The 537,935-nt window shown below is 36.6% G+C and overlaps 3 protein-coding genes, 2 non-coding genes and 1 pseudogene across 6 annotated transcripts; 3 read left to right on the top strand and 3 right to left on the bottom strand.

The window, feature by feature from the left end:
* Nucleotides 1-25,445: 25,445 nt before the first annotated feature.
* Nucleotides 25,446-45,895, bottom strand: LOC140157407 (phosphatidylinositol N-acetylglucosaminyltransferase subunit Q-like). Its single transcript, XM_072180592.1, has 8 exons — nt 45,135-45,895; nt 44,001-44,183; nt 35,083-35,203; nt 32,802-32,928; nt 31,804-31,957; nt 29,046-29,238; nt 26,243-26,419; nt 25,446-25,638 (listed from the first exon to the last, which is right to left on the bottom strand). The coding sequence occupies exons 1-8, from the start codon at nt 45,854-45,856 to the stop codon at nt 25,480-25,482; spliced, it is 1,836 nt and encodes a 611-aa protein (XP_072036693.1). The 5' UTR covers nt 45,857-45,895; the 3' UTR covers nt 25,446-25,479.
* A 4,679-nt stretch (nt 45,896-50,574) lies between these two features.
* On the top strand, nt 50,575-300,892 carry LOC140157406 (tubulin-specific chaperone D-like). 2 transcript variants are annotated; one of them, XM_072180591.1, is made up of 34 exons: nt 50,575-50,760; nt 60,684-60,832; nt 65,411-65,512; nt 66,753-66,899; nt 69,243-69,298; nt 70,171-70,253; nt 71,347-71,396; nt 72,964-73,009; nt 80,613-80,888; nt 82,186-82,246; nt 83,863-83,937; nt 85,095-85,189; nt 86,300-86,359; nt 88,650-88,804; nt 90,362-90,477; nt 93,961-94,041; nt 96,573-96,646; nt 97,175-97,353; nt 98,764-98,881; nt 100,034-100,180; nt 100,927-101,045; nt 104,203-104,294; nt 105,213-105,353; nt 118,693-118,776; nt 119,180-119,335; nt 120,069-120,207; nt 121,792-121,913; nt 125,402-125,479; nt 126,707-126,796; nt 127,064-127,151; nt 181,823-181,935; nt 227,025-227,103; nt 270,691-270,774; nt 295,673-300,892. In XM_072180591.1, exons 1-33 carry the CDS (start codon nt 50,589-50,591, stop codon nt 270,733-270,735), a joined length of 3,588 nt encoding a protein of 1,195 aa, XP_072036692.1. In that variant the 5' UTR covers nt 50,575-50,588; the 3' UTR covers nt 270,736-270,774; nt 295,673-300,892. The 2 variants fall into 2 exon arrangements, with proteins under 2 accessions (XP_072036692.1, XP_072036691.1); XM_072180590.1 differs by lacking the exons at nt 50,575-50,760; nt 60,684-60,832 and adding an exon at nt 64,268-64,372.
* LOC140156508 (uncharacterized) lies at nt 164,335-172,451 on the bottom strand. Its single transcript, XM_072179451.1, has 7 exons — nt 172,180-172,451; nt 170,922-171,445; nt 169,950-170,273; nt 168,590-168,758; nt 167,573-168,090; nt 166,524-166,796; nt 164,335-165,349 (listed from the first exon to the last, which is right to left on the bottom strand). Exons 1-7 carry the CDS (start codon nt 172,427-172,429, stop codon nt 164,339-164,341), a joined length of 3,069 nt encoding a protein of 1,022 aa, XP_072035552.1. The 5' UTR covers nt 172,430-172,451; the 3' UTR covers nt 164,335-164,338.
* On the top strand, nt 252,265-253,802 carry LOC140157405 (microfibril-associated glycoprotein 4 pseudogene; annotated as a pseudogene).
* Nucleotides 300,893-427,503: 126,611 nt separating the features above from the next.
* Trnat-cgu (transfer RNA threonine (anticodon CGU)) lies at nt 427,504-427,577 on the bottom strand. Its single transcript has one exon. It is a non-coding gene; the product is annotated as a tRNA-Thr (tRNA).
* Nucleotides 427,578-429,579: 2,002 nt separating this feature from the next.
* On the top strand, nt 429,580-429,653 carry Trnat-cgu (transfer RNA threonine (anticodon CGU)). Its single transcript has one exon. It is a non-coding gene; the product is annotated as a tRNA-Thr (tRNA).
* The last annotated feature ends 108,282 nt before the right edge of the window (nt 429,654-537,935 follow it).

Genomic DNA, 537,935 nt, shown 5'->3' with positions numbered 1-537,935 from the left:
AATCACACCTTCTGTAGATAAGATAACATAAAATGTGAAATCGGCCAACTTTTTGAAGGTGTTTTATTGTAAATATATCTCTCCAAATTCAAATTTAACCATGCACGTGTACGTGTGTATGCAGTGGGCGGGCAGTGGTGGTGTCATGTTTAATGTTAATTCAATGCATTGAAATCGAATTGAATTGAAATGAATTTGGGGCGATTTTCATTTCAATGCATTGGAATTGAATTGGAATCGAAATGAGTGGGCTTGGGCATGAATTGAATTGGATTGGAATTGAAATCATCGTGAGCAATGAAGAATTGAATTGGATTGGAATTGAACTCATGTTGAGTGATGAAGAATGAAGTGGAATTGAAATGAAATTCGGGTTTGATTTCAATTCAGCATTTCAATTCTCAAGCATATACCGTAGAAACCCGTCTATAAGGAATAGAAGCGACTGTGATGATAGCATATTTCACGCTAGCGCCCTCCACAATATTATATCATTATGGAATTTGAGCAAATCATTTACCGACACAAGCAGGTATACAATGTATTATTTTATCTTTATTTCGCATCTCACGAGCATAGCTCACTTGGCAAGGCATAAGACTTTGGTTCTTTAGATCGGAAGATGGTGAGTTCGAGCCTCATCACGGTCACACAAACTTTTATAAACAAAATATTGTTCAAACTTTTCATTTATATTTTCTTGCATTTTCTAAAGACTCCTTTCGTGATCATTTTTTTTTCATATTTAGTTTAATTTATTCTATTGTTTTTCTTTTATTGTTTCTTTTTTTCTTGTTTAATTTTATTTTTTCTTTATTTTTCTTTGATTCATATAATATTGGCAGGATAAGGAGAGGAGGGAACTAAAGACCCATTCAGTGATTTGCTCATCCGGACGATCGTAAAAATCATCAAAATTCACCTTTGTCATTGTCATAGATGTGGTAACATAGCCTGCTAGTGGTTCAGCAGAAAACCGTGTGACACATAATATACATTTGGCTACATTTTATTATACGATAAATACGAATTTATTAAACATGGTAACAAATATTCTCTAGCAGATCGGTTATACGATGGAACTGGTAGGCATAGGCCTATTATAAATTCGGGATATTAAATATCTTCCTGACGAGACAGATCTGCGCATGTGGTCAAAGACGATTCCTTACTAGCCACAGACCGTCCGCTGGAATTAGTTGAATCGCTATGGCTGTTGGTCGGACCTCTCATCTCTCCACATCGATTGTGACCTATCCCCGACATTGCCCTTATGAACTCACATCCTCCTGTTTTATTCAATACGCTGGCGAAGTTACGTAATAATCGGATTAACTACCATAGCAATAGGTGAAAACAATTTTGAATATACCGCGTTATAGGGCCTACACTGATACGTTCAGGCGGTACCTCTTCATTGAACCATATCATGCTGCACCTGTAAGATCTTTGAAAAGACCAGTATTGCATTCAATCTATGATTGCAGACATACACAGTACAGGTGATGAGTGTAACCTGCTTGTAGCGCAGCGCGATATGTTCAAAATTGTTTTCACCTATTGCTATGGTAATTAATCCGATTAATTACGCAACTTCACCAGCGTATAATGGCCGAATAAATTCTGACCATCACTTGGCTTGTTGGATTCGTCTATACTACAATTCGCTGTCGAAGTGACGTAATAATCGCAATAACTACCATCAAGCAGATTGCACTAATCACCCGCGTATGTCACCAAACATAGATTGAATACCACTCTTTTCATAAATACTAATCTTACATGGCGAGTGATTAGCATTTCTTTGACAACTATGGTTTAATGCATAGGTGCCACGTGAACGATGAAGTGCAGGGCTATATATTCGAAATTGTATTCATCAATTGCTATGGTAGTTAATCCGATTAATTACGTCACATCGACAGCGAATAACCTATAGTATGGGTTCAAGTGGAACAAAAATAGTGTATGTCCATTGCTAGCTATGGTAATTAATCATGTTAGTGTTTACATCACTACTTCGGTGAAGACAAGAGAAGTGTGCCTTCTCTACCAACGCCTGTGATATAACAGGTGCAAGCGAAACAAAATTGAATGACCAGAATAGTTTCCTTTGTCAGATGAATTGATTGAAGTTTTGAAGACACTCTATTCTTGATGGGACAATAGATTCAAATATGGAATAATTATTATTCCTCATCTATTTTTTTATTGAAAAAACTGCAATTGTGGCAACAGAACAATATTTATTTTGATTTCATTTCAAGTAGAAACAAAATCGTGCTTAAGCCAAAAACGCACCCTACCTCAAGAATTGGGATGGCACAAAGGTGCAACATAGGTTTTTATTGCAAAGACGAGGACAGACAAGTAGTTACAACACATCTGTCTAACCGTGGGTTTCGCTATTATTTAGAATAAATGCTTTTACTAGTTTCTATAAAACCACAAAATTACTAAAAAAACTATAAAAAACCTAAAAAACTATAAAAAAAATATAAAAAAAACGCACCTAAAATTAAAAGTAGAAAGGTAGATTTGAAGAAAGATAAAAAAGAACATGTCAAAAGTTAAAATTAAACGAGAATGAAAAAACGGAACCGGTGCCCGGACCATGCTCTCTTCAGCATGTCTTCAGTTCCAAAGTCTGACGCTCTATCAATTGAGCTATACGATCCTGATATACGAAACAGTCGTTATTATGTCAATACAATTGATTGGTGTTACAACATACTTAGATGGAATGCATAGCCACCCAGTGCCAGTATATATTTGCTCAAACTCCAAATACAACAAGCAACCAATTTTATTGAGGGCGTTTCTTGGGTATATCCTTGTAGACGGGGTTTTACGGTATGTCTGTAATTCCAGATCATTCCACCTGTAAAAAAGTGACTTTCCCCGTTCTGAATTCTGATACACTTCCAGGTCTAATCACACATTAAAATTTTTTGGCACTAATCACAAAGCCCCTATTTTTCCCAAACTCCTAATTTTTATGCTCAAAATTATACATTTCAACAAATTGTGAGAAAAACATTAAACCATTTTTTCACACTCAAAAGTACAAGGATTTTGGGTGGAAATCTTAGGAGGAGCAGGAGACAAGTAGGGGCTATCTAATAGTATCAAAACCGGGATCAAAACCTTGATTTTGGACATTTTTGAGGTCAGTGTGGAGACAGGGTCCAATTATCGATCATACCGCACACCTTAAAAAGGCATTTCGTGATCCACAGCCTCATCCCCCCCGCTTTTTTTCAAAAAGATTTTATACCACTGGGAACCTCTGGCTATTTACATAATGTTTATAACTCGCAAAGGCAAAATCGGAATAAACTCAAATTTTGGGAATAAGCTTTTTTCGTGGATATCCACGGAAAAAAGTCATTAAAAGAGAATACTAGGATCACGAAATCCTCCTTTAAGTTTAGAAAATAATGTGCATGGTGGACAAGAAATTTTAAAAGACAAGGTTTTCAGTCACCTAAGAACTAAGAAGTTCCAAAGATTCATAAAATAGGACCCAGAGGTCAAGGATCACTCGCATTGTTTGAATGTGAAAAGTGAGTTAACATAACAATAAAGTATCTTCTGCTTACATGGTTGAAATGCTTTTGTGACAAATAGTGCACTTTATTTTGACTTTGTGTTGCGACAAGTTTTATAAAATTGGTAGTAAGGTTTAAAACATGCCCTGCAAAAACAGTGTCAAGATATTAAACACCATTCTAGACACCATCTTGTTCTCGATTTGTAAGCATGTCTAAATGCTAAACATGTTTAGTAATTGATGCCTTGTGTTAATGTTTAGATATTAAACACTTGATATTTTTGAGTTTAATATTTGTGCTTAGATTTTACATGTGTGTACAAATCGAGGACAAAAAAAGTGTTACAATCTCAGTTTTTGCAGTGTGCCTTTGGTCAATTAACACAAACTGCAACTGTATTGGAATTGGAATTGAATTGGAATTGAAATGAATGCTCAGAATTGAATTGAAATTGATTAGCTGTTAATTTCACTGCATTGAATTGGAATTGAATTGAAATGATTTTGAAATTGAAAAATTGAATTGGAATCGAATTGAATTAATTCTATAGCAAGGTGGATTGAATTGGAATTGAATAGCAAGGCTCCAGGTATAGAAAGAATTGAATTTGAATAGAATTGAAATCAATTTTCTGGAGTGAAATAACAATAGTCATGTTCACCCCCACAGCTATGCTAACCGCAAGACTTGCTGGGAAGTGCTTAAATCATCCTCTGGTATACCAGCCGTGGGACGTGCAATATACAGCCTCCCCGTTTTGGGCCCGTGCTCCATAGCCAAAATTATCAAAAAAGTATCATTATCACCTTCAAAACATGCGGAATCTTCAATTACATGCTTATGAAGCTTGCATATTTTCAAAAGAATGACACGTAGCCATGATTACCATTATCAACTCTATTGTACACCTTTCTGTATTTCTAAATAAGGCAAACAAATTCGTGTACATTCTAATCTTGTTATAACTGTATGACTACAATCATCTCACTTATATTTGCATCCAATTTTGTAAGTATATTTTGTTATTACTATCAATAAACCATCAAGAATTAAACAATAATTGTGTATATGGTATATCTCTGTCTTTGAGTCACATTTGTATACCATATCCAACTTGAACCTCGGGGGGAGGCACTCAATTTTGGAAGTGACGGGTATGTGCCTACCGGAGTCGCGAAGTAGATCGGGTACAAAGCGTTATTTTTAAAACTACGGGGGTCATTGGGTACAAACAAAATAAAAAAGGGGTCATCGAGTATAAGATTTAAAGAAAGGGTCATCGGGTAGAAAATTGTGACAAAATGTAGCAAAATTTTGAAACTTTCGGCAGAATTGTGAAAAAATGAAGCAAAAGTGGACAGTTTCTGCCGCATTGTTTAGTTGCATTTAGATGATGCTATTATAGAAAAAGGGGTTATGGGTAGCCGCAACCAAAGAAAGGGGTTCATTGGGTAGCCGCAACTATAAAAAAAAAAGGGGGTCATCGGGTATGGATTGTAAAGTCCATTTTATCACGTTAAAATTGGGAAAATTCTCCCGCGAATTGATGGCTGAACTACATTCTAAAAAACAATAGAATCCAAATTATATGACTTTGGTCTTGTTGCGATGCATTGCACTTACGTATAGGATAATGGCCAAGGATTAGAACGTGAGTGGCTAAGAATGGCCGTGGGCCGGAGGCCCTAGGCCATTCTTAGCCACTCACGTTCTAATCCGCAACCATTAACTCGACTTAATACTACACTTATGACGTCGCGCTATTGTTTTACCGCTCCATTATTTTCCACGAATGGAGTGTTATTGAAATTTGATGCTCTTTACAAATTGATCAATTGCTCACACTGAATACACTATCAAATACACTAATAGAATGATCGTACTAGGTGCGGGTGAAAAATACACGGACTCAGCTTTATGTAAAATTTCTATAGAATTACCCATCATATCACGATCCAGGTGTTTAGTTTAAATCATCCGTAACCACGTTCTTGAATTATAAAGATCTAAAATGTTTGTTACCCAAATTGAATAAACGTAGATTCGTAAAATCATTAAAGTGATTAGAAGTACAATCAATAGTTCTTTAAGCCCACTTCTAATGTGTTAACTATTGACATGATTGAAGTAGTTGCGTTTAGGTCTGTATTTTGCATAATAAAGAAAATTGGCGAACTGGTCATAGGTTAATATGAAATAGTTAAATGCAGATCATTGCAGTTTTGTACCTCAAGAAAGGTAGACCTGCCGCTATCATGAGCAATGATATTCTTCTCTATGAATCGAGTGTTCGATTTTGGACAACCTTGCAATTATGGACACTATTTATTTATCTTGGATACTAGTAATTATAATTTGTGATGGAATCATTCCGAGGATATATATCGTTGATTCGCAGCAAGGACCTAAATCAGGTATGATTCTACTTTAAGCCGAAGTAAGGTACGAACATTTTAAATGTGTAAACTTAGTTTTATTTGGTTGGCCTTATTGCAACCCATTTTACCTAGGCCTATTATGTCCCTGAACTTCGGCGGCAAAAAAAAACAACAAACAAACTTCGCCGCTTCCTACGCGAAATAAAAACTCAACTTCCAGTCCCCCTCCCGAAATCAACTGGAGCGTCCCTAACATTATAATATTTAATTATCGGATAGGCCTACTGATCGATGTAAGTAAATATTCAAACATGCCAAAATACTATCAGATGAAACATCAGATGTACTAAAGTGAAATAAAAATTATACCGAAAATAGACCTACTGTGGCTTTTATCATTATTAAACATGCCCAAAGCAAACGATTTAAAAATAAACAGATACATAGGCCTAAATACATGATACATAATGTGTATTATGTAGCAATGTTGCCCAAAATGTAACAAATTAAACGTTGGTCCCAAGCCACTGAAAACGTATAAAAAAAGCGTAGAAAGAAAGGTCCAAATAATTTAAAGTTACGGGCTTACTAAGTTAAGGTTTTACCGTCGTTACTAAACCTATCGACCAAATTTTTTTAAATTGACATATTTTGTACGTTAATATGTGTAGATAATAATTCAGGAAAAAAAACAGGGGGTGCCGGACCTCACTTTTGAGCTACAGCCGTTTTAAAAGAGGTGTACATTTCCAAAAATCTCTGTACACTTCAATGGCAAAATCAGCAATTTGCCCAAAATATACCACCTTTTGCGTTGTATAAAAAATTGTCGAGACAAAATTTTTTTAATTTTATATATGTTATGAAAAAGAAAAAGCTCTGTAAAATCGCGCAAAAAAAATTGGGGGTACCGGACCTCGTTTTCGCGGAAATTGACCAAAATTGGTCAAAAATGCATTTTTCTGCGACACCATGCGTAGTCAATTGCGTACATGGATATTTTGGTGCGTACCAAGGCGCTGGCATACAAGCGCGATCTAATGCCGGATCAGCGTTCGTGTACGCATATGGCCACAAAAAAGGAATTATCTGTTTACGCGTGAAAGTTTTCACTGCAAAAAAAGTTACCTAAGAAGTGTCCATAATAGAAACAATTATAATGATGTCGACTATAAAAGACTTAATGAAGCCTTACAATTCTTAGCCTAATTCTAATTTGGTGTATTTTGGTCATAAACGGGTGTAAGAACGACTCCCATTCTGCAAAGATATTGGGCCAAAGAGTTAGCAAGTTACATCAGGGAAGTGCAGTTAGTGCACTTCCCTGGTTACATAAAGTGACGAATTTTTCAGCTTTCACTATGTTCACCTGACTCGAATGACCTAAAAGAGGATTTATTAAACATGTTAAAGCATGGTTAAAACGAAGCGTTTGACACCATTGGCGAAAGTGTTTGACTATAGGCCTACGATTATTATAAGCAGTTCTACTTAGCATGCTTAGTGCCGTTTATCGAGAGGAAAACTTTTTTGGTCACAAAAACTATACGTAATTATCTCGAGGTGGATTCATATCAGTTCAATTAATGCAAAGTTAAACATTGGGTTTCCTAGCTGTAGAAAAACGTTTGGCCAATTATGATATCATATATTTTTTGTAAATGTATGAAACATTTTTTAAACTAAATAGTTTTGATGGTGTTGTCTGTATCGCATGCATTATGAATTCAGTGCACGTAGTAGCCTAGGTCTTTACCCAATAACACAAAATGCTTTAAACATTTAAAAATGTTGGATTATAAACTTTAAAAAGAATTAACCAATTTAACCAACACTCGTTTCGGCTTAATGTTTAAAAAAAAACATGTTTCTGTGTTTGTTTTGTAGGCCTATAACTTCATATCATCTATTGGACCCTACTGTCGTAGGCCTACTTTGGGGGAGGGGGTCCAGGTCCGTTATCAGTGGAAGCACGCTGGCAATGAGATTTGGTTTGTATATGTTGTTTTTAATATTTCCGTATTATTAGAAGCGGCCACGTTTTTGCGCTCAGTAAACATTGTTTTCTTTATTTTGTGGCCCTAGTTATCGCATGTGCGCAAAAATAGCATTGACACGCACAACACGCATCGTTCTCTGCGATGTCTGCAACGCAACGCCGAGCACGACGCGGAGTACGCACGCGTTGAAAACAGGCGCAATAGTCAAGTCGAATCGGGTGACGACGGTAAAACCTTAAGCCTAAATAAGCATTTTCCACCAAAGTGAGGGTAAAAACACATCTTGCATAATAAGTATATACAACTTTTAACCTGCCCGTTTTGATCTTGCCTTACTTTTCACAGATTGCATTGTAAATTTATGTTTAAGGGCTCGGATAGCGACGTTTTCACGTGTAGGCCTATATAATATATTTGAGGGACCTGAGAGCAAATCAGACACATCGAATTGGATTTTGAACACGAGGAATGTCCTTCTGATATCAAATAATTCTGATTTTTATTAAATTCGCGATATATACATTACACATTTTATGGCAAATTATTAAACATTGTAAATTGTAAAAAAGTAAATTGTATAAATCTAACGATATGCACCTAAAGATTATATATATTAGACTTTATTTCAACACGGAAAGCCCAATTCAACAAAAGTTGTTCTTCCTTGGGGCCGTGCATAAACAAACATACATGTACAAAATAACAAACAATTACAAAAGCTTATTATCTAGGCTTAAACATATTACAATCACAAAATTATTAATTGTCAAAAGCCATTATGATACTCTTATGGTTACTTACCATGCTTACAGGCATGTCATTATGTTTTTTTTAGATTATTTTAAAAGTATATAATGTTGGAGAATTTTGGATATTATTTTCTAGTTCATTCAGCTTACAGCACCTCTATAAGACAGACTGCGCTTTTGTACTCTGTTCTTGGCAGGGGTATAGTTACATTACTTTGGCTTTGACGGAAATTATAACTGTTGTTTACATGACTGAAAATATGACCCAAATAAGGAGGTGCAAGATGATTTAAGATTTTGTAGGTTAAAATTAAACAATTTGAGCTTTGTCTGTCAATTAAAGGTTTCCAGTTAAGTTCAGCACGAACATCTCTGCTAGGTGTGTCCCATTTTGCACCACAGATATGAAGTTGGGATGAACAGCTGTCCATCATATGAAAATTTTGACCTTCATTATTACAGATTTTTTCCTCAAAACACTAAAAATGTAGGTCTTTTTGGAAAAAATGTTTATGTTCAATATGAAAGGTCAAAATTTTCAATTCGGCTTTTCATCCCAGCTAGGCCTACATAGGCCTACAGTTTCATTACATATCATTTATTAGATTTATAAAGTTTACTTCGAGGACTGTTAAATTAAAAAATATGACATTTTAATAATTTGCCATAAAATTTGTATTATATCACGAATTTCACAAAATCAAAATTATTATTTTTTTTTTTTTTCAGAAGGACAATCCTCGTATTCAGCATGTAATTCGATATGTCTGATGTGCTCTCATGTCCCATAACAATAATGTGCAAATGTTGCTATCCGCTTCCTTAATTTATTGTATTAATGAAAATCATAGTTTTGTTGTTTTTCGTATCATTGTTTTGCATGAATGAAGTGATGATAACAATACTGCACTTTACGCAAATACATGCTTTTCGAAAGTGCAATTGTTATTAACACTACATTCGTAAATGCCAGTACTTTTCCCTGAAAAGTATTTGCTTTTCAGAAAAAAGAGAAAGGCATTTACGAATGGCGTGTTATTGTAATCATCGCTCCATTCGTGGAAAATAATGGAGCGGTAAAACAATAGCGCGACGTCATAGGTGTGTATTAATATTACATATTTTCTTATACCAACAAACAGCAAAATACATAAAAATTAATGAGACTGATTGAGACTCTTTTATGGTTTTTACAACTCAAGTAAAAATTTGATACGATTGATTCTAAATATACTACAAAAATAAGGTCTCTCGTCCCAACGCGCAGTCGGGCTTTCTTGTTAGAACGAGGCATTCCCTCATACATTATGTTTAGTCGTGCATTGTGTTTACGCAAGTGTGTCTATGTCCTGTTAAGAAGCATGCTGTTTTCAAAGCCCCATATCGAATTCAGAACTACGTCTACGCCGACTGCGCCAACATAAAACCAAGACCTATAAGCCCTCTATCGAATTGAGAACTACGTCTGCGCCGACTGCGCCAACATAAAACCAAGACCTACACGCAAGTGTGTCTATGTCCTGTTAAGAAGCATGCTGTTTTCAAAGCCCCATATCGAATTCAGAACTACGTCTACGCCGACTGCGCCAACATAAAACCAAGACCTATAAGCCCTCTATCGAATTCAGAACTACGTCTGCGCCGACTGCGCCAACATAAAACCAAGAATTGCGTGCATATCCTATTTGGACATGGACGCACTTGGTTAATGGCCCATGGTGTGGAACCTTGGACGTACTCAAATAATGAGTTTTCAACTGAGTCTACGCCGACCAACACCGTCGGGCTGTTTTCAACCAACACGCCCTCTCTGTCTGAAATTATTTGTCCAAATACCAGAATCCAAAAAGCCATGTCGTGACTGTAGGGGGATTATTTGTCCAACTACTAGATAGATGGCGCTTCGTTGAAGACACTGCGTCTACGCCGACCAACACCGTCGGGCTGTTTTCAACCAACACACCCTCTCTGTCTGAAATTATTTGTCCAAATACCAAAATCCCAAAAGCCATGTCGTGACTATAGGGGGATTATTTGTCAAAATACAAGAAAATATCAAATTGAGGGGGCTATTCCCTTTGAAGCAGCTCAGGGCTGTGCCCATGGTGTGGTGGGTATTGTGTAGTTATGCCAACTATCTTTAGTAGATAGCAAGGGACCAGCATAAGCTATCTTCAGTAGATAGCAAGGTGCCTGTATAAACTATCTTTAGTAGATAGCAAGGGACCAGCATAAGCTATCTTTAGTAGATAGCAAGGTGCCTGTATAAACTATCTTCAGTAGATAGCAAGGGACCAGCATAAACTATCTTTAGTAGATAGCAAGGTGCCTGTATAAACTATCTTTAGTAGATAGCAAGGGACCAGCATAAGCTATCTTCAGTAGATAGCAAGGTGCCTGTATAAACTCTCTTTAGTGGATAGCAAGGTGCCTGTATAAGCTATCTTCAGTAGATAGCAAGGTGCCTGTATAAACTATCTTTAGTAGATAGCAAGGGACCAGCATAAGCTATCTTCAGTAGATAGCAAGGTGCCTGTATAAACTATCTTTAGTAGATAGCAAGGGACCAGCATAAGCTATCTTCAGTAGATAGCCAGCTGCCTGTATAAGCTATCTTAAGTAGATAGCAAGGGACCAGCATAAACTATCTTTAGTAGATAGCAAGGTGCCTGTATAAGCTATCTTCAGTAGATAGCAAGGGACCAACATAAGCTATCTTCAGTAGATAGCAAGGTGCATGTATAAGCTATCTTCAGTAGATAGCAAGGGACCAACATAAGCTATCTTCAGTAGATAGCAAAATGCCTGTATAAGCTATCTTTAGTAGATAGCAAGGGACCAACATAAACTATCTTTAGTAGATAGCAAGGTGCCTGTATATGTATAAGCTATCTTCAGTAGATACCAAGGGACCAACATAAGCTATCTTCAGTAGATAGCAAGGTGCCTGTATAAGTTATCTTCAGTAGATAGCAAGGGACCAACATAAGCTATCTTCAGTAGATAGCAAGGTGCCTGTATAAGCTATCTTCAGTAGATAGCAAGGGACCAACATAAGCTATCTTCAGTAGATAGCAAGTTGCCTGTATAAGCTATCTTTAGTAGATAGCAAGCTAGGGACCAGCATAAGCTATCTTCAGTAGATAGCAAGGTGCCTGTATAAACTATCTTTAGTAGATAGCAAGGGACCAGCATAAGCTATCTTCAGTAAATAACAAGATGCCTGTATAAACTATCTTTAGTAGAAAACAAAGTGCCAGCATGAGCTATCTTCAGTAGATAGTAAGGTGTCAGCATGAGGTATCTTCAGTAGATAGTAAGGTGTCAGCATGAGCTATCTTCAGTAGATAGTAAGGTGTCAGCATGAGGTATCTTCAGTAGATAGTAAGGTGTCAGCATGAGCTATCTTCAGTAGATAGTAAGGTGTCAGCATGAGCTATCTTCAGTAGATAGTAAGTAGTCAGCATGAGGTATCTTCAGTAGATAGTAAGGTGTCAGCATGAGCTATCTTCAGTAGATAGTAAGGTGTCAGCATGAGCTATCTTCAGTAGATAGTAAGGTGTCAGCATGAGCTATCTTCAGTAGATAGTAAGGTGTCAGCATGAGGTATCTTCATTAAATAACAAGAGATGTCAGCTGTACTTTGAAAGATAGTAAGGTATAGGCTATCTTTAGGAGATTTTACGGTGTCAGCTGTAAGCGATAACCCAGCAAACACAAAAATAAAGGTCATGAAAACATTTATAACAAAAACAAACACACTACAACAACATTTTGAAAATATTGCTAAAATATTATTATTTTTAGGAGATATCAATGTGCCACTTATATATATATATATTATATCTCAGGGTACCTGCATTAATTTTAGCTATCTTCAAAAGATAGGGGCTGTTAAGCTATCTTCAGTGGCTGTGCGTTTTTGTGCGTAGGCCTAAAAAAAGAAGGATCAAGTTACAATTTGACTCACGCAACGCCACTGCAACCACCCCAGTACACGGCATCGGCATCACCAACCACCGACACCAATTATCAGGGCCAATTATTATAAGTGACATACGCCACCTTTCATCTTGTTTAAGCCAGGGATGACCAATTTCTTTTTTCACATCGACACGCATTTTCCCTATATCAAAAATGGTCCGTAAACGGGATAGCAACAGGTCGATCGTGGATTTTTCACCCGTTTGGGCTCCTTTGGTGATTCGACCTATATCAAAGCAAACTGGTGATGAATGGTTGAGCGTCTTTTTAGGACATTTTCAGCGGCGTCTTGCCATTAGAAGTGATTGGCAACACCGAAATCACGGCAAGGCCGCCGACAGACACCGTCTGATACAGGTCTGCATCAATGATAGGCACGAGAAAAATGAGAACTTGTGCGAAATCTGAATTAAAAATAATAATAAAAAGAACAAAGAGGAAGGATTGAAAAGGGGAGACAAGATGTGATCAGCTGAACATTTAATTGTAGGAGTGCTGTCCCAAATTGAATGGTGTCAGATGGAGTTGCTCTTTATATAGGCCTATATTAATTTTTAAAGACTATTCTATACATGGCTTTCATGAGGCTGAATTTTCAAAAACGGTCAACGCTCAGAACACTACCCTGGGGGCTGTTCCGAGACGTTCCAAACGGAGTTGTTTGCTTTTTAAACTTGAACTCCGGTGATTTGGGAGTATTCAAAGAACCGAAAATGGTAAACGCTCAGAACCTAATGACCCTCATGGGGTTGGCGGCGTTGGGTAGCGTAGCCAGTGGGGTGGAGAAGGGGCAGTGGCGCCCGGGAGTGACGCCCGGTAGCATGTCATACTATTTTCGGTCTCAAATTTCAAACGAGGTGAATTTGAGTATTATGCGTGCAAAGCTCGGGAAAAAAGGTTGAAATTGTACCCATTTTGGCCAAAATGCAATTGTCTTTTGGAGCAAAAAGAATTTCAAAGTTGGTCAATCGGAAGTATTTCTCTCATCCTAAGGATTCGATAATTAATGTTTTTCCTTTAAAATTTTGCCCTCCCATATTTCTTGGGCCGCGTCTATACTATCTGTGATATAAATTCAGATCCAGGCCTATCAGACGGTGTCTGTTGGTGTCCCTTTCGTGATTTCGGTGTTGCTAATTACTTCCAATGGCAAGACGCTGCTGAAAATGTCCAAAAAAAGCCGCCCAACCTTTCCCTAACAGTTTGCTTTGATACGGTTGAATCGTCAAAGGAGCCCAAACGTGTGGAAAATCCACGATCGACCTGTTGCTATCCCGTTTACGATCCATTTTTGGTATCATACGTGTGGATGTGAAATAAGAAATTGGGCATCCCTGGCTTTAACAAGATGATAGCCGGCGTATGTCATGTATCATCAGCGATGGTGTGTCGTGTGAGGAGTGGGCGTGTGTTGTGAGTGGCTGGGTAGGATGGGTGGGGTGGGTAGCACGCGAGTATGAAGGGGGTTGATTCTTGTTTTTAATCAACAAAGCACGGAATTACGCTACAAAGTAGGCCTACACATAAAAATGCTACAGGTATACCTATCAGTCTTACTGTAAAATGTTTTGGGCAAACGTTTTTGCAAAATATTTTGTTCAATTATCTTAGAGTGTTTTGCATTACCGTGATGATATAGTCCGACATTTAAACGTTTTGTGTAAGACATTCTGTGTTTGCTGGGACGTTGCTATCTACTAAAGACAGCTTTACAACTGGCACCATGATGTCTACTGAAGATAGCTTATGCTGACACCTTGCTATATACTGAAGATAGCTTGCACCATGCTATCTTTTGAAGATAGCTTATACAGGCACCCTGCCATCTACTGTAGACTCATAGAAATGACTTGTTCGCCTTGTTGGCGCAATTCAAAAGGAGTACTGAAGTTTGGACAACTAAAAATAGTGTAAAAGTTGCCAAAACAAAATTAATTTTAGTTATCCGAACTTAAAAAATGCTGAAAAAGCTCAAAAAGTTCCGTCAACTAATCAACTTTGTTGGCATTACTTAAAAAGTTGATGTAAGTCGTTGCGTCAACTTTTTAAGTAATGCCAACTTCTGAATTCAAGTTCAGGGAACTTAGAAAAATAAACAAGGTTCAAAGAACCAATTAGTTGAGTTATTGTAACTCAACATGTAAGTTGATGTAACTCGTTCATATTAAGTTACTGGTACTTATTGTTTTGAGTTATTCCAATTTGGTACTTTGTTACTTAATTCACGTAATTGGATCATTTTCTGCACAATTAGCAGTATTCAAATATTTATTTTTGTAAGCAGTGCAAAATTTTGTATACTATAGCACACCTCTAGAAAAATATGCTAACCTAGTTTCATTTTCTGAGTTGTAACAACTCAATAAAGTAAGTGCAAATGAGTGCGACCAACATAAAGATATCTAGTCAGCGTTACTCAAAATTGTACGCGTTGGCATTACTCAGAAAGTTGACGCAACGACTTACATCAACTTACTGAGTAATGCCAACGAACAATTTTTATGAGTGTAGATAGCTTATACAGCTGGCATTCAATCTAATTGAATTACCTTTGGACAAAGTGATTTTTGACCCTCTGACGTAAAAGTACTGCCATTTTGTTAATTTAGCTTCTTTTCCTCTAATTATTTCACCACATATTCTTAGAAAAAATACCGTATTCACTCGATAGTTAGCACATGTGCTTACTATCGAGGGCTTTTGAAAACGTGCAAAAACGAAAAAAAATGAACAGCGCCATCCACAAAAGTGACAAAAGTGTAAAGGGTTTTGAGCAAATCATCGATACACATAGCTATATACGAACAATTAAACCTACAAATTTGTGTGTTAACTACATTAGCTCAGATGGTAAAGCGACAGAATTTGAATCATCTTAAGAAGAGCGAACTGAGCAGGAGTTCGAGGCTCGTTATAAACTTTTCCGTTGATTAATTTTTATTTTGGGGTTTGAGCTTTTCTTGATGAGTTTAATCTTTTTTTGCTTTGTTTTTCATTTTGTTTCTTTATTGTTTCTTATTTGCTTTATTTTGTTTTGTTTTTTCTTTTCTTTTCTTTTTCTTCTTTCTTTTTTGTTCTATTCATACTGGGCTGTTTATTCAACAATGTAGTTGGGTATGCCCTCAATGTTAAAATGAGGCGGTCATGGTCCTCTTTGCCATTACACGCTACAGAAATTCCATATTCCATAAGAAGGACACAATAACTGCGACTTAAACGTGATATGGACATGCTTTTTAACCGCAAAGAAATCTTTTGCATTTTATAATTTTAACCTTATCCATTATACTTTTATGATTTTGTGCAATACGAAAATAAAAAACAAAAGAGCGTGTTTATAGTGAGCCAGAATATGCGGTATTTAGCTGGACTGCCACGCAGTCTATATTTGTTTATGTTTTACTAACCATTGCAAATCTAGACTGCGCGGTAGTTTAGCTAAATAACGGAAAGATTGTCTCACTATAAACACGCTCATTGTGTAACATGTAAAATCCCGCTCCGATTCAATTGTGCCTGTTACATTGTGTGCTTTATTGAATCAGGGACCTTGTATAGAGGCCCTGCATGAAATTATCGATTGGCTCCAGACAAAGGATTGGAACCGGTGTCCTTCACCGTAGTTATAGCGGAGTGCAGTCCATTCAATAAAATGTTGTCATCAACCTATTTGATCGTAGTGCAGGGTTATGTGTGTGAGACGAACTGTCACGGTAGATTGCAATCATGCTTTTATTGAATGCATTTGAGTAGTCCGCCATATTTACGGGATGATACGTCACATGCAAGGCCTCTATATGGAGGGACTGTAAACGGCTTCCACCCATTGTACCATGCGAGTTGCTGGTTTACAAATTATCCTCAGTTGAGCAAGCATAAATAATACGTTGATCAATAGACCCTGGTACGAATCCAAGCACAGTTACAACACAGCGCGTGGCTTGTCTTGTACATTGCAAAATGAGCCTACATGTTTGCCTATAATGACAGACTCTAAAATGCCAACATAAATCTTCAAAGAACATCATCTTAAGAATTATTTTAGTATCGAAATCAGTAGGAATACCAAGCGTACGGTGTACACATTCCAGAAAAAATATAATTTTGTTCGTTCTAGCATTCTGTATCTCCACAAAATTATCACATTTTGCCTTCAAAATCCTATGTAAATGATAGACATTTTACACAATTTTACATAACTTAAAAAAGATATTGGAATATTTTGATGTTTTTTTAATATTTAGTAGGGCAACATGAGTAAATAATAAAATTCAAACATAGCGCACTCGGCGCAACTCGCATACAATCGAAGGTCGAAAAGATAATCTGATAACAATAGCTTGACAATAATCTGTTTCCAGTCCCTGATTAAATGGCCAAAAATACGCCAACAATGACATAACAGCAAGCCAAAGACGAATTCTGATCACCAAGTGGGTTGGAGAAGTATGGAAGGACATTACAATGAAGGGAACTACTGTACATATTTCGATGAGCATAACAAACACCAATTGACGCGATTCCAAATACGGCGCGCCACCTACGATCACGCTAGACTAAATCCTCCAGTCTCGAATATACGCACGGCCGTTGCACTGTGCTGTATACGAGGACTGAACACCAAACGTGTTCTGAGCGTGGAGGACTTTTGAGCTCATTAATAAAACGCGTGCGACTTCGCGCGCTTCGCGTCGCATGGCGCATTGCCATTTAAGGAAATTTCCGCGGGTAAATTATCTTCCGACTCGCCCGTGAATAAAACAACTGTTTTTAAAGGAATTTTAATGAATTTTAAACTTGTTCTTTTTGTATGATAATTGCTTTCTTTCCTGCGATTTATATTCCCTATCAGTATTATATAATAGTATATATACTGTTTAGTTTTAAACAAGCCTATTGCTTCAGTTATTGTTATATTTTCCTTTCACCATTCTGATTCTGTTTAATACTCTGACTTCTTCAATTTTCACTCGGCCATTATGTCGGTCCGGTTTTAATTGGGCATATTTTTGCTTTGTTTTCTTTAAACTTAGGCCCACGTTCAATTTTGTGGTTCATCATCGTGTGTAACAAATTTCATGCTAAATAAACAGCCCAAACTTACCTTGCCGAAGCCGTCGAACATGAAAACAAATAAAGTGCTTGTGTGTCGCCCGAAGGCTCCATTGATTTTTGTGTTTTTGTTGTTGTTGTGAACTTGTTGTTTTTTAATTAGGGGGAAGGTGGGGCATAACGGAACACTTAACTTTGAGGATGCTCTGTGACGTCACCATAAGTAATATGACTGTAAAAATTATATTTTCAGTTGAAGTTTGTATTTACCTTTAATATACCATTAACCAATATAACTTGAATCTTACAATTTTTTATAAAAATGAAGAAATATTTTAAAAAAAAAAATCCGTTTTGCCCCACTATCGGGGCAAAACGGAACCCCCCTATGGGGCAAAACGGCACCCTGGGTGCAAACTTATATTAGTTGTTCCATCGGTAGGCCCTAGTCCTAGTTATATGTAGGCCTATATTCAGTTACAATATTAAGTGGGCCTACCATCTCTGTGGAGTGAGTGGTTCACTTCTTATAGGCCTAGTAGGCCTATAATATGTATAACCAATATTTGATTAGAAAGAAATATTCAGTAGGCCTACCATCTCTGTGGAGTAATCATTAATTCTATCTGTAGGTCTAGTTATATGTCTATGTTTCAGCGAAGTGTTTGCCATGTTCGAGTAGGCCCCTAGATAACGCCTACATTTCCTTGAGTGAAGACAAGTTATGTCCAATTGGGGCAAAACGGAACCCATCTGTGGGACAAAACGCCCGGGGCAAAACGGAGCCCTGTTCCGCTATGCCCCGCACCTAGAGTTCCGTTTTGCCCCATACCCGATTTTTTAGAAATTGGTTGCATGCATAATACATCGTAGCATATAGGCCATGCACTTAATACAGCTCATGGCCAGGACCTTCGTGTTTACATTATACACAATTATTTGGGAATCCGATATTAATGGAGTAAAATTTCAGCGCATTAAACATCTACATATCTTACACCAGACGGGTAGTAATTTTTTGACTTGATCTTGCTCGAATGTCAGTGGATTGTTTCAGATAAAATTTTTGTTGTAAATCCTCGTAGCCATACTTGTGTTCCTCAATATAATTTGCATAGACGGCAGTATTGCCAAGGCCTATTTTTCCAGGTGGTTCCGTTTTGCCCCGGGGGTCCGTTATGCCCCACCTTCCCCTACTTCAAAATGGATGGTAGGCTTGTTTCTTATATTTGCAGTTACAGTGAACAATACTTATAACACAGTCCACGCTTATGCCGCGCCGTAGAGAATGTACAACTGAGTTTTACGGTGCACCCACAGTAAAATAGAAAGTCAAATGAAATGTTTTAAATTCCGGTCGCATAATTTTTGTTGCGTGATGATGCGACTTGATCTAATATTTTATTGTATTTCATTCATACATATACAAATTTAATACCGGTACCTGTCAAGACCATGTCAAAATCAGAAAAATGCTTAGCCTTCTTTAACAGTAGATTTTAGAGTTTAAAAAAAATCATTTGAGTTTGTTTTGATTAAAATGAAAAGAAATTAGAAATATTTGTATTCCCAGGTACATGTACATCATTTGTACATGGTCGTAATTCGGGTTATTTAGGGGGCTGTCATTTTCTTTGAAAGGGGGTGGGTCATGAATATACTGAAGGGTGTCATAGCATTTTTTGACCAAAAATAGGGGTGGGGGGGTTTATAATTTTTTACACCAAAATTAGGGGGGTAATCAGGTTATAGAATTATTAAGGGCTGGTGACCCAAAATTTTCGCGCGTGCACGGGCAATCTTTTAACTTACGATCAAAATGTATGCACAATCTATAGTTATATGATTCAAAATTTTGGTAGGCGCTCAGCGCACCTTTTACACTTACAGTCAAAATTTGAACACGCTCCACACACTTTCTTCGCATTTAAGTTTTTATGCGCTTTGTGCCTTGTGGGGGATGTCATTTTCTTCGACAGGGGTGGGGTCATGAATATGTCGGTGACCGGAGTCAATTATCGCGAGCTAAATTTTGTACAACCCCCTATCGCGGGTCAAAAATTTTTATGACCCCCTTCCGCCTATACAGACTGAAGACAAATTATTCATGGCGGAAGTAAAGGCGCGGGCGTACCCAAATTTTAGAGCGGAGTCTTGCGAAACGCGTTAAAAAATTTGATCGTAAGTGTAAAGAAGGAACGAGGAGCAAGAAAAAATCTTGCATTGTATAACAAAAGATTGCGCACACATTTTGGTTTTGAAGTTAAGGAATGCGCGCGCAGCGCGCAAAAATGTTGAGTCACCAGCCCTTAATTATTCTATAACCCCCCAATTTTGGTTGTTAAAAAATTTTTGGTCTCAAAATTCTATGACCCCCCCAGTATATTCATGACCCCCTTCTGAAGAAAATGACAGCCCCCTTAGTTCCAGTGATGAATAATAAATTGTAGTCAGTCTGTGTAGGCGGAAGGGGCGGGCAGAAATATTTTCGACCTGAGATAGGGGGATGTAAAAATTCAGCCCGCAATAGGGGGTCATGAAAAAAATTTACTCCGGTCACCGACATAATTCATGAGTCATGACCCGCCCCCCTTCCGTAGAAAATGACAGCCCCCTAAGGGGGTCATGAATATACTGGAAGGGGGTCATACAATCAGGCCTTATATTAAGTATTCCTGGACCAGGAGCTAAAATGAGCTCCTGGTCCCAAAGATGGCTCCTGGTCCTATAGTTTGTGTGTAAAATAATGGATACACCAGGAGCCAAAACTGGGCAACCATGGGGTAAAAAAAGCCTGGGTGCCTGGTTAATATAAGCCTTGCATACAATTTTAGACCAAATATAGGGGTTATAATTTGTTAACACCCAAAATAGGGCTTTATAGAATTATTGAAGGTTGGTGACTAAAAATGTTAGCAAGCGCTCCGCATGCATTCTTTTAGGGGTCATAAAAAATTTGCCCATAATAGGGGGTCATAAATTTTTTACATATTCATGACCCCTCTGCGAAGAAAATGACATCCCCCTTACATTACGTTTAGCTATCACTGCTAAACAGCAGGGCGTGTCTGGCATTTTGATAGGTTAAATTTAAATACAGGCATGTCATTATGTTTTTTTTAGATTATTTTTAAAAGTATATAATGTTGGAGAATTTTGGATATTATTTTCTAGTTCATTCCAGCTTACAGCACCTCTATAAGACAGACTGCGCTTTTTGTACTCTGTTCTTGGCAGGGGTATAGTTACATTACTTTGGCTTTGACGGAAATTATAACTGTTGTTTACATGACTGAAAATATGACCCAAATAAGGAGGTGCAAGATGATTTAAGATTTTGTAGGTTAAAATTAAACAATTTGAGCTTTGTCTGTCAATTAAAGGTTTCCAGTTAAGTTCAGCACGAACATCTCTGCTAGGTGTGTCCCATTTTGCACCACAGATATGAAGTTGGGATGAACAGCTGTCCATCATATGAAAATTTTGACCTTCATTATTACAGATTTTTTTCCTCAAAACACTAAAAATGTAGGTCTTTTTGGAAAAAATGTTTATGTTCAATATGAAAGGTCAAAATTTTCAATTCGGCTTTTCATCCCAGCTAGGCCTACATAGGCCTACAGTTTCATTACATATCATTTATTAGATTTATAAAGTTTACTTCGAGGACTGTTTAATTAAAAAATATGACATTTTAATAATTTGCCATAAAATTTGTATTATATCACGAATTTCACAAAATCAAAATTATTATTTTTTTTTATATCAGAAGGACAATCCTCGTATTCAGCATGTAATTCGATATGTCTGATGTGCTCTCATGTCCCATAACAATAATGTGCAAATGTTGCTATCCGCTTCCTTAATTTATTGTATTAATGAAAATCATAGTTTTGTTGTTTTTCGTATCATTGTTTTGCATGAATGAAGTGATGATAACAATACTGCACTTTACGCAAATACATGCTTTTCGAAAGTGCAATTGTTATTAACACTACATTAGTAAATGCCAGTACTTTTTCCCTGAAAAGTATTTGCTTTTCAGAAAAAAGAAAGGCATTTACGAATGGCGTGTTATTGTAATCATCGCTCCATTCGTGGAAAATAATGGAATGATAAAACAATAGCCTTGACGTCATAGGTGTGTATTAATATTACATATTTTCTTATACCAACAAACAGCAAAATACATAAAAATTAATGAGACTGATTGAGACTCTTTTTATGGTTTTTACAACTCAAGTAAAAATTTGATACGATTGATTCTAAATATACTACAAAAATAAGGTCTCTCGTCCCAACGCATGAGTCGGGCTTTCTTGTTAGAACGAGGCATTCCCTCATACATTATGTTTAGTCGTGCATTGTGTTTACATAAGTGTGTCTATGTCCTGTTAAGAAGCATGCTGTTTTCAAAGCCCCATATCGAATTCAGAACTACGTCTCGCCGACTGCGCCAACATAAAACCAAGACCTATAAGCCCTCTATCGAATTGAGAACTACGTCTGCGCCGACATCGCAAACAGACAACCAAGATCTACACGCAAGTGTGTCTATGTCCTGTTAAGAAGCATGCTGTTTTCAAAGCCCCATATCGAATTCAGAACTACGTCTCACGCCGACTCGCGCCAACATAAAACCAAGACCTATAAGCCCTCTATCGAATTCAGAACTACGTCTGCGCCGACTGCGCCAACATAAAACCAAGAATTGCGTGCATATCCTATTTGGACATGGACGCACTTGGTTAATGGCCCATGGTGTGGAACCTTGGACGTACTCAAATAATGAGTTTTCAACTGAGTCTCGCCGACCAACACCGTCGGGCTGTTTTCAACCAACACGCCCTCTCTGTCTGAAATTATTTGTCCAAATACCAGAATCCAAAAAGCCATGTCGTGACTGTAGGGGGATTATTTGTCCAACTACTAGATAGATGGCGCTTCGTTGAAGACACTGCGTCTACGCCGACCAACACCGTCGGGCTGTTTTCAACCAACACACCCTCTCTGTCTGAAATTATTTGTCCAAATACCAAAATCCCAAAAAGCCATGTCGTGACTATAGGGGGATTATTTGTCAAAATACAAGAAAATATCAAATTGAGGGGGCTATTCCCTTTGAAGCAGCTCAGGGCTGTGCCCATGGTGTGGTGGGTATTGTGTAGTTATGCCAAAACTACATATACTAGGCTGTCCTCACATCTTATTATCTACACCCACATCAGAGCCACAAAAATGAATTTGCAGTCAATATATCCACCCCAGAGTGGAACATGCTTCCTGACACCACCAGATGCGCAACAACTCTGTCACATTTTAAGTCACGCTGGACAATGTGGACATGAACTATTTCACCAAATTTGCCTACATCAAATTTTAATTGCCTGTAACCAGTGGCCATGCTAGCCTAACCTGTATGAGATAATAGCCCAGCTGTTGGCATTTGGGCAGTAGCAAGCAGATGCAGATACAACCAAAGTACATTACTCCCTACTTTCCTATTATTATTTGTTCCAATTCCAGTGATACCTCATGCATAGAGATGTTATCCACATTACTCATATGTGACTTCTAACAAAAGGTGCTGGTTCCCGTATTCCTCATTCAAACCAATTCAATGCAAGACCTTGGAGTTACCTGTATGAATTTGGGGGGCTATTTTGAAACAGTCATGGTTGCACATGCACATGAAAGTCCTACACAAGTATAGCAATCGCTGATAGGAATGCAGCTTATAGAACATGGATAACCTCTAGTGTTCTGGGCCAGGGTTCATTGGAGTGGCATAATAACTAGCATTACAGCTATGTTATATTGATTTTTCAAAGTAAAATGCTACAATAAATCCAAATATTCAGGGAAATAGGGAATAGATAATAGTAAAATGTCACTGAAGCACGTTGGAAAATATAACAACTCCCGCATTTTCTATGCCTCAGTTACACATGACCATGACCATATTTAATATGACGATTATTAATATCATAATGTTTGTTTAAAAGACATTGGGACCCTCTTAACTCAATGAAGCAAATGTATAGTTATCTATAATATCACATAACAAATCTGTTTGTTGCTCTTCTTGAGAAATTTACAGCTTTCTATCCTTGGCACATGTATCTGCCAGTGCATATAAAAACATGCGTACATTTTGGGGGGGAAATATAGGAATTATAGGGCATTTTACAACTTTATAGGAAAATATAGGAAAAGTTCAAAAATATAGGAAATATAGGGCCAGTTGAAGCCCTGGTATCAGTTAACAATAATGGGTATATTTTCACGGGAAAATTTTCTGGACACATGACCAATGCGTATCAATGTGAGTATGACCTCGGGACTGATCTCTGACCCCCGGCGGCGCTATTCAAGTCTTAGTAATTTTGAATTTGAATAGTATTCTTGGCTGCAATTTTGATAGAAATTTGTGTATTGCAAATTTATTTAATATCATGTGATCTTAATTTCTTCACAATATCATCAAAACGTAATTTCAAAAATATCTACCTACGGAAAAAAATATTTATCTATGTAAACTCTTACCATAATATTATTAACTTGCAACAAGTTACTTATTTTGCATCAAAGGAGGAATTCTTCCTATTCAAATACATTGGCCCATGGGTGTCACATGTCCAGAAAATTTTCCCATGAAAATTTATCTATTCATTCTGACTGAGTATCATATTGGCAAATGACCGATATAAAATAGTATCAACCACCGATACCAATACCACTGGTATCTGAGTATCGCCCAATGCTACAATTCACACTCCATGTGTGGAAGATTAAGGTAATGTCTTCCATAGAGGGTGTATGGATTTCAACTGAAATAATCCAATTGTGAAGTCGGATATATTGATTTTCAGATATAGCCAAACAAAAGACTTTCTTTTGTTGCATTACTGTTTTGACAACACTTCAACTGTTCATATGTTTGTAACTAAATGTTGGCAATATCAATGGGGTTTTCTGCAAAATGTAGCTTTGCAAATGCTTTATACCAGGCCTTCTCAACTGGCGGCGCGCGCGCCACTTGTGGCGCTTGGAGTTAGTCGAAGTGGCGCATGAAGTGACGCACGGTAACTTTACTAGTTTTTTCCTCATAAATTGTTTACAAAAAAGGGGTGAAAATACCACATCTGAGCCTTTAGATAGCCTTAAAATCTCAGAGCTTCCGGGGGCGCTGCCCCCTGGACCCCCGCGGCTGGGGCTTTTACACTGGAACCCTACAGGGGCCATAAGGCGCGGGCCTCCTGGCCTCGCGCACACGCTCCCTCACAAAATGCTCCCTAAACATGTTGGCACTTCATTATCACTAAAATTTCCCAGTTGGCACTTCAAATAAACTAGTTGAGAAGGCCTGCTTTATACAATCATGTAAAGAACTGAAAATTGAATATGCCAGACTTCAGACTCATTTTGTTTGATCATCACACCACAATTTACATCTCTAACACCCAAATAAAGTTCATAGATTCCCCCATAGGGCAATTCCAGTTGAAATCCACACTACCCCCGTGGAAGATTTCGGAAATAATCTTCCACAGGGGGACCATGTTTATCAAATGTAATTGGTCAGGGTTAATCATTGTGAAACCCATACTCCCCCTGTATTATGGCTTTACCAATCTTCCAAAACTGGTGGAGTATTTCAAATGGAAGTTACCCAACTGTCTATTCTCCCTCTGTGGAACACTATAGCTAAATCTTCCACATGGGGAGTGTGGATTTTAAATGGAATAGCCCGTTTTGTAAACTATTCTCCCCATGGATAGATAAGATTGCCACGTAGCAAGCGCCTCCCTAGATCTATGATGGTCTTCTTGGGTGTAGTCAGTTTGTCTTGGCTCCTGTAATCTGCGTAAAATGATTCTCTACCAACCTGGACCACTCTTGAAAGTGACATCATTTGGACCTGGCAAAACAAATGCATGAGGTTAGCATTATTGCATTGTGTTATCTGTTAAATTAGACCCAGTCTAAAAGTATCCAAACACCTAAAAACAAAAGCCATTTCTTAAAGACACAAAAACTAAATTACAAAATAAAGTGGTTGAGAGATGGAGAATTTTGTTCTGTGTAATATTATTTGATACCCCATTCAGCACAATACAACTGTATTTCACCAACTTATAACAATTTGAATAAAAAGAGAGCTTTCAAATGTGACAAAATTTACATTGACTTTTCACTCGAAAAAGAATATTTTAATTTCCCTCACTTTCAGCAGAAATCGCCTTGAAGGAGGAAATATCCAAATTTGTCACTTTGAAACTCTACCTTTTATACCACTGTGGGCCAAAATAGGGTAAAATTGCAAACTTTTGCATGCAGAGCAAAATTCACCTCCATTTGAGGCTAGTCTGAAATTGAACATTTTCACTCGCAAATGTCCATAAGACATTGGAACAAAATATGCTCATCCCCTCATATTTAAATGCTTTCGCCGCCACTGTCTGTACTAGTCAGGCATAGTAGAAATAACATGAGCATAGTGAACACTTAGAAGGGTGTTTTACCTTCATAATCAGATAAGGTGATTTGTCATCCAACTGTGTTTTCACATGGAATTCTACACCATCTGTCAATGTGTCTGATTTCATAACCCACAGAATGAGAGAATACACAGGGAGTGTGTTCAGTAGATGTACCAGCTTGGTAAGCAGACTTTGTATAACAAGCAACACAAATCTTAACTAGAGATGGTAAAAGGAGATAAACAAAGTACATGAGTTGACAATTTGGACTATAAAAAACTGCATTTGTCTACTCATCATTAAGTTATTTCATCTCGATATGATTAATTCAAATTAAATAATTTGTCAAGTGGCCATAGGGACCGCCACGTGTTCCTGTAAACCGGTTTAAACCAAAATTCATACATACTCACGATATAACGACGTTTCTGATTGGATTTGCGCCCTTTTTTGCTGGTCATAATACCGTTTATGACCAGTACGCAGGGCATAAACAAGCTGCGTCACGCAGCGTTGGAACAGAATTAACACGATCCACGATTTGCTAGTGTTGCGTACATCGCGATGTCACCGCGCCCATCTCACGCTGGCGCTAAAAGATGACGCAGTATCACGCGCGTTGACTCGGCCGTTGACCTCATAAGCCGAGCTGCTTCCTGCAAGTAGGGCTACTCATTTTCTTCCAATTTTAAAGGAAAACGGCATGGAAATGTTATTTAGAACTTGGAAACCCTTTTTATTTTCATCTGTATTGAATTGCTAGGAATGTTGGGTATGTATGAACGGGGTTCATTCATAGGATTTCGGGCATGATCGCTGTTTATGCCCGAGGCGTGACAGCGATCATGCCCTCAATCCTATGAATGAGCCCCTAATTGACATCACTTTGGACCAATAATCCCACAGTAAAGTTATTGTGGCAGTTAATTAATTGTTGAGCAACAAAAATGTCTGTTGGTAATTAGCACATGTTGTGTTAGACTACTATGTGACACAATCTGGTCCATGAAGGCTAAAGGTGGCAAATTTGAAATTGAAAGGCAAAAATATGGAGTAAAACAATGCACAAGAAAATAGACATCACAAAACTTCATAACTTTAGAACCAAGTATGCTAGACCTTTGGTGTTTTCAGTATATGATAGCCTAATGTTTGTATAATGTAATAAATATAGTAACTCAATTTTCAAAAATGCCTCCCTTGGCCTCCATGGATCAGATCATGTCACACATATACAATCTGTCACATTTAGTGGACCATTATAACAACATAGCTATACTGCTCCAGAAAAGTATCCTTACACTTGGAAAAATACTCACAATTTCAAAACCAAACCATATTGAGGTAATTTTTTTTTAATAGATGCACTATTTAATCCGGCACATTATGACACCTCATTGAATCCAATGTGACTTCAAGAAGCAAAGTTACAATCATTTGATTAGACGAAGGTCCAATTTTAAAAGTGCAAACTGGCCTATTCAAAACTCCATGGACTAGACATCTGGTTTGAGAGTGGTAAATAGCTAATTTGTGCGTTCTAATTTAAAACAAAAGGAACAAAAGAAAACTGAAACAAAAGAGCTGACAAATAAAATGGAAGTTATGAAAAGTACAGAGAAGTAAAAACTGAAACAAATAGTGCTTTAAATAAAGCTTCATTGAAGAAACTGTGTAGTCTCTTTGTTGTATAGGCCAGTTTATCACTTTTAAAACTGGCTGGACCTTCATCTATTCAATTGCTTGTAACTTTACTTCTAGAGGTCACATTGGATTCAATGTGGTGTCATAGTATGCAGGATTAGATAGTGCATCCATTACAAAAACGAATTTACCCCAATATGGTTCAGTTTTGATGAATTGTGATTATTTTTCCAAGTGTAAGGATACTTTTTTGGCGCAGTTTATTTCAACTCCTTGAAACTGTAGTACCGAATACAGCAATGTGTCCTTTTACTTAGCATCTGGTTATGGCATAAATGGGCCATAAAAAGGGATATCACATTGTTTGTTTAAATGGGGGTGATAGTCACACAAATGTCTGTATGTAGCAGTGCATGATTATGTGTTTGACAAATTATGCAATCTGTCATCTCTAGCAGACCAAAATGACACCGTAGCTATTTCAACATTTGAATTTTTGCCTAAGGCTTCAAGATGATATGGAATCTATTAAATACAATGGCTCTGTAATAGAGAAACTACTGATTACAGATTTATTGATAAATAAAAAAATTTAAAAATTGGATTTGTAATTGCTCAGGGGACATGAGACAAACCTTTTCAATTTTATTTGGCCTGAAAACATGAAAAATTCAGAATCTCCCAATTTTTAACAAATTAGCCTTATACATATACATTTTTAGTAATTTTGATGATATTTGTCCGAAACGTTCCTATCTGTTAGCATGTAGCATATCTACTCATTTGTGGTCTTGATATGGGGTACCCATGGGTCACATGGCCATTAAATTAAGTGCCTTTTATTAAAAGGGCATTTTGTGATCCACAGCCTCATCCCCCCACCCCACTTTTTTCAAAAAAGTTGAAATTTTTATACCACTGGAAACCTCTGGCTACATAATGTTTATGTACCAAAAATTTCTTACAGATTAATTTGTTTTGCAAAAATATCGTCAAATTTGAATTTCGTTCTAGTATACATTATATAAGCCACTGGCCTATGGAGCATAATCATGCATAACTCGCAAAGCGCAAAATCAGAATCAACTGAAATTTTGGGAATAAGCTTTTTCGTGGATATCTACTGAAAAATGTCATAAAAAGAGGATGCTAGGATCACGAAATCCTCCTTTAAATTGCCTAAGACAGCTGAAACACTTACCATAGTAAACACAGTATAAAACAATGCAGTAGTAGGCAGCAGGAATAATAGCATTGTAAACAGCAATGTGCCTATGAATAGCTGGTCTATATCGTAGGAACAGGAATCCACACGACGTCGTAACACATTCCATTTCTTGCCTCGGAATAAGCGTGATAATGACAACAGACTAGACATCTGCAGGTTGTAGATTCTGGGATGAAAAGTATATCAATATTCATGTTTGTTAATGTTGACCAATGGCAGATCCAGGAAAAGAATATCAATATTCATGTATGTTAATGTTGATTTGTTGGCCAATGACAGATTCAGGATTTTGTAGGGGAGGGGGGTGCTCTTGAAAAATGTTCTGGCTTGCTTCACTAGCCCAAAGTTTATGGTAAATGTGACTCTATTGGCCATTCCGGTGGTAGCCTATGAGGATACCTCCATGGAGTCGGAAATTTGCCTTAATAAATCCTTACTTTTTTGTTTACTTGTGTACTTCCAGGAAAGCAAACTTGGCTGAATAGTGAATAGACATGAGAGTATGTCTGGAATGCAAGTATAGTGACCATATGCTACAGGAAGTAAGACACACACAGTGGCCAACAGCCAGTGGGGGGTGGGGTGGCAGTGCCCCCCAGAAATCATGGACCATTTGTCCGTTACAGGTCATCGGTACACAACAGTCCCTCGTTAATGGGGTTAACATTCACAAATTTGTGCGCTTCCGTTCCAAATTAAGGGGGTACTACACCCCTGTCCAATTTTGTGCCTATTTTTGCATTTTTCTCAAAAATCATAGCGCATTGGTGACAAGTAAGATATGTATATTATAGGGGCAAGCACTACAACTACTGCACTAGAAATTTTATTTCAGTACAGACAACAGTTGTGGAGTTACAGTCAAAAGTGAGGGAAAACCAATATTTGATCAATAAATCAATAACTACTTGCCTTGAGTTGCTGAATTTTCAGTGCAGTAGTTGTAGTCCTTGCCCCTATGTACATATCTTACTTGTCACCAATGCGCTATAACAAAAATAGGCACAAAATTGGCCAGGGGTGTAGTACCCCCTTAACCCAAACTGTGGCACATTTAAGGACTACAATGCACAAAAGAATTAAGGTACCAGGTATGTTCACCCTGTATATCCTAAACAAAGAAAGTAATGGGTTCCCTAGGTTTCAGATCACCAATTTCAACAAATGAGGTCTTAAACATGCATTCGCTGCTTGTTGACATATTTGTCTTTGTTTAGGATATACCGTATTTCGTCGAATAAACGCCCCCGGGGGCGTTACATTTTCCCAAGGGGGGGCGTTTATTAGAGGTCATTTTAGCACGAAAATTCCCGTTAAAATCATTAGGTAAGCTTAAAAGTCACGCTAAAATGACGAACTATGACCTTTTGACACTGACTTTTGGTTCACTTCCGGGTTCGGATGCAGATTTTCGCCATTTATTGCTGCTACTGGCGACCATGTGAGCAACTTGGTAAGCTTACTACACAAGATAGCATGGAAATATCGGAATTTTTGAAACATCTTGGTTGAAAAAAGTGGTGGGGGGCGTTTATTTGAGGGGGGGCGACTATTTGACGAAATATGGTATAGGGGTTAACATAACTGGTACCTTAATTATTTTGCGCACTGTATATTGCTATATAGATGTTAAATGTGCAATGCTTGTGGTATATGTGATCTGAATATGTGATTTTGGTACCCCCTTTCTTTAGATTCTTCAGTGCCCTGAGAAAAAAATTTCAGTCTGCAAAAGTATTTCCATCATAAGTTTGTGACCCCCCCCCCCATCATTCCGAAAACCTGGCTATGCCACGGCAGAGCAAGACATCATGTGATAAAGCCATATACCAAATCAGCACGCTCCAAAATGGACAGATTTACAGTCAAATAACCTTCTTCCACTAAGCATGGGCGATATTAAAATGATATCGAGATATAACTTTCAATATCGCAATGCAATATTTTTCAAGATAACAACAAATGTGCCTTCGATCAGAGTATGATGTATAGCATATTCAACATGGCACCTGAAATGATCTCCCAGTAATGCATTGCACGACCCCAAAAGTGACCCGAAAGTGACAAATTCAACTTGCATTCATATGGTGTGATCGCAAGTTTTGAAGCAAAATTTACATATTTGACTGTATGATCCAAGTAAATTTGTTAGAATCTGAAATAATATTTGTGTTAACTATTAAATTTCATTGTGATAGTCTCAAAATTGAGCGATTTTCGAAGGTCAAAGTTTGCATGTTCAAGTTATTTTGAAGCTTAAGGAAGCTTAAACAAAATTGCGATACAGGCAATATTGTGATCTGTTTTTGGCCACGTTATGTGATATGGAAAACACTGGCGATACCCATGCTTACTTCCAAGGAAATTTTGTCATTTGCAGGGACAATTTACTTCACCAAATTAGGAAGTACATAAGGAAATATGTGACACGATCTGGTCCATTGGGGCCAAAGGCGGCAAATTTGAAATTGAGATAAAGGCAAAAATATGGAGGCAAAAACCAATAAAATACATAAAAAAACAGACGTCACAAAACTTCATAACTGTAGAACAAAGTATGCTAGACCTTTGGTGGTTTCTGTATATGATAGCCTAATGTTTGCATAAGGTAATAATTATAGTAACTCTAGTTTCAAAAATGCTCCCATGGACCAGATTGTGTCACATATGATAAATACTGCTACATTTCTATTTGGCCATAAAAAATTAAAGTTTTGTTACCGGTACTTACTTTGCTGCATAGACATAGAAGCAGTATATATGGAATGTGAGTATAGCCAACATATCTGAAGCTACGGCAAACAAGACTGAGAGACCCAGACATCCTGATAAAGCCATACACCAAATCAGCATGCTCAGAAATGGACGGATCACGGTCAAATAACCTGTATGTCAAATAAAACAAAAGTGTTTTAAAGGATTTTTTTATATGAAGGTCAGCTGCCCCTGACTTGGATGTGCAGCTTTAGGGTTAAGCACTTTGGCTCCAAGGGCTTCTTCTTCTTCCTTATTAGTGCCTTCCTCATGTATGAGTATTATAGCACTGCATACAGACAAGCTGTACTTACTTTTACTCTGGAACCTACAGTAGATGAGTGTACAGTTGAAGTACAGTAGCTTACAGTCAACAGTACCAGGATGATCCCCTAATCTTTTCGAATAGCCTGTGATGTTCTTTAATGTGCAGTGTGCAATGCACACTGCATTAATGTCAGAAATGCATGCACATGGGACCGACAGCTTAAAGTGCCCTCCGAAGCACTAAGCAAGTAGAGTGAAAGTGCCTTGCTCAAGGACACAAAGAGCCAGCCGAGCTCAAGTGGACCTGTTCAGATTTCGAACCCTCGACCCTAGGATTCACAGTCCAACGCCTTAACCGCTCGGCCACGCTCCTCTCTAGCTTCATTGCTGTCGGCACCTTAGTTCTCTCTACCAACTCTCAGATTCCTCTTGTGGCTTCCAGCCAACCAGATTGTGTAGGTTGTTTTTGAGATATTTAAAACACCCTTTTTTATTTCACTGTTTGATAGCAATGGGCGATTCCAGTTGAAATCCATACACCCCGTATGGAAGACATGACCTTTAATCTTCCACACAGGGAGTGTGAATTTCAAATGAGGTTACCTGGATGGGTGACTCCATTTGAAATATGTGTGGGAGATTAACATCATGTCTTCCACAGTGGGTGTATGGATTTCAACTAGAATAGCCTAATAAATGTTAACTTACCTAACCATAAGTAGACATGATACAAAAAGAAATGGCCCAAGAAATGAGCAAAGGCGCTATTCAACTTGAGACCAGCTGGATTTCCCATCAGCCATTTCAGCAATGTTTGCAACTGTTCCCCAGTTGTCTGTAAGAAAAAAAACCCCAGTAAATCATTATCAGTTGGCTGCGGAGCAGACAACTGCAAACTTTCTCCAACTATTGCGATCTTGGGCAAGCGAAACAATTTTGTTTGGCTGCAGCATCTCTTCAGTATCTCCCAGGAGGTGCTGGACATACTGTAAGTACAGTGTGCACGGCCGTCCCAGTTTCCTCTTCCCATGTGGTGGAATATAAATTACCATCACAATTCAGGTCTGATTCGGTAACACCTGTTATTGACACTCTTGTATTTCCTAACTTAATGCTAGTCATAGGCTTCAATATAAAAGTCCAAGTTTTGAGATATTTTCACAAAATATTAATAGCTATCTCAAGAACGTCTGAACCAATCTAAGCTTGTTTGTACTCATTTTAATGCATTTTTCATGATGATTCCAAATATGATCATGAAAATGTTCAATTCTGGAATTTTTGAATTAAAAAAAAAATTTAAACAAAAATGTATCGTCTGCAACTCTGCATTCAATACCAGGGTGGAGTAAATGTTTGTATAATATTAATAAGTAGGGAGAAAATTAAACGCTGTGTAAAATGTGTCTCCACTTAAATTACGAGATCAGAAAAAGCAAAGCTTGTGAAGAATTAACATATTTAGTGAATATTCTAAGTCATCCAGTCGTTAAAATCACAAGGTTTTGAATTAAATCAAATACTGGAACTTACATTTTTTGCAACTTGCTACCTTGCGTCTGAAACCATCAGACTTCATCAGGCAACTGACCCGCTGGGCTGGTCATGTGACACTTTGAGACGGCTAAGAAACACCTCAAAGGTTTTGGGATTTCCTCGTCATTTAAGCCAAATAACACCCTACGTGGCAAGCTCGTTCAAGTAAAGGACAAACAATCAAAAGAAAAACGCTCAAACTTAGTGTATGGATTAGTGTGCGGTGACGCTGATTGTTCTGCTGCCTATGTTGGCGAAACAAAACAAGCCTTGAAAGCTAGACTCAATCAACATAGGAGGCCCAGTACAAACGAGGCCCAGAACTCTGCCGTGTATCTTCACCTTAAAGACACTGGTCATAATATTGACACCGAGGACGCAGTGATTCTCGATAAGGAGGAACAGTGGCATAGGAGAGGCATCAAGGAAGCCATCTGGGAGAGAGTAGAGCAGCCGTCACTTAACAAGAAAGGGGGACTGAGACACAACTTATCTCACGCATGGGACCGGGCCATCAAGACAATCCCTAGCCATCTCAAAGTGTCACATGACCAGCCCAGCGGGTCAGTTGCCTGATGAAGTCTGATGGTTTCAGACGCAAACATAGCAAGTTGCAAAAAATGTAAGTTCCAGTATTGGATTTAATTCAAAACCTTGTATTTAACATATTTCTTGACACCACACATGTCAATGTACCCAAGGGCCATTGTGTCCAAGTCCCATTGAAATCCATCTAAGCATGTGGGAGAAATCATCAAACACACCCCCACACCCCTAAATGTGTTAGCCTCCAAACATGGAAATAGTTTAAGACTATGCAAACACGGACGTATGAATCCACATTCAATCGACATATTGAGGATGTTTTTTGCTACTTTTTGTGTGTATGTGGAGATGCAATTTTACCTAGCAACTGCAGACAGCCCCCTTTATACATATATAATGCATGATAGAGAATGTATCTCTCAAATGCATACCTGCAATTGTGGTCGTTTGCAGACTTCCGAAACCAAGGACGGCCCCTTTACAGAGTGGTCCATAGTTTAAAAGTTCAAATTCCAAGGTTTGGGTTTAGGGTTAGAGTTTAGGGTTTGAATTAGGATTATATACTATACACTCATTCAATGGTGGTTGTTGGAATGCTTATGGTGCAATATAAGGACTGACAAGAAAAATATGTTAAGGTGGCTCTTCATCTGCATGCAAACTACCATAAACGTTCGCCTAACGGCACCCCTGGGCTCCATTGCCTTGGGGCCAATTTTCATGTACAAAAAGAGAGCCTCCTCCTCTAATATTTCAACAAGAATTAAGGGTGCGTGCCCTTATTTACTGGTGGGAGGGTACTTTTAGTTTGTGTCTAAAATTCCAGTTATGTCAAGGGAGCCCATATCGCCATTAGGTGAACGTTTACGGCAGTGCGCAAAATCAAAATCTAAGTCCTACAACTTACATTAGCCCATGTCATGATCCAGTCAGCCATAGTGACAGGAAGGTGGTTATGTTGTAGCCATACCATTAGTAAGACACCTAAAATAACATCTACAGCTATGCACAATAAAATGTTGCCTCTCCTGCAAGGAATGAAATATCAACAGAATTAGAAAAAGAGAACTGGGACTCCCTATACCACCACATACAATCACGCCAACCTATGAGGAGAAAATTGGGGGTATTTGTGTCCTTGCCAAAGGTGCCCAGAGTCGAACAAAAACAATTCTGCATCTCATCTGAAGTGTTGTCTTGGTACTCGCTAAGGCTGTGACCTATCGGGTAATGACGTATTCGGGTACCCGAGGTAAATTTCAGGCGGGTAACCGGTACCAAATTGCAACAACAAAAAAAGTTTTGAGCGGTTTGTAGTGTCTCTGGACCTAGACCTAAATGCTAGGATCATGGTTGACCTAAAAAATATTTAAAAAAAAATTGAATTTTGCACATTGTTTTGTAATTTTAATATGAAAATTGATACATAGTTTTCATGTCATACTCTATAAATGATATCAAAATGCATTGAATTTGAATGCATTTTGATATCATTAATAGAGTATGACATGAAAAATATGTATCAATTTTCATATTAAAATTACAAAACAATGTGCAAAATTCAATTTTTTTTTTTTTTAGGTCAACCATGATCCTAGCATTTAGGTCTAGGTCCAGAGACCCTGCAAAACCGAAAAAAATTTGAAAAAAATTCGGGTAATCCGTAAATGGAATTTGTATCCGGGTAGGGAAAGAGCGGGCGGGTACCCGAATAGCCGGGCTTGAGTCACTGCCTTAGTACTCGCGTGCAGGTCGCATCAAGTGCGTCTCACAAATGTGCCCATCATCCATCCATGTCGCGCTTGCATGACAACGAATGCCACAAGCATATTCCGAGGAAAACCAAATACCCCCAATTTTTGCTCCATGCCTGTATCAAAATGGCGGCCAAGTCCCAATTCTCCATCTCTAATTCTAATATTACAAAACACTCATTGTCAAATTTACTTGTAACCAAACAACGTAAATGGAGCACTTAAGAGTAATGGTAGCTACCACCAAACCTAGACCTTATCTCTCAATCCTATAAACCCTAACTAGCCCTACTACAGGCCCCTACACTGTGGCAATCCCAAAACGTCCAGACAACTGCTTAAAGGGGCATTTCGTGATCCACAGCCTCATCCCCCACTTTTCTCAAAAAAAGTTGAGATTTTTATATCACTGGAAACCTCTGGCTACATAATGTTTATGTCCAAAATATTTCTTGCAGATTAATTCGTTTTGCAAAGATATCGTGAAATTTGAATTTCGTTCTGGTGCACCAGAACGAAATTACAACGTATTGTCTATGGAGCAGTGTAAAACACATAATCATGCATAACTCGCAAACGCAAAATCGGAATCAACTGAAATTTTGGGAATAGGCTTTTTTCGTGGATATGTACTAAAAAATGTCATAAAAAGAGGATGCTAGGATCACGAAACACTCCTTTAATCCAGTAACAGCCCCCCCCCAAAAAAAACTAAAACAATACCGTAAATATTCGCCTAATGGCGCTATGGGCTCCCTTGACATAAGTTGAATTTTAGGCACAACCTAAAAGTGCCCTCCCGTAAAATTTCCATCAGTAAATAAGGGCACAGAACCTTAATTCTTGTTGGGATTTCAGAGGAGGGAGCTCTCTATTTGCACATGAAATTTACCCCAAGGCAAAGGAGCCCAGGTGCGCCATTAGGCGAACGTTTACAGTATATAATGATTAACCGCAGTATAATTCTTAGTCTCCATATAAGGCTCTTCCTCCATTTTGAAAAAGCTAGTATTGCCAAATGCTTGATCATTTTAGGATCAAACAAGAGCACCAATGGTGCTGTAGCTCAATTGTTTCTGGATATAGGCATGTCATTGGAATTAATATAGAATTATGTTATTGGTATCATGGTATTATAGGTGCATAATATCACAACTTATTGTCGGTTACCATATTCAGCATTACTATTATGGACTGCGCAAATTGAAATTGGAAGTATGAGGTAGAGTTATTTGAAAAACAGCTTTCTTGAAGAGAATTGGACAGAGCTCCACCATCTGACAGCCATAAGGAACTGTCGGGAGGGAAAGCTCTACCATCTTAAAGCCCCATTTAAGGAATTGTAAGTGAGAAATGGAGGATTTATCAAAGAAGGTTGAAGGAAAATGTCAACATTAAAGCCAGGCTCATGACCTTGAAAACTGACCAACGTACATATGAACTGCATCATGAGATGAACCTTTTTAAAATACCGCTTTTCTGAAAAAAGTGGACAGAGCGCTGCTGTCTGACAGCCCCATTTTTAAGAACTGTCAGTAGAAACTAAGTCCATATGGAGGAATTTTTAAAGAAAAACATGAAAAGGTTGGAAGTAAAGGCATCAACTTTGAAGGTTCATAACATGATAACTGAGCCACCTGCATACATATGATCTGCATCATGAGATAGAGCTATCTAAAATAAAGCTTTCCTCAAAGAAAATGCTGAGCTCTGCCTTTAGACAGCTTCATTTAAGGATCTTTCCAAGTGGAAGATTTTTGAAAGAAGGTTGGAGTAAATCTCAAGGCTCATAACTTCAACAGCTATGTATGTACAGCCATGTATGACCATATAGCCATGCACAGTTATGTATAGCAATGCATAGCAATGTATAGACAAGTATAGCTATGATAGCCACATATCACTATGTATAGCCATGTATTATTATATATAGTGCCATGTATTGCTATGTATAGCCATGCATAGCTATGTATAGCCATGCATAGCTATGTATAGCCATGAATAGCTATGTATAGCCATGAATAGCTATGTATGGCTATGTATAGGGGGCACACAACTAAATTAATGCACCATGTGTAACCCTAATGAGTTCCGGTAAAATACAGAAACTTTTTGAGGTATTTTGGGCTGGTCTTTAGGCTAATTAATCAGAAAGAGTAGCGAATTATATAGCTTAAATAAAAGTGTAAAGCCTATGCATAAATTTGATAATTATGGAGAAAAAAGGTCCGCGAATTAGAAAATGACAGAAACCGGTTTGCAGTCTTGAGAGCATGTCAAAAACAGTGAGGGCGCTGTTCGCGGCCTCGGAGCGGGAAAACGAGGTGGAAGGACCCCCATACATTGAAACATATGTTAAACTTTCATCGATTTGCAATCGACTGGTTATCATAAAATATTTTAAACGAGCCCAAAAGGCCTCAAAATGAGCAAAGAAAACCGGTGTTTTTACACATATTTCAATGGGGCGATTATTTAGTGGTGTGCGCCCTATAGCTATGTATAGCCACATGTATGTAACCATGTATAGCTATGTATTGCCATGTATAGCTGTGTATACAGGGCTACCAACTTTGAAAAACACATTTCAGTATCTCAAACCTTAAAATCAGTATTTTCCATACAAAATCAGCATTTTGAAAATATACGGTTCACAAGATATAGGCATTTTAGGGTTGCTCAAAACAATTAAATACAAAGAAAGTTGAAAGCGCTCACAGGCTATATCTCAAAATTAATATTCCTGAGAAACAACTTATTTGGTTTGATCACAGCACTATGGTGCTAGGATTAAATGTTTTTAAATTGCAAAATAAAAAAATCGCAAGAGCTCCGCCGTTGTGGGAAGCCAACCACCCCCACCTGAAGGATCACATGTTTTTTCTCACATGGTTTTGTTCATCTTTTCCAAAACTGAAATTAACAGTTGAGTGCCAATGTCAATTAGAAGATATTGGCTATGTATGTATAGCAGTTGAAATGCATGAAAAGGTTAAAGTAAAAGCGTCAACTTTGAAGGCTCATAACTTGAAAACTGAGCCACCTTCGTACACATGAACTGCATCATTTCACTTTAATTTAAATAGGCCTATTTTTTCATTTTTAATCACCTCTGAGTGTGCATGAAAAGTCCAAGTTCCCAACAATTTTAAGGCTATACGGTGGCTATAAAATACCAATTGCAAGTGATTACTTAGCCAATTACATCCTGGTAGAGGGGCCTAGCTATAACGTATTATAATACTGCCACATTTAAGGTTATACGATGGAAAGCGTGGAGATGCTAACTTTCCTATTTTGTCTACTACCGAATCGGAATTCCTATTTTTTAAAGATTTTCTCACCAAAAGTTTTTAAAAGTAGGCCTAAATAATTTTCAAAGTCTCAATACAAATGTTTTCAGCTGCTGTTTTTTGTCTTTTCCTATAGAAAGAGACATGTAGAGCATTTAAGCATAAATAAATTTACATGTAATAGGAGTACCCTTTATATTTTTCACCTTGGTATAGATTTATATCTTTCTATAGGAAAAGACTGAAGCAGCTGAACATATAATTTGTATTGAAAAGTTAAATTATCTAAAACTTTGAACGTCCCACAATATAGCCTTAAATGGGCTGGGCAAAGCATTTGTTTACATAAGGGCTGTTATCTTTTCAGCTAATCATGATTTGAGGTCAGACCTCATTACCAATGATATAAACTAAGTGTTGCCAATGCCAATGGTTCTGAATATAATTGGGAGGATTTGAGACATTGCTTGCTCATGGCTGGTGCACAGCTAAGTAAGGGCCTATAGACAGCACAATGTATGGCAAAGCAACACTGAAAAGCAAACATTGAAGCCGCACTGAAGCAATAAAATTCAACATCTCTTCTACAAAGTGGCCAGATCAAGGAGTTTGAACAGTGTTTGTAATATGATCAGCACGACAAACAGTCTGCAAAGGAGACTATTCTCTGAAATTTTGTAAAAATTTTCGTAACAAAATGCTCCAAAAATCACACTTTCCGTCCGAATTTTCCTAGCTAATTAAGTAACAATCATGAACGATCATGCAAAGATCGCTCCCTCAAATTACCAGCTCCATTGCTCAAACGATGTATTAAGAGAAAGAAAAAAACATAGAGAAATTGGGACCATGGCTATAGCTACAATTGCTGGCAATTGAGCTAAAAATTGTGCATTTTTGGAATGAATTCACATAGAAATAGTTCTTGATTTAAGGGATCTAAAATGATGGCGTTTATTGCGTTTCGACAGTATTTTTTGTGGGACATGAGAGCACCTCAGACCTATCGAATTGCATTCTGAATCTGAAGCATGTCTTTATGATATCAAATAATTTTCATTTTTGAAAATCACAATATAATACAAATTTTATGACAAATTATAAAAATTTGATATTTTTCAAATTTTTGATATATAACAGTCCTCGAAGTAAATTATATAAATCTAATGATATATTCTTAAAGTGTATGTAGCAGGGAGGAAAAGCCGACGGTCAATTGAAAATTTTGACCTTTCATATTGAAGATATGGATTTTTTCCCAAAAAGACCTAATTTTTTTTTTGGTGTTTTGGGGAAAAAAATCCATATCTTCAATACTGTAAAGGTCAAAATTTTCAATTGATCGTCGGCTTTTTCATTCCACCTACATACACTTTAAGAACAAATCATCAGATTTAGAAAGTTTACTTCAAGTACTGTTAAATATCAAAAATATCAATTTTAATGATTTGCCATAAAATGTGTATTAAATTGCGAATTTCAAAAAATCAAAATTATTTGATATCAGAAAGACATTCTTCATATTCATAATACAATTCGATATGTCTGATGTGCTCTAATGTCCCACAATAAATACTGTCCAAACGTTCATACCCCAGCCCTTAATCAAATATGCATTTAATAAATAAATTGAATGAATAATAAAAATAAAATGTTCTTGATCTGTCCAAATTTAAGGTTTATTTTAAAAAAGTGATTGAAAAAAAAAACCGACACAAGATTTCAAATTTTTCGGTCGGTTGTGAGGGCAACCAAACATTAATTTTTTTTGGCCTAAATGATAATTTATCACAGTGTTACTTACCAAAATCAAACCGGATGCAATAGGCTATTCCAGTTGAAATCCTTACACCCCCTATAGAAGACATGACCTTAATCTCCCACACAGGGGATGTAGATTTTAAACGGAGTCACCCATTCAGGTAACCCCGTATGAAATATTCACCCCCTGTGTGGGCGATTAAGGTCATGTCTTCTATAGGGGGTGTATGGGTTTCAAATAGAACAGCCAAATAACCACAATACATCTGCATAATTTGGAGTACGTCGTACTAGGCAAACATGACATATTATCAAATTGGACCACCCTTTTTCATGAAGAGTGGTCTTAACCTTGGAATTATGGAACCTTTTGGGCCTTATAACTGCTAAATTGTTGGTCTAAAGAATATAAAAGTATACATTTTTAGAATGGCAAAGACTTGATGAGTTCATCTGTGAATCAAATTTGGGCCAAAATGCTCATTTTTGGAGAAATCCCCCAAAAGTTTTTTTTGCCCAAATTTTTTCGGTCAATATTATAACAAAAAACTTCTACAAAAAACAACAACACAGAGCATGATTCCGATGTGCGCCGCCATATTGAAAATCATATCGTAAACAAAAGGCAAAATGAAGAAAAGAAGACGAAAGAAAGACACATAGCTAAGTTGGATAGGCTAAAAAAGAAAGAGCAAGCCAAGTTTGTAGACAAAAAGAACACAGAGCTCGACTTGAGTGGAACCAATCTGAAGAAATGGCGTGAAAGGTGGGTGAAAAACTTGTCAGAAAAAAGACCTTACTGATCCCCAAGAAAGCTTACTCAGCGTGGGTTAGGTTTTGCTGTATCTGTCAACAAAATTCCTCATGATGAATTTATTGTCGCTTGTGAGTCGGCATGTGCCAAGCTACCACCGGGAGAGGCACAAAACCTCCGTATGGAAGTGGCGGGATCACTTAAAACAGCTAAAATTCCTCCATCTAACATCACTAAAGAGGAGAGAAAGGCAATAAAGGAGCTCCAAAAATCGAAAGATTTGCTCATCATGGGGGCAGACAAGGGCAAATGCACGGTAGTGCAAACAATCCAGAACTATGAAAGCAAAGTTGAAACCATGCTAAGTGACACAAAAACTTATGAAAAACTCAAGAAAGACCCAACACCTACTTACAAGCGGAAGTTGGTTGGTATGTTACAAAAGCTCAAGGCAGAGAAAAAGATTGAGGAGGGCCAATATAGGCTACTGTACCCCACTGCAGAAAACACACCGAGACTGTATTGCACCACCAAAATACATAAACAAGGTGACCCGATCCGGCCAATTGTGGATTACATAGGTAGTATTGGGTACCAAACATCAAAGGCACTTGCAGAGATTCTCTCGCCGTTAGTAGGGACAACCGAACATCACGTCACCAACTCAAAACAACTCGCTGAAGAGCTTACAGGTGTACTCATCGATGATGGAGACATTTTTAACTCTCACGATGTGGTCTCACTATTCACAAACACACCAATAGACAAGACTTTAGAGATCATAAGAGACCGACTTACTAAAGACACAACGTTACCCGAACGCACACGACTGAATGCTACCGACATCATGGAGCTTTTAGAATTTATTCTCACGACGACATACTTCTCCTTCAGAGGTAACATCTACCGCCAGAAGTTTGGAGCAGCTATGGGTAGTCCCGTTAGTGCGATTGTGGCAAACCTATACATGGAATGGCTAGAACAGCAAGCGATTGCCATGGCTCCACTCGATTGTGCACCAAAATACTGGCGCCGTTACGTGGATGACGTGCTTGAGGTCATCAAAAAGGACACCACAGAGAAACTAACTGAACATCTAAACAAGGTGGACGAAACGGGGAATATTAAATTCACGTATGAGGAGGAGAAGGATTGTAGCATACCGTTCCTTGACACATTAGTGGTCCGTAAACAAGATGGCAGCATAAAGCTTCTTATATACAGAAAGAAAACCCACACGGATCAATATTTGAACTTTGACTCACAACATCCCCTGCATCAGAAACTCGGGGTCATTCGTACACTGTTTGACAGAATGGATAGCATAGTGACAGAGGAGGAAGATAAAAGGAAGAAGAAAAGAAGATCAGAACCGCACTTCAAAACTGTGGCTATCCAAGGTGGGCAATGGACCGTGTTAAGCAGCAAATGTCAACAAGCAAGATCAAGAGTAACAGTTCAAAGAAGAGCACCGATGATAACCCGTCAAAGGGTATGGTAGTTTTACCGTACGATGCAGGCCTCGCAGAGAAGCTCAAGCGCATCTTTTGGAAGCACAAAATCGCAACAGCCATGAAACCTCATAACACTATTAAGAGCTTATTAGTGCACCCTAAAGATAAGAGAGAAACCAACCAGATGTGCGAGGTGGTCTATAACATCGACTGCAAGGGTTGTGAAAAATCATACATAGGTGAAACAGGGAGAGCGTTTGGCACACGGTTGAAAGAGCACCAGAAAGATGCAGATCATCGAGAAAGCGGAAAACAAGAAGTACACCCGCGCAAGACGGAAAGAATCTACCACAGAATTCAACAAATCAGCAATTACGGACCATGTCGCTGCCGACAACCATGTTATAGATTGGGAGGGAGCTACAATACTTGACAAGGAAGCAAATCAGTTCAAAAGAAAAGTCAGGGAGGCCATATGGATCAGGAGAAAGGGGGCCGCCACCATGAACCGGGACATAGGCTCATACACTCTAGATCACGATATGACTCACTGCTTGCACCATCACACTCTGGGAATGAGGCTACAGCCGCTTCCATGGGAGAAGCAGTGAACCAAGTCACTTTTGAGAAAGCCATCATCCGAGATGGCGAAAGCTAAAGAACGTGAGTTATTTACTGGATTTGTCTACCTAAATTTACTTTGAAAAAACTTCTAATTTTTTTGGTCAAGTTGATAAAAAAAACAGCTCCTAGATATTTTTATAGTTTTTATAAATTAACAAAAAAATTATTAAAAAAAAAACCCTTACCTTTCATTAGTGCAGTGTTTCTTTTCATGTGTCATTTGAGTCTCTTCCATTTCAGACGTTGCTTTGGATGCCATGTTCCAATCATCCCTCAACAGACTCTTTAGAGATTTGCATCTCTCAATGAGCTGACAACCAGTAGCAGGGAATCGAACCAACCACCACATCGCTCTATTCTGAAACAGTCTAAATACAAAGTCAACACACTTGATATTTATGGTCAACACTAGAGTCCTTTTATGCCTCATAAAGAGTCATTTAAGCAGTATGCTGATGCCATGTGTGTTACAATTGTGGTGCACTGAAAAATATAACTGTTTTTTTTTTCTTCAAAATATTCTTCATTTGGTACAATACAATACAATACAATACAAAGAGCATTTGCACGGTTGGGCTCTTCCAGTTGAAATCCATACACCCCCTATGGAGAGTGGGTTGGCGCGTCGGTTGTTCCCTCGCCTTGCACCACTGAGGTCCCGGGTTCAAGCCCCAGCCATGCCCAAGGACTGCATATGCACTTAGTTATCTCTGGGATCTCCGGTTTCTTCCTGCTGTCAAAAAATTGGTGATTAGTTGTTTGGTTATCAAAAACTTCCTTCATCCAATGGAATTTGGGGAGCTGCACAGATAATTGGTGGATGTTACAATCTAAGTACGGATAGGTTTGCGCTGGGTTTGGCTGCAACTGTCCTGGTTGATGTGATCTGATTCTAATGATTCACCATGGCAGCAAAATTACAGCACTTTGAATCCTCCGAGATCTTGAAAAAGGTGTCATATAAATCCAAAATTTATTTCTTTATATATTTATGGAAGACACTGAGACAACACCTTAATCTTCCACACAGGGAGTGTGAATTTCAAAAAGGGTTAACTGAAAATGAAATGGGTGACTGCATTTGAAAACTGCACCCCTGTGTGGGAGATTAATTAGGGTGTGTCTTCCATAGGGGGTGTATAGATTTCTACTAGAATAGCCCATTTTGGCACACCATATTATTTAATTTATGTAACATTTCTACAGTACTTTCAGCTAATAAGTGTCACATCAAGACACAAGTGTATCTCTGCATGGAGCAACCATTTAAATTTAACAAACAAACAAACAAACATTTAATATCAGTAAGACTGTCTTACCTGTGATCAAAAAGTAAATGTAAAACAGCAAACAGCACGCTCAGCTGAAAACAACAAAGTTGCCATAGCACACTTCTGAAAGCCTTCGTCCAATGCCATCCACCATCCGACAAAATATCACCCGACATACTTCTCTTTAATTTCGACTTCAGCCGTCTCAATTCTGGCACTGATCTTTGAACTAAATGAAAAACTTCTTCTATATCTGTTCTTTCTTGTGTAGTGGCACTTATTTCAGTATTATGAGTTGGCAGCTTGTTGGTAGATGATAAATGCATGCCCCATTGGTTCAGTTTAGACCCAAGTACTTGTTTTTCATCATAGAGGATGAAAAGTGTTTGTACGGATGATTTTGTGGCGTTTTCTTTCATACTTAGCTTGCAGATGGGTATGCCATCATATTGTTGCTGATGTAAGATCAATTCATTATTCCTGCAACTAACGGAGCACTGCTCTCTAATCGTTCGCTTTGCATCAGAGTCATGCGAATCCAAATCAGGCGCCTCATTCACCCAAACACCAACTATTTCTAACTTGGTCTCATCTGAATCCTTCAAGCGAGACAGGTGGTGTGAGATTTCTCTGCTGGTAGCATGTGCTATGCCTATAATACATACCAATTGTCTCCTTGGACACACCCATCCAAGGCATATGCCACTTGGTGATCTAAGTGAGTTTTGAGGAAAGAAGACTTTCCAAATGTTGTGCTGTTGTTCGTTCATGGCTTATCTGAAAGAAAGCAAAATATTTTTTTTTTAAAGTTGGACAGGAGGACAGTTAGATTTCTCCATAGCCCACTTGCCACTGTGCATACTCTACTCATGCTATACATAATACACATACTAGTCCCGGGGGGTCACTCACTACTTGACTTGCTACGCACCCGTGTCCAAGAAAAACGTCTAAACGGGTATGTTTTTCACCACACAGCGGCATCGACGTCTTTTTGAAAAAGGGGTACTTTTTCAGAAGGCATCACCATTTAGGGGTCCTTTTTCAGCCAAATCCTTAGACATTTAGGGTTAGTAATATTATTGTTTGAGTGAGTTTGCACTAATTTGATAAAAATCACCACTTTTTAATTGATTCTTGTTACTTTTGTGCATGTTTTCTTCAGTATCTATATGTCTGCAACATCAAAAAGACACCTTGGGTATCAAATTAGCTCATTTCTCTGTTTACGCCACTTAGGGTATCAATATAGATATTTCCAAGTTGACGCCATTTAGGGTATGGTTTTTGCATGTGCTACGCCATTTAGGGTAGGATTTTGCATGTGTTTCGCCATTAAGGGGTGCAATTTGGTTATGTGAAAATTCACCATTAAGGGTGCATTTCAGAGGTATGCGGACGCGGGTGGGAGGCACTTTTGTGTGAGAGTGACCCCCCTCCCCGGGATACCAGTATATAAAACTTTGATTGTGTGCACAATTGCACGATTTTCCTGATCCTTTCAGTCACTGTACACAATCTGTTTGCTTGATACCCAAGTATATTTTTTCTCGGGGACAGCGGTCACTAACATGAGCAATTCACCCCAAAATAAACATGCATGAAGGGAGCCCTCTTTCACGGAATATAAAACGGTTGTTTAAAGCAAGGCAGGACACAAATCACAATGTCTAGATTTGTAGTACCGTACATGATATTGAGACTATTTATTACATTATAATAAGTAAAGCTGGAAACATTGATTTATCAGGATTAATAACATATTTTTATATTTCTCAAAAATATACTATATGGCATAGTCTAGGCATGGGGGGGACAAATTTGACAAAAAGCGGAAATTTACGTACCGGTAATTTGTTTTTTTTTTGCCTCAAAACTGGGGGAGGCAAGAAAATATTTTGTGGCAAATGCGCCCCTTGCCCCTCCCCAAATATTTTGGGGGTATGCCCTTGCCCCACACCACCCCCACCCCCGTAGTCATCGTCCTGATTCAACGACTTTCAAATTGATCTAATTCATGCCCAGCTCATGATTATACCGACTAGTTAGCTCCAATTTTGCAATATCACGGTAGTAGGCGCTTGTCAAAGGTGTATCATGTTCGCACTAGCACTAGCTCGAGATACTCTAGAGAAAATACAGGTTTACATTGACTATCTTACCTTTATTTTTGGCACCATTTCTATATTACGCCCTAAAAAGGTTTAGGAAAATGTTAAGAACACATTAAATATGTAAAATTTCCTGCTCGCTGCGCTCGCATTATATGATAAGACAATTTATGCACAAATCAATTGTAGTCCTGGCCCCCCGGGGGCCGGGGATAGCGGGGACTTACCCGGGGACTTGGCCATGGATGTAACAGCTCAATGTGTCCCCGCAGTGCGGGGATGTAGCGGGGGCATGTACGGGGATGTAATGCCTCTCAAACAGGCCGGGATCTACCCCGGGAGTGTACCCAGAACGTAATAGAAGAGTACTCACAACTGTGCCGGGTCGTATGCGGGGGAAACACTAGCCTGTTCTAGCAATTTACCCGGGGAATACACATTTCTCGATAATTTTGTTTTGAGCTTGTGAAATACAGGCGATCACCATTTGGTTAATTTCCTATCGAGCACCGATGCACGTGGTTTTGATTTTCAGACTGTGGCAGACAACACAGCGCGGGTTGCCATAGTAGGCCTATGATTTTTCTGTATTTCGTACGGAAATGGAGTACGGATAATGGATTTTTGTACGTTTTTCAAAAAGTTTGATATGCATTAAAAATATTAAAGGCTATTCAGAGATTTTTACTGCTCACATTTGGCGAAATACAGACCTGCACTGTGCCCCCAGTCCCGCATTCCATGCAAAGTTTAAAAAAAATCATTAATGAAAAATATTAATGTGCATACACGATCCGAAAACAATGTCGGAAACCGATCTTATAGACCTAATCTTTTGCACAAATAGAGCTATAGGCCCTAATGCATGTTATAATGAAAAATATTAATGTGCATGCACGATCCGAAAGTCAGGAAAAAATATGTCGGAAACTGACCATCTTGTAGGCCTATTAAATAATTATATTTGTATTTTATGTGTATTTTTTTATTAATCATCTTAGTCTTACTGCTACATATTAATTCTATGTCTTCTGAAGGTATTTAGTCCGAACTTTTTAGCTCTATTGATGGGGAAACCCACATTTATCTGTCATTTAAGCGCTGGCTCTATCATTTCTATACAGACAAGTAGTGTTAAAAATATTTTCATCATCAGCGATAGACGCAATATGCAGTGCAAAGAACTATGGCCATCGGCAAGTTGATGTTCTTGCTCGAAGCATTCACAAGATTCAGAGCCTGTCCCGGCTCCTTAGGGCTGGGGAGTATGCGGGGACTTTGGACACGGTTCCCGGGGCTAGGGGGGGGACTTGGCCGAGGATGTACCCTAGGATGTACACGAAATAGTGCCCGCCCTCATGGGACTAAGCAGGACTGTAACATGTTTGTAACAGTTTCCAAAATTACATCCCGGGTAGGTCCACGCTATCCCGGCCCCTGGGGGCAGGGACTACAATTGATTTGTGCATTAAGGTTTCAAATTTGGGTTCCTCATGGCCAAAATCTTGCATGGAGGGTGGGCAAAGAATTTTTGGCATGTCAAAAGGGGGGAAAAGGTTTTTGGCAAGTCAAAAGGGACAAAGATTATTTGGCACGGCCAAAGGAGAACAGCGATTTTGGCAGACCATTTTGAAAATTCACCACCCGGGGGTACAGATAATTATTGCACAGCCCCTAAACATAATTAGCATGGACACAAATGAAATTACGGTGCAATACAATGCAGGTTGAATGCGCAGCAGATCTATAGAAATAAGACTGCCCGCTTTTAGGTATAGGCATGTGTCGATCTCCACTTCAATTTTAAAGTTAAATTAAATTTTAAATTTAATAAGCACCTTGTATATAAGCGCACCATTTTGTTTTTCGTTGGATTATTTGGATATGCTTCGCACCCTATGTTATTTTTGTACGTCCACTGGCTGTCGACATACGTCTGATGCACATTTTCATCCTAGTAATAATTAAAGACAGAGATAAAAAGAATTTATCGCGTCTGACGTCATCTGTCAATCAAATTCGAGCACGGTTTGTTTACAAGTGTCGTGATGATGACTTACTGAACGCGACGGTACAACCGGGACAACCGGGCGCCTTATTGTCAATTTTGCACCTAACATGCAAACCATCTCAAAAGTTAGGTCTTGATAGTAGGAAACATTCTTTGGTGAAGGCACCATGTCAACAATGCCTAGAAAAGCTGCTTTTTGCCTTTTAAAAGTACGTAATTTTTTCGCCATTTGCTGCTATTCCTTTTCTCCAATCAGCACCAGATAGATCGGTCTTCCTTTTACGCGCTATTAACCTGTGTGTAAACCAATCCAAGATCGTAATTGACAGTGACATCAGACGCGATAAATTCTTTTTATCCCTGTCTTGAGATCAGCTCTTAAGGATTATCGAACCAAGATATAGGTATGCCAGGCAAACCTTAGTTAACACATTTGCTAGTCAGCGAAATTCGCCTAGACCAGGGACCAAACACAATAGGCCTACATATTTACATAGAAATTTCAATTTTTTTCAAGAACAGGTCGGTCAAGGAAACCTACAAACTACATAAATATGTTTTCTATACTTCACTTGACCCAAATATATGATTTTTTATGGTGATGAGACACTCACACATGGAATTTTAGACGGATTTTGATAGCAGTTCCATTAAAAAAAGCTGCTATCATCATGAGACTAAGATCTAGAAACACCCCCTTAATGCTGTTTTTTTTGGAATTTTGCTAGCAGAATCTTTTTGATAAAAGTCGATCTTTGAAAAGATGTTACTTTGCCACAGAAAGTGCTATGACAAAAAGGTTTTCAGTTTTGGCTTTCTTTACTCAAGGGCTTTAATTTGATATATAAAATGATGCAGTTTGATGGCAAATTTAAATTCAACTTCACCTGGCATTCCTACAAAAGTACATAACAAGATAAGCTTACAAAATACATCATACATTTACTATAAATTATTTATGTACTAAAGCTAGCCTGCCCAGCCTCAGCCAGGTGTTTGAAGTGAACTTTAAATAAACACTCCCCAGGGAAACACACATCACTTTCTGAAATTACATTTACGTGCGTGCACTGCTGCAATCTGGCCACGTCAAAATCTCCAGCAAAAATAATCCAATGTTTACTGTTCATGGGCGCTGCCATGTTTGACTCGTTCCACAGTTGTATTCAAGTAATTTTATTTTTTGACACTTTTTAATTATAACACAACAGTATGAACGACTATTTAATATGATTTAATATTTTTCATAATTATTTTATATTATTGAATATATATTTTGGCATTTTTTATTGTGAAAAACAATACTTTAATTAAAACTAAATGTTTGACCTCAATAGTAAATATTGACTTTTCAAAATGGCCGCGTCCAAGGGAACAGAGATGGACACTGACACGGTGACTGAAGTCATCGAAAATAAGACGAATGTTGTTAAGAAAGGCCATATTTTAGAAGAATTTATTGAAGCAGAAGAAATTCGCGAGATAACTGATAGCTTGGCGAATATCTACACAGATCAAATAGCTGTAGAACTTGCTGTTGAACGTTTTACAGGTAAGGTTAAAAAATTTAAAAACCAATCATTGAAATCATCATTCAATTCAATCATCATGTGCATGATTTCATGTGATCGATGAGTCAACTGTATCTTTTGAGCAAGATTTGTCTATTTTGGACAGTCTAAAATTTCGCTGAAGTGTAATTTTAGCAACATTTTTGATGCAAATTGCAATCGCCTGTCGCATGGTCCTGATCTAGTGTAGTCCTGCCAGCAAGACTTCAGTCTTTATCATAAACATAAATAATGACATCTACTGATCTAGACTAGGTACGACGAGTTTACAGTTACTGGAACTAGATCTAGTGTGGATTTTACGTTTTCAATATTACATTCGCATGGACGGTCATTTTTTTGCAGAGTAGATTTCTTGCAATATTTGGCTTATTTACCATCCAATTTATATCCTACAATGTACATATCTTTTATTCTTTAGCATATCCAGCGTGGTCAAAAAAAGTTTTTTGAGGTTTCTGATCGTCACGATGAAACACTTTTTAAGGAAACAATTTTCTCCGTTTTCCCAGCCATTTTGTTTACTCGTTGTTAACGACGTAACTGATTATCTTGGTGTACGGCTCTGGTTTTTTTAACATGTATCAAAAGGCTAAATGACACTTTGGGAGACCCCAGCAGAAACACATGACCTATTTCCGGATAACTTTTTATATTTTTATGTAGTGTAGACCTAGGCTAATCTCCCATAGCTTAACAAAATTTGTCCCAGTTTTCTTTCTTTACTTGTGACAAGACCAAATGTCCAATTGTTAACGGAAATTTGTCAACCTAACAAAAGTGACTAATTTGTTTTGTTTACAAAATAAAACCAGATCAGCTCTGAGTATTCTGTTCAATATTTTATGAACACATGTTAGTACAAGATCCAAGAAATCCAAGATTTACCTAAATAATTTCTAACATGAAAAAATTTTGAGCACTTGAAAATTATGTTTGGACGTTACATTTTCCGTTAACAATCTTGCTCTATTTTTAACATGGTGTAAGTGGTTGTTTTATCATGTAAAACATACACAAATACTTTAAATGTTTGCCTCAGGGCAATATAAATAATTGCAAGTGCAAATTTTGTATCGGTTGAATGTTTTCAAATTATGGTGAAGCATTACTTAAATGGGTCTCATTTTCCGTTAACAGTTTTGTAACATCCGAAAGAATACATATTGTCTTATAATTATGTGAAGAACAATACTAGCTTTGAATTTTCATTATTAAGTTGAAGTAGACATGACAACAAGTATCTAAATGAAAAATGATTTCACTTCCTCTTGACTTTATGTAAAATGTTGGCCACACAACATTTCCGTTAACAATGGTAACATCCGAATCAAATGTAACATCCGAGACAGAAAGAGTGACATTTTGTTGAAGAAATTTAATTAGAGGGGAAATAAAAAGGTCAAATGGATTGGAAATCATGGGAAGGCCGTAGTAGAATATTTTTTACCATACCCAGGTTTGTTCTTTGAGTGTACAAACCGTTAACATGTCAAGTTTGTTTCGGATGTTACAAGGCAAAATGTTAACGGAAAGTGAGGCCAATAACAGGGCATTGTAAGAAGATTTTAGAATATACACTTAAATGAATGTGAATTTCTAGTAAGTATGGTGTACATCCTCATTTTCCTAATATTGCTGACTCCATTTCACCTTTGTAAACCTTGCTAGTGGAAAAAATTACAAGTTGTTGGCTCTACAATATCTATTGTCTCTATGCACAACACATAAGATAAAAAGCAACATAATTAATTTGGTTCACTCCTTTCAAATTAATTTCATTACTGACATTATACACATGTCCTAAGAAATTTATTTTAAATTTGAAAAGCAACTTACACTGAATATTTCTCCATTACACTAGCAAAATACTTTGATTTAAAATGTGTTTCGGATGTTACCCATTTTTTGTTTTAACAAGTCCAAAATGAAGTTGTAATTTCAATAAACTTTATAATATTTTAGCATTAGATGATATGTAAAACTTATTGAAAATAATTAAGTAGCAATTTTGTCATAATCATTTATTTCAAAATTGAAAAAAGCTGCATTTTCATAAAAAAGCGATCATTTTAACATAAAATATATAAGTATGTGCATGTGTTAGGCCTATATTGGAATCACTATGCACATATACCAGAAACGAAGCAGGAGAAATACTTACTATGCTTCATACAGCTTCATTATGTCCAATAAAACAATAAATTATCAATGGAAACAAATTAACCACTAAGAAAAATACTCTAACAACAGAACAAGTTTCATGGGAATTATTTGTTAACACAGACTTATGAGCTGTTTTAATACGATCAGTTTTTGCATATTTTATATGTGTGCAAATGATAAATGATTGTGCCTTGCATTAAAAAATTTCTGAGTGTCCATCATGGCAACATACCTGTTGTATATGCAATGATCTCATGTTTGTTAATTCAACTTCCAACCATCAAACTTTGTAAAAATGTTAACATCATGTAACATCCGAATCACTGCCTTTAATTATACACGATTTGTACATATTTTGAATCATTTGAATAATTTCAACAGGTTTTCTGATTCAAAGTGATTGATATTTATGCTAAAATAATGAAATGTCACAAATGTTTCCCTCAATAAGTTCAATTAGATTGCAATTGCATGTTAACGTAATGTAACATCCGAAACACTCTTAAGTTGGGAAGACGTAAAAGAAAGCCTGATTATGATTGTAAGAAATGTGTAGCCCTTTGTATTATCAACTTAATGCTTCAGGGAGCTAATTAATTTGGTTTATTATGATGTCCAGTGCACATTTACAATAAGGATGTGGGTAACAATGTATGAATAAATGCCATATCAGTACATGAATATACATCTAAATTAATAAAATTCTTCAGTAAGATGAAAATATCATTTAATGATGATTAGATTTTCAAGTGATAGGTTTAATCATCTGACAGTGATTATCATTTACATTTTTGAACTAATAATGTGCTTAGAAATAGGGCCAGATACCTGCAAATAATGAATGTTAACAAAATAATGTAACATCCGAAACCCACGAGTATCTAGAGTTACATTTTTACTATAAAGGCATTATCAAACTTGTTTTGATATGTCAGTACTTGGTTATCATTACCTTGTTCACATATGGATTAGCAATATATGTGGATGAAATTAATTACATTTAGAGCATATTTTTGACCACCAAACCTGCTATTTTGCCCATTTTTCAGTTTCATATGCCTGAAAAGTTACCTAAAAGTGATCGCAGAATGGCCATATTTGGTCAATAGTAACTTGGACTCATTATTTTCCTATGACAACTAATTTGGTAACTAATGAGCATTAGAGTAAGCAATATCTGGCTTTGGCAACAAGTTGCTTTTTTATGAACAAATCTCATTTGGCCAAAGGGTCTACAAAGTTTACAGACCAAATGAATAGAATTAAGCTCCAAGTTTTGTATTTTCATAAAATTCAAGTCATCTGCTTTGAGAAATGACAGATTTTAAGTGTCTTCTGTCAATTTCATTTTTACCCTCTAAGTTCACACTTTTGATACATGTTAAAAAAACCAGAGCCCTACACATATCTTGGTGTAGATATCTCAAACAACATGAAATGGAAAAATCACATTAGTCAAGTAGCTGCAAAAGCTAACAGATCACTGGGTTTTATAAAAAGAAATCTACGGGGATGCACTGAAGATATCAAGAACATGGCTTATAAATCATTGGTGCGACCTTCCATGGAGTACTGCGCTGCAGTCTGGGACCCTTACATCGCGGACCAAATATACCAACTTGAAGCTGTTCAGCGCAGGGCTGCCCGCTTTGTTAAAAACATCTATGACAGGCGGAGCAGTGTCACCGACATGATGACGGATCTGGAGTGGCCACTTCTATCTACCAGACGGAAAATATCGCGTCTCAGCCAGTTCCAGAAAGCCTACGAAGGTCACCTAGCCATCCCGGTCCAAACCCTACTGCACCCGGTAACACGCTCCACCAGGAATAATCACAGCAAAGCCTTCATACCACCACAACCATCAAAGGACACCTACAAATTCTCTTTTCTACCAAGGGCTGTCACCGAATGGAACTCACTGCCAGAATCATCAATAGCAATAACTGACCCCATAGCTTTCAAAGCACATCTACAAGAAATTTACAAATAGTGAAAGAAAAAAAGCACACACACCGAAATCCGGTTTATTTTCCCCACCTGGGGGGTTTAACCGTACTGAACTTGAACTTGAACTTGATTAGTCTCGACCCCAGAGTGCAACATGGCTGTATCGCGAACATGACTTGACGACAGAAACCGGCTGTAAAAGAGGTGGGTCATCTTGTGAGATTTCGTGACTTGCATTGTTTCATCTCGGAACACGCTCGTCAGATGTAGGGGTTCGATGGCTCGGAAATTATCTTTTAAGTGTCAGAAATTCCAAGTTTAATTTACTTGGATACATTGAATAGGATGATTTGGAGATCAGATATATATTGAAACGGAGAGCCAAAATGCGATTTCAGATTTTTGGCCTGTTTTTAAGCTTACCTCCCGTGTGTTGTCAATGGCCGAATTCAGCTTTTGTCAAATTCACATTTAGAGAAGAGTCACGATGCTCACGTGTTCGTGGTAGTTTGTGATTGTTATTATGCATTTAAAAATGATTGCATGGCTCTGCACAAGGTATATTTTTGTAAATATTTGAATTTGTTTACCTGTCGATCGTCAGTTTTTGCCGTGTGTTGAAAATACGGCAGAGAAATTTGTCATGTCGTACGTGCAAATTTGGTTTCAAAATTTCACTATTCTGCTAGAAGTTGTACAGAGATCTTATAATAGTGTGTAAATAATTTTGTCAGGAACAAAATAAGGTATTACATACCGTCTACGAGTAAATATTGAGGACAAAATTCAGGTTTTTCATGTGTTGTTGCAAAGAATTTTAGATTTGTCATTTTGAAATTCCCCGCCAGCAATCGTCTGAACGAAAACAAGTTTTTCCTAAAATTGTAAATTTCCTTAAAACGACTTTTGTTGATCAAACTTTGGATTATTTAAGATGTAATTGTTTAAGGATGTAGAATTTTAAGATAATTTTGAGTATTTTCACGTTTTACATGGTCAAAAGGGGTCATCAGTTTGATTCCTGATTTAAAAACACTAGCAGTTCTAGTTATTAAATTTCGTCATGTTCAAAATCTTTTTGAAAGTGAGCGCCTGACGTGGAGTGACTGCGCGATATCAAAAGTAACGGAGCTTACGCTTTGAACGCAGCCGCCAAAAGGTTCCATGAACGCGTTCAGGAGAGTATATAAAGGCCGTGCACGCGAATTAATCAGATTGCTTGGTGGACAATTAGTCCACCCACGAACCCTGAAAGGGAAACCACAGGGTAAGCACTGCCAACCAAAGCAAAGACGCCCTACTCTGGAGCTCAGATTGAGCTAGGGGCAGCTTGGCTACCACAATAGTGGCGACACCAGGGTGTTATGCACTCCGGTGATTTGGCCTAGCGCCTATGCCTAATTTGTGCAAGTGACTTGTCCAATGGAAAATTATGCACTGTATTTATGTGCATTCATTGTTGCATGGCAAGCTCGTATTTGGTGTACAGGCATGGATACTCTGTAGTAGGCCTACTAGGCCTTGGCCTAGCCTATGACTATGTCATGTGATGAGAGATTCTGTTGATTAAATTGTATTTTTATGCTTCTTGATTATTCAAGCAGAGAGTAAGGCCTATATACTTTTCGGCAGCATTTATTGGTAATTTATTTGGATTTAAAAGAGATAAATAAGGAAATATCGTCATGATCAACAACAGAGATTGTGTATTTACCAGTGTTTACTTGTATTTATGAATTGTGAGGTGATAAGACAAATATGAAAGCAAAATAACAATACAAGATATAACAAAAGAAGCAAATATAAAACAGAATTGTCAAGTCTCATTTTTACCTGTTACTTCTCCTTTCATGCATCACTGATTCAACATGTCTTGGGGAGAATTCTAGTCTTTGATACTACGCTACCACTTGTATGTTTAGAAGGCTAGTCTTCTCCATCAGTCGTTTACAAAAGTATTAGGGGCAAGCTCGGTCCTGTTACAATATGTGAGTACCAATTTCATATAAATTGACTGAATTGCAAAAAAAAATTGTTGAAACGTTTGAGCTGCGCAAAACATTAAGTGTGTAAATCCCATTGACACACAAAATGACATAAGCCAGTCTCTGTGTACAAACGGCGTACACAAGACTGGCACGCGAGTCCAGTCGTGATCGGCTGTGTTTACTTCTGAACTTCCATTGCTTTACACGGTGTCATGCTTCAGAGAATCCGACTAGATTTTGAATGCAAAGGTCTCTAGCCTAGAATGTGAAGCTATCGGTGAGCAAATTATTGGCTAGGCTGCTCGCGCAAGTGCACAGAACTGATGAATTGTGTTCGTAGGATCGGTGACATTTTTGTAAAATTTGGTAAAAAACAGCTTGTGCATTATTACTAGAGTTCTCTTAGCAAATCAAGGTACTCATAATTAGTAGTGATGTTTCGCAACCTTACTGGCTGGTTGCTTCTTCTTGACTGAGCTGTATCCAGTACTACATGTACATGTAGCACTTGCTGTCTTAGCTATAGCAGTGGTGTAACTCCTATGGGCTCTGAGGGGCCGCGCCCCCGGGCACCTGGGCTAAGGGGGCACCCATCAGACCTGGATACCCTTTCGACAAGATAATACTTTGTTATAGGAAGGAAGTGGAAACCTTTACCCACCATGCCTTGAACACAAAATTTTTGCACGCTTCACGCGCATTTTTTTATTATATGCACATTTCAGCACGCCCGCACCACTGGTATTGTGTATTCTTTCCTCTGGGCGCCACAACCCCTAGCTACGTCACTACAGCTAGTGACGAAACTTCAAAAGTATAGACATTGGAGAAGATGAAAACATTTTTTTATTAACATGAAGTTCATTGAAACATGAAATAAATTTCATGTTTCAATACCAAAATTGATTAGCTCTGCATCATGCACACATAGTCCGACGAGTAGGACCTGTTTTTTCTTAGTTAGCAACTATATACTCAAGACTGTGATTGCTCAAAATAGATTAACTGCGAAAGTCCACTAACCGCCCCACCCGAAAAATTCGGATGGCACGCTACGGTCACTGGACATTCGAGATTCGTCTTTCTTGCGCCCTGTGAAATAGTGAGCATAGTCTCAGCTGAGCATAGTCTGGTACGGTAACTAAGAAAATAGGTCCTACAATGTACACCAGTAGCGTAGCGAGGGCAGAGAGAGGAGGGCACGTGCCCTGGGTTAGGGGGCGCCGAATTAACCAATTCATGATCAGCGTCGATTCTGCATCCCCTCCAGCGATGAAAGTCGCTTTGTGCGCATTTCAGCACAAAATCATTTGAAGGATCAATTTAAGACCGATATATTCAACTTCATTATAACCAAATTTAAGGCATGATTGCCCATATTTGTGCAAATTTGCGCACTTGTTTTGAGAATTGGGGGTAGGCGCCATTATGTATCCTTAGCCATGGGCGCCACACCAGTGCTGGGGGGACATATGTGTCCCTGCGGTTTAATGTTGTCATTTTGGGGGTATACCCCCTAGCCTATTCCCTGATCTCTTGTGTTCGCTAAAAAGATTGTGCCCCGAGCCAGCCCTCTAATTGGATAGTAAAATTAGCCGACACTCAACTTGGGCTAGCTATAACCGTAGGCTAGACAGGATTTTTGTTTGTTTTCGTATTTTTCAGTATTTTATCGTACTTTTGGAAAAAATAAAACTAAATCAATGCAGGGGCCCAAAACCCAGGCGGGCGGTTGATACGAAACAAATAATTAATTTTGTGTGGCCTTACTATGAAAAAAAAAACCAGATTTTTTTTAAAAACTGCAATAAAAATTAAAAAAGTCGGTCAAGGGGTTCTACACCCCTTTTATTTGTCAATTTGTTTTCGAATATATATGCTGAAATAAATTATAATATAAAAAAAAAAAATACAAAAAAATTTAAAGTCAGTTCAGGAAGGTTATACTGAAATAAATTACAAAAAAATAACAAAATATTAAAAAAAAATGGAAAAAAAATTTAACACTTACTACGACAATGTAGTTCACATTTGGCAACTTGAATTTGAAAATTAAAAAATGTGTCATTTATCGGGATGGTACATGTATTTCTGTTATTGACACTACCCTATCTCAAATTTGTACAAAAGTGACAATAACTTCTGTCGTGGATTTTTGCAGTAAAATTTCATATAAACATCCCAACTGTTTATCATCTGTATTCGAGGCAATAATTTAGATATTTTTTTTTTATCTCTAAACGTAATGATGATAAGTATAAAATATGCATTTCCAGAAAGGAAATGACACAAGGAATCCAAAGTCCACATGTAGCATAACAAATTCCTGCAAAATGTGCAGTTTCTGAGAAAACTACAAAATTTGATTTAACTTTGCTGCCTCGAGGTACATATTACCTTGAGGCAGTATGAGCAATATCGAGGCAGCATGACCTCGAATCAATATGATGATTGTTTGTCAGAAATATTAACCCAGCATCAGGGTTCCCGTTACGGTTTTAAAAATGTGCGTCCGTAGTGACGCAAGTTTGCTGACAAGGTTGCAAAACTTGCGTCCAGACAGATTTTTAAAGGTCCATCTGAAATTCACGATACACATTACCCGGTCTACACCTCATCAAATGTTGATTGTTAAAATAAAATAAAAGTGCATTTTCGCTGTGATATTCCATCTCCATTCGCTATGATAATTTTCTCATTTCTGTGTCAGTTTTGGTCAGAAACATGGTCAGAAACAGCTGCAAAAACATGCGCAAAGTCTGTCAATCTTCAGCAAATTTTTGTACTTTTACTTCCGCATTTCTTTTTTAAAATTAATGTGTTGTTGATGCTATAATAAAGCTAAAACACGCGCTGCCACAAATAATACAAAAAAAAGGTTATCATTTAGATTTTGTCTTTAAAATTGCTTTTATTCATCATAACGATAATACGAATAGGAAACGTAGATTATTTATGAGAAAATAAACTTAAAACATTAAAAACAGAATATTGTCAGGTTGTGATAAATAATTTTAATTTTAAAAGTAAACATTAACCGCACGTTAGCGGCACGTCGTCAGTCCAGCATGCTTGTTTGTAAACAAATTAATCGGGACTTCCCCATCAAACAGCGATCGTTACCGGCGGAAAGCATGCAAAAAGTGCACGATTTCCTGATGTTGCATTTACAAATATTGCAGAATTTACTTGAATTCTTAGCAGGTGGGTCAAAAATTTGGGGCTTTTATTATCTTAAAAATATAAAAGAATAAAAATTTCTTATTTTTATCATCAATTAATGATTAAAGTTTTGTCTGCGTCCACATGCATGTGACATGGACGCAAAATATTTGATTAGCCATGTGAACTTGCGTCCAAATTTGTAAAATACGCTGGCGTCTGGACGCTTAATGACGCACACTAACGGGAAGCCTGCCCAGCATCAACTTTATGGTATAATCTTCTATAGCTAGAGACTGGGAAATAAATTAATTATCCCCACCTCCGGTAAAATTTCCAAATGGCGTGCCAAAAATTGCTTGCTCAGTAAGCTTCCCCCCTGTTGCACATGCCAAATGTTTGCATATATTTGACTGTTTTTGTACTGTTTTCCTAAGCCTTTATAGAGCGTTTGATATAAATGGTGCCCCATGAAGGTGTGTCAAAAATTACTTGAACTGATTTACTCCTCTCCTTCCAACGTGCCTTTTTGAAACAAATTTCCTAAAATTGTTGGTCCCCTGCAATTTTACTCTCCTCCAGGACTCATAAAAGTACAGCCTCTTATTATTTATGACTTGAAATCTTCTCTCTTGCAGTGATTGTGGATGAATATCAAGAACAGCCTCATCTGATGGACCCTCATCTTGAATCCATGCTGACTAGACTACTAAACATTGCAAGGAATACAGCCAATGACCCACAACTATGTCATCTGGCGTTCAAGTGCCTCTATCTCATTACAAAGGTAGGTAGACCCTCATCTTGAATCCATGCTTACTAGACTACTAAACATTGCAAGGAATACAGCCAATGACCCACAACTATGTCATCTGGCATTCAAGTGCCTCTATCTCATTACAAAGGTAGGTAGACCCTCATCTTGAATCTATGCTGACTAGACTACTAAACATTGCAAGGAATACAGCCAATGATTCACAACTATGTCATCTGGCATTCAAGTGCCTCTGTCTCATTACAAAGGTAGGTAGACCCTCATCTTGAATCCATGCTTACTAGACTACTAAACATTGCCAGGAATACAGCCAATGATCCACAACTATGTCATCTGGCATTCAAGTGCCTCTATCTCATTACAAAGGTAAGTAGACCCTCATCTTGAATCCATGCTGACTAGACTACTAAACATTGCAAGGAATACAGCCAATGATCCACAACTATGTCATCTGGCATTCAAGTGCCTCTATCTCATTACAAAGGTAGGTAGACCCTCATCTTGAATCCATGCTTACTAGACTACTAAACATTGCAAGGAATACAGCCAATGACCCACAACTATGTCATCTGGCATTCAAGTGCCTCTATCTCATTACAAAGGTAGGTAGACCCTCATCTTGAATCCATGCTGACTAGACTACTAAACATTGCAAGGAATACAGCCAATGATCCACAACTATGTCATCTGGCATTCAAGTGCCTCTGTCTCATTACAAAGGTAGGTAGACCCTCACCTTGAATCTATGCTGACTAGACTACTAAACATTGCAAGGAATACAGCCAATGATCCACAACTATGTCATCTGGCATTCAAGTGCCTCTATCTCATTACAAAGGTAGGTAAACCCTCATCTTGAATCTATGCTGACTAGACGACTAAACATTGCAAGGAATACAGCCAATGATCCACAACTATGTCATCTGGCATTCAAGTGCCTCTATCTCATTACAAAGGTAGGTAGACCCTCATCTTGAAGCCATGCTGACTAGACTACTAAACATTGCAAGGAATACAGCCAATGATCCACAACTATGTCATCTGGCATTCAAGTGCCTCTATCTCATTACAAAGGTAGGTAGACCCTCATCTTGAATCTATGCTGACTAGACGACTAAACATTGCAAGGAATACAGCCAATGACCCACAACTATGTCATCTGGCATTCAAGTGCCTCTATCTCATTACAAAGGTAGGTAGACCCTCATCTTGAATCCATGCTGACTAGACTACTAAACATTGCAAGGAATACAGCCAATGATCCACAACTATGTCATCTGGCATTCAAGTGCCTCTATCTCATTACAAAGGTAGGTAGACCCTCATCTTGAATCCATGCTGACTAGACTACTAAACATTGCAAGGAATGCAGCCAATGATCCACAACTATGTCATCTGGCATTCAAGTGCCTCTATCTCATTACAAAGGTAGGTAGACCCTCATCTTGAATCCATGCTGACTAGACTACTAAACATTGCAAGGAATACAGCCAATGACCCACAACTATGTCATCTGGCATTCAAGTGCCTCTATCTCATTACAAAGGTAGGTAGACCCTCATCTTGAAGCCATGCTGACTAGACTACTAAACATTGCAAGGAATACAGCCAATGATCCACAACTATGTCATGTGGCATTCAAGTGCCTCTATCTCATTACAAAGGTAGGTAGACCCTCACCTTGAATCTATGCTGACTAGACTACTAAACATTGCAAGGAATACAGCCAATGATCCACAACTATGTCATCTGGCATTCAAGTGCCCCTATCTCATTACAAAGGTAGGTAGACCCTCATCTTGAATACATGCTGACTAGACTACTAAACATTGCAAGGAATACAGCCAATGATCCACAACTATGTCATCTGGCATTCAAGTGCCTCTATCTCATTACAAAGGTAGGTAGACCCTCATCTTGAAGCCATGCTGACTAGACTACTAAACATTGCAAGGAATACAGCCAATGATCCACAACTATGTCATCTGGCATTCAAGTGCCTCTATCTCATTACAAAGGTAGGTAGACCCTCATCTTGAATCCATGCTGACTAGACTACTAAACATTGCAAGGAATACAGCCAATGATCCACAACTATGTCATCTGGCATTCAAGTGCCTCTATCTCATTACAAAGGTAGGTAGACCCTCATCTTGAAGCCATGCTGACTAGACTACTAAACATTGCAAGGAATACAGCCAATGATCCACAACTATGTCATCTGGCATTCAAGTGCCTCTATCTCATTACAAAGGTAGGTAGACCCTCATCTTGAATCCATGCTGACTAGACTACTAAACATTGCAAGGAATACAGCCAATGATCCACAACTATGTCATCTGGCATTCAAGTGCCTCTATCTCATTACAAAGGTAGGTAGACCCTCATCTTGAATCTATGCTGACTAGACTACTAATAATTGCAAGGAATACAGCCAATGATCCACAACTATGTCATCTGGCATTCAAGTGCCTCTATCTCATTACAAAGGTAGGTAGACCCTCATCTTGAATCCATGCTGACTAGACTACTAAACATTGCAAGGAATACAGCCAATGATTCACAACTATGTCATCTGGCGTTCAAGTGCCTCTATCTCATTACAAAGGTAGGTAGACCCTCATCTTGAATCTATGCTGACTAGACTACTAAACATTGCAAGGAATACAGCCAATGATCCACAACTATGTCATCTGGCATTCAAGTGCCTCTATCTCATTACAAAGGTAGGTAGACCCTCATATTGAATCTATGCTGACTAGACTACTAAACATTGCAAGGAATACAGCCAATGATCCACAACTATGTCATCTGGCATTCAAGTGCCTCTATCTCATTACAAAGGTAGGTAGACCCTCATCTTGAAGCCATGCTGACTAGACTACTAAACATTGCAAGGAATACAGCCAATGACCCACAACTATGTCATCTGGCATTCAAGTGTCTCTATCTCATTACAAAGGTAGGTAGACCCTCATCTTGAAGCCATGCTGAGTAGACTACTAAACATTGCAAGGAATACAGCCAATGATCCACAACTATGTCATCTGGCATTCAAGTGCCTCTATCTCATTACAAAGGTAGGTAGACCCTCATCTTGAAGCCATGCTGACTAGACTACTAAACATTGCAAGGAATACAGCCAATGACCCACAACTATGTCATCTGGCATTCAAGTGCCTCTATCTCATTACAAAGGTAGGTAGACCCTCGTCTTGAATACATGCTGACTAGACTACTAAACATTGCAAGGAATACAGCCAATGACCCACAACTATGTCATCTGGCATTCAAGTGCCTCTATCTCATTACAAAGGTAGGTAGACCCTCATCTTGAATCCATGCTGACTAGACTACTAAACATTGCAAGGAATACAGCCAATGATCCACAACTATGTCATCTGGCATTCAAGTGCCTCTATCTCATTACAAAGGTAGGTAGACCCTCATCTTGAAGCCATGCTGACTAGACTACTAAACATTGCAAGGAATACAGCCAATGATCCACAACTATGTCATCTGGCATTCAAGTGCCACTATCTCATTACAAAGGTAGGTAGACCCTCGTCTTGAATCCATGCTGACTAGACTACCAAACATTGCAAGGAATACAGCCAATGGTCCACACTCCACAACTACATGTATATGGGGTCATAACATTTTTGAACAAAAAAAGAAAACCAGCCCCCCCCCCACCATAGTGTTAATGAACACTCCCTTATTTTGAAGCACATGCTTGCTCTGTATTGATTTACCTCTCTTCCACAACAAGAGTGAGTATTTCAAAAGTATGTTACCCATCTATTCCATTTGAAACTCATACACCCGCTGTGGAAGACTTTAATAGCTGAATTATCAAGGGGAGTGTGGATTTCAAATCTTGCATTTCACCACTTCAGATGATCCACAAAGTACTGTGAGTGAGCATTGGGCCAAGGTTGTCACCAGCCCAGGCTGAGTGCCTGTCTAATATACTTACAAGAGAACACACGTCTGGGACATGTTAGTGTGCCACCTATTGACCTAACAGCAATAACTATAACAACAACAATGACCACCATGAACGATTGAGTGAAAATTGCAGATATGAGTTTCATAAGCATGCGGACGTGAAAAAATATAGATTTTGGCCTAGATTCTTGATATTTACTAAATTTAATACATAATCATACAATATTTATATAGTATTTCTAATATAAGTTACCCAATTGCTTACTTTAGACCCAGTTTAACCACCATTTATCAGTGGGAGCTGGTAGCCTAATGGATAGAGTGTCCGTCTAGAGATCAGAAGGTTGTGGGTTCATAGTCCATGCCGCACATTCCCTTGCTTTTTTTTTTTCAAGTTGGGTTGTGTGCCAGTCGGGATTTGTGTTTATTTGTTGTCTTGTTAAATTGTAGCACTTTGGGTTGGTAAACTGTTCTTTCTTTCTTACCCAATTGTCAATTCTATTTGAAACCTATACACCCACTGTAGAAGACTTAAAACTAAATCTTCCACAAGGGGAGTGTTGGATTTCAAATGGAACAGCCCATTGTTGCCAATCCATGACCATCATCATTCTTGCATTATTTTCATTTTTTCTCCAGACAAGAGGCCCAAAGATAGTAGTGCGTCTTCTTCCTCATGAGGTGTCTGACTTGGAATCAACTCTGTCTCTTTTAGCACAACAAAATGCAAAAGACTATGAAGTAAGTATGAAGCTCTATGTAAAATGAGGGCATGTTAGATTCAAGCTATCATGTAACACCAGCCCCTCTACCTGGCTTCAAATCTCAGCCGCCTGTGAAACACCAGTGCACTGGCAGAACAGGTCATTTAAGGTGGTGCTACACCCCATGATAAATATTTTGAGTAATTTTGCATTTTTCTCAAAAAATAACCACACACTGGTAACAAAAGTTATGTATAATAGGCAAGGAATCCAATTACTTCACTGAAATTTCAGTGATTCAAGACAATTGGTTCATTATACATGTTAAGAAATGAGGTACATTCTAGCGGTACTTCTTTTCTTATCATAAATAACGTACCGCTTGTCTTGAGTCACTGAAATTCCAGTGTAGTAACTGGATTCCTTGCCCCTATAATATACATAACTTTTGTTACCAGTGAGTTATTATTTTTTGAGAAAAATGCAAAAATAGTCACAAATTTATCAAGGGGTGTAGTACCACCTTAAACGTGTTTTATTGCGCCGAACAATAGAAACCAGACCCAATCACAGATTCTGCCAGGAATGCCGGCAATTGGGTTTTAAACACAGAATTAGAGAAGGAGAACCGGGACTCCCTATACCGCCACATACAATCGCGCCGTCAGCTATGGGGAGACAATTGGGGGTATTCGGGTCCTTGCCGACAGTGCGCGGAGACGAACGAAAACAATTATGCGTCTCATCTGAAGCGTCTTGATACTCGCGTACAGGTCGTATAAAGTGCGTCTCTCAAATGCGCCCATCATGCATGGCGCGCTTGCATGAAAACGAATGCCTTGAGCGCATTCTGAAGGGAAACCGAATACCCCCAATTTTTGCTCCATGCCTGTATCAAGATGGTGGCTGAGTCCTGGTTCTCTGGTTTTAATTCTGTGGTTTTAAACCATCCCTAAACCATTTACTGGTTTTAACCAGTAAATAACCCAATATCCTGATAATTCAAATTATCAGGATATTGGGTTATTCCAGTTGAAATCCACACACCCCATATGGAAGACATGACCTTGATCTTTTTTCACAGAGAGAGAGTGAATTTCAAATGGAGTTACCAAAATGGGTGATTCCATTTGAAATTTACAATCCCTATGCGGGAGATTAAACTCATGTCTTCCATAAGGGGTGCATGGTTTCAATTGGAAAAGCCCATTTCTTTTCACAGTCCCTGACATCTAAACTTGGATATAAACTATATTTTGTTTGCTATTTTTTGACAGCACTGGGAAACTCGCTACATGTTGTTGTTGTGGCTGTCAATCATCTGTATGATACCGTTTGATATGTCAAGATTGGACAGCAATGTACGCAGCGAGGTAGGAGAAGTGAGGGAACCAATCATGTTGAGGATAATCAATGCGAGCAAGGTGAGAATTGTACGCTTAATATGAGGATATTCCTATAACCTTGTGGTCAGCAACTCAGGAAGGTTTGGGAAATATACATGTTAGTTTTTCATTTTTTTACATGTGCAACTGGAATGCCTAGCATCTCTTATACCTGAACATAAATAAGTGATACAGGCACAGCAGTTTTATGCCTATGAGGCAACAAAAACAATGCAGAAACCTGCCCTACAGGTGGACGGACCTTTCAAGGTTGTGCCTTTTTGTTTATTTTTTTTGCAAATGCCCTTAAATTCACCAAAATCTGTAAATATTTTGAAATATTTTGAAATAAGAAAAAATGTTCCTGACATTTTTGAAATTTGTCCCAAAATCTAAAAATCTGAGTTGGTCAGGCCCGTAGAACAGAGTTTTATTTTGGTTGCCATACAGGCACTTTATTCTGTCCTATGAGCTGTTGGCAGTGCCCTTTCAATAAATGTTTGCGCTATGTTTCAATTGTGTTCCAGGCGGCTACCGCAAAAATAAATATGCACAAATATCCATTTTATGTACAAAGGTCAACCTAAAGAAGCATAGAATCGCAAATTTAAAAAACAACAATAAAGAAATGCAGAGCGCAAAGAATTAATCTTGTGAAAATATTTTACAGTGATTGCACATTTTTCATTTTAGGGTTTTGAATTTATTTTTTTCTCTTTAAATATATATATGTGACCATCCACCACAAATGATTTGAAAAGTAAATCCGGTTAAACATACACAGACATGAAAATTTTCAGGGTTTTGCCTGAATTCAGGCAGTTTTGTTGTCCAAATTTACGCCTTTTTTTTTCAGCCAGTTTTGGGCCTTTTAAGGTCGAATTCACATGCCTTTTCAGGCAGTTTTTAAAAAGCCATTCTCATGCCTGCATATAGGAAGCTTTATTTAAATGACCAAATGATGCAGCTTAAAATGCCAATATTAATATACTTAGTTTTATGAGTTGAGAGAATGAACAAATTTTAATTTGTACCCAGAGTGCATCTGGCCAGATTCAAAATGGCGACATTCGTAGTACTAGCACAAAGCTCTAACTGAGCCACAAAGGCATGCAGAGAATTATTTATACTTTGAAATCACTTTTGAAATTTTGCAGGTATGAGAAAATGGTGTGAATTCTGTAAAAAACACTTAATTTCACTAGGGATTTGATTTCGCTAGAAGCCTAAATTTGCTCAATTTAATTTCCACAAATTTGACAGGTTTACATTGAATTGTAAATATGAATTGCTGAATTAGCAAAATTTAATACCCATGAAAATGGTGGTCATTGGCAATTAGCGAAATTAAGTACTAGAGAAATTAAATAGCTTTACAGTGTATTGTGTGTCAAAAATCTCAATTTCGCTAGATAATATGCTCCAGGATTTTTTCCTGTAGCATATGAAGAGCTTAGTTTCAAAACCCCTTACATCCACAATCATTGATATAAGGGGTTTGCAACAAAAGGGATGCCTGGGTAGGATGAGCATCCCGCGCAAAACTGCTTTTGTTGCAAACCCTCTTATATCAGTGATTTTTTAGATGATTTTTTGATGTTTTCTCAAAATTGCTCAAGTGGATGTACATGTGATTTTTTAGATGATTTTTTGATGTTTTCTCAAAATTGCTCAAGTGGATGTACATGTAAGGGGTTTTGAAACTAAGCTCTTCATATACTGCATGAATATATAGGATGAATTGTTGTTTATGGTTTATGGAATGATGTGGGGTCGTAGTGGTCGGCGACAACCTGTAAAGTGTGCTGAGGCATTGTGCTTGTGCATAGCGCACTATAAATCACTGTATTTTTTAGTATCAAATCAAATGTGCCCACATCCAGGTCTCTTTCGTAGCAGAGGGTCTAAATTAGAGTCCGAAGTGTTCCGTTTTATTAAAAATGGAAGAAAATCACGGAATCGGAGGTACAACACGGAAAATGACATTTTTGTATAATGTGACAAAAATTGTTAAAAGATAAGAGAAATAAAATGTTAAAAACAATCATGAGTTGTGTATGTCAATTTTTAGGATAAAAATACTGTTTAATAATACTGAAATAAAGGTATATTACCAAGGCTTGAACCCCCTATATCCCTCCAAACATCGTAATAGTCGGCCTATTATCGTGAGAATATTCCAATCAGAGCATATTGATCGCGATATTGAACACTTTATTGTGACATTAATATCATTGTTTATACATTTTAAGCTTTATTCATGACACAGATTTACAAATTTTACAACACGGAAAATGGATTTTAGAAAACGGTAAACTTCGGACTCTAGTCTAAATGCACTGTGCCATTATAAACATTTTGATTGTTTCCTTTAACTTCCAGACATATCTTGATGTACCAGACAAATCGAGAGACGCTGCTTCTATGTTGATATCCAAGTAAGTTGCTATGGCCAGAAGGCCCCCCAATAAAAATTGCATATCTCAAAGCTGTTGTGTGTATTGATGTGGCCCCTGGCAAAGTAAGCTTGAGCTGCTTGAAATTATCTCATACACATAATGATATATTTTTTGACTAATTTAAAGTGTTAAGGGATCTAGAATGAGCGTTTATGGCGTTTTGACAGTATTTTTTGTGGGACATGAGAGCACCTCAGACGTATCGAATTGCGTTCTGAATCTGAAGCATGTCTTTCTGATATCAAATAATTTTCATTTTTGAAATTCACGATATAATACAAATTTTATGACAAATTATTAAAATTTGATATTTTTCAAATTTTTGATATATAACAGTCCTCAAAATAAATTTTATAAATCTAATGATATATTCTTAAAGTGTATGTAGCTGGGAGGAAAAGCCGACGATCAATTGAAAATTTTGACCTTTTATATTGAAGATATGGATTTTTTCCCAAAAGACCTTTTTTTTTTTTTGTGGTGTTTTGGGAAAAAAAATCCATATCTTCAATACGAAAGGTCAAAATTTTCAATTGATCGTCGGCTTTTCATCCCACCTACGTACACTTTAAGTATAAATCATCAGATTTATAAAGTTTACTTCAAGTACTGTTAAATATCAAAAATATCAATTTTAATGATTTGCCATAAAATGTGTATTACATTGCTAATTTAAAAAATCAAAATTATTTGATATCAGAAGGACATTCTTCGTATTCAGAATGCAATTCGATATGTCTGATGTGCTTTAATGTCCCACAATAAATACTGTCCAAACGTTCATACCCCAGCCCTTAATCTGGAGGGAAGGAATATATTTTGTGATCACAATGTTTGATTATTTTGTACAGGTTTCTTACACGGCATGATGTGAAACAACAGAGATTACCAGAATTCTTGGACTGGGCATTGAAGGCTTTAGGGGAGATAAACAGTAAGTGAAACTATGGGTATCTAAGAACCATTTTGATTGGTTAAAATATTACAAAATAGGGCTATATCATGTTTTGAGCCAATAAGAGATATGGTAAGAAAAGTTAGTAGGTGGGGATGAATGGGTACATGGATGAATGGTTGAGTAATTTTGTATAGTGGTGGCCGATTCAGATCTGCAAGTGAGAAATCGGACTTATCTGAGTTGAATCGGTTTTGAATTAGGAAGTGGGAAATTTGATCAGTTTACCGATCTCTGGAACCCACGGTTAAACCAGCAAACCACACTAAAATACAGCAGAAAATTCAGAAATACGTACATTCTGTCTTAAGAAAGCACTCGTCATCCATAAACTTCATGACTGTGGCACTACCAATTTTTTAATTTTTCAGGAATTTTCCAGATAGCCATGTTACTAAAAATAGATGGGTGACTTCTTTTTCGAGATGGGATTGTCCACATAGGCAAAACGGCAACAGTGTTACTAAAAATAGATTCCCACCCCCGGGTCCCACCCCTGTATTTTCCCAAGAAATTAGATCTGAATCTGGAATGGCATCGGCCAATCTGTCAATTTTGTGATCGGAATTGGCAGTACCTCTTACACACAGGGAGTGTGAATTTCAAATGGGGTTACCTGAAAAGGTGACTCCATTGAAAATCTAAACCCCCTGTGTGTGACATAAGGTTGTGCCTTCCATAGGGGTGTATGGATTTCAACTGTAATACCCCAATGTGAGTGAATTAGTCTTAGTTAAGGGACAAAGATGCTAGGCCAGTATAGACAGCATGCAGTCCTGCTTTCTGGTGGTATGCATTATAATACATTCCATATTACATTGGAGTGTTGGGGAAAAGGTTAAAAACATTGGACCTCGACCATTGTCCGAAATAGGTAACGGAATTAAGTATTATTGATCTGTTCCTAACTGCATAGTGTGTAATCAGTGAGCCCATCAATTGATAATGATACCTGTACAAAAATATTGGTTACCCCAAACGAATGTGGAATGTGTTATAGGAGAGGGTGATGGTACTGGGTCTATGATGTTCAGCGATCATAATATTTACTGGATTTTTTTCTGTTTTGTAGGAGAAAGTTTGGCTGGAATGACGGCATTGTCTGGTGTCTTAGCCACTTTGGTAAGTTTTGAAGGGAAAAAAATGACGATGATAATAATGCAACTTCGAATACACTAAGATTGTATACCGTAAAACCTCGTCTACATGCATATAGAGTGCTTCTGATGAAAGCTAAATTAATCCAGATGCCATTATGGAATTTGAGCAAATAAATTACAGATCCAAGCGTATACAAGCAAGTATTATTGTAAGGCCAATCTATTGTATTGGCATATTTACGCATATATTGTATCAATTTAGCATTCATCAAAAGCAATATGTAAGTAAAGCCACCTGTGCTCTGTATTAAGGTATTTTTGTAATTCATCTGTTCTGGGAGATTATGTCTTACACTTCCCACAATGCACTGCTTCCATTTAAATTTTCTCTACTGATTTGCTATCTAGTACAACATGGGTCGATAGGGACAAAATGTCCCTATAATTTGGTTCACTTTAAGTTCGGTAGTGACGTATGTGCGTATCGAAACACGCATGTAGTGTTAATCGGGCGAAGTGTACATGCACGCATACAAGGTCGGTTTGCCAGCACAATTGTGGTGCAGCCGCAAAAATGATGCAGCTTGCCTTTAAAGGAACATACAAAAGGTAGCAACCAAATATGTGACCTACCACAAAATGAGCGTAAAATCGCAAGTTGGTAGTTTCGAGACGTCCTGGCTGACTGAGGTTTTCTTTGTTTGCTGTACACCTGTACACACCATCAGGGATGTAGGGATTTGATCATCAGTAAGTGTAGGTAGTTAGCAAGTTTGAAAATTTCTGACTTTGGTCTGAGTAGATCAGATCGCGGTCTTCCCGTCAGTCCGAATATTTCCTAAAAATTTGAACTAACGGTGATTTGGACTGACAGGGTGTACCCAATCAGATCATGTCACATACCGTAAACCCCCGTCTACAAGCATATAGAGTGCCTCTGATGAAAGCTACATTAATCCAGGCGCCATTACGGAATTTGAACAAATAAATTACGGATCTCAGCATATACAAACAAGTATTATTTTAAGACCAATCTATTATATTGGTATATTAACGCTTGCATCGAATTAATTTAACTTTCATCAAAAACACTATATATGCTTGTAGACAGGGTTTTACGGTATATTGTGTTCTGAGCATGCCATCACTAATTGGAAACCCCTTCTGTCACTAACCCTTATACATGTACCGTATTCATTCCAATAAGCGCCCAGCGCATTTTGGGTGGACCTAATTTTTTCGTCAGGGTCGTTTATTAGAGACAAATTTACCTATGTTATAATAAGGTCCCGAAAAGTTCTAGTAGCTTTTCTGATGCAGTAAATAGGACTTCAAATCCTGAAAGCTACAAATGTATTTCACTGTATCAACGTCTATCAGTCACTTCAACATTATTGGTACACTTTAGCAAATTGAAAATACCCTGGTGGGCGCTTATTGGGGTATGGGTGCTTATTGGGATGAATACAGTACCTATTGGCTGTCTGGTGTTAACCTGAACTAAGTGAGTTCGTAAATAGACTTTTTTTTAATTGGAGATGTGATTATTTCATAATACCCTTATAATGTTTATCATCATTTTATTTCAGGCTTTGTTGTTCAAGCAAGGAAAGAGAGAAGACATAGTGCAATATGGTAGGTTGTGGTGTGTTTGTTTTCACCAACAAACATGGACCCATCTATTATCTGTTATTTCACTCATTGTGCGGACCCACAGCAACCGTGGATGTCCATGGTTGTAAGAGAGCAACAAGAGGCACTAGATGCAGTAATAATGCATATAGTTCATAGGGTACTACACTAATATGGGGATAGGTCCTTATCATAGGTGTTATACCAGGTCCATGGTTTGGAGGTTAAATATGACATCTTACCACAAAAGTCCACACTTTTAGTAGTGAATTGTCAGTGCGTACAGGTCCATGGTTACACTCTTAAATACATAGGAGGCTCATAGGGTCCATGTTTGTCAGTGAAAATATGTAGGGGTCTGTGTGGGTGGGGGTATGTGCGTGTTTGCCATCAATCGTGGACATTTGTATGAAAACACAGATGCAGACGGTCCTCAGTTTAAAACTTATGCATACATGTACTAGAAACGCCTTAAAATTGCATTTGACGAAAAGTCTCCTATTGGTTAGTGCTAGGTGCATTCATGGTTGCCCAGGTACCATTACATGTAATTTGCATTTACGAAAATTACAAGCACAAAAAATGGCGGACAATGACCTGAGCACACAGTCGGCACTTGGATAATTGTGCGCATGGTCCTCATTTGATGGCTAACACATGTATGGGTGTGTATGTGTCTCATTGCTTTTGTAAACTGCAAATGAGGACACGCATGGGAAATCTCTGGGCTATTCCAGTTTACATCCCTACACCCCCTATGGAAGACCTGACATTAATCTTCCACACAGGGAGTGTAGATTTCAAATGGGGTTACCTGAATGGGTGACTCCATTTGAAATTTACACTCCTGCATGGAAGATTAAGGTCAAATGTCTTTCATGGGGGGTGTATGGATTTCAACAGGAATAGCCCTATGGCTATAGTAAAAGTGGACATGTTTTTCTTTGTTTTTCTTTCATTTATTTTTACGCTCTTCGCACTCATCTACAGTTTTTCGTCAGAGAAGAACGGCACTTGTTTATATTTTAAGAGCGTGCAGAGCGTAAACACCGAAGTGGAGTTCTGATTCGCTGAATCAATCGTCTGTCAATCATAGCAACAGACCGATAATTTGATTGGCCGATTGTGCGTAAAGTCGTTGGTCAAGTGAACACAAAGCTCCGCGTATGTCGCTCATTAACACGGTGCTAGCGTCAATCTGAGCAAGTGACTGCCATGCTTCTCTGAAACCCAGTGTAAGCTTGCACAAAATTAAAAACATGCAAAATTGTGTATACTATAAAAGTGGTAATTTTCGCCGATTTTGAACTACTTGGCCTGTTTTCAAATGCCTATTTTTAAGTTTTTCTACATACACCTATAAATAACATTATTCAAATGTATTTATTTTTGCGGTAGCAGCATGTGTTGAGTGCAAAAAGTGTGAATATTAATGGTCCGCAAAAATTTCCACTTTTACGTATATATCTGAGTACAAAACTTGGAAAATATTAAAATTAAAAACAAGTAAACATACATGTTTGAAATTTGTTGCCTTTACAGTGCTCAGTGGCTTGCTTGCTTCCAATGGGCGCTTATAAATCCCTCCTTTATTATTATTATTTATTTGTTGTAGCATAAACAATTTATTGCGTGGAAATTACCGTTTCTAGATTACTGTAAATGTGATGCTTAATCGATTTTTAACTACTTCACTTTTTTTTATTTGGCGTTTTGCATAAAAGAACATATTCAAGTGTTTTATATTTGCGGTACCTGCATTTAGCACAAAAACTAACACATCCGCATTTTTTTAGGTTTACAGTACCTGTTATGGACAAAATATGCATACAACTACAAGAAAACCTTGGGTTGGTTAAATTTCTGTTAGAACAGCTAACTTTTTTAAGCTACCAACCAGCCTGATGAACTGGGGCACAGAAAAGTTGGTTTCCACACATAACAATTAAAGGGCCCACCCCACAAAGCCAGTTCACCACTGAGGAACTGACTTACACCCATTTTCCTTTGATGACAGATATATAGAACATACATGGAAAAATTTCAACTAATTCATAAGGAATTTGAACCAAAAGTGCGATTGCTAGGCTGATCAGACAATGATGTTGATATAAGCTTAAAAATTACCTCTTCAGAGTCTGAATAGAGCAGCGACGTAGCTTGCGACGCCATCACGGCGTCTTCATTCAGCAGGTGGTCAGGTGACCGGAGGAGAGTAATCACTACGCTTAATGAAGACACCGTGATGGGGTCACAAGCTACATCGCTGCTCTATTCAGACTCTGAAAAGGTAACTTTTAAGCTTATGTCAATATGACAGAGTCCAATATCAGTCTACATGCTGCTAATGATGTTGATGTTCTACAAGTTAGTGTCTTTGCTGTATTTGGTTGTACCAGCCACATTTGTTCTCACACCCAACTCCATTTCTTTCTTAGCTTTAGACCTAGCTCTGTAATCTGATATTATAATCGCTATGGTGTAAATATATGGATTGACTGCTGCATTAATAGGTAGAATAAACACCACAATATAGACATAAACCACAGGCGATATAGTCACGGTGGCAGACTGGACCAAGATCCCGATCACCACAATTGGCACCCAGCACATGAAGTCCGTCAGAACAATAGTGCTCATTCTAATCGCCAAACTTATCTCTCTGTCAGCCTGAGATGTGCCTGTTCTTCCTGTTGCTTGCTTGTAGAGGACAAAGATATAAATATAGCTGATGGCTATGATAAGGAAACATAAGAGATTGATGCCTAAAAAGAGAACTATAGAGAAGTAGAGGCCTGGTTCATTTCCAGTTTCATGGTAGATATAGTATTCTTCTATGATGTTGTCTTTTCCAGCAGAGAAATTAATGCTATCGTCAAAATCCAATTCTGCAGTGACAACAGTTTTGTTGAGAAATGCAGGAGTCCTGACAAATGGCAAGCCAATGCATACCTCGGAGATATCGTAGAAGTCGGGATTCACACCACTGAAACTGGTTGGAATGATGCTGAGAAATATGGCTAGACACCAAAGACAGATGAGTGTCCTCCTGGCTGATTTCTTGGTGAGCCTTTGATTTCCTGTGGGATACTTGATGGCTAAGAATCTATCAATGCTGATGAGAGTGATGAAGAAAACTGAAGCTTCACTGGACAACACGGAGAGTGTCCCTGCCAATTTGCAGATGGGTCCATTTCTCCAGTTATCAGATTCAGATGGAAAATACTGCTGATAGTAAGCATCTGCAGATGCGATGATCAACATGTACAATCCCATTAACAAGTCGGATGCAGCAAGGTTCTCAATTAAAAGGACTTGGATGATATTTTCCCGTCCATGCTTGAAGCATCGCCACAGCAACACAGACAAGTTTCCCACAAAAGCAAAAATGCCTAAAATCCACATGAAAGCTCTGACAGAAGTGAAAGGCAGAAGACGCAAACAAGTTAGATATGGCTCTCTGGGGTTTTGTGCTTTGCATTGGGCTGTACCTATAAAACAACATGTAGCTGGTTCATCAACTAATACATATGTATCATTTCTAACAAGTGGCTTAAATGTACTCTTATCTACTCTTGTTAATGGATTTCCCCTTAATTTGATAGCCTTTATAACTGGCATTTCTAGAAAAATATTTTCATCAATCCTTTCAATATTGTTGTCATTTATTTGGAACAGTTTCAGTTTGGGAAATATACTTGTGCCATTGTTATATAGAGTATCATTACTTGAATGCACACAAATTGATTTCTTTAAACCATATTGAAGAAATTCAATGCGATTTCCGGATATGTTCAAAACCAACAAGTTTTGAAGACTGGTAAAGGGTTGGAGATCCAACTGTTCAAGCTCATTGTAGTCCAAAGACAACTGCAGCAAATTTGGTGTGTGCCGAAATACATCAGGTGACAGTGAAGTGATTTCATTTCTTGAAAGCTGAAGTTCAATCACTTTCTCTGCGCCTTTGAACATATCAGGATCAATGGTCTTCAGTCTGTTGCCACTAAGATGTAATTTCTTCAATGAATCAGTTCCTCTAAATGTGTTCTGTAAAATTGTAGTGAGCTTGTTGTCATCTATGAACAGCCAATTGAGTCGTTTCAAATCCCGGAACATTCCCGACTGAAGACTAGTGATGTTATTTTTGTCCAGAATGAGAACGTGTAACAAACCAAGAAGCTTAAAGGTGTCAGGAGACAGGTTCCTTATATTATTCCGACTTAATTCCAACATAATAAGTGACTGGCGCTGATTGCTGAATAGAGTTGGCTGAAGACTAGTAAGTTGGTTGCCATGAAGGTCAACAACTATCAAATAAGTTAGGTGATTGAAAAGATCAGATTGCAATTCTGTGAGCTGGTTGTCTGCTAATTCTAGGATGTGTAACTCATACCAGCTAAATGTTCCAGATTCAATATGTGTCAGGAGGTTGTTGTTCAACATTAGTCGATTTATATATCTCAAATCTTGAAATGATCTCATATCTATGCTTTCAAGTTGCCGGTTTGACGCATCCAAAACTTTGATGGGTTGTTGAAGAAGAAGTAGAGGTACAAAGTATGGATACAGCAGCAATGTCCAAGTCACTTTTTCTCTACATTGATGTTCAATTTGTTGGTTGTGAAGGCTACATACACAGTGAGTTGGACATAGTGGTAAATCACCCTTAACATCAATAGCTCCAATATACTTAATAAAATCATCATGAAAGTATTCAGTTTTAAATGTTGCATTTCGTTGTTGGTATATTACTTCCCACACATTGTCTGAACTAAGCAGCCCATTGCAGTCTGTGGTAATATTACATGCACTAGTATTGATGTCAGAGCATCGGCTCTCTGGGGCTTTGGGAGCCTCAGAGCCTAGAAACTCTTTTCTAATCACAATATTAGCATCCATCTTGAAATGGATTTCTAGCTCTTTTGTCCGAAACAGTGTCCTACACGGGGTAGTGGTTCCTGTGAAACTGATAGTTTTGCCTCCAGTATGCGAGATGTCGAAATTATGATATTGTTTCCAGTTTGTAAGTGACTTAATATCCAAGTAGATTCCATGTTGGTTCGTAGTGTTCAATTTAAGTGCACATGCACCACAGAATGAGGAAGTATCCAGCGATAATGTCTCGCCGATTTCAGAAATTTGAGCGTTTGCTCTGCATGAATCGGTGTCCGTAGAACAAATCAGGTCTGCACTGATATCCGCACTTTGACCAAGTTGCAGGCTAGTAATTCCTAAAAGGAATTGTAGGCTGAAGTAGACAAATATTCTCTCCATGATAATGGGCATTCATTCATTCAAATAGAAAGAAACAGTTGAATTCAAAATTAATCGTTAGTTTTGAAAGTTGCCGTGGTTGTGATTGCAAGGTGACAAGTTCAAATTTGGTAATGCGCTATTCCAGTTGAAATCCATACCCCCTATGGAATACATGACTCTTCCACACAGAGAGTGTGAATTTCAAATTGAGTTACTTGAATGAGTATCTCCATTTGAAATTCACACTCCTTGTGTGGGAGATGAATGCCTGTCTTATATGGGGTGTATGGATTTCAACAGCCCAATGTACAAGGAAGTTCAGCTGTAAAATGTTTTGCTAATTATTTCCTCATGGTTATTGAAAGTGGTCAGAGAAGATACCTTACTCTTCCCAGGATCCTTTGCAACATGATACATCACTTAAACACTCCTATGTCTTTGTATGAGGTTCCCCTCTTTGTTTTCAAGTTGAGAATAGACTGGCTAAATATGAGTCGATAGTCATGACCATAATTTGCAAGCTCTAGATGTGCTCTGTTCATTGAGGTTTTAATCTTTTGTCACTATCGACCCTTGTTACTCTGGATATGCAGATTATTGAAATAGAAGAAATGCATTGTGGGAAGTGTAAGACATCTTCGCTGGAAAGTGGTGGTAACGATTCAGAAAACAAGTTTACTCTTCCCAGAATCCTTTGCAACATGATACATCAAACAATTTAGGATGTGGAAAAGTTTTGCAAGCATTCAAGGATGTTACAAAGTCGTGTTAATACTTAAGTCGAAACTGCAATTTAAATTGGTTTTTGGGAAAGCGGAAAGAAAACTCTTGTTTTGTTGTTTTTTGTCTGTTGTTGCCTTGCCTGAACAAGGTCAGTAAGAGACTATGTAATTGTAATCACCATATCTATCTGTGTCTTGTATGCGTCTGTGTTGGCCGACAAACGAGGACACACACAAGCTTTTTCACCCTAAACTGTGGACCTACTTCCAACCGAGGACTGTCCTCGGTCTCAAACTGCTGCAAAAGACCTCAAATGCATGCTAGATGCTTTAAACGCTATTTGCCTGAAACCGAGGACCACACGTGTAAAAACAACTGTCCGCAGGGTGATGGCTAAAATTCTGTTTCGTATTATACACACACAAAATCCGCCATTTTAGTCCACGGTTAGGCGATGAAAACACCATACACACGTCCTCGGTTAGATAGTAAAACACAATGTCCACGTTTGGAGGCAAACACAAACAGGGGTGTCTGTGTATGAGGAAGGGTTGCATGTGTGTGCGGAAGGGGTGTGTTAGCATGGGGAGTAATTGTGAACTATGTCATAACACAGAACTTCTCATTGTACACCTCTCCACGTACACCTGTACAATACACCAGGCCTTTACCTGCAATCCCGGACTTTTGTATGAATTTAATCTCCATGTGGATACATAAACACAGTGGACGTTCATGGTTACAAGTCCAATTCCACAGGGCACTACACACCTTTATAATGAATTGAGCCTATAGGTCTCCATTCAAAGTATGATGTCAGGTGCACAGTGTGGCGATGAAGCATAGATTGTCCTCGTTTTGATAGCAATACACAAATCGACAGCATAGACAGGTGGGGTGTATGTGGGTGTGTGAGTGAGTGACTGCCTTAGGTATTTGTAGGTTCCCTCAATATGCCTATGCATTGCTTGATTTGTATGTGATTTTGTGCATTTATCTTGCTTACACACACAATTAATGTTATTGGTAGAAGTTAAGGCCCTGTGATCAGGAATGTATCTGAAAGTTATAAACTTGGGGTTGTGGGTTTACCCAGGAATAACAAGGGATTTGTGACACAAGTTATACAATGATGCAATTGGTGGGGTGTATTCCAAACAAAGGTTGAGAACCGCTTATCTACACTGAACCAGAAGAGACCAAGAGTGCTATATTAACCCCATGAGAACTACAGTACCTGCTGATTGGCCAAAAAGAAGTTTCCATTATCAATTGGCCCAATCAGCAACATTGTTAGAATAATTTCACCACACAAAATAATGGGGTGAATTATTTGCAAAGCTCCATTCTGATTGGTGATTAAAGTGAAAATATCATGTAATTGACCAATCAGAGGCAATGTTAGATCAGCAAGTATTGCTCAGGGGAATTTGGTATAAAAACCAAAAGCGGGATAGAAGCCAGTAGAACTCAAAATGTTGCTTTAAATGTATTTCTGTATAATCCCAACAGTGATGTACAAGTCACATTGTACATCTAGTCGAGACCTCCAAATGGAAGATCAGGATCAAAATAAAAACCTATATCGCTCATCAAATTAAACTGGCTTATTTTTTTCTTCCACCAGCTCCAGTAGTACTAGAGAGAATCATCGCCTGCAAGCTGCATGAAATTGAAAACACCCAGGTGCATAAACTAGGCATCAAACTCTTACAACGATTAGGACTAACATTCCTGAAAACCAGAGTAGCATCTTGGCGGTATCAGAGAGGCAGTCGGTCCCTGGCTGAGAACCTGGAGGTTGCTGGGAGTGATGGTAAGGACGGGAAGCAGGAGTCAACCGATGTACAGATGGAAGAGGAGGAAGAGTATGATATACCGGAAGAGATTGAAGAAATTATAGGTAAATTAAGTAGTTTTGTTAAATTGGATAGTTATACATAGACTAACCCTAACCTCACCATATACTACGAAATATTACTGCAATTAGTGTACCTCCTTTCACCCCTTCACCCCTGCCACATCAAAATACAGTAAAACATCCACCTTATTTGTAGATTTATGTTATAAAAGGTCATAAAACTATAAATTGCAGTAATTTCAAGAGGATCTATTAAATGTTGAATTTGGAAGAAGCAGGCGTTTCATTAGATAACAAAGCTGATGGGTACCAATCATATACGAGCAGATATTATTATCCTGTTGATAGGAAATGATTGGTTGTTGCATTCTCGTATCAAGTGATATTGCTTGAAAGTTGAGATTTCCTCAGGGATTTGTATCGATCGATCGGCTTGACGCTCTGAATATGGAAGTAAACATTGAGCATGTGTGAGAATCGCTTTTCTACAAAAGCGATGGAGTACAAACTCAGCTTTAGCGTTAGGGTGGAGGGGGAAAACATATGGCACCTCTGACCAAACCACCCTAGTGGCTTTAGATCTCACACCACCAAATAAATCCCCATAGAGATATGTACTAAATTTGCCTCAAGAAAACATCAATTTTTCTTCGCAGAAGCGACTCAGTTCTTAGTGACAGCTATGATGGTTGAAATAGCCCTAGCCTGAACCCTGTGACTGGGAAAAAGTATAGGTTGTTATATTTTTTACAACTGGCCCTCGAAGTCTGTAATGTCTGGGAATTACCTAATTTACATGCAAAATTATGCCAGTGTTTCTGTATAGAAAAGGCTGATTAAAATCATTAAAAAATACTTGATCTCTCCCATCTGTAGTACACTTGCAGGATTTGATATTACTAATCATGACCAATCCAAATTTAGCCAAAATAATGCAAATTTCTGCTCATTTTAATGCTTACTTTAGGCGTCTATCAGTTTTTCTGAGAAATGCATTGAGGGCGCACAACCATATAATACTATTTGGTGTTGTGAAGTTTCAGGGTTGACACATGTAATAAGCCCATGCATTTGGTCAAAAAGTGACCACCACAAAGTTTGGTCAACAAGGATTATGGGCTATTTAGTTGGATAATCCCAGAGGTATATATTCAAAGGGAGAGTCAGGGCGACACGGTGCCCCACCCCATGCCATCAATAACTGATAACCAGCAAACCCTGCCCTGGCTCACAGCCCCCCCCCCCCACACACACACACATGCCGCACACCCTCTTTCCACCTTGCCACACCCATGACACATGGATCCAATGATAATAAGTTTTTCTCCATTTTTAACAGACCAATTGTTGGCTGGTTTGAAAGACAAGGATACGATTGTGAGATGGTCTGCTGCAAAAGGGTAAGTCAATAATGTGGTGTGATCAAGCAAAATTAGTCTGAAGTTGAGCATATTCAATTTTCAGTTTTTATGTGATTGTATAAAGATTTTGCTTGATTGGGTGGGGGTGGGTGAGTGTGTTTATGTATTTCCCTTAGTATAGGCCTACTAATTTAGTCCCAATTTGTAGTGACATCACTCTGTATGTTTAACATACCGATTTTACAAATTACTCTTATCATACAATGTATTCTTCATGCACATTAGTACCCCCATTTGGGCCCCTCCCACATACCTGAAGAGGTGGGGGTCAAAAATTTGATGAATCATTGTTTTTATATTGCGCATTATATGTATCAATTTCAGTCATGTAGGCCATGTTATAAAAAAAAAAAAAAAAACTTTGAAGAATGTCTCTCATGTACAAAGGTATAGGAAACTCAAAACTTTAAAGCATGTTTTCTGGAAGAAGGAAGCACTTTTTATTAAAAGTGTAAAACAAGCCAGGAGCTTTGAAATTGAAATGCACATTAGCACTCCCTCCCCATATGGGCCCCCTCCCACATACCCAAAAAAGGGGGGGCAAAATTTAATGAATCATCGTTTTTATATTGCCCATATATATATCAATTTCAGTCATGTAGGCCATGTTATCGGGCAAAAAGTCTAAAACTGATTTTTATGTCAAAAATGGTATCTTTTGGGGTGCTTATTGTTAAATCTGCTAAAATCGCCTGGGCTTAGGTACCTAATTTGCATATTTTACTGTATAATTTTGAGAAAACAAGCCAAGATAACAGCCTTGAAGAATATTACATGTATAATAGATATTCTTCAAGGCTGTTATCTAAACTGTTTTCTCAAAATGCATTCAAATTCAATGCATTTTGAAATCATTAAAAGAGTATGACATGAATACAAATGATCAATTTTCATATTAAAAATCCAAAACATCTTGAATTTTTTTTTTTTTTTTTTTTTTTAGGTCAACCATGAATGATCCTAGCATTTAGGTCTAGGTCCAGAGACACTACAAAACCAAAAAAAAAAACTTGGAAAAAAAAAAAAATTTTAATTTAATTTTTTTATATTTTAATTTGGTACCGGGCAGGGAATTTCCTGCCGGGTAATAGGATTCTCGGGCGGGACTCGAATTCCCAGGACTCACTCATTTGCCCCTGGACCCCTGCCGCTATGTGCTCAGTCGCACAAGTGCTCCCTCACACAAGGGCTCCACTTTTGGGGTTTCTGGGGTTGGCAGGTATGTTATTGAGCAGTGAAGTGATCATACCGTAAAAAGTTGTTGATATGTGCATATGTGCTTATTATTGAGTTGTTCAGACAAGAACAAATTTTTTCAGTAGTTTGTTAAACAAACATTTTTTTTTCTTTTAATTGAATTAAAATTAAAAGAATAAAATGAAAAAGTTTAACAAACTACCCTAAAAATTTGTTCTTGAACAACTTGTTACTAGGCACATATGCTTATTAACAAATTTGTAAGGTGTGCTGTTCCCCAAGCATATCAAAAGACCAGTCCATTGCCTTTGTTTATGAATATTGTTGTCATCTCATCTATCAGAGGGTATTGGAATTGATCTCATTGCTTCAATTTGTTTTCTCTGTCTTCTTTTCAGTATTGGTAGAGTAACAGGGAGGTTACCTCAGGAGCTTGCAGATCAAGTGGTTGAATCTGTTCTAGAGTTATTCAGGTAAGTCACTGTCAAACAGGAATGGGCTATTCCAGTTGAAATCCACACTACCCATGTGGAAGAATTTGGAAATATCTTCCACAGGGGGAGTATGTTTTTCAAATGTAATGAGTCAGAATTGATCATTTTGAAACCCATACTCCCCCTGCATTATGGCTTTACCTATGTCTTCCACAACTGGAGTGAGTATTTCAAATGTAAGTTACTCAACTGTCTATTCTATTTGAAACTCATACTCCCACTGTGGAAGACTTTAGCTAAATCATCCACAGGGGTAATGTGGATTTTAAATGGAATAGCCCAATTGCCCTTTTCGCAGGTGAATACATGGTATGTCCATGGTGGATGTCATACTAGCAAACGCAATGTACGATTAATAAATGCCTAGTGATCAAGTACTAGTTTGCACAGTCGCTACCAGAGTTCAGTCATGGAAAGCGAGGTAGCGATAAAGTAGCCGTTCAAGTAACTTATCAATCAGATATTGGCAATCGCCTTTCCAATAAGCAACAGCAATTTCATCACAAATACTGCTACGCACTATGCTTTTGCCTAGTATGATATGGGCATAACTGACGAGTCATTTGAACTTGAGGAATTTTAATTCTCCGGTTTGATATGGAAGCATTTCCATATTATTGTCACAAACCGCTCACAGAAGTATCCTGCACCTTCTCAAGCCACTTCAGGTTCTGCCGGGACTCAAAGCCACAACCTTGGGATTAAAAGGTGAGCGCGCTAGTGTATAGACCAAACAAGGACTTCCTGTCAGTTCTATAATATTAACACACTTCTACCTCTGTGACAATGCTCCCTCTCCTCGTAAGACGCATCCTCACGCCTTACTTCCTGGACTCACTGCCAGCCATTATATGAACGCCTAACCCATTCCAATGGATGGATGGATTCGCCTGGTGTTTAGAAACACTAAGGACCACCCCTGCCACCATTTCTGTCACAAACCACTTACGGAAGTATCCTGCGCCTTATCGAGTCACTTCCGGTCCTGCCGGGACTCAAACCCACAACCCTAGTATTATGAAGGTCACATGTTGGAATCTGGCCACATTCACTGGTTTTTTTTTTGTTTTTTTGTTTTTTTTTCAATGTTTATGTGCACTGGGTAAAGATTAAAATTTGTTCATTCTACACTACAGTTTGCAAGAATCGGATGGTGCCTGGCACGGGGGGTGCCTAGCCCTTGCTGAGCTGGGAAGGAGAGGCTTATTACTACCTGAAAGATTGCCTGAGGGTAAGTGTGGTGTTGTACACCTATGCTTTGTATTATACCTCAAGTTAAGTAGTGACGTAGGTGCATATTTCATTGATCTTAATATCGAATTGCGCGCTAACCTGATCAGGCAGCGCATATACACATACCTTATTTCCTCGAACAGATGCCTCTGGGGTGTTGCATTTTGCAAAAGGGGGCATTTATTAGAGGTCATTTTTAGAATGATAATTCCAGATAAAATCATTAGGTCAGCTTAAAACTCACACTGAAATGACGAACTATGAACTTAGGAATGATAACTTCCGGGTTTACGACCAGATTTTCGCGAATTACTGACGCCATATGACCATGTGTGCACTTTGGTAAGCTTACTACACAAGGTAGCATGGAAATATCAGCATTTTTTGAACATCTTGGTTGAAAAAAGAGGTGGGACGTTTAATTGAAGAGGAGCGACTATTTGAGGAAATACGGTATACCCACACACCTGTACAGTTTCTGTGTCATTTACATGACAATTTGGATTATTGCTTACATGGACTGCACAGAGAATACTAAATTGCGGGTAAGACAACAAATTTGACATAGTTTTGCAGAATCGTGTTATCTTGACAATTTTTTGGCCTTGGTTATGGCTGAGGCGTTATAAAGAAGAGGCATATTGCCTAATTATATTGACCCCATCAGGTATTCCCCAAGAGGGCTAGCTGTCAATAGAAATTGAATGTTTAGTAAACTGGAAAGAAAAAGAGCAAGGTACACCAACTTGACGTGGGGAAACAAGTAAAATACAGACTAGACAAAACGCAGGGGGGGGGCAAAAACAGCAAATGTAGGAATTAGAAGTAGGTAAAGTTTGATAGCCAAATATTACCAGTTCCAAGGCTCACAAAAGTGCTAAACCTGCAAAAACAACAAGGATCAATGGGAATACAAAAGTACACTAGAACAAGTGATGAAAATAAGCATGCCTTCCCTCAATGAAAGAAAGTTCACTACGAAGTAAACATATTTAGTAAACATTGCCCTAGACACCATAGAAAACTAAATGCCTCATGATTCGCTGTACAATTTATTATCAATTGACATTGGCTACTCAGATTTAACTCTTCTATTTGTTAATCACAGTGGTACCAGTTGTGTTGAAGGCTCTGACTTATGATGAGAAGAGAGGATCTTACAGTGTGGGTAAGTTACAATGGTTGATAATCTTAAAGAGTTAACAGCACATCTGGATTTATTCATAAAATGTTACACAAGCTCAAGTTTTTATGGCAAAACATAATCCATGATGATAAAGGTGTCCAACTTGCCACGGTCCTGACCAGTGTAAAAGAACATTGTGATATGTAAGGACAAGGTCACCTACCCAAATCCTAGTATAAACATTTTTAATTGATGGTGTTTAGTTACTGCACAAAACTGGCCAGTCGGCCTGGCCAACAATGTTAGACATCAACCTCGTTGACCAGGCAAACTTGTTGGGAAAGTTGTAACACAATATATACCTACCATGCTGCAATTATTCTAAATCCTCTAGTTACCTACTGATGACTCTGGTACTGATAAAAATGACTTCTATCAGAGCCATCTGTAAGGAAGATATCCCACATCAGTGAGCTACTTGCTACTATAAGAAGCAATTTTATCTAGGACCTCACAGTTGAGGACATAACCCTCTCAGATTTTTCTTAAACTTTGCAGGGTGGTAGACCTTTGCAGGGATGTAAGTTTTCAGAATTTATCTTAGAATTCCAGATTTTTTATGTCCAAATTGCCGCACTTGTTTACTTTCAGTCCGTTTGGGGGCTGTTTAGCCCAAATTATGTGTTTTTCCAGATTGTCATTTTTTATGTCCAGATTGCCGCACTTGTCTACTTTTAGTCTGTTTGGGGGCTGTTTAGCCCAAATTGTGTGTTTTTTCCAGATTGTCATTTTTTTTCTTCAGGCCAAAACATCCATGCCTCTGCCACAAAAAATCTCAGAATGTTTCTTGCCATCATGTTTATCCAAAATTTATTTTTATTTTTTTATTCATCAGAATTTGCCGGCGATACCGGTAATAAAACATAGCAACAACCCTCTGTTAATTTTTTTTTCATTTTTTTTCAATAAAAGTTTTTCATTGTCCTGGTATACTGACAACATCCCTGCTCATTTGATTCATCTCGGCTTCAAATACTACTTCCACTGAAAGAAATGATAATTTTTTTTTTTACATTTCCGGGATTGGATGATGATAATTCGTCATAAAAGAGCACAAAAAATTTTTTTTTGAGGGGGTGATACCCTGCAGCCTATTCCCGGACAAGCCCCATGCACTTCCGGAAATTTGGCGAGGTGCTCGCCTTTGGCTCGCATGTTTTTCAGGGAGTGGATCGTTACCCCGCTTACACCTCTGTTATTATCAATTGACATTGGGGGCTGTTTAGCCCAAATTATGTGTTTTTTCCAGATTGTCATTTTTATGTCCAAATTGCCGCACTTGTCTACTTTCAGTCCGTTTGGGGCTGTGTAGCCCAAATTGTGTGTGTTTTTCCAGATTGTCATTTTTTTCTTCAGGCCTAAACATCCATGCCTCTGCCACAAAAAATCTCAGAATGTTTCTTGCCATCATGTTTATCCAAAATTTATTTTTATTTTTTTATTCATCAGAATTTGCCGGCGATACCGGTAATAAAACATAGCAACAACCCTCTCATGTTTTTAAGGGTTGCAGATATATTTATAGCACTCTAAATCTACCATTTCCAACACTGAAAATTGTATCTTAGGCAATGTACATCAAGTGCATACTTTTTTTCTTGCTTAATGACTCTATCACATATCTTGGGTCAATTTTGACCAAATTGTCATGAACACAGACTACTACAGACCATGTATCAACAGTCAATGTCCCCGTGCATTGTATGCTGTGAATTCTCGCATATTCAAGAGCACTGATTGTTCCATCATGCCATGTCTAACAATCATGCCAACATTGCGTGCCTTCATGTATATCATATGCCATAGAGCATTGCATGCCTTTGTGATTATGCGTAATCGTGATAGACCGTAAAAATATGTGGCAAGTACGTAGCAGTTACATCTGTCGCATTTAATCAGGGGTGTGAAATTTCAGCTTTGCGATTTCAGCTTTTTTTATTGCTAATATTTACGTGTTTTCTTTTATTTTCAGCCCATATTTGATGTTTTTACCCTGCTTTTACACTGTTTTTTCAGCTTTTTTTAGTAATTCTCAGCTTTTTTGGTCTGAGGCCTCTCACACCCCTGTTTAATGGAACAGTCGGCCCTCATTATCATGTGATGCTGAGACTTTGACTGCTTGTACGCGGTCTGTTATCTTTTTCGTCTATGGTCATGAACCTGTGTTGCCAGTTTGTTTTTATTGTCACTAAGTGGTTTCTATAAGTACAAATACTTATATTTAATGTACCATTTCTCAAAAAGTGTGAATTTTGATTTTATTTTCTTGTAGGTGCTCATGTACGTGATGCTGCATGTTATGTGTGCTGGGCTTTTGCCAGGGCATATGACCCAGAGGTGATGAGGGTGCACGTCAAAAAGATAGCGAATGCGTTGGTCATTGCTATGGTGTTTGACAGAGAGATCAACTGTAGAAAAGCAGCCTCAGTAAGTGAAGAAGAGCTCAGATGTAAAACGAGGTGCCGTATTGTCTGTAATAAACGCTCCCCTCTCTAATAAACGCCCCCTTCATTGAAAAATTGACAAAAATGCAAACATTTCCATGCCATATAGTGTGAGTAAGCTTAAAACTTGCATCAGTCAGTCTTGTCAGTGACGATAGCTAAATTGCATTACCTAATCATGTTAGATTTCATCAGATTCTTGCTTGATGATGCACTTACGTGTGTAATTTTGGTTTTTTTACCACGAAAATGTTATTTTTCATGCGATTCCGTGGGCATCACCATCAGTAGTAATATTAGCTAGTCGTTAATCCCTCCTTTCTACAGGAGCACCATCGGAAAATTGAACCCAATTTTAAAGTTTTTTTCACTGAAAATTCACTTCTAATAAACGCCCCACTTTTGGAAAAATGCAACACCCCCGCGCCCCCGGGGCGTTTATTACAGACAATACGGTATATGCAAATGTCAGCCATGTTCAGACTTGTGCCCTGAGATGAGAGTATCCTGTCATTGTACATGATGGGCAGTGGCATCACCAAAGGGGCAATTTTTTTTTTTAATCCCGTATAATAATGCTTTTTGACCTTCAAAATATTATTTTTCTTCTTAAGATTTCTTATTTTGAATGTACAGCAAGTGAGAGAAGGGCAAAGCCCAAGGTTGTGGGTATGGGGAAATTTCTCCATACAGCCTGCTAATGATGATGTGATTTACACAAAGGACATTAATTAATTGTTCATTGATTATTTTGTCAATTTATTTTATAAATATATTGATTGATTGATCAGTTGATGTTTGATTATCGAATGATCCATTAACCCTCACACTGACAAGGTTTTTTGGTGCTGGGGAAGGAAAGAAGGAACTTTTAAAGGAAGAAAATGATCAAAGAAGTTCCTACCCCTTGGGTGCCAGCAGTGACCGGTAGCCATGGGTGTTTCGCTGGCCTAGCCAGCAACCGTGCATATATATGACTTGGGGTTTTTTGGTGCTGGGGAAGGAAAGAAGGAATTTCTTAAAGGAAGAAAATGAACAAAGAAGTTCCTACCCCTCGGGTGCCAGCACGCCAGTAGCCACAGGTGTTTCTCTGGCCTAGCCAGCAACTGGGGAAGGAAAGAAGGAACTTTTAAAGGAAAAAAATGATCAAAGAAGTTCCTACCCCTTGGGTGCCAGCAGCGACCGGTAGCCACGGGTGTTTCGCTGGCCTAGCCAGCAACCGTGCATATATATGACTTGGGGTTTTTGGTGCTGGGGAAGGAAAGAAGGAATTTTAAAGGAAGAAAATGAACAAAGAAGTTCCTACCCCTCGGGTGCCAGCACGCCAGTAGCCACAGGTGTTTCTCTGGCCTAGCCAGCAACCGTGCATATATATGACTTGGGCTGATTGCATCATCGCATCACATGGCATACACAGTGGCTATGTTTCGTAAGATTTTTGTGCATGAGGGTTAATGATTGAATGATTGCTTGATTGAATAATTGTTTGATCTGTATCATTGTAGTGATTATTTGGTTGATTTGATTTATTATCTTGCAGGCAGCCTTCCAAGAGAACGTTGGCAGACAGGGTACCTTCCCACATGGTATTGACATCGCCACCACAGCTGATTATTTCGCTGTAGGCAACAGAAGTCATACATACCTTACCATCAGGTCAGTCCAAGATTCATTAAATAAAAATTAAATGTTGACATTTATACAGCACCTTTCACGTGTATCAAAGCGCTTTACATTTATTCCGCTGTCGTAACAATATGTCAGCTGCCACACAATGCTAAAGGCATGCTCATACCTTTGGGCGGCACTCAATGGATAATATTCCTAACAGCTCCCCATTTCACCACTGGGTAGAAAGAGGCAAGTGAGATAAAGCGCCTTGAACAAGTGCACAACATGATGGCACTGCCGGGGCTCAAACTCGCAACCCTCTGATTATGAGGTAGAGCCCATACCGCTGTGCCACCGTGCCCCCAATAAAGTTGAGTCATCATTGAGTGATCACAGCAAAAACGTTAAAAAATAAATAAAAATAGTGTATAAATAGCTTAAAGTGAAGGATAAGTCATCAAAATTGTCATTAGATATTTTTGAAATGATAGATTGGAAAAAAACAAGGAAAACAGCAGTATTGACAAAGTTGAAGCTCCATTTAAAAGCATGTTTATAGCTATTTTCACTACTTCAGTAGAAATATTACAGTTTTATGTGAAATGTACTACTTTATCTTTAATACATGACAAAATAGGACATTTGACATGACACTGTAATATCCACCACTTGCAGGCTATGTTATCATATCTATGCTATATATTATGAAGGTGTAAAAACTGAATTCAGGTGTAAGTGGAGGTCATTTGCATAGATGTTAAATAACAGTGGGCCCAGTACGGACCCTTGAGGAACTCCTGAAAGGACATTTGTCCAACCTGACCAGTTTGAAATGATGCTATCCATTGCAACAGATTGCCACAGATGCCATAGAGTCACTGATCTCAGCAAGCCTGGTTACAAATTTACTGTTTAAATTTGATGGCAATTGGTCAACATTTTAGTCACCCATCAAGAGTGTGCCGTCATATCGCTCTGATTTGTATAATATGAAATTCTAGTTCAAGGAATTTATGCTTGGGTGAAGTTGGTCCAGCACATTCAGTTCTAAACACTGTTGTTTTGTTGCAGACAACCATAGAAGTCGCTTAGTTGTGAATCAGTAGTAGGCACTTGTACATGTACATCTTCCTATAATTATAAAAATAAAGAAAGATCCCACCTGTAGTCTAGATGCAAAATGTGCTTTTGTTCACATATGGAAACACTGCATGAAGGTAGTTGGGTACTTCTGCATTGGTTCTGCACAGAGCAGAATTCTGCACCATTTCCCACTACTGGAACTGCTGGTCTCAGTTTGGTTTGATTTTGTCTCACGCTTAATGATACAATAATATTCAACACTTGTTCTGGTGACTTTTTCTGTCGTATCTGTGGGCTTTTCATTGTCCTGATACTGTAGATGTCATCTTCCCATTTGTTTCATCTTAGTTCCAAATACTACTTCCCGATAAATTTTTTTTTTAAATATCAGAAACTAATGACTTTTCATTGTCCTGGCCTACTGACGACATCCCTGCTCATTTTATTCGTCTCAGCTCCAAATACTGCTTCCACTGACAGTGCTGATAGTTTTTCATTGTCCTGGTATACTGACAACATCCCTGCTCATTTGATTCATCTCGGCTTCAAATACTACTTCCACTGAAAGAAATGATAATTTTTCATTGTCCTGGCCTACTGAAGAAATCCCTGCTCATTTTATTCGTCTCAGCTCCAAATACTGCTTCCACTGAAAGTGATGATAATTTTTCATTGTCCTGGTATACTGACGACATCCCTGCTCATTTGATTCATCTCAGCTCGAAATACTGCTTCCACTGAAAGTGATGATGATGTCACACTTTGGCTTAGTTTCAGATATCTGGCTTCCAACAAGATAATCAGACCTCCATCGAGTCATTAGCCATGAGCTTCTCTTAAGCTCCAAAGTTTTGTGATTCCCTTTTGCAACCTGTCCAGAAAAAAATGTTGGTAGGCATATGCCAGTCAGTTGTACTGATGTACTACATCTATTGTACTACATGTACGTGATTACATGACAATCGGCTGAAAGATATTCTGAATGAACAAATCACTGAAAAGGTCTTAATAAAGACTACCCACTTTCACTGCATTATCTAGCAACATAAATTTGATTCTTGGTAACAAATAAGAAATTTTAATTTCTTATTTGTTCTTAAGGGAACTGGAATGAGCATTTTGAGCGTTTCGACAGTATTTTTTGTGGGACATGAGAGCACATCAGACATATCGAATTGCATTCTGAATACTAAGAATGTCTTTCTGATAGCAAATAATTTTCAATTTTATGAAATTCATGATATAATACAAATTTTATGACAAATTATTAAAATGTGATATTTTTCACATTTTGGAGATATAATAGTCCTCGAAGTAAATTTTGATCTAATGATATGTACTTAAAGTGTATGTAGCTGGGAGGAAAAGCCGATGATCAATTAAAAATTTTGACCTTTCATATTGACGATATGGATTTTTTTCCCAAAAAGACCTAATTTTTTTGTGTGTTTTGGGGAAAAAATCCATATCTTCAATAATGAAGGTCAAAATTTTCAATTGATCGTCGGCTTTTCATCCCACCTACATACACTTTAGGTAGAAATCATCAGATTTATAAAGTTTACTTGAGTACTGTTGAATATCAAAAATATCAATTTTTTAATGATTTGCCATAAAATGTGTATTACATTGCGAATTTCAAAAAAATCAAATATTTGATATCAGAAGGCCATTCTTCAGTATTCAGAATGCAATTTGATATGTCTGATGTGCTCTAATGTCCCACAATAAATACTGTCCAAACGTTCATACCCCTTCCTTAAAGCACTACTTAAAATGGATAATTTGGTCCAATATGGCACATTTGATTTGTCTGTATAAATCCATCTTGTATGTGCTTTACAGTGTGTGTGCATGCAGGGCACTCACGGGGCAGTGTCGTCTGCATGCACAAGAGAATTTCCCATTGATCCGCATCTCAGAAGTGTGCATTGATCTGGATCAGCCTTCCGTGTGGAGTTGCCAAAAATGTGCAGGCACTTCAAATGGCACACAACTCGACAACAATTTACCCAAAATATAACTTGTAAGAAATCAAGGGCATTTTAAGAAAACTTTGTTCTAAATTAATATCACTTTCTGTGAATTTGATTCAAAAATCATTTTCAAGAAGTTGATGATTTGTTGTTTTTGTCTCGAAATTCATTGAAAATGGGCTAAGAAATGTTCTGGTCAAGCTCCAAAGTTGCCCAAACTTCGCAAAATTTGTTACAGGTTACTATTTTTTGAGGAAAGGCAATAGGGCGTAAGAGCCTTGCCTAAGTGTACAACACATTGATGCAGCAGGGATTCAAACACATGACCTTGAGCTACCTCATGATTATGAGTCGGAAGTGTTTTACCACTGCACCACCGTGCCTCTTGTTGTAAGCACATGCAACAGTGTACGTATCATATAATTTGTTGCATACTTTGTTGATTAATTTATTGTTGCTTTTTCCACAGTGTCTACATTTCTCAGTTTGAAGATTACACCCTATCACTCATAGATCATTTATATCAAGTGAAGATAAGCCACTGGGACAGGTGAGTTACACAGCAAGATTCCTCTATGGTCACTCATAGATCATTTATATCAAGTGAAGATAAGCCACAGGGACAGGTGAGTTACACAGCACGATTCCTCTATGGTCACTCATAGATCATTTATATCAAGTGAAGATAAGCCACTGGGACAGGTGAGTTACACAGCAAGATTCCTCTATGGTCGCTCATAGATCATTTATATCAAGTGAAGATAAGCCACTGGGACAGGTAAGTTACACAGCAAGATTCCTCTATGGTCACTCATAGATCATTTATATCAAGTGAAGATTAGCCACTGGGACAGGTAAGTTACACAGCACGATTCCTCTATGGTCACTCATAGATCATTTATATCAAGTGAAGATTAGCCACTGGGACAGGTAAGTTACACAGCAAGATTCCTCTATGGTCACTCATAGATCATTTATATCAAGTGAAGATAAGCCACAGGGACAGGTGAGTTACACAGCAAGATTCCTCTATGGTCACTCATAGATCATTTATATCAAGTGAAGATTAGCCACTGGGACAGGTAAGTTACACAGCAAGATTCCTCTATGGTCACTCATAGATCATTTATATCAAGTGAAGATAAGCCACAGGGACAGGTGAGTTACACAGCAAGATTCCTCTATGGTCACTCATAGATCATTTATATCAAGTGAAGATTAGCCACTGGGACAGGTAAGTTACACAGCAAGATTCCTCTATGGTCACTCATAGATCATTTATATCAAGTGAAGATAAGCCACAGGGACAGGTGAGTTACACAGCAAGATTCCTCTATGGTCACTCATAGATCATTTATATCAAGTGAAGATTAGCCACTGGGACAGGTGAGTTACACAGCAAGATTCCTCTATGGTCACTCATAGATCATTTATATCAAGTGAAGATAAGCCACTGGGACAGGTAAGTTACACAGCAAGATTCCTCTATGGTCACTCATAGATCATTTATATCAAGTGAAGATTAGCCACTGGGACAGGTAAGTTACACAGCAAGATTCCTCTATGGTCACTCATAGATCATTTATATCAAGTGAAGATAAGCCACAGGGACAGGTGAGTTACACAGCAAGATTCCTCTATGGTCACTCATAGATCATTTATATCAAGTGAAGATTAGCCACTGGGACAGGTGAGTTACACAGCAAGATTCCTCTATGGTCACTCATAGATCATTTATATCAAGTGAAGATAAGCCACAGGGACAGGTGAGTTAAACAGCAAGATTCTTCTGGTCACTCATAGATCATTTATATCAAGTGAAGATTAGCCACTGGGACAGGTAAGTTACACAGCAAGATTCCTCTATGGTCACTCATAGATCATTTATATCAAGTGAAGATAAGCCACAGGGACAGGTGAGTTACACAGCAAGATTCCTCTATGGTCACTCATAGATCATTTATATCAAGTGAAGATTAGCCACTGGGACAGGTAAGTTACACAGCAAGATTCCTCTATGGTCACTCATAGATCATTTATATCAAGTGAAGATAAGCCACAGGGACAGGTGAGTTACACAGCAAGATTCCTCTATGGTCACTCATAGATCATTTATATCAAGTGAAGATAAGCCACAGGGACAGGTGAGTTACACAGCAAGATTCCTCTATGGTCACTCATAGATCATTTATTTCAAGTGAAGATAAGCCACTGGGACAGGTGAGTTACACAGCAAGATTCCTCTATGGTCACTCATAGATCATTTATATCAAGTGAAGATTAGCCACTGGGACAGGTAAGTTACACAGCAAGATTCCTCTATGGTCACTCATAGATCATTTATATCAAGTGAAGATAAGCCACAGGGACAGGTGAGTTAAACAGCAAGATTCTTCTGGTCACTCATAGGTCATTTATTTCAAGTGAAGATTAGCCACTGGGACAGGTGAGTTACACAGCATGATTCCTCTATGGTCACTCATAGATCATTTATTTCAAGTGAAGATAGCCACTGGGACAGGTGAGTTACACAGCAAGATTCCTCTACGGTCACTCATAGATTATTTTTATTTCAAGTGAAGATAAGCCACTGGGAAAGGTGAGTTACACAGCACGATTCCTCTATGGTCACTCTTAGGTCATTTATTTCAAGTGAAGATAAGCCACTGGGACAGGTGAGTTACACAGCAAGATTCCTCTATGGTCACTCATAGATCATTTATTTCAAATGAAGATGAGTCAATGGGACAGGTGAGTTACACAGCAAGATTCCTCTGCAGTTTTGGGTCCTTGTCGTTCACAGACGAATGAACATGCATTTGGATATTTTCTCACAGATTTTCTGCTGGCTCTCCTGTTTCCTCCTGCATTTTAATTCTTCCCGGTGTATATTTAAAAACAAGGCAAACAGTTCATATTTGGCAAATCGCAAAAAAATTAATTGTGCGCAATTTTCCACTTTACAGTATTTTGATATTTTGAGAAAATATCTCAAAACTTGCAGCAACTTTTTATGTTAGAACCTATGACACAAAGCATAAAGAACTAATATAAAGATGTATTTGTTGTTATCTGTTTCAGTGCAATAAGAGAGGTGACATCACAGGCTCTACACAACTTGACGTGTAAAGCCCCAGAATACATGACCAAAACCGGTGAGTTGATATCTTATGTGACCAAAAAAAAGGAAACCAACCCCACCCTAAACAGGGATGGGGCCGTGAACTTTCAAGACTTTATGATTCTCTACTGGAAATACATAGGACTCCACCAACATTCAGATTGGGTAGTGGATCAGCCAGTCCAGGTGGTGGTCGCCGTGCATTCTCTAAACTCGGTAAATTTTCATCGTCAACCGTGTAATTGAATGGGATTATTTTGAAATGTTAAAACGCTTGAAATATCACAAACAAATAGGCCTATGTTAATAAATAATATAAATACAAGCTAAAACCGTTGGGGTTCGATAATGAACCCCACCAAACTAACCGAGTATATTGGAAAATGCCATACAGCCAGGTGGTTTCACAAGTTGCCGGCTCTATCATGCCACTTGCCGCCTGAGCCAGTCAACATTCAGCTACCACCTGACACAGAAGGATTTCTCCAAAATATATGAAACAAAAACTTGTTTTAAGCTTTACGTATTAGCTTATAAAAGTTTTTGCTTTTTTTCCTTCTAGTTCTCCCATCACTAGTTCCTCTGACGACTGGCATTGATCTGAACACAAGGCATGGTGCTCTGTTAGCCGTGGCAGAAATCACACATGCATTGTCAATACTAGCAGCACAGAATGGACAGTCAATAGGAGATATCCTTGATGCGAAGACGTTGGATGGTATGAAAGACATTACTAGAAAGGCAAGTATAGTATAAAAGTGTGGAAGGCAAAATAAGCTATCCAGCTTGGAGTGATTAGTGTTTATAAGTAAGTCTCTGGAATCATTACATAATAGACAATCAGTAGGATATATCCTTGATAATACATACATACATATAAACAAGGCATCATAGGGCGAGGTGGCCTAGTGGTCTAAGGACCATTAGGGAGAGTTGAGCGAGGGGTCCGTGGTTCGAAACCCCATCCTGCCCGATCCTTGTTGCTCACTCTAAATAGTTCCAATAGGTCGGAAATATCATAATCATAAGCTCTTTCAGTCTAGTAGAATATAATTGTGATATTTCTCCTCGTTCCCATCCACCGTGTAGAATGTGCAGGTGTACACGGTGGGTGCCCGGCGTCTCGTGGTTCGAATGGTCATGTAAAATGGCGGTTCCGTGTGTCAGACGAGTCAAACCTGAGCACGTAAAAAGTTGCAGGCCTTATCGAAAAGAGTAGGGGGATCATCCCCGGGTTTGTTACCTGCACCCTCCCTAGGTCCCAGGGCAGTAGTAGTTGTGAATACAGTGATTGTAGTAGATTAGTTGTGTTTAAGTAATGTTGTGAAATGGTGATATAGATAGATGTTAAAAAGTACACTGCTTACTCAGTGGTGCGCCTGAAAATAGGCGGGATTTCCCAAATACAATACAATACAATACATAGTTGAAACAGTCAATAGAGAGTACAAGTTTTGGTTTTGTAAAATTTGGAATTAAATCAAAACACTGGACTTAATATTTTTTAGCAATGCTACGTTGCGTGTGATACCATCACACTTCATCAGGCAACTGACCCTCTGGGCTGGTCATGTGGCAGACGCCTATGGATCGGCTTGATGGCTCAGTCCCATGCATAAGATAGGTTGTATCGTAGGCCTCCCCTTTTATTGAGTGATGGTGATTCTACTCTCTCCCAAATAGCCTATTTGATACCTCGGCGGTGCCACTGTTCCTCCTTGTCTAAAATGGTTGCATCCTCGATGTTTATGAAATGACCACTTTCTTTGAGATGTAAATAAACAGTGGAGTTTTGGGCTTCGTTGGTGCTCGGCCGCCTATGTTGGTTTACTCTGGATTTTAGGGCATGTTTGGGTTCACCCACATAGGATTCTGTCACATGACCAGCCCAGCAGGTCAGTTGCCTGATGAAGTGTGATGGTATCACACACAACGTAGCGTTGCTAAAAAATAGTAAGTCCAGTATTTTGATTTAATTCCAAATTTCATGTTACTACAACTGGATGACTGAGAACATTCATCAATAAATTTTGGTTTTGTTCAAAAGAAATCTTTTATAGTGTCTACCAACAATTATTTCTGACATATAAACGATGCAATAGATATACTGTTTTATGAAAGATAATTTTATATTGAATTTCATTTCTCCAGATGGATATAGGCAAGATGTTTAAAGGCATCAGTGGTAACATCTTGAGACCTGCCGCTTGTAAACTGATAGAGAAGCTTTCTCTGTCCAAAGTACCTTTCCATGGTGATGATATTATAGGTAAGTCTGTTACCTAAACTTTGCCCTAAACCTAACCTATAATTTAAGCCCTAATCCTAAACATAACCCTGACTGTAATCCTAACTCTGACCCTAACCTAACCCTATCCTTAATACTGACCTTAACGCCATAATGTACGATTTTATAATATGAAATTAGTTGAGTTTTTTTTTCAAACCTGATTTTTTGTCATATTTGCCCAATTCAACTTACACCTAAATGGAATTGGCCAAATTTGCTGTGTTCATAGGTCAACAGAGCAATTTTGACATGAAGTCATAATTATGACTTTATGTCAACCATAGGAGATTAAGGTCATGACTTCCATACGGAGTGTGTGGATTTCAACTGGACTGGCCCATTTCAATCTACATTGGTTTGAATTATTCACTACAGAGCATATAGTAATTCAGTTTATAGTCCATTTGGCTTCCTCTCGAGAGTGACATCAGTACTTTGTCAGAGTTTATGTACCACCTTTGATTACATGTGTAAACATGGCAGTTGTTTGAGTCAACACACACTGGAGCACAGACTCATGTCACTGTCCCCAGGAGCTAAATGATGACGTAACAGGATTAACTACTATGGCAATAGGTAAAAACAATTTTAGAATATATCGTGCTGCACTGGTGCGTAAACGTGGTACCTCTGCATTGAACTGTAGGTGTCAAAGAACAGGAATAAAGATTATCATCATCATAAATGCTTCTCGTCAACAGTTTGATATAGCGCCATCAATAAAGTTACTCCAGGTAGGTCTCTCTCTCAAGAAAGTTCAGTCGCTTTCTTTATGGTTAAGTCTTCTTTGATTTCTTTCAGCTCTTTTTGAATAAAGACCTGGTTCATAATTCTATAGAAAATTCATATCATGCTAATCACTCACACCTGTAAGATTAGTATCTTTGAAAAGAGTGGTATTGTATTCAGTTTACGATTGCAGATATATACAAGTGATGAGTGCAACCGGCTTCAAGTGCAGAGCAATATATTCAAAATTTGCATTCACCTATTGCTATGGTAGTTATCCTGTTTCATTATCACTTCTAAGGGGAATAGATGACAACATTTATTACAAAGAACAGACATCCAAAGCTATGCAATAGCTGCCACAAGTTATATTAACATTTTGCTTTGTATTATTCTCCACAGAGCATTGGCAATTCATTCTAGATGAGAACATTATTGGGTTACAAAGAACTGAAGTGGACATCCAAAGCTATGCTATAGCTGCCCTAAGTGCTCTCTGTAATGAATACTATAGACGGTCTGATGGTACAGCTATCCCTGAAATTCAAGGTAATAATAATGAACTAGGGATGATAATAATAGCTGCCTTATGGCTTTCTGTAATGAATACTAAAGACAGTCTGATGTTACAGCTATCCCTCCCCCTTTTCTACGGCACAGTCATCAAGATCCTTAATACCAGTTTGACAAATTCATAGAGCCCATGTGTTGAAAGCTTGTGTGAGTGATCAATTTGAGCTGTATGAAAAGGTTTAAATTGCTATCTACTGTTGTTATACTTAAGGCCAAAAAATAAAAATTATGTTTGGTTGCCCTCAGCGACTGACCGAAAAAATTAAATCTTTTTCCAATCACTTTTTTAGAAGAAACCTTAGATTTGGACTATATCAAGGACATTTTATGTTTGTTATTCACTTATTTTATTTATTAAATGCATATTTGATTAAAAACAAGCAGTGTTTCCATTTAAATTCTCTCCAAAAATGCACAATTTTTTACCGTAAAATGATCAAGCATTTGTCACTACTAGCCTTTTCAAAATGGAAGGAAAATGAAGGAAGAGCCCATGAAAAAAAAAGGATCGACCTACTGACCCTCCAAATTTTTGTCTTGGAAGGGCAACCAAACAATATATGTATGTGCCTTTTTGCGTGTTTTTAGTACACCGACTGCTTAGTAACAACATTGCATGGTATAGTTGAGTTTAGTTCATACGCTTGTGGGATGCACTCAGATGTACATAAATCTTTGTTATAAACTGTTTATCTTCACACATTTTTTTGCTTATTTTCCAGCCAAGTTAATCGACACATACATCAAGGAGTTACGAAGCGTCAATATCATGGCCAAGATGGGGGCAGGTCTGGCATTAGGAACACTACCCAAGTTCATGCTTATGGGCAAGCTGAGCAAGGTGAGTCAATGAGTATTAACCCCATGAGAACTACCTGCCTATTGGTCAAAAAGAAGTTTTCATTATTAATTGGCCCAATCAGGAACATTATTAGAATACTTTCACCACACAAAAAAATGGGGTGAATTATTTGCAAAGCTCCATTCTGATTGGTGATTAAAGTGAAAATATCATGTAATTGACCAATCAGGGGCAATGTTAGATCAACAGGTAGTGCTTCTGCATCTGATTTTTTTTTTTTTCACTTTGGAGCACATGCACATTGTTGCTAACTTCAGCAGATAATGCTTATTTGGAAGTCACCAGTGAAGTATCAAATCCATGTATGGCTAAGCACAATTCTCTGTATTTAGGGAAGAGAGATATTAAGGGCGCTCTAATAAGCGTTTCGACCGAATTTTTTTGTGGGACATGGGAGCACATCAGACATATCGAATTGCATTTTGAATTGAATATGAATATGAAGAATGTCTTTCTGATATCAAAAAATTTGCGATATAATACAAATTTGATGACAAATTATTAAAATTCAATATTTTTAAAATTTTTGATATATAACAGTCATCAAAGTAATTATATGTACTTAAAGTGTATGTAGCTGGGAGGAAAAGCCGACGATCAATTGAAAATTTGATCTTTCATATTGAAGATATTGAAGAAAAGACCTAATTTTTTTGGTGTTTGGGAAGAAAAAATCCATATATCAAAAATATCAATTTTTCTTTGTTTGCCATATAATGTGTATTATATTGTGAATTTCAAAAAATCAAAATTATTGGATATCAGGACATTCTTCATATTCAAAATGCAATTCGATATGTCTGATGCGCTCTCATATCCCACAAAAGATACAGTCCAAACGCTCATACCTCATCCCTTATGTGTTTTAACTCTTGTCATGCATTAATATCATCTTGTATAACTAGAACCAGAGGGAGAATCCATGTTTTTTGACCAACCAAAACACAACTGTGCAGCACAGTTGGGGGAAGCCCAAGTATTTTCAAGGTGCAGTCACCTTGTGCTGCATCGGGTGCTACAGATGCACCGCCTTTGAACACGTCTGTATCACATTGCATTTCATTTCATTTTATTTTGGATTCAAACCAAGGATAAAAAACACAGAAAAGAATAAATAAAAGCACACTTATTTCCTCTGTGGTCCTTAATGAGCGTAAGATGTAATGGTACAAGAATAAAGAAATATTTAGATTGCACTTTACATATTACACACATCAAGGTGGTGCAACACCCCCTGACAAATCCCGTGACCAGTTCTGCATTCCTCCCAAAAAACAAACTACACACTGGCAACAAAAGCCATGCACATTTCAGGGACAAGGAATCCAATTACCTCACTGAAACCTCAGTGACTCAAGACAAACGGCCCATTATATATGTAAAGAAATGAGGTACATTCCTTCCTACCACAAACAATGCACCGCCCGTCCCGGGCCACCGAAATTCCAGTGCAGCAACTGGACTCCCCGCCCCCACAACACACGTAACTCCTGCCACCAGCGTGCCACTATCCCCTGAGAAAAATGCAAAAAAAGTCACAAATTCGTCAAGGGGTGTAGTACCACCCTAAATTTAAACTGTTCAGCAAGCATAAAACATAACAATAGGCTATTACAAATACTGTGATCATTACCAACAAATTTTGAAACAAAAATAAAATAATATTAAAAACACACACTATATTAATGTTGAAAAAATATACATCAGGTCCAGCCTTATTAGTTGAAAAGATAAATTTTTGAGATTTCCTTAAAAAAGTGTTGCTTGACCTCTTTCCTGAAAATGTCTTGGCATAGCTGGGAGTGCACAGAATTTGGGAGCGAGTTCCACACATTTATTGCATTATAAACAAAGTTGTTTTTTTCCCCATGGGTGCCCATACGAGGCTTGAATAAAGCATATGTTCCTGACCTGGTTGAATGTTCGTGAACATTTCTAGACCTAGTAATACCTGCAGGAAAATAAGTAGGATTTTTGCCAGTCAGGACCCTAAACATGTGATTTGTCATAATCTAGAAAACCCTGTACTGGGTCGGGAGCCAGTTAACCTCCTGGAATTCACTAGCACCGATGTGAGACCTAGGGGACAGATTAAGCACATTTCTGATGATTTTATTTTGGGCAATTTGGAGTTTTTGTTTTGTTTGTTTGGTTAAAGCAAGATACCAGGAACTACAAGCATAGTCATAATGACACTGGATGAGAGCCAAAACAAGAAGTTTTTTAGTGTATACATTCAAAAACCTCCCTTTTCTTTGAATAAATTTGAGTCTGGAGTTTGCCTTTTTTAGAACTTTATCTGCTGTAATTTGCCCACTTAGAGACTGATGAATATTGACACCTAAACACTTTACTTCAATATCTGAGATATACTACTTTACTTTACTTCAGATATTGAGACCTAAATTCTTTACTTCAGATATTGAGACCTAAATACTTTACTTCAGATTTGGGAGTAATTAGTGTGTCACCACATTTGAATCACATGCAGATTCCGCTGTCTCAAGGAAGTCAAAGAAACCATTGGCTGGTGGCACAAATTTCACATGAACAACTCAACGGTCATGATGCCCATGATGTATAATCTCACATGATTTTGACTAGAAATATTTGCATTGTATATACAGTGGTATTTTGCTTATGCATGGATCCTACCTTACATGTATGCAGTAATGAGTCTTATTTGTTAGAGATCATTGACAAATAGGCCTTATATTTCATCAGGAAATATTTGAAATATTTTGGCTCATATAGCAGTTTTTGGGATTTTAGTGAAACGGTTTATAGCAGTTTTTGGCATTTTTAAAGAAATTTCTAAACGATGCCTCTCCCAAAAATGTTTAGTCCCATAAGGAATGGTATAAAATAAGATTAGAATCGGTGGGTATAGGTTTCAAATGAAGTCCCTCATTGATTATGAAATCCTTCCATTGATTATGAAATCCTTCATTCAGGTAACCCCATTTGAAATTCACACTCCCTGTGTGGAAGATAAAGGTCATTTCTTCCATAGGGGGTGTATGGTTTTCAACTAGAATATCCCAATGGTAAAAAATAATACATTGATTTCAAGATGGTATCCTACTCAGAAGATTATAATAAAAAGATATTGACCCTAATTTGTTTTATTTTGTAGATATTCAAAGGATTGATCACTGCAACAGAAGTTATCAAAACGGAGGCACGATTTGCTGAAGGCAGAAGAGATGCACTCAAGAGTCTCAGCAGGTATGATGATATAATACATTGTAGGCCAACAACAGTGCACATTTATATTGCAGACATGCCAAGTAGTACAATTTTCCTGTATTTCGTACAGTATCTTGCAAATACTGATTTATGTCCTTCAGAATACGGATCAGACCGTCTTTTCAATTTCAGATACTAACTTTAAAATACGCAGACGCAAATGCAGGTTATTGAAAGAGTATAATGAACGCGTCTCGTGATGTAGCTAAAACTACGCTTTACTATGACCGTGATACGTGACATGTTATGCATTCGAACAATTTACACGGGCGTTGGCCGCCGTATTTGGACATCGCCTGATTGTGCGCTAGTGTGATTGGTTGCTAGCGGTATTTCCCTAATAGGCTATTCAATTTTTTACAGGGAAAACAAAAGATACAGTTGAAATTATATTTTGTTTTCGAATTAAAAAGAAGAAAATTTGACGTAAATTGAATTTACAAAGTGAAAAGTGATGGTCCAATATTTTTATCGTAGTGGATACCGGCGCACTACTCAAAATATTGGACCTGCCTGTCGTCTATCACACGGTAGAGAATAGTCAAAATAAAAATTCCTATCGTTTATTCTCCAAGTAATTTTCAGACTGTAATCTGGCGAGTATGCTTACACTTATTATTGAGTCGCAGTGGACAAATCGCTAGTCTAGACTACATACATACATAAAGGTATTTATAAAGCGCCTTTAAAATTTATCAAAGCGCTGAACAAGGAGAGAAAGGATGGAAAAAAAGAAACACAGCGGAACAAGAAGAAGCTAACTGAAAAGGTGAGTTTTCAGTTTCTTCCTGAAAACTGGAATTGATGGAGACTCCCTGATGGCTTGTGAATTTCTGATTTTTATCTCCGGCCACTCATACCCTGTAACTTATAAATGTTTCATTTGTCTTATTGCAGTGTAAGCAACACAGTAGGCGTGGAGACAAACGGTAGCCCAGAAAATGTGATATGTAAAGACAATATCAACATGCTGTACACGGCATTACTAGCAGCACTCAAAGACTACTCCTTAGATCAGAGGGGTGACGTTGGCGCTTGGTAAGTATCCTTCAACATCACAATGGGCTATATTCCAATTGAAATACTTACACCCCTATGGAAGACATGACCTTAATCTTCCACACAGGGAGTGTGAATTTCAAATGGGGTTACCTGAATGGGTGACTACATTAAAATCTATACCCTCTGTGTAGGAGATTAAGGTCATGTTTTCGACAGGGGATGTATGGATTCAACTGGAATACCCCAAGGCAAGAATTTACATGTCGTCGGTCGCAACACATAGTGGCGTAGAATGATTTTCAAAATTTTAGAGTTTAGAACTAGCTATTATCCTATAATATTTATTCCTTGTTAACTATTAAAGATATATTATTTTGTAAATTAAATCAAATACTGGAACTAAAATTTGCAACTCACTTTGCTACGTTGCGTCCGAAAGCATCGGACTTCGTCAGGCATCTTCAATCAGATGCCTGGCGAAGTCCGATGCTTTCGGACATAACGTAGCAAAAGTGAGTTGCAAATTTTAGTTCCAGTATTTGATTTAATTTACAAAAAATAATGTTTTGAACTACTGGATGAATAATCTACACCAAGATATTAAAGATATAGTTTAATAGTTTGAAACTTAAACTTCAATTACAAATGAAATCGGGCCAGTGAGAGATAACAGTGTAGGAGTATCGACTCCGTTACTAGAAGAATATCCTTCAAAATCGTTTTGATCAGAAACGTATTTTGTCCTTCACATCTTTACGCCACTATGTGTTGCGACCCGACGATGTAATACTATTATAGTAGCTGCTAAAAGACTTGAATTAAATCTAATACTGGAACTTACTTTTTGCGACGTTGCATCTGGAACCACCAGACTTCATCAGGCAACTGCCCGGTTGGACTGGTCATGTGATAGACGGTTTTTTCGGTTTTGGAGTATCCCTGGACCTAGACCTAGATGCTAGGATCATTCATGGTTCAGTCAGCAACCTGGACAACCGATTCTTTTGTTCTGCTTAGTCGCGCTAAAAGTCGATCGATACATGTTAAAATCAGCACAATTCAGAGATACACCTTTTTGCTATGAAATTAATTTTCTCGGTCAAATATAAAGCAATATTTTTTCTTCTTCAGTAATGTCAGTTAAAAACTTGGTGTTTGAATATACATTTTTTAAAAATCCTGTGTTAAAATTAAGCATCAAATTGTGTCTTTTAGTGTGATATTTTTGATTTTTATAGGCCTTGAGTTCGCCCGCGAGCTTTTTACAGAATTCATTTTTAGCGTCTCAAACTAATATAGTTTGCTAAAGAAAGATATTTCCCACCTCTGTAAGGCACATCGTGTGGGTCTATATATTATAGTTTTGTCAGAATTTCCGTTTTTATTTTACCCTTTTTCCCTTCATGCTCCGAAAATGTCAAACTCAGTACTTTTATCTCGTGAGCAACCAGCAGAAATAGTCAATATTTCCATTGTTGTCATCCAGGTCAATTTTCCATTGAAAAGCAAAGATTGCCCGACCAGCGATTTGGTAGCCCAAATCCCCAATTGGGTGTTCTGGTAAATGAGGTGAATTTTAAAATTTGCTCCCGTGATAGCCTGCAATTTCAATTTATATGGATTCCATGATTATGAAAACCATTTTGTTTGTTTACCTAGGTTAGTCCGTGATTAAGAGACGCTTGCGCTTGAGGTCCATGGGAAAATCCACGGTCCAAACCTAGAAAAATTAGCCTGTTATTATAGGGATTTTAATCTTCTGTCCCTCCTATCTCCAGGTGAATTTTGTATGACCCCCCCCCCATCGCGGGTTGCCATTTTCATTACACCCTTCAGAACTTGTGTTCGGGTTTGTTTTTAATTTGACATGTAGGCCTATAACCATATTTGTCATAATTAAGTGCTATACCTAAATGTATAGCTATGCTATATATTATTATGTATGTAATATCATGTACATGTAGGCCTATGGGGTGGGGTGGGTGCAGAGGTGTGTGAGGTGGGTAGTGGGGGTGTATGTAGGGAAACTTTGGGGGTGGTACTCAATACACTTTAACCATGACTTTCAATGCAAGGCTTATTGTTGCCACAAATGTTTTTTTTTCCTTAAGGTTATTTAATAGGTTTTTATAAACTTCCATGTTTAACCTGGTATTGTTTTGGCTGCTTCATTAGGGCCTATGACTTTCGGTGGGTTTCCAAAAGCAGTTTCAAACAAACACAAACAAAAGGCACCATACCCAGTCACCTTCATGACAATTGAAACACTACGTCAAGTATTAACATCCAAGTTATTCTGTTTTTAGGCAAGCAATTTTAAATAATTGCTTGAACAGGTTTTTGTTTAAAAACACACCTTTTTAATTTAACTTAATTCTTCATCGAACCTTTTTAAACGTCGTTTTTGTGACTTTTTATCATGGACAATAACGGGGAATGTCGTTCTTTTACCTTCCTTTATTTTTTTTTCGCTGTATACAGATGGTTCACTGTGTTTTAAAAGATATGTTTTTGCTGAGATAATGACATTTTTGATGTTGTTGCTATTTTGTTTGTGTATTCTTTTTACCATAAACATGTTTGTTGACCTACTTCATAAGAACTGTTTGTTTTGCTCAAGATGTTCTTTAGCCATTTTGATGTGGAGTAAGACAATATGTGTTTTTGAGTGCAATTAATGTCATGTGCAATTTCATACTGCCTTTTTGTTCTTTTGTTCTTTGCTCGGTTTGTGATCGGTTTTTTCCCAAGATTACTCCTAACAAAATGCACAGTATGAGCTTGAACTGTCGGTTTTTTTTACCTTGTTATCTTACCATTGTACATTTTTGCTAAACATGCTAAATAGTGTTATTTTTTATCGTAGCTAAATGATTTATAGTAATTTTATAGAGTTGTATTTGTGTTTATCTTGTAAAGCGCCTTATGGTTGCGTGCAATATAAGGCGCTTAATAAATTGTATGTATTATTATTATTGTATTATTAAGTTAACAATGATAATGAATGGTTCTTATAAGGCACAATCTCTTCTGATGAGGAACTCAAAGCGCGTAAAGCACAAAATTTACAAAGATTGGTTTTAAGCTGGCGTTTAAATAACGAAAGTCTGGGGATGTTACGAAGGTTATTTGGAAGTGTGTTCCAAACAGTTTGCTTGATCATAAAACATACAGCGTAATATTTATGTTTTGTAAATGAAAGTTTTATTTAAAATATTGCCCAATTGCATGTAAGATTGTTGGGCAAAGTTGTTGTCACCTTACCCAATATACTCAGTCAGGATGCTAAGAGTAAATGTAAACTGGACCAGATTAAGTTTTATAACAAATCAAGAATGTATTTATTTATTTAAAAAAAAAATAGTCTTTATGACTTTCAAAAAGATAATCTTACAATTAATTTTAAAAGATACATATATACTTTGAATTTATCAGAGATCTCTTTAATTTTTTTATAACGTCCAAAATACTGTCTTATTTGATGAAAAAATAATTGTGCACAGTTTCCGGTTACCGGTTTTTCTATGAATACATAAAAGTTCATATGAGCGAAATCCGTGATATAAAAGTTCACACCATACGATCTTCCTTGAAGCTGAAGCTTGTTAAGATTGAGGTAGATTCCAGGTTCCCATGATGTTGAAAAGACTTGATGCCAATGATTTTCCCAAACCCAACGAAAACGGGGCTACAGATTTAAAATAGACCAAAAAGATTCTAAGTTTCGAATTTCTGCAGGCCTTACTTTTAATCAAAATTCTAGTTCAAAAGTCATCATGCTCGGTTTGCTTAACTCAAAGTCTTATCTGAAATCATTTTACTGAAAGTAATAATTGAGCATGAATTTAATATCTTTTTCCATGCAACAAAATATCATTTATATTTACAATTGACTTGATCCGATGCTCGAATTTTGTTTTGCTGACGACCATTTGTATCCTTATTTCTACACATAATTTACTCAATTTATTTACCACATAAATAATAACATAATCTATAGTCTTTAAATCCAGACACATTAATTTGTCAATTTCATTATATCCAAATAGGTTTCCAAACATTCAAACAATGATTGACATTTGGTTATTTAAATTATAAATTAATGATTTCCAAAACATGTCACTCTGTGAATATCTTTTCAATAACTGCATGATAAATCTTATAAAATGCAACATTTTATTTTGGATAGTTTTGTCATTAAAGTCTTTGCCTCAAATATCATAATAAATCTTTGTCCGAAAACAACTAAGTTCAAATTGTTATAAAACATGAAAAATAATGGGCCTAAATTTCTTTCATGGTTTAATTTGGTAAAGTTTCGGTCTGATAAATATCAGGATAAATTTGCATTGTAGAATGTTACGCACATTCTGCAAAGCTAGTTTGTAAATCCAAAACATGATATTTATATAAAAATAGACCAGCATAATATGAAAAGTGAACTTACATAAAACTTGAAATTATATGACTTGCATCCGGAGATGACTCTGTAACATCACACCAACAATATGTCTGTCATGGCTGCCGTTCCTCACATCTTCGCCGAAGTTCAAGTATACTTGGTTATTTACTCTCGTCAGTAACATAATTGAAGATGAGCAGCATAAGCACAAATGAAATTTTCCTGCAGAGCCTGGATCTCAGCATCCAAGTTGCAATTAAGTGGAAAATTAAAATATTGGTGTCACAACCCTATGGGTAAATTGTGAATTCTCTACATATTGATGTTGTCACCCTGGTGTCCAGATAGCAAGTGAGGTTGGCTTTCTACAAAAAGCATGCATCCAATATTCATTAAAATAACAGGTGCATTTTTCATTCAAGGTTCATGAATAGAACAAAACTCAGACCCGGAATTTTCCATGGAGAGATTTAGCTATCCATGTATAATTTCTTTGCTTGAATGCTCACACACAAATTATAACAAAGGAATCCAAGATTTATTTCCAGTCTATCTCAACTTCCCATATTAAAGTACTGTAGACTTGTATTGAGATCTTATTCACCATGACAATTAACTCCCCCCTTAAAAGAAAATGCATTCATGCATTTTACTCAAAACAATGGAGGATAAGTTGAAATAAAGTCGTATTATTATAGGCCTATCAATATTATTACTATTACTATTTACAAAATTCTTGGCAGACCTTCACATAACCTGACTTAACATGAATCGATTCATTCAGATTCGATTCATTTCGCTTTTATTCCACCGTTTCCATGGTTCTAATACATATAACACTAATTTTCGCAAGGCCTAATTCACAAAATTCTGATCATGATACCTAAAGTTATCTTTGAAGTTTCTTACACTCGACTCATGTAATCTGCTCCGATATTCTGGCTGCCTTTTATGACTTCCAAAGCGATATCGGTGCGGTTGTAGAGCTAGTGCCCATCTCATTATTCTGCCGTTAGCTACTTTGGACTTCCTGATGCATGCTAGAGGTTGATGATCTGTCTCGATAATGAACTCTCTTCCAAATAAGAATGCTTGGAACTTCCGAACTGCCCATATGATGGCGAGGCATTCTTTCTCCATTACTGAATATCGCTGTTGACATTTCGTCATCTTCTTACTAGCATAGGCAATAGGAAATTGCTCTCCTTGCAATTCCTGTAGAAGTACTGCTCCCAGTCCATTCTCTGAAGCATCGCTTCTCAAGATAAATGTCTTGTTAAGGTCTGGTAAATGCAGAATTGGTGCACTTGTCACTCTATTCTTCAAAGTCTGAAAAGCCTGTTCCTGACTTTCCTCCCAAGTTATCTTATTAGGCTCTCCTTTCCTGGTCCTATCTGTAAGTGGACATGCTACAGATGCAAAGTTAGGGATGAATTTTCTGTAGTATCCAACTAATCCAAGGAAAGATCTTAATTGGGTTTTTGTCTCTGGTCTTTTTGCATCTCTGACTGCTTCCACTTTGTTTGGTCTAGGTTTGACGACTCCCTTTCCCACAACATGACCAAGAAATTCTACTTCACTACATCCTATGTGACATTTCGATGGTCTTGCAGTCAGTCCTGCCTTTCTCAATCTTTTCATCACTTCTTTCACGAGTTCCATATGTTCTTCCCATGTTGCAGTATGGATTAATATATCATCTATATAGTTGTGAACGTTCTTCAGTCCATGAAGAAGTTTTCTCATGATCTGGCTAAGCGTTTGTGCGAATTCACTAATCCAAATGGCATAAAGTTGAACTCAAAATGTCCTCCTTGGACACCTGGAACTATGAAAGCTGTATACTTCTTTGACTTCTCTTCCATTGGCACCTGCCAATATCCTTTGCTTAAGTCTATTTTGGAGAAGAAGTTGTCTTTTGAAATCTGGGCAAAAATCTCCTCCTGGTCCGATATAGGTTTCGGCGTTAAACACGGTTTTTGCATTCAACAATCTCGTGTCACAACAAATCCGAGTTGATCCGTCTGGTTTGGCTACAACAGTCAATGGGCATGCATATGGACTGCTGCTTTGTCGAATTATCCCCATTTCCAACATGGTATCCAATTCATTACGAACTTCATCTCGTACTGCATGTGGTATTGGGTATGGTTTGCATCTAACCGGCTCCTCGTCAGTGAGTTCAATGACGTGTTCTCCTAGGTTAGTTTTTCCTGGAATGTCAGTAAGAACATCTTTGTAATTCCCTAAGATGCGTTTGACCTCTGTCACGTGTTCAGAATCCAAGTCTGTGCTGATTTTCACATCTTTGATTGTCTCTTTTGCTGCTAAAGGAGGAATAAATAATAGTTCTTCACTGCTGACATTCTCATTGAGCTCGTCATCTATTTCTTCTTGAATCACTGCCACTGCCGCAATCTCGAATACAATACCATCTTCTTCTTCGATTTCTTCCATTACTGCTGCTATTTCTTCTCGTCTATGATACTTCTTAAGTAGGTTGATGTGGAAAGTTTGCTTTCGGCTACCCAAGTCGATCTGGTAATTCATTCTGTTGAATTTCTTCACGATCTTAAATGGTCCCTTCCAGTGCATCAAGAGTTTGTTTGCATCTGTTGGTAGAAGTAATAAAACTTCGTCACCTTCATTGTATGCACATGGTCTAGCCTTCTTGTTGTACTGAGTCCTGTACTTATCTTTGGACTTCTTAATCTCTTCTCTGGCGAGTTGACATGTCATTTCTAGGCGTTTCTGGAGGTCTATGATGTATTGGTGGTAAGTATTCTTGGTCTCGCCCTCTTCACTTTCTCCTGTCCAAAGTTCACTCAGAATTGTCATTGGCCCTCTTACGCTTCTACCATACAATAACTCAAGCGGTGCAAATCCTGCACTCGATTGTGGTGTATCTCTGTAAGCAAACAAGAGTGGGCAAATGTATCGATCCCAATCTCTTGGTCGTTCTTCGCACATCTTCTTAAGTCCAGCTTTTAGTATTCCATTCTGTCTCTCTACGGCTCCGTTACACATGGCATGATAAGGTGTGGTTACCAAAGGTTTGATTGACAATAATCTGTTCAACTCCTTCATGACATTTGGCGTAAACTGCGTCCCTTGGTCTGTCAGTATTTGCTTGGGTACACCAAGACGTGTAAACATGACTAGAGGTTCGTCTGCTACCACCTCCGCTTCTATAGACTTGAGTGGAACTGCTTCTGGATAACGAGTTGCATAGTCAATCAGTACAAGTATGTAACGATGACCTCGATCCGTTATAGGTTTGATCGGTCCTACTATATCTACGGCAACGCGTTCGAATGGTGTGTCAATAATTGGCATTTCACCCAATGGTACCTTCGTAATTCTTCCTTTAGGAATTGTCCTCTGACAAATGTCGCACGACTGACAATACCGTCTTATATCCGCTCCCATGCCTGGCCAGTAGAAATTGGTACTAATTCTGTCACTAGTTTTCTTTGCTCCTTGATGACCTCCCAATATTGCTTCATGTGCTATCTTCATCACCTGTTTTCGATATTCCTGGGGTACTACCACTTGTCTGAACTGGTTCCCATAATCGATGTTTGGAGCTTTAAATTCTCTGTATAAGATTCCTTTCTCCTTCACAAACACACAAGTACCGCCGCCTCGACACTGTTTCACTGTGTTGGACTCTGCAACTTCATGCATTTTCCTCAAAGTTGGATCTTCCATTTGTTTTTGTTGTAGCAATGCTGGAGTTACAACTTCATCCGGTGCTAGAGGAACTATAAGTGGTTTGAATGGTCTGTTTCGCAATTTAGCTTGACCTCGAGTCTCCACAGCACTACCAATGTCTTTCTTCTCTGGAAGGCCGACTATTGGACGTGTTTTCTCCACTTTTGTCACTGATGATTCTCCCTCATCTTGTCCGACTCTGACCTGTTTGTCGACTGTGACTTCTTTACTCAACTTTGTGATGGTTGGGCTATCGATCCAATTTGGATCTGGATCATGCACTCTCCGCATTCCTGGCATTTGACCGAGAATAAGGTCATACACTGGCGTAGCACATATTTTTGCAGTTACTTTTCCAACGAAAAATGGAGTGTTTATGTGAACTACAGCCGTCTGGAACCTGCGAACTGTACCATCAATTAGAATACAAGTGATGTATTCACCGGTCTTTTGTTCTGGTTTCACAAGACTTTCTTTGATGCCGACACCTTCACACCCTGAATCCCTTAGTGCCGGCATTCTCTGGTTTCCTACATATCCGTTGACTACAACCATTTCTGATTTATGAGACTGTCGTGAACATGCAGCTGTACATGTAATTACCGTCAATTCATGACCACAATCTAATTTGTACACACCTTTGTTCGGAATCACCTCTTTTTGATCCGTACATACCATCATGAATGCAGCTTTATCGTTGCAAGCTTTTGCACTACTTTGTGTCTCTATTGTCGGTGTACACGTATGTCCATCACTTTTGTCACATGTATACTTATCGATGAAACTATTCATTTTACTTTCATCATTTGACTCAAACATGGCATTTAATCTAGGCCTAGTTGTACAATCACGAGCTTGGTGACCATGTTTATTACATATAAAGCATGTACCTTTGAACCTTGTACTTGTACTAGCCTTATTAGTTGATCGCTGTTGGGTTGTATTTCTGTTTGTACTTTGATACTTTGACTCATTTGGCTTCATACTAGTGTTAGTTTTACCACTTTTGGAGAAGTTTTTGTTACCATGGTTACTCTTCCCTTTATCTCCATTTGATGCAGAACCCCAACTACCATGAGCTTCAATATATTGGTCAGCAAGTTCAGTCATGGCTTGAATATTTTTAGGTTTCCTTTCCCTGCTAAATATAGCCATATCTTTGGGTACACTATTTATAAATTGATCACAAATTATCAAATCTATAAGACCCTCTCTATCTGTTTTCCTGGCTGCCAATTCTACCCATCTGTTGAAGTAGTTTAGAACACGTGTTGCATACTGTGGTCCTGACTCTCCAGTTTCAGGTTTTGAATATTTGAATTTCTTACGAAAGCCTTGCTCATGCAATTCATATCTGTTAAGGATACATAATTTTAGAACGTCATAATTACTTGCTTCAATGTCACTAAGTGCGTAATATACTTCCAACCCTTTCCCAGACAAAAGTGCGCTTAGATATACCGCCCATTTATCAGGTGACCAACCTTGTTGTACAGCATACCTCTCAAATCTAAGCAAATAGGCATCTATGTTATCTTTACTTTCATCAAAAGTAGGAAGTTTGGGCACTCTGGTATTTGATTTAGGAAAATCTGCACCCCTAATATTGGCATGTTGCATCGCTTCAGCGGTGTCGCGCTTCTGTTTTTCCAAATCAATTTGCATTGCAAGTATTCTTTGTTCGCGTTCTAATGCTTTCACATGTTCTTGCTCTTTAACTTCCGCTGCACGTTCTGCTTCCTCAATTTTAACTTTGCTTTGCGCTTCCAAATATTCCTGCTCCTGGGAAATTTTATCGCTAGCACGCTTCATCGCATTTCTTCCAAATCTTTCTCATGTGCACGCTCATCGGCTCTATCTTGACGCTCTTTTTGGCGCTGTTCGTTTAATATCGCTCTTTCTTTATCAATGAAATCTAATAAGTCTTTACCTTTAAGACCCGCCTTTTCGCCTAAAGCCGTTAATTTTTCTATCTCCAAATGACCTGACATGATGACAATGAATCAATATCCTATGCATATAATTGAAACACTAATAAATTCAAAATTTATGTTTTCGCTCACACCATGAACAATGTATGAACATGCTTAACAATTACATAAGAAATTGTGCAAAATGTATCAAATAAGCCAACATATTCATAATGGACACAAGCAGTTATGACACCAAGATTTTTTTTTTCACAATATAATCGCGCCTGCAAGTTTTACTTTACATACCCCATCCAAGTATTGTGCTTGAACTTTCGGAATGACACAGGAACTGCAGACTTGGGTAACTTCTGATCAGTCACATTGTTGTAACGATATTACCTGTGAAAAAATCAAGGGTTACACTTTAAATATTTTGCAATGGTTTGACAACTACTCTGGAATTAATTTACATCTATTCTAATCGCATCAAAAAATTTGAAATCCCAATTGGAAAGAAATTTGGTAATACTGAGTACAATACCCGGATTCTCCACCAAAAATTGTCACCTTACCCAATATACTCAGTCAGGATGCTAAGAGTAAATGTAAACTGGACCAGATTAAGTTTTATAACAAATCAAGAATGTATTTATTTATTTTAAAAAAAAATAGTCTTTATGACTTTCAAAAAGATAATCTTACAATTAATTTTAAAAGATACATATATACTTTGAATTTATCAGAGATCTCTTTAATTTTTTTATAACGTCCAAAATACTGTCTTATTTGATGAAAAAATAATTGTGCACAGTTTCCGGTTACCGGTTTTCTATGAATACGCAAAAGTTCATATGACGAAATCCGTGATATAAAAGTTCACACCATACGATCTTCCTTGAAGCTGAAGCTTGTTAAGATTGAGGTAGATTCCAGGTTCCCATGATGTTGAAAAGACTTCGATGCCAATGATTTTCCCAAACCCAACGAAAACAAGGGCTACAGATTTAAAATAGACCAAAAAGATTCTAAGTTTCCGAATTTCTGCAGGCCTTACTTTTAATCAAAATTCTAGTTCAAAAGTCATCATGCTCGGTTTGCTTAACTCAAAGTCTTATCTGAAATCATTTTACGAAAGTAATAATTGAGCATGAATTTAATATCTTTTTCCATGCAACAAAATATCATTTATATTTACAATTGACTTGATCCGATGCTCGAATTTTGTTTTGCTGACGACCATTTGTATCCTTATTTCTACACATAATTTACTCAATTTATTTACCACATAAATAATAACATAATCTATAGTCTTTAAATCCAGACACATTAATTTGTCAATTTCATTATATCCAAATAGGTTTCCAAACATTCAAACAATGATTGACATTTGGTTATTTAAATTATAAATTAATGATTTCCAAAACATGTCACTCTGTGAATATCTTTTCAATAACTGCATGATAAATCTTATAAAATGCAACATTTTATTTTGGATAGTTTTGTCATTAAAGTCTTTGCCTCAAATATCATAATAAATCTTTGTCCGAAAACAACTAAGTTCAAATTGTTATAAAACATGAAAAATAATGGGCCTAAATTTCTTTCATGGTTTAATTTGGTAAAGTTTCGGTCTGATAAATATCAGGATAAATTTGCATTGTAGAATGTTACGCACATTCTGCAAAGCTAGTTTGTAAATCCAAAACATGATATTTATATAAAAATACACCAGCATAATATGAAAAGTGAACTTACATAAAACTTGAAATTATATGACTTGCATCCGGAGATGACTCTGTAACATCACACCAACAATATGTCTGTCATGGCTGCCGTTCCTCACATCATCGCCGAAGTTCAAGTATACTTGGTTATTTACTCTCGTCAGTAACAGCATTGAAGGTGAACGCGCAAGCACAAATGAAATTTTCCCTGCAGAGCCTGGATCTCAGCATCCAAGTTGCAATTAAGTGGAAAATTAAAATATTGGTGTCACAACCCTATGGGTAAATTGTGAATTCTCTACATATTGATGTTGTCACCCTGGTGTCCAGATAGCAAGTGAGGTTGGCTTTCTCAAAAAGCATGCATCCAATATTCATTAAAATAACAGGTGCATTTTTCATTCAAGGTTCATGAATAGAACAAAACTCAGACCCGGAATTTTCCATGGAGAGATTTAGCTATCCATGTATCATTTCTTTGCTTGAATGCTCACACACAAATTATAACAAAGGAATCCAAGATTTATTTCCAGTCTATCTCAACTTCCCATATTAAAGTACTGTAGACTTGTATTGAGATCTTATTCACCATGACAGTTGTTTTGAGGAGAAGCAAATTTCAACACATTGGTCCGATGATCACGGTGATGATGAAATCAAATAATTAATCACTCACGTGATGAAAGATCCTCATCGTGCTATAAACATGATCAGTAGGAGCGCTATAGGCCTGGGAATTTCTTTACTATATTGAAGTTCTGGCAACACTGTAGCCATGCCGGTATTCCTATTAAACCCAGGGATATCGATCCACAATGCTAGTATTAGCCTTAGATTTCACGCGTTGATTTTGAAAAATGTTCAGCCGGCAGTAAAAATGGTGAAATCAAAGCGGAAATTCTGACAAAACTATGATATATCGCTCACGGTGATGTGCGTTAGAAAGTTGGGAAAAATCCTTCATTAGCGAACTATATTACTTTGAAAAGCTAAAAGGTTGATCAAAAAAAGGCTCGCGGGCAGAGTTTAAGCCTATCAAAATCGAAAATCTTACACGAAATGACTGAATTTCACGCCTAAGTTTAACACTAGGATATGAAAAAAAATACAGTATCAAGCAATACAATTTGTCCTGACATTTACTGAAAAAATGAAAATGATTGCTTTTCATTTGGTCGAGAAAATTAATTTTACATTGAAAAGGTGTAACTCAAAATTTAGCTCATTTCAACACCAAATTCGATCGTTTGTATTGCCTCATTAAATGACTGAGTGAGCCTTGCATAACAAAAGAATCGGTTGTCCAGGTTGCTAACTGGGTTGACCTAAAAAAAAATTTTTAAATTTGAATTGAATTTGAATGCATTTTTTTTTTTTTTTAGGTCAACCATGAATGATCCTAGCAATCTAGGTCTAGGTCCAGGGACACTCCAAAACCGAAAAATGGGGGGTGGGACTATACTCGAATGTGGGACTATACTCGGACGAATATGGTAATCATGAATAAATTTGTAGCTATAATCCCCATTTTGTCATTATGTTAGAATCAGAGATGCCAGGTGATTTATCCCAGTGGTTTAGCTGTTGTTCTAATCAATTGACAATCTATTTATGTTTTGCAGGGTTCGAGAAGCTGCTATGGAAAGCTTACGAGATCTGACAATACTAGTGGTGCAACATGATCCCAGCTTACTAACACCTGATATGTAAGTAGATCGCTACAAATTGAAGAAATAATCAAGTAGATTTCATTTTATTTTGTTTGGTAACCAGCCCATACCTGTAGACTACAGATACTTGTGGATAAATATATATGGTGTGATCAAGCAAAATTAGTCTGAAGTCGGGCATATTCAATTTTCATCTTTCTACTTTGATGTATACAGCATTTGCAAAACTACATTTTGCAGAAAACCCCATTGAAATTGGACAAATTGTTCCAAAGATATGAGCAGTCCAAAACAATCAAGAAAAGGGAAGAAATTATTTCCTTTGTTTGACTATAACTCAAAATCAATATTTCCGACTTCCGACTGATTTTGCTTGATCATATCGCATATGCCTACATTTCTTTTAAATAAATATCCATTGTGCTGTTTGATATTCCAGATGCAAGAGGATTCTGCAGGATCTTCTGCAGCAAGCCACAGAGAAGATAGATCGTACCAGAGCTTGTGCCGGCGATGCCTTCCTCAAGTTACTTCATAATGACATACCTATTCCACACATACCAGAAAGGGAAAAGCTTCTACAGATATTCCCAAAGTAAGAACGAGGAAAGAGGAAAATATGTGATTAACTGAATCAGAACATCTTCAAATTCATCAATTCAGATTTTGACACAAGGTTAACCCCATGCAAAAAATCCATGCAGGGTACTTTTATATCTGTTAAAGTGTTTCTAATATGTTCTAATGTGTTATATAGTCTAGCCGCCCTCTAATTTGCATATTTGCATAATTTATTAGCATTTATGCAAAATAGGTCATTAATTATGCAATTATGCAAATTAAAAGGTAGCTAAACAATCATGCACATGGAGTGGAAATTATACCTCATTTTTAGATCTACTTCATAGAACCCATACCATTACTTTTTTGTGCCAATATTTGAGTACTAGGTCTTGCTCCCTTCCGACCGCTGTAAGCAAAATATTTTGTATGAAAATATATTCTGATCTACTTCTTTATGGCTGCCAGTTTAATATTTTTCAGTCCCTATTACTGTGGGTTATGTATATGCATGTAAGGCCAAAAAAAAAAAAGATTGTTTGCTTGTCTTCCACCGAGCGACGGAAATTTTGTTTGTTTTACTGTACAAATGAATACCGACCCTAATTTTGGAAATTCCAGAAATGTCATGCTATTTCCAAATATGGTAAAGAAAATGTACAATTATGACATTTTTTAATTTTTAAAGAAAAATTGGAAGTTGTCGTCTGCAGCTGACACCCATGTGGAGAGTGTTTAACTGACCTTATACATCCCTTTTATTGCAGGTCAGATCTCTTGATGCTGAACTGGAGTGCCCCATCAGATGCCTTCCCAAAGATGACGCAACTATTATCTCTACCAATCTACAGATATCATGTATTGCTTGGGCTCACTGTTAGCGTAGGGGGCTTGACAGAGTCTCTGGTAAGTAGTGCTTACTTTCTTATCATTTCAGGTGATTTTCCTGTATCACAACAGCTCTCCATATCCTAATGTTTAGTGTCCTGCTTCATCATACATCCAACAGACAGTTTTACCAGGATTTCTTGCTTGTGTGTCCCATTAATTGACCAGATTGGTGATAGGTTCACTTATGCTCCTGAAGCAATTGTCGAAGCGTATTCTTGTTGCTATTGCAGTCTTGGAAGGTCTCCGTACAGCTCTTTGTTACTGACTGGTGTACAGCATTCGGGTGTAACAGCTATCCAGCTCTTTGGTCACAGCCCAGGCTTCACATTATTAACACAGACTCCACTGTTGCACTGAAGACATGCAGTTTGAATTTCTTTGTAGCGCAGACTTCCTGATCTTGCTTAGGTTGTTACATGCACTCCAAGCAGTTGCCTTTCATGTTTTTACATTATGCTCTCCATTAGTTACCTTTTATGTCTCCAAAATCCACATGTAGAGCTGTTAAAAATCATGATTTTGTACATTAAAAGATTTCAAAGGAATTAGCAAAAAAAGATTGTGCCAAAAAATGTAAGGAAAAAACAATAATAATATAAAATAAAATGTGTTGTTTTTCCGCCCATTTTCTTCTGTTGACACACCTTTTTTGTCCTTTCATAGCCTTAGATGACTCAATGAGTTCAAAGAGTCATTAAAAACAAGAAAAGTGGCTCAATATCTGACTTGCTTAACTTTGTACTACTAATATTCAGTGAAGAAGGTTTGATAGAATGTGTTGTCACTAGGGTCAACTCTGGTTCACAGTCATCAACTCTGGTTCACTTATGATCAACTCTGGTTCACAGTCATCAACTATGGTTCACTTATGATCAACTCTGGTTCACAGTCATCAACTATGGTTCACTTATGATCAACTCTGGTTCACAGTCATCAACTACGGTTCACTTATGGATCAACTCTGGTTCACAGTCATCAACTATGGTTCACTTATGATCAACTCTGGTTCACAGTCATCAACTGTGGTTCACTTATGATCAACTCTGGTTCACAGTCATCAACTATGGTTCACTTATGATCAACTCTGGTTCACAGTCATCAACTATGCTTCACTTATGATCAACTCTGGTTCACAGTCATCAACTATGGTTCACTTATGATCAACTCTGGTTCACAGTCATCAACTGTGATTCACTTATGATCAACTCTGGTTCACAGTCATCAACTATGGTTCACTTATGATCAACTCTGGTTCACAGTCATCAACTATGGCTCACTCATGATCAACTCTGGTTCACAGTCATCAACTATGGTTCACTTATGATCAACTCTGGTTCACTGTTACCTACAGGGAGAGCGGGTTGGCGCAGCAGTTGTTCTCTCTCCTTGCACCTCTGAGCCCGCCTCTGAGTCCCGGGTTCAAGCCCCGGCTGAGCTAAAGAACTGTATGGGGGAACTTTAAAAATAAATTACGTTTTTACTGCTTCAGACACATTATTTGGGTGTAAAGGATTTGAGATATACTATACTCTTTATTTCTTAAATTAAGTTTGTGACTGTGTTCACTAATTTCCATCTTTTTGGTTTCATTTATCATAGGTTAAACATTCCAGCCAATCTTTGCTAGCTTATCTAAAAGAGCACTGCAGTGAAGAACAGCAGCTTGATATATTCACGGATGCCTTGTTGAAAGTATTCACTGACTACCAAAAAGAAGACAGGTGGGTTTCTATTTGGACTATTCAATTGGAAATCCACACTCCCTGTGTGGAAGAGTTTTAAAATAACGTACACAGGGGGAGTATGAATTTCAAATGGAAGTAGCATGTTAACTAATTCTATTTGAAACTCACCCTCCCTCTGTGGAAGATTCAGGATGAATCTGTCTCAGAGGGTGTATGAAATTCAAATGGAGCTTCGTAATTAATGTGTTACTAGGCGGTTACCTGTATTTCGCGGTTCTCGGCTGTCATAGTTATTGGCTTTTGCAGATCTCAAACCTGGGCTTCCTTGGCCAAAGTTACACCCACCGACCAAGTTTGAGCTGCAATGAAATCTTTGTTTTTTGACCTATGACCTCTCAATCGTAGGTAGCTTCAATGAAATCTTTGTTTTTGACCTATGACCTCTCAACCGTAGGTCTGACAAAAAGGTCACAATGGTAGCTTTGTTTGTTAGTCCAATTTCCACATACCCACCAAGTTCGAGGGGCAATTTGAAATTTTGACCTTTCTTGACCTATGACGCCTTAACCGTAGGTCTGACGAAAAGGTCACTGTGGAAACTTTTGTTTGTTAGTCCAAAGTCCACCCACTTGAGATCCATAGGGACAATTGAAAATGTTGACATTTCTTGACCTATGACCTCTTAACCGTAGGTCTGACGAAAAGATCACCGTGGAAACTTTTGTTTGTTAGTCCAAGGTCCACCCACCCACCAAGTTTGTGCGCAATGGGAGGAATTTTAAATTGTTACCTTTCTTGACCTATGACCTCTTAACCGTGGGTATGATGAAAAGGTCACCGTGGAAACTTTTTTTGTTAGTCAAAGGTCCACCCACCCACCAAGTTTGAGCTCCATAGGGGCAATTTGAAATTGTTACCTTTCTTGACCTATGACCTCTTAACCGTAGGTATGATCAAAAAAGGTCACCGTGGAAACTTTTGTTTGTTAGTCCAAGGTCCACCCACCCACCAAGTTTGAGCTCCATAGGGGCAATTTGAAATTAGACTTCAATTGAACTTGACCCCGTCCTTGACCTTTGACCTTAAAAAATATAAACTCGTTCTTCCTCATACCAAGCTGCACCCACCCACCAAGTTTGAGCCCTGTATGACCTACGGTGGCCTCACATTAGCAGTCACAGACAGACAAACAGACAGAGAGACAGAGAGACAGAGAATAGCGTATTATTATATAGATTCCATTTGAAATTCATACTCCCCCTATGGAAGATATTTCCAAAATCTTCTACAGGGGTAGTGCAGTTTTCAATTTGAATAGTCCAGTTTTTATTATTATAAGCTTATTGTATTATTTGATGGGATATGATCCAACCAGGACAGAGGATGAAAAGCAACGTGGCCCAGCGGTTAAGGTCTTTGACTCTGGTACAAGAGGTCCCTGGTTCAATACGCGGATTTAGGGTTTCTCTACCGGAAGTGAATTTGTGCCGAAATTCCTTCCCACAATGCAACATGCGTATTGCATAACAAAGGAGATGGATTAACATCCAAACTGTATCTATTGTTATGCAAAACGGTTATTGCATTGTGGGAGGGAATTTCGGCACAAATTGACTTCCGGTAGAGAAACCCTAAATCTGTGTGTTCCTGTAGAGGCAAATATCAAACATTGTCCACTCTCTCCGTTACTGAATTTGAATTATGAGACAGGTGCAGTGAATGAAAAAGACCTCACTGTCAGTTCCGATTAGGGTAACACCTGGCTGTCTGTACACCCTACCCTGGGCATCATGGGAGAACAGTATCTGACGTTTAATGATTCACCCAAGAAATCAAAATGAATGAAAAAAAGTGACCACTTGTGATATACAGTCACAGCAGTGATAAAATAAACCATCACAAAATGTATGAAAATTGGCATTGTAAAAACTTGAAAGGTATGTAAGGAGATCTGCAGAAGCACATTTGGTTACTTTTTAAGGTGGTGATGATGATAATTTTTCAAAATTAATTATAAGTTAATATATGCGTATCACTTGTTTGGAATGAAACTGTACAAAATAATGCACGCGTACTGAGAAGCTGGTGCTTCTATAATACACAAAGCCTCACAGGAGGAAATCCATCAACATCTCAGTACAAGTGCATTATTTTGAAGAATTTCTCAAGCAACAAATGATACGCATTTATTAACCTACTAGGCGGTTACCCATATTTGGCGGTTCTCGGCCGGGCGCGATTACCTGGCTGATGGTGAATCTACCCACCAAGTTTCATGCCCATATGACAGTTTTTACTAATTTGACCTCAGATGACCTCTGGTTACCCCAAAATGACCTTCCAAAAATTTGGATCTAAATGTTGACTGTACCCACCAAGTTTCATGCCCATACGACAGTTTTTACTAATTTGACCTTAGATGACCCGTGGGTGACCTCAGATGACCCCAAGAAGACCTTCCAAAATTTTGGCTCTAAATGTTGTCTGTACCCACCAAGTTTCATGCCCATGATGACAGTTTTTAGTAATTTGATCTCAGATGACCCCTGGGTGACCTTGGATGACCCCAAAATGACCTTCTAAAATGTTGGCTCTAAATGTTGCCTGTAGGCCTATACCTATACCAACTTTCATGCCCATACAACAGTTTTTAGTAATTTGACCTCAGATGACCCCTGGGGGGGGCCCGGGGTCAGATGACTTAACGAACATAAACTTCTTCTTACCAGGACAGAACTACACCCACCCATAGAGTTTGGGCCCGTATAAGACCTACGACGGCCCCCGACGGCCTCACACGACAGCTTTTAGTAATTTGACCTCAGATGACCCCTGGGAGGGGACCCCGGGGTCAGATGACTTAACGAACATAAACTTCTTCTTGCCAGGACAGAACTACACCCACCCACCAAGTGTGGGTCCCCTACGACCTACAACGGCCTCACATTAGCAGTCACAGACAGACAGACAGACAAACAGACAGAGAGACAGAGAGACAGAGAATAGCGTATTATTATATAGATTTCATGCACAAGAAGAATCCTGTGGTTTTTGCTATTTTTATAACAATATTGTCACTAAAAATGTTGAAAATGCAAGCAAATATATATGCATCAACCCGCAACAAAAATTTAGGCATCCAAAAGCACTGGGCCAAATACGCGGATTGTGCACCCATGCATCATACGCAACTCTCCTGGCATTTTTTCTAACATATGCTCTTCTTCTTGGCGTGTCCAAGCGCAGGGTCAAATGCGCCCGAGCCAATAGCTGACGCAGTGACAAGCAGAATCGTTGAATTCAGCTAGGTCCTCATATGTGCACTGGTGTTCCATAGTCTGTGGAACCGTTCCACACTCACAGGTAGCGTTTTGTCCTTCTGGTAGGTAGCCCCATTTCCCCTGATCTTAGTCTGTTGAGACACTACCACTCAGGCCCATATGCTCTAATTGATTCTCACTATGTTGGAGTATAAGAATACATTTTGGTCTGGTATTTGACTCATTTTGTCCTTGCCTTTTCAGAGTTTCTATACCTATGATGAAGATGGTTGATTTACTTCTGTCAAGTGGAAGCCTGGAAATCTATGTGGAACATGAAAAGTGAGTTTGGTTGATTATTTTTCAATATCCCCCTCCCTTTTTTTTTGTAAATGCTGCCAATTGTGGAGGTGTGTGTGTATTCCAACTGGGGAGATTCACACACCCACAGAATTGGGGAGAATTTTTTACACAAATCTGACAGCAACTGCCATACTGTGGATGTTGATCAAATCAGAAAATGGCAGGTGGTATACCCCCCTATATGGCTTTAAAAAAACATTTTTGAGGTTATCTGCAACTGTGGAGCTCCATGATTGTTAGCAGACTCCAAAGTTGGTATGTGGCAAAACACACACACACACCTCCACAGTTTGAATGCGTTACAAACGCATGTACACATGCACTATTATATGCTTCAATAATTTATATATATTCTTGGTCATTGATTGGTTAAAAGTGGATCACATGACCAAAACAGTTCTACCATCAGGACTCCTGTCTGTAAATAGTACCTGTAAGCAGTAAAAAAAGTATTTTCAGTGCCCAGATGAGTCGTAAATAGAAGCTCCAAGTCATAGATAGTACTTTTGACAATGACGTACGTGTGTGCTCTTCCTATGCAGTTCACACACATGTAACTACTATATTTTGCACATGCATGATGAGAACTGTTTTGGTCTGCTGTAGTGAGTTAAGTCCGATTGAGCCTGCTTGATTTTTTGAAGGGCAAAATAGGGTGTGCTATTCACGGTCTGGGAACTGGTGAGTACACAATTTCAATGATTTTCTTTTAATAAATCAATGAACAAAGAATATATTAATGAAGTATAAAAAAAACCATATTGCCTTTATTCAAATTTTTAGTTCAAATTATGGTCACTCGGTGAGATAAATAGTATTATTGATCACCTCGGGCTCATAGTTTTTAACAGAACCTCTCATGGCAGTGTATATTTGTAGAGTAGTATCATACTGCTACTGGGAGCACGGTGGCTTAGCGGAACAGGCTGTGGGCCTTTAAGTAAGGTACTTAATCTCAATTTCTCCTCTCTACCCAGGTGTATAAATGGGTTCCGGCATTCTTCAATGCTGGGAAGGTAACAGACTGTTGTGAAGGAGGTGTGGCGATCCCCCACAGCAACATTTCACATTGGAGTCTGGCCTAATTGCTAACAAAAGAGAGATCGGCACTCTGTTCTGTAAAAATAATGCAGGTTTCACTCCTTTACCTTACTGTGATTTCCGTCTATTGCTAATTACTATTGTTTAATTTGTTTTCAATTACAGACATCCATTTCCTGTATCACTTCATAGCCATGTTAGGAAGGAAATCTTGCGATGCGGAGACCCTCAGAAGATTCTCACTAGTATTGATGTGTAAGTTGATGTCTCCTTTTAATGCTCTACGTGCTGGCCATAGGCCTCAACATAAAAAATCCAACTTTTAAGACATTTTCTCAAAATATCACGAGCTATCTCAAGAACCACTGAACCAATACTAGGCTTGTTTGTACTCATTTTAATGCATTTGTCATGCTGATTCCAAATATGGTAATGCAAATGTACAATTCCGTTTTATTTTTTCTTAGCTAGGTTTAAAAGACCAATTAAATTAATAGGTTACATTTACTTTGTCTTAACCAGGTTTTGTGGACTAATCCAGTTTGGAGGAGACACACGTAAGAAAAGCCTGACACAGTTGCTGATATTCCTATGTCACAAGTATCCCAAGGTAAGGCTGATGAAACCAGACCCTCAGGCCCCCAAAAAATGTGTTTGCTTGCCCTCCACCGACTCAACTCAAAATTGGTCAAAATCAATTTTTAGTTTATAATTTTAATGTTTTTTTTATTAATTTTCTGTGTCTAAATTTCATTTCAAAGCTAAATTTGGCCAACAACATTTTTCTTAAGAAGAAGATAATTTTTTTAACTCATAACATTTATAACTATCCGTTCATGCATCAGTGTCTGCAATAAACTTGGCGTCTTATGTATGTAAGGACATGCGGTCGTTCTTATTGAATCAATTTCTATGGTGTATCTTGCGTATAAGGTCTTAAGTGTTGATGTATCTTTCCACATGACCAAATGTTCATTGCCTACAGGCCTATACAGTAGTGAGTCATTAAAAAAATAATAATTTTTTTTTGTTTTCTTGGCCTCATTGAGGTATATATAATTGCAGGGAAGAACCGTGGTTCATATTTTTTGCATGCTTTTAAACGGATTTAAACTTAGGGTTTATAGGATTTAGCTTTAGGTTATGGTTAGGGGTTAGGGTTAGGGTTTTAACCAGAAACAGGCCCTGGAAACAAGGCAGAATCTTCTGAGTGTAAGAGACTACTTTCAGCCTCTTACACACTATTGCAGTTTCGCTGCTATACTTTTGCATTGGAAATGGTCATATTATATAGTTCCCTATATCACAGAGAAGATGAAGGATGCTGAAGGGACCCAGTGGCAGGTAAAGTGACCTCTGTGATTTGCCTTTTTAGTAGAAACAATTTCTTACATGTCACCAGCTAAGGAAAAAAAAAAAATAATAGAGAGTCCAAATGTGTGCAAAAATTCCCTGTATGAAAAGTTTTCTTTGTACAGTTTTGCAAATGTTAAATGCTTTACCCCTGTCACTGACTTTCATAATTTGTGATGTAATCTGTGAAAACCCTTCACATGTGCATTATCCTATTTTGTTTTATAATGATAATAAAGGCTAAAACTATTTCTTTATTTTTGTTCAATCCTACATTGCTCATAACTTTTGATATTGAAGTCACAGGTACAAAATGAAAACAAAAATGTCCATGCTTTTGTTTGCAAAATTTAAAATGTCACAATGTGAAGGGTTTTCACAGATCACGTCACATTTTCATCGAAGTGAAATTCCAAGCTATCCACAATTCCCAGGGGCGTGTGAAATATAACCACAAATCGGTTGTTTTCTTCGGAAATTCAGCAAGTTGGAATATCAAATTTCAGGATGCTGATGAGAAAATATGATCGATTATATGATACCACAATCTCATAAACAATCAGATAAATCTGGGGAATGAGGCTGTTGATCGAGTCACAGGCCTGTACGTGCCACAGGTGGTGGTGGATGCGATATCACCATATTTGACATCGCCATTGGATTAAAACATAGTCATGATGAAATCTTCACAAACAAATGTGTTATGTGGTGTCAAAGCAAAATTATGTTATTATAAAATTGTTGAGGTGCAACAAAGTACCCCACGTTTAGTACGAGGGGGTATCCAAAAGTTTTTGACATCACCCACAAGTGAAAGAGCTATACCGATGAAATTTTGTCAGTGTAATCACTGGTCCTTATGTATATTATGGTCCAAAAATGGTCTCATAAGTATGTTTACTTTTTTTACAGGTGGCGCTAGATGGGCAGTAGGCGCATAATCTGCAAGATGGTAAAATTGAGGCACGCAGCATGATTAAGTTCTTGCATTTGAAGGGTTAGGCCTACACAGCTCAGAAAATCTATGATGAAATGAAAGCAATCTACGGTGATGATTGCCCATCATACGGCACTATTGCTTTTTGAAAAAAGAATTTCCAAACTGGCCACATGTCCCTCACAGATGAGCCAAGAAGTGGGCGTCCATCACTTACGGATGATGCGGCGGGATTGCGGCCACAGCAAAAAAACTCAAGAAAGTGGAGGATCTTATCATGAAAAGGTTATGCGCCTACTTCCCATCTAGCACCACCTGTGAAGAAAGTAAACATACTTTTGAGACCATTTTTGGACCATAATATACATAAGGACCAGTGATTACACTGTCAAAATTTCATCGGTATAGCTCTTTCACTTCTGGTTGATGTCAAAAACTTTTGGATACCCCCTCGTATGTTGTTTTTCAATTTGTAACTGATAACCATCTATTTTGAATGGGCTATTAGCCTTGCAGTTTCATCAGCCTTGTACGTCACGTGTCCTATACCGCTTGAGTGCCATAAGAATATGTGTAATAGCGCCATCATTATACTGATGCATATTATACCCATGCATTTACTGAACGCATTTGCTGTTGGCAGTGTTGTTCTTTTTACTGTATTTTTATGACAATTTCATTGTTGTTAGGTTAATGTCTGGTCAGTTGTATCTCAGGCATCGGGGGGGGGGGGGACTAGTAGAGGAGTTGACGTGTCATCATGTTCCCAAAAACAACCAAAAAATTTAGGACTTTTCTGGGAAAAAATGTATATCTTCAATACGAAAGGTCAAAATGTTCATATGAAGTGTTACTTTTCACCCCAGCTACATACACTTATACATATCATTAGATTTATAAAGTTTACTTCGAAGACTGTTAAATGCCCAAAATATGATTTTTTAATAATTTATCATAAAATTTCAACAACAAAAATCAAAATTAATTTTATATCAGAAGGATATTCAGAATGCAATTTGTTGTGTATGATGTGCTCTCAGGACCCACAAAAATACTGTGTAAACTTCGCTATCGAAGCCCTCAAACAAAAGTAAAAAATATTGAATAAAAGCCTATAAAATGAGTTGGGTTAGATACCTAAATTCATTTGTGGTCTGTAATTCAACAGGATCTCGGTGTGGTTGTAACTATATATCAACATCTACACTTCTTGTAAATAAGGCATCAATTAATACTGAGTAAGCTTAATCATTACACAGCATTATTATTCATAGACTTGGGTATAGGATGCATTTCAATAGAGACATTGCCATGATATAGACAAACCCAAAGAACTCAAGTAGTGTATTGAAGTCATCAAGTACTGTATACATGCATTAATGTGACTGCATAAGTATGTTGCAGTACTGGATTATCCTTCAAGTATGTAACTTATGCAAATTGGGTTGTGTTAAGACACGACTTGGATGTTGACTTAAAGAGAAATGAGAATAAAGGCGATGCGATCATGCAAAATGAGTCGATTGTCGGGCATGTGCCGCCATTTTCAGAGCTTTGTTTTGAAGAATATCCATCACTAATGGTGTTACAGTTTATGGTCATTTTAGTGTTGCTCAGAACCAGAAAAAATAAAGAAAGTTGATCACTATTACATATGGTCCACAACTTATAAGTTCCCCCCTAATACTTTTTAAAATAAGTCGAAAAATATTTTACGGAATGTTAAAATGTAAAATGGTATGTATAGCCCTATTTGTTTTACACACATGGACCAATTTATAGCGTCACACATCATTGCGTCACAATGGTTAATTGTGTAAGAAAAGAGGCCATTTTAAAAGTTGCACCTGAGTCCATATAGTAGTCAGGTTTTCTTTAATAAACACATGAGTGGACCTGGCCTACTGTATTGTTTGAGAGTTGACTCCTATGGAATCAGATACAACTTTTAACACTGTTTAAAATGGTCTCTTTTTTTTCTTTTACATATTGAACTAATGAAATATTTTGGTCAAAAAAATGGTGGAGCGGTTATTAGATGGGGGACTAATAACAGAGTAAATATGGTATTTTGGTGTGTGAGGTTGGGTTATTTTATGTGAATACTTTTCATTCTGACGATATATAAAATAAATTAAGTCAAAATTACTAAAAAATTCCAATTAAAGGTATGTGATCCTTATAGGGGACCTTCTATTTTCTCTATATTTGTACATGAAATTTACCCGAAGGCAAAGGAACCCATATATGCGCCAAACTATGAATGTCCCTTTAAATCCTTGTAACAAAGAAGACAAGAAGATGTTCTGGTTATTTAATTATGCTGAAATGGGAAAAATTGGTCAATTAAGCAAAATATCCAGTATAAATGTGTCTATATTTCCCTCAATTTGTGTAGAAAAATAAAGAAAACCCTTATAGACTTCTGTCAGCCATTGGGCAATTCCAGTGGAAATCCATACACCCCCTATAGAGACATGACTTTAATTTTCCACACAGGGAGTGTGAAATTTCAAATTGTGTTACCAGAGGGGGTGAGTCCATTGGAATTCTACACCCCCTGTGTGGGAGATAAAAGCCATAATGTATGATCTTATAATATGAAAAAAAAATTTCAAACCTGATTTTTTTGTGTGCATATTTGCCTGTTGACACATGTCCCAACTTGCACCCAAATGGAATCAGCCAAATTTGTTGTCTTAGTAGGTCAACAGAGCAAAGTTCGACATAAAGTCATAAATTCATGAAATTATGACTTTATGTCCTCCCATAGAACTGCATGTTAAACAGCCAAAATAACCAGTAGGGTTTCTTTCACTTCACCTTGTTATTTCAGCTTAAAATGGACAGGAACCTAGACTATGCCATAGTCGAATTTTATTAAAAATATGTTATTATTAGTCATGATGAACCCATTTCGTTGAACTCAAAATTATACTGATGTTTATTAAAATTAAAGTATTCAATAGTAAAATGGTCATAAAGAGTTAAAAATATCAGACGAATTAGTGACAATAAAAGTAATTGAATGCAACATTTATATCTTGCATAATTATAACGGCTCACTTTAATACTGAACAATTCTGATTTTGGAATCTACCAGTTTATTGATAGCGAACCCCGAAATTTCGATTATGAACTTTGAATTGTAAGCAGAACTTTACCCCCTGGACTTTGCTCTCTAAAAACACACTGTCAAGCATACTTGTTTATCAGTCCATTAACCACAAGTACTAAGCATGGACGCGCATCTAGTTTGATGAGAGATTAACTTTCGGCGTCAACACAAAAGCGCCGCAAATACCACAGACAGTTGTTTACGGTGTAGTTAATGGTATGGCGCGGGCCCAGACGATTTAAACCATAGCGAGGTATGGGCGACCAATCACAAGGCAGATCCATTTAAAGATGCATTACATCATGGACAATTTTAGTTAGGCCAGAAATTGGCCTAACTCTCCATAGAGTCCCGTGTTAAAAATCTTAACCGCAAGGCAATGTCAGTAGTCCACTTGGGAAGCTAACAAACAGAGGGAGTAGGGTGACTGATCAGATGTGAAAATCTATCAATTGTGCACACATTAATTAAATCAGAGTTTTAAGCTTAAATACAATATCCAGAGTATGCACAATGGGCAAGTGGACTACGGGGTAGTCTAACAGGAACCCTTCCCGGCAGTTATTACTAACATTATTTCAACGTTTTGAATGAAGAATAACAAAATTAAAATTTGACTTGAATTAAGGCTTTTTAAATCCCACTGTTTATTTTGGCATGACCTTAAAAGGTCATGTCTTCCATATGGGGTGTATAAATTTCAACTAGAATAAACCATTGTTTTTGTAACTCTCTCTCTCTCTCTAAGGTAAATAAGGTTGCTGTGTGCGGTAACTTGATCAAAGATTTAGATAGTGAATATAATTTGGTCTTTGTTGTGTCTCTGTGGACTGCCGATTATACTTACTTATATTTATTGTATAGCCCTGTATATGATTGACCGCATAGTCACTGAGTGTAAGTAAGCCTAGTTGTCAGACGGTGGTAAATAATGAATACCCAGTGTTTGCAAGGATGATTGCTTACATTAACCAAAATATTTATGACTTGAACTAGTTTGATGAAACACATTTCTCAGCACGGTCAAGGGTGAAATTGGTCAATTATGCAGAATATTCAGTATAAAATGTGTCAGGTTATTTCCCTCAATTTGTGTAGAAAAATAAAGAAAATCCTTAATATTAAAATAAACTTCTGTCAGCCATTTGGGCAATTCCAGTTGAAATCCATCCCCCTATGGAAGACACAACCTTAATTTCCCACACAGGGAGTGTGAAAAATTGTGTTACCTGCATGGGTGAGACCATTTGAAATCTACACCCCCTGTGTGGGAGATTAACGTCATGTCTTCCATAATGGATTTCAACTGGAATAGCCCGCTGTTTTCGTAACTCTCGCCGAGGTAAATAAGGTTGCTGTGTGCGGTAACTTGATCAAAGATTTAGATAGTGAATATAATTTGGTCTTTGTTGTGTCTCTGTGGACTGCCGATTATACTTACTTATATTTATTGTATAGCCCTGTATATGATTGACCGCATAACCACTGAGTGTAAGTAAGCCTAGTTGTCAGACGGTGGTAAATAATGAATACCCAGTGTTTGCAAGGATGATTGCTTACACAAACCAAAATATTTATGACTTGAACTAGTTTGATGAAACACTTTTCTCGGCATGGTCAAGGATGAAATGGGCTATTCCATTTGAAATCCAAACTACCCCTGTGGAAGATTTTGGAAATATCTTCCACAGGGTAGTATGAAATTCAAATGGAATTAGCTCATTATGCAGCTCCATTTGAATTTCATACACCCGCTGAGATAGATATAACCCAAATCTTCCACAGAGGGAAGATGAGTTTCAAATGGAGCTGCCTAAACATGTTCATTCCATTTGAAATTCATACTCCCCCTGTGGAAGATATTTCCAAATCTTCCACAGGGGTAGTGTGGATTTTAAATGGAATAGCCCATTGGGCTGTACCATTTGATATCTGCCATACCCCTGTGGAAGGTTTAAGAGGAGTCATCTACAGAGGGAGTATGTTTTTCAAATGGAATTAGCTAGGGTTAATTATTTCGAAACTCATACTCCCCTGTAAATGGCTTTACTTATCTTCCACAACTGGAGTGAGTATTTAAAATGCATAGGGTTGTTGTTGAGTAGTACTTTCATTGTTGACGATCGTCAAATCTCAAGATCCAATGTCGACAAGTTGTCGACAAAGCAATACGTTGATAAAATAAAAAATATTTTTCATCTAACTATTATTAGATACAGAAGTAGCTCTATTATATTGAATAGATTTGCACGTGAATTAATACAAAATGACTGGTGCAGATTCCAAAAACAATGCTTCTTCATTGCATTTATCAAATGATGTTGAATTTTTGTATGAGAGAGAATTCCATCTTTAATTGCACTATATAAAATGTGGAAGCAGCAGTATGGACATAAACCTACACATTCTAGCTTTGTCTTGCACCGTACCGATGAACCTCTGAAACCCTTCCAAATTGTCCTTGCAAATAAGAAGTACCGTATTTCGTCAAATAGTCACCCCCCCCCCCCAATAAACGCCCCCACCACTTTTTTCAACCATGATGTTTCAAAAATTCTGATATTTCCATGCTATCTTGTGTAGTAAGCTTACCAAGTTGCTCACATGATCGGTAATAGCAGCAATAAATGGCGAAAAATCTGCATCAGAAACCGAAGTGAACCAAAAGTCAGTGTCAAAAGTTCATAGTTCGTCATTTTAGCGTGACTTTTAAGCTTACCTAATGATTTTAACGGGAATTGTTGTGCTAAAAATGACCTCTAATAAACGCCCCCTTGGGAAAATGTAACGCCCCGGGGGCGTTTATTTGACGAAATACGGTATTATAGCTTTCAATGAATCATTGAAAATGATAGGAGCCTGGCATAAACAGAGAATGTTCAAATTAATTTCAAAATTTAACGACATGTAATGAAAACAATAAGATACAAGGCAATCATACCCTTCTTTTTATCCAAATCTCATTATCATTACCATTTTAGTTTCTCATAGACAAGATGAGAATATTTTATCAATTAAGTAAATTTGTTTTTGCAATCATTAGTATCAGCAGAGCCAATACAAAATGTGATCAAGCCGAAATGAGGCATATTTGCATACAACTATTAATGAGATTTTACTAAAAGAGTGGTACAATATTGTTCTTGTATTTATTGTTTTTAGTGAAAATTTAAAAAATAATTTTTGAGAACCATATTTGATAGGTATAATTTAATCATAATCGTGAATATAATATAACCATGATAACTGGTATATTTGCTTGACAATATATAGCGAATCACAGCTTGCAAGATAGAATTTTAACAATTCAGGAATCCAAAGATATCCTTAAAATATTTTTGATAGTTTATAGTTACCTGTTAGTACTATATGTGTTGCTTTTATCAAGAAACAAACATCACCAAAGGCAGTTCTGATGAAAAGTGCACAAAATGTATACTTTTAACAAGGAACATTATTTTATTTTTTCGGTCCTACCATTTAGGTCTAGGTCAGGGACACTCCAAAACCGAGAAAATGAATCACTTAAATTTTTTTTTTAAATTTGAAAATCCCCCCCCCCCCAATTTGGAAAATTTTCACCTAAAAAGCGGGTGGGACTATACTCGGACGAACACGGTACTACTGCATATACACAAGATCAGAATATTGGGATTGTAATGGAAAGATAATCTACGCCACTTGCGAATGAAGATAAAAAACTGATGCAGTCATTTCACGGTAAATAATGGCGATGTACGCCCATGTTAAGCTTATTTTTAACATTTTAATGACTAGTTTTTTGTCAGCATTTGATCCATGCTTGTTGACAATCGGGAAAATTATCTTTGTCAACAACAGCCCTACAAATGCATTGCTCAATTGTCTGTTCTGTTTGAAACCCATACTCCCTCTGTGGAAGACCTTCTACAGGGGAAGTGTGGATTTCAAATGGAATTACACAATTTGGTGAAATGCGGAAAAGATAAATTGTCATACTATTTAAGTCCCATATTTGACCGAATATTTTCATTCCCTTAGTCCCCCACCTGCCCCCATGGACTCTTTCGTATATAAACTGGGTAAAATATGCTTAAGGATACGATCCACGATTTAGCGACAAGTGACTCATTTGAATACGATCATGAATTTCGAAGAAAAAAAAGTTCCCACAGACTTCGAGGGGACTCGAACCAACGATTCCACGCGTCGTTGATTATCAGTCCCAGTCTTTACCGCTCTGCCACGGAGGCAGATGAACAGAAGAGTGTAATAATAAAAGATAAATCTCATAATGCTATCTTTAGCCTTTTGTTTACATTAAAATGACGCATTTTGTAAATATAGATTGGTCGTTTTATGTATAAATAGCACGAACATTTGGAAAAGGGCTCAAACAAATAATAAAGACACTGATACGATGATGAAATTGCATAAGTCGGGGAATATCTCGTCATAATGTTTTGTTTTGATTTTAGAAATTTGACCTTAAAATTTACGACGTTAAGACACTATCATTCGAAATCAACAAAAGATATCTCAGCAGTATATGGCAAAATTCTTTCTCTAGAGTGTTTTAGACATGTATGTGAAATAGCTTCAACAATGATTCGCTGCATAATGGTAAAAACAGCCTTGACCTGAAAAAGGCGAGAGGTGCCATATTACGGATTCAGGCTAAATTCAAAATTTGTATAAAACGTTTGGTTTTTGATCGATTACAAAAATTCATTTTTGTCATTAAAAGAAATTGTATCTGGCGTGAATTACACTACAATATTTATTCCTAGGGCTCTTTGATTTCTTTAAATATTTTTTTATAATGATAGAGTGAATCCCCTGGCCCTCTATAATTACGCACAAAAGACCGACCCCCCTTAATGATACTCCACACACACACACACCCCCAACCCCAATATGAGCTTTCACCTGATACCAAAATCTGCATTTTGATGGGGTACATTGGGGGATGAGGGATGAGGCTGTCAATCAGGTTACCCATCTTCAAAGCTTGTGAATAGGACGTATGACCCCTATAGTATACAAAAGGGTCTGTGACCTAAAATTAAGCCATATTTAAGAGGTGCTAGTAATTTTTTGTGCCTTTCCAATTTTGAACCAATTCACTTTTTAAATTTCCAATTTTGAATTTTCTTGTATAACTACACTGAATATTTGGATGTTTGTTTTTGTTTTTGTATTGGCGGTAGCTGTGCAGTGTGCACAGTGTAGTCTGGAGAAGGAAACCTCAAAAGTTACTGTTAGGTAAATGCACCGTCCAAGCACATGTATATAGCCTTAACACAAAATATTAATAGTTAATGCTATCACTATAGATACACAAGCAGAGCAAAGTCAAGATTAGCCAACTGAAAAGTTTAATTAAACACAAAAGAAACGCAGCCCATGAATATTGGATGCGTCCCACAGAGGTTAGTTTACCGTACAGCTGGACATTTTTACACCTCATTTATTTTCAAACTTTACTTAATTTGAAGCAGCTACTGCGAAAAAAAAAAAACATGAATATGTTCTTTTTATTGCATAGGTATAATGTAGGAAAAGTCAAAATTGTGAATTTAAGAACAAGCAAATTTCAAAATCGACAAACTGCGAAAAATTACATGATCGAAAATTACCGCTTTTGCTGTACTTCAACATCAACACATGGCTAGATATGTTGTTTGTATGGCCTAAATGAAATCGGCAAATCACATAATCAGTGAGTCATTCAGAGGACTCATGCATCATGTTAACCCCTGCAGTGCTTGTGCATGATGTCACACTCATGTTCAGCAACTGTTCCAGATGAATTAGAAATACGATAACTAGAAGAGGTGTCTGCTTCCACGCACATAAATACTAGCACTAAGGAGGGTAAAGTTAATTCCCATATAAAAACAAATGAACCCAAATAGGCGGATCAGTGAGAGTGCAAAGTTAATTATAAAAAGGTGCGATGTGTTTGGCTTGGTTTGTATTTATTTCCTTTGGTACGCAACGTGATAGGATCTAGTCGGGTGAATTATTAATGATGTGATATCTAGCCTGTTTGCCTCTGTGGCTATTATGTATTTTTCTTTTTTGATTGTGTGTATTTGTTCTGTGAAATGACTTGCAAATACTATATGTATGGAATATTAACTCAAGAGTTGAAGGGAATGATGGTTTGTTTGATTATTTGGGCAGTTTCCAGAATTATCATTTTGAAAATGACAAATAATTATTTGTCATTTTCAAAATGATAATTCTGGAAACTGCTTCATGTCTGTAAGAGTATAGGTCCAAGGTTCACATAATTGTCTCCAAATAAGTGGGTACAGCCACATGACATTTTAAGGTTACAAAGTTCTGAGTGCAGATCTTCAGTGCTATCTTCAGTAGATAACATTTATGCAATGATTGAGTGCTGTCTTCAGTAGATAACATTTTAGCAATGATTGAGTGTTTTATTCAGTAGATAGCATTTATGCAATGATTGAGTGCTATCTTCAGCAGATAACATTTATGCAATGATTGAGTGCTATCTTCAGTAGATAACATTTTAGCAATGATTGAGTGTTTTCTTCAGTAGATAGCATTTATGCAATGATTGAGTGCTATCTTCAGCAGATAACATTTATGCAATGATTGAGTGCTGTCTTCAGTAGATAACATTTTAGCAATGATTGAGTGTTTTCTTCAGTAGATAGCATTTATGCAATGATTTAGTGCTATCTTCAGCAGATAACATTTATGCAATGATTGGGTGCTGTCTTCAGTAGATAGCATTTATATAATTGAGTGCTATCTTCAGTAGATAACATGCAATGATTGATTGCTATCTTCAGTAGATAGCATTTATACAATGATTGAGTGCTATCTTCAGTAGATAACATGCAATGATTGAGTGCTATCTTCAGTAGATAACATGCAATGGTTGAGTACTATCTTCAGTAGATAGCATTTATGCAAAGATTGTGTGGTATCTTCGGTAGAATATGCAATGATTGAATGCTGTCTTCAGTAGATAATATTTATGCAATGATTTTAGTGCTATCTTCAGTAGATAAAATTTATGCAATGATTTAGTGCTATCTTCAGTAGATAGCATTTATGCAATGATTGAGTGCTATCTTCAGTAGATAGCACTTATGCAATGATTGAGTGCTATCTTAAGTAGATAGCATTTTAGCAATGATTGAGTGTTTTCAGTAGATAGCATTTATGCAATGATTGAGTGCTATCTTCAGTAGATAACATTTATGCAATGATTGAGTGCTATCTTCAGTAGATAGCATTTATGCAATGATTTAGTGCTATCTTCAGCAGATAGCATTTATGCAATGATTGAGTGCTATCTTCGGTAGATAACATTTATGCAATGAGTGAGTGCTATCTTCAGTAGATAACATTTATGAAATGAGTGAGTGCTATCTTCAGTAGATAACATTTATGCAGTGATTGAGTGCTATCTTCAGTAGATAACATTTATGCAATGATTGAGTGCTATCTTCAGTAGATAACATTTATGCAATGATTGAGTGCTGTCTTCAGTAGATAGCATTTATGCAATGATTGTGTGCTGTCTTCAGTAGATAACATTTATGCAATGAGTGAGTGCTATCTTCAGTAGATAACATTTATGCAGTGATTGAGTGCTATCTTCAGTAGATAACATTTATGCAATGATTGAGTGCTATCTTCAGTAGATAGCATTTATGCAATGATTGTGTGCTGTCTTCAGTAGATCTAGCATTTATGCAATGATTAAGTACTGTCTTCAGTAGATAACATTTATGCAATGAATGAAAGCTATCTTCAGTAGATAACATTTATGCAGTGATTGAGTGCTGTCTTCAGTAAATAACATGTATGCAATGATTGAGTAGTCTTCAGTAGATAACATTTATGCCATGAATGAAAGCTATCTTCAGTAGATAACATTTATGCGGTGATTGAGTGCTGTCTTCAGTAAATAACATTTATGCAATGATTGAGTGCTATCTTCAGTAGATAGCATTTATGCAATGATTGAGTGTTGTCTTCAGTAGATAACATGCAATGATTGAGTGCTGTCTTCAGTAGATAACATTATGCAATGATTGAGTGCTATCTTCAGTAGATAACATTTATGCAATGATTGAGTGCTGTCTTCAGTAGATAGCATTTATGCAATGACTGTGTGCTGTCTTCAGTAGATAACATTTATGCAATGAGTGAGTGCTATCTTCAGTAGATAACATTTATGCAGTGATTGAGTGCTATCTTCAGTAGGTAACATTTATGCAATGATTGAGTGCTATCTTCAGTAGATAGCATTTATGCAATGATTGTGTGCTGTCTTCAGTAGATCTAGCATTTATGCAATGATTAAGTACTGTCTTCAGTAGATAACATTTATGCAATGAATGAAAGCTATCTTCAGTAGATAACATTTATGCAGTGATTGAGTGCTGTCTTCAGTAAATAACATTTATGCAATGATTGAGTAGTCTTCAGTAGATAACATTTATGCCATGAATGAAAGCTATCTTCAGTAGATAACATTTATGCAGTGATTGAGTGTTGTCTTCAGTAAATAACATTTATGCAATGATTGAGTGCTATCTTCAGTAGATAGCATTTATGCAATGATTGAGTGCTGTCTTCAGTAGATAACATGCAATGATTGAGTGCTGTCTTCAGTAGATAACATTTATGCAATGATTGAGTGCTATCTTTAGTAGATAACATTTATGCAATGATTGAGTGCTATCTTCAGTAGATAGCATTTATGCAATGATTGTGTGCTGTCTTCAGTAGATCTAGCATTTATGCAATGATTAAGTACTGTCTTCAGTAGATAACATTTATGCAATGAATGAAAGCTATCTTCAGTAGATAACATTTATGCAGTGATTGAGTGCTGTCTTCAGTAAATAACATGTATGCAATGATTGAGTAGTCTTCAGTAGATAACATTTATGCCATGAATGAAAGCTATCTTCAGTAGATAACATTTATGCGGTGATTGAGTGCTGTCTTCAGTAAATAACATTTATGCAATGATTGAGTGCTATCTTCAGTAGATAGCATTTATGCAATGATTGAGTGTTGTCTTCAGTAGATAACATGCAATGATTGAGTGCTGTCTTCAGTAGATAACATTATGCAATGATTGAGTGCTATCTTCAGTAGATAACATTTATGCAATGATTGAGTGCTGTCTTCAGTAGATAGCATTTATGCAATGATTGAGTGCTGTCTTCAGTAGATAACATGCAATGATTGAGTGCTGTCTTCAGTAGATAACATTTATGCAATGATTGAGTGCTATCTTTAGTAGATAGCATTTATGCAATGATTGAGTGCTATCTTCAGCAGATAACATTTATGCAATGATTGAGTACTGTCTTCAGTAGATAGCATTTATGCAATGATTGGGTGCTATCTTTAGTAGATAGCATTTATGCAATTATTGAGTGCTATCTTCAGTAGATAGCATTTATGCAATGATTGAGTGCTATCTTCAGTAGATAACATGTATGCAATGATTGACTGCTGTCTTCAGTAGATAATATTTATGCAATGATTGAGTGCTGTCTTCAGTAGATAACATACAATGATTGAGTGCTATCTTCAGTAGAATATGCAATGAATGAAAGCTATCTTCAGTAGATAATATTTATGCAATGATTGTGTGCTATCAGTAGATAGCATTTATGCAATGATTGGAAGCTGTCTTCAGTAGATAGCATTTATACAATGATTGAGTGCTATCTTCAGTAGATAGCATGTATGCAATGATTGAGTGTTGGCTTCAGAAGATAACATGCAATGATTGAGTGCTATCTTCAGTAGATAACATTTATGCAATGATTGAGTGCTATCTTCAGTAGATAACATTTATGCAATGATTGAGTGCTGTCTTCAGTAGATAGCATTTATGCAATGATTGTGTGCTGTCTTCAGTAGATAACATTTATGCAATGAGTGAGTGCTATCTTCAGTAGATAACATTTATGCAGTGATTGAGTGCTATCTTCAGTAGATAACATTTATGCAATGATTGAGTGCTATCTTCAGTAGATAGCATTTATGCAATGATTGTGTGCTGTCTTCAGTAGATCTAGCATTTATGCAATGATTAAGTACTGTCTTCAGTAGATAACATTTATGCAATGAATGAAAGCTATCTTCAGTAGATAACATTTATGCAGTGATTGAGTGCTGTCTTCAGTAAATAACATGTATGCAATGATTGAGTAGTCTTCAGTAGATAACATTTATGCCATGAATGAAAGCTATCTTCAGTAGATAACATTTATGCGGTGATTGAGTGCTGTCTTCAGTAAATAACATTTATGCAATGATTGAGTGCTATCTTCAGTAGATAGCATTTATGCAATGATTGAGTGTTGTCTTCAGTAGATAACATGCAATGATTGAGTGCTGTCTTCAGTAGATAACATTATGCAATGATTGAGTGCTATCTTCAGTAGATAACATTTATGCAATGATTGAGTGCTGTCTTCAGTAGATAGCATTTATGCAATGACTGTGTGCTGTCTTCAGTAGATAACATTTATGCAATGAGTGAGTGCTATCTTCAGTAGATAACATTTATGCAATGATTGAGTGCTGTCTTCAGTAGATAGCATTTATGCAATGACTGTGTGCTGTCTTCAGTAGATAACATTTATGCAATGAGTGAGTGCTATCTTCAGTAGATAACATTTATGCAGTGATTGAGTGCTATCTTCAGTAGGTAACATTTATGCAATGATTGAGTGCTATCTTCAGTAGATAGCATTTATGCAATGATTGTGTGCTGTCTTCAGTAGATCTAGCATTTATGCAATGATTAAGTACTGTCTTCAGTAGATAACATTTATGCAATGAATGAAAGCTATCTTCAGTAGATAACATTTATGCAGTGATTGAGTGCTGTCTTCAGTAAATAACATTTATGCAATGATTGAGTAGTCTTCAGTAGATAACATTTATGCCATGAATGAAAGCTATCTTCAGTAGATAACATTTATGCAGTGATTGAGTGTTGTCTTCAGTAAATAACATTTATGCAATGATTGAGTGCTATCTTCAGTAGATAGCATTTATGCAATGATTGAGTGCTGTCTTCAGTAGATAACATGCAATGATTGAGTGCTGTCTTCAGTAGATAACATTTATGCAATGATTGAGTGCTATCTTTAGTAGATAGCATTTATGCAATGATTGAGTGCTATCTTCAGCAGATAACATTTATGCAATGATTGAGTACTGTCTTCAGTAGATAGCATTTATGCAATGATTGGGTGCTATCTTTAGTAGATAGCATTTATGCAATTATTGAGTGCTATCTTCAGTAGATAGCATTTATGCAATGATTGAGTGCTATCTTCAGTAGATAACATGTATGCAATGATTGACTGCTGTCTTCAGTAGATAATATTTATGCAATGATTGAGTGCTGTCTTCAGTAGATAACATACAATGATTGAGTGCTATCTTCAGTAGAATATGCAATGAATGAAAGCTATCTTCAGTAGATAATATTTATGCAATGATTGTGTGCTATCAGTAGATAGCATTTATGCAATGATTGGAAGCTGTCTTCAGTAGATAGCATTTATACAATGATTGAGTGCTATCTTCAGTAGATAGCATGTATGCAATGATTGAGTGTTGGCTTCAGAAGATAACATGCAATGATTGAGTGCTATCTTCAGTAGATAACATTTATGCAATGATTGAGTGCTATCTTCAGTAGATAACATTTAAGCAATGATTGGGTGCTGTCTTCAGTAGATAACATACAATGATTGAGTGCTATCTTCAGTAGAATATGCAATGAATGAAAGCTATCTTCAGTAGATAACATTTATGCAATGATTGTGTGCTATCTTCAGTAGATAGCATTTATGCAATGATTGGAAGCTGTCTTCAGTAGATAGCATTTATGCAATGATTGAGTGCTATCTTCAGTAGATAGCATTTATGCAATGATTGCGTGCTATCTTCAGTATATAGCACTCAATCATTGCATAAATGCTATCTTCAGTAGATAGTATTTATGCAATGATTGGATGCTGTCTTCAGTAGATAACATTTATGCAGTGATTGAGTGCTGTCTTCAGTAGATAACATTTATGCAATGATTGAGTGCTATCTTCAGTAGATAGCATTTATGCAATGATTGAGTGTTGTCTTCAGAAGATAACATGCAATGATTGAGTGCTATCTTCAGTAGATAACATTTATGCAATGATTGAGGGCTATCTTCAGTAGATAACATTTATGCAATGATTGAGTGCTATCTTCAGTAGATAGCACTCAATCATTGCATAAATGCTGTCTTCAGTAGATAACATTTATGCAATGATTGGGTGCTGTCTTCAGTAGATAACATTTATGCAGTGATTGACTGCTGTCTTCAGTAGATAGCATTTATGCAATGATTGGGTGCTATCTTCAGTAGATAGCATTTATGCAATGATTGAGTGCTATCTTCAGTAGATAGCATTTATGCAATGATTGAGTGCTGTCTTTAGTAGATAGCATTTATGCAATGATTGAGTGCTATCTTCAGCAGATAGCATTTATGCAATGATTGAGTGCTATCTTCAGTAGAAAGCATTTATGCAATGATTGAGTGCTATCTTCAGCAGATAACATTTATGCAATGATTGAGTACTGTCTTCAGTAGATAGCATTTATGCAATGATTGTGTGCTATCTTCAGTAGATAGCACTTATGCAGTGATTGGAAGCTGTCTTCAGTAGATAATATTTATGCAATGATTGAGTGCTGTCTTCAGTAGATAGCATAAATGCAGTGATTGACTGCTGTCTTCAGTAGATAGCATTTATGCAATGATTGAGTGCTATCTTCAGTAGATAGCATTTATGCAATGATTGAGTGCTATCTTCAGTAGATAACATTTATGCAATGATTGAGTGCTATCTTCAGTAAATAACATTTAAGCAATGATTGGGTGCTGTCTTCAGTAGATAACATACAATGATTGAGTGTTATCTTCAGTAGAATATGCAATGAATGAAAGCTATCTTCAGTAGATAACATTTATGCAATGATTGTGTGCTATCTTCAGTAGATAGCATTTATGCAATGATTGGAAGCTGTCTTCAGTAGATAGCATTTATGCAATGATTGAGTGCTATCTTCAGTAGATAGCATGTATGCAATGATTGAGTGTTGTCTTCAGAAGATAACATGCAATGATTGAGTGCTATCTTCAGTAGATAACATTTATGCAATGATTGAGTGCTATCTTCAGTAGATAACATTTAAGCAATGATTGGGTGCTGTCTTCAGTAGATAACATACAATGATTGAGTGCTATCTTCAGTAGAATATGCAATGAATGAAAGCTATCTTCAGTAGATAACATTTATGCAATGATTGTGTGCTATCTTCAGTAGATAGCATTTATGCAATGATTGGAAGCTGTCTTCAGTAGATAGCATTTATGCAATGATTGAGTGCTATCTTCAGTAGATAGCATTTATGCACTGATTGCGTGCTATCTTCAGTATATAGCACTCAATCATTGCATAAATGCTATCTTCAGTAGATAGTATTTATGCAATGATTGGATGCTGTCTTCAGTAGATAACATTTATGCAGTGATTGAGTGCTGTCTTCAGTAGATAACATTTATGCACGATGATTGAGTGCTATCTTCAGTAGATAGCATTTATGCAATGATTGAGTGTTGGCTTCAGAAGATATCATGCAATGATTGAGTGCTATCTTCAGTAGATAACATTTATGCAATGATTGAGGGCTATCTTCAGTAGATAACATTTATGCAATGATTGAGTGCTATCTTCAGTAGATAGACTCAATCATTGCATAAATGCTGTCTTCAGTAGATAACATTTATGCAATGATTGGGTGCTGTCTTCAGTAGATAACATTTATGCAGTGATTGACTGCTGTCTTCAGTAGATAGCATTTATGCAATGATTGGGTGCTATCTTCAGTAGATAGCATTTATGCAATGATTGAGTGCTATCTTCAGTAGATAGCATTTATGCAATGATGGAGTGCTGTCTTTAGTAGATAGCATTTATGCAATGATTGAGTGCTATCTTCAGCAGATAGCATTTATGCAATGATTGAGTGCTATCTTCAGTAGAAAGCATTTATGCAATGATTGAGTGCTATCTTCAGCAGATAACATTTATGCAATGATTGAGTACTGTCTTCAGTAGATAGCATTTATGCAATGATTGTGTGCTATCTTCAGTAGATAGCACTTATGCAGTGATTGGAAGCTGTCTTCAGTAGATAATATTTATGCAATGATTGAGTGCTGTCTTCAGTAGATAGCATTTATGCAGTGATTGACTGCTGTCTTCAGTAGATAGCATTTATGCAATGATTGAGTGCTATCTTCAGTAGATAGCATTTATGCAATGATTGAGTGCTATCTTCAGTAGATAGCATTTATGCAGTGATTGAGTGCTATCTTCAGTAAATACCGGTAGCATTTATGCAATGATTGGAAGCTGTCTTCAGTAGATAACATTTATGCAATGATTGAGTGCTGTCTTCAGTAGATAGCATTTGGACGTTGTTTTTTTGTTTTTGTATTGGCGTTAGTTGTGCACAGTGTTGTGTGCAAAAAGTGACAACTGTGGGTACACCACTGTGAGTACGCCATACTGTGGGTATGCCGCTGTGGGTATTCCACTATGGGTACATTTATTTGCTATTTGAAAGAAAGCAAAGGGGAAGAGGTTACAAGGGCTATGGTGAATAACTGGTTAATCATTGCATGCTAATAGTCCAGTTGAAATCCATCGCCCCCTATGGAAGACATTATCTTTATCTTACACATAGGATAAACTGAATGGGTGACTCCATTTGAAATCAAAACCCTCCTCCTTTGTTGGAGATTAAGATCATGTCTTCCATAGGCGGGGAAGTGTATATCAACTGTAATATCCCAATCCAAGCACAGGTTATAGTTTGCCATAAATCAACACTGTGATGAAAGTAAACCACTATGTAGAAGAGCTGTGCCACACACCATTGGGTTTTATTTCATTTATGCAATGATTGGAAGCTGTCTTCAGTAGATAGCATTTATGCAATGATTGAGTGCTATCTTCAGTAGATAGCATTTATGCACTGATTGCGTGCTATCTTCAGTATATAGCACTCAATCATTGCATAAATGCTATCTTCAGTAGATAGTATTTATGCAATGATTGGATGCTGTCTTCAGTAGATAACATTTATGCAGTGATTGAGTGCTGTCTTCAGTAGATAACATTTATGCAATGATTGAGTGCTATCTTCAGTAGATAGCATTTATGCAATGATTGAGTGTTGGCTTCAGAAGATAACATGCAATGATTGAGTGCTATCTTCAGTAGATAACATTTATGCAATGATTGAGGGCTATCTTCAGTAGATAACATTTATGCAATGATTGAGTGCTATCTTCAGTAGATAGCACTCAATCATTGCATAAATGCTGTCTTCAGTAGATAACATTTATGCAATGATTGGGTGCTGTCTTCAGTAGATAACATTTATGCAGTGATTGACTGCTGTCTTCAGTAGATAGCATTTATGCAATGATTGGGTGCTATCTTCAGTAGATAGCATTTATGCAATGATTGAGTGCTATCTTCAGTAGATAGCATTTATGCAATGATGGAGTGCTGTCTTTAGTAGATAGCATTTATGCAATGATTGAGTGCTATCTTCAGCAGATAGCATTTATGCAATGATTGAGTGCTATCTTCAGTAGAAAGCATTTATGCAATGATTGAGTGCTATCTTCAGCAGATAACATTTATGCAATGATTGAGTACTGTCTTCAGTAGATAGCATTTATGCAATGATTGTGTGCTATCTTCAGTAGATAGCACTTATGCAGTGATTGGAAGCTGTCTTCAGTAGATAATATTTATGCAATGATTGAGTGCTGTCTTCAGTAGATAGCATTTATGCAGTGATTGACTGCTGTCTTCAGTAGATAGCATTTATGCAATGATTGAGTGCTATCTTCAGTAGATAGCATTTATGCAATGATTGAGTGCTATCTTCAGTAGATAGCATTTATGCAGTGATTGAGTGCTATCTTCAGTAAATACCGGTAGCATTTATGCAATGATTGGAAGCTGTCTTCAGTAGATAACATTTATGCAATGATTGAGTGCTGTCTTCAGTAGATAGCATTTGGACGTTGTTTTTTTGTTTTTGTATTGGCGTTAGTTGTGCACAGTGTTGTGTGCAAAAGTGACAACTGTGGGTACACCACTGTGAGTACGCCACTGTGGGTATGCCGCTGTGGGTATTCCACTATGGGTACATTTATTTGCTATTTGAAAGAAAGCAAAGGGGAAGAGGTTACAAGGGCTATGGTGAATAACTGGTTAATCATTGCATGCTAATAGTCCAGTTGAAATCCATCGCCCCCTATGGAAGACATTATCTTTATCTTACACATAGGATAAACTGAATGGGTGACTCCATTTGAAATCAAAACCCTCCTCCTTTGTTGGAGATTAAGATCATGTCTTCCATAGGCGGGGAAGTGTATATCAACTGTAATATCCCAATCCAAGCACAGGTTATAGTTTGCCATAAATCAACACTGTGATGAAAGTAAACCACTATGTAGAAGAGCTGTGCCACACACCATTGGGTTTTATTTCATTTATGCAATGATTGGAAGCTGTCTTCAGTAGATAGCATTTATGCAATGATTGAGTGCTATCTTCAGTAGATAGCATTTATGCACTGATTGCGTGCTATCTTCAGTATATAGCACTCAATCATTGCATAAATGCTATCTTCAGTAGATAGTATTTATGCAATGATTGGATGCTGTCTTCAGTAGATAACATTTATGCAGTGATTGAGTGCTGTCTTCAGTAGATAACATTTATGCAATGATTGAGTGCTATCTTCAGTAGATAGCATTTATGCAATGATTGAGTGTTGGCTTCAGAAGATAACATGCAATGATTGAGTGCTATCTTCAGTAGATAACATTTATGCAATGATTGAGGGCTATCTTCAGTAGATAACATTTATGCAATGATTGAGTGCTATCTTCAGTAGATAGCACTCAATCATTGCATAAATGCTGTCTTCAGTAGATAACATTTATGCAATGATTGGGTGCTGTCTTCAGTAGATAACATTTATGCAGTGATTGACTGCTGTCTTCAGTAGATAGCATTTATGCAATGATTGGGTGCTATCTTCAGTAGATAGCATTTATGCAATGATTGAGTGCTATCTTCAGTAGATAGCATTTATGCAATGATGGAGTGCTGTCTTTAGTAGATAGCATTTATGCAATGATTGAGTGCTATCTTCAGCAGATAGCATTTATGCAATGATTGAGTGCTATCTTCAGTAGAAAGCATTTATGCAATGATTGAGTGCTATCTTCAGCAGATAACATTTATGCAATGATTGAGTACTGTCTTCAGTAGATAGCATTTATGCAATGATTGTGTGCTATCTTCAGTAGATAGCACTTATGCAGTGATTGGAAGCTGTCTTCAGTAGATAATATTTATGCAATGATTGAGTGCTGTCTTCAGTAGATAGCATTTATGCAGTGATTGACTGCTGTCTTCAGTAGATAGCATTTATGCAATGATTGAGTGCTATCTTCAGTAGATAGCATTTATGCAATGATTGAGTGCTATCTTCAGTAGATAGCATTTATGCAGTGATTGAGTGCTATCTTCAGTAAATACCGGTAGCATTTATGCAATGATTGGAAGCTGTCTTCAGTAGATAACATTTATGCAATGATTGAGTGCTGTCTTCAGTAGATAGCATTTGGACGTTGTTTTTTTGTTTTTGTATTGGCGTTAGTTGTGCACAGTGTTGTGTGCAAAAAGTGACAACTGTGGGTACACCACTGTGAGTACGCCACTGTGGGTATGCCGCTGTGGGTATTCCACTATGGGTACATTTATTTGCTATTTGAAAGAAAGCAAAGGGGAAGAGGTTACAAGGGCTATGGTGAATAACTGGTTAATCATTGCATGCTAATAGTCCAGTTGAAATCCATCGCCCCCTATGGAAGACATTATCTTTATCTTACACATAGGATAAACTGAATGGGTGACTCCATTTGAAATCAAAACCCTCCTCCTTTGTTGGAGATTAAGATCATGTCTTCCATAGGCGGGGAAGTGTATATCAACTGTAATATCCCAATCCAAGCACAGGTTATAGTTTGCCATAAATCAACACTGTGATGAAAGTAAACCACTATGTAGAAGAGCTGTGCCACACACCATTGGGTTTTATTTCATTTATGCAATGATTGGAAGCTGTCTTCAGTAGATAGCATTTATGCAATGATTGAGTGCTATCTTCAGTAGATAGCATTTATGCACTGATTGCGTGCTATCTTCAGTATATAGCACTCAATCATTGCATAAATGCTATAGTCAGTAGATAGTATTTATGCAATGATTGGATGCTGTCTTCAGTAGATAACATTTATGCAGTGATTGAGTGCTGTCTTCAGTAGATAACATTTATGCAATGATTGAGTGCTATCTTCAGTAGATAGCATTTATGCAATGATTGAGTGTTGGCTTCAGAAGATAACATGCAATGATTGAGTGCTATCTTCAGTAGATAACATTTATGCAATGATTGAGGGCTATCTTCAGTAGATAACATTTATGCAATGATTGAGTGCTATCTTCAGTAGATAGCACTCAATCATTGCATAAATGCTGTCTTCAGTAGATAACATTTATGCAATGATTGGGTGCTGTCTTCAGTAGATAACATTTATGCAGTGATTGACTGCTGTCTTCAGTAGATAGCATTTATGCAATGATTGGGTGCTATCTTCAGTAGATAGCATTTATGCAATGATTGAGTGCTATCTTCAGTAGATAGCATTTATGCAATGATGGAGTGCTGTCTTTAGTAGATAGCATTTATGCAATGATTGAGTGCTATCTTCAGCAGATAGCATTTATGCAATGATTGAGTGCTATCTTCAGTAGAAAGCATTTATGCAATGATTGAGTGCTATCTTCAGCAGATAACATTTATGCAATGATTGAGTACTGTCTTCAGTAGATAGCATTTATGCAATGATTGTGTGCTATCTTCAGTAGATAGCACTTATGCAGTGATTGGAAGCTGTCTTCAGTAGATAATATTTATGCAATGATTGAGTGCTGTCTTCAGTAGATAGCATTTATGCAGTGATTGACTGCTGTCTTCAGTAGATAGCATTTATGCAATGATTGAGTGCTATCTTCAGTAGATAGCATTTATGCAATGATTGAGTGCTATCTTCAGTAGATAGCATTTATGCAGTGATTGAGTGCTATCTTCAGTAAATACCGGTAGCATTTATGCAATGATTGGAAGCTGTCTTCAGTAGATAACATTTATGCAATGATTGAGTGCTGTCTTCAGTAGATAGCATTTGGACGTTGTTTTTTTGTTTTTTTTTTTTTTTTTGTTGTTCACAGTGTTGTGTGCTATTTGTGACAACTGTTGGTACACCACTGTGAGTACGCCACTGTGGGTATGCCGCTGTGGGTATTCCACTATGGGTACATTTATTTGCTATTTGAAAGAAAGCAAAGGGGAAGAGGTTACAAGGGCTATGGTGAATAACTGGTTAATCATTGCATGCTAATAGTCCAGTTGAAATCCATCGCCCCCTATGGAAGACATTATCTTTATCTTACACATAGGATAAACTGAATGGGTGACTCCATTTGAAATCAAAACCCTCCTCCTTTGTTGGAGATTAAGATCATGTCTTCCATAGGCGGGGAAGTGTATATCAACTGTAATATCCCAATCCAAGCACAGGTTATAGTTTGCCATAAATCAACACTGTGATGAAAGTAAACCACTATGTAGAAGAGCTGTGCCACACACCATTGGGTTTTATTTCATTTATGCAATGATTGGAAGCTGTCTTCAGTAGATAGCATTTATGCAATGATTGAGTGCTATCTTCAGTAGATAGCATTTATGCACTGATTGCGTGCTATCTTCAGTATATAGCACTCAATCATTGCATAAATGCTATCTTCTGTAGATAGTATTTATGCAATGATTGGATGCTGTCTTCAGTAGATAACATTTATGCAGTGATTGAGTGCTGTCTTCAGTAGATAACATTTATGCAATGATTGAGTGCTATCTTCAGTAGATAGCATTTATGCAATGATTGAGTGTTGGCTTCAGAAGATAACATGCAATGATTGAGTGCTATCTTCAGTAGATAACATTTATGCAATGATTGAGGGCTATCTTCAGTAGATAACATTTATGCAATGATTGAGTGCTATCTTCAGTAGATAGCACTCAATCATTGCATAAATGCTGTCTTCAGTAGATAACATTTATGCAATGATTGGGTGCTGTCTTCAGTAGATAACATTTATGCAGTGATTGACTGCTGTCTTCAGTAGATAGCATTTATGCAATGATTGGGTGCTATCTTCAGTAGATAGCATTTATGCAATGATTGAGTGCTATCTTCAGTAGATAGCATTTATGCAATGATGGAGTGCTGTCTTTAGTAGATAGCATTTATGCAATGATTGAGTGCTATCTTCAGCAGATAGCATTTATGCAATGATTGAGTGCTATCTTCAGTAGAAAGCATTTATGCAATGATTGAGTGCTATCTTCAGCAGATAACATTTATGCAATGATTGAGTACTGTCTTCAGTAGATAGCATTTATGCAATGATTGTGTGCTATCTTCAGTAGATAGCACTTATGCAGTGATTGGAAGCTGTCTTCAGTAGATAATATTTATGCAATGATTGAGTGCTGTCTTCAGTAGATAGCATTTATGCAGTGATTGACTGCTGTCTTCAGTAGATAGCATTTATGCAATGATTGAGTGCTATCTTCAGTAGATAGCATTTATGCAATGATTGAGTGCTATCTTCAGTAGATAGCATTTATGCAGTGATTGAGTGCTATCTTCAGTAAATACCGGTAGCATTTATGCAATGATTGGAAGCTGTCTTCAGTAGATAACATTTATGCAATGATTGAGTGCTGTCTTCAGTAGATAGCATTTGGACGTTGTTTTTTTGTTTTTGTATTGGCGTTAGTTGTGCACAGTGTTGTGTGCAAAAAGTGACAACTGTGGGTACACCACTGTGAGTACGCCACTGTGGGTATGCCGCTGTGGGTATTCCACTATGGGTACATTTATTTGCTATTTGAAAGAAAGCAAAGGGGGAAGAGGTTACAAGGGCTATGGTGAATAACTGGTTAATCATTGCATGCTAATAGTCCAGTTGAAATCCATACGCCCCCTATGGAAGACATTATCTTTATCTTACACATAGGATAAACTGAATGGGTGACTCCATTTGAAATCAAAACCCTCCTCCTTTGTTGGAGATTAAGATCATGTCTTCCATAGGCGGGGAAGTGTATATCAACTGTAATATCCCAATCCAAGCACAGGTTATAGTTTGCCATAAATCAACACTGTGATGAAAGTAAACCACTATGTAGAAGAGCTGTGCCACACACCATTGGGTTTTATTTCATATGAAATATAATAGCACTAGTCTATTACAGAAAATAAGGTAATTATATGATGAGATTGTGTGACTGTGTAATGTCAAATACTCAGTAGGGTGTGTATTTATCAAATCAAATGGTGCAGGTATATTTAATATTTGACACAATGCCAATCTCAGAATATCACCTCATGCACTCAATCTCACAATCTGATTTCTTTTGTCAAAACTAGTTTTGACCAGATAAAACTGGATCGGAAGAGATCAAAAATTTCCATGTTCTAAAATTGGAAATTACCTTGTTCAGAAATGGGAACAAGAATTGCCTTTGAAAAGGCCTCATCCCAGCCAACATTCTGCACTGTTACAGTGATTCTTTTTGGAGCCAAACAAGATTGACAGACAGGTGTCTCTTTTATAATCAGAAACAGAGATGCCAGTTTCCAAAATTAATCCGGAATTCTTATTATTTGGTCGATCCTTCATGTAATTATTTCGTGTAAGCTAATCCAAACCCTAACCCTAAACCTAATCCTAATCATAACCCTAATGCTAACTCTAATCCTAACCCTAACTCTAATCCTAACCCTAAACTAACCCTAATCCTAACCTTAACCCTAACCCTAATTTCGTGTAAAATTACATGGAGTAACCAACATTTTTCTAAAAAAATATGTTTTTTGTTTGTTGCTTGGTTTTGTTTGTACATTTTTTACCAGAACCAAATGTTAAAGTCATTTTAAAGCCTCAAGTACACAGTAATATTTAGAAAATATGATTTTGAATTCCTAAAATGTTGGGGTCGTGGTTACTTGAATGAGTGACTCCTTTTGAAATCAACATTCATTGGGAAATGTCTATATACATGTAATTGTAAGGCCATATCTTCCATAGGGGTTTATGGAGCCAATGTTATAGAGGTGGCATATGTAGTATTGACTTGAGTGTATTGTCAGGTAGGATACCTAGAAACCAATCAAATTTAGCGGTTGAATGCTAAACCACACCCCCTGTAACCCAGGATCCAATCAAATTCAGCACTTGAATGCTAAACCACACTCTGTACAAGAATAAAAAATATAAATTTTAGCATGTCTTTATGTGAAGTGTGTATAGCACCCTCTAGCGATCACCTCACTCTGTTCCAGATTTTGTCGTACTTGTGAAATGTGTCTACGACACGGCAGAATGGCCTTCAAATGTGATCAATACTGCACTGTTCAATCTAATTCACCCATTTTTAGATGCAGATGTTGTCAATTTTGTAATAGTTTTACCTCGTTAGTCTGCGAGTTAATTAATTCCACAACTATTGGGAGCTTTAACTTGCCAACCATGTGAAAGCTATTCACATGTGCATGGTGTGAGTTGTGTGAATCGGGAAAAATGTGTCAAATTGTAATGATTGAAACGTCCCATGTGGTTTAGTGCCACAATACACTGACATATATAGGTAATATGTGATGAAATCGATGGCAAAATGAAGTGGATTTGGAGATAATGACTAGTATATAGATGTAATCTAAAACCAATTTTTTAGCTCAGTCTTTTGGTGTTTATAGGGCAGGGCAATATTGCTGACAAATCTCAGCAAAAACCTTTGGCATTTTTGATTTTTTAATAAAAATTGCAGCTCTGTAATAGGGCAAGAAATGCAAATGTATGTGGTATTACAATGTATTTTATACATGTTATAATATAAAAAATTGGCTTGATAGGCGACTCAGTTTTAAAATTATCATACGCTTTACTTATTGCACAAGTTGCTCTGTGCAATCATATTGCTCATATTCATACAATAATGCAGGTGGTCTTGGGCACAAAGAGGCTAAAATAGGCTCAGTTGGCAAATCTGCCCCCCTTGCGTTCGCCGCTGATATTGCATGTATGCACAAACACACATACACATCTGTAATCTGCTCCAAAAGTGGACCATGTACAGAACTATGCAAACATGGATGTATACATTCACTTCCAACATCTAACTGGGGGGCGTTTTGTATATCAACCGTGGACGTGGTATATTAACTGTGGACTGCTTTTTACTGTGTGATTGAGGACACATTAAATATGCTTGTCAAGACATAGGCCTATCAGTGTAATTTGCAATCATTTGCAAGTAGCCCTGAGCTGTGGATGGTTTGTGGTCTCTGTGGCATCCACAATTGGATAACAGGGATGAGTTATACATTGTAGTGTAGGGGAGGCCACCCACATGCACCCCACACAAAAAGTACCTTCTCCCATTCCAAGTAGGTCCTTGTTTATGTCGAGGAAAATCTGATGAATGTCCTCATTTGGCAACAAGCACTAAGCCCTATCTCACACCAGTACAAATGCACCCCACACAAGATAATTACAATATATCAGTACATATGCCAGCAATCATGTATGCATGATTGATGGTCTGATGGCAACGGTTAAATTTGCATGATTTAAAGGAACATCTCTTGACACTCGTGTGAGGAGACGTGGTTAAGTTCCTATCTAATGAGGCATCAACAGAAATGCATCAGTGTAGATTTCTCTTCAGCAAGTGTGAAAATCAACAGTAGGCTATTCCGTGGACATTATACAACCCCCTGTGGAAAGCACAGCTTTGGGTTAGTTTTAAGTTACACATTTTGTGCAAACTGAAATGTGTGCTTGGGATATTTGGACTTACCATTACAAGTGAACAGATATAGATTACAGGAGGGTTGAAACTACACGTAGAACATTATTTGAAAAACGTCCATCAAAATTTACATGACTGGGGATGGAAACAAGGAGTAAAACTGACCATGTGTCCCAACACAATTAAGTGATCAGTTTTATATAAAATCCACATTTTGAAATTATTTCTATCACACCTACCAGTTGCTAAATGTAGGTAAAATTAAAATACTTGAGTAAGGCCAAATAATAATAATTTGCTTCACATCCACCTCCCTCCTCACTTTCTGTGATTGTCCTTTTTTTTTTATTTTTCATATTAAATTTTTAAGTAAAATGTTAATGCTGATAAACAATTTTATTAGTCAGTATGAATTACTTAATGTTTTTATGGAACTCTTTTAAGGGTCTAACTCCTCATAATCTTTAATAAAAAGGGTGTCATTATTTTCCTAGCAGATGCTGAAAACTGCTACCAATGTGCAGTGTGTATAGCACTCTCTAGCGATCACCTCACTCTGTTCCAGATTTTTGTCGTACTTGTGAAATGTGTCTATGACACGGCAGAATGGCCTTCAAGCGTGATCAATACTGCACTGTTCAATCTAATTCACCCATTTTCAGATACAGATGTTGTCAATTTTGTAATAGTTTTACCTCGTTAGTCTGCGAGTTAATTAATTCCACAACTATTGGGAGCTTTAACTTGCCAACCATGTGAAAGCTATTCACATGTGCATGGTGTGAGTTGTGTGAATCAGGAAAAATGTGTCAAATTGTAATGATTGAAACGTCCCATGTGGTTTAGGGCCACAATACACTGACATATATATAGGTAATATGTGATGAAATCGATGGCAAAATGAAGTGGATTTGGAGATAACGACTAGTATATAGATGTAATCTAAAACCAATTTTTTAGCGCAGTCTTTTGGTGTTTATAGGGCAGGGCAATATTGCTGACAAATCTCAGCAAAAACCTTTGGCATTTTTGATCTTTTAATAAAAATTGCAGCTCTGTAATAGGGCAAGAAATGCAAATGTATGCGGTATTACAATGTATTTTATACATGTTATAATAATAAAAAATTGGCTTGATAGGCGACTCAGTTTTAAAATTATCATACGCTTTACTTATTGCACAAGTTGCTCTGTGCAATCATATTGCTCACATTCATACAATAATGCAGGTGGTCTTGGGGACAAAGAGGCTAAAATAGGCTCAGTTGGCAAATCTGTCCCCCTTGCGTTCGCCGCTGATATTGCATGTATGCACAAACACACATACACATCTGTAATCTGCTCCAAAAGTGGACCATGTACAGAACTATGCAAACATGGATGTATACATTCACTTCCAACATCTAACTGGGGGGCGTTTTGTATATCAACCGTGGACGTGGTATATCAACTGTGGACTGCTTTTTTACTGTGTGATTGAGGACACTTTAAATATGCTTGTCAATACATAGGCCTATCAGTGTAATTTGCAATCATTTGCAAGTAGCCCTGAACTATGGATGGTTTGCAGCCTCTGTGGCATCGACGATTGGATAACAGGGATGAGTTATACATTGTAGCGCATCCATAGTTGGGGAGGCCACCCACATGCACCCCCACACAAAAAGTATGCTCTCCCATTGCAAGTAGGTCCTTGTTTATGTCGAGGAAAATCTGATGTGTGTCCTCATTTGGCAACAAGCACTAACCCCTATCTCATACCAGTACAAATGCACCCCACACAAGATAATTACAATATATCAGTACATATGCCACCAATCATGTATGCATGATTGATGGTCTGATGGCAACGGTTAAATTTTCATGATTTAAAGGAGCATCTCTTGACACTCGTGTGAGGAGACGTCGTTAAGTTCCTATCTAATGAGGCATAACAGAAATGCATCAGTGTAGATTTCTCTTCAGCAAGTGTGAAAATCAACAGTAGGCTATTCCGTGGACATTACACAACCCCCTGTGGAAAGCACAGCTTTTGGATAGTTTAGGACTTACCATTACAAGTGAAAGGAGGTGACGAACTAAGTGAAATTCCACAAAAAGTTGTTGTGTTAGTTTACAAAATTACACAATGGGCTATTACAATATCTTCCACAGGGAATATGAATTTCAAATGGAATGAACACATTAGGCAGCTCCGTTTGAAATCACCCTCCCTCTGTGGAAGATTCAGATGGAATCTTTTTTAGAGAGTGAATGAAATTCAAATGGAGCTGCCTAATGTGCTCACTCCATTTGAAATTCATATTCCCCCTGTAGAAGGCATTACCAAAATCTTCCACAGGGGTAGTGTGGATGTTAAATGGAATAGCCCATTGTTTTTATGATTATTAAAGTGTGTTGCAAAGTAAGTCGAGTACATGTAGATGAAAATGACAACTTCCAAGAAAATCATAGACTGGTTTTAGTTAATTTTATTGATTTCTTCTCCTTATAAACATAAGTCATAGGCATTTTGTAATGAAAATATCATTCAGTATTTCTAGATTTCTGAAATAACAAAGTGAAATGTATTAAAATTACTCCCAAAAGCAAAAATGTGACATGATCAAGAGGAATGAGTCACATTGCGGCAATTTTCAATTTGAAGTATTTTACATCATTTTCTGGCAGTTTACATATGCTACATCTGGTTTCCGAATTATAAGCAATTTATCAATGGCTGAAAACAATATAAAAATATCTCAAAAGCAATATTAGCGACATCCAACTCATTCCCCATGATCGTGTCACAAATGTGCCAACCTACACAAATCGCACTTTTTAGCCTTATTGGGCTATTCCAGAAATTAACAGCACCCCACCCCCCCCCCCCAAATGATGTCATTTTTACTTGGAAAAACTTGGTAATTCCCAGACCAAAATTTCATCGGGAAAAATGGAAATGGTTCGGGGAAATTCCATTGAAAAATTGAGATTTCACAGAAAAAAAGATAAAATTTCACAAAGTTTTTTGGGACATGCCATTAGTCCATCAGCCTGGGTGGTATCAAATGAGGGGAACAATGCTTACAGTGATTTTTGGAAAGGTATCTGCCCCTAGAGTTGGAAAATATGTTACCCAATCCATGCAGTTCTGCACTGAATTTTGAAGTTTCTTTGTTCTTGCTGGGGTAAATCAATATGACTGATTAAAAAAATTAATTACCTTGCGTGACAATTTTTATTTCCTTAGCAGTATTCAAATTAGGTTACTGAAGAGAAATGCTATACTATACATGTCAATTGACCATTCGTGCTAGATGTATTGGTAATTTGCGAAAGCCTAGGCAAATTTAACACAAAATAAATCAGAAAAAGAACCCTCTTCGCGAAACAATAATGAAATATATACAAATGGCGGATGATGAACATTAAGTATGAGGCAAAAAAAAAACCCTTTTCCAGGCATGTTGACACGGGATCTTTGACAAGGAAAGTTTCATATTGCTCAAACAATGTTTAAACTAACTTTTAATCGTTTTTGTGACCTGTAAGTACAAAACTATAAGACTGTATGGTAATGATCAGTTGCACACGATCTATGAGGTTAAGGTAGTACTACACCCCCTGATAAATTTTGTGACTAATTTTGCATTTTTCTCAAAAAATAACTGCACACTGGTAAAAGAATCCAATTACTTCATTTAAATTTCAGTGATTCAAGACTAGTGGTTCAATATATATGTTAAGAAATGAGGTATACATTCTAGCGGTACCTCTTTTCTTATCATAAATAACGTACCGCTTGTCTTGAGTCACTGAAATTCCAGTGCAGTAACTGGATTCCTTGCCCCTATAATATACTTCTGTTACCAGTGTGTTATTATTTTTTGAGAAAAATGCAAAAATAGTCACAAATTTATCAAGGGGTGTAGTACCACCTTAATGTTCTATGTGTACGTCAAACCTTGGAAAAATGCACATAAGATGAATAACATTTTAAGTACTTTAACAAAACATATGTCATGATTTCTGCCAACTTTGGAGTAATTTCTATATTATATATAGCTTGCGCTAATTAATGAGACTCGTTAGTCTTTGAATAGATATTGATTATTATTGATTATTGTTTTATGGTTTTTTTTATTTATGTCACAACATGTGGTGACATCTGGAACCAGACACAATCGAATCTCTCAAATCAAATCAACCTCTAAACGCATGTTTTCATACTATGCTCAAATCTAGATTTGTGCACTTCACACACACATTCCTTGTCACCCCAAAGCTAATTTCATAAATTAATAGATCAGATTACCATAAAAACAATAAAGGAATATCCCGTTATCTCAATCTCGTAACGTTTTCAAAAAGTATAAAATTGAAAGAGCAGTTATTCTTTGAATATAGTTTTGTTACGTTTTGCTCTGAGATTACTGGTTTCCTTTTGCTTTTGTTGGTTTATGCGCTCTTTGTTTTTGATATGGTAATTATATATAACCTTATATAAGATGTTATAAAAAAAAATTGAACAAAATTAACTTGCCCCTTTAACCTTTCTTTATAAGTGGTCAGTTGTGTATAAAATCTACATTTTAAATACTGCTTTAATCATGTTGATAGTATTATATGAATGTTTTTTATTTATGTGTCATAGAAATTCAATCTTGACTTCTTGCTCCTGTACAATATGATGTTCCTTAAATGTGTATTAGTTTAGTGCAATTTGTAAAATCGCCTTAATTCTGAATTTGATGTAGACTTTTGTCAATGTGGTTTAATTTTCCTATATTGCTGGTGCTCTTCTTTTAATTAATATTGTTGTACATTATAAGGCCAAAAAAAAAAAAAGGTTTGTCTCAAAGCTGACGAGAAATTTAAAACAAATGCGAAATGCGATTTTTTTTTTTTTTTTTTTGTATTTTGAGAAAAAAATCAGATTTTTGTCGAATTTTTCTGGAAAAACTAAAAAAAAAAATTTTTTGAAATAAAAAAAATTCGCATTTGTTTTTGGTCAAATCGTGGGATTTTACAAGCTGCAGCGTCAGCTTTGAGACGAACCTTTTTTTTTTTTTTGGCCTAATATAGCTTATAACCTATTTTATATTTTAAAAACCGTGTCATTGTGTTATGGATGCATGCTTGTGGATTTAGGATGAAGGTGCGCTATGGGAGTAAGATGTGGGTGCAAGGGGTGTGTGGTTATGTGGGTGGGTGGTATTTATGGGTGTGCTGGAGTTGGGGTGTACTTGGGGTGTGGGGGTGCGTTTGTAGTGCGAGTGTGAACTTGGTGAATGTGTTAGTGGTATTCAGATATATGTGTTGCAATATAAGGTCTACAACTTTTATTTTATTCTGGTGATTATATTTATCTTCTTGCCTGTTTTCTTAGATTTTGATGTCATACTGAAATGAGTTTTACTGGGTTTTAAAATTTTTTTAAATATTATATGTTCTTATGCTTTCATAATTTTGTAATATACTGACTATTGTTTTAATGATTTATGCGTACTAATTTATAATTCTGTTACTTTAATGTGTATATGCCACGGACATGTGGAAGAACAATGACTTTTATATTGAACATGTTTTACCGTGAATAAATAAAGATATTATTATTATTATTATTATTATTACATTTTGAAATTATTTCTATCATACCTACCAGTTGCTAAATGTGGGCCAAATTAAAATACTTGTGTCAGGCCAAATAAAAATAATAATTTGCTTCGCATCCACCTCCCTCCTCCTTTCTAGGATCAGTCCATATATTTTTTATTTTCAATTTTCATATTAAATGTTAAGCAGTTAGCATGAATATCACTTGCAAGTGTTTTGTGGAGCTCTTTGAGGGGTTTACCCCTCATAATCTTTAATAAAAAAAAGGCCTCCTCAATCCTGGCAGATGCTGAAAACTGCTAGTAATGTCAAAACTGTAATGAAAACATGAAAATTGTTGTATTTTGTCAATTTAGCAACAACAACAAAAAATGCCTCCGCAAAAGGTGAGGATGTGAAACAAATTTTTAATTTTATGTGGCCTTATTATTCTAACAATTTTAATGTTGATTAATTACAACCACTGTCATTTGATATTTGTGTTTATTTTTTACTAAATTACATTTTAAACATTGTAATCTATGACAAATTCATTAAAGGGCATTTCGTGATCCACAGCCTCATCCCCCACTTTTCTCAAAAAAGTTGAGATTTTTATATCACTGGAAACCTCTGGCTACATAATGTTTATGTACAAAATATTTCTTGCAGATTAATTCGTTTAGCAAAGATATCGTGAAATTTGAATTTCGTTCTGGTGCACCAGAACGAAATTACAACGCATTGTCTATGGAGCAGTGTAATACACATAATCATGCATAACTCATGACGCATAAAATCGGAAGCAACTGAAATTTTGGGTATAGGTTTTTTTCGTGGATATCTAATGAAAAATGACATAAATAGAGGATACTAGGATCACAAAATACTCCTTTAAAAAGGACAATATTATGTACATAAGAAAATTTGCATACAAAGCTTTTTTAAACAAGTTATCTCGGTCGGTTCAAACTGCAAATTCTATTCATGCTGATGATTAGTCAAACTATGCCAAACTTAAGGATCATATTAATTCCACACTTGTAGGTATTATACATGTAATATCTATTTACAAATATTTAGTTATAGTCATATATTACAGGTGTACAACTTTTCACCTGTGCTATATTTGTAGGCATTTCTGGTGTGATCACGGATGATAGCACTTGATACATACATACATACAAAAGTACATTTAATATAGCGCTGTTACATCAAGATCAAAGCGCAGTATGAACCAGTGAAAAACGGCAATAAGAGAAAATGGCAAATATATAATAAATACAATACAAGCAAAAACATTATTCATCATTTGGATACAAGTGTGTTTTCAGACATTTTTTGAACTTGGAGAGTGTGTCACAGTTTCTGATTTCAGCTGGTAAGTTGTTCCAGATGTGCGGAGCGATATATGTAAAAGTCGGTTATGAGCAGATATGAGTGTTTTAGTAGGAGTGCGTTCGGATAGCGGGTGATGTCAGAAGCTGAACGAAGACTAGCTCGAAGCGGCTGGTACAGTGTCAGGCAAGATGCTAAAGTAGGATAAGTAGGATGCATATACACAACAACATCGATTTTGTTTGTTTTACTACAATGTTATGCTTCCAACCAAACTTTTTTTCATACACCATATACAGGGTGTCCTAGAAAAAAATTACTGGGTAAATGAATTTGGATATAAGTCAAGAAATAGGGATCAGAATCCAAAAATAAGAAAACCAGCGTGCAGCCATTTTATGCATCTTATATGCTAATTTTACTTGAATCAGTTGGCTGATTGTGAAGAAATGAGCAATTTCATAATGCATGCATCGATTAACTTCATTCCAAGTTTGAAAGAAAGATTCAAGTACAACACAATGCACACTAGTGATTAAATGTCAATGGATTTTAAATTTTGTTTGGTGAAATCCTTTTTGTTCTTTTTAAACAGGTCTTGCAAACAATTAATTAAATAAACAATAATAGAGAAGGTCAAGGTGGGTGTAAACAGAAGGGCAGTCAGTGACTGGTGTATTTTGGTATTATTTATGGTATTGACTGACTTTTTTTTACATTGCATAAATGACTTTACAATGCTGTTTCCAGCCGAATTAGTAAACTTATTTATAGTCAATTACATCATAGATCACATCATTGGCATTCTTTGTAAACTGGTCCCAAAAAGTAACTTACCAGGTAAGAAATTCGTCTGTCAAGTTCAAACGACAAATCGTATTATACTGAATAGCATATGAGTGGAAGCGGTGTACATTTACGTGAGTTTGACACCTCATTTGTCGTAAACAGATCAAAACTTTTGAAGTTATGCTCATTTGAACAAGCCTACTATCAAATTTGAAAGTTGCAGGTCCGCCCCAATGAATTCACACAATTGTCATTGAACTTTGATCATTCTTCATCCTCACAAGAAGCAATAGGAAAGTTAGTCATGCAAAGAAGAAGAGGAGAGCACTGATTACACCTGTATACTGCCAACCATCTCAAGTGGTATGAGTGCAACTTTCATTCCAGTGGATAGGTTCGGTTAAATAAGTTAAACTTCAAAAATACTCATCCGTTTGCAACAAATGAGGTGTAAAAATTGCAGCGTCAATTAACACTGCTTCCACTCATATCCCATTTAGTGTAACACAATTTGTCGTTTGAATTTGACAGACAAATTTCTTACCTGGTAAGTTTCTTTTTTGGAGCAGTTTATATCATTATTAAAATACAAGGATACTCATCGCGATGTCATCGTCCAAACTTATTACAATATCACGCAAACTTAGAACTGGCTCAGAATCAGACTCAGATGAGCTGGACTCGACTTCAGCTTCTACTGGTGGATCAAGTGACACGATGGCCACACTTGCTGTTCCAAACTTGTCACATGTGTTGGTTATGTGTCTCAAATGCAATTCTGAACATCCTACTTGTCTTTCTAAGTCAAAAACACAACCATGAACAATAGCATACAATTGGCTATCAATACAAAATATAATTGGATGAAAAGAACTACTACTATCGCGTTTGTCTAAACACTGATCCTCTTCAGTGGTTGCAGAGTTGAACCCTACACTTACTTGGTCAACCTTACTTACGTAAGCCCTGTTTTGATTCTTACCATAAGCTACTCGATAAAGCTGCTCTTTCTGAACTGTAAGAACAGGTCTAGCCAAATCTATGGATCCTAATGTAATATTTTCACTCATCAATACTTGCCATGACCCACCAGATCCTCGCCATGATGGAGTGAACCGTTGCAAGACATGCTCATTCGTCATTGAGCCTTTCTTTGAACCATACACCAGGATTACCCCATCATATGCTACAGCAGAATGGTACTTGCATGCAATTGGCATTGGTGGTAACTTCTCCCAACTGTTATGCATCACACTATAGCGTTCACATTCAACTAACATACCATATCGCCATCCCCCACCAATGGCATATGCATAACCATCCATAAATACCAGTGGAAAGTTACGTCTGCGCTGATGCATAGATGCGAGAGGTTTCCACTGCTTACTTTGCATGTCGTACCATCGGAAAGCTTCTGTGCACCGATTCCAGCTTCCGTTGACTTGAATTCTTCCTCCTGCTATGCAGAGATGACCATTGATAACAACACTGGCATGTTGTGTTAGTGGTTCAGGTAATTCCATGTTTGCTTTCCTCCAAGATCCATGATAGTATTCATTGGAGTGGTTACGTCCACCTAAAGCAACCATGGCCTTCAAAATATGAAAGAAGTGAAATAAAATATTTAATGAAATAAATGAAATATTTATTTTGGTTACTTTGTTTGCGACTTGTGTGATAGAGCATAATTCTCCATAGCCAGAAATCTAAATTCACTGTACCACACCGTAATAATTACTTAGTATTATGTTCATTGAAGTCAAATTTAATAGGAACAGATCACATCAGTTATTGGCACAGTGGTACTGGCAGTACAGGTTGGGACTCATGATTGGAGGGTTGCGGTTCAAACCCTACAGTGCTGTTGTGTTGTGCACTTCATTGTCTCTCAAATGAATAACATTACACTATATATTACGGAGCGAGGTTAGGCTGAGGTTTCAAATTTAGGGTTAGGGTAACAATTAGGATTAGGGATAAGGTTAGGGTTAGATTCGACATATAGTGAACTTTATTTCATATTAACGTAGTGAGCCTTATTTGACAAAGCAAACCTTCGACATAGTGAACCTTTGATTTAATTGTAACCTTAATTTGATCCATCAGAGGAATATTCAGAGGGTTAGCTAACTGTAGGAGTACATGTATACCTGCTCGTAACATGTGATGTAATTCTTGTCTTAACCCTAACAGGACGGTATACTACAAAATACTACCTGGTATATGCGCTGTTCGTGCATGCATCCCACGTGGTGTGATGACGCGAAGCCCAAGACCCGTGGCAAAGTGTCGCTGACCCAGTGCCTGGCATGCGAGGGGTCTCGGGTTCGAATCCCACCCAGAGCAAACAACTTCTTTCCTTCTTTTCTCTCTTTATTCCTTCCTTCTTTCCCTTCCGTCCGCCGCTAAAAAGCCCTTAGGCGGTTAGGGTTAGGTTACCACTATCGAAACTCAATATAGGCTTCCTTAACCCTAACAGGACGGTATACTACAAAATACTACCTGGTATATGCGCTGTTAGTGCATGCATCCCACGTGGTGTGATGACTTAATCGCCTAAGTGATATATAGGCGGTTTAGCTGGCCATTAAAACCCAAGACCCGTGGCAAAGTGTCGCTGACCCAGTGCCTGGCATGCGAGGGGTCTCGGGTTCGAATCCCACCCAGAGCAAACAACTTCTTTCCTTCTTTTCTCTCTTCATTCCTTCCTTCTTTCCCTTCCGTCGCCAAAAAGCCCTTAGGCGGTTAGGGTTAAGTTATTCTTACTGTGATAGTTGTCCTTGTAGCAAACCAATGTGGATGGCTAATATAAAGAGGAATATCCTGCAGTCTTTGTGGTGTCTTTGTAGTAGCCTTCAGCTTCATTACCTCCATCAACATCTTCCTACATCCCACAATATCTGAAGTCATTTCCTGAAGTTTCTTCAGAAGATCATCTGACAAGACACCAAGCCTAACCTTTTTCAATAGATCATGTGCATGCTGCTTCCTCTCTTCCCAGCTGTGTGTTAACCAATTCAGCAAAAATTGCACAAATTTCTGTAAAGTAGTAATGATGATAGATCAACAGATTAGGGTTAGGATTAGGGTTTTGAATAGTCCTCTATCCAAGATCCAAAGTTGGGACCATCCCTGGTTATTTTTAAAAAATTAGGGAAAAGAAAATTACCAAAAGATTACCACAGAGGACAAAGTTGTAATTTATATTTAATTGTGCATTCATGAAAATGGTAAAGATCCATTGGTTTTCTATGTATTTCTACCACTTTCGTGTGTGCCAATGTAAATGCTAATTATAACTTTGTCCTTGTGGTATATTTTTTAGTTTAAAGAAGCTCAATCATGGATGATTCTTGGCTTTGGGTCTAGATCGAGGGTCTTTCTGAATCTGAAAAAAAAAAGGACTGTCGATTGGGCAGAAGAGAATGGTGTTAACCCTTGACCAAAAGAATAGACATGATTATGCAAGACATCATCAAGGAGGAAGTGAACTTGGAGGTGGATATCATTATTGTGCAAAAAGTGTATGTTTTAACAGGCAAGCGATGTATGTGCATACTTGCTTCAGGGTGTCAAAAACATCAAAAATCACACAAAAGTATAACATATTTGACAAGACCTCAATATGAAACATCCAACAATTACAAAATAATGATAGTTTTCCACTGTTTAAAGATAGACAATGTGACCAAAATATGGTGTTTAGGGTATTATGAAAGCCCCAGAAAAATAATTGTTTAGGGTCCATTTTGAAAGTTCATGCCACCTCGGAATACAAGTGGCCCCCAGGAAAATTTTAAAATACTAGTACTTACTGATTCGTCTGGCTTTTTCATCTCATCCAGATGTTCAGTCAGGTATTCTATAGATGCTTGTCCTGGATGACATTCCACAAGTGACACAAAGCTTGCTTTGGTGTAATCTTTGCAAATCTCTTGAATGGAAGAGAGGCCTGGCTCTTCTCTCTTGCAGATTTGCTGAGCCATGTCTAGCGACATCTCTCCACTATGTGTGAGCTCGGAAACGAACAGCTTCAGTGTGTCGATTACTGAGTGAAGTTGTAGTTTGCTGGCCATATCAAGGGTAGACATAAGTGTGTCTGTTGAGACCCCTTCTATTTTACCAGTGTAGAGTGCATTGAGCAATCTTTCAAATGTTTCGCTTTCACCATCTATTTCAATCTTGTGTGTTTGTGGGTCGGTCAGTAATTCTTTGAAGTAATTGCAGCATATCATCAGCACACTCTTGTGCGCTTTGAAAATTCTTCCGTCAACTCTGACATCAACATCACAGTAGGTTTCCTCACTTCTTTGCTGACTCAACTCTTTGTAAACTATGAAATAAGAAAACCATTAATCTAATTGACTTCTAATGTAATTACTATTTATCATTTCATAGTGTTCCAGTATGTCAGCTATATGACAAGTTTATTTTAAAATCTGTCACAAGTAAGTTACATTTTTCTCATTTTACTCTTTACAAGATGGTAATTATTGCCTTTGTAGCTTGCACTTTCGTGTTAGGCCAAAAAAAAAGGTTTGTCTCTGGACCCTGCACGCATAGCCTTGCGATCTGTCGCTTTGGACAAATCGGCAGGGTGATCAAATTTTTGGCAAGATGCTGCTTGTTGGGCTTATAGAAAGCACCAAATTTGAAAGCACCAGTTTTGGTGTTGAAAAAATACGTAAAGGCCTAAAAACTTAAAAATCCTACTTTTGATAGTCACCGCTAGCGTTTCTGGTGCTTTTACGCAGTGACATAAATATCACCATCGAACGGCAAAGCCAGGGCGGTATGACAACATGAAACCAGCACAACAATATCATACTAACCTGACACCAAATGCTTCCTGTAAACTTTACCAGCTCGGTTGGCCATTGTACTACAGACCATATAATCATGATCTAGCTTCCCCAACATTTCATCGGTATATTCAGTTTTTCGTGTGGATTGTACAGGTTGAATATCATCAGTTGACTGAAGATCTTGGTTGGTGGAAGTCTGTGTAAAATTTGTCAGATGACAAAGGAATTTATGTCAACTTATTTATTATACATAAACAATCATACTCCACCCAAATATTGACTATGATACATATTCAGTTAGTTTAGGCCAGTTATTAATCTGCAATCTCCAACAGAAGGTGCACTAGCACCCAGACGTGGATCGTATACATGACTGAGAAAATAGGCCCCATCATCTCTGTTCGTGGTGTTAGGAGCTCTCTTTCTTATTCACATGGATTGTTTGATGCGGCGAGCCCATAGATCACATTCCATGTTGAGAACTTTTAAGCCGTCCCAATTGATCACATGATTATGTTGAACTGCGTTGTCTGCGATTGTCAATTTTAATTTTTCGCTTTCAGATTGTTTCCTGGTTTGTGTAGTCATAGACTAGATATTCTATGGTGTAGTAAAGATTCCTTTACTTTTTGCTACTTTGTCCGATTTCATCTTATGTTCACCCAATCTAGTTTCAAAATGATGACCTGTTTCACCCATATAAGTAGTGTCACAATTGGTGCAAGGTATCTCGTAGGCACAATCGGTCGTACAGAGGGGATCTTTTTGGTCCTTGGGGTGAACTAACAATTTCCTCGGGGTAAATGAGGGCTTTCGCGGTGGCAATGTCATGCTTTCTAAAAATGCAAGTTGCCGTTTCTGACAATTTCTCAACATAAGGAATGATGACAAGTCCTTTATTTCTCTCTGTGGAATCCTTGTTCTTACTCGGTTTCTTCACTGTTTATTGTCCATTTTGTATTTTACCTGACTTCCATTCCGGGTAGCCATACTGTCCGAGGGCACGTTTGATTTTGTCCTCTTCACATATACGATCCATGTGACTTCAGTCACATGTACAATCCACTTCTGGGCACTAGTGCGCCCTCTGTTGGTGACCAATCAACCAGAAGGAAGGATCGAGTACCATCACTCCGATGATGGCGTTCGACCAAGATGGCTAAAACTGTCAGGTCAGTAAAATATATTTGGTTTTGGCAAAAAGAACATGCTGTTAATTGAATCACACAAACCTAATGAATTTCTTCAAGAAGACAATGGAATAATTGTTGTAGTTTAGTCCAAAGCAGGATATAAGAAAGTGCATGTATCACATTCTTACTTATTCTCTAATTAAATTCCTGGAGTTATTTCTTAATATTTATAAACAAAATATCAAATAAAATACCTCTACTAAATTCACCCATCTTGTTTGTATACGGCCTTCCTGAATCATGCGAATATCTTCATCATCATAATAATCATAATAAGAGACAGAAGGTGAGCAATATTTCAGGATTTCAGAAAGTGTCTCTCCAAGTTGTTCGTCTGAGTGTTCCGTTTTGATGACATTGACTTGGACTACTTCTTGAAGCTGTGTATTCTGTCCCAGCTGAATCATTGTTCTCCTGGACAAATCTGCTATCTTTATCTTGTGTAGCAGGTGGTATGCGTGCTGCTTGCGGTCCTCCCAGTTTTGTTCCAGCCACTTCATCATGACTATGAAACGATGCTGTAAAATATAAATTTAAATGCCAACAGTTAAAGGAGGATGGTGTGGTTTTGCATGCTCTTTTTGTCAACAGTCGAATGACCTTGATCCCCTCTCCCCATCTATGAGTGAAAATTATGCGGTTTCTTTAACCCTGGCCTAATTCTGTAAAATCTTACAAAGCAAAACGGCTGCATGCATGCATACCATGTGATGCCAGCGAAAGACCTGTGGCTACCGGTCAGTGATTTCCTGCTGGCACCCAGGGGTCGAAGGTTCAAATCCCGGGGGTGTGAGGTAACTTTGTTCATCTTCTTTCCTTTTTCATTCCTTCTTTCCTTTCTGATGGCCCCAAACCACTTTTAGCATTAGGGTTAATTCTTGGCCGTGAGACATTTTCGAGTGAAAAAATCATGTAATCGTGAGTGCACGCTGGTTTTAATCTTAATTTAATGTCTCACATTGACTGATGTACTGCTTGGACACAGCAGATCGGCCACCTTTGTGAAGTAATGTCCTCTATGGACAAAAAAGGCCTCTATGAGGGTAACTGAGCATGTCATTTCCAAATTTGAATTTAGTCAAAGTTGCAGTTCCCCATGTTCAGTGATGTATTACACTGTACTTTTTATATTTATAAAATATGTTAACTGCCTTTCTAGTACTTACGTCATCATTTATCATGTCTGACACAGTTTCCATGCACATCTTCAAACACTCTAGTGTTTCAGGGATAATGCCACATGTTTTCCTTAAATGGACTGCTATGTAGTATTTGGATTGCAGGATGAGAAAACTCAAGTTTTCTTCCGGATGTTGGCAGATTTCCAGAGCTCTTTCCAGAGACATCAAATTCCTAGCATACCAGTGTAAAATGGCCTCGCAACACAATTCAACTGCTTGATCCATTTGCAAGTAGCCAGCCATACCTAAAATGTCCACAGCTGTATCTGATGTCAAGTAACTCATCTTCCCAGAATAAATGAACTCGAGGAGGGTCTCAAATACCTCGCTTTGTCCAGGTACATGTAGCTCAATTTCATTCATGTTGGCTTCCTTGAATCCAGCAGAAAACATTGTTTTGAAGTAGTCACTGCTTGCGACAAGGATGCTCTTGTGAGCTTTGAATAACTTGTCATCAACTTTGATTGTGATGTCTGAATGGGCCTCGTTTTGAAGGATGTAGTCCAATCCTTAATAAGAATAAAATGGGTAAGGAAATAAGCATAGTTATTGGCAGTATATCATATGTATGTGTGGCAGTTAGACCCCCATTTCATGGCCTGTGAACTATATAATACGACCATTTTGCAGCGAAGAACCGTGGTTCATGCCAATGTAAAGGTATAGGAGCGAAATTGCAATAGTATGTAAGAGACTGAATCCGTCTTTTACACTTGGAAGATTCTAGCTTGTTTCTAGTTGTTTTTGACCCTGTTTGTTATTAAACCCTAAATCCTAAACTCTAATCCAAACCATAACCCTAAATCTCTATTCAAAAGTGTGTAAAAAGTGAACTGTGATTCTTCCCTGCATTTTGACGACTAAATATACCTCGGCCTGTAAGCCACTCACAAGACCCCATCTTACAGCTTGACTCATATCTGTCCTCACAAAACATGCATGATCACTTATCATTCATTATAAATACCCAAACTTGTGATGCATACTCCAAAAATGAAGCAGTATGCAAAATATTGATAAAACAGCATTCGTCAAAGACTAGTAATTGTTATAATAACCCTATCCAATCTTTTTAATGTCATATCTTTTAAATGGAATGTCTTAAATTTTGGGTACTTTCAACGCAGGTTTACAGGATCACTCGCTGCTGTTCCTTATCAATTTCAAACATGCAATGAGACTATAAACATTGATGTACAGGGTAAATAAAATAAGTTGCTAAATCTTTAAACAGTCATTTTACCTGGAGGCATTTTCACTAAATCAGTGTGAAAAATACCAAAGTTCTTCATCACTGGTTCTGCTTTAAAATCACAGCTGCAAGTTATACGGTCCACTGATCGGTATTCACCCATGTAGTCTAGGCTTCTTGGTCTGCGATCTTCATCACTAGACTGAGACCATATGTAGTAGACGCCTGCATTTGTTACGGCTTTACGTCGGGTACTGGTGGTCGAAGAGCACGATGGGGTGTCTGGATTAAAAAGGTCCATCTTGAACACTAGTTTCTCAAGATGCTAGATTTGAAAGAAGGGAGTTGTAAAGAAAAGGAGAAAATCATATGTTCTGCATCGTCTTCTGGTTAGCTTTGAATAACCTACAACACTGAGTAGGGTTTCATCACATCAAAATGTTGTCATGAATCATTTGTGTCATGTGGTAACTAGAGGGCCCTCTATCGTGGAAGGGCCACTGACATATATATAGAGGTGGTACGAGTATGTGCAGCAGTCAAGGGTTCTCAGTTCAGGCTCTGCAATAGTTCAAGCTCCAGTTTCTTAACCTGACCTTGACTAAAAACTTCAGAATTTCTTAGCTCCACACTTAATACATTTGGACCAATTTTAGTTCACTATACCCCAAAAAAGATCTTAAAATTTCAGTTCAGTAGCCCATATTTTGCTCTAATCAGTTTCAAAGTTTGGTCCCCTGCACCACAGGGAGAGCTCTACCTGGTGTTGACTATATTCTCCCTCATATAGCATCAATTAGTCCAAGCCAAGTATAAAAAAATCCATTTTCACACAGTCGTACACCTCAATAGCAGACATTGACAGGACCCATACCACCTGAAATGTGAAATAATGCAGGCTTGGTAGGGATTTTAAATTCCTTCACCCGTGTTTCACATCTAAAGCCCAATCCTGACTCCACTTTGCAGCGCGATGCGATGCTTTTCAAACATCGCCGCATCGCGTGATGAAATTAAAATGTACATTTTAATTTCATCGCGCGATATTGTGATGTTTTAAAAGCATGTGGGGTCTGCATCTCCTTTTGATTTTCCAGCAGCCAATCAGAAGCGTGCACGGCTGCAATATAGCAGCGCGATACGAAAAAGTAGAACATTGTTCAACTCCATCGCGGACCAAAATTTTCACTGCGCGATGAGAATTTTCACTGCTGAGCTCGTAAAAACCTGGCTCAGATTACAGTTTTTATAGCATCGCAGCATCCCATCGCACTGCGATGTGGAGTCGGGCTTATGGCTGAATGAATTCTGTCCAGCGCTTGGCTGGTTGGATTCGTCTATACATGAGAAACATACTTACTTTCTGTTCTCCTGCTCCTGAAGTATTGGTAGAGTAGTACCACTAGTTGTAGTATAATTGGTGTATTAACAAGTGCATACCATTGACATGCAAGACAATGTCAACATCCACCAATCACCACCACCTTTCTCACCCTAAATGAAATACTATGAACTCAGAAATATAGGCGTATTCATATTTTGAGGGTTTAATTATCGCATTGCATGATATCTTAGTTGTTGCAGTGTACTATAATGCATGATCGTGCAATTTCCTAGTTTAATGTGCTGGTAAATTTGCAATTATTGATTGATATCTAGATGAAGCTAGTTTACACAATTGATAAATGACGTACATGTAGTTGTATTTAGTTTTTTACTGTATTTTAATTTTGCAAATTGTATGAGGTTTCAAATTAAAATAACACAATTTGTGTTATTATTATTATTATTTTTATTATTATTACCGTACTGACACGAGTATAAGCCCACCTTCGAGTATAGTCCCACCCTAATATTTGGGGAAATTTCAGAATTTGTTATTTCCCCGAGTAAAGTCCCACTGCCAATTTTTAACAGAATGGTTCCGAATTTGACAACCCAAATCATGCAACTTTTGCAAAATGACCTCAAAATTATTTTTGTGACTAAAATGGAGCTTAATTTTCATTGCTAGATTATTTATTTACCTTGAAACATCCTCAAAATAGTTCACATATTATTGTAAAGATGATAAAAATTCAACAAAATATCAAGCTTTCACAAAACTCTCGCTGGAAAAATGGAAACTGAATCAGTTGTTTTGTTTTTGTTTAGAAGCCACTCGGTGAATTAATCAAACCTCTTTCACTGATTTTATTTATTTTCAGTCTCATATTTGCTGTCAAAAATCAATCCTAAATATTTAAAATGCTCTACATAAATCATGGATACATGAAAACATTATTTTGGAATTTTTGAAGGATTTTGATGTGAGAAAATGAAGTCCAATTTAGTGAAAATAAACTCTACGGCCGTGAACAAGGATTCAAGATGGCCGCCTCCACAGTTAGTAAACAACATGTGGAAAGATCGATCTTGTGTCAGAGTAGGCGTAAAATAAAATAAATGATAGTTTGCATGTCATTTCTTTCAAAGAAATTGACATATTTTATTAACAATATTCCCAAAAATATGAGAAAATATGAGTTTTTTACAACTCAAGTGAGACTACTTTTTAAAGCTTCTGGTGCCGAATATCGGACACCTTGACATGTATTCACTGTTTTGAAAGCTTAAAAATGCACCTTGTTAACTAGCAAATCCTCGTGTAAAGTCCCACCCCCCATTTTCGGTCATTTTTCACTCAAAAAAGGGTGGGACTATACTCGCTAGTCAATCGTTATTATTATTATTATTATTATTATTATTATTATTTTTTATTATTATTATTATTATTATTATTATTATTATTATTATTATTATTATTATTATTATTATTATTATTATTATTATTATTATTATTAGTTCACAATATTGAAATAAATAAACATGATACACACAATTTATGAATCCCCATAAACTTTTGGATAACTTCATGAATAGCAGTATGTCATACCCCCCTGCAAAGAAAAAAGCCCAGCTCAAGTGTTGAATGCATTGACACTGGCATACAATAGTGTGCTATATAAAACAGTTTGTCCATGTATATTTCCCTGTTATTATGTTGCATATCCATGAAAATATAATGGTCACATTTTTTAAAGGGTGTGAGTTTGTTCATAATTATAGTAATATAGATAAACAGATCAAAGTACATTTTCATATTTATGTATATTGTGTCACTTATCAAGGACTAGACATTACACTAGGATCCACAACATGTTCATCTATCAGGGCAAAGTTCTTTAATCCCAATACATTTGCACATTCATTGAATGACCTATGAAAATTTGGGTACAAAAACTCGTAGTCTGAAACTTGAGGTCAAATTTGGCTCTATTCTTGTTGAATTGAGGCTATTGAACAATGACATTGGGATGAGGCCATTGTGGTTCATTGTGATGTGATCAAGCTAAATGAGCAGTAGCGTAGCCAGGATTTTGGTGTGAGGGGGAAAAGCTAAATGTTCGTCCCAATTCAGGGGGCAAAGCCAAATTGTCATCCCCATTTGGCAATTTTTTGTCAGTTGCCAGTATTATAGCTGTGATATCACCAGCAACATGATAGCAATACTGTTTAACCCCTGATGACACTTTTGACTTTTATATATCTTCAATACGAATGGTCAACATTTTTACTTTGAGAACTGTTAAATGTCAGATATCAGTTTTTAATAATTTGCCATAAACTTTGTATTATATTGCGAATTTCAAACAATCTAAATTATTTGATATCAGAAGGACACTCCCCATTCAGGATGCAATTTGGTATGTCTGATGTGCTCTCAGGTCCTACGTTAAATACTGTGCATGCATACGTTGCTATTCGATCCCTTAAGGAAACATATTAATTCTCAAAATTTCATGTCACAGAAACTTGGATTCTCTCCAAAACGCAAAACTTTAATGCCACAAAAATATCATGCTTTACAGTTATCTCATCTCATCATCATGATGGGACATCATCGGGGACATCATCCCACATTTTGATAAGAATTATCTCTTTTTCTATAAAGAGTGCTGTGACCTAGAAAAGACATCAAAACCCACCTGGTCTTGATTATGCACTTGACAGCTCCGAAAATGGTTGAGTTCTCCATCTTACATCTTCCCTAATCTTATCAATGGTATAAAAGAACTATTAAAGTAGAGAGAATGAAAGGGTTCTTGACAATAGTGATATAAAATGCACCTGTTTGGGGAGCCCTCGATGGCCGGGAGCGTAGGGTAAGCGTAAACTGTTATCAGTTCAAATAGTAACTGTTTGTTTGATGGGAGACTTGATGGGGAGAGGCAATGTATAGCTGCCATCTGCTATGTGATGGGGAGATGCAATGTATAGCTGCCATCTGCTATGTGATGGGGAGAGGCAATGTATAGCTGCCATCTGCTATGTGATGGGGAGATGCAAATTATGTATAGCTGCCATCTGCTATGTGATGGGGAGAGGCAATGTATAGCTGCCATCTGCTATGTGATGGGGAGAGGCAATGTATAGCTGCCATCTGCTATGTGATGGGGAGATGCAATGTATAGCTGCCATCTGCTATATTGTTATACAATCCTATCTCTGATTATTAGGCTATTCCAGTTGAAATCTATATGCCCCCTGTGGAAGATATGGCCTTAATCGTCCACACAAGGGATGCAGATTTCAAATGGAGTCACCCATTCATTTGAAATTCACACTTCCTGTGGTTTTTGTTGTTGTTTTTTTTTCCTTTTTACCACTTGGAGGGAAAGCAGTTTGATCAAAAATTCAAAAGGGCAGCATGTTTGATTTGTCACACAAGGCAGCAATTGTTATTCCTTGCAGATCCCTCTGCTTTTTAGGACCAGATAACAGGTAATATGTGGGATATCTAAATTGATGATATAGAATTCACCTTGATTAGAAGAGTATTAGGAGGAAATGAGTAGATAGGGGTAGTTGGGAAAGAGGTACTCCGCCCAGGGAGTTACCCACAATATTTCCTCCTCTGGACTTGGTACCACTTTGATCAATCATGTCAAAATTGTGTCAGGGTACAGTGTAAACAAATGGAATAAAACAAAAAAGACAACTAAGACTAATTAAACAAAAAGGAATATTTTTTCTAGAATTATTTGAAATAAATGAAGTTTCCTCTCTGCCACGGTTGTTCGATGTATATATAGAATTGGCTTCATTATTAAGAAAATGCAAACTATAGATGGCGCTATTTATCACAGATCATATTTCTTAATTTGCAAGGGGTAGTTAATCAATACTGCCATTTAAACAGATGGAATAGGTGAAACAAGCAACAAAGAAATTTTATCATAAAACATATTTCATCAAAAAAATAAAAGGAATTATTTTGATTAAAAGCCTGAAAGAGTAATTTCCAGTATCTAAATAGCGCCACCAATCTTGTCATAAATAGATACATTTTATATCCGAAAAAGCTTTAAAAATGCTGTGAAAGTGGATAATGTTGTAAAAGAAGGGAAATTAAAGTTGAGAATGACTCAAAAGCATCTGTATACATAGTATGACACATCTTTAAGCTGTTTAAGCCTAAAAATTGTGTTGTACATGGTGTCTTGTTTGAAAAACTAATAAATGATCACATCAAACAACCGTGAGCTGCTGCAGTAATGCATGCATAATGGAGCATGAATTTCAAATGGAATTTTGAAATCTACACTCCCTGTGTGGGAGATTAAGGTCATGTCTCCCATTAGGAGTGTATGGATTTCAACTGGAATAGCCCATTACCAATTGCCCTGTACTGTAAAGAAGCAGTCAGGAATTGTGATTGGAAAATAAATGTCAATTCCGGTCTAAAATTTGTTTTCTACCCTTCACAAAATGTTGTTAAAATTGAGTTGATTTAGGGATTCAATCATATTTCACTGTTTTTCATTACCGTTTAACAATGATGCTTCTGTGTCGTCTGAGTGGTCTACTTCGTCTGAGAAGTAAACCACGCAGGCGTGCCGGACGAGAGTTGTTAAACAGTGATGAACAAACTAAAGCATTACAAAATATGCTTAGTTTGCACATATCTACAAAATCTTTCAAACCATTGTCACCAAATCTTGTTGTATTTTGCCTAATGTTAATCGGATAGTGCGGCCAGAGAACAAATATGTAGTGGGGCCAGAGTGAGGCTTAAGCCCCGCTTTAGTGAGGTAGATTTGTGCTTTCACTCCCAATTTGCTCTAATACATTCTTGTGCGGCCAGCGTTGGAAATAGCTGGTATCGCGTAGCAAAATGCTACACAATTTTATCAATTTGGTACACAATTTTGGAGTTGAGAAGTATTTTTATGCAACAGACTTAATACACACTGAAGTATGTGAATGTACCAAGAGAAATGTGATAAAAGCAAATTTTGCTATGCATAAAAAAATGCCTAATTCCAACCTGAGACGAATATTCGTCTCAGATTCCAACACTACTTGTGCCTTTTATACTATAAACATGCTAAAAACCTATGCCCATATGAAAATTAAAGTTTGTGTACAGTCTCAGTTAGCTTTTAAAGGTACTTTCCAAGATCCACTAAATAAATTCATCAGGTTTGTTGGTAAACATAATTAAAGATTTCATTAGAACAAAACCAAAACTGGAACTCATTTGGGATCTATCCAACCAGAAGTAAGGATCTACAACCATCATTCTGATGATGCCTACCGACCAAGATAGGCGAAATCATCAATAGTGAGTTTTGGTTTTGTTCTAATGAAATCTTTAATTATTTCCAAGATCTGTAGAGGACTAATAAATAATGTTCAATTTTCTGAAGTCGTTTGAATTAATTTGAATTAATTGAATTGAATTTGTCTTTCTTGATTTTAAATATGGTTTCTCAAAATCAAATAGGCAGCCCGCAGGCTAGATCCTGTTTACCTACCAATTGTGTTTGGCCGTTGAACAGCTCTGAAATGTACAGTAAATATAGCAAAATCAGGTGTATTTGGCCCTCAAATACAAATCTTTGAAATGATTTTGACCCTACATGGCCTGCAAGTAAATATATTGAGAAAGTACATTTGACATGGCTTCATGATGTATTTGGGGAAAAACACCATTTTTTGGCATCGTAATAACTTTGTCTCTAGAGAAGATGTACACTTACCACAATGCATTTCTTTCCTGTATTGATTTTCTATTCAGTGCAGCATAGGTTGATAGTGAAAAGAAACACCTCAAGGTATTTCCTGTCACTATTGACCCATGCATTGTGGGAAGTGTAAGATATTCTGGTTAGTCCCATTTGCAATATTACCAGCCAATCATCAAGTGTAATTCTGTGTCAAGTATGCATCAAGAACACAACATCAGGGAGTAAGGACAAACATGGCTACTGATGAGACATTCCATCATAAAATCACCATGATGATGTAAAATGCCATCTAGCATACGAAAATTGTTGAATGTGGGTTATGACAATACTCTATGTTGATGCATGATAAGATATAACAATGTGGGCAATAAGAAAATGGATTTGAAAGGACGCTCTTGATTGGCATAGTTTCAGGTCATTTTTACACTGTGCGGGGCCAAAATAAAAATTCAAATTTCGCTCTTGCCATGCCTAGGCGGGGCAGATGAACCATAATGAAGTACCTTGTCACAATCGGTTCTGACAGAGCCGTAGCAAGGAGGGTGCAGGGGGTGCAACACCCCCCCCCCCCCAATTTGCAAAAGTATACAAAAGGTCCACAAATTAAAGAATTTGTGAGCATAGCGAGCCAAAAAAATCAGATTTTAAACTGCTTTTTTGGTCAAAATAGGTCCTAATTTGGGGAAGAAAGTCCACTTTTCACAAAATTGCTCCCCCCCTCCCCCTTGGAAAAAAAGTCCACAAAAAATCCTGGCTACGGGCCTGGGTTCTGATCAAGGTAATAAGCCCAATTGTTGGCTATACTTGCCTGTCCTGTAAAAATGCCCCGACCAGCTATCTATGATGACCTCCTTCACCAGGTCACTGTGCCTGGCCAAAGTTTCATCAGCCTTATCTCCTAGATTTCAGATATGCTTGACATGAAAAAGCTCTCTACTTATAAAGTGCAGCAGTTTTGTACAGCTCTTGGTTTATTTTGAACCCTTTTAAATCATAGAATGTATCTTTCACTTTCAGTGCTAAACAGTGGTGGCACCAGGAATTATTTTGGGGGGGCATGGGGGGAAAAGTGAATTTCAGGGGGAGCAGTTGAAAGTTGAAATGTATGTAATTTTGGGGGTTTTGCCTTAAATGTGGGGGGTGGGGCAAACTGGGGGGAAATGAAAAATATTTTTGGGGAAAATGCCAAGTTTGGTTTGGGATGGGATGTGCTGCTGAGAATTTGAAAGTGGACACATCCATATACCAATTTTCCAATAAATTTGGACGTGTCGATAAACCAAAAGTCAAATTTTTTCTCCTAATTTAATTAATACAAATTGTAATTTTTTTTAAATTTAGGCTACATGCAGTGGGGGCTATTTTTCAGGAAAATTGGGCATATTTTGAAAAAATGACACATCTATATTGCAAAATCATCATGTGCCTGGAAAAGGGGTTATTTATATACCAAATAGCAGAAAATGTGACCCATGTTTGCAGCACATCCCTGAATGGTCATCTGTACTGGGTACCAGTGGTGTGTCCAGGGGGGCTTTGTTAAAAATCATGTTTTGGGGCGATTTTAGACATTAAGCCCCCGGCATATCTCTGAAAGCTCCCCCAGGAACAGATCCTGGACACGCCAGTGTGTACCATCCTCCCAAGGACTGTATTGAAAAGTGTACAGAATGGAAACACTATTGGTTATTCTATGCCTGCACGCACCTGTTATTGTCAGTGGCCACTTTGCAATTAATAAGTAACCTCACCCAGCTAATGATGAATTGTCTCAAATCGTCACGCCATGCAGGTGGCTTGGTCCAATGCATTGAGTTTTCATCAACTTTAATCCTAAAGAATCAATACTAGTAGTGCTTAATCCGTTATGCGATGCCTGGCAGTATCGTCATGTTCACACAGTAAATGACGTGCTTGAGATTGTACTCGCTATTATATATGAGCCGCTAAAGATTAACTTGGAGTTATAGAACGTGATATAATAGAGCAAGCATTGGTCAGATGTAAAATCCAGATCCAAAAGTGCATAAAAAGGCCTCTCCCCCTAAAAAAAAAAAAAAAAAGAAAGAAAGAAAGAAAGAAAGAAAGAAAGAAAGAAAGAAAGAAAGAAAGAAAGAAAGAAAGAAAGAAAGAAAGAATTAAATAATTGGCAATTTGGCAATCTTCTTGCCAGGAAACTTGGTCATTTGGAGGGAAATTTTGCTTTAGAAATACATAAGAAATGGTGGGAAATTAATCTCTTGCCGGGAAATAAAACACATTTTCCAGGCCTGGGAATGGCCACACTGCAATTAATAATTACCTCACCCAGCTAATGATGAATTCTGTTTAATCCGTTATACAATGCCTGACAGTTTCGCCAACTTCACACAGTTAAAGCAACAGCAACTTCAGAGATTTTACTCACTCCAAATTGATCAACTTGTTGTTATTTATATTTCAACCAAATCACAGCTAGAGAAGACAATGTGAACTTATTGTTAGAGTTTAAACCGTTACACGCAACTAAACACACAATGTGAACTTGGTGTAAACTTGGTGTTAATCTTAAATTTTGCCTTTTGATGAATGTTTTTTACCAGTGTGAATATGACTTTTATTTTCTCTCATCTTTAATACAGGTGCGTAAGACAACAGCCAATAAACTTTATGAGACACTTCTGGTGTACGATGATGTGGTGGAGGAGGAAGAGAAACAGGATCAAGTTCTTGGTGTGCTCAGTGAAACAAAATGGTAAGTTAAGTTGCCAAAACATTTCAGCCCCAAATCGAAAAAGTCTCAATTTTTCTCTGAGCCTTTGGTTTTTATAGGTCCAGTAGCATAGCCAGGATTTTAGTGTGAGGGGGCAAAGCCAAATTTTTGTCCCCGAATATTTGTCATTTTGTTGTCCCATTTTTAATCATTTTAAGTACACTTTACTCTTTGCCATCCCCATTTTATCCCTGAAAAATCTCTGTGGGGGGAGGGTACAATTTTCCCACTGGCTACGCCCCTGCAAAGGCCATATGAACATTATCAAAAGGGACCTACCACTTGTTTCTATGGGACAGAAAATGTTAAAAAGTCATGGTGGTAATCTTGACTAGTCTTGAATAACTAGGAAGGCTTAATTCTTCCTAATATGCCGGTAATTTTTATCATATTTGGCTGGACACTACGAATCAGCCGTAAACTCGGCCCCTGGTCAATTTTGTTTTATTCCGTGTTTAGAAAATATATATCATAAGCTTTAAAATAGTATATCATTTGACTTCAAACGATATCCAGAAGCAGGGTTATGGTTTGTTGAACTCTACTCCTTCAACAAAATGGTACATTTTTTTCGGTTCTACGTGTGTCTCTTTTTCCACATTGGAAGTAATAAAGTCATAATTGGCGGTCATTTCAAATCATTGCCAAGTCAACGAGCTTCAGGAATATCCTCTCATTGTTAGAATGTTGTTTATTCCAACCAAGACAAAATACAATGTAATTGTAACCCACCACTTGAACAAGATTTAGCCAAAGCAAACAAAGACTAGAGCTATTCAATGATTCTGTAGAAGATTATTATTCTCTTCAGCAATAGGATTATTGATTGGTTTAAACAGTTTCAAATGAGAAACATGTCACGCCTAATTGAGACACCTATGAATACGATCGTCACATACATTTTGCACTGTATTTCAGAATACAATTTGCCGAGTTTACAGCTCATTCGTAGTGTCCACTCACATATGTCAATGTTTTGATTATGGAATGTCAATTTTTAACTGATATTTAGTAAATCAAATGATTACTTCTTGAATACATAACTGGCATTGGTGATTTCACGGACGTAGACGCATCTCATACATCTTTTGGTAAACAGGCATAACCCTATCAATACATCGCACCACATCTTCAGGTAATTCTTCCCTAGCACATGGGGGTTTGAGAGGTTGGAAGCATGTACTGTTCAAAGCTGTGTCATGATGTCCCCCGCTATCAAGCTTATTGTCACACAGCAATCGAGATGAGGCGATCCAATCTTGTGTTATCTCATCTCCCTTTTCCCAAGTGAGCATGCTTTCTTGAAATGATATCCCTATAGCTTCACAATATTGGCGCATGATGGAAGAAGGATTGCTTTGGAGATCATCAGCATCAATAATGATAGGTCTGGGATCTATGTTTTCCGTCACATACTGCAGAAGATCGTAAAGCTCTCCCAAACCCAGCTTTGTGGGCATCAATCTTTGTGGAAGCTGGTCCATCTGTAGTGGTCTTATATATGGTGCTAACATGTGGAGGAATAAGTTCCTCCAGGAAGGATAACACTTATAGGGAGATCTTATGAGGAATGTATGGCGATATCCTTCAGGAAGCATATTGAATCTGCCATGAATTCCATATGCCTGATCCTTGCAGTACACTAACCTCTTGTCAGGGTAAGGTGCTTCCAGTGTATCTTTTACCCATTGAAAGGTACAATCCTCACTATCAAAAGCTTTCGGTAGATCCAATTTAAGAAGAGTAAGTTTAGCCTGGTATTGCTTGTAGTACTTCTCCATAGCAGCAAGCGCCTCTGGGTCAGATGGCATAGGTCTCTCTGGACCAGAATCATGGGCAATTGAGAACGGTGATTGAATGCATTGTGTTCCTTCAACAAAACTCATACATTTGAGGAAGACAGTTGATAATGAACGAGGATGCATCCATAACATGATCCGCAATGGACTGGATTCCTTATTGGTAGCCATTGTTTCCTGTGAAAAAAACAACAACAAATTATTTATGGTAAACAGCCTAGGCCAAAATTGTCAACTTTCTCCACTGGTATATAGTCTAACTTTCTTTGGAAGTTAAGAAGGCATGTGGATTTTAACAGGCAGACTACAGTGCTATTAAAATGCCTTTTTACTTTCCCTTATGCACACAGACATAGTATCATTGCCTGAAATAACATTAAGCCTACCAGGGTCAAATGTATAACATTTGGGCCTCATGGCACAGTTTTATTTGGTTCCAGAGCCCATGTAAATATGAGTGTAGGCTTAAAGGTGGGTGGTCAGATATTTTCATATTGTGTTTTTTACCTCACATTGAGGCATGTACCAAAATAATTTAATTCCCAAGTTTTGAGGTAAATTGCACTATCCGTTTTGATATTAGAAGTAAAAACATGTTTCACAATGGCCCATAGAACGGTATGTGTGGTAAACCACAAATTGGGGATGAGGCTATCACTTTTTCATGCATACCCTCTAAACAGAACATCATTTAGGCCTAAAATTTCACTGGGATTGTGAGAAAAATATGAGCTTTCTTCTGATGTCAAAATCTCCATTTTGATAGAAAAAAGTGGGGGAATGAGGCTGTTGATCAGGTCACCCATCTTTAAGCTACTTCAAATAGGAGTTTTGAGGAGTGCAACATATTAAACTGCAACGTGTCGCATATAAATTTAAGGGGAAACTTTGACGTAAATGGGCTAAAAAATACAAAAAAGGCCTAAAAACCTTAAATATCAGGGTGGCCAGCATCCCACAGGGGGCCACGACTTCACAGGGGGCATCTCCCCCCTTGCCAGGGACTTTTGGAATTTGCAGGAGAGCATTTAATAGCTTTTCTGGAGCCTTCAAGGAGAGCTGTTTAGAGCATTTACAATAGAATGTATAAGGAGAGAATGGTCAACTAAGGAGACCTAAAAATAACTCTCCTATATCAGATTTTAAGGAGAGCAGTAGAGAGTGATTGCTCTCTCTCTCTCCTCAAAAGGCAGTCCCTGTTTTGCCACTGGTGTAAATGTGAATAATTGCACAATTAGCAAGCCAATATATTGGTACACGTGAATTGCATTCTGTTACGGCATCCCGGAACAACACTGTGTGCCGTATTTCCGTTTGAGTGCATGTCCCGACGTTTCGCCATACCACTACACACATTATCATTCTTGACAAGATATCTCATGCTTTTTATTTAATTCACCCTGAAGTATTTCTTTTTAATTTTTTGTATATCATGTAGGCCTACATTTTACATTTTATGATTTTTTTTATTTTATGAAAAAGGTGATTTTTAGTTATTTATTTTAAAACTAATTCTTTAGTGGGGCGCACACGCTCTTATATTTTTTGAAATTTTAGTTGAAAAATACCGGTCGAGGTACCAGCCATCTGAAGACTCGTCTTGACAAGGACACATGCTCATGAGACTTGGTCAAAAAACTTGCTATAGATGCACTTCTTGGTGATTAAATCGTGTTGATAAGACTTGTTGTAGAGATTAGCTTCACAAATGAGTAGGTACTGACAAATATACTGCTGGAAAGATCTCTAATTTTTCCCCTAAATTTAGTACTTTATCATGTAGATAATTTCTAAAATTATATATCAACTTTTCAAAAACAACTAAAAGTCTAACATTTAATAATTTTATCAGTTTTTATTTATTGTATGCACCAAAGTTTAAATCAACACCCGTAACTACTAACTAACCCAAAATTTGATTTGAAATGTTTAGTTGATCTCTATGTAGCTCATCATCTTTCAGTTAAGAGGGTGGTCTCTTGCACTATTAGGTTTGTTACCTTTTTCATATTCTGATTACTTTTGTGTGTACCACTTTTGAGGCTCAACATAAATATCTTCTTGAGTTGGCCGTTTTTTCCAAAAATTGCGTAGTAACCCTGTAAATTTGAAATTTGACAACTTTAAATTTGATTTGTGACCACTTTTATGACTTATTTAAATATTCGTTTTATAATGCTCCAAAGTTGAAATTGGCACTTTCAAATATTCAGTAAACATTTCTAAATGTGCTACTCTACCTTCTGTCGTTCTTTTTAAATTAAAAATCAGCTAGTGCCCCTTTAATTTATTTTCATTTTTTTCCACATTCTGGCAATTTCATAATTCAGGAGGCACCCCTAACATTTAGTGCAGTACAGTTAAAGTTACAACCACATCTATAGTGTCTAAGCCTACCTTTTCGACTATTAATCATGTGTTTGCTATATATCAGGTAGTGCCCCTTTAAACTTTAATTTTAACCACTTTCCACCAATTCTTCAATTTTACATGCACCATTTTGAACTTGGCAGCACCCCAAAATTTTCCTTAATCATCACTCAGATCTCTTAGTATATCTTGGGCACACCCCCAGCACCCGAACTATAAAGGGTTAGGGTTAGCTAAGTTTAGGATTAGGGCTTAGGTTCTCAGCCACATCATAATATAATATACAGCATCATAAAACACATACCTCCGCCAAGATTGATCAGTCGGTTCAGTATGTATAGTACGTGCAGGCTTTCAAGTATTTGGCAAGCGATGTATTCCAACCATTGGAGGCAGAATGAATATTTATGATGTATGACGTATTGTGAAGTGTTGCGGCAAACTTAAGGTGGTGTTAAAGGCAAGATTTCAGGGAAATCATGAATTCCAACATTTTTGCAAATAATCTCCAAAACCTTTCATGATACAATCTCAAGTGAGTTTGTACTTATGTAGGGATATGTTGGCCATGTTATGAAGGTAATAAAACCGTTGCCATGGTAACCAAGCAGTTGCTATTGGCTTCTGACCAATCACATTGAAAGTTGGTTTTTTCCTGTTTTGTCGCAAATCACTATGCACTTCATTTGTCCCAATAAAAGTATACTCGCATGTTGAGTCATGTTCCCACGCATACGCTTTTTTTTTTTTGCCACAGATTCCATATTACTTACAAACTTTTTATGGGAAAATCAGAGAGGTCATTTGTGATTTTCTTGAACGATTTGACACCATTTCCGAATTTATTTGGACATGTGCAATTTCAACTGTATGAGGGCAGTATCCAAGTCTGAAATTTCTTAGTCCCTGGATAGAGCAATAATCAGAGGAGGTACGGTGCTGAAAACACTGCCGAAATTTATTTTAAATTATTATCTTCTTCTGTGCCAAAGATGAAAACGATCCATAGATCTTTAATTTGCATTTAAAACCACCTTAACCGGTGGGGTGTAAATTTAACCATGTGTACAGGAGAGAACTTTGGTTAAATCACAGATATTGGATATGTGTTCCAATATCTGTGGTTAAATATTGATGGCCCTGGCTTGCTAAGACAGACATGACATGTGGTGGACTGTGTCTGGCCTTGGTTTGATGTACATGTACCACTGGAACTTGGAAGTTGGATTGTGTTGTAGTGTCAGTAGCTCGTGCAGTAGCCTACTTAGTACTTACCGGTGGTGCAATAATTATGTGTGGTGAATTCTCAAAATGGTCTGCCAAAATTGCTTGCCCTTTGCCCCCCCCCCTTGGTGTGCCAAAAAATCTTTGCCCCCCCGTACACATGCAAGATTTTTGGGAACCTAAATTTAAAACCTTAAATTGTCTTATCTTATAATGCGAGCGCAGCAAGCAGGAAATTTTGCATATTTGAACAGGTTCCTAACGTTTTCCTACACCTTTTTTAGGACGTTATATAGAAACAGTGCCCAAAATATCTGTGCCAAAAATTGCCCCTCCCCCTTTCGACCTGCCAAAATTGCTTGACCCCCTTTTGACCTGCCAAAAATGCTTGCCCCCCCTTTGGCCTGCCAAAAATTCTTTGGCCCCCCTATAATTCACCACCCCTGGGGTACACATAATTATTGCACCACCCCTAATTTCTTGAAAAAAAAGAGCCTTTTCGGCATGTTCTCTGACAATCGAGTCACAAAAATCACAGACTTGAAACAAGTTTAGGCCTAAGCATTCAAAATCTTGAGTATAATTATGCCAAAAGTTTGCTCTAATTTTCCCTTTTTTAAGTTAGGCCTACTTTAATTAAAAGGGCATTTCGTGATCCACAGCCTCATCCCCCACTTTTCTCAAAAAAAGTTGAGATTTTTATATCACTGGAAACCTCTGGCTACATAATGTTTATGTACAAAATATTTCTTGCAGATTAATTCGTTTAGCAAAGATATCGTGAAATTTGAATTTTGTTCTGGTGCACCAGAACGAAATTACAACGTATTGTCTATGGAGCAGTGTACATAATCATGCATAACTCGCAAACGCAATATCGGAATCAACTGAAATTTTGGGAATATGCTTTTTTCATGGATATGTACTGAAAAATGTCATAAAAAGAGGATGCTAGGATCACGAAATACTCCTTTAAATGGTTGGTTATAAAAATATATATGTCTTTTCTAAAATTTAGAATGCATAAACAGAAATTAGTCTTGGTACAAGTCTTTGGACTTGATTGTCACTACATACGAAAAACACCCTAAAAATGCATGTTTTTGGCCCTTATTTCCAAAAATTGGCTAAATATTTGACTTTTATTGCTTGTTAGGAACTTAGGACTAACTAAAGGATTAGGATTTAGCTATATGTTTCATTTCGCAAAAAGGATAATATTTTTTTTTATTAAAAAAACATATAGTTTTGTATTTTTCTGGAATAGGTAGGGAGTATAGCGTCTCTTTTGATGTGAGGAGTGTGGCCTTAAATTTGGGAAAGTTACGGCTAGTTCCCAATACGCTGATCGTCCCAAGTCTGTATTATCACTCAAAACAGTTTGGGCAAGCGGTTAAGTTTGCCGCAACACTTCAGAATACGTCATACATCATAAATATTCATTCTGCCTCCGATGGTTGGAATACATTGCTTACCCAAGTATTTAGGCCTATAATCCCACTTGTGGAACATGCATGTAATATTTCATGCCAGAATATGCCTATACATGTACATGTATATGTCCAATTACAATGTAAATCAACATTTGTTCATGTTCATGAATTGTAAAGGAATGTAATATATAATATGCATATCCGTATGAACCATGACATGTAACAGATTTTATAGGTCATATCTACCTAAAACTAGCCAAGGTCAATAATAATAAAAATCCCTTTAAAAGGGAAAGACAGGCTTGGTTGAGAAAGAGACTTACTAATAATTAATTTTTTTTTCATAGTAATAATGATGGTTGATTCTAATTCAAGTGCTATGAATCTAAGGAGTAGAATGTTTTGATTTAATATGGCTACCAATGTTGACCATTGTTATTCTTGCAAGCAGAGACAAATTATGACGTCCATGTTTTTCATTTTGCAATTGGTTTGAATTACATGTCATCTTTGAATGACCTGCTTGCAATTACTGTTTGCAGCGAGAATTTCATTTAAGGCGAGTCGGATTGAAGCTTGACAAATAAAGTTGACACACAAGCAGAATGGTATGTGTCCTATAAAGGAGATTCTAAGGCTCGTTGCAACCATCGCATGTGCATGATTTTTCACAGGAGGGGTAAAACTCACAAAACACAAAATATTATTAGTAAATAATAATAATTAGAGCTGCTGTAGCCACAAATATTGTTAGTGTTATTTGTGGTTTGTAGTAGTATTGATAGCCCTGTACTGTTTGAATCTGTTGTTCCTACAAGGGTCATTCAAAAAGTTCTACCTCCATCATCACATCTCTGTTATCTTACGTTCCAGGACATTGAAATTACCCATGATTATACTCTTTAATCTTGGCTACCTCTTCTCTTGTAAAAGTAAGAGAAGTGATATTTCAATGAAAATATCCTTCTTTTTTAAATTTCGCAAACACATGGTTTGAAAAAACATCCCTTTTTTGTGTTTCGCGAATCGAGTTTCTTCATCTGAAAACACCTCTTATTTTGCGAAATTTTTGACGAGCATGAATACCTACGGATGCACAGAGTGCGGGGACAGGGATTACAACTGAACAAAACTAGTTACACTTATGCTTCATTGCTTTTTTGTTTGTTCCCTAAGAAAATTCACATTCTAGAATAGCCTAGTAGTACCGATCTGTCCAAATATCTTGGAAAAGGTAGGCGGGTCCATTTTAAAATTCCCTACCACTTCTGTATAAATATTGAACCAAACAGAAATGCAAACCAATTTGACAAATTTAAATGCAAACTTGTCCAATTATGTCTACCAAGAGTATGTATGCATCAGGTGCTTTTAGGAAATAGCTATCCATGCCATATGTGTTATAGCGCCACCTAGCAGTTACATATAGTCAGACGATCACTTGTCATTTATAGTAATGGGCTATTCCAGTTGAAATCCACACTCCCCCTGTGGAAGATTTTGGAAATATCTTCCATAGGGTGAGTATGTTTTTCAAATGTAATTGGTCAGAGGTAATCATTTTGAAACCCATACTCCCCCTGTATTATGGCTTTCATATATTTTCCACAACAGGAGTGAGTATTTCAAATAGAAGTTACCCAATTTGTCTATTCTAATCAAAACTCATAATCCCTCTGTGTAAGACTTCAGTTAAATCTTCCACAGGGGTAGTGTGGATTTTAAATGGAATCGCCCAATCAACGCGATAGACTGGCTATAGTATCTATTACATCCGTGAGAGAAAGAGAGAGATGTGGTAACAGTCAACTTTGCGTGTAAATATCAGAGTGTTTAATGTCAGTATGAAATATTTGCTCAGTTTGGCACAGATTGGAAACTTTTATCTGGTATAAAATTAAGTGTCTTTGAGAATAAGGTGGTAAAATATTAGGGAGCAAATGATGAAGCCTTTTGAACACAACACTTGTTTAAAATTTTGTTAGGGGGAGGTTGAACGGGAAAATTGTGGATGATGTTCCTTGTAATCTAGGCCTGTTATCGACACATGATTTCTAATTCAACACTTCGTCAGGGAAAAAAATACGACAATCGACACATGTCGAAACTTGTGATGAGATTGAAAGTTGATAGATAAGTTTGGGATATTGCTGTTGGATAGAGGTTACCATATCACTGTTGATAAGAGTATACATCAGACCAATAACACCGGGGGTTATGTGGGAGGTTTAATGGCTAAAATTGCCAAAAAACGGCAGATTTTACATGATTTTTAACAAAGTCCAGGGGGCTTCAGCCCCCAAAGCATCCCCCTGAACACACTACTGAATAACAGGTACTGTATGATACGAGCATTTATTTTTTGCATATATATATTTTTGCGACTTCCAACACAGAAGATTTGTGCGTGATTATATTTTCGCGATATGCCGATATTCGTTCCTTACCAATGTAATCATATGGCAAAATGTCATATTTGTGTGTGGATAAATTCATGATACAAGCTCTATTCACTAAATTTTTGAAAAATTACCACAATTGGGAAATAAGTTTCTTGTTTCTATTAAAACAAAGTTAATGACAATGGTAACTTAAGACTGATGGACTCAACATAGAGAACTATCCAAAGTCCATGGGCCCAAAAGATAGCATTTGAAGAAGGTAGACCACCAGCGCTCGAAATAAGGCGCGTCCTTGCGTCAAATACCCGTGAAATTAGGCACGGACCCGCACTTTTCCTATGGTACGGCCCCGCTTACCCCAGTAAAAATTGAACCAAGCAAAGAGCAGAAAATCCCAGTTTTGTTGTTCCACTGAAAAATCTGGTTTACATAATACAAGTTACAACATTAAATGGTGACGATTTCAACTTCCAAGTATAAATCATACATTGCTATTGTCTTATTGTCGACAACAACATACTGTGACTTGCGACCTCATAAACATGATAAATGTTAGTCTACATCATGAATGTTAGTCTACATCAACATGATAGTCGGACCCTTGAAAATTGGTGAGGACCCTAGAAATTTCAAAGGCAAGGGTCCTTGGATTTTTTTTCTTATTTCGAGGCCTGTAGACCACATTGCTCTTTTAAGGGCATTTGACATGGAGGCCTGCCATTTGCTTATTAAGAACACTGCTATAATAGCACAGTGTAGTTTTCAAAATTACTTTTTGCACCACTACAGTATAAATATTGAATCGTAAACCTTAGAGATTGAACAGAAATGCAACTCAATTTGGCAAATTTAAATGAAACTTGTCCAATTATGTCTACCAAGAGTATGTATGCAGCAGGTGCTTATACTAGTAAAAAGCTATCCATGCCGTATGTGTTATAGCGCCACCTAGCAGTTACATATAGTCAGACGATCTAACTGTACTTGTCATTTATAGCAATGGGCTATTCCTGTTGAAATCCACACTACCCTTGTGGAAGATTTTGGAAATATCTTCCACAGGGGGAGTATGTTTTTCAAATGTAATTGGTCAGAGGTAATCATTTTGAAACCCATACTCCCCCTGTATTATGGATTCCATATATCTTCCACAACAGGAGTGAGTATTTCAAATAGAAGTTACCCAATTTGTCTATTCTAATCAAAACTCATAATCCCTCTGTGTAAGACTTCAGTTAGACCCTCCCTTGGGTCCATGGAGAACGACTGGTAATGTAGATTACATAGCATTAAAAATCAACCCAATACATGGACCCTCCCAGTCTGTAAGCAATTTGACTTCCAGTTCCCACAAAATGCTGGGAGTTCACTTTTACGGATTTGGAGTCACGCATAATCTTTCTATATACCACGTCCATGTTTTCACTACATTAACGTTTGTGTAGCGACTAAACAACGATATTGTATCCGACCAATCAACGCAGCTTGGCAGCGCGGGATATTTGAAAAGGCTTCCCTAGCTAAATAATGTGCAAACATTTGCAAACCGCACGCGATAATATACATAATATGGACAATAGGCCTAAGTCCGAGTCGAGTGGTTGCCTTTTTATTATTGCGCGTACCATGGGTCTATCAGACGCGTGCCACTTGAGCTCAATACCTCTCAGTTGTTGACAAGTGTCCCATCTGATCTTGCGTCCCACCCCGCGGCATAGCTTTGTGCTACCATATTTGAATTGAAACTGGGCGGGCTTTCGTAATTGACATCGGAATCACCGTGCCGTTGAACGAATATTTGGAAGTGAGATCTCTAACAGATTGGACCAGTCTCGGAATCAGCGCTCAATGGACTTTCGCGTTCACTTATAATACTGAGTATATTTCTATATTGCTGCATGGTTGACTGTGGTGGGTGTAATTAGTGGCGTCGATTTGTGGATGAAGAGGAATGGGTTTTTGGCATTGAAGAAAGTAAGGGGGGAGATGGCATTTTTTTTCATAGGGCATTACGTAATTATTTATTGTTACATTATCCAGAGATGGAACCGAACCGAGACTGGGGGCCAGTCTAGACTTCAGTTAAATCTTCCACAGGTGTAATGTGGATTTTTAATGGAATCGCCCAATCATAGCGATACACTGGCTATAGTATCTATTACATCCATGAGAGAAAGAGAGAGATGTGGTAACAGTCAACTTTGTGTGTAAATATCAGAGTGTTTAATGTCAGTATGAAATATTTGCTCAGTTTGGCACAGATTGGAAACTTTTATCTGGTATAAAATTTAGTGTCTTTGAGAATAAGGTGGTAAAATATTAGGGAGCAAATGATGAAGCCTTTTGAACAACACTTGTTTAAAATTTTGTTAGGTGGAGGTTGAACGGGAAAATTGTGGATGATATTCCTTATATTCTAGGCCTGTTATCGACACATGATTTGTAATTGAACACTTCGTCAGAGAAAAAAATACGGCAATCGATATATGTCGAATCTCGTGATGAGATTAAAAATGCTGAAAAAAGTTGAAAGATAAGCTTAAATTCACGCCGATATGAGTTACGATTGCCGACTTACGGTGTAAACATACTTTCTGGTTCGTTCTACTTCCGGGTCGGGTCAACTTCGGGAGGTAATTTTCGACTTTCCGATGATAACATGATTGTACGGCAAGCTTATTTGGACAAAACAGGCCTAGTATATTCTGAAGAACATCAATGTTATTTTTACTCCACTTCTGGGTGGTTTTTTTACAGATGGGAGGGAGGGGTCAACATTGCAACAAAACTAGTTACACTTATTAGGCTTCATTGCTTTTTTTGTTTGTTCCTTAAGAAATTCCAGAATACCCTAGTAGCACTTGCATGGTATTTTTTGCATTAAATTTGGCCTAAAATGTTGACTTTTGGTGTACCAATCTGTCCAAATATCTTGGAAAGATGGATGGGTGCACTTTAAAATTCCCTACCCAAACCATCCTTGAGTACCCCGTCCCCCAATTTTTGTTTCCCTTTTATGGGATCTTCAGCACCACAAAGTAATCATATTTCAGGAACTAACTCAATTTGATGGGATTTTCAACAGAATGTAGTATGTACACTAGGCAGGAACATTAAAAAGTTAGAATTGAAAACGAAATGGGACCTTTTTTTCTCTGCAAGATGATGCAAAATTGATGTAGAAAATCAGTTGAAAAAGTGTTCAATTTAATTTTGTCTTTTGATGGGATTTTCATCAATTTTAAATGATCATATTTCAGGAGCTGCAACTCCAAGTTGATGGGAATTTCAACATATTGGGAAATTGCCCTCCCCCAATGGAAGATTTATGATAAGTCTTCCACAGAGGGAGTTTGTTTTTTCAAATGGAATTGGCTATGTTATAAATGATTTCATTTGTACAAAACCAAAATGTAACTCACAATTGACAGTTTCGCCTATCGTGGTCGGTAGGCATCATCGGAATGATGGTTGTATATCCTTACTTCCGTTTGGACATATCCCAGCCGATAAGGGTGTTTTATCAGCCAGGAGAGGATCATACACGTGACTAAGGAAGTGGGTCCCCTCGTCTCTGTTCATGACATTTGGGCCTCTTCTCCTGATCCAAATGGATTCTTTGATTCTTCTTGTATTTGCATCGCACTCTTTACACAAGATCTTAGCAATCTTAGCATTGTCCCAGTTGATGACCTGGAAGTAAGGATCTACAACCATCACTCTGATGATGCCTATCGACCATGATAGGCGAAACTGTCAATAGTGAGTTACATTTTGGTTTTGTACAAATGAAATCATTTATAATGTTTACCATACCAACAAACCTGATGAATTGGCTATGTTTAATTATTTTGAAACACATACTCCTCCTGTACATACGGCTTTCCCTGTATCTTCCACAACAGGAGTGAGTATTTCAAATGGAAGTTACTGAAATTGTCTTTTCTGTTTGAAACTCATACTCCCTGTGTGGAAGGCGTAAGTAGAATATTCCACAGGGGGAGTGTAGATTTCAAATTGAATAACCCTTTGTAGCAATACACTAGGCAAGACCATTAAAAGTTAGATATGAAAATGAAAAATGGTTTTGGTTTACAAGTGAAATCAGTGATATCTAAAAAGAATTTAGATTTGATTATGAATTAAACATGAAGCTATCAGTTACTACTAAATACTGTAAAGGTTGAAATTTTTGCATTATTAATTTTCACATTTGCCAATTTTGAACTGTTTCCCTTGTTTTTAAATTCCCGCTTCTAAGATTCCTTACATTGACCTACACACAAAAGGAATATATTCGCGCGTTGATATTTTCGCGGTAGCAGCTTGGAACGCAAAAGGCATGAAAATAAACGTAGCACAAAAATTTCAACTTTTACAATATATCTTACATATTTCAAAAACTTCCTTAACTCATGCTTGATTTTTAAGGTTAACATAATTTAGGATATTTATTTTATTTGAATTAAAATAATAAAGTACACAACTTGTTTTGTTTAAGAGGATATAATATTGCATGTTTTAGTAAGTAAGATAATAGTATAGAATAAATAGTTCCATGACAAAACGAGGGTAAAGACGAGGTATTTCCCGTATTGGATTGCATGTTTTGGCATGGCTCAGTTACAAAGTCAATCCACACTAGGCTATTTTTCTTGTTCAAAAATAATAGTTGGTATTTGAGTTATGAATTGCATATTTTCGAGGGGATCAGTTGTCATATAGATTTCAAGGTTAGATGACGCTATTTTTTACAGCAATTTGCTAACAACAATGTTGATGCTTTTGTAATAATATATTAATGAAATATGTTGTCGCTGCACCTTCACGAAGGATATATATTAAAAGCAATATTTTAACATTATTTATAAATTTAGATTTGTATCCATAAAATGGTGCTAGTTTTAACTATAAAGATATGCATGATATATTATTTTTTCATTTTGAGCAAAAGGCTATTCCACTTGAAATCTATACACCCCCTATGAAAGACATGTCTTTATCTCCCACACAGGGGGTGTAGATTTTAATTGGGATTACTTCATTTGAAATCTACACACTTCATCAATACATACATCTACAGTAGATGTAAGCAATGCACTACATCAATACACAGATCTACAGTAGACGTAAGCAATACACTACTTCATTAATACACAGATCTACATGTAGATGTAAACAATGCACTACTTAATCAATACATAGATCTACAGTAGATGTAAGCAATGTACTACTTCATCAATACACAGATCTACATATAGATGTAAGTAATCCACTACTTCATCAATACACAGATCTACAGTAGATGTAAGCAATGCACTACTTCATCAATACATAGATCTACAGTAGATGTAAGCAATGCACTACTTCATCAATACATAGATCTACAGTAGGTGTAAGCAATGCACTACTTCATCAATACATATATCTACAGTAGATGTAAGCAGTGCACTACTTCATCAATACACAGATCTACAGTAGATGTAAGCAATGCACTACTTCATCAATACATAGATCTACAGTAGATGTAAGCAATGCACTACTTCATCAATACACATATCTACAGTAGATGTAAGCAATGCACTACTTCATCAATACATAGATCTACAGTAGATGTAAGCAATGCACTACTTCATCAATACACATATCTACAGTAGATGTAAGCAATGCACTACTTCATCAATACTTAGATCTACAGTACATGTAAGCAATGCACTACTTCACCAATACATAGATCTACAGTAGATGTAAGCAATGCATTGCTTCATCAATACATAGATCTACAGTAGATGTAAGCAATGCATTGCTTCATCAATACATAGATCTACAGTAGATGTAAGCAATGCACTACTTCATCAATACTTAGATCTACAGTAGATGTAAGCAATGCACTACTTCACCAATTCATAGATCTACAGTAGATGTAAGCAATGCACAACATCAATACATAGATCTACAGTATATGTAAACAATGCACTACATCAATACATAGATCTACAGTAGATGTAAGCAATGCACCACTTCATCAATACATAGATCTACTGTAGATGTAAGCAGTGCACTACTTCATCAATACACAGATCTACAGTAGATGTAAGCAATGCACCACTTCATCAATACATAGATCTACAGTAGATATAAGCAATGCACTACTTCATCAATACATAGATCTACAGTAGATGTAAGCAGTGCACTACTTCATCAATACACAGATCTACATGTAGATGTAAGCAATGCAATACTTCATCAATTCATAGATCTACAGTAGATGTAAGCAATGCACTACTTCATCAATAGATGAATCTACAGTAGATGTAAGCAGTGCACTACTTCATCAATACACAGATCTACATGTAGATGTAAGCAATGCACTACTTCATCAATACATAGATCTACAGTAGATGTAAGCAATGCAATACTTCATCAATACATAGATCTACAGTAGATGTAAGCAATCCACTGCTTCATCAAAACATAGATCTACAGTAGATGTAAGCAATGCAATACTTCATCAATACATAGATCTACAGTAGATGTAAGCATGCAATACTTCATCAATGCATAGATCTACAGTAGATGTAAGCAATGCAATACTTCATCAATACATAGATCTACAGTAGATGTAAGCAATGCACTGCTTCATCAAAACATAGATCTACAGTAGATGTAAGCAATGCAATACTTCATCAATACATAGATCTACAGTAGATGTAAGCAATGCACTACTTCATCAATACATAGATCTACAGTAGATGTAAGCAATGCAATACTTCATCAATACATAGATCTACAGTAGATGTAAGCAATGCAATACTTCATCAATACATAGATCTACAGTAGATGTAAGCAATGTACTACTTCATCAATACATAGATCTACAGTAGATGTAAGCAATGCAATACTTCATCAATACATAGATCTACAGTAGATGTAATCAATGCACTACTTAACGAATACATAGATCTACAGTAGATGTAAGCAATGCACTACTTCATCAATACATAGATCTACAGTAGATGTAATCAATGCACTACTTCATCAATACATAGATATACAGTAGATGTAATCAATGCACTACTTCATCAATACATAGATCTACAGTAGATGTAAGCAATGCAATACTTCATCAATACATAGATTTACAGTAGATGTAATCAGTGCACTACTTCATCAATACACAGATCTACATGTAGATGTAAACAATGCACTACTTAACCAATACATAGATCTACAGTAGATGTAATCAGTGCACTACTTCATCAATACACAGATCTACAGTAGATGTAAGCAATGCAATACTTCATCAATACATAGATCTACAGTAGATGTAAGCAATGCACTACTTCGTCAATACACAGATCTACATGTAGATGTAAGTAATGCACTACTTCATCAATACATAGATCTACAGTAGATGTAAGCAATGCACTACTTCATCAATACATAGATCTACAGTAGATGTAAGCAATGCACTACTTCATCAATACACAGATTAAGATCATGTCTTCCATAGAGGGTGTGTGGTAAAACATTAAAACATTCCAGCATCTAGATTTTGAATGTGTTTATCTAGAGACATGTATCAGCGAGTCTGATTGGCTGATCCAATCAGTGAGTCTGATTGACTGATTCCCTAGATTTATTTCAAATCTCAGATTTTCTTACAAAGCAGGGGGTGCTCTCATGGTTCACCCAATTCAAAATATCCAAAGTGAGAGCAGAAGTCTGAATTTATGTTGCCATTAAATTCAGCCTTTTTTCCATGTCAATACCCCAGGAAGTTACCACTACTGTGAATGAGTCCAGGGCCTCATGCACCAAAGGCGCATAACTCAGTGAACCTCAAATTAATGCATTAGTTGGATGTTTACCGAGAGTAATAGACCTAAAGAGGCAGAAATTGTAACATTTTGTTAGCGATACTCCAGTTGATAGGGCAGGTAAATCGAGCTGTTTTGTAAGATATATAGAAGAAAGCAAGCGAGTGAGAGATATAAAGAGATGGGAATCGGTACATTTTGTAAATGATTCTCAAATTGATATGCCAATTGAATCATGGGTGTCTTAACCCCCGAGCACTACCTGCCAATCTAATATTGCCTCTGATTGGTCAATTATGTGATATCTTCACTTTAATCACCAATCAGAATGGAGCTTTGCAAATAATTCACCCCATTTTTTTTTATGTGGTGAAATTATTCTAACAATGTTGCTGATTGGTCCAGTCAATAATGAAAACTTCTTTTTGGCCAATCGGCAGGTAGTTCTCATGGGGTTAATTTTGGATTTGGTAGGGATGTACAGCTGGAATTTCAAAAACACTCCCAAAATATGCACAATATTATTTATTTAAAAAAAGACCCAAAAATTACAGTGATTTTAAATTATTTCGGTTCAAATTATGATAAATTTGCCCAATTTTTTATTTTATTTTACTTTAAAAAAATACACCCATCTCTAGACTGATTTTCTGAATGTTTCAACCCAAATCTATAGCAAAGAGCCTAAAAATCATCCCAAATCTTCACCACATCCCGACCCGTAACCACCTTACCACTAAGAACACATCTAGATCTCGGTCTATGCCAAGTATAAGAGAGAGATGAAAGAGAGAGCACAATAGAGAAAGGAAGAGATATCAAGAGGTAGAAAGTAAGAAAAGGGGGAAATTGTTCGATTTTGTGAGCGATACTCAAACTGATACATCAGTTGAATCAAGGGTGTTTACCGAATCAATAACTGACTCGCTCATGTCGTGTGTAAGAGTGGGATCACTTGCTGAGTAAATAACACGGCGAGATGCAAACTTTTGAAAGACAGCGATATGGTATACGCAGTAATCAGAGAATGTGTCGTAATGTTTGCGCAGCGAGCGTTTGGTGTCTGCGATAAATGCGAGCTGTTGCCATTTGATGTTGATTTGGTTACATCTGATTAATAAATGTCAGGGAAAGCTGCTGAAATGTGTAAACATTTTATTGTCACTGGCAACGTCAGAACATTTTGAGGGAATTCTTGCGGAAGAAAAATGAAGTGCTTTTGCTATGAAATCCTTGAGGCTTTTTTATGATGCATGAAAGTTTTTTCTGTTTTTAAAGCTGTTCATTTGGATTAGCACAGATTTTCTGGTATGTGACGTGATTTGATCCACTCAGACGAAAGCATGATTGATGATTTTTTTATTTAATTCCAAGAACTGCTATACCCCATGATAAATTCAAAGCGATCAGTGGAATGCCATACATATGCGCAATCCTATCGGGTATTTACAAAAATTCAAAACACGTTTTTTCAAGTGAAAATTCCATAGAAAAAATTTGGCAAAATTATTTGGGAAATAACCTGTTGAATTCTGCACCTTGAAGATGAATTTATAGCAATAGATAAAATGTCATCATAGAGTTATTGAATTGTATCCAAAAGTTGTAGAAGCATTAGAAATGAAATAAAACAGTCAATTTAAGAAAGAAATTAACTTAGATTATCAAAAATGGTAAAAAATGAAAACTTTGATTTAAATAAATGATTTTTTTTTTAAAGTCATATGATTTAAATTGCGTTAAATCAAGCAACCCTGGACGAAAGTTGGAAATATCAAAATTTGTGTTATTACCATTTCTGAGATTGGTGTGATTACAGTCCAACCCCTGTAATCTAGCCATGATGGCACCAAAGTATTCTCAGCCTGAATAAGGGAAATATCTGGATCTGGATAAGTGTATTATGTGTAATTCTCTACATTGAATGTTCCAAAGTGTGGAAGTTAAGACATGAAATTCTTTTCAAACAAAAATTCTTTCAAAGAAAAGAGTGTCCTAAAAAAAAAAAAAAAAAGTTTTTATAACCCTTTTCCACAGACGCAAGAATCTGACAAAAATAGGGTTGCCGGGTTTTTTGTTTTTTTGTTTTTTTTGTTGTTGTTGTTTTCGGCTCATATTTTGGTATAAAATTTGCAAAATATTTTGCCTGTTTGTAATTCCTGCTGCACAGCTCTGATATATTCAAAAAACAAGCCTGACAAACTTTAAATCATAGACCATCGCTCAGGTCCATGTATAACAAGTGATAATGTAGACTATACCATTACTAATCTACCCACAACATGGATGCTCTAAATCTGTACAGAGTTTCCCTTCCACTCCCCACAGTAGCGTATACAGTGGGGTGGCAAGGGGGCAGAGTGCCCCCCCCTGACAAAAAATGAAAGAAAAAAGTGCCGTTCTGACAAAAAATGAAAGAGAAAATCTGGAGGGCAAAGGAAAAGAAAAGGGGAAAAGAGCCCCTTTTCCACCAAAATTCACCCCGATCATGGGCCAAAATAGTGTAAAATGTAAAAAAAAATTTAAAGCCCCTTTATCCCGGTCGATGGGGATGGGCGAAAATAGTGTAAAATTCAAACATTTGCGTGGTACACTCGCATATCGTCCCAATAAAGCCTCTATAAAAAACAAAACCGGTATATGTATTGCATGATGCAACTGCAATTTTTTTCATCTGTGCCCCAAAATTTTATTTTGCCCCTCCTGACCAAGAAAGCTGGCTACGCCCCTGACTCCCCATAAGGCCAATTTTTTGTTTTGACGGCTTATTTTATAAGATTAGAATTTTTTTTCATTCTTTCAATGAAAAAACAGAAAAAAACAGAAAATCACAATTTAAAAAAGGGGAAAAAAAGAATACAGACTGACCGACGTGACTGTAACTTTGGAGCTTTAAGGGCGATATAAACTTCTTTTTTTAAGCTTAATAATAAATATAAAAAAGTGAGAAACATATTATGGGAGTTTGGGACTTAAGAAGTTTTTGAGAAGCTGTCTCTAGTATTATATTGAGCTGTGTTCCTTTTTTCTGTTCAAAAGTAAAATAACAGTGTCAATAGAATTCAGTGGGCCGATGTATAATGTAATCCAAGAAAAAGTAAACTTGCTCGAAGCTGCTGCCAATCCTTTTAAGCAAAAAACAGGGCTAAATATGATCGTATAACGCAAGCTGTCAACACAGAAACCCTGTTGCTAGCATTCTCCATCAAGTGGGATTAATGGTAAACCTTGATTATATGTTCCATTTTTTGACTGATAGGAAGAAAATGAAGCGATTTCTTATTTGTTCAGATGCAAATCGTAATATATCCAAAGGTTGCCTTGTGGGTTTTTGTAGTAATATTGTTATGAGATATCTGTGTTATAGCTTACGAGGGCGAGGCAAATTAAATGATATATGGCCCCTAATCAAATTTTAAACTTTTAATGTTAAACTGGTCCACATTTACGTGACACTTTATATGACTTCAAACTTGCACAAACAACCAGGTGAATTTATGTGAATGTTACCATGGAGTCCATCTTGCTTACTTTGGTTACAAAGTGCACGAGTCACGGGTGCGCAGGGTAGCGTATTAGTAAGCCGCCAATGATTTTCACAGGCTTGTGGCCCGAGGGCTGGGCCCACCCTATTTATGTCAATGTCCAAAAAAAACTAAATAAAAAATGACTGTGCTTAAACTATAAAATAATTCTGTTAATTAATAATTAGTAAATATACCAATAAAATATCAACAGAACTAAATAACAAAATAAAATGAACTCAAGGCAGCCCGTAGCGCATCTGTGGCATGAAATCTTCACTTTAACATGTTTTATATCAATTTTCTGCTGAGCAAGCATCGGTACTCTCATATGTATGCACCATCATCATACCACAAACCCTGTATATCGCCTCTTTCCACCCTACCTGTCATGCTGCGTCTCCCTCCATCACAAACGCAGCAGGTGTGTTTTAATAAGCCATTCACCATTGCAGTAATTATGAATAATTTAACGAGTATTTTGTATGTGCTGCAACATATTCTCTATTCATGTCTTGATGGAAACCTTCACAGAGGTGTATTACTCAATGCCTGCATGCCTGCCTGTCAGATTATGAAATTTGGAATTTACTGAAGTGGAGATAGTAAGAAATTTCATATTTTTATTATTTTTAGGTTAGTAAGAAAGAAACATTTTGGGCAATTTATTCATACTAGGGTCCATGAAACTTTTTTTGCAGCAAGGATCCTATAATTGGAGTTGTGTGTAGTGTTTTTACTGCTTCATGGACAAAATGGTGCAAAGTTGCCTTTCCAGACCCCAAGATTTCAGAGTCACTGCTAACCCTGCAAAGAGAGCTATATTATCATGTATCAGAGCCAATCAGAAAAAGGATAGTCAGGGATTAAGGGTACACAAGGTACTTTTGGTTGAAGCAGCCAAAAAATATTGATTTTCATTATGTAAATCAATATGCTATTGAAAAATAACACTTTGATGTTTTGCAAAAGTTCATTCTACAAACTATATACTTTCAAACCTTGCTTGATTTATCTTTGTTAATGAGTTATGTACGTTTATGTAAGTGTTGCAAGTGTTTCAGCCCTCCTGCAACAAAACTCAAGAACCACAGGACCTACAAAAGTATATCTGTGATATTTGAATTCTTCTACACACTCGCTATGAAAATGAGCAATACGATTTTTTTTTATTTTCACTACCATTCGCAAGATGCTGTGAACTACCAAATCGCAACACTTTAAAATAGTGTCAAACCTTAACCCTAACCCTCCTGTATACTACAAAATACTTGATATATGCGCTGTTCGTGCGTGCATCCCACGTGGTGTGCTTACGCAATCGCCCTAAGTGATATATAGGCACTGTTTCGCTGGCCAGCGAAGCACAAGACCCGTGGCAAAGTGTCACCGGCCGAGTGCTTGGCATGCGAGGGGTCTCGGGTTTGAATCCCATCCAGAGCAAACAACTTCTTTCTTTCTTTTCTCTCTTTATTCTTTCCTTCTTTCCCTTCCTGTCGCCAAAAAGCCCTTAGGCGGTTAGGGTTAGGTTACCACTATCGAAACTCAGTATAGGCTTCCTTAACCATAACCCTCCTGTATACTACAAAATACTACTTGATATATGCGCTGTTCGTGATGCGTGCATCCCACGTGGTGTGATGACACAATCGCCCTAAGTGATATATAGGCACGGTTTCGCTGGCCAGCGAAGCCCAAGACCCGTGGCAAAGTGTCGCCGACCGAGTGCTTGGCATGCTTTTAGGGGTGTTTTATCGCACAAATGTCCGCGAAATTGAAAAAAGGGGGTTCTTATTATTTTCTCCCGATCCCGTGGATAGCTGGCCAGATAAATAAATCACCGGAATAAATTATTTCCTTATACTTCGTACTCATCCTGTGATCAATATTTGTTCTCGGTTCTAATTCCTGCGTAGCCTTAGCATAGATTCGCAAATCGCGGGTATTCTGTGATGCCCTGTTAATTACCAAAAAAAAAACATTCATAAAAGCCTCGTCCTTGAAATGTTGAAATATGTCAAAATTGCAAATGTTCTCGGAATCTAAGAAATAGGGGTGTTTCAGAGTACCATTTTGTCCTTGTTTTGGAGTAAAAAAGTGGGTAAAATTTCATAATTTGTCCTTGAAATCGAATGCAAAAGGGGGTAATTTGTACTTGTGGTAACGGTCCTATGCGTCCCTCCCTGCCAGGGAGTGACCCCACCGGGGTAATTAACTAATCAGCAGCAATTTAAGAATAGTGTTCACGGGGTTCAACCTCCCTTTCATGGATATCCACATGAGATAACGGTCTGTTTGTCTTATCCTGAGTGAGGGAAATACATTTCAGCATCATTTATTTATAAGTTATAACTCTACTGTGCAATATATATCCTCTGATTTATTGGATAGAATAAACATAATCTATATTTCATAAAACAGCAACGATATTGTCCATCAATGAAGCTTACATAAGCCGTCTATGATAGCAGATTATTATTCGTACATGTTATTTGCAATTGCATCAATCAAGATATTTTTCTTATACTTCTTTATCTTTAAAGCCAAACACTGGAAACTCTTTTGTCAATATTATCACTTCAAAATGTAAATATCGTATGAAAACCGAATGAAACAGTTATGATGTAGTTAATATACTTTCAGCTTTCAGCTTTTTACAGACTGAAGTGTTCTTGCCCCATTTTCCCTCATACAACTCCCAGGATAGAACTCAAAAGTGGTTCGATAATGTTGTCAATATTATAACCTTAAAGTACTACCCTTGTCATCATGTTGTGTTGGGATAGGAATTATGCATACAGGCTGTCAATACAGCCATCTAGAAGCATACAAGCTGTCAATAACAACCATCAAACTCAACTTCAACATATTCATGTTTCATACATCTTTAAATGTAAATATAGGAACTTGAATATTATTCTCTCGGGCTCACATTTATTTGCGATCCTCACATGTTATGTGTCTCGCATCATCTTACACTCTGCTTGGGGGAATTTAGACTGGCTTCTTAATTTAATATAAATGTAAAGATGTTGTATAACTATGTCAAAGTTATCAAAACTAACAAACTGTAAAAATGAAAGTATCTCTAATGTACATTTGTGGGAGAGTCTGATCCACCCAGGCCAAAGTGGAACTGAGAATATGTAGAATAAGTAAGATACAACCAAAAGTGATAGCAAAAACTAAGGATCAACGATGTCAATATCGATAAAAATCGATAAATCAATTTTCCTCCTAATTTGACTCATATCTTCTACATTCATCCATAAATTTAACCTATACCTTTGCAACAAGACCATTTGAAATATGCACCCCATTGTGGGGGTATATGGATTTTAACTGGAATAGCCCTTTTAAGCAACAAAATTGAGACCATTTGAAATATAATAAAATTGAGACCATTTGAAATCTATACACCCCCTGTGTGGGAGAGTAAGGTCATGTCTTCCACAGGGTGTATGGATTTCAACTAGAATAGCCCATTTAGGCAACGAAATCGAGAACATGATTGAGTGAGGAGACCGACACTGGATCTTGTGCTTCAAATGTGTGTGATGTGAGGCAGAACCATTGCAATGATGGCTGATATGGTTGGCTATGTATGCACAGTGTGGATAGCGGGTTTAGGTTTACAATTAAATGTCAGCAAATGTTTTTGAGATTTGTTTTTAAGTCATGACCAGGTATGATAAATATCAAACACTGTCATGGCTGTTGTTCATTTAATAGATGCACGTGTGCTCATGTTTGATGCAGATGTAAACAAATGTGATATGATAATGAAAATGAAAAAATTAGCATCTGTGATCACCAACAGAATATGATGAAAAAAGTAAGAAACAAAATAGGAGAGAGGGTGGCGGTTTAATAACCAGGAGTGAGGATGGAAGTGATATAAAGACGCAGATACATATAGAGAGAGGAAGGTGAGAGAGAATTTAATTCTTAAAAAAGAGAAAGAGTAGGAAGAAGTGAGAGAGATGAACTGGTCAGTGGTATTACCATTGGAGCCTTTCTCCTAACATGGGGATTTCTCCCTAACCCCTAACCCCCCAACCACAACACAGAACAAAAGTCACAAAAAAAGTCAGGGCAAAAATATAAACTGGTACTGAGAGAGAACTTGAACATCAACTTTGCTCCCAATGGAGGAGCCCTTGTAGAAGATATAATGCTCTGTATGTTCCAAAAGAAGACCAGGGCAGCAAGCTAGCTGACTTACATACAGATGAAGCTATAAGGGAATACTAGATGCTATTGGCTCACTAGCTATGGATCATTGTACTTGGAGAAACTTTGTAGTTGTCTGCTCCGCAGTCGAATGAAATGAATGAATGAATGATTGAGATAAACATAGAGTGAGAGAGAAAAATTGTGGAAAATGAGTGAGAAAGAAAGAGGAGAGGAATTACCAGAGATAAACCGAAATTGACAAGGAGATTATGGGAAAGGTTGAGAGGGCAGCAACACTAGGATCCACAACATGCTCATCTATAAGGCATAGTTCTTTAACCCCAATACATTTGCACATTCATTAAATGACCCTATAAAATTTGGGTACAAAAACTCATACTCTGAAACTTGAGGTCAAATTTTGCACTATGATTGTTTAATTGAGGTTATTAAACTATGCCATTGGGAATGAGGCCATTGTGGTCCATAGTGCAACTTAAATGGGCTATTCCAGTTGAAATTCATACACCCCCTTATAGAAAATACAACCTTAATCTCCAACACAGGTGGTGTAGATTTCAAATGGAGTCATCCACTCAGGTAACCCCATTTGATATTCACACTCCTCATGTGGAAGATTAAGGTCATGTCTTCCATATGGGGTATAAGGATTTTAACTGGAATAGCCCAATGCCTGAAATTAAAGCCATGCAGCGCAAAACTGAAACTACAAAGCAAGTGAACCATGCCTACTGCTAGTGTATCATATTTAAGCCCTCTAATGTTCATTCCTGGGGATGTGATTCCTTAGCAATTTGCAAAATTGCTAAGGTCTGTTTCTGTCAAGTTCTTTCTTTGTTTCTTTCTTTCTTTCTTTCTTTCTGTCAATCTTATAATGAGCCACCGTAGCTATATGCTTTGAGCCATGTTGACCATAGTTGGTCATTAGGACCATTAGGTGGGGGACAAATGAAACATGGTCAACTTCAGGTCAAAGGTCATCCACTTCCGGTCAATGGCCAAAAACGTGATTTCACTAAAAATGCTACTTCTTCCACAAATTATACAGCACGATGATGGCACTTGGGTACATGCATCAGCTATACCCACTGTCTAAAAGTTATTGTCCAGAATTGGGGTCAAAGGTCATTAAGGGATACTCCCGGTATATGACCAAATACCCTAAAATGCTGCTGCTGTCGCAAATATACATGGTACAACAATGTTACTTGGTCATCAGGACCAATAGCTGGTGGCACAAATGTCACGTGACCAACTCAACGTCAAAGGTTATGGAAAGGTCATTATGGCGAAAAAGTTATTTCCTGTTATTTTTACTAAAACTGCTACTTCTTACACGAATTACACAGCAAGATGATGTCACTTGACACATGCATTAGCCTTGAGGTCAAAGGTCATACGAAGATCATTATGGCTGATGTGATTTTCTGTTCTGTTACTAAAAATGCTAAGTCATTCCACAAATTATAATATAGCATGATAACATTACACATTGTATTCATCCATTGGGGTCAAAGGTCATTGGGGTCAAAGGTCATGCAGATATTACTTCGGTATGTAGAAAAATACCTTAGGAAGTCGCACTTTAATAGCGCATGACCAAAGTTGCACAGAAATATTTACATGAATATTGAATAATTTTGGTTAACAAAATGATTTCACAACTGGAAAATAATTATGTAATATAATTAATAATTATAAGGCCAAATAAAAAATAAACATGTTTCATGTACCCTCCGCTTCCTTTTTGAGGTTTCTTCAATTATATATTTATTCAGTTATAACTTTTCAAAAAATATATCTAGGAAGCAGAAATATTTCTATAGCCTTGCTAATATACAAGAAACACTTTGGAAGGTTTTATGAAAATTAGAGGAGCTGGCCTATATCCTCAGAATAAAAATAAAAAGAGGCCAGCTCAAATTATGGGTATTCACACCGATTTTGCCATGAAAATATAAAATAAAAAGCCCCTCTTCCTCCTTTTTACAAAGACCGGACTTGAAACATGGTTTTATTTTACTTGGCTATATGATACTATAAACTTCTGTTGTAGTTACTAGTTATACATGTATATTCCAATGAATTACACCAAACTGCTGGACCTTTTGAACTCACATATGCTATAGGTGAGCTAACAAATTAACCTTGCTCCCATTGTCCCTATGGTCAATTTCAAATTACAGTGCATATCAAAAAAGACCTCTCAGTAAAATCAGCATATTATACTACTGCTGGCTGTTTACGCTTTAATACATCCATGCATGCTAGATAGCTAGCTGGGCTAATTAGCCATGGGCCTAGTTAATTAGCTATTGCTAAGGTCGCGTATATGTGTATGCGCAATTTAGCTCTAGTTTGATACTTTCTCTGCATTACTGTGCCGTTGTGTATTTGTGGTAGAACTGGCTGGTAGAAAATGAGTCATAAAATGGTAAAGAAAAGCTATTATTTCTCTAGTATTCGGCTACCGGTTGCAATGGCTATGTGAGAAAAATAAGCAAAATTGGGCTTATTATTCCAGAAATATGGCCAATTTTGATAATGCACAAAAACAATTAATTACAAAAGAAAAATTTTGATATTATAATATCACCTGTTATGACAATTAATTTTTGGCAGGCTGAGAGGGAGAATTTGGGGGGGGGGGGGGCATACTGCGAGGGGGCAAGCATTTATTTGGCAGGCAATTTTGGAATTTGCCCACCCAGGGGGGCATAGATAAAATAATTATTGCACATCCCGTTGTGTGTGATACTGTAGCTTTCAAATGCCATAACACTCAGAATATTACTGCATGACATCACTACTCAAGACCACATTAATCTGGATATGTGAAGTCCACATTAATGCAGATTTGACATCCTATATGAAGTGCCCCGGATGTTGCGCTACAAGTCATTTGAGCTGAAATTCTTGTATCCTTATGGGTTTGTTTAAATCTAAGCCAAAGTTATTTTTTATTTTTTTGCACACAGCACTTGCAGGCAGTGGAAGAATTAGTGTTATTATCTTGTAAAATAATACTCATGCCCTATTTGGATATAGTTGTACAAAATTTGAAACTTATGTTTGCCCCTATCCAAAGACATAGATATCATATGACATGGATGAACTTTGGGTACAGTTTCCAATTTTCCTATTTTTGTAATACATATGATTGGGCAAGTTTTATACAGGCAATGTGTCCTGTATCCACGTAGATTGCCAACTCGCATCTCATTTTAAGATCTGCCTGTGCTGGGTGCTTTGCATGTTAGGCATGTTGTTGCCCACTATTACATTCAAAAGGAGCGTATGGTAGCTCAGCGAAGCACTGGATCTGTTATGCAAAAAAAACAAAACAATAAAAATATAAAAAAATACCAGCCAACCAACAATTCACTAACAATCAGCATGTCTCTAAAGTTTGTTTGACTTATATAAAGGCGAAAAAAATAAGACTCTTAACACTGTGTATTGATATAGAAAGTCATGCACGCAGTTGGGCGCAGTGCTTGCGCTAGTTGGGCGTTATGTAATGCGTGACTGGGTAGGAAGAAGTTGGGATTTTATTGACACGCGCAGTAACGAAAGCCAACAAAATTTTGCCTTATATAATCCGAACAATCTTTACTGAAGGGCAAAGTAAGGGTTGCAATGTGTACCGGAAGCACTGATATTACTTTTTGTGTGTATCGGAAGTACTGAAAACTCTTTGGTAACTATTTGGCTGCTTCAACAGCACACTGAACTTCCAATTCACCTGCCAATTGTCACTCTGTTGTGTTTCTACTGCGGAAGATGTATGGCATAGACCCTAGAAAGTGTCACACTGTATGCACGATCGGTAACATCATTGAGGTGCATTTAATAGTTGCTGGGTGTCCATGCTGCATCGTACTGAACTGATCTAGTTCCACTGAACACTTAAAGCAATTGCATAAAGAATAGATTGCTATTTAAATGTTTGTTTTGAATGTTTTCACTGATCACATTATCCCCTTTTAATTTTGAGGTATATCGAAGAAAATTGCGATTTCATTCCAGCGCCTACAATGCGTGTACTACACTCGCCAATCGTATTATATGTAACTAATACTGCATGGAGCATGGCGCTCGACGTGTGTACACATAAGCTGACATCCACGGGACATGTTAGCAAGCATTCAATCGGTGAACTCTGAATATAACCGGGTCTCCCCAGGTTTTAATAAAAAAAGTTAAATTTTACTGTTATTATTAAAGCAAGTGGCTTTGTCTTTTACGTGGTATTTTTGTACACCACTGGGCATTATAATTATGCAAAAACTAGAAATCCGAGTAAAATTGAGGGCGTCGCTGTGAAGCAAATCACACATTGCTTTAACCTGTATCACTCCAGAGCAATCCACATCACCCGGCAACTTTTCCCCAGTAGAAACACACAGATTTACAAAGAGGATCTTAAGATGATTAGGATCACTTGGGAAAAATGCAAATGATTATAAAAATGTATCACAAAAAACAATTTGTCAAAGATTTTTTTCATAATGAAATTCAAAATATAGTACTTCAAAATGTTATTGTAGTGAAAAAGTGCAAAAGCAGTGACATTCATGCTATGAATTGACAATTTGTTTCTTGATCAGTGGTATCCAAATTATACATATAATTAATTTGATGAGCTTTTCCTATTTATTTAAAACCATATGTTCACAATGTGAGCTTGGGTGAATGTTAAATTTCATATTGGGCAATTCCAGATGAAATCCATACACCCCAGATGGAAGACATGACCTGAATCACAGGGAGTGTGAATTTCAAATGGGGGTTACCTGAATGGGTGATTCCATTTGAAATCTACACCCCCCTGTGTGGAAGATTAAGGTCACATTTTCCATAGGAGGTGTATGGATTTCACTCGGAATAGCCCGTTTTGCCTTCATCGGTGTTCTACATTAATATGACATGAAATATTGCCAAGAAATGTCTCGCAATGCAATATTCTATCCTTTGTGGATGAATGAATCAGACAAACATGATTTTGCTGATATTAATCATACTCGTAATTTATATTGCTGGGATTTATATAGTTCTGGACCAATGATATACCTGTACATATTGGCTCCATGTGTGTTGGATTGAAACCATTATTGATGGTGTGTGATGTGGATGCACTATCACTAGGATCCACAATATGCTCATCTATCAGGACACAGTTCTTCAACTCCAATACATTTGTACATTCATTGAATGACCTTTGAAAATTTGGGTACGAAAAACTCATACTCTGCAACTTGAGGTCAAATTTTGCACTATGATTGTTTAATTGAGGTTATTAAACTGTGCCATTGGGATGAGGCTATTGTGGTCCATAGTGTATGATTGCAGGGTTGGCCAACTTTTGTGAAAGCAAATTGCAGGAGATGTTTTCTGCTTTTGAAGAAAATATGAACATGTCAAACATTTGTTTAAATTAAAATCCATTGGTTCAAAATAGTGAGTGAAGAAAGGAAGATAAAAAGAAGAAACAAAATTCACTTGAGACTGCAGTACCATTGGAATTGTAATATGAGCCATATAATTGGAGACTGAATTAAAAAATACTAGTGTGCATTTGACGTCATCTGTCAGTCAAAGTCAGAACAGATTTGTTTACTATTTTTTATGGTTAATTTTGTACCTTCAAACATACAAACTATCTCAAAAGTTAGGTCTCAATAACAGGAAACTTTCTTTCCTGAAGGCTACATGTCAACAATGCCTGGAAAAGTTGCTTTTTGCCACCGTAATTTTCACCCTTTTGTGCTATTTCTTTTCTCCAATGAATCTGTAATTTATATACTGACAGTATATAAATTAGCTACATGTATTTGAATGGGGCTTCAACTTCTTCAATGCTGCTGTTTTCTTCGCTTTATGCCAAATTTTTCCTTCCAATAATGACAATTTGAATGATTCATCCTTCACTTTAAAAAGCAATTTATAAACAATTTGAATTTTTTACACATGCACTGGGATCACTGAATAGGACTTTCTGTTCAGTGAAAAATAAATTCTGGCTTCAGCAAACTTCTAGGATTTTCATCCATAAAATTTGGGTTAATAATGCAAGACAGCCCTGTCTGCAATAGCTGCTTTATAGACATTTAACAATTTCTGAATTCTATATTGACACCTGGCAGCTATTCTGTTATATTGAGGTGTAAGTGCAAGAAGGCTCTGTTTGTTATAGCTGCCCTATAGACATTTGACAAATTTCTGCATTCTATATTGTACATATTTGAGTATGACACCTGGCAGCTATTGCAGATGGAGGTCTTCTTGCACTAACACCTTGATAAGCTTTCATGACCCAGATATCATCTGTTGTAAAATGTATTGTATCATGGAAATTAAGTAAATGAATGAATGAAAGACAAATGAACGGAACAGGAGTGATTGAATAAATGAAAGACGAATGAATCGATGAATGAATAAGAGAAAGAAGATGAGAGAGAGAAAGATAAATGATGAGAGTAGATAATGGGCTATTCCTGTTGAAATCCTTACACCCCCTATGGAAGACACAACCTTAATCTCCCACACAGGGGGTGTAGATTTCAAATGGAGTTGCCCATTTCATGTAATCCATTTGAAATTCACACTCCCTGTGTGGAATATTGAGGGTATTTCATGTCCTTAATCAAGGGGTCCTTAGCACAGTTAATCAATTAATGTCAGTAAGACAAGGGGGCGTAAGGATTTCAACAGGAATTGCCTAATAGAGTAAGATAGAGGAAGAGAGTGTGATAGAGGAAGAGAGTGTGATGGAGAAGTTGCCTGCATGCCACACTCAGACTTAAACTCTTGACTGCACAATGTAGACGATACGAAAACATTATGTCTCACAAATGCTAGGTGCGAACAGAGAAACCATCTGTTTTGTATGCCAAAGCAATTAACGTGGGATTACATCGCAAGCAAAATGAATTAGACGCCTCGTATGTTTGCATTGAGGTGTGCAGAGGGGGGTGATATTTCACCATGCATGATGAATGCATGGTGTGCTTGTTAATGAAAGGGAGACAGTCATCAGGATCGTGGGCAACTTTTCTTACATAATATATTACGAGATACGACTTGCATGAAATCGTCAAACTTGTTAGTTTGTACGAATTCTCTGGAAGGTTTTACTCAACGTTAGTTTCATTTCAATTTGTTGTTAACCCCCTGAGCAGTACCTGCCGATATAATATTGCCTCTGATTGGTCAATTACATGATATCTTCATTTTAATCGCCAATCAGAATGGAGCTTTGTAAATAATTCACCCCAATTTTTTTGTGTGGTGAAATTATTCTAACAATGTTGCTGATTGGTCCAATTGATAATGAAAACTTCTTTTTGACCAATAGGCAGGTAGTTCTCACAGGGTTAATTGAAGTATCTAATAAATTAATACTCTGCATGCTAACCATTTTCAAAATATCAAAAGCTGTCTTAAGAACCACTGAACCAATACTGGACTTCTTTGTACTCATTTTAATGCATTTTTCATGCTGATTCCAAATATGTGCATGAAAATTTACAAATCTGAAATTTTTGAATTAAAAAAAATATAAACTTGTTGTCTGCAGCCGACATCCATGTGGAGAGAGTGACATATTGGGCTGTAGAATGATTTCCTTGAGAAGATGACCAATGACTATGAATATAATAAGAGTTGTTGAGTCATCAAAAAGAGTCATAAATCACTCTCACACGTACAGAGCAATGTAAATGATGTAAACAATGACCGAAATAGTCTCTTGTGCCCCGCAAAAAACAATGCCTGAATCAAGCTAATTAAGATCTGGGTCATAGTATGGAAAAGTAACAATGACACTTGTTTGGTTTTAATTAAAGAAATACAAGTCGTCTTCGACAAATATTGCAATATTTAAATATCTTCATTGAAATCTACTTTCCCCTGTGGAAGATTTTGGAAATATCTTCTACGGGGGAGTATGATATTCAAATGGAATGAACACATTAAGCTGTTCCATTTGAATTTCATACACCCATTGAGAAAGATTCAACCTGAAACTTCCAAAGAGGGAGCTTAAAGAATGATGCATATAATATCAAAAAGGCTGCCTTGGGAGTAACATTCTACCTTTAATGGGCTATTCAAATTAAAATCTACTCTCCCCCGTGGAAGATTTTGGAATAAATGGAATGAACATTTGAAGCAGCTCCATTTGAATGTCATACATCCTCTGAGACAGATTCAACCTGACTCTTCCACAGAGGGAGGGTGAGTTTCAAATAGAATTGGTTAATGTGCTAATTCCATTTGAGATTCATACCCCCTGTGGAAGATATTTCCAAAATCTTTGATGGTGGAGAGTGGATTTCAAATGGAATAACCCAAATAATGCATTCTCTGTCTCATCTCAAGTTGAGAGTAACGCCATGTTGGATTTTGGAGTGGCAGATTCGAATCGCTTGCGAAGAAGGGCCATTTGTCCATACACCTGGCGGTGCAATTGAGTAAACACACCGATTCAAATTTGTCACTGCGAAAATCCAACATGGCCCTGAACTTGAGATGAGACATATGTACTAAACTTGGTTTAGCACCACTTTTGAGCTTGGTTACTTTAATGAGTATATGATCCAGAGAGGTTGCACCGCACGCAGCACGCTCGATGCCAGCCCTTCTGGGGAACTTGCGCTAAAGCGCTCACAAAGTTTGTGAGGGCCACAGACTGCAGCTTTACTTTAAATACTAGGCTATAGTTTAAAGAAAGGGTTATTTAATTAGATTACAGGCTACATTACATTGACTGCGTTTTACTTGATAGTTTAATACCATCATGACAGAGATCAACCACTTGTGTCTGCCTGTGCACTTAGCTTATTAATTGTGTTGTATTGATATGCTTTATTACTAAATGGACTATTCCTGTTGAAATCCATACACCCCTATGAAAGACATGCCCTTAATCTCCCACTCAAATGGTGTAGATTTAATTTCAACTGGAATCACCTACATGTATTCAGGTAAACTCAAATTGATATTCACACTACCTCTGTGGGAGATTAAGGTCATGTCTTACATAGGGGTGTATGGATTTCAACTGGAATTGCCTATTACTATACCTCATAAATATTTATTAGGTAATCCAGACATCTTATTGGTTAATAACGCCAGCGTCGAGCACGGTATTTTGACTACTTCCCGCGCCTGTGGGATTACGCTCGCGGGAAGTAGTAAAACTTCCGCACCCCTACTACCACACGGTGTCTCGACCCCGCGCGTCACCGTTCCTTCAGACGTAGCATTATGCTACACAACGGCGATTCTGCAGATGTGCTTATCGTGAAAATGGCGGCTGCTGCAGTTATTTTGCCGAGATTACCGATGGATAATAACACGCGAATTTGACGTTTTATGAAACAAAATGTTATTTATGGAATGTTAAAAAGAACATTCGAATAATATAGGTCAAAATGTAGAGTGATTGAACAGAAATCCTCCAATAAAATCAGGTAAGCGAAATATTAAGCTTATTTAATACCATGCCGGCCGGCACGTTGAGGTGTGTAGCCTATTTTTTACGATTTTACCGTGATAGTGAAAATATTTATGAGGTATAGTAAACAAATACAACATGTTTTGAGGGGAAGTAGTCAAAACTACTGGTCCTCGGTGTTGGATGATTTGACTACTTCCCTCCGCTGACGCGTGGGAAGTAGTCAAATCATCCAACACCGAGGGACCAGTAGTTTTGACTACTTTCCCGAAATAAAACATGTTGTATTTGTATAATGTTTACTGCAGGTGTGAAACAGTTTGTGACATAGAAACTGTCACTCCCCTTGCAAATATCTTCCAAAGTGGGAGTATGAATTTCAAATGGAATATATATATTAAGCTGCTCTATTTGAATTTCATACACCCTCTGAAAACAAATTCAACTTGAATCTTCCACAGAGGGAGAGTGGGTTTCAAATAGAATTGGTTAATATGCTAATTCCATTTAAAATTAATACTCCCCCTATGGATGATATTTGCAAAATCTTCCACAGAGGGAGTGTAGATTTTAACTGAAATAGCCCAATGAGCAAAACTAGTTAAAAGGTCTCTATCAAGTTGCTCACACAGACAAGACATAGATGGATTATTATGTCTGCACTCTACCTCTATGCCCCTCTGATTTCATTGTGTTATTAATTGTCAGGATAAACCAATAGGAAACATGCAATAGATGGATTGCCAAGTTCATCTGGAAATACCAATCAATTAAACCATAAACAAAATGTCACTAAAAAAGCAAACCAAGATATAGGTTGACTTGTTTATGAAGCCAAAAGATGGATATATCCCTGGGCCAAAGTAGTTTTATTAGGGAGGGGTTAAAAATGGTGATCAACGTTCTTAAAAACATCAATGAACACTTTAATAAAAACATCTGTTAGGGTTAATACACAGCTTTTAGCTGTAGCAAACATAAAAAAAAAAAACTGAGTTTTGATAATTTTTGTGATTTAAAAATTGAGAGCATGCAAACTCAGATTAGAAAGTGCTCTTTTGAGCCTTTACACGATCATCTCAAAACGAGGTTCTACGCGCAAAATGTGTGTTGTGTGTGCGTACACCTTCTCGCTTGTTGCTAGAAAAGTGTAAGAAATAAAATGCACTTTTTGCGCATGAGTTTGCGGGGAGAACCTCGGTTCCTCGGTTTGGTAGCAAGATTCCTTTGTGCATACATTCAATCAGTAATGCCAATCCTGTGACTTAGATGGATCATTGGGCAAGAGATCGCTTGCTGTGCTTCAGAAAACCATGCCACAACTTGCCTAAAATTTGGCTACTTTTGGAAGTGTCAGGCCACTGCAGTAATTTTGAAGTAATTTTCCTCTTATTTAGCAATTATAAAGGGGTTGAAGTTCAATTTGAATAACAATGGGATTCGTGACCATTTATTGATCAGTCAGTAAGAACAGGAAGGTTTTTTTTCTTTCAAGTGATCTAACGTCTACTTGAGTCATTTATGTTCTAAATTTGGGTAAAACCTCACAAACATCCAGTTTTCAGTGCTTTTATGGAGTTGTGGTAAAACGACCAAGAAGGAAACCAAAAACTACGTGGATGGAAATCAGCAATTCCAAAAGAGCTGAAAGAAATCAAAGAAGACTTAACCATAAAGAAAGCGACTGAACTTTCGAGAGAGAGACCTACTTGGAGAAACTATATTGATGGCGCTATATTAAACTGCTGACGAGAAGCGTTTATGATGATGATGATGATGAGACTTATACCACTGCCTGGCAACCCAGGCTGCACCTTGTACTGAAATGTTTCACCATTAAGGGGGTACTACACCCCTGCCCAATTTTGTGCCCATTTTTGCATTTTTCTCAAAAATTATAGCACATTGGTGACAAGTAAGATATGTATATTATAGGGGCTGCAAGGACTACAACTACTGCACTGAAAATTCAGCAACTACAACTGAGTTCTAAACTACAACTAAATTTAGCAACTACAACTACAAGTAGTTATTGATTTATTGATCAAATATTGGTTTTCCCTCATTTTTGACTGTAATTCCACAACTGTTGTCTGTGCTGAAATAAAATTTCCAGTCAGTAGTTGTAGTCTTTGCCCCTATAATATACACATTGTTACCAATGCGCTATAATTTTTGAGAAAAATGCAAAAATAGGCACACAATTGGGCAGGTGTAGTACCCCTTTAAAACACTGAATTCAATGCTTCATAACTCATCATCAACACAAATACATAGCCATGTTAGTTGAGCTAGCCATGTAAGACTGTATCCTGATGATGTTGAAAATTGCACTGGGTTATTCCAGTTGAAATCCACACGCCCTATGGAAGACATGACCTTAATCTTCCACACAGGTGGTGTGAATTTCAAATGGGGTTACCTTAATGGAAATTGAAATCCAAGGGTCGTCAGCAAAAACTAAATGAAACAAAAAAACCAAGAGCGTTTGGACAGTATTTATTGTGGGACATGAGAGCACATCAGACATATCGAATTGCATTCTGAATACGGAGAATGCCCTTCTGATATCAAATAATTTAGATTTTTTAAATACACATTTTATGGCAAATCATTAAAAATTGATATTTTTGATATATAACAGTCCTCGAAGTAAACTTTATAATCTGAATAATGCTTTAATAAATCACCAAGTCTATTTTAAATGTAAATCTGATGATATGTACTCAAAGTGTATGTAGCTGGAATTACAAGCAGATGATCAATTGAAAATTTTGACCTTTCGGATTGAAGATATGGTTCAATTGATCGTCGGATTTTCCTCACAGCTACATACACTTTAAGTACGTATCATTAGATTTATAAAGTTTACTTCGAGGACTGTTATTTATCAAAAATTGAAAAAATATCAAATTTTAATAAATTTGTCATAAAATTTGTATTATATCGTGAATTTCAAAAAATGAAAATTATTAGGTATCAGAAGGACATTCAGAATGCAATTCGATATATGTCTCATGTCCCACCAAAATACTATCGAAACACTCATTCCAGAGCCCTTAAAACGAAGGATGGAATTATGGTGCTATGAACAATTAATTTCTTCTGTTGGTGAAAAATTAGCAGAAAAGTTTGACAATGTTGATGATGATTATTCTAGTTTTAAGGGTGATCTTTTTTCCATTTGTCCATGATAACTGAGGAGCAGGTTTTTAAGTGTCTCAAGTCTCTAGATATAAAGAAAACAACTGGTTTAGATTCAGACCCAAACATTCCACACTTACAACTTTGATCAATGTTTCAGAATACATCCTCCAGAACATTGATGCTGGCCATTTTGTTGGAGGGGTCTTTATTGACCTAAAAAAGGCTTTTGACACGGTCAATCATGCCATTCTTCTTCAAAAGCTTACATCTTTTGGAATTATGTGTCTGGAGCTGGTTTGGTTTAAATATTATCTTAGTGACAGAGAGCAGGCAACTAAGATTGGTAATACTATTTCTGCATTCAAATGTGTCCACTTTGGTGTTCCTCAAGGGACAATTTTGGGTCCACTTCTATTCACGATGTACTTCAATGATCAGCCTTTAACTGTGGCCAGTGATACCAAAATCACGCTCTATGCTGACGACACTGCTATTTTTTCGCTCATCAAAAAATATTAATGAGATCAATGTGCATCTTAATGATGATCTTAAAAGAATTACATTGTGGATAGAAATGAACAAATTGACCTTAAATGCTAAGAAGACAAAAGCCATGCTTTTCTGTACACATTGTTTTAATGATGAGCTCAGTCTTTACATGAGTAATGAACAACTTGAAAATGTATCATGCAAATTGCGAGTCATCCTCGACTAAAATCTAAAATGGGAAGCGCAAATTAACCAAACTTGTGTAACAGTTTCTAAATACATTGGTATATTATACAGAATCAGGGAATGGCTATCTGCTAACCACATGAATACAATTTATAAAGCTCTTATTCTTCCAAGATTTACTTATTGTGATACCGTGTGGGGAATTTAAAACTTGAAAATGACCGATTTTGAGAGAATAGCAACAAATGGAATTTGGCTCAAAATGTTCAAACAACCTCATATTTACATTTTTATTCTTCCAAGATTTACTTTTTGTGATACAGTGTGGGGAAATTGTAATAGCACATTTCTGAATAGGATTGAACGTCTCCAAAACAGGGCTGGGAGGGCCAATTCTTAAAGTTCCAGTCAGGACACTGTCTTATTTAACTGGCGAAAACTTAAATGGAAGCCTCTCAACAACCTTAGACAAGACCATCTGTGTCTTTTAACTTATAAAGAAGAAATAAAACAAGGAAACAAATGGGATACTTCATTTGAAATCTACACTGTGGAAGATTAAGGTGATGTTTTCCACAGGAGGAGCATAGCTATCAAATGGAACAGCCCATTTTGTTTTCTCATGACTTATTTAATCTAGTTACATCACTCAGTATTCAGACACAGTTTTCCTGTGATGCCATGGTTTGGTAGGCAGCTGGGAATTCCCTCCATTTTATAAAGTCACTTTTACATCAACAGATTACCAAATGCCTTGTGGAGATCAAGAAAAACATTGAGTGAGTTTCATGAACTCTAATATATAAATGATTTAAAGTAAAGACATGACAAGATAGGTAGGCATATACACTTTTAGTGACTTTTCTGCTACATGATCTTGGTCAATGGACTGAAGCTTTCATTCATCTATTGTGTCCAATTTGAGTACTGACATATTGGAAAATATTGCCAATCAATATTCATGAAGTTGTGCGATTGACCCCCATAGTTGTACAATTAGGCGACTTTATTATTAGGTATTTTGTATTCATGAATGGGGCGGATTGAGCTATATCATCAGGGCACAGCGTGTTCATTCATTTTATTCATATTAGCTGGACAAACCACTTTAATATGGATATGGATCTATTACATGTAATGCGACTGGCTTCCATGCAAAGACTAGGCAAATTACTTCCCTCAATTGAGATTAAAACATACTAAGATTAAATGTGACCATCCACCACAACTGAGCGCGGATGTCGCCAGTGCATTGAGATATGCTCCATTGAACTTAACAATAAACAATAGGAAACAAAGGATTTATTGACTGTTTTATTGATTTTTCACTACTTAAATGTACTATAGACATGATATACATCATTTTAAAGCTAATTTCAAGCAGAATATTTTGGTTCAATATCTCAAAAATGATGATTGGCGACTTCAGGGCTCAGTTGTGCTGGATTGTCACAAATTTACTTCATTTAGCGCAAAAAAATGTTGTTTCGATTCATTTACTAGATTTGGTTTTGCAATTTTGTAGTACATGTATGTACGCACGCAAAGTAATTAAGCAAATTGATAGAAAGACTTTACTTTCGATAAATTAATGGAAAAACAACTGATACCCAGCTTGTGTGCATATAATAATTAGAACTTCTTCCAAAATGATAATATACAATTGATTATAAAAGTTCCCAATACATTTGGATGCGAAAAACATTGAGAATTTGAAAAGAAACAGCATCATAAACTTCACCTCTTTCACTCGAAATATCTCGCACTTTTTGGATTAGGACGCTGAGTGCGGCCTCAGAGTTAGTCTCCTACACAGCCAGTTTGGTTACGCTCCTCCCTCCACATGTGGCGGGAGCGCAACCAAACTGGCTTTTACTCCAAATAAGGTGAATTTGACAGTTTGCTCATAGATTTAAGTTGGAACATTGTGTAAGTATTACAAATATGCCAAAAAATCGGTTTTGAAAAAAAATAATGGTATATTCTGAAAAAAGATTGTACATTAAGGCTTTAAGGATGTTCTGAATGTATATTTCCTTATTGAAATCATTCCTATTGCATCTTTCTAGATTATTGATATTGATACACAAAAACTATGTTTAGCCATTGAACGCATCATTGCCATCACTTTGTAAACATGTTTAGACACTTAACATTTACGTATCAAATTCCTAACACATCAATGTTCAATGGCTAAACATTATCCATCACTATTCTTAAAATTCAAAGTGAAGGCAAGAATGTATTTAGAAAACTGTTTAAATGCTAAACACTGTTTGTGCAGTGTAGGGCCTACATTTTCTATTTCATATTTGACTTACGGGACAAAAAGGTGTCAGTTGGGTATTGTTTATGTATCAATGTACTCACAGTTACTCACATTACATAATGTATACTTTTTGGCACTGCGAACAAAGTTTATTGGTGTTTAGGCATACTTTTTCTAATCTTAATTAGTCTTAGGCGATCACATCTGTATCTTCATTAAGTGCAATGTAAACGTTGGCTTCATTCATACATGATTAACATTAAACTAAGCCGTTTAATGCGAACAGACACATTTCCTATAAGATCCTAATAAGATCAATTATTTTAATATTAAAATATTAACATGATAAATAAGAAACACACTGGCGTATGTTATTTACACCCCCTCGAGCACCATAAATATAATACCACAGCTCTCGAGTTTTATGCATGCATTTATCTGGCAACACTTGCACCATAAATGTTTACACAGTACTGTAACTGCCACACCCATCCACTCACACACCCCACCCCCACATGCACCACTTAATACACTCACAGACTATATTGCCCCACCCCTGAACAAAATTCAATTTCATCTATGCTACCCCGCACACTGGTGATAAAAACATCAATTCAATTTAAGTTTATTCACATCAAGAATTTTACATGCATAACAAAATAATATCAATAATATCAATATTTGAAAATAATGATGATAATAATAATAACAATAATGACAGTACTACAAGTTATATGATAATGCAATAGATTATTAACTAAATTGTCTGATATATCAACATTAGGGAGACTGGATTTGGGAATTGACACAATTATTGCTTTTTTTCACTGAGTGGCACAGTTCCAAGAAGAATTCACATGTCCCTTCATAACTCCTTTTATATCACATGTCCCTTATAACTCCTTTTATTAGGATCTTGCTTCATAGCTACATGAGTTTCTCTCTTGTGTGGATCTTTTCGTGTTGATTCTTGTTTCCCCATCGGCTGAATGATTTGTCACAGTAACTACATTTATGAGGTTTCTCTCCTTTATGAATCTTTACATGCTCTTTCTTGTTTCCCAATTGGCTAAATGATTTGTTGCAATAGCTGCATTGATGAGGTTTCTCCCCTGTGTGAATCTTTTCATGCAATTTCTTGTGTCCCAATCGGTTAAATGTTTTGTTACAATAGCTGCATTGATGAGGTTTTTCTCCTGTGTGGATCATTTCATGCTGTTTCTTGCTTCCTAATCGGCTGAATGATTTGTCACAATAGCTACATTTATGAGGTTTCTCTCCTGTGTGAATCATTTCATGCCGTTTTTTTTCATCCGATGTGCGGAATGATGTCTTACAATAACTGCATTTGTGAGGTTTCACTCCTGTATGCATTCCTTCATGCCTATTCTTGTTACCCAAGTGACGGAATGATTGCTTACAGTAACTGCATTGATAAAGTTTCTCTCCTGTATGAATCATTTCATGTTGATTCTTGCTTCCCAATTCACTGAATGATTTGTTACAATGACTACATTTATGACGTTTCTGTCCTGTATGAATCATTTCATGGCTTTTCTTGTTTCCCAATCGGCTAAATAATTTGTTACAATAGCTGCATTTATGGGGTTTCTCTCCTGTATGAATCTTTTCATGCTCTTTCTTGCTTCCCGATGTGCTGAATGATGTGTTACAATAACTGCATATATGGGGTTTCTCTCCTGTATGAATCAATTCATGTTGATTCTTGTTTCCCAGTTGCCTAAATGATTTATTGCAATAGCTACATTGATGGGGTTTCTCTCCTGTATGAATCAATTCATGTTGTTTCTTTAGACTTGGTGATGGAAAAGCCTTGTTGCAATAGCTGCATTGGTAACGATTCTTTCCCGTGTGTGTCATTTCATGTTGTTTCTTGTCACCCAAGTTTCCAAAGGTCTGGATACAATACCTACATTTGTATCTGCCATCTTTTGAATGAGTAAATTCATGTCGACACTTAGCAGATAAGGACTTGAACTTCTTGTCACAAAACTGACACAGAAACATATCTTCATTCTTATGTTTTTTTGTTTCCTTGTGGCCTGAATCCCTCATTGATGGTTGGCAATCTTCAGATCTTCTCTTAGAAAGTCTTCTGATTTGTGGCTTCACACATCCTGCCTTTGGTTTCAGGTTTGGATTGCTATACCAATAAGGCTTGATACTCAGCTCATGGCTGCGTAGATGGGATATGTAACAAGGAATGTTTCCAATAATCTTCTTGTGCAGTACTTGCATACAGGATCCATTAGTAAATCCCATTGACGCTTGGGTCGAACCATGATGTCTGAAAGTACACACAAATTCAGATATTTCAGAATATTATATATTGTATACTGGTACTGGTACTGGTACATTTATATGTTGCTTGGCCGGCAAGGCATTCCCAAATCCCAGAAATTTACCAGGCAATGTGACCTAATGTTACAAAGTTAAGTGACTTAAAGAGTAAGAGGTGAATATGCAGGTTATTCATAAGATGGTCTGATTTTCTTGAAGAGTAAAGATTGGTAAATTAAGTCATATTTCTGTACTTTAAAGGTATAAAGAATTACAACAAGTAAGCATTGTTGGGAGACAACATGACATCATTAAAAAGTAATTTGCAATCGTTTTAAACACATACATTTAATTTGCGTATTGTACTTATTTTTTGTTTTTGAATAAATGTTACTTCATGTATGTTAAGTAGAGACTCCATGGGACATGATACTACTGAAAGTCACATGCATCAATGTCAAAAAATCACCCAATTTTATACTTTTACCATTGGTTTGTATGGGACAGAAAATTGTCGTCAAGTCTCAGGGAAAATCTTCAAAAGTTGCCCAATTGGGCTACCAAATCGCAGGTTTGGCAACCCTGACTTCATACTGTATAGAAGATCTGACCAAGTGCTTTGTTCTCTCTATTGGTTAACTATTTCAACTCTATCCAATATATTGACTATTGTTAAATACATCTCCCCTATAGTGAAATAATCAATTTTATTTAAATATAATTATTGGGAGTACCAGTAGCACTCACACGTAAATGTGGTATGGGTATGTGCAGTGGTAATTTTCCTTTTCAGGCTCTCCAGCATTTCCAAAGATCCACAATTGGAGGTCACAATCCAGTTTGTTAGCTTCACTTTGCGTAAAACTCCCAAAAGGCAAAATTGCAGCTCAGTCTTAGCTCAAATTTGGAAAAATTTGGAATTTCTTAGCTCCACAGGCTATAATTTGGCCCAATTTGAGCTCACTAGACCCATGGAAGCAAGAGACAATATGTTGAAATTTCATTTCAAGAAGCCCCCATTTTGCCCAAAAATCAGTTTCTCAAAGTTTGGTGCTCTCTGCCGCACAGCCCTAACAAAATTAAAGTTAAGTGCCCCTTCTTCCACCCCCCCCCCCTCCCGAGTATATCTGAATGCCTGTATGTTGCTATATACATCTAAGATGGCTCCAGCTCACCTTCGGCTTCAAGCAGGGTGGTTTTTCTTGCGAATGGAAATAGTTCTATCCTAGTATTCTTTCTTAAAGTTGCAACAATTTGTGCGGGGGTCAACACACAAAATATTTTAGAGCGAGTATCTCAGAAAAAGTATTAATAAAATTTATTTACCTGACTCATATGACAATAGAAAGAAAAAGTATTACTTATGGCTTATCCCATCCCATACAAAAATAAATACAACTAGACTTAGCTGTGGTCTAAGACCACGAACACAGCCGTGTTGTGACCCCTAATGACCTTTGACCCCAAAATATATGAAAACGCCCATAGACATTGGCTAATGCCAATGCATGGGTGCACGTGGCACCACTTTGCTATGTTATTTGTGGCAGAAGAGGCATTTTGAAGGTTTTTCGTCTCAGACCGGAAGTGACCCCTTAATGACCTTTGACCCCAAATAAAAAAATACCACGTATGAATTGGGTAATCACAATTCATGTGTGAACATACCGTTACTGTCCTATGTTTTCCTTAGCAAATAAAAATTTTTGAAGTATTTTCGTTTTAAACCGAAGTGACCCTTAATGACCTTTGACCCCAAATCTGTGAGGACCCCATAGACACTGGGTAATAACAATGCATGTGTGCAAGTGGTGTCACTGTCCCACGTAATTTGTGGGAGAAGAAGCATTTTAAAGGTATTTCGTTTTATACCGGAAGTGGCCCTTAATGACCTTTGACCCTAAATAAAAAATACCACATATACACAGGGTAACTATAATTTATGTGTGAACATACCGTTACTGTCCTATGTTTTTCTTAGCAAATAAAAATGTTTGAATGTTTTTCGTTTTATACCGGAAATGACCCCTTAATGACCTTTGACCCTAAATCTGTGAGGACCCCATAGACACTGGGTAATAGCAATGCATGTGTGCATGTGGGGTCACCGTCATACGTAATCTGTGGGAGAAGAAGCATTTTGAGTTGAAATCACGTTTTTGACCCCTATGGCCCCTGCATGACCTTTGACCCCACGAGTTTCATGTGACATGTAGGGGCATGGTCAATGATGGTTTTGACCAACTAACGTCACGGCTGTGTAAAAATATCCAAAATTCATTACATGAATAACTCGGTCATCATCTGTCAACATGACCATACAGAAATGAGGTTGGAGTCATGTCGTCTTTATTAAAACTGTGTTACAAACCCCTTGTGCAGGTGTGTTCCCGATGCTAATTACTTATCAAACATTATTTTCTTCTTTTTGTCTGTGTCGCTTTCTCTAGGGATGAGCCGGTTGAAACGGTGCGCCCTCTACGCAATCAACTGTGCGACATGATGGATGTACCACGTCCGGTGCCTAAGGTGAGTGCGGTATAAGATTTCAGTCATTTGAAGTACTTTTTGTTTGACTTTTTGTGTACAGTTAGATTCTTGAAATTGGTACTTGATGTTTAGGGGTGATGCAATAATTATGTGTAACCCTGTCGTGGTGAATTCTCAAAATGGTCTGCCAAAATTGTTTGCGCCCCCTGGCCATGTCAAAAGTCTTTGCCCCCCCACCTTTTGATGTGTCAAAAATCTTTGCCCCCCTTACTTACACATGCAAATTTTGAGGAACCTGAATTTAAAACCTTAAGGTCTGGGGTATGAACGTTTGGACAGTATTTATTTTGGGACATTAGAGCACAGCAGACATATCGAATTGCATTCTGAATACGAAGAATGTCATTCTGATATCAAATAATTTTGATTTTTGAAATTGCAATTTAATACACATTTTATGGCAAATCATTAAAATTGATATTTTGATATTTAACAGTACTTGAAGTAAACTTTATAAATCTGATGATTTATACTTAAAGTGTATGTAGGTGGGATGAAAAGCCGACGATCAATTGAAAATTTGGACCTTTTTATTGAAGATATGGATTTTTTCCCAAAACACCAAAAAAAATTAGGTCTTTTTGGAAAAAAAATCCATATCTTCAATATGAAAGGTCAAAATTTTCAATTGACCGTCAGCTTTTCCTCCCTGCTACATACACTTTAAGAATATATCATTAGATTTATATAATTTACTTCGAGGAATGTTATATACTTTATTTGAAAAATATCAAATTTTTATAATTTGTCATAAAATTTGTATTATATTGTGATTTTCAAAAAATGAAAATTATTTGATATCAGAAAGACATGCTTCGTATTCAGAATGAAATTCGATAGGTCTGAAGTGCTCTCATGTCCCACAAAAAATACTGTCGAAACGCAATAAACGCTCATTTTAGATCCCTTAAATTGTCTTATCATATAATAATGCAAGCGCAGCAAGCAGGAAATTTTGCATATTTGAATGTGTTCCTAATGTTTTCCCACACCTTTTTAGGGCATAATATAGAAACGGTGCCAAAAATATCTGTACCAAAAATCGTTTCCCCCCTTTCAACCTGCCAAAAATTGCTTGACCCCCTGCCAAAAGATGCTTGCCCCTCCCTTTTGGCCTGCCAAAAATCTTTGCCCCCCTCTATAATTCACCACCCTGGGGGTACACATAAGCAGTGACTTTTTTGTCTGCTAATCCAACATTTGCAACATTGGATATTTTTTGTACACAATACTTGTCAGAAATCCTGTACTGACACATAAAAAAATTAAAATAAAAAAGTACAGTAAAAAACACTGCATTAGGTCTTCAATTTCTGACAAGCTTTGAGACACAGGATTTAATTAAGATAGCCTAAGTACAGTGTCAGTTATGATCGGCACACTTTTACATTTACTACATGGAAAATTGGATCTCCCAAGGAATCTGAACCTTAGAGCGAGCTTCTGGCTGTATGCGAAGACACACACCAGTTTTACACTGAATGGACTCTGAGGTTCAACACATCGCAAATCCCCTAAAGTTTTACCCAAGTATCCTCCAAATGTACTCAAGAAACTAGCGACATTCTAAAGGATTCAAATGGATGTTTGATTGAGAGTCGCAAACGTTACTCACTCCACATTCAATTGTGTTCATCAACGCTTTCTCCAAGTTCACACCAATTCTCTTGTTGGAATTTGGGATTTAATTTCTACACTTGGAAGCTCTAATCCTTGGAGGCTCTTTCCCATCCAACATGCCTTTTGTACTGGGCACAGTTATGCAAGATATGTGCCGCTAGTGCACTGAGTGACTGCTAGGTATCTGCTTTGTAAAAGTAGAGAAAATGACTTCATTTAGCTTCATGCCAGAGCAGATATCTTACACTTCCCACAATGCATTTCTTCAATTTAAATAATACTGATTTGCTATCCAGTGCAACATGGTTTGATATGACGAAAGGTGCCTCAATGAACAGAGCACATCCAGAGCTTGCCCATTATGTTTATTATCGACCCATGTTTAACCAGTCTATTTTCAACCTGAAAACAAGTGGAACGTTGTACATAAGAGTGTCATTTGATGAAATGTGATGATGTATTATGTTGCAAAGGATTCTGGGAAGGGTAAGATATCTTCATGGTTTTATGTTATCCAAGGCATCAAGCATCTACACATTTATCAGTGTAGTAATTAATAAAGGGATTAGTCCCAGAAAGCCCTATCTGCAATAGCTGCCATGTAGACATTTTGTCATTTTCTGCATTCTATATTGTACACATTTCAACAAATACGACTTGTGGAAGCTATTGCAGATATGGCCATCTTGCCCTAAACCATGCTAATATGCAGTTGGTTTGACCCCTTTTTAATCATACCTCCTCTTCTTGGAGGGTAATAGATGGGTTTTGTAGGCTATCCTTCTAAAAGGTACTGCAGGAATATTGGGTTACAGAGATGTCAAACATGTCCTTTTGTTTGTGTCTATTTACTGTGACATCTAAAGGAACGCTCTTGTGAAAATATGCTATTCAAATTGAAATCCACATTCCCCTTATAGAAGATTTTTTGAAATATCTTCCACAGGGGAAGTATAAATTACAGATGGAACGAACACATTAAGCAGCTCCATTTAAATTTCATACACCCACTGAGAAAGTTTCAAGTAGAATTGGTTAATGTGCTAATTCCATTTGAAACTCATACACCCCCTGTGGAAGATATATTTCTAAAACCTTCCACAGGGGGAGTGTGGATTTCAACTGAGAAACCCAATCTATGCAGGAAAAGTTGTGTAGGTGGTATAGCATACTTTATCAGAGGATTTTGCTATATATAGCCCAAATTTCAATGACTATTTGGGTTTAGAGGTTGATTTGTGTTATATAATACAAAAACATCAACCTGATACATGTATTATTTCATGTCAGTGGTCGAGAGGTGAGGGAATTGTAAAATATCTCAGGATCAGAAATCCATGGGAGGGGGTACTTACTACAAATGACCATACGGAGATGTGATGCAAATATGGGTAGCATTTTTGGCATTTTGGTGTATCAATGACCCCTTTTTCTAAGCCAATTGTGGTATATGAATGGGTCCTTTTTTCAAAAAATTTTCAAGTATCTCGAAAAATAGCCGAATTTTGCCTTAATCTAGCCAAAATAATTTGAGAAAATTTGAATTTTTGTATATCAATGGGTCCAAATTTCTTGACAATGTGTTATATTTATGGTTCAACTTTCAAATTCTCAGCATGTTCGCATGTTCGCATGTTAGTCGCTCGGAAGGCTCGACCCTTCGGGTCTCGCCTTCGAGCGACTAACATGCTCACCATACCTCAACAAGACACCGATTATCTATGGTAATGGTCTGTTTCTCACCTTTTATCTACTACATACACTTCCTTGATGATATTTCCATGGTAGGGCCAGAGGTCCTGTGTTCAAATCCTGGTCACAAAACTTACTTACAATGCTTTCATTCTGTGGTTAACTCATGGAAAGCTATAATTTAGATCAGTGCAAACACAGGTGTTGGCCCTGATCATTTGTTCGTATATCCGCCATTTTGGATTTTTGCCATTTTGTGCATTTTGAAACCAAAGACCAATTTTTTCTTCATTTTTTAAAGTCCCCAATTAATCTGTATGCAATTACCTATCATGTGAGACATGTTAATGGCTTGGCTTCGATTTAGTTTTCTTCTTCTGACAATTTTCACTTTATGGCCGCCATCTTGGATTTTGAGCTGAATTTTCATAAATTTTCAAGTTTTTCCGGATTTTTTAAGCCGAAGGCTTAATTTTTTCTTCAAATTTTGAAGTCGCTAAGTAATCCTTGTACAATTATCGTTCACATAGTACATGCAAATTGGTTGGCTTCGACTTAGTTATCTTTTTTTGAACTTTTTTGAACAAGTGATCGAGCGGTCTATGTACATCAACCCCTGTGCAAAATGTGCAGCTAGGTTAGATGTAGACTCCATACATGTTGTTTTGATATGTGATGATGTTTATTATTATAATCAAGTGCCCCTTCAATACCTCCTGGTATTCCAAGCCATCAACACCCATGCCGTTATTTAAATACTTCTTACAGTTTACAAAATAAGGTCACGCTGTGTGACTCATTGTATGGAGCTCAGCCCTTCAAGAGCCCTGTACATCAACATCTTTTGGGATTACGATTTCGCAGAAGCTTCTTGTCACTCTCTCACCTGAGCTGATGTGAACCACTGATTGGCCCATAAGGATTACTAATATAGTGCCCTGTTGCCTATATCTGTGCTTGGCATAGTCATTCCTAAATGGGCTATTGTTACCTTGCATTTTATTTTTTTAAATCCTCCACAAACCTCTCAATTAACTGATGATCCAGCGCTAATAGTATGTTAAATTGCAATGTATTAGGGGCTGTGCAATAATTATGAGCCAGGAGGGAAGGTAAAATTTTGGGGCAAGAAATTTTGGAAAACCAAAAGGTGCAAGCAATTTTTGGCAGGTTGAAAGGGAGGAGCAAGCAATTTATGGCACCTTTTAAATAAAATAAGATGAAGCTTGTGACATGCAAAGTGTGGAGTGGACATCAACTGCTCAGTGCCAGAAGTGGGTAAGACTAAGTGCAATAGCTGCCCTGTGAACATTTTTCGTAAATTACACACAGTATATTGTACTCATCTACACATGGCAGCTTCACTTGGCAGCTATTGCACTTGCCCACTTCTGGCACTGAGAAGTCGGCATCATTGAGATGCGAAAATACCATGTAAATATAAACTGCCACCATGGATACTATTCATTCTATTCCAAGACACCCTGTAATCAGTGATAAATTCAAGACATCCTGCACTGTATTAAATCAGTGATAAATTCAAGCAATTTAGCGATAAAATAGGGGTTAGAGGACAGACAGGGAAGTAAATCATTTTAATGTTCATATTCAAATCTAAACAGAATCCATTCAATCAAGTCTAAACATGCATAGTAGTAGGTTTAGATCCAGTGGTTCTTGAGATATACTTTTACCTTTGTTTGGAAACATACAAGTCTGCAAATTTTATATTGATGACCTACTCCCGGACCTACTAGTGATGATCAAAGCATTTACAGCACCTTACTGAAGAGCCATTTTAATCTGTTGTGTAAAATTAACAGGTGCCTGTTGTCAGGTGTAATCCCCAGGGGGAGGCACTCTTGTTGAATTGAGGGGAGACTGTAATAAAATGGACATCTTGCAGCATCAAAAGTAGAGTGACAGGTTGATGGAGTAATCAGATGAAATTGCAAGGATTTTGTATCCCTTACGAAATGGGCTATTCCAGTTAAAATCCATACGCCCCCTATGGAAGACATGACTTAATTCTCCCACACACAGGGTAATGATTTCAAATGGAGTCACCCATTCAGGTAACCCTATTTGAAATTCATACTCCCTGTGTGGGAGATTAAGGTCATATCTTCTATCAGGGGGTGTATGGATTTCAACTGGATTAGTCCAATAAAGATGACTACGACAATGAGGAGGAGGACAGTGGCAACGATGGTGATGAACATGAGGAGGAGGACAGCAGTGACCATGATGATGATGATTATGAAGAACAAGTTGTCCGTAAAACATATAGGCCTATATCGTATATTCAAATTAATCCATTCAGTGGGAAAATATTCGATGATGACATTTTTACAGGAGTTTTAAAAGGACTAATCCACTTGAATTGCTTCTACCTGCCATCAAATGATTTTGGTAGGCGTATAGATATGTAGCTACTATCAGCCACTGTTTCCTACTAGATCTAAAGAACCAAGACTGTTAAAGCAACCCCCTGTATGATATTTCTATTTATTTACTTGGTCCATAATATGCGTAGAAGTCTAAAATTACTTGATTTGAAGTTTAACTTTGTCACATTACAGGTTTAGCATACAGACTAAATGTAAGGTATAGAACATTGCGTTGCTAGAAGCAAGGTATCAGTACTTTGGTTATTTTTGGCCCAATGACCTGTGCCTGTAGCTCTTTGGCATGCCTGAACTAGAATATCAATGATGATAACCTCCCAGCACTTGTCACATATACCCCCAGTACTTTTGGGAATGGTTGACCTAAAGTTGCATACCCTTACCCAGTAATTTTTACAATGTATGTAGTTGATGCTGGCAATTTAAATATGATTTGCACATGAAACAAGATACATTTTCATGATAGTGCTGTGTTGTTCTATCAACATCTTTATGTGAAAAAAATCATCTAATGATTAAACATGACTCTGTACTACCCTTTTACTCAAATGAAGATAAGAACCTCAAATTTAGTACACATATTATTTATGACTCTCTTGTTTCAAATTCATTCATGAATGAAATTTGATTCTGTAGATAGGGACTTTCTTTTATTAGGATCCAGTCCACATGTGTGTGTTTTTTCTTGTCGATTATGGTTTAGGGGTTCATTCATAGGATTGAGGGCATGATCGCTGTTTAAATCCAACGATCATGCCCGAAATCCTATGAATGAACCCCGTTCATACATACCCAACATTCTGAACATTGTTAGCAATTCAATACAAATGAAAATAATAAGGGTTTACAAGTTTAAATAACATTTCCATACCGTTTTTCATCAAATATTGGGAGTAAATGAGTAGACCTACTTGCAGGAAGCAGCTCGGCTCACCAGGTCAACGGCCTTCAAGACGTTCATCTTTTGCGCTCCGCATGAGATGGGCGCGGTGACATGCGTGTGTACGCAGCACTAGCAAATCGTGGATCACGTTAATTGGGTTCCAATGCTGCGTGACGCAGCTTGTTTATGCCCTGCATACTGGTCATAAACGGAATATATGACCCCCGGGATATGACCAGCACAAAACGGCCCAGATCCAATCAGAAACGTTGTTGTATCGTGAGTATGTATGAACGTGTCATAATCGTATTATGAAATTTGTATTGTGTGTCTGCGCAATGTCGTCAGCACACTACAATCGTGTCATCAGTCGCGAATGATGAAAATTTCCATCGGACCGGTTCAAAGCATGATCGTATCGTAATTGCGGATGAAAATTACAAGTGTGTACTCATTTCGTCATTGTATCGTGTTTACTCTGCGAACTTCGTAATTGCTGTGGTGTGTGTAATCAGAAGTGATGACGAAACGACGACGAGGTGCTGGCAGTGTGAATGCTCTCATCATTTATTATAATCGTGTCATAACCGGGATATTACGATCCAGGGATTACAACCTGATGACAAAACTATACTGATGTAGACTAGGTCTAGAACTCTCCAGGAAAACACTCACAAACAAAAGTCACTCAATTGGAAGAAAACAAAAAATAGACCACTTTTGAGAATGGTGCATCATACATGGAATAAAGTCTCCCGTGAGTGTCATTCATATAACCTATCCCTCATTATAAACACAACAATTTTCTTTAAATACAAATAAGACTGTGCAAGAAGAAATAAATGCAATATCTCATCATATCACCCACAGAGGCTATTTGCTTAACGTCCTACAGTTTGGTTCTTTCCAGAAATGCTCATATAATCAAGAAATTCCCTTATTTCATCCTTTACCTTTTTCCACCCCCACAAGGATCTCTTGACAGACATTCCAACAGTAAATAGTTTAGTTTACTTGTTGAAACAGGGTTTTAACTTCCACTTTAGCGGTTTGCTGTAAACCAATGCGTACTATGTCCGTCATAACCACTGGCTGTTGCAAATTAAAAGCTGGTAATTCAAGTATGACAGACCTGACCTGGTTATATGTGGCCCAGATGGGTTCAAAAATATACCCATGATGCATTGCTGGTGTTTAGTTCAGCTTTATACAAAAGAAGGTATTACAACAGAAACATCAAGCATGGTTAAAATGGGTTGGGCCACTTATGGAAAACGTACACTTTATTATGGCCCTATTTACGTAATTTGTAATGTGATGAAATGGAGGTTTCTTTTTGGTGTCAAGCCTATACCTTTTCCTAACACCCTAATCCTCCCCTTCCCCACCAATCAATGTTGGGTGCCACTATGCACATGTGACCAAAAATGTAGGATTCAATATTGATCGGGGGAGTGGCTTATTTACATTACCCTGTCAAAACCATCCCAAGACTTATAGCCACCACAGTAGCTGTATTACAATTTCACCCACCAAACCAAACATCATGTTTTAGTCAGTTTAGTCACTTCGATTTCCATCATGTTTTAGTTAGTTTAGTCACTTTGTTTTCCATCATGTTTTAGTCAGTTTGAAGGCAAGATACTAGCAGTACCAGGGGAATGCAACCATATCAGTGTCAGAAGCAACTAACACCGGAAACTTGCTTCAAATTTTGCTAAATTATCGTTAACATTGAATTCCTTTTGCTGTTGCTGCACTACAGTGTATTGTGGGATACCATCCATTCTTCCCATGATGCAATGGTGCTGTAGAATCATTTGTGTATTTGGCAAGTAGGATCCTAGGGAAATGTTAAAAGGGGGAGGAGGAGATCAAGTGTTGTCTGGACCACAGGGCACACTTGTCCTAATCTGGTTAATAAAAGACATTTCACCACAAGTCTCTGCTGAATATTTGTATTAAATGGGTGTATGTTTCAAGTGTTAAATGAGTTGGGCTGTTTTCCATTAGGTCTGCACAGCTATGAGTCAAGTGATTTATCGGTTAATTGAAACAGTAATAAATACCAATATATATTTAGTAGGGTCTATATATTGAACTGTTGAAGGTGGTGTATGCAGCAAACAATATTATCTCATAGGAAACAAATTACAACAAAATATGCTATCTACATAAGACAGCAACAAAAAGTTCATGAAGCAGGGCGATATCTACTGAAGGCAGCAGCAAGTGACTGAATACAATCAGGTGGTATCTGAAGCATATGCTATCCACTGAAGACAGAAATAAGTGACTGTATATAACCAGGTGCTATCTATCTGCACAATATGCTATCTACTGAAGACAGCAAAAAAAGTTAATGAAGCAAGGTGATATCTACTGAAGACAGCAGCAAGTGACTGCATACAATCAGGTGGTATCTGAAGCATGATGCTATCTACTGAAGACAGAAACAAGTGACTGCATACAATCAGGTGGTATCTACTGAAGACAGCAACAAAATGATGGCATACAGCTAGGTGATATCTGAAACATGATGTTATCTACTGAAGACATTAAGAAATGGCAACACTTCTGAATATACCAAAACAAGACTTCATGAAGCCTGGTGCTCTCTATTGAAGACAGCAACATTATGACATTGACAGCATACAGCCAGAAGTATGGTGTTATCAACTGAAGATAGCAAAAATGGCAACACTACTGAATATAGCAAAAACATGCTATCTACTGAAAACAGCAACAAGTAATTGTTTACAGCCAGGTGCTATCTACTGAAGACAGCAGCCAATGATGACATACAACCAGATGTTATCTACTGAAGACAGCAACAAATGACAGCATACATCCAGGTGCTATCTACTGAAGACAGCAACAAATGGTGGCATTCAGTCTGAAGACAGCAACAAATGACAGCATAAAGCCAGGTGCTATCTACTGAAGACAGCAGCAAATGGTGGCATACAGTCAGATGCTATCTACTGAAGACAGCAACAAATGACAGCATACAGCCAGGTGCTATCTGCTGAAGACAGCAACAATTAAATGACTACATACAGTCAGATGATATCTACTGAAGACAGCAGCAAATGGTGGCATGCGACCAGCTGCTATCTACTGAAGACAGCAACAAATGATGGCATGCAGCCAGGTGCTATCTACTGAAGACAGCAACAAGTGACAGCATACAGCCAGGTGCTATCTGCTGAAGACAGCAACAATTAAATGACTACATACAGTCAGATGATATCTACTTAAGACAGCAGCAAATGGTGGCATGCGACCAGGTGCTATCTACTGAAGACAGCAACAAATGATGGCATGCAGCCAGGTGCTATCTACTGAAGACAGCAACAAGTGACAGCATACAGCCAGGTGCTATCTGCTGAAGACAGCAACAATTAAATGACTACATACAGTCAGATGCTGTCTACTGAAGACAGCAGCAAATGACAGCATACAGCCAGGTGCTATTTACTGAAGACAGCAGCCAATGACGACATACAGCCAGGTGCTATCTGCTGAAGACAGCAACAATTAAATGCCTACATACAGTCAGATGATATCTACTGAAGACAGCAGCAAATAACTACACACAGCCAGGTGCTATCTACTGAAGACAGCAGCAAATGACTACATACATCCAGGTGCTGTCTACTGAAGACAGCAACAAATGATGGCATACAACCAGGTGCTATCTGCTGAAGACAACAACAAATGATGGCATACAACCAGATGTTATCTGCTGAAGACAGCAACAAATGACAGCTTACAACCAGATGTTATCTACTGAAGACAGCAACAAATGACAACACAAGTGACAGCATACAGCCAGGTGCTATCTGCTGAAGACAGCAACAATTAAATGACGGATTTTTTTCAAATGTTCAAAATACCAAAATAGGCCTGAATATGTCCCGTGTTAAAATTGGCAGTGCATGACTAATTGAGCAAATGCGACAACGTTTCCATATGTACAGCCAGGTGCTATCTGCTGAAGACACCAACATTTAAATGACTACATACAGTCAGATGATATCTACTGAAGACAGAAGCAAATAACTACACACAGCCAGGTGCTATCTACTGAAGACAGCTGCAAATGACTACATACATCCAGGTGCTGTCTACTGAAGACAGCAACAAATGATGGCATACAACCAGGTGCTATCTGCTGAAGACAACAACAAATGATGGCATACAACCAGATGTTATCTGCTGAAGACAGCAACAAATGACAGCTTACAACCAGATGTTATCTACTGAAGACAGCAACAAATGACAACACAAGTGACAGCATACAGCCAGGTGCTATCTGCTGAAGACAGCAACAATTAAATGACTACATACAGTCAGATGCTATCTACTGAAGACAGCAGCAAATGACAGCATACAGCCAGGTGCTATCTACTGAAGACAGCAGCAAATGATGGCATACAGCCAGGTGCTATCTACTGAAGACAGCAGCAAATAACTACACACAGCCAGGTGCTATCTACTGAAGACAGCAGCCAATGACTACATACAGCCAGGTGCTATCTACTGAAGACAGCAGCCAATGACGACCATATGGAAACGTTTACCTCGATTTTTATCATAAAATCAATTGAGCTCCACACTGCATGTGTATGCACACTGTGCACAGGGTCAATTACCGGTCAATGCACACACAGAGCAAGGTCGCTGGAAATCAATATTAGCAAGACTTTGGACGGTACCATTGTGTGATGTAGGTAAATCTACCATAAAGATTTCTAGTTTTCAAAAACAAATACATGCAGAAATGTGTTTTATTTTTTCTTTCTTTAAACATATCAACATTAGGCCATTTTGAGCAGTATTTCCAGCACTATTAAAATCCATATTTATTTCTAATACAGCTCCGCAACGATACACGATACAAACTACAGCACGAAGCGATGCCACCCCTATTCCGTATAATTCGTTAGTCCCGTGCAAATCACGCACAGTCGGTGATGTTGAAAATTGCAGAATATAAATAATTACATGGTTTAAATTAACAGATATGACAATATTGGTATAAATTAAGATGCAAAAATCTTATATTTGTTCCAATAAAGCAAAACTTTGGTGTAATCAGACGATAACTTAATAACAGTATACGTGACGCCGCCACTGAGTAATGCACATGTTTGTTGATTGCTCGTTACCAAGCTCGTGTCGTGACATCACTTCCGGATGCTACCTCAATTTTTGGGAGACGTGAGACGCTCCATATTATTGGATCGCTGTGTTCCGTCTATATTTCTAAACCAATGAAAATAAGTGTTATATCATATGAAAGCTGAAAAGTTAAATGTCAAGAAACTGCTGGGGCACACGTTGCCACCGATTACAGCAAACGCAGGAGGGCAGCATGCATGTTGGTGTGTCGGCCAATTTCGCGATATTTTCCACATTTTTGTATTGAAAGTGATGGATTTTAGCAACGAAAAACAAGCTATTCCGACCAAACGATATATTTTTTTTTTTTTTTTTTAAGGTATTTGGTTTCAGGAATGTTTTTTACTTAAGAAATCGAGGACGCACATAGACCTAGGTCTAACTTGCACGGATTTTTTCAAATGTTCAAAATACCAAAATAGGCCTGAATATGTCCCGTGTTAAAATTGGCAGTGCATGACTAATTGAGCAAATGCGACAACGTTTCCATATGTACAGCCAGGTGCTATCTGCTGAAGACACCAACATTTAAATGACTACATACAGTCAGATGATATCTACTGAAGACAGAAGCAAATAACTACACACAGCCAGGTGCTATCTACTGAAGACAGCTGCAAATGACTACATACATCCAGGTGCTGTCTACTGAAGACAGCAACAAATGACGGCATACAACCAGGTGCTATCTGCTGAAGACAACAACAAATGATGGCATACAACCAGATGTTATCTACTGAAGACAGCAACAAATGGTGGCATACAACCAGGTGCTATCTACTGAAGACAGCAACAAATGACCGCATACAACCAGGTGCTATCTACTGAAGACAGCAACAAGTGACAGCATACAGCCAGGTGCTATCTGAAGCATGATGCTGTCTACTGAAGACAGCAGCAAATGATAACATACAGCCAGGTGCTATCTACCATAGAGAGAGCAATTAAGCTGAGGTGAGGATACCAAGTAGGCCTAAACATTATGCATGATGAGCATGAATGAACTGATATTATTTCAGGTAATGTAATACATAATAAGCCAAGATACTATGAACAAAACACAATGTGCAAATCATCAGATAAAGATATATTAAGTCCAGTTAAACTGACCGACACAGAGTCTACAACAATTATACATATAAGCAGCAAGCAAGCGATAAAACATGAGACAGTCAAACATATATGTAAACAGGCAGCAGTTAATGACATCATTTGAATGGGCAGTGATTGGAAGATCATCCACTATTTTGGGGATGAAATCAAAACTCAACTGCCCATTCCGGGCGGTTCCATCCAGTTGCCATTGTTCTAAACAATGGAAACCGGATGGAACCGGCCGTTGACCGCCAGTCGAGTTTTGATTTCATCCCTTACTTACATATTTACTAGTGCGCATCCTTCCTCAGCCAAGCTACAGCTTAATACTGCACCCATAATGCTTAAACTCCCATTGAATGAGGGATTCACCAGCCAAACTGGGAAAGCTGCACACTAGTATTCAGGTATGAGCCCTTAATGAAATAGTGATATATGCAAAATATAAGAAACTAGATTTCGCGGTTCTCGGGTCGGGCGGTTCTCGCGATAGGCCTATTTCTAATTACCCCCCCACCCCGTTACCCATATACCTGCCCTGACCTTTTAAACTACTATGAAATGCGTCTCTTAATGACCCAACTGGACACAACTTAATCAACTCTGTTTGTTTTGTATCTGTGATGCTTTCTTCAGTCGGTAGTTCGGTAGGCCTACCCATAATCTGGAAACCCATCATTCGCCTCTTCCAAGCCCTGTCCTGCTACCACTTTGGAGGACATTAGTATCTTGACGTGGATATAGGCCGGCCGTTACTAAAGTAATGAAATCAATCGGGAGAAACGTGCAAGTAAACGCGGTTATAGGCCTTACCATTAACTGATTATTTTTAACCATTCTGGAGGACCCCGGAAATAGTCGTGTTCTGCTGAAATAGGCCTATATGCACGTGTTCGGTATTGAAATGTGTGTTGAAAATAGGCCTATTGGTCCGATGAGATGCACCTGTTAGTTACACTGTAATGCTTTCCTCACTGTACTCCGCAAGACACTCCCGTTGATACTCGCGATAGCGCACATGAAAGCACGCGATAGTGCACCGCTGAAAACGCGAACCAGCATAAACGCGATAAGCGCGTGGACGGACGGACGGACGGACACTCTGTAAATAGTATTAAGATGAACATTTAAGGGCTCAGATAGTGATGTTTTCCCATATTTTTTGTGGGACCTATATCTTCAATAGGAAACGTCAAAATTTTCAATTGATCTATTGTCTGCTTTTCCTCCCAGCTACATATACTTTAAGTACATATCATTAGATTTATAAAGTTTACTTCGAGGACTGTTAAATAACAAAAATATCAAATTTTAATCATTTGCCATTAAATTTGTATTATATCATAAATTTCAAAAAATCAAAACTATTTAATATCAGAAGGACATTCCTTGTATTCAGAATGCAATTTGATATGTCTGATGTGCTCTCAGGTCCCACAACAAAATACTATGCAAACGTTGCTATCCGAGCCCTTAAAAATGTTCCTAACTTTGCGACCAACCATGCCAGGAATGTGAGAGATCAGTAAGCTTACAGAGGAAGTATCATAGTGATGGCAATAACTCAATTTGGAAAATATCAAATGGATCAGATCATATCACATATTATGGATGCAATATTCATTCATTTTGTTCCATTCTCACTATTGAAGTATCCGTATAGTTAGCCCTCTCCACACGGGTGTCAACTGCAAACGATAAGTTCCAAATTTTCTTTAAAAAAAAAAATTCAGAATTGTACATTTTCAGGACCATATTTGGAATCAGCATGAAAAATACATCAAAATGAGTATAAACAAGCCTGGTATTGGGACAGTGGTTCTTGAGATAGCTTTTTATATTTTGAGAAAATCTCTCAAAATCTTGTGACTTTTTATGTTGTAGCGTATGACTAGCACGCAGAGTATTAAGGGTAAATATCGGCTGGGGATCAATGTTAAAGATTTCAATTATTATTCATATCAGTTACACTTAAATTAATCACCTCCACACTCCATTACTATTTTAGTTTATTCATCCCATATGTCAGCAAGGCAAAGCCTGATGACATTGGGCTAGCCACAAGACCATACCATAACACACTGCCATGAACAAGGTGTTATAAAGACGACTCGCAGGGGACACTAAAGAACACCTAACCTTCGTGCTTCAACCACGCACTATTAACAGAGCATAACGGAGTGTAATCAATACACCAACGCCAATCTATTTATCAGTCTACTCTTTCTTACTGCACAAATTGTTTCCACTGCTATTTAAAAAGCTGGACTTAACGTGAGAAAATGAAGCTTGAATGCCCCGTGCGATGGTTGGGGTGTCGGTGTCAGCACAAGTTACCTACAAGTCAAGCCTGAATGCTGCGTGAGATGGTTTGGGTGTCGGTGACGGCGCAAGTTACGTACAAGTCATGCATAATTCATGTCGGTTAGATGATCAACTGTATTTGGTCACAAGTAGGAAGTTGTTCAAAGTGATTTATTCTCCATATAATGCCAAAGTGTAAATTTACTGTACATTTTACATTCGCTCTTTTCTTTTTTTCATTTATTTCTTTCCATTTGAATGACTACTCTAAGATTCAAGAGAGCGTCCCAAAAGGTTTTTGGTTTCAACTGTCATATCTTTTTTCTGATATTAATGGTAAATAATACAGCTATATGGGGTGATGTGGAGACATTTGGCAAATGATTTACTAAAAGAAAAGGAATCGTCATAGCTAACAGGCTAGCTGCTCTTTAGTGTTTACTTTATGGTTTTTCTCTACTTAGTGCTGCTGTGCTGTTTGCACCTTGCATTCTGTCATCTTCAATAAAGAACTTTTGCATTTTGAATGACTCATCATGTGAGTGAATTGTCTCTATATTTGTTGTAATCTTCAATCCATGATAGAAGCTTTTATTATTAGGAATATCAGCAATTCCTATGCATCTTATTTATAATTTTTTTAGTTAGATTTTCATTCCCCCCATCCACATACTACAGATGTGATCTTACTATACTATTACCAATAGTAATGTTTCTTGTCTTAGTAGCCAAACTTCCCTGTCTCTTTGTTTAAGTACATAACATCTGTTGCTGTCTTCAGTAGATAGCATCGTGCATCGTAGTCATGTTGCTGTCTTCAGTAGATAGCATCAGGCATCGTAGTCATGTTGCTGTCTTCAGTAGATAGCATCAGGCATCGTAGTCATATTGCATTTCAGTACATAGCATCAGGCATCATAGTCATGTTGCTGTCTTTATAAGATAACGTAGATAGCATCAGGTATCGTAGTCATGTTGCTGTCTTCAATAGATAGCATCAGGCATCATAGTCATGTTGCTGTCTTCAGTAGATAGCATCAGGCATCGTAGTCATGTTGCTGTCTTCAGTAGATAGCATCAGGCATCGTAGTCATGTTGCTGTCTTCAGTAGATAGCATCAGGCATCGTAGTAATGTTGCTGTCTTCAGTAGATAGCATCAGGCATCATAGTCATGTTGCTGTCTTCGGTAGATAGCATCAGGCATCATAGTCATGTTGCTGTCTTCAGTAGATAGCATCAGGCATCATAGTCATATTGCTGTCTTCAGTAGATAGCATCAGACATCGTAGTCATGTTGCTGTCTTCAGTAGACTTCTCCGTAGTCCACTTGCCAATTTTGCATACTCTGGCTATTACATTTAAGCATAAAACTCTGATTTGTATTAATTTGTGTGCAATTGATAGATTTTCACATCTGTATCTGATCTTTTCAGTCACCGCACTCCCTCTGTTTGTTAGCTTCCCAAGTGGACTACTTACTTTGACTTGCGGTTAACATTTTTATCACGGGTCTCTATGTAAAGCTAGGCCAATTTGGCCTACCTAAAATTGGCCATGATGTAATGCATCTTTAAATGAATCTGGCTTGTGATTGGTGGCCCAGATCTCGTTATTGTTTAAATCCTCCGGGCACGTGCCATTACCATATATGGAACACAACTATCTATCAAATGCGGCGCTTTTGTGCTGGCACGAAAGTTGGTGGATGAACGTACATCTAGCGCGTATTGTACCACCATGCTTAGTGATTGTGGTTGAATTTGATTGATAGTATCAGGCATCATTCACAATTTTCTACTGACCAAAGTCACCTTAGACTAGCCAATGTACATCAGCAGCTTATTGGTTAATGCAGCAGTAAAGTTTCAACATGTGAAATTTGAAATAACTGCCTCAAAAAAGCTATGATCACATTTAGCCTGTCTATAACCGGGGAAGGGCTAGTACTTGAACTTAAAAATAAGAACAATCATCCTCATTTGTATATGCCTGATGAACCAGTAATTTTCATCATCTATGTCAATTTTTTTAATTATAAATATGGAATGTTAATCTAATATCAACTGATATTTTTTATATTTGTTCTTAAATGTGACAGAAAAGCATTGATTTGATTTAAGAACTTAGTCAAAATTACAACTGGGCTTAAACCTGAGTGCACCCTTGGTTCCAGAATGTTTTGAAAAATAGGGGGTGGGCTTATAGCCGAAGGTTTGGCTTATTCCTGAGTGGTTACAGGTATGCCTTTCCCAACTTTGGAGTAAGGTCTCAATTCCTGAACTGATATCCTCAAATGAAGGCCAACTGGGTTAGAAAGTAAGGTTAAAAAACCTCAAATTTTCCCTATTGGGTACAATTCTCTGACTAGCAGACAAAAGTTGGGAGGCCAATGCACACACCAGGGTTCCTGAACAGATGTCCTCAATTACGGCCAACTGGGTAAAAAATGAGGTTTAAACCCCTCAAATTTCCCCCATTGGATTCAATTCTCTGACTAGAAGACAAAAGTTGGTAGGTTAATGCACTCCACATCTCATTGCACACACTGACATCAGCCTAGTATAGAATGTGTAAATAATACTTACGATGTAAAAAAAAATTAAAATAGGAGAATTCTGATGAGCATTGATTGTTGTTACTCATACCACTTACGTTGGGCTAGCTATTCCAGTTGAAATCCATACACCCCTATGGAACATAATCTCCTTAATCTCCCACACAGGGGTGTAGATTTCAAATGGAGTCACCCATTCAGGTAACCACATTTGAAATTCACACTCTCTGTGTAGAAGATTAAGGCCCTGTCTTCCATAGGGGTGTATGATTTTAACAGGACTAGCCCATTATACGGATATATACATTGGTGGACAAATATCAGCATAAAAGGCAAACTTATACGGACCACTCTGTGAAGTGCTCGTATAGATTTTCACATGGATAATATCATTCTTATTTACATGTATATGCTTGAAAAAATTTCCCAAGATAGGAAAGAGTGAAAAGATCGGAAAGAGTGTAAATAAAGCAAAGGTTCGTGCAAGTACATAATATATTTAAGTAAATAATAAATTCACAGAGAAATTTAAACTGTAGCTTGATCCTAGGAGCATTGAATTATGAATATTAAATTTTAAAGTGTAGAATTTGGTGAATTGAATCAACAGTGGGCATATGGGATATTTTTTTCGAAATCCACACTCCCCATGTGGAAGATTTTACCTAAGGTTTTCCACAGAGGGAGTATGGTTTCAAATAGAACATGCTATTGGGCAAATAACAGGAGAGAAAATGTTCAATTGCTCCCAATATTGACAAGAGCAGTAAATTCATGACACAACAATGTCTTGACTGACGGTTTATGCCACCATATACATATACAGTGCGCAAAATAATTAAGGTACCAGTTATGTTCACCCCTGTATATTCTAAGCAAAGATAAATCTGTGAAAATTAAAACAAGCAGCCAATAGCCAACATCTAAACGCATCCCAAAAAGAAAGTACCCAGTTTGATGTTGGTCCATAAATCAAAGATGGGGTCTTAAATCAAGACCTACCAAAAGTATGGTACAGATGAATTTATTCCGCACAGTTTGATACCTCATTTGTCCAAATCGATGCAGAATTGATGACACAATGACCTTTTAAATGCAATCACCTCAATTTTAAAAGTTGCAGTAATCCCTATTGATGTGGTTTTCCTGCTTCTCAAGATTCTTCATAAAGGTACACAATAACAGAGACGGTATAAGACTGTTTGACTTCACTTCATGTGTTTTATTCAATACAGATGCTCTTTTACTCCTTCCTCAATGTTTTACCATTCACTCTTCACAGTCAATATCTGGTATGTCCTCCTGTTGCATCAATGAAAGCCAGCCATACATCTGCGGCGCATGCTCTCAGCGAGACGTTTAATGCGCCCTGACCTTGATCTATCGCTGCCCATATTGAGCATGTTGAGTAGCAGGACCAAATCAATAAAATTTACTGCAACTTCTAAAATTGAGGCGACTGCATTCAAAAGATCATTGTGTCATCAATTCTGCATTGATTTAGACAAATGAGGTATCAAAATGTGCGGAATAAATTTATCTGGAACATACTTTTGGTAGGTCTTGTTTTAAGACCCCATCTTTGACTTATGGACCAAAATCAAACTGGATACTTTCTTTTTGGGATGCGTTTATATCCTTTAGCTTTGATTTATGACCTCATTTGTTAAAATTGAATGAAAATTAAAGAACCTGTGATTTAAAACCCAAGGAAGTAACAAAATCAAAAGTTTAACTTTCATTGCTCTAATCAATGGAAAGCACAGTGCTAGTTTTAATTTGCTAATCAATGGAAGGACAGCGCTAGTTCTCTTGTTTTAGAATGCTTTGTACAAATCAAAATTACGAATTACGAATTGACCAAGCCAAAGCCAATGCATGGTATCAGCTTATTGTGTGGCCCGAAGCAACCCGTACAGGAATCATTGTACACTTGCCTGCGCACAATTAAAAGAGCGGGGTATTTGATTTGCATTTGGACATGCATGGGTAACCCTTTAATGACAATGACATTAGACCGCTCAGATGCGTGTAGATGTTGTCGCCCTATTCAGGCGACATAATTCTTGGCACTCACGCTAGCTCCTTTGCGTTATACAACTCCACATGTCATTTTTTAAATTGCACAAATTTCCAAACAACAGTTCCTATGCTCACGATGATTAAACTTTCGAAGGAAAGAGTATGGAAAATTATTACATAAATTATTTTGCCATAATCTCATCAGACTCTGATTAAATGGGGATGGAACTAGTGGTGACTTTTTAATTTGGCTGTGTTTATTCCATAGGGGTGTATGGATTCTAACTGGAATAGCCCAGTATCACTTATCTATGATAATCTAGAATTCTGTCAAAGTTGATCATGCCAAGTCATAGTTTGAATATCCAGGCGACTTCAATATGGGTTTTTTCCATCACCAATTCCCTCTGGTCGTAGCAAGCAAGTCATTTCTGTCTTGAGTTTTGTTGTAAAGCCGAGACCTGGTTAACTTTAATATTATAAAGGCTAACTATGGTTGTCTTCTTGACTGGACCTGACTAAACTGTTTTGAGTTATTATACATGGTGTTGATTTTGAAGAAACTCACACATTTAAAATAATCACATTAGGCTAAAAATATTGTTATGTCAGCTGAAACAGCAAACTCATTTTTTTTTTTTTTTTTTTTTTTTTTGCTGTAAAATCATTGAAAATTACTGGATTTGATACTCGCATTTGTTTAAGTATAAAGCAATTGATATTTGTACTTCAATTGTGTAGATTAATCTTAATTCAAAATTATGTTTCAAAAATATCTTTAAAAAAAATAAAATCTTGAAAAAAAAACCTCATTCCTCATTCATTTTTGATACTGCCATGGGCTTTGAGACATAGCATTAATTTTTTTAGCCTTAGCTGTTGCATATAAAAGTTATAGTAACAATATATCACTTTCTAATTTCTTCTATCTTTGGCAGTCATCCTCTTGCTCCATATAATATGGTTTGACATGCGTGATGAGTATCTTCTCAAGAGCTAGGGGTGTTTACAATGACTAACAATTGATAGCCGCAGTCTATCGAGCGCGAAACACGAGACGTTCAATCGAGCGCGTCAGCCCTGACGCAACCTCTCTGGATAGTATACTAAATAGCAACAGAGCCCGAAAGTAGTGCTAACAATTGACAGGTAGCTCACAACACAAAGGGTGAAAATACTTTTAAGCTAACATATGTTGAGCCCAGCTTGGAAGTGCCTCGCCAGATAAAGCAACAGTTTCTTCTGCATTTCATATAATGTAAGCATCTGTTTTGACAAATGTCCATGCAACATAAAGTCTGGCTTGCATGAACCACACATTAATAGAATTCAGATGGGAACTCTTGAATTCAATGTGAAGCACATCAGAATATCTCCCCAATGAACCCTACATCCTGTTATGACAAACTCACTGGCTGACCTAAATGGGATGGAACCCTTAAAGCCAATGTCATATTACCATGGTAACCAATGCTCTAAAGACACTCCATAAGAAGTTTGGCTATCTGGCTGCATCTCCATCAACGTGACTCTATTTGACTCTGTTAAGTGTTGTATGTTTGTACAAAATAAGAGGATGATTTGCTTACTTGGTGAGCCGACTTGTACAGTGAAGTCACTGTTGTTTTGTGCCTACGCAGCATTATTTTGCACTTGTTAAAAGTGTGTTGTGATTTCAAAGAACTGAGGCTTTTGGCCCGGCAGAGAATCTGTAAAGTTTTTTCTTCAAAAGTGCCAACAGTTTGCACAATTTGTTTTCTGGATTGAGCGAACAGATTGTTGAAGCAGTGTGTGTGATTTAGCACACATGGTGCTAAATTTGATTGGTTTCTGGATATAAATACAGTGCTGTAGTAGATACTGGTAACCAAAGCATAAACAAATACACCTTTTTCTCAAAACTCTGTGTTTATGGGCTACAATATGATCGGCTGAATTTGGTGGGAAGTCGTAAAAAATGATAAAGCAACAGTTTCTTTTGCATTTCATATAATGTAAGCATCTGTTTTGACAAATGTCCATGCAACATAAAGTCTGGCTTGCATGAACCACACATTAATAGAATTCAGATGGGAACTCTTGAATTCAATGTGAAGCACATCAGAATATCTCCCCAATGAACCCTACATCCTGTTATGACAAACTCACTGGCTGACCTAAATGGGATGGAACCCTTAAAGCCAATGTCATGTTACCATGGTAACCAATGCTCTAAAGACACTCCATAAGAGGTTTGGCTATCTGGCTGCATCTCCATCAAAGTGACTGTATTTGACTCTGTTAAGTGCCTTATGTTTGTGTTTGTTTGTATAAAACAAGAGGATGGTTTGCTTACTTGCAATGGTGAGCCGACTTGTACAGTGAAGTCACTGTTGTTTTGTGCCTACGCAGCATTATTTTGCACTTGTTAAAAGTGTGTTGTGATTTCAAAGAACTGAGGATTTTGGCCTGGCAGAGAATCTTTGAAGTTTTCTCTTCAAAAGTGCCAACAGTTTGCACAATTTGTTTTCTGGCTTGAGTGAACAGATTGTTGAAGAAGCGTGTAGTGATTTAGCACACATGGTGCTAAATTTGATTGGTTTCTGGATATAAATACAGTGCTGTAGTAGATACTGGTAACCAAAGCATAAACAAATACACCTTTTTCTCAAAACTCTGTGTTTATGGGCTACAATATGATTGGCTGAATTTGGTGGGAAGTTGTAAAAAATGATAAAGCAACAGTTTCTTCTGCATTTCATATAATGTAAGCATCTGTTTTGACAAATGTCCATGCAACATAAAGTCTGGCTTGCATGAACCACACATTAATAGAATTCAGATGGGAACTCTTGAATTCAATGTGAAGCACATCAGAATATCTCCCCAATGAACCCTACATCCTGTTATGACAAACTCACTGGCTGACCTAAATGGGATGGAACCCTTAAAGCCAATGTCATGTTACCATGGTAACCAATGCTCTAAAGACACTCCATAAGAGGTTTGGCTATCTGGCTGCATCTCCATCAACATGACTGTATTTGACTCTGTTAAGTGTCTTATGTTTGTGTTTGTTGGTATAAAACAAGAGGATGATTTGCGTACTCACAGTTGCCAAACCTGCATATTGTTAGCCCAATTGGGTGACTTTTGACCATTTCCTGTCCCATAGAAACCAATGGTTAAGAAATGATTGGGTGGCTTTTCAACATTGGCTCCCACAAATTTTGGTAGATACCTGTCCCATAGGAACCAATGGTTAAAAAATATTGGGCAACTTTTCAATGATTTGATCCATGATTTGGGCTACAAAAAGTTAGCAACCCTGTGCTTACTGGGTGAGTCTGACTCAATAGGGTGAAGTCACTGTTGTTTTGTTGCCTGTGCAGCAGTACTGTGCACTTGTGAGAAGTTTGTCTTGATTTTAAAAAGCTTGTGAGGATTTTAGCAAAGCAAAGTTCTTTTCTCAAAAGTTCACAGAAATTGGGTTTTTTTAGTTAACAGAATTGTTTTGTTTTTTTAATTCAAAGCAGTCCTCTGAAGTCCAAGAAAAGTAAATTATTTGATTATCCATACATGCCCTCCAAGGGTAGGGTCAGTTGGTTAGTTTTTTTTAATTCAAAGGTCATAGCAAAAACATGTATATATCTAAGCCTTGTAAGCTTAATAAATTGCATAAATAGGTGTTCAGTTGGATATTTCTCTACTGTATACCTCACTACATTCATGTTGTAAAATAATTAAGAAGTGTGAAGAAGCTGTTCAAAAAACTTTTGAAAGGAAAAACTTTTTCTGCAATTTCCAAAATTAAGGTAGTTGTCTTCTGTACAGTAAAACAAAACCAAAACTTTTTTCATGATTTTACAGATTAGGGTCGGCGAGATGAGGACAGTCAAACATTTTTGGGATCCTAAGGACAAGAGATTGTTCATTAAATTGCATCCTCATGTTCAAATGAGCACCTAGTGGCCTGATTGAAGAAACAGTTCATGAAGATACTATAATTACATAGGTTTTGGAACGGGGGACTAGTAGTTGCTCAGTGTCTTCCCCTTACCACCCCTCTAGTTTGGGTACAGGGCTTAAATACCCTTCAGTCTCTCCAATAAGGCCTAAAAATAAAAAATGATGATGTTGTTAGTAAAGATGCAAACAAATATAAAAAAAGGAAATTAAAAAAAGGAAATTAAAAAAAGGAAAACAAGTTCCAAAGCCTTTATCATACACAATTTACAGCTTAAAATATGTATAAAAAAAAAATTAATTGCTGACCAACCTGTTCCAAAACTTTTTTATAGGAATAAGTGTGACTTGTATGCTTGTCAGGTGTGCACCTTGTATTAAGGCCCACATAAGTTTTCCACATCACTAGTGTGAGATGAAAGTAAAGATCAGCAAACATGACATTATGCCCTTTGTAAAGTAGCTTAAGGCACTGCCTGTCAACCCATCTCTGTTTAAAGTAGTGATGATAAGTTTGTTTCAACTTTTTTTGCAATGTGTAGAAAGTTTACAAAAATCTATTTTTGTTTAATCTTTTTTTTTCAAATTTGCCTAATTTACAATACAAATTTGCTGAAATTAGAGAATTTGACAAAAGGAGGGTCATTAGGTAGCCCAGCTTAAAAAGGAGGTCATATGTTAGGACTTTTTAAAAGGGGGGTCATCAGGTATATTTGACTTTGAAGAAGGGGTTCTATTGATAGGTATATAACATCACCTCAAAGTTTGAGTCCCCCCCCCCCCCACATAATAATCATGAATGTAGGCCCCCTATATCACAATCATGACTGAAGTTGGTAAGCTTACACAATTGTGCAAAAAATATGTTGTAGTAGTAGTATTTTTTAGTGTAAAAGGCAGATGTGGAAGTGCCTTACTCAGGAACTTCAGCGAGCCCCACTGCCCCCTGGACCCCCACAGGGGCATTGCCCCTGAACCCCACCAGGGGGCCTGGCCAGCTCCTAGATCCCTGGCCAATATGTACTCCGCTTGCTGGATTTTATTTTACCACAATTTCTACGGTTCACAAAATGTTCAGAAAATTTTGACAGACCCCACTGGCATCTCTGAAATCAGAACACCTCCCTGTTCAGCGCTACCTTAATCAAAAGGATCATCTATGACCTAGACTGATCAAGGTGTCATACACATCAAGCATTACACAACACTATGGACCACTATGGCCTCATCCCAATGGCATAGTTCAATAACCTCACTTAAACACTGATAGTGCAAAATGTGACCTCAAGTTGCAGAGTATGAGTTTGTGTACCAAAATTTTCAATGGTCATTCAATGAATGTGCAAATGTATTAGGGTTAAAGAACTGTGCCCTAATAGATGAGAATGTTTTGGATCCAAATTCAAGGTATTTTCTTGTGAAACTTTTTGGCATTTTACACTCCATATATGGAATGAATGGTTGTATTGACTTGAAATAATGGCAGACACACTTTTCTTAGTGTTTGTGTCGCTGCTTGTGTTGCGTTGTAATTGCGGTCCAATCAGGAGGGCTACGGATAATTCTAATCAAGCTACTGAGCTACTCAGCAGACTACTATGCCATGGAAATGAGTGTGATAATGAAGAGCTTACTTCATCCGGGGTATCGAATATGGTGCAACTGGCGGAGAACTTTACCGAAGTGCTCATGACAAACATGGTGTTTCTGCCATCCATTGCAGGAGGTCAGGACGAGATGGTCGCTTTTCTTGATGACTTAAAAGACGGTCAGGATTACTTACAAGAGACCCAAGATTCTTTAAACAGAAGCCAGAATGCGATGAAAGAAAGTCAAGATTTGTTAGCGAGTATCCTGGTAAATCATACTGTCATACTGGAGAGTATGATGCAAGTTCTTAATGGTATACAACAGAAACTTGATGTTAACTTTCCCGAGATTGGAACGACAACGAGTCAGCCGGATACTGGAAAGGATTGTGCAGATTACGCCGCTCACGGTCACACCGAGTCGAAACCGTACTTGGTTACGTCTATATTGGGACAGTACTCGTTCTTTATATACTGCGATATGGACTCTGATGGCGCCGGCTGGATGGTTATTCAGCGTCGATTTGATGGATCGATGGATTTCTATCGTGTCTGGCAAGATTATGCCGATGGATTCGGCGATGTTAGCGGAGAGTACTGGGCAGGTCTGGAACTCGTTCATATGCTGACTAATAACGGCACATGGGAACTTCGTATCGATCTGGAAGATTACAACGGTCGTACAGCTTTTGCACACTATAGCATGTTCAGTGTAGGGGATATGGCGTCCAAGTATCGCCTGTCGATTGGGGGATACAGGTATGATAGCACAGCAGGGGATGCAATGCAGTTTAATAATAACAAACAATTTTCAACCAAAGATGCGGATAACAACCAACATCATAACAACTGTGCCCAAGAGCGGCAAGGTGCCTGGTGGTACGACAACTGCTCCTACGCCAATCTCAATGGACTGTATTTAGGTCCCAATCAGAGCAACATGAGTGGACTGTGTTGGTATTTTTGGAAGAACAGTGCAGAAGTACTGAAAAAGAGTGAGATGAAGATCCGTCGTCGCATCGGGTGATATATTATGAGAGGAGATGTGGATATTAATGTGTGAGCTAGTTGAAACAATATTATAACATTTGCTGAAGTGGACGCCTTCAATTTAAATCATATGATAAAAAATATTAGTCAAACTTGGATTATGGTTGAACTGTCTTTGCACGTTCAAATCTATGGGGTGTACATAAAACTTTGACCTAACGAACAACTGACTGCACACAATTCGTGATATAGGCGCTATAGGATTTTCTCAATTTCCAAATCGATTGGGGGGCATATGCCCCTATGACACTATGCTACAAACAAGTGGTTTGTGTAAAGTAATACGTCTGGCTCCGATAGCCGCTCTGTATCGTGGTCACATGCAGCGCTCAAATAGGGTCGGTCAGCCGCCATTGGCCTGTAACTTTTGGCCTGGCCGGTAACTTTTCTGACTGGCATCTAGTTGCCGGCCCGGCTGGCCGGTAACATTTTAAGGTCAAGCCCGGCTGGCCTGTAACTTTTTGAGGCATATTTCGAACACTGGTCACATGACTGTTCATCATCTTTACAGTCTATACAGAGTGTCTCAATAATAAATAGGCCCTGTAGATTGGAGGCAGTAAAAGTAAAACTTTTTTAACTCTCTTCACGTGGGTGTCGACTGCAGAAGACAAGTTTCAATTTCTTTTTTAATTCAAAAAATTCTGAAATGTAAATGTTCATGATTATATTTGGAATCAGCATGAAAAATACATTAAAATGAGTACAAACAAGCCTAGTATTGTTTCAGTGGTTCTTGAGATAGCTCTTGATATTTTGAGAAAATATCTCAAAACTTGGGACCTTTTATGATGAAACTAGGGCCAGCATACAGAGCATGAAAGATTAAAAAACCATGAAGTGTCTTCTTTAAAATGGTGCAAAAATCATCAAAATCCATTCACGCACCACTGAGATCATTGGGATTATACAAAGAGACTGTTTTTGGACCTTATGAGGCAACACACATTAACAATAATGTGCTGCATTATAAACAAATCTCCAACACTTACATATTTGTTCTGTGTAATTACAAGGAACTTGAAATGCACCGTTGAATGTATCATCTAAATTACTCTGTAAAAAAAAAAAGTACACTTTACTCTCTCTTAGCTTTGTCAATATTTTGCATCAAGGATATTGGGATGTAAATGTTAACTGGATAAATCATCTTTGGCACATCTTGTTTGGAATGGAAAGTGGTCCATTACCAATTCTTATGCCTTAACACATAAAAGCATGATTGTTTTTCTTTCTTTAATTTAATTCATTCTTGCAACCTCAAATGTAGCTGAATGAGTTATTATATATGGCATTTCATCGTCACCCTCGCTGTTTCAGCTGTAGAGGTGCAATAATTTTGATTGGACACATTTTCACACTTTCAAAAATTTCATGTGAATATATTTGAATGGAATCCACTTCATTTGTTTTATTTATGTTTTCTGACACATTATACTAGGAATGTGATGAACATGAACACCATTCAAACCTAATACCTACTGATTTAAATCTTCTATTCTGCAGCGTGCCTGTGTGGCTTATAGAGCATTCTGCTAGTATTATGAAAGTCCCCAGTTCGTATCTGGACTGTGTTTGGGGTTTGTTTGTTTTTCAATGTATATTGTGCGCTGGCAGCTCTGGGTACATCCTATGGACCCAGAGAACTTTGAGAATCAGAGAAATTATTAAAATAATTTCATAATGTCCTTTCAATTTAATTCAAAATTTGGGTGTTTTCTTTTAATTTTTTGATAAATGGCATATCATAGTGCATTTTGTTGTTATTTATTTTTAATTAGGAAAAATAAAAACTAAGTGCAGATATTGATCATCCAAGTGTAGTGTGTTTCAGAGTTTTGGAGTTCAGGACTTAACTTAACAATTTTTGGACCAAAAAATTTAGTTAAGAGTTTGGTGGAATGGATGTGCACACATACACATACAAATGTATTGAGTTTGTTTTGATGGAGCAAAAAGTTTATAATTATTGGTGTCTTTTCTCTTTTCTCTTTGCTGGGCCCTGTGATGTTGCCTCATCTGAATACCATTGCATTGTCAACATTAGTCTCCTTAAAATTGTAACTGAAACAGAAATATTGATTGACAATGGCACGCTGAACTTTTCCCACCAAAAGTAGCATCATCAGGGAGACATTGCAGAGACAGAATTAGGAATTATCGACTGCTGTTTTGACGCTTTCGTTCTGATTCTGTCACTTTAATGCAATTTACAACAATATTCCGTCTCCACTTGTCAATAATTTAGCATTGAGTATTGACCACAATAGCCTCATCTCAATAGCATAGTTCAACAACCTCAATTAAACAATCATAGTGCTAAATTTGACCTCAAGTTGCAGAGTTTTTGTTTTGTAGAGTTTTTGTACCCAAATTTTCAAAGGTCATTCAATGAATGTACAAATGTATTGGGGTTATAGAACTGCACCCTGATAGACGAGCATGTTGTGGCTCCTAGTGTGAGTATTGACCTGCTAGTGTTAGTGTAGCATTTGATATGGTAAAGCACTTTATTTTTTACATCAACCTCTTTAATCCCATGGGTGCTACTGCCCTTTTGTACAGAGCCACTGATTGGTTAATTACATGATATAATCATCTGAGTATCCAATGAATATAGAGCTTTTAAATCCCTTTCAGCCCTACTAACTATTCTTACCATATCTCTGATTGGCTCAATACATAAGATAGCCCTCTTTGTAACCAATCAGAATAGCTCTTAAAAGGTGAGCTAGCCCCTTTTGGGTTATAAATTATCAGAGATTTGTTACTTAGCACCAAAGTTACTTCTTCAAATTGACACTTTAACAGATTTTAAAGCACACAATTTGTTGCACATTTGGAGAGAAGAAACATCTGCAAAGTCCCCCTCCACTGAAAAAGATAATATAAGATGCCACATTTGACTATGCTAGGACTGATCAGATGAGAACATGATTTGAAGGCTACCATGGTTACAGGTCAATATTCTGAAGGGTCATTAGCAAAACCCAATAACTTAGTTATAAACCTTATCCAAACCCTAACCTAAGCCCTAATCCTAACACTAAACCTAAACATGGCCCTAACTCTAAACATACCCCTGAATCTAATCTAACTCTGACTCTAACCCTAGCCTACTAATCCCTAACCATAATGCTAAACCTAACCTAAAATGCCCAAACTTTAAACCATTTTTAGGCTAATGACACTTCAGACTAACAGGCTGTTCCCTATTGGAATGGCAATATGAGTGTATTCACCTACACTTCACTTTCTCATATTGAGAGCTTGGTAAAAAATACAAGTTCCAAAAAGCAGCTATCTATTACTGATACGGTTTTGATTATTGTACTCACAAGGCAGCTATTTATTAGTGATACAGCTTTATTGTACTCACAATTTGAGCCCTGTCTGGTGGTTGTCATGTTGATATTAATTGATGCATGGCTAAATTAATAAGAATAATTATGTTGTCAGTGAGTTGATGGGTCTATAGATACTACGGTGGCAAGTTTGTATTGCTGTAATAATTCTCATGTGAATCCACACTTATATATTGATGTGAGTGGTGACATGATGACATTACAGGGGGGTTCAAAGGGTAGTCTAGAACTTCAATACTGGATTGTCTAGTGATCGAAAAATGCTCGATTATGTTTGAATAATGTCTAGAAAAATGCTGTGAAGTAGAGTTAAAGACACATACACAGATTTTGTGGTGGTGGTCGACTGACTTTTTAAAAATTACCTTATTTTGACTTCATGATATGGTATATGTCCGTAATTTAACTCTAATGCCCGAAGGGCTTTTTGGCGACTGGAAGGGAAAGAAAGGAGGAATAAAGAGAGAAAACAAACAAAGAAGTTGTTTGTTCTGGATGGGATTCGAACCTGAGACCCCTCACATGCCAAGCACTAGGTTGCCGACACTTAGCCATGGGTCTTAAGGCGATATAATACCCGATTTTCATCAGTACCCCCTCTCTTTTTTTTTCTTGCAAATTTATTAAGTACATATATATGTTTATCACCTCATGTCCTTAACTTATAAAATATATCTACATATAAAGTGACTTTCAACCATTTTAGTAAGTCATTTTAACCCTATATATTTTTTGTTTACTGTAACCTAGTAACTCAGATCTGTGTTTCATAACAAACCATAATTTATTCTTTTCAAAATGTTCAAGTAGGGTACATGAATAGAATACATTAAATCCTTTGTTATACTCTCTATAGAAAATCTATAGTGGTGCATGCAAAATACCTACCATGATATAACACTGAATAAATTAAATAAACACTTATACAATGGATGCATAGTTATTAGTTGTTAGGAGAAGAAAAGGCTATTAGGTCACCGTATGTCAGGTTATAGGTCAATTGGTTCAGGTCAAATTTAAGCATCAATTTTGAATACACATGTGAGAGTCTGTGATATCATATGAGGCATAATTTTGATATTCTGTCTTTAACTGGATATATATCGAGAAGTGCATGGTGGATATACTAATATACCTTGGGATGTAAATGGTGAGTACAATTTAGAATGCCTAGTTGAGACGGATTTCACAAATAAATATAAAATAGTTACCAAAATCACAAAAGGTAAGCTTACGGAAAACTACCCAATATGGTGGTATAGGTGACAAGAAATACAATTTTTTTCAACATTGCTGTAGTGTGGTTGTTGTAACCTGTTACCTATGGCTTAATTAAGTTTCAGTGCAATAATGTCGCAAGTTAAAAATACAAAATATAGCTCAACATTGAAAATAGAAGCATTTTAACCAGTTCCTTTTTGATAGTTGTGGAGCACCAAGTTCATGAAGTCATAAAAGAAATCAGGAACCACTTATTCCCATTTTACATATCAACTTCATTTCCCTAATGTGTTAGCAACACATATCCAAAATTTTAACGAAACCGTTGATAGTAAGCTTTCCAAAATGAAGTGAATTTAAATCATCAGTGATGTACCTCCTTTTGGCTTCTATCTGTAAAAGCATGTAAGCTACATTGATACCGATACCACCAATAAAACGAGAAGATTTGCCCCTTCATTTTGCATACCACGTTGTCCAATTTTTTTTGTAATTTCTTCACAAACTGCAAAAAAATGCAAAAAAAAATCAATGGGTGTAGTACCCCTTAAGGGAAAGAAGGGAGGAATAAAGAGAGAAAACAAACAAAGAAGTTGTTTGTTCTGGATGGGATTCGAACCTGAGACCCCTCACAAGCCAAGCACTAGGTTGCCGACACTTAGCCATGGGTCTTACGCTGACCGGGCCAGCGAAAGCATGTCTATATATATCACTTAGAGTGATTGCGTCGTCACATCCTGTGGGAAGCACACACGTGCAGTGAAGTTGTTTGCAGTATTTAGTAGTTCTCATGCCGGTTAGGGTTAACATAAAGACTAAATTGAAAGTTGCAACAAGTTTTACTCAAACTTGAAGCTATGTTTTTCTGTGATAGGGTTTGATTGGGTTATTTTGTCTAGTCAAAGTCCACACAATATATTTTGGAAATATCTTCCATAGGAGGAGTATGAATTTCAAACGGAATGAACACATTAGGCAGCTCTATTTGAATTTTATACACCCTCTGGGAAAGTTTCAACATGAATCTTCCACAGACGGAAGGTGAGTTTGAAATAAGAGTTGGCTTAATATATTTCCAAAATCTTCCACAGGGGGAGTGTGGTCTTTAAATGGATCAGCCCAATGCAGGTTCATTCATGTGCAATTGTAAAATAACAATCTAAATTATACAACCCAAATAAAAGGTATAATTAAAATTGTGATCCCAGTAGGAAATCACTGAATGAGACCCATATAGCTACTCTATTGGTACCAATTATATGAATGCTGAAACAAATATGTCAGTAACACAGTGGTTAAAACCAGGCTTGAATCAGTGAGAGCCCCCTCTGTTGGTAGTTGCCGTAGTTCACTGCTGTGTGACTTGGCTCAAAGCGTGATTTCAACATCCACAAAATGTGCTATGCGAAGAACAATGCGACCATTATTATGTGTACCGTATTCAACCTAATTAGCACCCTGTGTGCTTAAGTCAGTCATTTTCAGGGGGCACTAATTAAAATGATGAAATCAGAGCTGTAAATGGAAACTTACAAGCGTCACCAAACTACAGTGTATCAGAAGTCAAAATCAGTCATAATCCTAAGTCATAAGGTGTAAATGGTAAATTGATTTAGATACGACCAATTTTATCTGTTCAGGCACATCGAAAAGGGAGCACACAGTTATCACTCGTACATTTGTAAGGATGCGTATTAGCAGAGGGTGCTAGTTAGGTCAAATACAGTAGTTATACTAAAATGCAGTAAACCTTTGACGAGCGCGACTACTGCAGATGTTGCAAATTTGGAGCTGACAACGCGTACGGCGCACAGTTCATTCATAAATTTCCACTCGGCAACAGCAGATTGCCTCAGCAGCCAATCAGAGACAAGTGCGTCCAACGCAGTAAATATGCGATGTATCCTTAAAATACGCGCTCGTCAAAGGTTTTCTAGAATTGATTATAATCCTTGTTTTCATGATATTGTATATTTACATGATTTATGCATTTTTGTATATAGACAGTACACGATTTGAGGTTATTGTTTGTAACTAAGGCTGTGACAGAATACATTGCCATGCATGGCTTATGTGTAATACTCATCAATACAATAAGGAATAAATCATAGTATCAACATATCCTGTCAGTAGATGAGCATGTTATATTTTGGTATGTTTCCAGATTCTTTTGTTCATCATCACAACACCTCAAGCTTGTGAAAATGTGCTGTATAATAGTTGTGTTCACATGGTAGTTAACTCCTTAACTGGAGAGATTCGTGGATTGTGTGATGTGACATTTGGCTAGCATCCGCAACATTAGTCCTTTCTCGTTACCCAAAAGGCTAGAGCAAATATTGTACCATCCAAAAAGGATTGTCAAGATGCAAGTCTTACGAAATGGCATTTCCTGAAAGACGTCAAAGTTTGTAGAAATTGGCCTAGTTGTGCTAGCTAGGCGTAGAACAAGGATGGGGGTAGTGCAAGCTGTAACCCTCTCCTATGGATTGTTGTCGAGTTCCTACGGGAAGATCATTTGAAACAAACAAACAGACATACATCCTGGAAGTTCTCAAGCCGGGTGGAAAGGTCTAACTTATGATAGGTGCTAGCCTGCCTGGCATAACACTGTTCAGACGATCAAATACCCCAGGGTAGCGATATACTCCACTTGCTCTACAGTGCGTTTAACCTCTGACATTTGTCAGGAGTAAATCGTCGAAAGTACGGGGCAATAACTTACGCCAACCATCATTCACATGGTCTTCACCCTTTACACCAACCACTACTCCTACCAGCGTTATGTCAATTACCTTCAGGTGTACCGTGTGAACACGACTCAAGTAATCTGGGCTAATCATTGTATATTGATCCACAGTTTTTCTACTCCACAAATCCGACATGTCTTTTCTCTAATCTTAATGCGCTATATTCCAGTTGAAATCCATACACCCCTGTGGAAGACATGACCTTAATCTTCTACACAGGGAGTGTGAATTTTAAATGGGGTTGCCTGAATGGGTGACTCCATTTGAAATCTGCACCCCCTGTGTGGGCGATTAATGTAATGTCTTTCATAGGGGGTGTGGATTTCAACAGGAATATCCCAATTTAAAATGAGGTTAATATATGCCAAAAAACCAAAACCGAAAAGAAAGGAAGCTTTGGTTCATGCATACACACGTACAACAATACAGACCCCCTCAAATTACCATATATTGATCTCACTTACAGTGATTTCAGCTTAGTTTTCATGCACTCAACACAATATTAGAGGTGATATTTATAGTTTAATGTGCTTAATTTAATCAATCATTGTTCTTCAACATCTGTAAATCTGAAACTTTAATACATTGTAAGTGAAATTGATAGGTTCTTCATGTATGCAATGTGATTAGAATCATATTAATTTGAGCTCGTAAACCAATCCTCAATTTTTCTCAGAAAATTACATTCAATACTATAAAAAAGTAAAATGACGCTATTAGTAAGAGATAGGAAAAGTAGTCATTTTCTGTTAATCCATAATTTTATGCGGTAAATCAATAATTTATGGTGATTAACTTGCTAACAGAATAGTGATACCCAGCTGATCAGATAGGGTTTCACTTTTTTTTTCTCACTGAGAGAATTCTGATTTAAAGCCTATTCAACAACTCTATCTGAGATACCTTTGTACAGGAGCAAACTGTTGTTAATCGGAGATGAATTCACATTTTGTAGTATGGTAGCTAATGGTATTTGTGAACTCAAGTTAACATAATGTTACGTATGATCACATACATTTGTTGTCATGCCTGGAACTTGTGTGCATTTACGCTTACATGTTGAACTATTATTACATTATTTTGGAGGAAGCGGCTATGCATTGCTGTTTTATCCTATTTATAAAAATGAATTTTTACTGTATATTGAAAACAACTCCATATTTCTTTTGGAATTCCCACTGCTAAATGATAACTTTTTCTTAGGAAATCCCACAGCTAAAAATGCTAAACAAATTCATAATAATTCCGTGTCATGTCTTCTTTAGAGAGGGGGTGCAACTAATTTCTAGAACAGCCTGTTCCTTGTTTTTGTCCTGTCTAACTTGAATGGTCTTGTGTCAAATTTTCAATAAAAAAAGAGGTTCCATACTGCCATACATATTCATGAATCAATTGTACCATAAATATATAGCACTTGACAGTTCTTTGTTAGTCATGGATAGTGGAAACGTAAATAATTCAAAACGGTGTGATATTGGGCCGGAAATGATGCCAATGTTACCCTGCGGTGGGTGCTCGGATCAGATGATTGCACTATTCCATTGAAAATCCACACTCCCCCTGTGGAAGATTTTAGAAATATCTTCCTCAGAGGGTGTATGAAATTCAAATGGAGTTGCCTAATGTGCTCATTCCATTTGAAATTCATATTCCTTCTGTGGAAGGTATTTCCAAAATCTTCCACAGGGGTAGTGTGGATTTTAAATGGAATAGCCCATTGGGCAGGATAACATGGGTGTGAATTATGAATGCGCATCTGAAATTATAGTGTATCAGGGGAAATGGTATGTCATTTGGGAAGTGCCGCATTCAGTGCATCGGTGACAGCAGTTCATTGGAATTGCATTGCTGAGAAAAACTGACAAAAACTGTTGATAGAAATTGTGAATATTGCATTATTAGAAATGTAGAAAGGTGAATTTTCTATGTCAATTCAATAGCAGGATGGGAGGGGAAGGTATTTCAATTGATTTGACAAACATTGACATTCATCCCCTCCCTTTAAATTGCACTGCTATAAAGGCAACAAAAAGACACCTGTTCTATGGGCACAGGGACTTGTTGGGTTTGGCAGGGTATTTTTTTTTTTTTTTTTTACTCTTTTATCATTTTCAATGTAGGCCTCGTATTACCTGGCCACCTTGGGGGAACAGTGTCAGTGCATTTATAGGTCCATCCAGGTTATAGATAAGAATGAAATGAAATGAATAAGTTAGTGGTATATTACTTTGATTTGTGCTTTAATTTTAAATTTGTTAAGAATTGTCAAGAAGTGCATTTGCATCACTTCAAAAGTATCAGTATGAATAACAGAACCAAATAAAACACATATTTAAAAAATTTGGTTTTCAGAAATGTTAGAAAAAATTGCCAGTTGTTACACATTTTCAATTTTTGGAGTACTACTATATCTGTAGTACATTCACTACATTGTAACCCAGGGCTGTTGTTTTTTAACAATATGATTGTTTTTTATTGTTAGACCGCCATGGTGTCTGAAATTACACCAAAAATGTAAACATAACACCCAAAAGTGTTAAAAAATAACAGCCCTGGATGCGGTCCTGTATTGATTCCAACCAGTGGTACTTTTTAACACCCGAGTTTTTGCAGTGCACATCCCCTATGGAGTGTGAATTTGTAATGGGGCTAGTGGGTGAATCCATTTGAAAGTCACACTCCCTGTGTGGGAGATGTAAGGTCATGTCTTCAATAGGGGGTGTATGGATTTCAACTGGAATAGCCCAATGTTGGCATCTATCTGACAAATGTAATGCAACAAAAGGTTTTGAAATTTGAACTCCCCCCTATCCATAGTTATAAACCATTTCAATAAATCTAAGTACTTAGTTGGTAAATTGCATTCCAAGATGTCAGTAATTAAACCCAGTCAGGCTTGTGAGGAAATGAGAATGCATTCTTACTTTCCTCTTTTCATAGAATATAATGTGCTTTTCAAATTGAAATGAATCATTTATTTTTGGTTTAAAAATGTACACTTCGCATTAACAAATTCCCACCTTCCTCTTTTCATAGAATATAATGTGCTTTTCAAATTGAAATTAATCATTTATTTTTGTTAAAATATGGCAAGTTAGAATGATGAAAGTCTTAGAGAGGGTGACGTGGAGGAGAGGGAAGTTGAGTGAGATGATGTGATACAGACGAGGGAGAGAAAAAGAGGGAGTATAACAGCCTGGGATAACAGCTGCCTCAACATGTGAAGACACTACAAATCAGGGTGAAATATATTATAGAAATAGTGTCACCAAGGTGTAAGTGCATTTATAATAGACAGAATAATAATTTGAGGGTTGAGAGTCAGAAAGCCATAACTCACAAAGGATTCCTTTGTGAGTTGAGACTTTGTGGTTCTCAACCCTCCAGATGTCCTATTTTGGTTTATGCACTAGCACCCTCGCCTTTTTACCACTGGATCATGGGTTCTCGACAGGACCAAGGGACTAAAAGATACGGCAGGATACTTTGATGAATATATGTACCTGTATTTCGTCAAATAGTCGCCCCCCCCTCAAATAAACGCCCCCACCACTTTTTTTCAACCAAGATGTTTCAAAAATGCCGATATTTCCATGCTATCTTGTGTAGTAAGCTTACCAAGTTGCCCACATGGTCGATAATAGCGTCAATAATTGGCGAAAATCTGGATCGGAAACCAGAAAGTGAACCAGAAGACAGTGTTTCTAGTTCATAGTTTGTCATTTTAGCGTGAGTTTTAAGTTTACCTAATGATTTTAACAGGAATTATCATTCTAAAATTGACCTTGAATAAACACCCCCTTGGGAAAATGTAACGCTCGGGGCGTTTATTTGACTAAATACGGTATATGCCTAAATGTCTAGTTGCTTTTGGCAGTAGATAACATCCAGGTGGATTTTAAACACTATTTTGAGAAATTTTGTTTGTTATTATAATATTTTCCACACCTTTACCACTTGTTTTGTTTTGTTGAATCTGGAATGACTACAACTGTTGAATTTGGTTAGAAAATCTTCCTGCAGGGGGTGTAATTGTCAAATGGAACAGCCTTATTCACCTGTCACAGTTTTCTATAGCTAATAAACTACATTTTGAAATATCCATTGCCTAAATAAAATATAATTGGTGAGCTTCATTGACAGATCTAGACCTAATAATGTCGCATACACTATGGACCACAATGGCCTCATCCTAATCGCATAGTTCGATAACCGTAATTAAACAATCATAGTTCAAACTTTGATCTCAAGTTTCAAAGTATGAGTTTTTGTACCCAAATTTTCAAAGGTCATTCAATGAATGTGAAAATGTTTTGGGTTTAAAGAACTGTGCCTTGATAGATGAGCATGTTGTGGATCCTAGTGATATTGCCTTTCATAACTCACTCACTTGCTGCGGCATGTAGGAACGTATCCTAGCTATAGTATTAAAGAAAAACAAAAACATAACGATGGCTCCATGCAATATAGTGTTTTTATTACATTCAATATATGGGTATAATATCTATCACTCTGATATATCATAACTCATTCTTTTTATGATGTTGAAATTATTTTTTTACATGATTAAAATTTTAACAATCTAGTAATTTTCAACAATTGTGCGTGTCGTTAAATTAATCAATATGCACTTCTCAAAATTGATGTATGTGATTATTAAATATGTAATTTTTTTGTTTAAATTTCACATAACAATTGAAAATGATTAAAGTGTAAAATTATTTTGGTGCAAAATTTATCAGTTGAACAGGTAGCATCACAAGTTAGCGTATCTGTTAGATCCATCAAACTTAATAGCATCTCAATTAAAGATTTAATGACGATATAATAGACCATTTATTATCCTGTCTCCTTAAATTTGTGGTCGGGATTCATCTTTCGCTATGCTTTGATACAAAATATGTCATCACTTTTTTATTGAAATCGTGGACTGGTTGGCGCCGCCGGTAAATGTGATCATTTTTCTACGTTCTGGGCGGATTTGTATATATGAAGATCAAGTTTTGACAAATGAGATGTTTATATCGATATCTTTCTATAATAAATGTTGAAACTGCGCTTTATAAATCCTCTGTGAATATAAAGGATTTATAATCATGTGGTTGGGGTTATGGTAGAAGATAGCATTTCAAATACTGATATTTTGTGTTACTTTGAGCAGCTGCTTTGGGCTTATCTTTTTGAATATGACATGTAGTATCCATAAATATAAAATAAATTATAGCATATATCAAATGCATTAGTTACACACTTCAAATGGAATCGTCATTGTCCCAGTCCATCCCTTTTTAAAGGGATTTTTATTGAAATATACATCCTCACTTGAAGATTGGAGTCCAACCAAATTTGAAACCCAGATCCAACCAATATATATAACCAGAGAAGATCTTCTCATCTTCTCTGATATAACCAAGTGTGCCTTAGATGAGGCATACCATCATCTACATTTGCCATTGCCACTAGATGTAATTAGTGTGAATCAGTATTGTAAAAGTGCACATTTTCACAGAATATTAATTTTCAGGCTCTTAAACGCTCATTTGCATTTACTGCAAAAATAACAATGTATGAATATATTTCTTATTTGCATAGATCAATGTAAAGAGAGTTTTGATCAAAAATTTAAAATCGCGCAAAAAATTCAACTAATACGGTAATTGGCAGGTGGCTTACAGGTGTCAAAGATGTCTGTTGGACAAGTCAAACTCTTGACATGCTGTAATTAACATCTCTTGGTCATCACTCTATGAGATATCAATTCAATGAGATATCTTGTCTGCTGGCTCAACTACACACAGGGGCGGATTTAGAGGGGGGCGCCCCCGGCGCGCGCCCCCTCTAACTTTTGCATAGCGGCGCCTGACTATGTGTATTTTGGCATAGCGGCGCCTGACTTTATGTGGGCGCCGAGCCGCCGCGGGAGCGGTGGTGACTCGGCGCCCCCTCTATTGAAAATTCCTGGATCCGCCCCTGACACACGCCATAATATGTACCCGGGAATATGTAGCCTAAATGGCCATGTCCGAAATGATTTTGTCAGGACAGTTAAATGGGCTACTGAGGTTATAAATTTAAGGAAGGTGTAAAAATATGTTGTGTCCTTCCTACACTGAGACCATACTATTATGCAACTCCAAAGATTGGAAGGCTTGCAGTATTTGTCATGAGCAGCTATAAATAGCTCTGACTATACAGGCTGTATCAAAATGATTGGTACCCACCAGTTTTCAGTGATATGAACAAGACTGTCTTACCAAAATGCAACATGGGATCCATCTATTTTTGTGATAAAAACTATAAACTGTATATTCTGCCCATTCCAAGAGGATCCTATGCTGCATTTAGAAAAATAAACACCAAAACCAATGTGTACCAATCATTTTCAATTTTTGATAGTAACAGCCAGTATAAGTGGAGAAGACAATATTGAAATTTTGGCAAATCGCAAAAAGAAAATCAGGCAAATTGTCCACTATGGTAATTGGACAGGTGGTTAGCAGGTGTCAAAGTTGTCTGTTAAACTCTTGAGATGTTGTAATTAACATCTCTTGGTCATCACTCTCATCACCTCAATTCAATCTTGTCTGTTGGCTCAACTACACACGCCATGATATGTAGCCTAAATGGCCATGTCCGAAATGATTTCATCAGGACAGGTAAATGGGCTACGGAGGTGCAGATGCTGTACTAGTCAATCTTCTATATAAATAAAAGGAAGGTGTGAAAAAATGTTGCATCCCTCCTACACTGAGACCACGCTATTAATGCAACTCCAAAAATTGGAAGGCTTGCTTGTCTTAATAAACTATAGGGCACTGTATTTGTCATGAATTTAAGAGGTAAATAATAATTTTTGGAATATATTAATGTCAACAAGCAGTCTCAGGTTTGAACTAGAAGTTGGGGAGCAGCTATAGGTAGCTCTGACTATACAGGCTGTATCAAAATGATTGGTACCCATCAGTTTTCAGTGATTATGGACTGGCATACCGATATGCTTAAGTGAACCCTGTGTAACTACTACACTGTTCAATAGCCTTATTGTGATGTGGCGGGAGTTTTAAAAACACAAGCCCTGAACAAAATATGCTGCGTGCGCATACTGCCAGGCAAAAAACAATGGAAATTGTGTTCATGCATGTGCATACTGCCAGGCATTGACGTCAGAAGTCAACTCATCTATACAGGCTGTATTAAAATGATTGGTACCCATCAATTTTCAGTCATTATGGACAAGACTGTCTCATCAAAATGCAACATGGGATCCACCTATTTTGTGATAAAAGTTTATAAACTATAATTCTGCCCATTACAAGAGGATCCTATGTTGCATTTGGAAGAATAAACACCAAAACCAATGAGTACCAATCATAGTAACAGCCTGTATAAGTGGAGAAGACAATATTGAAATTTTGGCAAATCGCAAAAAGATAATCAGGCAAATTGTCCACTATGGTAATTGGCAGGTGGCTTACAGGTGTCAAAGTTGTGTGTTAGACAAGTTAAACTCTTGACATGTCGTAATTAACATCTCTTGGTCATCACTCTCATCACCTCAATTCAATCTTGTCTGCTGGCTCAAACTACACACGCCATGATATGTAGCCTAAATGGCCATGTCCAAAATGATTTCATCAGGACAGGTAAATGGGCTACGGAGGTGATGCCACAGTGCTAGTCTTTTCTTTAAAGCAGGTGGATCATGTGTCGGTGGCGTATATACGAGGCTGAGGATGAAGAAACTACAAGGTTGAAAGCCTGTTCAAATAGGCGGTTATCAATTACAAATTGAAAAATAACATATTTAAAGTTGAGTTCCTTGCCGAGCTTCATCCGTTTTGGATTAACATAACTTTTGCTTTGACAACACATAACATGTTTAGAATTGGTGATTTTTTTTTATGGGAGGCAAATCCAGTAAAATTGTACTCAACTTTCTGAGCTTTCGATGACCGGTTATGTCATCTTTATCACAGATGTCCAGGCATTAGTATATTTAGAATTGTTTGTGAAGATTACTGTTAATCCAATGGCATCATCAAAAATGGTGACATCGCATCACACCTCCCACTCTGATTGAAAGCTATTCTGTTTTTAAATTTCCCACAAGTGCTATCCCACCTGGGTCTGACTGCCACTGAAATACATTCTAAATGTTTTTTCTCACTAATAAATGGTGCAATACAAGCAAATGCTAAATAGATAACAGTGAGGATGTGTTGTTCGCCCATTGATCTTGCAAATAACAATAGAAGAATTGTCAGGGAAAATGTGTTTTTCACCTCTTCCTTAAACTCCATCTAGCAAATAACAATAGAAGAATTGACAGGGAAAATGTATTGTTTACCCATTCCCTTAAACTATCTAGCAAATGACAATAGAAGAATTGTCAGGGAAAATGTGTTGTTTGCCCCTTCCTTAAACTCCATCTAGCAAATAACAATAGAAGAATTGACAGGGAAATGTATTGTTTACCCATTCCCTTAAACTCTATCTAGCAAATGACAATAGAAGAATTGTCAGGGAAAATGTGTTGTTCACCCCTTCCTTAAACTCCATCTAGCAAATAACAATAGAAGAATTGATAGGGAAATGTGTTGTTCACCCATTCCTCTAGCAAAAAACAATAAGAGAATTGTGAAGGAAATGTGTTGTTCATCCATTCTCTAAACTCTAGCAATTGACTGCAGGAAGAAAAGTGGCCTAGCCTTTACACAGTCTGGCAATTAAATGACTGATGAGGCAATTAGTAGGTGATTGTCACTCTGTTTGTTTCACTCTATCATCTTGGTCAAGTGAAAGGAAGGGAATGGAAAAGGTTCAGGGTAGCTGACCAGCTAACAGGGAAGACACAGGAGAAAGATGACCGCTGGCCAGAGACAAAGTTGTTTTCTTTTAATGCTTTTCGCAGCCGAGGCAATTTGACATTTGTTAAGTTTGTTTGCTTTAAATGAATAATGGAATCTTCTAATGTTGAGAGTAGTTTGTCTATGTTAAATGAAGTTTTATCAGAAGATGATGAATCCTGATGTACATAGTGGCATATCGACCGGGGGGGCAAGGGCAAGTCCCCCATGATTTGAAATACCAGGATAAAATTGACCGACGTTTGTGACGTACATGTAAATCTTCAATTTAACCTGTTTTAGGCCACTGTCTTTATTATTCTTTAATATTACGACCCATTTTATAATTTGTTGGCTTATAATCGGCAAAAATTCTTTGTTTTTTGTTACTGCACACATACGTATATTTACATTTATAAGCACATGCCAGTCACGCATTATGCAATGCAAAACTGGAGGAACACGCCATTCTATATCAACATGATCAATACACAATGTTACAATGTTAGTTTTGCCAATTAGCCAAACTACTAGTAATTATATAACATTAAAATGTTAAATGTTAATGACATATACGTCTAATATCTCTCCCACCCAGGTGTATAAATAGGTATTGGCATATATAGTGCTGGGCAGGTAGAACATACTTGTTGTGCAAGAGATGCAACTCCTCCCCCCCCCCCACACACACACAAGTGCATTTAGGGGGAGACTGGCATTTAGAATAAAAGAGATCGGCAAGTCAGCTTATTATCAGCATTGCTCCAACACAATGCTGAACCTGTTTTCCCGCCTGTTTAGCATTTTGTTACAAACAGGGAAATATTTTTATCTTTTATGATATCAATAACATTACTAAAATCTGTAAACCTCACCTTATTAAAAAATCCTTTCAACTCCATCTTGTACCTCATCTCTATAACCATGTAAATGTCAATATCTTGAAACCATCTAAGACTTAACAATAACACGTCCCTGTAAATGAGTTAATGCGGCGTGTTTACCAGCTAACACTTCTGTTGTTTTCATTGCAGACAAAAGCTAACAATACAGCAGGACCTGGAGGACAGACATCCTAGGACTGAGTGGCATTTGAATGAGACAGATGTGAAAACAAGGTTAGTTGACATCTTGGCATACACTTAAGTTTGTTCGACTTTTTATAAGGCGGAAATCATTCGCTTATATAAGGCAGAAATTATTCAGCTTTTGTTACTGTGTGCATCAATAAAGTCCCAACTCACAGTGTACTTCAGTTATATTTATAAATGCGCTTTTATAAATACGCACGTGACCACCACCGCGCTGCCATAACAGCTTATAGACAGTATGTCCCAAAGTGACCTTCTGCATAACGATTGGTCTTTCTATACATTTGAATGCCAAGGCGGAACAACATGAGACTGCTGTGCAGCAAAATTGTCTATTCATGTGACCTCCACCGCGCTGCCATAACAGCTTATAGACAGTAAGTCCCAAAGTGACCTTCTGCATAACGAGTGGTCTTTCTATACATTTGAATGCCAAGGCGGAACAACATGAGACTGCTGTGCAGCAAAATTGTCTATTTTGTTCAACTTTGTGATTATATTGTAAACGTTTCCGTCGTTGAATATTTTTCTCCGTTGTCAAATACTTTCGAAATGTTGTTCTTGATAACATATTACAAATTGCGGAATTGCAAAATGTGTAATAATTTTGCAATTCAATTAATACTTAAATTTGATGATATTTATCTACAGAGTTCTTATCTCTTTCTGTATAGTGGTCAATGCATGAGGATTTGGTCACGCTTGCTGGTCTTGCCCATGGGTCACATGCGTATTTATAAAAGTGAATTTATAAATATAACCGAAGTACACTGACTGATACTCGCGTAAATTCACATAAGCGCGCGCCAGTCACTTATTTTCTTGTGAACAGGATCCATGATAAGTGTCCTCAAGAGTACATACCCTTTAAATCAAAAAGTTTTGACATCCCACTAAGTGTGTTCACTTGACACATGAGATCACACACTCAAGATCAATTTAAAGAGTCTATTCAGTGCAAAATCAAACACCAATGAACACCCCCATTTCACTTCTCAAAACCTTTTTGTCAGAATGCAACTGACAGCTTTCCATTTTATATGGTGTATTGTCGACTTAGATTACCACATAATGGACTGTTCCAGTTAAATCGGACACCCCTATGGAAGACATGACTGTAAATCTCCCACAGAGGGGGTGCATATTTCAAATGGAGTCACCCATTCAGGTAACCCAGGGATGTGAGAGTAGATCGCATCCCGTGTAACCCTATTTGAAATGCACACTCCTTATGTGGGAGATTAAGATCATGTCTTCCATAGGGGTGTATGGATTTCAACTGAATAGTCTATTGTCACCTTAGATTACCACACAATGCTAAGGCAACATAGGTATCACTGATAGCCTAAATGATCTCATCCCCAATGGCATAGCTCAATGACCCTCATTAAACAAGCAAAGCTCAAATTTTGACCTCATGTTGTGGAACATGAGGTTTTTGTACCCAACATACCCAAAGGTCAGCTCTTTGAATGTATAAGTATATTGGGGTTAAGGAACTTTGTCTTAGAGATTGTCATGTTTGAGATCCTAGTATGTGTAAAGGTCATTCTTTGAGTGTATAAGCATATTGGGGTTAAGGAACTTTGTCTTCAAGATTGTCATGTTGAGATCCTAGTATGTGTAAAGGTCATTCTTTGAGTGTATAAGCATATTGGGGTTAAGGAACTTTGTCTTCAAGATTGTCATGTTGAGATCCTAGTATGTGTAAAGGTCATTCTTTGAGTGTATAAGCATATTGGGGTTAAGGAACTTTGTCTTCAAGATTGTCATATTTGAGATCCTAGTGTGTGTAAAGGTCATTATTTGAGTGTAGAAGCATATTGGGGTTAAGGAACTGTGTCCTTGAGATTGTCATGTTTGAGATCCTAGTGTGTGTTAAGGTCACTGTTTGAATGTGGAAGCATATTGGGTTTAAGGAACTGTGTCCTAGAGATTGTCATGTTTGAGATCCTAAAGTATGCTTATCAATAAATGTGGGTCATATATCTTTCAGTGAAATAAACTTGGAAGTTATCTGGCTATTACGTAATTGCATGGAGAGTTTTGTCAGAGTGTCTTTGTTGGATTTTCAATAGATGAAAATAAAAGTATATATCTTAGATGTCACTTTTTTAATGACATTAAATAAATGTGGAACAAGGATTAATGCTTCTAAAAGATAATAGAAAACCGGAGTAGAAATTGGGCTAAAACCACTTACACCCCATGTGAAAGACATGAACTTAATCTCCCACACAAGGGGGTGTGGATTTCAAATGGAATCATCCATTCAGGAAGCCCCATTTGAGATTCACACTCCCTGTGTGTTAGATTAAGGTCATGTCTTCCATAGGGGGTGTATGGATTTCGTCTGGAATACCTCATTTTGTGGTGCATGCCACAGTGATTTAGAGTGCTCATTTAAAGTTGCAAACTGATGACCCAGTTTCATTGCTACTAGCTGACAAGGAATTCCAAAATTATACATTCAGTTGGTGACATTTATGTATTAAATTATACATTCATTCCTCCAAAAATACACTTTGACATTAGGAACCAATTGTGTGCCTACAAAATGTGTTACCTGGAATGTACTGCAATTGTAGGATTTCAGGCATTCTGTTAGTTTTGCCTATATAACTGGGTCACTAATGTGGTACATAGGTTTTGACAAATTTCATTCATCTTACCTAACCCTAACCTTAACTAAAAGCAAAAGGCTATAAAGCAAGTATCCCTTTTGACCGGATTTTATCCTCATGCGAACACACATATGGGCATGGAAAGCTTGGCCGTCCAAGGTACACCCCCATGGCCTGCTATCTCTGGTCATATGTGTAGCACCCGAGGGGTCTGTGGTTCAAAATTACACCCAAGAAAACATATTTTCCCTTCATCTTCCTTCGTTTCCACTTTCCTTCGCCTTTGCCAAAAGTAAGTTAGGATTAAAAGCCACTTACCTCCATGTTGCCTTCCACAGACAGATCCATTCCCAACAGACAAAAAGTATGGAAAGTACGAGGGGGTATCCAAAAGTTTTTGACATCATCCAGAAGGAAAAGACCTATATTGATGAAATTTTGCCAGTGTAATCACTGGTCCTTATGTACATTATGGTCCAAATATGGTCTCCTAAGTATGTTTACTTTCTTTACAGGTGGCGCTAGATGGGCAGTAGGCACATAACCTTTTCATGATAAGATCCTCCACTTTCTTGAGTTTCTTCACTGTGGCCGCATCATCCGTAAATGATTGATGTCCACTTCTTGGCTCATCTGTGAGGGACATGTGGCCAGTTTGGAAATTCCTTTTTCAAAAAGCAACAGTGCCATATGATGGGCAATCATCACCGTAGATAGCTTTCATTTCATCATAGATTTTCTGAGCATTGTAGGCCTAACCCTCCAAATGCAGGAACTTAATCACGCTGCGTGCCTCAATTTTCACCATCTTGCAGGTTATGCGCCTACTGCCCATCTAGCGCCTCTTGTAAATAAGGTAAACATACTTAGGAGACCATATTTGGACCATAATGTACATAAGGACCAGTGATTACACTGACAAAATTTCATCAGTATATCTCTTTTCCTTCTGGGTGATGTCAAAAACTTTTGGATACCCCCTCGTACTTGTTCAAAATTGGGTGTTTGGTTGGGGAAAAAATGTTGTAAAATGCACCCAAATAGTTAATGTACATTTGAGGAACACTTGAAAACAATTGATATTTGTGTTTTTTATTTTTTCACATTTACAACCCATCTTAAAAATCTTCAGGATGATGACCCAACAATATAATAGGCCCCATTAATTAAAAGCTTTGTCTCAAAGCTCCTGCTGGCATCTGAAAATGTTTGCACGTTAGTCATGCCTGAATTGTTAAAAAAACAATTTTCCCCCTTTTCACCATTGAAACTTGAAAGGAGGTCGTGATTTGCACCGGGATTTGCAGTTGACAGATAAAATTTCTGAAATTTCTTCGCTGTGTTTTTAACAAAGCTTGTCACCCATGCCGGTAGTTTCAGATCCTTCTCCATGGTGTGACTAAAGTATACAATATATGCACATTGAATGTGGCTGTGCATTTTTTATTGGTAAAAGAGTTTAGTTTAATAGAGCTCAGTCGTAAATCAATTATATCTAATATTAATTTTATAATTACTACAAGAAAAACATGTATTGCAGATTAGATTTTGAACATCAGAGAAGGTTCAAGACAGACTTTCAAATAATGGGCCTTATTGTATATTTAGTTTACTTTGAGATACAAATACAAGTTGGTTTTACGTATTATAAAGCTTACTATGTTCGCATGCATGACAATTTTGCAGATTTCGCAATACATTTTTATGCACATGGATCTTTTTTATTCCTATATATAGGCCTTGAAGGAAATTTATTTATAATATTCAGCCAAAGCCAGGCATAGACCAATAGTGCTCAGAGGCTACTAAATTAAAGGGATGCCAACCGAATGTGACCGGACATTAATATGAGAAGAGGTTTGATTTTAGATACAGGAGGAAAACCGGAGAAACACCCACCTGGAAAAAAAAAAAAAAAAGCGCAGTGATTTATAGTGCGCACGCACAGGCACAATGCCTGACGTTGATCCACAAGCCTCAGCACACTTTACAGGTTGTCGCTGACCACTATGGCCCCACATCATTCCATAAACCATTTAACAACTATTCAGGGACTTTGCTGCTTCAAGAGCGCACACCCTAGACATTCCACAAATAGCCATCGCAACCAGGATCAGCTCCCGAGTTTCGATGCGGGTTACAACGAGACAATTAGCAGTAAGTTCCTTGTCCAAGGGAATTTCAAGCTAACTCAATTTTTTCACGAAAGCGTAATAGGCACCGCCAGGGTTCGAACCCGATGAGCATGGATCGGCAACAAAACTCAGTTAACTCACATGTGGCTACGCGGGGAATTGAACCCGGGCCACAGTGGTGAGAAGTGAGTGAAAAGACCATTTCACTAACCTGTCCTCCCCAAATGTACTAATTTGCGAAATTTTAATGTTGCAGAAACGCGGGTTCTCTCCAAAAAATTTAATGCCACAAAAATGCTGTACCATATCTCATCAAACCAATGGAAGCACCAGGTCTCCTGGGATGCAATGTGTGAAATCAATTTTGAAATGTTTGCCAAAAATAGTTTCATTTTCAGAGATATTTGGGGTAAGGAATGGGACAAATCCCGTGGTGGCACCGGGGGGGGGGGGGCAAAGTGAATTTCAGGAAATTTAGGGGTTTGCCTCAAAAAGTGGGGGGCCACGAAAATATCCCCCCCTTGTAAATGCCTCCCTAGCACCGCCACTGGGCAAATCCCAAGTTTGTGGGAGGAAAACATCCTCATGATGGTGCCACAGCATCTAACAAACCTGATACCATGGAAATAGTGCCTATTTCCATGAAGATGCCAATACCCCAACCACTAAAGAAGCTTTTAGCCAACCCTGAGCAATGATGAGAGTGTTGTTGTTGTCATAGATTCATTGTTTCTCCATTTAGCAGCTTAGATAAGTTACCTGGTAGACCATTACTGTTGTCATACAATCTATCTCTTTGTCTTATCATACTATCATTGCTCTACATCAATTTATGGTGGATCCGTTGATATCTTAACATTGTCCCATAATCATTTGCAATTTGTATAGTCATCCTATGTGTGGATTTCTATAGAGTGCCCACCACACCCAAGTCCTAATGCTAAGGCCATCTTAATTAAATCCTGTGTCTCAAAGCTGCCTTAAATCAGATGCCTGACGAAGTCCAATGCTCCGATGCTTTCGGATGCAACGTAGCAAAGTGAGTTGCAATTTTAGTTCCAGTATTTGATTTAATTTACAAAATAATGTTTTGAACTACTGGATGAATAATCTACACCAAGATATTAGTAAAATCGTGTGCGTAGTCCACTTTGAAAATCTAGAAATTCATTTTTTTTTAAAAAAAAAGGCAAAAATAAAACTCAAGTTCATATTTGATTTCAAGTTTTCGATTTTTCGCAAACTTTGGACACGAAAATAATAGAGAAGAATAATAGTTTGTAGCAGTGACTTTTGTGTCTGCTATTCCAACATTTGCAACGTTGGATATTTTTTGCACAAAATACTTGTCCGAAACCCTATACTGACACATAAAAAATATTAAAATTAAAAAAATAAATATAGTAAAAAACACCGCATTCCTCATTAGGTTTTGAATTTCTCACAAGCTTTGAGACACAGGATTTAATTAAGTTGGCCTAACCCCTGATTCTAACACTAACCCCAAACAAACCCTGTACCAAACTTTAACCATTCATTACGTTCAAACACAGTGTACAGAATGACAGTTGAAAGCACAACTGGGCCTTAAGGAAGAACTCATGATTAATTGTGTTTTCAACTGATTGAGTGTCCCAGGTTAAAGAAGAAATAAAACAAACAAAGCACATCCTTCAAAATATTCACTTTGTTGTTGGACAGCAGTGATGCATTATGGGAACTAAATATGCAGCAACCGCTCATGTTTGACTATGGTTGTGTATTTGGTTACTATAAAATGTGTGCAGCAATCCTGCCCTGCCAGGATTCCCAGGAGGGGTACTCCTGGGGGGTGGGGGTACTAGGATTATTTTTTGCTGGGGATGTGGGGCTTGAGCTTCCAAACCCTTACTCATTTCTAAGGGTAATTTTTACCGAGAACATAGACCTGTAATGTAAGGATTTTGCCCGGGGGATTTTTCAAAAGTACTGTGCTTAAAGTACTGTGCTTTTTCCATGTAGCACTGAAATTTTCAAAAGTAGACCCCATGTCTAAGGGGTTTTCTTCAAAACATAGACCCATGTCTAAGAATTTCTTGATCTTGTGAAAAACTACCTGTTACAGTTTCACATCCCTGTATGCTTTATGTGTGAGTACCCCCGGGGCCAGGATTCATATCATGCACAGCCAATAGCCAGATACATAACATGAACCATAGTGCATTATGGGAACTAGATATGCAACAACTGCTCATGTTAGAATATGGCGGTGTATTCGGTTACTGTAAATGTGTAAAGCAATCCTGCTAGGATTCATAACATGCACAGTATCCAATAGCCAGAGATCATAGCGCAGGTTATCATGAAAAGTTGACAGTCTTAGATTGAGAAACTAAATTGGTTTACACCGGATGTTTGACATGTTCGTATACATAGAATGGAACGTGTGTGTTAATTGGTGAGGATGAGGTCCATCCATATATTGAACAGAGAAAGCATTGTTCGTTGAATATCTTCAAGAAATTAACACTCAGTCAAAAGGAAAATCAAAAGGTTCCTAAAGATACAAAACGTTGCACACCGGTAATTGCGTCCCCATTGACTCACTGGATACACAGAGTCCTCAAACATCATTTTCTTGACTTGTGAGCTTCTCAGCACTTCAAAACTTATACTCTCTGGTTGAGGTTCATATGAAGACAACCAATGCAGAGAAAACTATAGAAAAACTATGCCCCTAATAATAGGCCATACAGGTTAAGTCAGCTCAAAAATAGCTTGGTGTTTCTGAAATACAACACATTTTGAAATCTTAGTCAACTTCATAAAAAGTTGGATCCTGAGTGTAGCAGGAAATTCCTATTTACATGTGTGCACCGAAAAGGCACTGACATTGCTCCCATTGCTGCAAAGTGCAAAGCTTCACTATGTTATTCAAGTAGTGTTCATTGTAACGTTCCTGCAATCTTATTGGTTCTTACCCGTGTGACATGACACGATATCACACGGGTCAGTGTGTGTGTATCAACGCAATACATGTGGTCGCTACTTGAACCAATCGGAGGCGCATAGCAAAAACGGGACTGATCGATTGTAAGCCCTATAGGTAGTTCCTTGTAAAATGTAGGATTTAATTTGATTAAAATTTGACGTGATTAACGTCATTTATATTATAATTTCTCGGGCTTGCATCGTTTATTTCCGATCCTCGCATATATTAATTTGTGTTTCGCATTGTCTTACGCCCTGCCAGGGTGAAGCATATAGGCCGCCTCCTTCTTCATTATTTGATTAAAATTTGTAATACTTACATATTAAGAATGCGAATAAAGGTATTGTTTTAGCCACTGTCATGCACTGTCTATCGTCTCATATAAAACGGGCGACATTATTATTTTTGGCGTAAAACAATGAGGCGAAATTTTACCTAAAATAATGATGTCGCCCCTGTTATATGAGACAATAGATGCATAGCTTTATTCTCTCAAAATTAATCATGTCCACTAAAGGATCAAAGTACCTGCTTGTTATATTTAGCACTATGGCCACATGGTCATTAATGAGGACAGCTACCAGAATGATTATGCTGTCAGATATTTATGAGAAAGATGACAGGAAGCAAATGGGTTTATATTAAATGTTTGACATGTTCATACATTACACACCCTGATGCATTTTAATTCAGAGGTCCCTTCATACTGTAGCATATGGTCGAATCCAACGAAAAGTGTACACGGCATGTTCAGGGCCATAACTTAAAAGTATTAATCAATTGGCATTCGTTTTTGTATTGTGTTTATTCGCCTCGATCATACGCTTCGCGCCATATATAATAAGACCCCCTTCTGTGAAAAACTTAGACACAGAGACCCCAAAACATGCTATTTTTACCCATTTTTTCAAAATATTTCTTAAACTATTTTTAAAAACATCTAAATCAGTTATGAAAAGAAGCCATTGGATTGAATCTAAATTGATTTCCTGAAAGGTGTGTATTCAAAGATTGCCTGTTCAATTTTTCACATATTTGTACATAATTATGAATTTTTTGTGATATTTTTTTTTGAGTGGTATTTTTTACATTACCTACGAATACAATTTTTCATAGCACTAGATATATCTTTAAAAATGGAAATCACTAATAAATGCATAATTGATACAAGCTTTGATATGTCCAATACTGAAATGCATTGCATTCGGACATCTTTATTATTGTGTTTAGCTGCCAGAAATTCTAAATGGCACAAAGGTAGGTTTGGTAAAAATATGCATTACCTCCGAATACATGTTAAAAGCTGTGCCATTTCCACAAAGTGAGAGAATAGTAAACAATAGTTAAGCAATAGGTGCAGGGTAATACACTCTTTATTTCTACCAAGTTTCAATAACCTGCGTTTAAATATTTCTGAGATGTCAACAATAAAAGCAAGTATTAGAGGTAAATTTCGGTAACCGAATGTTACCTACTGAATACACTTTGACATCATGACAGTATTGTGAAACGCCGCCATTCATGCCAATGCCCATATTGGTACATAACGAAGGCCTGTATGTTTGCTATCAAATCATATGTCAATGAAAGTTGTGAATTCACATACATGCCCACCATGCAAAACTGAATACGGCTTAATTGGTGAAAAATATGCACTGAAATAGACGACGGGCTGCTCATTTGAAAGAAAAATCAGATTCAAAGAAGATTAGAGGGATAAATACTTGGATTTGTCAACTGTCATGTGTGCTTCATTTTAAATGTTTACCGACCTTCTGGTTTCTGAGTAATTTGTGTCCAAATTGATTTATTCAAGTAACTTTTGATGTTTTCGCTAAGGTTAACCTACGAATACCATGGAAAAAACGACTGTTCTCATTGTCTCATGATCTAGACAACACATTGATGGACCCTGGTATAAAGCTAATTGTAGTTGCCCTCAAACGAAAGGCCACAAGACGTAACTGACTCCAAGATGGACTTCACAACTGACATTTCATCTTCACTTTAGTGCCTTTGTTTCTTACTTCAATCCTCTTTCAACCGTTGTGAACCGACATTATTAATACATGATAGGGTCTAAAGTATCAATAAACGCACATAAAAAAAATAATACATTCAAAGTGCTTTATAAAATGAAGTTTTGATTGCGATATCCACCAAAAGTCAAATTCTTACCTACAAATACTGAAATGTTACTTACGAATACAGCATAATACACGACATGTGTAATGAAGTGTCCCTACCAATGGAAATTAATTGTCAAAAACTTTAAGCGGTACCCCAGGACACTATTATTACCCATATACGGATTCATTCAACAATTATTTATTATGTAAAATTGCTGATTAACTACTTGTATATCAAAATGAAGTGGTCAAAATCTTGCTAAAAGCATCAAAAATTTTTGATCTAAGGTAATAGCATTTATTCATTTGGACGTACCATCTGAAAGGGATCTAAAACTACCATTTTATTAATTCATTACCATAATAGCAAAATTTAAACCTATAAACTCAATATAGATATTGTTAAATCGCTCATGTTACCTACTGAATACCCAGGTTTCTTCACCTTTTCATTGTATAAAGCGTTAGGTGTATGCGTATAATTCCTAATATTCTTGAAAACATATATCATACTCGTTCTTATACAATGTGTAAATTGATTCATACTCATTTGATAAATAAAATACGGAAACTGACCTAAACTTCATTTTCAAAAATAAACTAGCATAAATTGACTAAGATCATATTGATCGCGTTATAAAAATAAAAACAAATATTTTCTGGTTGAGTTAGCATTTTCCTGACACCCTGTGGTCTACATTACACGAAAAAAGCGTTAATGGGAATATTCCATTTGTTTTAGGTTGATTGGTATTGCGATAGTGAAAGCATCCTAGTGGTATTAAGTAGGTAACATTGGGTTTTGATATCACATTTACTATCACACGTCCTGGATTTATTTTTCAAGATTAGTAATGGCACTTTTGGTTCCTATAAGGCCAATATGTCATCAATCAATGGGCAAAAGGAAAACATTGTGGAGACATGTTTATTTCGGACTTTTATTTTTGGCCCGTGGACACTTTTGGTTGGATTCGACCATATATGTGACGTGTCACGTCAAAAGGAGACACTTTTGGGCAGGTTATCAATTTTGAGTCTTTTACATATCTTAAATCATAGATATTTTGGTCCACAACGCTGTTTTCCCCAATGAAATTGGACACTCCTAAGCGAAGATATTGAGTTTGTAAGTTATGGTATTATAAAATTGAAAATTGAGATATCGGCCTTTTAAAATATTATTGACAATGTTGAGAAGTAGGAATTACCTTGAAAAATGTCTCAAAAAAACAAGATGCCAATTATATTCCGGTCTGAAACTATCAAACAATATTTTTAACAATAATAACATCACAAATTCGCAATAAACATAAATTATAAAAAAATCACCCCGGGCAGATTTTTGGCTATTTCTCCATTTACGATCCTGCCCAAAAGTGTCTCCTTTTGACATGACACGTCACATATATATATATATATACTACGAACCTGGTGAGAAAATGCCATCACTTGAAAAAACAGATGTGGAAGTAAGAGTCAACCTGACCAGTTAGTGCAGTTACTAGGCCAAAAAACTTCTTCTTTTTTAATGATGATATTTACAGATTTGTTCAAAAAATCAATGTTTTTCACTTAAAATTAATATTTATTGATAGATAATCTTAAATTGATTATCTAACATGTCTAACAAGTATCCAGAAGTCAAAATTGACAAATGTCCCTAATTGAAGAAGCATTATTTAATATTTGACAGGATTCTTAAAAACTGAAGGTGTAAAAAAAAGAAATCCCATTTTTCCCACTTGAGGGCAACACAACAATAATTTTTTGGCCCTTGATGTAGCCTAGTGTATTGTAGGGCATCTTGAGGGGTCATGGGAAAAATCAGACCCTTATACTTGACTGATTGAACAAACTTGACTGTTCAGTACTGTAACCCCTGCATTCCCCAACAAAACCAGTTTCATTCATAGGGGCTTCATCGATCATTTTTATCTGTTCCCTTACCAAAACTACCTTTGTAGGACCCTAGCCTATAGGTATCATCCCCTTCCTGTTGCAAGGTGCAGTTACTCTTACGATGAGTTCTTATCCGGTTGAACTCATGCATTTTTCATGTGATTTCTTCCTGTTTAGCTGTTCAACTGTAGATGTCTTAAAGGGTTGAATGTACAGTGAGACACATCATGCTTATGACATTTCATCTTCACATTATTGTGAATTGAGTGTGTATGCGAGTAAATAAGTGAATAAAGTCCTTTTTTTTAAAGAACCAATTAGTAATGCACTTGTTGACAAATTGCCATTCACAAGTTTCCCACAAGTCCAACAAGTTTTTAATATTAAAGAAGAATTTCTAGTGATAATTTAATAATTTATGAAATCCATTTTTGTCAAAACTAATATGGTTGACACTGACCTGAAATCTAATGAATCTCTTCAAGAAGTTTATACAGGTTTCAAACTTTTTTTTTTCCAAAATGGTAGCTTCATTGATGGATAAAGTGTTTGAAATAAAGTTTTCTAACGTGAAACGATAAGAAAACAAATTTGACCCCACGCGGAAGCAATTCCGGTTCATACCGATCGGGTCTGTGTGTTCCCGGCCGGGTGTTGCCATAGCAGCGTGACAGCATCGTGTGTTGACCAATGAGAGCTGCCCTCTCGTCTGCGCTGGTCACTGTCGTGGTGTTTTGTCTTCATTACATTATTGGTTTCCAGAATGGATAGACACAAAATTTTAATTGGCGAGTGTCCACACCGGTGTCCACAGTGATAGACTCAATTCCTTTCATCATTGGTCTCGTCAGTAAGCTTACCATAATTAGTTTATTTAAATGGAAAAAACCAGTCTAATGAAGGAAGCTACAATAAGGCATTTAATTTATGCCGTGGACATGATTGCTGAAAAACGAATTTTTAAATCATCGGCGCAATGCAACGTCATCAGATCAGAGCAAGCCAAGTTGCACACGGCAGAATTAATATCAAAAAATACGGCTGCCGTACCAAACAATTATGCAAACGAAAGCCATACAGCAGTTGAACAGGCGCCGACTTGATAAAATGAATTCCAACCAATTCCATTTCAACGAAAGCCTATGGAAGTTGGTGATGCATAATACATTGTGTGCATAATTAGTCCGATAAAGAATTTGTTTACAAACCAGACCAAAATGACGTCCATGGTTTCTAGATGTTGTTGTACGCCACAGCGAAATGCCGGGTGAGAGATTTGCTAATATCATTTCAAATATATCCAAGAAATATAAGTCATCATGCATTTAATTTCATCAATAAATTCATAATTGTGCCGGAATTTATGATTAAAAGCCATCAGAATTATTGATTCCTTTCAATTTCAAGAAGTCAATAGACATAAACATGTTGAATTGGTAAATATACCCATTGATAAAGTACTTCATTAATTATTCATGAGTTTGTGGGTTTTTCCGGAAGACAGAAAGGTGTTCTTTGCCATAGTTTCATTTAATGTTCAAAACTTTACAAAACATGCATACGAACATTTTAACAAAATAATAATATTATGGCACTATGTTATTGTTAACCCTAGCAAAATGATGTATTAGATTCAGTGAATTGCCCATAATTAAGAAGTTTATAATAAGTTTATGAATCATAATTTAGTTAAGATTATCTCCGCCAGTTGCGAATGCAAAAACTGATTTCATATATTTATATCTCATTGATAAAAAAAGGTCCAAATGTTTATTAAATTAGAGGAGCTTAAATAAAGCTCTCGCTTCAAAATATCAAACAATGTGGTTTTTATGAACAATATCACTGATATATAAAACAAAATTTTGAGTGGTAGTAAAATAATGGATTGAAATTATATTCTGGAAGGTCGAAAGTTACCGAAACATTTAGTAAGAAAGTGGAAATACGCTTGAAATTGGGACAGAAAATTATCAGGCCTGATAGCATTTTAAATATTCATTGGGTTAGACTACTGAAAAAATACAGTATTAACCAAGTTTTCTTATATGTTTTCTACTCATAATTTACACTCAATTTGCAATAAATAATTCCGCCCGGATGTAAATAACACGCAAAATCTTTAAACTGTCGACATCCAAATCGGGATCAAAACAGTAAAATATCAATGACGTATCGCTGGAGGAAAAATGTGTTTACTAGGTCACTACAGAGGTCAAAATTCTTGCCACGTCATGTCAATAACATGAGCGATTGGTCGGATGTCATGAGTGATGTACGAAGACAAGAATATTGTCAAGGATAAACAACAAATAAAGATAAACAAACAAGAGTGTTCATTGTCTTGCCGGCGAACTCTGAGGGAAAGAAAATGTTTGAATGATGTTAATAAATAATATGCCTGCCGGTGGAATTTGCAGAACGGTATAAAAAACGAGCAGTCATGCACAGGTATCGTCCGGTGCGGCGAGGCTATCTCATAATATCGGGGGTTAAACTAAGTAATAATTAAAATTTATATGAGCTTCATCATCTTCGATCTATCATCTTGTGAATTGTGATTGCGTTCATCAAGTTCACGATCGAATTTTCTCAGTCATTGAGTTGTACTACCCTTTTACTAGAATGGTTATCGGAAATACTTTTAAAGGGGGGTAACACTATTGGTTTTGGATATGGATTGACTTTAAAATTTCATAATAATATCAAATATCTCCCCCTTTATGCTGCTTTGTGAAAAAAACGAGAGCATTTTCAGCGTAAATGTGAATAAATAGCCAAATTTGCAATCCAATACCTTGTATACGTGAATTGCATTCTGGGTAGGCATGCAACAACAACAATTCCCGTTCAGTATGATTTAATGCTGACATGCTGCAATGCCCGGCCCGTATTGAACGGAAAATATTTGTTTTTTTTGGTTTTTTCGTACCGTTTCAGAAAAAAAGGAAACAAAATATATTTCCCTTGCAATATGTACATTTCAAATGAATATAAAAAGTTTGGGTTAAAAATGGAGAGGAAAAACCTTCCGACACCGGGTTTTGAACCGGTACCTCTGGGGTAAAAGAACGGCGCGCTAGCCAATTGAGCTATTTCACCAACTGAAATAATCAAGGAATTGTTTTAATTATATCGGCGGACCGTCTCCTCAGCACTTAGCGTAGTTCGCTTTTTTCTCTTCCCATGATCCGAAGTAATTTTTATTGTTTACAAACTGGTATACCTGTAAAACCGCTGTGATTCATGATTTCTCGAAATACATCGACTTGGAGCGTCAAATTTCAGGATAGTAATGAGAAAAATAGTATCTATTATGTGATACCAAAACCTCATCAACAATGAAAAAAAATCGGGGGATGATGCTGTCGATCGGGTTACGGACCTTTAATAAATAGAGTTCTACCTCTTCCAAATATTGGAGCACAAAAAAAAAAAAAAAAAAAAAAAAAAAAAAAAAATTATAATAATGGGAGATCTTTGGTAGGTTTGTTTTAGGTTGGGATCAGTAGAGTCATATCATTCATAGTTGCATACGCTGGAAGTAGGGAGAATTGATGCGAGCGTCCATACCTTTGGTTGGTGGTTGGCGTGAATAATTTACCTTTTACCAGCTGTTCCACTTGAATAATTTGATATATTATATTCAAAATTCCATGTGGCAAAAACTCCAACATTTCAAAAGACACCTGACGTCATACGTCATTTTAATAAGAATGCTGTCCTAGCAAACTAGCAGAAGGTAGTTCATTTTAAATTAATATTGTCTAGCTAGATTAGATTGTGTTAGCTGATTCGATAATGGTTAAAAAATATACATTTATATTGTGGTGGAAACTTTTATATTTGGTTGATAATTGTATATTTTGGTTGATACTTTATAATTTGGTTACATAGAAAATTCGGGCAATGTAAGATTAGAGCAAAAAAAAAAAAAAAAAAAAAAAAAAAAAATTAAAAACTTGCAATATCCAAATTAATAGTTCATGAAATTGGTGAAGAATAATGGACAAAAAATAAAACAACTCCCAACAACAAAATAAGGATACATCGAAAAAAGAAGTTTAACACAGTATCAGTGGTACTATGGGGCAAGCAGCTGCTAGCGAAAAATAATTGTGGTCAGGCAATAGGTTAATGCCAATATCATTAATAAGCAGACACCGAAAATTCTCTGCCCAGTCATAGGTCGATGTATTATGTGCAAGGTATGATGTGACAATGTATGGCGTGCAAATCGTTTTGGGTGTTGAGAGCTGGAGAATCTTTAAGGTTATTAATTATTTTAAACTGTTGTGATTTGGTAGTTTACAGCATCTTACGAATGGTGTTGAGCTTTGTCAAAAACTGCATTGCTCAATTCATAGCGAGTGTGTAGAAGAATTAAAATATCACAGATATACTTTGATAGGTGTTGGGGTTCTTTAGTTACGTTGTAAAGAGGGCTGAAACAACAACACCTTTGTATAACGTACATAACTCATTAACAACAATAAATTAAGCAAGTTTGCAATGTATACGATTTGTAGAATGAACTTTTGCAAAACATCAAGGTGTTATTTTTCAATAACATATTGATCTAGATAATGAAAATCGAATTTTAGGTTGCTTCGACCAACAATACCTCGTCTACCCTTAAGAGGCGTGCAATTAGGTCACACAAACACAAATTTTATAGCAATTGATGTTGAAATCTCAGGGTCAAGCATGTTAATTACAACTGTATATTCCATTCAATGGAGCAATAGGCTTACATCACGTCAGTTACCATGGTTACAATGTTAAAAGAAGTAAAATTGGGTTCTCTGCTACCTCTTTAGCACCCCTTAGCAAGTGATGTTGTTGAAATTCCAGGGTCAAGCAGGTTAATTACAGGTTTTTATATGAGTTCAGTGCAATGAATGAAGTTGATTGGTAGAAATTATGAGGTAGGCCTACCAAGGGTCAAGGGTTCGAATCACAGGTCCGGCTCTTTGTGTCCTTGAGCAAGACACTTCACTCTACTTGCTCATCTACTCTAGGTTCCAGAGTAGTACAGCTTGTCTGTATGCAGTGCGACAATACTCATACATATGAGGGAGGCACTTATAAGGAAGAAGAAGAAGAACTTAAGAAATTACCATTAGGTATCTATTTGTAGTAGGTCTGAGTAGGTCACTAGGACATGGAATTCTGATTGTTAAAACCCATGGGGTCCGACGGACATATAATTAATAATTATGATGTTCCAGGTAATCTCTGAGAATGGCGTCCTTGGCAGTTTTAAGCCTTATTTTGACATTGGAGTTGTTTGGTTGATGTTGAATTAAATTTATTGCCAATAGAAAATTGAGAAATGTAAACTGCAGGTGAAGTGGAAGTCTCAGTTTAAGTGCTATCGTTATTATAATGATGAAACAACAATTATGGCGTTGTTGCGAATTGCAGATTCATCATTTAAATCCAACAACAACAAAATAATGTACATCAAAATTTAATGCAAACAGTATTAGAGCGTAAAAAAGCTAACTAATATTAAATCTATTTATATCATTAAACACTATAAAATCAATTTATAAACTCGGCAAGCTATGAAGTGAAATACAATATAATAATATAATAATTACAGAATTAAGAGCACACTAGCACAGAATTACACGACAAGAAAATAAACATAACAAATAGCACAACATTTCTAACAATACAAATTTATAAGAGTGAAATAAGGTTAGCAACAACTGTTGCGATTTGGTAGTGTACAGCATTTTGCGAATGGTAGTGAGCTTTGGCAAAAATTGCATTGGTTGCTCATTTCATAGCGAGCTCGTTGAAGAATCTATATTCACAGATATATATTTTGTAGGTCTGTGGTTCTTGAGTTATATGTTAAAAAGGGCTGAAACAACACTTTTGTAAACGTAGATAATCCATTTAGCAGCAATAAATTAAGGAAAATTTCAAAAATTGTAGAAGGAACCTTTGCAAAAGATCAAAGTGTTATTTTTCTATAATATATTGATTTTGATAATGGAAATCGTTTAATCGTTTGTACAGACAGCAAAAGTACCTTTCACACTCCAGGTGTGCTAATTAAGAACTATATACTTGCCCTACTGTTTCCTTTTCATTTTGTTCTACTTGTTACAGAAAAGATGAGCATGTGGGTAATATGGGTGCGACAGAGTATCTCGTGGAATTGTTTACTGAGCAGGCGATATGTGATTCAGAGGTTGAGGACAAGACTAAATGAAGTGTAGTCACGATGTTGGGCCACCCTGACCACAATTACCATATACATGAACAATGAAATTCGTCAGAGTTAAGACAGCCCAAATATTGGGAAATTACCATATCCATAAAGCGAGTGGTATAACTTTTAATGAGAATAGATAAGTGACAAGACATTTGTTTGACCATATTCTACAAAGTAAACTGAATGAAGTGTTTATGCAGATGGAGTTTATATTTTGCAAAATTCACACAAAGGCCTGGTCAACTGAGCAGAACTTTATAAAGATAAATGCCTGGTCAAATGGTGAAATGGACAGACCTGTGATGAAAATTAGTCAGAGTTGAGTTCGCTTTTCTTCAGAAGCATGATTGTTTCATATGCATTATTAAAAAGTATTTCAAATTATGCGACGCTTTGGTCAGCTATGTCTTATGTTACGTAGCGGGATGGAAGGAACCAGCACCAGGTTGGCATGGGATAGCTAGACAGGGGTCAAGTACTATGTCCTCAGTTTTCTTGTTCATCAAATTCTCAAAAATTTAAATGTGTTCAAGTTTTATGTTGAGGTTGCGCAGCCGGCTAGTTATCACGTTGATTCTGCATTCCCCCTTTGACATCCTACATGTTTATGTACAAATGTTCACAATTCTCAGAATTTCACTTCAATAACCAGCGAAATTCAATACATTACCCTTCAGGTGCACTGAGAAGCATGCCAAAAGCGTATTAATCAGCATTCAGCTCTGATTTATGGGGGGAGGGGGGGGGGGGGTTGGCAAGTTTCTCAGTCATTCCATTCCTAATAAACTTGTGTGGAGATGTTTGTTTTCTTTTATCTTGCATCTTCCACTTATATGCACCTGTATATCTATATTTCATATTAATATCAGTTAATACTGTATGCACTAATTATATAATGAAAAACTGATAGAGTGGAAAGTTTCGCCATTATAAAAATCCCTTTGTCGGGTTATTTGTGGGCTCCACGTTCCTCAGTAATGCTTACTGTAGAATAGAAATTGGGTTGAGCTGCTTTGCTCTTATTCTGGAGTTCCCCTTTGAATTTGCGATTGGGATTCATTTCCTCAGTTGGTTTACTGTCGAACAAAATTGGGTTGAGTATTTTTACTTTTATCTTGGAATCCCATCCTTTTGATTCTTCCCTTTTGAACTTGCTTGATTTGGGATTCATGATTCCTCAGTTGGTTTACTGTCGTACAGAAATTGGGTTGAGTATTTTTACTTTTATCTTGGAATCCCATCCTTTCTGATTTCATTCCAGGGTTGTGTACAAACCCTTTGCTTGTAATGATATAATGGCTGAAATCTTTGTTTATGAAAATAAAATTATTGTCTATCCTGATGGCCAATAAGTATTACCAAAATTTGCTGTTGCCTTGTGTGTCATTGTCTCCGTCTGGGGTTAATAAAGTTTTCTAACGTGAAACGATAAGAAAACAAATTTGACCCCACGCGGAAGCAATTCAGTTCATACCGATCGGGTCTGTGTGTTCCCGGCCGGTGTTGCCATAGCAGCGTGACAGCATCGTGTGTTGACCAATGAGAGCTGCCCTCTCGCTCGCGCTGGTCACTGTCGTGGTGTTTTGTCTTCATTACATTATTGGTTTCCAGAATGGATAGACACAAAATTTTAATTCCCACCCACCTCTCCCAATTTTAGGGGAGCCTATGTGTTTGTCAAATATGTTAATGCAAGCACATAACGTTATTTCAAGCAGATCATAAGTTGTTTTTAAAAAAAGGCAGGTACTGCTTTCCTTACATAATTAAGGAAAACAAATTAAATAGTTGCACGATTATAAAGCATGCTTTAGGCATGCTATTGGAGCACAAATAATTATATGGGTAAAGAAAATTTTTTATGGGATTTGGATTCTTCAGTCGGGTATTCACTGTAGAACAGAAATTGGGTTGAGTATTTTTACTTTTATCTTGGAATTCCATGAGGATTTGTATTAATTTTCCCCTGGATTGCTTTGGGATTCAGATTCCTCAGTAGTGTTACTGTAGAACAGAAATTGGGTTGAGCATTTTGCTTTCATCTTGGAATCTCAAATATCTTTGTTGATATAAAATAGCAAATAAATGATAAGCTCCCGACATGCGCGGTCAAAATTCATTATAATGCTAATTTTTATATATAATAGCAGCATAAAATTTAACTGCAGCTTATTGCATTATTACAACATCTGTTTTCAAAAAAAATTCTAACATAGAAAGGAGTCCTCACAGAAGACAGACTTATCGATCAAGAGTTAAACATGTCATGTTTAATTACATATAATACTTAGAGGACAAGCTATAAACATGTATTATACAAGGAGATGTTTGTTTTCTTTTATCTTGCATCTTCCACTTATATGCACCTGTATATCTATATTTCATATTAATATCAGTTAATACTGTATGCACTAATTATATAATGAAAAACTGATAGAGTGGAAAGTTTCGCCATTATAAAAATCCCTTTGTCGGGTTATTTGTGGGCTCCACGTTCCTCAGTAATGCTTACTGTAGAATAGAAATTGGGTTGTGCTGCTTTGCTCTTATTCTGGAGTTTCTCTTTGAATTTGCGATTGGGATTCATTTCCTCAGTTGGTTTACTGTCGAACAAAATTGGGTTGAGTATTTTTACTTTTATCTTGGAATCCCATCCTTTTGATTCTTCCCTTTTGAACTTGCTTGATTTGGGATTCATGATTCCTCAGTTGGTTTACTGTCGTACAGAAATTGGGTTGAGTATTTTTACTTTTATCTTGGAATCCCATCCTTTCTGATTTCATTCCAGGGTTGTGTACAAACCCTTTGCTTGTAATGATATAATGGCTGAAATCTTTGTTTATGAAAATAAAATTATTGTCTATCCTGATGGCCAATAAGTATTACCAAAATTTGATGTTGCCTTGTGTGTCATTGTCTCCGTCTGGGGTTAATAACAATATATTGGTGCTTCTATATTTGGAAGCATATTTTAGGCTAGGCATGGAATGTACGGTACAAGACAAATGATGTGGTCAGGTCCGTATAACCAGGTTGTTTTTGTTGGGGGAATACAGATTTTCCAAATGCAGGCTTGGGTCTTATAGCTGGGTGCCCAACATTTTCACCAAAATCAACTGGATGTGGTATTTGATAGCCTTATTAGCCCTAACACCCCAGTTTTGGTGAGGGGGAAGGAAAGAAGGAAGGAATAAAGAAAGAAGAAAGAAAACTTTTTTCTTGGGTGCAGTTTTGAGCCCCGAACCCCTCAGGTGCCACACCCATGCTCGGGCCTACCTTGCCACCGTCGCCATATGGCTGTTTGCATGATGACGCATTGTGGGGGATTGTGCCTACGCTTTCTGAGGTCTTGTTCTTCTTCCCAATGTGTTGTCATGGATACAATTTTTTTGTAGGCTTTGTTTTTATCCTGAGTTCTTATCTGGTTGATTTAACTCATGCATTTTTCATGTGATTTCTTCCGGTTTGTCTGTTCATCTGTAGACATGATATGACATCTTGAAGGGTTGACTGTACAGTGAGACATATCACACGTAACTGACATTTCATCTTCGCATTTGCAGTTGTTGCCAACAAATTAATATTTCAAATTTTTCCTCTTTTTTTAATAAAAGTTTGATGAATTAAGTGTGAATGTGAGAAAAAAAAAACATTTTTTGTTCATCAATCATAATTAGTAATGCACTTGTTGACAAATTGACTTTCACAAATTCATAGAGAAGAAGAGAAAAGTTTTGTGAGTGACAATTTAATAATTTATATAAAAAATTTCTTTTTGCTAAAATTAGATGCACTTTGACAAGTTCATTTCGCACAAGATTTTGTTAAGTTTTTCAATATACCGGTAATTTAAATAAAAGGAAACTAAAAGTTTTCAACTTTCCTAATAACAATTCAAAATTTATATTAAGGATGGGCGTGCTCCAGTTGATCTAGATTTCAAATGGAGTCACCCATTCAGTAACCCCCACTTGAAATTCACACTACCTGTGTGGAAGATGTCTTTAATGAAAAATGTGCCCCCCCCCTAAAAACAAATCCTGGTTCCACCACTCTACACACAGTTCTTCTATATCAATGCAATGGTCTATTGATATCCTATGGATGACATGACCTTAATCTCCCACACAGTGATGTAGATTTTGAATACAGTCACCCATTCAGGTAACCTGAATGGAAGGTCCCTTGGTGGAAGGTTAAGACCATGTCCTCCATAGCTCTCCATATGGGGTGTATGGATTTCAAGTGCAATAGCCCAATCTCTGACCCTTTCAAACTTTGGTATTACCATGATTACTGCTTGTTGTCTGCACCTTGAGTGCATGCCAGTCTTTTATACACGCAATAATTACAAACCATCAAAATTGGTGCAATGTGGCCTTCACACTAAGTGCAGTTGGTACATAATGCAGTGAATAGGAACCATGAATAGGTCCTGTGATTGGAATCAAGTTATAACAATGATAGCTGCCCTGTGTTACATGGCAAAAAGTGACGTAATTGTTTGCTTGAGGGCAAGAAGGTCGTATAAAGTGACATTTTTGGAGAAATTGAGTATTTTATTGATTATCAGACATTCATAACCTCATTAATAAACGCGATGTGTGCGATCGAATTACATTTAGTTATTTGTGAAAACGCGAACGCAAATCGAGGTCATTAATATCTCACCATTGACCAAAATGCGTAATTGTTCCATTAATGTTGCACACAATTGACCGGCGTCTGCGTGTTGTTGTGCGTCAAACAAACTGCGCGTGCGCTGCAGCCGTACTTGGATTGCGCGCTACCATATTTGCAGAGAGATTGAGATACGCACTTTTGTTATTGGTCGTCATGTTTTAGCCTGATCGACTTTTGGAAAGGGAAGATGTGAAAATCATCTATTTTTATAAACTTTTGAGCAAAATTTTGTGTTATTTTGTAAGGCAAAGAGATTAATGTGATGGTTATGAATGAGGTTAATAACTTTGCATCGTAATATGTCGGGCATTGTGAAAAATCTAAACATTTTGCTTTGGACCTCGGGATATTCCTCGGTTCCAAAGGCAAAATGTTTAGATTTTTCTAATGCCCTCCAAATAACCGATCGCAGTTATTAACCTCTAATTACATACCATAATGTGTATTAAACACCTCTAATAAACGCCCCCTACAATCTTTCAATGAAAAAGTGACCGAAATGAAAAAAATGTCCATGACATATTGTGAGTAAGCTTAAAACTTGCATCAGTACTGACCATCATGATCACTTGCATGGACAAAACATATTCTAACTTGGACTTTCCATCCATGAATTTGAATAAGAAAGGGATCATACTTTTGATTTTTGCTTTGATTTTGATTGCATTTATTACAGTCAATATGGTAGATTTACATCTTTTTAAGCCATTTAAGAATTCTAGAACTTGAACAATTGAGAATTAAGAAAATAGTGTTTGGAGCCAGAAGTGCAGGTGATAATTATGTGACCATCCAGCACAACTGAGCCCTGAAGTCGCCAATCATCATTTTTGAGATATTCAACCAAAATATTCTGCTTGAAATTAGCTTTAAAATGATGTATATCATGTCTATAGTACTTGACATTTAAGTAGTGAAAATCAATAAAACAGTCAATAAATCCTTTGTTTCCTATTGTTTATTGTTAAGTTCAATGGAGCATATCTCAATTGTGGGGCTGGCGACATCCGGGCTCAGTTGTGCTGGATGGTCACATATGTGTATACTATTAGTATTAGTGTGATATTGTCCGAGTGTGGAATTGAACATTATATAATGTTTTGTTGGAAAATTTAATAAATGATCACATCAAACAACCGGGTGCTATCCAAAGATTTTACATCTTGGCCAAATCGTATAGAAGAAAGCAGCAGCCATTTTACACTTAGCCATTTATTGCCCATAACCCAACCCATTGCATTTATTTCTTGTCTAGCACACAGTACTATTTCCCCCATTTTGACAGTTTAATTGATCAAGAAGGAAAGGCAGTCATGTGATATTTGCACTAATTCCCATTTCATGTGAAAGTGGAGTGGCTTTGAAAAATTCCAATACTTGACTTGTGCATTCTATATGTCCTGCCTTTTCTATTGCATTTCTATTTATATGCATCTTGCCACTTTGCATACTTTCTATACTGTTAACCCCATGGGCACTGCTGTCTTTCTGACACTGTGTTCATGATTGGTTAATTACATAATATAATCATCTGAGTAACCAATCAAAATACAGCTTTTAGATATCTTAGCAATCAACCTTACTATTCTTATTGTTGGCTCAAATGATAGAGGTGGAAATTCATCCATTAGTCCCCATTCTTCATATTTCTTCAAATTTGTCATTCTTTTTTGCTAAATCCCCTTTGGACCACTTCTACTGACTGCAGGTATAGTCTGTGATGAAAGTTCCATGTAAAAAGTGTCTTTTTTTTCACAATTAGGCATGTTGTAAATAACCTGAAAAGGTTATTTACAACCATTAAAATAGGTGGCAAAAGGGTGTATTTTCTACTTAAGATCATAATGTTTTTCAGTTTGGGGGTGCTGTGAATTCAAAGACCCAAATGTTTTTAATCCAAACCTAAAATCTAACAATGGGGCAAAGGCTTGCGATTCAAAAATGTCCACTCATATTTTTTGGGTTACAAATTACTATTGCAACAGCAAACAGCAGTACCAGATGTGCTCATATTAATGTGTTCTTTAATTTTCTTATATTTACAGACCCCTACTACTGGGTTCACAGTCCCCCTATGACCCTGGGGTAATGATCCTGTTCCCCCCTCCCTCTTTGTTGGTGGAACTGACCCTGCTATTTTCTTTTACTCAGATATTTCCTCTTGTACAAATTCATTATTTAAATGCCTCATTCATTGAATATGATTTTAATATGATTTTCTTTTTCTTTTTTCTTCTTCTTTTTTTCAGATGCCTTCTCTGTGACATTGTGTTGATTCAACATTAGTGGACCAACTTCCATTTGCAGTTTTAGTCGTTCTCGGACCCAGATGAATCACATTTCTTCATACCTTGGGATACTTAACATATTCTGTCAAATAAATCAAATTAATCACCCCCCCCCCCACACACACACACACATCCCTGTCTGTAAATGCCATCAAACAAGGACCTTGACTTTTAACATTTCTCTCTTTTGCTAAATCCTATCTAACCGAGGACGCACAGCAATTAATCGACATACCGTGGACCTCATTTACCCACGTTGCGGGGGATTGGATACTTACAACCGTCCGTGGACCTGTCCATAACCCCCCCCCCCCCAACAGAGGACCCATTTTAAACATGTTTTTGTGCTATTTGAGATCTCCTGGTAAGGTCAGTTCAACCGAGAACGTCCTCGGTTAGGTGTGCGTCCTCGTTTGTGTAGGGTGTGTTCTGTTACGGGTCCTCATTTGCCGGCATTTTCAAACACAAACACACACCCAAACAATGAATGCCCTCCATTTTCTTTTCAATACTAATGTTGCTAAAAAGCTGAAAAAAAAACATTCCAAATTCTAGAAATTTTAGTAAATGTTCCTGTTTTAGCAGACCCAAATCAATGTTTATTTACATCTAGGGGTCAAAAGCTTGTGAATTCATATGTGTCAATTGTTCAGATTTTATCTGATTTGTTCAGATTCTAGAGTTGTGAAAATCTCCAAAATCAACAATCAAATTTTTCAAATCTTCCAAAGAACAAATTTATGTAAATGAAAAATATCCCAATGCATGAAATGTTGTAATATCTGAATAATAAAGTCAATTTTCAATGTCAAAATCACCTTTCTTAGGTCTTTTATAACCAGGGTCCTATCCAAGGGGGTTCAGATGGATCGTGCGCACCCCAGGGTCTATGCTTCAATCATGCAAAATCAGCCTATTTAGGGGGCTTTTCTTACTGCTGTGCACCCCAGGGTCTAAGGTACAACCCTGTGGGTGTTCCGATTTTGGATTTTCTATTGTTGGGAGGTTTGTGAATTGTGTGCTTTTTGATTGAAAATTAGCGCATTCAAATTACCTTCAATAAATTCCCCCTTTTGAAAAATGCAATAGCTGGGGGCATTAATTAGATCGCATACTGTATATCATGGATTGAAAGGTTGCTGTAATTCAGTGCTGCAATAATTCAGTGCTGCAACATGAAAATGTTGGTACTTATAATATTAACATTTTACACCCGTTATTTTTGCAAGTGCTTCAATTTAAAAAAATATAGAGATAGATATTCAAAAACAACAACAATGACAACAATTATGTTGGAAGTTTCATTAAACCATTAAGAGATTCCAAGAGATTTGGTTGAAATCCATACAGACATGACCAGAGATCTTTTAACTATGAGATAAGACACTCTGTACAAACGGCCTATACGTACCATGCATGCATGTACACCAAAGTTGAGGACAGCAAAAAAATGTGATTCTTAATAAAATTAATAATTAATACTTATCCATGACATGATGGACATGCAGAACCAATCACAGATGAGAGTTTTGCCTAGTCTCGGACCAGACTGTATGTCAGGACCGGCACAACTGGTTATGTAGAAGACCAGCATGGGTTTGCAGGATAATGTATTAATTTATTAAAAATCACATCCATATATGGTATGTGTACTGGCATATATGGTTATGTGTACGGTCCTCAAACTAGCTTCGGAGTGTCGCAGGCCTGATATGACCTTAATCTCCTACACAGAGGGCGCAGATTTCAAATGGAGATACCCATTCAGGTGACCCCATTTGAAATCTATCTATACTCCCAGTGTTGGAGATTAAGGTCATGTTTTCCATAGGGGGTGTATGGATTTCAACTACAATAGCTGAGTGTAACAAAGTATCATAATAGTAAATGAGGAAAGATTTCACATCTTATCAAATACCTGAACCACACTTGAATAGCAAAGTAGCCATGAAGAATCTTTACATAGATCATCAAGTGTTACCAAGTATGGTATTTTCCTCTACATAGTAGCATAACAAGGCAATATATTCATAATATAGTCATCATGTATATTCATTCAATGACCATAAATATTTAACACTATGATATATTGTAAAAAGTCTTAATTCAATAACCAATTCAAATCTTGGAATTTCATGAGTGATTTCAGTACATAAAATACCTGGTAAATTTAATGTAAAATAATTCAAAGTGTTCATGGTGGAAAAGCTTAAACAAACTAGAATTTTTTAAACATCGATTAGAGCAATGTTATCAAATTTGCAACAGAAAGTTGTCCTTTAAACATGAGCGTTGTACAGTGGGGTATGATTTTAAAAGTAAGTCATTTCACGTGGAATATTTGCCAGCAAATGTTTTGTGTAAGCCAGTTATGACTTATATCAACTGGTTCGCACTTTGGAATCCTGAACCACCATCACAGTGACCACCACACAAAGTCTACCCCATGTACCATAATTCAATAAGCATATAGTGGTGTAAATTATTCATCCAGTAGTTCAAAACATTATTGTGTAAATTAAATCTAATACTGGAACTAAAATTTGAAACTCACTTTCCTAGATGTTGTGTCTGAAAGCATCAGATGAAGTCTGATGGTTTCAGACGCAACATAGCAACTCACATTGCTACACAGTGGCGTAGCGTCTCAAAAAGTGCAGCGGCCATAGCAGCCCCGGCCGGCCTGCTTGCTACGGCCCTGCGTCATAGGGGCGGGGGGGGGGGGTGCCCCCAATCAATCTGAAAATCGGTTGGTGCCCCCTCAATCAGACCTGGTGCCCCCAATCATGGTCTGTGGCCCCCCCATGTGATGACTCCACTACGCCACTGTTGCTACATTGTGTCTGAAACCATCTGATGAAGTCCGAAATTTCGGACACAACGTACCAAAGCAAGTTGCAAATGTTACTTCCGGTATTAGATTTAATTAACAAAGTAATAATTCAATAAGATATGTAATCCAGTACATTTTAACCTTTTCACTGCTGAATTAGGCACACAGTGATTAAATTCACATTTATAGTGTTGTCAGTATGAGTAGCAATTGTATCTGCTGTTATTCACCCATTTAAGGGACCATTAACAAACACTACTTGTTAGGGGGGCCTGATGCAAAAAAAATTCACCACAAAAATTTTTCAGCCCTCCCCCCTTTTCAGATCTCAAATATTTCAGGGCCCCCTCCCACTTTTTGACATGAAAATGATGGGTCAACCCCATAGAAAAGCATATAAACTCAATTTTCCCTGGAAAAAATTTCATTTTTTTCACTACCCCCCCTAGGAGGGTCAAAACTTTTAAGGCCCCCCCAATTTTGCATACAGCCCCCTGCCCTATCAAGTGTTTGTGAACGGTCCCTAACACCAAATGTGAAAAGTCATTCCATACTATATACATAAAGATGTTAATTATCAATGATTATACAAGAACAGTTTAAATTTCCTAATGCATTATCAAAACTTAAAACATGCTGACATGGCGCATTTTTTAAATAGTAGTTTGCACCAGTATTTGTTGTCTTAAGTCTTAGTTCTAACACATTGGATAGGTTCAACTGTTCTCCTTAGTCTATAGTATATATTCCATTTTTGTCTTTTTATCATTGAATTGATCCTCACTGTATTTGTTTGATTCATGATGCATATCTCTATTACCGGCTTCAAACATGAAAACATTTGAATGTTCTTTAACCAGTCTATGATATTAAAGAACAACTACAATATTATTGGCAGATAGGGACACAAAAAAGTCCATAAATTCACATCAGGGAGGAAGTTTTTTGGGTTTTTTTTCTTTCAATTTATCTTTTTGATTTCAAACTTTTCAAGTTTTCTTGTACTTTCTCTGTCAAGACGGATTAAATGCTCATTGAACGAAAAAAGAATACAAGATGAATGCCACTTATCAAGCAATTTTATTATTTTAAAGGAAGATGATTTTGTTCAGCATCAGCTATGTTGACTTTGCGATTACTTTACTTCCCTACAGTTTAAGAAAGGGGACCGACTCAGTCGAGTACATCATTTTTCGACTTGGCAATGTTTATCATAGCCAGTAGGTGTTGGACAAGCAAAATAAGTGTCGGAAATAATATGTTGAACACGGTCCTGAAGGCAGCGATGAATTTAATTTCACACCCCAATAGACAAATAAATCCGCTTGACCTACATTGGGCTATGCCGGTTGAAATCCTTACTCCCTGTATGAAAGACATGACCTTAATCTTCCACACAGGGGGTGTAGATTTCAAATGGAGTGGCCCATTCCAAGTAACCCCATTTAAAATTCACACTCCCTGTGTGGAAGATTAAGGTGATGTCTTCCACAGGGGGTGTAGGGATTTTACCTGGAATAGATCATTCTAGTGGACATTCAATGGACACGCTGGTAGTTGTGAAGTAAACTATAAACATGTTTTGTCCGATGTCGTTTGTTTTGGAAAGCTTTACAAGCACTATTCTGTTATTTTTTCCTCAAAATAAAGGAAGTGGTTAGGAGAGGTAAAATGACTCGACCTATTTTGTGGACATTAAAAGGCGTTTAAAAGTGTGACAATGAAATAATTATTATCACTCCTATTATAATGTTTAGAGGTATATTTTGGCATATTTGACGGGTTTATTTATCAATTTCTTCTTCCGTTTCTTTCTAAGGAGAAGTTGGCCCAATTGGTTTGGAATGAAACTGCCAAAATGTTGGGCAAATATTATTCAACATTGGTTCAAAAATCAAGTCTACAATAATTGGCAAATATTAAAACAACACTAGATTTAAATTTACCCAATAGGCAAGTTAGTTGAAGAGTCCAATATATAATAAACTGGATGCTGGATAGGCTTGCTTTTTTCCCCCATATTTTTTTCAACAATTTTTGACCACAAATTCACATTTTTGAGTAAGAAAAGATTCTGAAAAAAATGTTGGTCTCACTATGAGTTTTGAAATATTAGACAAGATGTTTAAATCTCATAGCTTGAACAATAAATTTGTGTATTGGGTTCAAACCATTCAATTTTATAGCAAAATTGGTTAAATTTTGCCTGATAAGTTAGACTTGGTATTTGAGCCAAGTTTTGGCAAAGCTAAGTGTACAGTGTATCCAAGTTTGTTTCAATTTTAAAGAAAGGACTTTTCATGTGAGACAATGATAGTCACCTTCAACAAAAGCTTAGGATTTTGAAAGTTATTATTAATGTTATGTAGCAACAATCCCAAAATTGGCAGGGTTTGTAACAAAACAATTCTATAATATCGTTAATGTATAACAGCACAACACCTTTGCAACAGGATATACATGCAAAATGTGTAATATACGCTGGCGAAGTTACGTAATAATCGGATTAACTACCATAGCAATAGGTCAAAACAATTTTTGAATATACTGCGCTGCACTGATATGTTCACGCGGTACCTCTTCATTGAACCATATCATGCTGATCACTTGCACCTGTAAGATTAGTATCTTTGAAAAGACCAGTATTGTATTCTATCTATGATTGCAGACATACACAGGTGATGAGTGTAACCTGCTTGTAGTGCAGCGCGATATGTTGAAAATTGTTTTCACCTATTGCTATGGTAATTAATCCGATTAATTACGTAACTTCGCCAGCGTATAATGTTGTGTGCTGTAATTGGGAGGTGTTATATAACACATTCTTTTGTCAATCCATATATCATTGGGTGGGGTTCTCAGTAATGTATCAATACACTTGATCACACCTGTGATCACACAATGATGATAAAAACAGCTGGCATGCACAAAAATGTGTTGAATTCACCTGTCCCCTACATGTAGTGTGAATGTGCAGCTCATGCCGGGCTATTTCGGTTGAAATACATACATGTACACCCCCTATGGAAGACATGGCCTTAATCTTCCACGCAATTCACAAAATGTCCACACAATTTCAAATGTGCAAATTTCAAATGGAGTCACCCATTTGAAATCTACACTCCCTGTGTTGGAGATTAAGGTCATGTCTTCCGTAGGGGGGTGGATTTCAACAGGAATAGCCGGTTATAGGGCATGGTCTGATCCAACAAGCCAAAGGAGGCATTTGTGAAATTGAAATACAGGCAAAAATAGACGCAGAAACTAAAAGTGCAGAATATAATATTTTGAACTAAAATCTAGGCAACTGGACTTACGTTTTTGAGTGGGAAATTTTCATGTTCTATCCTGAACGCATCATCAGCCCGACTGATCTTCTGGCGGTAAAAGTTCACTGACATGTGAAGCGGATGTTGTTGTATCACAGGTCACCACCTTCGAGTTCAACCTGAGAGGTGTCTTCCTGATCGCTGAACTGTAGGCCCCGGCCAAGCTGCAGAATGTACACTTTTGGGGCCCCATGCATCAGTAGCGTAGCCAGCGGGGGGCAGGGGGGCAGAGTGCCCCCTGACAAAAAAGGAAAGAAAAAAGACAAAAAATAAAAGGGAAAATCAGGAGGGCAAAGGAAAAGAAAAGGGGCAAGGAGCCCTTTTCAACCGAAATTCAACCCGAAAATACACAATTTTTCCTTGTTAGTCTGCGCATATTGCAAAGATTAAGCCCTTTCCATCATCATAATGGGCAAAAATAGTGTAAAATACCAATTTTTTGCCCGCTACGCGCGCACATCACCCCAAATAAAGCCTTTTTTCTCTATGTATTGTATGATGCAACTGTAATTTTTTTCGTCTGTGCCCAAAAATTTTTATTTTGCCCCCCCTGACCAAAAAGCTGGCTACGCCCCTGGCATGCATGACTTCCATTATGGGAGTTGCAATATGATTTGGGATATTTGATGTCCTGATTAATATTCATGTTAAATTCTCTATTAGTAAACATCATATTGTCTTCAACTTTTATTTCAATTTATCATAAATGTCATAAACTTTTTTACAGATTTATACCTTTATTGCACAACATTCCCTTTTGGTGTATACCAATTAGGTAACAATTGGTCACACTTTTCACTATCACCTGAAAAGATTAGCATAAATTATGAAGTATTACTTTCAAAATAATATTTGATGCAAGATTGGAAGGGAGAATGCTGTATCATGGAATACCTTCTTCCATTCATAGAAAACTTGAATTTCAGTCAAATAAGCACAAAAAAAAGATTAATAAATGTGTCATTGAAAGCTGAGAAGATTTAAAGGAAATCTGTACAAAAAAACCAATAAATGGCTAATATAGTTATATACCCCTCAATTAAACATACCAGACGGTCTATATGAATTTCGGAATATTCCTAACAAAGAAAAAGCACTTTTAATCCTTGCGATTCATGGAAGCCGCCATGATAGCTGCTTGCGAATCCTTTCTGCCACAAGCGATAGTGTAACCTTTCACACAGACCCTCGGCTACCTTCGGCGAGCATGTGTTGCTGTGTGGCATTCGCGACCCCACAGCGAATTTTGGTTTTTAGTAACTATATAGCCATTGATTAGTTTATGGTACAGATTTCCTTTAACATTAATTAGTCTGTATTAACATAAATCAATCCTGATCATGTTACTGATGTGCTTTCTTGACGTTTTTTGTGGACATTCAGCAGAAATGGACAAGGTTGACGTGTATTGTCTTACAATGCAGTCACTTCCAGTCAATTTTTGGTAAGCCGAGAAGGGTTGGGGCAGGGGCAAGAGATTTTTGGCACAAATGCATGGGGCGCCTTTTAAATAAAACCCTCTGTCCACTATTAACAGCAGTGATTTATAAATGTGTTACAATAATGAAAAATAATCATATCTTGAAATTACTCTTACATCCAATTGTTGTATATTTCTTTATTTTAATTGCTATCTTCAACATTTGTTACTTGTAGAGCTGACTTTATATCATATATAATTTGATATACTTTACACATGTATAATTGTTAAGTTAAATAATGTATTATGCAATAGTGGATACATTTCTGCCATCTATTCAGTTTGTAATCATAGTCTTATGATACAGTGCTGTTGGGCTATTCCAGTTGAAATCCATACACACTCTATGAAACAACCTTAATCTCCCACACAGGGGATGCAGATTTCAAACAGAGTCACCCATTCAGGTAACTCCATGTGAAATTCACACTCCCTGTGTAGAAGATTAATGTCATGTTTTCCATAGGGTGTGTGGATTTTAACTGGATTAGTCCATCGTATAGCTGTGTCTATTTAATTGTATTATTAAATGTTGTTAAACCAAAAATATATTGTGTGAAATAAATAGTTCGAATAAAGTTGATTTCATTATGCAAAAATTGTTGTAGTTTAGTTGATTTTTGTGTCCCCTGCTATCGTCCCACTGTGAATCGTAATATTCCAATTTTTGCTGGATTTTAATGTTAACGTTAAACATTTTATTAATTTTTTTCCCATTTTAGGTATTTAGCTGCAGTGTACTTACTTCGTAATAATTATCTTATAGGAAATGAGTCGAAGACGAGGAGGCAAATATTCACATTTTTATTATCATAGATCTCACTGCTCTTTCATAGGCCTAATTATAAGCCAAATAAGATATAAAAAAGTTTATAAGCCAAATAAGATATAAAAAAAGTTTTGGAATCAGCTAACTGCTGGTCTTACCCGATGCCCTACAATAATATACCAATTAAAAACAACATTGTGATACAATATTCAACTTCAACTAACAAACTATAATGCAACAATATAATACATTCAACATAGTGAGACAACCTGGATGAGCACCATACACATAAATTTGTGATGTTTAAGGGAGCAGCTTCTAGATGCCAGGTGAGTAGGGGTCAAAAAAATTTGCTGCCTACCTGCACATTATGACCCTAATGGCTTGCCATAGTGGTTAGTAAAGTGATGATAATCATGGTGTCTTGGTGTAGTTTATTCATCCAGTAATAATCATGATGTTAGCTTGATGATCATGTTAGCTATACTGTCATGTCAAAGTAGCTGAATTTAGATTTTAAGTGAATAGGCCTATCCAGACCTGTGATAAGGTTTTTACTTACTCCATAGACCCTATAGACGAATCCAATTTCACGCATTTACACCTTAATGGCAGCCTTTGCTGGGTCCCCGTCGGCTCCATCTCACCTAAAATGTGAAATGATGCGGCCTTGGAGGGTATTTTAAACTGCATTCTATCACCCGTGTTACACGTAGACAAAAAAAATGATGACAGTTTACAGCACAAAAGAATCTAACATTGAATTTTAAGCGGCTTTAATCCGATTTGGCAGTCGATCACAACACCAGTTTGGTGCTGCGGGGACCCAGTAATCCTGACCATGACTTGGCTCGTTGGATTCGTCTATAATCTCTCAGATTTCGTTTGAAACAGATCGTGACAAATTGATTAAATTTAACTTTAACCCAATAAATATTTTTGCAAAAGATTAAAAAAGGTTGCTAGAAAACGTTTCAATTTCGGGTTAAATAATGGTATTATTATTAAACGTGTAAGCAACATTTTTAAAGGTTGCTGCAAAACATTTATAAAAACATTGCTGCAAAACATTTTTAAAAACATTAAGGGGTACTACACCCCTCGATAAATTTGTGTCTATTTTTGCATTTTTCTCAAAAACTAATAACACAGTGGTAACAAAAGTTAGGTATATTATAGGGGCAAGGAATCCAATTACTACACTGGAATTTCAGTGACCCAAGATAAGCGGTTCGTTACTTATGATAAGAAATAAGGTACCGCTAGGATGTACATGAGGTACCTATCATATTATACTGAACCGCTTGTCTTGAGTCACTGAAAATTCAGTGTAGTAATTGGATTCCTTGCCCCAATAATATACATAACTTTTGTTACCAGTGTGTTATTATTTTTGAGAAAAATGCAAAATAGTCACAAATTTACCACAGGGGTGTAGTACCCTTAAAAGCAAGCCCAAAATGTACCTATTATAGCCAGCATTTATTTGCGGGGCCGCAGAATTTCCAAACTGTGGACTTTAAAGTTTCCATAAATAGACGAGTCAATTTAAGTACCAAACAATGGACGCACCTAGACAAAAATGAAACGCGTTTTACTTGCTAGTTGTCCTAAACGCCCTCCTAAACAACATATCCAAAAAGGGCAAAAAAGGCCACAGGGGAAAAAATGTTAATTTGCATATTTCCAACATGGCCGCTAATGCAGGCCTCAAATTTCGAAATTGGGGGAATATGGGTAAAAATCATTTTGTTGTATTCCTCTCATTATTAGGATTCAGATAAAAGTATAGTTTGACGTATCTCCGATGTATAGTTCTTGAGTTTTGGCCTCCGTGGTTATGTACAGGGGTAAAAAAAATCACAAATGCTCCGATTTCGGTCAAAGTGGTCTTAAATTGTTCCGCTTGGAAAAAAATTAACCAAAGAATATACTTTGCCATATCTCAGATGTTTTGTTACCTGAGTATTATTGAGTAAATTAAACAGGGAAACAAATTCAAAGCCCATTGAATCATGTTAATCTTGATCGATTTTGTGATTTCACCCCAAAATCAACCTTTTTGTAAATATATAAGTTTCTAAACAAGACATTTGTCGATCATTTCTTTTTTATGTGTTTTCTTGTAATTTCCTGTAAACCTCTCATTTCCTCCTCTCCTCTCTTAACCCCGTTTCATCTCTACATAATCAATTATGACCGATTTTTGCGCGATTGCACGAACAAGTATACGTAATTCTTGGCAACACTGATTACTAGTGATTAATGTATATTTCTACGCTGGGCTATTTTCACGAGCCACTCCCGCCTAGGCGGAAGTACCTATACACCCAACGCAAGTCAATTGAAGCCGTACAATTTATCGCGAATTTACGACCGTAAAATTTAGACACTTCTTTTGTCTAGATTAGCATCAACCCTCTCATCTCACGTTTTTCAGAAATTAACATAACTCCCGAAACCGAAAACAAAAGTTATCTTCGTTCAACTTTTCTGTAGGCAACAAAAAGACTGGAATAAAAGGATTGTTCACACGTACCATGCTAACACTTCAAAATAACAATGAGATCCGAAACCGAAACAGAAAAGATAAAACGACGGTAAGGTCCTATTTGCAATAAACCAACTGGAACGGTATAATAATTGAAATTGTAGCATTGTAATTTGGAGACAGTTCTTAGAGGGCAGATCTGTAGTTCGATTCCACAACCATTCATACATATCACCTGTTTTATTGCATTATCATACGAATAGTCCAGTGTATCATCGGCCTCCTGGTAGACATAATGAAACGGCTGACGTCGTATTGCATAGGCTACAAGATAACCTGAAGCACATCATTGCCATCGCCGCGCCATGAAGCCTCGGCATAATTTGAAAAAAGCTTGGTTTATTCGAAAGATAAAATTGACCCTCTGGACAAAACAGACTGCATTTACGAGACATCATGACAAAATTGTGACAGCACTACGTAGGAGAGACCAGCCAGGATGATACCAAAGTGTTACAGAATCTGGATTCGCAAAATAGGTCCTGTCGTCATGAACAGAGACGAGGGGGCCTACCATTTATGCTACTTGTATGACCCTCTCCTCAAGACCGTGCCCCCTCGGGATGGAGCTGTGTTACCACCGGCAAAGAGGATGATGGGATACCAATCACTCTGAAGAAGTATGTCGTCCAAACGTATGAAACTGTCAGGTCAGTGTCAATATTTTTTTTTGAAAGATGAAAATTCGAAATTATAGTCTATAACAAGTTAACTCGGGAGTGAAATGACACCGGTACCAGGACGAAAGTGAATGTGATGAATGCATATCATCATATCGTCAGCCTACTACGATAATTATTAGAACTGGTTTGAACCATATTTTGTACTTTGTTCTCAAAATTACAAAAACAAAATGACTTTGGCAATTATCGTACTAGTAGGGTGACGATATGCGATGAAAATGGATGTGCTGATTGCGGACTGAAAGCCGCTCCTCACTTAATTTATTATACATGTAATCCGAAGGAGTGAAATAGTCAACTCTAAAAATAATTTGTGCGCATCATTTCTGTAATACTTCGAGTTTATAGAAGTATCATTTTAAGCGACCATACCAATAGTCGAGTAAATGATCTTTGTTCTTTTTCCTTTACACTCTTAGAAAAAACGGATCTAAGTAGAACCTAAAATGGTCAAGTTGTCCTGTATTACGTGGAACCTTAAATGGTTCTACAAAGAAAAAAAAAAGAACCATTTCGGACCTGAAAAGGGTTCTGGAAAGGTCAGAAAGAACAATCTGACCTATTTTGTGATAAAGTAAAATATCATCTTGACTTTTAAGCTTACTATGAAAGCTGGCTATTTTGTGATGTTACCCAGGTTACAAAACACCTGAGATATGGCAAACTATTCTTTGTATCTTGTTTAGAGATGTCTTAGAGATCAGTACAACAGAAAACATTGATGTTCCAATTGACTCGTCTATTAATATGGAATAGGTCTACTACTTAATTGCTGTGCACAAAAGATGTCACCTTGGAGTACACTAGACATGCGCCACCTATTTCCACCTGCAGAAGCAACCAACAACCAAAACATCTTAGCAAAATGCATCATGCATCAGTCAATCAATACTGCGATATTAAGACATTGCATGATCATGACGATAGTAACATTCAAATCCAAGTTAAATCACCTGCTATGTGATATTGACCATGCTACTCACTGATACGTGTAAACCTGGAACTGACATTTTTATTGTATTTAAGGTTGGTTGAGACTTGCTGATAATTAAACATGGCACTTACAACTTCAAAACATTTAGCTGCAGGCCTACGTAAAAGGAACGGATGTGATGTATAAGTGAAACTGATGGAGGTGTTTACTCTCTACATGTAAAATAGTGAAAAACTCACTCCCTAAAAGAGTGATCCACTTATAAAACCACTTAGAAAGAGTGAAATGTGTTTTTAACTTTAAAACTGCTCAAAAAAGAGTGAAAACCACTCTAAAAGTGTGAATTTCAACGCATTTTTAGAGTGGTCCTTCATTTAACTCCTAAAAGAAAGAGTTAAAATTCACTCTTTTAGAGTGGTTTTCACTCTTTTTAGAGTTGTTATAAAGTTTAAAAAAACACATTTCACTTTTTTTGAGTGGTCTTAATATAATTATTGAATCACTCTTTTGGGGAGTGAGTTTTTAGAGAGTACCGTTTAGAAGCGAAGGTCGACCCCGAATCTTTTGCTAAGATTCTTTGGTTGTAATCTGTTGAAATGGATTTTAAAATGCTCGTATACATGGTATATAGCGTAACTAAAAACAGGCCCATAAAATTCTAACGCAATGCTAGCTATGCTATCATTTGATTTTTATTATCATGTATTAACAATTTAGTTGAATATAAAAAAGAGAGAATCAATGACAGTAATTTGGTGTAGGGGAAATTTTAAATACGGGTACCTATAATCACATAAAATATAAACATACGGAAATGCAGGCATATACAATTCCGGCGCATGGTTAAGTTAAAATATTTCAGATTGTGAACCATATGGACCATCCTATTCTTTTGATTTTATTTATCTTGTAAAAATTGAATTGAATTAATTAATCAATTTGATTTGGTAAATAGCTCTACGAATAAACGCTTTTAATATTTTTAAGCATAACCATAAAATTCCTATCTACAGTTAAGGGGCGGGTGTAATAAAATCCTAACCCACCTAAAACACATGTTACTGGTTTCGCGATAAGTTGTTTTTTGACCAAGTACTTAAAAGTCTTCAACCGACTAACTGTTTTGTTGAAATCATTCGTACAATTTTCACACACAAACCGGTCACTTGTAAATTTGTGGGTTAGGACTTTTTGCCCCAAGAATTCCACACTAGTCTCTAGAACTACTTATGAGACGGATATTTCTTTGAATAAAATATCGAATAAAACGTCGTTGATGTAAGAAACACGTTCTCAATGATTCCAGATCAAAATTGTTGTTCATAGATAATCTAGGACCCCAGGTTTAAAGTCGGTGGCAATATAGTGCTAACCCGCATTTCTTTTTTGAAGAAAAACAGGGAACATAACACAGCTGTAATCATGCCAATAAGTTCATATTAGTGCAAAAATTACACATCATTTTAATAAGTACAATATAATGATTACTTTTGATAAAAATTGATTAAGTAGTTGTCCAATCTATATGTTTTAACTGCAGTTTTTTTATGTTTGAACTATGCAAGGCATTAACTGCTGCTATCGGTATGATAGCGCTGATGGGTTGGCGCCAAGATAGTTGTTAACCTCTCGTTTGAAGCTCAGCCGATTCTGGTTAGAGGTAATTGGACCAGGTAGAGCATTCCAAAGGTGAGCTGAGGATGGAAGGAATGACCTCTGGTGGCTGACCAGGTTGGATCTTGAGATTTTGACAGCTTGGTCGTGGGATCTGACAGAACGCCGCAGACGATTGATTCTAAACTAGTAACAAGTGCACCGAATAAAAGGGTGAGGGTTAGGACTATATATTACACCCACCCCTTCGTATATGCGACCCGTTCCTTGAACAAAATGCAACAACGTGTCAAAATTTTAACTTCAGATTTGTGTACAGATTAGAAACAACAAGCTCAATGACACCAAACTTGTTTTAGGGTGTAGCACAGAGGATGATTTAAGCACTTCCCAGCAAGTCTTGCGGTTAGCACAGCTGTGTGCGTAAACATGACACCACTGCCCGCCCACTGCATACACACGTGCATGGTTAAATTTGAATTTGGACAGATATATTTACAATAAATACACCTTCAAATAGTTGGTCGATTTCACATTTTATGTTATCTACAGGTGTGAATTATCATTCATGCATACATCACTTTAGATCTGAAATCGACCAAATAATGACGACACACGGGCAATTCTAAAACAACATCTTTTGCACAGAGTTCAATGGGATTTGAAAAGTAAAGTGGCAGTTGAAACTCTAGTGATAACACATTTACAGTGCGTGATGGGGCTTCCTTAAATCATCCTCTGGGTGTAGCAGGTCATTCCTTGAACAATCTGTCTAAGGTTCTTTCAATATCACTCTTAAGGGATCGCATAGCAACGTTTGCACAGTATTTTTTGTGGGACATGAGAGCCTATCAGATACATCAAACTGCATTCTGAATACGAGGAATGTCCTTCTGATATCAAATAATTTTGATTTTTTTTTTTTAATTAGCGATATAATATTATTTTTATGGTAAATTATTAAAAAGTGACATTTTGACATTCAACAGTCCTTGAAGTAAACTTAATAAATCTAATAATACAACCAGAGTAAACTTAGATGAAACCATCACTACAGATAAAGTGCTCAACTAAAAAGGAGCAAAAATATATTTAAATGTAGTGAATCTTGGTATTATTGCAGTGCTGTAATGAATGAGGGTTTAAAATAATACCAAGATTCCCAACATTTATATAAATATAAATCTAATAATATGTACTTTAAATACCTTGAAGTAAACTTTATAATAATGTAGGCCTACATTAAAATGTGTATGTAGCTGGTAAGAAAAGCCGCTCATCATTTGAAAATGTTGACCTTTCGTATTGAAGATATACATTTTTTACCCAAAAAGACTTAACATTTTAAGGTATTTTGGGGGGGAAAAACCTATAGCTAAAATATCAGCTAAAAATGACCATTTGGAGTTATTACTCATTGGAGTTTTAGTGTTGCATGATACATCCAAAGTCTTAAGTACAAACATGTTGTTGATTTGAAGCTTAAGAGTACACAATTGAATACTTAACATTCATGCGCGCTCCGAGACCAAAATATTTTGGAGTGTAAATGCCGTGTCGTGCATTTGTTACCCCATACTTTTACCCTCAACTTTATTTGATCCCCCTATTAAGGACTCATTTTTTATCCCCTTTCAGGGCCCCCAATATTTTTTGATCCCCTATATTTTTCCCCCCCCCCCCCCCACCGCCACCACCACACTACCACCACCAAAGTATTTATGGTGCATTTGTCACGCTCTGACCTACAACGTGGCTCTTGTTCTTGTTCTTGTTCTTCTTTTTCTTCTTCTTGTATTTTTTCTTCTTCTTCTCTTTATCTTCTTCTTCTTCTTCTTTCTTTTCTTCTTTTTCTTTTTCTCTTTCTTCTTCTTCTTCTTTGTCTTCCTTTTCTACGTCATCTTTATCTTTGCCTTATTCTTCGCCTTCCTGCCCCATCTTTTACATATTTTTCCCATTTGTGCCTGTGTGTCGATGAAGCAAAGTTGGCACTAACGTCGTCTTTCCATCCACTGGTTACCCGCAAAATATAATCGCTCGTATACCAATGCATACACGTCATGTAAAGACTTCAGACGCTACTAAGTAAATAGAGCTAAAAGTTTAGAGTCGAAAAGTTTGCCTTAACGATATTCTATACAGATTTGAAGATATTTCCGCTTGGAAAGACCAGCATTATACATCGTTTCGTGTGCAAATATCTTGCAAGATAGAGAAAACAACATCGTATGCCGACAGACAAAAATGACAGCATGGGCGACAACAACTGCAGATAGTAATTATTTGTTTCTTGTTATTGAAACGGACAGTGCAAACTATATCAGACATCTTTGATATGACACTCACCCGACATACATATTTCTATAGCGAACATCAGTAATAACAGAAAATGAAACTAGACTACAATACAGACATACCACAGAGAGGTTGATATAAACGGTACCCCTCAATTTCAAACGTGTGTTCTTACACACACTACAACTAAGAACATTGATTAAATGCCAAACAACATTCAAGTAGTATACCGTAAAACCCCGTCTACAAGGATATACCCAAGAAACGCCCTCAATAAAATTGGTTGCTTGTTGTATTTGGAGTTTGAGCAAATATATACTGGCACTGGGTGGCTATGCATTCCATCTAAGTATGTTGTAACACCAATCAATTGTATTGACATAATAACGACTTTTTCGTATATCAGGATCGTATAGCTCAATTGATAGAGCGTCAGACTTTGGAACTGAAGACATGCTGAAGAGAGCATGGTCCGGGCACCGGTTCCGTTTTTTCATTCTCGTTTAATTTTAACTTTTTGACATGTTCTTTTTATCTTTCTTCAAATCTACCTTTCTACTTTTAATTTTAGGTGCGTTTTTTTTTTTTTTTTTTTTTTTAAATTTTTTTTTTAGTTTTTGTTTTTTTTAGTAATTTTGTGGTTTTATAGAAACTAGTAAAAGCATTTAGTCTAAATAATAGCGAAACCCACGGTTAGACAGATGTGTTGTAACTACTTGTCTGTCCTCGTCTTTGCAATAAAAACATATGTTGCACCTTTGTGCCATCCCAATTCTTGAGGTAGGGTGCGTTTTTGGCTTAAGCACGATTTTGTTTCTACTTGAAATGAAATCAAAATAAATATTGTTCTGTTGCCACAATTGCAGTTTTTTCAATAAAAAAAAATAGATGAGGAATAATAATTATTCCATATTTGAATCTATTGTCCCATCAAGAATAGAGTGTCTTCAAAAACTTCAATCAATTCATCTGACAAAGGAAACTATTCTGGTCATTCAATTTTGTTTCGCTTGCACCTGTTATATCACAGGCGTTGGTAGAGAAGGCACACTTCTCTTGTCTTCACCGAAGTAGTGATGTAAACACTAACATGATTAATTACCATAGCTAGCAATGGACATACACTATTTTTTGTTCCACTTGAACCCATACTATAGGCTATTCGCTGTCGATGTGACGTAATTAATCGGATTAACTACCATAGCAATTGATGAATACAATTTCGAATATATAGCCCTGCACTTCATCGTTCACGTGGCACCTATGCATTAAACCATAGTTGTCAAAGAAATGCTAATCACTCGCCATGTAAGATTAGTATTTATGAAAAGAGTGGTATTCAATCTATGTTTGGTGACATACGCGGGTGATTAGTGCAATCTGCTTGATGGTAGTTATTGCGATTATTACGTCACTTCGACAGCAAATTGTAGTATAGATGAATCCAACAAGCCAAGTGATGGTCAGAATTTATTCGGCCATTATACGCTGGTGAAGTTGCGTAATTAATCGGATTAATTACCATAGCAATAGGTGAAAACAATTTTGAACATATCGCGCTGCGCTACAAGCAGGTTACACTCATCACCTGTACTGTGTATGTCTGCAATCATAGATTGAATACAATACTGGTCTTTTCAAAGATCTTACAGGTGCAGCATGATATGGTTCAATGAAGAGGTACCGCCTGAACGTATCAGTGTATAACGCGGTATATTCAAAATTGTTTTCACCTATTGCTATGGTGAGTTAATCCGATTATTACGTAACTTCGCCAGCGTATTGAAATAAAACACGAGGATGTGAGTTCATAAGGGCAATGTCGGGGATAGGTCACAATCGATGTGGAGAGATGAGAGGTCCGACCAACAGCCATAGCGATTCAACTAATTCCAGCGGACGGTCTGTGGCTGGTAAGGAATCGTCTTTGACCACATGTCTCGTCAGGAAGATATTTAATATCCCGAATTTATAATAGGCCTATGCCTACCAGTTCCATCGTATAACCGATCTGCTAGAGAATATTTGTTACCATGTTTAATAAATTCGTATTTATCGTATAATAAAATGTAGCCAAATGTATATTATGTGTCACACGGTTTTCTGCTGAACCACTAGCAGGCTATGTTACCACATCTATGACAATGACAAAGGTGAATTTTGATGATTTTTACGATCGTCCGGATGAGCAAATCACTGAATGGGTCCTTAGTTCCCTCCTCTCCTTATCCTGCCAATATTATATGAATCAAAGAAATATAAAGAAAAAATAAAATTAAACAAGAAAAAAAGACAAAGAAAAGAAACAATAAAAGAAAAACAATAGAATAAATTAAACTAAATATGAAAAAAAAAATGATCACGAAAGGAGTCTTTAGAAAATGCAAGAAAATATAAATGAAAAGTTTGAACAATATTTTGTTTATAAAAGTTTGTGTGACCGTGATGAGGCTCGAACTCACCATCTTCCGATCTAAAGAACCAAAGTCTTATGCCTTGCCAAGTGAGCTATGCTCGTGAGATGCGAAATAAAGATAAAATAATACATTGTATACCTGCTTGTGTCGGTAAATGATTTGCTCAAATTCCATAATGATATAATATTGTGGAGGGCGCTAGCGTGAAATATGCTATCATCACAGTCGCTTCTATTCCTTATAGACGGGTTTCTACGGTATGTCATCCAAACCAATTAACCCGCGCAAATCTGTACATCCGTCTGTTTTTGTTTATATCATTAATCTATTTTTAGTAATTTGGAGCTATAGCGCTTGGATGTTTGGAGTGCTGTAGGATGCATTTGTCACGCGCTGGCCTTGAAATCAATCCTATAACGTGTCTCTTGTTGAAAATGAATGAGACATGACATTAGGCGGAACATGGATTCGATTTCGTAACTATATACCGTCGAACGAAGGAACATGGTCTTAAGGAACATGCTGAATAACATACCCTCATGATATTTGAGATGCGTCGTCGTTTTGGGTCCATTGTCATGCATGAAATTAAAAACAAGAGCAATTTGCCAAGTAATTATTATTCTCAATGTGATTTTGTTTATTATAGCAATGTTTGTACTAGAAACACGATTTCTGTAATTTTTAAAATGTTATAGTTAATTTCTTTTCACTTCTTTTGTTTTTGTCTTCTTATTTTACTCTTCCACCTCCTCCTCGACATCCTTTTCCTTCCTCTCTTCCTTCTTCTTTTCTTTCTTCTTCTTTTCCTTCTTCTTCTTTTTCTTCTTCTTCTTCTTCTTCTTTTCCTTCTTCTTTTCCTTCTTCTTTTTCTCCTCCTTCTTCTTCCTCTTCTTTTCTTCTTCTTCTTCTTTTTCTTTTTCTGTTCCTTTTTCATCATCATCATCTTCTTCTTCTTCTTCTGTTCCTCTTTTATCATCTTCTTTTACTCCTACTCCTCCTCCTCCTCCTCCTTCTTCTACTTCTTCTTCTTCTGTTCCTCTTTTATCATCTTCTTCTTTTCCTCCTCCTCCTCCTTCTTCCTCTTCTTCTTCTTCTTCTTCTTCTTCTGTTCCTCTTTTATCATCTTCTTCTTTTTTTCCTCCTCCTTCTTCTTCTTCCTCTACTTCTTCTTCTTCTTCTTCTTCTTCTTCTTCTTCTTCTTCCTCCTTCTCTTCTTCTTCTTCTTCTTCTTCATTTTCTGTTCTTCTTTTATCTTCTTAAAAGACTGTTACCGTACGGCAATGTGGTGAAGGAATATTACACAGTCAAGAATAGGCTCCATCATTTTTTTATTATGATCCCTCCCAGTCTCCCGAAACATCAAAACATCAAAAGCATTGCACTTATACTTACTTAAGACTGTCCTTTTTCACATAACGCAGACAAAGTAGGGCCAACTTGCCTAGAAATGGTCAAATTTTGGCAAGAAATATCTCTGTGTAATCCTATGTAAGTCCCATATCACATCGTTATCGGCGATCGAGGGTTTTTTTTTCTGAAGTTTGGTTGGTACCCACCAGCGTCATGCATGTGACGTGACACAGCTAAAATAATCGACCTGGAATCGGGGATCGTTAAAACGTCAACAAATTTCAAAACACAGAAAGCAGTAAACTTAATGGCGAGCGGTCCGAATTTTGAGCCATACAAGTTTACGTGGTGAACTAGTCTTCCTCTTCTACGTCATCTTTGTATTTGCCTTATTCTTCACCTTCCTGTCCCATCTTTTACATATTTTTCCTATGTTCCTGTGTTGCGATGAAGCAAAGTTGGCACTAACGTCGTCTTTCCATCAACTGGTTACCCGCAAAATAAAACTTCGCTAATATACCATTGCATACATGTCATGTACTTTTTCATCCACATACATTTTATTCCGCTCCAAATGTCTCTTTAGATCTAGCGTAAAGACCCACGAATCGTATAGGTTACAGAGGCGGGCAGGTGTGTGTACGGGTATAAAATGCAAAATATGATGGTACAAAAAATGCTAAATGTTGTAATAGATACTATGGTTGTCGTAAGGCGAAAAAAAGTTTGTCTCAGCTAACCGTGTGCATATGTCTTAAATTATCCATGTTAGCGCATTCTTCTTTGTTTTGTTGTTATCATGGTTTGGGGGTTTTCAAGCTTCAAGGGAAAAAATTCAAAATAATAAAAAAATGAAATTGACCAAAAAAGCAATTTAAAAAAATGATTATCATTGATCAAATACTAGGACTGTTTGTTCTCATTTTTCTCCTTACGTTTTCGGATATGGTCATTGAAATAGAAAATCCCAAACTTGTTGATATTTTTTTACCAATCCTGTCTTGCCGTGTGCGATGTGGTATCCTCGCGGTGGGAGGTTAAACAGTTAACGCGGTCCATTCACACATGATTTCAAATTCACAAACAAGCACGCGTATTAAAACCAACGTCCAAATAACTCTGCTATAATTAACTACGAAATTATTTCCAGTACGTGAATTTCTATCGGAAAATCGCTGAAAGGGGTTTAAATCACTATTTAATTAAATCACTATTACTATGCACGGTCGCCTTCTTGATCAGTGCGAGGGAACGGTAAATTACTATTATTATGCCTTAATTTTTCACCAGATATGGATTTTTTGCCATCCCACGATAAGTTTGGGTTTGGGCATACGTGTAGTATTTAACATCTATTTTGTTATATTGATAGGGTAGTGTTAGGATTAGGGTCTGGGATGTGTTTAGGTTGGGGTATAGTTCTTCCTCTACATATGTGATGCGATCAAGCAAAATCAGTCGGAACTCGGAAACATTAAATTTCAGTTTCTTAGAGTATAGTAAAAAGCATTTAAAAAGCTGCATTTGGCAGAAAACCTCATTGAAAATAAACAACCAGTTCCAAAAATATGGGTTCAAAAACAAGAGGAAATAAAAGGAAATATTACCTTTGTTTGGCTATATCTCAAAATCAATATTTCCGAGTTCCGACTGATTTTGCTTGATCGCATCACATATGTCCTTTCTATGCCGTGTGACGATGAAGCAAAGTAGCCACTAACGTTGTCTTTCCGTCCACTGGTTACCAACGAACAAATTATCTTGCATATCTTCCTTTCCTCCTATTTCACCCTTTTAGCGTAGAGAGACCCAGCAAACACAAAACGTTTTCGACATTATTTGCAAAAGGTTAGAAAGGGTTTCCAGATAATTTTTAAATGTCAGGTATATAAAGGTATAAAACGTTTTCATAACATTCGAAAACATTTTTTTAACTTATCAGAAAACATTTCAACATACTGTTATTTATGTGTTGACAAATATTGCGCAAAATATATGTTAGCAAAAATGTTGCAAAAACATTTTGACAACATCTTTAAACATTTTGTTGTAGTGTGTTTTCATACAAATCGTTTTAAAACGTTGTCATAACTTTTACGAAATCCAACATTTAATATCGGTTATTAAAATGTTTTGACCAAAACCTAATCCCAAAATATAACCCGTTTAAAACGTTTTAAAAACGTGTTGTGTTTGCTGTGGATATAAAAATCTGAGTGGGTTTGGTTTGCAGCCCAGTTTGCAGACGTTGTCACTTGTGAGATCGATGTGCGTAGGCTAAACAAAGTCAGTTTGTATAGAATGCATTCTTCATAAAGCTTTGCGAATATGGTCATTGAAATAGAAAACATTTTTGAAATTTCGTCGCGTCGTGTAAGATGGAATACCCTGGCGGTGAGTTTAAAAGTTAAATCGTTTCATTCACTCATGATTTCAAATTCACAAGCAACAACGCTCGCGTCTTAAAATCAACGTGCATATAACCCTGGTATAATGAAGTTATTTTCAAGTTAGTGCGAGTACGTGAATTATCACCGGAAAATCGCTGAAAAGGGTTTAAATGAAATCACTATAGTCAGTATGCACGTTCGCCTTCTTGATCCGTTGGAACTTGGAGGGAAGGGCAAATTACTAGTTCGGGTCAACGTGTTGCGCAGACTATATAGGCCTAATGCCGTATTTTCTAAGCGAAATAGACTTTTTGCCTCTTGCCACAACAAATTTGGGTATAGAGGAATCCAAATTTACGCATTCCTACACCTGACTAGCAGCCTTTAGTTGGGTAGCCGTCGGCTACAATGCACTCAAAATGTGAAATGATTCGGCCTTGGCAGAAATTTTAAACTGCATTCCATCACCCGTTTTACACCTTCCGCGAAAACACAGGTAGACAAAAGAAAGATTAAAGTTTACAACACAATACAGTTCCTTCGACAAAACACACAGCTGGTCTATTCGCTGTTGAAGTGACATAATAATCAGATTAACTACACGCGGTATCTATGCATTGATGTACTTGCAAACAAAAGGACTATGTATGAATAGATGCGACGGGATTACCTGCGGAATTATCTCCATTATATATATTATTAGCTATTATTCTATTAACCCTCCTCGTCCTTGCATCTTCTCTAGGTGTTAGGCGGCTTTTATTTGCACAATTGGACGCTCAAAACACCAGGTTGGTGCTAACGGCTACCCAAAGATGTCCGACCAAATCCTGACCATGACTTGGCTCGTTGGATTCGTCTATAGATGAGTTGACCTCAATGTTTATCAGCAAGGGAAGGGACCAGTATATCTTTATGCTTTAGTGAACCCCATGCAACCACTACACTGTTCAATAGTATTATTGTGATGTAGCGGGAGTTTTAAAAACACGAGCCCTGAATAAAATATGATGCGCGCGCATACTGCCAGGCAAAAAACAATGGAAATTGTGAGGATGCGTGCGCATACTGCCAGGCAATGACGTCAGAAGTCAGCTCATCTATACGTTACAATGAAGCTTACAACGAAGTCGGCAGGTACCGTTCCTTCCGTCGTGACATTCGTATGCACACACCGTCGACGTCCTATACGATAAATATAAATTTAATACTTCGTTGGTGAGCGACGGGCGAGTGGTAGTGAGCGACAGGCGAGTGGTATTTCACTGAACGCAAGAAAAGGAGTTCTATCTGATTGGCTAGCAATCGATCGCTTAGGTCGCTCAGTAGTCAACTACAAACTCATGCATTCAATTCGATTGAAATCGATTATTCTATTATTGACGAAGATAAAGAGCGTGATAGTGTGTCAATAATGTACATTGTATTGCACCTGGTTTTACCAGCATTCCTTTATAAAATAATTTTCTCAAAGAGTTGAATATTATCAAAATTTTTACAGCGGATTTCAAATGTTTTACATCAAAATTGCAGTTAAACATATCCACAGCAAAATACCGGTCCTCACTAATTAGTACATTTAATTTCCAGTTAGTACATTTAAACGAAACCTGTGATTTACGTGACAACAAATAAAATTTTCTTACAATAGAAATATGGGATACTGATATGGTAGGCCGCAACCGCCACAACGTGGAGCTGCTACGCGTAGCTGACTTTTTGTTCCGTGGAGCCAAATTGACCAATCATGTTAGAGTTTTCATTACTCGGAGGTAAAACTGACCAATCAAGTACGACTTACTCATTACGTGAAGCGAATTTAGTCATTAAGAATTTGCCAGACGAGCTTCACGTAGTTGCAAGATATCCTCGGTCACGATAGTTATGATTCAAAAAGTAATTTATGAAAAGTACGAACCGACTTATTATTAAGATGGACATGCACTCACAAGAAACTCATACAGTATTGTACACAACTATATAGCTAGGCAGAGTGGTGGTAAACCATGCACACAATTCTGCGATCTGCAGTGTATCGCCGGGAGCTGATTTGTACATCTTGCGCGGCGTGGCCTGCGGAATTCGACCTTCAGCAAACCAGTTCGGATTTACTTTATATACTAGTAGTAGGCCATACATACTGTAGTTACGGTACTGCCCGTTTTCCTATACACAATACTCAGTGCGCTCACCATTGACGCGTGACCTAGTGTATGTTAAAAGTATTATGCCATTGCCTATATGACGTCACTGTGTAAAAAATAACCAGTCAATATTTAAAGTATTCTCTAAAATTCTAGAAAATATAGTTTTGTAACATTTCCTAAATTTTTAGCTAATTTAGGTGTTTGGAAATATTGGTACTTTTGTGTTTTAGGAAGGATATGTAAACGACAGATAACACCAAAAAATATGAACAAATTATTTCTAAACCGTGTTAAGTCTGCAAACCATTATGCTTCTCATTTTCAAGAACGCTGGTTAACAATAAGCAGACTATTGTCTCATTTCGTAAACAAAAGCCCAGACAGTATTGTTACCTTGCGTTCGCTTTATAATCATTCACCCAACTGAAACTATAATACCAGCTCATTGTTCATTGCACAGGTAAAACAGACACAAGTGCAGTGTGTATTTAACCAGAGAAGATCTGATGTAACATAGTGGAGCTGTTTTCATTGAGTGTTATCTTGGTTTAATAGCTTTTAATGGGGTTTAAGTCCTTCAAAGGTCGTGGTGAATTCTACTGTAGACATGACTGCATCATGATTATTTTAAAGTCAACAACATTCAACAATATGATCACCGTGATAGTATGACAGTATCAGTACCGTGGGTGTCAGTGATCCTGGCCTGACACAGTAGACAAACAAACAAACAAACACGCCACACACATGGCACATGCATACAAGGTAACATTGACTATACACTAATCAAACAATGGTATTAATCCTGTACAACTGTTTGTGGTTTATTTACATTCGATTCATTTAAAATCCACGTAGTAAACATTAATTTTGGCAAGAGTTTTCTCTCTCTGGAACGATGATGCATCAACTGGCTCCGCGTAATGAAAAGATCTAACATGATTGGTCAATTTAGCTCCGCGAAGCGAAAAGTAAGCTACGCGTAGCAGCTCCACGTTGTGGCGGTTACGGCCAGCCATATACTGATCATGCGAAAATCGTAAAACATAGAATAGAAACAGTGTGGCCGGCTCTCAAAATCTCAAATTGTATGCATAGCCTGAGTCGCACGGCCTATCTCGAACAAAATAGCTCAAAATCACCATGCGTAGTTGTTGAAAAACGTGAGGATTTATCGTACTACCACGGCAATTTTTAACACGAAGATATAGGGATGATGACGGTGTGATGCATTTCGCCATTTGCCTTATATGAACTTTCATCCTCCTGGCCGAAACATTCGAATGTCTATATATCTATCAGCGTACAAGCATATGGAAGTGAGACCTGATATACAGATTGGCATTATTTGAGGTTTTAGCGCTCCATGCACCACCACCATGACCAAATAGGAAAGTATTTAATTCAACCCGTAATCTTACGCCATCTGATCTTACTACTGATAACCTTGCCGCTGTTGGTTAAATGACATGATCTGACTAATCAGTGCGTCAAATCACGATTTTCATTAGTCGGGAATAGGAAGGAGAAAGTGTGGGTAACCGACTGCTATCCTTTTACCCATTATTACAATGAAAGCAATGCTTTCCTTTTTTTTTAAAGAAATACCGCGCACAAGCATTAGGCTATTCTATAAATTAAAGGCACTCCAATTAAAGACATAGGATTCCCGATACATGGTATGGACAATCGCTGTGATAAAAATAAAAACGTACAATGAATCTAAATCTTCGTGGGAAGCACGGTGGCCAATGGTTAGGGCGCGAGCTTCATAGTCGAAAGGTTGCGGGTTCGAGCCCCACCACGGCCGGTGTGTTGCGTCCTTTAGCAAGATAGCTTAATTCCCAATTGCTTCACTCCACCCAGGTGTAAAATGGGGAGCTGCTGGGGGTAATCACAATCTAAGTCGCTGAGAGTACCTGCGCAGCAGTTGTGGGCTTGGTGAAGCGGAAATGATTCTGACATATCCTAATGGCAGCGGAATAATTGTTGAAGTGTGCTGATAATTAGGTCATGCCTAGCTGAAGCGTACGTTAAATCAAAAAACATTTATTTATTTATTTATTTATTTATTTATTTTAAATAACGTAATAAATCTAAATGACATGCAACAAAGATGCCACGAGGACGGAGATGGGAGCGAGAGATGAAATAGGAAAAGCCACTTTGAGAAGCATTAATCCACACTTGGTCCAGTTGTCATGGTTGTACCCACCCCAATGTAAATGTTTATCCACATTCGGTCCAGTTGGGCTCATGCCAATGGACATTCATGCACATTCGATCCAGTCGAACTTTTGTACAAGTCACGAACCGGCGTAAAAGTTATAGACTTAAATTACCAGCCTGAGGTGGTCGGTATCAAATGAGGTTAATAATCCTTAGTTATAATGATTTTTGGCAAGGTATCCACCCACAGAGTTGGAAAATGTGACCACATTGTAGCGTTTTGGGTGTTTTCCTCTCTTTTCAAAATGGTCGCCAAATTGCCCTATTAACTCGTAAGTACCCATATCTTAACTCCCAGAACAGTTAGAATAGTAAACGTGGTGTCTATGACCAGCCAAAGAATTCATGACTGCCTTTAAAACCTTCCATCATATTGAAATCCCAGATAGCTGCCAAACTACCGCATAAAGTAGCCACTTTTACTCCTACCGCAGTTAGTAAAGAGTAGATTTGCTACCTTATGAAGAGACTACCTGTATGAAACACCTTCTTCGTTACAACAATGGACAGCTATCAGGATACTGGATGTCCTACAAAGACATTATAAAACTACAAAGACATTATAGAAGACGTAGTGCTTCGTCTTCTGCGTTCTTCTCAAGAGGGCAACTGCATCTTTTATAACTGCACCTGCGGAGGTGTGCTGAGGCTTGTGGATCAACGTCTAGGCGTTGTGCCTGTGCGTAGTGCACTATAAATCACTGCGCTTATTTTTAATGCCATAAAAACTCGGGCCCCATGGTGCTTTGCCTGATGACAAATCTACCTGAAAGTAACCCTGTCGTGTATCTTGACGTTAGGAAGGCCAATTCTTGGTGCAAATATCCAGCGACAACCCCTTTCCGGGAATCGCTGTGGTCCAGACCACTAAGGTTACAGTTAATAATGACACATAGACTCATGGAGGCACAACACGGTTCATCTTGAGAGCTAGAGCTCTCAAAAGGTACTACATAACCGCCGAATTTCGCAGCGCATTCTTGGGACAGCTACGAGATATTGTGCAAGGTAAGAAACATGAACTCTACCATACAGATCTACAGCAGCCAAGAATCCAGACAGATTAGGTAGGAAGTTGTGTCAGCCCGGAGTGTCAGCAGTCACGGCCCCAGAACTGGATCACCCATTCTCGGAGAAGCAGGATCTCACAATCATCGCTACAACAAAGAAAGCCTCCAGAGACATTACCTCTGATTTGATGAGGGCAAATGAGATTGGAGATCAAAGTAATTCCAACTTCAAGGATGAAAGATTACCGAAAGACCCACCAGCAAAGAAATTCCATCAGCTGAAGACTTTCACCAATATGAGTAAGAAGAAAGTTTTCAAATCACGAGGAAAAGAGATCATCTTGAAAGCAGATAGGCCTTCGTTTGGCCTCATCATGGTGATGGCACAACGGCGCAGATTGCAAAAAAATAGAAGACATTCTCTCTCATCCACTTGGTCCCTTTCAACACTACATTGATTACTCGGGAAGACAAAACAAAGTTGCCGTAGGCTGACTGGTCAGATGATGAACTATTGACCTGTGACACACTTGATGGTATGACGTCACAGAAGCCCCCCTCCTCTGTTGAGGGGGACTTCGCCACAACCTTTCAAGGACCTACGACACAGCAATCAGGAAGCTACACCGGTGACTCTCCTGTGACGTCATACCATCTAGTGTGTCACAGGTCAATATATAGTTCATCATCTGATCAGTCAGCCTGATGAAGCGTCTTGGATGAGATGAACAGATTCAATACTCATTGAGTTTGAAAATATGTGATAGCAGTGGAGCAGTGGTAGCTTTTGGACCTTTTCGCCCTTTTTTCAAAATGGCAGCCAAAATTCTTCTTGCAACATTCTTCTGTTCAGATGAACAGATTCAATACTCATTTTATTATGTTTATCTACCTGGATAACTGAGAATATTCACAAGTTTATCTAGAGGTTATACCTTGCCAAAAACCGCTATCATTGTTCCCCTCATTTGTTACCATGGTTACCACCCAGCAAACACAAAAACGTTTTTAAAACGTTTTAAATAAGTTATATTTTGGATTTTGGTTTAGGTAAAAACGTTTTAATAACATTAAAATATCGGGTTATATAAAGGTCATGAAATCGTTTTAAAACGTTTTGTATGAAAACACACTACAACAATATTTTTAAAATGTTTTCGAAATGTCATTGTAAACTATTTTTGCAAACATTTTTGGCCAAATATTTTGTCAACACTTAAATAACATTATGTTAAAATATTTGCACCCAGTAAACACAGAAATGTTCTTAAAATGTTTTTTACAAAACGTTTTAATAACATTTAAATGTCGGGTTATATAAAGGTCGTGAAAACATTTTAAAAACGTTATTGTAAATATTTTGGGCAAACATTTAAACGTTTTCTGACAACCTTTTATAACCTTTTGCGAATGATGTCGAAAACGTTTTGTGTTTGCTGGGCAGTGACCATAATTTTGAGCCAAGGTTGATTTAGAGAATAAAGGTATTTGTTTTAGCCCCTGGAGTGCATCTATCGTCTCATATAACACGGGCGACATCATTATTTTAAGTAAAACGCCAAAAATAATGATGTCGCCCGTGTTATATGAGAATAGATGTACGACAGCGGCTAAAAACAATACCTTTATTCTCATTCTTAAACACTTCAATTCAAATAGAAATATCATAAGTATTACAAATTTTAATCAAATTAAATCCGACATTTTATAAGGAACTACCTAGGGCTTTAAATCGATCAGTCCCGTTGGTTCAAATAGCGAGCACGCGTATCGCGTTGATGCACACGCGCTGACCCGTGTCATATCTTGTCATATCACACGGATAAGAACCAATGAGATTGCAGGAACGTTCTCAAGTGTTTAAGAATGTCTATTATGTCTCATCTTTATGTCTCGTCTGCTTTAAACGTTTTTGATTATTATTTTATGGGTTTTTTCTCAGTTCAATGACACAATTGTGTTATATAATATGCACATAATTAACACTGTTCATACAAACTCCCTGTTCCCGCAGTGTTTGCATAAGGTATGGTGCAAGAAGTCTTAACTTGACTATCATTTTGTTTATTACATTATTCTGAAATATTATTTAGAGTAACCTGTTCATGCTCATCACTCAAAAGATGTTTACAACCTCGCGCCTTTCAAGTATTAATAATTTCGAGCTTGATTTAATTTACGGAAAATTCGATCTGACTTGCACTAATGTTGCCAGGTCAAAAAAGCAGAAACTAGTTAAAGGGGACATTTTAATAGTCCATTGACTTTGAAGAGGTAAACACCGATCGACAGAAATGTTCCATGAGCGTATAGGTATTCATTTTGTGACCTCTTCTGACTATGGACCAACCCCCCTAAGATTTTTTATCCGTCACAAACAAATCCACGCGTTTACGCCCAAACGACCTAAGCTAATCGTACAGCTTTCCTTTGCGCTCATTTTAGTGATAACATTTTACCCCAGCACCTTACACGGGATAGGACCACCCGTCAAAGATGGGCATAGAGGGGGTGCTGGGGAGGCAGACCACTGGTTTCTACAGTAAAATCAATGATTTTCATTTCACTCTAGTCAAATTATTTCAAGAGCTTCTGACTTTTTACTTGTCAATTAGGTTGAAATAGTAATTTCCTTTGAAAAATCGGTGAAAAACGCATTTTGGTAGAGTTTTTAGCCGAAAATCAATTTTGCCTATACTTCCCAAATTTGTATGGGCGCCCTCACATTATGACGTCATAGCGACATTATGTGGGGAATGTTTGTATTTATTTTGGTATCACTGGATAAGAGTGACCCATAGCTATACACTATAAATTTAGCGGCATATTACGTTTATAATTGATAAATTAGAGGGGGTACAACAACCCCCCCCCCCTTGTAGACCGTGTTACAAAATATGGCTCAATAGTTCTAATTTTAATTAAAAGTGAACAAGTGCCCATTCTTTGACCGTAATACGCTGTTTAGCAAGTGAGCATAGTTAACACAGCGAAAACAAAGCAACGAATATGATTATTATTGATGAGATTCATCAGTGTCGTTCAAAGTCAATTAAATAAATAAATTCTGATAACAGATATGAAGTACTCACTCCAGTACGCGTAATTCATTTCTTTTGGATCTGTTACCAGAACAAATATGATGTTTTAGTGCGTCTTGGAAGCTCGGCTTGTACTACGCGATAAATAATCGGAAAAGTCGGACAACATCAGTATTTGAGAGCAAATGCAAAAGAGTAGCTTTCCGTATTGTTATATTTTAAAGGGAGAGTTTGTTGGGGTGTGTGTGGGGTGTGTGTGGGGTGTGTGTGGCGGGTGTGTGGCGGGTGGTGTGTGATATGTGTAAACCCTCAAGTGAACCAGTCGAACAAAAGCATCGTTTATCTTGTAAAGAGTACACGAATTCCACTTCCTTCTCTCTTTTTCTTCCTTTTCCCCAATAGCTAACTGACCTTTGTCCATGCAGAAGCTTGGACCCGTGTCCAAATTATCGAAATGCAATGGTGAAATTAAGATGTTGTAGCTGATTGGGTGCACGGACATGGACCGAGTGATGGGCTAATTAAGGACATGATTTAGGTTGGATAATTCATCCATTTTAGTCAATCGTGTTATTTATCTTACATGAGCTCTGATTTGAATGCAAATAATGGACTACTCCAGGTGAGATCTACACAGCCACTGCAGAAGACATGATCTTAATCTCCCACACAGGGGGTGTAAATTTCAAATGGAGTCACCCACTAACTCCATTTGAAATTCACACTCCCAGAGCTGGAGATAAGGGTCATGTCTTCCATGGGGGTGTTTGGATTTCAACTGGAATAGCCCAATGCTGACGAGACCGCTTGACTTTTGTACCCAATTCGTCCTTATAGATGTGACATTGAATTGGCAAAGTAACGCTGCTCGATAATTTATTTTGGTGTCAATGACTGCGTACAACCCTGCGCACCCTGTGTTTTCACCCCACGCACCATATTTGTTTAGGGATAGGGTTAGGGTTGGGGTTAGGATTAGGGTTATGGTTATACTTGTTGGGGTGCAGGAGGTCATTCACACACTCGATCCTCACCCCTATATTTCGCAGTTCTACAATTCGATCCATATTACACACTTATTATGACAGAATCTTGATCATTTTGATTACTTCAACTCTATTTAACGTGGCAATCTCTACAATTAGGACCTTATAACAAGTACAAAATTGACGCAAAAATATCTTGCCATTTCGCAAAATTGTTGATTTTATGATGGATAATCAGGCACTGTTTTTCTATGTTTACAGCTAAAAGCACATTCGAAAGGTGGCATTAGACCCAATGATTCAACAGAGGGGGCTGTAACATTTTCCTTTTATTAGGCCATAACCCCAAGGGTCCATATTACGCCCAAGTGACCCTATGGTGAAAACGATATAACACATTGTGTAATAAAAATTGTATGTATTGCTTTAATAACTGAATCAGTTAAACAGACTAAGGTCCCGATGTCCGTGTTATGTAATAGCACCTGCCCACTAGACATTCCACAATGTACAACCACCTGCTTTAATACAGACATGGAACTATCATGTTGCAATCATGTTGTACGACAGTTTGACTGTGACCTTGTGTTCATATTACACATGTCCCTCCTGGTCACGAGCGACGTCCTGTTTAATAAAAGCTTATGTAGTCGTATAAGATTTTATTAAATGGTCTGGCAAGATCTTAACAAGGTTACGTAGAGGAGATTGCTAACCTCTTTGGCCTATCTGTCTTCAATATATATTAGTGTACGAATTGTATTGACGATGCTATTCCTCGTGCTTTCTTTATGTGCTGTTAAGTGTAGACGAGGTATTGTTGGACGAAGCAACCTAAAAATCGATTTTCATTATCTAGATCAATATATTATTGAAAATTAACACCTTGATGTTTTGCAAAAGTTCATTCTATAAATTGTATTGCTTTATTTATTGTTGTTAATGAGTTACGTACGTTTTACAAAAGTGTTGTTGTTTCAGCCCTCTTTACAACGTAACTCAAGTACCGCAGCACCTATAAAAGTATATCTGTGATATTTTAATTCTTCTACACGCTCGCTATAAATTGAGCAATGCAGTTTTTTCCAAAGCTCACTACCATTCGTAAGATGCTGTGAACTACCAAATCACAACGGTTTACAATAATTAATAACCTTAAAGGGATTTTCAGTGATTCCGCGAGAACAGGAGCAATTTTGAAATTTATTCGAGTAGCTCATAAATAAAGGGGATACATCTATAGCGTTATATTAAAGTATCGTTTTCGCAGGATAAATTGACAAAATAGTTCAGACAATGAAGGATTAGAAAGTGTTTCTAGTTCCATTTCGTATATTGAGATTTCTTTACAGTGCGCCATCAATCGACAGGACAAACTTTTTACGTGACCAGGGGCAATGTCCATGTTCCAGGTCAAAGTTCGATGGTGCTCTTTAAAATTTTGGAAATAAATTGGAAGCTTCTTTTCGTCTCAAGTCATAATTTCTATAGTATCAGGGTATGTTAGTATATCTATGCTACTAACAAATGGGCAAAAAAAACCAGAATTTGGGTGATTTTTACAAATTTCCAAATGAACAAATCACTGAATGGGCTTTTAAGCTGATATTATATTCAAAAGTAGATTTATTCGAAATCAAATCTCTTCCAGTCTCCGACAAGTGAAAGTAAGTTAAACACAATTACCGAATATAATCCCATATTTACTCTACATTAACTGTTAAGCTTATCTTATTGTGTGAGAAAAGTAACTGAACTGATATAAAACGATTACACTATTTGAATTTATTAAAAGAATATCATACAATCGTAACTGTGGTATTAGGTTACATCGTTAAATATAGAACCAAATCTAGCACAGTGGCATTGTGATATGGTATTGGGCTATTCCAGATGAAATTATTCAACCCTCTATGCAAGGAATAAACCGTGCCTCGGTACGGTGTGGTTAGCATTGTGTGAATAGCGTGAACAGTTTAGACATTATTTTTCACAGATTTATTAAAAAAACACCTCTTCCCTTGCGTGGTATACAGTATGGTATGTGATATGAATTTAAACTAATGAAAGAATTGACCCTAGTGCTCATTTTGAAAACGGAAACAGTTTGGTGTACTGAACAATATATAATAAGAGAGATATTCAGTTTGACCGATCACAAAAATACTTGGAGGCATATTATCAGCTGTGAGGAAAGACCATGCGTTACTGCGTCTTTTTGCAAATCATATTGAGAATCATAAATGTTGTCTCAGTCAAATAAACTACACAAGTATCACGGAGGGAACGCATCGTGATACTCGAATAATCAGAGCATTATTCTTTTGTCGCCAGCCTAATGTAGGTGTAAATGATTCTAGTTTAGGTTGTGTGACTCCATTTACGGAGACTCCTCGTCGTGAAACGATGACATTTCTTATATTCAGTATTTGAAGAGCTTATTTCCAAACCGTGTTAAGTCCACTATCCCATGTTTTTGATTTCCCTGTGCGATACTGCAATGTGTTGTGATGCTAGGTATTATAATTTCAGTTGGATGCAACCATTACAAAGCAAACAGTGGATGGACGCACAGTAACAATACTGTGTGAGGCCTTTGTTTCCCAAATGACAACAATAGTCTGCATATTGTTATGCAGCATTGTTATGGTAAATAATAGCCTGTTGATGGTACAACTCATTGTTGCTAATGTCAAACTTGTATCTCACAAGTAAATGAGACACATGGGGTTGTGGACTTAACACGGTTTGGAAATAAGCTCTTCATTTGTCTTCGAAACAATAAATATGAATCACGCTGACAGCGCTCTGATTGATATATTTCTTGAAGGAACTATAGACGCTCACAACATTTGTTCCGTTAGGGGAGTAACTAAATACGTCTTGGTCTCGAATGTCGTTCTAATTATTATTTTCTAAACCCAGGGGCGTAGCTAGGGTTTGTGGAGCCCTGGGCCAGGGTAGGGAATGCTACCCTCTTATTGAAGAGATGAAGCAACCAAACCTGCCTCCATATCTTCATTATACCTGCATCTCATTTGGTGATGATTTTGTATATTTTTATAGTATGAGCAAATAGTTACAAGAGAAACTTGACACTGGTATCAAAATGTTGGCTGAAATTAAAACGGTCTGTTATTATGACTTATTAACTACAATGCGCGCGAAGCGTTCGAAAAATTTGACTTTCACCGTTTCGATGGTTCTGTATTGATCGATTTATAGATGATGTGACTTCTGACGTCAATGCCTGACAGTATGCGCACGCATCATCACAATTTCCATTGTGTTTTGCCTGACAGTATGCGCGCGCATCATATTTTGTTCAGGGCTCGTGTTTTTAAAACTCCCGCCACATCACAATAAGACTATTAAACAGTGTAGTGGTTGCATGGGGTTCATTCAAGCATTAAAACATACCAGTCCCTTGCCTTTGTTGATAAACATTGAGGTCACCTCATCTATACATTGGTCGATTCGGCAGCCTCTTCAACACGCTGCCCCTGTCTTTCAACCTACAGCTAAACTATATCACCAGACCCAACCTGTGGAATGAACATCTCATTTATGTCAAACTATTAGTAATTCAATTTGAGAAAAGAGACATAAAAGATATACCGTAAAATTCCGTCTACAAGCATATATATGCCTCTAAACGAGGTTTTTTTGACACAAGAGACAAGAGGCAGACACTCTCAACAAAAACGTTATTTGGAGTTTGAACAACTATATTACTGATAAAGGCGGCTGTACAAACATGTATATTTGTAAGACCAATCTATTGCAATGTTTTTGAGAAGGGTATTGGCCTTTTATATCTTTCGTTTAAAAAAAACCTCGTTTAGAGGCATATATGCTTCTAGACGGAATTCTACGGTATTTGATTTGGAATTCTTAACCTACGATTTTGGTAGTAATTTTCAAATCAAAATTCTATTCTTCTTAAATGAAAAAATGTTGGAAGATGAGGATCGAACTGAATACCTACAGCCTAAACATCTTCTGCTCTTCCCCAGCCCCAGCGTTATCTATATAATATTGTTTTTCTGCTTTTATATCTGCTTTAAAATACTTTAACGCCCTTCAACTTAAGCTGAAGTCCTCTAAAGATATCACTTACTTTGAGATACTGTAAATCTTGGTAAACGATTCTATACACTCCGTCGTTTTTGCTCTGTCTCTCTCTCCCTCTCTCTCCCTTCTCAGAGGCAATTAATAGAAAAAGATTAACCATGGTAACAATTTCAAAATACTATTATTTATCGCTCATTTGTGCAACGTGACAAAAGTTAGCGCAAATTTTGTCTTCCAATTTGTTGCTAGTGAAACAATGACTTTCAAATTAAAGCCACAAACCTTGCTACTTAAAACACTTCGCTTCGTCTTTCAATTTCAATTATGATCGGGGCATACCACATGTTTCACAAAAAAACTATGCTTTCTTTAAATTAAATATAAAACTAAATAACAGATCCAAAAATCAGGCCGCAACGACGTGTAGCACAAAAGACCTATAAACCTCGCCTTTCAAATATCCGAAGAAGGAACAGTCTCAAATTTAAAACATTCATTTAGCCGAATAACACAATTCCCCATTGTGTAATACTAGATAAATGCAAAAAACCCTCGCAGTAATAACAGCATCAAACACGTCAAATTAAATTAAAGAGGAACATACAAAGGAACACATTTCATGAATCGTTTCATAAAACACAAAAAGGAAAGGCATCGTCAGAGAATTGAAAAAGATTTGGGCGATGAAAGGTTAGATAGGGCTGGTGAAAGAGAAGTAAAGAAAAGAAAGTGAAAAGAAAATTAAACCAATGATAAGGATAAGCTAAATAAAAGACGAAAAGTGGTTTCACTACGAACACTACATATATGACGAGAGTGAAAGAGCAAGCATTAAGCACGAGGTAGCGATGTTATTGCAAGACATTAGTAGAAGTAAAAGTACCATGGGGCTCGCGACACATCTACAAAAACACTTTGAGGCTTTTTCAGCATTAACTTGCGATTTTAGCAAGGATATTGCTTTTAAAATCAGTCCTTATATAAACTGCAGCCTAAAGTTCCCTTATACGAATACACCCAGGGCAAGAGTGATGGATTTTACCCTTTTAAACTCGAGGAATCAAAGTATGCGTCAATCATGTACCTATGCATAAATGCAAGAAGTTAGAGGAACGATTCAACCCTTTGAATTTTCACGGGCATAAAAGCACAATTTGAGCAGGCCGGGGGATTTTTTTTATCTTCATCGTGGGTAGGTCGTCTACCTGAGTACTTTACGGAGAACTTACACCCTGTCAACGAGAATTTAGCATTCATTGTCATGTACTTTGAATTTCGTAGTCCTGTCTCCATTAATGCAACCTTCTGCGCGCTATTGTGAACTTTGTCGAGTACGCAGACGATACCGCTACAATATATTTCGTATAACCTTATAAAAACACATATTTTTACCTAATTTGAATCTGTATTCAAAGAAGTACAAACATTCACAGCATTGGGTCGTTGAATGTCGACATAACCATTAGAATGATCTTGCATTAATATGAGTTTACCCAAAAATCTGTACGCAATGTCGTTTGAAATGTTATTGCCACGGGCATGTCTTCATGCTTACATTCCCTAAAGCAAAATTGATTAGAACTTTATCATGACAGCAGTGAATTCTTCTGTAAGCTTTAAGCTTTTTTGAGTCCAATCGTCCTCATATCAAGTAAGCAGTATTTTACGTAAAACGTCAGTGAAAAGTTGAGTAAACATTGTGATGTGTCATCTACTTTGTCTATAATTGTCTGCTGGTGCCGTTTTTGAAACTTATGGCGTTATTGTTGAATAAGTTTGAAAAAGAGAAATTGTGACGATAATGGGTTTGAGGTATTGTAGCGTCACGACTCGTAATAGTGTCGTGCTTGTGTATAACAAATCATAAATATTTTGATGTTTGTGACATAGTTATTTCTATAGCTAAAGCATTAGTATTTCCAAAGGAATTGTTAACTATAAAGCGACGTAAAATATCGGTTTAGTGATATAGCCTATTTTGAGGGAGAGATATCCTTACAATAATAATAACGTTTGCCATAGATGTAAGTAATGCAAAGTTATATACCTATTTGGAAAATAATTCCATTACTATATTACACGTATGATGTCATTGTATCAGTGGCTGAAACGTGAGATATTCTTTAAAAACGCTTTTTGAAGAGGAGCAAATTCTTCTGAGATACAAGACACAAATAGTTGTCCTTTGAAATCAAAACCCTCCGGAATAACCTGAACGTAGATCGCAAATACAATAGTTAAACGTAACAATGTATGGAACCTTATTCGGAAATGTTTTTGCTAGGAAACAGAATTCCTAATTTAGCACCTCTATAACATTATTAACATTATTTAAATCAATATAACTTACAACAATATAATTCACGATTTCTAACTACCATTCAGCTCTTTTCTAATCTCATTACCAAGTTTTATAGCGCTAACCCCACGGGATTGTCAACCTGCGGCAGATATGGTGTCGTTAACGAGACTATATAGCTTAATCAATGGATGCATCGGGCATCAATTACCAACCAATGTTTTAATAGGTCCCGGATGACTCCGTAGATATAACGTTGAACGTCTGTGCGTAAATATTAGATACGTGAAGCCGACGACGTTGTTAAGATGGAAAAGAATACAATAAAATGGAATTGATAAGACTAGTTCTTAATTTTGACTACATGATTCATTACGATCAGTACATACAACACCAAGATCTCGAACAATATAATTTTATTTTCGACAATATCGCCGCACCATAATTTCTACAACCTTTTGCATAAGTACGTCAAAACATTTGCGTTCGGAGGTAAAAATGTACTAGACTGGTTCTATTTTTGGAAAAATCGCATTCCTAGCGGCAAGTTTTTGTAAAAGTTGGCAACCAGCTTATTTTGTTAATTTGGGTATGCTGAACTCGAATCTGTTGTATGCCAAGCAATATTTTGCAGGGGGGGGGGGGAATTAATTTTATTCCAATAACACTTTCAAATATGTCGAATTACACGTCTGACCCCATGGATTCCAGAAATGTAATGTTTGTGCGTTAAGAAGTTATGGGGCACAAAAGGTCACAGGTCGATTTGCTTATTGTGTGTGGGTCAAAAGTCAAAGTTGGTCAAATTTACGTAAAAGTTGTGGCAAATTGTTCGACGAGTTAAGGGATCTAAAATGAGCGTTTATTGCGTTTCGACAGTATTTTTGTGGGACATGAGAGCACCTCAGACCTATCGAATTGCATTCTGAATACGAAGCATGTCTTTCTGATATCAAATAATTTTCATTTTTTGAAAATCACAATATAATACAAATTTTATGACAAATTATAAAAATTTGATATTTTTCAAATTTTTGATATATAACAGTCCTCGAAGTAAATTATATAAATCTAATGATATATTCTTAAAGTGTATGTAGCAGGGAGGAAAAGCCGACGGTCAATTGAAAATTTTGACCTTTCATATTGAAGATATGGATTTTTTTTCCCAAAAAGACCTAATTTTTTTTGGTGTTTTGGGAAAAAAAATCCATATCTTCATTACGAAAGGTCAAAATTTTCAATTGATCGTCGGCATTTCATCCCACCTACATACACTTTAAGTATAAATCATCAGATTTATAAAGTTTACTTCAAGTACTGTTAAATATCAAAAATATCAATTTTAATGATTTGCCATAAAATGTGTATTAAATTGCGAATTTCAAAAAATCAAAATTATTTGATATCAGAATGACTTTCTTCGTATTCAGAATGCAATTCGATATGTCTGATGTGCTCTAATGTCCCAAAATAAATACTGTCCAAACGTTCATACCCCAGCCCTTAAGAGGTTTCAGAAAAAGAATAGATTGTACTTTTTGCGATGTCTAGTTGGCATGTTACACAGCAAAGAGTAAAAAAATGTAGGATTCGATAGGTTTCAATGGAATTTGTATTTATTTATCATCTATCTTCTAAACTTGATATCACAGGTAATAAAAACTATTCTTTTCCTGAATTCTTTTGAACTTAAGGAACAGTTTGCATCCATTTTTATGAAAATCGGAGCAACTCAAATTTTCACCCCTGTATTGACCTTGGACCTGCTGAGCCTCATAACTATAATTATGTCATACGCGCAAATATGTTACGTTTTTGGCGCCCTCTACGGAGGCGCCAAAATATAGGCATGACTTTGTGATTCTTTGTGAAAAGCTTCTAATTTCACTCTTGCTAGATTGACTTCGCAATTGTTTTGCTAAAATTATGCCCAGCTCAGAAATAAAACCACAATTTGCTTGGATTTTATTTTATTATTGTTTTCTGATATGCACAGGATAAAATGGTGAGCGTATATTCTTTGTTTAAAATACAAAATTAGGATTTATAAAAACACCAAATAAATCCTGACCTTTGTATGGGTTCAACCAGTTTACCGTGTGCCTTAGAAACCCGATAGACGGTGACATTTGACCATACACTAGGATCCACAACATGCTCATCTATCATGGGAACAGTTCTTAAGCCCTAATACATTTGTAGGCCTACTTTCATCCTTTGAAAATTTGGGTACACAAACTCATACTCTGCAACTTGAGGTCAAATTTTGCACTATGATTATGTAATTGAGGTTATTGGACTATGCCATTGGGATGAGACTATTGTGGTCCATAGTGATTAGATCAATTAACGAGGACTCTACTGATGGCTTTTGTTTGCTAATTACCATAGAATCTATATAGCGGTTATTGCCAAAGTTGCAATATGGTGGCACAATTGGGCGGAAAACTGTATGCAAACAACACGGCATATTAATTATACATGTTCTACATTGTTGTATTTTAAAACACTGAAGACCAAAATTGACGTTATTGCCATGATTGGATCATGGAGGTAGTAAGCCTACTACAACTCTGGCGGAAATTCGTTGCCACACCAGGGCCACACCAGCACGTTCTGGTGTTAAAAGCACGCAATCGAAGCTAAATATGGGATAGTTCCGTACTATTTTGTATAATAGTTGCAAATGCACATTCAGATTACACTTGCCCCTTCCCCACCCCCCACCCCCATTTTCCAATGTTGGGAGACTGTAATGTAGAAATGATGACGATTTTGTCCAAATCAACATTGCAATAGGGGAGCGGGGAAGGATGTTGGCCAATTAACGCTCAGGTGTGGCAACATTTTTCGCCAAGGTTGTAGCTATACTACCTCCATGATTGGATTAAGTAAATAACTAAATCCTGTTATCTACCCAGCAATGTTTGCTTATCATAATAATTGTAACAAACTGTAGACAGAAAAGGCAAACAGACAGAAATTTAGAGTTTTAAATTAGAGAGTTGACAGGAAGTTGTAAGAGTTAAATTGTTATGGATATGATTGGTGTAAGAACGAAAAAGTTGAATGTCAGATCAAAGTCATCCGAGGTGAATTAAGTAATGTCAATCACAAATTGTTACAGGTCATTTGAGGTGGACTAAGTTTATATTTGGATTGTCAGAACACCTTCCCCAATCATACACATTTCTCTTGTTTGGCTTGACTTTGCAAAGAGCGTCTAATTTCGGTCTTGCTAGATTTACTTCGCAACTGTTTTGCTTAAAAGTATGCCCAGCTTAGAAATAAAACCACAATTTGCTTGGATTTGATTTTATTATTGTTTTCTGATATGTTCGGGATAAAATGTTGTGCGTATATTCTTTGTTTAAAATACAAAATTAATGGACTTCTTTCTATGCTAATATTACATTATTGTTTTAAAGAGAAAAAAAAAGTATCCAAACAGTTGGGCGCCCATTCCTTTTTTAAAGGAATTTTTATTATGATCCTGACAAATTGAATGAGAACTTATTGCATAATCTTTGCATTGCATGTCGGGAAGTATGTAAACAGCAATGACTTCTGGGAAGGCTTATAATTCTTATATGATATAGAATCTCTATAGAGACACGATATCGGATAAGCAGGCTAAACATTGGCAAAGACGAGACAAGCTGTCAAAACAAAATAAGATGCTTAAAAGAAATAATTAGTTTGGTATGAAAACAAGCATGGTGTGTGAGTACTGCCAATTTGTCGCTCGCTAGCTGGCTATACTTGCAACAACAAGCCAATGTTGATTAATGGGCTACTGATTGGTCTGTTTGCCGATATATGGGACGGTAAACTTGATCAAATTAGGCTACAAGACTACATTCAAGGTGGATTTGAGCGCTTTAAAGTGTGTAAATTAACATGCAGAACCGAATATCAAAGTAGTTTAATCACGTCTAGCTAAACCGTGCAGTATATGGTTAATGTTCATCAGTACAGTCTTAATCTGTTAATCAAATCCAGACACAAACAAACCCACACAGGTTAATCACAGGCTACACGTATCGCCCTCCCAGGCCTGGCCCTCCATTCACAATACGATGCGCCACCAGTGGTTGCTCTTGCTAGTGCAATTTTTGACCTTCAGGGTCGATATCTCCGTTCTAGCCACTGAACACAAATGACCATACGGGTATGTTCCCCGGAAAGAACCCTTTTTTTTGTGGATTTTATGGCTCCGAAAGACCCCTTATATAATAGAGCTCCAAAAAGACCATTGATTTTGATAATTTTCAGCTCTAAAAGACCACAAAATTGCTCATTCATCATATTTATGGTTTTTTCAAGCGATTTTCAACCAGAAAGCCAAGAAAAACCCTTGATTTTGACTGTTCGCAGCTCCAAAAGTCCACATTTTACTTGTTCGCAGCTCCAAAAGACCCCTTTTTATGAGTACGCCGTCAGCTCCCAAAGAACCACCACCTCAAAATTCCGGGGCATCATACCCACCAACATTTTTTGATGAGTCCGCGACATGATTATACATTTTGTATGCACGAAAATAACTCTTGTGCCCAAGAACTATGTAGTTTGACCTTCCTTCATCTTCCGCCAGACCGCCACCCCTTATTTTTTGCCGTCCCCTGCTTTTACCCCGGGGGCTCGCGCCTCCAAAGCCCCCAAAAATACTCGCATGAATTACAGACAACATATGTGATACGATCAAGCAAAATCAGTCGGAACTCGGAAATATTGAATTTTCAGTTTCTTATAGGATAGTAAACAGCATTTAAAAATCTGGATTTTGGAGAAAACCCCATTGAAATTGAAGAACCAGTTCCAAAGATATGAGCAATTAAAGAGTTTCCAAAACAAAAGGAAACAAAAGGAAGTATTTCCTTTGTATGGCTATATCTCAAAATCAATATGTCTGAGTTCCGACTGATTTTGCTTGATCGCATCACATATTATGACAAGTGTTTCGTGTAAAATAAAACCGCAGAATTCTCTAAATAAGTTACATCATTTTGGCAAGCCTAATATCATTCTCACATGGAATATGTTACACATTTCGTCAGTGACTTAATCCCATCTTAGCATTAATGCACGAAAAAGTGGCACAGTAGTAACGAGACTGAGTAATCAGATTTCTAGAGCAAGTATAAAATTGCGGTCTGTACATCGCACATACATGCACCGCAACACTCCCTTGTTGATGTAACTAGTGACAAAGAGTTACGATATAACAAGAAGTGAAATTATTACACCTTTACCTGGAGGGCAAAACATTGGCACCCTTTGCTACGCAGATTATCTGCAGGACATAGCCGACATTATACCCATAGGTGTTACCTACGGTTGCTAGGCGGATGGTTGCATACATACATGCATGGACTCGATGCATGCGATGTAATTTGATTCTTTCTAAGCATATATATTTCAAACATATAAATCACTATAGCTTAAGGAGTGCTCGTTCTAGAACATCTGAGTCTGTTTCAAGATTTACTAACTCAAGACTAGGCATTTTTAGATTCATTGTTAACAATTTCTTTACTGTTTTCAACTATCAGTTTTCAGCACAACTTTGTTTTTCTTGATCGCACCGAGGAGCAAATTAGCACACCGATTGTAAGACATTCCCGGGAACACTTTAATCGGTTTTTTTTTAAAGCAACACAAATTCTCTCTCAAATTACTCAAGAACCACTGAATCAATACTAGATATGTTTGTATTCACTTGAATGCATTTACATTGTAGATTTTAAATATAGTGACAATTGTAAATTAAAAACTTGTTAGAGCGTTTGTGAAATGTTGGTAATATAGACACCTACCCGCAGAGCGTTAAGATGAGATTGAAACTGAAGTAAGTAAAATGCAGAAGGGCATGAAAGAGAATAGTAGTGGTAAGGTCACGGAGGGGTATAACTAATAATGGGTGAGGGTAAATCACAAAGTCTGTGTTCGTAATTACATGTCTTACTCGCTGTACTTGCAAGACATGAAATCGATGAACAAGACCTTAATGAAGAAGACATTTTGAAATTTGAACTTTGTGTACATCGAGGAGGAGGAGAATTTTGTTTACACACAATGCAGTGTGGATTTTACGTATTCAGAATGGATAATAACAACAGCGTATTATCTAGGGTTGATGAAGACCAAAAAATGGCTTCTGAATGATGAGTATTGGGTGAAATCAGTTTAATTTTAAGAGTATTAAATTCTTAATAATAGGTATTGTTTAGAATACAGACAATGGGAGAGCAAGAGCGACAGATACACATGTAATGTTAGGTTTAAATGAAAAAAAACCTTGTATTGTTCGTTAAGGTCATAAACTATTTTAAACTGTTGCGATTTGGTAGTTCACAGCATCTTGCGAATGGTAGTGAGCTTTAGCAAAAACTGCATTGCTCATTTCATAGCGAGCGTGTAGAAGAATTCAAATATCACAGATATACTTTTGTAGGTCCTGTGTTTCTTGAGTTATGTTGTAAACAACAACACTTTTGTAAAACGTACATAACTCATTAACAACAATAAGTTAAGCAAGTCTGCAAAGTATAGGATTTGTAGAATGAACTTTTGCAAAACATCAAGGCGTTATTTTCAATAATATCCAGATAATGAAAATCGATTTTGTTTTTGGTTGCTTCGACCAAAATACCTCGTCTACTCTTAAGGACAAACAATTACACCGAAAGATTACTGTGGAAAAGTACTTTATGAGCCGAATTAAAGAATGGTTTAAAAGGTGGCCGCCAGAAGAAAAAAAGGACATTGTTACAGAATAAAAAGGGCTATTCCATTTAAAATCCACACTACCCGTGTGGAAGATCTTGGAAATATCTTCCACAGGAGGAGTATGAATTTCTAATGGAATGAACACATTAAGCAATGCCATTTGAATTCCATACACCCTCTGAGAAAGATTCAACCTGAATCTTCTGCTGAGGGAGGGCGACTTTCAAATGAAGCTGCTAATGTGTTAATTCCCTTTGAAATTCATACTCCCCCTGTGGAAGATATTTCCAAAATCTTCCACAGGGGGATTGAGGATTTTAAATGGAATAGCCCAATCTATTCGTCAACTTCAGGCTTAGTCTGTAGCTTTATGTAGTACCACTTGTTAAAGGGCAGGTCTATTGCAAAAACAAGTTTATCTCTATTCGAAGATAATAATTATGACATTACAAGTTGACACTCGTTGCTATTTTTTTTATGCGTATTTCTCATGAAAAAAGAGAAATTGTGTGGGTAAAGTTCAGGCTCGTACGTGTTCTTTTGAAGCGAAATTAATTTTCAAGGCAGCGGGCTGATGACGTAAGTAAATGAAGCGGACACTATATCGTGCACTCATTTACTGGTGTGACACAATCACAATCACTTTGACAAGTTTGACATTACAAACAATGAATTGTACTATTCTCATTTGGGAAACAAAGCCTCACACAGTATTAGTACTATGCGTTTGCTTTGTAATATTTCATCCAACTGAAACTATAACAACTATAGCATTACAATATCGCACAGGCATATCAGTTACATGAGTTTGTGGACTTAACACGGTTTATATGCTAGTCTCAGATTGATCACGCTGAAATTCCAAGCTCAAATTATTATTTTTATTTTTTAGCTTAAATATTTCTCATGATATTGATATACATATGAATTGTAATATCACAATTTAATAATATATAAAAAAAGAAGCGGCTGATTTTATCCATATTTTTAAAAACCATTAAATTTGTAATACTTAATTCAGCGTTTTTTTTCTGTGAACAACAACAATATACGTTCTGTGCATTGAATGTTTATAGTCCCTTCTCGCAAAGCAGGCACAGTCATTTTACGACGTCAACTTTTTTCTAGATCAAATCTGTCTCGTTCGAAAGAACTCATCGCTTAAGTTGTTTTTTGCGGAATATCAATTTTAAACGTCTTATTTTCTAAAAAAAAAGTCATTTTCATTGTCCTCATAATATTAGCTTGCCAATGATATGATGTTGTCCGAGCAATATATGACCTTTAAATAACAAGCCTTATCAATCTTAAATTGATTCATTATCTATTATTAATATTTTTGTATGTCGTTCTTATGTATTTGTTGCTCTCATAATCTACTTTATATTCGATCTATTTTAGTGTATCTGGCGCTCTCTTTTTCTTTCGTACATGTGACTTGTTACCACGAAATGAGCATAAAGTCGCAAGTTGGTAGTTTCGAGACATAAGGGCTTTCTTGCGCGTTCTTGCTCTAATAATCTACTTTATAATTCCATCTATTTTAGTGTATCTGGCACTCTTTTTTTCGTTCGCATATGTGATCTGCTACCACGAAATGAGTTGATGTTCTTTGCTTCCCGCACCAGTACAAGCTTGTGATTTCACACCACCAAATAGTATATATGGTTGTGCGCCCTTTGAAAAACCCATTGATTCTGAATATAAGCATTAAAATGAGCAGAAATTTGCATAATTTTAGCCAAATTTGGATTGGTCATGATTAGTAATATTAATTCCTGCAAGTGTACCACAGATGGGAGAGATCGAATAACTTTTAATGATTTTAAGCAGCCTTTTCTTTACAGAAACACCGGCATGGTTTTGCCTGAAAAATAGGAAATTCCCAGACATCGTAGACTTTGAGGGCCAGTCGTAAAAAATAATGACGGTCAACCTGTATTTTTTCCCAGCCAGAGGGATCAGGCAAGGGCTGATTTCAACCATCATAGCTGTCGCTTAAAACTGAGTCGCTCCTGTGAAGAAAAAATGACGTTTTCTTAAGGCAAATTTAGCACATATCTCTATGGGACTCTGATTTGGTGGTGTGAGATCTTGTATGCCCTTCGTGAATGGCCCATTGTGCCCCATTCACATACAGACATACTACTGGCTTGAAACAAAGAACGCCAACGCAGTAGCCGAGGTGTCTCGAAACTACCAACTTGCGACTTTACGCTCATTTCGTGGTAGCAGGTCACATATGCAAACGAAGTAAACAAAGACACTCTGACACAGACCAAAAACAGAACAGACTAGGTAGCAGTAGTAGCGTGCGCAATGGTAACATAGCCGGAAATCGTAGACGACGACTATAATAATTAAAATCTTGTTATTTATTATTACTCTATTGTTTTCCTGTCAATTGAAGACAGAATTAAAAAGACTAGTTTGCGTCTGACGTCAGGGCAAATGCGTGGTGTGATTGGTTGATGATCTGCGCAGTACGGCATTTTTGGTCTGATTCGTATTTAATGAGACTTTAATAATCTATTTTCAATCGACATCTTTCACATTCTTTGTTTTCATTTTGTTTAAGTCACATGAATCTATCAATCTTGTTGGCTATTCGTGACCGTACACCACGAATCAGCCGTCAAGTCGTCCCGGTCAATTTTGTTTTATTTCGTGTTTAGAAAATATATCATAAGCTTTAAAATGGTATATCATTTTACTTCAAATGATATCCAGAAGCGGGGTTATGGTTTGTTGAACTCTGCTCCTTCAAAAAATGGTACCTTTTTCGGTTCTACATGTGTCTCTTTTTTTTACATTGCTGGTAATAAATTTCAAACAGTCATAATGTTCTCTCGTTGTTAATTGTTGGTATACATAGCTCGACAAAATACAGTCCTTTGTAACCCACCACTTGAACAGGATTTAGCCAAAGCAAACAAAGACTAGAGCTATTTCAGGATTCTATAGAAAAAGGTAGAAGTTTATTATCCTCTTCAGAAATAGGATTATTGATTGGTTTTAACGGTGCTGGACTGGAGTTATCAACTGAAATGAGATAGATGTCGCACCAAATTGAATATGACCTTCACGCACATTTTACACTATAACTCGGAATACAATTTGCCCACTTTACGGTTCATTCGTAGTGTACAGCCACATATAGTATTTATTATTAATTCTTTTATTTGTCCATCGCTTCATTTACAGTTTGCAACATATTTTTATCTATGTGTCTGTCGCTCTTTCCCTCGCAATGTCTTGCGTAATAGTATAACCTCATTCTATACAAATATTCCTATTATTATTAAAGATATAAACCTAAATTGATTTCTGGATCTTCGATTTTTCTCCTGATATTCGCCATCCTGAAGCCATTTTGTCGTCACCCCTAGATAATACAATATTGTTATTACCAACTTCTAAATAAATAGAATCCCCACTACATTATGTATAAACAACACAATCGTCCTCCTCGATGTACAATAAGTTCAAATTTCAAAATGTCTTCTTCATTAAGGGATCTGGAATGAGCGTTTTAAGCGTTTCGACAGTATTGTTGTGGGACATGAGAGCACATGAAACATATCGAATTGCATTCTGAATACGAAGAATATCTTTCTGATATCAAATAATTTTCATATCTTGAAATTCACAATATAATACAAATTTTATGACAAATGATTAAAATTTGAAATTTTTCACATTTTTAATATATAACAGTCCTCGAAGTAAATTTTATAAATCTAATGATATATTCTTAAAGTGTATGTAGCTGGGAGGAAAAGCCGACGATCAATTGAAAATTTTGACCTTTCATATTGAAGATATGGATTTTTTCCAAAAAGACCTATTTTTTTTGGTGTTTTGGGAAAAAAAACCATATCTTCAATACGAAAGGTCAAAATTTTCAATTGATCGTCGGCTTTTCATCCCACCTATATACATACACCTTAAGTATAAATCATCAGATTTATAAAGTTTACTTCGAGTACTGTTAAATATCAAAAATGTCATTTTTTAATGATTTGCCATAAAATGTGTATTACATTGCGAATTCAAAAAAATCAAATTTATTTGATATCAGAAGGACATTCTGCGTATTCAGAATGCAATTCGATATGTCCCTGATGTGCTCCAATGTCCCAAAATAAATACTGTCCAAACGTTCATACCCATTCCCTTAAGGTTTTGTTCATCGATTTCATGTCTTGCAAGTACAGCGACTAAGACATGTAATTACGAACACGGACTTTGTCATTTACTCTCCCCCATTATTACGTGCACCCCTCCGTGACCTTACAACTGCTATTCTCTTTCATGCCCTTCTGCATTTTACTTACTTCAGTTTCAATCTCATCTTAACGCTCTGCGGGTAGGTGTCTATAATACCGCAAATCCAGCATTTCACAAACGCTCTAACAAGTTTTTAATTTACCATTCTTGTCATTATACGAGGTAAATAGATTCAGGTGAGTACAAACATGCCTAGTATTGGTCCATGCGTTATTGAGTGAATTGGGGACAGAATACGAGCAAAACCTTTTCAAGAAGCTTCAAGAGAAGAAACCTTGATATACTGTCTAGGCCTATATAATTGAAAACAGTGTAGAAATTGTCGAAATAAATCTAAACATGAATAGTCTCAAATCAGTGAATCTTGAAACAGACTCAGATGTTCTAGAACGAGGACTCCTTAAGCTATAGTGATTTATATTTGAAATATGTATGCTCAGAAAGTATTATTAAATTACATGATTACATGAATTTACATCGCATGCATCGAGTCCATGCATGTATGTATGCAACCATCCGCCTAGCTACCGTAAGTAACACCTGTGGGTATAATGTCGGCTATGTCCTGCAGATAATCTGCGTAGCAAAGTGCCAATGTTTTGCCTTCCAGGTAAAGGTGTAATAATTTCACTTCTTGTTATATCGTACTATATCAACAAGGGAGTGTCGCGGTGCATGTATGTGCCATGTACAGGCCGCGGTCTAGAAATGTGATTACTCGCTACTTCTGTGCCAGTTCGTGCATTAATTCTGCTGAGATGGGATTAAGTCACTGACGAACTGTGTAACATATTCAATGTGAGAATGATCTTAGCCAAAATGATGTAACTTATTTAGATAGCCTGCTGTTTTGTTTTAGCAGCAATCGTCGCCGTATGTTGCCTTAAAGAAGAAACATTGTTAGCCAGGCCAACTGGTTAGGCATGTGCAGTATCTATTACCAGTAATTACTAACTCTTTATGCCCGGTCATTGGGCAGTCTCTCTTGGCCTTGCATATCACAATGTTCTTTTACTCCCCTCTGGACCTTAGCAAGTTGGGCACTTCATGGATTATATAATCGCCATAAAATGTTGACATGTTGAAGTAAAACACTTCATGAATAAATCCAGATGTGTTATTTCCTCTTTTATAAGATTGCTAGGACAAGTTTTATTCCAGGGTTTTATTACTTTACTTTCTGTTGGTTTAGATCAAATAACATTTTACATTATGGTTAATGTGCTTCGTATTTCTAAAGTTGTATATCTGACGGCAACTAAAATTCAAAGATGTATGCCTTTATTATATTCCAATAGATGCGTTGACCGCAATGTTTATCAACAAAGGTATGGGACGGGTATATCGATATGCTTGAGTGAAACCCATGCAACCACTACACTGTTCAATAGCCTTATTGTGATGTGGCGGGAGTTTTAAAAACACGAGCCCTGAACAAAATATGATGCGTGCGCATACTGCCAGGCAAAAAAACAATAGAAATTGGGATGATGCGTGCGCATACTGCCAGGCATTGACGTCAGAAGTCATCTCATCTATACCAATAATCCTAAGGATTCTTGTGTTAATCTGAAATAATCTATCAATTAAATTGAACTTTCCGATTTCTCAATAGGCTTAGTACGTTTAGATTTGGGTAAATACGCCATGAGAGTACTGGATGTTATGTTAAGCTATCGGCGCCGCTTACAGAAAGTAATAATTGTGTCAGTCTCGAAAAGAGAAGGGCGTTTTAACATCTTATCTTCCCAATCTGTCCCAGTCAGTCATAATGGACGTCGAAATTAGCATAATTTGGTACTTTCCGACAAATAATTAATTAAGATAATAAAATCAGGCCTCGAAATAAGCCAGAATTGTTGAGGGCCATTTGGGCCCTTGATCTTAAATGTTTGAGGGCTCTCACAAATTTTTGTGGGTTCGAATTTGGGCCATTGGTTTTAAGTGATTGAAAGAGCCTGAGGAAAATACAGAAACAAATGACCCGTATAAAAACATTCCAATGAATAGATTATATTTAACATCATAACTATCAAATATTATTTCAGATTTAAGTAAATAACAATGTTTTTGGCCTTGAATTTGTTTCAATTTTCCTGAAATGTGAATTTAGAATTAGAGAATAAAGGTATTGTTTTTAGCCGCTAGAGTGCATTATCGTCTCATATAACACGGGCGACATGGGCGACATCATTATTTTAAGTAAAACAACGAGGCGGAGCCGAGTTGTTTTACGCCAAAAATATTGATGTCGCCCGTGTTATATGAGACGATAGATGCACGACAGCGGCTAAAAACAATACCTTTATTCTCATTCTTAAACACTTCAATTCAAATAAAAATATCATAAGTATTACAAATTTCAATCAAATTAAATTCTACATTTTACAAGGAATTACCTATTACTTAAAATCGATCAGTCCCGGTGTTGCTATGCGCCTCCGATTGGTTCAAATAGCGAATACGCGTATCGCGTCGATGCACACGCGCTGACCCGTGTGATATCGTGTCATATCACACGGATAAGAACCAATAAGATTGCAGAAACGTTCTCAAGTGTTTAAGATTGCGATATATAGTCGGGTGATTGTTAGTGTTGCATGACTGCTGAATTCTGCAGTACGCTTACTACCGTAAGCGATAAAGATTGCCACAAATTGTGTGGGCCATTTGGGCCCACCGGATGTATCTTTTGCGGGCCCTCACTGATTTTAGGGGGCCAAGGGCCCTTGGGCTCTCCTTATTTCAAGCACACGTGTTTAATAACCCATTATAGATTCACATTCCAGTCAATGAATAAATGGCAAACTCTGGGCGGGAAACGACATTTTCAAAATAAAAAACGTGTTCGACTTTCTGTCATCAGCAGTAAAAATGCACTCAAAAACCCTGAGATTCGGGAAACCTTTTCTACTGTTTTATTTGAAATATTTTGATTTCAATTCTACCTCGTAAGCAAAAATACTGTATATTATCGATTGAGTACAGAATACTTTAGTATTGGTTTAGTGGTTCTTGAAGTATAGCCCTTTGGTATGGTGAGGTTTTATAGAACTGAATCAGGTTTTACACTTAAACCTGCAGCCTGGCGCAAATATCACTCGAGTTCATGGTCTATTTAAGAATGAATGTCTAAGATTAATCATGCCAATAATATATAGGCTTATGAATTTATAATAACAAATTGACGACAGATAAGATTAAGACACAAAGTACGGTCATGGTCTTTGGAGTCAATGGTAGATATTAATAGTATAAACAAACACTGCTGGTATACTGATGTCGATGATGTACTTAAGTAATGGTTTATCAACCATTGCACAGCTAAGATAGCGTATTAACACACAGAGGCATGAGTAGACGTGTTTGAGAAATTTGTACATGTAGAGCAAATCTAGCTAGCTAGATATCGGTTTAGACTACCCTTTAAAAACTGTACTATTTGACTACCGCATGTGCTGGTGTATTTGGGTAGTTTGAAACAATAGCAGACAATGGCATTGTAATAACTGGTAAAACTGCCTTGTTTTCGGTACAGCACTTTTCATGCATGCACATTGTAGAAGCCTTTTTCGTATCTGTTTGATTGTGTACTTATGTTGATATTGTTGTTTACTGTTACATACGTTGCAAGAGTAACAAACAATTGTGATTCGGATAAAACTACATGCAACTGTTGTTGTTGGTGTGTGTTTATCGGGGGGAGGGGCACTTTATTTCGAGGTAGATAAAGAAAAAAAAGTAAATGTTTAAAAAACCGGGTAAAGGGGTAGTAGGTACAAATAAAAAATGACAGGATCTCGAACATTTAACATCAAAAAACGACAACATAACAAACGTTTTTCTCTGTTTTAGAGTAGAAAACACGACCATAATATGTTTTGAGACTATTTTGGTAGACCTGTGAAATACTTGTTTAGGGTCCGTTTTAAAAGCCCATGCATTGAGCATGATATCAACCTCGGAATACAGGTGGCCCCAGGGGCGTTTTATGTTTGGGGTTGGATCTGATTAATATTTTTCTGTTTCCATCTGCCTATTTAACGTCTTAAGATCATAACGGTCAAAATTTATCTATGTTGTATCACGATTTCGCTAGACCTGGCAGAACTACATTGTTATTCAGTTTAATATAATGTTATATTACACACATAAAAGCGCTCAAATTCACCTTGAATGTAGTCTTGTAGCCTAATTTGATCAAGTTTACCGTCCCATCTATCGGCAAACAGACCAATCAGTAACCCATTAATCAACCTTGGCTTGTTGTTGCAAGTATAGCCAGCTAGCGAGCGACAAATTGGCAGTACTCACACACCATGCTTGTTTTCATACCAAACTAATTATTTCTTTTAAGCATCTTATTTTGTTTTGACAGCTTGTCTCGTCTTTGCCAATGTTTAGCCTGCTTGTCCGATATCGTGTCTCTATAGAGATTCTATATCATATAAGAATTATAAGCCTTCCCAGAAGTCAATGCCGGTTACAAATATCATGTAATATATATATATTCAAATCCAATATGTGCAAGTAAAATGTTAGTAGTCCAACGGTCGCAAATACTTTTTTTTTTATAAAGATGTGCTTACCGAATTGTTGAAAAGTTCCTTTTGTGTGTTTATATTGTTGTACAGATTATGTTTTCTATATTAGGTTCCACTTTTTCAAACATGTTTGTTAAAAATGTTGCTGCAACATTAAGGAAAATAACATTCTGTATTTGCATGTGTAATTTTGTCCGGGAATTTTGTGTGGGGGATGGGGTCGACGTGTATATTTGGGTGTATTTCTACAAATGATAGAAGTATGCAGAGGTTTGCAGAGGTATAGCCGAAATTGGTAAAATAGCGTTGCTCGAGTTCTTGGTGTTGTATATGTACTGATCGTAATGCATCATGTAGTCAAAGATTAACAACTAGTCTACTAACAGGTACAAGCTTCTTATTTCTAAACGCATTTAAAGGTATTCTTTTCAAGCTTAATAATAATATCGTCAGTTTAACATAACATTTGCGCACAGACGTTCAACGTTATATCTACGGAGTCATCCGGGACCTATTAAAACATTGGTTGGTAATTGATGCCCGATGCATCCATTGATTAAGCTATATAGTCTCGTTAACGACACCATATCTGCCGCAGGTTGACAATCCCGTGGGGTTGGCGCTATAAAACTTGGTAATGAGATTAGAAAAGAGCTGAATGGAAGTTAGAATTCGTGAATTACTAGATACAGGCATATAGAAAAAAATGTATTGTATTAAACAATGTCTTTCATTAGCAATGTTATTCAGATGCTGAATATAGCATTTCCGTTTCCGAGCAAAAAGCATTTCCGAATAAATTCCATACAGAAATTTGTTACGTTTAACCAATTAATTTCCAATTTGCGTTAAACTTATTCTGGAGGGCTTCGGTTTTAAAAGACATCTATTCGCCTATTGTAACTTATAAGAATTTACCCCACTTAAAAAAATGTGTGTTTTTTTTCATCCACTAATGCAATGACCTTATGTGTAATATTGTAATGGAATGATAGGTATGTAACGTCGCATTTATACTTATATCTATGACACCCGGCTATGACAAATGGTATTATTACTATAAGGATATCTTTCTTCACAAATATCACTAAACATATATTTTACGCCCTTTTATGGTGAACAATTCCTTTTGAAATGTAATGCTTTAGGCCTAGCTATAGAAAGAATTATATCACAAACACCCAAATACTTATGACTTGTTATACACAATCACGATACTGTTATGAATTCGTGACGCTACAATTCCTAAAACCCATTATCGTCACCGTTTCATTCTTCAAACTTTATTCAACAGTTTAACCCCCTGAGCACTACCTGCTGATCTAATATTGCCTCTGATTGGTCAATTACATCTTCATTTTAATCACCAATCAGAATGGAGCTTTGCAAATTATTCAACCCACGTAGTGAAATTATTCTAACAATGTTGCTGATTGGGCCAATTGATAATGAAAACTTCTTTTTTTAGCCAATCGGCAGGTAGTTCTCATGGGTTTCTACAACGGCATCAGCAGACAAGTATAGACAAAGTAGATAACGTTTCACAATGTTTACTCAACTTTTCACTGACGTTTTACGTAAAAATGCTGCTTGAAGGATGCGATATTATTTTTTACTAGTCAACATTTGCATTGGAACCGCAAGTCGGAGGCAAGGTTAATTATTGATCGGAGATTATATACGTATTTATAAGTAATAGACAAGTAATAGTATATCGTGTGTATGCGCTTTATTCCGTAATCAATAAGTATGATGAACAAACTCATTTCTGCCCGAATGACTCATAGCGTAGTGGTATAGGTTCTCCACTGTTAATCCAAAAGTTGTGGGTTCGAACCCTGGTAGAATTTTAACTGTAATAATTTTTTTAAGTAAGAGGTAATAATAATGGCAATAAATTCGTCGTATAAAACTGAACACTATAAATCACTGCGCTTTTTTATACGAAAAATATTGCAGCGCAATTGTCTGCGTACTCGACAAAGTTGACGATAGCGTATAATAGAAGGTTGCACATAAATGGAGCCAGGACTATGTACACGAAATTCAAAGTGATAAATTATTGTTGACAGGGGGTAAGGTCTCCGCAAAATAGTCAGGTAGACAACCTAACCACGGCCTGCTCAAATTGTGCTTTAATGCCCGTGAAAATTCAAAAGGGCGAATCGTTCCTCTAACTTCTTGCATTTATGCATAGGTACATGATTGACGCATACTTTGATTCCTCGAGTTTAAAAGGGTAAAATCCATCACTCTTGCCCTGGGTGTATTCGTATAAGGGAACTTTAGGCTGCAGTTTATATAAGGACTGATTTTAAAAGCAATATCCTTGCTAAAATCGCAAGTTAATGCTGAAAAAAGCCTCAAAGTGTTTTTTGTAGATGTGTCGCGAGCCCCATGGTACTTTTGCTTCTACTAATGTCTTGCAATAACATCGCTACCTCGTGCTTAATGCTTGCTCTTTAACTCTCGTCTCATGCAGTGTTCGCCGCGAACCCGCTTTTTCGTCTTTTATTTATCTTACCCTTATCATTAGTTAATTTTCTTTTCACTATACTTCTCTTTTACCGGCCTCATCTAACCTTTCATCACCCAAATCTTTTTCAATTCTTTGGTAATGCTTAGTTGTTGTGTTTTATGAAAGCGATTCATGAAATGTGTTCCTTTGTATGTTCCTCTTTAATTCAATTTGACGTGTTTGATGCTGTTATTACTGCAAGGGGTTTCTGCATTTATCTAGTATTACACAATGGGGAATTGTGTTATTCGGCTAAATGAATGTTTTAAATTTGAGTTCCTTCTTCGGATATTATTTTTAAAGGTGAAGTTTAAGATCTTTTGTGGTACACGTCGTTTGCGGCCTGAATTTGGGATATGTTATTCAGTTTATATTTAATTTAAAGACAGTCTGGTCTTTTGTGAAACACGTGGTATGCCCCGATCTTAATATTGAAATTGAAAGACGAAGCAAAGCGTTTTATTGAAAAAGTCTGGTTTGCGGCTTTTAATTTGAAAGTCATTCTGTCACTGGGACATACAATTGAAAGAAAGAGTTTGGTGCTAGTTTTGTCACGTTGCGCAAAAGTGCGCTAGAATAATTGAAATCTTTTTCAGTTCATTTTGTGTCTGAGGAGGGAGAGAGAAATAGTTAGAGAGAGGGGGAGGGGAAGAGAAAGAGGGGGAGAGTGGAGGGATATAACGAATAAGAGAATAAGAGATAGTGTATTACATCTCAATGTAAATGTTATATTTAAAGGACTTCAGCTTCAGTTGAAGGGCTTTACATTTTCAAAACAGAGAAAAAAGCAAAATAACAATATAATATAGATAACGCTGGGGCTAGGAAAGAGCAGAAAATGTGTAAGCTGTAGCATGGATTTTGAATAATGGGATGGGCGACGGAAATTACGTAACGACTCAAGTGTGTCTGTGTTAGGCCTAGACAATAGGCGCCATATTGCATGAGGGTTAAAGTTTAATTGTATTTTAGTTATAAAATTCCAAACATTCTATTATTTATAATTCTCTGTTATACACGTAAAGGGTTGTGCTTTTAATATCCGCGCCTAATCAATAATGTGTCTTTCACTCCATTGTCAAACTACTGTGTTCCCTGTAGCATTATGTATTGACCAGGTGCTAAACAACTCAGTCGTAAATTGTATGCTTTATAACAGAACAAAGTAACCAATCAACCATACAACAAGGTCAGTCATTGGCCGGCTTGCTGAATATACAAAGATATATCTTCTCGTAAGTGCCAATTACAGCACAAGTTTGATAAATCAAAATAATTTACAAACGTATCCAAAGCAGTATAATATAGACGTAGACGCAATCTTTCATGCGGGAAATATAAACACACTCGCTATGGTCGTGCTATTTTTATGAGATATTGATACGGCACCGAAGACTACAGCTGTTCCGAACTCACCCAGGAACCCTGTTTTCAGACGAATATTTTGATGTTGTCACAATGGATTCAAAGTAATCATATCGTCAAGAGACCCACATAGAGGAATACGACATCTATCCTGAGCCAATCTGCATTCTGTTGCCTGCAAAAGCCGACGATCAGACATAAATTTTAAAAGGAACATGTCCAGATATCAGCGTTAATTTCATGGTAGGTTTAAAACTCATCGAAATCGCCAAATTGCAGTCACAAAATATATAATATTAGTAAATCACCAAAGCAAATGGTAACAATATCAGTAAAAATATAAAATTTTGTGAAAAACGTCCCAAAATTTAAAACCGCTATGATTTGGGGTAACTCGTTGCTTCACCTTCTCTATGTTGCGATTCGGTAGTTCACAGCATCTTGTGAATGTTAGTGAGCTTTGGAAAAAATTGCATTGATCATTTCATATCGAGTTTGTAGAAGAATTCAAATATCACAGATATACTTGCAAATCAATTTTTGGCTGCTTCGACCAACATTTACAACAATAACAACAATACCCGGGAGTCTACCCTTAAGGACATTCCACCTTGCTGATGACCATATTTTTAACATAAATTTTATGCATTGTTTTGCGACATGTTTGGGGGGTATAGGAGCAGGTTAACTGTTTCCTCCACTCGATAAGGGGTACCATTCACTATCCTGGCCCCGGTCGCCACAAACCCTAGCTACGACGTTGGGTTTAGAAAAGAATAATTGGAACAACATTCGAGACCAAGAAGTATTTAGTTACTCCACTAAGCACTAACGAACAAGTTTTGATGTGTTGGATTCTTTTTCATTCTGATATTTTGAAAGCATCTATATTTCCTTCAAGAAAGATATCCATCAGAACGCTGTCAGTGTTCTATTTATTATTTTGATTATAAGAAAATGTATTGCATGTCATCGTTTCACAACGATGAGTCTCCGTAAATGGAGTCACACAACCTTAACTAGAATCATTTACACCTACATTAGGCGGACGACAAAGGAATAATGCTCTGATCATTCGAGTTAATGATCACGATGCGTTCCCACCGTGATACTTGCGTTGTTTATTTGACTGAGGCAAAATTATAAATTATGATTCGCAACATGATTTTTCAATCAAACGCAGTAATGCACTGGCTTTTCGATACAACTGATAATATTATGCGTCCGAGCATTTTTGTGATCGGTCGAACTGAAAATGTCTCTTTGTTATATATAATAATCAAAATACAGTAGTATAACGAAATGTTTCCGTGTTCAAAAAGAAGACTGGGATCAACAATTTAATAAGTTTAAAATCTATAAAACTTGAGATCTCATAAAACATGTAAGGGTTGACGTGTGTGTTAAATCTATGAAATATACGGCCTTAACTGTTGAATGCAATTGGGTGCTAATCACACCGTACCGAGTCAAGGTTTATTCCTTACATGTTCACTATTGAACATTCTTGCATTCAACAGTTTTCCCATGTCTATATACGCGTAGTTAGATAATTATGCAGGTTTAGTTTACAAATAAGAATGCAGCACTCGTCGTTTCAATTTATGTATTTCTTTATGTATATCTCCGTTTATGAATTATGGAATTATTGATTTGTGTTAAAACATGGTCTTCCAGGTGACCGCGATTGCATAAATAATTCTCAAATCAATTCAAATCACGTCAGGTCATCCATTTTGTCCTGTTAATACAGGGTGTATCAAAATCAAAAGTATAAGCCTACAGTTTGAAAAATGCCGCAAGATTAAATAGTATGAGGCATTTGGTCAAAATTCTCTAGTTTTCTATTTAATCAACATCTTGTCCTCCTACAGTTGAAAAATCACTGGCGTGTGACCATTAATAAGGATTTGGTGGCTACACAAAAAATAGTTGCGCGAAGTTAATTAAAATCAAAACAACATAAAAATCACAAAAAAGTCTCATAACTTTCTTTACTGTTTACAGTTATTGACAGTTTCAGTCTTAGTCTTCCACATGGCCGCCATTCCTCTGTATGCAGATTTCGGCTCTTCTCAACATGGCGTTCACACCACGTCTAATGAGAGGTCTGTCCTGCCTGAGAATGTCAACTTGTCCAATTATGCGTCTCTGAAGTTCATCAAGGTCTGCAGGAGGACTTGTGAAAACATGTAATGCAAACCTAGGCCTGCTTCATCGCCAATGATGAAATCTTCCAGGAAACGTAGAGGGCAGGCAAGAAGCCACTGACAGAACACAGTGCGACGTTGGCAATCTGCTTGCTGCAGTTGATGTCTCCTTATCATCTGATAGGGATGAAATCGCATGTCTAAACGAGTTATTCTGTTAAAAGTTTCATATGGTATTCCATGTCCATTTCGACGGCATCTAGTTTGACCTCCTGCTTACACCGTTATGAACTGCTTGGATATTAGCAGTAGATCGGGGCGACCACACTGTTCTCTGTTCATATTGCGACTCGTTCCAGTTATCTGATACTTCGCAACATTTTTGTACATAGCGCTACGTGAAGGGGGACTGCATTTGGATATTGCTTACGGAATCTCCGAAGCACTTCTGCTGGACTTTGGGTGCGATGGTACTCTGCAACAAGGAAGGCCCTTTGCATTAGCGTGTACTGTGGAGTATCCATTTTAATGTTGATATTCTCCTTGTCAAGTAAAACATAGCATATGTAAGGAGATATTTGCCCAGATTTACCAAAAGTCATGTGTTATGTAACTCACACATGCACAGGATTGGAACCCTAACAATGAGGACAACATGATCTGTACACCTGCATGTTTCTCTTGGTTGCACAAGTATACAAGTACCAAGCATTTGAAACCCAATTGATTTCGCGCAACTGCTTTTTGTACTCGGTTCACAAAAGTAGCCACCATATCCTTATTAATGGTCACACGCCAGTGATTTGTCAGCTGTAGGAGGTCAAGTTATCAACTAGCGAATACCTTTTAATCTAGCGGCATTTTTCAAACTGTATACTTTATTTTGATACACCCTGTATGACAAACCAATAGGTTGCATCGGACTAGTTTGTGCTACAACACGTACTTATGATTGTATTGAGAGCTATACAATATTAATGTAATCGTTCTATCAACCGGTGCTCCTTCCAAAACGGGATTGTTGGTCAATTATGCGTAACCCACCGCGTTAAGTTTTATTTGATTTGATTTATTTCAGCTTATCAACATATCAGTAGAATAACTATCTACACGTCATATAAAATACATTTTAATGAAAAAACTTCAAAAATGAAAATATGTATAACATGTAAAATTCAGAAAACATAAAAAATGGCCGTTACTAAAAAAATATGCTAAAAATAACGCAATACGCTTTTTTTAATGCTTATTTTCAAATTAGTACTTTGGAAATTGGAACCGAATACATTAAAAAAAACTGCAACTACTTCAGTAAGTGGTGAAATTTAGCACACTGCTTCTGTATACATGCAATATTGTACTGATGAACACTGGAAGGTATATTTTAATTTTATTTATTACATTCGGCCGAAGCCAGGCAAAGCCAAATAGTGCTCACAGGCTGTTGAATTAAAGGGATGCAAACCGAATATGACTTGGACAGGGATATAGAAAGACGTCCGATTTTAGATGCAGGAGGGAAACCGGGGCACCCAAAGAAAAACCTGAGAGGACGAGTATGGATTGGCAACCAACCACACATGTGGCAACGCGGAAATCGAACCCGGGCCGTATAACTTAGGACGCGTATGGATTGGCAACCAACCTCACATGTGGCAACGCCGGTAATTAAACCCGGGCCGCATAAGTTCTACAATGCTGGACAAAATTAGTTTGAATAAAAAATAGAATGTGCACTATTTTCGTTACTTTTAAAGTGATAAAATGGTACTGAATAGTGTCCAGTTTAAATACTTCCCTTACCCCAATACCTCCCCTGCCCCACCATTCAATGTTGGATACTACTGACCGCACATGAACAAATTGTCAGGATTCAACACTGATTGGGGGGAACATGGGTTCATTTTCAATACTGCACTAGTTTTATTCCAACCCTATTTTCCTGAGTTGTAGTAATATTAGTATATTGGTCAGGACCATTGTCATTGAAATTATTGAAGCAGGATATAAATATTTTGGTTCACCTCAAGTTTGGTGGTGACGTGCGTATTTCATTCGCCTCTGTATTGAATAGCGCGAAAAGTTAACTTAAAGCAAACAAATAGGTATTTAATTACTTCTCTTATTTTTACGTCTTCCGCTTACTGTCGAGCTCTCTCATTGTCCCTCTCCTTTCTCTCTCTTCCTCTCCCTCTCCCTCTCTCTTTCCCCTCACCCCCAAACACCTTTTCTCCCCAAACTCTCTCCCTCTCTTCCTCTCCTTTTCTTGTTTTCTCTCACGGATTTTATCAAAGTGACTTGCTATTTGTCTTCTTTGGCTACCACTAGAGGGATACGGTGTACTTAGCAACGTGACTTTCTTTACCACGATTGCTCGGCAGTACAACTTCAAGACAAACATCGTTTGAGATGCTAAATCAACATGATGGCCTTACATCAGAAGGACATATCAAAAAATCCTCACGTCTCTTATTTCACGTTCTCTGCTCTCGAGATACGATGGTGAATATCAAATGACCACTGAGATAAGTAAACCAAACTTTTGGCTTCTATTTGATATTGAACTCCACAAGCGTGTAACCCAAGCCTGATATCAAAATGTGCCATATGCACGAGGTAGGAATTCGTAGTCGTGACGAATGATATTTAGTTTTGGTTATTTTTATCATGTGATTGTCTGATAACCAATGACGTAATTTTAGACGTAAGAAGTAAGGAATTCTTTGATTGGTCAATAATTCATGCCTGGTAATTGTTAATGGTGTAATTTATATCAATGCAATTCTTAAGTACAGTTTACATGCTGGAATATAGATGTCTACTCTAATAAGTCAATAGGGAATGATCAGGGTTTTACTTGGGAGAGGGATATATTGTATTTTACTGGCCGAAGAGTTTTGTGTCACCCCATTTGTCACATCAACATATTCTAAATTTCATATCCCTCCTCCCTATTTTCCTTTAAAAGTCACACCCTCTCCCATAATTTACACCAGCTCCATTCTCCATAGTGGAAGAAAAAAACGAAATAGAAAATTAATGTTGCGGAACTATTCGTAAAGAGAAGGGAGAGCATCCATGGTTCTGCTACCTGAAAGGTACCAGAGGGTGTCTCGTTTGCAGTGGCGGCGCTACAGGGGGGGGGGGGAGGCAAATTGCCCCCTAATGCCCCTCCCAAAAAAAAATTCCTGACGCCGCCACTGCTCGTTTGTCCCCACTATAGGGATGTTGAGTTGTAGTTGAACTAGAACCACAATTAAAATTAAAACAGCGACATACAATAACAAAGTATAAAATTGCTCACATGAATTTGACACAATTAATCGATACATTGATAATCTTTGTCACCAACATGCAACAGGTGGCTTGAGACGTGGGACAATCATAATTATACGTCATAAATAAAACGGAAAGTTGGTGAAACCCATTGTGGTCATATTATTTCCATGATTGTATGTGATTTAAAAAGTCTCTTTATACAAAATTCTTTTTTTTGCAGCATTTCAAATATATACAATATTTTCTACTCAAACAAGTTAAATCAGGACGGTAGAAGTGGACCAATATCGTGCTTCATTGTTCCATCTATCTAGCTCCTCGGATGTCCGATATAGTTATTTATTTATTTAATGTGTTTGTTGGCGGAAATGGTTCTAATGGGAATAAAAAGACGATCGTCTGCAAAATATTGAAGTGTATTTATATCGGGACCTATTTCCGTTAGCAAAGATTCAGGATGACATTTTTATTGTTTTATTGCTTACAGCAAGGACCTAATTCTCCCAAAAATCACTTGGTTTTTACATTTTATTTTCTTCAAATTTTGTTGAAGAATAACGATACAAGTCACGAAAAGGTTTGTTTGTATATTTTACTTTAATTAATTTTGAAGGGGAAAAAGTACAAAACACGTGTCGTCTGCATTTCGGCAATTTTGTCAACAAAATAATAGCAAAGCCCCTCTGTGAGCGAGATTGAGTTAAAGCCATATTATAACATTTGCAGAGGAAGACGCCCTCACTGATTTTTTAAAATTCCTTTTTTCACACGATTAAATTGTACTTTATTAAACCAATATACCTTGCAAAGATCAAGACTCTAGGTGCTGTAGTTTTTTCAAAATCCGAGATTTTGAATAAAACGCCGGAACCGGCGCTTTATTATTACGATGGAATTATTAGTCGAACGCATACACGATGTTCATAACACACAGTACGTACACGGCGTGCGGGACGGTGATATACACAACAAAGGGTCGTACCACAACATGACCGAAGGAGTGGTACGTATTAGCGACATGTGCGCTGGTAGTAAATTCAATTTTCTTTGCTTTGCCGTAGTTGTTCGGCTCAAAAATAAAAGGGATATATCTGACAGTAAAGGCTAACATTTTATGGCAAAGAAATGCTAATCTATTTTGTTTGAAAATGTTATAATATGGCTTTAATTGGACTACCCTTCCAAGCCAAGAAAAAAGATTGCTGACGCGCCATTTCAATTTCTTATTTCGTAAGTTTTAAATGGCGTTTATGGATCTTCGAAAAGTTTTTCGATAACTTCATCAATTTCTCAAAAACCAAATAATAGCGGTTACATTGATATTATTGTATCAGTATAATACGTCTAAGTCCAATCTAAACATTTTATTTGTTGCGGTGTCCCAAAGTCAGTCATTTAGGCTCACGCTCTTTTTTACAGATCACCTGGAATTGCATATTTAGGTTGCAGCTATTGCTAAAAAAAAGGTGATATGTTGCTAAAAAGCGTTTACGCTTTGAATGTTGATACCTATATATACATGTTAGGTGTGCTGAGGCTGGTAGATACCAGTATACCTGTAGATACCTGCAAACTGTGCTGAGGCTTGTGGATCAACGTCTAGGCGTTGTGCCTGTGCGTAGCGCACTATAAATCAATGCGGTTTTTTGGAAAGTAAATACCTATTGTGGATCTTACTCTCGTGATTTTAATTTATAAGCTCTTTTATCTGACAATTTGCAATGTCATTTACACACCATGAAGTGTAGCCTGCGTAAATCCCAATATTTAAAAAGAAAGTCATGTGATAGCAGTAAGTTTTTTGGCGCGAAAAATATCCTCTTCAGGAAATCTCTTTGGCGACAACCGGAAACTTTTTAACTGCCGCAAGTCACGGACACACATTCTAAACATGTTTTGAAAATAAGAAATATGCAATATATTAAATCCTACAAAGAAGGGCGAAGAAAACATTGCCTTCAGCTGACGCTTTGGTTCGATCTAGTCAATCAGAATTTGCGCTACATTTTTTGATACAAGTGATATTAATACAAACAAACATGGCGAAATTCACCAAATATTTACGATTGTCCCTAAGAAGATGAAAGACCTATCTCTAGAACTATTGAACCAATACAATATTGTTTTGAAATATAAACATCTGATATTTCAAAAAGAAAATTTTAAATTTTAAGTCTGTTACATGGTGCACGATTTAAATGCGGACATATAAGGTTAAGTTTTAAGGCAACGCTTGATCTGGATACACTAAGAGTATTCTTTTGAATATAAACCACGTCGTTTGTACTATCTTGGTCGAAGTCAAAACAACCTTCTAGCTCACAAGTATGTAAAGATCATGCAACCCTGGTAACCCGGAGGCGTTGCCTGTTTCTATAAATTCACTGACATCTCGTTGACAAAACAGACAACACCGAGATGAGTCTGTTCAAGTCCTGAAGTGTACGGCAAGCTAGAAAATACGAGCGTAATGAGAAAATTTCTGCCCGGTAAGAAATGTGAGCTAGAAGTCAATATGTAATACAACTTTACAAGCATCTTCTTTCATTTTCCAATCTTCACCCAATCTTATGCGAGTGATATATCCCAGAGGGGTTAGGATACGAGATATGACGAGATCAGTGGGTCGGCTAAGGGTTACCAAAAATTGGGGCTCTGCTGATATCGATTTTAATCAATTTCAAACCTTACAGTGTATATTTTTGAAATCTTTACGATTAGGCGGGTAATTTGATATGCTATTGATTGAAACCAGAGTATGTTTAATCTTTGACCCATGTATAATCATATGGGTTCAATGTGGAGTTCATTTTTAAAATCATTTACTCAATATTACGCTTGGTAACCCTCTTTTGTGGATTCAGCCTAAGTCCAAATTAGTTAAGATATCTGGGTTACTAGGTTATCAACTTTTTACTAACAAATGCCTTATAAAATTGTTGAAATGTTGTCTAGTTCTATAGATTATAATTTATTGATTTTTATGAGAATATTCTTGAATGAATGAATGAATAAATTAATGAAATTAATTGTCAGATGAAGGATTCATTATACATGGTTGTCTAATTGTATTTTATACAAGAAAGGGAAAAACAGGAACCAGTCGATTGATTCAGATATATTTATAGCTTTGTAAAAGGCCCAAAAGGTGACAAAATATTAAAAAGAATCAAACTTAGCTGGTTGATCATCTTCACGTTTGTGATTTAGATGAGCGACACAAACTTTTTGTGACTTCCCTTCCCACGTGTTCAATTACGATCTTGAGATTTACTTTATTTAGTGCAATTCTGCGGGAGCAATTGGCGTTAGATGTAGTTTGATGCCGTTTTGAAATACTTTCTCTCAAATATTTCAAATATGATCATGACAACGTGCAATTCTAGAAACATATGGAAAGGTTTCTGTACAAAAAACGATTCTCTTATAAACCATCTATGCACAGTTTTCACCTCGATACACCTGAGCACACATTGTCGTCTAAGAGCTTCCAAACAAGCAGTGAATTGTCTCTACACAGTCTTTGATTACACTACACGGTTGATAGCATAGCATGCATCGTTGTGGAGCTTCTAGCTGGAAAATGTGATTGTTTTTTGTCGAAGCCTCAAGTGTTCCTTTCATCCAATCAGAATTGTTTTTAATCAAACTAAAGCTAACACTTCCCCCTAAAAACACTTTTCGTCATAAGGTCAATAGATAACGCAATTCAATGTTATAACAAGGCGAATGTGGTACATCTCTTGAAAACTACCAATCCAAGCACATTTTTTGGCCAAAATGTAGGTTTTAAAAGTCAAAACCTCAAGTGTTCCTTACAATACTTTTTCAAATTTTATGTCATTAAATGAAAAAGCACACTTATATTGTCCATATACTGGCGTCATTAGAATCAGCAATGGCCAATTCTCTTTAAATTGCAAATCTTGTGTAATGTTTTGGAATCTAAAAAAATTGAAACTTGCCGTCTGCAGTCGACACTCGCGTGGAGCGAGTTAAGAAAGCCTTTGGAAAGTGGTTGACAGTGACAGTGACAGTGAAGCCAGTTTTCAGACATTTTTAGGTCAACCTTTTTACTGACATATTTCAAAGTTTAGAAACCTATATACAACAAACTCATCCAAAGATCCCAGATTTCCCTAAAAATAGATCGTACCTTTTAGGGAAGAAATTATCCTGGGAGCCATGCTAAGCTACTTGGTGTAATATTGATGTTATATCAGTATTTTAACATTTTGAGTGCATCAGAACTTTTTCATATTTCATAATACATATCCAAATTATCATGCCTTAGGTTACCGTGAAAACCAGAAGTTGGAAGCAGAACGCCCCTCGGTGAATAAGCCAAGCGATAAATGCAGATATTACGTCTAATAATTGAAATTCTTCCGATAGTGCGCGTCGTATAAAAATCGAAGCCTTGGGTTTGTTGAATTTGTAGGTTCAAATGCAATGTAATATATTTATCTTTATCATCTAGATCAAACCTGGAGCGTTAGTTGACATTTGTTCACTTCATATCCTTTATGACATATCATTTATGTGTTTCTTTCAAGTTAAATTAGCTCAATCGATAAGGCGTTCGACTATGGTGCGAGAGGTTGCGGGTTCAAACCTTGGCGGTGGCTAGTATGCTCTTGTGTAAAATTAAGTTAGCTTGAAATTCCCCTAGACAAGGAACTTACTGCTAATTGTTTCGTTGTAACCCGTACGAAACACGGGGAGCTGATCCTGGCTGCGAAGGTTAATTGTGGCTTGTCTACGGTGTGCGCTTCTTAGCTGCAAGTCCATGTGTTGTTGTTTAATGGTTTGTAGAATGATATGGGGCCTTAGTGGTCGGCAACAACCTGTAAAGTGTGCTGAGGCTTGTGGATCAACGTCTAATCGTTGTGCCAGTGCTTAGCGCACTATAAATCACTGCGCTTTTTTATTTAGGCAATTGACCATTTCAATTCGTAAACCGTTATATGTACATATCGAGTAACAAAATTTGTGCAGATTTAAATTGTTTTATTTTGTATTTTGCAAACGTTAATTAAACCTTCCTTTGAAAACCATTACATTTTTATTGACCATGAGCCAAAAGAACGCGATATGAAGATTAAAGCCGTGCGATAATCAACCACTAATCATATTTTGATAGCGTGAAGTGGACAGGAAACATATTAATGACACAGATTATTTGTTCCAAGATGGTAGAAAAACGTTTGTAAATATTGATATTTAAAATATTTTTTTAATCAGGGAATATCATATTTTTTCATTTTGTTTTTTTTAGACACACGATATGAAAAATCACAGCAAAAATGTTATGCTGAAATGTGCATAAAACGTAAATTGCGCTACTGAAATGATTGTGATGAGCATAAAAAGCGTGGGGTATATTGAGAAGTTCTTTGCGCTTTTATTAAGGCTACATGCTCTTTTTGTTTGAAATTTTTGGCGGGAAATAATCCCGCACAAATATAAAGTAATCTTTTCCCACAACTAAATTTATATATATATCATCAATCTTTATTCAGCAAAACAGACAAACAAAGAAAGTAATGAAAACAAAGACTGGACTTACGCCCAGGACAAGTTGGTAGACAAAAGTCATCAACTATGCAGGGCTATGCATGCAACGACGCGAGCAACGAAAAACTATAAACTGGACGAGTGCCAACGAAGATTAAAGCTGGAGGTGGGGTTGATCAGCAGTGCCCCAGGAAGGATCATGGCGGGCATTCCAAATAGTGTAGCTGGTCAACAGGGAAATTTTGCTGAGGTCTTTTGGCAAAGATCTCGGTGGTTTTGACTTACCAAAAGAAAATATAGTAACCAAACGCTCTTTGGTTCAGGGGTAACCAACCCACGGTATCCGATTTCGATGCAGGTGATGTTGCATGCATAGCCATTGTCAACAATATCAGAAACTAAGTTCTCATACTTAAGAGTTTTACGCGCATGTGCACTAGAGATATTTTGTTCAAATGGCACAGTTAACTCAATCAAGTGGATAGATTTCTGGTTTTCATTGACCATGACAATATCGGGACGTAGTTTGGAAATGACAATGTTGACTGGGAGGGTCCCTCCTGTTGTTGTGAACCCAGGCAAGTCGGAGAATATTTTAACATCAGGTGAAGTGGACAAGATGAGTTTCAGTTGTCTCAGGATATGGTGCAGTATGGAATCGTGGCGCCAGGTAAATCTGCCTTGGTTTAAAGAAACAGAACAGGAGTTAAGGACATGCATGAGAGTTTGTTTGTTTCCGCATAAATTGCAATTAGTGCTTGATCGTTTGCCCCAGGTTTTGAGATTGCAAAATGTGGGCAGATAGTCAATTGATGCACGCACCGCGAACGATAAAACATTCATAGTCGGGAAATTAATGATGCATCTGGTAGCTTAGATCATAACTTTCATATACTTTAGTTGCAATTATCCCAGAAAATTCTTGATTTGTTTTACAGAGTCTTGAATTGACGAGGTTTATGATCAAAAGACGTCACTCGGTATATTTTGAAATTCGAGGCCATAACTCTTCTCAAATTAGCCCCAAATCATAATTTATTATATACACGTGTAGCAAACCCCATTGGGAATAATTGGACGTTGTTTGCGGAGCCTAAATTTGATTTTATTTTATTTCACAATATTTCTAGTGTGAGAATTTTGACCTGTCAATCCCTTTTCGGATTTCGCATCCGAATTCATTAAAATGTGATATATTGAATTAATAATGAGTACGCTTACCTTTCTGCAACACTTCCCGGTACCATTGCGCATCTGGTGACAGCCAATATTTTGGCTTAAAACAGTCCCTTCCTATCATTTTTGAACAAAATATTCCTCGAAATTACGTACGTGACACGTATATATTGGGACAGCGAGGAAATAAAGAGAGCCATTTACGGTGGGGTAGGCTATTGGAAGCTATTATGGTACCAGGCATGTCAAGCAGATGCATACATAAGGGCGGTATATTCAAATGCTATTGTCTGGATCATTGAGACAGTATCGATCGCGCAAGTAGGCTTATACACGTAGGTGTGTTGTCGCTCCCCTGGATTTGATATAAATTACAAGGACGTCTTGAATGACCCAGCGTTTTTATTATATTTATTAGAAAATTAATCGTCGTTTATTACGAGTCCTAAGAGTCATACCAGTTCAATTCATCAAAATTAATTTATATTAAATGAAAAACAAACAAACAAGTAGAGTCCAATGTCTTACTATGACTGTATTACTACCAAAATCTGCTTTTAATACACTAGAAACGTGTTGATATGTATATCTTTGAAAATCGTCAGACATTAACCACAGGTACCGCCGTGGCACAGTGGCGTCGTTCACTGTTCAGCATAGTGTATCGGCAGTGGTTCGAACCCTGGTGTAAATTTTAGTATTTTTTATTCTTTTTACTAATACGCTGTGCCGTTTTTCAAACGCGCCCCTGAATGAAATTCATGGGCAAGTACCCTTAATACACTGCCCGTATCTTGGAGTGTTTACTGACTCTCCACACGGCTTAACAAACGAACAGTTAAAAGCCGAGTCAAAGAAAAACAATGTAAAATATGTTTAAAGCTGTATTTTACTTCAACATTTCGGTGTTTAGATTCAAAAAGTGCATTGATTTGTGGACATTCGTAGGAAATGGTAATGGTCCGTGAAGACAAGCAGCGACACCCTTCACAACTTGTTGAATAATTGCCTGGAAAAGGCAAAAAACAAAACGTTTTGCATTCTTGTAAGTGTTATCTAACAGCAGTTTGTAACCTGTAAAAGTGCAGATGAAAATGTGCAGTGACCTCGCGGACAGGTTCTTGTTAAAGACTTTAACTTTTTACAGAGAAAATAATATTTTAGTTATGCTTAATTCACAAAAACGGGCTGGTTTGGGCTTACTTTTTCCATATCATAATATGTACGAAAAATATAAAACAAAAGAAATAATACGGTATTCCATGATTGAAAAAACCTTTAAACTGCTACAAACGATTTCTTACAATCTTGGGACAAATAGATCGGTTACATTAAGGGTAGACGAGGTATTGTTGGTCGAAGCAGCCAAAAAGTCGATTTTCATTATCTAAATTAATATATTATTTAAAGGTAGACGAGGTATTGTTGGTCGAAGCAGCCTAAAAGTCGATTTTCATTATCTAAATCAATATATTATTGCAAAATAACACTTTGATGTTTTGCAAAAGTTCATTCTACAAATCATATGAGTTATATACGTTTGACAAAAGTTTTGTTGTTCCAGCCCTCTGTACAACATAACTCAAGAACCACCGGACCTAAAAAGTATATCTGTGATATTTGAATTCTTCTGCATACTTACTATGAAATGATCAATGCAATTTTTGTCAAAGCTCACCACCATTCGCAAGATGCTGTGAACTACCAAATCGCAACAGTTTAAAAGAGTTAACCTTAATATATTCCCTGTCCACGCCCGTGTAATCTAAACAAGCCCAATAGTTCTTTCCTTTCCATGAATAGTGATTAGATTTTCTCACGACCTTAACCTTCATACTACGTTATGTCAAATTGTTATTTCGTCTCATGGTTAATAAAAATTGAGTAGATCTTGTAGGAAGCATAATATAAAAACAAAACATTGATACTTAGAGAACCAATGAACTGATATTAGTTATACTTGAATACACTTTTAAGTACTAAAATACATTTTAATTTTTGAAAATTAAGTTAAGGGAAGGGGTATGAACGTTTGGACAGTATTTATTGTGGGAAATTAGAGCATATCAGACATATCGAATTGCATTCTGAATACGAAGAATGTCCTTCTAATATCAAATAATTTTTATTTTTTGAAATTCGCAATGTAATACTCATTTCATGGCAAATCATTAAAAATTGATATTTTTGATATTTAACAGTACTCGAAGTAAAACTTTATAAATCTAATGATTTATACTTAAAGTGTATGTAGGTGGGATAAAAAGCCGACGATCAATTGAAAATTTTGACCTTTCATATTGAAGATATGGATTTTTTTCCCAAAACACCAAAAAAATTAGGTCTTTTGGAATTTATAAAATTTACTTCGAGGACTGTTATATATCAAAAATGTGAAAAATATCAACTTTTTATAATTTGTCATAAAATTTGTATTATACCGTGAATTTCAAAAAATGAAAATTATTTGATATCAGAAAGACATTCTTCGTATTCAGAATGCAATTCGATATGTCTGATGTGCTCTCCTGTCCCACGGGAGCGTTGCCGCTGTGACGTATGACAGCAGGATAATTTTGATTTTTGAACAATGAGCACAGAGCGGTGTTGAGCGGCAACATGGGCTTTTATGCCGCTGCCGCTCAGCGGCGTGACGCTTCGCTTACAGAAAAGTGCAAGTGCAAGCGGCAGAGCGTATGAAACCAGCATAACACATGACATGCCCATATACAGGATTTAGGAATTGAAATGGTCAATTACTAGTACTTAAAAGAAATACGTCATATGTCATAAAGGACATAAAGTGAATAATTGTCAACTAACGCTCCGGGTTTCATCTACATGATAAAGATAAATATATTAGATTGCATTTGAACCTACAAATTTAACAAGCCCAAGGCTTTCATTTTTATATGATGCGCACTATCGTAAGAATTTCAATTATCAGACGTAATATCTTCATTTATCGCTTGGCTTGTTCACTGATAGCTTCGTAGTAGTATTTGCGCGTATTGAGGGGTTTTCAGCTCAGAATGTCTGGTTCCCATGACGGCGGCCAAAAACATGAGAATTGGAAGACGTATGAAGTATAAAAAAGTTGAGATACACTCGAATTGTCAAAATACTGATGTAACATCGACATTGCACCATATTTCCCACAAAGACAGTATAGAATAGCTTCCAGAATAATACGCTATGTTCCCTAAAAATGTACAATTCATGAGTTAATTGGCGTTTTCATAACATCGGAATATGCGAGTCAAGTTTGAACAAAATTTGACACAAAGTGCCAATTAGCGTTACAAGTTGCCATTTTGTCTACCAAAAGGTCTCTGTCATTTTTGTCGCGTCAAAAGAACTCCTCGCTAAAAGAATCGTTAACTCAAAATAAATTTTGACCACACCCATACCTGAATGACAAATGTTAATAAAAAAATACCAGGCTGGCTTGTAATCAAAAGGTCATTGTCCATACATGTATCTCCTGACAGTTTACTCTTAGTCAGTATTCAATGTATGTTATAACACAATTTACACTAACTTCAAAACTTCAAATGTTTGGCATCTCAACAGCTACCTTCGACTATATTTATAAATACGTATGTATAAATACGCACTTGAGCCACGGATATATCGATGGACAATTTTGCTGCACAGTCTCGTGTTGTTTACCGCCTTTGCATTCAAATGTACAAGAAGACCTCCCGCTGTGTAGAAGTTCACTTCGAGACCTACAAGCTGTTATGGCAGCGCGGAGGTAGACGCGTGCGTATTTATAAATACGTATTTATAAATATAGTCGAAGCATGCTGCTCAAAAATGCAACCGAACACGTATGAATATATCTTAAGAGTGCACACCAGTAAATACAAGCCTCCTACACCCTGTGAGGAAAAAATCAGTGTTTTAAACGAGGAAACGTGCAAGACGACTGAATCAAATCCATTAGAAAAGGCTTAACCCAACTATTATGCCCTTATTCATATTTAATCCTCATTTAGGCCTGGGAAATAGATTGTCTGTGAAAAATGAGCAGGATCTGACTTTTTATTACAATTTGGCTAAACTTTCAAAATGTGTTACATTTCAGAAACACCAAGCTATTTTTGAGGTGGCGTACGCTGTATGGGCTATAGGGTGATCTAGTCGGCATTTTCCTGGAAAAAAATGCTGGACTCCGTATATAATTTCTACAATAGATGACTTCATCTGACCTTCGACTTGCAGAAAAAGTAAGTTTTGAAGAACTGAGTCGCTCTGGAGTCAAGAAAATGACGTTTTCCTGGACCCTGTTTGTACAGAAAGTCAATGGGAGCTATTTACTGGTGTGCACCCTGTACAATTTTGACCTTTTGACCTCGGTCACAATGTTTTCCTTCGCGTTTTAAATTGTTATCGATAAAATACTTCAAAGCGAAGCTACAAATGACTGTGTAGCATATCAGTTAGGTGGTTTCTAGCTTGTTTAGCAAACTACCTGCAGATTTTTGACTATTGAAGGAGTATAAAGGTAAGATTTGTGTACAAATAGGACCTAAATCAGTGAAATTCATACTCGGATCACTCAGATCACTGACATAGCATTGTAAGACGATGCATGATCATGCATCATGAGACTTCCAAATTTGGCACTGCTGTCCTGCTCTATCATAGAATTGCAAAAGCTCAAGAAAATCATTCCCACCATGGTTCGAGCATGCATTTAGAAGGCTGTGATTGGCTGATTGGAACCTGCATTGGCCACTATGTTGGTAAGCTTAAAAATTACACTGACCATTTTTGGTCAGCTTTAACATGTTTTAGGCAAGCTAATTTTCATCACTGTACCCAGGCTCTACTCCCAGGGCTTATGTTATGTAGTTCAGTACTAGCCATGTACAGTGGTGTAGCATGAGATATCCTATGGGGGTGGGGTCATGGCACAGGCCACAATGGGGGGGGGGGGGAGGGAACATCACCAGGCCCTAGGGGCACCCAAGCACTTTTCTGCAATTTTCCTCAGGGATTTTCAAAATTTTAAATCAATTGACAGGGGACATGACGCCCTTTCACCCCCCCCACACACACACACACCCCCACCCATGCAACCACCCCTATGATGCTACACCACTGGCCATGTATTTTCTCCTCATTTGCTTATAATGCAATTTGCTTATCTTCGTGTTTGCTTGCTCTTATTTAGAGAGATTGAAATGGGAAATCATGAAATTAGTTAATTTTGTCATTGCTATCAGCAGTAGATAGCAAAATATTCTAAAAATAGTACCATGTCAATTAGCTGATTTGCATAGTAAAAGTCCCTTCAAACTGAAAGAAACCAGTCTAATTAAGTTTACCAATGTCCAAATTTATGATTTATTATATAAACATAAAAACATAAAAATTGTTTAGAGTGCACACCAGTAAATACAAGCCTCCTACACCCTGTGAGGAAAAAATCAGTGTTTTAAACGAGGAAACGTGCAAGACGACTGAATCAAATCCATTAGAAAAGGCTTAAAACCCAACTATTATGCCCTTATTCATATTTAATCCTCATTTAGGCCTGAGAAATAGATTGTCTGTGAAAAATGAGCAGGATCTGACTTTTTATTACAATTTGGCTAAACTTTCAAAATGTGTTACATTTCAGAAACACCAAGCTAATTTTGAGGTGGCGTACGCTGTATGGGCTATAGGGTGATCTAGTCGGCATTTTCCTGGAAAAAAATGCTGGACTCCGTATATAATTTCTACAATAGACGACTTCATCTGACCTTCGACTTGCAGAAAAAGTAAGTTTTGAAGAACTGAGTCGCTCTGGAGTCAAGAAAATGACGTTTTCCTGGACCCTGTTTGTACAGAAAGTCAATGGGAGCTATTTACTGGTGTGCACCCTGTAGAGAAATTACAAGAAGATTTCGCCGTGATCATCATTATCAGAATCACAAATATTCGCAAACATTGCTTTCGTAAAGATGATTAACCATAAACATGAAGTTTCAAGTATTCTTTATTTTCGTAATAATCGTATTAACTAAGAAATAGAATACAATTTTTGAATAAATCGCCCTGCACTACAACGTTCAAGCGGTATCTATGCATTGAACCATAGATGTCAAAGAAATTCTGATCACTCGCACCTTTAAGATTAGTATCTTTATGATCGGTATTGTATTTAATCTATGATTGCAGACATACACAGGTGATGAGTGCAACCTGCTTGTAGTGCTGTGCGATCTATTCAAAAATTGTATTCATCTATTGCTATGGTATTTAATCCGATTATTACGTCATTTCGACAGCGAATAGGAAATATCTGGAGCAACTCTTGTAGTCTGTTCTCTCGTATAAATTGAAGTTAGGCAACCATGTATAATGGATCAATATCTTGACAATTGATTTCATTTATTCATTCAACAAATTATCAAATAATTGCATGCATCCTTGCGCTTGTCATAAAAATCAATTTTAATCTAGTTGCAGTATGCTATAATAAGTAAATGATTTTGACTAAAAACACAACTCTTGAAAACATTTTAGTACGCAGTCGGCAAAACTGGGACGTCTATAAAATTGATTACTTCAGATAGTCATCGATGCATTATAAAGGTAGAGAATATTGAGCACGATTTTTTATGGTGTTATCGTCATACAATACGCGTAATCTTATTTAAATTCTAGCAAGCTCACCTTTTAATATGAATGCACTTTTCACAATAATTGAGAGAGCGAGCTAGCAAAACATATGAATACTTAGCCTCTCATTTATTTAAAAAACATTTATTTAACATAAACATAACAAATGTTTCGCCTGATTCATTCGTGTATTTGTTAAAGGGAATCTCCAGCAATCATAACATTATGCCTTATATTGAATTGAATTTTAAATAAATCCACGTGATTCGTACTTGATAATTGTTTTTCTTACATATAAGGCATAATGTTGTGATTGCCGGAGACTTCCTTTAAAGGTTCGATTTTTATTTAGCAGATGAATAAAATTAATGTTGTGAAAGTTTTTTATTTATTTGAACCTATTCCCAAAATGAGCATTAGCTGTGTATGATCCGCCAATGCCACATAGTCTACATCGTTAATGTTATACACGGGCACCCTTTAAAAAAGAAGAGTAATGGCAGCTTCTAGATAAAGCTTGATTTATTTGTATTTATTGGGTGGAATCAGAGTTGAAATGATCAATTCATAATGCATGTCATAGTTAACAATGATTGGGCATGAAATTTCATTCGACTAACGAGTCATCACATAATGTATGGTTGAAATCGATCGCCTCAACAAGTAACGAAAATTAATCAGAACTTCAAATTATCATATCATTAAGAAAAATCCTGAAGTTGAATTGACACAATAATTGGTCCCATTCTAATAAGTATTCTAAAAAATATGAAATTGTGTTATTGTCATTCCTATATTATATATACATCTCATGTAGGGTTTGAAATTGATTAAAATCGACATCAGCAGAGCCCCAATTTGTGGTAACCCTTAGCCGACCCACTGATCTCGTCATATCTCGTATCCTAACCCCTCTGGGATATATCACTCGCATAAGATTGGGTGAAGATTGGAAAATGAAAGAAGATGCTTGTATTACATATCGACTTCTAGCTCACATTTCTCACCGCACAGACATTTTCTCATTATTTCCTCGCTCGCCTTAGACTTCAGGACTTGAACAGACTCATCGCGGTGTCGTCTGTTTCGTCAACGCGATGTCAGTGAATTTATAGAAACAGGCAAAGCCTCCGGGTTACCAGGGTTGCATGATCCCTAGAATGTGTGTCCGTGACTTGCGGCAGTTAAAAAGTTTCCGGTCGTCGCCAAAGAGATTTCCTGAAGAGGGTATTCTTTCGCGCCAAAAAACTTAAGGCTATCACATGACTTTCTTTTAACATAAATTTAAAGCACAATGAATATACCCTGAAGTATAATGGTGCATTGCCGCTTATGTAAAATCTGCATGAGTGACAGCAACAAAAGTGGAGAAAAAGAAGACGATCTTTGGTGTATAGTGTTAGAAATCGGTGTCTTCCATAAATGCGTGCCTAAGCTAAAAATCATGGCCACGACTTGTTCTGATTAAATAGTACAAAAGTGGTGTTAAGAATAAGAGTAAAATGCGCGGCAAGAATGTTGGTGTAGAATGACTTTCTAAGATAGCGGTGACGATTGATAGTGTTGTATTAATACTATATCAGCAGACGACGTAAGTAAAAAGCCATTAAAATATAAGAAATAAGAAATTGTAATTGAAATGGCGCGTCAGTATTTTTTTTTTCTTGGCTTGGAATGTTGCTTAGCAGTGTTTTGTGATGGGTACATGTAGTCCACTCAACTCAACCTCGTTCCCACAGGGGTTTTGATATTATTTTGTAGACGGTCTTTGAAATACAGACAACACATTTGTTTCCTCAAAATTAGTAAACAAAAAATTAAAATAATCAATATTTCAACATAAAGGAAAGAGTAGTTCTTAAATTTTTCTCTGTATTTTGAAATAAACAATAAAGAAGAACCATATGTTTTCCCCTGTGAATTGGGAATTAGGTAATTGGTTAAAAGCAACAAAAAATAGCAATGATTATGTATTTTCAAAGTTTTGCCAACGGAAATGGGTCTTGATATAACTACATTTCAATATTTTGCAGACGATCGTCTTTTTATCCCCATTAAGTCAATTTCCCGCCAACAAATATAGTTATTAAACTAAGTATGACGAAATCAGGCAGCTAGATAGATTATAAAATAAGTTACAAGGCATGATTTAATATGTTTAAAGAGGATATTGTATTTCAAATATTCAAATACATGTTTTGCTTCATGCATTAACCCACTGAACACTACCTGCCGATATAACATTGCCTCTGATCACCAATCAGAATGGAGCTTAGCAAATAATTCACCCTAATTTTTTTGCGTGGTGAATTTATTCTAACAATATTGCAGATTGGTCCAATTGATAATAAAAAGTAGTTCTCATGTGGTTAAGGTATCTGTTGCTGATACAAATTTAATGGAAACCAGAAAATTGTCAAATTGTTCAAATTACCTTATATGGAATAATCGTCTGAAATTCATGTGTTAAAAAACACCGGGTAACCAATTTTACACGTTACCGTTATTGTCGTTTGTCACTGTTTTAGTTTAGTCATATTTCTAGCTCTAGTTCAATTAACACCCTTAGTTGGGAAAAACAAGTCTTCCTCTACAGTAGTGCAGTTGTCAGAACCGCTCATTTATGAACAGTTCTACCACGTTCACTTTAATTGTATCTTCCTCCAGTGAGAATGGAACTGGTGTAATTTAGGGGGAGGGGACACGATTCCAATAAAATTCAATATATCCATCCCTACGTAACACACTGATCATTTCTTAATCACACACTGAAATTTCAGCATGTAAATTGTACTAAATAAGCTAACTGATAGAAATTATCCTATTAACATCGGGGAGAAATTATAAACCAATCAAATAATTTCATATTTCTACGTCATTGGTTATTATTACACAATCACGTGATTAAAATGACCAAAAATCACGTATCTGGTATTGTTACGTATCCCTGGGGTCACCCCATTGTGGCCTGTACACCGTCCGCGATAATCAACTTTTGAAAAGCACCCTAAACAAGGATTTAACCCTTGGCTAAAACAATACCCTAAACAGGGATTTTATTCCTTGCATCAAATTTTATACCCAAAATTTCATTTCCGCGCATTAGCAATTGCAATTTTGCTACCCTTTTTTCCAATATTTCATGTTTTTGACACCATCAACGCGTTACGCGCGTACGAAAAACTACCTTTTTACGCATTTTCATTATCGCGTATGGTGTACAGGCCACAATGGGAGTGACCCCCCCGGGTACGTATCATTGGTGACGACTATAAATTCCTACCTCGTGCATATGGCACATTTTGATATCTGGTTACACGCTTGTGGAGTTCAATATCAAATAGAAGCCAAAAGTTTAGTTTACTTATCTCAATGGTCATTCGATATTCACCCTCGTATCTCGAGAGCAGAGAACGTGTAATAAGAGACGTGAGGAATTTTTGATATGTCCTTCTGATGTAAGACCATCATGTTGACTTAGCATCTCAAACGATGTTTGTCTTGAAGTAATCGTAGTAAAAGTCATGTTCTGTCTTAAGTACATCAAATTCATCGACATGATCGAGCGCTAGCTAGAGAAATAACGTTGGTTGACCCCTGAGCACTACCTGCCGATCTTACACTGCCTCTGATTAGTTAATTACAAGATATCTTTACTTTAATCACCAATGAGAATGGAGCTTTGCAAATAATTCACCCCATTTCTTTTGCGTAGTGAAATTATTCTATCAACTGAACTAGAGCTAGAGCTAGAACTAAACTAAAACAGTGACAAACGACAACAAAGAAAAACGACTTGTGTGTTGCACCGTTTGGTAGCAAGACTACGTTATTTTCTGTATGGAATTCACTACAAGTCAGAATAATTATATTGTAGAAGCACAAAATGAAGCCACATATGTATTTTGCATATTAACAGAACAAACCGGATGACTTGACGTGATTTGAATTGATTTAAGAATTATTTATGCAACCGTGGTTAACTGGAAGGTCGTGTTAACGCTGTGAATCAATAATTTCATAATTCACATAAAGATACACAGCAAAAAACAAATAAATTGAACTATTAATCAAATAACGAGTGATGCATTATTTCACATCTTATTGGTAAACTAAACCTGCATATATACGAATATAAATGTTATTAAGCGGACCTGGATAGCAACAGACATCTGAAACATATCACATCGTGAAATGAAAATTGATAAATAAAGGAGAAAAAGCAAGACAAGAAGAATAAATTCCTCCAAAAACAGAAGACGCTTTTTTCAAGCATCTACATCCTGTCTCAAAACATTGTGCAAGTAAAAAGCGCCCTCTATGGCAATTAGAGAATACCGTTGTGACATGATGCTTACATCAATATCAAGGGCGCAGTCTTAGCTCTCAAATGCTGTTTGTTCTGCTCAGGTTGCTTGTTTTAATCTTGAGATATGTTTAGTTAACAACGAAAGGGTAAAATCACAATTGTGTCACTTTTACTAGGGAAGAGAGCTGTACATGAAAATCAATGATAGCTGATGTTGATGCGTCTAATGCACTCCACACTTCGTAGCCGCATCAACATCTACGCGCGTGCATTATTTTGTTTAAGTTCTCTCTCAACAAGTAATACGAGTACATTATAAGTGTGCAATATATGTTTGTCTTTTTTAAAACATGTCTTGAGTGACAAAGAAAACAGTATTTACCATGATAAAATCATTGACATGCACATGTATTTAATTCTACAGCAGAATGTGAAATATCTATTTATCTTTTAATCTGTTTTAAGTGGAAAAAGAGATTCATATAATACCTGTATCATAATAGAACATTAAAAACAGTAAAAACTATTTTTATTGCTGTGTAATTGATGCATTCTTTTGATTTCACGAAGGAACTCTTGATCAACTTGATGCTATCATTGATTTACATGTACAGCCCTCTTCCCTAGTAAAAGTTACCAGAACTCTTTATAGTTCCCTGATCAGGAGTGATCTTGAGTATGGTAGTTGTCTTTGGAGCGGTACATCCAAACATAACATCCAAATGTTGGAAGAGTCCAAAGACGAGCTACCAAATTCATTTTACATTATCCTGATCAGGATTATAAGGAGAGGCTTACCAATTTGGACTTACTTCCCTTACTCTCAGGAGAGACAAAGGTGATCTCTTGTTTTTTTTTTTTTGTAGGGAGGGTCACTATGATATTAATGTCAATAATTATGTTAAATTCAGCCAAGGGAATGGGAAGGACCATCCCACCACTAGATTATCTTCCGATCCATTTAAACTCAAAATTCAACGTTGCAAAACCGAAGCGCACATGACTTTTTATTTTAATCTTGTTCCTTTTCTTCCTTCAAATCCGGGGTGGTTGAATTTTTGAATTCTCATTTTACTCAAAATTTTTGTTCTTTGAAAACATGCTCTTGGAGCTCTTACTGCAGATGCTCGAATTGCAGGCTTATTTAATTTGGGATGGGGCTGTGATGGTTTTTTTCCCAATAATTTGTTTTCAAAAATCGAAAGGTGGGATGGTCCTAGAGGTGATTTTGCACCTGTTTGTCCCATTCTTTTCGCTGGCATTTTATTCTTTACTTTGTCTTGATTATTAGTATGTGCAATATTTATATAATATATTTATCTTTGTAATTGTATATGAGCCAGTGATGAAGCATAATAAATAAATAAATAATAAATAAATAAATAAATAGTAAAAGTGGCACAATTGTGCTTTTACCCTTTTGTAGTTAACTAAACATATCTCGAGATTAAAACAAGCAAATTGAACAGAACAAACGGCATTTGAGAGCTAAGACTACGCCATTGACGTTTATGTAAGCATCATGTCACACGGTATTTTCTGGTTGCCAAAGAGGGCGCTTTTCACTTGCACAACTTCTTTATTGAGACAGGCTGTATATCTGACATTATTCGTTTGCGACCCCATTTCATTCACAAGACATTTTATTCTGACGTGAAAAAGGTGATTGTGATATCATCGTAGAGGGAAATGAATAAGCCACAAATAATCAAATATATAGATGCTTGAAAAGTTCCCATACTTTTTTTGAGGATTTTATATAAAACGAATGAAATAGTGTTTAGTTGCTCAAATACTGAAATAAAAAAAGTTGGAAAGAGAAAAAAGAAATAAGAAAAAAGTCCTTTGCGCTTTTATTAATACTCTGACGGTATCTTGGAGTGTTTACTGACTCTCCACACGGCTTAACAAGCGAAGAGTTAAAAGCCGAGTCAAAGAAAAACAATGTGAAATATGTTTAAAGCTGTGTTTTACTTTAACATTTTTGTGTTTAGATTCAAAAAGTGCATTGATTTGTGGACATTCGTAGGAAATGGTAATGGTCCGTGAAGACAAGCAGCGACACCCTTCACAATTTGTTGAATAATTGCCTGAAAAAGGTAAAAACAAAACGTTTTACATTCTTGTAAGTGTTATCTAACAGCAGTTCATAACCTGTGAAAGTGCAGATGAAAATGTGCAGTGACCTCGCGGACAGGTTCTTGTTAAAGAACAAACATTAACTGTGTATTCACGTAATATTGTACTTAAATGTTTTACAGAGAAAATAATATTTTAGTTATGCTTAATTCGTAAAAACGGGCTGGAAGATACTCCCAAAATTATATCATTTTTGGTTGTCCGTCATTCCACAGGTGGACGAAGCAGAGTTCGTGTTTTGTGACAATTAAAGGTTAATCCTAACATTTAACCTCATGAGAACTACCTGCCGATTGGCTAAAAAGAAGTTTCCATTATCAATTGGACCAATCAGCAACATTGTTAGAATAATTTCACTACTCCGCGCAAAATAAAAAACAAAACAAAAAAAACACATCCAAAAATGGGGTGAATTATTTGCAAAGCTCCATTTTGATTGGTGATTTAAGTAAAGATATCATGTAATCATGGTAAGTGACCAATAAGAGGCAATCTTAGATCGGCAGGTAGTGCAGTGCTCAGGGGGTTAAAGAGCAGAAATATATTTAGGTAATGCTGACGGACTGTTTAATATAGCAAATTACCTCCCGCTTGAAGCTATGGGAACCCTGCCGCTTGCCGCTTTGCGCTCTGACAACGATTTTGATTCACTGCGCAGTCGTACCAGAAAACCGCTACATCGATCACTCGATCGCTTTGTCCAAAGCGGCAGATCTCTAGGAGTTGAAAGTCAACACGGGAGCGTTGCCGCTGTGACGTATGAGAACAGGATAAATGGACAATGAGCACAGAGCGGTGTTGAGCGGCAACATGGCTTTCAGAGTCATGCCGCTACCGCTCAGTGACGCTCCGATTACAGAAAAGTGCAATTGCAAGCGGCAGAGCGTATGAAACCAGCATAACATATGACATGCGCATAAGGTTTTAGAAATTGAAATGGTCAATTACTTAAAAGAAATACGTCATATGTCATAAAGGACGTGAAGTGAACAAATGTCAACTAACGCTCCGGGTTTGATCTAGATGATAAAGATAAATATATTAGATTGCATTTGAACCTACAAATTCAACAAGCCCAAGGCTTTCATTTTTATATGATGCGCACTATCGGAAGAATTTCAATTATCAGACGTAATATCTTCATCTATCGCTCGGCTTGTTCACTGATAGCTTCGCAGTAGTATTTGCGAGTATTGAGGGGCTTTCAGCTTAGAATGTCTGGTTCCCATGACGGCCAAAAGTATGAGAATTGGAAGACGTATGAAGTATAGAAAAGTTGAGATGCACTCGAAATGTCAAAATACTGATGTAACATCGACATTTTACCAATTTTCCCACAAAGACAGTATAATACGGTATGTTAGGTACAATTCATGTGTCAAAATTTGTGGTCTTTTGGATGAGTTAATTGACGTTTTCATAACATCGGAATATGCGAGTCAAGTTTGAACAAAATTTGACACAAAGTGCCAATTAGCGTTACAAGTTGCCATTTTGTCTACCAAAAGGTCTATGTCATTTTTGTCGCGTCAAAGAACTCCTCGCTAAAAGAATCGTTAACTCAAAATAAATTTTGACCACACCCATGCCTGAATGACAAATGTTAATAAAAAAACACCAGGCTGGCTTGTAATCAAAAGGTCATTGTCCATACATGTATCTCCTGTCATGTTATATCATGTTATAGGTCAAAACCCAAGATCAAAAGTACTCTGGACGAGGACACCAGTATTTACTAGAAGTCGGTTGTGGAACCACTTGTGACACAATGGGATACAGCCAAACTTTTAAACGAATGTAATACAAATCTTACTTGGAAATCTATTATGTATAGTCTTCCGGAGAGCGTGCTAAAATTTGCAATCAATGCTGCCATTGACAGCCTTCCCACCTTCACAAATCTCTATAAACGGGGGAAACGACTGAACGGGAACTGCCCCCTCTGTGCATGTAAGGGTGCCCTTCTTCACATCTTGAACAAATGCAATCATATGCTTGATCGGTACCTCTGGCGTCATAACAACATCACCCGCATCATAATTTCCGCTCTAGAGAACAGCCAACGTGTTCTCAATAAACGTGTTCTCATCACGGCGGACATTGAAGGGTACCTTACTGCAGGGGGGCGTCATACCCACAGTTCAAAAACCCGATATTGTTTTAACGTTTCTAGAGGAGAAAAAAAATCATCCTGTTAGAACTCACCGTGCTTTTTGAAACGAACATTGACAAGTCCCACAAACTTAAGGTTGACAGATATGCTTCCCTGGTAGGCGACATTACTGACACTGGCTACAACTGCAGTTACATTCCTTTCGAGGTTGGTTCAAGAGGTCTTGTTACTAAATCGAACAAGACTCGTCTTAACCGCCTCCTGCATGTAGCCAAGTCGTACATCAAATACAAAGATCTGAGGAATGACATCTCCAAAATGGCTCTCACGTCTTCATTTTCCATCTTTCAGGCAAGACATGAAAAAGAATGTAATTCTAAAATGTAATGATGAGAAGTGTATATACGTATACATTTTCAGAAAGGGAATGATGCAAGGAATTCAACTAGCATAACAGATTCCTGCAAAAATTAACAGTTTTATGAAAATCTCAAAATTTGATTTCACTTTACTGAAAGTATACGGACTATAACGTCAAATGTGTGGCATCTGAACAGCTACCTCGAACTATTAAATACGTATTTATAATTACGCATGTGACTCATGGGCATGACATACCTAGATCAGCAAGCGTGACCAAATCTTCATGCCATTGAAATGGATAGGAACTCTTTCGATAAATATCGTCAAATTTAAGTACTAATTGCATAGCAAAATTATTACACAGGAGGGATTACGAATTTGTAATATGTTATCCAAAATAACATTTTGAAAGTATATATTTGCAGACGGAAAAATATTTATCGATGGAAACGTTTAAAAATAATCACAAAGTGGAACAAAATGGGCAATTTTACGGCACAGTCTCGTGTTGTTGACCGCCTTTGCATTCAAATGTACAGGAAGACCACCCGCTGTGTAGAAAGTTACTTCGAGACTTACTGTCTACAAGCTGTTATGGCAGCTCGGAGATGGTCACGTGCGTATTTATCAATACGTATTTATAAATATAGTCGAAGCATACTGCTAAAAAACGCAATTGAACACGTGTGAACATATCTGAAGAGAGGTTCCAAGAAGCCTTCGCCGTGATCATCATTATCAGAATCACAAATATTCGCAAACATTGCTTTCGTAAAGATGATTAACCATAAACATGTAAGTTTCAAGTCTTCTTTCCTTGCTATTTCATTGTCCCTTTGCAAAGCTATAGGAAATATCTGGAGCAATTCTTGTTTTCTGTTCTGTTGTGTAAATTGAAGTTAGACAACCATGTATAATTAATCAATATCTTGACAATTGATTTCATTTATTAATTCAAGAAATTATCAAATAATTGCACGCATCCTTGCGCTTGTCATAAAAATCAATGTTAATCTAGTTGTAGTATGCTATAATAAGTAAGTGATTTTGACTCAAAACACAACTCTTGAAAACATTTTAGTACGCAGTCGGCAAAACTGGGACGTCTATAAAATTGATTACTTCAGATAGTCATCGATGCATTATAAAGGTAGAGAATATTGAACATGATTTTTTGGTGTTATCGGCATACAATACGCGTAATCTTATTTAAACTCACCTTTGAATATGAATGCACTTTTCACAATAATTGAGAGAGCGAGCTAGCAAAACATATGAATACTTAGCCTCTCATTTATTTAAAAAACATTTATTTAACATAAACATGACAAATGTTTCGCCTGATTCATTCGTGTATTTGTTAAAGGGAATCTCCAGCAATCATAACATTATGCCTTATATGGAATTGAATTTTAAATAAAACCACGTGATTCGTGCTTGTTAATTGTTTTTCTTACATATAAGAAAAATGATTGCCGGAGACTTCCGTTAAGGTTCGATTGTTATTTGGCAGATGAATAAAATTAATATTGTGAAAATTCCATATTTATTTGAATCTATTCACAAAATGAGCATTTCAAGTTATCAACCAATACAAAATGCTGTTAGATGACCAGTAGTGTCCAGAAGGTTAATGTTATACACGGTGCACCCTTTAAAAAATGAGAGTAAAGGCAGCTTCTAGATAAAGCTTGATTGATTTGTATTTATTGGGTGAAATCAGAATAGAAAATCAATTCCTAATGCATGTCATGTCAAACAAATTTGATTCGAGTCATCACATAATGTATGGTTGAAATCGATCGCCTCAACATTTAAACAAGTAACGAAAATTAATCAGAGCTTCAAATTATCATATCATTAAGAAAAAGTTGAATTAACGCAATAATTGGTCCCATTCTAATAAGTATTTCTAAAAATTATAAATTTGTATTATTGTTATTCCTATATTATACATCTCATGTAGGGTTTGAAATTGATTAAAATCGACATCAGTAGAGCCCCAATTTGTGGTAACCCTTAGCCGACCCACTGATCTCGTCATATCTAGTATCCTAACCCCTCTGGGATATATCACTCGCATAAGATTGGGTGAAGATTGGAAAATGAAAGAAGATGCTTGTATTACATATCGACTTCTAGCTCACATTTCCCACCGCACAGACATTTTCTCATTATTTCCTCGCTCGCCTTAGACTTCAGGACTTGAACAGACTCATCGCGGTGTCGTCTGTTTCGTCAACGCGATGTCAGTGAATTTATAGAAACAGGCAAAGCCTCCGGGTTACCAGGGTTGCATGATCTTTGCATACTTGTGAGCTTGAAGATGTTTTGACTAAGACCAATATATAGTACATAAGATGGGGCTTATATTCAATGGAATACTCTTAGTTTATCCAGATCAAGAGTTGCCTGAAAAGTTAACCTTACATCCGCATTAAATCGCGCACCAGACAACAGACTTGACATTTAACATAGTCTTTTACAAAATAACAGAATAAAATCTCCATCCCAAATGCATCAAATTGCGTTTTCCCATACCAAGTAGTGGCTCAGAGGTTCTAGAGATAGGTTCACATTATAGGTGAATTTCGCCATGTATGTATTCAAGTCACTTTATAGCGCACATTTTGATTGACTAAATCGAACCAAAGCGTCAGCTGAAGGCAATGTTTTCTTCGCCCTTCTTTGCAGGATTCAATATATTGCATATTTCTTAAGAGATTTTCAAAACATGTTTAGAATGTGTGTCCGTGACTTGCGGCAGTTAAAAAATTTCCGGTCGTCGCCAAAGAGATTTCCTGAAGAGGGTATTCTTTCGCGCCAAAAAACTTACGGCTATCACATGACTTTCTTTTAACAGAAATTTAAAGTACAGTGAATATACCCTGAAGTATAATGGTGCATTGCCGCTTATGTAAAATTTGCATGAGTGACAGCAACAAAAGTGGAGAAAAAGAAGACGATCTTTGGTGTATAGTGTTAGGAAATCGGTTTCTTCCATAAATGCGTGCCTAAGCTAAAAATCATGACCACGACTTGTTCTGATTAAATGGTACAGAAGTGGTGTTAAGAATAAGAGTAAAATGCGCGGCAAGAATGTTGGTGTAGAATGACTTACTGAGATAGCGGTGACGATTGATTGTGTTGTATTAATACTATATCAGCAGACGACGTAAGTAAAAAGCCATTAAAATATAAGAAATAAGAAATTGTAATTGAAATGGCGCGTCGGTAATCTTTTTCTTAGCTTGGAATGTTGCTAAGTAGTATTTTGTGATGGGTAGTCCAATCAACTCAACCTCGTTCCCACAGGGGTTTTGTTATTATTTTGTAGACGGTCTTTGAAATGCAGACGACACGTTTGTTTCCTCAAAATTAGTAAATAAAAAATACAAATAATCAATATTTCAACATAAATCAAAGAGTAGTTCTTTAATTTTTCTTTGTATTTTGAAATAAACAATAAAGAAGAACCAACTGTTTTCCCCTGTGAATTGGGAATTATCTAATTGATTAAAAGCATCAAAACAATAATGATTATGTGTTTTCAACTCTTTGCCAACGGAAATGGTTCGTGATATAACCACTCGTCAATATTTTGCAGACGATCGTCTTTTTATCCGCATTAAGTTAATTTCCCGCCAACAAATATAGTTATTAAACTAAGTATGACTAAAAAGGCAGCTAGATAGATTATAAAGTAAGTTACAAGGCATGATTTAATATGCTTGAGGAGGATGTTATATTTCAAATATTCAAAAATGAATTGTGAATAATATTCACACGATGTGTTTCACCAGCTTTTACTCTTATCTATAGACGTACATGTTTTGTTTCATGCATTAACCTCCTGAGCACTACCTGCCGATATAACATTGCCCCTGATTGGTCGATTACATGATATCTTCATTTTAATCACCAATCAGAAAGGAGCTTTGCAAATAATTCACCCCATTTTTATTGCGTGGTGAAATTATTCTAACAATATTGCAGATTGGTCCAATTGATAATGAAAACTTCCTTTTGACCAATAGGCAGTTAGTTCTCATGGGGTTAAGGTATCTGTTGCTGATACAAATTTAATGGAAGCCAGAAAATCGTCAAATTGTTCAAATTACCTTATATGGATTAATCGTTTGAAATCCTTGTGTTAAAAAACAACGGGTAACCAATTTTACACGTTATTGTCGTTGCCACTGTTTTAGTTTAGTTCTAGTTCTAGCTCTAATTCAATAAACATCCTTAGCTAGGAAAGACAAGTCTCCCTCCAGATGTCTAGAGCAGTGCAATTGTCAGAACCGGGGATGGTCTTCTTGCTCATTTATGAACAGTTCTACTACTTTTTCTTCAGGTGAGAATGGAACTGGTGTAATTTAGGGGGAGGGGACACGATTCCAATAAAATTCAATATTATCCATCCCTACCCAACACACTGATCATTCCCTAATTACAATGCTTGGTAGGCACTGAAATTTCAGCATGTAAATTGTACTACTAAATTGATAGAAATTACCTTATTAACAATAAATTATCAGGATAAATTATCAACCAATCAAATAATTTCTTTCTTCTACGTCATTGGTTATTATTACACAATCAGGTGATTAAAATGACCAAATCACGTATCTGGTATTGTTACGTATCATTGGCGACGACTATAAATTCCTATCTCGTGCATATGGCACATTTTGATATCTGGCTTAGGTTACACGCTTGTGGAGTTCAATATCAAATAGAAGCCAAAGTTTAGTTTACTTATCTCAGTGGTCATTTGATATTCACCCTCGTATCTCGAGAGCAGAGAACGTGAAATAAGAGACGTGAGGATTTTTTGATATGTCCTTCTGATGTAAGGCCATCATGTTGACTTAGCATCTCAAACGATGTTTGTCTTGAAGTAATCGTGGTAAAAGTCATGTTCTTTAGTACATCAAATTCATCGACATGATCGAGCGCTAGTTAGAGAAATAACGTTGGTTGACTCCATGTGCACTACCTGCCGATCTAACATCGCCTCTGATTGGTTAAATGCATGATAGCTTTACTTAAATCACCAATCAGAATGGAGCTTTGCAAATAATTCACCCCTATTTTTTTTGTGTGGTGAAATTAATCTAACAATGTTGCTGATTGGTCCAATTGATTATGGAAACTTCTTTTTAGCCAATGGGCAGGTATATAGTTCTCATGTTTTTTTTGTAAGATTAAAGAGGCTTAGATAGTTAGAGAAGACTCTGAAAGAGATGGAGAATGAGAAAAAGAATGAGATGAGAGAGGGAGAGGGAGAAAAGGAGAGGAGGGAAATGCGAAGGAAGTAGGATATATAAAAATAAAAATGAATGAGTCAAATACTTAATCTAATTATTTTGTGAAACTTTACGTGGTTATTTAATTAAAGAGAAAATTAACCAAGAAAGTGAACGAAATAGAACTGTTTATAAAGATAGGGAAACCATCTCCGGTTCTGACAATTGCACTGCTCTAGAGAGAGACTTGTCTTTCCCCACTAGAGGTGTTGATTGAACTAGAGCTAGAACTAGAACTAAACTAAAACAGTGACAAACGACAACAAGGAAAGCGACTTGTGTGGTGCACCGTTTGGTAGCAAGACTACGTTATTTTTTGTATGAAATACAGTACAAGTCAAAATAATTATATTGTAGAAGCACCGAAGCCACTTATGGATTTTGCATATTAACAGAACAAACCGGATGACTTGACGTGTTTTGAATTGATTTAAGAATTATTTATGCAACCGTGGTCAACTAGAAGGCCGTGTTAACACTGTGAATCAATAATTCCATAATTCATAGAAAGATACACACCAACAAACAAATAAATTGAACTATTAATCAAATAACGAGTGCCGAATTATTTCACATCTTATTGGTAAACTAAACCCTCATACACACCTGGATACACACCTGGATAGCGACAGACATCTGAAACATATGCATCGTGAAATGAAATAGAAAAAGCAAGAGAAAAATAATAAATTCCTCAAAAAAAGCTTGGAATTGTTGTTTGAAGCATCTATATCTGAGATTATTTGTTTACCCCGTTACATTCACCAGACGTGTACTCTGTCGTGCAAAAAGGTGATATCATCGACCGGGATCATCGTTAAGGTTAATACCTATTTTCAATTTTGCCGTTCACAGCATCCTGCAAATGATAGTGAGCTTTGGCAAGAATTGCATTGATCTGATCATTTCATAGCGAGCGTGTAGAAGGATTTAAATATCACAGTTTGTAGGTCCTGTAGTTCTTGAGTAATGATGTAAACAGGGCTGAAACCACACCACCTTTGTAGAACTTATAAATACTTGGAAAAGGAGGATTTTATATTAAACGAGTGAAACAGTGTTTAGTTTCTCAAATACGGAAATAAAAAAAGTTGGAATGAGAAAACTGCATATCGGGAGAATAAAATCCACTATATCTTGTGTTTGTTATTTGGATGAAATAAAAATGAATGATAGATCTACTTGTTATAGATACCCGGGGGGGGGGCACTCAACACAAATGACCATACGGGTATGCTCCCCCGGAAAGACCCCCCTTTTTGGGTTTCGCAGCTCCGAAAGACCCCCTATTTTTGACCAAAATAAAGCTCCGAAAGACCCTTGATTTTGATAATTTCAGCTCTAAAAGCCCCAAAAATTGCTCATTCCTCATATTTCTTGTTTTTTCAGGCGATTTTCAACCAAAAAGCCAAGAAAGACCCTTGATTTTGACTTTTCGCAGCTCCAAAAGACCCCAATTTACTTGTTCACAGCCCGGTTCGCAGCTCCGAAAGACCCCTTTTACCGGTACGCCGTCAGCTCCCAAAGACCCACCACCTCAAAATTCCGGGGGAGCATACCCACCAAAAATTTTTGATGTGCCCCCTCGGGTATAGATATACACACTCGTATTTCCTAACATTCATAACATGAATAGCAAATAACACTGCATACTAATCCGTAAACAGATGGTTTGTGTGAAGAAGAAGAAGATAAAGAAGAAGAAAAAGAAGAAGAAGAAGACTTGTGAAATTGTTATCTGAAAAACATACAATCACGAATTTTCATTTGTAACAAATCATGAACATAACGTGTCATCTAGCCAAGGTAGCACATTGACATGGAACCAACGGGACAGGGTAAAATCTCATGTGACACAACATTTAATGGATATATTATAAACGTTCACATTTCAGGTAGGCTGTATATCAAATGATTGCTACTCGTCAGTTTCCACTGATTATGGACAAGACTGCTACATCAACCTACATCATAAGATCCACTAAAATTGTACACTAATACTATTCATAACAGAATATAAATCTATACATTGTGGTAATTTCAAGAGAATCAAATGTTGTATTTAGAAGGGACTTTATAAACATCTAAACTGATGTGTACTAATCATTTTGATACTGCATGTATTAACCCGATGAGAACTACCTGCCGATTGGCCAAAATGAATATTGTGTTCAATTTTTAACCAATCAAGGAGGGTGTTAATAAGATCATCTGTAAAATGCATTTTGACCATAAATAGTTTAAAGCCTAGTCCTAATTGGCAGTTGAAATGAGCATTTCAAGTTATCAACCAATCAGAAATACTGTTAGATGACCAGTAATGTCCAGGGGGTTAACAAAGTCAAGTTGTTCCATTATGAAGAAAACATAGCTGACATCTCTTCAACTCTCAAAACCTTACCAGCAACTTTATATTCCTGCAATACTTTATGCATCGTAAACATGATAGTTGGAATGAATTCCACCGCCCTCATATGATTCAAATATTCACTTATAATAATATGAGCCAGTGCATCCTGTCCCGTAGAGTTCCTTCCCTTTGGTATTAGTTTGACTGCGTTGCTGATTATTTAACCGAACCTGAGGCAGTTAAAATGTTATTACAAAAACCCGATGGCGCAAAACTGTGCCTTTTTGCATTAATGCGTTTCACGTTGCTCGTAGCTTTACTCTTTAAAAATTACCAGAGTATCAGCTTGTTTTGTAAATTGGAAAAATCTATTAGCATGATTAGAAGACACGCTGAGCCGCACTCATTTGAATGCTTTTTCATATGTACTAATTATGATCATAGCATTAAAATAATAAGAAATTGCTGATAATTTTGTAACCTTTTTCTTATTTTAAATTGCACACGACTTCCTCGCAGAAGAGGCTAACTATCTCTGAACTGTGTGTCTCAGTCTACACAATCATATAAACGCCTTTCGATCATGTCGATTGGAAGCATTTGTCTGAACTTCAGCTGAATTTATTCTCCGGTCGCCATGCAGTGACGAACACGTTTATTTTGATCAATAAACTGAATCGTTATTTGTAAATAACTATAACACAATGCCGCTGATTGGCTAGAAATGAAGGTTTCATCACTATCACCAAAAGCAATATGAGCTACACCGATGATATCCGGGTTTTAATTTCTAATAAGTTTATATCCCTTGGAGCCTTTGTCCAATGGGCCCTCTGTATTTATTCGTCTTATTACACCACCCATTTAACCCATTTTGAAAAAGTTTGTAGGCAATCATTCCTTTAGTATTATAAGCTTACTCACAGCGCTTTGGGCACATTCGTACTTAGTGTGTAGACACTTAAAGCGCTTACATTAATGTCACAACATTCTTGGCTCAATGTCGTTACAGGCTCAATTGTCCTGAAAGAGGAAACGGCAGTAACAAATATATACATTTTTTTACATTTTAAATCTGTTATGCCCTACATGTGCCTAAAGCGCTAAATGCTAGCGTGGTTAGCCGCACTATAAACTGATTTCAAGTTAAAATACCGACATGATTACCAAAACACTTTTATTAAAAACCACTCATCAGTCCAAAGAGTGCCAAATATGTAACATGAGCACTGCATGATAATAAAATTCTTATGCAATACTCATGTTGCATGATAATACCATCCAAGACCAGGAAATCCACACGTTCTGCACATATATCATGTACATGCGCCCTATCCTTTACTACGGGAGGTATACGTTTCTGGTTGGTTTAATTTCAAATGGATACAGTCACACTTATAAAGCTAATATCCCAATCCAAGAGGTTAGCTAACCCTAATAATAGATCTTATTTATTTTGATGTTGCAATTGTGTTAGAAATGTGATTTCTTGATGTGTGCAGTTTTCCATGTGAGATCTCCACATACTGGTGTACAGTCAAGGCCAAAGGTTTTACTTCCTTATTTGGCGTTGTTCCGGGACTGCTCATAAGTCACCTTTAGTTGGGGTTCAAAGTGTTAATGAAATAAAAAAACAAATCAAACATAAAACAAAAAGAAGAAACACTCAGTTTTGTTATCCGTCATGAGTAACTACAGATGTGGAAGGTTTTTTACTGTATCTTTTTTTTTTCTACGAAGAAACATTTCGTTAGAATCCATTTCTAAATCAACTATTTGTCAACTGCTTTGTTCTTTTCATCAGGACCAGGAATAAAAACTATTATAGGCGGGATTTGAAACAAAATAGTTTTGGAAGATATTAACACATTCTTGTGTCCGGTTTTATATATGTATGAAGCCTCGAGGATACCATTATGTAAATGGCTGTTCCAAAAAATAATCAACCACCCCCTATAGAGGGCACTGGAATTCCATACTCTTTTTGTATGTACTTTCCCCCAAAAAACTCCTTCACAGTCATATATTCCAGACCTATAGAGGGCGTCGGAATTCCAGACTTTTTCCTCCAACGCATCAATTCCAGAGTTGTTTACTCATAATTTCTGTAAAAAAAATTTCTGTAAAAAAAGATGTTTGCCCTCTATACGGGTTCTGGTGGCATGTGCCAGGAATTCCATAAATTTTGCAGAGGTTGGGTCTGGAATTCCTGATACTTTTCCAAAACGAATTTAGAATTCCAGACTTTTTTTCAAAACAAAGTTTGCCCTCTATAGGAGGTGGCCTTTTATTATCTGGAATAGCCCAATATATGAGCTTCATCACATGTTCAACGTTTATGTATATAGAAACACATACCATGTCATTGCTATAATTGAAATTGCTGTCATTAAATACCTCAATTCAGAATGTGGGTTAAGACCTATTTCTTCGACAGTATAGTAATAGATACCAATAAAGAAAAGTTTAAACCAAAGGGAGAACTCGTTTTACTTAATAGATTTACCGGAATGTGTAATACAAAAAGGGTCAGGTTGCTTTATAAATAGGTTACAGACAATTGACATCATTTTGATTGCATCTTGTTGTTTCTACAACAATCCCTTAATGAATTGAAATCAACTTACATTGATGTGACGCTCCTACTCGATGTTGTTTTCACTTCCAAGTTATTGGTGTACTATTCTGTTGTAAAAACAATACTAGGTTACAAGCAAGTCAATTCCTGGCCTTATTAATTCACCGCTTTTTCTCTGTTTTAAAAAGACTTGATCTATTTTGTCTCTCAAATGTGGGAATATCAAACTGAGTGTGCCGCAGAAGTTTTGAATGCCTTTGTGCTTATTCTGACAAGTAGGAAAACAATCAGTCCATTTCACGTAGTTTTAAGGTGGTACTACACCCCTTGATAAAATTTGTGACTATTTTTGCATTTTTCTCACAAAATAATAACACACTGGTAACAAAAATTATGTATATTATAGGGACAAGGAATCCAGTTACTATACTGGAATTTCAGTGACTTAAGATAAGCGGTATGTTATTTATGATACGAAAAGAGGTACCGAGGAAGAATACACTTCATTTCTTAACATTATATAATGAGCCACTTGTTTTGAATCACCGAAATTTCAGTGAAGTAATTGGATTCCTTGCCCTTATAATATACGTGAATTTTGTTCCCAGTGTGTAGTTTTTTTTGAGAAAAATGCAAAATTAGTCACAAATTTATCAGGGGTGTAGTACCACTTGAAGTTGATCGCTTTTGCAGAAAAGCAAATTGCAGGCATGCTTAGTGTTCGTGCACATTGAGCGTGCGTGTGATTCGTTTTTCCATGTTTTCTGCAAAGGCGATCGAGTAGTACAAATTCAGCTTTCTTTTACTCGATTCTTAGTACAATCTGCTGCTTAAGGAATCAGGTGGCAGCATTTGCGCAGTATTTTTTGTGGGACCGGAGAGCACATCAGACACGCCCAATTTCATTTTGAATACGAGGACTATGACTTCTGATATCAAAATTTTTTTACTTTTTTTAAAATTCGCGATGCATTTTATGGCAAATTATTAAAAAATGTTGATATTTTTGATATCTAACAGTCCCCGAAGAAAACTTTATAAATCTAATGATATGTACTGAAATTGTATGTAGCTGGGATGAAAAGCCGTCCATCATTTGAAAATTTTGACCTGATTGGGTGATAAACAGTGATAAAGAAGTGTACACAAAGCCTCCTTTATAGACTTCTGCCCCGCACAAACACACCTTTGGGGTGATACGTGAGAACAATAGTACCACTTCTCTCAAGTGGTGCGCTTACGCATGACCTTTTTGTGATCACTTATTGATTTTCGCCTGTTATGTAAGGCGTTAATATGCTACCGGGTCACTGATCAATTTAATGACGGAACCCCTTTGTTCGAAACAATGGCACCACTTTTATGAATAGCCTGTCGGCAAATCAAATCAGCATCAAAGGAACAATGCGTTAAGTAATATATACTTCGAATAGCAATCGGTTCCATGATGCCGTATTACAGTCAAAAGGCCCATGACATGAAGTTTAGTTCGATGTGTAGGTGTGTTGTCTCTCTGTACGTAAATGCCCACGTGCTGTGTTTGTGTCAGTCGCTCGTTAGTACCAAGACATTTTAAAAATGGATTTTCGCCAAGATTACGATGAGTTAGAAGCGGCCAACTCTCTCTTTCTCTGCCTCAGTCTCTCACGCTCTTTCACTCATCATATCTTTATTTCCTGATAAAACAGGAAAGGCCTTCATTGTATGTTTGCTACGTTTTGTGTTAGTATGCGGGGGTGAGGACGGATGTTTTTCTATTTGATCAAAGCCGAAAATAGAAAACAAGAATGGTCAAGTGGTAATGACATCAGAATGACCGCTCTCAGACGCATTTATCTGTTACAGACATCTCTCTCCAATAGGCCAGGAAGGTATTCCGTACTAAAAGAAAGGCCAATCTACCTATAGATCCATGTCATATGATATCCTGTATTATTATTATCCCTACCGTTTGATAGACGGAAGTAATGGTACATTTGAATTGTAATCAAAAAAACATTTTTTAAAAGACCTCGTGTTCATGTACCTGGTATTATATTGTTGTGCCATAACTGTTTTATTCCTTTGCCATTGTTATACATATGTGCGCCCGCGCGCGATCACGCACCCCTACTTGCCGGCATCAATCAATCTATGAAATTTATATAGCGCCTAAAACCAAGAAAACTTAAGTGGCCCATACACGTTCAATTTTATTTGCCAATATCAAATACATGTACTATAGATACAAAATCTACCAGTGTGCACTATCAATGATCGTGTGTACAGTGCACACTGGTAGATTTTGTATAAATATATATGGTCCTTGGTATTGCCCAATAAAATTGAACGTATATGGACCGCATTACACTAAGACACTGACGATATTAAGATCTTTGCCGATAGGTGCAAATACAACATCTAGACCATAAGATATTACTCCTAGTTTGCTAACACATGTTAACTTTGATACGCGATTGCAAGACGCGATAAGTAATAATACTAATATTATTCAGTTATAGCTATGCCGTATATCATAAGTAGGGCTGAGGTCATCACGCGCTATACATAAAACATTTCAATGGTACTTATGGATAGGTTTTGTAAGTAAAACTAAGTTGCTGATATTTGAAACACCGTAGTTAATGAATACGATTATTATGTTGTTTGTTTCATTTATAAGACGTCAGCATATTTTGAATAGTGGCATATGGTAATTGAACGATCCGATTAAGAGATCATTCAATTCTCATGTTCAAATGCTTCAAGTAATGTTAGAGCCACTTTACATGTGAGAATATGTCATTAATATATCACATTAATTTTGAGCGATGAAAATAAGTTAATAAAGGTATTTCGCCTGTATAGTTCAAAAAAAAATTGATACTGGAGCTTAGATTGAAATAAAAAGGTGTTCTTATATTATTAGACACTTTGTGACAGAACTGGACACGTGCGTATTTATCAACACGTATTTATAAATAAAGTCGAATCATACTGCTCAAAGCGCAATCGAACACGTGTGAACATATTTGAGAGGTTGCAAGAAGATTTCGCCGTGATCATCATTATCAGAATCACAAATATTCGCAAACATTGCTTTCGTAAAGATGATTAACCATAAACATGTAAGTTTCAAGTCTTCTTTCTTTGCTATTTCATTGCCCTTTTGCAAAGCTATAGGAAATATCTGGGGTAATTCTTGGTTTCTGTTCTCTTGTGTTAATTGAAGTTAGACAACCATGTATAATGAATCAATATCTTGATAATTGATTTCATTTATTCATTCAAGAAATTATCAAATAATTGCACGCATCCTTGCGCTTGTCATAAAAATCAATGTTAATCTAGTTGTAGTATGCTATAATAAGTAAGTGATTTTGACTAAAAACACAACTCTTGAAAACATTTTAGTACGCAGTCGGCAAAACTGGGACGTCTATAAAATTGATTACTTCAGATAGTCATCGATGCGTTATAAAGGTAGAGAATATTGAACACGATTTTTTGGAGTTATCGACATACAATACGCGTAATCTTATTTAAACTCTAGCAAGGCTCACCTTTTAATATGACTGCACTTTTCACAATAATTGAGAGAGAGAGCTAGCAAAACATTATATGAATACTAAGCCTCTCATTTATTCAAAAAACATTTATTTAACATAAACATGATAAATTTTCCTCCTGATTCATTTGTGTATTTGTTAAAGGGAGTCTCCAGCAATCATAACATTATGCCTTATATGGAATTGAATTTTAAATAAAACCACGTGATTCGTGCTTGATAATTATTTTTCTTACATATAAGGCAAAATGTTATGATTGCCGGAGACTTCCTTTAAGGTTCCATTGTTAATTAGCAGATCAATAATTTTAATGTTGTGACAATTTCATATTTATTTGAACCTATTCCCAAAATGAACATTAGCTGTGTATGATCCGCCAATGCCGCCGAGTCTACATCGTTAACCCCGTGAGAACTATCTGCCGATTGGCCGAAATGAATATTGTGTCTAATTTTGAGCCAATCAAGGAAGGTATTAATAAGATCATCTGCAAATGCAAGTTTGACCATAAATAGTTTAAAGCCTAGTCATAATTGGCAATTAATGAGCATTTCAAGTTATCAACCAATCAGAAATGCTGTTAGATGACCAGCAGTAGTGTTCAGGGGGTTAATGTTATACACGGTGCACCCTTTACAAATGAGAGTAATGACAGCTTCTAGTTAAAGCTTGATTGATTTGTATTTATTGGGTGTAATCAGAGTTAAAATGATCAATTCCTAATGCATGTCATGTCAAACAAATTTGATTCGAGTCATCACATAATGTATGGTTGAAATCGATCGCCTCAACATTTAAACAAGCAACGAAAATTAATCAGAACTTCAAATTATCATCTCATTAAGGAAAATCCTGAAGTTGAATTAACGCAATAATTGGTCCCATTCTAATAAGTAATCTAAAAATTATGAATTTGTATTATTGTTATTCCTATATTATACATTTCATGTAGGGTTTCAAATTGATTAAAATCGACATCAGCAGAGCCCCAATTTGTGGTAACCCTTAGCCGACCCACTGATCTCGTCATATCTCGTATCCTAACCCCTCTGGGATATATCACATGCATAAGATTGGGTGAAGATTGGAAAATGAAAGAAGATGCTTGTATACATATCGACTTCTAGCTCACATTTCTCACCGCACAGACATTTTCTCATTATTTCCTCGCTCGCCTTAGACTTCAGGACTTGAACAGACTCATCTCGGTGTTGTCTGTTTCGTCAACGCGATGCCAGTGAATTTATAGAAACAGGCAAAGCCTCCGGGTTACCAGGGTTGCATGATCTTTGCATACTTGTGAGCTTGAAGATGTTTTGACTAAGACCAATATATAGTACATAAGATGGGGCTTGTATTCAATGGAATACTTTTAGTTTATCCAGATCAAGAGTTGCCTGAAAACTTAACCTTACGTCCGCATTAAATCGCGCACCAGAAAACAGACTTGACATTTAAAATTGTCTTTTGCAAAATAACAGAATAAAATCTGCATCCCAAATGCATCAAATTGCGTTTTCCCATACCAAGTAGTGGCTTAGAGGTTCTAGAGGATAGGCATTCACATTTTAGGTGAATTTTGCCATGTTGTATGTATTCAAGTCACTTTATAGCGCAAATTTTGATTGACTAAATCGAACCAAAGCGTCAGCTGAAGGCAATGTTTTCTTCGCCCTTCTTTGCAGGATTCAATATATTGCATATTTCTGAAGAGATTTTCAAAACATGTTTAGAATGTGTGTCCGTGACTTGCGGCAGTTAAAAAGTTTCCGGTCGTCGCCAAAGAGATTTCCTGAAGAGGGTATTCTTTCGCGCCAAAAAACTTACGGCTATCACATGACTTTCTTTTAACAGAAATTTAAAGCACAGTGAATATACCCTGAAGTATAATGGTGCATTGCCGCTTATGTAAATTTTGCATGAGTGACAGCAACAAAAGTGGAGAAAAAGAAGACGATCTTTGGTGTATAGTGTTAGGAAATCGGTTTCTTCCATAAATGCGTGCCTAAGCTAAAAATCATGACCACGACTTGTTCTGATTAAATGGTACAAAAGTGGTGTTAAGAATAAGAGTAAAATGCGCGGCAAGAATGTTGGTGTAGAATGACTTCCTGAGATAGCGGTGACGATTGATAGTGTTGTATTAATGCTATATCAGCAGACGACGTAAGTAAAAAGCCATTAAAATATAAGAAATAAGAAATTGTAATTGAAATGGCGCGTCGGTAATCTTTTTCTTAGCTTGGAATGTTGCTAAGTAGTATTTTGTGATGGGTAGTCCAATCAACTCAACCTCGTTCCCACAGGGGTTTTGTTATTATTTTGTAGACGGTCTTTGAAATGCAGGCGACACATTTGTTTCCTCAAAATTAGTAAATAAAAAATACAAATAATCAATATTTCAACATAAATCAAAGAGTAGTTCTTTAATTTTTTTTGTATTTTGAAATAAACAATAAAGAAGAACCAACTGTTTTCCCCTGTGAATTGGGAATTAGCTAATTGGTTAAAAGCATCAAAACAATAATGATTATGTGTTTTCAACTCTTTGCCAACGGAAATGGTTCGTGATATAACCACTCGTCAATATTTTGCAGACGATCGTCTTTTTATCCGCATTAAGTCAATTTCCCGCCAACAAATATAGTTATTAAACTAAGTATGACTAAAAAGGCAGCTAGATAGATTATAAAGTAAGTTACAAGGCATGATTTAATATGCTTGAGGAGGATGTTATATTTGAAATATTCAAAAATGAATTGTGAATAATATTCACACGATGTGTTTCACCAGCTTTTACTCTTATCTATAGACGTACATGTTTTGTTTCATGCATTAACCTTCTGAGCACTACCTGCCGATATAACATTGCCCCTGATTGGTCAATTACATGATATCTTCATTTTAATCACCAATCAGAATGGAGCTTTGCAAATAATTCACCCCATTTTTATTACGTGGTGAAATTATTCTAACAATATTGCAGATTACATACATTACATACATTATAAATATTTATATAGCGCTGCTACATTTAGAACGTAGCGCTCAAAACAAAAAACAAAGCAAAAGAAGAACATGAAGAAAAAATAAATGAGAACTGCCTGTGAAGGCTACAAAATCTATGGAAACAAGTGTGACTTTAGAGCCCTCTTGAAAATACCCACTGATTGTGATTCCCTGACACCAATTGGCAGTCTATTCCAGGTGCGAGGCGCAACATAGGAGAAAGTCCTGCGTTCAGCTGACATGAGTGTTTTGATTGTGTTGTGCTCTGTCAGGAGGGTGGTATCAGAAGCAGAACGCAGGCCTGCACGCGCAGGGCAGTGCAGGGAAACACAATCAGACAGGTACTCAGGAACACTCTTGGTGAGGCATTTAAACACAGTGACTAAAACTTTGAAATTGATGCGCTCTTCAACAGGGAGCCAGTGCAACTGCTTTAAATACGGTGTGGCATGATCATATTTGAGGGCCTTACATATCAGCTTCGCAGCCCAATTCTGGATCCGTTGTAGTCTTTGAATGTCTGCTTTACAACAGCCAAGAAGCAGCCCATTGCCATAATCGATCTTGGAAAGGACAAGGGCTCTTATGACCAGATGACAAGTGTCATAATCCAAGTACCGACGTATCCGGGAAATGTTGCGAAGCTGGTATGTAAGGTTAGAACAAAGAGTCTTGACGTGAATGGACTTAGACATTTGACAGTCAAATATAACCCCTAGGTTACGCACAGAATCTGAAGGACAGATGGATTTGTCCCCAACCTCAAAGCAACCGGTATCATTGAGCGCTTCAGGTGTGGAGTAGTGGTCACAAAAAACTCAGTTTTGCTGTCATTAAGTTTCAGCATGTTCGTTCTCATCCAAGCCTTGAGAGCATCAATACAACGAGATAGATTATCTAAAGCAGCATCAATAGATACCGGGTCTTTGGGATCAAAACTGGTGTACAGCTGTACATCATCTGCATACAAGTGGTAAGATAAGTTGAATGATTTGATGATACGACCAACTGGTAAAATATACAAAGAAAACCCTGAGGGTCCAATGATTGAACCTTGAGGTAGGCCAAATTCGAGCTCAACAGGGTCAGAAAAAGTACCATCAATGCAAACTCTGCTGGTTCTCTCAGACAGGTAGGATCTGAACCATTGCAAAGCTTTACCTTGTATTCCAATTTCACTCTGTAATCTGTTGATCAGCATGTTGGTCCAATTGATAATGAAAACTTCCTTTTGACCAATAGGCAGTTAGTTCTCATGGGGTTAAGGGCTGGGGTATGAACGTTTGGACAGTATTTATTTTGGGACATTAGAGCACATCAGACATATCGAATTGCATTCTGAATACGAAGAATGTCATTCTGATATCAAATAATTTTGGTTTTTGAAATTCGCAATTTAATACACATTTTATGGCAAATCATTAAAATTGATATTTTTGATATTTAACAGTACTCGAAGTAAACTTTATAAATCTGATGACTTATACTTAACGTGTATGTAGGTGGGATGAAATGCCGACGATCAATTGAAAATTTTGACCTTTCGTATTGAAGATATGGATTTTTTTCCCAAAACACCAAAAAAAATTAGGTCTTTTGGGAAAAAATCTATATCTTCAATATGAAAGGTCAAAATGTTCAATTGACCGTCGGCATTTCTCCTGCTACATACACTTTAAGAATATATCATTAGATTTATATAATTTACTTCGAGGACTGTTATATATCAAAAATTTGAAAAATATCAAATTTTTATAATTTGTCATAAAATTTGTATTATATTGTGATTTTCAAAAATGAAAATTATTTGATATCAGAAAGACATGCTTCGTATTCAGAATGCAATTCGATAGGTCTGAGGTGCTCTCATGTCCCAAAAAAATACTGTCGAAACGCAATAAACGCTCATTTTAGATCCCTTAAGGTATCTGTTGATGATACAAATTTTATGGAAGCCAGAAAATCGTCAAATTGTTCAAATTACCTTATATGGATTAATCGTTTGAAATCCATGTGTTAAAAAACAACGGGTAACCAATTTTACACGTTATTGTCGTTTGTCACTGTTTTAGTTTAGTTCTAGTTCTAGCTCTAATTCAATAAACATCCTTAGCTGGGAAAGACGCTTGTGATGGCTTGGACATGTCAGCCGAATGGATGATGGTAGAATCCCAAAAGACCTGCTGTATGGCCAGCTAGAAAGAGAGCGAAGACGGCAGGGCTCAGTGTCAGCTCCGCCATCGCAAGAAGTTGTTTTCACTTGCAGCAAATGTAAGAGGATTTGTCGTTCAAGAATTGGACTGCATAGCCACAGCAGGCGATGCAGCCAAACATCAGAGTGACTTAGGGCACAAAACTCCATTGTCTCCCGAGACAGACGGATGCCATGATGAGCTGGGAAAGACAAGTCTCCCTCTAGAGCAGTGCAATTGTCAGAACCGGGGATGGTCTTCCTGCTCATTTATGAACAGTTCTACTACTTTCACTCTCTATTTTAATTTTCTTTTCCTCCAGTGAGAATGGAACTGTTGTAATTTAGGGGGAGGGGACTCGGTTCCAATAAAATTCAATATTATCCATCCCTACCCAACACACTGATCATTCCCTAATTACAATGCTTGGTAGGCACTGAAATTTCAGCATGTAAATTGTACTACTAAATTGATAGAAATTACCCTATTAACAATAAATTATCAGGATAAATTATCAACCAATCAAATAATTTCTTTCTTCTACGTCATTGGTTATTATTATACAATCAGGTGATTAAAATGACCAAATCACGTATCTGGTATTGTTACGTATCATTGGCGACGACTATAAATTCGTAACTCGTGCATATGGCACATTTTGATATCTGGCTTAGGTTACCCAGCAAACACAAAAACGTTTTAAAAACGTTTTTAATAAGTTATATTTTGGCTTTAGGTTTAGATAAAAACGTTTTAATAACATTAAAATGTCGGGTTATATAAAGGTCATGAAAACGTTTTGTATGAAAACACACTACAACAATATTTTTAAAATGTTTTCAAAAATGTTATTATAAACTATTTTTGCAAACATTTTTTGCCAAATATTTTGTCAACACTTAAATAACATTATTTTAAAATATTTGCACCCTGCAAGCACAGAAATGTTCTGAAAATGTATTTTTCAAAACGTTTTAATAACATTTAAATGTCGGGTTATATATAGGTCATAAAAACGTTTTTAAAACGTTATTGAAAATATTTTGGGCAAACATTTTTCTCAAAATATTTTTTCAACCCCAAAATAACATTCTGTTTAGAATGTTTTGTATCAAGTTTTCAAAAATGTTTTTGGAATGTTATTAAAACGTTTTTATACCCTTTATATAACCCGACATTTAAACGTTTTCTGTAAAACATTTTTGTTTGCTGACCAGTAGATTATCAAAAAATGATTTTTAATATTATGGAAACGTTTTATACCCTTAATATACCCTTTATATAACCCGACATTTAAACGTTTTCTGACAACCTTTTATAACCGTTTGCGAATGATGTCGAAAACGTTTTGTGTTTGCTGGGTACACGCTAGTGGAGTTTAATATCAAATAGAAGCCAAAAGTTTAGTTTACTTATCTCAGTGGTCATTCGATATTCACCCTCGTATCTCGAGAGCAGAGAACGTCAAATAAGAGACGTGAGGAATTTTTGATATGTCCTTCTGATGTAAGACCATCATGTTGACTTAGCATCTCACACGATGTTTGTCTTGAAGTAATCGTAGTAAGTCATGTTCTGTCTGAAGTACATCAAATTCATCGACATGATCGAGCGCTAGCTAGGGAAATAACGTTGGTTGAGCCCCTGAGCACTACCTGCCGATCTAACATAGCCTCTGATTGGTCAATTACATGATATCTTTACTTTAATCACCAATCAGAATGGGGAGCGTTGCAAATAATTCACCCCATTTTTTTGTGTGGTGAAATTATTCTAACAATGTTGCTGATTGGTCCAATTGATTATGGAAACTTTTTTGTAGCCAATCGGCGGGTAGTTCTCATGGGGTTTTAAGATAAAAGGAGAGTAAGACAGTTAGAGAAGACTCGCAAAGAGAAGGAGAATGAGAAAAGGAGAAGGGGAGATACAAAGAAAGTAGAAGGTATAAAAATAAAATAAAAAGGAAGGACGGGGAGTTAAATACCTAATCTATATCATTATTTTGCGAAACATTTCGCGGTTATTTAAAGAGAACATTAATCAAGAAAGTGAAAGTTGTTAAAACTGTTCGTAAAGATAGGGAGACCATCTCCGGTTCTTACAATTGCACGACTCAAAAGGGTGGCTTGTCTTTCCATACTATGTTATTTTCTATATAGAATGCACGTCAAAAATAATTATATTGTAGAAGCACAAAATGAAGCCACATATGGATTTTTCATATTAAGGCGATATAATACCCTGATTTTCATCAGTACCCATCTTCTTTTTTTTTGTTGCAAATTTATGAAGTATATAAATATGTTCATCATCTCATGTCCTGAACTTATAAAATATCTCTACATACAAAGTGGTTTTAAACCATTTTAGAAAATCATTTTAGCCCTATATATTTTTTTTGTTTACTGTATCCTGGTAACTGAGATGTGTGTTTCATAACAAACCATAATTTATTCTATTGAACATGTCCAAGTAGAATACATGAATAGAATACATTAAATCCTTTGTTATACTATCTATAGAAATGTACTCACTGATTATAACACTGAATAAATTAAATAGGCCTAATCTCTTCCACATAGACAATTTAATACTACACCATGTATGTATCTTCTCATAATGTGTTGTTAGGAAAAGAGATTAAAAAAGGCTATAAGGTCATCAAAGGTCAGGTTATAGGTCAATTGGTTCAGGTCAAATTCAGGCATCAATTTGGAATACATGTGATAGTCTGTGATATCATACATGTCATAATGAGGCATCAATTTTGATATTTTGTCTGTTACTGGATATATAATGGAAATGTGTGAGGTGGATATACTAAAATACCTTGGGATGTAAATGGTGAGTACAATTTAGATTGCCTAGTTGAGATGGATTGGGCAAATAAATATAAAATAGTTACCAAAATCACAAAAATGAAGCTTACGGAAAACTACCTAATATGGTGGTATAGGTGACAAAAAATACAATCTTTTTCAACATTGCTGTAGTGTGGTTGTGGTAACCTGTTACCTATGGCTTAATTAAGTTTCAGTGACATAGTGTCGCAAGTTCAAAATACAAAATATAGCTCGACATTGAAAATAGAAGCATTTTAACCGGTTCGTTTTTTGATAGTTGTGGAGCACCAAGTTCATGAAGTCATAAAAGAAATCAGGGTTCACTTATTCCCATTTTACATATCAACATTATTTCCCTAATGTGTTAGCAACACATATCCAAAATTTTAACGAAATCCGTTGATAGTAAGCTTTCCAAAATGAAGTGAATTTAAATCATCAGTGATGTACCTCCTTTTGGCTTCTATCTTCAAAAGCATGTAAGCTACATTGATACCGATGCCACCAATAAAACGAGAAGATTTGCCCCTTCATTTTGCATACCACTTTGTCCAATTTTTTTTTTTTTTATTTCTTCACAAAATGCAAATAAATGCAAAAAAAAAATCAATGGGTGTAGTACCCCCTTAACAGAACAAACCAGATGACTTGACGTGTTTTGAATTGATTTGAGAATTATTTATGCAAGCGTGATCAACTGGAAGGCCGTGTTAACACTGTGAATCAATAATTCCATAATTCATAGAAAGATACACACCAACAAATAACTAAATTGAACTATTAATCAAATAACGAGTGCTGCATTATTTCACATCTTATTGGTAAACTAAACCTAAGATCATAAAATACATTGTGGTAATTTCAAGAGAACCAAATGTTGTATTTAGAAGGGGCTTTATACACATCTAAACCGATGTGAACCAAACATTGTGATACAGCATGTATTAACAAAGTCAAAAGTACCCAGCAAACACAAAACGTTTTCGACATCATTCGCAAAAGTGTAAATGTCGGGTTATGTAAAGGGTACATTAATGGTATAAAACGTTTTCATAACATTAAATAACATTTGTTGGAAATTTACTGCACAACAAACACAAATGTTTTACAAAAAACATTTAAATGTCGGGTTAAAAAAAAAAAAAAAAAAACGTTTTAATAACATTCCAAAAACATTTTTGAAAACTTGGTACAAATCATTCTAAGCAGAATGTTATTTTGGGGTTGAAATAATATTTTGCACAAACTGTTTGCCCAAAATATTTACAATAACGTTTTAAAAATGTTTTCAAGACCTTTATATAACCCGACATTTAAATGTTCTTAAAACGTTTTGTAAAAAACATTTTAAGAACATTTCTGTGTTTGCTAGGTGCAAATATTTTAACATAATGTTATTTAAGTGTTGACAAAATATTTGGCCAAAAATGTTTACAATGACATTTCGAAAACATTTTTAAAATATTGTTGTAGTGTGTTTTCATACAAAACGATTTAAAACGATTTCATGACCTTTATATAACCTGACATTTTAATGTTATTAAAACGTTTTTACCTAAACCAAAACCCGGGACCAAAACCCAAAATATAACTTATTTAAAACGTTTTAAAAACGTTTTTGTGTTTGCTGGGTACAGTCGTTCTATTACATGCATGATATGAAGAAAATGTAACTCTCAAAACCTTACCAGCAACTTTATATTCCTGCAATACCTTATGCATCGTAAACATGATAGTTGGAATGGATTCCACCGCCCTCATATGATTCAAATATTCACTTATAATAATATGAGCCATTGCATCCTGTCCCATAGAGTTCCTTCCCTTTGGTATTAGTTTGACTGCGTTGCTGATTATTTAACCGAACCTGAGGCAGTTAAAATGTTATTACAAAAACCCGATGGCGCAAAACCGTGCCTTTTTGCATTAATGCGTTTCACATTGCTCGTAGGTTTACTTGTTAAAATGTACCAGAGTATCAGCTTGTTTTGTAAATTGGAAAAATCTATTAGCATGATTAGAAGAAACGCCGAGCCGCACTCATTTGAATGCTTTTTCATATGTACTAATTATGATCATAGCAATTAAATAATAAGACATTTTTGATAATTTTGTATCATTTTTCTTATTTTAAATTGCACACGACTTCCTCGCAGAAGAGGCTAACTAATTCCTCCCTATCTCTGAACTGTGTGTATCAGTCTGCACAATGCTATAAACGCCTTTCGATCATGTCGATTGGAAGCATTTGTCTGAACTTCAGCTGAATTTATTCTCCGGTCGCCATGCAGTGACGAACACGTTTATTTTGATCAATAAACTGAATCGTTATTTGTAAATAACTATAACACAATGCCGCTGATTGGCTAGAAATGAAGGTTTCATCACTATCACCAAAAGCAATATGAGCTACACCGATGCTATCCGGGTTTTAATTTCTAATAAGTTTATATCCCTTGGAGCCTTTGTCCAATGGGCCCTCTGTATTTATTCGTCTTATTACACCACCCATTTAACCCATTTTGAAAAAGTTTGTAGGCAATCATTCCTTTAGTATTATAAGCTTACTCACAGCGCTTTGGGCACATTCGTACTTAGTGTGTAGACACTTAAAGCGCTTACATTAATGTCACAACATTCTTGGCTCAATGTCGTTACAGGCTCAATTGTCCTGAAAGAGGAAACGGCAGTAACAAATATATCCATTTTTTTACATTTTAAATCTGTTATGCCCTACATGTGCCTAAAGCGCTAAATGCTAGCGTGGTTAGCCGCACTATATACTGATTTCAAGTTAAAATACCGACATGATTACCAAAATACTTTTATTAAAAACCACTCATCAGTCCAAAGAGTGCCAAATATGTAACATGAGCATTGCATGATAATAAAATTCTTATGCAATACTCATGTTGCATGATAATACCATCCAAGACCAGGAAATCCACACGTTCTGCACATATATCATGTACATGCGCCCTATCCTTTACTACGGGAGGTATACGTTTCTGGTTGGTTTAATTTCAAATGGATACAGTCACACTTATAAAGCTAATATCCCAATCCAAGAGGTTAGCTAACCCTAATAATAGATCTTATTTATTTTGATGTTGCAATTGTGTTAGAAATGTGATTTCTTGATGTGTGCAGTTTTCCATGTGAGATCTCCACATACTGGTGTACAGTCAAGGCCAAAGGTTTTACTTCCTTATTTGGCGTTGTTCCGGGACTGCTCATAAGTCACCTTTAGTTGGGGTTCAAAGTGTTAATGAAATAAAAAGACAAATCAAACATAAAACAAAAAGAAGAAACACTCAGTTTTGTTATCCGTCATGAGTAACTACAGATGTGGAAGGTTTTTTTCTGTATCTTTTTTTTTCTACGAAGAAACATTTCGTTAGAATCCATTTCTAAATCAACTATTTGTCAACTGCTTTGTTCTTTTCATCAGGACCAGGAATAAAAACTATTATAGGCGGGATTTGAAACAAAATAGTTTTGGAAGATATTAACACATTCTTGTGTCCGGTTTTATATATGTATGAAGCCTCGAGGATACCATTATGTTAATGGCTGTTCCAAAAAATAATCAACCACCCCCTATAGAGGGCACTGGAATTCCATACTCTTTTTGTATGTACTTTCCCCAAAAAACTCCTTCACAGTCATATATTCCAGACCTATAGAGGGCGTCGGAATTCCAGACTTTTTCCTCCAACGCATCAATTCCAGAGTTGTTTACTCATAATTTCTGTAAAAAAAATTTCTGTAAAAAAAGATGTTTACCCTCTATACGGGTTCTGGTGGCATGTGCCAGGAATTCCATAAATTTTGCAGAGGTTGGGTCTGGAATTCCTGATACTTTTCCAAAACGAATTTAGAATTCCAGACTTTTTTTTCAAAAAAAAGTTTGCCCTCTATAGGAGGTGGCCTTTTATTATCTGGAATAGCCCAATATATGAGCTTCATCACATGTTCAACGTTTATGTATATAGAAACACATACCACGTCATTACTATAATTGAAATTGCTGTCATTAAATACCTCAATTCAGAATGTGGGTTAAGACCTATTTCTCCGACAGTATAGTAATAGATACCAATAAAGAAAAGTTTAAACCAAAGGGAGAACTCGTTTTACTTAATAGATTTACCGGAATGTGTAATACAAAAGGGTCAGGTTGCTTTATAAATAGGTTACAGACAATTGACATCATTTTGATTGCATCTTGTTGTTTCTACAACAATTCCTTAATGAATTGAAATCAACTTACATTGATGTGACGCTCCTACTCGATGTTGTTTTCACTTCCAAGTTATTGGTGTACTATTCTGTTGTAAAAACAATACTAGGTTACAAGCAAGTCAATTCCTGGCCTTATTAATTCACCGCTTTTTCTCTGTTTTAAAAAGACTTGATCTATTTTGTCTCTCAAATGTGGGAATATCAAACTGAGTGTGCCGCAGAAGTTTTGAATGCCTTTGTGCTTATTCTGGCAAGTAGGAAAACAATCAGTCCATTTCACGTAGCTTTAAGGTGGTACTACACCCCTTGATAAAATTTGTGACTATTTTTGCATTTTTCTCACAAAATAATAACACACTGGTAACAAAAGTTATGTATATTATAGGGACAAGGAATCCAGTTACTACACTGGAATTTCAGTGACTTAAGGGGTACTACACCCCTCGATAAATTTGTGTCTATTTTTGCATTTTTCTCAAATACTAATAACACAGTGGTGACAAAAGTTATGTATATTATAGGGGCAAGGAATCCAATTACTTCACTGGAATTTCAGTGACCCAAGACAAGCGGTTCATTATTTATGATAAGAAATAAGGTACCGCTAGGATGTACCTCATTTCCTATCATATATACTGATCCGCTTGTCTTGAGTCACTGAAATTTTTAAATTACTACATTTAAAAATGTAGTAATTGGATTCCTTGCCCCAATAACATACATAACTTTTGTTACCAGAGTGTTAATATTTTTGAGAAAAATGCAACAATAGTCACAAATTTACCACAGGGGTGTAGTACCCCCTTAAGATAAGCGGTACGTTATTTATGATAAGAAAAGAGGTACCGAGGTAGAATACAATTCATTTCTTAACATTATATAATGAGCCACTTGTCTTGAATCACCGAAATTTCAGTGAAGTAATTGGATTCCTTGCCCTTATAATATACGTAACTTTTGTTACCAGTGTGTAGTTATTTTTTGAGAAAAATGCAAAATTATTCACAAATTTATCAGGGGTGTAGTACCACTTGAAGTTGATCGCTTTTGCAGAAAAGCAAATTGCAGGCATGCTTAGTGTTCGTGCACATTGAGCGTGCGTGTGATTCGTTTTTCAATGTTTTCTGCAAAGGCGATCGAGTAGTACAAATTCAGCTTTCTTTTACTCGATTCTTCATACAATCTGCTGCTTAAGGAATCAGGTATCAGTGTTTGCACAGTATTTCTTGTGGGAAAGGAGAGCACATCAGACACATCAGACATTTTTTTTAAATTAGCGAAGCATTTTATGGCAAATTATTAAAAATTTATATTTTTGATATTTTTGATATATCAAGAAAATCTAATGATATGTACTGAAATTTTATGTAGCTGGGATGAAAAGCCGTCCATCATTCGAAAATTTTGACCTGATTGGGTGATAAACAGTGATAAAGAAGTGTACACAAAGCCTCCTTTACAGACTTCTGCCCCGCACAAACACACCTTTGGGGTGATACGTGAGAACAATACCACTTTCACAAGTGGTGCGCTTACGCATGACCTTTTTGTGGTCACTTATTGATTTTCGCCTGTTATGTAAGGCGTTAATATGCTACCGGGTCAGTGATCAATTTAATGGCGGAACCCCTTTGTTCGAAACAATGGCACCACTTTTATGAATAGCCTGTCGGCAAATCAAATCGGTATCAAAGGAACAATGCGTTAAGTAATCTATTTCCTCTCATTTCTATCTAAGCTCCTTGCGTTTTATGATAATCTTTATGGATCAGAATCTGGGTATAAAACATTAGTATCAGATCCGAATTAGCAAGTGTCGTGTAGACAACCCACTTGGCTCTCATCCTCTGATATACTTGATGCTGTATTACAGTTAAAGGCCCATGACATGAAGTTTAGTTCGATGTGTAGGTGTGTTGTCTCTCTGCACGTAAATGGCCACGTGCTGTGTTGTGTCAGTCGCTCCTAAGTACCAAGACATTTTAAAAATGGATTCGCCAAGATTACGATGAGTTAGAAGCGGCCAACTCTCTCTTTCGCTCCCTCAGTCTAACACGCTCTTTCACTCATCATATCTTTATTTCGTGATAAAACAGGAAAGGCCTTCATTGTATGTTTGCTACGTTTTGTGTTAGTATGCGGGGGTGAGGACGGATGTTTTTCTATTTGATCAAAGCTGAAAATAGAAAACAAGAATGGTCAAGAGGTAATGACATCAAAATGACCCCTCTCAATCGCATTTATCTGTTACATACATCTCTCTCCATGTATTCCTTACTTAAAGAAAGGTCAATCTACCTATGGATCCATGTAATGTGATACCCCTGTATATTATTTACCCTACCGTTTGATAGACGGAAGTAATGGTACATTTGAATTGTAATCAAAATAATCTTTATAAAAAGTACGGCAAACCTCGTGTTCATGTACTTAAAACAATCCTGGTATTATATTGTTGTGCCATAACTGTTTTATTCCTTTGCCATTGTTATACATATGTGTGCCCGCGCGCGATCACGCACCCCTACTTGCCGGCATCAATCAATCTATGAAATTTATATAGCGCCTAAAACCAAGAAATTTTATTGGGCAATATCAAATACTCTAGATACAAAATCTACCAGTGTGCACTATCAATGATCATGTGTACAGTGCACACTGGTAGATTTTGTATATTATTGTACTTGGTATTGCCCAATAAAATTGAACGTATATGGACCGCATTACACTGATGATATTAAGATCTTTGCCGATAGGTGCATATTCAACATCTAGACCATAAGATGTTACTCCTAGCTTGCTAACACATGTTAACTTTGATACGCGATTGCAAGACGCGATAACAGGTAATAATACTAATATTATTCAGTTATATTATATCTATGCCGTATATCAAGTAGGGCTGAGGTCATCACGCGCTATACATAAAACATTTCAATGGTACTTTTGGGTAGGTTTTGTAAGTAAAACTAAGTTGCTGATATTTGAAGCACCGTAGTTAATGAATACGATTATTATGTTGTTTGTTTCATTTATAAGACGTCAGCATATTTTGAATAGTGGCATATGGTAATTGAACGATCCGATTAAGAGATCATTCAATTCTCATGTTCAAATGCTTCAAGTAATGTTTGAGCCACTTTACATGTGAGAATATGTCATTAATATATCACATTAATTTTGAGCGATGAAAATAAGTTAATAAAGGTATTTCGCCTGTATAGTTCAAAAAATAAAAATTGATACTGGAGCTTAGATTGAAATAAAAAGGTGTTCTTATATTATTAGACACTTTGTGACAGAACTGGACACGTGCGTATTTATCAACACGTATTTATAAATAAAGTCGAATCATACTGCTCAAAGCGCAATCGAACAAGTGTGAACATATCTGAGAGGTTGCAAGAAGCTTTCGCCGTGATCATCATTACCAGAATCACAAATATTCGCAAACATTGCTTTCGTAAAGATGATCAACCACAATCATGTAAGTTTCAAGTCTTCTTTCTTTGCTATTTCATTGCCCTTTTGCAAAGCTATAGGAAATATCTGGGGTAATTCTTGGTTTCTGTCTCTTGTGTTAATTGAAGTTAGACAACCATATATAATGAATCAATATCTTGACAATTGATTTCATTTATTCATTGAAGAAATTATCAAATAATTGCATGCATCCTTGCGCTTGTCATAAAAATCAATGTTAATCTAGTTGTAGTATGCTATAATAAGTAAGTGATTTTGACTAAAAACACAACTCTTGAAAACATTTTAGTACGCAGTCGGCAAAACTGGGACGTCTATAAAATTGATTACTTCAGATAGTCATCGATGCATTATAAAGGTAGAGAATATTGAACACGATTTTTTGGAGTTATCGGCATACAATACGCGTAATCTTATTTAAACATTGTTAAACTCATGCTTGCTCACCTTTTAATATGAATGCACTTTTCACAATAATTGAGAGAGAGAGCTAGATGCATTATACAGTTAGGACCCGGGACTACCGATTGTTATTGTTCTGCAAGGCTCACTCAGTCATTTAATAAGGCAATACAAACGATCGAATTTGGTATTCAAATGAACAAAATTTTGAGTTACACCTTTTCAGTGTAAAAATTTTTTCTCGGCCAAATGAAAAGCAATAATTTTCATTTTTCAGTAAATGTCAGGAAAAACTGTAATGCTTGATACTATATTTTTTTTTTTTCAAATCTTAGTGTTAAACTTAGTCGTGAAATTCAGTCATTTAGTGTAAAATTTCGATTTTGATAGGCTTCAACTCTGCCCGCGAGCCTTTTTTTGATCAATCTTTTAGCTTTTCAAAGTAATATAGTTCGCTAAAGAAGGATTTTTCCCAACTTTCTAACGCACATCACCGTGAGCGATATATCATAGTTTTGTCAGAATTTCCGTTTTGATTCCATAATTTTTGACGACCAGCTGAAAAATTTTCAAATCCTCGCGTGAAATCTTAGGCTAATACTAGCATTGTGGATCGATATCTCTGGGTGCCCGGCCTGGATACAGTGTTGCCAGAACTTCAATATAGCAACGAAATTACCTAGTGTTTCAATTGTCATGAAGGTGACTGGGTATAGTGCCTTTTGTTTGTGTTTGTTTGAAATTGCTTAAACCCACCGAAAGTCATAATGAAGCAGCCAAAACAATACAAGGTTAAACATGGAAGTTTATAACAACCTATTATAATGACCTAAAGGAAAAATCATTTATGGCAACAATGAGCCTTGCATTGTAAGTCATGGTTAAAATGTGTTGAGTACCCACCCAACCCCCATAGGCCTACATAATATTACATACCGGTACCTTATAATATTTATATAGCACGGCTATAGCTATAGCCTACATTTAGAAAGTAGGTCCTATAGCGCTAAATTATGACAAATTGGCCTACACAAACCCGAACGCAAGTCTGAAGGGTGTAATGAAAATGCCAACCCGCGATGGGGGGGGGGGGTCATTCAAAATTCACCTGGAGATAGGAGGGACAGAAAATTAAAATCCCCTCTAATAACACGAGAATTTTTCTAGGTTTGGACAGTGGATTTTCCCAAGGACCTCATCCTAGGTAAATAAACAAACAAACAAACAAACAGACAAAATGGTTTTCATAATCATGGAATCCATGGCCCCTATAAATTGAAATTGCAGGCTATCACGGGAGCAAATTTCCAAAATTCACCTCATTTACCAGAATTGGGGATTTGGGCTACCAAATCGCTGGTCAGGCAATCCTGGTTTTCAATGGAAAAGGGACCTGGTTGACAACAATTGAAATATCGATTATTTCTGCTGGTTGTTCTCGAGATAAAGTACTGAGTTTGACATTTTCGGATCATGAAGGGAAAAAGGGTAAAATAAAAACGGAAATTCTGACAAAACTATAATATATAGACCCACACGATGTGCTTTACAGAGGTGGGAAATATCTTTCTTTAGCAAACTATATTAGTTTGAGACGCTAAAAATGAATTCCGTAAAAAGCTCGCGGGCGAACTAAAGGCCTATAAAAATCAAAATATCACACTAAAAGACAAAATATGATGCTTGAATTTTAACACCAGGATTTAAAAAAAATGTATATCCAAGCACTATGTCTTTAACTGATATTACTGAAGAAGAAAAAAATATTGCTTTATATTTGACCGAGAAAATAAATTTCATAGCAAAAAGGTGTATCTCTGAATTGTGCTGATTTTAACATGTATCGATCGACTTTTAGCGCGACTATGCATTTCTAAAGAATTGGTAGTCCCGGGTCCTAACTGTATAAAGGTAGAGAATGTTGAACAGGATTTTTTTATGGTGTTATCGGCATACAATACGCGTAATCTTATTTAAACATTGTTAAAGTCATATGAATGCACTTTTCACAATAATTGAGAGGGAGCTAGCAAAATATTATAGTCTCTCATTTATATTAAAAACATTTATTTAACATAAACATGACAAATGTTCCTCCTGATTCATTCGTGTATTAAAGGGAGTCTCCAGCAATCATAACATTATACCTTATATGGAACTGAATTTTAAATAAAACCACGTGATTCGTGCTTGATAATTATTTTTCTTACAAATATAAGGCATAATATTGTGATTGCCGGAGACTTCCTTTAAGGTTCGATTGTTATTTAGCAGATGAATAAAATCAATGTTGTGAAAATTTCATATTTATTTGAATCTATTCCCAAAATAAGCATTAGCTGTGTATGATCCGCCAATGCCGCCGAGTCTATATCTTTATACACGGTGCACCGTTTACAAAATGAGAGTAATGGCAGCTTCTAGATAAAGCTTGATTTATTTGTATTTATTGGGTGGAATCAGAGTTGAAATGTTCAATTCTTAATACATGCCGTGGCAAACAAGTATGATTCGGCATGAAATTTCATTCGACTAACGAGTCATCGCATATTGTAGGTTGAAATCGATCGCCTTAACATTTAAACAAGTAACGAAAATTAATCAGAACTTCAAATTTTTATCTCATTAAAGAAAATCCTGAAGTTGAATTGACGCAATAATTGGTTCCATTCTAATAAGTATTTCTAAAAATTATGAATTTGTATTATTGTTATTCCTATATTATACATCTCATGTATGGTTTGAAATTGATTAGAATCGACATCAACAGAGCCCCAATTTGTGGTAACCCTTAGCCGACCCACTGATCTCGTCATATCTCGTATCCTAACCCCTCTGGGATATATCACTCGCATAAGATTGGGTGAAGATTGGAAAATGAAAGAAGATGCTTGTATTACATATCGACTTCTAGCTCACATTTCTCACCGCACAGACATTTTCTCATTATTTCCTCGCTCGCCTTAGACTTCAGGACTTGAACAGACTCATCGCGGTGTCGTCTGTTTTGTCAACGCGATGTCAGTGAATTTATAGAAACAGGCAAAGCCTCCGGGTTACCAGGGTTGCATGATCTTTGCATACTTGTGAGCTTGAAGATGTTTTGACTAAGACCAATATATAGTACATAAGATGGGGCTTATATTCAATGGAATACTCTTAGTTTATCCAGATCAAGAGTTGCCTGAAAACTTAACCTTACATCCGCATTAAATCTCGCACCAGACAACAGACTTGACATTTAACATTGTCTTATGCAAAATAACAAAATAAAATCTGCATCCCAAATGCATCAAATTGCGTTTTCCCATACCAAGTAGTGGCTCAGAGGTTCTAGAGATAGGCATTCACATTATAGGTGAATTTCACCATGTTCTATGTATTCAAGTCACTTTATAGCGCACATTTTGATTGACTAAATCGAACCAAAGCGTCAGCTGAAGGCAATGTTTTCTTCGCATTTCTTTGCAGGATTCAATATATTGCATATTTCTTAAGAGATTTTCAAAACATGTTTAGAATGTGTGTCCGTGACTTGCGGCAGTTAAAAAGTTTCCGATCGTCGCCAAAGAGATTTCCTGAAGAGGGTATTCTTTCGCGCCAAAAAACTTACGGCTATCACATGACTTTCTTTTAACAGAAATTTAAAGCACAGTGAATATACCCTCAAGTATAATGGTGCATTGCCGCTTATGTAAAATTTGCATGAGTGACAGCAACAAAAGTGGAGAAAAAGAAGACGATCTTTGGTGTATAGTGTTAGGAAATCGGTTTCTTCCATAAATGCGTGCCTAAGCTAAAAATCATGACCACGACTTGTTCTGATTAAATGGTACAAAAGTGGTGTTAAGAATAAGAGTAAAATGCGCGGTAAGAACGTTGGTGTAGAATGACTTACTGGGATAATAGCGGTGACGATTGATAGTGTTGTATTAATACTATATCAGCAGACGACGTAAGTAAAAAGCCATTAAAATATAAGAAATAAGAAATTGTAATTGAAATGGCTCGTCAGTAATCTTTTACTTAGCTTGGAATGTTGCTTGGTAGTGTTTTGTGATGTGTAGTCCAATCAACTCAACCTCGTTCCCACAGGGGTTTTGTTATTATTTTGCAGACGGTCTTTGAAATGCAGACGACACATTTGTTTCCTCAAAATTAGTAAATACAAATACAAATAAACCTTTCGTGACTTGAAATCAATATTTTAAGAGTAGTTCTTAAATTTTTCTCTGTATTTTGAAATAAACAATAGAGAAGAACCAACGATTTCCCCGTGTGTGAATTGGGAATTAGGTAATTGTTTAAAAGCAACAAAACAATAATAATGATTATGTGTTTCAATTCTTTGCCAACGGAAATGGGTCTTGATATAACTACACTTCAATATTTTGCAGACGATCGTCTTTATCCCCATTAAATCAATTTCCCGCCAACAAATATTGTTATTAAACTCAATATGACGAAATCAGGCAGCTAGATAGATTATAAAATAAATTACAAGGCATGATTTAATATGTTTGAGGAGGATTTAGTATTTCAAATATTCAAAAATGAATTGTGAATAATATTCACACGATGTGCATCACCAGCTTTTACCCTTATCTTTCGACGTACATGTTTTGTTTCATGCATTAATCCCTGAGCACTACCTGCCGATATAACATTTCCTCTGATTGGTCAATTACATGATATCTTCATTTTAATCACCAATCAGAAAGGAGCTTGGCAAATAATTCAATTTTTTGCGTGGTGAAATTTATCCAACAATATTGCAGATCGGTCCAATTGATAATGAAAACATCTTTTTGACCAATAGGCAGGTAGTTCTCATGGGGTTGATGTATCTGTTGCTGATACAAATTTAATGGAAGCCAGAAAATTGTCAAATTGTTCAAATTACCTGATAAGGATTAATCGTCTGAAATCCATGTGTTAAAAAACAACGGATAAGCAATTTTACACGTTTTTATCGTTTGTCACTTTTAGTTTAGTTCTAGTGGGGAAAGACAAGTCTTCCTCTACAGTAGTTTAATTGTCAGAACCGCTCATTTAATTTTCCTCCAGTGAGAATGGAACTGTTGTAATTTAGGGGGAGGGGACACGATTCCAATAATGTTGATTGACAAGACACTTTAAGATAAAAGGAGAATAAAACTCGGAAGAGGCACTCACATATAAATGTGGTACGGGTATGTGCGGCGGTCAAGTGTATCTTTTTCAAGACACACATTTGGATCATGCTCCAGTTCTTTGAGCCTCAAACTTTTTTTTTTTTTTTTGTTGAATTTGTCAGCTCACATAGCCTATAATTTGGCCAATTTTAGTTTACTAGGCCCCAAAAAAACTTGAAATCTCAGTCCCTATTTTGCTTGGAAATCAGTTCATAGTCCCTAAAGTTCGGCGCATCGCGCCGCACACCCCTACCAAAATTTAAATTAGCCTCGGACTAAGAGAGTTAGAGAAGACTCGGAAAGAGAAGGAGAATGAGATGAGAGTAGGAGAGGGAGAAAAAGAGAGGAGAGAGAGAGAGATACGGAGGAAGTAGAAGATATAAAAATGAAATAAAAAGGAAGGAGTTAAAACCCTAATCTAATTAATTTGCGAAACTTTACGCGGTTATTTAAATAATATTAACCAAGAGAGTGAAAGAAGTAGAACTGTTAATTGCACTACTCTAGAAGGAGACTTGTCTTTCCCCACTAAGGGTGTTAACTAAACTAGAGCTAGTACTAGAACTAAACTAAAACAGTGACAATTTGACAAACCACAACAAAGAAAAGCGATAATTATATTGTAGAAGCAGAAAATATACCGAAGCCACATATGGATTTTTCATATTAACAGAACAAACCGGGTGACTTGACGTGATTTGAATTGATTTAAGAATTATTTATGCAACCGGAAGGCCGTGTTAACACTGTGAATCAATAATTCCATAATTCATATAGAAAGATACACACCAATAAACAAATAAATTGAACTATTAATCAAATAACGAGTGCTGCATTATTTCACATCTTATTGGTAAACTAAACCTAAGATCATAAATCTATACATTGTGGTAATTTCAAGAGAACCAAATGTTGTATTTAGAAGGGGCTTCATAAACATCTAAACCGATGTGAACCAAACATTGTGATACAGCATGTATTAACAAAGTCAAAAGTACAGTCGTTCTATTACATGCATAATATGAAGAAAATGTAACTCTCAAAACCTTACCAGCAACTTTATATTCCTGCAATACCTTATGCATCGTAAACATGATAGTTGGAATGGATTCCACCGCCCTCATATGATTCAAATATTCACTTATAATAATATGAGCCATTGCATCCTGTCCCATAGAGTTCCTTCCCTTTGGTATTAGTTTGACTGCGTTGCTGATTATTTAACCGAACCTGAGGCAGTTAAAATGTTATTACAAAAACCCGATGGCGCAAAACTGTGCCTTTTTGCATTAATGCGTTTCACATTGCTCGTAGCTTTACTCTTTAAAAATTACCAGAGTATCAGCTTGTTTTGTAAATTGGAAAAATCTATTAGCATGATTAGAAGACACGCTGAGCCGCACTCATTTGAATGCTTTTTCATGTGTATTGTAATTATGATCATAGCAATTAAATAATAAGAAATTGTTGGTAATTTTGTATCATTGTTTTTATTTTAAATTGCACACGACTTCCTCGCAGAAGAGGCTAACTAATTCCTCCCTATCTCTGAACTGTGTGTCTCAGTCTACACAATCATATAAACGCCTTTCGATCATGTCGATTGGAAGCATTTGTCTGAACTTCAGCTGAATTTATTCTCCGGTCGCCATGCAGTGTTTGATCAATAAACTGAATCGTTATTTGTAAATAACTATAACACAATGCCGCTGATTGGCTAGAAATGAAGGTTTCATCACTATCACCAGAAGCAATATGAGCTACACCGATGCTATCCGGGTTTTAATTTATAATAAGTTTATACCCCTTGGAGCCTTTGTCCAATGGGCCCTCTGTATTTATTCGTCTTATTACACCACCCATTTAACCCATTTTGATAAGTTTGTAGGCAATAATTCCTTTAGTATTATAAGCTTACTCACAGCGCTTTGGGCACATTTGTACTTAGTGTGTAGACACTTAGAGCGCTTACATTAATGTCACAACATTCTTGGCTCAAAGTAGCCCACGTTCCAATTGTCCTGAAAGAGGAAACGGCAGTAACAAATATATACATTTTTTTACATTTTAAATCTGTTAGGTCCTACATGTGTCTAAAGTGCTAAATGCTAGCGCGATTAGCCGCACTATTAACTGATTTCAAGTTAAAATACCGACATGATTACCAAAACACATTTATTAAAGACCACTTAACATGAGCATTGCATGATAATAAAATTCTTATGCAATACTCATGTTCTTGCGTGATAATACCATCCAAGACCAGAAAATCCACGAGTTCTGCACATATATCATGTACATGCGCCCTATCCTTTACTAAGGAAGGTATACGTTTCTGGTTGGTTTAATTTCAAATGGATACAGTCACACTTATAAAGCTAATATCCAAATCCAAGAGGTTAGCTAACCCTAATAGTAGATCTTATTTATTTTGATGCTGCAATTGTGTTAGAAATGTGATTTCTTGATGTGTGCAGTTTTCCATGTGAGATCTCCACATACAGCTGCACAGTCACAAGGTCAAATGTCTTACTTCCTTATTTGGCGTTGTTCTGAGACTGCTTATAAGGCACCTTTAGTTGGGTTCAAAGCGTTAATGAAATAAAAAGACAAATCAAAAATAAAAGAAAAAAAATCACTTACTATTGTTATCCACCTAGAGTACCTATAGATGTGAAAGGTTTTTTCTTCTTCTTTTTTTCCGAAGAAACATTTCGTTAGAATCCATTTCTAAATCAACTATTTGACAACTGCTTTGTTCTTTCCATCAGGTCCAGGAATAAAAGCTATTATAGGCGGGATTTAAGACAAAATAGTTTTGGAAGAAATTCATTCTTGTGTCCTCTTTTATATAATTATGAAGCCTCGAGGATATCTTGTAATGGGTTGTTCCAAAAATAATCAACCACCCCCTATAGAGGGCACTGGAATTCCAAACTCTTTTTGTATGTACTTTGGTCTGGAATTCCAAATAACTCCTTCACAGTCATATACTCCAAACCTATAGAGGGCATCGGAATTCTGAGACTGCTTATAAGGCACCTTTAGTTGGGTTCAAAGCGTTAATGAAATAAAAGACAAATCAAAAATAAAAGAAAAAAAATCACTTACTATTGTTATCCACCTAGAGTACCTATAGATGTGAAAGGTTTTTTCTTCTTCTTTTTTTCCAAAGAAACATTTCGTTAGAATCCATTTCTAAATCAACTATTTGACAACTGCTTTGTTCTTTCCATCAGGTCCAGGAATAAAAGCTATTATAGGCGGGATTTAAGACAAAATAGTTTTGGAAGAAATTCATTCTTGTGTCCTCTTTTATATAATTATGAAGCCTCGAGGATATCTTGTAATGGGTTGTTCCAAAAAATAATCAACCACCCCCTATAGAGGGCACTGGAATTCCAAACTCTTTTTGTATGTACTTTGGTCTGGAATTCCAAATAACTCCTTCACAGTCATATACTCCAAACCTATAGAGGGCATCGGAATTCCAGACGTATTACCCCCAACGCGTCAGAATTCCAGACCTTTTCCTCCAACGCATTAATTCCAGAGTTTTTACTCTTAATTTCTGTAATTCGAGACTCTTTTTCAACAAAAAAAGTTTGCCCTCTATAGGGGTTCTGGTGGAATGTGCCTGGAATTCCATACTTTTTTGCAGAGGTTGAGTCTGGAATTCCAAATATTTTTGCAAAACAAAGTTTGCCCTCTATTTTTTATTTGGAATAGCCCAATATTATAAGCTACATGCTCAACGTTTGTATATAGAAACACATACCATGTCATTGCTATAATTGAAATTGCTGTCATTAAATACCTCAATTCAGAATGTGGGTTAAGACCTATTTCTCCGACAGTATAGTAATAGATACCAATAAAGAAAAGTTTAAACCAAAGGGAGAACTCGTTTTACTTAATAGATTTACCGGAATGTGTAATACAAAAAGGGTCAGGTTGCTTTATAAATAGGTTATAGACAATTGACATCATTTTGATTGCATCTTGTTGTTTCTACAACAATCCCTTAATGAATTGAAATCAACTTACATTGATGTGACGCTCCTCCTCGATGTTGTTTTCACTTCCAAGTTATTGGTGTACTATTCTGTTGTAAAAACAATACTAGGTTACAAGCAAGTTAATTCCTAGCCTTATTAATTCACCGCTTTTTCTCTGTTTTAAAAAGACTTGATCTATTTTGTCTCTCAAATGTGGTAATATCAAACTGAGTGTGCCGCAGAAGTTTTGAATACCTTTGTGCTTATCCAGGCAAGTAGGAAAACAATCAGTCCATTTCATGTAGCTAAGTTGAATTTATACTCGATTGCTTTGGCAGAAAAGCAAATTGCACGCATGCTTAGTGTTAGTGCACATTGAGCGTGCGTGTGATTCGTTTTTCAATGTTTTCTGCAAAGGCAAATTTTGCTTTCTTTTACTCGATTCGTCATACAATCTGCTGCTTTAAGGATTGCACAGTATTTTTGTGGGACCTGAGAGCAAATCAGACACGCCCTATTTCATTTTGTATACGAGTACTATGACTTCTGATATCAAATAATTTTGATTTTTTTTTAATTCGCGATATATACACATTTTATGGCAAATTATTGAAAATTGAATTTTTTTATATTTTTGATATAAAACATTCCTCGAAGAAAACATTATAAATCTAATGATGTACTTAAATTAGATGTAGCTGGGATGAAAAGGCGTCCATCATTTGAAAATACATCGACAGATAAAGCCTCTTTATAGACTTCTAGCTCGCACAAACACACCTTTGGGATACGTGAGAACAAGAGTACCACTTTCTCAAGTGGTGACGGAACCCCTTTGTTCGAAACAATGGCACCACTTTTATGAATAGCCTGTCGGCAAATCAAATCGGTATCAAATTAACAATGTGTTAAGTAATCTCTCCTTTCTATCTAAGCTCCTTGCGTTTTATGATAATCTTTATGGATCAGAATCTGTGTATAAAACATTAGTAACAGATCCGAATTAGCAAGTGTCGTGTAGACAACCCACTTGGCTCTCATCCTCTGATATACTTGATGCTGTATTACAGTCTAAAGGCCCATGACATGAAGTTTAGTTCCATGTGTAGGTGTGTTGTCTCTCTGCACGTAAATTCCCACGTGCTGTGTTGTGTCAGTCGCTCCTAAGTACCAAGACATTTTAAAAATGGATTCGCCAAGATTACGACGAGTTAGAAGCGGCCAACTCTCTCTTTCTCTCCCTCAGTCTCTCACGCTCGTTCACTCATCATATCTTTATTTCCTGTTAAAACAGGAAAGGCCTTCATTGTATGTTTGCTACGTTTTGTGTTAGTATGCGGGGGTGAGGACGGATGTTTTCCTATTTGATCAAAGCTGAAAATAGAAAACAAGAATGGTCAAGTGGTAATGACATCAGAATGACCGCTCTCTCTCAGTCGCATTTATCTGTTACAGACATCTCTCTCCAATAGGCCAGGAAGGTATTCCGTACTAAAAGAAAGGTCAATCTACCTATGGATCCATGTCATATGATATCCTGTATATTATTACCCCTACCGTTTGATAGACGGAAGTAATGGTACATTTGAATTGTAATCAAAAAAAATATTTTTAAAAAGACAAGTACGGCAAACCTCGTGTTCATGTACTTAAAAAAATCCTGGTATTATATTGTTGTGCCATAACTGTTTTATTCCTTTGCCATTGTTATACATATGTGCGCCCGCGCGCGATCACGCACCCCTACTTGCCGGCATCAATCAATCTATGAAATTTATATAGCGCCTAAAACCAAGAAAACTTAAGTGGCCCATACACGTTCAATTTTATTGGGCAATATCAAATACATGTACTATAGATACAAAATCTACTAGTGTGACTATCATTGATCATGTGTACAGTGCACACTGTTAGATTTTGTATATATCGTTATGAACACGGCAGAGTACCGAATACGCAAAATTGCTGTTCCGAGTAAACGGCGTTTGAAAATTTTGGTACCATTCCATTGGTCCTTCTAAAAATTTAGAACATTCGTGAGCACTCATTTGAAATGTATATTATAGAAGTGAATGTACACGAATTATTGGCAATACTTGCATGTTCTGAAATAATCGATATATCCCTCAAAACGCGTTTTAACAGCTATTCTGCTTTATGCTGTATCCAAAATGTCTCTACCACTGCGCAGAGAGAGGTCGAATACGCATTCAACTACGTGTAAACCATAGCACGCATTCTTGATTTCGGGCTTTTGTGTAGAAGTCCTAAGGCTATGTAGACTTAACTTGCTATATAAGGTATAAATAGTCATTCCTGTAATATTGAGCAAAAACTCGAGGATTTTAAAGCAAAAATAACAATATTAGCCTATATTTTGCGTATGATTTTCCGGGATTTTCCAATTTCACGGGCGCGCACTGACATTATTAAACCACAGCAATATCATGTGGGGAATGTGTGTACTTATTTTGGTATCACTGGATACAAGATACCTTCAGCTATACGTTGGTATCAAATATATTACTATATGACATGTGATATAGAAAATTCGGGGTTTCCCGCTATACAATACTATAGATCAACATGATTTGTACAGCTAAGTATACGATTCGTCTCTCTGCCGAATTCATTTATCGCACTTAGGCGCGATTCGTCCAAATTAAAATGTCGGTGAGTAAGATTTACCATTAATTTTTGGTGGAAATAAAAGATAACCTGAAACATAATCATAAGCATACAAAAACTCAATTTGCTCAAAATTCTCGATTCGTCACTCTGTCGAATTCATAACGATATGGTACTTGGTATTGCCCAATAAAATTGAACGTATATGGACCGCATTATACTAAGACACTGATGATATTAAGATCTTTGCCGATAGGTGCATATTCAAAATCTAGACCATAAGATGTTACTCCTAGCTTGCTAACACATGTTAACTTTGATACGCGATTGCAAGACGCGATAACAGGTAATAATACTAATATTATTTAGTTATATCTATGCCGTATATCATAAGTAGGGCTGAGGTCATCACGCGCTATACATAAAACATTTCAATGGTACTTATGGGTAGGTTTTGTAAGTAAAACTAAGTTGCTGATATTTGAAGCACTGTAGTTAACATGTTAATGAATACGATTATTATGTTGTTTGTTTCATTTATAAGACGTCAGCATATTTTGAATAGTGGCATATGGTAATTGAACGATCCGATTCAGAGATAATTCAATTCTCATGTTCAAATGCTTCAATTAATGTTAGAGCCACTTTACATGTGAGAATATGTCATTAATATATCACACTAATTTTGAGCGATGCAAGTAAGTTAATAAAGGTAATTCGACTGTATAGTTCTAAAAATAAAATTGATACTTCAGGCCTTGCCGTTTAGATTTTAAAGGCGAGTGGTTAATCACTCGCTAGCACGAAGCTAGGCGAGTGGTCGAATTTTCACAAATACCACTTGGGTATAATAATAAAATAGAGCTTCGGTCTTAATACGGTATTTATGTTGAAATGCGCGCGGAGCGCGCTCAAATTTGTGACTCTTTCCGCTTAGAGAGGGTACAGACTCGATTTAATGCTGAAATGGCTGATTCGATTCAGAGATTTGCAGCGAGTGATATTTAGTGTCTATGGCGAGTGGAAAATCGCTCACTAGAAATCGAGTTTGGGCGAGCGGTGGCGAGCGAGAGCGATCGCTCGCCTCAAACGGCAAGGCCTGATACTTGATCTTAGATTGAAATAAAAAGGTGTTCTTTTATTATTAGACACTTGTGACAGATCTGCACATCTAAGATAACCTACTAATAGGTATAAGCACTTTGCCTTTTCCTCCTCTCTGTTGTCCTCCTCGTTCTCTCTTCTTTCTCTGTTAGTAGTGCAGCGTGGCCCAGTTGTTACGGTCTATGACTATGGTGTAAGATGTCCCCTGTTCAATTCCCAGTGGAGGCAAATAACAAAAAATAATATCCGCTCTCTCCATTACCTCATTTGAATTGTGGGGCTGATGCAGTAAATTACAAAGATCTCTTAGCCAGTTCTGATCAGTGTAACGCCTGGCTACCTGTACTATAAAGTACTATTGGTAAGGTACTATCGTGTGAAACGTCTGCATTTATTTTGGTTATATTTAAACATCGCTGGACAACATTTACAACTTTCATACTGCTTTATATTGCTTGTACACCCTACCATTGGCGTAAGGCTGCGATCACATAGAAGTATACGGTATACGGTATTCTAGTTGTCCACGTCCAACTTAGTTTTGTCAGCACAGACATTGACTGTTATCATACTGACATTTTTTAACGGAATACTACTCTTCTCTATAGACACCCATATGATAAAGGAAGCGAAGGTGGGGTGTTCCTCACTACGGTATTCGCTAATCGCTGTACGAAATACGCTCATTCGATCAGGCTTAGTTCACATAGTATACTCCTATGTGAACTCAGCCTGATCGAATGAACGTATTTCGTATTTAGCGAATAGCGAATACTGTATACCGTATACTTCTATGTGATCGCAGCCTAATGGGAGAGCAGTGTCTGCATTGAATGTTTCACCAAGGATAAATAAAAAATGACGCAACCACTCACATTTTCTTAGCTCTTCCAATTGAGATTACTTACGGTTCCTCATTTGGTTTTTTCCTTTATTTAATGCTGTGTGATGAGAACTTTGATTAATTTGTTTTTTGTCTACGTCCTTTGATTGTTTAGAATTCAGCTCATAAGTATTAACTTAAGAATATTGAATTGTATAATGTTCGGTTTTGTGTGGCATGCTAAATTAACTCTGAGATGACGAGACAAAATCGCGGAACAAATCGCAGGCAAGCGTATTACAAGTTGACGAAGACCATAGACAATCATACCGGTTTGCCGCGGGTTTTGTCTTTGTAATATGGTGTCAAACCCGTAGTAGATTGACAGCAGCCTCCGGGAATACGATTATCGGCAAGGATACGAGGTTATTCTATCAAAGATTTTAATCTTCATTTCGTTATCTCAATAACCTTGGTGTATACCTATTGTCTCTTTTATTGATAATCTGTTGCAACATTTGTAATTAATATGGATTGGGCAGCGAAAGATTTCCTTGTTTATGAAAACCTTCTGTTTTATTCTTTGTGCTGATTTTTTGACTATATCGCCCTGCACTACAACGTTCACGTGGTACCTATGTATTGAACTATATATATCATTCTGTTCACTCGCACCTGTAAGATAAGTATCTTTGAAAAGAGCGGTATTGTATTCAATCTATGATTGCAGACATACATGTACACAGGTAATAAGTGCAACCTGCTTGTAGTGCAGGGCGATATAGTCAAAATTGTATTCATCTTTTGTTATGGTAGTTAATCCGATTTATTGCGTCACTTCGACATCGAATAGGAGCAAGTTGAATCACCTGACGAAGACTCAAAACCCATTGCCTCATGAAATAAGCATATATCAACTTGTTTAGATTCCCTTGCAAATTATTAAAAATCTAACATAAGGCATCAATGGCCACACGACTTTCATGTCGTTCATTTATTACAGTATTCTATTTTAGAAAAGTTGGCCTTGTTTTGTTTATAACGTTTATAAGAAACTAATTTCGTTCTAAATTTAACGTTCTAATGTTTGTTTGTAATTCAGTTAATCTGTCTATTTCTGAGTTTGAGTTCTTGGAATTGTTGTGAAATGTAGAGGAAATGTAAGCGGATTATTAGCCGAGGAATATTAAATACTGCGACTGTTTTTATGTTTATTTGTCATCCAAAAATCCGTCTATTTAGTTTGAGTTCTTAGAACTGTAGTGAAATACAAGAGGAAATGTAAAAGGATTATATGAATAGCAGGCTAATAGCCGAGGAATATCGAGTCCCTTTGAATACGGCGACTGTATAATGAAACTGTGCGTAATCCCAGCTGTTTTTGTTTCTGTTGCATAAGATTACAACTGCGTGAATCAGCTGGGAACAAACACTTTTATATTTGTTTGTGGCAAAATACAATTCTGTCTTTCTCAAATCAACAAGAAGAAGGCTGTTGGCTACGCAACATTATCAAACTTTCATTTGATTGCATGTGTTTATGTATCAGATCATTACAAATCATATTTCACTTTTGATTAAAAGACTCACATATTGTTAACTCAATCAAACAGTGTGTTTTGTTGTGCATTCTGAAGTGAATTTGGGAAAAAGGTGTTTTTGGCATTGATTCATTAACGACTCGTAACAATAGTTATGTATTCAGGCAACGCATACAACACAACAATTCCTAGCTTAACTGACTGTAAGGGGCAGTAAATATGGAAGATTCTTTTTTTAATTGCATTAAAACTGAGGGATATAAAACAAATTTGAAGCACAAGCTAAGCGAGTAGACAGTTCTTCACTAACGTCTTGAAGCAACAGGGTCATTTTATTTTATCATGTTCTGAAGCGTAATCATTCCACTACACCAAATCAAGCATCATGTATATTACTCAGGCTCGTCAGTCAGTCAACGAATGAATCCAATATACAACGCTCCATCAAATGACAGATCGTAATGCTTCGAGTCAAGCTGGTATTATCTTCTTCTTCTTTAAAGGGGCATGGCTCAATCAATATCTGTGGTTCGATTTTATCACGATTTTTTCCCGGGATTTTTTGAACTGTGTTTGAATGACCGGGACTTTGACTCATATTCATGACCTGTGATTTTCCATAATACTTTCTCTATGTATCATATCAATGAGTCAACCAACTTTTTTGTCTTACAAATCGAAACAAAATGCGACCTGCTACTTGTATATACCACGAATGAGCGTAAAGTCTGTATGTTTTCTTGAACATGTTGAAAGGGGTCACAATGGACCATTCACGAAGGACATGTTACTGGCTTGTACAGGTGCAAGGGAAACTAAGTACATCAACTCAGCAGCCAGATTGCATCGAATCTACCAACTTGCGACTTAACGCTCATTGCGTGGTAGGAGATCAGAAATATGTGCAGCTGTAGTTATTCTGAAAAACAGCGGCTTTTTTCGACGGGAATAAGCAAACTATGATGCAATTTTATCAGTTTCGCCGTCGAGCAATGATTAAATGAGGAAAGAGGAAAAGTGATCCCGCCCGGGAATTGAACCCAGGACCTCTGGTTTACGAGACCAGCGCCTTAACCACTTGGCCACGGGAGCTTCATGATTAGGCAGACTGGGAATTCAACCTATAAGCGGTCACTTAGCCCTACTTCCTCCGTGCAAGTCATCCCGATGTGGCTCGGGCTTTGACAAGCGTAAATAATGCCGTCCTTACTGTAGAGGGACATAACATGAAAAACAGCGGCTTTTTTCGACGGGAATAAGCAAACTATGATGCAATTTTATCAGTTTCGCCGTCGAGCAATGATTAAATGAGGAAAGAGTAAGGGGGCTCTTTCCTCATTTAATCATTTTTTGACCTCTTTTCAATTAGTTAAGTGGTTAAGGCGCTGGTCTCGTAAACCAGAGGTCCTGGGTTCAATTCCCGGGCGGGATCACTTTTCCTCTTTCCTCATTTAATCATTGCTCGACGGCGAAACTGATAAAATTGCATCATAGTTTGCTTATTCCCGTCGAAAAAAAGCCGCTGTTTTTCATGTTATGTCCCTCTACAGTGAGGACGGCATTATTTACGCTTGTCAAAGCCCGAGCCACACCGGGATGACTTGCACGGAGGAAGTAGGGCTAAGTGACCGTTTATAGTAGGGATGACCAATGAACCATCAACTTGATTAGAACACTCCCATAGACATGCAGGGAGCTCAACTGTGCACTGCTTGCACAGACATTTCTAAATTGAGCTCATTCTTTTATTTTTCATAATTTTTCTGTAAAAATTGGAGATGTTAATGCCAATTATGTTTTGTAACTATCCTGCAAATTACAGCATCATAACTTATTTGGTTTTTCTGTAAGTGTGAGTCAAAATTGGTCAATCGCCACAGTGCGCTTAATTGCCAGTGGCCCAGTGCAGCACTGCTCAGAATGGCACAAAATATTCAGATGAAAAGATCAGGTGAACACCTTGACCTACTGAGCTGTAATTTGGCAGAGTTGTTGTTATTACCTCTATCATACCCTCTGTAAAAAGGAAAAAAACCGGACAAGTATATCTCGAGTTAAAAATTAAATCACCAGCTTCCCTTTGGAATTTCCAAACACCTTTCGAATCATGTTAAATAGACACCTTTCTGAACATAAATGTGAAGTTTCATGCTCATTTGTTGTATTATTCACCTGATCTCAACCCTAAACATTTTCTTAAATTTATACCATCTGCACTGACTTGCTGCTATACACGCACAGGAGCTGTACTTTTAAAATACGCGCCTAATCAATAATGAGTCTTTCACTCCATTGTTAAAGTACTGTGCTCTCTGTAGCATATGGAGTGACCAGGCCCTGGATGTGATGGTTTTGTAGCACATGACAGTATTCATTCAAGCCTATCAAGGTCTGTTATTAGCCACTTGCTGAATGGCTGGGCATTATCAGCTATCAAAGAGATACCTTATGCTGCTGCCAATCACAATAGAGGTTAAACATTTTGTTAAAACCCCAGAAGTGATATCAGGATAAAGCTGTGCATGTTGGTACTTGATTGTTTGGATTCCTATGTTGAAAATCCCTTGTAGTTAATTAGTATTTTTCTTATGTGTAGTGTTATATTGTTGTGGAAAAAAAGTTCACCTGGACTTTTGATTTTGTGCCACTTTGGCCATTATGGATGATTTTTGGCAAATGTTTTCTAAAAGCATGATTTCAGTGCCTCGGTTTGAAGAAATACTTAATGCTATTGACTAGTAAAGTGCCATTTCATAAGAAACCCTTTGATACTTTCACAATATGCTTGTTTCATGTTTGCATATATATTAAAATAAAGAAATATAAAAGGTAAATATATGCTTATACCAATTTTGCTCACATTGCTATATTTAGACTTTGTCAATTTATTTCGTTCCAATGACCGGTCAGAATGGGAAACTTTGAAAATTCATAATTCGAAAAGTTTTTGACCGATTTTGACCATTTAACCACCAAAATGCTTCTGTTGATGAGTTCTTTCCAGAAAACAATCTTTTGTAGCAAAAGGGGCAACATGAAATTATGATGGTCATCCCTATTTATAGGTTGAATTCCCAGTCTGCCTAATCATGAAGCTCCCGTGGCCAAGTGGTTAAGGCGCTGGTCTCGTAAACCAGAGGTCCTGGGTTCAATTCCCGGGCGGGATCACTTTTCCTCTTTCCTCATTTAATCATTGCTCGACGGCGAAACTGATAAAATTGCATCATAGTGTAGTTATTCTGTTCCACTGATATCTGCACTCATCGTCTCTAGGTACCAGAATCCTTCTCGCTTGGCCCTAATAAGGTGTTGAGAAGTATTCAGCTAGAACTAGAAGAACCGGAGAAGTTATGGCTAATAATCATTTCCTTGATTATTTTTCAGTAGCGCTCCATGAGCGATTAAAACATGACCAATCAGGTGGACTGTGTCTTTTTAGTTGGACACAACGGTTTATTTCATGCGTCTTATATAAATTGTTCAATGATTATTGATTTAAAACTTTCTCACTCATTTCAAAGAACACCTTTCACGGTATTACCCATTTGTATGCGATATTACTTGTATTCTTGTCCCGTTCAACCATCATATTAAGTAGTGCGTTTTGTGATTTGTTTCGTTGTAATTGAATTGAACCGAATAGATTTAACCTGCCTGATTGTCCATGTGGATTTAGATTCCGCTTTCAATGAACTTCAAAGGACAGACATTACTCTGTATAGAAGAATCCAGTATTAATGCTAATAATTGCTAATAATAAAGTCTTCATCTTAATAACAAAAAACAACGCTCAATATCCGATACAATTTGACAACTCTCATATCAGAATGACCATGGGATTTTTTTACAATTGAAATTTCTCCAATCAACATTAAAACTAATTAAATCTACGCTCCTATGTTTAATCCCCTGCGCCAACCGTAAGCTGCTACTACAATCCAAATAAAACCTACTATATACTTTTGCTCAAGAGAAATTATTGGCGTTTATCGAACAAAGATAGCATGTTTTGTTAAGGTGTCATTCACATATAATTTTTGTTCGCGCGATAACCTGTTTGGTTCTTCTAGACGTCTTGAAATGAATGAAATTTGACAGTTGTAATTCTCTGTGGCAAGCAGTACCTGTTATAACTATAATGATTCACCATACCTGTCGTATAACGAACCAATAAAACAGTATTTCAGATTTTATGTGTTTGTGTTTTTGTGATGGTTTTCATATAACTCTATTCATTTAACTCTAACAATAAATCTATCATTGTGTAATTTCTATCATCTTTTGATATATTTTATTAAGCACATACAGCGTGACAAGTGAAAGGGGGTTTCAGAAGGAATTTTTCATTGGGATTTAAGGCTGGTTTTACCAAGTATTACCAAACATTTTGATGTTTTACTTCACCTCTGTAACGATGGTATGAAAATAATTGTTCAAAAATGTGTCTTATTTTTAAATAATATATATGTTCCCCACCCAAGTCACAGTGGGCTGTAAAGCTCGCAATAACAAATGTTGACATGTAAGGATAATACCTTTAATTAAGGTTTGATCTTAAATGAACCGCTTAGTCTTGTATACGATTTCAAGAAATTTATTAATACGGTGACCGAAAACATTTAAAAAAAAAAAAAAACCGTTTTGGGGGGATTTTCTCCAAAACTAAGCATTTTTACCCAAGTTTGACCTCACAGATAAATGCATCAAGATATTTTCATTCTAAATATATATATTTTATATACTTTAGAATAACAAGTTATGAGGCCCAAAGGTCACATAATTCCAGGGTTAATACCACCCTTAAGGGGCTGTGCAATAATTATGTGTACCCCCGGGGTGGTGAATTCTCAAAATGGTCTGCCAAAAATCGCTTGCCCCCCCCCCTTTGGCCGTGCCAAAAAATCTTCCCCCCCCCTTTCGACGTGCCAAAAAACCATTGCCCCCCCTTTTGATGTGCCAAAACTTCTTTGCCCCCCCTTACACATGCAAGATTTTGGGGAACCCGAATTTAAAACCTTAAATTGTCTTATCATATAATGCGAGCGCAGCGAGCAGGAACTTTTGCCTATTTGAATGTGTTCCTAACGTTTTCCTACACCTTTTTAGGGCGTAATATAGAAATGGCTTGCCCCCCCTTGCGACATGCCAAAAATCGCTTGACCCCCCTTTCGACCTGCCAAAAATGCTTACCTTTTGGCCTGCCAAAAAATCTTTGTCCGCCCCCTATAATTCACCACCCCGGGGTACACATAATTATTGCACTACCCCTAATCACCAATCAGATTCCAGACCCATTCAGTGATCCCAGCGCAAGTGTAAAAGGATAAGTCATTTCAATTGTCATTTGGTATCTTTGAAATGACAAATTTGGCAGAAAACGAAGAAAACAGCAGTACTGACGAAGTTGAAGCCCCACTCAAATACATGTACCTAATTTAGATACTGTCAGTATCTAAATTACAGATTCCTGTAAAATGTCTTATTTTGTCTTAAATACACGGCTTTCGGCTGAACCAATCGCAGGCTATGTTAGCACCTCTATGACAATGACAAAGGTACCAAAATCTGAATTTTGATTATTTTTACGATCGGCCGGATGAGCAAATCACTGAATGGGCCTTTAAGTGTATCAGAAAGGTTTCTGCGGTAACGATTTTAAAATTAACTTCTCAAGCAAAACTCGCAGTTAACATTTTTACCAATGTAATTTGCATAAACAAATACATATTATGTCATTTCGAACTTAATTCGTTTTTGAATCATAGCCTGAGGTGCACGGTATAGGTAACAAAATGCAATAAGCCACACGAGCAAATATACGATTTTGTGAAAATTACACAAAAAGCTTTTAGCACGTTTAATTAAAATCCTTTCCATTGTTGTTTTCGTAATGACGGATCTTTTTAATTTGAAATAAATCTGTACTGGTATTGTTACTGACACTTCTACTTAAGGTGAAATGTCCCAACGAATTATCAATCTCTTAAAAAATTGAATTTCTTTTATTTTACTTAAATGTAGCTGATTCCGATACTTTACAACTAGTGTGATAGCTCTTTGCGTATTTTAGTAGATCATATTGAACACACGGACTTTGCATAAACTACCAAAACAAATAGACAAAAAAGAAAAATGCCAGTCCCACCTTAATTCTGTTGCCGATTGGATTGTACAGTTTAATCTCCAATTGCAAGAAAACCCGAGAGCATCATTATTAATTCTACGAAAGGATTGCCGACTCGTCAAGTTTCTAACATACCAACGTCACGTACATAAAGGATGCACGAAAATGAAATTTTACCTGACTTTAATGAGTTTTATTCATTTTCTGTAGGGCACAGGAAAAACAATTCCCGTATTTGGGAATGAAAGAAGAGAAACGGTAATTATCAAATTTCACCGGTAATTTGAAATGAATTAAACCCACTCTAGATGGAATTAGGTTCGTTAAGATGTACGAGTGCTTTAACTTTGAAATATAGTACGCCGTAGGACTTCGAGTTAATTACGACTTTGGAATTGAATTTAGTGTAATACGTAATTAGATAATCATCAAACGAAACATGATAATCTAACTTCATTTATCAGTAATTAATATTTCAAGTTTAAAACGCATTGTTTGATTTGCCGCATGTTGTAAGCATCGAAAATTGAAACGTTCTTAATTTTATCAATTAAATTGAACATATGGGATAAACTACTCTCTTTGTATCTGCAATAACAAATACGTTAATTTTAACAATCTCATGCTTACGATATGTGCCTAAAAGTAAGCCCGTTTTCCCTGTAAAGATGACATAAAAAAGTGCCTACAAGATTGTGTCTACACCAGGGCAAGTCTAAATAAATTAACATTATTTATAAATTGCTTAAAAGTGAAGGATAAGTCATTAAAATTGTCATTTGGTATTTTTGAAATGAAAGATTTGGCAAAAAAACGAAAAAACGGCAATATTGACGAAGTTGAAGATCCATTCAAAATACATATAAATTACAGATTCATGTCTTATTTTGTCTTAAATACACAACTTTCGGCTGAACCACTAGCATGCTGTACTGTACATCTGTGACAATGACAAGGGTACCAAAATCTGAATTTTGAAGATTTTTACGATCATCCGGATGAGCAAATCACTGAATGGGCCTGTAACCGCAGACGAAGAACGAATTAACAACAAAGAACTACATAACTGTTTTTCTAATTAAGCACAGTTGTGACAGGTATCATTTACACATATAAATCAACAAAATAATCGTTAATTTAAGACTTATTTTCCAACAATAAAATAACCATAACGACAAGATACTAAAAAGAAAGGCAGAACACTTAAATTCTTCGAAATGTGGATTAAATGACATCATTAGGTTGGCTTATAAACATGATAAATAGGTTACAGACAATTAGCACCATTTTGAATGTGTCTTGTTGTTTCTCCAACAATCCCTTAATGAATTGAAATCAACTTACATTGATGTGACGTTCCTGCTCGATGTTGTTTTCACTTCCAAGTTATTGGTGTACTATTCTGTTGTAAAAACAATACAAAGTACAATCAAGTCAATTTCCTTGCCTTATTAATTCGTCGCTTTTCCTCTGTTTTAAAACACTTGATCTATTTTATCTCAAATGTTGGAATAATAAACTGGGTTTGGAATTTTGAAGTTTTGAATGTTTTTGTATTGCGCTTAATCAGAAAAGAAGGAAAACAATCAAAATTTGACTTATAACTGGATCGCTATGCTTTTGGGTAGCTTTGGTGAACAAATGCGGTCGTATGTGAACCGTGAACGTACACCCAGTAACTTAGTTATATACCCTAAACCTTACCACAACCATAACCCTTTAACATCGCCCAACCTATAACCTAAGCTTTAATCCTAACCCTAACCCTATAAACCTACAATTTACCTATCCCTGACTCTCTGAATCCTAACTCTGACCCTAACCCTAGCCTAGCCCTGTCCCTAACACTTACCTTAACCCTAGTGCTAATCCCTGAGACGAATATATCTAAACTTAACCCTACCCCTAATCTGAACCTAAAATATCCTAAACCCTCAACATTTTCATGAGTTTTAAGGCCTTTACAGATTTTCGTCCAGCCCACTCACTGATTTAGATTGGATGTTTTATAGTTCAACTGATTCTCAAAGCGATATTAAGAAAAAACGCCAGAGATGAGCTGACATGTGATGTTGTTCCCAATATTCCTTGCACGGCAGTATGCGCTCGCATCATATTTTGTTCAAGGCCTGTGCTTTTAAAACTTCCGCCACATTGCAATAAGGCTATTGAACAGTGTATGGCACATTTATAGAACAGTCCCTGCTATTTAGTCGCGAACCGAAGCGAAAATGTATGAACATTTTGCAAACAATTATATTCCTAGCAGAGACTAAGTTCGGTTCAAATTAGGCGTGCATTGACAATCTACATTGAAAGCCCTTGAAACGATGAAACCTAGGTATCGATAATGAATCGAGTTTTTAACAGAGTGACACACGTTGTCAGTTATGAAGTGCTGTATCGAACTTTTACCAGCAAATATGGAATATACGAACACAAGATATCGTGAGTATAATAGAAACCACAGAGCAAGGCTCGTGTTTGGCCTTTTTTTCGTGGTGACACGTCGAATAGGTGATCTTATAATCAAGGAATTTATGCTCAAAAATTCCGTAATATCAATTCGGTAGATACGACATGTATGAGTTGGATTTTCTTACCTGGCGGAATGGTTGTAGAAGTCTTTTTCGTTAAAAATGTGGGACACAATGTGGATTATTTCTTTGGAGTTTTCAACACACTAACGCAAAGATAGAGGAAAATCGGCTAACGGGAAATGAATGAAATTGCGTCTGCACAAAAAACAGCGTGAGATAAAATGCAACATCAAAATATACAAGCCTACTTTACAAAAGTTTACAAAAATTATCATGTTAAAATATAAAACTGCCGAGTTTTCTGATTCACACGCACCATCAATTTTGTACAATATTTCTAGGCAGAAAGTCACAGACTCCTCCCATTTTGGGCATTTTTTTCAAACTTACCAACCTTATTTGATTTAAGTTGTCGTGTAGAAAACCCACTTTTCTCTCATCTTCTATTTAATTACTTTATTATTAATCGGTTCCAGAATGCTTTTTTACAGACATATGTGTAGGTGTGTGTAATGTTTTGTCTGTCGCGATGAGCACACCAATATGCTCTCGACGCGTATATCACGATTTTTAATGGATTCTCCAAAATTGGGTTGATATGGATCGAGCAACTCTCTATCTTTGTCTATCCCTTTCCCCCTTTCTTTAGCTTTCTTGCTATCTTTGATATCTCTTACCCTGTCGCAGTCTTTAAAATAGATATGGCGTTCATTGCATGTTTGTTAAGTTGTGTGTTAGTAAGTGGGGCAAAGATGGATGTTTTCTTATTTAATCAAAGCGGTAATTACATCACAATGTCCGCTCTCTCTCAATCTCTTTTATCTATTACAGATATGTCTCTGCAATAAGTCAGGAAGGTATTCCGTACTAAAGAAAGACCATATCTGCGTATAGATCCAAATAATATGACACTCATTTTCAGTTCCTGAACTTTGTGATAAAAAAAAATAACAACTATCAGCTCGATGTTGTGACAAAACAGAAGTACCCAATTTCTAAGTTACCAATAATTATTGCAACATTGTCCTTCATTGTGCTGTCACTTTTCAATCATTTGATATTAACATGTATATCCACACCCCGACCCATTTTCCATACCCCATTCATACTCATACACTCTACACCCGCGCACACACACACCCCCAATCTCTTCCACACTACCCTCACGTGCAATGAAGCGATTGACAACTATAAACCAAACATATCAATGCCTGAAAAGCAAACACCTTTTCAGTAGAACTTGGTTAGTTTCCTCGGATAGTGATGTCCAAACATGAGAGGCGCGCAGCGTCTTGACGAGAAGAGGTGCGTAGCACCGACATTGAGGCGCTCAACGGCCTGCTGCCCAGTGCCTCAGATAAGTGAGATTGTTTGTGGATATTGTCATGATGGTAGTAGCAGAGGCTCTGTACTAGAGCTACTTTTAATATGCTATTAAAATATTACCTTTTCATTCCTCATTAGGTGATAATGTTAATAAAATACTCGAGCATGTTAATGTCTAATAGTGTTTATTGATAATTGATAATAATAGTGTCTCATGTCTAACATGATAAAATTACTTCAAATATTTTGACATCAGCAAGCAGTTTTTCCCTTTAATCGGATCAGCTAATTACCATATGCACCATTTGAACTATGCTGCAGTCTTCTTAATGAAACAAACAACATAATAATGGCATTCATTAACTAAGTGCTTCAAATATCTGCAACTTTATAACTATTACCATTAAAATATATATACAAAATGCGCGTGATGACCTCAGCCCTACTTATGATTCGTAGATACACCTGAACAATATTACTATTATCACTCGTAATCACGACTTGCAATCGCGTATCAATCAAATATTGCATTCTAGGAGTAATATCTAATCATTAAATAGACGGTTGATGTAAAAAAGGATTCTGACTTAAGAATTATCTCTCTTTTTCCGTCTCTGTACCGATCTCTTCTCTTTCTGTCTCTCTCTAACGTTCCTCTCTTATCTCACAGAAACTCGCGATTCCTAAACTAATATAAAAAACACACCCCCTTTGTAAGCTCCTCTGATGGAAATATATCTTAGCAGATTAAAAGCACCAACATATTGAATACTTTCTATTCTTCTCCCCACTGCTTTAAGTTCAATTGATGATGTCACCCGACATGTAAACCGAATATAATGGTTGCTCATTTGATTTTCCTTTTAAACAAAATTAAAGCTACGTGGTGAGAAGTTTGATATCATATTTCTCTATGACTACAGCGGTTGATTGCTTAGAAACCAGGTCATGAAATGTATTGGACTCATCAGAAACTCATTAAGAAACATGTGATGTGTATTGAGGAAAGATTTGTATTCTCTCACCCAAATCCATTGTCATTAATATATTCACGTCAGTCTATTGATTATTGAATTGTTTCATTTTCAGTTCTGCGCGGTACGTTAAATTAACTCTGAGATGACGAGAACAAATCGCGGAAAAAATCGCAGGCAAGTCCCAAGTATTGATAAGCGTGTTTACAAGTTGACGAAGACCATAGACAATCATACCGTGCCGTGGGTTTTGTCTTTGTAATATGGTGTCAAACTGGTAGTAGATTGACAGCAGCCTCCGGGAATTTGGTTAACGGCAACTTGCCGTCGACTTCCGTCGGCAAGGATACGAGGTGCATATACAAATGTAACGGTTTTACTTTGATATTATTATCTTAATATTACCTTGGTGTGTACCTTTTATCTCTTTTATTATTTACAATCTGTTGCAGCAACAGTTTGTAAGTAATCATGTCACTATAGATTGGTGATAAAAACGTCCTTTATCTTTGAAGATCTCTTGCTTAAGGTTTGACACTATTTTAAGGTGTTGCGATATGGTAGTTCATAGCATCTTGCGAATGGTAGTCAGCTGTGGCAAAAATCGCATTGCTCATTTCATAGCGAGTGCGTAGCAGAATTCAAATATTACATATATACTTTTGTAAGTCCTATATATGGTTCTTGAGTTATGTTGTAGGAGGGCTGAAACATCTGCAACACTTACATAAACGTACATAACTCATTAACAACGATAAATCAAGCAAGGTTTGAAAGTATATGGTTTGTGGAATGAACTTTTGCAAAACATCAAAGTGTTATTTTTCAATAATATATTGATTTACAAATGAAAATAGATATTTTTTGGCTGCTTCGACCAACAGTACCATGTCTACCCTTAATAACGGATTTATGTTTGCCTTGGCGTATTTTGCTTTCTTGAAATGAAATAACGCCATTTGTAGTATCAATTTGATACTTTTTGGCTATCAATACTCACTCCATTGTCTCCTATTATTACCGCCATGACACATGACTTGTTGTGATGCTTCACAAAATGCGTAAAATCTGCCCGCATTTGCTTTTGTAACCAATTGTTGGTTATCAGGGGAACAACACAACGGTTGGTTAATCAAATTATACTCAATGTTGGATTAAAGGCCCATTCAGTGATTTGCTAATCCGGACGATCGTAAAAATCATAAAAACTCAGTCAGATTTTGATACCTTTGTCATTGTCATAGATGTGCTAACATAGCCTGCTAGTGGTTCAGCCAAAAGCCGTGTATTTAAGACAGAACAAAGGCATTTACACGAATCTTTAATTTATATACTGACAGTTTATAAATTAGCTACATGTATTTCAGTGCTGTTTTCTTCGTTTTTTGACAAATTTTTCATTTCAACAATACCAAATGACAATTGGAATGACCTATCCTTCACTATTAAACGATTTTAATTTTTGGCCACTTGCGCTGGGATCACTGAATGGGACTTTAATTATTAACAACTGTTGGTTAAATAATTTCAAAAGCAATATAAACCAACGTTGGGTAAAATGTTTTATAAACCAACAGATTTGTTATCAGTGTTCCCAGAGTGTAATATGATATCAAACTTTGTAGTCGATTGAGAGTAGCCTCCCGGAGTACGATTACCGCTAAGTATATGAGGTGCATTATTCAAAGCTGTAGGTTTTAATTTGATTTCATTTTCTAAATAACCGTGGTGTGTGCCTATTGTATTTTTGAATGATCATCTGTTGCGACATTCTTGTAATTAATATGGATTGGCTTTTGAAAATGTTTCTTATCTTGTGAAGACCTCACAGATTATTCCATATCCTGATACCTTACAAATTTTTCTTGAAATGATGGTATTTACAGTATCAATTTGATGCCTTTTGAATATCAATACTCACAGTTTTACTTCCTCTTATTACCACCATGACATGTGAAACTTGTTGTGATACCTATCACATTGATTGTTTCTTTGTTTCTTTGTTTTTCATTTTCGCCTCTTCAACTCTATCTGTTGCATCAATTATTATTATGTGATTGCGAGCGGCAAAACTAAAATAAGCTGCATCAAGTATCGAAACTTCAGGTTTGATACAAATGTCGTACATTTTCTTACAGTATTTTATCGTTTGATTTGATGTGTATCTCAAACGATACAACATGAAATTTGGAATTGAATCAATATAAACATCTCAAAGAAAGTAACTAACCCCCTTAAATAATGACCAGTATTAAAAAACGGGTGATTGTATTAAGAATCTGTAAAATGCGTTGCAAGCAGAATTTATTTCTGCGCATTTTGACACCTCATTTGTAGCAATTGACTAAATATTGACGTCACAGCGTACATTTAAATCAATGTAACGCATGATTTGAAAGTTGCAGTAAATTGTATTGATTTTGTATGCGGTATAATGGAAGGAAATCTGTGTAATGATATCTGAGTGTTTTTGTATTGTAAAAAATTGTATGTAAGTGCAACTTTCAAATCTGGACCTCACTACATTAAATTGACCGGTGTTTTATTGTTTGCTGAACTATCGTATCAAATGAGGTGTCAAAATGCGCAGAAATAAATTCTGCTTCCAACGCATTTTACAGATTTGTAATACAATAGCCTGTTGTTGAATAATGGCCATTATTTGAGGGGGGTTAGTTACTTTTTTTGAGATGTTTACAACGTTTTGATTATTAAATGTAGTTTCTAAATTTATTTTCTAATCCTTGTTTGTAATCCAGTTAAAGGCATTTCGTGATCCACAACCTCCAACGCTAACGGGTTAGCGCACAACCACTACTAGCTTAACTTAATCTCAAAGGGATGTAGGCCTAATTCGAAGATTCGACTCATTCGATTAATGTTATCAAAACGGAGTGGTACCAAATATATTTGGTCTGAAGACATTTAGTGGAAGGAAAGTCTTAGAGCGACATGATCATGATATCTTGTCTTCTGAAGCGGAATCAGTTCACTTCAACAGATCAAGCATCATGCATTTCACTCATGTAGTCACGTCAGGTAACGAATGATTCCAATATTCAACGCTCCATTAAATGTCAGTTTACAATGCTTCAAGTCAAGTTGATGTCACCTGCGTGGTTCGATTTTTATTTCAAACTTATTCATTGCATTTCTACATTTAACTGGATTATACGGCCTAGCGCATACACGAATACTGTTTGGGCGCATACTGTTTTAAGCAGTATTCAGACTTTTTATTGTACGTGCAATATTGTATGCAACATATCTACGTTGTTTGATCTATTGCCATTCTATTTCCAGTAATGTTTAAGTTCTAACGAATGTTTGATGACGTAAAATCGATAATATATTTGTACTAGATATTACATGTAACATATTATCGATTTTCCGTCATCAAACATTCGTTAGAACTTAAACATTACTGGAAATAGAATGGCAATAGATTAAATAACGTAGATATGTTGCATACAATATTGCACGTGTAATACTCGGAGCCTGTGGAGCGCTTATAATTGAAGACCGAATTAAAAAGACTAGTTTGCGTCTGACGTCAGGGCAAAGGCGCGACGTGATTGGTTACTGACCTGCGCAGTACGGCATTTTTGGTCTGGTTGACAGGACGTCATACGCAAACTAGTCTTTTCAATTCGGTCTTCAATTATAACTTTGGCAAATTTAACTTGACACTTTTCTTTTCCTCATAATCAATATTCTTCTCAAGTAAACTTTCTAATTATGCAAGAAGCAAATCTTTTGATAATTTTAAACTGTCGTCTCTCAATGAAATTAAAACTATGTTGGTATACTTCATTTTCACAGTACAGAAATGGTTTCAGCTTTGAGATAATGCCACAAAGTTTTTTGGTGTCAATAATTAAAGTACATTTTTTATTTAGTGGTAAGTTTAATAAGTTTATTGTGTCAATTACATAAGAATGTTTGAAATTCTCATGAATACGAACAGTAAGCTCGTCATTTGATTGATTTCAACACATATCCATTGCGCTTATAAGGCGTTTGGGCGTAAACACCGTAACCATCTTTATATAGCAGCTCACTCTCTGGTAATTCTAACCCTGGGCGGAAAGGCTGCATGGTGAATAACACTGTGTTGAGTGTAGCGGAGTGTGAATGGTCATTTAACTACTTTCTCTAAACCACTGAACTGGAAAACTGTGCAATGTGTAAGTGTCTTATGCACCATATTGTGTTGCAATGTGGTTTGATTACCGAGAGTTGCACTCACTAGGATCCACAACATGCTCATCTGTCAGCACACAATTCTTTAACCCCAATATTTGTCCTTTCATTGGCTGACCTTTGAAAATTTGGGTTTAAAAACTCGTACTCTACAATATGCGGTCAAATTTTGCACTATGATGGTTTAATTGATGTTATTGGACTATACCATTGGGATGAGGCAATTGTGATCCAAAGTGACTCCTCACCTGTGAAATTGTCATTATGGTTTGAATTTGTCTTTGTAGGTTCTATGGAATACATTTGATGAACAGATATAATTTACAGCCATATCAAAGAAAAAAAGCAACATGTTTTTCACTAATGCCAACAACTCCATAAGGAAAAGGGGTCATCTATCATCTGTCAATTTTACTTCGGTGGCTCTCCGTTGACCAATCACTGGGATCGTTTCTTGTTACTTTGGAATAAAATGATTTAGTTCATGTGTTAAATATCAATCATTCGTTGATGATTCTATTTTAATTATGGATTTATAACTTTCCATTCTTTTTGATTGAAAAATACTGATCACGATATTGACGGTTACATTTTATATGATTTGTCTTCTTCACTTTCATAAGGTAGTACGTTTTGTGTTTTGTTTCTATTTTAGTTAATGTCACAAAGCACTCTTTAATACTTCATATTCTGATTGCCCAAGTGGATTTCATTTCCTCTTTCAATGAATTGGGTGGGTCATTACTCTCGGTTTTGAAGAATCACGTATTAACCCCATGAGAACTACCTGCCTATTGGCCAAAAAGAAGTTTTCATTATCGACTAGACCAATCAGCAACATTGTTAGAATAATTTCACCACGCAAGAAAAATTGGGTGGATTATTTGCAAAGTTCCATTCTGATTTGGTAATTAAAGTGAAGATATCACATAATTGACCAATCAGAGGCAATGTTAGATCGGCAGGGAGTGCTCAGGGGGTTAATGCCTGACAATGACTATGTCTTCTAAGTCTTCATGTTTATAACAAAACACAACGCTCAATATCCGATACAACTCTCATATCAGAATGACCTTGGGATTTTCAATAGATATTCCATCCAATCATAATTAAAGCTAATTAAATCTACTCACCAATGTTCAATCCCCTGCGCAAACCATAAGCTACTACTGCAATCCAAATAAACCCTACTTTTACTCAAGATAAATTATGGCGTTTATAGAACAAATATATCATGTTTTGTTAAGGTGTCATTCACATATAATTTTTGTTCGCACGATAACCTGTTTGGTTCCTCTAGATGTCTTGAAATGAATGAAATTTGACAGTTGTAATTCTCTGTGGCAAGCAGTACCTGTAATGATTCAACATAACTTTCGTATAACGAACTAATAAAATATAGTACTTTAGTTTTATGTGTTTGTGATGTATTTCATATAACTCTGACAATAAAGGCATCCGTATCTTTTGATACTAAGCACGTTCATCATGACAACTGAAACGGGTTTCAGACCAAGTTTACGTTGGGATATAAGGAGGTTCTGAAGTATTACCAAACATTTTGATTATTATACGAGTAACACCTATTGCTTTATTTATTCCAATCACATTTTTAAACAAATTGAATGCCAAGCAAAAAGAAGTTTTCATTATCGACTAGACCAATCAGCAACATTGTTAGAATAATTTCACCACGCAAGAAAAATTGGGTGGATTATTTGCAAAGTTCCATTCTGATTTGGTAATTAAAGTGAAGATATCACATAATTGACCAATCAGAGGCAATGTTAGATCGGCAGGGAGTGCTCAGGGGGTTAATGCCTGACAATGACTATGTCTTCTAAGTCTTCATGTTTATAACAAAACACAACGCTCAATATCCGATACAACTCTCATATCAGAATGACCTTGGGATTTTCAATAGATATTCCATCCAATCATAATTAAAGCTAATTAAATCTACTCACCAATGTTCAATCCCCTGCGCAAACCATAAGCTACTACTGCAATCCAAATAAACCCTACTTTTACTCAAGATAAATTATGGCGTTTATAGAACAAATATATCATGTTTTGTTAAGGTGTCATTCACATATAATTTTTGTTCGCACGATAACCTGTTTGGTTCCTCTAGATGTCTTGAAATGAATGAAATTTGACAGTTGTAATTCTCTGTGGCAAGCAGTACCTGTAATGATTCAACATAACTTTCGTATAACGAACTAATAAAATATAGTACTTTAGTTTTATGTGTTTGTGATGTATTTCATATAACTCTGACAATAAAGGCATCCGTATCTTTTGATACTAAGCACGTTCATCATGACAACTGAAACGGGTTTCAGACCAAGTTTACGTTGGGATATAAGGAGGTTCTGAAGTATTACCAAACATTTTGATTATTATACGAGTAACACCTATTGCTTTATTTATTCCAATCACATTTTTAAACAAATTGAATGCCAAGCAAATCCAGACAAACCTGGCAACGGGCCTGTATTATAAAAGTGCAGTGGCGTAGCGTCATTGGACCCGGTGCCCCCAATCATGGCCGGTGCATCCCCCCACATGATGACCCTCGCTACGCCACTGCAGAAGTGTATATGCAATCGTACGTTTTATACCGTAAAAATGCGTTAATAAGCCTATGTGCCTATTAACGAGCTGCTCGAACAAGAACGAATTTTACGGTAGTTTGTTAAAGTTTTATTTTGTTCTTTTCTTTACAAGAATAAAAATGAATAAAGTTTAACAAACTACCCTAAAAATTCGTTCTTATCCCAGCAACTTGTTGATAGCCGCACATACTTTTTAACGATTTTTACGGTATTGAATTATTTTTAAAAAAATTCAAAAAATCTAAATAAGTGATAAAGTACCAACCGATTTGAAAAGTAAATGCGTCAGCTTTAAAGGACAGTCTTTTATAAACCTTTTTTTTTTTAAATTTAGCGTAGTATAACTAATTTATGCAGGAAATATGAAGGAAAGTTTGAGTGGAGTTTTATTACTTGTAAAAATTGCTGTAAAATATGATTAATGAAGACATTGGGCTATTATTGTAATCCATAAAACCCTATTGAAGACATGACCTTAATATCCCACAACACGAATATGCGTTTCAAATGGGGGGCTCCTGAATATGTGACTCCATTTGAAATCTACAACCTTTCGTGGGGGAGATTAATGTCGTGAAGCTTCCATATAGAAACACACCATTTTTTATTTAAAACCTATGTATTGTGTTGTAGAATGTTGGCAGTTCATGTTTTCTTTATAATTGAGTTCATTAGAGAATAAATTTGGAGAAAACCTTCTGATAATTACAAACACTCGCTGAGCAGCAAGACATTCCCTCTAAGCCTTTAATCCGATAAGCTGATTATCTATTTGTTTTCATGAATTGGAAGACATTCTTTGATGTATTGTTGAGCTCAATCATCTGAAATTACTGGAGCGTGAGCCACCCAGGCTGGTGGCTCAGCATAGTATTTTATTAACAGAAGGTTTTCTCCAAATTCGTTTCCTAATGTGCTTTGCTTCTCAGGTTGCTGCAGTGAAGAGGATGAGTCATAATGTATTTATACACAGTTATGTGGGAAAAGGTTGTTTTTTTAGTGTAGGTGGGGAACTTTTTTCCTCATGTAGTGGGGGAAGTTTTTTTTCCAAAACTTCCTAAACTCCCCCCGCTTGAAGTCTAATGGTGCGTCCCTTAGTAATATGGTTTTCCTTATCTGTGACGGGGTGATCGTATAATGTTTGGCAGTGACAGGGATGACCTCTGTTTGATGACCTTTGACCTTGGATGACATGAATTTATTTATTTATTTATTTATCTATCTAACTGTCGATCCACTACGTAGGGGTGGAGTGCAGTTGATAACAAAACTCACATTTTATAGATTTTTAGCCCAATAATTCTTCACCGCGATTTCAACAAAATATAGTTTATAACACTCCTCATAATATTCCTTGATCTCCCGTAGGAATCAAAACTGACGGAGCCTTTTACACACACACACACACCCCCACACACAAACAATAAGACAATTTCTAAGCTAATCATTAAAATACAGCGTCTTGCTACAGCTTTTAATACATTCATTATTCCAAACGACTTCTCGACCGGGACTCTTTATTCCATCCAATTGTAGGCTTGTTTGACATTTCCGCCATAATTCTACAAGATAAAATACTGTCATATTGGATTCTTTAGTAGTTTTACACATACGGTATTGTAATTACAACAACATTTAAATATGTTAATGCCTAGGGTGATTTTTTGAAATTCAAATAATCAATATCATACTCATTGATCTCTGTTTTCCTCTCACTTACCACCCGAACGGAATTCCTGTTCTGGGAGATTTAATGCTACAGTTTGTCCAATCTGAAGTACAAAGTGACAACGCGCGCGTATACAGCGCGTAAACAGTGCGATTGCTGCGTCTCTGCTGCTGCAGGTATGCGTACCTTCAAAGTCGGCACAATGTTTGCGTCCGCGTCGGTACTTTGTACTTCAGAGTAGACTGACTATAGTTGTCACTATAATATTGCCGATCATTGTCACTCTTTTTCCAACCTTTAACAAACTTTAAATCTTACGATGGCTTTTACCACCCAGTTTGCAGGTATCTTATTTGCTTATATACCAAGTGATTTAAATGTATTATTTGGGTACAGTTTCCGTTTTGGGAACAATTACATGCAACATTATTTGACTTGTTTTACAAGAACCAATCCACATGGCTTTAGTTTTGGTTTAAAAATAGCTTCAGATCTCATACAATAGAAAAGTCACACAATATTTCTAAAAGTCATGTGATATAAGTACTGCACCCCAGCAAACACAAAACATTTTGCACATTACTCGCAAAAGGTTAGCAAAGATTGACAGAAAACGTTGAAATGTCGGGTTATATAAAGGGTATAAAACGTTTACGTAACATTCAAAAACATTATTTTTAAACTTGCTGCCAAATATTCTACTATAATGTTATTAAATGTTGACAAGATATTTTGTACAACATTTTTGCAAAAATGTTTGTAAAAATATTGTACAAAAACATTTTGACAACATTTATAAAATGTTCTTTGTAGCGTTTTTTTTATATAAAACGTTTTAAAACGTTTTCATGACTTTATATAACCCGACATCTTAATGTTATTAATATGTTTTCACCAAAACCCAAACCCAAAATATTACCAGTTTGAAACGTTTTGTGTTTGCTTGGGTAAGTTTACAATAATTCTGTACTGATATACGTACTGCACTTTTACAACAATTATAAACAAGAAACTTAAAATTTACATTTTTGCATCAAAATAACAATTTTTACATGTACTATGTGTATTCATCCATTTGCAAAACCTTGCAATAGCTAAAATTATTCAAAGGTACTATTAATTAATGCTATTTAACACACCTTTTTTTTACTAATTAAACTTAAATGCCGATATCTCAAAAACTCATTTTTTGAGATGTGTGACCACTGCAGACAGGATTTTGAGAAAATTACAGGGGCTATCTTTATTTAAATAGCTTCAGATCTCATACAATAGCAAATTTCATCAAAATCCAGATTTAACCAGTTTAAAACGTTTTAGAACGTTTTGTGTTTGCTGTGGTAAGTTTACAATAATTCTGTATTGATATACGTACTGCACTTTTACAAAAATTATGAACAGGAAGCTTAAGATCATTTCTTATATGGTCTTATTTACATGCCAAAAATATAAGATAATATAAACAATAGTGTAGAAAGTGAACAACCTGGGCGTACACCTTTCTCTTAACATACAAAACCATGTTAAACAATGCAACTTTCGCTTCACTTCATTTCTTTTGCTTTGGATATTTTCTATTTCTTGTCTTGGATTACAAATTTAGAATTTCTTTAGACTTCTCCTTTCACTTCCTCATCATTATCATCATGTCTGTTTGTCATTTTCTTTCTCGCTTTCGGTCTTTACTTCTTTCTTCGAACTATATTATTCTAATTTTCCTTACTTCCTTGTTCCTTTGGTTCCTGTTATTACTTTCTTTATCATCCTTGGTTTTGTATCTTTATTTTCTGGGGTTTTTATTTCCTGCTTTTCTCTCCAGAATTTTCGCCCTTGTTTCTGTACCTTACTACATTTGACTTATTTTTGTCTTTACTTGAACCTTCTTGTTTTTTTAATGATCTTGAGCAAGTATTGTATCAAAATATACATACAAAGCCAAAACAAATTTGTGCAATACCTATGTCGTTGTTAATTACTTTTCTTTGTTCTAAAATGTTCGTAAAAGACTGCTTATGCCAATTTTAAAAATTATAGTGGACGACACTCCACATGGTCAGAACTCTCCCCGAATGACACCTTGAATTTCAGACATCCTAAAGTAAATGTTTACTCGTGTCATTTCACTGCATTAGAGTAATCACTGATTAGAGCACGGTAGCCTTATGGTTAAGGCGTGCAACTCATGATCGCAAGGTTGCGGGTTCGAGCCCTGGTTATTGAAAACGTATGTTCTAATATTTTTGTTGATACTTCTTGAACATTTACCCTCATTATCTTTTTGTATTTCAGACCGAACTCTTTAGGTGTCAGGTAATTACACTCTGTTACATGATTTTTTTTCATTTATTTCATAATCTTCGCCGTAGTTTGAAATCTAATGGGATTACAAATCACACTGTCATATTTATCCATAATAATATCTGATACATTTATATTCCCTTCAAGATCACCAATTTCATCAATAATTTCAATACAACAATTTTTACTACTTCTATTTTCATTTGTTTTAAAACAATTTATACACACATACTCTATAGCTTAAGTAAGGATATAGCTTTGCGGATCATGTTCATACATTTCGTACGTACGCATAATATTTATATACATAAAAGTGGTGTTTTTTTTTGCATATTCTTGTGACAGACAATATATTTTTCCTAATTTGACGTTTAAACATAGACGAAATAAAATAAATTATATTATGTTATAAGCAAAAGAACCTTAAATACTTTATTCTATTACTCTTACGACCCATTATTCAAAATCGCGCACTGTGATTTGTTAAAACACGTCACGTGAGAGCCCATTATTCTGCAATAATGGGTCAAGCACCGTAACACATTCTACGCACAGCTTTACGCTTGTTACGCGTGCAATATTTCCGCGATACGCGCTGTCACTTACGTGTACGGTACGCGCTCCACCTTGAAGTAAACAACTTTTAAAAATATTGTGCCAAAAATGACATTTTCTCTTTAAATCGCACTATTTTCTGGTAATAGAATAGAAATAATGGGTGCAGCATTATCCTTTACACGCAAATAATGTGCCCTCTAAGCGAAAAAAATCAATGCTGCTATTATAGGCGCGGAATCGTGGATTCGGGGACGACGGACACATGCCCCCTTAAAATAAAGCAATTCTAGTAACTTCCTTTTTAGCCCTGTTTTGGACAAACATAGGGTAAAATTGCAAATTTTTAGCTGGCTTCGCGCGCACAGGCCAATCAAATATTACAATTCACTTCATTTTGGGCTTAAAGAGCCTGTAATTGAAAAGTATAGTAAAATATGCTACCCATCTCCCCCAATGTTAGTACTTCTGCAGCCACTGGCTTCTATTGCCCTGATTACGCAATAATATACTATATACAATAACTACAATATACATTTGTAATTGGAATGTAAATCAATCAGATAAAAAGAAAGAAAGAAATGACGAAAGAAATGACGAAAGAAAGAAAGAAAGAAAGAAAGAAAGAAAGAAAGAAAGAAAGAAAGAAAGAAAGAAAGAAAGAAAGAAAGAAAGAAAGGAAGAAAGAAAGAAAGAAGAAAGACAGAAAAAGAAAGACAGAAAGTCAGAAAGACAGAAAGTCAGAAAGAAAGAAAGAAAGAAAGAGGAAAAAAGAAAGAAAAAGGAAAAAAGAAATAAATAAAGAAAGAAAGAAAGAAAGAAAGAAAGAAAGAAGAAAGACAGAAAAAGAAAACTATATATGTTGCAGTCTGAAAGACCACAATGTCTAGTAGTGACCTTGAAATGACCTCTGATGACCTTGAAATTTCCTTTAAATGCATGCACTAAGTTTCATAACAATTCACTTAAAAGAAAGAAAGAAAGAAAGAAAAGAGAAAGAAAGAAAGAAAGAAAGAAAGAAAGAAAGAAAGAAAGAAAGAAAGAAAGAAAGAAAGAAAGAAGAAAGAAAGAAAAAGAAAGACAGAAAGTCAGAAAGACAGAAAGTCAGAAAGAAAGAAAGAAAGAAAGAAAGAAAGAAAGAAAGAAAGAAAGAAAGAAAGAAAGAAAGAGGAAAAAGAAAGAAAAGGGAAAAAAAGAAAGAAAGAAAGAAAGAAAGAAAGAAAAAGAAAGAAAGAAAGAAAGAAAGAAAGAAAGAAGAAAGACAGAAAAAGAAAACTATATATGTTGCAGTCTGAAAGACCACAATGTCTAGTTGTGACCTTGAAATGACCTCTGATGACCTTGAAATTTCCTTTAAATGCATGCACTAAGTTTCTTAACAATCCACTTAATAACAAAATTTAACCTTGAATCATACATAGTATACAGCTTTTTCGTAATTGATCACTTCATTGCCGTTGGTGGCGTTTGGCTCTGCTAACTCCCCAGACAAACAAGTGATCCCTGCAAGTGATATGTCTATGGCTAACTCGAATTAGGCCGAGGAGAAAACTGAAAGCGAGGCCAAAAATGTAAATTACATACTCCCAATTATGTTAAGTTAATTTGCCAAGCATCTATAAGGACTATATAACTGAGACTTGGTATATATGTAGTACGAGTAAAATAGAAGTACATTACGTTTATCATTTTAATATACATAATTAATTAGAGGCTATTAGAGTTTTTTTTTTTTTTCAAGGAATTAACTAAAATTATTCAGATTAAAATGAGTCGTTAACGAAACTGCCAAGTTATAGCGTGTTTACAAGCATTATATCAACATTTTCTATTTATGTATCTCAAATCTTGATATACCACCTACTTGATTGTGTTTGTTTTTGTACTAGACTATGAGCATTGAAATGCGCACAGCCAATGGTATCGGGCGTTTCTAAAATGTCTGATCAGACTTTCTATGTACAGCGATCAAATTTTCAAAAGTAACGGCACTTCATTTCTTAATTATCCAATGCCCTTAGTTTTACATTACACAATACAATGCTCATAGTCCAGTGCACAACTGATTGGCAAAAAATAAGCACTTAACACTTGTGTGCTCCAAACAGTTGATTTATACTTGTTTTTTTCTTTACAAAGGCACGACTCTGATTGTTTTAAACAATTTAGGACGTTCTGGTTTCATATTGTCCTTGATGAGCTTATTAGACAGTTCTTACTGAACTTATTACACAGCACTAACGAATTCTAATGTTGCCAGTTTTATACCAAGTAAAAAGTGTCCGATCCTCAATTATTTCTTCAATATGCTTGACCTATTAAAGTAGTACAAACACTTCTTTGGAAGGGCATTCGTATTTATGATTCTACAGTTACAAATTAGCATACGTTTGCTTACATTCCGGGTATTCTTCTAAGACTTCTAAATAAGCCGGTTCACTGGACGATGCTTCTGATTTTGTTGGTACTTGGTTGGTGGAAAGCGGTTGATATGGATGATGTTCAATACTAGGCTTGTATTCCTCATATTCATGGACATCTTCGACATGACTTGGTTGTCGTGATTGAGAAGAAGTTTGAGTACCTTGCGGAGTTAAAGTTCCTTTTGGAGTCATTTCAAGGCTTGTAACATCTGCTGATCCTGCTGTAGACCGACTTTAAAAACAAGCAAAAATAATGTAAACACACTAACATAAATTGAAGTTGTTTTTATTGTGAGTAGATGAGCAACTCATACTTTTTTGTATGAGTTCCTTGTAAGGCACTACGTTTAATTTGGACCTATAGCGCTATCGGTGACCGATAGGTACCGATAGCTCTTCTATCGTACCCTAAGCATTTGAATAGTACCTTCGTGTTTTTTTTATTGAAGTGAAAAACAATAATATTACGCTTAATACAATTTATTACATCACAAGGGTATGATAGAAAGATTCATCGGTATACATGACCGGGCACCGATAGCGTTATAGGACCAAATAGACATGCTGTCTAGTTTGTTTTTAAAACGCATTTTCAATGACCAGCATTTTGGAAAGCCTTTGAATATTTTTCTCTTACAATTTTGATACTAATATACACACAACTATTACATGTTTTACACTATAGTTCACCAGGTATTACATCTTTTAAATCATTTAATATTTCATGTACTATACTTTCTGCAAAAGGAATATAAACAAGCAAGAATTCAGCAAAAACTCGATTCTTTATTTATTTTTCCAACGGGAATAAGCAAACTATGATGAAATTTTATCAGTTTCGCCGTCGAGCCATTATTAAAGCAGGAAAATAAGAAAAAGGTGATCCCGGCCGGGAATTGAACCCAGGACTTCCGGTTTACTAGACCAGCGCCTTAATCACGTGGCCACGGGAGCTTCATGTTTAGGCATGATTAGGCAAACTGGGAATTCAAAGATAAAGATAATTGTCGATCTAAAGCTGTACGCATCAACGAAGGATTTTTCACTTTGTCATCTTCAAAGGACTGTTTATGAATAGGTTTATTTCTCAGCCTTACCTGTGGCACTTGGTAACGAAGATGACAATGAGAATCAGAAGAAGTACAGTGACCAATCCACATACCGTCCATATGGCTGCTGTCAATGAGTTGGACAATACCACGTTATTGGGTGTGGCACATTCCATCGATGACGTCGTCAGATGTTCAGAACTTACAGATGTAAATGGGTTTATCGATAAAACTGTGATGCCATCGGGTTCCGTGGATTGTGGGATTGCTGTATAAAATGGATCTGTAGAACTCACAGATGTAAATGGGTTTGTCGGTGAAACTGTGTTGCCATCGGGCTCCGTGGATGGTGGGATTGCTGTGTAAAACGGATCTGCAGAACTCACAGATGTAAATGGGTTTATCGATGAAACTGTGGTGCCATCGGGTTCCGTGGATGGTGGGATTGCTGTGTAAAACGGACCTGCAGAACTCACAGATGTAAATGGGTTTGTCGATGAAACTGTGGTGTCATCGGGCTCCGTGGATGGTGGGATTGCTGAATAAAATGGACATATCGTTAGAATGCTTATTAAGATGGGATATAAGGCATTTTGTGTAAACTAGAAAATGCTCTGAGCATGTTTGAAACAGATTAATAGAGTAAGGCAAAGTATATGTACGAGGGCTGGTCAATAAGTTCCCGCAAGCAACTATGGTGTATATCCGCTCATGCATGACTTGGATGACTGTTACGTACGCTAAATACAAGTTTGTACTTACTTGATTACGTAATGCCATTAGCATAAACACAATAGCGTATGGACACTGTCTGATTTATAAGATTTACTTGATTACGTAATGCCATTAACATAAACACAATAGCGTATGGACACTGTCTGATTTATATTGAAAAGTAGTCAGGAAAATCTCGCGCCAAATGAAGGCATTGTTATACATAATTCTAAATATCTCGAGAATAAAAGTATGGAATCTGGCGCGGTTTTTGCAACTTTGTAGGTCGATAACAAAGGAATGACGCTGTACTCTTTTTAGACCCATACAATTTTTTATTAACAAAAGGGATCGTGTTGAATATCTCCTATTTTGAGTAGGCTTTATTACCCATTGTTCTTTACATAATAAGAGATAGAAAGATCAATCGATGACAAAATTTACCCAATGGTACCTGGTTGATTGGGTACCTACTGATTATTAAAAGGGGAGGTCCCAGTGTGAAATCACAAACATTTCTTTCTTAATGAACCCTTTGTTTTTCAAAGGTCTTGTTTTTGTAATCAAAGTAGCACACCATAGAGAAACTCTGGATTGAATAAGAAATTTGAATTTCAAAAGCTATGTCTAATTTTAGCATAAGACTTGGTATAGCAAACAGCAAACACAAAACGTTTTCGACATCATTCGCAAAAGGTTATAAAAGGTTGTCAGAAAACATTTAAATGTCGTGTTATATAAAGGGTACATTAATGGTATAAAACATTTTCATAACATTAAATAACATTTGTTGGTAATTAATTGCACAGCAAACACAAATGTTTTACAGAAAACATTTAAATGTCGGGTTATATAAAGGGTATAAACACGTTTTAATAAAATTCCAAAAACATTTTTGAAAACTGGTACAAATCATTCTAAACAAAATGTTATTTTGGGGTTGAAAAATATTTTGCAAAAAATGTTTGCCCAAAATATTTACAATAACGTTTTTAAACTGTTTTCCCGACTTTTATATAACCCGACATTTAAATGTTATTAAAACGTTTTATAAAAAACATTTTAAGAACATTACTGTGTTTGCTGGGTGCAAATATTTTAACATAATGTTGTTTAAGTGTTGACAAAAAAATTTGGCCAAAAATGTTTGCAAACATAGTTTACAATGACATTTCGAAAACATTTTAAAAATATTGTTGTAGTGTGTTTTCATACAAAACATGACCTTTATATAACCGACATTTTAATGTTATTAAAATGTTTTTACCTAAACCAAAACCCAAAATATAACTTATTTAAAACGTTTTAAAAACGTGTTTGTGTTTGCTGGGAATTCACTCACACAGCTACTGTTCCGCAAACTTTGTATTAGTCATATTGTTAGCACTTTTTTGATGAAATTTTACTTTTTTCATACATTTTTGGTACTTTCACCAGCCATTAATAATTCTATAACCTATTTTGGGTGTTAAAAGTGATAACCCCCTATTTTTGGTCTAAAATTCTATGACCCTCAATATATTCATGACCCCCCTTCCGAAGAAAACAACAGCCCCCTTATAGGTCATTTTCCTGTTTAAAAATAGTAATGACGTCATTGAGGTACTTACCAATACCATTAATTGCAGCAGGATAAGCGTATGAAGCTGAATAACCATCCTCGACAAGCCCATACACAGCAACAGTAAACATAACATCTTCGTCTTCATGGGAGATTGAATGGACTGATCCAGCTGTGATTTCCCCACGAACAGAACATACATCTCCATCACCTGAGGTCAGCGTCTCCCAACTTGCCATGGAATTACCGTCATCAAATGTGAGTCCGTTTACCACGTTACAGTGAACTGTCACATGAATGAAGTATTTATAATGTGCAATGTGTGCTAACGAAATCTCATAGACAGGGAATGTCACCTTGTTCGTGTACATATTTCTTGATGGTACAATGATTATGGAAGGATCTGCTCTACTCATTGTAGATCCACCTCCTTTGATGTACTGCATGACAAAGATCGGAAAGTCTGATTCGATGGTAACAAGTGTGTCATCAGTTATATCTCCTTCATACCATTCTCCTTCAGTCAATGTTACCATTCCGATACCCGATATTATAGCCTCGGTAGTACGGTTTGACCCCACAACCCGGTAGATATAACCATTGTCTTTCCCCGCAAAAGGCGATAATACAAAACGAATACCCCACAGTTGAACAGGTAGCATTTGCTCAACTAAAGCATCGCAATAATATACGTTACCAATATTGGAACATTGAGTTCCAGCAATAACCGTGATTGGATGGTCACTTACAATCCGTGAGCCGGACAGATCTTCACGGGTGTTCCCGATTAACTGGTAACTTTCATACTGTTGTAGTAGTATGTCGTAGGCTCGTCCTGAAACAGTTTTTATGCGAACACTACTGTGTTTTCCAGTGGCGGACACACAAATAAAAGAGGGATATAATATGTGAGGCCTATATGATAACACGTAATGATCAGTACCAAGCTGCCTTGTGGGTAGCACAAGATATCCATCTCCATGCAACCCATCATTTACCATCACATGAACCGAGACTTCGGCTGATGATCTTACCACGACAGTCTTGTTATTGTGCGTACCATTACCTATGAGATACACAGAGTTAGGTAAATTGATATCAACATATGAAGTACGAGTAATGGACCTCTCTTCGTGAAAGTCAGTTCCTGGGATACTGACTGTAGCGTGTACAGGATCACGTGACGATGTTGATAGCAACACGTGCGGGTTGTTTGATATAAACGTAATGGGAATACCAAACACAAATTCGTATTCATCGTCGAATCCGTATACAGCTGAAAACAATAAACAATGATGTACAAATTTAACCAAATATTTTGGAACATAATAGCGACACAATATTGTTAAGTCAAAATTTGATATCGTAACTTTCTCCAGTAAAACAACAAGAACAAATCTTTTCCTTATAATGTACAGTCGGGTTTTACGATACCGTTTTCAAACATTGCTTGTTGAGTAATGTATCTTATCCGTAATTGTACATACGCAATTATTTGTAAGGCATTTTTTCATCATTAGGGTATAAATACATGTGTACTTATCATGGACAACTTCAAAGGGTATACCAAATTATTGTACTTCTTTTTCCTGTTTGAAACCGAATTTATTAGAAGATAAGCAAATGCTTTGAATTGGAACTACTTCAGCAAATGTAAGCAGGAGCTTAGAACTTCATGACTGAATAATATTGGAATGCGATGCTCAATATCACTCACCTTTCCAACAATAAGCTGTAAATAAATAACAAAATAACTTCTCTGGAAACATATTTGCACTTGCGATGGTCTATTAAAAAGCAGAAGATGAGTATGAATCGTTCATTATGCCTATAGCATTGAAGAAAATGTTGAGAGAAAATGTTACAGCGTTTGAGTATTCTCCGACATGTCCGAGAGCATTCAGAGCTATGCAAATATGAAAACATATATCGAACTACAACCTGATAACAAGCGTAGAAGTATTTTTAAATCCCTATTTCCTCTTTTGTTTCTTCTAAGACTCCCTCTTTAGCTTCTCCTATTATTAATACATTAGTAGGCCTATGCGAACTTGATTTTGGAATAAAAGGGAAGTAATTTTGTATAATTTGAGCTATTGGACTATCACATCGCTTTGTTCAATAAAAACATCTCCGATCACTTTCGATTGATACTTTTAGTTATTGCTGTGCCATTACGATTTCTATTACCGTATAGTTTGTTGAACTAATGTGTATTATTTAATTTTGCACACTCGTATGAAGCATTGTAGTCGTGTGCGAAAGTACGATTGATGGTGATTCAAAAGAATACAGGGTGGTTAAAAGTATAGCCAGGCTCCTAAACAAAGACTTCATCTGAGGAAAATAGTGTTTTGAGGGTATACGAGGTATTTTTGGTCGAAGCAGCCAAAAAATAAATCGATTTTCATTATCTGAATCAATATATTATTGAAAAATAACACTTTGGTGTTTTGCGAAAGTTCATAAAAGTTCATTCTACAAATCATATACTTTGAAAACTTGTTTAATTTATTGTTGTTAATGAGTTATGTACGTCTTACAAAAGTGCTATTGTTTTAGCCCTCTCAAGAACCACAGGACCTACAAAAGTATATCTGTGATATTTGAATTCTTGTACACGCTCGCTGTGAATTGAGCAATGCAAATTTTGCTAAAGCTCACTATCATTCGCAAGATGCTGTGAACTACTTATTTTACATACATCGTATAACCTTAAAGCATCTCACGTGATCGGATTTGCGCAAATAATCCGAACACAGATATACCGCCGGTCTTGTCCTCTGAATCTGATGGGTTGGTGGTTCAAAACTAGGGCGGATAGAACAACGTTTCTCTTAATTTTCTTTCTTTCTTTCTTTCTTTCTTTCTTTCTTTCTTTCTTTCTTTCTTTCTTTCTTTCTTTCTTTCTTTCTTTCTTTCTTTCTTTCTTTCTTTCTTTCTTTCTTTCTTTCTTTCTTTCTTTCTTTCTTTCTTTCTTTCTTTCTTTCTTTCTTTTTCTTTCTTTCTTTCTTTCTTTCTTTCTTACGCGGTTAACTTATTCTTATTCTCTTGAAACAGATTCATCAGGATCGTTCATCGGTTCATAGTTCATTTGATTGATAAAGGTTCTTATTCAGATCCAATTAAAATGATACTACTCACTCAGAAATATTTCAATTCCTTTCAGGAATCTTGTTCACTCTGGTACTGGTGTTTCTAGATGTTTTTAGAACCGGCAACACTCTTGTCTGGTTTTGATGACGTCACCAAACTTTCTTGTTGCCGAGTATTTATGACCTGGTCCTCTCGCTGAGAGGATTTCTAGAGTATTTAAGAAACATGGCTTTTCAACCAGCATGAAACCTCATCGCACTATTCGTAACATGTTAGTCCATCCCAAAGACAAGCGCGACCCATTACAATCAGCTGAAGTTATCTACGAGATACCATGTCAGAATTGCCCTAAAACCTACATTGGTGAAACAGGCCGCTTGTTTGAGACGAGACTAGCAGAACACAAATCAAAAGTGAAAAAGTAAGCGCAAAGAGCTTTACTAGGTCTCAGAGAAAAGCATCCGCCTCAGAAATTCATAAGTCAGCTATCGCAGAACATGTTGCTCACAAAAATCACGTCATTGGGTGGGAGGAGGCTCAGGCCATAGACCAAGAATCTGACAAAACTACACGTTGGCTAAAGGAAGCTATCTGGATAAGGAGCAGAGGAAAATACACTATGAATAAGGACGAGGGGGCCTACCGACTGGACAAAATTTATGACCAGGTCATAAATACTCGGCAACAAGAAAGTTTGGTGACGTCATCAAAACCAGACAAGAGTGTTGCCGGTTCTAAAAACATCTAGAAACACCAGTACCAGAGTGAACAAGATTCCTGAAAGGAATTGAAATATTTCTGAGTGAGTAGTATCATTTTAATTGGATCTGAATAAGAACCTTTATCAATCAAATTATTCTTATTCTTATTTTCTTATTCGGTTAACGGCAACTTGCCAAACTCCTTCCGTCGGCAAGGATACGAGGTGCATATACAAATGTAAAGGTTTTACTTTGATATCATTATCTCAATAATGGTTTGTTGCAGCAACAGGTTGTAAATAATCATGTCATTTGATTTCCTGCATTGTTTCCTGTTATTACCGCCATGACACGTGACTTGTTGTTGTGATGCTTCACCAAGTTGCGTAAAATCTGTCCGCATTAACAGGTTTAAACAGGTGAACAATGGTTGGTTAATAAACTTACACAATGTTGGATTAATTGTTACCAACTGTTAAATAATTGTTCCCAGAGTGTAATATGATATCAAACTTTGTAGTCGATTGAGAGTAGCCTCCCGGAGTACGATTACCGCCAAGTAAACGAGGTGCATCGATCAAAACTGTAGGTTTTAATTTGATTTCATTTTCTAAATAACCGTGGTGTGTGCCTATTGTATTTTTGAATGATCATCTGTTGCGACATTCTTGTAATTAATATGGATTGGGTATTGACAATGTTTCTTATCTTGTGAAGACCTCACAGATTATTCCATATCCTGATACCTTACAAATTTTTCTTGAAATGATGCTATTTACAGTATCAATTTGATGCCTTTTGAATAACAATACTCACAGTTTTACTTCCTCTTATTATCACCATGACATGTGAAACTTGTTGTGATACCTATCACATTGATTGTTTCTTTGTTTGTTTGTTTTTCATTTTCGCCTCTTCAACTCTATCTGTTGCATCAATTATTATTATGTGATTGCGAGCGGCAAAACTAAAATAAGCTACATCAAGTATCGAAACTTCAGGTTTGATACAAATGTCGTACATTTTCTTACAGTATTTTATCGTTTGATTTGATGTGTATCTCAAACGATACAACATGAAATTTGAAATTGAATCAATATAAACATCTCAAAAAAAGGAACTAACCCCCCTTAAATAATGACCAGTATTCAAAAACGGGTGATTGTATTAAAATCTGTAAAATGCGTTGGAAGCAGAATTTATTTCTGCGCATTTTGACACCTCATTTGTAGCAATTGACTAAATATTGACGTCACAGCGTACATTTAAATCAATGTAACCCAGGATTTGAAAGTTGCATTAAATTGTATTGATTTTGTATTCGGTATAATGGAAGGAAATCTGTGTAATGATATCTGAGTGTTTTTGTATTGTAAAAATTTATATGTAAGTGCAACTTTCAAATCTGGACCTCACTACATTAAATTGACCGGTGTTTTATTGTTTGCTGGACTATCGTATCAAATGAGGTGTCAAAATGCGCAGAAATAAACTCTGCTTCCAACGCATTTTACAGATTTGTAATACAATAGCCCGTTGTTGAATAATTGCCATTATTTGAGGGGGGTTAGTTACTTTTTTTTGAGATGTTTACAATGTTTTGATTATTAAATGTAGTTTCTAAATTTAACTTTCTAATCCTTGTTTGTAATCCAGTTAAAAGCATTTCGTGATCCACAACCTCCAACGCTAACGGGTTAGCGCACAACCACTACTAGTTTAACTTAATCTCAAAAGGATGTAGGCCTAATTCTACCGTAGAAGATTCGACTCATTCGATTAATGTTATCAAAACGGAGGGGTACCAAATATATTTGAAGAAAAAGCTAAGCGAGTAGACAGGTCTGAAGACTTTTAGTGTTCAGAAAGTCTTAGAGTGACATGATCATTGTATCTTATCTTCTCAAGCGGAATCAGTTCACAACAACAGATCAAGCCGCTGTAGGATCAAGCATCATGCATTTCACTCATGTAGTCACGTCAGTCAACGAATGATTCCAATATACAATGCTCCATTAAATGTCAGTTTACAATGCTTCAAGTCAAGTTGATGTCACCTGCGTGGTTCGATTTTCATTTCAAACTTTTAAGTTTGTGCGCTTGGCCGTATAATTTAGTTTAAAAACTGAATTATACGGCCAAGCGCACAACAATACTGTTTGGGCGCATACTGTTTAACTTTAGCAAATTTAACTTGACACTTTTCTTTTCCTCATAATCAATTATCTTCTCATGTAAACTTTCTAATTATGCAAGAAGCAAATCTTTTGATAATTCTAAACTGTCGTCTCTCAATGAAATTAAAACTATGTTGGTATGAATTAGGCTTGATTTGTGATTGCCAAATCCAAGGATACTCACATATGTAGACTTTCGCCATCTTGGCTGATGGCTTCTTCAGAATGACCACTGGTGATCCGCTTTTCCCGCGGGATTGACCGCTGCTTCCAGCGATTTTCGCATCCCTAGGTTGCTGAGTTCTTATGACTTTGATTTGGTAATCAAAAATCAAGCCTAATTTAAACTTTCAATCCTACAAATGCATCTATTTCATATGTTGGTATGCTTCATTCTCGCAGTACAAAAATGGTTTCAGCTTTGAGATAATGCCACAAAGTTTTTTGGTGTCATTAAATAGAGAGCTTGCGAAATGGCGTTACTTTAACTTTAACTTTAACGTCTAGAGGATTATAGAGGATTATGTATTCAAAACCACCTTGGGTTTTGAATACATAATCCTCTATAATCCTCTAGACGTTAAAGTTAAAGTTAAAGTAACGCCATTTCGCAAGCTCTCTATTATTACATTTAGTAGTAAGTTTAATAAATTTATTGTGTCAATTACATAAAATGTTTGAAATTCTTAGGAATACGAACAGTAAGCTCGTCCTTTGATTGATTTCAACACATATCCATTGCGCTTATAAGGCGTTTGGGCGTGAACACCGTAACCATCTTTATATCATGATATAGCAGCTCACTCTCTGGTAATTCTAGCCCTTGGCGGAAAGACTGCATAGTGAATAACACTGTGTTGAGTGTAGCGGAGTGTGAATGGTCATTTAAGGGTAGAGACTATAGAAATTTTTACCAAAGGAACATATTCTTGTTTATACCATGATATTGTTGTATCTCAATACTATCACAACTTCAGCTGTGTAACTTACCTAAAAAGTGGTTCTTTTAATTAAAAATGCAATAAATAAAGTCACTCTGCGCTTTTAGTACTGACCAGACTATAGTAATATTTTTAAATCACTCTGCGATTTTAGTACTGACCAGACTATAGTAATAATATTATGCAATACTAGCAGCTATTAATCATGCTTCAGTGGGTAAGTACTTCTAACTTTAAATAGTATTGAAATTTGTCTTGTCCGGGGGGACTTCCATATAGCTCAGTGGCGTTATTTTCTAGGGTCTATGGTGAATATGACTGATGCGTAGTAGGCCTACATGTATGTAGGGCTGTAAAAAGTCTGTTCAGTGATTTCATCCGGAGAATGTAGAAATCCATGAATCAGCAAAATTTAGATTTTAGCACCTTGTCCAGCATCTTTGTTAGTTTCGATGTGCAAACCTTAAGCCCTGTATTAAAGACAAAGTAAGTTATTTTACATGAATCTGTAATTTCTCTACTTAGTAGAGAAATCAGCTATTATTATTATTTAATATCGGTATTTTATTTTACACATATCGTGGCCAAACGGCCAAATTACATGTAAAATTACAATTTGAACATACATATAAATATGAAACACTTTAAGAAAACTTTTAAAAGACATCAAAAATTGCATCTATAGGGAAAAAAGTATTAGATCAGAAAAGCACTCGGTCATATTATTGCACGCAAAATATTAATTTAACCAAAATACTATTGCACTATGAAAAACATCAAAATATACTCAAATCCAAAAATATCATGCATAGGCGTAGATCCTGGGGATGGGGATTTATCCCCCCAATATTTTGCCAGGGGATGGTCCATACAGTCATCCCCCAGTGTCGATGCCTGATAATGGGTTTCTGATCAAATTAACCTCATATTTGCCCATTTTAGCCCCAAAAGTGCACATTTTCACGCGCTTCGCGCGCATTTATTCTACTTTTACACCATATTTCATCAGTTTAGCTTCAAAATACCAAAATTTTTCGAGCACTTAGCGCGCAATTGTACCATAATTGCCATATATTGTCGCTCGATTGACTATACTTCAATTTTTTTCCAACTCCATCCCCCCCCCCCCATGTCAAAAAGAAATCTACGCCACTGATTAAATATGTCAAACATAATATAACAGTTGTACCAAACTATAAAAAGCAATCATGGCATTGGCAATAATGAAGAACAATCCCAAGAGGAGATTTAAAAGATTAAAAAAATATGGAACGGGGCTATAATTTTATCAATACTATAGTGCTTTCCTCGGTTCTTGCCAAAACGTTTTAAAATATCTAATGACAATTTTAATGATTTATCCTTCACTTTTAGGCATTTTATATAGAATTTAAATTTGTTTTACCATTTTATACTTTCTCTGGGATCAATGAATAGCCCTTAAATTAAGACCCCCCTTTCGCTATCGCCCAGCACATGGTTTGTCATCCACCCCCCCCACACACACACACTTGTTTCCCATTGGATCTATCGTCATCATGATTTAGACGCTTTTATTGTTTCATTGACAACTTTTATTATATTTATCACTGTTAATGTTGCCAAAAAGTCTTTTGAAATTAGTAGGCGTCATTAGTAGATCTCATATAATATAATGAAGTGCTCCCCCGATAGCAAAATAATGACAGGCGTATGCTTAGTTTTGACATGTAAGAATACAAAATGATTTCCTGAGTTATTAATGGGGAGTTATAAGCTCCATTGCAAAGTGAAAGCAGAGCGAGGTGTGTGGATGTGGGGGGGGCATGTGTTGTGTTTATGGCCCGGGGTTTATATTATTAGGGGCAAGCATCGAAATAAGCAGATCTGGACCAGGAACCACACATTGGGAAAAAGCGGTTCCTGGTCCTGTGATTATCTAGTGAACCAGGAGGCATTTTTAAAGAGCTATGAGTCATTTAATTTTTAATTGTACATGTTACATACAAAAACCGATTTAACTAACAGGCTCTATTTGAAAAAACCAGAGGAGCCTGGTTTTAGGTGGACCAGGAGCCAAAATGTTATGACCATTGGCTCCTGGGTGCCTGCTTATTTCGAGGCTTGGGGAGGGGTGGGTTAGGCAATTAACAGCTGCCTGATATCATTCAACATTTCTGATACTGTTACGGCTTGATATTTAAAGGCAGCGGGACTTTCGGATGCTCTCAGGAACAACTTTTACCACCTGATGAACAATCTCAAATGCTCTAATTTGCACCAACATGACAGTATAGATTAGGCCCATGAAAGTCAATTCCGAGTTTATCGTTACTTTTTTTTTTTCAGGTTGGTGAGGTGACTTTTCTTTTTTCATTTTCATTATTTCATCAGATTTCATTATTGACCTAAAATGCGTGTTGATTTGAAGCCAAACTCATACATGTGATTTATAAACATGTTTTTTTTATATGGGTAAGGACTAGAAAAATTAGAAAAGAGCCTGGTTTCATGCTTCCAAGTTATGAATATATGTTTTACAAACAAAAATATATGTTTCCAATTGCTAAAACTGGTGAAAACACTGATACTTTGAAAATAATGAATTATTTTGGCATTTTTGAAAATTTGATGCGGGTATTTTTGGTTTCCAAAAAGTGACACGGGCGGGGGACGATAAACTCGGAATCGACTTTCACGCGCCTTATAGGAAATATATTCTATCAGTTAATGGTTTTATAGTTTATTATTTCGGTTTACCAAAAATAAAGAAATAATATCAGCAATAACTGTAAAAAATTGTTTATGTCCATCTGAAGCCAAAATAATAGGATGAATTAAAAAATAAAACGCACTATACTAATATACTATATCTTGGAGCTGTGCATAGCGATAAACTAAACCAACAAATATAATAGAAAACAACAAGAAATAATACAGTTATATAGAAAACAGTCCCAGTACATAACTCACCGATAAATTACTCTCTTATTCATTTCACATTCATTTATCTAATGTGAATTACAATGTGACGCTTATTATACGCAAGACTGAGTCCAGCTGTTACAAATTTGATAACTCAATTCAAAACTTCTGAACACAGTACATTAGGATCAAGGGCGTTGGTTCGAATCAATTGTTTGAAATCAATCAATGTGAGAAAGAATTGGGATTCCAATGCGCTCAATGCAGAGTGACTTGTATTCTGTCAGAACTGTCAACCCAAGCTATATAGTGCTGTGGTATTTTAAAGTGACTTGGAGGTGTTGTTCTGTAATAGGAATATTTTCGCCATTTTATGGAGGAGAAAAATGCAAAAGACATTGCAAATAACGACGATCAAGGATTCTAATATATACATAGCGGAACCGGAATAGGTATGTAAACTACATACGACGTTTGAAGTAAATTCTTAATGTTCTTCATAGCAAGAACATATAAAACATTATCAAAAAATGCAACTTCTTACAAAAACGCTATATTCTCCGATAGTCCATATTTGCATGACTTCGGCGAACACTTTTGGTTCTCGTTTAAATTCTACCAATAGCACAGTCGATCTAATGTTATCTGCGGTTAGAGGACAGTTTAGAGAACTCTTTTTGCTGGTTGTTTGGTTTAAAATCCCGATATTTTTTGTAATATCGGGATTCAAGCAGGCGATCCGTATGGTATGAAAAAGACGTTGCAAATTGTCAATGAAAGAGCTTATAAATTAAAATCACGGACATTTAGCTCAACAATAGGCATCTACATTCCAAGCGGAAACGCTTTTCAGAAACATACCCCACTTTTTTCAGCAATCGCTGAAACCTAAATATGCAATTCCAGGCGATTTGTAAAAATAGCGTCAGCATATTTTACTATGAATTTGGGACACCGAAACAAATGCTTGCATTGGTGCCAGACCTATTATAATGATACGATAATTAGGCCCCCAATATTGGCTTTCATTTTAACCGTTATTTATTAAACTGAGATTTTTACTTTTTGAGAAATTAATGAATTCATCGAAAAACTTTTCGGAGAACGCTACTTTAATGAACCCATCCCTTAACTACTTTCTCTAAACCACTGAACTGGAAAACTGTGTAATGTGTCCTGTAGAATAAGTGTCTTATGCAGCATACTGTGTTGCAATGTGGTTTGATTACCGAAAGTTGCTCTCACTAGGATCCACAACATGCTCATCTGTCAGCACACAATTCTTTAACCCCAATACCGTATTTGTCCTTTCATTGGCTGCCCTTTGAAAATTTGGGTTTAAAAACTCGTACTCTGCTGCAACATGAGGTCAAATTTTGCACTATGATTGTTTAATTGATGTTATTGGACTATACCATTGGGATGAGGCAATTGTGATCCATAGTGACTCCTCACCTGTGAAATTGTCATTATAGTTTGTATTTGTCTTTGTTAAGTTCGATGGAATATATTTTGATGAACAAATAATAATTTACAGCTATATCAAAGAAAAACAACAGGTTTTCCACTAATGCCAACAACTCCATAAGCAAAAGTGTTCATCGATCATCTGCCAATTGTACTTCAGTGGCTCTCAGTTAGCGATTAAGAGCTGACCAATCACTTTGCTCGTTTCTTGTTACTTCGGATGATTTAGTTCATGTGTTAAATATCAATCATTCGTTGATGATTCTATCTTAATTATGGATTTAAAACTTTCCACTCTTTTTTATTGGAAAATACTGATCACGATATTGCCGGTTACATGTCACAAAGCACTCTTTAATACTTCATATCCTGATTGCCCACGTGGATTTTTATTTCCTCTTTTAATGAAGTGGATGGGTCATTACTCTCGGTTTTGAAAAATCACGTGTTAACCCCATGAGAACTACCTGCCGATTGGCCAAAAAGAAGTTTTCATTTTCGACTGGACCAATCAGCAACATTGTTAGAATAATTTCACCACGCAAAAAAAAAAAATGGGTGAATTATTTGCAAAGCTCCATTCTGATTTGGTGACTAAAGTGAAGATATCACATAATTGACCAATCAAAGGTAATGTTATATCGGCAGGTAGTACTCAGGAGGTTAATGTCTGACAATGATTATGTCTTTTAAGTCAACAACTCTCATATCAGAATGACCATGGGATTTTCAATAGATATTCCATCCAATCAACATTAAAGCTAATTAAATCTACTCACCAATGTCCAATCCCCTGCGCAAACCATAAGCTACTACTGCAATCCAAATAAAACCTACTTTTACTCAAGAGAAATTATGGCGTTTATGGAACAAAGATATCATGTTTTCTTAAGGTGTCATTCACATATAATTTTTGTTCGCACGATAACATGTTTGGTTCCCCTAGATGTCTTGAAATGGATGAAAACTGACAGTTGTAATTCTTTGTGCCAAGCAGTACCTGTAATGATTCAACATATCTTTCGTATAACGAACTAATAAAATATAGTACTTCAGTTTAATGTGTTTGTGATGTATTTCATATAACTCAGACAATAAAGGCACATATCTATCCGTATCTTTTGATATTAAGCACGTTCAGCATGACAAGTGAAAGGGGTTTCAGACCATTGGGATATAAGGAGGTTCTGAAGTATTACCAAACATTTTGATTATTATACGAGTAACACTTATTGCTTTATTTATTCCGATCACATTTTTAAACAAATTGAATGCCAAGTAAATCCAGACAAACTTGGCAACGGGCCTGTATTATAGAAATGCAGTGGCGTAGCGTCATAGGGCACGGGGGCACGTGCCCCAAATTGATCTGCCCCCATCAGACCTGGTGCCCCCAATCATGACTGGTGCCCCACCCAATATGATGACCCCACGCTACGCCACTGCAGAAGTGTATATGCAATCGTACGTATTATACCGTAAAAATGCGTTAATAAGCGTATGTGCCTATTAACGAGTTGCTCGAACAAGAACGAATTTTACGGTAGTTTGTTAAAGTTTTATTTTGTTCTTTTCTTTAAAAGAATAAAAATGAATCAAGTTTAACAAACTACCCTAAAAAACTCGTTGATAGCCGCACATACTTATTAACGATTTTTACGGTATTGAATTATTTTAATTTTTTTTGCCACAAAATAAAAAATTTCGTAATGACCAAAGTATCAGCCAATTTGAAAAGTAAATGCATCATCTTTAAAGGACGATCTTTTATAATCCCCTATTTTAAGTGTAGTATAACTGATTTATGCAGGAAATATAAGTTTGAGTGAAGTTTTATTACTTGTAAAAATTGCTGTAAAATATGATTAATGAAGACATTGGGCTATTATTGTAATCCATACATGTACAACCCTATTGAAGACATGACCTTAATATCCCACAACAGGAATATGCGTTTCAAATGGGGGCTCCTGAATATATGACTCTATTTGAAATCTACAACCTTTTGTGGAGGAGATTAATGTCGTGAAGCTTCCATATAGAAACACACCATTTTTTATTTAAAACCTATGTATTGTGTTGTAGAATGCGTAGCTTTTCTGTTTTGGCAGTTCATGTTTTCTTTATAATTGAATTCATTAGAGAATAAATTTGGAGAAAACCTTCTGATAATTACAAACACTCGCTGAGCAGCAAGACATTCCCTCTAAGCCTTTAATCCGATAAGCTGATTATCTATTTGTTTTTATGAATTGGAAGACATTCTTTGATGTATTGTTGAGCTCAATCATCTGAAATTACTGGAGCGTGAGCCACCCAGGCTGGTGGCTCAGCATAGTATTTTATTAACAGAAGGTTTTCTCCAAATTCGTTTCCTAATGTGCTTTGCTTCTCAGGTTGCTGCAGTGGAGCGGATGAGTCATAATGATTGTGCTCTTAGGGACGCACCATTAGACTTCAAGGGGGGACTTCAAGGATTTTTTTTTTATTTCATGTATTTATACACAGTTAGGTGGGAAAAGGATGTTTTTTTAGTGTTGGTGGGGAATTTTTTTTTCCTCATGTAGTGGGGGAATTTTTTTTTCAAAACTTCCTAAACTCCCCCGCTTGAAGTCTAATGGTGCGTCCCTTAGTAATATAGTTTTCCTTATCTGTGACGGGGTGATCGTATAATGTTTGGCAGTGACAGGGATGACCTCTGTTTGATGACCTTTGACCTTGGATGACATGGATTAATTAATTTATTCATTTATCTATCTAACTGTCGATCCACTACGTAGGGGGTGGAGTACAGTTGATAACAAAAACTCACATTAGATAGATTTTTAGCCCAATAATTCTTCACCGCGATTTCAACAAAATATAGTTTATAACACTCCTCATAATATTCCTTGATCTCCCGTAGGAATCAAAACTGACGGAGCCTTTTACACACACACACACACCCCCACACACAAACAATAAGACAATTTCTAAGCTAATCATTAAAATACAGCGTCTTGCTACAGCTTTTAATACATTCATTATTCCAAACGACTTCTCAACCGAGACTCTTTATTTCATCCAATTGTAGGCTTGTTTGACATTTCCGCCATAATTCTATAAGATTAAATACTGTCATATTGTATTCTTTAGTTGTTTTACACATATTATAATTACAATAACATTTAAATATGTTAATGCCTAGGGTGAGTTTTTTAAATTTAAATAATCAACATCATACTCATTGATCTCTGTTTTCCTCTTTAATCTCACTACCACCCAAACGGTGGGAAAAGGGCTGTATTAATTCCTTTTATTACATGTTCTGGGAGACTTAATGCTAGTTGCGAGGAGAGTCAACTCTTTGTCACTATAATTTTGCCGACCATTGTCACTCTTTTTCAAACCTTTAATAAACTTTAAATCTTCCAATTGCCTTACTACCCGGTTTGCAGGTATCTTATTTGCTTATATACCATGTATACCAAGTGATTTAACAGTATTATTTGGGTACAATTTCCGTGAGAAAGTGAACAACCTGGGCGTACACCTTTCTCTAAACATACGAAACCATGTTGAACAATGCAACTTTCGCTTCACTTCATTTCTTTTGCTTTGAATATTTTCTATTTCTTGTCTTGGATTACAAATTTAGAATTCTTTAGACTTCTCCTTTCACTTCCTCATCATCATCATCATCATGTCTGTCTTAAGCCCGTTTGTTATTTTCTTTCTCGCTTTCGATCGAATTTGATCAGTTTATTATGTATTCTTTACTTCTTTCTTCGAACTATATAATTCTAATTTTCCTTACTTCCTTGTTTCTTTTGTTCCTGTTATTACTTTTCTTTCTCCCTTATCATCCTTGGTTTTTTATCTGTATTTACTGTTTTTTGCCTGGTCTTCTCTCTAGAATTTTCGCCCTTGATTCTGTACTTTACTACATTTGACTTGTTTTTGTCTTTACTTGAACCTTCTTGTTTTTTAATGATCTTGAGCGAATATTGTATCAAAATATACATACAAATTTGTGTAATACCGTCGTATTAATAATGTCGTTGTTAATTACTTTTCTTTGTTCTAAAATAATCGTAAAAGTTCAAAGACTGCTTATGCCAATTTTAAAAATTATAGTGGACGACACTCCACATGGTCAGAACTCTCCCCCGAATGACACCTTGAATTTCAAACATCCTTAACTAAATGTTTACTCTTGTCATTTCACTGCATTAGAGTAATCACTGATTAGAGCACGGTGGCCTTATGGTTAAGGCGTGCAACTCATGATCGCAAGGTTGCGGGTTCGAGCCCTGGTTAACGTATGTTCTAATATTTTGTTGATACTTCTTGAACATTTACCCTAATTACCTTTTTGTATTTCAAACCGAATTCTCTAGGTGTCAGGTAATCACACACTGTTACATGATTTATTTCATTTATTTCATAATCTTCGCCGTAGTTTGAAATCTAATGGGATTAAAAACCACACTGTCATATTTATCCATAATAATATCTGATATTTATATTCCCTTCAAGATCATCAATTTCATCAATAATTTCAATATAACAATTTTTACTACTTCTATTTTCATTTGTTTTAAAACAATTTATACACACATACTCTATAGCTTAAGTAAGGATATAGCTTTGCGGCTCATGTTCATACATTTCTTAAGTACGCATAATATTGATATACATAAAAGTGTTGTTTTTTTGCACATTCTTGTGACAGAAAATATATTTTTCCTAATTTGACGTTTAAACATAGACGAAATAAAATATATTATGTTATAAGCAAAAGAACCTTAAATACTTTATTCTATTACTCTTACGACCCATTATTCAAAATCGCGCACTGTGATTTGTTAAAACACGTCACGTGAGAGCCCATTATTCTGCAATAATAGGTCAAGCGCCGTAACACATTCTACGCACAGCTTTACGCTTGTTACGCGTGCAATATTTCCGCGATACGCGCTGTCACTTACGTGTACGGTACTCGCTCCACCTTGAAGTAAACAACTTAAAATATTTTTTGACATTTTCTCTTTAAATTAGTAATAGAATAGAAATAAAGGGTGCAGCATTATCATTTACACGCAAATAATGTGCCCTCTAAGCGAAAAAAAATCAATGCTGCTATTATAGGCGCGGAATCGTGGATTCGGGGACGACGGACACGTGCCCCCTTAAAATAAAGCAATTCTAGTAACTTCTTTCTGCATTTTCCTTTTTAGCCCTGTTTTGGACAAAAATAGGGTAAAAATGCAAATTTTTACAGGCTTCGCGCGCACAGGCCAATCAAATATTACAATTCACTTCATTTTGGGCTAAAAGCGCCTGTAATTGAAAAGTATAGTAAAATATGCTACTCATCTCTCCCCCCCCCCAATGTTAGTACTTCTGCAGCCACTGGCTTCTATTGTCCTGATTACGCAATAATATACTAAATACAATATACATTTGTAATTGGAATGTAAATCAATCAGATAAAATGAAAGAAAGAAATGACGAAAGAAAGAAGACAGACAGACAGACCGATAGACAGAAAGAAAGAAAGAAAGAAAGAAAGAAGGAAAAAGAAAGAAAGAAAGAAAGAAAGAAAGAAAGAAAGAAAGAAAGAAAGAAAGAAAGAAAGAAAGAAGAAAGACAGAAAAAGAAAACTATATATGTTGCAGTCCGAAAGACCACAATGTCTAGTTGTGACCTTCAAATGACCTCTGATGACCTTGAAATTTCCTTTAAATGCATGCACTAAGTTTCATAACAATCCACTTAATAACAAAATTTAACCTTGAATCATACATAGTATACACCTTTTTCGTAATTTTCCACTTCGTTGCCGTTGGCGGCGTTTGGCTCTGCTAACTCCAATTAGGCCGAGCTGAAAGCGAGGCCAAAGATGTAAATTACATAGTCCCAGTTATGTAAAGTTAATTTGCCAAGTATCTATAAGGACTATCTAGCTGAGACTTGGTACATATGTAGTACGAGTAAAACAGAAGTACATTACGTTTATCATTTTGCTCATTTTAATCCGCATAATTAATTAGAGGCTATTAGAGTTTATTTTATTTGTTCAAGAAATTAACCCTAATTAATTATGCAGATTAAAATGACCAAATGCTAAACACAACACACTTCTATTGTGCTTGTATTAAATATGTACCAAGTCTCAGCTAGATAGTCCTTATAGTTACTTGCCTCATTAACTTTGCATAATTGGGCGTATGTAGTTTACATCTTTGGCCTCGCTTTCACTTTTCTGCTCGGCCTAATTGGAGATAGTAGAGCCAAACGCCAACGGCAACGAAGTGGTCAATTACGAAAAAGGAGTATACAGTGGTTAACGAAACTGCCAAGTTATAGCGTGTTTACAAGCATTATATCAACATTTTCTTTTATTGTGTTTGTTTTTGTACTTGAAGGCCTACACTGGACTATGAGCATTGAAATGCGCACAGCCAATGGTATCGAGCCTTTCTAAAATGTCTGATCAGACTTTCTATGTACAGCGATCAAATTTTCAAAAGTAATGGCACTTCATTTCTTAATTATCCAATGCGCTTAGTTTTACATTACACAATACAATTTGCTCATAGTCCAGTGCACAACTGATTGGCAAAAATAAGCACTTGACAGTTCTGTGCCCCAAGCAGTCGATTTATACTTGTTTTTTTTTTTTTACAAAGGCACAACTCTGGTTGTTTTAAACAATAAGCCCAATCGCCATTCTAACTTCCGGTTTTTGAGAGCAGTTTGGGACACTTTGACCTCTGACATATCGGGGAAATTGATGTAATTATTATTAATTTACTTATTATTATCATAATGTTATCATTAAAAATACTTAAATAATTATTTTTAAAATAATAATATTTTTTGTTTTCAATCATTGTAAAAAAAACCCCAAAATTTCTGAATTTACCCAATAGGTCAAAGGACAAAGTGTCCCAAAACTTTTAAAACTGTCCCACAATGCATTGCAAACTTCCATTGCCGATTTAGGTTATTCAGGACGTTCTAGTTTCATATTGTCCTTGATGAGCTTATTACACAGTTCTTACTGAACTTATTACACAGCACTACCGAATTCTAATGTTGCCAGTTTTATACCAAGTAAAAAGTGTCCGATCCTCAATTATTTCTTCAATATGCTTGACCTATTAAAGTAGTTAACAAACACTTCTTTCGAAGGGCATTCGTATTTGTGATTCTGCAGTTACAAATTAGCATACGTTTGCTTACATTCCGGGTAGTCTTCTAAGACTTCTAAATAAGCCGGTTCACTGGACGATGCTTCTGATTTTGTTGGTACTTGGTTGGTGGAAAGCGGTTGATATGGATGATGTTCAATACTAGGCTTGTATTCCTCATATTCATGGACATCTGTGACATGACTTGGTTGTCGTGATTGAGAAGAAGTTTGAGTACCTTGCGGAGTTAAAGTTCCTTTTGGAGTCATTTCAAGGCTTGTAACATCTGCTGATCCTGCTGTAGACCGACTTTAAAAACAAGCAAAAATAATGTAAACACACTAACATAAATTGAAGTTGTTTTTATTGTGAGTAGATGAGCAACTCATACTTTTCAGTGTGAGTTCCTTGTAAGGCACTGCGTTTAATTTGGTCCTATAACGCTATCGGTGACCGATAGGTACCGATGGCTCTTCTATCGTACCCTAAGCATTTGCATAGTACCTTCGTTTTTGTATTGAAATGAAAAACGATAATATTAAGCTTAATACAATTCATTACATCACAAGGGTATGATAGAAAGATTCATCGGTATACATGACCGGGCACCGATAGCGTTATAGGACCAAATAGACATGCTGTCTAGTTTGTTTTTAAAACGCATTTTCAATGACCAGCATTTTGGAAAGCCTTTGAATATTTTTTCTCTTACAATTTTGATACTAATATACACACAACTATTACATGTTTTACACTATAGTTCACCAGGTATTAAATCCTTTAAATCATTTCATATTCCATTTACTTGTACTATATTTTCTGCAAAAGGAATATAAACAAGCAAGAATTCAGCAAAAACTCGATTCTTTATTTATTTATTATTTTTTTTAAGGGAATAAGCAAACTATGATGAAATTTTATCAGTTTCGCCGTCGCGCCATTATTAAAGGAAGAAAATAAGAAAGGTGATCCCGCGCGGGAATTGAACCCTGGACCTCCGCTTTAATAGACCAGCGCCTTAATCACGTGGTCACTGGAGCGTCATGTTTAGGCATGATTAGACAAATTGGGAATTCAAAGATAAAGATAATTGTCCATCTAAAGCTGTACGCATCAACGAAGGATTTTTCACTTTGTCATCTTCAAAGGAGTGCTAATGAATAGGTATATTTCTCAGCCTTACCTGCGGCACTTGGTGACGACGATGACAATGATAATCACAAGAAGTGCCACGACCAATCCACATACCGTCCATATGGCTGCTGTCAATGAGTTGGACAATATCACGTTATTGGGTGTGGCACATTCCTTTGTTAACGATGACGGCGTCAGATCTGTAGATGTGAATGTGTTTATCGATGAAACTGTGGTGACATCGAGCTCCGTGGATGGTGGGATTGCTGAATAAAATGGACATATCATATCGTTAGGATGCTTATTAAGGTGGGATATGAGGCATTTTGTGGAAACTAAAAAGTGCTCTGAACAAGTTTACATGTTTAGAAAATTAATGGAGTAAGGCAAAGTATACTGATATCTTTTGTTTGAATCAAATCGGACATACGGATTTCTTAATTCATTAATAATTTATATGTGACCGGCCACCACAAACCAGCCGTAAAGTCGGCTCGGTAAATTTTGTTTTATTTCGTATTTAGAAAATATATATATCATAAACTTTAAATCGGTATATCATTTGACTTCAAACGATATCCAGAAGCGGGGTTATGTTTTGTTGAACTTTGCTCCTTCAACAAAATGGTACTTTTTTCGGTTCTACATGTGTCTCTTTTTCCACATTGCTGGTAATAAATATCAAACAGTCATAATTGGGGGTCATTTCAAATCATCCCCAAGTCAATAAGGTTCAGAAATGTCCTCTTATTGTTAATTGTTGGTTATACATACCTAGACAAAATACAATGCTTTGTAACCCACCACTTGAACAGGATTTAGCCAAAGCAAACAAAGACTAGAGCTATTTAAGAATTATATAGACATATGTAGAAGCTTATTATCCTCTTCAACAATAGAATTATTGATTGGTTTAAAAGATGTTTGATTGGCACAAGTAGAGATACATGTAGCACCAACTTGATGTACCTAGTATGAATACGACCTTCATGCACAGTTCACACGGTATAAACTCAATACAATTTGCCGCCTTTACAGCTGGTAAATATGACAGTCGCTAGAGTGTCGAAATCATAACCTCATTCGATCATTCTTTATTGATCATTAAAAATACAAAAAAATTTACAGAACAATGTTTACCAATCTATAGTACGCAGTGCTTTCAAATAATGAATGCAATAACTTGTAAGTTATTTTGAAGGGCTGAAATGTTTTTAGTAACAACTTATAACTCATTTTCCTGTTAAAGTAATAACGACGTCATTGAGGTACTTACCAATATCATTAATTGCAGCAGGATAAGCGTATGAAGCTGAATGAACATCATCTACAAGCCCATAAACAGCAACAGTAAACGTAACATCTTCGTCTTCATGGGAGATTGAATGTACTGATCCAGCTGCAATTTCCCCACGGACAGAACATACATCTCCATCACCTGAGGTCAGCGTCTCCCAACTTGCCATGGAATTATCCTCATCAAATGTGAGTCCGTTTACCACGTTACAGTGAACTGTCACATGAATGAAGTATTTATTATTTGTTGATATCGCAACCTCATAGACAGGGAATGTCACCATGTTCGTGTACATATTTCGTGATGGTACAATGATCATAGAAGGATCTGCATCTGGCGAAGTAGATCCACCTCCTTTGATGTACTGCATGACAAAGATAGGAAGGTCTGATTCGATGGTAACAAGTGTGTCATCAGTTATATATCCTTCATACCACGCTCCTTCAGTCAAAGTTTCCATTCCGATACCCGATATTGTAGTCTCAGTAGTACGGTTTGACCCTACAACCCGGTAGATATAACCATTGTCTTTCCCCGCAAAAGGCGATAATACGAAACGAATACCCCACAATTGAACAGGTAGCATTTGCTCAACTAAAGCATCGCATCTTCCGCCACCAATATTGGAACATTGTGTTCCAGCAATAACCGTGATTGGATGGTCACTTGTAATCCGTGAACCAGACAGATCTTCACCGGGATTTCCGATTAACTGGTAACTTTCATACTGTTGCAGTAGTATGTCGTAGACTCGTCCTGAAACAGTTCTTATGCGAACACTACTGTGTTTTCCAGTGGCGGACACACAAATAAAAGATGGTTGCGGGTTTGATGATGGCCTATATGATAGAACGTAATGATCAATACCAAGCTGCCTTGTGGGTAGCACAAGATATCCATCTCCAGACCTCCCATTATTTACCATCACATGAACCGAGACTTTGGCAGATGATCTTACCACGACAGTCTTGTTCTCATGCATCCCATTATCTCTGAGATACACAGAGTTAGGTGAAGTGATATCAACATATGAAGTACGAGTAATGGACCTCTCTTCGTGAAAGTCAGTTCCTGGGATACTGACTGTAGCGTGTACAGGATCACGTGACGATGTTGATAGCAATACGTGAGGAATGTCTGAGTAATATGATTTAGGAATACCAAACACAAACTCGTATTCATCTTCGAATCCGTATACAGCTGAAAACAATAAAACAATAACATAAAAATCCAAATATTGTGGAACTTAACACAATATTATCATGTCAGAAGTTGCTATCGCTTAACTTTCTCCAGTAAAACAACAAGAACAAATAAACGATATTTTCCTTATAATGTACAGTTAGGTTTTACGATACCGTTTTCAAACATTACTTGTTGACTAATGTATCTTATCCGTAATTGTACATACACAATTATTTGTAAGGCATTTTTTCATCATTAGGGTATAAATACATGTGTACTTATCATGGACAACTTCAAAGGGTATATCAAATTATTGTACTTTTTTTTCCTGTTTGAAACCGAATTTATTAGAAAATAAACAAATGCTTTGAATTGGAACTACTTCAGCAAATGTAAGCAGAAGCTTAAAACTTCATGACTGAATAATATTGGAATACGATGCTCAATATCACTCACCTTTCCAGCAACAATAAGTTGTAAGCAAATAACAAAATAACTTCTCTAGAAACATATTTGCACTTGCGATGGTCTATTAAAAAGCAGAAGATGAGTATGAATCGTTCATTATGCCCATAGCATTGACGAAAATGTTTGAGTAAATCTCCAACAAGTCCGAGAGCATTCAGAGCGGGAAAGAATAAAAATTCTGCACCGTGCAGATTTAAAATTTGAACTACACCAGCCGTTAACGTGTTTCCTCTCTTGTTTCTTCTGCGACTCTAGCTTTCTCTTTAGCTTACCCTATTTATTAATACACTTTGTGAACTTGATTTTGGATTAAAAAGAAAGTAATTTTGAGCTACTATCGGACTATCACATATCGCTTTGTTCAATAAGTAAAATCTCCTATCACTTTCGCTTGATACTTTTAGCCATTGTTGTGCCATTACGAAACGTAGAGACAATCCAATAGTATAGTTTGTGGAACTTTTCCCTTTGTGTAATATTTTATAAAGTGCGATTGGTGGTGAATGGTGATTCAAAAGAAAACAGGGTGGTCAAAAATAGGCAGGTTTCTACGAATATGGTGCTATCTAAAATGTATTTGAAACAAATATCTGTTATGTATTTCTTAAATGCCACAAAACAGCAACAAAAGAAAAGCCACAGACTTCGCCTCATGAAAATAATTTTCTAAACTCGCATGAACCTGAACCTACAAAATACCACAAAATACCGCAACACGAGTCGACTGCAAGCCCAAGCATCCCACGTGATCTGATTGTCTCCGCACTCGAGGGGTCGGGTTCAAAACCGGAGCGGAGAACATAACTTTCCTCTTGATCTTCTTTCTTCCTTTCCTGCCCCTTTGCCAAAAAGCAGAAATAACGTTAGCATGTAATATTCAAAATTTAGAATGTTGGTTAAGGCCACTCTTGTGTTCTACAGTATTATAATACAGGGTGTCCCAAAAAAAAGAGGCCCCTCATTGCGCCCTCTTTTTCTCCTATTTTTGAAAAGTTGATTAAATATATTTTGGTATGTAAAGAAACCTTTAATCGTTAGCTTTAATAAACCAAAACAATTATTTCAATCGGTTGACAACTTTTGAAGATATGCCCTTTTGAATAAAAGTACCCGTTTTTCACTCTGTCCACGGATAGCAAACAGTGTGGTTGGGATGGATCATGCTGTGGAGTGGCCTGCACGATCACCAGACCTCACACCACTTTTTTTTTCCTTTGTGGCAAAATCTAAGATCTTCGCAAACGTATTACTGCATGCATTCGCAAGTATCCGGCGCAAAAGTATGGAACGCAACGCAATTGATGCAATGAGGACCAGGGCTGAAACCTGTCTTCGCCAAGGAGGCAACCAGGTAGAGGGCAGAGCAGCACAGTAAACGCAGTTCAGAAGAACCAAAGACAAACCAAACAGCCTTTTATAGGGAAAAGGAGAAATGACGTATGTTGTAAATAAAAAATAAAAAAAATCAAGAAACAACAAAGTAAGAAAGTAAGAAAAAAAATAAAAAAAAAGTAAGTAAAGTAAAGCAAAAGAAGTCCCATTCGGCATCCATTTTACCAACAAATTAATGACACTATTAACAAAATCCATTGCCCATAAACCCACTGGTAAAGCCCATTCCATAAATAAAGTTATTTTATAAAGTTATCATTGCGGAATGTTTGATATTCATGCATGGTATGTGTACTCCTTTTCAATCTTTGAAGTAGCCAAACCTTCTCCGTGGACAGAGTGAAAAACGGGTACATTTCTTTAAAGGAGCATATCTTCAAAAGTTGTGAACCGATTGATAAAATTGTTTTGGTTTATTAAAGCTAACCACTCAAGGTTTTTTTACATACCAAAATATATTTGATTAAGTTTTCAGAAATAGGAGAAAAAGAGGGCGCAATGAGGGGCCTCTTTTTTTGGGACACCCTGTAGAATATACATGTTCCATAACGCGCATATTTAGCTCGATGCGCAGTGCATATACAGTCCCGCAGGCAGCGCCTAGTCAGTTCTTCATTCTCCAAGTCATCTTCCTATGCTGTAGATGTGGCAATGAATGTCCTTCCAGATTCGGCCATAATAGAAAGTGTTCCAATGAGAAGCAAAGATTTCTTCTGTTATTTCAACGTGAACACCATTGGCTTTCGATACATACACATACAAGAGAGTTAGACAGGGTTTTATTTCAAACTCTAATCGTGACCCGCATGTCAAATTGCTAGCATTGTACATTAAACACACCTAAACAGACACAATGCAATTTGCAGGCAGCAGCTTAAGGGATCTAAAATGAGCGTTTACTGCGTTTCGACAGTATTTTTTGTGGGACATGAGAGCACCTCAGACCTATCGAATTGCATTCTGAATACGAAGCATGTCTTTCTGATATCAAATAATTTTCATTTTTGAAAATCACAATATAATACAAATTTTATGACAAATTATAAAAATTTGATATTTTTCAAATTTTGATATAACAGTACTCGAAGTAAATTATATAAATCTAATGACATATTCTTAAAGTGTATGTAGCAGGAGGAAAAGCCGACGGTCAATTGAAAATTTTGACCTTTCATATTGAAGATATGGATTTTTTCCCTAAAAGACCTAATTTTTTTGGTGTTTTGGGAAAAAATCCATATCTTCAATATGAAAGGTCAAAATTTTCAATTGATCGTCGGCTTTTCATCCCATCTACATACACTTTAAGTATAAATCATCAGATTTATAAAGTTTACTTCAAGTACTGTTAAATATCAAAAATATCAATTTTTAATGATTTGCCATAAAATGTGTATTAAATTGCGAATTTCAAAAAATCAAAATTATTTGATATCAGAATGACATTCTTCGTATTCAGAATGCAATTCGATATGTCTGATGTGCTCTAATGTCCCACAATAAATACTGTCCAAACGTTCATACCCCAGCCCTTAATCAGCGCCAATATTGCAACATTGAAACATTGAAACAAACAACTATTATACAAACATCCAATCCAACCCATGAGGATAAAGCGCCTTGCCCAAGGACACAACACATTGGCACGAGCGGGGCTCGAACTCGCAACCTATGGATTATGAGTCGGGCGCCTTATCCACTCGGCCACACGTGCTCCCCATTCGAACTAATTGTGGCGCATAGAAAACCCATGCATTTTCATGATCTAATATACTTCAATTAGCAATCGAATCTAGAATGGTCTGTTACAGTCTAAATAAATGACATGGATTTAAAAGTTTATTTCCTTTATTATGTAGTTGAAAAATGTTATGTATGTCTGTGTATGAATACCCACGTGTTATGTCTCTGCACGTACATTCACTAAAATTAGTTCAAGGGATCTGGAATGAGAGTTTTAAGCGTTTCGACAGTATTTTTGTGGGACATGTGAGCACATCAGACATATCGAATTGCATTCTGAATACGAAGAATGTCTTTCTGATATCAAATAATTTGCATTTTTGAAATTCACGATATAATACAAATTTTATTGCAAATTATTAAAATTTGATATTTTTCACATTTTTGATATATAACAGTCCTCGAAGTAAATGGGGATGGCGTATGAACGTTTGGACAGTATTTATTGTGGGACATTAATTAGAGCACATCACACATATCGAATTGCATTCTGAATACGAAGAATGAATGTCCTTCTGAAATCAAATAATTTTGATTTTTTGAAATTAGCAATGTAATACACTTTTTATGGCAAATGATTAAAAATTGATATTTTTGATATCTAACAGTACTCGAAGTAAACTTTATAAATCTGATGATTTATACTTAAAGTGTATGTAGCAGGGAGGAAAAGCCGACGGTCAATTGAAAATTTTGACCTTTCATATTGAAGATATGGATTTTTTACCAAAAAGACCTAATTTTTTTTGGTGTTTTGAGAAAAAAAATCCATATCTTCAATACGAAATGTCAAAATTTTCAATTGATCATCGGCTTTTCATCCCATCTACATACACTTTAAGTATAAATCATCAGATTTATAAAGTTTACTTGAGTACTGTTAAATATCAAAATATCAATTTTTAATCATTTGCCATAAAATGTGTATTACATTGCGAATGTCAAAAAATCAAAATTATTTGATTTCAGAAGGACATTCATTCTTCGTATTCAGAATGCAATTCGATATGTGTGATGTGCTCTAATTAATGTCCCACAATAAATACTGTCCAAACGTTCATACCCCATCCCTTAATGAGTTATGAATAACGCAACTCCCCGTCTCTCCTTCTTCCCCCTCCTCCATCTCAGCTCTTTCCTTTTTCTTTAAAAAATTCAAAAGCAGTCATTACATGCTGTTTGCTGCAAATGTTGTGTTACGGACCGTTCACAAACACTTGTTAGGGGGGCCTGAAAAAAAAAATGACCAAAAATTTTCCTGGAAAAATTAAGTTTATATGCTTTTCTATGGGGTTGACCCATAATTTTCATGTCAAAAAGGGGGCCCTACCATTTTTGAGGTCTGTAAAGGGGGGCCCGAAAAATTTTCGCGATGACATTTTTTGCATCAAGCCCCCCCCCTTACAAGTGTTTGTGAACGGTCCCTTAGTATGTGGGGCGAGGACGGATATTTTCCTATTTGATCAAAGCTGAAAATAACATTAAAAATGGTCAATGGTAATGACATCAGAATCACCGCCCAGTCACATTTATCCGTCACAGACATCTCTTTGCAAAAGGTCAAGAAGGTAATACCTTACAATTAAAAAAATACTATGCCTCTTTGACCGTATGTGAAATGTAGTCCGACGAGTAGGAACTTTTTTCTAAGTTACCAGACTATATACGTCTAGCCCTCTTCTTTTGTTCCATTATCTATTGTATTTCTTTTGTTCAAAGTCTGGTCAACTGTTGATTATATCAAGTAATGTGGACAGGTCAAGATAATCTGGACAGGTCAAGATAATCTTGGTCAGGTCAAGATAATCTTGGTCAGGTCAATAAATTTTGCACAAGAGACGTACATGTTCATATTTAGAAACACTGGCCACATTATTTGATTTTTTGGACATTTCAACAAACTTAAAATGCATCACATTACATTATGACGTGATCAAACAAGAGAGGGCTCTAATTTTGACTTTTACATATTTTACACGATCAGCATAAATTATTATGCAAGTTTATGCATATTAGATTTAAATGAAGATGGTAAACAATACTTGTGTGTATTGAATGACACCAAGAACACCTCTATTGAATAATGCAAAATCTACCTTTGTCCCCCCTTTCCCAACTAACGCAGATTCCGACAAAGTAGGTAACAAAACATAGCCATGAGGTCTTACAAATTAAGTTCAACCAAGGATATTTTGCACCTAAAATGCAGTACATTACAGGCCACAAGACTAGATGTAGAAAAACTAGTAACTACAACAATCATGGCCTAACCCCAACCAAAATAGGTCGAGGAGGGTACCCAGGAATATGCGTTGATTTTGTTCAGGACATTTGTTGTATAAGTATATTAAAGATAAATATATATTCTATGGTGTTAAATGAGTTACCGTCATATCTAGGTAAAACACACCCACTTTTTAATTTGACCTTTGAACTATTTACATATTCATTATTAATATTACGAATATATGTATAAAGAATTAATAAGGCTATCGAGTGAATTGAATAGAATCTCCCGTTTAACGCGTTAAATAGATTGAAATCAATGCTGTATTGATTTGATTAAATTACTTACAATAAGACTCATAGACTTGAACGCAGGACACATGAGGAGAATATTACACTGTCCCAGTGTGTTTTTATTTTGGAAAAACCCTAAACTTACACAAGATAATCATATCAGCTTTTCTTTTTGTCTTTTGGAAAATGAATAAACCATAACAACAAATTCGTTTATTTTGGCTCACCGTATATGTAAGATAAACGGTTCAAAACAGACCATTACCATAGATAATCGGTGTCTTGTTGAGGTATGGTTCGCATGTTAGTCGCTCGGAAGGCTCGACCCCTTCGGGGTCTCGCCTTCCGAGCGACTAACATGCTCACCATACCTCAACAAGACACCGATTATCTATGGTAATGGTCTGTTTCTCACCCTTTATCTACTACATACTCATTTCACACTATGATCACTATCTCACATGGCGCAAGGAAGACGAATCGCGAAGGGGCTGTTAGTGGATTTTTGTGGTTAATCTTTCTTGAGCGATCAGAGTCAGAGTATAGTTGGTAACTAAGAAACAAAAACAGGTCCTACTCGTCGGATTCGTTCAAACGCTTTGTCAAGTTCTGAAACACAAGCAGTTTTTTAGTTGATTCTTACGATTTGCTGCTACTGTGATATCTCTTTTGGAATTTTCGAAGATCAAGTTGAACACACGGACTTTGCATAAACTACTTAAACAAACAGACAAAGAAGAAAAATATCAGTCGCACCTTAATTCTGTTGCCGATTGGATTGTACCGTTTAATCTCCTTTTGCAAGAAAACCTGAGCATCATTACTAATTCTACGAAAGGATTGCCGACTCGTCAAGTTTCTAACATACCAACGTCACGTACATAAAGGATGCACGAAAATGAAATTTTACCTGACTTAATCAGTTTTATTCATTTTCTGTAGGGCACAGGAAAAACAATTCCGTATTTGGGAATGAAAGAAGAGAAACGGTAATTATCAAATTCCACCGGTAATTTGAAATGAATTAAACCCACTCTAGGTGGAATTAGGCTTGTTAAGATGTACGAGTGCTTTAACTTTGTCATATAATACGCCGTAGGACTTCGAGTTAATTACGACTTTGGAATTGAATTTAGTGTAATACGTAATTAGATAATCATCAAACGAAACATGATAATCTAACTTCATTTATCAGTAATTAATATTTCAAGTTTAAAACGCATTGTTTGATTTGTCTTGTGAAATTGATAAAAGCAGTTAAGGCGAGTCGGAGCATTCGGTAATTTTTGTCCATGTTTGGTTATTTTGCTGTAATAATACAGTTTATTTCTGATGAGTCAAGGAAGCCACTGTTCACCTATATATTTCCATACGTATTACAGTTATCGAGTTATGACAAATAATAGGCCAAAACTAGCTTTCGCTATTTCCCCCTTTCCAGGAAAATCATGCACATGGGGGAAAATAAAACCCATTACAATGAGCCTTGTGATCTCACGTATTGAAGCCATTTTACAATTGAAGACCTGAGCGCAAGAAGACCGTAAGTCCACTTGGCCCCTCAACATGTATACATTAAAGTTGCGTAGAGATTCGTATAGCCTGGTAATGTTTTATACATGTTCAGGGGCCAACACAAATCTTTCACAACCTTTCATGATATTTTCACCCTGGAACATGTATTAAACATTATAAAACCCTAAGAAATTACACGTAACTTTAGTGTATACATGTTAAGGGGCCAAGTGGACTTACGGTCTTCTTGCGCTCAGGTCTTCAATTAGCTCAAGAAACAAGAGATTAAAAATAAACTCCTCAAGAACTCACTGAAATGTTCAAACAGCATAACATTACGCCGATTTAAGGTTATATTTCAACGACAATTGGCTTTTAATATTTAAGTACAAACTAAACGTAATTTGCGTAATTAATTGATTAATCTTTTATGAAAGTTGTATTGACAAAACACATGTTGATGAATAATTGAGGAAAAGGTTAAAGAGTTGCCCTAACATTTCGATTTGGATTTGGAAGATACCTTCTCTTAAATAACAGTATTGCGAACCACCAGCATCCATGGTTCGATGTAGAGAGTCTTTCCTATTCAGAGGAAATATTGCAATTACACACCTTATTGCCTTTTAACAATAACCAATGACACTAGCACGTAATGTGACCATCCATCTCAAACCGCTCGTAAAGTCGGCAAATTGTCAAGCATCAATCTTTAATCCTATTGTTGAAGAGGATAATAAGCTTATACTTATGTATAGCATTAGTAAAAAGCTTAAGTCTTTGTTTGCTTTGGCTAAATCCTGTTCAAGTGGTGGGTTAACCACCAATTAACAATGAGAGGACATTCCTGAACCTCATTCAGTTGGGGATGATTTGAAGTGACCGCCAATTATGACCATTTGATATTTAATACCAGCAATGTGGAAAAATAGAAATAATGTAGTGCCAAAATAATATACCTTTTTACGGAAGGAGCAAAGTTTAACAAGTTATAACTCCGCTTCTGCAGTACGAATGTCAGTGGCGAATGTCAGGTTATTATTTCCCAGTCTTTAAAAAATTGCAGGCAGAAGTGGGAATCGATCTCGGTACCTCCCGGTTAAAAAGCACTGTGCGAAACCACTAAGCCAACTAAATATCTGTTGTGAGATGCTTGACATTAATCTTTGATATTGCTTAATGGAACAAATCGCGGAATTAAATCAGTAATAAAAGAAGTAGATTCTTATTTAGCGGTCAAAGGGGAAATATTTGTCCCTGCTCTGAAGAAAATATAGGTTAGAAAATTTTAAATAAATTTAAATTAAAAATTGAGATTTTATATTTCTTTCTTTCACGAGGCGGCATTATCACAGACAAACACTGTATAAGCTATAAACTCGACCCTCATCACTAGATGCTGTCATCTAGCTCAGTGGTAGAGCATCAGATTGCTAATTTCAATATCGATGGTTGGAGTCCTCCTGCCAGCAATGGTTATATTTATGATTTTAATGCTACGCTACAATTTTTTTATATTTTTCGTTTATTTATTTATTTATTTATTTATTTATTTTTTTTTTTTTTGTTGTTGTTGTTTATTTATGTAAATAATTTGATATATTTGAAAGAGGTATTTGAGCGATTGAAATTTTGATTTTATAATCCTATGGGGTCATTTTGAGCCCCCACCCCTCCCAAATTGCCAAACGCACAACACCTATGAGTTAGCATCATACATAATGATCAGTACGTCCATGTCATCATCAAAAAAAAAATTCTATGTATACCTGACGCCGGCAACTAGACTAGTACTATAAAAAAAATAGTATCACATCTTTCCTGCTCAATCAAAATAATACTTGCAAATATATCATAGTTTACTAATCTAATGCTGTAATATAGACCTGTAATATCACCTGTAATATAGATGAGCATTCTTTACATGGTTTGTTCATGGAGGTATATAAATAAACGGAGAATGATCGCCAGAATTTTAATCTCCTAAGTGGAGATTATCCCGTTACCTCTATTCAATGAGTCACCAAACTTCAATTGACCAGCCACTTCAGCCAAGCTATTGAATGTACACACTCATGAATATTGATTGGCAACATTTTCCAATATGTCAGCGCTCAAATCGGACACAATAGAACAATAGACCATTCAGTGCGTTGGTTATGAGCCTCTACCATGGTTCATTGATTGTCACTCCCAAAATTTCCTCATAGGAATTGACCCTACATTGACCCGTACCGGAAGCCTTGTAAAAGAGACTCTATAATGACGTCAGCTAGTCAATCAGCTAGTTCAAAGTCACCAGTTTTGATAGCTTATAGTTTCAATGTATGATCGTGCGAAAACCCGAAGAAATTCGGATGTTCTGTTCTCAAGTTATGAAACTGTTTTCTACACTAGTTGTGCCGTAACTTGACAAATATACTTAGTTTTCATGTTCATATATTAAGCTTTTAAGGGGGTCTGAGGGAGTTCAAATATAGTGCAAATGAAAGCAAGACGTTTTTACCTTCCGATTGTGAAAAAAAAATTATGTTGGGCCAATTTGGGCCATTTGAGTTACGAGCGAGCAAAATTTACCGGAAGTACTTCGGAATTCAAGCAAAAGTGATGATCAGACAATCTTTTCTAGAGAGAAATTGATATACGGAATGTATAGACCCTACATACTCATAGTTTAGTGTATGATAACCGTGATTTTGGTTGAAGCTTCGGGTCAAATTGATTGAGTGCCATGACGGATGACATGTTGTTGTTTTTAAACTTTTAATTCTGTATTGTCATGAAATCGTATAGGCCGCCTAAATCATCATCATTAAACTTCTCATTGTATAATAAATAATTATCAGTATTTAGGCCTAAATGATTATTAATATTATTAGGAGGCTATCATTTTCTTTGGAGGGAGGGTTCCAATATACGGGGGGGTCATAACTTTTGAAAAAAAAAAGTCATAGGCCTAATTCAATTTTTCATGACCAAAATGTAGGGAGTCACAAGATGACAACAGATAAGGTGTTTCTTTTTTGAAAAAGACTGATTTCTTGATGCAATTTAAGCACTCTATTTTTGGCGAAAATGGGATTTTGATATCAAAATTTTATGAAACATGAGCACTTTCCAATAAGTATAAAATTCATTTTACCCCATTGAAATCAATGGCCAGTGAAACAGACTTCACAATGTAATCAGCTTAGCATAATCAATATAAACCTAAAATTGCCTATTCAACAATAATTGGTCATAACCAACGTAGTACATACAAAAGAGGCTTGGCTGGATCATTCTCCATTTATTTATATACCTCCATGGTTTGTTATGGTTGGGATTAGTGTCCGATCTCTGTAATGTAATGTAAATGAAGCATATTGATATGCAGGAAGAATCGATCAGGGCACTAGCTTTATTGTCCTATGAGATGTAGGGCCCAGTGCTAACTGCCCAAGCTGATTGTTGATTTAGTATCATAATCTATTAGGGAAAGATAAACACTATTCAAAATATCAATAGACAAGAAGAAAGGGATTTAGAGACTTGTAATTGAGTCATGCATGATTTAACAGAAAGTTCTTTCCAAAACCCAATCGTAATGAAATCGAGGATATATTGATTTCAGCATATAGCAGTGTGAGTTCAGCATCATTTGTATGTAAGTGTGTGTGGAGGGTGTAGATGGGGTGAGTAGGGGTGAGGTTGTATTGTGGCGTTGTGTTGTGGCGTTGTGTATCGCGTGCGTGTGTGTACTATAGTGGATTGTGTCAATTACAAGGATGATGTTCAGATTTAATAACAACCTCATCTTTTCAAACATAAACCTACACCCCCTGTGTAGGAGATTAAGGCCATGTCTTCCATAGGGGTGTATGACTTTCAACGGAATAGCCTAATACTTTTGTCGTATCACATCATATCATTTTAACATATAAAATATTGCACAATATCAAAATTACATATAAATTACACATGCAAAAAATATACAATGCAACCCATGGAAGGTCATATAGCAAGACATTGCATCGACCCATGTTGGAGAAACTAGAGAGATGGCATACCTTAACCAGGAACAAAAACAAAGGACAAGAGAACCCCTGGCAGGGATAGCCAGATAGTGAAGTCACTTTCAAAGTGGCTAAACCTATTTGTTTCCCACAGGAACACAGACAAGCAATACAGGGCAACGGGGCAAAGGATGCAATCTGCCTACTCTCCATCCAACATAAGAAGAGGCTTGATAATAAGCACAACCTTTAGGTAAAAAATTAGCCCAACTAAAATCTATTTTGAATTCAAGCTAATTGTTCTAAAATGTTTTTTGAGGTTGTCCAGGAAATTAGAAATACTAAACAAGAATTGGTCTTTGAGAAATGGTGGAAGTTGATCAAAATAAACTGGAAGACAGTCCCTGTTACATTGGCCATGTAATTCAAACAATATGAACAATTTAATTAGCTGGACCGGAGGATTGATGAACGTCGACAAAATATTTAATTTAAGTATCGTCATGTCTACGTACAAATCACTTTAAATAAGTACAAACATGCCCACGACTTGAATAGTACTTCTTGTAATCGTTTGAAAATAATAAGTCATAGGTGGCGAATTCTGTACCGGCATTGCAGCAGTTTTGTCCTAATTATCTCAGCTAGGACTGCCTCTTGCTCCTAGCAATGCTTGCGTGTAATTTGTAATCATTCCAAAAAACTGATTGGTTTCGGTCGTGTTGGTTTTAGATTAACAACCTTGCCGCTTGCTTCCATGCCCGTGATTATACAGATTAGCCTATTGTTTGCTGAGACAAAAATAAAAAAAATGTATGCATCGGTCATAATTTTGATACGAACTTAGAATAAGAAAGCTAATGTGAGCATTTTGACAATAAAAACAGAAGAAAAGCGACCAATCCACAAATCAAGTTAAAATTGTTTTGATTTTAAGTTCATTGCGATCCCGTTGTGATCATATTTCTTTTTAAATTCCTCCACAATGGCAATACAGCAAATGGTAAATCTACATTGCTTGAATAATTGTACGCAGAAATAGCTTTCTTATATTTCAGGTATTGTTTACTCTGTCAAATATCTCACCTCTTTATCTGTCAAGGGAGGTTCGTTTTCTCCTCTAAACACTGCCATAAGATTATAACACGACTTGACTCAAATCATAGATTATCTAATCTCAAATGCTGGAATCACTCTGTGTTGCTGACGATGATAGTAATGTATATTCAATCACTGACCAATCAGCAGGTTCCTTTTGTGTTGTACAAGAAAATACGACCTCACTGATTGGCCAAAAAATGATGACTGGTTACTTGCGAGCTCTTGCGCAATATCAGCTTGACCACTCCCAACCACTCTGTGCCAAATTATATCCTATTATTTGTTACTTAAGTATACATTTAAAATGTCTTTGTTTCCTTTCCTCATTTATATCCGCAGGGCTTCATTTACGAGGTTTATGGCGGAAAAACCTTTTGACAGCCGTCTGACGTGTAATTAGGTTATATAACAATAACAAAACAGTGACAAATGCGCACTTGGTGTTAAGACCACGTCAGTCTTTCTGTCATTGCTGATGTTGCTTTTGTGTAAAATAAGCACTATTCATGACTCTGGCTTTGTTGTGCCATTTTAGACGTTGAAGGCTTTGTAGTATACAACACCTTCATTAGAGAATGAATTTGGAGAAAACCTTCTGATAATTACAATCATCTGAAATTACTGGAGCGTGAGCCACCCAGGCTGGTGGCTCAGCATATTTTTTTAACAGAAGGTTTTATCCAAATTCATTTCCTAATGTTTGACAAAAGTGCTGACATCTGATAACATTATGGCAATAGCGCCTGATTCTAAGGTGCTACTGCCCACTTTTAATTTATTGCTGACTGTGTGCGGTTGACAGTACCATATGTATGATTTTAACTATGACGATATCGCCCAGAGTGCCATTTTGATGTGTAATTTGTTATTATACAAAATGGAAGACTTTTATGTTCTAGATAGTTCTGTACCCCGGGTCTGTACCGTATGTTAAAACATACGGTACATAACTATCTAGATGAATTAGATATGCTAATGTTTACCTTTCACAATATTATACCCATATCTGTTATCGTTTTACTCTTAATTCACTACGACATGTGCAGTGCAAGTCTGATAAAATATGCTTCATTTACAAATACCTCGTGTCGTCCTACATTATCCAACTTTGATCACGCCCTGTAAAAGTGTATTCAAAAATTAAAAGGAAACTTCTTTAAAATTGTGGACAAGTCTTTGAACGAAGTACTGTCTGATAACTTCTCAAATACCAACCGACACCTGTAGAAAACACAAGTTTGAGGACAAGTCTTTGAACGTAGTACTGTCTGATACCTTCTCAAAGACCAACTAACATCTGTAGAAAACACAAGTTTGTGGACAAATCTTTGAACGAAGATACTTTGATACCGTCTCAAAGATCAACGACACCTGTAGAAAACGCAAGTTTGAGGACAAGTCTTTGAACGAAGTACTGTCGATGTAAGACACCGCCTATACACGTATACCACGATGTTTTAATGGATTCCCCAAATTAGTTTAATGAGTTATAAATAGCGAAATTCTCTGTCTCTCCAACTCTCCTCTCCCTCATCTCAGCTTTTCCTTTGTAAATTTTGTTTTTTAGTATGTGGGGTGAGGGCGGATATTCTCCTATTTGATCAAAGCTCAAAATAGAAAACAAGAATGGTCAAGTGGTAATGACATCAGAATCACCGCTACGCATTTATCTGTCGCAGACATCTCTTTCCAATAGGTCAGTAAGGTAATACCTTACATGTACAATTAAAAAATACTATGACTCTTAGATCGTATGTGAAATGTTCAAACGCTTTGTCAAGTTCTGAAAAACAAGCAGTTTTTTAGTTGATTCTTACGATTTGCTGCTACTGCGATATTTCTTTTGGAATTTTCGAAGATCACGTTGAACACACGGACTTTGCATAAACTACCAAAACAAACAGACAAAGAAGGACAGTACCAGTCCCACCCTAATTCTGTTGCCGATTGGATTGTACAGTTTAATCTCCTATTGCAAGAAAACCGGAGAGCATCATTATTAATTCTACGAAAGGATTGCCGACTCGTCAAGTTTCTAACATACCAACGTCACGTACATAAAGGATGCACGAAAATGAAATTTTACCTGACTTTAATGAGTTTTATTCATTTTCTGTAGCCCACAGGAAAAACAATTCCCGTATTTGGTAATGAAAGAACTTTGTCATATAATACGCCGTAGGACTTCGAGTTAATTACGACTTTGGAATTGAATTGAGTGTAATACGTAATTAGATAATCATCAAACGAAACATGATAATCTAACTTTATTTATCAGTAATTAATATTTCAAGTTTAAAACGCATTGTTTGATTTGTCGTGTGAAATTGATCAAAGTAGTTAAAGCACGTCGCGTCGGAGCCTTCAGGTCATTTTGTCCAGGTTTAGTTATTTTGCTGAAATAATACAGTTTATTTCTGATGAGTCAAGGAAGCCACTGGTCACCTAGTATTTCTATACGTATTACAGTTATTGAGTTATGACAAATAATAGGCCAAAACTAGCTTTCGCTATTTTCCCCTTTCCAGGAAAATCATGCACATGGAAATAAAACCCATCACAATGAGCCTTGGGATCTCACGTATTGAAGCCATTTTACAATTGAAGACCTGAGCGCAAGAAGACCGTAAGTCCACTTGGCCCCTCAACATGTATACATTAAAGTTGCGTAGAGATTCGTATAGTCTGGTAATGTTTTATACATGTTCAGGGGCCAAAACAAATCTTTCACAACCTTTCATGATATTTTCACCTTGGAACATGTATTAAACATTATAAAACCCTAAGAAATTACACGTAACTTTAGTGTATACATGTTAAGGGGCCAAGTGGACTTACGGTCTTCTTGCGCTCAGGTCTTCAATTAGCTCAAGAAACAAGATATTAAAAATAAACTCCTCAAGAACTCGCTGAAATGTTCAAACAGCATAACATTACGCCGATTTAAGGTTATATATCAACGACAATTGGCTTTTAATATTTAAGTACAAACTAAACGAAATTTGCTTAATTAATTGATTAATCTTTTATGAAAGTTTTCATTGACAAAACACATGTTGATGAATAATTGAGGAAAAGGTTAAAGAGTTGCCCTAAATCGAGGATATATTGATTTCAGCATTGCGTGCGTATGTACTAGTGGATTGTGTCAATTACAAGGAGGATGTTCAAATTAACAACCTCATCTTTTCAAACATGAAAATTAAGATTTTGATATCCGTAGTGTACCACGTAATATGTTTCTCATTGTTGACACTGGGAAATATTAGAGGCGAAAGATGATTTGTTTGGATATTGTACATGTTGTATAAGGCAAAATTATGTATTGAGTGGGCTAATTCACTTTTTATTCACCAGGTTTTCTATGGGACCTTCATATAGCCATTTTGGCTCTTAAATCACCCAGGATTGAAATTCTGGCATCAAAGACAATAGGTGGGAATCAGGTTCATACGATTAATGTTGAAATAGCGTGAAATCCACCCTTATTTATTATTACAAAGTAAAAAGCTTACTGTATAGCTTGGTAATTAATGGTTTAAATTTTCTTGTAAAATAGTAAGTAAGCCCTTCCCTCTATCATTTTATTCTTTAATTTCACATGCGGTTATTGAATGGATGACTTGAAATCTACATCCCACTGGTAGGAAATTAAGGTATGTCTTCCATAGGGGTATGAATTTCAAATGGAATAGCCCAATACATCATTGTCCCTGCTACAGTGGCTATGTAATGCAAACAATATGAACAATAAATTAGCTGGGCCGGGGGATAATTTGATGACCGTCGACCATACTGAACGGTATTTCAAAATTATCATGTCTACGTACAAAAATCACTTTAAATAAGTTCAAACATGTCCACGACTTGTAGTTGTTGTAATCGTTTGACAATAATAAGTCATAGGTGGCGAATTCTGTACCGGCATTGCAGCAGTTTTGTCCTATTTATCTCAGCTAGGACTGCCTCTTGCTCCTAGCAATGCTTGCGTGTAATTTGTAATCATTCCAACAAACTGATTGGTTTCGGTCGTGTTGGTTTTAGATTAACAACCTTGCCGCTTGCTTCCATGCCCGTGATTATTAAGATTAGCCTATTGTTTGCTGAAACAAGAAAAGAAGGATACTGTTTATGCGTATTTGTTTCGTGATATTTGTTTGTTTTCCCTTATCATTTGATGCGAATTTGAAATAAGAAAGCTAATGTGAGCATTTTGACAATAAAAACAGAAGATAAGCGACCAATCCACAAATCAAGTTAAAATTGTTTTGATTTTAGGTTCAATGGGATCCCGTTGTGATTATATTTCTTTTTTAAGTTCCTCCACAAAGGCAATACAGCAAATGGTAAATCTACATTGAGTGAATGATTGTACGCAGAATTAGCTTTCTTATATTTCAGGTATTGTTTACTCTGTCAAATCTCTCACCTCTTTATCGAAGGGAGAGTCGGCCCAGCATACTCTGTCAAGTGAGGCTCGTTTTCTCCTCTAAATACTGCCATAAGACACGACTTGACTCAAATCATAGATTATCACTCTGTGTTGCTGACGATGAGTGTATATTCAATCACTGACCAATCAGCCGGTTCCTTTTGTGTTGAACAAGACAAAACGACCTCACTGATTGGCCAAAAAATGATGATTGGTTACTTGCGAGCTCTTGCACAATATCAGCTTGACCACATTTAACCACTCTTCCTTTCAACTTCAAGCACGATGTTCTGAAAATACAACTACGCACTCAAATACAACTAAAACACTTTAATCGTAAGAATAGGTGGTTTTGATTCTAAATTGATCGCGATTTTATCTGAAGCTGAGGTTCCTGTGCCACTTTGTATATCCTGTTATTTGTTACTCAAGTATACGTTGGTAATGTCTTTGTTTCCTTTCCTCACTTAAATCCGCAGGGCTTCATTTACGAGGTTTATGGCGGAAAAACCTTTTGACAGCCGTCTGACGTGTGATTAGGTTATATAACAATAACAAAACAGTGACAAATGTGCACTTGGTGTTAAGACCACGTCAGTCTTTCTGTCATTGCTGATGTTGCTTTTGTGCTAAAACAGCACTATTCATGACTCTGGCTTTGTTGTCACATTTTAGACGTTGAAGGCTTTGGAGTATGCAATAACTATGGAACTATTGAAATATATGTAATTAATGTATTTGTTTTCTCTCGTCCATGCCATCTTGGTTCTTATTTTAAAGATTGAGAACAACACCTTCATTAGAGAATGAATTTGGAGAAAACCTTCTGATAATAACAATCATCTGAAATTAATGGAGCGTGAGCCACCCAGGCTGGTGGCTCAGCATAGTATTTTTGTTTTCTCCAAATTCATTTCCTAATGTTTGACAACAGTGCTGACATCTGATAACATTATGGTAATAGCGCCTGATTTGAAGGTGCTACTGCCCACTTTTAATTTATTGCTGACTGTGTGCGGTGGACCGTACCCTATGTATGTTTTAGCTATAAAGATATCGTCCAGAGTCTCATTTTGATAAGTGCAATTTGTTACTTTACCTCACAAAATGGAAGACTTAGCATACGGTACAGAACTATCTAGACGAATAAGCGGTGCTAATGTGTATCTTTCATGATATTGTACCCATATCCGCTGTCGTTTTACACTTAATTCAATACGACATGTGCATTGCAAGTCTGATAAAATATGCTTCATTTAATACAACGTGTCATCCTACACTAACCAACTTTGATTACGCCCTGTAAAACTTCTAAAGTCTTTGAACGAAGTACTGTCTGATACCCAGTGGGCACAGGTTAGGATTTCGACGTTGAATCAACGTTGATACAACGTCGAAGTTTCAACCTAACCTGATTTCAACCTGATTTCAACCTAGACGTTAGTTGAAATCGGGTTGAAATTTCAACGTTGATACAACGTTGAAATTTCAACCTGATTTCAACTAACCTCTAGGTTGAAATCGGGTTGAAATCAGGTTGAAGTCCATCAGGTTGAGGTTCATTTGCAAATACAACGTGATTTCAACCTGATTTCAACGTCGAAATTGATTTCGACGTCGAAATTTCAACCTGATTTCAACGTGATTTCAACGTCAGTTGTGCCCACTGGGATACCTTCTCAAAGATCAACTACATATGTAGAAACCACAAGAACAAAACAAACAACATTCGAATGTATATATGTTGTAAATACCTCGGTAATTTAAATATTAGAGATGATTTCATCCATCATTTCAAATGATTTCATGTATCAGCTGTTCTTCCCCGCTTGGAACCATATTTTAGCATATTTTGTGTATAACCTCTACTGCACTTTATAATAAACAGCCGCAGAACTTCAGCAACCGGTGGGCGCAAATGTTTTGATGAGCTAAGATTGTTTGCATCTCAATCATCTCCTTCAAATGCTAAATCTTCAACATTTTGCCCAACAATTACTGACGTACCAGCGTCAACCTTCACCTTCAAACCAACATTAACAATCATTAAGTAGGTAATACAGATGTAAAAGGTTGCTGTGTAGCCTTCGCTTGAAAGCCTATGGCGTAGCTTAAAGTCATATAATAATGACAATAATGACTATCGCACTGTAAGGCACAAACTAACGATTAGTGGCTCGAAAACAAATTTTGACCACAACCAATGCACCACGTGGGTTGCCGTTGGTTAATTCTAGTCAGTATTTTTCTTGATTAAAATACGCGGGAAAAACTAGGACAACCCAGGACATTATACAATGTATAATATACATGTTATGCGTGTGAAGTTATCATAAAGAAGATATACTGTAGCGATTTGGCTTAATCTTAAGATCCATAGCAGTGCTATGGATGTATTAAAAAAGAAGCAGGGACGATGTTTTGTTTTCAATCAAAATGAAGGAACAATATTGGAGTTATGGAGATTAATATAATGTAGCATGCAAGTTAAGTTTAGAAGCGTAAAATGACAAAATTGCAGAATTTGTTTTTGCAAATAAAACACACCCAATGCGTTATTATGAAAATATGTGTTCAGTCAAGATGGGAGATTCTATTTATATTTGTTATTTTTTATGTTGTTGAAGACAGGAACAGATCCGTGTTTTGTGTACAAATCAATAGGGCATGCAATGGAGCAAACTGCGCCGTTTGTTTTTGGATAGTCGTGTCTTTATTTCTTGAACGAATTCAACTGATGATATCTTATTCGGACTAAAGGATGCAGCTATTGGCTGCTGGTTCCAATTATTACATATTTGTCGTCTTTGTTTAGGATAATTATACAGGGGTGAACAAAACCTTAATTCTTTTGCGCACTGTATTTTTTATGTTGCTGGTTGGGAATATCCAAGGTCAAGACTTAGACATATATAATCCTTTGCGTAAAATATCCTTGCACAGATGGCAATTTCCAAAACGGTGCTGCTTTCATCATTCACTAACAACAGACATCCATCCACTCTGTTCCATTTACATTGACAGACGTATTAATTCGTAAACAAAACTCTAGCAAGTCGAAAGAAGAACATATTTCCTTTTTGGGAAAGATGTGCATATTGGCGTACTCCAAATCTCCTTCGTTATTGCTGGATTAGTAGCACATTATTGGTTCACAGGTACATTTCTTCGAAGGCACATTGACTATAACCAAATGACAAAGCTCATTGCAACACCTTGATAAAGTCTGCCAGAAAATCCTTCGCTTCTATCATCTATACACAACTAGTAAAACTGGAAAGTCTCAGTTATATTAATAACTCATTCTTTTACATTCACATTTAAACCAAGAGGATTTTTCATATTTTTACATACTCATGATATGCAATTTTGTAATCTGGAAATGTTCCAATCCAAAATAGATCTGACTGACTTTATGCTTACATGAGAGGGAATTCCAATATATCATGCAATACTCGCAGTGTTAAATGTAAACAAAGTTAATAATCAACTTAAAATTGCTCATCAAGGTCATCACACTAAAGAGGGTGCGACCACCGGCTCCTGGATCAACACCTGGTTAAAGACCTGTCCAAATGCAAGACACAACGACGAAGTTACGTAATAATCGGATTAACTACCATAGCAATAGGTGAAAACAATTTTTGAATATACCGCGCTGCACTGATACGTTCACGCGGTACCTCTGCCTTGAACGATATCATGCTGATCACTTGCACCTGTAAGATTAGAATCTTTGAAAAGACCAGTATTGTGTTCACTCTATAATTGCAGACATACACAGGTGACTAGTTCAATCTGCTTTTAGTGCTGCGCGATATGTTCAAAATTGTTTTCACCTATTGCTATGGTAGTTAATCCGATTTATTACGTAACTTCGCCAGCGTATAGTCATAGCAGATCATCTGTTAAGCGTTAATCATACCACGACACATCTCTATTTGGTATTCAGGCTAGCTAGCGACATACAAGTGCAAAATTAAATTCATAGCTCTACGCCCAGCCCGCCCGTCACAAGAATATGCCGACAGCTAAGTTATTAATTTGGTCCCTGTGTCGTGCTCAGTTTCAAAGAGGAGGTATTGCTTGGGACAAGCGGGAGGTATTGCTTAAGAATAAAGTATGACCAGCAGGATTGAAGTCACTCAAAACACATCGTTATGTACTATATTTTACATTTGCTTGGTACGATTATCTCAGATTTGCAATGCCTTCATCATTGAGATTCAAAATAACTCACTAAATTCACACAGAACCAGAGAAACACATATTACTCAAGTGGAGATAACGAAGGAGTAGAAGGAGAAGAAGATGAAGATGAAGAAGGAGAAAAAGAAAAAGAAAAAGAAAAAGAAGAAGATGAAGATGAAGATGAAGATGAAGATGAAGATGAAGATGGAGATGGAGATGGAGATGGAGATGGAGATGGAGATGAAGATGGAGATGACGAAGACGAAAATACATAACAAGGAGGAGAAGGAGGAGAAGAAGAAGAAGAAGAAGAAGAAGAAGAAGAAGAAGAAGAAGAAGAAGAAGAAGAAGAAGAAGAAGAAGAAGAAGAAGAAGAAGAAGAAGAAGAAGAAGAAGAAGAAGATGAAGATGAAGATGAAGAGAGATGAAGATGAAGATGAAGATGGAGATGGAGATGGAGATGGAGATGGAGATGAAGATGAAGATGAAGATGAAGATGAAGATGAAGATGAAGATGAAGATGAAGATGGAGATGACGAAGACGAAGACGAAAATACATAAATGGAATACGATTGTTTACCAAATAAAATGATATATTACATATGTGCAAATATACATGATATAAGTGGCCTACAACATATTTATAATTGATAGATGAGATTTATATTAATATTTGATTACGATGCAATATACACCTAGTGTACAATGGATAGTTCATAACTGAGTTAATTAGTCATTAATGAAATAATGGGGCTTTTGTTGGGGCTGACCACCAGTTTGTTTACATTTGTATGATGAGTAAAGCCTGGTTCATCAAAAATTGCCTTGGTATTGAATACAAGAATTGAGCAATTAAAACGGCAAATCCTAATGCTGTATAAAATGGAACCAGATTGTTTACACGCAACGAAAACGATACATTTATTACCTAGTGCAAATACAAGTCGCCTATAATTGAAGAGATTTGTATTACTATTTTATTGACATGCAATATACATCCAGTGTTATTATGTTCAATTGATAGCTTTAATACTGAGTTAATTAGTCATTAATAAAATAATTGAAAAGTAGACTCTTCAATCTGTTTTTTCATATGAGGAGTTTATCCACTTTTATAATTTATGGAAAGCAAATTTGCTATTACGTCTTTTGTTCTGGAAGCAGCAAAAGCACGAAATTAATAAAATAGCGATGTCATGACAGCAGCAAAGTCTATTATTTAAAAAACACTACACTCTAAGAAATAAAGGTTCTAACCCTAACCTTTATTGTCCTCTCAGGAGAACCCCCTCTTGAATATCTGAAAAAGGTTCTTTAATTTTGCAGAAACTTCAAAGATTCTCTAAAGAAAAACGGTTCTGTATCACATTTATGGGGCCATTTTTGACGGTTTTGGAACCATTTTTGGTTCTTTTTAGAACCTCTAAGGGTTCTCCTGGGAGGACAACTTCAGAATCTTTTTAGAACCTTCATTTTCTTAGAGTGTAGGAAGATAACTAATCTGTAGTTCTGTTATATCACCCGATGAATGGAAATATGCCTTATAGTGAATGTTTAACTTATGGAAGTGGAGAAAAGTAATGAATTGTTTAACTTATGGAAGTGGGGAAAAGTAATGAATTGTTTAACTTATAGAAGTGGGGAAAAGTAATGAATTGTTTAACTTATGAAAGTGGGGAAAAGTAATGCATTGTTTAACTTATGGAAGTGGGGAAAAGTAATGAATTGTTTAACTTATGGAAGTGGGGAAAAGTATTAAATTGTTTAACTTTGGAAGTGGGGAAAAGTAATGAATTGTTTAACTTATGGAAGTGGAGAAAAGTAATGAATTGTTTAACTTATGGAAGTGGAGAAAAGTAATGAATTGTTTAACTTATGGAAGTTGAGAAACGTAATGAATTGTTTAACTTATAGAAGTGGAGAAAAGTAATGAATTGTTTAACTTATGGAAGTGGAGAAAAGTATTGAATTGTTTAACTTATGGAAATGGGGAAAAGTAATGAATTGTTTAACTTAACATAACATAACATAACATAACATAACATAACATAACATAACATAACATAACATAACATAACATAACATAATATATCATAACATAACATAACATAACAGAAAACTTTTGGTGCACTGTTCTTTATGACAAGCTCGTAGCGCTTACAAAGTAAAAATAAAAACATCTTAATGTACACAAAGCAAAAGCCTTAAATAAATAACATTATAGAGTACAAACCTTAAAATTTACATAATACAAGTCATAGAATATAAAGATCAACAAAGTAAAACATATCATGGAAAAAGATAGGTCTTAATTGACTTTTTAAAACTCGCGAAGGAAGAGGCTTCTCTTATTGTGATGGGAAGTTTATTCCATTCCCGCGAAGCACATAAAGTAAATGTCCTGTCGCCTGCTCTAAGGTGAGCCTTGGGGACAAGACATGATAAGATATGATCATTGACGGATCTGAGATTACGGGTTGGATGATAAATATGGAGACAAATATTCAGATAATCTAGTGCTAAGTGGTTTAGAGTCTTGTAGACGTAGAGGAGCAGTTTGTAGATAATACGCTGTTGGACAGGAAGCCAATGAAGAGCAGACAACAATGGTTGCGAATCGTGCTTGCGAGGTACATTAAAAACAAGTCTAGTTGCCCAGTTTTGAAGACTTTGAAGACGAAGGACATGTTTATGTGGAATTGAAGACAAGAGACCATTACAGTAATCCAAACGTGACAAAACTTATGGAAGTGGGGAAAAGTAATGAATTGTTTAACTTATGGGAGTGGGGGGAAAAGATGATGCGAAAAAGATGGGAAGAATAAGAAACAAAAGAAGAATAAAAGAATGATGCAAAAAAATCAAGATGGCGGAGAAGATGATGATGAAAATGATGATGAAGATGGCGATGATGATAAAGAAGACACAGAACAAGAAGAAAAAAGCAGAAGAAAAATAACAACCCCCGAAAAACAAACAAACAATCAAACAAAGAAAAAAAAAAAAAAAAAAAAACCACACCGACTTTTATCTTATAAATGAGAAAGTAAATGTCACAAAACATGTTTAAATAAAGTAAAACAGGTATAATGTAATTATAAGATGCACTCTTATCTCGGAAAGTACAATATCTAAAAACTACTTCCATTCTCTATTTTTCATTTGTCTGACGGATCTGTCATTTGAGACCAGATAAAGAAATAAGGGTGTCACATAAAACAATGGCGTTACATTATCCCATAATACAATGCGAATTACTATGATTATTAACATACATGACTTAAATAATAATCTTCCATTATTATTATTAAGTTGTTGCAGGCTACGTCAGGTTGGGTTTCTGTTACAGCAGCAAATTAAGTCAAGTTGACACGATACCAATATGATAATACATAAATATTAATGAAAATAGAGCTCAGATCTTTAGAATAAGCCCCAAAGAACCCAAAGCATGCCGGGAAGATATATGACCAGCCGTTGATGTCGTTCAGTTTTGGGCTCGCTCGAATGTTGCTATTTCATATCGATATGAGACCTATATATGTCATGGATGGTGATCATAAATAAATAGACTTTTCTCTGTTGATTTATAGTTTGATATTAAATAGGCTTCAACATAAAAAGTCTAAATTTTGAGATATTTTCTCAAAATATCAAGAGCTATCTAAAGAACCACTGAACCAATACTAGGCTTGTTTGTACTCATTTCAATGCATTTTTCATGCTGATTCCAAATATGGTAATGAAAATTTACATTTCGGAAATTTTTGAATTTTTAGAATTTTTTTGAAACATGTCGTCTGCAGTCGACACCCGCGCGAAGAGGGTTAAATTGCCCCATCATAATAATACAACATTGCCTTCATGTCGTATTTACTTGTCATGTTTCTTTGTAAAGGGAGATAGCTAATTAATGTGTGTAGCGGCTGTCTACGTATTGAAAATATCTGTTACATGATTATTGAAAAGCAAAAACATATTTTGTACGCTTATTCGACGAAAAATCCCTGTTTAACCCTACCGACCCAGAATCTGCGTTTTGGTTATCTTTAATTATTATTATTATTATGATTTTATTAAACCATGTAAAATTTATTTTTAATTTGGCTAAACATAATTATGAAAATATGTTTGCCAAAAAAATCTTTCGATTTTTCAGATTTGTCAGATTTTGGTGACATTTTTGTGTAATAAACACCCAAGGAAAAAAAAGTCCCACCGACCGACCGTACTTGAAAGGTCCGTAGAACAGGTTTTATTTCGTCGCCTTATAAATGTTTAATTTATTTGGTACAAATAGTTCAAGAAAGTATAATCTTACGGAATTCCAACCAGAACAATAAGCGGACAATCATGAGTTTAAACCCTACTTTTTCAAATGGGAGTACAGGCTTTTTCCCTCATTAGAAGTTATACAGCTAAAAGTCCTGTCCGAAGGACGGGTTACTTTTATGACCCAATTTTTAATTAAGAAATAAAGGGTAATGCATTATCCTTAACACGCAAATAATGTGTCCGAGGCAGTAAAACGTAAATAATGGGTGAGGCGCAGCCGAACCCATTATTTAAACGTTTTACTGTCGAGGACACATTATTTGCGTGTAAAGGATAATGCTGCACCCTTTATTTCTATTCTATTACCACAAAATAGTGCGATTTAAAGAGAAAATATCATTTTTTGGCACAAATATTTAAAGTTGTTTACTTCAAGGTGTAGCGCGTACGCGTAAGTGACAGCGCGTATCGCGGAAATAATACACGCGCAACCAAGCGTAATGCTGTGCGTAGAATGTGTTACGGCGCTCGACCCATTATTGCAGAATAATGGGCTCTCACGTGACGCGTTTTAACAAATCACATGCAGTGCGCGATTTTGAATAATGGGTCGTAAGAGTAATAGAATGTATAATAGGGATCAAAAGTGTACTAATTTGTAATTAATGTTATCGATTAAGTTCTATTAAATTTCCCCGCGACTGATATTGAACATTCTACGAGCTTAAAAGTAAACCGTAGTTTTATCTCTTATTTGTTAATCTTTTGGTACTTTTCACAAAAAATGAAAGGCGTCTCTTTTGTTAAAAACTCTTATTATAGTGTGTTAATATAACTTAACATTAACAAAAGGTTGTCTAATTAGTACAATGTTGTAAAGAGAAGTTTTCACGAGATTCTTTTCGATGATTCAACGAAACAATTACAAACTGTTAAAATTTTGTCACCTATTAAAATAATCACGTAAATGTCACATGCTTGTTCCTTCCTCTTAACTCAATGTGTCTAACACGATAAAACATACCTTTATTCATACATGCACATGTATAAGTACAAAGGGTGCACCACTAAATCAGTTTCCCAGTTTGCTACCGGCAAAAATCACCACCACCGTGGTTCCGATTTGACGTTAAAATCTGAATAATTGAAATAGTTATTAGTTACTGGTTCTAATAAATATGCCTTCCTTGAGGGTTCTGTTTGTTTCATTTTGTTTTTAAATTAAGATTGTATACGGTATCGGAACTAAAGGAGATGGTAGAACAGACGAGAAACTAATAATGAGGAATATATAAATAAGGCATGGAGTGAAATGAAACTGCAAGTTCAAAAACACAAGGAAGTGGAGATATGAGAGAAAAGGATAGTCTCTTAGATAAGATCAGATGGGACAGGATGAAATGAGATAAGATATAGGTTGAGATGAGATGAGATGAGATGAGATAAAGATCAGATAACATTAAACGAGATAATAAGATCAAATAATATGAGACGAGGTGAGATAAGATAAGATGAAATAAGACATGAGATAAGATAAGATAAGATAAGATAAGACACAAGAAAAGATAAGACAGGACAAGACAAGACATGATAAGATATGATAAGACAAGACAAGACATGATAAGATACGATATGAGATAAGATAAGACATGAGAATAGATAAGACAAGCCAAGACAGGGCATGATTAGATGAGATAATATATGATATGAGATAAGACAAGACAAGACAAGACAAGATATGATATGATATTACCAGATAAGATGAGATGAGAAGGGGTGCGATGTGATAAGATAGAATAAGACGGATATTATAAGACGAGATCAGATAAGATATGGCATGGATGGAAGAATGATACAAGAGGACAGATGAGACGAAACAGAAATCGAGAGACGAGGAGAAAGGAAGAAAGGGGGAAAGGAGATGGTTGGAGGACAGAAACATGGAATGACAAGGTACAAACATACAAAAGAAGACAGTGGGAAAAGGAAGAGAAGATGGAAGTCAGGAAGCCGAAATGACCGGAGAGAGAGAGAGAGAGAGAGAGTTAATCGATTCTTTCCACCAAGTAGAAAGTACGGTCAAGCTCACATCGGTTTTATTTCTTGAGCCTTTTTAAATAATCATATCGATAAACACATTTGGACACTCTCATAGATACACATCACCATTAAAGTGTTCGGCTATCCGGTGACTCGTGTTTGTCCTAATATTCACGACACCGGTAGAGAAAACGTTGTCTACTCTACGCCTTATATTCAACGTGTCTGGTTATTGATTTTGCGACGAGAACTTTTAAGAACCTTAGAATCGTACGATGGTGTAGCCACATGACAAAATTGTGAAGCGGTAAGGCTGGACAACCAGCTAGTGGTGCCCGACTTTAAGCAATCATCATGAGTCAAATTGAAACGTCACAGTCATTGGTACTCGTGTCTTGTTATTTTCATATCAAGTCAGTTCCACTTTGAAACTTGAACTTATAACTGGAACAAAATGTATCGTGTGTAGTATTTTAGAGTCTCCTGAAATTAGACAAAGTGAAAGTGCATGGGTAGTTATGCAGACAGGAAAGGTAACCCATGAATTTTCATTTTTTACTCAATCGAAGCGACGCGACGTGGTTAAAAGTTAAATTACTATTTTACCACCCATCCACCCGAGTCAATGAGGCGAATGACGGCAAATGCAGCAGAGGCCAAAATGAGCATTAATGGCCGTAAAAATGGAAATTTCTTCTTTTCCATAGACACATACCATAACGTCTCCTCTTTCTTATCCGAAACTTTTGTCTTGATAAAATTGAGGGTGTGTTTTGGTGAAAATGCGTCACGTATCTGAAGCAGTTAAGCTAAGCAGACGTAATTCATAATGTAACTCATAACTGATATTAAAAAGTGCTAAAATCTATTCCACTAAGTTCATACTGGTATAGTAAATATGATAAAGTAATCGGGTTCAATACATTTTAATTGGTTTTTAATCTGTTTGATAATTATACCAAAAACTGCCATGTTTAAGTGGTTAGCGGCGCGACTGCTCCCTAATAAACTTACGCTCAATTTTCTAGACTATATATTTTCTATTTAAAGTTGAGCCAGTTTAACAGTTTTTAGCTATAGCATCAATAACATAAAATAATGATTATAGAAACAAAATCAGTACAGCTGCTCTGAACAATGCTGGCATATTCTAACTCGTCGACATAGAGTCGGCATACTTATCTACTATGGATTGAGACTTGAATTAAGACGAAAATGTTTCATTCTAAATAGTTTTGGTGATAGAACAAACCGAGAAATATTCTGAATTCCTGATGATAGGGAGACATACATGTATTTCCAATTACTATGGAGTTATGTAGAGTGATTTGAGACAACTGAAAGTGTTGAAATGTTTGGATAAAATGTGACTTCGTCAATTCCTATTCCTTTGTCTGTCTTGTTTTTTTAATCAGTTGCAAATTAACATTTAGGGGTAGGATATACTGAAAGCATAATAAGACACATTATTTGGGTTTCAATTAAGTTCTGATTTTAGAAATGATGTTATTTTAAGTTCTTTGTAATATGTGTTCTGCGTATAATGTAAGTTAAAGCCATTTGAACTTCAATGTTGTTTGTTTTTTAACTGCCAAGAACACAGTTTGAAAAGGTCCAAACAGGCAAAAAGATAATTCTGTTTACATTGGAAATCCAAAGAATATCTTATAGTAGAATATATTTTCTTGACTACATACATCAAAATAATTAGAAGATATATCATCACTGGGTACCCATCATTTTGATATAATATAATGTGCTGTAACTCGGCTCAATACATATCAAAGTTCTTCGTAGTTTGTTCTGTGCTCCACAATAGGCCAGCTATCAATCATATTCAATCAGATGTACGGTCAGAAAATGGTGAAATATATTGCTATAGAAATACCTCTCTTTTCGCCAGCCCATCGGGCTGGTACCTATTTCTGGGATGGGGTCAGTTTGCTCAAGAGATTATTTTTTATTGGTATTGGAATGACTTTTGTTTAAAACTTGTTGTGGTTGAATTTTTTTTTAAATATTTTAATTCGATTTGTAAGGAAAAGTAAGTATGTTTTGCCGTTTCAACGAACGAAAACGAGTGAGTATTACCAAAGTTATGTTTGAACTAATTATGACTTTAAAAGTTCTATAGGTATAGGCCTAAATGTAACAATAATAGTTAATATATAGCATCATATGGTCAGCAGAAGAAAATCTGACATCACCTATGATGTCATATCAGTGTCCTTGACCGGGGTCCTTACTCCTTGACCACTGAACAGCGTGATATCATGTTGATAACAGATCTATAGAATCAAAATCTTCATCATATCCCCGGATCATATCACAGATTCTCAACAATCTGTGATCATATGGACCATATTGATGTGAAAGTAGTTATCTATCATATCCTGTGTCGTTTTATGGATAAAAATGACTCAAAATGTTATTGATGAAATGGTTGCTATCATAAACATCAGTTTTGTCTTTTCAACAGGAAAAATCCGATGCAAAATAAAGTTTTTAGGGCCTAGCTATAATATGGGCATAATTTATGCATGTAGGCCTATAGTATTGAACAATGTACCCCATTTGACATGCACTTATAGATAAATAAATTGTCTTACTTTATTAATTTAATAACTTCTTTATTATAAATAAAATGACACATAACTATTTGATTCATAACATTACATTCAACAAAATGATTGAAGAGAAAACACACAAGGCACTAGGCAGACTGTTATAGAATGGAGTATGTAAGATGCCATGTCCATAGCTTCGCAGGAGTTTCCGACTAGCAATCAACATGATCAGCACATTCAGAAAAACACAGTTTAAGAGTGAAGATTGTAGTGAGTAACCAGTCCTTTATAAATGTGCTGGCCACTATCTATTATAATATAGTAGGCTTAAACTATACATTGCGAATTAATTAAGTTATTTTAAAATAAAATGTACATGTAAGTTAACTCAAACCGGCAGTGTATATATCGAAAGCAGTGAAATCGGACATTCCTAAGCGAAGATATTGAATTCGTAAGTTCTGGTATTACAAAATTGGAAATTGAGATATCGTGGGTAAAAAGCTGAAAAGACAAAAAAAACCCACCACCAACAACAACAACAACAACAACAACAAAACAAACAGACCAGAACAATTTGGAGTACATGTAATGAATTAAAAGAGTTGACATGAGATTAGGAATTAATGTTTTCTGCTGTTTCAGTGTGCATGTTCTCATCGTTGATGGTTTGGTGGACTGTCATGTAGATGTAAGCGTGATCCTAAAAATGCCTTTCACATTGACCAAAACTAATTACAAGACCTCTTCTACATTGAGGCTGGCTTTCCCTTTTAAAGGGAATTTTATTCAATTATTGTTACTCTGTCAAACCTCTCATCTTTTTCTTTAAAACAGAGTCGGCTCACCTTGTGCTGTCATCTGTGGCTCGTTTCCCCTCTAAATACTGCCATAAAGAATGTGAGTGCATGGTCACTGACCAATTAGCAGGGTCGTTATGTACTGTGCAGAAAATACGATCTCGCTGATTGGATAAAACGGATGGCTTGTTACTTGCGTCGATAGTGTCAGTTCAGGTTGAATCTCTCTTCAAAATAATAGAAGCAAGACTATTGCGGGGACTATTGCTAAATCTGCCCGCGTCCTTGCAGCTTGGAGCAATTTGTTCTAAAATGCAACGACGCACACAAGCAAGACTACTAAAAACACTTACCAATTGTAAAAATAAATGCTTTTGTTTCTAAATTGATCATAAGGTTGAGATTTCATCAGAACCTGAGGTTCCGATGCCATTTTATACATCCTGATATATGTTAGGCCCACTCAAGTACGCATTGGTACGGTAATGTGTTTGTTTTGTTTTCCCCATTCAAGTCCGTAGCGCTTCTTTTACGAGATTTATGTTGGGGGAAAAGACAACCTTTTGACAGCCGTCTGACGTGCGATTTGGTTATATAGCAATAAGAAAACAGTGATAAATGCGCACTTTGTGTTAAGACCGTGTCAATCTTTCTGTCAGTGCTGATGTTGCTTTTGTGTCAAATAAGCACTATTCATGACTCTGGCTTATTTTCCGTTGAAGATTTTGTAGTATGTAATGACTTTTCAAATATAGATGACCTTAATGTGTTTGTTTTCGCTCGTCCTTGCCCATCTTGGTTCTTATTTCAAAGATTGAGAAGAAATAATTTCGACAACAGTGCTGACATCTGATAACATAATGTTATTATGGTAATAGCGCTTGACGTTGGCATTTTTTAAAACTTGATGGCTTAAAAGCCATCATTTGATCTGTTCTTTGTCACTTGTAAGTTCTACTAGCATCCATGTACACCTTACAATAAACGTGGTCACCTTCCGCCGGAGAAAATGTCTCTAATATTGTTTGCACCTCAATCATAACCTTCATATGTTAAAGGAGTATTTCTTTTTATGGCATTTTTCAATAGATATCCACGAAAAAAAGTCTGTTCCCAAAATGTCAGTCGAATCCGATTTTGCGTTTGCGAGTTATGCATGATTATGTGTAATACATTGCTCCATAGACAATGTGTTGTAATTTCGTTATAGTATACCAGAACGATATTCAAATTTTCTTTGCTAAACGAATTAATCTGCAAGAAATTTTGTACATTAACATTATGTAGCCAGAGGTTTCCAGCGATATAAAAATCAGGCGGCGAGTGGCATGATAGAGCCGGCAATTTGTGAAACCGCCCCCTGCCGTATGGCATTGCCCATATACTCGGTTAGTTTTGTGGGGTTCATTATCGGACCCCAATGGTTTTAGCTTGTATTTATATTATTTATTAACATAGGCCTATTTGTTTGTGATATTTCAAGCGTTTTAAAATTTCAAAATAATCCCATTCAATTACACGGTTGACGATGGAAATTTACTGAATTTAGAGAATGCATGGTGTATACCACCTGATAAAAATCTCAACTTTTTTGAGAAAAGTGGGGGGGGGGATGATGCTGTGGATCACGAAATGCCCTTATAAATCTTCAACAATTTAATTTAATGCCTCAGCTTTCATCTTTAAACCAACGCAATACAGATGTAAAGTTTGCCATATATAGCATTTGCTTGGTAGCCTAAGGCGCATCTTTAAGGCATCTAATAATGACGATGTCTATATCGCGCTATAAGGCACAAACCAACGATTAGAGCCCCGCAGACGAACTCTGACCACAACCCATGCACCACGTGTATTGCTGTTAGTTCAGTATATAGTCAGTATTTTTCTTGATTAAAAAACGCGGGAAAAACTAGGACAACCCAAGGACATTAAACGTGTGAAGTTATTATAAAGAAGATATATTGTAGCGATTTGGAATCGCCTTTAGATATAGGTTTAAAGTACCGTTTGTGTAACCGCAAGCGTAGTGTTATGGATGTATTGTTAACATTGAATAGAAGGCGGGAAGGGTAATAAGATTGGTACTAAAATGGGTTTGTTTTCAATCAAAATGAAGAGTAGTTTCTGCTTAAAGGAGTTCAATATAACGTAGCATCCAGGTTTCTACGTAAAATTACAAAATAGCAGCATTCGTTTCATAAATGTCACTAGAAGAAACTAACACATTTTTGCACTCATTACGTTGTATTAAATTGGGCTATTCCAGAAATTAAATTCACACCCCCTATAGAGGAGTAACTTTTTAATCAAAGAAATGTCTGGATTTCCAAATCTACTTTCTGAAAACGACTGGAATTCCGGTTGCCAATGTCGTATGAAAATGCTGGGAAATCCAATTAAATTAAGGAAAAATGTCTAAAATGAGCTCTCAAATTCATGATTCCTGACTTTGGACAATTTTTCTCTTGGGATTTTTTCGCCTTTGGACTCTGGATTTCCAACAATCACGTCTGGACAAAAGTCCGAACTCCTCTATAGGGGTGTGCATCTATTTTCTGTTTCTGGAATAGCCCATTTGACCGTGTCCAAATCCAAGACTCCATTCCCAGAGCAATAACATAAACCAATAATATTAATAAATATATATGGCCTAGTTCCCTAAAATATGCGATGTACTCCAAAGTGCTGCATTTTCGAACGCTTGCCAAGACGTAATGTATAAACAGTACTACGTTCAATTGAAGGCTACCTGTCTGATAATGCGTTAGCAAACATTTGGATTTGGATTTGGAAGATACCTTCTCTTAAATAACAGTATTGCGAACCACCAGCATACATAACTCGATGTAGAGAGTCTTTCCTATTCAGAGGAAATATTGCAATTACACACCTTATTGCCTTTTAACAATAACCATTGACACTAGCACATATCAGAGAAGATGTAAGAAAAGGATGGAGAACAGAATTATATCCTTGAGATAATCCCGTAGGTAATCCTGTTGCACCTATCATAGTCCTTTATTCTCAAGTGGTGGGTTAACCAACAATTAACAATGAGAGGAAATTCCTGAACCTAGTTCAGTTGGGGATGATTTGAAGTGACCGCCAATTATGACCATTTGATATTTAATACCAGCAAATAATGTAGTGCCAAAATAATGTACCCTTTTACGGAAGGAGCAAAGTTTAACAAGTTATAACTCCGCTTCTGAAGTACGAATGTCAGCGGCGAATGTCAGGTTATTATTTCCCAGTCTTTAAAAAAAATTGCAGGCAGAGGTGGGAATTGATCTCGGTACCTCCAGGTTAAACAGCACTGTGGAAGACCACTAAGCCAACTAAATATCTGTTGTGAGATGTGTGACATTAATCTTTGATATTGCTTAATGGAACAAATCGTGGAATTAAATCAGTAATAAAAGAAGTAGATTCTTATATAGCGGTCAAATTAGATAAAAGGGAAATATTTGTCCCTGCTCTAAAGAAAATATAGGTTAGAAAATTATCAAATAAATTTAAATTAAAAATTGAGATTTTATATTTCTTTCTTTCACGAGGCGGACAAACACTGACAAACACTGTATAAGCTAAAAATTCGACCCTTATCACTAGATCCTGTCATAGCTCAATGGTAGAGCATCAGACTGCTAATGTCAATATCGTTGGTTCGAGTCCTCCTGCCAGCAATGGTTATATTTATGATTTTAATACTACACTACAATTTGTTCAATTTATTTATTTATTTTGTTTATTTATGTAAATAATTTGATATATTTGAAAGAGGTATTTGAGCAATTGAAATTTTGATTTTATAATCCTATTGGGTCATTTTGAACCCCCATCCCCACCCCTCCCAAATTGCCAAACGCACAAAACCTATGAGTTTGCATCATACATGTCATCATCATAAAAAAAAACATTCTATGTATACCTGACGCCGCCGGCAGCCTATATTAATTTACTAGTCAATATTTGCATAGGAACCGCATAGATTGGAGATTATATACGTATTTATTAGTAATAATAGACAAGTAATATATATATATATATATCGTGTGTTTGCGATTTATTCCGTAATCAATAAGTATGATGAACAAACGCATTTCTGGCAGAAGCACTCACAGCGTAGTGGTATTCGATCTCGACTGTTAATCAAAAGGTTGTGGGTTCGAACCCTGGTAGAATTTTAATTGGAATAAATTTGTTTTTCTTTTGTTAAGTAAGAGGTAATAATTATGGCAATAAATCCGCCGTATAAAACTGAACACAACTCAATCCAGCCTCATAGGCCTATATCATGTAAATGTATTATGTGATGCAAATGTTGACTAGGAAAAAAAATATCGCACGCCGGCAACTAGACTACTATACAAAAAAATATTATCACATCTTTCCTGCTCAATCAATATATTATAATACTTGCAAATAGATCATAGTTTACTAATCTAATCCTGTAATATAGACCTGTTATATCACCTTTACATGGTTTGTTATGGTAGGGATTAGTGTCCGATCACTGTAATGTAATGTAAATGAAGCATATTGATATGCAGGAAGAATCGATCAGGGTGCTATCTATTAGGGAAAGATAAACACTATTCAAAATATCAATAGACAAGAAGAAAGGGATGTAGAGATTTGTAATTGAGTCATGCATGATTTAACAGAAGGTTCTTTCCAAAACCCAAACGTAATGAATAGCGTATGTATGTGATTATATTGTTCCACAGTTTTGAATGATACTACTTTCAACAACTCTTCCTATACCTTTGTACAGGAGCCAACCGTTGTTAATCCGTGATGAATGCACAGTTCAGTAGCGTATACGCGAACGCATGGTTACGCGTACGCGTTACGCAAGAGCGCGTAAAATTCGTCATGTCTGTAACTTACTAAACATGAACTCTCTTTTGTTGGAGGTAGCGGTTACCGCTTTATTCTTTAATTTTATTGCTGATATTAACAGATAAATCCCGTTGTTTTAAGGTTGAGTGGCAATGACAAACAGACATTCTGTATGAAAGAATCATGTGAATTAGACATCTTTAGCTTGTTTTCGTTGTTGAAAGGGATTCAATCATGTTTCACCGTTGTTAAATTCATTACCGATTAACAACTCGCGTCCGGCGCGTCTGCGTGGTTTACTTCGCTCGCGAAGTAAACCACGCAGACGACGCGAACGCATCGTTGTTAATCGGTGATGAACAACGTTGAAACATGATTGAATCCTAAAGTCGATGTTTTAAAATATTTTTTAATGATAAAAGGGCATTTCGTTATGCACAGCATTATCCCCGCACTTTTCTCCAAAAAAGTTGAGATTTTTATATCACTGGAAAACTCTGGCTACATAATGCATGCACAAAATATTTCCTGCAGAATAATTCGTTTAGCAAAGATATCGTGAAATTTGAATTTCGTTCTGGTATACCAGAACGAAATTACAACACATTGTCTATGGAGCAGTGTAATACACATAATAATGCATAACTTGCAAACGCAAAATCGGAATCAACTCAAATTTTGGAAATAAGCTTTTTTCGTGGATATCTACTGAAAAATGTCATAAAAAGTGGATGCTAGGATCACGAAATACTCCTTTAATAAGTAAGTCTCCAAAATATTTAAACAAATCTGTGTTTTAATTATATTGTCTTTTGTAAAATCAATAAGAAATACCAAGCACCACATCTCACCTTATATTTGTTTCGCTAATGGATATAGTTTAATTTTTCGATCTAAACATGGATCTTTGGCGATCCTTATATGAAATGTCAATTGATTGACGTGTTAGTTGTGATTTGTGAAAACATTTAATTCTTGTATGGAATATATTGACGCAATAAAATGTTACTATTTATTCTGATTAATAATTCAATTCTGATCATCTTAATCAAGAGTGATCGAGACGTTGCGGCCCCCGTTAATTTGATCTATTTACTAGTCATTCAGTACAGCTCGCTGAGTTTAGCGTAGTCAATTTGATCTCTTTATAGATATTAGTGGTTGTTAATCCGTCGCTATCAGTGTATATGATCCACAGCACGTAATAGATAGGTCCAAAACGGATTCAATTTCACCACACGATTGGGATGCGTGATTATAAAACTTAATCATTGCAATGACATGGCGGGAAAATGAACTCCTTCAAGAGGGTGACGCACACACACACAAATGGAAAATAAATAAGGAAAGAAATATGCAAAGAAACAAGCAAACAAAGGAGATATTTCCTCGTTTCTATAAAGGATATATAACAGGGCTGAATGTATATAAAAATATTATTCAACTACAATATTACTATATGTGTACATCCATATCAAAACAATGCACTTGTCGGCTGCTACATGTGCATAAGAGCTATGAGTAAATACCAGACTCATCTCAATTGAAGGTCACTTCAAATCATCCCCAAGTGACATGGTTATGGAATGTTCTCTGTATTAATAATAAGCCATGTTACTTGGGGATGATATAAAGTGACCACCACTTAAATGAGTCTGGTATTTATTCACAGTTATTAAGTGAAATGAGACACATGTAGCAGCCGACAAGTGCATCCTTCTTCATAGTTATGCGCCTTCTAATAAAATGTTGTGATGTCTCCAATACACGTTTAATATATACTTGAACAATTAATGCGTCGTTCAAACTAAATAAAAGAAATAACCATATTTACGTTTATAATTGTGCAAAAGAAATGTTTAAATTATGTTACACCCCGAATATAATGCATAGAAGTATATCGTTCGGGTAGATGCATTTAAATCAACGCTTGGTCTATATAATTATAGTCATAGCAGTTCATCTGTATGACGTTAATCATACTTTGACATATTTCTTATCTGTTCGGTATTCAGGCTAGGTAGCGACATACAAGCGCAAAATTAAATTCATAGCCCTACGCCCAGCCCGCCCGTCACAAGAATATGCCCACAGCTAAATTATTCATTTGGTGCCTATGTCGTGCTCAGTTTCAAAGAGGAGGTATTGCCTGGGACAAGCGGGAGCTATTGGGCTGTTCCATTTAAAATCCACACTCCTCCTGTGAAAGATTTTGGAAATATCTTCCACAGGGGGAGTAAGAATTTCAAATGGAATGAACATAATTGGCAGCTCTATTTGAATCTCTTACACCCTCTGAGAAAAATTTAACCTGAATCTTCTAGTTGCTGTATGTGCTCATTCCATTTGAAATCCATACTCCCCCTGTGGAAGATATTTCCAAAATCTTCCACAGGGGTAGTGTGGATTTTAAATGGAATAGCCCATTGCTTAAGAATACAATATTACCACCAGGAGTGAAGTCACGCATAATACTCACACAATGTGTATTTTACATTTTTTGCCAAATACCTAGATCATTGAGATTTCATCAAAATAAATCACTAAATTCACAGAGAAGCAGAGAAGCACGTATTATTCAAGTGGATACATCGAAGGGAAAACCTGCAATTGCATTTAGAAACAACTTAATTTTTAATTACAAACAATTTGATGTTAGATAATTCTTACAAAAAATCAATGTCAACGTCATAGCAAAAAATATGAGTTGTCATAATGCGCAGAAATAAATTCTGCTTCGAATGTGTATTCTGTACATTTGGCATACGAACAACCGTTATCATTGCTTATAGAATAATGGTCATTCATTCGGGGGAGAGGGGGGGGGGGGTACTTTTTGGTAGATGTTTATATAAAAATTTATTGCATCCACCTTGGTCTGGGGCGGACATTTTATAAATGAATTTAGAAGAGCACCAACGACACCACTTGCATTACATTCCAGATGTTAAATCTACATCATATGCAAAATTTGAGGAAAAATGAACGAGTCCGTTTTATTTTAGGGCCATTTGTCTATAACTGGTCTTTACATGTAGCCCTATGGAGAGAGTGCCCGTTGAGGGCGCTATAACTCCCATTTTAGGAACAAAAATGTTATTTTAAAAAAACGGACACGTGCGAATTTTCTAAAATTTTCAGAGTATGTAGTATGAACATGTAGAAATATAATCAAATATAATCAAATAGTTGCCCTACCTGCTCTTCTCCGAAAAAATAAAAGAGTCCGTTTTATTTTAGGACTTTTTATTTTTTCGGAGAGAGTGCCCGTTGAGGGCGCTATAACTCCCATTTTAGGAACAAAATGTTATTTAAAAAACCGGACACGTGCGAATTTTCTAAAATTTTCAGAGTATGTAGTATGAACATGTAGAAATATAATCAAATAGTTGTCCTACCTGCTCTTCTCTGAAAAAAATAAAAATTCCTATACCTCAATGATAATGAAACCTATCATCAAATTCATATAAAACTACATTTGTATAAGTAAAAGCATACCAAGTATTGGCTGCCTGGTTCATGAAAATGGCTTTGGTATTGAATACAAGAATTGTGTATTTAACACGGAAAATCCTAATGACGTATATTTATGAAATAGGATTCTTAACACGCAATGATAAAGCTATTACCTAGTACAAATACAAGTCGCCTATGAGACATCTATAATGGAAGAGATTATTAATAATATTTGATTAAGATACAATATACATCCAGTGTTATGTGTTCAATTGATAGCTTTAATGCTAAGTTAATTAGTCATTAATGAAATAATTGAAATCAGCCTCTTCCAATCTGTTTTTGTAATGTGAGGAGGTCATCTTCATTTCTAATATATGGAAAGCAAATTTGCTGTAACGTCTTTCATTTTGGAAATAACAGAGGCAATATACATGTAGAAATACAATAGCGATACAGAGACAGCAGCAAAATCTATGATTGCAAAAACAGGACGAGTTTTGAGTGAGGTGACCCGGTGGATGAAAAACTTGCATTGGTCAATAGTCATGACAGTTGTGATATATGGAAATCGTGAACGGCGTCAAGAAGATGGAAGAGAAAGAAGCTGAAGACGAATACGATGCAGAAGAAATAGATGAAGATGTTGGAGAAGATGAAGATGAAGGGGAAGATAATGATGAAGATGAAGATGAAGATGAAGATGAAGATGAAGATGAAGATGAAGATGAAGATAAAAGACGGTGATGATGATGATGATGATGATGATGATGATGATGATGATGATGATGATGAAGATGAAGCGGAAGATGATGATGAAGATGAAGATGAAGATGAAGATGAATGGAGATGTTGGAGAAGATAAAGATAAAGATAAAGATAATAAAGATAAAGATAATGATGATGATGAAGATGAAGACAAAGACGCAAATGAAGACGAAGTTGCATTATGAAGAAAAAGACGCTGAAGAAGAAAAAGGAGAAGAGACGACAAAGAAGCAACAAAACAGTAACATGTATCCGAGCGCTTTTATCTGTGAAAGAAAATGTCATAAAACATGTTAAAAGACACTTAGTAAATATAATGTAACAGTAGGATACACACAATGTTTCAAACTACTTCTATTCTTTATTTGTCCTTTGTCTGATGGATCTGTCATGCGGGACCAGATAAATAAATAAAGATACCACATAATACTTTGGCGTTACATTATCCCACAATACAATGTGAATTGACTATGACCCAATTTTAAGTGTATCATAGGGAGTTTGTTAATCTATAATTAATGATATCGATTAAGTTTAGACTATTCCATTTCCCATCGATGAAGATTGAACGATGTAACTGAACATTACCAACAGGTTGTTTAATTAGTAACATGTTTTGAAAGAATAGTGTTTTCGCAAGAATGTTTCTCGCTGATAACAATAATCACGTATATAATTGTCAAATGGAACACTTCCCCTTAGCCCAATGTGTCTTACACGCTAACATATAATACCTTATTCAAACATGCACAAAAAAAAAAAAAAAACATGCACAAAAATCACCACCACCGTGGTTCCGATTTGACGTCAAAATCTGAATAATTGAAATAGTTAATAGTTACTGGTTCTAATAAATATGCATCCCAGTGTGTCCCCCGGAGGGTTCTGTTTGTTTCATTTTGTTTTTAAGTTAAGATTGTATACGGCATAGAAGAATATTGGAATTAAAGAGTAGATGGTAGAACACGAGAAAAACTAATAATGAGGAATATAGGGCACGGTGGCTCAGTGGTTACGGCCTTGGACTCATAATCTGAGAGCTCACTCGACATGCCTGGGTTCGAGTCCCCGCCCCACCACCGTATTACGCCCTTAGGTAAGGCGCTTTGCCTCACTTGCCTCATGGGAATGGGAAGCTGTTAGGGGTAGTCACAGTCGTTGTACTGATGAACCCTGTGCCATATTTAGGCCGGGCAGCAAACGTGGTTCCAACATATTCTAATGACGGCAGAATAAATGTAAAGCGCTTTGAGGCTGTTTACGGCATAAAGCGCTATATAAATATTTACATTTAATATATAAATGAGACATGAAGCAACATGAAAATGCAAGTTGAAATAGCACGAGGAAAAGGAAGATACGAGAGAAAACTTAGGATAAGACAAGACAGGATAAGAATAGATGAGATAATATAAACATAAAGATAAGATAAGGTAAGATAAAGATAAGATAAGATGTTGATGAGAAGAAACGGGCTGAAATGAGATGAGGTGAGATGGAAAGTGATAAGAAATGGCAAGAAGATAAGAAGAGAATAGTATATTTAGAGAGTAGACGAAACAAATCAATCGAGTGAAGAGAAGAAAAATGATTCAAAGTGAGGAAAAGAGGAGGAAGGAGTTGGTTTGAGAACGGAAAAAGAGAATGAAAAGTTACGAACACACAAACGCAGACCATGAAAACACCGTAAAAAGGAAGAGAAAGATAGAATACAGGAAGCCTAAATGACCGGAGAAGAGATATAATCAATTCTTTTAACCAAGTAGAAAGTACGGTCATGTTCATATCGGTTTTATTTCACGAGCCTTTTAAAATAGTCCTATCGATAAACCCATTTGGACACTCATATAGGTACACATCACCATAGAAGTGTTCGGCTATCCGGTGACTCGTACAAAGTGTTTGTCCTAATCTTCACGACACCGGTAGAGAAAACGTTATACTTTACGCTTTATATTCAACGTGTCTGGTTATCGATTCCACTGTGAGAACTCAGAAATCTTAGGAAGGTGCAGCCACACGGCAAAATCGGTCCCACATGGAATTAACCTGGAACCTCTTTTAAATCTCGATACAATGTAGTATGAAGCGGTAAGGCGGGATACACTGCAAAAAATTGTTGAGTTGTGACCTATATGAGCTCAATGCTGAGTAATTTTTTATTCAACTGTTGAGTTGTGACCTTCTTACTCAATGTTGAGTAAAATATGTTTTGCAGTGTAATGAAATTAGTTGGACATTACGGAACCATCATGGGTCAAATTTAAATATCCCATGCGAACTCGTGTGTTGTTATTAGCAAGTCAAATCAGTTCTACTTTAAAACTTAAATCGGATATAACTTTTGAACAAAATTTTTGTTTATCTGTAAATTAGAAAACAGTGATAGTTTATGCAGGCAGGAGATGTAACCCATGCATTTTCATGTTTTACTCAATGTCTCGAAGCGACATATCTACCAAATTGACATTGTGTTTCCATCAACGGGTTGTTGATTTTATTGTAGAGGCCACAATAAGCATGCACTGACCAATCAGCAGGGTCGTTCTGTGTTGTACAGACAATAGGATCAGTCTTATTTTTTGCGACGAATGTGTGTTTTCAGCTTGAACTATTTAAAACAATAGACGCAATATCTCTAAATCTGCCCGCGTCTTTGCAGCTTAATTGGTTTTTTTGAAATGCAAAGTTCTAAAAAAACCACTAAAATATTTTAATAAATGGTTTTGTTTCTAAATTGATCGTAAGCATGGTAAGGTCGAGATGTTATCAGAAGTTGAGATCTTCTACATCTTGTTACATATGAGGCACACAAAGTACGCGCTGGCACGGTAATGTGTTTGTTTTGTTTTCCCCATTTATGTCCGTAACACTTCTGTGACGAGGTTGAAGGGGAGGGGAGACAACGTTTTTTACATCCGTCTGACATGCGATTTTTGTTATATAGCAAAAGGAAAACAGTGACAAATGCGCAGTTTGTGCTAAGTCCGTGTCAATCTTTCTGTCATTGCTGATGTTGCTTTTGTGTCAAATAAACATTCTTCGTGACCCTGGCTCTATTTTCCCACTTAGATGTTAAAGGCGTTGCTGTATTCAACAACCTCTCCACTATAATGTAGATAGATGACCTTAATGTGTTTGTTTTTTCTTCTATGTCCATCTTGGTGAACTAATTCTTTTGACAACAGTACTGACGTGTGATAGCATTATAACTATAGATGAATTGACTTCTGACGTCATTGCCTGGCAGTATGCGAGCATCATCACAATTTCCATTGTTTTTTCCTGGCAGTATGCGCACGCATCATATTTTGTTCAGGGCCCGTGTTTTTAAGGGAGGTGTAATGAGCGTGAACCTGGTTTGGATGCAGAGGGAGTGTGCCTGTAACCATGGAAGAAAGAGATAAGAAGGAACCACAACGAACGCATTCACTTTGTCCACTCCCTTTACCGACATTTAATTGACATTGTTATTCATGAGGATTTACTTTGATCAATACCACGCGTTAAATAGGTGATTGGTATTGTACTCCATGTATTTGCATGTCTTCTGGAGCGTGTCTGAAGGATGATTTGAACTAATGACCTTCCGTGCAAGCACCCTATAGGATTTTCTCTGGTGACGTGATCATCGGTCATTGATGGCCTACATCTTTTTCTTCCATTTCGCCCAATTTTCCCGAACTTTTATGACTTTTTTCTCAGAGTTGGCAGTCTTTGGCACTGAAACGAGTTAGCTAGTTACGATTATACACATATAAACTATTAAATTAAACAGGTTTCATGTACCGGACTCAACCGGAACATTGTACATTATTTAAGAACATTTTGCATCTATTTTTCATCGAAAAAGTCACCAAAATCTTACCTTATTTGCTAAAGATGAAACTCGGCAAAAAACGGCCGATTTTGATGACCTTTTCGATTTTTAAAGGACATTTTCTACACAACACGATCAAGAAAACAGTTTGACTGTAGATCCCAAAACAAAGCTACTATACATGTTCAGAGCATCAGTGAAATTCCATAATCTTACTTCTGGGTAGCGTTTGTTTGTTCTTGGATGGGTTTGTTATAGTTTTTTCCAGTAATGATTTCGCCAAGCATCGATCGCGGTAAATGGATCATACATGAAAGTAAGTACCATTGATAGCTTTTCTTTTCATGCGTCAATAGATAAGCGGATTAAAACTTGGCCGATCGAAGTCGTTGTGGTTCCTTCTCATCTCTTTCTTCCATGCTGTAACAGACACAGCCACCAGAAAAGGACCAGCTCAGATCGCGCGCCAAATAAGTTTGCAGTCCAGAAATTTCATTTTCTCCTCAGCCTTGCAAAAAATAGGCAGAGGTGGGAATCGAACCCGGGACCTCGGTGTTGTAAAACCTACTGCGTTACCACTGAGCCAACTGACAATCAGCTATGAGAAGTTTGATAGTAATCCTTGATATTGCTGAATAGAATAAATCAATACTGATAGGTCTATTTATCTAATGTACGATGCTATTCAAATTGGCCTATAAACTAGGAATATAATGTGAAATGACTATCAATCGATCAATCAATCAAGTTGTCAAGTTATCAACAATCAATAATAAACCGACGCAGGCCTATCATGGAATATTACTAACTAGGCCTACTAACTAATATACCAAATAAATAAAATAAATAAATAAGTCAGTAAATAAATAAATAGGCATAGGCCTAAATAAATAAATAAATACATAATGCAGAATGCAGTTAGTATTTTAGTTGCAAAATTCCAAACATTCTATTCACACTACACCACATTTCGCCATAATACATTCTAGAAACGCTTGCTGTTAGAATAAGAAAAATTTTAATGCTAATTTATTGCACATTCTAGGGAAGCGTGGTTACCTTTTTAAAATAACCGAGTGAGAGGGTTTTCAAGAAAATATTTTTCCTGTCAAAACTGAAGCATCCTCTGTATAAAAGAAAATATGAATATTAACTGCACATCATATATACCGATTCGTGATACCCAATTGTGGCACATTTGATGTCGTTTATGAGGTAGAGAATTTTATTTCAATTTTATATACGCCAAAATATTTTTTTTAATTGAGCAAGAATAAGGATAGAAAAAACGTTGAAAATTCTATGTATAAATAACATAAAGACCCGGCAAAAGATTACTGTTTCGTTTTTATGGTAATCTAATCTTTTATTTCCTGAAAAAAAAATTTGGGTCTAATGTCGAATATTCACATACTTGATCAAAACATCGAACGTGTATACAAGAAAATGGTAGGTTTTTCTCTATAGTATTTTACTGACCATGGAAATGTACTGAGACACAAGCACGTGTCAAAATCGATATAATGTATTGTCCATATAGACGCCCAGTTATCATGCTTATCGTTGGATTTTTTTTGTATAAAACACGCAGTTAACAGCAATTGAGCGCTAATAATACACATAAATGTTTTTATTTGAAATAAAATTCCAAAATATGGTACGTTTTCTGCCTTTGCTTGTCACGTGGTAGGCCTATGTTGAAGTTGCGATTATATCTTCAAATAAGTTTCAAATGAATTCCAACGAGACAAGTGGGCGAGTGGTCTAAGGTGCTGGGTTCATAATCATAGTGTGTCCAAAGCAGTCCGCCGCCGTGAGTTCGAACCCTGCCTCCGCCAAACTTTAATGAAGAAAAGTTAAAATTAAAATTTTACTTTAAAAAAATTTCATATTGGGGAAATGTGACTGGCAGAATTTATGTATGGCGTGGAGTGGTGTGTATTCACACATTCTATTATAATTTTCTGCTATACACGCAAAGGACCTGTGCCTTTAATATGTCCGCGCCTAATCAATAATGAGTCTTTCACCATGCTCACACACCATGTTAAACTATTGTATCCCTGCAAGTATTATCTACTGACCAAGTCCTAACAACTTAAGGAAAATGGATGCTATAACGTACCCAATCAAGCGAACATATCAAGGTCATATCAGGGCGTTATACAAAGAATGGTAAAAGGTCAACGTTTCCAAAGAAGTATAGTAATAGATGTAGACACAAGCTTTCGTGCGGGAAACATAAACACATAGTCGTCAGTCGTGTGGTTTTTATGAGATTTGATACGGCGCTGAAGTCTATTGGCTGTCCCAAAATCAGTACCAGACCCAGTTTCCAGACGGCAATGTGTGTGTTGTTACAAGGAATGCAAACTCATTTTATCAATGAGTGAACCACATAGAGGAATACGACATCTATCGTGAGCCAATCTGCATTCTGTTGCCTGCAAAAGCCGACGATCAGGTAAAAATTCTAAAAGCAGCGTGACCAGATATTTGCGTTAATTTCATGATACGTGTAAAACGCATTGAAAACGCCAAATTGCAGTCATAAAATATATAATATTAGTAAATCACCCAATCGAATGTTAACGTAGGTATGTGGAAAAGAACTGCAATAACAATAACAAACTATGTGCCCAAAGAGTTGTCTTTGGCATGTCGCTTTTTTCAAATATCACCAAAAATATCAAATTTTGGAAAAACGCCCCAAAATTTAAAACAAACACGAACCTTCCAAAATAAATATATATTAGCACTCGGCGGCCCAGTCACTACCTGCCGCTGTGATTTGGGGTAACTCATTGCTTCCCCTCTCCAGATACCGGTACTTCAAGGTCGCTCATACCCCAGCCCTTAAAGTACCGCCACATTACAATAAGGCTATCGAACAGTGTGGTTGTATGCAGTTTAAGAACGAAGTACTGTCAGGTACTTTCTCAAAGATCTTACTACATCTGAACATAACAAAACAACAATAACAGCCATTTTAATTGGCAATAGTAGTCATCAGTTAATGTATTATTTGTGACGTAAATGGAGAATTGGCTAAAAATCTGCCCGGTGGTGATTTTTTCACAAGTTGGGTTTGTTGCGAATTTGTGATGTTATTAATGTTAAAAATATTGTCTGATAGTTTCAGACCGGAATATAACTGGCATCTTGTATTTTTGGAGACATTTTTCAAGTTAATTCCTACTCTCAACATTGTCAACAACATTTTTAAAGGCCGATATCTCAATTTCCAATTTTATAATACCATAACTTACGAACTCAATATCTTCGTTTAGGACTGTCCGGTCCATTGGGAAAAACGGCGGTGTGGAGCAAAATATCTCTATATTTAAGATATGTAAAAACCTCAAAATTGATAACCTGCCCAAAAGTGTCTGCTTTTGACATGACACGTCACATTTGTTCTTCCGCACTTCTGACTTTTTTGGGCTTTTTTTACACTTCACAATAAACGTTGTCATCTTCTTTTGAAGAAAAAAGTCCCTGATGTTTATTCCTACACCAACCATCATCGTCAAATACTAGTATTAAAATGCTTCAATATTTTTTGCCCAATAGTTACAGACAGACTTGTGCCAACTGTCATCTTTAAACCAACGTCTAACAATCATTAAGTTATTTAGGAAGTACAGATGTAAAGGTTGCCATATAGCATTCGCTTGCCAGCTTTTTGGGGGTAAGCTTTAAGTCATCTAATAATGATGATGTCAATATCGCACTGTAAGGCACAAACCAACGATTAGTAGCTCGTAGACATATTCTGACCACAACCCATGCACCACCACGTGGCTTGCCGATGGCCCATTGTAGTGTTTTTTCTTGATTAAAAACGCGGGAAAACTAGGACAACCCAAGGACATTAAACCATAGACTGTAAACGTGTGAAGTTATTATAAAGAAAATATTATTGTAGCGATTTGGTATAGCCGATAGATATAATGTTTGTAGTACCGTTGCGTCACTAAAAGCGTAGAGCATATGTGGCTGTATTGTTAACATTGAAATAGGCGGGAAAGAAGCCGAGATTGGGATTCAAAATCTATTAGTCTGTGCTTAAAGCGCTCCACAGACTCCGAGTATTAGACGTACAATATAGTATGTAACATATCTACGTTATTTAATCTATTGCCATTCTATTTCCAGTAGTGTTTTAAGTTCTAACGAATGTTTGATGACGAAAAATGGATAATATGTTACATATAATATCTAGTAGAAATATATTATCGATTTGACGTCATCAAACATTCGTTAGAACTTAAACACTACTGGAAATAGAATGGCAATAGATTAAACAACGTAGATATGTTACATACAACATTTTACGTACAATAAAAAGTCTGAATACTGCTTAAGGATATGAATGTAATGTTGCATAAAATTGCATAACTACCCTAATTGCGTTTGATTTCTTTAAAATTCCGTGCGCAGTCAAAAGACATGTTTCAATTTGTTATTGTTGAAGATGAGTCCAAATGCTAAGAAGAACATTGCCAACATTTTGCCAAAACGCGATTTATATACATTACTGCGTTCAATTGCAGACCACCTGTCTGATTATATATCACATTTTCCAAAAAAGTGTTAAAAATATAAAATCGCTAATAATTGTAATGCTGTGCTACTCAAAGTGGCATATGTGAACTTCGTGATCTGTTAATCTTAAGACAATAGGTTGTTGCATCTGGGCGCTATTATCATTCAAATGTAGATCGACATATTCATAGTGGTACTCACACATAACACAAGTTGAATACATTCACTGCTCAAAATATTTTTAGATGCTCTTAATCACTGCCTTTGAAAGCTTCTGAAGAGACGATAAAACTACTGTAATTTCAAATATTAAAAAAAGAAAGAAAAAGAGCCTAAACTAGTGAAAAACTTGTAAAAATGACAAGTCGTCGGTTGGTTCCAGTCATTTTGATACAGGGATTTGTGGATTTGGTACACAACCCTTTTGTCACTAATATGTCGATAAATCAAGTGTCGATGCAACATCGGCGATCGATCCCAAGAGCGGACAAATTTCACTGGGATGCATTAACCCCATGAGAACTACCTGCCGATTGGCCAAAAAGAAATTTCGATTATCAACTGGACCGATCAGAAACATCATGAACATTGTCAGCATAATTTCACCACGCAAAAATATTGGGGTGAATTATTTGCGAAGCTCCATTCCGATTCGTGATTAAAGTGAAGATATCATGTAATTGACCAATCAGAGGCAATGTTAGATCGGCAGATAGTGCTCAGGGGTTAATTGTAAGCGATATAAAGAAGAGTGCTGAGAAATAACCAGTTTGTTGGAAGAGTTTGCATCATATTAATCAACAATAATTTAGAGTTTGAGGACTTGATCTAATATGATCTATTTATTAGCAATTGCCAAAGTGAAGTACGCTGAGTTTATAGGTGTAGTCAAATTGATCACCACAAGAATCTTAAAGATTTTGTTAAAAGACTGCATCAATTTGATCCCTTTATAGATATTAGTGGTTGTTAATCCGTCGCTATCAGTGTATATGATCCACAGCACGTAATAGATAGGTCCAAAACGGATTCAATTTCACCACACGATTGAGATGCGTGATTACAAAACTTAATCATTGCATGACATGGCGGGAAAATGATCCGCTTCAAGAGGGTGATATAAAAGAAAAAAAGAGAAAAAGGGCAAGAAACAAACTTGTTTTCTTGTTTTTGTTTCTTGTTTCTATAAATGATACACAAATGGGTAGCAGGCACATACAAACTATTCCGACTAATAATTTTACTATGATATTGTTCAACACATTTTCTGACAAGTCGATTCTCCACTGTTCTGATTTGCGTTTAGAATTTTCAAACGAAATGTTGAAATTATGCTACACCCCGAACATGCCGAATGTAATGTGTTAAGGCAGATCGTTCGGGTAGATGCATTAAAATCAACGCTAGTTCTATATAATTACAGTCGTGGCAGTTCATCTCTTGTCTATTCGGTACTCAGATAGTAGCGACATACAAAATTAAATTCATAGCTCTACGCCCAGCCCACCCGTCACAAGAATATGCCGAGAGCTAAACTATTCATTTGCTGTCTGTGTCATGCTCAGCTTCAAAGAGGAGGTATTGCCTGGGACAAGCGGGAGGTATTGCTTAAGAATCAACTAAACTGAGCTCAAAAAGAAACTTATAGTTTTTTACAACTTGTGAATCACAAGGTCATAACTTAAAATACTGTCAATCAAAATGAACCAAAATTACACACCGGATTAGCTTAATACTCTACTCAAAACACATGTCAGTAACCAAGCAGTTGTCCAACTGACACAACAGCAAAATGCACTGTCATGGGACAGCTTCCTGGACTTCCTTCACTTTCACAGCCCAACATTTGGCACCCAGGACAAAAAATCTGTGAGAATGCACGCAAGATCCTTGCACAGATGATAAAACGATGCTGCTTTCTGCTTTCCATACACTTTTTTCATGAAACAGAGCTGGGCTGTGAATGTGGTCCAGGAAGCTGTCCCATGTCAGTGCATTTTGCTGTTGTGTCAGTTGGATAACTGCTTAGTTACTGACATGTGTTAAGAGTAGAGTATTGAAGTAAATCTGTGTGTAATTTTGGTTCAATTTGATGGACAGGATTTCAAGATATGACCTTGTGAAAAATTATAAGTTTCTTTTTGAGCTCAGTTTATGACCAGCAGAATTGAAGCATAGGCCTTGATTGAAGTCACTCACAAGTTAACACTGTACTGTGTATTTTACATTTTTGCAACGAATATTACATCAGATTTCCAATGCCTTGATCATTGAGATTTTAGCATAATAAATCACCAGAGAAACACAACCCCACAAGAACACCGACATCGGAGCAAACCTTACAAATTCTCTACGGACATAAATTGCACAGCGTAAGGTTTCCATACACCGGTATTTAGCCCCATTGAATTTCTACAGTTTACCAACAACGATGTTTGATACATTACTCTAGTATAGTATAGGCCTAATCCATAAAGCAAAACAACAGATGTCCGTCTAATCCTAGATCATGTAATTTTTATATTGATATCTCATATTTCTGAATCTCTGCTACCGCCCTTTGTCGGACCTTGATTAAATGGCGCATCCTGAATAGTCTTTAATGGCGTATATGCCATAGTAAGTAAAAATACAATGTCAGCATATAGTGCCTGTAATGGTCTGCGTGCTAACCATAGACTTCAACATAAAAAAAATCAAAATTGTGAGATATTTCCTCAAAATATCATAAATTATCTCAAGAAACACTGAACCAATACTGGGCTTGTTTGTACGCATCTTAATGCATTTTTCATATTGATTTCAAATATGGTTCTGAAAATGAACAATTCTGAAATTTTTGAATTAAAAAAATTGGAACTTGTTTGTCTACACTTTGGAAATATGCACTAAGGTAAAACTGCAGATCTTGTGTGTTGTTTTACTTGACTTTGTGAGCAGACTACATTAACCCTATGAGAACTACCGGCCTATTGGTCAAAAAGGAGTTTTCGTTATCAATTGAACCAATCAGCAACATTGTTAGAATAATTTCATCACGCAAAAAAATTGGGGTGAATTATTTGCAAAACACCATTCTGATTGGTGATTAAAATGAAGACATCATGTATTTGAGGCAATGTTTGATAGGCAGGTAGTGCTCAGGGGTTTAACATGTACCTGTCACCTAAATACCTGTCTACGGCAAAAAGTCTGCATCATCAAACATGTATGAAATGGAAATGGCTATCCCTTATTAAGTTTACAGATGGAAACGTTATATTTTTGTTCTTTTCGTTGGAAAAATAATAGTTACACAAATCAATATTATGATAGTTTCAAATGAGTACGTACGAGAAGGAAGTGGCTATATATATCCCTTACTAAGTTTACAGATTACATTTTTAAGTTTTATTTTGTTGGAAAAATATGGTTACGCAAACCACTTCAAATGAGTACGTACGAAAAGAAAGATATCTCTTACAGATGGTTACGTTGTCGTGTATTTGATATTTTTGACAAATATATATATATGGTTGCGCAAACCAATGTAAATAACAATATGATAGCTTCAAATGAAAAAAAAAAAAAACATTTCAATACAAGCTCTCGGGCAGAATATTGTCAAACCTGTGGCCTTGAAAGATCTAACAACAACTGAAAATATGATACTAGATTAATGTTTGTAAAAATCATTAAGTTGAAGAAAAAAATAATTAAACAACCATGACAACAGTGAGTGGAAATAGAAAATATTTATAAATATCCGATATATTCTGTAAGTTTGTCTTCCAAATGTGTTAAAATTTGAAAAAAACGTTCGTATCCCATAAATTCATCTATATAATTACTATTTTGTGATACAATCAATTTGGCTAACTATTTAGAAAAGAAAGGTTTTTTCCACATTCTTAGTATGTACACAAAGATTAAGTGTTCTTTTACGGCGATTAATCGGTTTCAGGTGTTTTTAATCACAGTTTATTACAGGCGTCATTTGATCTCTTCGTGGCTGTGGTATTCTGTTACCAGTTTAATACCGATTACAAAGTTCGATGACACGTCCGTGATTCAAAAAGTGTTTTTATTTTAAGGCATGGGGTATGAGCGACCTTGAAGTACAGGTATCTGGAGAAGGGAAGCAACGAGTTACCCCAAATCACAGCGGCAGGTAGTGACTGTGCCGCCGAGTGCTAATATATATTTATTTTGGAAGGTTCGTGTTTGTTTTAAATTTTGGGGCGTTTTTCCAAAATTTCATAATTTTTGGCGATATTTCAAAAAAGCGACATGCCAAAGACAAATCTTTTTGCACATACTTTGTTTTTGCTAATACAACTCTTTTCTGCATACCTACGTTACAATTCGTTGTGGTGATTTAGTAATATTATAAATTTTGTGACTGCATTTTGGCGTTTTCGATGCGATTTTAGGCTTACCGTGATTTAACGTTGATATCTGGTCTTGCTCCTTTTATCGTCGGCTTTTGTAAATAACAGAATGTAGATTGGCTCTGAATACGTATCGTAGTCCTCTTGGTGGGGTTTTTCATGATATAATTAGTTTGTATTTGCATGTAACAACCCAAAATTGACCTCTGAATTCGGGGTTGAAGGCCGTTTTCGGAATACCTGTGGACTCAAACAAGTGCACGAGTGGCGACTATGGTTTTATACTTCCCGCATTCATGATTGCGTCAACGCCTAATAATATACTTCTTTGTATAGGTTGACTGTAGCTGGTATACAAAGAATTGGTATCATGTCAATGACCATTAACTTCAGGGATAGACCCTTTGTACGCCTTTCTATCATGCAGTATCTTTACCCGCAGACATGTGCCCGTGCCATGTGCCAATATTGCGTAACGTTAAAGGTTAATATATTTTGTTTGACATTGAGAAGACTGTGTGCTTCTATAGCCGAGCGGTCTAAGGCGTTGTGGTTTCATAGTTGCTGTTCTGAGCGACGCGTCGCTTGTTCGAAACCGTGCGTCTGTTACTTTTCTTATGCTGCTTTATTTTTCCAGCGTAGGGCCTAGAAAAACTAATTTATAATTTCTTTTTGTATTATTTATTTATTTATTTATTTATTTATTTATTTATTTATTTATTTATTTATTTATTTATTTATTTTATTTACACAAAACAATATTATGATAGTTTCAAATGGGTACGTACGAGAAGGAAGTGGCTATATATATCCCTTACTAAGTTTACAGATTACATTTTTAAGTTTTATTTTGTTGGAAAAATATGGTTACGCAAACCACTTCAAATGAGTACGTACGAAAAGAAAGATATCTCTTACAGATGGTTACGTTGTCGTGTATTTGATATTTTTGACAAATATATATATATGGTTGCGCAAACCAATGTAAATAACAATATGATAGCTTCAAATGTCAGCAAGAAAAAACATTTCAATACAAGCTCTCGGGCAGAATATTGTCAAACCTGTGGCCTTGAAAGATCTAACAACAACTGAAAATATGATACTAGATTAATGTTTGTAAAAATCATTAAGTTGAAGAAAAAAATAATTAAACAACCATGACAACAGTGAGTGGAAATAGAAAATATTTATAAATATCCGATATATTCTGTAAGTTTGTCTTCCAAATGTGTTAAAATTTGAAAAAACGTTCGTATCCCATAAATTCATCTATATAATTACTTTTTTGTGATACAATCAATTTGGCTAACTATTTAGAAAAGAAAGGTTTTTTTCTACATTCTTAGTATGTACACAAAGATTAAGCGTTCTTTTACGGCGATTAATCGGTTTCAGGTGTTTTTAATCACAGTTTATTACAGGCGTCATTTGATCTCTTCGTGGCTGTGGTATTCTGTTACCAGTTTAATACCGATTACAAAGTTCGATGACACGTCCGTGATTCAAAAGTGTTTTTATTTTAAGGCATGGGGTATGAGCGACCTTGAAGTACAGGTATCTGGAGAAGGGAAGCAACGAGTTACCCCAAATCACAGCGGCAGGTAGTGACTGTGCCGCCGAGTGCTAATATATATTTATTTTGGAAGGTTCGTGTTTGTTTTAAATTTTGGGGCGTTTTTCCAAAATTTCATAATTTTTGGCGATATTTCAAAAAAAGCGACATGCCAAAGACAAATCTTTTTGCACATACTTTGTTTTTGCTAATACAACTCTTTTCTGCATACCTACGTTACAATTCGTTGTGGTGATTTAGTAATATTATAAATTTTGTGACTGCATTTTGGCGTTTTCGATGCGATTTTAGGCTTACCGTGATTTAACGTTGATATCTGGTCTTGCTCCTTTTATCGTCGGCTTTTGTAAATAACAGAATGTAGATTGGCTCTGAATACGTATCGTAGTCCTCTTGGTGGGGTTTTTCATGATATAATTAGTTTGTATTTGCATGTAACAACCCAAAATTGACCTCTGAATTCGGGGTTGAAGGCCGTTTTCGGAATACCTGTGGACTCAAACAAGTGCACGAGTGGCGACTATGGTTTTATACTTCCCGCATTCATGATTGCGTCAACGCCTAATAATATACTTCTTTGTATAGGTTGACTGTAGCTGGTATACAAAGAATTGGTATCATGTCAATGACCATTAACTTCAGGGATAGACCCTTTGTACGCCTTTCTATCATGCAGTATCTTTACCCGCAGACATGTGCCCGTGCCATGTGCCAATATTGCGTAACGTTAAAGGTTAATATATTTTGTTTGACATTGAGAAGACTGTGTGCTTCTATAGCCGAGCGGTCTAAGGCGTTGTGGTTTCATAGTTGCTGTTCTGAGCGACGCGTCGCTTGTTCGAAACCGTGCGTCTGTTACTTTTCTTATGCTGCTTTATTTTTCCAGCGTAGGGCCTAGAAAAACTAATTTATAATTTCTTTTTGTATTATTTATTTATTTATTTATTTATTTATTTATTTATTTATTTATTTATTTATTTATTTATTTATTTTATTTACACAAAACAATATTATGATAGTTTCAAATGGGTACGTACGAGAAGGAAGTGGCTATATATATCCCTCTAAGTTTACAGATTACATTTTTAAGTTTTATTTTGTTGGAAAAATATGGTTACGCAAACCACTTCAAATGAGTACGTACGAAAAGAAAGATATCTCTTACAGATGGTTACGTTGTCGTGTATTTGATATTTTTGACAAATATATATATATGGTTGCGCAAACCAATGTAAATAACAATATGATAGCTTCAAATGTCAGCAAGAAAAACATTTCAATACAAGCTCTCGGGCAGAATATTGTCAAACCTGTGGCCTTGAAAGATCTAACAACAACTGAAAATATGATACTAGATTAATGTTTGTAAAAATCATTAAGTTGAAGAAAAAAATAATTAAACAACCATGACAACAGTGAGTGGAAATAGAAAATATTTATAAATATCCGATATATTCTGTAAGTTTGTCTTCCAAATGTGTTAAAATTTGAAAAAAACGTTCGTATCCCATAAATTCATCTATATAATTACTATTTTGTGATACAATCAATTTGGCTAACTATTTAGAAAAGAAAGGTTTTTTCCACATTCTTAGTATGTACACAAAGATTAAGCGTTCTTTTACGGCGATTAATCGGTTTCAGGTGTTTTTAATCACAGTTTATTACAGGCGTCATTTGATCTCTTCGTGGCTGTGGTATTCTGTTACCAGTTTAATACCGATTACAAAGTTCGATGACACGTCCGTGATTCAAAAAGTGTTTTATATTTTAAGGCATGGGGTATGAGCGACCTTGAAGTACAGGTATCTGGAGAAGGGAAGCAACGAGTTACCCCAAATCACAGCGGCAGGTAGTGACTGTGCCGCCGAGTGCTAATATATATTTATTTTGGAAGGTTCGTGTTTGTTTTAAATTTTGGGGCGTTTTTCCAAAATTTGATATTTTTGGCGATATTTCAAAAAAGCGACATGCCAAAGACAAATCTTTTTGCACATACTTTGTTTTTGCTAATACAACTCTTTTCTGCATACCTACGTTACAATTCGTTGTGGTGATTTAGTAATATTATAAATTTTGTGACTGCATTTTGGCGTTTTCGATGCGATTTTAGGCTTACCGTGATTTAACGTTGATATCTGGTCTTGCTCCTTTTATCGTCGGCTTTTGTAAATAACAGAATGTAGATTGGCTCTGAATACGTATCGTAGTCCTCTTGGTGGGGTTTTTCATGATATAATTAGTTTGTATTTGCATGTAACAACCCAAAATTGACCTCTGAATTCGGGGTTGAAGGCCGTTTTCGGAATACCTGTGGACTCAAACAAGTGCACGAGTGGCGACTATGGTTTTATACTTCCCGCATTCATGATTGCGTCAACGCCTAATAATATACTTCTTTGTATAGGTTGACTGTAGCTGGTATACAAAGAATTGGTATCATGTCAATGACCATTAACTTCAGGGATAGACCCTTTGTACGCCTTTCTATCATGCAGTATCTTTACCCGCAGACATGTGCCCGTGTCATGTGCCAATATTGCGTAACGTTAAAGGTTAATATATTTTGTTTGACATTGAGAAGACTGTGTGCTTCTATAGCCGAGCGGTCTAAGGCGTTGTGGTTTCATAGTTGCTGTTCTGAGCGACGCGTCGCTTGTTCGAAACCGTGCGTCTGTTACTTTTCTTATGCTGCTTTATTTTTCCAGCGTAGGGCCTAGAAAAACTAATTTATAATTTCTTTTGTATTATTATTTATTTATTTATTTATTTATTTATTTATTTATTTATTTATTTATTTATTTATTTATTTATTTATTTATTTTATTTATTTATTTAATGACGTTTTGGGGCTCTAGAGAACGGACACATTTATTTATTTATTTATCTATTTATTTATTTATTTATTTATTTTCTTTATTTATTTAATGACGTTTAGGGGCTCGAGAGAACGGACACATTTATTTATTTATTTATTTTTCGATTGATTATTTGATGATTGAGTGAGCAGATTTATCGATTGCTACTTTAGTTGTGGGACTTCTATTTGATTTTGAATGACATCGTACATTAGTATTGATTTTTTCCGTTAAACATTATCAAGAATTAATATCACAGGTTTTAGTGCAGATAGGAAGTTGGCTTAGTGATACTATCTGTTTATTCTGAACCGGAAGGTGCCGGGTTGGATTCCCACCTATGTCTATTTTTTTAAAGACTTGGAAAATTACTGCAGTAAGTTTATTTGGCACGCGATCTCAGTTATTCATTTTCTGATGGCTGTGCCTCTTACAGACACCCTCCCTCTTGAATCCAAACCACGGTTCGCTCATTACACCTCCCTTAAGCAATCATTATTTGCAGATACGTGCACAGGTTAAAAGTCATAGGTCGGGGGCTAAGGACTCGATTCCATTGGCTGATACCAACAAATAATCTAAACTGTGTAAAAATATGAATCAAAAAGCTACAATTCCTCCAGGTGTTAGACAAAACTGGGGTCGTGCCCCCTATCCTTTGGCGCACGGCAAGGTTGTTTGGTCACTCATCTTAACGCACCTCATCTGCAGTATGTAAACGCCACCAAAATAAGTCCCGTAGAGACGTGCACTATGTTTTTCTTCACAAGCGCGACTCATTTCTTATCTACAGTTATGAATATAATGAATTATAGATTCATCAAGTTTGTTGGTAAACATTTTAAAAGATTTCTTTTTAACAAAACCAAACTTAAACTCACTATTGATGGTTTCGCTGATCATGGTCAGTAGACATCATTAGAATGATGGTTGCGGATCCTTACTTCCGGTTGGACGTATCCCGGCTGAAGAGGGTGTATTATCAGCCAGGAGAGGATCATACAAGAAGAATCAAAGAATGCATTCTTCTACCAACCAGTGTTGAAAGGAACAACAGGGAAGAAAACACCAAAGCTGGATGTTATCACAGATGAGAGTGGTGAAATTCTAACTGAGAGTAATCAAGCAGAGGTGGCAACAGTACTGTCACATACTGCAGTTACTGTCCGTTTTCCTATACACAATACACAGTGCTCTTTCCCATTGACGCGTGACCTCTACAAATAGCCCTACGTTAAAAGTATGGGGATATGACTAGTTAACGTCGCTGTGTGAAAAATAACCGGCCAATATTAAAAGTACTCTTCTAAAGTTCTAGAAAATATAGTTTTTAACATGTCCTAAATTTTTAGCTAATTTAGATGTTTGGAAATATTCGTACTTTGGTGTTTTAGTTAATGTTATAGGTAATAGTACATTGCCTAGTTAACGTCGCTGTGTGAAAAATAACCGGCCAATATTAAAAGTACTCTTCTAAAATTCTAGACAATATAGTTTTGTAACATGTCCTAAATCTTTAGCTAATTTAGGTGTTTGGAGAGGGTCGTACTTTTTTGTTTTAGGAAGGATATGTAAACGACAGATAACACCAAAAATATGAAGAAATTATTTCCAAACCGTGTTAAGTCAACAATCATTATGTTGCTCATTTTCAAGAATGCTGGTTTACAAAAAGCACGCCATTGTCTCATTTCGTGAACAAAAGTACACATACCATTGTTTCCTTTCGTTTCCTTTATAATCGGTTACCCAACTGAAGCTGTAATACGCAAACTTTATTGCGATATCGCACATGAAAACAGTCACATGTGCACAGCCAGAGAAGATCCGATTTAATCAGTTGAGCTGTTTCAATGAGTGTTATCTTGGTTTAATAGCTTTTAATGGGGTTAAGTCCTGCAAAGGTCGAGATGAATTCTACTGTAGACATGACTGCATCATGAAAGGCTGTATGCAAATGAAGATGGTCTAGGAGGAACAACAGGACCAATTGATGTTCATCAAGATGAACTTGATATACTAAGATCAGAAGTAGTGATGGCAATGAAGAAAATGAGGACGGATAAAGCACTAGGATAAGATGATATCCCAGCTGAGTTGATCAAAGAAATTGGAAACGAAGGGTTGGATGTGATGCACAAATTATGTAATTTTCTCTGGAAAGACAAGAACTGGCCGGTAGATTGGACTAGATCAATATTCGTACCGCTCCCAAAAAGGGCAACACAAGATAATGCAACATTACGGTTGAGAGGATCAAACAGCACATGCGTCGTGAGATTCCCCTAGAGCAGGCCGGTTTTGTGGAAGGCAGACGCACAACAGACCAACTAGCAGACATCAGAAATATTACAGAGAAAACTATTGAATTCAACCGTCTAGTCTACATGTGCTTCATAGATTATTTAAAAGCATTTGATACTGTTCAATATCAATAACTTTGGGACACCATAGTCATGTTAGTGTCAATGGACTTCCAAAACATGTGATAGAACTGCTCAGGACACTCTATGACGATCAGGAATCAACTGTAAGAACTACCTGTGGTGACAGTACCTGGTTCAAAATCGAGCAAGGGGTGAGACAAGGATGCATTTTATCTCCCCATCTATTTATTGCGTGTACAGAGTATATCATGCAAATGACCCTCGAGAATTGCAGCATTGGAACATCTGTCGGAGGCAGAACCATCAACAAAATACGGTATGCTGACGACACTACCCTTTTAACGTGACAGTGATTGTGCACTTGAGGATCTGGTAGAAAGAGTGAGAACGGAGAGTGAAAAGTTTGGTCTTTTTCCTGAATGTAAGCAAAACAAAAGTGATGGTCATTAACCAACACGAAACCAAGCAATCGAGGTTATCGAGCAGGTAAACTTCCTTGGATCTATATATGAATTCAAATTAAATCGGATGATCTACTGAGATTAAACGTCGTATAGCAATGGCAAAAACATCAATGTGTGCAATGCACAAGTTATGAAACGACAGAAGCATCAGCAAGTCAACAAAGATTAGACTCGTCTCCAATTTGATTTTCCCGTCGCTACATATGCATGTGAATAGGCGAGAAAGATTCACTCTGCTACTCACAATGACTCAGTGATGAAACAGAAGTTTTGGACATGTTGCCAGGCGAGAAGGAATCAATCTAGAGAAAGTGGTTATGTTCGGAGGGGAAAAGAAGCAGAGGAAGATAGAGACTCAAGTGGACAGATGGGATTATTCCTTTATCTAACTGTCAATTTACAGCTGTTACACCAAAGCGCGAAACCGACATGAGTGGAGAAATTTCATCAGAAAGTAACAAATACTCAGATATGAGTAGATCGACGACGACGACCCGATACATCAGACGGAACAAGGCACTTTTAAGTTTGCTAGGCATATCCGTCAGGAATATCTCAATTTGTAATCCGAAGTTGGAATTACCATTCGCTTTTCCCAATAAAAATTATATATATTTTCTTAATTTTATTTTTGGCTCAAGCTTCCATTTAGCAAAAGACATTTCACCAACAATAAGAACAGTAGAATTCATCATCAGTTCCATTCAATGCTGTAGAAATCTTACATCATTGTAAGTGTTAATCAGGAGGAAAGATAACGACGCCCGGTGAATAAATACTGTAACCTAGTCATTGGGAACACGTTATTTCAGCATCATCCACGGAGACTGTGGACTTGGATGAGCCCAGGAGATAGAACAAGAAACCAGATCGATTACATCATGGTCAGGAAGAGGTGGAGAACATCACTCCAAAATGTCAGGACACGACCAGGCGCTGACTGTGGTAGTGACCATCAGCTACTTGTAGCCAAAGTAAAACTAAAACTGAGAGCTAAGAGAGACAATGCACCACCTACCAGGTATGATGTTGACAACATTCCCACTCAATATTCAGTAGATGTGAAGAACAGGTTTGATGAGTTACTGAAAGTTAATGAAGAGGAGCAGACCCCAAATGAATTGTGGGAAGACATGAAAGAAGCAGTCCAGAGCACAGCAAAGAAGTACATCCCTAGAAAGA

This window comes from Amphiura filiformis, chromosome 7 (assembly GCF_039555335.1).
Source record: "Amphiura filiformis chromosome 7, Afil_fr2py, whole genome shotgun sequence".
Classification (NCBI taxonomy): Eukaryota; Metazoa; Echinodermata; class Ophiuroidea; order Amphilepidida; family Amphiuridae; genus Amphiura; species Amphiura filiformis.
This window is presented reverse-complemented; position numbering and strand designations above follow the sequence as displayed.

Coding starts and splice junctions, on each gene's coding strand:
- LOC140157407 (XM_072180592.1), bottom strand. CDS start 45,856: ATGAACGAACAACAGCACAACATTTGGAAAGTCTTCTTTCCTCAAAAC. Junction 35,204..44,000: donor AAACACTGCACTAATGAAAG/GTAAGGGTTTTT, acceptor CATTCCTTGCAG/GAGAGGCAACATTTTATTGT. Junction 26,420..29,045: donor TTTATACTGTGTTTACTATG/GTAAGTGTTTCA, acceptor TACCATCTCTAG/TTAAGATTTGTGTTGCTTGT.
- LOC140157406 (XM_072180591.1), top strand. CDS start 50,589: ATGGACACTGACACGGTGACTGAAGTCATCGAAAATAAGACGAATGTT. Junction 69,299..70,170: donor GCTTCTATGTTGATATCCAA/GTAAGTTGCTAT, acceptor TATTTTGTACAG/GTTTCTTACACGGCATGATG. Junction 86,360..88,649: donor GAGAGGATCTTACAGTGTGG/GTAAGTTACAAT, acceptor ATTTTCTTGTAG/GTGCTCATGTACGTGATGCT.
- LOC140156508 (XM_072179451.1), bottom strand. CDS start 172,429: ATGGACCTTTTTAATCCAGACACCCCATCGTGCTCTTCGACCACCAGT. Junction 168,759..169,949: donor GATGGGTGAATTTAGTAGAG/GTATTTTATTTG, acceptor AATTTTACACAG/ACTTCCACCAACCAAGATCT. Junction 168,091..168,589: donor CAGGAAGCATTTGGTGTCAG/GTTAGTATGATA, acceptor CTTATTTCATAG/TTTACAAAGAGTTGAGTCAG.